At 47.6% G+C, this 527,251-nt stretch overlaps 11 protein-coding genes, 1 long non-coding RNA gene, 2 other non-coding genes and 2 pseudogenes across 38 annotated transcripts in view; 7 read left to right on the top strand and 9 right to left on the bottom strand.

Annotated features, from left to right (window-relative positions):
* The window catches only part of FAM107A (family with sequence similarity 107 member A), a 52,980-nt gene extending 20,203 nt beyond the window's left edge, over nucleotides 1-32,777 (top strand). The window contains exons 2-5 of one of the 3 annotated variants that reach the window (XM_070390891.1): nucleotides 10,827-10,890; nucleotides 27,871-28,045; nucleotides 29,551-29,707; nucleotides 30,210-32,777. In XM_070390891.1, the coding sequence (XP_070246992.1) occupies nucleotides 27,876-28,045; nucleotides 29,551-29,707; nucleotides 30,210-30,317 (435 nt within the window). In that variant the 5' untranslated portion in view covers nucleotides 10,827-10,890; nucleotides 27,871-27,875 and the 3' untranslated portion in view covers nucleotides 30,318-32,777. Of the gene's footprint in view, nucleotides 1-10,826; nucleotides 10,891-12,998; nucleotides 13,143-20,866; nucleotides 21,049-27,870; nucleotides 28,046-29,550; nucleotides 29,708-30,209 lie in introns of those variants that run through there. The other 2 variants (XM_070390892.1, XM_070390893.1) reach the window with 2 other exon arrangements.
* Nucleotides 32,778-41,765: 8,988 nt separating this feature from the next.
* Nucleotides 41,766-83,912, top strand: ACOX2 (acyl-CoA oxidase 2). 2 transcript variants are annotated; one of them, XM_070390888.1, is made up of 16 exons: nucleotides 41,766-41,843; nucleotides 44,809-44,981; nucleotides 45,386-45,548; nucleotides 45,728-45,879; nucleotides 46,263-46,370; nucleotides 48,728-48,847; nucleotides 49,167-49,282; nucleotides 49,953-50,125; nucleotides 52,087-52,249; nucleotides 60,039-60,229; nucleotides 61,688-61,867; nucleotides 63,405-63,510; nucleotides 68,195-68,412; nucleotides 75,222-75,354; nucleotides 82,427-82,490; nucleotides 83,516-83,912. In XM_070390888.1, exons 2-16 carry the CDS (start codon nucleotides 44,825-44,827, stop codon nucleotides 83,581-83,583), a joined length of 2,112 nt encoding a protein of 703 aa, XP_070246989.1. In that variant the 5' UTR covers nucleotides 41,766-41,843; nucleotides 44,809-44,824; the 3' UTR covers nucleotides 83,584-83,912. The 2 variants fall into 2 exon arrangements, with proteins under 2 accessions (XP_070246989.1, XP_070246990.1); XM_070390889.1 differs by lacking the exon at nucleotides 82,427-82,490 and having other exon boundaries at nucleotides 41,768-41,843.
* LOC138992803 (small nucleolar RNA SNORA48) lies at nucleotides 65,932-66,076 on the top strand (annotated as a pseudogene).
* LOC138992815 (small nucleolar RNA SNORA11) lies at nucleotides 77,124-77,252 on the top strand. Its single transcript, XR_011468152.1, has one exon. It is a non-coding gene; the product is annotated as a small nucleolar RNA SNORA11 (small nucleolar RNA).
* Nucleotides 83,913-86,309: 2,397 nt separating the features above from the next.
* On the bottom strand, nucleotides 86,310-99,692 carry KCTD6 (potassium channel tetramerization domain containing 6). The gene is given in 4 exon segments (XM_070390887.1): nucleotides 86,310-87,903; nucleotides 87,905-87,976; nucleotides 89,641-89,709; nucleotides 99,513-99,692. Coding segments are annotated over 3 exon segments (714 nt in total). The 5' UTR covers nucleotides 89,668-89,709; nucleotides 99,513-99,692; the 3' UTR covers nucleotides 86,310-87,288.
* A 31,537-nt stretch (nucleotides 99,693-131,229) lies between these two features.
* Nucleotides 131,230-136,775, top strand: PDHB (pyruvate dehydrogenase E1 subunit beta). Its single transcript, XM_070390881.1, has 10 exons — nucleotides 131,230-131,328; nucleotides 131,408-131,461; nucleotides 132,643-132,750; nucleotides 132,845-132,907; nucleotides 132,995-133,030; nucleotides 133,189-133,474; nucleotides 134,154-134,264; nucleotides 134,575-134,666; nucleotides 135,812-135,953; nucleotides 136,236-136,775. Exons 1-10 carry the CDS (start codon nucleotides 131,287-131,289, stop codon nucleotides 136,379-136,381), a joined length of 1,080 nt encoding a protein of 359 aa, XP_070246982.1. The 5' UTR covers nucleotides 131,230-131,286; the 3' UTR covers nucleotides 136,382-136,775.
* A 1,024-nt stretch (nucleotides 136,776-137,799) lies between these two features.
* PXK (PX domain containing serine/threonine kinase like) lies at nucleotides 137,800-212,869 on the bottom strand. Of its 5 annotated transcripts, none has more exons than XM_070390879.1 (19): nucleotides 212,693-212,869; nucleotides 187,768-187,818; nucleotides 185,408-185,455; nucleotides 176,403-176,589; nucleotides 169,807-169,884; nucleotides 169,127-169,200; nucleotides 168,504-168,578; nucleotides 165,676-165,780; nucleotides 165,033-165,134; nucleotides 163,358-163,519; nucleotides 162,815-162,932; nucleotides 161,477-161,555; nucleotides 158,965-159,013; nucleotides 154,866-154,943; nucleotides 154,012-154,098; nucleotides 153,488-153,557; nucleotides 150,742-150,804; nucleotides 141,250-141,286; nucleotides 137,800-139,047 (listed from the first exon to the last, which is right to left on the bottom strand). In XM_070390879.1, exons 1-19 carry the CDS (start codon nucleotides 212,792-212,794, stop codon nucleotides 138,861-138,863), a joined length of 1,752 nt encoding a protein of 583 aa, XP_070246980.1. In that variant the 5' UTR covers nucleotides 212,795-212,869; the 3' UTR covers nucleotides 137,800-138,860. The 5 variants fall into 5 exon arrangements, with proteins under 5 accessions (XP_070246980.1, XP_070246981.1, XP_070246977.1 ...); XM_070390880.1 differs by having other exon boundaries at nucleotides 150,742-150,801; XM_070390878.1 differs by lacking the exon at nucleotides 141,250-141,286 and adding an exon at nucleotides 143,770-143,791 and having other exon boundaries at nucleotides 138,970-139,047.
* Nucleotides 203,215-203,344, top strand: LOC138992866 (small nucleolar RNA SNORA38). The gene has a single exon (XR_011468190.1). It is a non-coding gene; the product is annotated as a small nucleolar RNA SNORA38 (small nucleolar RNA).
* A 6,794-nt stretch (nucleotides 212,870-219,663) lies between the features above and the next one.
* On the bottom strand, nucleotides 219,664-220,660 carry HTD2 (hydroxyacyl-thioester dehydratase type 2). Its single transcript, XM_070390882.1, has one exon. It carries the CDS (start codon nucleotides 220,621-220,623, stop codon nucleotides 220,117-220,119), a length of 507 nt encoding a protein of 168 aa, XP_070246983.1. The 5' UTR covers nucleotides 220,624-220,660; the 3' UTR covers nucleotides 219,664-220,116.
* A 50-nt stretch (nucleotides 220,661-220,710) lies between these two features.
* RPP14 (ribonuclease P/MRP subunit p14) lies at nucleotides 220,711-229,558 on the bottom strand. 4 transcript variants are annotated; one of them, XM_070390883.1, is made up of 6 exons: nucleotides 229,424-229,558; nucleotides 226,484-226,581; nucleotides 226,300-226,384; nucleotides 222,016-222,092; nucleotides 221,257-221,335; nucleotides 220,711-220,799 (listed from the first exon to the last, which is right to left on the bottom strand). In XM_070390883.1, exons 2-6 carry the CDS (start codon nucleotides 226,558-226,560, stop codon nucleotides 220,743-220,745), a joined length of 375 nt encoding a protein of 124 aa, XP_070246984.1. In that variant the 5' UTR covers nucleotides 226,561-226,581; nucleotides 229,424-229,558; the 3' UTR covers nucleotides 220,711-220,742. The 4 variants fall into 4 exon arrangements, with proteins under 4 accessions (XP_070246984.1, XP_070246986.1, XP_070246987.1 ...); XM_070390885.1 differs by lacking the exon at nucleotides 229,424-229,558 and adding an exon at nucleotides 229,153-229,218; XM_070390886.1 differs by lacking the exon at nucleotides 229,424-229,558 and adding an exon at nucleotides 228,988-229,136.
* An 8,813-nt stretch (nucleotides 229,559-238,371) lies between these two features.
* ABHD6 (abhydrolase domain containing 6, acylglycerol lipase) lies at nucleotides 238,372-336,878 on the bottom strand. 6 transcript variants are annotated; one of them, XM_070390868.1, is made up of 10 exons: nucleotides 336,318-336,878; nucleotides 270,705-270,769; nucleotides 267,027-267,178; nucleotides 257,940-258,096; nucleotides 256,520-256,633; nucleotides 255,121-255,253; nucleotides 251,189-251,346; nucleotides 247,407-247,461; nucleotides 247,073-247,173; nucleotides 238,372-239,676 (listed from the first exon to the last, which is right to left on the bottom strand). In XM_070390868.1, exons 3-10 carry the CDS (start codon nucleotides 267,143-267,145, stop codon nucleotides 239,500-239,502), a joined length of 1,014 nt encoding a protein of 337 aa, XP_070246969.1. In that variant the 5' UTR covers nucleotides 267,146-267,178; nucleotides 270,705-270,769; nucleotides 336,318-336,878; the 3' UTR covers nucleotides 238,372-239,499. The 6 variants fall into 6 exon arrangements, with proteins under 6 accessions (XP_070246969.1, XP_070246972.1, XP_070246971.1 ...); XM_070390871.1 differs by lacking the exon at nucleotides 336,318-336,878 and adding an exon at nucleotides 293,838-293,945; XM_070390870.1 differs by lacking the exon at nucleotides 336,318-336,878 and adding an exon at nucleotides 293,843-293,945.
* On the top strand, nucleotides 293,225-336,145 carry DNASE1L3 (deoxyribonuclease 1L3). Of its 2 annotated transcripts, none has more exons than XM_070390874.1 (9): nucleotides 293,225-293,312; nucleotides 317,948-318,204; nucleotides 321,213-321,301; nucleotides 325,056-325,142; nucleotides 325,738-325,850; nucleotides 328,394-328,509; nucleotides 331,376-331,533; nucleotides 334,460-334,556; nucleotides 334,859-336,145. In XM_070390874.1, exons 2-9 carry the CDS (start codon nucleotides 318,067-318,069, stop codon nucleotides 334,973-334,975), a joined length of 915 nt encoding a protein of 304 aa, XP_070246975.1. In that variant the 5' UTR covers nucleotides 293,225-293,312; nucleotides 317,948-318,066; the 3' UTR covers nucleotides 334,976-336,145. The 2 variants fall into 2 exon arrangements, with proteins under 2 accessions (XP_070246975.1, XP_070246976.1); XM_070390875.1 differs by having other exon boundaries at nucleotides 293,266-293,312; nucleotides 317,679-318,204.
* Nucleotides 297,165-306,996, bottom strand: LOC138992241 (large ribosomal subunit protein uL16-like; annotated as a pseudogene).
* A 4,477-nt stretch (nucleotides 336,879-341,355) lies between the features above and the next one.
* LOC138992721 (protein SPMIP1) lies at nucleotides 341,356-343,612 on the bottom strand. 2 transcript variants are annotated; one of them, XM_070391613.1, is made up of 2 exons: nucleotides 343,099-343,612; nucleotides 341,356-342,154 (listed from the first exon to the last, which is right to left on the bottom strand). In XM_070391613.1, exons 1-2 carry the CDS (start codon nucleotides 343,580-343,582, stop codon nucleotides 342,036-342,038), a joined length of 603 nt encoding a protein of 200 aa, XP_070247714.1. In that variant the 5' UTR covers nucleotides 343,583-343,612; the 3' UTR covers nucleotides 341,356-342,035. The 2 variants fall into 2 exon arrangements, with proteins under 2 accessions (XP_070247714.1, XP_070247715.1); XM_070391614.1 differs by having other exon boundaries at nucleotides 341,356-342,049.
* A 6,483-nt stretch (nucleotides 343,613-350,095) lies between these two features.
* FLNB (filamin B) lies at nucleotides 350,096-484,431 on the bottom strand. 8 transcript variants are annotated; one of them, XM_070390860.1, is made up of 48 exons: nucleotides 483,996-484,431; nucleotides 432,542-432,790; nucleotides 430,091-430,188; nucleotides 428,246-428,393; nucleotides 417,899-418,017; nucleotides 416,763-416,840; nucleotides 415,403-415,565; nucleotides 413,690-413,887; nucleotides 411,017-411,154; nucleotides 409,379-409,505; nucleotides 408,316-408,452; nucleotides 406,169-406,362; nucleotides 405,076-405,189; nucleotides 404,080-404,223; nucleotides 403,698-403,821; nucleotides 403,231-403,391; nucleotides 402,183-402,273; nucleotides 401,788-401,957; nucleotides 397,154-397,271; nucleotides 394,871-395,133; nucleotides 392,812-393,409; nucleotides 392,092-392,265; nucleotides 391,027-391,189; nucleotides 390,248-390,408; nucleotides 387,605-387,772; nucleotides 386,587-386,679; nucleotides 385,660-385,783; nucleotides 384,323-384,479; nucleotides 383,089-383,278; nucleotides 381,317-381,564; nucleotides 378,759-378,830; nucleotides 377,957-378,059; nucleotides 377,132-377,272; nucleotides 374,036-374,164; nucleotides 373,123-373,296; nucleotides 372,076-372,234; nucleotides 371,582-371,785; nucleotides 370,183-370,335; nucleotides 369,957-370,079; nucleotides 367,427-367,693; nucleotides 366,676-366,813; nucleotides 364,603-364,718; nucleotides 361,086-361,218; nucleotides 358,251-358,427; nucleotides 353,905-354,123; nucleotides 353,302-353,352; nucleotides 352,528-352,731; nucleotides 350,096-351,715 (listed from the first exon to the last, which is right to left on the bottom strand). In XM_070390860.1, exons 1-48 carry the CDS (start codon nucleotides 484,285-484,287, stop codon nucleotides 351,528-351,530), a joined length of 7,953 nt encoding a protein of 2,650 aa, XP_070246961.1. In that variant the 5' UTR covers nucleotides 484,288-484,431; the 3' UTR covers nucleotides 350,096-351,527. The 8 variants fall into 8 exon arrangements, with proteins under 8 accessions (XP_070246961.1, XP_070246962.1, XP_070246963.1 ...); XM_070390861.1 differs by having other exon boundaries at nucleotides 378,792-378,830; XM_070390862.1 differs by lacking the exon at nucleotides 353,302-353,352.
* A 10,745-nt stretch (nucleotides 484,432-495,176) lies between these two features.
* On the bottom strand, nucleotides 495,177-497,441 carry LOC138992718 (uncharacterized). Its single transcript, XR_011468126.1, has 3 exons — nucleotides 496,742-497,441; nucleotides 496,472-496,567; nucleotides 495,177-495,962 (listed from the first exon to the last, which is right to left on the bottom strand). It is a non-coding gene; the product is annotated as an uncharacterized lncRNA (long non-coding RNA).
* Nucleotides 497,442-527,251: the final 29,810 nt, after the last annotated feature.

The raw sequence follows: 527,251 nt of genomic DNA, 5'->3' as shown, positions 1-527,251 counted from the left end.
CTCCCTAACGAAGTATAAAACTGAGCCCATGGGATTTCAAAGGGATCAGCCAGTAATTGTACTGCCTGCAAAAACAAAATGTAATCCTCTTCAGAAGAAAACAGATTCCAGAGTCTCTACAATACGTCACATACCACGTATAGTATGCGATCAAAATTTTCTGGACCTACAAAGAAACAACAAAATGTGGTCTTTAGTCAAGAAAAAAAAAAAAAAGGTAGTAGAAACTGACCCCAAGATAGTCCCGAGGTCAGATTTAGCAGGGGAAGATGCTAAAGCCCCTAACCCCCGGTTTGGCACATAGTAGATGCCTAAAAACGTCAGCTGCTCATCTCCATTTGAGCAAAGTAATCATTCGCCCCCCCCCCCCAAAGGCTTTGAAACCCAAAGATGAATAAAGGGAAACGCAGCCAGTCCTCACACGCTGAGCTCCTGCTGTCTCACCATACAGGACTCGAGGCAGAGGCTGCCTTGTGCAGTAATGAGAGGGACGGATCAGGACCCCTCCACTAACTGACTATGTGAGTCTCAACTCCTTGTGCCTCCATTTCCCCGTTTATGTGACGGCGAGAGCGGGCAGGTCATCCCAAAGGGCCCTTTGTCCCCAGGGTTCTGAGTTTGTCTCGCACAGAAACGTTTCCAGCCAGGATACGCTCCAAGCTGGAGCCCAGAAAAGACAGAGAAGGAATTAGACCTACTTCCAACACCTGGCAGGAAACCCATGCTGGATGTCTCTCTCCCAGGAGCAATACCTGGGTCTGTGGGCAGAGCCTGAGCTCATTTTCCAAAGGAAACTTTCTTGAGAAATGTCTCCTAGCAACCAGCTCTACCAACAACCTCCAGGGGCCTCTGTAGAAACGCGAAGGCTTTCTGTGGCTCCCTTCTTCAAAACCCGAAGTTGGAACAGCTTATCAGCCAAGATACCAATGTGCAACACAGAGAGTAGAGGAGGGGCCACTGTGAGATCCAAAGAAAGAATGGCATGAAGTACCAGCCAAGGCCTGGATGCAGTATGTGCTCAATGCATGGACCTCATTCTCCTCCTCCCCTTCATCGTTACTATTGTAACCACAGTCCTGGGATCGGAGGGGCTTCTAAAGCAGACAAGAGCTGGGGACATCTTGCATTTAGACTGGCTACTACAGCTGAGACAGCGGCATCCGCTTTCTAAAGTAAAATATTAACACATTACTTTTCCTATTATAAGAGCAAGGCACGTTCATTGCCAAAAAGAAAAACCCTCAGGAAACTTAAAGAACTACAAAAATGAATTAATGACTAAATGAATGAAAAAAAATCCCACCATTTAAATATAATCGCTAAGGAGATTTTCATTCATGTCCTTCCAAACATTTACTACATAAATTCACATTATATACATCTATAGGCACACATATACACATATATCTGCATGCAAACATATATATTATTTATATCTAGAGCAACACACGACATATGTAATAATACATATAACCAATTTTGTTTCCAAAAAATAGAACCACAATTACTATTCTACAACCAGTTTTTCCCCACTTCTGTGGGCATCTTCCATGTCAGTAAACACAAGTCTACAGCATCAATTTTAGCCACAGATTGCTATATTTTTTGGCGATAACACAGTTTATTTAACCAGTTCGCTGCCTCTGGACATTTGCCTTGTGGCCAATCTTTTTGCTGTGATGCACAATGCTGGATAATGCACATCTTTGTCCACTTATCCTGAGCATTTGTTCAGTTATTTCCTTTGAGCCGTTTCTAGAGGTGGGATAGCAGCGACATGAGAAAGCCGAGTTTCCTGCTAGCGACCCTCCCTCCACGTGTGCACCTGTCTGTCCACTTACCCACACTAGGCATCAACACTCCAGCACGAGGTACCATTTTGTTTTCATCTTTGCCCATCTGATAGGTGAAAAATAATACTCCATTGTTGCCTGAGTGTGCCTTTCTTTGGTTTCTGGGGAGGCCAAGCATCTTTTCTTACGTTTGTGGGCCGTTTGGATTTCACCTACTGGGACCTGCCATTGTCCGGTCGGTCCTTGGCGAGTCCCTCTGGGTGTCTCCTCCCTCCCCCTCCCCCTCCAGAGCCCCAGGCTGTGGCTCCCTGGGGTGCTATTTCACAAGCAGCGAAGCCTTGCTTCCTACTGGGTCGGCCTCCCAGGGAGGAGAGTGTTGGCCCTCAGACCCAAGCAGCCAGCCAGAGCTGGGGTTAGTGGGGATCAGTTCCGTGACCTGCAGATGCCCCCTGGCTAAGTCCTCTCTGCTGGCCCTGTCCACATCCCTACCCCACAGAGACTTTAGAAACCAGAGCTGCTGAAAGAAAAAATCGGCTTTCTCCAGAACTCCAAACCCACCCAACAAATACATTCCGGGGTGATTGCCAGCATGACTTAAGGAGTCTTTTCAGAAGGACATCCTAGAACACTCCTTTAAAGGTCAGTGCTCCTGAGAGGTTTTAAGTGACATTGAACATATGCAAAGATCTATTACGGTTTAAAACACCCCAGCCATTGCCCCAGGGGCTCTACTGGCGAAAACAGCCCCTCTGGGTGAGTGCTCTTGTCCCCGTACAGAAGAGCGTGTGTAAAGTGTTCCTTGAAACATCACTCGCAACAGCAAAATAAGTGGTTAACAACCTACAGGTCCAGCAGGAAGGACCTGCAAAATTAGTCATGAATGACCTTCGCCGGGAAGCACTGTGCAAACAGGAAGATACTGCGGTAGATCTGAACCTGCACGTGTGGGAAAATGCCCTCGAGATTTCTTAAAGTGACAGGAGCAAGTTGAAGAATAATGCATTGAGTGGGGTCTCTTTTGTGCATTTCAAAAGGGTCGAATGGAATTGTTCTAGGTGTTTATGGAAGCGGAGACATATCCTGGATGAGGGCATAGGAAAATACTTACAATGGTTTCATCTGGGAGGGGGTAAAATATTTAGAGATTTTTAGGTCAGGCTTTATACCAGCGGTTCTGAACCTGTGGGTCGCGACCCCTTTGGCGGTCGAACGACCCTTTCACAGGGGTCGCCTGAGACCATCCTGCATATCAGATATTTACATTACAATTCATAACAGTAGCAACATTACAGTTGTGAAGTAGCAACGAAAATAATTTTATGGTTAGGTCACAACATGAGGGACTGTATTTAAAGGGCCAGAAGGTTGAGAACCACTGCTTTAAACCCATTGGCATTGTTTAAATTATTACCATAAATATGCTTTACCATTATATAATGAAAAACCGTAAACGCTTAAAAGTGAGCCCATACTCCATCAAAGCAATTGTGGTAATAGTATGACCACTAAGTAGCTTATTGAGTGCCAAGTCTGTGTACTCTCTCATTTCATCTTTAAAAGCATTTTACACGTGAGGAAACGGGTTAAGAGATTGTTGAGGCCACGTCTGAGTACGAAGCCCTGGTTCTTCCCACGGGCGTGGTCCTGGTGCCCAAATGGGAGCTGGCTGTGTGGGCGCTTTGTCAGGACTTCCCCCTTGGGTCCCTCCGGGTGGGCTGGGTTTTCCACGAGGGCAGCAGCTCAGTCACCTGTGCCCGAAGCGCTTCTCCTCCTGACCTGACCCCTTAGAGTTGCCCTGTCCAATACAAGCGACTTAAATTAATTAGAATTAAGTAAGACGAACACTTTGGTTCACTAGCCACATTTCAAGTGCTAAACATTCTCCGGGGGCTAGTGACTACTGAGTTGTCAGCACGAACATCGGACATTTCCATCATCGCAGGACATGCTGTTGGATAGCACTGCCTCGTCACAGCTTTAGAGCCAGCAGAAGGCCCCAACCTTGCTCTTCCACTCATGGGGTGAGCTGAGCAAGTTATGTAACCTTTCCGAACATCCGTGCTCTTATCTACAAAATGCGATCACAGTTTAGCTACCTCACCGGGCAGTTGCAAGGACTCCTGGAGATCATGCCGTTGGCACGGTTAGCCCAATGCCTGTCACGTGAGCCACTTACAGGGTAGCGAGGAGGGTAGGAATCTGCAGGCAGTCAATTTCATGACCTTGGGCAGGTCACCTCTGCACTCTGAGCCCCGCCTCCTTCTCTGTAAAATGGGGTAAATGGCACCTACCCTGAAAGGCTGCTGTGAGCATAAGAGCATCTAGTCCATGCGCAGGGAGGGCCCAGCCCTGCTCCCCTCCTGAAAAGGGGGTTCCTCTGCCAGGTGAAGAGCTCTCCCAGCACCCAGAAGTAAAATATTCAGGAAGGAATCCAGGAGGCCAGTGTACCAACAGAAAAAGGCTCAACCTCCAAAATAAAATGACCATGGGATGCTATTTTGTCGCCCATCAGATTGGGGGAGGGAGGAACTAGTTTGAACTTTTTATTAAAGAATAACATACATATAGAAACGTGCACCTATCATAAGTGTACCACTCAATGAGTTTTGAGAAACTGAAAATATCGGTGTAACCACTACTCAGGTTAAGAAACAGAACATTAACACTACCCCAAGCCTCCTTGTGCCCTTCCCATCCACTAGCCACCACCCTTCCTCCCCCCCCCCTCCCCCCCGCCAAAAAAAGCTAATCCTGACTTCTAATTCCATAGATTCGTTTCTGGTAGACAAATTTAAAGATTCATGACACCGAGGGTTAGTGAGTGTAGACAATCCAGTAACCTCAGATGCTGATGGAGGGCGTGTGAAGTGATAGAGCCAGTCTGGAAGGAATTTGGTTGCATCTACTAGAATTGATATACATGCCTAGCGTTTCCTCTTCACAGTGTCTGCTGGAGAGAAGCACTCACATCCACGCAGAGAGGCAAGCACAGGGACACTGGAGCTTCGTGTGGGATTACACGCTGCTGATCACAGAGTGGAGTGGATTCCATGTGTTGACACAGAAATATCTACAAGACATACTGCAGCGTTTAAAGAGCACGCCGCGGGAAAGTGAGCACGTACACACACAGCACCAGACAGTGACTACACTAGGGAAGGGGTGTTGGGGCGGGGAGGGGACAGTGAGGAGAAAGGCCACTTTTAAATTTACATGCAAAAATAAGAACAGAGAAAAAATTAAAAAAATAAATTTACATGCATTTGGGTTGTTCCAAATGTTGAAAGCAGCAGTGGGTTTATATATTACTTGTGTGGACTATTTCACAAGCTTTTGAGGAGAATTAAGCAGCCCACCCACCAAGTCCAGGCGAGGAGAGGGAGGCGCCTTCTGTTTCCCGTTGGGGGTGGGTCCCAGGGGGGCTGGCACGAATGACACGGTGAGAGACCCTGACACCGGGATCAGGCGGCTTCCTCTGATGGGGACGGTGTGCTCATTACCACACCTCTGCTGAGAACGCAACCCCAGGGCGATGCAGGTGCACCCGGAAAGGAGCAAGTCGCGGGGGCTGGCGCCTTCTCCAAACAGTGCCCCGTACGTTCAAGGAAAGGTTTCAGGGTTTGGGTCTCTCTGTCCCCCGGATAAAAGACAGGGAGGCCGCAGTTGTCCCTCACACAACACGGTGGCTTTGTGAGAATGGGGAGCTGAGGCAGGGGCTGAAGGGCAGCCCTGTGACACCCGGCGGCTCTGGGCTTAGGAACGGGAACAGGAGGAGGTGGCAGCAGTCACGGGTCCATGTGAAAAACATTCTGGCTTTAAGAATTAGCTTGGCGGGGAGGCTGGCCCAGCTGACTCCACAGAGAAGAGTTCCTTAACCTCAGTGCCCTTTTCTGTGAAATGGGGTGCGGCCTCTTGCCACTACCCACACACTCATGCACACACATGCATGCACATACACACATTTGTGAATGGGATTTTTTTTATTAATACTTTTCTTCCCACCTTCTAAGTCAGTGATGGCGAACCTATGACACACGTGTCAGAGGTGACACGCGAACTCATTTTTTTGGTTGATTTTTCTTTGTTAAATGGCATTTAAATATATAAAATAAATATCAAAAATATAAGTCTTTGTTTTACTATGGTTGCAAATATCAAAAAATTTCTATATGTGACACGGCACCAGAGTTAAGTTAGGGTTTTTCAAAATGCTGGCACGCCAAGCTCAAAAGGTTTGCCATCACTGTTCTAAGTTCTTCTGGCTGGGCTCAAAAGCAAATTAACAGAGACAGATTAACAGGAGAAAAATAAAAATTTAATACATGTGCATGGGAATTCACATAGACATGATAAGTCCATAAAGATTCCCAGAGACAGAGAGGCAACACTGGGTGCATAAGACATGTTGGACAAAGGAGAATGGGTGGTATTAGATTTCAGAGCGAGAGCGGGCGATTTACCTATTTACCGGTAGCGAGGCTCCGAGGCGGACTGCCTCCTGGTTGCAGTGCTGCCGCGTGTTAGCCGTGTGTTAACCTGTCCCAGGCTCAGCTTCCTTCCTCGTCTCTGACTCAGGAACCTCACTCTTCCCTAATCTCAAAGGACCGTTATGAGGCTTAAGTGAGACCATAGGGGTAAATCTCACCACAGTGCCCAGCCATAGGACATGCTCAATAGACGTTTGCTATAATTATTAAGTTGGTTTTCCTTTACTAGGCACGTATGTGCCAGTAACTATGCTACACATTGAAGACACCCCTGAATAAGTCACTGTCCCTGTTCTCACAGTGTTTACAATTCATTGGGGGTGAAACGACACCCGAGACACGCCTCCCTCTGATTCACTCCAGGTTACAAGGACAAACACTCTCAGATTCCCACCTCATCTCTTCCGAAGTCAGAACTTGGGCCCATCTAAGTTCATAAGCTGTAACTTTGCTAATACCTCCTGAGTCTTCACCACCAAGCCAAAGCATTGCGCACAGAAGTGACCTCAATGTTTCAAAAAAAGAAATCGATGTTGTGAAGATATCAAAAGCACAACACATAAACTGATACAATCACTGTTGACAGTATCTACCATAGCTGAACATTCACCTACCTTATGACCCAGAAATTCCACGGCTGGGTATTTGCCCAACAGAAACCACACTGTGTTTACCCAAAAACTCATAGAAAGATGCTCAGAGTCGCTTTATTAGTCAGAGCCTAAACTGGAAACCATCCAAATGTCCATCCATAGGAAGACAGACAACCACACCGTGGGATGGGGTACTACTCATCAGTAAAGAGAATCAACTGCTGGTACAGGCAACAACATGGATGAATCTCAAACATGCTGTTGAGTGAAAGCAGCCAAACTCCAAAGAATAAGTTTTATGATTCCACTTATATGAAGTTCTAGAACTTAGAACTTCATAGAGGTGGGCCTATGATGATGGGAGGCAGAATACCGCTTACTCTGGGAGAAGGTGGGCAGTGACTGAGCAGGGGCACGGAGCCCTCTGGGATGCCGGGAATGCTTGGTGTCTCAACCTTGGAGCGGTTGTGTGGGTGAACACATATGGCTAACTTCACAGAGCTGCGTTCTTGGAATGAGTACACTTTATGGATGTGTGCTATACCTCAGTTGTTAAAAGTTTACACACAAAGCCAGGTCCCATATGTGTTCCTTGGTGCACGCATCTTGTAGGGAAGACTAAGGAGGATGTGTGATGGGTGCGTGGTCTCTCTGACGCATCTCAAATAGAGGCATCAGCCTCCAGAAGCAAAGCGAAGAAGAGGAGGGGATAGACTCATGGAAGGTCACCCAGGCCCAACCCCGAGAACATTTCCTCAACAATCGGGCATGAAAAGGAAGCAGGCGGTGGCCACAGGAAGGACAGGAGAAATGCAAATGTCTTTGGCCTCAGCCAACACTGGGTTGTGTGCAGACATAGTTGGGTCCATTGTACAATAGACAATAGCATCTCCTCTGGTATTGTATTGTGTGTGCTACCTCTCACAAACCAAAATTATAACTAAGCCAGCATCTTCCAATCCCTGAACGCTGAGAACAAATGAGGATTGGCTGTATTTCACAGCACAGTCCTTAGAAAAGACTATCAATTACCTGTAATACGTCAGCAAAGATCCAGGTGGCTTTTCAAATTAGCTTCGCCTTCACAGGGGGCTGTGTGCAAGTGAGCATTTTCTCCTCACCAAGCTCCAGAGGCCTCTGGTCACTGAGTCACTGAAGTCTTACTGGACATAGGTTGACCTGATTTCCCAATGAGTCATGCAACCTGGGGGGTGGGGGGTGCGGTCATGCAAGGCATAATTGTTCTGAGAGCTGCTCCTTCTGCAGTCCTGGCTTTGTGATGCTAATGCTGCCCTTGGGACCCAGCCCCACTCCCCAGGTCTGTGTGGGGAGACATGAGAAGAACCCTTGAGCCCCTTAGAGCCCTCTGAAGCAGGTCCTTTTTCTATGTCCTGGAATTTTCTTTCACGGATGAGGTTACTGGTCCTCTCAATCCCTTTGTTAAAAAACACAAAAGAGGCTTGGCCAAAGCCCAAAAAACACCCTCCCTCTTCTATGGCCTCCTCCGTAGCAGAGCTCAAAGTGGGAGCACCCCGGGAAAACATCAGGACCCCAGGCCCTTCCACCCACCCTGAGCAATCCCTGGGGAGGCAGCAGGCGGCCTCTTTCCCTACATAGCCCAGAGCTCCCTGAGTGAGTGCATTCATTCATTCACTCACTGCATTCATTCTTTCAATACATTGTTATTGGGCATCCAATCCAAGCCCAGCTCTAGACTAGGCCCTTGGGAGACAGCTACAAACAGGAAAGAACAGTCTAGTTGAGGAGCTGGGGCTCAGACCATCATAATTTGGTGGTGAATATTAATATAAGGGAAGTCCGGGGTGATCAAGGGGACCTCCTTGAGGAAGTGGCATTGCAGCCCAGCCTACAGGGTAAGGAGTAGCAGGCAGAGCTGCTGAGTGTCTCCTGAGTAGAGGAAACCACTGTGTATAAGCAGGAGTGAGAGGCAGCATGGTTTGCAGGGAACCCAATAGTCCTTTTTTAAAAAAATATATTTTTATTGATTTCAGAGAGGAAGGGAGAGGGAGAGAGAACTAGAAACATCAATGATGAGAGAGAGTCATTGATCAGCTGCCTTCTGCATACCCCACACTGGGGACTGAGCCTGCAACCTGGGCATGTGCCCTGACTGGGAATAGAATTATGACCTCCTGGTTCATAGGTCGACACTCAACCACTGAGCCATGCTAGCTGGGCCCCAGTAGTTCTTGGGACTGGAGTATGGAGGTGGGGGAAAGGAGCCCCATTTCCTCACTGACCTTCCCACATATGGCTTCCCCTGTGTCCCCTCCACTCCAGCCACCTTGGCCACCTTGCTGTTCCATGCTCCAACCTCAGGGCTCTCGCTCTAGCTGTTCCCTCTGTCTGTGCACCCTCCCCAAGGTAATCTGTTTGGCCAACTCCCCCACTTCCTCCAAGGTTGGTGCTCACCTCTCACCTTCTCAGTGGGACTCTGAGCAGCCATTTATTGTCCCACACTGCCCATGCTTACCACTAACTCCCCCACCCCCGCCTCTAATTTTCCTTTGGTCCACAATACGTCACCTTCTAACATACTATCCACTTCACTTATTCATTACTGTCTCTCTCCCCCCCTAGAATGTCAGCTCCACAAGGTCAGGGACCTTTGTTTTCTTCACTGAAGCATCCTGAGCCCTTGAACATTTGAAGAAACAAATAGATGAGATTTGAGAGGCTGGCAGAGAGGGTCCAGGTTGCAGAGGCCTCGAAGGCCAGGGGAAGGCGTGCGAGTCTGGTTTCAAGTGCAAAAGGAAGGCACTGAGGGGCTTTGAGTAGGACAGGGTCAGGGTTTGAGTTACATTTTAAAAGCTTGCTCTGAAGTTTATGTGGACCATGACCTGAAAGAGAGCAAGCTACTGCAGGCATCCAGGCGTATGGTGGGGGACGGTGGGGGTGTGGGGGCGGGGGTTGGCCTGGGTGGAGGCATCGGGAGGAGTGGATGGATTGAAGAGATCCCAGGTGATCCCACCAGGCCTCAGTGACCTGAGGACTGTGGGTTTCAGAAAGACAGGGCAAGGCAGACACCCCAGGTCCTGAGTGACAGAGCCAAGAGCCACTTGCTAAGCTGGAGGTCCAGGGGATGAACAGGCTGAGGCTGGAGTGGTCAAGTGTTCTGTTTGGCCACTAAGCATTGGGCCTATTAGACGCTCAAGTGGAGATGTCAGGTAGCCTGTTGGACAGCGTTTAAGCTCACAGTGAAAGTCTGGGTTGGAAACACACATTTGGGGATCTTTGGCTTAGAGCTGTTTTTAAAGCCCATGGGTGTAGAGGGAGAAAAGAAGACACCCAAGAACTGACCTTGAAAAGCAAACCCTGAAGCCTTCTGAGTTGACCCTTGAGAAGATGGAGTTAGCCAGGAAGGTGGGGAGAAGGCAGGCCAGGAAGAAGGAACTGTGTGGATAAGGGCCCAACATAGAGAAGACATGACTCTCAGTGCTCTTCAAAATTGTCAAGGCCGTCAAAACCAGAGTCTGAGAAACTGTCAGAGCCGAGAGAAGCGTAAGGAGACATGGCTTTAATTATTAATAATATATCAAAATTAGTTTGTTAATTGTAACAAACGTGCCCTACTACATACATGTACAACTATATACATGTAAAATATTAATAATAGAGAAACTGGGTGTGAGGTATAAGAAATTCTCTGTATAATCTTCTCAATTTTTCTCTAAATCTAAAACTGTTCTAAAAAGTAATCTATTTTTTAAAAAGGGCATGAGTCTCATAAATGCCCCCCAACACACACACATGTGCACTCTGAGGACATAGTAATGTGTTTCTCTGAAAAGTATGAGTGGACAGTATGAGGATCTTGACCCTGACCAGTCCTTTCTGTAGTCAGAAGACTCAGGGACATCGACTATTTCCTCACTCCTCCCCTGCCAAGGAACAGAGGGGCTCACCTCCGCCTACTTGCTTTCTGTTCACAGAAAGAATACTCTCCCCGGGCCACATTTCATAGTGAAAATGAGAAGCAGAGACTAAAGGGCTCAGGTAAGTCAGATCCACGTAGGATCCCTGGGGGAGGGGGGAGGGGGGAGGGAATCCAACCTGAGTTAATCCTCTGGGAATGCTGTCAACGCACATTCCTTAGGCACAACTTTCCTGAACCCCCACCTTGTTCAATCCTGGCTTGGTTTCCCCCTTGCAGCCAAAGCGTTGGTGCCATCTGGGTTCAAATTCCAGTTCCACAACTAACTAGTTATGGGATCTTGGGCAACTCACTTGAGCCTATTTCCTCATTTCTAAAAGGGCCATACCATACGTTACCGAAGAGTGAGTAAAATGAAATGAATGGTAAACTGAGTGCAATTTCATCCTCTGAAGAATGGATATGAGACAGAGAACACCAAATGTCTGGCATGGTGCCTGGCACACATGGCGGCTGGTTGTTGATGACAGGCATGGTCAGTCTGGCCAATCAGTGAAGTCCCTGAAGATCCAAGTGTGTCACTTGGGTCCCTGGGACCGAGGATGCTGACTGAGGATCAGAGAAGTACAGGGATCTCTGAATCAGAGCAGAAGCTGGGGCTGGGCAGTGGCCAAGGGCCCGCCAGAGAGGGCTTTGCTGGCAGATGGCCTGGCAGGCACCAAGGCTGGAGAGGATTCAGAGGCAGATGGAGGTGATACTGTGTGGCAGAGGCCCCAACAGCCAGCTCAGGAGCCCCTGGCCCACGCAGGTGCAGCCTTCACAGATGCCATCCAGTACCCTGGACAGCTCCAGGGGGGGTCTGTAGGTTTGGGGGGCACTAGTGTGTGGGTGGAGACTGGATTGGGTCTTGGCTCCTCCATCTGGCTGTGTGAGCAGGAGCCAGTCACCTCACCCCCTGCGTCTCAATGATCTCATCTACAACACCTGCCCTTCAGCGCTTTTGTAAAGAGTCCGTGAAAGAACAGAGCAGCCCATGTCTGGAATCAGACCACTTGAGTTTGCATCCCAGCTCCACACTCTGTGATGGCAGGGAAATTGTTTAACCTCTACGAGCCTCAGTTAGCTCATCTGCAAAATTGGAAGGCTAATAGATGCTCATTCATAGGGCTGTGAAGAGGAAACAAAATAAGACGTAACGCACACAGTAGACGTTTGCTTTTTGTTTTGGAAGAGAGCACAGCACCCAACACAGTAGATAAGCAACACTGCCAGTTCCTTATACAGTCTCTTCCAAACCCGCCCGGTTGCCTTTGCCTCTCCACTTTTATTTATTTATTTTTAATAAATAAATATATATATATATATATATATATATATATATATATATATATATATTTTATTGGTTTTTTACAGAGAGGAAGGGAGAGAGATAGAGAGTTAGAAACATCGATCAGCCGCCTCCTGCACACCCCCTACTGGGGATGTGCCCGCAACCAAGGTACATGGCCTTGACTGGAATCGAACCTGGGACTCTTCAGTCCACAGGCCAACGCTCTATCCACTGAGCCAAACCGGTTAGGGCTGCCTCTTCACTTTTAGATTCTTTTGGTTGGTCCTCCCATCTCTGCTGTTAAAGATTCCACAAAGCCAGAGAAATCAATCTTGCACAGTCCACGGGCTTCCCACCACAACCCTCCTACCTCGGTGAAGTCCCCTACTTCTCAGTGCCACCCACCCCAGTATATAGTGTTCGTTCCGTGCTAGCCACTGTTCTAAGATACATCAGTTACCCTCACAATCCTGTGAGATAAGTACCCATTTTACAGATAAGAAAACGGAGACTTTGCGAGGTTAGGTAATTGAATCGTGGGGTCACACAGCTATGAATTGGTGGCGCTGGTTCCTATCCCAAGGATGGCACCTCAGAAACCCACACCTGCTTGTTCGAGCCCTGAGCGAGGGCAGCGGCCAGGAGAAGGAAGTGGAGGAGGTGGGAGACCACCTGGGAATCAGGACACCCGGTTCTCGCCTTGGACCTGGGACCGCGGGCCAGGGGTCTTCAGACCAGACGCTTACCCGCCGCGCCCTGCCTGCTGCTGGCGGGGTATGCCTTCCCTTGCCCTGGCTCCCGGTCCCTCCCCCGCGGCGCCTCCGCGCCCGGCGGCCGCAGCGCCGCGGTAACCTGACCCGCGGCGGGGTTTTGGCCTCCGCAGCAGAGACTTGCCGGCTCGGGACTGCGCTGCACCGAGCGCTCCCCGCCCGCAGTGCCGGCTCCGCTGTCGGGCGCGCGGGCGCATGGCGCAGAGGCTGGGCGAGCGGGCACGGGTGCCGGCCGAGGCCACCGGGCTCTACCGGGCGGTGCTGCTCAGGTCGGGTGAGTGCGAGCAAGGCCCCCTCCCCCGCCTCCGTCTCGGAGGAGCGCGAAGAGGGCGGGGTGGGCGCACCGAGTTCAGCCCCGGGCCAGCCCGCCGCGGCGCTTCGGTCCTTCCGTGCTCTGCTTCCCTCCTTCCCTTTCCTTTCCTCCCTTTCATTATGTTTAATTACTTTTCTTTCTCCCCTTCCTTCTTTCCTTCCTACATCCTTCCCTCTGGGGATTTGTATTGCTATGTGTGGGCGCATGCACACGCTCGCTCGCTCGCACTCAGGTCCTGACCACAAAAGTCCTCGAGGTTCCTCTCTGGGCAGGTCGGTCCCTTACGCAGAGACTCACGGGGCGCGGGTGGGTAAGGCCGGGGCCGGAAGGAGCGCGGGACGGACTGAGGTCCAGGGGAGTATTAGGTTAGCGGGGGAGGGCGGGAGCGGGGAGAGCAAGTTACTGGACGGCGAGGAACCGGTTTTCTATACGCGTCATTTCAGGAGAATAAGATGCGTCAGGAAACACGACGGCGGTCGTTTTGAGGGTGGGAGTTGAATAGGTGCGTTTTCTCCCATTTGTCCTTTTATTTGAAGGAAACATATTACTTTACTGCTCAGGACAATGAGAGATGTTTTCATTTAGGAAAACGAAACCAACGTCATATGTGGTCAATGTACAGATAATTTGGAAAATACGGGAATGTAGAGGGAAGGAAACGCTGAAGGTCCGAACTCAGCGTTTGGGACGTTTCCTTCTGGACTTTGTGCTTGAAAGTGACGCTCGGGGAAGGTGAAGATCGGTCCGTGCCGGTCGGGGGTGAGCGATTAGAAAGCCTCGGGGGCCTTGGGCGCCCGGGGAGCGACCCTCTGCCGCGGGCGAGGAGCGCCCCACCCAGCGGTCCCGCCTGCAGATCGTGGGAGGCAGCGAGGGGCCAGGGTTTCCCGCTGCGGGGCCAGCCCCTGGCGCGTCTGCTCTGGGACCGATTGCCTTTCCCACCGGGACTGGCTCCCGCCGCGCAGCCACAGCTCCGGAGCCCGGGGACGAGGCTCTCCAAGTCCAAAAGCGAGCGCTGGCCGAGCCGTCCGGGCCGGCGGCGCCTTCCGGGGGAGGGTCTTAAATCTGGCGGCGCCGGGCAGGCAGAAGGGGAGGCGCTTTCTAATGAGAAGAATCTGATTTCAAATCCCAGCTCCGGCGATTCCCCCACCGGGCGCTCTCCCTGGGTGTCCCCGCCCAGTTCCTAGCTTCTCACGGAGATGAGGGCGCAGCTCCGTCCCAAACGCTGTGTTCCCTCTAACTGCAGCCAAGAGCCTTACAGCGGTTCTCAACCTTCCTAATGCCGCGACCCTTTCATACAGTTCCTCGTGTGGTGGTGACCCCCAACCATAAAGTTATTTTCGTTGCTACTTCATAACTGTAATTTTGCTACTGTTATGAATCGTCATGTAAATATCTGATATGCAGGATGTATTTTCAGGGGTCGCGACCCACAGGTTGAGAACCGCTGCTCCAAAGGTAGCATGTTTCACTCGCAGCCAAACTAGCAGACCTATTAGAGTCGTTCCCGGCCGCACATGTTGGCCTGGTACCTGTACTACACACAGTGATGCAGCCAGGAGGGCAGCAGAGGCCTGTGGCTGGGGCCACCTACTCTGTCTGGGCGCTGGGCCGCTGGCCCCTCCACAGCCCTACGGAGTCACCGCTAATTGTCACCCCCATTTAATGAGTGAGGAGATGGGGGCTCAGAGAGGACAAGCAGCTTGCTGGCCCATGGCCCTGCTGAGCAACCTTTTCTATCCCCCTAAAGCCTAAAGGGTAGAAAACACATTCAAACTTGTGTCCAGGGATGCCAAAGCCTGCACACCTTCTGAGAACAGTAGTAACAACAGCAAATGCTTGTTGGTCGCTTGGTACTGCCGCTCTCCCTGCCAAATGCTGTACATCTCATGAACGTCATTCATTTAATCGTCCAACCAATATGTATTGACCACTGTTTTATTTAAACATGAGTAAACCGAGGCTCAGAAGGTCACACGACTTGCCTACGGGGTCACACAGCCCATCGGGGGTGGGGCTGAGATTCAAACCCAGGGCTGCCTGCTCTGGCTGTCTCACACGGAAGAGCAAGGAGTAGGAGCCAACTCGGCCATTCAATGAAGAGGCAAGATCCCCCTTCGGCAGCGACGGAAGACAGGATCGTAGAATCAAAGCCAGGATGGCAGCGTCTTCATACAGTAGCCTCAACTTATGCCCCAAAGTACTACACCGCTTTTAGAAAAATTGTCATCTCAAATTACTTTAAAATAACTTAATATTAGAATAATACAGGCTCACCATGAATATTTTGGGAAGTCGAGAATAAAGAGAGGGACGTTCATTCACCTAGAATCCCACTAACCAGAAGCAGGCACTGGTGACACTGGGGATGCCTCCTTTTACTCCTTGCTGTGCAGAGGTTGTGTGGGGTCATGCGTGCTCGCTCTTCATTGCCGAGATTGTACTGACTCTAGTCTTTGACCTCACTTTTCTCACTTGGATGAAAATCTTTAATGCTCTTAAATGAGTGATTGAGAAAACAGCTCCCGCCTTGGAGCCCAGACTCTGGGGCAGGTACTGTGTGAAGGGCTGCCCACCATGTTGTGTTTCCTTCTCTCCTCAAAAGGATGTCTGCCCCCTAGTGAGGAATTGGGGAGTTGAAGGTCACCAGGTCACCCAGGTGTGCAGCCTGGAGCCAGGAGTGGTGTCTGTGCTGACACCAGAGCCCAGGCTCTGACCCCCTGGACTGGAAGGATCCCCTCGGGGGGGTCACTCATGCTTGGCCATGCCTGGTGGGCTGTGCAGGGCTGTAGTGAAGGTCCACCTGCAGTTGGCTACCGGCATCCTACCTGGAGCTCAGGCCAGGTTCCTGGCAGGGAGGGAAGCCTGTCTCTGTGGCACAGACAGAGCCTCCAGCCCTCCCTGCCAAGTAGGGTTGCCAGGTAAATACAGGGTACCCATTTAGATTTGACTCTCAGACGCACAACCAATAATATTTTAAAGTCTAGAAAATCATTCATTGCTTATCTGAAGTTCAAATTTAACTGGGCATGCTGTGTTTTTGTTTGCTACGTCTGGCGACCCCACGGCCAGGAATCATGGAACTTTGCTTGGCTTGACAAGCGATGGTCTGCCCAGGTTCCTCTGTACACACACACTCACCCCACTCACATCCCTCTCTCCATCCCTAGATCCGCTGTCCATCTCTTGTCTGGCTAAAAGTGAATTAAAATGCACTGGGAGTGGGGCATCCCAGGCCCTTCTGCAGCTGAGACCAGATTAACTGCCTAATTGCGGCCGGGTCGACAGCCAGCTTTCTGAAACAGGGCTCCGTTCTTCCCCACTCCCTCGCACTTTCCTGTTTTCACGCTTGAAATCCCTCCACCGGGTAAATTCTTCCTAGTTCGAACTTGTTGTAAAGGCAACTCTCATTACTTTTATAATCTCTCGTGGATCCCATGACAAGTGTTTCTGCCAAAAAGCTCCTGCCCTCCCCCATTCCTTTCAGCCCAGCATGTGGGGGGAGGGGAGGTTGGATTCTAGGGTTGTTGTGTGGGTGGCCCTCAAAACCCTCATTGAGGCTTGAAAAGTGGCCTTGGAGATAGAATGAATACAGGGCTGGGGAGGAAGTTTGGAGTTGCCATGGGAACTTCTTGTCTGATGTTTGTGGGCCCAGATAACTGCTCCAGCGCCTGTCGGCTTGGAGAAAAGGGGCAGAAATGAAAGAGGGTTTTGGAGTTTTTAATGAAAGCTGTAGCCACCGCCCACCGTAGATGCAGGAAGATTGCCAGCTCCCACTCACCACTGCCTCTCTGGTCTTCACTGCCCTCCCATTTGCACCTCTTGTTCTCCAGAAAACAAACTTCAGAGGGGCAGGAAGGACATGTGGGAGGGATGTGCTCAGCACTGGGATCCCCTTCAGGCCTCCATGGATTGAATCTGATCCCCAGAGTGGGGAGGCCTCGGGGAAAGCCACACCGACCGAGGCAGGAGGCAGCACCTGGGGCTGAGTTCGGCCGGTACCTGGAGTAACCAGCTGAAAGGTTCATTTTCCCAGAAGGCCCTACTTTCCGACATGGCTGAACCAGATGTGAACCATAGCTACAGTTAGTTGGAAAAGGTTGCTCTTTTTCATGTTTCTTCTCTTTATTGCTTTTTTCTGACAGCAAAAGAAATCTATGCTTACTTGTCTTTTTTAAGCCACAAACACTACAAAAACATAGTGACAAAGGAGAAGAGCTTGTCATTTTATGCCAGGGAATCGTGGTTCTCAAAGTCCCAAATATAAATCCAGACTCCTAGGCCCCTCCCTCATAGGTTCTAATACAGCAATGGCCCAGTAATTCCACTTCACCCCTCCTTCTAAGTGACGTCTAGCAATGATGTTCGAGATACATTGATCTAGAGCTGACCTCCGTTAGTAGGTTAGTTAGGGTATCTGGATCCAGGTTGGTTCTCCATGTACATGCAGTTGACCCTTCAGCAAGACAGGTTTGAACAGCACAGGTCCCCTATAGGAAAATTTTTCCAATAAATACTGTAAATGTATTTTCTCTTCTTTATGATTTTCTTACTAGCACTTTCTTGTCTCTAACCTACTTTATTAGAGTAATAAATCTCTAACCTATTTATTTATCCTCGCAGCCCACAGTTCCTTTCAAGGTGTAAGAATACATTATCTATATATATAAAACCCTAATACACAAATAGACTGAACAGCAGAACAACCGAAAAACCAGCTGCTATGACGTGCACTGACCACCAGGGGGTGTGCATGGAACATGGCGGGCGTCGGCTGCGGCGGGTTGGTGGAGCAGGTGAGTGGGGGCACCAGACCAAAGTGGGCCACCAGTCGCTGTCATTGGGGTGAGCCTCTGGTGGTTACTGAAAATTCTTTGCTCCCACCCACCGCCGTCCCACCCAGCGCTCGCACCTGGTGCCAGTCCTGATGGCTCAGTGCCGTCAGCGGGTGTGAGCAGTTGGCTGCTGACCCCGATTGCCCCTGAGGACTTCTCCACTTCCCCGTGCTCCTGAGGGGCAATCGGGGCAGCAGCCGCCACTTGCACCCACTGACAGCACTGGCACGGCTCGCACCCACTGTTGGCGCCGGCCCCAATGGCTCTGCACTGTCAGCGGTTGTGAGCGGGGCCCACGCTGTCAGTGCATGGGAGCAGCAGCAGCAGAAGCAGGACTGATGGCAGACAGGGAACCAGGGGCCGCAGCAGGAGGGGCCAGGCAGGAGTGCAGAGGATGGTCCAAGACCCACCCCTGTGCCCACCACAGTCTAAGCCCACAGTTCCTTTCAAGGTGCATGAATTCGTGCACTGGGCCTGTAATATAATACATATAACACAAAAATATGTGTTAATCGACTGTTTATGTTATCAGCAAGGCTTCCAGTCAACAGTAGGCTATTAGTTTTGGGGAATCAAAAGTTGTGTGTGGACTTTTGACTGCACAGGGGGCCAGTGCCCTTAACCCCTTGTTGTTCAAGGGTCAACTGTACTAACTTTGATTTGGGGGAAAGAGGAGGGGGGAGTTATAATACATGTGGTTTTGCAGTTTGATTTTTCACCAAACATGAAGTGGATACCTTTTCAGCTCAATAAATGTGCATGCTATGGACTGCATCCTGTTAGGGTGTAGCCTGCTCTCTTCCCAATAGGATGTGGCTGGGGAAACGGTCGATCACCGATCGCACACAGAAGACGGTGCTGTGAGGAGCTCGGGGAAGTCAGTGCTTGGGTGTCTGCGTGTCAGTGCTGTTGCTGAGCAGTGTGGCCTGGGACAGGCTTGCTAAGGAGGATAGGGGAGGCCCTGCCCCAGGCTGGCAGTCTTGTGGGGGAGCCTGATGGGTTGTAACAGGTTGAACCGTGAGAGGAGCTTTAGTGGGGAAAGTGCACCCAACCTCAGGGGGTGGGGGGTTCACGCCCAACTCTACTTGGCTCTGGTTGCTCTGGGGCTACCGTTGGCGTCTTCCAATAAAGAGACGAAGTAGGCCGCAGGGCGAGCTGGCATGGGGACCGTCAGCGTCTCCTCTGGACAGAGCTGGGTTCCGGGGCTGTCTTCTCCAGGTGGAAGCGGAAGCTGTCGGCGGTCCCCCGGCCCCGGGACCCCTTGTGTTGCTCCAGCTGTCAGCGGGCACTGGGATTGGCTCAGACAAATCACTGTGGGCCCCCGGAAAGGCCCAAATAAATAGCCATTTGTGGGACCAGGGGCAGAGGAGTGGTCTGACAAGGACTTAGCTGTTGTCCCCTGTGTCAGAATTTAGTGAAATGAAGCCACATCAGAGTGGAAGGCTGGGGTGGCTACCACTCAAAGTGCCTCAAGAGAAGCAGAATTTAGGAAGAAGAAACAAAAAGGGACATTCGTTGTTTCCAGAAAATTACTTTCTACCGGAGAACCTGTGACCCTTAAGTGGCACCGAAAGGCCCAGCGTGGCCCAGGCTCCCGGGACATGCCTGACCTGCCCCCTCTCTAGCCCCGTCTCCCACCTTCTCCTCGCGCCTCCATCACCCCAATCTCATTCCCCCCCAGGGGCCTCTCCACTCGCTCGTCTTACTCCCTGCAATGCCCTCCCAGGTGGGCAGACTTCACGCTGTGACTCCTTCTCCGTTCAGCCTCCCTAAAACATCACCCGCTCCGTCCCCGCTTCCCAAGCCCCAGCCCGTCCCTCTCACCTCACCCAGAATCACTCCCATCGTAGCATTCAGCGGAAGCGCGGCGTTTTCTCGGCTCCTTATCTTTTGTCTGACCCCCACCCCCCTGAATGTAGGGTCCCTGAGCACAGAGCTACCATCTGTCTCATTCACATTGGGAGCAGTGCCAGGAACATAGTAGGGACTCAACAGATGTTGTTTAAATGAATGATAGAGGCCAGAGAGGACAGACTCTTCTGAGAAAGTAAAGGTGGGAAGAGGGCCAAGCTTAACTGGTAGATGCCAGCTTCCTTGCGAGGGGATGGCCTCTGGCATCGACACGCATTCTTTATTTTTGCATCCACACGTTTGCTCACTGAGCCAGGACGGTGGCATGCACTTCCTGCCGGGCCCACGGCTGCATGCTGGGGCCCTCCCACAGGTCACACGGAGTCCAGTTCTCTCTGCAGGAAAAGTCCCATTTGCTGAGCATTGACTAAATGCTTTCACTGATGTCATCTCATCCGTGTTTTCTCTCAACCACCCTGTGATTCTCCACAAACACAGAAACCAAGGCTCAGTGCCTGCCAAGGCGCTGGTGCCCAGGCCAGGGCTGACCCCGGGAGTGGGGGGCAGGGGGGCTGAGCTTCCACTCCCCCACACTCCCCTGGGCGATGTCCTGTTGGTGCTTATCTGAAGTTCAGACGCAGTTCAGGGTACCGAGTAAATAAAGCGCAGAGTTTTGGACCCACCCGTGGGAGGCCAAGAACTGACCCAGGGCAGTTCCCCCTCCCTTCACACCCGGGAGCCCCGGGCACCAGCAGGAAGCCGGCTTCCCTTGCACCAGGCGGTGCTGGCTGCACTCTTGCCGACCCTCCCATTAGAAACGGAAATGCCTCCTCACTCAGAACAAAGCTTGGCATGTTTCTTATTCTGCAACAATCTGACAAAATAGGTATTTATTTGTGTCTCTCAAACGTGTGGCCTGGACACGGTGTTCCCCGTTGTGGAAGTGGCTGTGCACCAAGTGAAATACTTGTTACTATAGTAACAGTTCCTTTTTATTGATACCAGAATAAACAGGAATGCAAAGCTGCCTCACTTGCTGGCACATTTCAGCCGCCTGGCCTGTGATCCCGGGGGTTTAAGAACCGCCCTGTGGAGGAGGCGGCCGTGTAGCTAGTCTGGGACTTCGAGGTGGAGCGAGGAGGCCAGCAACACCGTCTGAGTTCCCGCAGGACCTGGGCAGAGAAGTAAGACCATTTCTCTTCTGTTTCACCTGCTGGGAACTGGGTGCTGGGCCGGGAGGAGGTACGGGGTCAGGAGGGCAGCCCTAGAGCACTGGGGTGGGCTGTGGGGAGTGGAGCTATTTAAGCTCAGGTACCCAGGCTGTGCCCCATCTGTGAGATGATGGGGCGGTGCCTCTGGGCTTGGGGAAAAGATAGGAGACAAAGTGGAGGGAGCACGCCGATACAGCCCTCCATTCTCGTTGATCTGTCTTCCTCAGATGGATCTGAGTTTAGATAGGATCTGACTCCCCCACGTCCATTGGCAGCAGCGTGGCGGTTTCTCTGCATCGCTGACGGACAGGAGGCTGCAGGGTGGCACCTGAGAGAACACAGGTCTGGCATCTGACAGCTCTGCTCCGATTCTAGCGCCTTCGCTTGCTGGCTGTGTGATCTGGGGAAATCACAAGGCCCCCCAGGGCCTCAGTTTCTTCGTCTGTAAAAAGGGATGACGACAGTACCTACCTCCTCAGTCTGTTGTAGGAGCTTCATGAAATGCGGCTGTGAGGTGCTGAGCACGGTATGTGGCTCACTGCAACGTTGACGTGCCACCCTCCTGCCTCTCAGGTGCGCTTGGCTTTTGCGTTTGGCGGTACGAGGCCAGAAGTCTGGGATTGGCCAGAAGCCAGGCGTTATGGGATTGGCTGTGTCACTTTTCGGCAGAAAACCTGTGTCTCCCGGTGGCTTGGACCCCGAGAGTCACTTAGCTCTGCTGGTGGGAAGTTCCAGCCAGGACCTTTCCCCTGAGGTCTCTGCCAGGTGGAGCGGTGGCACCGTGCCCCTGGTGGGCCAGCAGGAACGCCTGGCCTGCTTTGTTCCTTGGTCAGCTGCACTGCCTCTCCACCAGCCTTGCTAAGGGCCTTGCAGGCCAGCCCTGGGCCTGGGAGGTCCGAGGGGCCCCGAGCAGAATGTTCAGGAAGTTCGTCTTTGAGTCCTTTTCTCATGGGGTGGGGAGGCTGCAGCCAGGCCAGGGGCTGCTGGGAGATCTGGAGGTGGCTCCCAGATACTCAGTTCTTTGGTTACCGGCCAGTGAAATACAAACGGGCACTTTCCCCACAGGGAGGGGGAAAGCGAGGCGCGTTAGGAAACGCAGTGGCCACGCTGGTCACTTTGACTGAAGGCCTCTTTCCCCTCTGCCAGCGGTCCTGTGGAAGCCTCTCTCTCCTCTGCCCCTCCACCTTGTGAAATGGTGAAGCGAGTAGGCCTGGTGGGTGTGTGCTGAGCCCAGCTGCTTGAATAGCAACAAGGAGCAAGGGCGAGGGAGGGAGGGCAGAGGAGTGCAGACTCTGACCCACACCCAGGGAGGGAAGGCCCCAGCGGGTCCCCTCCCAGACAAAGGCCAGCCGTGGGTAGACAACCTGTGGAGTCTGCCTGCCCAGCCCAGAGCTGGTATTCTGTATGGCTTGGATGTCCTCCAGGTACCAGGCCTCCATTTCCTCATCTATAAAATGGACTCACACTGCCTCTTCATTGGGGTTTCTTGAGTATCAAGAGAGAGAAAAGAGATGTAAACCTACTTTGTGGACTGAAAGATAGTGCACCTGGAGGAGTGGAGTGATTAGAAAGAGCACTGAAGTTGGAGTCTGCAGGTCCCAGTTTTGCCATTTATTCTGTGTATCTTGGGACAAGTAGCTTGAGCTCTCTGAGCCTCGATTTTCTCATCTACAGAATGGGAACGATAAAATAGTAGCACTGGCTGCCCCCTAGGGCGATTGTGAGGTCCAGATGGAAGGGAGTGAGCTTTCTTCAAATGCTGATGCTCACCTCAGGGGTCAGGGGAACCACAGTTTGCCTTGCGAGCACCACTGTGCCAGGCATTGGGCCAACCACATCACCCACATTGTATCATTTTACTCTCCACACAGCCCCGTGTGTAGGTATTGCTATTATCCCCACTGTACAGGGGCTCAGAGAGGTTAAGCTATTCGCCTAAAGTCACACAGCTAGGAAGGGATGTGGCCATGATTCAAATCCAGTCTGTCCCCTCCAAAACATCTGCCTTAACCATGTTGCTTTTCTGGTCCCTGTGCCATTTGTTACCATTGATGTCATCAAAGACGGAGCCAGAACCTCCAGCAGGGGAAGGCAGGTGAAAGAAGGGGACAGTAAAGCCTAGACAGCCAAGGTCCTGCAGCTGTTTTCAGGATGAACTGCGACCTGGGTCTCCATGGGCGCCACTTTCCTCCGTTGCTCCCCTGTGGGGAGGCGAGGGAACTGCTGCCCCGCCTGCCCCAGCAGCCTGGGGAGCTCACTGGAGAGCAGTTAGTGATCCCAGCTGAGCCGTGTCTGGACTGGGGCTGGTATCCTGCAGAGCTGTTGGGGAGGAGCTGTGGGACCTCTCGGGTCATCGGCAGAACCAGGGAAGAACCAAGGCCAATCTCCCGATCTCTCCTCTGACCTATTATTACGACACCCAAAATGTGAGGTCCGTCCCACAGTCTGCATATTAAGGGATTTGCCCATCTTGTACTCATGCGAAACACTCCATGTAGCTGTCGCCTCCTGGCTGCCTCTACCCCCTGCCCCGCACGTCAGCTCATCCAGTCTTCACAGCATCTCGATTTCACAGAGGAGGAGGGTTCCATTCAGGTCCCAGAGCTGCTAAGAGCTGTGGCTTCACAGGCGTCCACGACAGCGAGGCCAACAACTCGACTGAAGTCACTCAGGCCCCAGCGAAGAAGCTTGATTGTAACCCTGGTTTACAAAGTCGGCTGGCGATTGGCATTACCTGGGGAACTACTTTAAAATTCCAAAGCCAGGCTGCCTCCCAGGCTAATTAAGCCAGAATCCCTGGGTGGACTCGGCCATCGGTATTTTCCAAACGTCCCCTGGTGATGCCTGTGTGCGGCCAGAGTTGAAATCCCTGGTGTAACCAGTGCAGTTTTTAAGGAAGATGAGAAAGCTCAATCCAAGACTAGGAATGGGATTTATGAGCGGCCACTGCTAACGGCTATCAGGTGACCACACTGTGCAGTTCCAGGGGCGTGAAGCCGTGCCCTGCCTCGCTGTGTGTGGCTGCCCTGTAGCCAGCACGTACGCACCTTGCAAGTATCACCTCATTCACTTTGCAACAACCTCATGAAGACGACTGGTCAAGAGCGGCTTCCGTTCCTACTCAGCTCTGCTGTTTCCCTGGAAAGCAGCCATAGGCAGTAAGTGATGAGTGGGCAGCCAGACCCAATCCAGGTCCTACTGGCTCCAACATCCGTACACCTAAGCCTCATTCTGTCTTTCTTTACAACCAGCGAAGGGTATTCACTAGCCCCTTAACTCTCTCCTAGACTGCCTCTTCCTCCCCTCCAGCTCTCCCCTGGGACACCCACCTTTCCTCTTTTCAGAGACAAGCTGATGCTCAGCTCACCTCAGCTCACCTCACCTCACCTCTTTGCCCATTATGGTCACTTCCCAGAGTCTTGGACCTCTCAGGACACCCAGCAGCCTGAGAGACTGGCCAGAGCAGCCCTGGGAATGGCCCCACCGCTGCCCAGGAGGCCCGCCGGGGGCCCAGATGTTTTGAGTCACCAGCACTTCATTGAGCAGCCCCTTTGTTCCAGCATCTTTGTAATCTTTTCCACTCGGAGGCCCAGCAGCCCTCTAAGCCCTGCCCCTGCCCCCACACGTGTTGTCTGCGGGAATTCAGCGCCCTAACTGGGAAAGGCAGCGGTTTTCGCAGCCTGCAACTCTGGGCTGGAGCACCAGCCTCATCCTTCAGGATCCCTGTCCCAGCCACCACACCACCCAGGCCCCCCGAGAAGCACCAACCCTGCAGCTCACCGCAATTTCATTAAAAAAAGAAGAAAGTCTGGAGCAGATCTTTGAGCCAGAGCTGCTCACTGATTGGACCTGGGGTGCAGGACTAGCTACCTAGTTTGCAGGGCTCAGTGCGAAATGAAAACACAGGGAACCCTCTTCTCCGCAGACGCTGAGGGCTGGGCCCCACCCGCACCGTGGGGGGCCCGCCCAGGCAGCAAACCCACTGGCCAGCCGGTGATCCATGGGTGAAGGTTCTCAGCCTGGCCAATCAGATGTTTTCCTCTGGAATTTAACGGGAGAGACAGAGCCCGCCCACGGGCCGAGAAAGAAAACGAAGTCGGATAAAAATATTCTTCAAACCTGCTGACAGTTTTCCCACACACGGCAGCGAGAATGGCCCTTTTTAAAGCCAATCAGATTCGTTCTTTCCCGGACTTGAACCCACCCGTCCACCCGCCACCCCAGGGACACTGTGCCTTTTTGTTCCCAGAACAGACCTAGCTTGTTCTAGGTACGTGGGTCACACATGCTGTTCCCTCTGCCCCTCACAGCCCCCGTCAGGTCTTAAATGTCACCTGCTCAGAGAGGCCCTGCCCCTGCACCTGGCTGAAGGTGGGTGCAGCCGTTGGCCTCGGCCCCTCTGGCTCCACCACCAGGCTCCTGGCGAGTCCGAACCGTTTCTTTTTATTGGTCGGTGTACTCGTTTACTGTCTGCCTCCCTAGTAGATGACCGCCTGTGAGAGCAGGAACCCTGCTGCTTAGCTCACCTTGGTGCGTCCCGGGTCTACCACAGAACCTGGAAAATTATAGGAACCCAAACAGATTGCAGAATGGATGTTTACTCTTGTGTACTTTCTCAGTGGCCGTTCCTGTTATGTGGGAGCTCTTGGTTTTGTGTAGTTACTTTGTGTCTGACCACATTATTGAACTCTCTCATTAGTCCCAAATGCTTTTCTGTTCATACATTTGAGAATTCTGGGTAGAGAGTGATACCTTATGTAAATAGTAATTCTGCCTTCTCCGAAAGTTATACAACTATTTCTGTGTCCTGCCTTATTGCTGTGGCTGCATACCCCGCTCATTGTTGTGAAGATGGTGTGACTGATTAAAATTATGAAGCACTGGAAGGTTTGAGGCTCAAAGGGGCTAAGGGAGCTGCAGAGTGAAGTGTGGTGATAGCGGCCTGCATGGGATATATAGCTGAGAATTACTCAGATAAACAATTGATGGGACTTGGTAACGGGAATAGGCATCATGGGGGCGGGGGGGAACTTCCAAAACTCCAATCTGAATCAAGGTATTCAAAGGCATTGGCTCCTGGACAACTTAATCCCATCGGCTAAGAAAATATTCACATTTCTAAACAGGGAGGGAATTGCTATAGCCAACTGTTTATTTTGTCAAGTGTAATAAAAAAAAAACAGCCTAATGAAAAAAGAGAAGAAAGGAAGTTAATTAGTTAGAATTCTTGTTTTAGAAACAGTTCTGAGGATGTGAATTCAAGAAAAAAAATTAGCAAGTATGTCTCTATGCTCTGACACTTAATCTGACTACATCCAAAATATCTTATAATAATTAACACTTTTCCCAGCTTACACAGCACTTTCACCAATGGGGTCTCTCCTCATCCTCCCAGAAGCACCCTGCAGTGGGCAGTGATAGCAATGCCACACACGTTTCTGGTGTGACACCATTTGCAAAGCATCGTCCTCCCTTTGATGCCTCATTCCCGGGCATGTCACCTTGCAATTTACAGCCCATCAACCCCCTGCTGTGTCCAACCCGGCTGAGCTATTACCCACTCCCAGGTTTTTGCACAGACCGCCATCCCTGTCTAGATTTCTTGGAGAACTGTTCATCCATACAACCCGTCAGGCAGAGAATGGCTTTCATCCTGCTCCAGTAAGGGGGGAATGGGGAGTGTCTGTCCGAAGCCAACATGGTGGCCCTCAAGAGAGGGGACTGGCCCTGGTGTGTGAAGTTGGGACACACCCGCTCAGTGGCCGCATGGAAACTCCACGCCTTAAGGTGCTGGTTCCCCAAGACCAACCTCTGTGAGCCTTGGTTTCCTCAAAGTTTCTATTTTCAATTTCCAACAAATATTAATTGTCTACTATGTACCAGACCAGACACTGCTAGTGCCTGGCATGTAGTAGAGGCTCAACCTCAGAAAGCAGGACTCATGAAGGGGTAGAGCCAGTGCCCAAATTTTCACTCTAATTACTGTTAGCATCTAATGGGCCAGGCTGTGTCACCCTCCTGAGACTTTTCCTTAAGAAATCTCTCTCTCTCTCTCTCTTTCTCTCCACTTGCTTTTGTGCGCTTCAAGGACATGTAGCCAACGTGTAGAGGAGGGAGCCCTTCTGCCTGAATTTCAAGCAAGTTAACCAATCTCAGGCTGCTCTGGTGGCACTGGGGCCATCGAGAAGCCAGACATCTGCTTACATAGGGCAACCCTCCCTCTGTAGTCGGAGGCACAGCAGTCTCGGGATTCCACACTCTGCTCTCTGCTCTGGAGAAAGAGAAAAGCCGGTCACTTCCACAGGTGCATTCGGAATGATGGACAGGGAGTTTGGACAATAAGGGGTGATATTTCCCTTTCATTACAGCATTCCTCCAATTGTCTTTAACAAGTACATATTGCTCTTTTTACATAATTATTTTTTCTTTTTCTGGACTTATTGAAAAGCAGAAACTCAAGTGTAATCCCTCTCATAGGAAGGAAAGTGTTTTTTTTTTCACAGTCAGGCTAAAACCATTTGCACGTCAACCCATATTTTGTGTCCTAGTAGCTCTTGACCTCTATACCCCACTTTACAAACATCCTCTCCAGCCCTTACAACAACCCTGTGCACAGGCTCCGTTCTTTGCAGCTCACAGTTGAGGAAACTGAGGCTCAGAAAGTCAGCCAGCCTGCCCAGAGCCACACAGTAGCAGGTGGCCAAGGCAACCGAGACCCTTGCCCTCACTGTGCCCACGGGGGTGGGTGAGTGTGTGACCTGCTCTGACTAGCTCCCTCCCTCCCCATCTCTACAGCCTCCATGTACTCAGAGATCCAGAGGGAACGGGCAGACATCGGTGGCCTGATGGCCCGGCCCGAGTACAGAGAGTGGAACCCAGAGCTCATCAAGCCCAAGAAGCTGCTGAACCCCGTGAAGGCCTCGCGGAGCCATCAGGAGCTGCACCGAGAGCTGCTCATGAACCACAGAAGGTGGGGATGGAGCTCGGCTGCCTCAGCCTGGCTAGCACCTGCTCAGGCTGCTGGGGCCTGAGGGGCTGCCCCTCGTGGAAGGCAGGCCTGGGGGTAATCCTGGGGCTCCTGGGAGCTTGAGGAGGGCTGAGGGTACCCCACCTGCTGACCAACAGACACTGTGAAGGTCCAAAAGCCCTGTCCTCCCATCCAGCTACCCGCTGTGTGCCTGACCTCCAATACTTGTACTGAGCACCTACGATGGGCCAGGCACTAAGCCAGACCCTGGGGTTCACGAAGGAATGTTCCTGCCCTTAGAGAGGGGATGGATGCATAGCCAGAGGGTAGGATGGGTGGTTCCATGAGGTATGTTTCCAGCAGATGGATGAGCCTGGAAACTGGACAGGAAACACCAACCGCTCAGTGTTGTTGGAGCATAAAGTGTGAGGGAGGTCAGAGGAACCATGCAGTCCTGGGAAGGGGCTCAAGCAGGAGTGTCCCAACCCTGGAGGGGCCGTGAATGGAGCAGGGGGTTAGGGGTGCAGTGAGAGAGGCAGGCCTGGCAGGGCTAGAACTCGCAATTGGAGGAATGTGGAGAGGGGAGAGGGAAGCTGAGCCTCTGTCCACTCCCAGGCCTGGAAAACAGTCCGGGCTCACCAGCGCCAGAATGGAGGCATCGGCGCCTCCGCAGCTCCCTCTCCTGGCCACTTCTAGGACTGGCGCGGGCTGGGATTCTCATTCTTGTTTTCAGCTGTGTGCAAAGGACCTTCCCGCAGATAAGTTTGTATCGGTGGTGGAGTTTGTTTTCCTCGTAGTATATCAGAAGTGTTTCTCTGGTTGCCTTTTAGAGTCATCCCTTTTAATGCCAAAAACCACTACCACAGGTTTTTTTTTTTAAAAAAACTAAAGACAAATCAACAGAGATATTTGCAATATAAGTAACAGACAAAAATTAATATATACAGACCTCTCATAAATCCGCGAGGAAAAAATTAGCAATAGGAAGGTATAGTTAGTTCACAAAGGAGGAAGTGCAGATAGCTGGTAAACAAGTCAAAGGCTGTTGGATATCCTAATATTCAAAGAAACAAATGAAAACCAGGTGTTATTTCTTGCCTACCAGGTTCACAAATACAAAAGGGTTGGGTGGTGATGGTGGGGAGAAATAGATGCCCTGGTACCCTGTGGACAGAGTATAAATTGGAGAATCTTTCCTAAGGGGCAGATGGAAATGCGTCCAAAATCTCTTAAAGGAGACTGACCCAGCAGTTCCACCCTTAGGAACATATCACGAGAAACTAACCTGAGATCATATAACCGGGTGCAAATCCTCACTCAGCCCCTTCATATCTGTGACTTGGACCCGTGTCTGAACTCCTAGGAGCCTCACTCCCCTTCTCTGCATAAGGGACAGTGGGGGTTCCACACGCCACACCCTGGGTTGCCAGGAGGATTGCACGAGATAATGGTAGTAAGAGACAGGAGGGTGGGGAGTTGGGGTCTCCTGACGGCTCCCCCCGCCCCAGGGGCCTGGGTGTGGACAGCAAGCCCGAGCTGCAGCGCGTCCTGGAGCACCGCAGGCGGAACCAGATCATCAAGAAGAAGAAGGAGGAGCTGGAGGCCAAGCGGCTACAGTGTCCCTTTGAGCAGGAGCTGCTGAGGCGGCAGCAGAGGCTGAACCAGGTGAGTGAGGACACTCAGCCCCGGTGCCCTGGCCCGTCGTCCCCTAAGAATGCCCGTTGGCCCAAGGAAGAGCTCTGCGTGTGGCCACAGCGGGCCAGTTGAGCAAAATGAGGGCTGGACCGTGAGTCCTCCACTGGCCTGAGCCCTCACCCTGCCACTCACTTCGCTGGGTGACTTTGGGCTCGTGGCTTCCCCTCCCTGAACCTCAGTTTCCTCATCGGCCCAATCTATTGCGTGTTGATTCTGATTTCATCATCACAACTGCCCTTGAGCCAGGTAGCGTTCCCATTTGAGAGCTGAGGCCAAATGAGGTAAGCAATTTGAACGAAGCTTCACAGGGGGAACTTGGTATCATGATCTGTCCCCCCAGCTACCAGGCTGGTGGCAAAACTGGCCCCTGGTTCTGTTTCCCCAGAGAGGACCCTTGGTCCAAACCTAGTGGCTTTTGAGCCTCGGAATCCCCCTAGCCCCACCCACTTCATGCCTCCCCTCTCTCCTTCAGCTGGAAAAACCACCGGAAAAGGAAGAGGACCATGCCCCGGAATTCATTAAAGTCAGGGAAAACCTGCGGAGAATCACCACGCTGTCGAGTGAAGAGCGGGTGCTGTAGAGCTGGCTGGGGGAGCCCCGGCCCCCCGCAGCCCTCCCCCGGCCCCCGCACCCTCCTCCAGCCCTTCTGTATCTGGCAGCCCTGGGCCCCCAGGTTTGGGGACATCTGCTGCGTTCATGCTTGCTCCTGTAAACTGCACTGTCCCAGAGGGCCTGCCTATCCCTCCCCCCCACCCCACCCCCAGGAGCTGGGGGTCCCGAAGCTCGCAGGAGTTTCCTTCTGAGCACTCACCCCTCCTGCTCCAAGAGGAAGCCACCTGGGAAAACTTTCACAGGGCACCTCCCTGCAGGGGCACTGAGCCCTTCCTGGCCCAACAGCCCTCCATTCTGCCCAGGCCCCCATGGGACCCTGAGTCTCTGGGCAGCTCCACTCGCAGGTCTGAGAACTTCCCTGCCCGCAGTTTCACCTGCAGCCAGGGGTGAGGCAACTAGTCGGAGCATCTCAGGACACCTGTCTCGAAAGCCAACCAAGGGGAAAAGGTTCAAGTGCAGTTGTCCCTGGTGAAGAAGGGCAGGGCAGCCCGCAGGTGGCTCCCATCATGGCAGGTGGGAAGGGTAGTAACAAAGACAGCTGCTTAGAGTTTGCCAGCCTCCCCCCACACCCCCTTTTCCCAGCCCCCTGGTCCAGGCCTCGTAAGCACTCCCAGCCAGGGCTTCAGCCTTCCTGCTCCCAGGAGTCTGCAGCAGTGCTTCTCAGACTCCATCCTGCCTACGGCTCACTGGGGTCTTGTTAAGTTACGGCTTCTGCGTCAGCAGCTCTGGGGTGGGGCTGAGAGTCTGCATTTCCATCAAGCTCTGGGGCCACACTGAGCAGCAAGGCCGGAGCGCCAGGGGTGCTAAATATTGGAAACGTCACCCCTGAAGCCAACCTGCCCCCCAAGTCCCTCGGGCCTGGGCCCTGGGGTTCCCCCTTCCCTTGCAGCCTTCAGGGCTCTCTGTGTCCAGCCCACCCAGGGCCCCAGGCCCGAGAAGAATAAAGCCTAGCAGGCCGTGCCAGGTTTATGACGGATTCTCACCAGACATCTCACAGTCCAGCACCTCCAATCTGCATTTCTACCGCACTGTTGTGGTGCAATTCTAGCCAAAAAATATATATATATATTTTTTTTTTACCTAAAGCCCATGGAGAGCACATACACAGGGGTTTCCGATAGGTTTCTGGAAATAGAAACAGTGATTGCAGACCCCACTGCCACCCTCGCGGACTGGCCCCTGTGAGTCCCCATTTTCAGCCTTTGGACCTGAGACCCACCCCCTTGGCTTCTGTGCCCCCCCCCCCCCCCCCCCCCCTGCGGGGCAGCTCCAGGGACCTCACCCACGCCTTCCCCAAAGCCCTCCCACGCAAGACCAAATGGTTTCACCTTTTGCTCCCATTTTTCAAGATTTAAAGAATAAACCAGGCCTGTTGCTTTCTCCCCTGAAGAGCAAACCCTGCCTCTGGCTTTGTAAGCCCACCATTTACGGGGAGCATTTCTTTGCACCCAGAGACAGCTGCCATGGCGATGCCCTGGATTCTTGGCCAACAGTGGGACCTGCAGGAGAGAGGCCATCCCGGTCTTACTCCTGACTGTGTACTCTGAGGGTAACCGAAATGTGGATAGCGACAGGCTGCGTGCGTGCATGGGTGTGTGCGCATGTGTGTGTGTGTGTGTGTGTGCGCGCGCGCGCGCGCGCGTGCCTGCATGGGTGTGTGTGTGCATGGGTGTGTGCGCGCATGGGTGTGTGTGTGTGTGCAATCCGGCTCTAAAAGGCTCACAGAAGTGACTGTCTTCTCGAGGATGCGGTGCCGCTGTTTTAAATGTCTGCCAGGTGAGGTGATGCTCAAGACCGACCCTCCCTCATAAAGACCATAAAGACCGCTGCTCCCCCCGAGAAGCCTCCTCGGGGTCGATGTGTTGTTCAGATGTGAAGAGAAGCAGGAGAGGGTGTCTAGCCTGGAATAGGCCCCTTAGGATTTCACTCAGGTGTTGCCAGGGGTGCTTCAGGGAGGCGGCAAGGCACGGAGACAAAGGCCCCAGAAGTAGAAGGGACCTCCAGTCCCACTGGCCCAGTGGAGCCACGGTGGACACCCCTGTTCACTCCCCAGTGGTCAGTCCCAATGCCTCTCTAGTCACCTCCCACTGTTGAGAACCATCCAGATTCTCCCTGTTCCAGCCCCTTTGCAGCTCGGGGTGAGCACATGCCCAGGGATGGGCAGTGACATGGAAGAGGAAGTCCTACAGGAACTTCTGGGAAAGCTGATGCTCTTCTGATAAAAGAGACGGACATGGGTCCCAGCTGCTTCCTGCCTCGATTGGGGATGTGATGCCTGGAGCCACAGCAGCCCTCTCGCTACAAAGAAAAAAAGGCCAAGAGAATCTCAAAGACATTGACCTTATCATCATTGGACCAAGCCAATGCCTGCAACCTTCCTCCTACAGAACTCTTGTAAATAGAAATAAAGCCCTCTTTGGTTAAGCCATCGTTGGTCAGTCTCTGTTATTTGTGGACAAAAACATTCCTGACACAGAAAGCGAGCCCTGCTGCCCAGAACTACCTGCAGACTAAACTGCAAACCCAGCTCCCTCTTCCCATCAGAAACCTGTTGGGTCCAGACCCCCAGCAGCAGTACCGGGACCTGCCTTTCCACACCTCCTCCCCGTGGCCTACAGGGCTCCTAGCATCTGGACACCACGAGTCCCCACACCATTCAGTTCTAGCAAGTATCTGCTGAGTGCCTGCCCTGGGCCGGGAAGCAGGCCGTGTGCTGGGGGTGCGGTGGGAAATGAAACATCTGGAACACTGGGGTGGCCTCCTCTGAACCGGTCTCCTTGTTTCTGTCCCTGCCCTACACACAGTCTGTTCTCGACAGAGCGGCCAAATGGCCCTGTTAAAAATCTAAGGCAGATCTTATCCTCCTCTGCAGAGCCCTCCACGGCTCCCAGTAGAGCCCTTCCTGTGACGGAGAAGGTCCCGTGTCCACTCCCTCTTCACCTGTGACCTGTTTCCCCCTGCCCGCCCCCCTCGCTCACGCAGCTCTCCAGCCTGGACTCCTCACACCCACCAAGCACGCCCCACCTCGGTGCCTTTCCACCTGCTAGTCCCTGGCCAGGAGTGCCCTTCCCTCTGGGAGCCACGCAGCCTGCTCTTGCTAAACAAGGCCCTCCTCAGTCACCCCATCGAAAACCTCAACATCCACACATCCCCTCCACCCTCCTCCCCTGCCTTGTTTTTCCTCCTCACCATTTATCACCATCTAACGTTACGTATTCCACTTGCTGATCGTGTGTCTCTCCTAACAATAATGTCAGCACCGTGAGGACAGAGACTTTAGTCTGTCTTGTTCACTGCTGATTCCCAAATGGCCTTTGCGCTCCCCCCAACCCCCCTCCCTCTTGGCCAGCAGGTGGCTCGGCTCAGGTAAACCTGGCAAAGTGGGCCCAGGGACCAGAATCACAGATCATCCCACTTCCGGCTTTGAGAAAAGGCACCGGGCCAAATAGGGCACAGGGCACTCCGCAGGTGCTCCATAAATGTTTGTTGAATCATTGCGGAAACCCTCTCTTCCCTCCCCCCAGCCTCTTCCCAGCCAGCCCCTCCAATCCCCATCCCCCACCTGCCTCCTGCCTCCACAGTTTTGACCCTGCCCAGAGATGTCAGCTTGGTCCCGAAGCTTTCCTTTGTCAGGACACCGGACCCTCTGGCATTTGTGCCTGCAGGACCCGCATGGAGCTGGAGACCTTGGAGAAGGAGGAGCCCCAGCGTCAGGCCCGCCCAAACCGAGGCCAAGAGCAGCAAGCCCTGTGCTCATGGAGGCCACATTCCCTCCCGCTCACAGGACCACAAGCTGGGTTTGGGTTTGGGTTTGGGTTTGGGTTTGGGTTTGGGTTTGGGTTTGGGTTTGGGTTTGGGTTTGGGTTTGGAGGGCACCCTCTTCAAGGATGCACCAGCACCAAATACACAGCCCAGAGGGAGGGGGGACAGAGGGGCCTCCTCCCCCACCCCCTGTTCTGCAGTGCGTGCTCCTGGGGCCTCGCCAAACTCAATATTACATAATTCCTGGGCTGTGAGGGCAGGGTCCCTGTCTGATGGTGCTCACCTTTACCAGTCCCAGCCCAGGGCTCTGCACACAGTAGGTGTTCAGAAAGGTTGTGAATGGGTGTCAGTAAAGATGACTGCATTATGGAGGCCAGCAATGCCCCACCATGACAAGTCAGTGTCGTCAGCACCCGTTGCCGATGAAGAAACCAAGGCTCAGGACAATTTAAATGAAGGGACCTGAGAGCAGTCACGGAGCAACGCCTGGGGAGGGGAAGTTCACGCCGAGCCGGCTGTCGGCACAGTCTGCCTTTTCCCGTGGGCGCGGGGCCTGGCTCTGGGATGCTCATTGGAGGCCCCTGTGCCACCCTGACCTTTGGCCACGAGATCTGAGAACCTGTTTCACCTTCCGAGTGTGATTTATCCATCTCAACTTAAGGGATTCACCTCCACCTATAAAAACAGACTCAGGCCAACTAGACCGACATGAATCCTGGGGTGAGGACCGTCTGCACACTGTCATGGCCCCACCCCTAGTGTCACCCTCAAACCCCCCAGGCCAGCAGTCTCTGGGTACAGCCAACAGGTCCGAATCTACCATCGTGTGCCACTCTTGCCCCCTGCAGGACTGGACCTATGGCCGAGCAGTGCCTAAAGGATTTGATGTGTCTGCCCTTAAAGACCCACCAACGCCCCACCCCTTGCTCCCCAGGGCCTTGCCTTAAGGCGCCCCCTTTCTTGGCTTCACGAGAACAGATTCTCACGCTTCCGGGATGAACTGCCCACATCTCAGCCTGTGGCAGTTATTTGAGTTGAGGGTCGCTGGCACTCACCCAGAGAGGACGCGGGGCTGGCTTGTTTTTCCGAAACCGGCCCTCTCAGTCCGTGTGCCCATCTGCTCCCCAGAAAGAACTGCCCAGTCAGGGGCCCCAGCAACCCTCCTGGGCAACAGCCAACCCAGTGGGGCTCCCCCCGCCCCTCCAAGGAAAGGCTTCCCATGGGACCGGGCACCTAACTCTCCCTTTTGGGTGCCTGACCTCACTTGGCTTGCCCTGGGGGAGGGCTCGTTCTGTGCCCAGGCCTGGAGTCCACCCCCAGCTCAGCCAGTCAGTATTTGTGACAAGCCGGCCAACTTGCTGGACCCCATTTTCCGGACCTACTAGTGTGATGCAGGTAACGATATCTGTGTTTACTGAACACTGAGCGCCTTGCCCGGGGACTGGGCTGAATATATGAACTCTCTCATTTTCTCCCCACCAGGACTGTCCTTGCCTCTATTTTACAGGTGAAAGATCCAGCGTTTAGAGAGGAAAGCCCCTGCCCAAAGCACACAGTCAGCAGGTGGTGGAAGCCAGTGGGGAGCCCATGTCCGTCTGCCCGCCTGCCTGCCCGCCCGCACATTTATCCTGGCAGTGTTGCCGGTGGGGGCTGTGGGAGGATGTTTTGCAAAGCGCCCACACTTCAGCTTTCCCATCTGTCCGCAGAAGCTTTCTGCCCGTGTGCTCAGGCCCAGCAGCCTTCCCCCTCGTCCCCCCTTCCTCCTTCCCAGCCAGCAGGTGGCCTGGGAGTGGACCCCAGGGACGAGGCTCCCAGCTCCATCCCCTCGCAGCTTTGACAAAAGACATTGGCCAAATGGGGTGCAGGGGTCCACATGCCTGCCCTTGGCCCAAGAAGTCCAGGAAGGAGCAGGATGGAGAGACACGTGCATCGAGCCCCTTCCATGTGTCTGGCAGGTCCTGGAACGTGAGTGAATCGAGTGCCTAGCCCAGGGCCTGGCACATTTCAAGGGGTGGCAGTTCCTCCCCCCTCTTTCTGTCTCCCCTTTAAGGACATCTTGACAGGTGGCACAGGATGTCAGATTGGGGCGGGGGCGGGGGGGGGGGGGGCGGCTCTGCCACTCGCCAGACGGGTGACCTTGGACAAGCTACCTACCATCTCTGAACTTCTTGTGCTGCGTGAGGGTCCGATCGCACCAGCACCACTGGCTGTCGGGAGGCCTGAGTCAACCAACAGAATGTTTGGCAAGAGCCAGGCGCACGGCCAGCGCTCAATACAAGTTAATCATCATCTTCCCGGTCCTCCGTCGTTTCACTCTGTCACATCGGCCAGGACCTGACCCCTTCACGCCCTGTTTCCACTTGGTTATTTCTCTTAGCCCCTAAGCTCGCTGGACATCCATCCCTTTCTCATGGCTGGTCGCCCCAGGCCCTCTGCCCTTCTCTCGGTCCCATACTTTCTCACACCCCATCCCTTCTCCATCCCCATACTGTCTACTCCTTCTCCTGCCACTTCAAAATGACTCCTGAGAATTTCTTGTCTGCTTTCATCCACTGAGGCCTCTCCAAACCCAAGGAGGCCGAGAGCACCCGCGTGGCCGGCACCCCCGTGGCTTCCTGGCCCCTTCCCCTTCGGCAGGGCCCTGTGACTAGTTCTGATCGGTGGGATGAGGGAGGAAGGAGAATGAGGGTCCCTTCTGGGCTGGGGCAATGAGAAGCCCCGGGGGACCCTCCGTCTCTCTCTCCCCCAGCAGCACGTGCAGGGGCTTCCAGTTAAGGTGAAGGAGCCACAAGGCAGAGCAGCCTGGCTCGCTCAGTCACCACGTGAGGGCAGCTGTCCTGGACTGTGGCACACCAGCCGCAGACGAGGCGCGAGAAAGAAGCAAACCTGTGCTGAGCCTTTCAGATCTGGGTGGTGCGTGACCACAGCACACCCAAACCAAGGCCACAGAAGTCACGGCGTTCCTGTCGTGAAAAGGGATAATGTTCCAAGTGATGCTTTGAACAAGTAGATGCCATGGATGCTAATTTAACTCAAAACGTAGTTCATTCCAATAAAATCATTAAAACACTGATAGGAACAAATGGGTGAAGACGGAGACGGATGTGGTCCTGTGAGCTGGGAAGATGGGTTGATATTGTCCATATGAATCCAGGGAGATTGTCGTCTTTACTAGATTTTAAATCCCCACGAGAAACCTGAGACTTTGACAAATCCACTGTACTAATCAAGACTCTTTTGGTGGCAAGTAAAAGAAATCCAACTCAAACTGAATTTAAGAAGAAAAGGGAATTTCTATTTCAAAAGTATAAAGTCAAGCCTCAGATATGGCTGGATCCAGGACTCAAGGCATCAAGCTCCCGTTCCCTCTCTCTCTCTCTCTCTCTCTCTCTCTCTCTCTCTTTTGCAAGCTCTCTCCGTGTGGGGGGTGAGATGACTGACTCTTGCTAGCCTCTGACCCTCCTCCAACAAAGCAAGCACAGCACAAAGTGTCCCAATTAGGAACCATTTGGGGGAGTGGGTGGTCAGAGAGGAAGGTTTCTGATTGGCCCATCTTGGATTATGTGTTCATTCCGGAACCAATCACTTTCAACCAGGGAGATAAGATACTGTGATTGATCATGACTGGGCCAGATGCCCACCGGCTGTCCCCAGAGAGGCAGGAGCAACCTCACCTAAAGCATTTAAGTTCTTCACAAGAAAGAAGGATTTTCTTACCAAAATAAGAGGAAGGGTGGCTGAGCAGGCAAAAACACTAGATGTTCACTTCAGAAATTCATCTCGAAAAATAAGCAAGCAGGGAGGCCAAAGGAGGGAATTGAAGAAATTACACACATACACAGAAATATATTGGGTGTCCTCCAAAATTGTATACACACACTTTGAATAATTATAAGGCAGTGTTTATTAAAATAGATTTCATTTTCAAAATTGAGCTATCGGCTGTTAAAGTGTGTATACATTTTTGGGACACCCTATATATATGTATATAAATGATGGGCTCAACTCTACCAAATTTTAAATTTCAAAACATAACAAAAGGATAATTATAACATCATATGATATCAAACTAAGGCAGAAATAATGAACCACTAACACAGAACTGATATTTCCAAAATAGAATCAAGCACATATAAGAAGTTACTATATGAGGTGCTAAGAATAACACAATACTCCTCAATATTTATTTATTCATTCAGCAAGTGAATTTGTTCTACACTAACAATAAATGTCTCTGTAAGAGAATAATGATACAAAAGGGATTGCCGAGACCGGTTTGGCTCAGTGAATAGAGCGTCGGCCTGCGGACTGAAGGGTCCCGGGTTCGATTCCGGTCAAGGGCATGTACCTGGGTTGCGGGCACATCCCCAGTGGGAGATGTGCAGGAGGCAGCTGGTCGATGTTTCTCTCTCATCGATGTTTCTAACTCTCTATCTCTCTCCCTTCCTCTCTGTAAAAAATCAATAAAATATATTTTTAAAAAAAAAAAAAAAAAGGGATAATTTAGACCCACACCTTATACCATACACAGAACACAGTGCAAATGAAAATTAAATATTTTTAAACTATAAAAACAAGATCCTAAAATAGCACTTTAACCTTATCCATATGGAGTTAAACTTCTGTCGGCAAAACAGGATGCATTTGAATAAAGAAAAAAAATGTTATGTACACGAGACATGAAAAAGCAAATAAAGGAACATTGAGAGCCTGACCTCCGAACAAATTCAACTTGAAGCACATTCTAAAGAAACAGCTGACCAGTACCCTTCAAAGCACCAAAGTTATAAAAGACTGTGACTGAGGAACTGACCAATTAGAGAGACGGGACAATTACATGCCATTGGGATCCTGGGCTGGATGCTGACCCACAAAAACGACATTATTGGGAAAACTGGCAAACTCAATGTGCAGCTCGTGGCTAACTCAGCAGGATTTCAAACCCCGCACATCCCAAGAAAAGGCTGGCCTGGCAGCTCCTGCGAGATGAGCTCTAAGCTCGTGGCATATCGTTTCGGAAAAGATGTTTCTGTCTGTGTGGGGGATGGGCCATGCCCAGCAGTTTATACTGACAGTGTGATCACGTGGGGCCGTGGGCCATGTGGGGAGATTTAGACTAACAGTGTGATTCACGTGGAACCGTGGGCCATGCCCAGCAGTTTACACTAACAGTGTGATTCACGTGGGGCCGTGGGCCACGCTGGGAGATTTACACTAACAGTGTGATTCACTTGGGGCCGTGGGCCATGCGGGGAGATTTACACTATCAGTGTGGTTCACGTGGGGCCGTGGGCCATGCGGGGAGATTTACACTATCAGTGTGGTTCACGTGGGGCCGTGGGCCATGCCCAGCAGTTTACACTAACAGTGTGATTCACATGGGGCTGTGGGCCATGCGGGGAGATTTAGACTAACAGTGTGATTCACGTGGAACTGTGGGCCATGTGGGGAGATTTAGACTAACAGTGTGATTCACGTGGAACTGTGGGCCATGTGGGGAGATTTAGACTAACAGTGTGATTCACGTGGGGCCGTGGGCCATGGGGGAGATTTACACTAACAGTGTGATTCACGTGGGGCTGTGGGCCATACGGGGAGATTTACACTAACAGTGTGATTCACGTGGGACTGTGGGCCATGTGGGGAGATTTACACTAACAGTGTGATTCACGTGGGGCCGTGGGCCATGCCCAGCAGTTTACACTAACAGTGTGATTCACGTGGGGCCGTGGGCCATGTCCAGTGGTTTCTATCAGTGGTCGGCAAACTGCAGCCCCTTGAGGGTGGCTTTTCCACAAAATACCACGTGCGGGCACGCACGTACAGTGCGATTGAAACTTCATGGCCACACCCAAGGGGCCAAAGAGCCGCATGTGGCTCACGAGCCTCAGTTTGCTGAACACTGGTTTATACTAACAGTGTGATTCACGTAGGGCCGTGGGCCACGCTGGGAGCTTTACAACTATCAATGTGGTTCACGTGGGGCCAGGAGCCATTCCGGGAAATTTCCATTAACAATGGGATTCACGTGGGGCTGCGGGTCCTGCTGGGAGATTTACACCAACAATGTGGTTCACGTGGGGCCGGGAGCCATCCCGGGAAATTTCCATTAACAATGGGATTCACGTGGGGCCGCGGGTCCTGCTGGGAGATTTACACCAACAATGTGGTTCACGTGGGGCCGCGGCACCAGTTTGGCCTCGGCAGGGGCTGGGGCAGTCGCCCGGCCAGCCGCACCAGCCTGCCAGGCCTCTGTGACCCAGGCCCGACCACTCTGGACGCCAAGGCCCTGTCACGCGGAGAAGGAGATGCTGTCCACACAACTCCACGGGAGAGGACAGCGGAGGTCGTGCCTGGTCTCTCCTGAAGCTGCCTGGGGCCCGGCCAGCGCCATGAAAGGCAGTCCTCGCGGAGGAGCTCTGCGGCAGGACTCCCGCCGAGGCCGGATTCCCACTTGTCATTATCCACAAGGGCAAGGGCGCGGAGTCAGAAGCAGGCCATGAGCGTCTGATCCGGCCGGGGTGACTTCCCCAGCGCGGGCGCCTCTGTGGTGAGATGACAGGTGAAGAGGAGCTGGACAGGTGAGGGGGCGGGGCTGGGCAGTGGGAGCCGGGAGAGGGGGCCCGAGGCTTCCCGTGGAAACAAGTTCTAAATTCCCGTCCAGGTTTTCCTGCTCGGCCCGCCTGTGACTGTCGGTCTCCCAGCAGCCCCCAGTCCCAGCCCGAAGCTTCCCCAGGGCAGGGGACTAACCCAGCTCAGTTTAGTTTAGTTTTTAGTTTTGCTTCGCTTCTGCAGTATGTGCCCCAGTGCATTGTGGGCACTCAAAGCTAGGTATGGATAAGGAAACACATCAATGCCTCCTGTACCACCTAGGGACTCACGCCCCTGCCCATAAATGGCTCACCAGCAGACCGCCCAGAATCAGAAATCCCACCATGACACATCACTCTCGGGATTTGAGAAGTGTTTTTATGGGGAGCCAGGAAAGCCGTAATAATCACAAATTAAAATGCGTGGGGCTTTTCAGCTTACCAAGAGCTTTCCTGTGTAGCCTGTACGTTATAGACCAGGGGTCCTCAAACTACAGCCCGCGGGCCACATGCAAATACAAATATTGTATTTGTTCCCGTTTTGTTTTTTTACTTCAAAATAAGATATGTGCAGTGTGCATAGGAATTTGTTCATAGTTTTTTTTTTAAACTATAGTCCGGCCCTCCAACGGTCTGAGGGACAGTGAACTGGCCCCCTGTTTAAAAAGTTTGAGGACCCCTGTTATAGACAAGAGAAGGGAAGCCTGGGAGGAGATGAGGAAGTGTCACACCTTGGAACTCGAACCCAGGTCTCTGGGCTCTGGGTGGGGGCCGTGGGGTTTCCTTATGCCGAGTGTGGTGTGTGCGCCCTCCCAGGAGCAGGCTCCGGGAGGCAGGGCCAGGGAGGAGGGAGAGGAAGAGGAAGACAGAGGCTCAGCCGCTGGCACTCACTGAGCTGCCCAGCCCTCTCTCCTGCTTCCTCGGCATGGCAGCCTCCACGCTGGGCACGGTGCAGGCACAGCCGCTGGAGGGAGACAGGGGGCAGGAGAGAGCACACAGTGAGCTCAGCTGGGGCGGCTGGCAGCTGCGGCCGCCAGGCCGTGCCTCCCCTCGGGGGAGGAGAAAGGGGCTGGGCTGCTCGCCGGAAGCCTGGGCCTGCCACAGCTGGAGCGGCCAGGCCTGCAGTGCAGACGCGGACAGAGGTGAGTCGGATCCCGGGCTGACGGGGGACTGGGAGACCCCTGCCAACTGGACCAATGAAGTAGTTACCTCCACGGCTCCCAGTGCCTCTGAGCACTGCTTTCTTTAACTCGACACTTACCTACTAGACACCACCTCTGGGCCAGGCCCTGTGCTAGGGCTGGAGCGACAGCATGAAGGTGACAGAGGTCCTTGCCTCTTGGAGTGTACCTTTCAGGAGGGGCAGACAGCAATAAGCAACAACAGAAGAAATGAGTCGATTATCCTGTGTGGTAGGACACCTCGCAGAAGAAAAAACAGAGCAGAGGGAGGGAGACTGGGAGCCAGGGCAGGGGTGACTGATCAGACTTGAAAGACCATGGGCCCGGGCAATAGGGGAGTGAAGCCCTGGGGGTGGATAGGGCTGGGAGGCAGGGGAAAGGAGGGCTGGGAGAGATCTGTAATACTATAACAATAAAATATATATGCATTTTATAATAACATATATTTAAAAAGACTTGAAAGAGGTCATTAGGGAGCCAAGGACTTCTGGGGAAGAGGGTGCAGGAAGACCCAGTGGGGGCGAGCCTGGGGGTGAGGGGTGGGGCGAGTGCTCGCTGCAGGAGGCAGCGAGGAGGTGGGGCAGGAAGAGAGGAGCTGGCTAGGTGGCCCTGCAGGGATCCAGGGGGCCTGTGACCGTGCCAGGCCCCGGGTCAGCGCCCGCAGGGCCCAGCCACCCACTTAGGGGCATGGGTTTGGCAGCCTGCATACAAGTGGCTGCGAGGCCTTCTGTGTCTCCTCCCTCCCTGAGGCTCCTGAATTCTGTGAGCAGTCACGATGCCAGTAGAGGATCTGCAGGGTCGTGGTGCAAAAGAAAGGGGATCCAAGTGGTGGCCACCTGCGGAAAGGCTGGGCGTCCCCTGTGAGCGAGGCTCCTGGGACAGTCCCGGGCACTCACGGCCTAGGGAGGCGCCTGGGAGCAAATAAGGTTCCCGAAGGGGTGCTCGGTCTCCCAGGGGGTCCCGCCAGGAAGGCTTCTTAGAGGAGGGGGCCCTGGAGACTGGGGCTGAGTAGGAGCACCAGGGGACAGAGCAGAGGCAAAGTGCAGGAGGAAGGGAGAGCGTGGGCTCCGTTCCACAAGCGGGGGGCGGGGGGGCAGGAGCAAACTCCAGGAAGAGCCCATCCAGGCAGCAGGGAGCACAGACAAGAGCCCCTGAGGCCCTGAGGGGCGAGGGCGCTGGTGGCCATGGGATGGAAGGGGTTGACGAATTTGAGAGGCCCGGGAAGGCCGGGGGGTTGCTGTGGAGGATGCAGGACCCACCGTGGCTACGAGGGACGCACAGGGCTTCCAGGGAAAACATTTCACAGGCCAGGAGCCAGCGTCCTCCCCTCAGCTCCACAGCACCTCCAGGCTCACAGACATGGGCAGACAAACCCAAAGGGGGTGCTGAGGGGACCTGGTAGCTGGGACCACAGGTTCCCCAGGGGCCCCGCGGCGGGGCTGGAGCAGGGACAGAGCACGTGCTTTGTGACCAGACCCCAGCCAACCCCTGGCCGCATCCAGCTGTGCCGCTAAAGGCTACGCACAATCCCGCCCCGATCGGTTTCCTCCTGACCCTCACTGACTTTTCGTGAGGACCTCCCCAGGCGATGCTTGTTGCACAGGCTGCAGTGACAGCGTGAGCTTCATGGTCAGATCCTGCCCAGATCTTGGCTAACAGGTACTGACCTTCCCCTTACTGAGCAATCCCTGCTTACGACACCTGGACTGGGCCTGGCCCGCAGCCGATACCCCAGGGAGAGCGTGGAGTGGAGGGGCACCAGGCGGGCCCTGGCTGGCATTCAGACCTGGCACTCCTCCTGCACACGGGTCCTCGGCTCGCCTCGGCTCAGAGCAGCCAGGCCAGGTGTCCGGCTGCCCCCCCTTATCCAAGAGGGATCTGTACCATGACCCCCGTGGGTGCGTAAAACTGCGGATAGTGCTAAACCCTGTACATACCTGCGATTGAGCATAATGTATAAATTAGGCACAGTAAGAGGTTTAACAGCAGCCTTAGCCGGTGTGGCTCAGTGGATACAGTGTCGGCCTGCGGAATGATGGGGCCCCGGTTCGGTTCTGGTCAAGGGCATGTGCCTCGGTTGCAGGCTCAATCCCTGGCCCTGGTCAGGGCAAATGGAAGAGGCAACCAGTCAATGTGTCCCTTCACATTGATGTTTCTCTCTCTGTGTCTCTCCCCCACCCTTCTACTCTCTCTCTAAAAAAAAAAAAAAAAAAAATCAATGGGAAAATATCCTCGGGTGAGGATGAACCATAACAAAAAGAATAAAGATTGACATTCCTAATTCTTAAAAAAGAGAAAGATTAACAGCCATCTATAATAATAAAAGTGTAATATGCTAACTAGACCAGACCAAGCCAGGGCTACAAGGGAAGCCCGGGTCCCAAGTGCCAGAGGGAAGCCGGAGCCGGCAGCCGGGGAAGGAAGGCCTACTCTTGCATGAATTTCGTGCATCGGGCCTCTAGTAACTAATAATAAAATAGAACAATTATAACAGTAAACCATAACAAAAGTTATATGGATGTGGTCTCTCAAAATATCTTACTGCCCTCGCCTTTTCACGTAAAGGACGCACTTACGGCTTCTCTCTGGCTTGTCTGCGCTGCCAGCTTCACTCCTCTCGCACTGGGGGCATCACGAAGTGAAGTAAGGGTGACCCGCCACAAGCTGTGACACGGTTGGCCTGATCACTGAGATAAGTGACAAAGGGACAGTGATATATGCAAAGGGATGATTCACGTTTGGGGTAGGATGGAGCTGAATTCGAGGGTTGTTTATCATGCTACACAGAATGCTGCACAATTTTAAACTTGTGAATCGCTTATTTCTGGAATCTAATCATTTCGGACCGTGCTCGACCACGGGTCACCAAAACGATGAAGTGCAAAACCTCAGCTAAGGGACCGCTGTCTCTCTCCTCCGACCACAGGCAGATCCAGGCTAGGATGGGCAGCCCAGCGCGAGTGTCGATGGGGGATGCCTGGAGCTGGCAGGTGCACCCCGACATGGAGAGCGAGAGGCGCCAGCCATCCTTCGACGTGGAGAGGCTCACCAACATCCTCGACGGAGGTGCCGAGAACACTGCGCTCCGGAGGAAAGTGGGTAAGGAGGTGGGAGTGGGGCGCCTGCTTTGTGCCCATAAGCTGCTCTTGGAAGAAGAGTCTCTCACCAGCACTTCCACCTTCAAATGACAAGGTTTGCTCTCAAAATGCAACCGCTGCGGATTCCCTTTGGGCTCTAGGGCATCTTTATCATGCCAACACCCCCTGAGCCCATCTGAGGGAAGAGTCCTAGGCAGCCTGGACGCTGGTCCTTATTCTGCCGCTGCATAGCTTTGTAACCTTGGGCAAGTCACCTTCCCAGCTCTGGGCCTCAGCCATCGCATCTGTCAAGGGACAGGAACGTCTGACTTCCTTCCCACGGCCAGAGGCAAGGGGGTGGAAAACTGTGAAGGTGCCAGGAGCCTCACTCAGGTCCCTAAGCCCACTGTTGTCTGTTCCTGGCAGAGAGCATCATCCACAGTGACCCAGTGTTTAGCCTGAAGGATAATTATTTCATGAGCCAGAATGAACGTTACGAAGCCGGCGTTAAGAAGAAATTCCACCTCCACATGATAGCACAGCGCCTGGGCTGGTCGGAACAGAGCCGTGAATTTCGTTACGCTTTCAGGTGCTCACTCCACGGGCAGCCCCAGCAGAGAGGAATTCACCTGGGATCACCCAGAGCCCCGGCCCCATGAACTAGTTCCCCCAACCACGGCAGTGCTTCTTGGGAAGGCAGGACTCGAGAGGCCCCTTCCCTCCTGCACCCTGGGCCCCTGTCTCAACCACGGTGTCTCTCCCCCACAGAGCCCTCACTGGAGACCTGGCCTTAGGTTTACACCACATCTTCTTAAAATCCCTCCAGAGCCTGGGCTCAGAGGAGCAGATCGCCAAGTGGGCCCCGCTCTGCCACGAGTTCCGGATCATCGCCACATATGCCCAGACAGAACTGGGACACGGTGAGCCAGGGCTGCTGCCTGGAGGGCACGGTGCCAGGGCCCCTTCACGGCTCGGTGGTCATAGATGTGTAGACTGAATAGGAAAGTGAGCTTTGTGCTCAGATCCTGCCCCAGTCTTACAGCAGGTGGCAGGCAAGGGTCTGGACGAGGGGGTGGTGCCTCTTTCTAATTTATACAAACAATGTCCGAGCTCACGCGTGGCAAGCCGTTCTTTCCGGAAATGTCAGCCACCATCCTTGTCTCGGGCTGGCCGCGTGTCGCCCACACAGCCCAGGGGGGAGGAGAGCAATGCCTGTAAGGACAGCTGGGAGGTACCCGCAGCCGTACTGGGCTGGTGCAATTCCCACCCTGGCCCGAGTCTAACTCCCCTCCTTGATTCCAAGGGACGTACCTTCAGGGACTGGAGACGGAAGCCACCTACGATGCAGACACCCAGGAGTTTGTGATGCACAGCCCCACGCTAACCGCCACCAAGTGGTGGCCGGGTGACCGTGAGTGTCCATCCATCGCCAGCCCCATCTGTCCCCAAGGAGAGCAAAGCTAGATGGTGAAGGATCACTAACTTTGATGCCCATCCGACCTCAGTTGATTCCCTGCTCTAGGCTAGTGGCCTTGGGCAAGTCAGTTCACCTCTCGGAGCCTCAGGTTCTTACTCTGTAAAATGGGGCGGCGGGGGGGGGGGGGGGGGGGGGGGTGGTGAAGAGTTTCATCAGTGAGTGGCTGAGAGGCCCCAAGGGCACTTGGAAGTAACTGAGGAAGTCCACCCAACCTTTGGGGGCTGAGGCCAAAGCCCCTCCCACAGGCACACACGTGTGCATGCACAGAACACACACTTGGCTTAGTCCCAGCGCTCCCCACAACCCCAGTCCTCTCACCTCCCAAAGTTTGCCACCAGCAGGCGCACTCGCAGGGATTAGCCGCCCTCAGCGTCCCTGCTCCAGACCCACCACCAGCGCCAATCAGGCCGCGGCACCTCCCTTGGTCACCAGGTGGCATCCGCGCTTCCCTGAGGCTCAGTGATTGGCCCCAAGAAGCGGTCTCACCGAGGCCCTCTGCCTCCTATTTGAGAATACGCTTCCAAGGACACACCCGTGGCAGCTGGGGACCCATCAGTGAACGCCTATGTGGAAAAATACATGTACAACGAATTGAGGAGCTCAACTAAAGCAGAAAGAGAAATACGGAGAGGAGAGAGACTAGCAGAGAGGGAGAAAGAGAGAGGCTGGAGAAATCAGAGGGACGTGAAAGCAATGGTGGGGGGGGGGGAGGGAGAGAGAGAGAGAGAGAGAGAGAGAGAGAGAGAGAAAGAAAGAGAAAGAAAGAGGAGGAGGAGGAGGAGGAGAGAAGAGGAGAGAGGAGAGAGGAGACGAAGATGGAGAGGCAGGCAGAGAAAGAAAGACTGCTTCACAGCTGCAGAGAAAAGTAACTAGCCTTTGAGGTCAGGCAGAGTTCAAATCCCAGCTCTGCCTTCTCCAGGCCGATAACCTTGAGGGGTCGCTCAGCTCTATGAGACTCAGTTTCCTTCTCTGGAAAATGGGCTCATCGCCTGCCCTGTCAGAACCGGAAAGCACCAGCACAGGGCCCGCCACCACCTGGGTTTTGATAAATGGTGATTAACTGTATTTATTATAATTAGGTTGATGGCAGAGTCATTTTTTAAAAAACATTTTTTGATTGATTTCAGAGAGGAAGGGAAAGGGAGATAGAGATAGAAACATCAGCGATGAGAGAGAATCATTGATTGGCTGCCCCCTGCTGGGGATTGAGCCTGCAACCAGGGCATGTGCCTTGACTGGGGATCGAACCATGACCTCCTGGTTCATAGGTCGATGCCCAAATCACTGAGCCACACCAGCCGAGCCAGAGTCATTTATTAGTAGGTTTTTGAGGACAGAAAAAAACAAAAAGCTTGTTCACAGAGTCTTTAGCGGTTCCCCCTCTCTGTGATCAGCGACTTTATAAAGGTGCGCATCAGCCAGGTGGGGGCAGCGGTGAGCACACGTCCTGTGCCTTGGGCCTATGTTCTTGCCGCGCATCCTCACACACATACCCGTCTCCTTGACCCCAAAGAAAATGACTCACGGGCACACACTTCAGTCAGAAGACTGTCATAATACCAGATTTTAATAGATGCCACGCTTCCCCAGATTGTCCATTGGACTGTTTTCATTAAAATCATTAGCCTTTGTCAGGGTTTGACTTTGGAAGCGGGAGAACACGAGGGCGTGGATAGCTTTGGTCCCTCGATGTCTCCATCAGCCTCCTTGAGCCTCCCTGCCCCATGGGGGTCCTGCCTACGTAATTGTGGGCGCTTGCTACACAAACGTGACATTTCCACACGAGCCCCTGTACCTCCAGCCACCAAATGGCTCTCCAACCCAGCGTATTCTCGAATCAGACACACATTAAAGCTCTTTGCGTGATTCCAGTCATTTCCAACCAGTCAGGGCCCTGTGAGTTGAGGGGAACCCTGAATGAGCATCCCTCTGTGTCCTGCATGCTACCTCCTCTCTGCCTAGTCCCCCCACGCCTATCCAGTCCTCAAGCTTCTGAGCATGCTGTTCCCTCTGCCTTCACACGCTTCCCTGTGTGACTCCCCTGGAAAACGCCCCTTGCCCTCAGGGCTCCTTGTGATCCTCCCCTGTCCCACATCCTTTGAGGCAGATCAAACCAACCCCCATCCGGCCTCAAAAAGTGCCCTTCCCTTCCCCGTGCCACCACGCTGGCCCTCCTGACGCATTACAGACTGGCTCACATCCAGGTCCCTGGTGGGGAGGGTTCGCCTGTGCCTTGCACACCAGCCTCACACACCGGGGTCACACTTGGCCTCTCGTCTCTCTGCCCTCAGTGGGACGGTCAGCCACCCACGCCCTGGTCCTGGCCCAGCTGATCTGCTCGGGAGCCCGGCAGGGCATGCACGCCTTCATTGTGCCCATCCGGAGCCTCCAGGACCACACCCTCCTGCCAGGTAAGCCGTGCTGCTCCCTCCAGCGCTCCCTGCCTGAGGGCTTCAGAAGTCCCTGGGAAAAGCCGGGACCGGTCACTCTGGGGCAGGGAAGAGTCTAGTTGGACAGACCTGATGCCAACTAGCTGGGTGATTTAGAGATGCAGCATTTGTCTGACTCTAGCTGGGTCACCTGCAAAACTGGTGTAACAACCCAGTGTCACAGGCTGCTGTGAGGCTCAGGAGCTAGAGTGTGTGTGTGTGTGTGTGTGTGTGTGTGTGTGGTCCCTGGCACAGAGCCAGCATTCAGTGGACCCACGTTCCCAACTCCACCTCCTTCTAGGAGTCACTGCTGGAGATATCGGGCCCAAGATGGACTTTGAGTACACGGACAATGGCTTCCTGCAACTGGACCACGTGCGGATCCCCAGGGAAAACATGCTGAGTCGCTTTGCACAGGTAGGGGTCTGGGGAGTCTGCAGGCCAGCGCTGCCTGGAGATGGGGTGGTGGTCCCCCGCAGGTGGCTGCTGGCTCTGGGCCTCCTCCATAGAGCCGAGTTTGGGGCATATCTCCCCCAGAGAGGCGCTGGTGTCCCACAGACCTGGGTAAAAGCCCGGCTTAGGAGCTGTGTGATTTGGGGCAAGTCTCTTGGCCTCTCTGAGCCTCAGAGTTCTCATGGGTAAATGCTCACCTCGTTAGATGGCAGATGGATGGCAAGGCTATCTGAAGAGAAGAGGGATAGGGCTGAGGACGACATACATATGTACCTACAGTGCGGACTGGACACAATCGCTGAACAGACACCAGCCAAGTGCTGGGGAAAGTCCTAGAGGTGCACATTTGGGCAGGGATTACCTTTAGCTATGGACTCTGGGAAGGCCCAGGGTATCCCAGGAGAGGAGCCGTGAACCAGGGCACTTGAGGAAGTGGCTGTTTAGCCACAAGCACAGATGTTTCACTTCTAACAAGCAGCGTAGTCACATGAGCACATTTTGGCTGGTGGTGGGCTGTCTGCTCTGGGTAAGTGATTCGAGGACTGTGGTGTCCACAGGGCATGGAGGACCCGGTCCTGGGTGTAGGCAGGCTGGCAGCCTTGGCTCAGACCCAGCACTGTCCTTGGTCCACCAGGTCCTGCCAGATGGCACCTACATCAAGCTCGGAACAGCACAGAGCAACTACCTCTCCATGGTGGTGGTGCGGGTGGGCCTGCTGTTGGACGAGATCAACCCGCTGCTGGAGAAGGCTTGCATCATCGCCATCCGCTACTCAGTCATCCGCCGCCAATCCCGGCTCCGACCCAGGCAAGGGACGCCCAGAGGCTGACCATGCAGGCAGGGAGACTCAGTCCCACGGTGCCTGGCCCTAGCAAGGTCCCCTCTGCCCGAGCACGTGCTGGGAGCTGGCACTACCCCTCAATGCACGCACATTCACCCGGGCCTGGCCCATCTGCGGGGTCTCTACCTGTTCCCCTAACTCCGGCTGATCAGCTGGCCCGACCTGTGTCTGTCAGTGTCTGGCCTCATCGGGCCGTGTGGGCGTCTGTCTGTCTGTCTGTCTGAATCCAACTAGGTCCTGCACAGCTGTGTCTGGTCAGCCGGTTGCCAGCTGCAGGTGACTGGCTCCTAAGTTGGTTCTGTCAGGGGGTGAGTAATCGTGTCTGGCAAAGCCCAATGGCTACATCAGACTCCACAGGCTGAAGTGGGTTCTGTCTGGCTGTGAATGTCAGCATCTGACCGTGGCCTGTCCAAGCTTGGATACGTTTAGTTGTACGTGGATGTCAGTGCTAGGCTGACACTTCCTCCACTCCGTGCACCAAATAGCAAAGGCTGAGTGTGCCCTCTGCTTTAACGTGTTCATGTACACAAGTGCGCAGGCATGCACATGCACACACACACACACACACAGTTGCCAGATTCAGCAAATGAAAATACAGGTCTACCGGTTAAATTTTAATTTCAGGTAAATCACTTTTTAGAATAAATATGTCCCTAATGGACACTCCAAGGATGTAGCAAGTGCAGCCTGGGCATGTGGTACCTCAGGAAGAGAGGCTACAGCTGGGCACAGGGCAGAACCGGGCACAAGGCAGAGCCAGGCCTAGGGAAGAGCTGGGCACAGAAGAACTGACTGAATTCGTGGTGCTGAGCGACAGGCAGTTCTTGTCCCACCCGGCTGAGTCCTCTGCCTGCTCCGGGTCTGCTTTCCCACTTGTAGAGACTGGACCTTGGAGCAGCCAGTCCAAGAGTGTGATGGTGTCTCATGCAAAGGGCTCAAGGGTCCAGGAGTCCAGTGCAAGATGGACTGCGGGTCGGATGCCCACAGGCCTGCGGGCCACCTGTCAGTGATGGGAGCTAGGCTAGCTGTCCCACCTCTTGGTCCCTCACTCATCTATAAGCGGGCACGACAGGAACAGTCTTTCAGGCTGATGCTGAGGATGAAATGCAGTCAATCGTGTCCGGCCCTTGGCCCCAGGTCCTTTCCTCTGGCAAACGCAAGGCTCCCTCGCCAGCCTGGGCCTCAGTGCTGGGCGGGGGGTGTCTGCTCTGGAGAACAGAGGCGCTGGGCAGGGGCTGCCGATGATGTTCTGGCCAGAGCCCAATTGTCCAGTTGCAGAAAGTCCCGAGGATGGTTATAATAGTGCGTCCATCCCACTGAGGGGCTGCTGCTTAGAGAAGAGGCTCCAGGTTTCCCCCCATCAGCCCTGGGAGGCTTCTCTCTGCCACACCTGTCAATCCACAAACAGCTGCAGCAGGAACAGCCCCGCCTGCTGGCCTCAGTCTTGGCCCGGAGGACGCAGCCATGGACAAAGCAGGCGCAGTCCTTCCCTTGCGACTCCATGGGGCACAAGTGTACAGCCTCAGAGTCAGTGATTCGGTGCCACCTCTTCCCCAGCACGTGCAGCTGGGTAGGGAAAGGTCAAGGTTCAAATCCACAGCCCTCACCCCGAATCCTTGGGACCACGTGTGTTAGAATGCAGAGCTTCCCAGGTTTTAGCAGGATGTGCTGTAATTTTGTAAACCTCGCCCACAAGGGGCAGCACCCATAACCCATAAGCAAACATCCGTCTGTCTGCAGTGACATGAGTGGTTATTCATGTCAGGTGGAATTTTAAAAGGTCATTACTAGCCTCGTGTCAATTCGGTCAAGTTTTATAGAAGTGAGATATAAAAACGCCCTTTGTAAGGCTTTGTGGCCGTGGGGCTACGGGAAGGTGAATGCGGCTCGTACAGTCTTCTAACCCTCCCCAGTTTCCTGCCCCCAGCGACCCGGAGGCCAAAGTCCTGGACTACCAGACGCAGCAGCACAAGCTCTTTCCCCAGCTGGCCGCGGCCTATGCGTTCCACTTCATGGGGACCAGCCTCCAGGAATTCTTCCAAGAGTCCTACAGCGCCATTCTGGACAGAGACTTCAGCCTGCTGCCTGAGGTACCTGCTGTCTGCTGGTGGACAGAGCCAGGAGGGGGCTGAAACCGCTCCGCCCGCGCTCCCTCCCAGGGGTCCTTCCACTTTCTCCTTCCCCAGCCTTCCAGCATCCCATCGCACCCCGGGGGAACTGCATAGTGACAAGGAAATCCACCCCAGATGGCCCCCCAAAAGCTCTAAAGATGTTAGAGGAAATAATCACACCTAGTAGACAGAACACATGCACAACCCCTGATGCACATTTAAACCCCAAAAGCTCTGAAAAGCAAGAGTGTTTAGAACTCATTTGGTGGCACAGTTTGACCCGCACTGGGAGGATTTACCCCTGGAGTGTGATATGCTTTGCAGCAGAAACATTATTATGTGTGATCACTAAGGCTGCCTGGGCTCCTCATAGGGGTATTTATATATATAAAAGCCTAAGTGACCAAACGACCAGTCGCTATGACGTGCACTGACCAGCAGGGGGCAGATGCTCAACACAGGACCTGCCCCCTGGTGGTCAGTGTGCTCTCACAACGGGAGCAGTGCTCAGCTGACTGATGGGCTCCAGACACCTGGCTCACAGCTGGCGAGCACAGCTTGGGTGCCGTGAGCCTCCCACCTCTGCGGCAGTGCTACTGAGCGGAGGCAGTGGCAGGCGCAGCGGGGCTGGGATGAGCAGGAACGGTGTGGCGCCTGCCTGGGCTCGGGCTCCTCCCCAGCCGCCTGCCACTTCGTGCACTATTACATCCCTCAGGGGATGCTGGACTGCCCCAGGGGTCCCAGCTTGCAAGAGGGCGCAGGCTAGGCTGAGGGACCCATCGGTGCACGAATCTGTGCATCAGGCCTCTAGTTATATATAACCAACCTTAAATGGCTGCTTTACCTTTCTAAAATTCAAAATATTATTCTGATTCTAAGACATCTGGCCCCCAGGGTGTCGGATAAAGGGCCGTGGACTCGCATGTACTGAGCTCAGCCTGTGCGGGCCTGTGCTTTATGAGCATTTTTTTAAAATATATTTTATTGATTTTTTACAGACAGGAAGGGAGAGGGATAGAGAGTTAGAAACATCGATGAGAGAGAAACATCGATCAGCCGCCTCCTGCATACCCCCCACTAGGGATGTGCCTGCAACCAAGGTACATGCCCTTGACTGGAATCGAACCTGGGACTCTTGAGTCCGCAGGCCGACGCTCTATCCACTGAGCCAAACCGATCAGGGCGTTTTATGAGCATTTATAAGCATCGCTTCATTGACCCTTAGCTGCCCAGCAGGCACCGTTCACGCCCCATTCACAGGTGGGGAAAGTGAAGCGCAGGCAGGTTATGGACCCAAACTTCCTCCCAAGGACTTGAAAGTCTGAAGATGGCTAGGAGTTTTTTGTTTTTGTTTTTTATTGTCTAAAGTTTTACATATGTCTCTTTTTTCCCCAATTGACTCCCCACCCCAGCCATTCCCACCCCGGGCAAGCCCCCACCACCCCAGTGTCTGTCCATTGGTTATGCTAATATGCATGCATACAAGTCCTTTGGTTGCTCTCTAACACCCCCACCTCCCCTGCCATTTGTCTCTGGATCTATTCTTGTTCATCAAATTATGTTGATCATTATATCCCACATATGAGATCATGTGATATTTATCTTCTCTGACTGGCTTATTTCACTTAGCATAATGCTCTCCAGTTCCATCCATGCTGTTGCAAATGGTAGAAGTTCCTTCTCTTTTATAGTGGCAAAGTATTTCATTATGTAGATGTATCAGTTTTTTAATCCACTCATCTGCTGATGGGCACTTAGGCTGTTTCCAAATCTTAACTATTGTAAATTGTGCTGCTATGAACATAGGGGTGCATATATCCTTTCTGATTGGTGTTTCTGGTTTCTTGGGCTATAGTCCTAGAAGTGGGATTACCGGGTCAAATGGGAGTTCCATTTTTAACTTTTTGAGGAAACTCCATACTGTCTTCCATAGTGGCTGCCCCAGTCTGCATCCCACCAGCAGTGAAGGAGGGTTCCTTTTTCTCCGCATCCTCTCCAGCACTTGTCGTTTGTTGATTTGTTGATGATAGCCATTCTGATAGGTGTGAGATGGTATCTCATTTTTGTTTTGACTTTCATCTCTCAGATGATTAGTGACTTTGAGCATGTTTTCATATGTCTCTGGGCCTTCTGTATGTCCTCTTTCAAAAAGTGTCTAGATCCTTTGCCCATTTTTTGATTGGATCCTTTATCTTCCTTTTGTTAAGTTGTATGAGTTCTCTGTAAATGTTGGAGATTAAACCCTTATCTGAAATATCATTGGCAAATATGTTCTTCTATGCAGTGGGCTTTCTTGTTGTTTTGTTGATGGTTTCTTTTGCTGTGCAGAAGCTTTTTATTCTGATGTAGTCCTATTTGTTTATTTTCTAGTCTCCATTGCCCTAGGACAGTGATGGAGAACCTTTTGAGCTCGGTGTGTCAGCATTTTGAAAAACCCTAACTTAACTCTGGTGCCGTGTCACATATAGAAATTTTTTGATATTTGCAACCATAGTAAAACAAAGACTTATATTTTTGATATTTATTTTATATATTTAAATGCCATTTAACAAAGAAAAATCAACCAAAAAAATGATTTCGCGTGTCACCTCTGACACACAACATAGGTTCTCCATCACTGCCCTAGAAGCTGTGTCTGTAAAGATATTGCTACAACAAATGTCTGCTATTTTGCTGCCTATAGAGTCTCTTAGGATTTGTATGGTTTCCCATCTTACATTTATGTCCTTTAGCCATTTTGAGTTTATTTTTGTGTATGGTGTAAGTTGGTGATCTAGTTTCATATTTTTGCATGTATCTGACCAAATTTCCCAGCACCATTTATTGAAGAGACTGTCTTAACTCCATTGTATGCTCTTGCCTTCTTTGTCAAATATTAATTGAGCATAATGGCTTTTGTTGATTTCTGGGTTCTCTGTTCTTTTCCATTGGTCTATATGTCTGTTCTTGTGCCAGTACCAGGCAGTTTTGAGAACCATGGCTTGGTAATGTAGCTTGATATCTGGTACTAGAGGCCCAATGCACGAAATTCATGCGGGGGGTGGGGGGGCATAGTCGGGCCTGCAATGATGCCAGCATCCCTCACCAGGGACTCCGGCCCGAGGCCCCTCCTTTCCCCTCCCTCCGCCCGGCCAGGGTGCGGACTCTGGCCTGAGGCCCTTCCCCTCCCCTCCTTCAGGGTCCCTTGCTGTGGACTCCGGCCTGAGGCCCTTCCCCTTCCCTCCCTCCACACAGCCAAGCCGGATGCTGAGCTCACGTTGACCAGCTTCTGGGTCTTCAGGGGCCAGGCTGCCTCGCCACCTGGGGCCGGATCGGGTCGGGTCCCGGGTGGCGAGGCAGCCCGGCTTCTGGGTCTTCTGGGGCAGGCCTGCCCTGGATGGTGGCTCGCTGGCGGCACGCGCTGTCCCGTCCTGCCTGTGGTATGCAAATTAGCCGCCATCTTTGTTGGCGGTTAATTTGCATATCGTGCTGATTAGCCGATGGGAGGCATAGCAAAGGTACGGTCAATTACCATGTTTGTCTATTATTAGATAGGATTGTGATCCCTCCAACTTTGTTCTTCTTTCTCAGGATTGCTGTGGCTATTCAGGGTCTTTTTTTATTCCAGATGAATTTTTGGAGAGTTTGTTCTAGATCTCTGAAATATGCTGTTGGTATTTTAATGGGGATTGCATTGAATCTATAGATTGCTTTGGGTAGTATGACATTTTAATGATGTTGATTCTACCAATCCATGAACATGGTATGTTCTTCCATTTTTTTATGTCTTCCTCTATCTCTTTTTTTAATGTCCTGTAATTTTCCAAGTACAGGTCTTTTACGTCCTTAGTTAAGTTTATTCCTAATATCTTAATATTTTGGTGCAATGGTAAATGGGATTGATTTTTTTGTTTTTTGGTGTTTTTTTGTTTGTTTGTTTCTCTTTCTGTGAGTTCATTATTGGTGTATAAAAAGGCCATAGATTTCTGGGTGTTAATTTTGTATCCTGATACATTGCCGAATTCATTTATTAGGTCTAGTAGTTTTTTGATGGAGTCTTTGGGGTTTTCTATGTATAGTATCATGTCATCTGAGAATAAGGACAGTTTTAGTTCTTCTTTTCCAATTTGGATGACTTTTATTTCTTCTTCTTGTCTGATTGCTATGGCTAGCACTTCCAGTACTATATCAAACAGGAGTGGTGAAAGTGGGTATCCCTGTCTTGTTCCTGTTCTTAGGGGAAATGAGTTTAGTTTTTGCCCATTGAGTATGATGTTGGCTGTAGGTTTGTCATATAAGGCTTTTATTATGATGAGGTATGATCCCTCTATTCCCACTTTGCTGAGAGTTTTTATCAAGAAAGGGTGTTGGATTTTGTCAAATGCTTTTTCTGCATCAATTGATATGATTATGTGATTTTTGTCTCTCAGTTTGTTTATGTGATGTATCACATTTATTGATTTGCGGATATTGTACCATCCTTGCATCCCCAGAATAAACCCCACTTGGTCATGGTGTATAATCTTTCTAATGTAATGCTGAATCCAATTTGCTAGAATTTTGTTGAGAATTTTAGTATCTATGTTCATCAAGGAAATTGGCCTGTAGTTCTCTTTTTTTGTGGTGTCTTTATCTGGTTTTGGGATTAGGGTAATGCTGGCTTCATAGAAAGAGCTTGGAACTGTGCCTTCCTCTTGAATTTTTTGGAATAGTCTGAGGAGGATAGATTTTAGTTCTTCTTTGAATGCTTGGTAGAACTCCCCTGTAAAGCCGTCTGGACCAAGGCTTTTGTTTGCTGGAAGATTTTTGATCGCTGCTTCAGTTTCTTCTGTAGTTAACGGCCTATTCAGGTTTTTTTAATTCTTCCTGGTTGAGTTTTGGGAGCTTGTATTTTTCTAAGAATATGTCCATTTCATCTATCTTGTCCATTTTGTTGGACTAGAGTTCTTCATAGTATTTTTTCATAATCATTTGTATTTCTGTGGGATTGGTTGTTACTTCACCTCTTTCATTTCTGATTTTGTTTATTTGGGTCCTCTCTTTGCTTCTTGGTGAGCCTGGCTAGAGGTTCATCAATCTTGTTTATCCTTTCAAAGAACCAGCTCTTGGTTTTGTTGATCTTTTGTATTGTTTTTTGGTCTCTATGTCATTTATTTCCGTTCTGATCTTTTTTTTTTTTAATTTTTATTGATTTTTTACAGAGAGGGATAGAGTTAGAAACATCGATGAGAGTGCCGAAACCGGTTTGGCTCAGTGGATAGAGCGTCGGCCTGCGGACTGAAAGGTCCCAGGTTCGATTCCGGTCAAGGGCATGTACCTGGGTTGCGGGCACATCCCCAGTAGGAGATGTGCAGGAGGCGGCTGATCGATGTTTCTCTCTCATCGATGTTTCTAACTCTCTATCTCTCTCCCTTCCTCTCTGTAAAAAATCAATAAAATATATTAAAAAAAAAAAAAAAAAAGAAACATCGATGAGAGAGAAACAACAATCAGCTGTCTCCTGCACACTCCCTACTGGGTATGTGCCCGCAACCAAGGTACATGCCCTTGACCGGAATCGAACCTGGGACCCTTGAGTCCGCAGGCCAACACTCTATCCACTGAGCCAAACTGGTTAGGGCCACTCTGATCTTTATTATTTCCTTCCTTCTGCTTACATTGGGCTTTTCTTATTGCTCTCTTTCTAACTCTTTGAGTTGTTGGGTTAGATAATTTATTACTATTTCTTGTTGTTTTTTGAGGTAGGCCTGTAGAGCTATGAACTTCCCTCTCAATACTGCTTTCACTGTGTCCTATAGATTTTGCATTGTTGTGTTTTCATTGTCATTTGTTGCCATGATGCTTTTTATTTCTTCTTTGATCTCTTTGGTAGCCCAATCCTTTTTTAATAGCATGCTATTTAGCCTCCAGGTGTTTGATTTTTTTATTGTTTTTAGTGTAGTTGATTTCTAATTTTATGCCATTGTGATCTGAGATGCTTGATATGATTCCTATTTTCTTGAATTTGAAGAGACTTTGCCTGTGTCCCAATATGTGATCTATCTTTGAAAATGACCCATGTGCACTTGAGAAGAATGTATATTCTGTGGCTTTGGGGTGAAATGTTCTGAAGATGTCAATTAATTCCATCTGATCTAGTGAGTCATTTAGGATTGATGTTTCTTTGCTGATTTTTTGTTTAGAGGATTTGTCCAGTGGTGTTAGTGGGGTATTAAAGTCCCTTCTATGAATGTATTGCTGTCAATCTCTCCCTTGATATCCTCCAGAAGTTTTTTAATGTATTTGGGTGCTCCTGTATTGGGTGCATATGTTTACCAGAGTTAGATCTTCTTGTTGAATTGCTCCCTTTAGTATTATGAAGTGGCCTTCCTTATCTCTTGTTATGGCCTTCACTTTGAGGTCTAATTTGTCAGATATAAGTATTGCACCCCAGCCTTTTTTTTCTTTCTTTTTTTTTTTTTTTTTTTCCATTTCCATTTGCCTGAAAAACCTTTTTCCATCCCTTCACCACCAGTCTATATGAGTCCTTTATTCTGAGGTGGGTCTCCTGTAGACAGAAGATATATGGGTCATGTTTTCTTATCCACTCAGCTATCCTATGTCTTTTGATTGGGGCATTTAATCCATTTACATTTAAAGTTATTATTGATAGGTACTTGCCACCATTTTTATTTTTTATGCCTGTGTTCCTTCTTCCCTTCCTATTTCTTCTTATTACAGCAGACCCTTTAGCATTTCTTGCATTGCTGGTTTGGTGGTAATAAACTTCCTTAGTCCTTTTTTGTCTCTGAAGCTCCTGATTTCACCCTCAACTTTGATTGATAGTCTTGCTGGGTACAGTATTCTTGGATTCAGACCCTTGCTTTGCATGACTTTGTATATTTCATTACATTCCCTTTTGGCCTGATGTGTTTCTGTTGAGAAATCAGTCAATAGTCTGATGGGAGATCCCGTGTAGGTAACTTTCTGTCTCTCTCTCTCTCTCTGGCAGCCTTTAAAATTCTTACTTTGTCATTGGTGTTTGCAAATTTAATTATAATGTGCCTTGGTGTAGGTCTTTTGGGGTTCATCTTGTTTGGGACTCTGAGCTTCTTGGACTTGTGTGAGTTTTTCTTCCCCATATCAGGGAAGTTTTCTGTCATTATTTCTTCAAGCAGGTTTTCTATTCCTTGCTCAGTTTCCTCTCCTTCTGGAACCCCTATTATGTGGATGTTGTTTTGTTTCATGTTGTCCCAAAGTTCCCTTTGGCTCTCCTCCTGTTTTTTAAGGTTTTTTTTTCTAGCTGCTGCTCTGCTTGGGTATTTTTTCCTACCTTGTCTTCTAGCTCGCTGATGCAGTCCTCCACTTCTTCTAGTTAGGAGTTTTTAAGAACAAAAAACTCAAGCCAGGTCAGTGCCTGGCAGCCCATCCCATACCCAGGACAGTGGTTCCTGGTGGACTTCCTTCCTCACAGGCCAGCTGTCCAAGACCTCTGCTTGCCAGCAGAGCCCTAACTCCTGGAAGATGGGAGCACCCTCCAGGAGGCACCCTGCCCCGAGACTCTGGTGACCCGGAAGACCCTGGCCTGGAAGGGTTTCCTCGGTTCTTGCTGTCCTTACTGCAACACTGCCTCACTGTGTGCCCTTGAGCGAGTCACATAACTTCTCTGAATCTCAGCCTTCTCATTCATAGAGTTGTGAGCTGAGGAACAGTTCCTACCTCAGCACGCAGCAGTGCTCGGTGTGTGGGAAGCACAGGTGTTGACTGGAGAGCTCCCCTACACCACCTGACCCCTTTCCTGTTCTTTCAGCTTCACGCCCTGAGCTCAGGTCTAAAGGCCATGGTATCGGAATTCTGCACCCAGGGGGCCGAGCTGTGTCGCAGGGCCTGTGGCGGACACGGCTACTCAAAACTGAGCGGCCTGCCATCGCTGGTCAGCAGAGTGACAGCCTCCTGCACCTACGAGGGTGAGAACACTGTGCTCTACCTGCAGGTGGCCAGGTAAGGCTGAGGCTGCTGGGGTGGGAGCATCATCGGATGTCCACACAGGCAGCAGACTTTGGGGAGTGCCATTTGGGGACTGCCCAGCTCCCACAATATGTCTCCAACCATCCACTCCCCCCAGACTCACCACAGCTCCCAGCTGGGCCCTGTCCCCATCACCTGGACGATAGCATCAGTCTCCTCACTGACGCTTCCGCCCACTGCAGTCCATCCCCACAGGCAGCCAGGGGCATCTTCTCAAAGCCCAGAGAAGATGGCATCTTTCCCTCGCTTAACATGCTTCAGTGGCTTCCGCACTGTGGCCTCCAAGGTCTCTGACCTGGCCCCTGGCCCCCTCCATCCTGCTCTCGCAGCCTCCTGCCTCCACTCACTCTGCCAGCCACACATTTCTGCTTCACCACGGGCCTTCCCCTAAATCTCTCTGCCCCCAGTTTATTGTACAGCTGGCTCCCTCTCATCCTCCCGGCCCCTCCCACACTGTCCTGTCTCCTTGGAGCAGTAATCACAGTCGGAAAGGGTCTCTGGGTCTGTGACCGGGAGCTCGTCCCCAGGCTCAGCGCAGGCCCTGCACACGGCAGGCTCCACGTGCAGAGGCAGGAAGGAATGGCTGGGCCGGCCTCCTCCCTCTCTGGTTAGGGGGTCTCGGGCCTCCTGGCTGACAAGGCCTTTTCAGGGTCATCTAGTCCCAGGTGACTAAGCAGGGCCAGTACTTCTCTGTGCAGGAAGGGCTTACTGGCAAATATGCTATATAATATTTCTTGGAATTTTTTAATATATAGTATTTATTGGGGGGTTTTCCAAATTACAAAGAGTACAACATCATGTATTAGAACTCTGTGCCTCACACTGTGCCGGGCATTTTGAGGCGAGTATCATCATCCCCATCTAGACTCGGACACACTGAGGCAGGGGAGGTGACGTACCTGCTACAGCATCACCTCGGTCTCATGCAGCTGCAGGGAGCCCAGGTGGTCTGAGCCCAGAGCTGTAAGCACTGGATTATTACAAGGAAGAGGCTAAGAGTCACCTGTAATTTTCCCACTCGTGTTAGCATTCTTACATCTATTCTTTATTCAGCCAAGAAAAATGTAATTTCCACAGTCACTGTACAACCTATCACAAATCCCCGAACCGCAAGATCCTAACCATCTGAAAGGATTCTGTTTGCTCAGATATCAAAAGGGTTTATGTTCAGGATCTGTCTGCCCAGCTCCACAGCTCCAGCCCATTTCACTGTGAAACTGCAGCCTCGGTGCACACCTCCCTGAAAGCCTCTCAGCGGGCTGGCTGGGAGTAGGGGGTCGGCAGTAACCATCAGGAAGGACTGGGCAAGAACCTGGGTGGCCCTGGTTCTCCCATAGGGGACATAAGAATGCGTGTCTCTGGGAGAGAGGGATGCTGGCCTGTCCCACAGTGCTCCCCACCCTCTCACCTGCCTCCATCCCCACCCACTAGGTTTCTGGTGAAGAGCTACCTGCAGGCTCAGGCATCCCCAGGCTCCACGTCGAAGACGTCTCTCCCTCAGTCTGTTGCATACCTGACCGCACCTGACCTGGCCAGGTGCCCAGCCCGGAAGGCAGCAGACTTCCTTCACCCAGAGCTCTACACCAGGGCGTGGGCCCATGTGGCAGTCAGGTGAGCAGAGCTGAGAAATCAGCCATCCCTCCTGGGGGCAGCTCCTTCCCACAGTAGGGCCTTTAGGATGATATGATTCCAAAAAGCTACCCCCTTCCCCAACCTCCTCAGTCCTCTCAGCTCCTGCCACCATGGACAGGGAGAAGGGGAAGTCCCACCCCTCAGCCATGGACCACCATCCCTTCCCTATCCTGGTAGGGCTGGTAGAAGGCCATCACCTCTCTGGCCAGTGCAAGGGAATTTTAAAAATCTTTAGCTTCTTATTGATTTAAAATACAAATAACATACCCATATGTAAATACTACAAAGGTATGAGTGTGTAAATACCAATCAATAAGGCAATATGCATATGTTCAAAATATCCCATAATCTAAAAATAATTTTCAAAAAGATGACTATATCAAGGGATAGAATTAGTTTATTTCCAGGATCTAGTAGGCTCCAGGGAACATGGATAAGACCAATTCTGTCACTCAACAGATACTGTCAGGCACCTACTGTGTGTCAGAAATGTCCAAACCTACCAGGGGCTGGGAATGAGAGGTTCTGGCCAAACACAGGCACCATCACAAAAAGATGGAGCGATTTAACTACCTAAAGGAAACCTCCTTAACCCTTCCTTAACCAGAACACCAACAGCAACTGGAAGCATATTTTCAGTTTATAAAAAGGGGTATCCCAACCTGTGGTCCCAGGGCTGGGTAATAGTTATCTCAAGGTCACAAGCAACTTGGGACATTATTTATCCCACAAATATTTGTTTATTACGTGCTTACAATTTGCCAGGCTCTGTTCTTGGCACTAAGACCTATTAACAAATTAGTCCCATAAGAAGCCCAGGCCTCACAGAGCTATCATTTCAATTGGGGGGAGTGGGGAGGGCAAAATCAGGGTACTCAGGGTAATTAAGGTAATTAAATGTCTATATTGCTTTTTGCTTGGAATTCAATGTGACATCTGCTTACTTATTCCCTGAAAAAGTAAAATATTGCTTAATAAACAGTTTGCTTTGCCTACAAATGCTAAGGGTCATGAGATGGGCAGGGAACAGAAAATAGAAGAATAAAGGTTAGTAAGCAAATGGCAAATGACCATTTTAGTGGTTTGGAGGACAAGGGTTAGTTTTCCTTTATTTTAAGGTCCCTTAGACAGAACTTGGAGCAGCCAGGTGACTTGCAGGCCTCATTAGCCTTTAGAGAAAAGCCATTCTCCTTGCTCGGCCACAGGGAGTCCGTCAACAGAATGGCCTGCAAACAAGGGATGGAGTCTGCTTACAGCTCTGAGGTTGTGAACAGCTCCATTTCATGCTAGCTGTGCGACCCTGGAACACTTAGTTAAGCTCTCCTGGAACTCAGTTTTCCCCACCGCCAACTGGGGATGCCTGCCCTTAGAAGAGTTGAAGAGGTCATGTATATGGAGCGTTCAGCTTTGTAACATCGTGGTTAATAACTGGGGATTATTTCTACTTTTGAGGGTCTGGGCACCACCCGTCTCTTTCCCACTCGGTCACGCTGAACTTCTCGTCTTTGGCCTCCAGGCTCATAAAGGACTCAGCGCATCACCTGCAGACTCGGCTGCAGTCTGGGGCTGACGAGCACGAGGCATGGAACCAGACCACCGTCATCCACCTGCAGGCTGCCAAGGTGAGCTGTGGTCCGCGGAAGCGGAAAGGCTTGCCTGCTGGGGAGACCTGCGCTCTGCCCCTATTCCCCAGCCCTGCCAGCGCCTGCCCTCATTCCACTTCCAAGACTTTAGTCCCAGGTATTTTAATTAGAGGACTTAACTCCAGAGCACTCCTGCTGGCAGCTCTTAGGGAAAACGTAATGAGGCGGTGTTATTGGATTTGCTTCAGGTTGTTCAAATATTTCCTCCCAGGTAGAAAAGCAGGTCAAGCCTCCTCGTTCGTCCCGCAGGCAAGCCTCAGAAGTCTGGTTGAATTTCCACTGTGTTTTGTGTTTGTGCATAATTCCCAGCAGCCAGCACATATCTGAGCACCCACTGAACAGCGGGCATCAGGCTGGGTCCCGGGGGCTCAGCAGTGTCCGATCGCAGCGGCAATCAGGAGTGCTGTGATGGGGAGATGCAGGCTGACAGGATCCGGGGCAGGTGCGCCTCTACCAACCACCCTGTGGCGTCCGAAAGGCTTCCCAGAGGTGGCATATAGGCCCAGACTTCAAGGTTGAGCTGGAATCAGCCAGGCAGAGGGTAGAGGCTGTGGCTTTGGAGAGGAAGGTTTCCGGGCAGAGGGAACAGCAGGTGCAAGAGAGGAGGCAAGAAAAGGTGTGGTGATCGGGAGGAATGCAAATTCTCCCCGAGGAGGAGCGAAAGGAAGACTGAAATGAGGAGAGGGAGAAAGGGGAGACAGGCAGGGCCTGGGACCTTCTGTGCCATTGTGAGAAGTTGGGGCTGTTTTCCCTGCAACGGGAAGACTGCAGAGTTTGTATGGAGGGGGAGTAAACTGATCATTTTCATTCTAGAAGGATCATGCAGGGGGAGGGATGGACTGCAGGCTAGAGGCCAGTTAGAAGCAGGTAGTAGCAGTCTGGGTGAGGGCTGAGGGTGGCCCTGACCAGGAACTTGGCAGAGGGCATGGAGAGAAGTGGCTAGATGAGAGATATCAAGGGGATAAAAGAAAATAAAAATGAGCTCCAGCTTAGGCAACTGGAAAATCAAAGGGATCATTTCAAACATCAGCCATTAGGCCCAGAAAACGGCAGCCTTAAACAGGAGAGCTCTGGAGGAGTTTGCAGGGGCGTCACAGGTCGGGCAGGCTGGACATGAGCGCCACCTGGTGACTGCCACCTCCATCACTGGCAGGTGCGGTATTAACTCCGCCACCCTGGGTTCTGCTCAATGTGCTAAATGTCCTGTCAACACAGAGGAGGGAGAGCCAAGGCTGTGCTCTCACCAGCCTACCATAAAAACCACAGCCGCCCACTTTCCCCACCTCTGTCCTGCCTTCAAATGGACCGGACACTGTCTGCCAGGGTTACCTCGTTTCATACACACAACCCTGGGAGGGAGAGTAGCATAACCTCTGTTCCACGGATGTGGACAGAGAACTCGGGGGCGTTAGTCCCAGAGGTAGGAAATGGCTAGTGAAGATGCTTTCCTTTCCTTTTCCCCCAGGGAGCCACTGTGCATCAGTGAGGGGGTGACAAGGGTGAGCTCAACCAGCCCAGGGCTTCCTGGGAGGTTTTGCTTTGTCTCCAAAGTCATAATGGACAGGGAAGTCTGCACTTTCGGGGCTTTGTGGTTTGGGAGGTGATCAAGCTCCCAACAGGGTACCATCTGGAAACCATAAGGGTGCAGGGAGAGAGGGAGAGCAACAGGGGAGGAGCCGGGAACAGTGACAGAGGGGTGGACACGAAGGAGCAGAGTGTGACCTCAGGCAGTCCTTCCCTCTCTGGGCTCTCACTCTCCTGTCTGTATCACCAGGGGGCTCGTTAGAGCCCTTGAGGCCTGATGGGCTCTGATCCTACCAGTCAGCCCTGCCCAGGAGAGACATCGTCCCCAACAACCTGGGGCAAATGCTGGCACTCAGCCTCTGGTGGCTTTGGCAACTCAGGGCAGCAGTTAAGGGCAGAGACTAGCCTTAGCTGGTTTGGCTCAGTGGATAGAGCATCGGCCTGCAGACCAAAGGGTCCCGGGTTCAATTCTGGTCAAGGGCATGTACCTTGGTTGCAGGCTTCTCCCCGGTCTGGCCCCTGGTCAGGACTCATGCAGGAGGCAACCAATTAATTTCTTTCACATAGATATTTCTCTTTCCATCTCTCTTCCACTCTCTCTCTAAAAATCAATGGAAAAATATCCTCGGGTAAGGATTAAAAAAAAACCAAAACAGACTACATGGGATGTGAAGTACAGCATAGGGAGTGTAGTCAGTAATATTGTAATAACTATTTGTGGTGTCCGATAGGTACTAGACTTACTGGGGTGATCACTTCGTAAGGTATATAAATGTCTGATCACTACGTTGTACACCTGAAACTAATATAATGTTGTATGTCAGCTGTAATTGGAAAACAAATTAATTTCATTTTAGATAGAGTGTACAGACTCTTACCCCCTGGCAGTGGGCAAGGAGACACCTGATTGGTGGTGTTGCTCTTATATCCATCAGGGGAAGAGCAGACATGCAGTCCTTAGTTCATCCTAGCTTGATGCCTGTCTTGGTGGCCAGAGCTGTTTCATGCCTGAGGCACATTAAAAAAAAAAAAGAGTACAGACTCTTAACTGGAGGTGAATGCCCCGGTTTGGATCTCGTTGCTACCACTTACCAGCCATGTGACCTTGGGCAAGGAACATACCTCTCCATGCCTCAGTCTCCTCATTTGCATAATAGAGCTGATAATAGTACCTACCTTGGAAGATGATTATGATTAGATGAGTTAATGCATGGAACATTTAGAGAGGCACCTAGTGTACAGATACCTCCACTCCACTCCCACATTAGCCAGGAGGCAAGATTTAAATCAACCTACAGCGAAGTTAACGAAGTTCACTGTGCTCAGCCTTCCCCGAAGCGTGGAGGCCACCTTCTCTCTCTGGCGCTCCTTCTGCTTCCCCAGGGAGCGGCTCTCAGGCAGCTCTTCATCACCCCTTCCTCAACTCCGGGCTGAGAACTTCAGGACATGGCACTCAGGTTAGAACAGGGAAGCGGGGCCAAGGTGAAAAGGGTAAGTCTCCAGTTTTACCAACCTGGGTCCAGTTTGAGCAGCGAGGGCTGTAGGACCCGGCAGAGCGACCAGCTCCTCTTCCACATCCAAATGTTGCAAACCCAGCAAGGCTGAGAGCACAGGCCCAGGTGGTAAACCGGTGCCATTAGCACCCCTGTGAGGCCTCTCTGGGAAAGGCAGATTCTTTCCAAGTGAAAAACCTCAGATCTCTGGCCTGTTGAAGACTTTAGTGGCTGCTGGATGCCCACAGAATTAAATCCCAACCTGTCATTCACAGCCCTTCGTCACCTGAGGGCCTCTCATTGCATTACACTCCAGTGCTCAGTCGGGTTAAATTGCTGCCTCCTGAAAGGATGGCCCTTTGCACAAGAGCCTGGAATGACCCATTCCTTTTCCCCTTGGGTAAACACCTTTGAACCCTCCAGACACTCTAAGCCTGCTGCTAAAAGTCACTGCCAGGTAATCCATATGCAAATAAACATTTGAGACCTATTTTATTTATTTAAATATGTTTTTATTGACTTCAGAGAAGAAGGGGGAGGGAGAGAGAGAGAGAAACATAGGATTGGTTGCCTCCTGCACGCCACCTTCTGGGGGATCGAACCCACAACCCAGGCATGTGCCCTGACTGGAATCGAACCCATTGGCATGAGACTGACGCTCAACCAACTGAGCCACATCGGCCGGGCATGCTCTCCTTTCTGCTCTTTCCCCATGGAACTCACATCCTACCAGGTAAAACCAGTTGTGCATTTGTCTTGGGGAGAGTAGGGCAGCCCAAAAGGATTTCAGGGAAAGCAGAGTCCTGAGAGGCTCCTGCTGGGCCAGGCACTAATGCTTCAGTTGCTGGGCTGTGGAGAACGGGGGTCCCAGAGAAGGAGCCTGGCTGGCAGAGGGGCTCTTGCCTGGTTGAGGTCAGTGGTCACTTACCAACTGGTTATTTTAACTACTGCCAGACTGCTGCATATGGGTTAAATTATAGCACTGCTTACCTCAAGGAGTTTCCTCTCTAGCTGGGATGAATTTCATGTACATACTGAACCCCTCCTTTCTCATTCACAGCATGCGCGTGCATACATCTCCTACTGCCTTGAACATGCAGACAAGAAAACAGTATTTATTGAGACAAGTGGTGTCCTCCACTGTCCCCAGGCCAGCCTCTAATTCTCCTGTACTTTCTACTTTCAAACCTACTTGAAATTGCCCCAAGCAACCCAGCCAGTGTGGCCCAGTGGTTGAGTGTCGACCTATGAACCAGATCACGGTTTGATTCCCAGTCAAGGCACATGCCCAGGTTACAAGCTGGATCCCCAGTGTGGGGTGTGAAAGAGGCAGCCAATCCATGATTATCTTTCATCATTGATGTTTCTATCTCTCTCTTCTCTGAAATCAATAAAAATACATATTTTTTTAAATTGCCCCAAGCAAAATGGAAAAACTAAGGTCCATGTTCCAGAGCCCACCAGCCCCCAACACACACAGGTGCACCCACACACTATCGAAAGGAATCGGTAAGACCCACAGGGAGCTGGGAGAAAGGCAGTGGCTTGTCAGCCTGCTGGGAAACACGCTGCAGCAGGCACATCCCCAGGAGGGCCTGGAGCCAGAAATCGGAGCGAGAGGCTAACGCACCTTTGTGTCCTTGTAGGCGCACTGCTACTACATCACGGTGAAGGGTTTCGCAGAAGCTCTGCAGAAACTCGACCACGAACCAGCCATTCAGCAGGCACTGCAGCGCCTCTGTGATCTCTTTGCTTTGCATGGCATCCTGTCTACCGCGGGCGACTTTCTCCACGATGGCTTCCTGTCTGGGGCCCAAGTAGACATGGTGAGATCAGCCTACCTGGACCTGCTCTTCCTCATCCGGTGAGTGGGAGTCCTCAGAAAATAACCCTTTGGTCACGTCTAACTCCAAAACTTTCAGCTCCAAAACCTTGTTGAACGGGGTCTGACAAAAGCAGCCACAGCCCTGGAGAGGTTTACACCCGAGCATTATCACACCAACAGAAAGCATCATGGATTAATTAAAAACTGGGAAAAACAGAAATAAAAATGCCTAAGAACTCTTCACCACTGTCAAGGAAATAGGAATAGAATCTAAGTAATATGAGTAAAATGAAGCCTATTACATATGAATAATATGTATTAATGAGTCCTAGGCACAGCTAATACTTAAGGAGCACTTATGCGTGCTAGGCACTAGGCCAAAAGCTTTTACATACATCACTTCATGGAAGCCTTACAGCCTTCTGAAGTGGATACTGTTCCTCTCCCCACTTTACTGGGGAGGAAACCCAGGTTAGTAGAGTTAAGTACTTTGTCCAAAGTCACATCATTAGCCAGAGGAGGAGCCAGGTACAGTCTGGGGCCTGACCCCAGAGCATGAGCTCTTAACACATTGCGCACCAGTAGTTTCATTACTAGCTTTACCCAGTGGCCAGATAAGTTTCTATTGAATGAGTACAAAAAACGTTTTATAAAGTATATTTTAAAAAGATATTAGCTTGCAAGAACATGTAATAAATAATTTCAAAATGCAATGGGTATTTAATTGTAAGGCATGCCTTTAATATTTATGTAAAACACTAATATGAAAACATGAGAATGCTCGGGATCCGCCCGCAATGTGTTAAGCTGTATGTTAAGGTTGGGCTCTTGTTTATTTCAAATCCTATATCCTTGTCTTTGTTCAATGTGCTTAAGCAAACTCTAACTTATTTTAATCCTTTCTTAGCTTCAAGAGGAAATTTTTTTAAAACATCGTAATTCATATACTCATTTGCAAAACAATAACACAAATAGTTTTTAAATGCAACATTAATGCAGTGCAGTTTAGGGTTATGACATACTACTGATGCAATGATATAAACCGTATCAAAACAGCCCAGGCTGGGTAGTCCTGATACACCAAAGTTGTTGGTTTGATCCCTGGTCAGGGTACATACAAGGAACAACCAATGAATGCATAAATAAGTGAAACAACAAATCAATGGCCCGACCAGCATAGCTCAGTAGTTGAGTGTAAACCTATGAACCAGGAGGTCACGGTACAATTCCTGCTCCAGGCACGTGCTCGGATTGCAGGTTCGATCTCCAGCGTGGGGTGTGCAGGGGGCATCCAATCAATGATTCTCTCTCATCATTGATATTTCTCTCTCCCCCTCTCCCTTCCTCTCTGGAATCAATAAAAATATTTTTTTAAAAAAAACAATACAAATTAGTCACCATTGTTCATAACATGAAAAATGGGCTAACTTGAGAACACAACCTTTTTTGAGAACATATGATGCCTGTGGTATTGGGGGTGAAGGGGTTATACACGGGGGTGTGTGACTTTTACCCCTAGAACCTCCAAGAGTTCACATTATCAACAAGACTAAGAGAATTTAAAAAAATAATATATTCATAATGGAGATTAAAAGAAAAAACTAGACCAAATTATTTTATTTATAATAATATGCAATATGTTGCATACCATTTATAACTCCACATAAGCACCTCACAGATAAGTTGGTCAGTAAATGTCCAATTAAACCATCAAAAATATATTTGATAAAATTATTACTCAAGTATTAAACTTTTCCTAATATAATTGGGAATCCAGTGACAGAAACCATTAATAGCTAATTGAGTACTGCATTAAGCCCAAGTATCTCTAATTTTAAAAAAGCTTGGCATTTTAAAAGCACATGACGACAATAATGTTCTAGCCCTGATAGTGATGATGAAACACAAAAGATCACCTTAACACCTCCTAAGCATGATTTTTATCGGCAACAGCATTTCTAAGTGCTTGACTTGACTCTACAAATATACAATGCAAGACAAAACAGCCCGGATGCAAACAGACAACTAATGCAGGCATCAAGCCCACAAATTGATTTACTCACATTATGGTTCCTAAGTCATCTTCCTAGTAGTGCAGGATAATTAGGTATGTAAGAGATTCCATGCTTTTAACAGTTCCGGGTCACAATTCCCAGTCTTGACTATCCAGTATCACCCTCAGATTTCTGAGATGACAAATGAAGGATGGCACATGATTCTAAGCGACACTAAAAACCAGCTCTCTGTGTAATGGTAGTTAACTGACCCAAATAGTTTTTATTCGCGTGATCGTGAAATCTCAGTTGGGGGACTTCGAGGTAAAGACGGCAGATGAACATATGCATTTACTTTGTTCCCCCCTGAAGCCTCACTAAAACATCAGCAAATGGGTTAAATTTTTAAAAAGGCATAAACCCACAAAGAAAAAGAATACTTAGAGGAGAAGAAACATGAGAATTGGAAGTAGATGAACAAACAGTGACTTAGCAGACCTGAGAAAGGTGAATCATTCCCTACAAGTGGGAAAAGCAACCAAGTTACACCCAAGAACCCTGAGAACTGGAGGACCATGTGCCTCTGGCAGTGGGGGTAAAGTTGACTGATAGGATGGGTTGAAAGTCTATTTCAGAAAGAGCTGAGTCCCCAGTTCCCCTCCTCCGTGAGCAGTTTTAAGGCTTTGCTTGGCCCCACCCTGGCAGAAGGTAAACAGCTGGGGATGAGGCTGCCCTACAGAACACAGGGGCTTCAGTAAACGTTTATAGGCAAGAGTATTGATGAGCCCCTCTTTTCCCAAGGTTCCCGGAGTGGGCAGCCAGGCTAGTTCCCTGCAGGAAGATGGTAACATGATCCTCCTCTAGGGAATCTGACCAGCCCAGGGTTCCCCAATTCACCCCACATTGACAAGCACAACTAGACTTCTAATCAGCTAATTAATGCCCCACTCTTAGCTATGACCAGACACCTGAGGAAAGCCCCTGACATGAAAGAGACCAAAGCAAGCAAGAATGAGGCAACTTGAAAGACACAAGAGAATCTTCAGGGAGGAGAAAACTTTTCTTAAAAGATCAGTAATTTTTTTTAAAAAGGGCGACTTATAAAAATAAATAATAAAAATGATATTGTAATAACTATGATGGTGTCAGATGGTACTAGACTTATCGGGGCAGTCACTTCATATGTTAAATGTCTAATCACTACATCGTACACATGCAGCATACTGTATCTTAACTGTAATTTTTAAAATAATTACATAAAAACAAAACATTACTGTCAAAAAAAGATGAGTGATAGCTTCAGAGTTAAGAGGAGATAGTGTGACCATAAAATAAGAATTTCATTTCTTAAAAAGTAACAGAGAACAAAAAAACAAGAGCTCTATGAAATTAAAAAATGAGATGGAAATGAAGAACTCAATGAAGGATTGAAAGATAAAATTGCAGAAACCTCTGAAAGAAAGCAAAAAGACAAAAATAGAAGAGAAAAAAATTAAAATAGTAAGAGGTCTGATCCTGTCCATCATCTGAAAAAAAGGTTGAGAAAGAGGAGACAGAGAAAACAGAAGGGAGCAGATCATTAATAAAATGATTAAAGAAGATACTCTTCAATTGAGGGATATGAAAGGGCACAAATGCTTACAGCCTAGAGGAGAGGAGACAAACACAGACATAAAATATAAGTCAAAGACACAGTGTGCGGAATAGTGATAAATGCTACTAAGAAAAGGACAGCAGGAAAAGAAAGGGGCTAGCAGTGGGGGGGAGGGGAGGGGAAGACTATAATTTTAAATAGGTCAAAGGCCACCCAGGGAGGGTGGCATTTGAGGAATAACCTGGAGGGGGCAGGTGAGAGGAGCCATGTGGTCGGCTGGGAAAAGAGCATCCAAGCAGAGAATAAGTAGAAATGGTGGAGGCCAGAGCGTGCTTGGCACGTTCCTCCGGAGAACAGGGGCTGGAGGGGCGTGACTGAGGTGGGGAATGAGAGTAGAGGTTAAAAAGTTAGGGTGTACTGAGAGGGGCAAGGGAGGGGGTGTGGATCACGGCAAAGACTTAGGACTCTGGCGTTTACTTAGTGTGAGAACGGGAGGGTTCTGAGCATAGCACAGAGCAAAGGATCACTCCAGCGGCCAGATTCAGAACTGAGTGGGGATGGGGGACGAGGGAGCAAAGCAGGGCGACTGGCGAGGAGGCTGCTGCAATGATCCAGGTGGGAGAGGGCGGTGGCTGGACCAGGGTGACAGCATGGGAGGCGGTGGAAAGTAGAGCTGGAATATATTTTGAAGATAAAACAGGACTTGCTGACAGGTTAGATTTGGGGTGAAATAGGCAGAGAGGAGTTCAGGTTTTTGGCCAGGACAGAGTTGCCATTAAATGGGAAAGATGATAGGAGGGCAGGTTAGACAGGAGAAAGCTAGAAGCTCAGCATTTGGTTTTGAACACGTTAAGTTTAAAGAGCCTGTTAGAAATCAGGTAAAACGTTAGTAAGCAAGTGAGACTGGAGAGAGAGATGTGGAAGTCACTGGCCTATGGCTGGTATCTAAAGCATGAGAAGGATGATATCACAAGGATGAGAGTATAAAGGGAAGAAGCCCAAACACCAAGTCTTGGGCCCCTCCAAAGATGATGCTGGGGTGACCCATGACAAGAGATACGTCAGTGGGGTGGTGGGAGTGGAAACCTATACGGATCTAGTCCAGGAGAACAGCAAAAAGAAGTGGAAAGACCAGGCATACGTGAGCATAGCACTTTAAAGAATGTCATAAAGAGGAGCCAAGATATGGGGTAGAGGATGGTGCCGGGAGGAGTCAAAGGCTTACTTTTAAGAGGGGAGAACTGGTAGCATGTTTGTATACTGATAGAAATGATCCAGTAGAGAGGGGAGTGTGGGAAAGGCAGGAGAATTTCTGGAACACTGCTCCCTAGTAGACAAGGAAGGACTGGCCTCAGGAGGGAGCCTGGGCAGTTGACCTATACTATGAAGAGAAAAGCACTGTGTGGGTAAATGCATGGGTGGGAATGCTTTTACCACTTTTATTTTATCAGTGGAATAGGAAGCAAAGTGATTTAGGTAAAAGAGATGGGGAAATGGAGAAATTAGATCTGAGGATAGAAGACAAAGTACAAAATATCACCTAAGAGAATAAAAGAGTAAATGAATCAGAGCAATATAATAGGATTGTTGGGCAACCATATGGACCCCCATAAACCCTATGACCCCAGTCAGTATTAGTTTATCCAGCCATAACTACAAAGGTGGTGGCACAAAGTCTGTGGGAAATTAAAGATAACCAGAGATGGGGTTTTGCCAAAAACCAAGGCAAGAAAAATTGTTGAATATATTTCTGAGGAGGTAACATAACAAGCCACGAAATTTCAGTGAGATAAGAAGGAAAGTGAGACCACCAGGGGGCTGAGGGACCTACTGGTAGGTGCCAGTGGGGTCACAGAATGATAAACAGCCCTACATGAAATCACCTCATAATGATGACATAGGGTCAGCCAGAAAGAATTAAAATAGGTCCAGTATCCCAGTCACCTCAAATGCTTTTTGAAACAAGAGTCAGGGAAGAGTTTAAACAAATAATCGCATATTGTGTTTTACATCCTTTGCTAAAAAGGTAGGAAAGTGTGTGAATATTTTTTAGAAACTATTTCATTCAATGGGATTAAAATAAAACACTGTTTGTTGCTTGAAAGGGTTAAAGGAAGATAGAAGTCAGAATACTAAGGGAGTAAGCTAGGAAGACAGGAGCAGAGAAGGAAACATGGCTGAGATCACAGAGAAGTTGCAGATGCTAATGATGATTCCTGGTGTCTGATTGTGGCAAAGATGACAGAGGGAGGCTGTAGAACGAGGTCAATGGAGCAGGAGATTCAAAGAACTGAGGAGCTGAGCTTTAGAGGAACATCTACATAGACAGTGAAATCACTAAGGATTAACAACAGCAGTGTTGGAGAGAGGACATCGAGCCTGGAGGTAGGTCACTGCAACAGGGAGATGTGGTGGGGACCTAGCTCAACTGTGAACAGGATACATAAAGTCATAATCATATATAAGACTAGAGGCCTGATGGACGAATTCGTGCACCGGTGAGGTCCCTCAGCCTGGCCAGTGATCAGGGCCAATCGGGGCCAGCCGGCCGGGGGTTGGGACCATGGAGGTTGGCCGGCCACAGGAGGTTGGCTGTGGGAGCGCACTGACCACCAGGGCGCAGCTTCTGCATTGAGTGTCTGCCCCCTGGTGGTCAGTGTGCATCATAGCTACCGGCCATCTGGTCATCTGGTTGTAATGGTCGCTTAGGCTTTTATCTATATAGATGTGTACAGTCATACTACTTTAAGCACTGAGTATTAGTCTGGCCAAAATCGTAGCTATACTGGGAGGCAGGAAGGTGAAGAGGAGGAAGCATAGTTAGGGGTCAGAAGAAGGGTGCTAAAAATAAATCCTCATCTGTTGTAATAGAGAGTCAACAGATAATGTCTACAAGTGAACCAGCAAGAAACAGAAATATAAACAAGTTACTTAGAGACGTTCAGGTTAAAACCAAAAATATCAGTTAAAAGACTGAAACTGATTGCTCTGGGTGGGAATGGGGGGGGGGGGGGGTGTTAGGAAATGGAGGTGAGAGAACAGGATATGCTCATTTTAAATAACCTCAAAGAACTATCTGATTCTTTATGCTGTGCATATATAATTGATCAAATACAAAAACTTTGAAAAAAATTAAAGCTGAGTTGTTCGAAGGTGAATAATGAAGCAACCTCTAATTAGGTGTTGTTGTTCACCATTCCAGAATAATCAGATTCATGAGCAGTCTAAAATACTCACAAACTCTTGTTTTTTTCTCTCAGGAAGGATGCCATCTCGTTAACGGATGCTTTCGACTTCACAGATCAGTGTTTAAATTCAGCACTTGGCTGTTACGATGGAAATGTCTATGAACGTCTGTTCTACTGGGCTCAGAAGTCACCGACCAATACTCAGGTAGTTGAGCAGAACACATAAATTATGGAAGAGAGCAGAGAACAAGCAGTGAATGCACCTCCAATGTTTTCCCATTTAAATTGATTCCCATTAGGTTAGAAATCGCTTGCCATAGCATGTCTGTTTAAAATATTTTGAGAATACATAAAAGAAACCAGGAGCGGGGCTGTGGCCTGGCAGGAACTCTGAGTCTGGACTGTAATCAGCAAAATGCACTGCTCAGAATTTGATTAAGGGAATTAGGAGGAGGACCCAAGCTCTAAATCATGGCTTGACACACCCAAGGGCATACACACGTAATGGCAAGCTGGCTTTTAAGTAACAAAAATAAGATAAGTCACACCCCACCTTATTTTCAGCCTCCTAACTCTGAGATTTGTGTTGATAAAAGTGGGTATTCAGAGGTGATAGGAAGCTCGGATGGGCGTGGGGGGAGGGGCGGATCTCTCAGACCTGACTGCCAGCTAGACATACCTCCTTCCTCTTCACCTAAGGAACACAATCCCAGAAACACAGAACACGGCTGCACCGCCATCAGTAGCCAGGAAGCCATGCGAATGACCACTGCAAGGGTTACGGAGAGAAGATGCCCAGCAGTCCTAGGAGAGGATGCTAGAGCCCTGAGTCACTAACAGAAGAGAGGGCCAGGCCGTGAGCCTCACTGGGAAAAGCTATGAATGCCCATGAGCACCATTAACTGGAGTAAAGAAATAAACCCTGTACTTAGAATTTGAGGGCCCAACATTTAATAGCAGAATTGATATAGATTTTATAAAAGCAAAGATAGTCTCTACGTGCACAACGGGTTAAGTTCTATCATGCAAACATGATATTCAGATGGTGAAGCCTACTCCTTTACCTCTTAGGGCAAATTTCAGAAAAGGTGTCTTAACACCTCATCAGATTGGCAACTCTCAGGCTTTCATTCACACTTACCAGAGCCTCAAACTTGCTCTTAACAGTATGCATCCTGTCATGCCTCATAGCTTAATTGAACGCGATCATCTCAAGTTATAACACAACCACTACCCCCCAAATGGTTGTCAGAGAGAAGGCCGATCCATTTTGGTCATTCCCTGACTCTAGGAAGGCATCCTTTTAACTCAACAAGGAAATACAAACAACCCACTAAAGAAGGTGTGATACAGTCACTGCCTAGTACAGTTAACTAATACTAGTGTTTTACTTTTTCTAATGCTTAGATCTACTTACTAATATTTAAATCCCGGCATAAAACTACAGCCTCCCACTCTAGAAGAGCTCCTGTGGTCTCAGCATAAATGCATGCCCTCTGGTGCTCCAGAGGAAAGCCTACCCCGCTGTGCCACCTGTCAGAGATGATGACATAACCTCCCTCAAACCTGTTTTACTAGCAACAAGGAAACATGCCAGTTCTCCTGACTCCTCATCTTCACTAAAGCACGTAGGGGACTTTCTTATTATTCCTAAAAGAATTTAATCTGGATATTATAAAAAATATTTAATCTGGATATTATAAAAGAACTTAATCTGGATATGAGGGCAGGTTTATCTAAATGAGGGGCATGACCAGCCCACAGCATCAACAGATTTGATAAGCCCGGCTGGCATAGCTCAGTGACTGAGTGACAACCTATGAACCAGGAGGTCAAGGTTCGATTCCCAGTCAGGGCACGTGCCCAGTAGGGGCGGGGGGTTCAGGAGGGAGCTAGTCAATGATTCTCATCATTGATGATTCTACCTCTCTCTCCCTCTCTGAAATAAAAATATATTTAAAAAACAATGATGTCAGGGTGTGAAGAGAGCAGAGTGCCTGAAGAATGGCTCCTCTGTGTAGAACACATCCAACAGCAACTTGGGCTTATTCTTCATAGGTGGCAGGATGCTATGACTTTCCTGTGACATTACGCCCTATACATGAAAAAAAAAACCCAAAAAAATGATGTCCTTAAAAAAAAAAAAAAAGGTTGATGCACTTCATCCCAATCACTTTTCCCTTTTCTGTCACCTGCCACTTCACCTTCCTAACTCCAGGGCCTAGCACAGAGCAGACATTTGCATTGACGGAATAATTAACATGGTTTTGCGACCTACAGTGAGAGGAAGGGACCTGCTGCATCCACAATGCTGCAGGGGCTGTTGCCATCCTAGCTTCACTCACCTTGCTAAAAAGGTGACAGGTACAGCAAGCGCCTTAGGAACTGAGATTATAAATGACCTTGGAGAACGGTTTCCAATGAGTTAAAATGGTACTCGGTTGACTGCTAATATACAGCCACATCATCTTACATTTCTGGCTCCTCTAGAGAGCAGCAAAATGGCACTTTCTTTTTTTTTTTTTTTTTTTTTTTTTATTTTCCTCTTAAAGTATTACAAAGGGTATTACATAAGTATCCTTTTTCCCCCCCCCGCCCTTGACAAACCACTACCCTCCCTTACCCCCCAGTGTCTTATGTCCATTAGTTATGCTTATATGCTTGCATACAAGTCCTTCGGTTGATCTCTTACTCCCCTCCCTCCTGCCCCCCAACTCTCTCTGGCCTTCCCACTGCAGTTTGACAATCAGTTTGAGGCAGCTCTGCCTCTGTATCTATTATTGTTCAAAAGTTTGTAATGGTCTTTATTATCCATGAATGAGTGAGATCATGTGGTATTTTTCCTTCATTGACTGGCTTGTTTCACTTAGCATAATGCTCTCCAGTTCCATCCATGATGTTGCAAATGGTAGGAGTTCCTTCTTTTTAACAGCAGCATAGTATTCCATCGTGTAGATGTACCACAGTTTTCTAATCCATTCATCTACTGATGGGCACTTAGGCTGTTTCCAGATCTTAGCTATGGTGAATTGTGCTGCTATGAACATCTGGGTGCATATATCCTTTCTGATAGGTGTTTCTGGTTTCTTGGGATATATTCCTAGTAGTGGGATCACAGGGTCAAATGGGAGTTCCATTTCCAATTTTTTGAGGAACCTCCATACTGCCTTCCATAGTGGCTGCACCAGTCTGCATTCCCACCAGCAGTGCACAAGTGTTCCTTTTTCTCCACATCCTCTCCAGCACTTGTCGTTTGTTGATTTGTTGATGATGGCCATTCTGACAGGTGTGAGATGGTACCTCATTGTTGTTTTGATTTGCATCTCTCGGATGATTAGTGACTTTGAGCATGTTTTCATATGTCTCTTGGCTTTCTGAATGTCCTCTTTTGAAAGGTGTCTATTTAGATCCTTTGCCCATTTTTTGATTGGATTGTTTATCTTCTTTTTGTTAAGTTGTATGAGTTCCCTATAAATTTTGGAGATTAAGCCCTTATCCGATATGACGTTGGCAAATATGTTTTCCCACGAGGTGGGTTTTCTTGTTGTTTTGTTGATGGTTTCTTTTGCTGTGCAGAAGCTTTTTATTTTGATGTAGTCCCATTTGTTCAGTTTCTCTTTAGTTTCAACTGCCCTAGGAGCTGTATCAGTGAAGAAATTGTTTTGGCATATGTCTGAGATTTTGTTGCCTTTGTATTCTTCTAGAATTTTTATGGTTTCCTGTCGTACATTTAAGTCCTTTATCCATTTTGAGTTTATTCTTGTGTATGGTGTAAGTTGGTGGTCTAGTTTCATTTTCTTGCATATGTCTGTCCAATTTTCCCAACACCATTTATTGAAGAGACTATCTTGGCTCCATTGTATGTTCATGCCTCCTTTGTCAAAAATTAATTGAGCATATTGGTTCGGGCTAATTTCTGGACTCTCTATTCTATTCCACTGATCTATATGTCTGTTCTTGTGCCAGTACCAGGCAGTTTTGAGAACAGTGGCTTTGTAATACAGCTTGATATCTGGCATTGAGATCCCACCTACTTTGTTCTTTCTCAGGATCGTTGCAGCTATTCGGGGTCTTTTTTTATTCCAGATGAATTTTTGGAGAGTTCGTTCTAGATCTTTGAAGAAGGCCATTGGTATTTTAATGGGAAGTGCGTTGAATGTATAGATTGCTTTGGGTAGTATGGACATTTTAATGATGTTGATTCTACCAATCCAAGAACATGGTATGTTCTTCCATCTGTTTATGTCTTCCTCTATCTCTTTTTTCATCGTCCTGTAGTTTTCTGAGTAGAGGTCTTTAACCTCTTTAGTTAAGTTTATTCCTAGGTATCTTAATTTTTTTTGTGCGATGGTAAATGGGATTGTTTTTCTGATCTCCCTTTCTGAAAGTTCACTGTTGGTGTATAGAAATGCCTCAGATTTCTTGGGGTTAATTTTGTATCCTGCTACATTGCCAAATTCATGTATTAAGTCTAGTAGCTTTTTGATGGAGTCTCTAGGGTTTTGTATGTATAATATCATGTCATCTGCAAATAAGGACAGTTTTACTTCCTCTTTTCCAATTTGGATGCCTTTTATTCCTTCTTCTTGCCTAATTGCAATGGCTAATACTTCCAGTACTATGTTGAACAGGAGTGGTGAGAGTGGGCATCCCTGTCTTGTTCCTGTTCTTAGGGGAAATGGTGTTAGTTTTTGTCCATTGAGTATGATGTTGGCAGTGGGCCTGTCATATATGGCTTTTATTATGTTGAGGTATGATCCTTCTATTCCCACCTTTCTGAGAGTTTTTATCAAAAATGGGTGTTGGATTTTGTCGAATGCTTTTTCTGCATCAATTGATATGACCATGTGGTTTTTTTCTTTCAATTTGTTTATGTGATGTATCACATTTATTGATTTACGGATGTTGTACCATCCTTGCATCTCTGGGATGAATCCTACTTGGTCATGGTGTATGATCCTTCTGATGTACTGCTGGATCCGATTTGCTAAGATTTTGTTGAGGATTTTGGCATCTATGTTCATGAGGGATATTGGCCTGTAATTCTCTTTCATTGTGATGTCTTTACCTGGTTTTGGTATTAGGGTGATGCTGGCTTCATAGAATGAGCTTGGAAGCGTTCCTTCCTCTTGAATTTTTTGTAGTAGTCTGAGGAGGGTAGGTTTTAGTTCTTCCTTGAATGTTTGGTAGAACTCCCCTGTGAAGCCGTCTGGCCCTGGGCTTTTGTTTGCTGGAAGCTTTCTGATGACTGCTTCAATTTCTTCCATAGTTATTGGCCTATTGAGGTTTTTAGATTCTTCCTGATTGAGTTTTGGAATGTTGTATTTTTCTAGGAATTTGTCCATTTCCTCCAGGTTGTCCAGTTTGTTGGAGTAGAGTTGCTCGTAGTATTGTTTAACAATCATTTGTATTTCTGTGGGGTCTGTTGTTATTTCGCCTCTATCATTTCTGATTTGGTTTATTTGGGACCTCTCTCTTTGCTTCTTGGTGAGCCTGGCTAGGGGTTTGTCAATCTTGTTTATCCTTTCAAAGAACCAGCTCTTGGTTTCATTGATTTTCTGTATTGTTTTTTTGGTCTCTATTTCATTGATTTCTGCTCTAATCTTTATTATCTCCTTCCTTCTGCTCACTCTGGGGTTTTCTTGTTGCTCTCTTTCTAATTCTTTGAGTTGTAGAGTTAGATGATTGACTACCATTTTTTCTTGTTTTTTGAGATAGGCCTGTAGAGCTATAAACTTCCCTCTCAGGACTGCTTTCATTGTGTCCCAGAGGTTTTGGATTGTTGTGTTTTCATTGTCATTAGTGTCCAGGATGTTTTTAATTTCTTCTTTGATGTCATCGGTAACCCAATCAATATTTAATAACATGCTATTCAGCTTCCAAGTGTTTGAGTATTTTGGGTTGTTTTTATTGTAGTTTATTTCTAACATTATGCCATCGTGGTCTGTGAAGAAGCTTTTTATGATTTCAATCTTCTTGAATTTGTGGAGACTTTGCTTGTGACCCAATATGTGGTCTATTTTTGAATATGTCCCATGAGCACCTGAGAGGAATGTATATTCCGCAGCTGTGGGGTGAAGTGTTCTGAAGATGTCAATTAAGTCCATCTGATCTAGTGAGTCATTTAGGATTGCTGTTTCTTTGCTGAGTTTTTGTCTAGCGGATTTATCCAGTGATGTCAGTGGTGTATTAAAGTCCCCTACTATGATTGTATTGTTGTCGATCTCTCCCCTGATATCTTCCAGAAGTTTTCTTATGTATGTGGGTGCTCCTGCATTGGGTGCATATATGTTTACCAGGGTTATATCTTCTTGTTGTATTGATCCCTTTAGTATTATGAAGTGGCCTTCCTTATCTCTGGTTATGGCCTTCACTTTGAGATGTACTTTGTCAGATATAAGTATTGCTACCCCAGCTTTCTTTTCCTTTCCATTTGCGTGAAAGATATTTTTCCATCCCTTCACTTTCAGTCTGTGTGAGTCCCTTCTAATGAGGTGGGTCTCTTGTAGACAGCAGATGTATGGGTCATGTTTTTTTATCCATTCAGCCACTCGATGTCTTTTGGTTGGAGCATTTAGTCCATTTACATTTAAAGTTATTATTGAAAGGTATTTGTTTGTAGCCATTTCTTTTTGTGTGTGTGTGTGTGGCTGTTTTCTTTCTGAGCTTGATATTTCTTCTTTTTACACCAGTCCCTTTAGCATTTCTTGCATGGCTGGCTTGGTGGTGATAAACTCCCTTAGCCCTTTTTTGTCTGTGAAGCTTCTTATTTCCCCTTCAATTTTGAATGATAGCCTTGCTGGATAGAGTATTCTTGGATTCAGTCCTTTGCTTTGCATCACTTTGTAGATTTCCGTCCATTCTTTTCTGGCCTGATGTGTTTCTGTTGAGAAATCATTTGATAATCTAATGGGAGATCCCTTGTATGTTACTTTCCGTCTCTCTCTTGCAGCCTGTAAGATTCTCTCTTTATCCTGAACATTTGCCATGGTAATTATGATGTGTCTTGGTGTGGGTCTTTTCGGGTTCACCTTGTTTGGGACTCTCTGGGCTTGTGTGACTTTTTTCTTCCCCACCTCAGGGAAGTTTTCTGATATTATTTCTTCGAATAGGTTTTCTAATCCATGTTCATCTTTCTGTTGTTCTGGCACCCCTATTATTCGTATGTTGTTTCGTTTCATGTTGTCCCAAAGCTCCCTTAGGCTCTCCTCCTGTCTTTTAATTTTTTTCTCCAGCAAAATGGCACTTTCACAGTGTAATGTTTTAATCTGCTGTAGATAATTCTGAAACTACGAGAAGAGGCAGTTTTCATTGGCACTAGCAGAAAAAGATTCACTACAGGTATTTCAAATAAATTAAAACAAAAGCTACGTTAAAACAAACCTTGCAGACAAATGAGAATATATGTCACTGACATTTTCTATCCAAAGAAAGGTGCTATGCTAAGTGTCGTGTCTTAGAGCCCTAAGCTAGTCTCTCTTCAGTCTGGGCGGTGGGTGTTGAGCTTCATGCCGGGAGGGGGTGATTTGCCCTCCCGACATTTATTTGAGCCATGAGTCTGGTTTTTTGGCTTTTTTCCTGATCTGGCCATTTCGAGCCAGCCTTTCCAAAGTGAACAGCAAAAGGCTGCTGCCCCTCCCCACATGAACTCATATCAAAGTGATTCCCTATAGATGCAAGCAGTGGAGGAAACATTGGGGATAATTTCAAAACAAGAATCCTATTTTCCTGACATTATTCTATTGTAAAAGTCTGTCCAAGTAGTTGCTAGATGCCTTAAATACACCTACTGATTAATTCAATCATTCAACATATTTACTGAACATACAATATATGCCAGAAACTTTTCTAAGTACTAAGAATACAGCAGAGATCAAGGGTCATTCAAGGAGCTTACAGTTTAACCCAGACAGGCAAAAAAGACACAAGTAAATGTTACACGGATGAGAGAGGGCTGAGAAGGAACCAATCAAGACATCAGAAAATAATAGGGATAACCTATTGTGACATATTATATTGCTTACCTGATTCCACCGTTCTGATTCCTTTATGGTTAGTGTTCCATTTCAAGGAGCCTCAAAGAGTCGAGCCTTTTATTTGTGTTAAATTCCAAAAGCAAATGATAACTGTGTTTTTTAATTGGCCACCTGCATCCACAATTTAAAATCTGCTGGAGAAAATGAAGGATGCCCTTTGGAAAAAAATGTTTCTCCATATGTTCACACAAAATGAATTTTAAAAATAATTTTTAAAATTAAAAATCTTATGTAATGTTCATTTTGAAACAAAAAAAACAACTTAATTTGAAAAGTTATTAATCCTGACAGAAATATTCTGTCTTACTAATGCACTTCTTTCTACAACAGGGGAACCCTGCCTACCAGAAATATCTAAGACCACTACTACAAAGTTGGAGATCCAAGCTATGAAATAATCAGCAGCATTCAAGAAGCATCACTTGCCCTGGCCAGCTTGGCTCAGTGGATGAAGCGTCGGCCTGCGGACTGAAGGGTCCCGGGTTCAATTCCAGCCAGGGGCACATGCCTGGGTTGCGGGCTCGGTCCCTAGTAGCGGGGGGGGGGGGGGGATGCAGGAGGCGGCCAATCGATGATTCTCTCTCATCATTGGTGTTTCTATCTCTCTCTCCCTCTCCCTTCCTCTCTGAAATGAATAAAGAAATATATTAAATAAAAAAAAAAAAAAAGAAGCACACTCTGTGATAATGGTAGCATGGCAAATATGGCATTAAAACTTTAAAGTACATATGTGTATATATTTTTTAAAGAGTCATTATCTTCTAGAGAGACAGTCTGAAGTGAATGAAACATCTGTGGTTTACTTCAAAATCCATGAGAGGATAAAAGGGGAGAGAATAGTTGTGGATGCTGGTCATTGGGTACACCGTTGTTTAAACAATTCTCTCTTCTAAGTATGTTTGGCACTTCCTACAATAAAACACAGTAGTATTATGCTGGGGTACAGCCCCAGCAGGTCCAGGGGTTCCACAAGCAAGGATGGACCGGCTTCCGGCAGTATTATCCAATTGTAGCATCTATTTTGTTAAATCCCAGGGTTTTGTTTTTGATCTAGCAAAAGCCAATAGGTTCATTGGTTATCATTTGTGCCTACAGCTCACATTTATCTGAGGGTTTAAACTTTAAAAGGACACACACATGCACACACACATGCACACACACAATCTTTCTCCAAAAGTGCCTATACTTGTAATCTAAATAAAATGTACAGCCCTAAGACTTCAAATAAGTATCAATTTTGAAAAATCAACCTTTCCACAGAAAATTAAAACTTATAAAATACATAATTGCTCAAATTACCCAAATATACTCAAGCTACATTTTCATATCATTTTCAGTTGCTTAAGCAAATAAAACACTCAAAATTAAATGCCCAAATTACAAGATCTCTCAGCTGGCTATTTTTCCTAATTTACCCATATAAGTAATCATTTTGTTGATAATTAATAAATCTGTGAAATTTTACCAAAAGCAAACTTATCTCCAGTAAACTGAACAAAGAAGAGACCTCAAAAGTTTTTAACTTTTAAAGCCTTGGAAGGCCAAATATTATTCCCATTTCCATAACCTGTTCTCAAGCCAAAATCATTTTTTCTCACGTTCACCTCAGCTAGCTTAACAACACCTAAGCGGCTGGGTTGGTTCTGTCTTAGGTAACCACTAAGCAACCTGAAGCCGGAGACCATTTTTTAAAGAGATAACTTCATACTAGTACATTTACTGAAACCACAGCAACCGGTCAATACCATTAAGGAGTTTTAGCTTGAAGATGGTGAAAATTGGGTATTTACAAGTTTCTGAATGTTGGTCATTTGTCAAATCTTAAGTTAAATTTTCAGAGACCTCGGCAAACACGGATGAAGGTGTTTTCAAACTCCTTTCAGAGGCAGAATCTCAGAGGAGAAAAGGAGTGGCTGGCCCTAGAACACACAGCCTGAGAACCTTCCTCCCACAGAACAGGGAAGGCATTACACACCTACACAATGGAATAATACGTGGCGGTAAAAACGGAGGAGTTCTTACCATTTGCAACAGCATGGATGGACGTGGAGAGCATTACGCTAAGTGAAATAGGCCAGTCAGAGAAAGATAAATATCACATGATCTCACTCATTTGTGGAATATAGAGAACAACATAAACTGATGAAAACAGATCCAGAGACAGAGAAGCATCAATCAGACCGTCAAACCTCAGAGGGAAGGTAGGGGAGGGTTGGGGTAAGGGGGAGAGATCAACCAAAGGACTTACATGCTAGCATACAGGCCTAACCAATGGACACAGATAACAGGGGGGTGAGGGCATGAGTGGTGGTGGTGGTGGGGGGGGGGGGTAATGTGGGGATAAGGACACATATGTAATAACTTAATCAATATTAATCAATTAAAAAAATTTTTTTAAATACACACTTCCTTTTAGAAGGTGTTCCAACAAACCAGGAAGTCTCACTATAGTTAACATAAACCTTCCTGTGAGTAACTTCCAAGAAACAGAATCAAACGAACTATGCAAAATAAAGACTACTGAGAAACAAATACACATACCTGGTCCAGATCCTTCATTCACTGCAGTTTATTTCCTCTCCTCAGAAAAAGATTTAACTTTAATAAAATAATTTGTGGGTTACCATATACGGTCAAAACCTCGGTTTTGGAACACCTCTCATCTCAAATAATTGGGTTCTCGACCAAGTTGTTCACAGAATATCTGGGTTGTCGAATAAAACTTTGGTTCCAACCCAACAACCCTTTCAACACATGATCAATCATGTGTCTCTCAGGCGACAAGGAGAGAATGCGTGAGTGTGAGTCAGTTTATGGCTAACACTCAAGTTAACATCTCAGGAAATTGTGCTGTGAAGTTTCATGTGTTTTTGCTTATAGTGGTCTGAAACAGATTGATTCAGTTTACATTATTTCTAATGGGGGAAAATGATTTGGTGTTCAAACAAATTGCTTCCTGAATAGCCTTCCGGAATGAATCAAGTTTGAGAACTGAGGTTCCACTGCATAAGAGAATAAAGTGGCTGAAGAGTCAGTTTGTTCCAATACTCAACACAAAGCTCGGATAAGGGTCATATTCAGGGCTATGACAAATGGTGGCTTATTGAAGAAAAATCTTTAATCTTCAACATAATTCCTACTTAATTTGTCAAATTATATGTTCACTGTTCAGATTGTACTGTTTTAGACAAAATTAGTAATTCCATCTATTCCTGCTTAATAACACAGTAGAGTTCTACAAACTGCATCCAAAGGTACCACTGAGTCCTCTTGAGTCAAATACAAGTGTGCTTTGGCAGTGCAGTGTATGTTGGTACATAAAACAAACAACGCATACTTTAGAGACAAGAAATATGATTTTCCCCTTAAGTAACAGTAGTCAATAAATATAAACCTAATTTTTCTATTTCATTTTTTATTCGTTTTTTTCTGGTAGACAGTACACTTGGGAATTATACTGCACCAGGCATAAGAAGTAAGATTTCTACCACAGGGACATTTTGAATTCAGAATCCAATATAAATATTTCTAGTCAGACATTTCCATGGCTACAGATATTTGGTTGCTTGATTTATATGCATAGAAAGAAACAGTTGTCATAACTGTAAAAAGCAGTACTTAACAAGTACTTTTAAATGATTGGAACAGTTTTCTTTTAATATTACAATACTGCTTATTGGTGTGGAAACTAGGTCACCCTACATGATGTTTTGATTTTTGTCAAAAGCATCAGGAGTATTCACTTTGTTTATTCTTTCATTCCTATATTTTTGAGCCTCTAGTTGAGTTAGGGACCATTTAATCAGAAATCATTTTAGCACTGTAATAAAAAAAAAGCTCCGTTAAGGGTTTATATACCATAATAATTTTCAGACTTCTTTTTATAAAAAAGTTATCTGGAGGCTCTGAACAGGCACATGCACACTCAGGGTGAAGGGAATGAACATAGAGGAATCCACTAAAGCACAAAACTTCCTTCTGCTCCTCAATGCCTTCAAATAAATACCAAAAAAACTTTTTTTAAATCCCACAAAAAAAAAATCAGTCTCCAGTCTCTTCCATCTCCTGGAGAGTCGGTGTCCAGGAACTCCCCCCCATGGAACTCAGTCGTCTGTCTTCCGGGCCAGTCTACAGAAAGTCCAGTTGTGCTCCACTGTGTTCTCATTGGCCCGCTCACTCATGTGATGCACCCGGGTGTTGCGGATCGTGAAGCCTTGTTTTGTGATGTATTCCATCAGGTGGACCCGAAGAGAAACCTCCTGGTGATAATCACAGGGTCCAAAGGTGAAGGAGACCTGGCAGTCTCTGGTGTCCATCATGTGCTTGTTCCACTTGGTAAAATAGTTTGAGATGCCTTCTAAGAGGGAATGGACCTTGGTGGTGATGGTTAGCTGGGTGATGATGACAGCTACTGGATTGGAGTACTTAGAAAGCTTCCGAGTGCTAGATAATTCCACCACTTCTTCAAAAGTATCCATAGGATACAAAGGCTTAGGGTCATTGAGACACTGAATCAAGGGCTCAATCTGATAAAAGTCTGCTTCTTTTCGAAGCAGATCGAACTCCTTAAAATCCAGGGGTAAGGTCAACTCTGAAGTTCTTAAGAAGTTGAGGACATATCTGAAAAGAGGTCCATCTCGATCAATGAAGTAATTGCCTTGAGGGTCTCGAGCTGTGGGGAAGTCCCCCCCAAACATAGCTCCAAGCATGGAATCCGGGGTAGCGGGTCAACGTGGTGAGAGACGTTGTGTACAAGTGTCCACCTACATTTAACGTGACTGGGTCAGTCATCTGCAATTTTGTAAAAAATGATTAGTCACCTGAAATTTTTAAAATCCTAACTTTGACAAATTAAGAAAAATGGTAACAAGCAAAGAAAAGATTCCTTCCGGCTATGAGCATTTAGCAATCTATTATGCAAATCAGCTTTACTTTCAGTGATAAACCCTCCTGGATGCAGGGACCTAACATATGCTTTCAATAGGGGATAACTCTATTTCTTTAAAGACATACTAAGAAACAAAGGCATCACTTCCAAAGCCATTTAATTTCAGCCCCAGTATCTAAAGAGAAGTTTCGGTGAGAGTATATTAGGGAAAGACAAAGGCCAAACTAAAATAAACTAAGTTTCTTTCTGCTTTAAAAAAGAGACTTGTTCTGGCTGCTGTGGCTCAGTTAGTTGAGTGTCATCTCTGCATAGAGAGGTCACTGGTTAGATTCCTGGCCAGAGCATATGCCCAGGTTTCAGGTTCAGTTCCCAGTAGGGGGCGAGAAGGAGGCGTGATTGTTGTTTCTCTCTTCCTCTCCCTTCCTCTCACTCTAAAAAGTCAATAAGAAACATTTTTAAAAAAATAAAAGTCATTTTTCTTAACTCAATTTGACAAAAAATAGGCCAAAAAATGATTTGATAATGAAAAGAATCTAGTTTCAATATTTCTTCTGTTTACTCTTCTCTCAAAAGGGGGTGGGGAATCATGAAATTTTTTTAAAAGATAAAATTTGTGCAGACCTCTTAACTTTTTCATGGTAATAACAGTGCCAAATACTAAGTTAAAATACACAGTTTGGTCAACACAATCTCATATACCCAAAAGCTAACAGCAACTTTCAAATTTCAAAATCTGATACTGTATTCACTTTTGTAACATTAATGTTGCAACCTGCTCTTTAATTTTGAAAAGCAAGCTTCTCTAAATAAAATATACCTTCAGTTTTAGGAATCATATTTAAGAAAAAAATATAAAGACAGACTGACAGACTTCAGTTACTAGGCAGGTAAAATATTTCTTAACAAACTAAAAGGAAAATAGGAAGATACGCACACACAAGTGGGAAAAGTGGCACCTTCTCAATGGTAACCTCCCTAACCACAAGGAAATATCCTCTGCACCAGCGGTTAGCAACCGGTGGTCCGTGAGGTCGGCGACCGCTGCTCTGTACCATTCCCCACTGGACCCTTTTCATAATCACTTTTCATGAAGGAAGAGCATTAATGGCAATAAACTTAAAGACCAAAAGTCATGATCTCTCCCAAATAAAATTACTCTGAAGTCTATGTTGAGTTTGCTTACATAAAAACATCAAACACCCCAAAACACATCTAAACTAATTAAGGGGAGATACACCAATAATTTTCATTCTTACAAGATGTATGATACCTAAGAATACATAAGGGGGAAAGACATCTTATATAATGTCCTATATAATAATAGGCTAATATGAAAATTGTCCCCTCAACTGGGAGCATGACGGGAGTTCAACCAGGAGTTCAACCAGGGGGCGGGGGCGGCCAGTCAACGGCCCCTCCCCCTGGCTGGCCCCTTCCCTGATCACCCGCCCCCCCATCGGGGCAGAGCGGGCCAGCCAGATCCCACCTGTGCACAAATTCATGCACCAGGCCTCTAGTACAAAAATAATTTGACAGCCTTCAAAAGGCATCTGCAAAAGCATCTCACCATATATCCCCAGTCTCCATTATCCATCTGCTCCAGCGCTGCGTCTGGGGAGCCCAGGTTCCAGGAAAACTTGGGGAGGAGAAAAAGACAAGACAGCACATGTAACCATGAAAACAGAGAGGAAAGATTTTTACACTTCACAGAGCAGGCGGAAACCTGAGAAAACTACTCATCTTTGCTCAATTAAAACCTGCTACAGGGCAAAGATCTAGGGAAGCATTCCTCCAGAGCAGCGATTTTCAATCTGGGTGCTACAAGAATTTTTAAAATATGCAATTCCGCCCTGGCTGGTTAGAGAGTCAGTCTTTGGACCAAAGGGTGAGAAGTTCAATTCCCAGTCAAGGGCATGTACTTGGGTTGCAGGTTCGATCCTCAGCCCTGGTCAGGGCGCGTGTGGGAGACAACCAATTGATGTGTCTCTCTCACATTGATGATTCTCATATTCTCTCTCTCTCTCTCTCTCTCCTTCCCTGCCACTCTCTCTAAAAAAAAAAAAAAAAAAAAAAACAACAGGGAAAACTATCCTTGGTTGAGGATTAACAAATATATATGCAACACCTGACTCTTTAGTCAGGGGCACTGACCTCTTTTCCCTTAGATTGTCAAATTAAAAACATGACAACCAACACAATAATAGACATCCAGTGTGAACAAATCAAAATTATACCTATTTTGTCTGACCGGTGTTGCTCAGTCGTTGAGCCTCAACCAATGAACCAAGACATACAGTTCGATTCCTATGAACCAGGGGTCACAGTTTGATTTCTGGTCAGAGCACATGCCCAGGTTACTGGCTCAATCCCCAGTAAGGAGGCATGCAACCAACTGATGATTCCCTCTCATCACTGATGTTTCTCTCTCTCTCCCTTTCCCTTCCTCTCTCTCTAAAATCAATAAAAATATTTTTAAATTATACCTATTTTTTTGTCAGATCGGCAAAAAATATAGTATACAGTGGAATCTCGGTTCTCAAACTTAATTTGTTCCCTAAGGCTGTTCAAGGAGTAATTTGTTCGAAAACAAAATCATTTTTTCCCATTAGAAATATGTAATGTAAATTGAATTAATCCATTCCAGACCCTCAAAAGCAAAACAAACAAACAAAAAAACCACAAAAATCTTCACAGCACAATTTCCTAGGATGTTAACATGTGAGTTAGTGGTAAACTGACTCACACACACATTCTCTCCTTTGTTGCCCGAGAGACATGTGACTGGTCATACAGGTATCAGCAGGAAAGGGTTTTGGGTCGGGAACCAAAGTTTTACATGAACAACTTCATCAAGAACTGAATTGTTTGCCCTAACCGGTTTGGCTCAGTGGATAGAGCCTGCAGACTGAAGGGTCCCAGGTTCGATTCCAGTCAAGGGCATGTACTTTGGTTTCGGGCACATCCCCAGTAGGGGGTGTGCAAGAGGCAGCTGATCAATGTTTCTCTCTCATCGATGTTCCTAACTCTTTATCCCTCTCCCTTCCTCTCTGTAAAAAATCAATAAAATATATTTTAAAAAAGAAAAAAGAACTGAATTGTTTGAGATGGGAAACATTCTAGGACTGAGATTTGACCTATAATATTTGGGGTGCCACAGAATTTTAGTAATTAGTTTGTGTGTGCCATGAGATGGAAAAGGTTGAAAATTGCTGCTTTAGAGCATTCTATGGACGCACTTCCTTCCCACAACATGCACCTAACCTCTACAAGAAAGAATTATCCTATACTTAGGGAACAAGGAAGAGACTAGGAAGTAAATTAGTCATTCAAATTCTACCTATCTTCTCTGAAAATTCAATTTTTAGAATTTCTATGGGAGAACATTATGATTAACTCTACAACCTTATCCTTGTACAAACCTACCATGATCCTTACCAAAAAGATTGTTTAAGAGAGAGGTAGAGGGGGGAAAAAACCTCTTTTTCATCAGCATTTCAGCTATACAAACTAAACATCTCAGTAAAAGCGTTAAAAACCTTAGACCTCCAAGATACCAGTATCACTTCCCAAGAGAAATACCATCAGGATGGCATTTCTTTCATAACATAAAAAACTAAGTGCACTTTTAATACTGATACATTTCATTTATACAATAATCAAAACAAATAGAAAATAATTTAAATGCCAAAACATCAGAGCAAATTTTGGGGCAAGAAGAACCTTACAAATCGGTTTGAGAGTCACTCAGCTGGTATTTGGGAGAGCCAGCCTGAAGACACTGATAAACACCAGATACTAATGATGCCAATTTGAATTTACCTACAATTCCAAATCACTTAAGCAAACAGTTTCCCAGCTACTGAACTGCTTTAGTCAGTACCCTCTCACACACATCATTCCCCAATCAACCAGCAAAGCAGTTCCAAAAGCTCTGACAAGAGACAATAAGAAGCATGGGCTTATCGGAAAAGCACTGGCTCCTTTATGTGGTCTTTCAACAGATTCACTTTTCCCACTTTTAGAGGAATCTGGCACACTATTCCCAGAACAGGCCTGGCTACAGAAGATCACAAAGGCTCTTTCTCAAAAGGTCACTCAGGCATGTAGAGAACATTTGCATAGCACAGCATGGGCTGAAATCAGAGCCTGAAGCATCTATTTCTCCACCTCAAAAATTCTTCAAAGCAAACAAGCTAAAATGTGGGCCAGACAACGCACAGTTCGTTTTTATTCTAATACCACACTCAGCAGTTGGATATAGATATGCCTCCACATGCTACAGGGTGAGAAATAGAACAAATGTCAAATTTCAGGGCTGTGACAAGCTTTCATTCCTGACTTGTTTCACAAACAGTATTTGAAGAGAACAACAACAACAAAAACAGGCTTTACCAATTTGTATTACTAGCATCTGATTCAGTTACTGATAAAACAGACAGGTAAGTAACAATTTAAAAGACCAGTCATCCAAAAGGTTTTGTAAGATGCCCCTCTTTGGCATCTTCCCATCACCAAAAGCATTCATTCCTGACAGCCTCAAAAATAATTCAAGCAACATTTACTGTAGGTCAGCAGACATTAGGTGCAATGTGGATACAGGAAACAGGAAAAGTACAATTCCTGCCTTCAATCTATGAAGAAAGGTAACATGAAACACCTGAAGTGCTGTTGGGGTCCAGCCACAGCAGGTCCAGGGGTTCCCAAAGGTGTGGACGGAGTCGGCGAAGAAGGAATGACACGGAGACAGCGTTCAGTTGATCAGCATAGCAAGGTTCTCTCTTTTATTGTCCGGTTACATCTGTATGTATACCATTTGATCCTATAAACATGCCTCTATAACAGGGGTGGGCAAACTTTTTGACTCGAGGGCCACAATGGGTTCTTAAACTGGACCGGAGGGCCGGAACAAAAGCATGGATGGAGTGTTTGTGTGAACTAATATAAATTCAAAGTAAACATCATTACATAAAAGGGTACGGTCTTTTTTTTTTTTAGTTTTATTCATTTCAAACGTAGTTTGCCCACGGCTGCTCTATAATCACATCATAGTATGTTTGTTTTGGGTAACCTTCTACAGTTCCTTGTATCATTTCCATAGTTTCTTATCTGACCTTTGCCAAAAATCCTGTGTCTATCTAGTTCTGTTTATTTTAATCTTGTCTAGGTTAATCTCTGTGTTTCATTATAAGGGCTATTCCAAGGTCACTATTCTACAGCTCTACTGATAAACTACAAGGAAGTGACTGAAGGAGATTATCCTACCCAGTAAAGGTTATGTCCTCCCAGCCCCGCTGCTTGCCTTCCCTGGGACTGCCCTGTGTTGGTGGGTCTCCAGGGGTATAGGCTTTGGTGCTTTCCCTGGTGGGCAGACCCCTGGGGATGTGGGCCCAACAAGTCCCAAATTTATTGCCAACAGTCTTAGTCCTGTTAATCCCTAACTCCAGGGAAAAATCCTCACCTGGGGAAAACAACCTTTCTCAGGGAGGTGGTCCTGTTTAAAACACATAGCGCTTAGAGGGGGAGCAAACATATGCCATATATGCCAGGTCCCTTGAAACATAAGCTGTGCAGATGTTTCTTCCCTGCAACGACTGTGTCAAGCAGCAAGAGTGGACCAGCTTCCGGCAAAAATTCCCCCATTTTTATTTTTTAAATGGCAGTGCGTGTAAATCAGCGGCCACCTCTCAGATTGAGTTATTTAAGACTCAGAAGAAAACTTGTTTGTGATTTTGCTAACAGGTCAGTCCGAGGCTTAACCCTATATCGGCTCCCCACAAAGTGCAGCACAGAATTCAAAGTGCTTTGTAACATACAGACTGCCAGAGGCCTTCTGGAGAAAGAGCAAGAACAGTTCCAAATGGGAAAAGGGAGGACTTCTGGGAAGAACTCCCTCAGTAGACCTCTGCAGGAATAGCTGGACAACCTGAGAAGGGTCTCTAGAATGAAGAAACATTTTAAGTAAAAGGGGGAGGAGGGCTTCCTGATACAACATTCCTGATACAGCAAGCAGTGCATGAATTACTATCCCCATTTTATAGATTCAAAATAGAGGAACAGCAGATAGGGATTTGCTCTAGGCCTCATAGCTGGAAAGAGCTGATTAAGAGCTTGAGTTTTCTGACTCCTAGTTTAGATCTTTCCATGAATACCCTCCTTGGGTAGAAACAGAAGGAAGAGAATCCAAGAAACAAGAAACTGAAAGGATTAACTTTAGACCTCCTACAGCTGTCTATTAACCTTATTCACCTCCTAAGGTTTTAGTTACAAATGCTAACAGTCACTCAGTTTACTAGTAAATGAGCAGTCATAACGGGTTTGTAAAATTCCCGAGTCAAACCATCAAGAACCTACTCCCTAGTGCAGTGATGGCGAACTCATTTTTTTGGTTGATTTTTCTTTGTTAAATGGCATTTAAATATATAAAATAAATATCAAAAATATAAGTCTTTGTTTTACTATGGTTGCAAATATCAAAAAATGTCTATATGTGACACGGCACCAGAGTTAAGGGTTTTTCAAAATGCTGACACGCCGAGCTCAAAAGGTTCGCCATCACTGCCCTAGTGCAAGCATGTCAAACTCAAAGGCTAACACAGGCTAAATAAACAAGGTTTAAGTTTATTTGGGCCACAAAAAAACAAAAGCTTTAATTTTCATAGAATCGTAGGTTTATTTCGATAGAGACATGCTGAATACAAAGGGCTGACATAAATAAGTCATCATTCATAAAATAATAGAACATTTTAATAAAAATTAATATTTTTTCTTGAACATTAACTTACCAGACACTGAATAACTGCACAAATTAATAAGCATAATGCAAATAAGCCTATTTCTCTTGTTCTCCGAAAGCGAAATATTTCCTGTTGCACACACCAAACAAGTCAGTCTAAGACTAATGATGTGGCAGTCGGCTGCTAAAATATTCGCTGCTAGTGGAGAGAAATGGTGCGCCAGCATGTAAGGGAAATGAATGCAACACGATTATTGTAATCAGTCATTAGCGAACATTGTAGTTCGTTATTGATAATTATGTATAATAAGATATTGTAAAAATTAAGTTACTAACTTTTTATTAAAACGTTTCTTACATACCGTTATATTAGCTGGGCCGCAAAAATATTCCCTATGGGCCACATGCAGCCTGTGGGCCCGAGTTTGACATGCTTGCCCTAGCGTGACTGAAGGCTGCTGTCTTGTCTATAAGTGAAGTAAAGAACTCCAATAGAGCAATGTCCAAATGATTAAATGAGAAATGGGGGCCAAGGCAAGGAAACAAAACAGACATCATCAGTGTTACAGCTGTTACACAGGTCTGTCCACTACTAATCCTTCCCCCCTCTTTTTTTACTGCTAAATCAAAACAAGATAACTTCTTAAGCAATCATAAAAAGAAAATTAGATGCTGCCCCTGAACCTGTTCTACAGCAAAAGGCAAGGTTCTGTTCCGGTACAAAGATGTAATGCCCTCAAGCTTAATAATTCAGGAAAGCAATTATGGGAATCTTAAAAAGCACCCAAAAGCCTCCTTACACTTGTATATAAGATACATCAAAATAAAATAAAGCCACTTCCAATAACAATGACTACACTATCAAAAAAATCAAATTGTTCACTAAAGAGCTCTAAGGGAAAAATAATATTGCTTGAATTTTATCTTTACTCCTTACTTCTAAATATCCTCTGGGAGATGCTTAGATACAGCAAGAAACAAAGCTGGAAGGTTTCTGGTCTTCCAATAGCTGGATAATTGGCCTCTGAATTGATAACTATTAGGAACATCAGAGAAACAACGCAGATGAATGAAATAGAACATAATCCAAAAGAATTTCCGGGACAGTTTCAATCTCTTCTAAATCATTTTCCAGAGCTGCTAACAATTAGAAAATGATTTATTTTCTTTTCATCTTCTCTCCCTTCTGGCACAGTCTCCAAGGGAGGGCTTAATGAGAAGCTAAATGACCACAAGATGGGCAGCAGAAGGAAGATCTTGAAATGGACATCAAACGGGCTTGTTTTACTTGATTAAGACAAAGAAAAACTTAATATTTCAGAAAATTGCCGAAACCGGTTTGGCTCAGTGGATAGAGCGTCGGCCTGTGGACTGAAGGGTCCCAGGTTCGATTCCGGTCAAGGGCATGTACCTGGGTTGCGGTCACATCCCCAGTGGGAGATGTGCAGGAGGCAGCTGATCGATGTTTCTCTCTCATCGATGTTTCTGACTGTCTCTCTCCCTTCCTCTCTGTAAAAAATCAATAAAATATATTTAAAAAAAATTTTTTCAGAAAATTTGCCAGGAATGGAGATTATGAAGATAACAATGAAAAAAATTTGCCTTTACAGTGACCTGCCTTACTAAAAGATCGTTTTCCAGTAAACAACAGTGGATGCAACGAGCACAATTATAAAGTTCAAAGAAAGGCTCCAGAACCTGTAAAATCAGTTCACCTGGAGAAATCTGACCTTTGGCCCAAATAAAATTCTTGTGGCAACAACTGGGTGACCATTCCCTAAAAATATAAAACAGTACTAAAAATTCGCCCACGTTTAAGCTTCAAAGGTTAATTATGACTAATGTATTAATTCTGTTAGCAGATAATTAAGGAAAATGCTAAAGAATTTATCAAAGCCTTAAGATAACATGCTAAGAATTTTCTGAAGTAGCAAATCTGGAAAATACACAATTAAACAATACCTTAAAAGAAAAACCCAAGAACCCCCGAAGGCCATTTTCCTCACTACTGCACAATTGCAATGACAGGCTTCATGGTTATGCTGAACTAATTTAAGTCAAAGATTCTGGGTCTATCACTTCAGGTACAGACTAAGAAGCCTCTAGGGCAGCGGTTCTCAACCTGTGGGTCGCCACCCCTTTAGCGGTTGAATGACCCTTTCACAGGGGTCGCCTAAGACCATCCTGCATATCAAATATTTACATTACCATTCATAACAGTAGCAACATTACAGTTATGAAGTAGCAACGAAAATAATTTTATGGTTGGGTCACCAGATGAGGAACTGTATTTAAAGGGCCAGAAGGTTGAGAACCACTGCTGTGGGGCAAAAGTTCTACTCCTATCTAACAACCTATAGATTGCAATACACACTATCCCCCAAACTTGAATAATAATAAAACCTATAGCTACTGCCTTTCCACTGTTTCCTGGTAGCCCTTTTAAAATGCCTTTCGATTAAATCTTCGTGCCTGGTGCCTGGCATTCAGGAATCTCAATAAATTCCATCTGTGCATACCTGCAAATTACCTTTGTACTGAATTGCTCTGTTGTTGAAACGTGGGAGTTTGAAAGTGAAATACTTTTCATAGTAACGAGTCCAGCGACATCTAAAGGAGTCTTCTGGGCTAACATTCGCATGCAGGCTGGCACAAGCAGCCAGGTGCACCGGAGAATGTGTGTGATGTCAGGTTATCCTTAACCACACCACGAAGGGAATGGATTGTTTTTCCCCAAAACCAATTCTTTCTTCTCTCTCTTCCCCCGAGGTGGTCTAGAGGAAAGGCTTTCTCAGGTGAAAACTGTCCTTAATACTAAAGAGCTGTCACAAATAATCACAAAAATCACTAAATTCCTCTTACTCTCCCCCAATTTCTACAGGATGAAACAGGATAACAGCACCTTCCCCAAAGCAATACCGAGTAGGCACAATACAAAGGCAACAAGTGACATACAGGGTAGCAGGTCAGGACTAGGGTTCTGAAGTCACATGCGGCCCGTGCAGAGGAAAGAGAATGGGTGAAGACTGCATCCCAATTCTGCTCCAGTTCTACCTATGAGACCCTGATTAAGTCAGTCCTTATGCCCAGCTGCTTCTTCGCAGAGGAGAAAATAAGCGAGATCATGAATAGAAAACCATTTGTAAACTGGCAAGTGTTAAACAAATGTGAAAATGCTAGTGGCAGTATAAACAAAATTTCTATGGTAAATTAAGAAACTTGAGACTGTGAACACAAGTAATTTAGAGCACTGGCATGAAGGCAGGGCAAATACCAAAGACCTCTTAATCCGCTTCCAATCTCCCCAGACCCCCTTCCCCAGAGCCCCAGGGGGAGAACTACAGGTACAGGGGAGCATCCTGCTCTTGCAGAGACCGCCAGACATCTGAGCTCCTGACCACAGAGGGGACTTGTCAAAGCATGACTCAGGATTATCTCCAAGGTTAAGATGAATCAAATAAATATGCGTATTCCATCTTAAGTAGCCTCCAGATATCACAATCTAAGACACACTGAGGGACTCATAGGAAGATCCAGCTTAGGATTCCTTTTCGTAGTGATGCTTTGGGTTAAACATGACTTAGGAAATTCAAATCACACAAACCTAAGGCATGGCATCTGTCCTGACCACTCAATCCTTACTAGCTAGGGCACTGCCCAAAATGAGGGTGAGTATGGACTGAGGGTTCTCAACCAACCAGCAAGCTCTCTCTCCCTACCAACCCCGTGGGTAAAGACTGTCCTTTTCCTAGAATCTAGGACCTAGATACACATGGTTAGTGCGAAGACACCAGGCCTGTGCTCAACACTGAACCCCAGCTTCCCTCCTCTCCCGGAGCCATGTGCGCACTCGGCCCTGGTGACAGCGAGAAGATGCACATGCCCCGGGGAGAAGGTCCGAGGCGCTCGGGCGGCCCCCAACATCCTGAGCCAAACCGGGTCACCCCGGTCTCTCTGCACCCAAACCTCATCCACCACCAAGTCCTGAAGCTGGATTTATGAACTTGGTCTAGAACTGCTATACTTGAACAGAAACTTGTTAACTTCAGCAGACTATCCGAATGGGATCTGTTTCATTTCTCCCGTCCACCCCTGGGACAGCCTCCACCAGCGCCGGCGCGGCAGGTGCTCTGGGCTCCCCACGGCCACGGCCACCGCTCACCCCGACCTGCAGCGACACCAGGGCTGACACACACCTGGGTGTCGGCAGCTCGGCCGCAGGCAGTGTCTCTGGGGCAGAAACTCCCGAGGCGGGGCTCAGAAGCCCTCCCGCAGGCTTTAAATTAGGGCAAACGGGGCTAAGCAGCAGCACCCCCAAAACAATCCTTGTCGAGCACCCCGAGGTGCCCGGCCGGGCGGCGCCCCGCGTGTGCCCCGCAGACCAAGTCCCCACCCCACCCGAGGCCCCGGCGTGGGACGGGAGATGCTGGGGCCTGGGCGGGGGGAGCGCACCGGGGCCCGACCCGGGAACGCCGTCACCACGCGTCCCGCCGGGCGGGCCCGGAACCCCCGCCCGAGCCCGGCCGCTCGGCCGCGGGCAGCCCGCCGCGGGCCCGTGCCAGCCCCAGAGCGCGCCGCCGGCTCCCGGGCTGCCCTCGGCGCGGCCCGCCACCGCCGTTCTCTCCGCCGCGCTCGGCTGGCCGCTCCTCCCGGTGCCCGGCCCCCCCCAGCCCCAGGCCCCCAGCCCCCGGCCCGCCCCCACTCACTGCAGGCGGCGGCGGCCGCGCCGGTAGACACCGGCGGCCGAGAGCACGAGCGCGAGGACCAGCGAGCCCGCGCCCGGCAGCGGCGGCGGCGGCGGAGGGACGACTGAGCCCGCGCCCGGAGTTGCGGCTCCAGCCGCGCGGCGCGGGAGGCGCCTCCCAGCAGAGCCGCGGCGCCACGAGAGCGGGCGCCCTCTTCCGGCGGCGCGAGCGGGAGGCCAGGGGCCGGGGCGAGGCACTTCCCAGGGCTCAGCCGGGCCGCAGTCAGGCCGGCTCCGCCGCAGCCCCAGCCCCAGGCCCCGCCCCCAGGCCCCGCCCCGAAACCCGAGGCCCCGCCCCGAGCCCGCCCCGACGTCCTGCCTCCGCCTGCAATTTGGGATCAGCCCAGCCCTCCCGCAACCTTCACCGCGTGCACCCTCGCACCTAGGGTCCTCACTGCTGCTCCGTTGTCTTCCCAGGAACATGCGTGGGGTCCCGGCCATATGCCAAGCCTAGGGGGTACAGCGGCCAGCAAGATGGAGGGGGTCCTAAGTAGAGAGGAAAACAGACAAGACCCAAGAAACAGCCGGCAGACAAAATCCTGACAAGTTATGATGTGTTGGGAGGCGCATGATAAAAGGAATTAGATGGAGAATAAAGGGAGGACTCTGCTTCAGATGCAATGGCCAAGAAAGACCTGGACACTCTGCTTGTGGCAGAGGACCTCCTGGCCTTGCCCTCCGCGGGGCAGGCGACTCTAATAAGGTCACCAGTCAGGCCTTGGGGGCAGGGCAGGGAAGGGACAACCTGGGCGGCCAGATAGAAGAAGGGCAGAGCTGACTTCAGCAGAAAGGAAGGACCGGTGCAAAGGCTCTGAGGCCTAAAGGAGCTGGTCTTACTAGAGTCTGGGCACCATATTGCCCTCTTTTCACCAGGAAGGAAGCCAAGACTGCAGAGGGTGGGGAATTAGGTAAAAGTCTCAGACCTAATTTGTCTCCAAGAATAGGCTCCTTCGAAATCCCATTCGTTCCTGCAAACCAGATCTCTGTCCCCTTCCTGGGGGGCCGTTGATTTTGCCATTTCTTCTCCACCAGGATAACCGCCGGCCGCAGAAGCTCGCCTGCTGCAGTCTGCGTGTGCGTGAGCTGGCTCTGAGGTTTAACTTTTATCCAATGATTATCACACCCAGATCTGATACTTGGTTTTTCTCTGAAAACTTAAATTGATAGGTTAAATAAATGACATATGCTTCATCAGCATAACTGGGGGCTATATGATCAAATTCAAAAAGACTAAGTGATTTTACAGGAACATGTGTGAGAAACATAATGATATGCGTGATATAATCCTAATTTTACTTTTAGAAACATAAATATAGACAAATATTTTGAAGGAAATGTATAAAATCATTGATCATAGCTCTCTAGGTAGTAGCTTGGGAATGTTAGTGACATTACTGAATGTTCTTCCAAATTTCCTATATTTTTAGAATCAATATTGAATTTACAATCAGAAAAATATTTTTTTAAATCAGAGTTTTGTTTTTGTTTTGTTTTTGTTTTGTTTTTTAACAAAAGAAAGACAATACCAAAATTATTCAACACTCAGATCTCTAGGATTTGGTGCCACTGAAAAATCCAGAACTGCCCTGGCTTATCGGGGATGTCCTTCGAAGAGTCATTTCCCCCCTCAGAGCTTCCATTTCCCCAACTAAAAACAGAGAGGAATAAACTTTGTCAGTGGTTTTCACAAAACTATTCTTACGTACCTCTTAAAGTTTTTATTGCTATTATAAATTATATTTTTGAGTTTATGTTTTATAGTGTATTGATTGATGGTTATTGCAATGTGGTTGACTTTTAATTAATAATCTTATATTTTGCTAACTTGAACTCTTTTAGTTCTAAGTTTATAGGCTCTCTTGAATTTTCTATGTAAGTAAACAAAGAGTCTTCAAGTAATGACAGTGTAGTATCTTCTATTTTATTTCCGTTTCCTTGTTTTACTCACTGACTAAAATCTCTAGCACAGTGTTGAATTGCAGTAATGGTGGTGGACATTTCTGTCTTGTTCTTGACTTTTCTAACATGTTACCATTGAATATGATGTTTATTGTAGGTTTTTTATAGATATCTGTTATTAGTGTAAAGAAACACTATTCTGCTGTGTTATGAATAGGCATTGAAATGTATCAAATGTGGGATTTTTCACCCTAATGTAACTTATTACAATCATGGATTTTATTACAGTAAACTATCCATGCATTCCTAGAATAAACTTACTTTTTAAAAAAATATATTTTATTGATTTTTTTTTATAGAGAAGAAGGGAGAGGGATAGAGAGTTAGAAACATCAATGAGAGAGAAACATTGATCAGCTGCCTCCCGCACACCTCCCACTGGGGATGTGCCCGCAACCAAGGTACATGCCCTTGACCAGAATCGAACCCGGGACCCTTCAGTCCACAGGCCGACGCTCTATCCACTGAGCCAAACCAGTTAGGACTAGAATAAACTTACTTTGATGATGCATTATTTTTTCACTAAAGCAGCTTCTGTAAGACTGGAGTTTCCTGTAATTTGGATTGCCTATAGATTCCTTCTATAAATCATCTTGGTTTAGGGCTTAGGGGTGGAAAGCATTTATGCTGACACCCCAACCCACAATATTCAATCTGGCCTCTGGGCCCACCTCTCCACCTAAACAGCTCTTATGGGGATACCAGGAAGAACCTCCTCAGATCTCCCCCTCACAGGCCTCCCTGAGAGACAGACTCTTCCAAGCCCTGCTCTACTCTTCCTCCTGCCTCTGTAGCACCTCCTCTCGACCTCATAGAGTCGTTCCTCCTCTGCCATTACCCACCCCTCGTGTCCAGGCTCAGTCAAGGCCATCCTCTCCTCTCTGTCTCTTCCTCTCTGTGGACTGATTCAGACACTTCCATGGATTTTATTATTGTCTCTAAGCCAAAAGGTTCCCAAACCCATACCTCCAGCCCAGGCCTCTCTCTCGACTCCAGACCTACAGATGCATGTTCTACAGCCCCAACTATGTGCCAGGGACTGTGCTCAGTGCTCTCACCTTCTGGGTCAGTTCTCTGTCACCACATAATCAATTATCCCAAAATTTAAGGACATAAAACAACTAACATTTCTTATCTCATGGTTTCTGGGAGTCAAGAATTTGGAAGTAGATGAGGTAGGTAGCAGATCTTGCAGCCTAGATGTCAGCTGGGGCTGCAGTCATCTGAAGGCTTGGCTGGGGCGGGAGGATTCGCATCTAAGCTCACGCCTGTAGTTTTCAGGAGGAGCAGTAGTTCCTCTTCATGTGAGCCTCTCCTGACAACATGGCAGCTGGCATCCCCCAAAGCAAGTGATTTAACGGAGAACAGAAAACCACAAGGTCTTTTCTAACCCAGCCTTGAAAGGGACATACCCGGAGTCTTATGGTCTCACAGACCAGCCCTATTACAGTGTGGGGTCACCACACAAGGCCGTGAATACCAGGAGGTGAGAATCAATGGGGTTACTGTATCTTGGAGGTCGCCCACCACACCCTCACCACAGCTCTGAGTGCAGGTTGCCTACATCATCCCAGGTCCAGAGCAAAAAACAGGCGAGGAGAGGTGAAGCCAGTGCTCAAGGTGACACGGCCATGTGTGAGAAGAGAGCTTTGACCACAGCTCTGCCCAGCCCCCACATTTTTTCTGCCTCCACAGTCCATCCTCTAATGGTCCACCACCAGCCTCCTCACCTTCAAAATGTGCAAGCCTGAGCCCTCTCACCTACCACCCCCAAACCTCCCAGGCTCCCAGCTCAGCTCAGCAAATGATGCCACCATCCTCCCATCTGTCCGGCCCAGAAGCTTTGAGTCATGACTGCTCCTCCCACCCCTCACTTCCTAGTGCCAGCTACCCCAGCCCTGCCAAGTCTTCCTCCTCAGTGCAGCCTGGGTTTCCCTCTCCTTCTCCCTCCATCTCCACCACCATCACGCTGGGCCAAGCCACCCACTTGTCCATCTAGGACATCTGCAGTAGCTCTTCCCTGGCCTCCCTCATTCTCTCTGCCCCCACAATGCCCATCTGCCCTCCTCTCTCCAGCATGAGTCACCTTTAAGAACACAAAGCTAGTGTGTCACTCTGTCTGCTTTAAACTCCTTCCAAGGCTCCAATTGCATGCAGGATCCAGCCCAAATTCCCTCCGGTGTGATCTGGCCCCTGGCCCCTACTCCAGCCTGCTCCTCTGTGCCTCTTCTCTCTCTCTGCGGCCCCAGCCCCTCTGGCCACATTATGGTATCTGGGACCCACTGCAATTTTTTTTCACTTTGGGGCCTCTGCTCTGCCGTTCCCTTAGCCTAAAATACTTTTCCCCAAGCTCTTGGCCTGCCTGTCTCCCCATCTTCAGCATATTGTCACCTACTCAGAGAGGCCTTTCCTGACCTCCCAGCCAGGCTGATGTCCTCAGCTACAACTTCCACAGTGCCTGTGCTTCTCGCTCCTCACCTCACCACTCCTCAGCTGAACTGTGAGCTTCCTGAGAGCAGAGGCTGTCCGTCTGTCTGTCTGTCTGGCCAGCAACAGCACCCTAGAACTTCACACACTTAACACACCATATCCAGCCATTGGACAACGTTCAGTTCCTTAAATGAAGCCCGGGATCCCTCGCCTCCAGGTCTTTGCACATGCTGTTCCTTCTACATGGATGCCTTTCCCCCTTCTCCCCCAATTTACTCAGCTAATCCCTGTATATTCATCAGGAACTAGGGTCACCAGATTTAACAAATAAAAATACAGGACACTCAGTTAATTTTGAATTTCAGGTAAACAACAAATAATCTTTTCAATGTAAGTACGTCACAAGTATTGCATTAAATATAAGCGTCTGTATTTTACCTGGCAACCCTAGTGGAACCAGCACCAGTTCTGCCTCCTCTAGGAGGTCTCCCTGGCCTCTACCCTCACCCCTTGGTCTGCTCACTCCCACCCCAGGCTCCCAAACGCCTCCCCTTGCTCGCCCCTACTCAGCATGAACGCTCACTGTGTTTTGAAATTGTCCATTACCAACTAGAATGTGAGCTCCTTGGCAGGAAACTGCTTCTCGGCCTTCGCCCAGAGTCTCTTCTCACCTGGGCCAACCCTGGCCACAGGACGTGGTCACTAAGGTTTACTGAGTAGAGAAATGAAAGAGCATCAAAGAGAAAAAGTAAACAAGATGGGGAAAGGAATTAGCAAGTGAAACTTGGCCCAGAAAATGGGAGGAATCTCTTGGCTGATTACCCACAGTGGGGAGCTCTCCTTCCCACCCCACCTCTACCCGCTGCCTTGTCTCCTTCAGTTAGAGCCCCCCCACCCACCCACCCCGACCCCCTCAGCCTCAGGAAGTCTTGCGATTGGTAGAGCAGGAATGCAAAAAGAAGTAGTCGGTGTCCCTTTAAGGATTTTTCCAAAACAGCCTCTTGAGCATACAAATGGGAGCCCCTGTGGGGAGCAGGGAGGAAGTGTAAGCCTCTACCATGGACTGGAAGCTGTGAAGATCCCCTGGGTAAGGAGGCAACCCCAAAGTTTGGAGGTGTGGCTGCACTGCTCAGAGAGCTGTGGAAGTTTAAGCACCTGGGGCTGAACCTACACTCTGCCCACCTGTGGCCATTCAATGGTCTCCCACAGCCTCTCCCAAGTTGGAGATGGTCCCTAGGGACCTCAGAAGGCGAGGGATCCTAAATGGCTAACTGCATAGATTATCTGGACATAAGACTTTGCTGAGCTCCTTCCAACTACCCGTCCTGGAGTATTCTGAACAGCCGAGGACCTGGCCAGTGGAGAAACCCACTTCCTCTGCCTCTCTTGGTGGTGGGTTCTGTGTGTGTGTGTGTGTGTTCCTTTCTCCCCCTCAGTTCCCTGTGGTCCTTGTGCCCCTGGTTTCACCAAGCAGAGGTTCTCCTATGTCTGATAAAAGACGCTCCTTAGCCTTTTACTCCCTGGTGGCCCTGCCGGGGAGACACATTGCTAACCAGTCTCCCTGCATCCTCTCCTGGGACCGGCCCCAGCCCCTCTGCCCTCTCGCCCCAGCCTCTGGCACATGCCGCCCGTGCAGCCGGCAGTTTCCAGTGCCTCCCCCACTTCCAGCCATGGAGACGCTTTGGCGAGTTTGACGAGAGCATTTTTTCTTTTTATAAGGTTTCTAATTACCTATTATTTCTGATCTTCTCTTTAATCAGCTTCCAGAACTCTGCTGGGAGCTACAGAGCCAGGGGGAGGAATCTGGTTCTCACCAGTGTTGAGAGAGAGGCCCTGTGGTCGTCCTTGGATGTCATCATCCCCTTCACCATTATGACTGTAATTAGAGAGAACGGATCTGACCAGGAATCAGCAGCTCTGGCTTCTGCCTTTAGTCCCAGGAGTGTCTCAGTGCCACATCTGAGAAGTCACAGGCCTTGCGAGTCCTCATATGTCAAGAGGGAATAAAGCGGTCTGGCCATAGCATGACCAACTGGCATGAGGAGGCAAGACGGCTCCAGATCCTGAGTTCACGTCCTCCCTGACAGCTCTCTGCTCTAAATGCTTGGCGATATGCGCACATGTGAGTGCTTGGGTGTCCTGCCCCATTCCTAATCCAAACCACTTTGTCTGCACGTGTTTGCTAGTTTAGCACGAGCCAAATTCACCTGCAAAGACAGCACAGCTCCTGCCCTCCTGCCCTGTCCCTCCTAGACTGGGTCTCTCCAGGTTCAAGGCCACTCTTTCCAGCTGTCTTCCTGCCTGGATGCCCACCCCCCTCTTCTACCTAGTGAGGGGGCACCCATGCACCACCCCACCTCCCAAATGCATCACTTCTGTCAACAGTTTGCAGAGCTCTGAAATATGGTTGTGTCGCCTTTAGTGAGCTACTATGTTTAACACAAGGTGGACATAACAATATTCGTAAAGCTGCCATAGTGCAGGATCTGTTCATGTTCCGGGAGCTTCTGAAATAAAAAGGTATGATTAAAAGACAGGAACGTTATTTTAAACCTATTGTAATGTCCCTTGAGTTTTGTGAAGATGGTAGGGGTTCAACACCTTAGCTTAGTGGTTAACAGTGGATCCATTGTTACCCAGCAAAAAAAAAGGAGAGCGTCATGCAGAGAAGTAACTATAGTAACCTTGTGAAGAGCCGCGATTCGGATTCAGAATTCTGTTACACGTGTCATTTATTTCCAGGTCCCGAGACACAGCAGAGCACACTGGGTCAGACGCCAGCTGGCTCTCTGGCTCTGTCACTCCCCAGCAAGGACACTCACCTGCCTCCGCCTCAGTTTCCTCAGCTGTAAAACGGAATAAAACAGCTTCCAGGCAGGGTTGTTGTGACAACGAAATGAGGCAATTAAAGTATGAAAAACTCCGATAATGCAGTGCCTGGCATGAAGGCAGCACACAATAGATTGGTAGCTCTTGTTATAACAACTAATTGCTATACTGCTGATTGGAAAGATAAATATAGAACTGAAACTCTGGCAGACAGCAGGAGGACCAGGCTGAGAGAGAGGGGACTTTTTGAGGCTGATGACTTGATTGTTCCACCAAGTCCTCTTAAAACATCCATTTATTTTTTGCTGCAAGTTGAATATTGTCCACGAGTATCATTGCCATCAATAATTAAGGGACAATGGCGTCCACTGACATTCTTACAGCACTTGTGTGATTAGCTAAATATATCTTCCCGTAACCCTTTCTGTATTGGCACCCAAAACCTAACCCCCTAACATCACGAAACTAAGTTTGGCAGGCTGATATAATTATACAAAATAATAAACGGGAAAGTAATACATTTTTGTTACTTGGGAAAAAATGGTGTCCCCATTGGCTGTTTTTTTCTTTTTGTAAATTTTGTTCCTGGGTATAAGATTCAATAGTGCACAAAGCATAAATGAATGGCTTGATGAATTTTCACAGAGTGAACATACCCTATAGACAACACCCAAATCCTAAGAAACAAACAAACAAACAGACAAAACATCATGAGGACTCCATAGCCCCTCATGTCCCTTCCCGGATGATGGTTTCTTTTTCCTTTTCTTCTCCTCTCTCTCCTCCTTCTTCTTTGAGATGTACTAGTAATTTACAGCCATAAAATATATCCATTTTAAATGTACAGTTTGATGAATTTCTCTAAATTCATAGTTATTCAACCATCACTACCATCCAGTTTTAGAACACTTCCATCCTCCAAAAAGTTCCCTACCTCATCCCAACTGGTTTAATTCCATCTCAGTGTTCCCATTAGACTCGAGCATGCAACCCCGTCCTGCCCGTTGGAATGTGAGGATATATCTGATAGGTTTCTGGGGAAGGTTTCCTGGTTCCTAAGAAGAGGACATTGGAATAAAAGGCCCCTGTTCTACCTCTGGATATTGCTGGGTCGAGACTTGATGCATTTACCTGCTGCTCCAGTTAACCTGTGACCATGAGTTGATATAGCCTCCTCCAGAGGAGGCTGAGAAAGAGCTGGGAAAGCTGGGTCCTTACACCACCCATGGATCAACCCTCACACCTTTGCATAATGTATTTTCTTATTTAGGCCAGTTTGGGTCAGCATTTTCTCTTTCTTGCAACTGAAAACATGCTACGGATCCATCATCTTTAAGCTGCACTGGTAAACATAAATTCTGAAATCCATCCAAAGGGGTGGCAACCTTTACTTAAAGAGTTTTCAGAAGGACCTTACGTTTAAAGTTCAAACTAATAGAATATTCTGATGAGTTTGATTTAATTAACAGATCAGCAATAGACATTGAGTGCCTACTGTATACAATATCCCTGAGGTAGGTTTTCTCATTTTATAAATATTTGTGGAGACTCAGAGAGGGATGTGGCCAGCCCAGGTCACACAAACAGCAAGTGTCAGAGTCAGGATTTAAAAGCCAAGTCTGACTGTCTCGCCCAAGTCTTGCAGGACAGCCCATCCTGAATGGGAATGGCTGGGAGCTGGGCAGCCAAGAAAAGGAAAGAATTGAAGAGGTCTCAGTAGGCATTTTTTTAAAAGCAGAATAGAAGGGTTTTTATTTTTTTAGAGAAGACAATTCCACCAGCAGCCTCTCACTTCTGCCACATCTGAACCAGACACAAAAGTATTTGAAAATGCAAAATTGCTTGTGAGATGTACAATCAATCAGTCAACAAATATTTATTGAACTCATAATATAGGCCTGGCAGCTAGAGTAACTGCTGGGTGCTGTTTTATTGTCCCACTGAAAGGCCAGACCGTAGTACAAACTCCAGAAAAACAGAAATTTTAAATGCTACTCTAGGCTTCCAGGTGTTTTTTTTGTTTGTTTGTTTTTTAGCATCTAAAATGCAGTTGAACACTGCTTATAAATAAAGGTTTGGACTCTAGCCCTGGCCGGCTGGTTGGGCACCATACTGTGCATGGGAAGGTTGCCAGTTGGAGACTCAGTTCCTGGTCAGGGCATATGCCTCTGTTGCAGGCTCCATCCTCAGTAGTGGGCACGCAGAAGGCAGCCAATCCATGTTTCTCATATCAATGCTTCTCTCTCTCTCCCCCTCTTCCTTTCTCTCTCTCCCAAAAAAAATCAATAAAAATATTTGTTTAAAAAAAAGATTTGAAATCTTGTGTCAGGAAGAACGAGATTCAAATCCTGGCTTTCCCACTCCTTGCTGTGTGACCTTGAGCAAGTTTCTTATCTCACTGGGCCTCAGTGTTCTGATCTGTAGAATAGAAATAATAATAGTACCTCGTCGAAAAGGCAGTGTGCTGATTGAATCAGACTGTGCCTTGTTCAGTACTCAATAGAATTGAAGAATATTACTTTTATCATTTTATCATTCCTTTGGAAATAGCAGGTGCTTATGATCTCCCATGCATAAACACAGAGCTGGAGTTAAAGGGAGACCTGGCTGGGGCCTGGATTATGTCGGAAGGCGTTAATCCACACTGTTGGTTCTTCCTGTGTTTTCCTTTCTTCCTTCCTCCATTCGAGAAGGAAGCTGATTTGGGAATGCTATCTGTAGTCTAGAAACCTGTGGAAGGTGTGCAATCAGCCACCGAAACAACCTCAGAAAGATTCTTGGGGCCCCATAACGGCAGGAAAGCAGCAGAAGACGCTGGAGCGAAGGGGGGAAGGGGGTCACCTGGGCAGGGCCAACCATGTGACTGATGATCCAGAGCTAGAATCATCCCCTCTCTCACCCTGGCTTTGCTTAACCCCCAGCCCTGTGTCATACTCGGTGTGTGTGTGTGTGTGTGTGTGTGTGTGTGTGTGTGTTGCCGAGGAGCGGGAGTGCGTGCCCAGGTGCCGTTACAGTGGTTCTCAACCTTCTGGCCCTTTAAATACAGTTCCTCATGTTGTGACCCAACCATAAAATTATTTTCGTTGCTACCTCATAACTGTAATGTTGCTACTGTTATGAATCGTCATGTAAATATCTGATATGCAGGATGGTCTTAGGTGACCCCTGTGAAAGGGTCGTTTGACTGCCAAAGGGGTCACGACCCACAGGTTGAGAACCGCTGCGTTAGAGGATTTAACCAGCTTAACACGGCCGAGGCCTGCGCTCAGAGTGGAGTTCTAGGAGAGAAAGCTTTATTTCTTGTCCTCCTGAGTCATGGACTGAGACTTACACCGGCTACGGCAAGAAGAATTCAAAGCTGCTTGTTCCTAGGAGACTGGGGTGGATTCAGGTTCACAGATTCCGGCAAGAACAGAAGAGAAGGTAAACCTATAGTTGCCAGCCCAGGCCCATCATGGGAGGAGAGCACGCCGGTGGCAATTGTCCAGAGGCCTTTGGTCTGGGCTTGGGCACAAACAAGGAAGCAAGTGAGGGAGAGGAGGAACAGATGAACACACTTGGCAGAAAACTACCACCATTCACAGCCGTTCCCACCCTTCTTAGTAAATCCAGAGATTGGTGCTTGCGGCTGGGGTTTAGCAATTAAAACTGTTATGCAGCAACACCTTTCTGCTTTAAAGTGGTTAAGGCATGAGGCTTGTGAATGCGTGGATTTGACGGCGCAGCCTTCTGTGCAAACATCTGGCACTCTGCCCCTCGGCGGCGGGTGAGACGCCAGCTCAGGTTTCATTATTGGCCCCCGAACCCTGCTGTGAACCTCAGTTCTTTCTCATAAGCAAATGGAACTACCAAATCTCTTTAAATCAGTGCTGACAGCCTAAACCCAAGTTTATGAGGCTCCAGGCCAAAGAGGAGGCCCTCCGCTCCAGGGCTGCACCACGAGGTGAGCAGCTCTGCCTCAGATGAACCAGAGCCCAGATTCCACTGTTTTCATCACCTTAACATTTACATTCTGAGAGCCTGGGGAAATGGATCTATGGGACACGGAACATTAACCTTTGCTATAGCAAGTCTTTGCTCTCTTCAAGAGCCGATCATGCTAGCCTGGAAAGGTCAAAATATGAGAAGAGCTGCGAGCAGTGAAATCTCAGCAAATCTTAGAGCTCTTAGGGACTGTAGCCACCATCTAAATCCGCTCTCATTTTATGCATGAATAAACTCAGGCTGAGGAGAAATGGGGAGTTTTGCAAAGTCACATTGCTAGATGGTCCATGAACTGTGACTGGAGTCCACGTTACCCGACTCTGCCTGTTCACTATAATGAACAACTGTTGGTTACTGTTTAGAGACCTCTGTGGGTGCATAGGTCATAGTGGGGAACAGGGCCCCAACCTCCCCTATGGAAGTGAGACAATCCTCAAACCCCCCTCCCTACTCCCTAGAAGCAGGGATGTGATCTAGGGCTAAGCCAACAGGGCATTCCCATTCAGCCCGCCTGTAACATCTAACCTGCCCATGGCCACCATGATGGTGCTGCCCTAGGACCAGACTACTCTGACCAGAGCCACGCATCCTAATGATAAATTTACCCGGTGACCAGGTCACTCAGTGACCCATTTGCATAATAAAGTTGACCTAAAGTTCAGGCCTTGTTTGAGTATGTTTGCATTCCTTTGGCGTTTTTTTTGAGGGGGAAGGGGGCACATTTTTGGCATTTTTAGATTAAAAAAATTAATTTCCTCTAAGGGCTTTTCCTCCTGCTAAATTTTGCATTTCTGATTAAGTATTTATAAAATGTGTCACCTTTTATAAACAATGAAGTTGTTCTGATTGTTGTGGGCATCTTTTGAGAATATGTGAAGTCTGAAACTCTAAGAGACTTTTTTGCAAGTTTGTATAGACTCTTCCTTCTGGCAGGGCCCTCGGTGACCCCCGGATCTGACTCTGGCTTCAACAGGTTTGGACGGAACAGACCCAGGATGCCCCTTCTTCCAGCCTCCAACCACCTTCCAACCACTTTTCCAGCGGCCACCTTGGGAAGTATCTTAGTCATCTGAGACCAGCTAACACTGCTTTTTGAGTTTAACTCCTTATTGCTGAGCAACCATGAGCTCCCCAATTCATCAGAATTATTCCCCTGAGGTGGAGGCCACCATCAACCGTCTGGCCAACCTGCATCTGCGGCCTCCTACACTTCCCTCTCTCCAGGTTTCTATTTCAACTGCAAGGATGTGGCTCTGCAGGGCATGGGCCACATTTTCCTGGAGTTGGCTGAGAAGCTCAAGGGCACCTAGTGTTTCTTGAAGATGCCAAACCAGCCCAGCAGCCACACCCTCGCCCAGGACACACAGAAGCCTTCCTGAGATGAGGGGGTAAACTCAGGAGGCCTTGGAAGCTGCCGTCATCATGGAGAACCTGAACCAGGCCTGTGGCTCTGCGTGCCGGGTTCTACCCGCACAGACCCACAGCTCAATGACTTCCTGAATGAGCCGATGAAACTCATCAAGAACATGGGCAACCACCTGGCTCACCTCCTCAGGCTGCCGGCCCCCAGGCAGGGCTGGATGACTGTCTTCAAAAGGCTCACCCTCCAGCACGACTAGGAGCCTTTGGAGCCAAAAGACTCTGAGGGGCTCTTTGCACCCCCCTGGTGTCTGGCTTCTGCCTGAGCCTCTCCCTGCCAACACCAGGCATCCTTTTAACCGCCCTGGAGCCCTCTCCCATGCCTTGGGCCAAATGGAAATAATAAAGCTTTCTGCAGGGAAAAAAAAAAAGACTCTTTCTTCAAAGTTGTATTTTTATAACAAGAAACACTGAATTTGAAAGTTTTGAGCACAAAATGGGAGTGCCCTTGGTCAGCAATTGATCTGACTTGAGCAATGGAATGAGACCAGCACAGCTGACATTTAATGCTAATTAATGCCTGACTGCAATGACTATACTAAACCAAATATGTAATACTGGGTTCATATTCCATTCAAGTCCATAAACAAATATTGAGTTTGATTATAATAATAAAAGAAATAATGTTTCTTAAAGGCCAACATGCCAGAGGCCGGGCTGGACACTTACTTAGGTTTTCTCTTTTAATTACACTCCCCGAGGGGAGGGCCTCCTCCTTGCTCACCATTGTGACCTCAGCTGGCCCCTAGCACACACTCTATATCTGTCGCCAGAATGGCTGAATGGCCCCATTAGCTGGTACTGTTATTACCTATCACCTCAAATGCACAGGTGAGGAAATTGAGGCTCAGGAGTTACTTGTCCAAGGACATCAGGGAGGGCAGCATGTCCATGACCCTGGAGCCTGCACTCCTAACGCAGGGGAATGTGACCTCACCCCTGTACTCTAACAACTAAAACTGGGCTGGGGGGGCGCGGGGAGGGGGAGGACATATTCAAAGCAATCTTAATGCTACTTGTGCTGGGAGTCGGGCATGGGTTTGTAGATGGGTGAGGTCCCTGGGAGAGAATGGTTCTGAAAAGACTCTCTAAGTTCTCTAAATGACTATTATTGGGGGTAGAACAGTCCAGAAATAAGCCCAACCTCCATGGGGAAATCTGGGACAGAATACAACCCGGGTAACACCCCAGTGGCCTACACAACGTGTTGTAGTTTCCAACAAATCATTAGCTTGTTGATGAGGGGGAAAGTCATTCTGAAAACCTGAGACATAAGCATGGAGATTAGTCTTGACCTCTTTTTTATCTAATGTATATTAAATTTATTTTTCTCTAGACATTAAAATTGTCTCAGATTCTCATGTGCTCTTGGCCTAATGCCATTGTGCTAACAGTAGCCAACATTTTACATAAGAAGAAAACTGTGGTTGGAAATGTAAAATGGTACAACACTCTGGAAAGCAATTTCTTTTAAAACGAAGCATACACTTATCCTACAACCCAGCAATCACAGTCCTGGGCATTTATCCCAGAGAAATGAAAACTGTGTCCACACAAAAAACCTGTTCATAACTGTTCATAGCGGCTTTATTTGTAACAACCCCAAACTGGAAACAACCAAAGTATCCTACAACAGGTGAATGATTAAACAAACTGTGGTACACGCATATCATGGAACACTGTCCAACAATAAAAAGGAGCAACCTACTGATACAGGCAATAACTTGGATGGATCTCAAGGGCATTATGCTAAGTGGAAAAAACCAATCTCATGCTGTATGATTCCACTTATATAATATACTCAAAATGACAAAATTATAGAAATGGAGAACTGGCTAGCGGTTGCCAGGGATGGGGATGATGGGAGAAAGGTGGGTATGACTGTATCAGGGCATCAGGGGGAGAGCTCTGTGGTGATGAACAGTTCTGTATCCTGGTTGCAGTGGGGGTTACTCAATTCTACACAGGTGATAAACAGCACACACCTGCATTGTACCCATGTCAATTTCCTGGTTTTTATATTATACTATAGTTCCCCGAGCTGTAACTATTGGGAGAAAGTGGATGAAGGCTACAAGGGGTCTCTCTGTCCTATCTTTGTAACTTCCCGTGAATATATAATTTTTCAAAATAGAAAGCTAGAAAAAAAAAAAGCTGTGGTTGAAAGCATCACCTGATTTCTCAAATTTCCCTTCATAACCATTCTGCAGAAATTCGAATAAGGTGGAAAGATAGATGTGCTTCTCATATGCAGAGAGCTTCCTTATTCCTTTTACAGCTTCTTAATATTCCATTTCATGGCTGGACCACAGTATTTTTTTACCCAGACCCTTACCCAGGAATATTTAGGTTATTTTCCTTTTTTTTTTTTTTGCTATTATAAAGAGTTATTATAAATATTATTATAAATAGTTACCACAAATCATCTTATTTCATCCACTGCTTTTTGGACTATGTTTGAAGTACAAATTATTTCAAGTGGCAAAACTTTTATTGACTTCAGAGAGGAAGGGAGAGGGAGAGATAGAAACAAGCCCGCAACCCCGGCATGTGGCCTTGACTGGAATCGAACCCAGGACCTTTCAGTCCACAGGCTGATGCTCTATCCACTCAGCCAAACCAGTTAGGGTGCAAAACTGGTTTCTTAACAACTATGCTATATTCTATAGTTATGGTGTATATTAAGCAACATAGAATTTTTTTTCAAATCGCCTCAATTCTGAAAATAAATATTTATATACACATTTTTAATTTTTATTTGTATTTTTATATACACATTCTTAACACAAAAAAGTTTTAGTCTACTTCAAATTAGTGTACATGTTCAACATTAATAAAAACTTTTCTATTTGATTAATTTAAACTAGTCATTTACCCATTGGTGGTGACTTAAATATTTTTTAAAAACTTACACACTCATGATTATAATACAGTTCATTTTTACACAGATCCAGAGATAAGATAAAATGTAAAATCTTGTCTCCCTAAACATAACTACACACATATAGAATAAGCTTGGTGTTATTAGTTCAGAAACATCTCCAACCCCCGTGTTATATAAACAAAATATTTCCTTTACTAAAAACACTTTTTATAAACCTAGGCAAGTAATCAGCATCAAAATGTTTGCGATGCTATGAAATGTCTCATGCCTAGAAATGGGGCGTTTTATTCAGCCTCTAAAAGTTCACGGTACAGCATGTGGGTGAATATTTCTGGGCAACCTTCTCTTTTAGCCTTTGCTGCTGCGAAGCCAACATGTGGGCTCTGAGTCTGAGTTTTGCAACCCACAAAAAATGTGGCTAAGGCCAAATAACATAAGTATTTATACTTTGTAGTCCTCGTCCGTCCCCCCTCACCTCTCCCTCCTCCACCCCTGAGTCACGTGGTGGCGGTCCTAACTGGTTTCTGTGCCTCTGGCAATTTGTTGCAGCCAGTCAAGTGGAGCGAGCGCCCTCTAGGGGTCAGCTTCGGGAACAAAATCGTCAGGACACCAGGAAAAGGGACTGTGGGGTTAACCTGGATGGCCTTTCCTAAAATAGCTGCGCTTCTAAAACTTCCATAAACTAAATTCTACTAATGCGGTATCAGAAATAACCTAATGGCCCTAGCCGGTTTGGCCCAGTGGATAGAGAGCCAGCCTGCGGACTGAAGGGTACCCGGGTTGGATTCCGGTCAAGAGCACATCCTGGGTTGCGGGCTCAATCCCCAGTAGGGTCCATGCAGGAGGCAGCCTATCAGTGATTCCCTCTCATCACTGAAGTTTCTATTTCTCTCTCCCTCTCTCTTCCTCTCTGAAATCAATAAAAAAATTTTTAATTAACATTTATATGCCACTATGTGGCAGACACATTCTAGCAGCTTTACAAACATTAACTCATTTAACCCTCATAACAGTCCTATGAAGTAGGTACTATTATTATCCCAATTGCAAGAGATTAAATGTTTTGTTCCCCCAAAATCCGTACATTGAAACCTAATCTCCAATGTAATGGTATTTGGAAATGGGGCCTATTGTAGATGATTAGGTCATGAGGGCAGAGCCTTTATGAATGGGATTAGTATCTATAAAAGAGCACCCAGAGAGCTCACCCTTCCCATCATCTGAGGACATTAAGAACATGACTCTCTGCCCTGGGGGGTGTGGCTCAGTTGGTTGAGCATTGTCCCATGCACCAAGAGGTCAGAGGTCAGGGCACATGCTCAGGTTGTGGGCTTGGTCCCCAGTAGGGGACATGTAGGAGGCAGCCAATCAATGGTTCTCTCTCATCAATGTTTCTCTCTCTCTCTCCCTTCACTCTCTAAAATCAATAAAAACATATATTTTTCTAAAAGAGGACTATCTATGAACCAGGAAGCAAGCTCTCACCAATGAATCTCTTGGTGCCTTGATCTTGAACTTCCCAGACTCCAGAACTTTAAGAAATAAGTTTCTGTTGTTTAGAAGCTACCCAATCTACAGTATTTTGTTTTAGCAACCCAGACTATGACATGCACTTAACAGATGAGAGAGCTGAGATATAGAAGCCACTTGTAGTACAGACCTCAAAGTAGAAACATGTGAACATTAACTATATTGGCCAGAGTGTGAGGAAATTGGCACTTTCAGATATTGCTTGTGGGAGGTATGACAATGCTGAACACAATTTAAAATGCACAGTTACTTTAACCTTGAGATTTTTCCTCTAGAAATTATGCAGATGCATTTGCATGAGTGTGCAAAGACATATGCGCAAGGCATTCCAATGCACCATGGTTGTAATAACAAAGACTAGAAGACTAGGGCATAATGTAATAGGACATCAGTTAAATAAATTATGATATATAGCCACACTGAAAACAAGGGAGGGAAATCTACTTACACTGACATGCAAAGTCCTACAAGATGCATTTCTAATGAAAAAAACAAAACAAAACACAGGGCACTGTGCGTGTCTTAAAGGCTAACATTTAAGCCGAAGTACCAGGTTCCAATTTAGGGAAGACAGAGTAAACACAGTCCACCCTACCTATCACAATGACTGCATTATATATAAATCCTTTCAGAATGCATGGAGCAGCTATCTAAGGATGCTGAGTTAGGGAAAGAAACCAGAATCCAAAGGTCCACCAAACTGGTGGGAACTTCACAATTTTTCCCCTCAGTATTGCCCAGTCTAAACTCAAAGGCATCTGCTCAAAACCCAGAAGGTTCATCAGGTACAGATAGGAAGAGCTCCAAGAGAAGCCCTTCTTTTCTGATCAGAGGTGTGTGTGTGTGTGTGTGTGTGTGTGTGTGTTTGGGGGTGGGAATACCCCATCTTGGTTTCTGTTTTTCTTTTCTCTGTTCTCCCCTGCGCCAGCCTGCAGGCAACACCTCGGTGTTGGGGGCAGCAGTGTGTGGGTAGATGCTTAAAACTCTAGAGGAGCTGTGGTTCTAAGAGCCTGGAGAGAATCCCATTGCTTTGTTTCTCTTCCTGTCTTCCTTTGGTTCCAGATGCAGACACAGTGGTGGGAAGTGCACAGCAGAGCAGGGAAACAAAAGACCCCCCCTCAAATTCACAGGTTTAAGTGCTAACCCTCAGTACCTCATAATGTGATAGGGTTAGGGCCTTATACTTGGTAATTAAGGTAAAATGAGCCCAGCAGTGTAGCTCAGAGGTTGAGCATCGACCTACGAACCAGGAGATGGAGGTTCGATTCCCAGTCAGGGTACAAACCCTGGTTGCAGGCTTGATCCCCAATAGGGGGCATGCAGGGGGCAGCCGACCAATGATTCTCATCATTGATGTCTCAATCTCTTTCTCTCCCTTTCCCTTCTTCTCTGAAATCAATAAAAAATATATTTTAAAATAAAAAGGTAAAATGAGGTCATGAGGCTGGGCCCTAATCCAATATGACTGGTATCCTTATAAAAAGGAATTAAGCCCAAGCCGGTTGATAGAGCAGCAGCCTGCAGACTGAAGGGTCCCAGGTTCAATTCTGGTCAAGGGCACATGCCCGGGTTGCAGGCTTGATCCCCAGTAGAGGGTGTGCAGGAGGCAGCCTATCAATGATTCTCTCTCATCATTGATGTTTCTATCTCTCTCTCCCTCCCTCTCCCTTCCTCTCTGAAATCAATAAAGAAATATAAATTTTTTAAAAGAGGGATTAAGACACGGACATGTACATGCACATAGGAGAGACTGTGTCATGACAGAGCAAGAAGGTAAGGAGGGAGGTCTAAGGAGAACCTGCATGCACCTTGATCTTGGATTTCCAGCCTTCAGAAATGTGAAAAATTTTATCTCTGTTGTTTAAGCCACCAGTCCAGTATTTTGTTACGGCGGCCCTAGCAAACGAATACACCCATCTTTCTGGCGGGAGGACTGGAAAGGGAGGCTCTCACATCACAAAGTAGTGGGGAAATCAAAGACATGAGAAAGATCAAGATAGACATCCCAGAAACCTGTGCATAACCTCCTAAGCTCACCCCAGAGGTTGCATGTGAAGATCACACCCTAAACAGCGTACCAAAGGCTTTACCAACTGAACTACAAGGTCCCTGACTGATCACTGGGTAGAGCACATGTGGGACCGATCTGACTAGCACTGCAAATGCTTTCAAAGCCAGCTCTTTGGAATCACAGCCCACACAAAGCAGACAGCTTGAAACTTGCAAACCTGAACCTCACCCTCTGGATTACCTGAGAAAATTTTAAATATCACATTCTCTAGTCATACTGACAAAGAAATAAAAAGAAAAGACATAGGTTACTAATCTCAGGAATGAAAAAGGATATATCACTATAGACCCACAGGCTTTAACTTGAATCTTATAAACAAACCAACAAATATAAATTTGGCAACTTAGGCGAAATGGATCTATTTCTTGAAAAATACAAGCAACCACAATTCTCCCAAGAAAAGATAACTTGAATAATTCTACATTTATTAAAGAAATGGAATTTGGAGTTAAAAGGTCCCTGAAAACAAATCTTCAGATGGTTTCAGTTACAAATTCTACCAAATATTTAAAGAGAAAATAAAACCAATTCTACACAATCTTTTTCAGAAAACAGAAGAGGAACACTTCCCAACTCATTTTGAGACCAACATTATCCTGATACCAAACCCAGACAAGATAATACAAGAAAACTATAGACCATTATCTTTCATAAACACAGACATAAATCTCAACAAAATACAAAATATTAGCAAAACAAATCCATTAAAATATATCCATTTTATGAATATAAATATAAATATAAATATAAATATAAATACACACACACACACACACACACACACAGAGGCCTGGTGCATGAAATTCATGCACTCAGTGGGGGGAGGGGGCAGCCCTCAGCCTGGCCTGCATCCTCTCATAGTCTGGGAGCCCCAAGATCAATAGCCCCACAGAGGCAGGCCCCGCCCACCTTTCATAGCACCACCAGCCTGGTAGCCTGGGCCTCCCTCTTTGGGGTGACCGATCGCGAAGCCCCCCCACCCCTCATCGATCACCCTGCCAGCCAGTGACCTGGGCCTCCCTCTGCGGGCGATTATGGGGCAATGGCGGCCCTCCCCACTCCACCCCCCCCAATCGCATCGCAACTACCTTGGCTGGCCTGGCCCCAGTGCGTGTCATAGCGTAGTCATCCAGATAGTCATTCTGCTGTTCAGCCATTCAGTCTATTTGCATATTACGCTTTTATTATTATAGATATATATCAATATGACCAAATATGGTTTTTACTAGGAATGCAACATTCAATATGGAAAAATTAATCAATGTAATCCACACTGTTAAGAAACTAAAGAAGAAAAATCAAATAATCAAATAAATTGATGCAGAAGAAACATTTGATGAAATTCAGTGGCCAGCCATGATAAAAGGACTGAGCAAACTAGGAACAGAGGTAACTTCTTAGCCTAAATAAAGATATCTACAAAAAAATTAAAAGACACATCACGCTTACTGGTGAAAAATTGAATGCTTTCTCTCTAAGATGGTGAACAAGGCAACTATTCCATTTTCATCACTCCTGTTCATCACTGGTACTAGAAGGCCAGTACTACAGCATGAAAAAGCAACAAAAGACATACATATTTAAAAAGAAATAGAATCATCTCTTTCACAAACAACACAATTATCTATGTAGACAATCCCATGGCATCTGCAAAAAAGCTCCTAGAAGGAATAAATGAGTTTAGCAAGGTTTCAGGACATAATGTCAACAATTGAAACTCAACTGTATTTCTATATCCTGGCAGTTAACAATTAGAAACTGACATTTTAAGAATATCATTTACAAAAAAAAAAGAATCTACACTAATAAAAGAGAAACATGGTAATTAGCGTACGACCACTACCCTTTTCATTGGCTAATCAGTGAGTATATGCAAATTAACTGTCAGCCAAGATGGCGGCCGGCAGCCAGAAGCGAACATGAGGCTTGCTTGCTTCAGTGACTGCAGACTGCAACGTTCCCCGCCTGCCTTACCGGCCTCTGAGCTCACAGTTTGAAACTTTGTAACAAATATAGAAGCTAAACAAACGGCCGGGATCTCAGAGCTGGAGTTATACATTGTTTCGATTATAGAACGCTCAGCAGTGGAAGCCTCAGAGCTAGAGCCAGAGCTAAAGCTGGCCCAGAATAAAAAAAAAAGAAAAGAAAAAAAGGAGCCTCTGGAAGCTTCAGTCAATCCCCAGCCTGAAAGCAGCCCTCAACCCCTCACCCAGACTGGCCAGGCACCCCAGTGGGGATCCCCACCCTGATCCAGGACACCCTTCAGAGCAAATCAGCCGGCCCCCAGGCCTCTATCCTATATAGTAAAAGGGTAATATGCCTCCCAGCACCGGGATCAGCGTGACAGGGGGCAGCGCCCCTACCCCCCCCCCCCCCCCCCACCACGGGCCCTGCTCTGTGTGTGACAGGGTAGAGCCATAACCTCCCCATTGGCCCTGCCCTGAGTGTGACAGTGGCGGCGCCCCAACCCCCTGATCGGCCCTGCTCTGTGTGTGACAAGGGGCAGTGCTCCAGCTCCCCTATCAGCCCTACTCTGTGAGTGTCAGGGGGGAGCTCCCCAAACCCCTTATCGACCTTGCTGTGTGTGACAGGGTACGGAGCCCCAAACCCCCTGATGGGCCCTGCTCTATAAGTGACAGGGGGCAGTGCCCCAACTCCCTGATCGGCCCTGCTCTGTGAGTGACAGGGGGTGGCGCCGCAACCTCCCCATCGACCCTGCGCTGAGCCTGACCAGGGGCTGCACTTAGGGATTGGGCCTGCCCTCTGCCACCTGGGAGCAGGCCTAAGCCAGCAGGTGGTTATCTCCCGAGGGGTCCCAGACTGCGAGAGGGCACAGGCCGGGCTGGGGGCCCCGCCCCCCCCCCCCCCCGAGTGCACAAATTTTTGTGCACCGGGCCTCTAGTATCATTTATAATAGCCTAAAAAGGACATAAATACCTAAGTATATATCTATTAAAATATGCACAAGATCTGCACACTGAAAACTACAAAAGGCCAATGAAGAAACCAAAGGAAATCAAAGTAAATGGAGAGACATACTGGGCTTATGGGTTGTAAGACTCGATATAGTTAGGATACCAGTTCTTCCCCAAATGTTCTACATCTTCAATACTATCCCAATCAAAATTCTATCAAGGTTTCTTTTTTTGCAAAGGCAGATAAGCTGACTGTAAAACAATTTGGAAAAGAAGAATAATGTTGAAGGACTCACACTACTTGATTTTTAAAATTATTATACAGCTATACAGAAGGGATAAACACAGAGATCAATGGAACAGAATGGAGTCCAAAAACACAAACCCATTCAAAACAGCCCATTGACTTTAGCACAAAGGTACAAAGGCAATCCATGGAGGAAAGATGGTCTTTTCACAAAATAATGTTGGCACAATTGGACATCCATATGCAAAACAACCCTGCATCTAAACCGCACACCTTATACAAAAATCAACTCAAAATTGACCATAGATCTAAATGTAAAGCTATGAAACGTTAGAAGAAAAAATTGAAGAAAAACTTTGTAATCTGGTATTAGCCAGATTGGATGTCACACGAAAACATGACCCTTAAAAGAAAAATATCCTAACTTGAATTTCATCAAAATTTAAACTCTTTTCTCTGCAAAAGACACTCTGAAGAGAATGAAAAGATATAACACAGACTAGAAGAAAATATTTGCAAATGATATATTCAACATGGGACTTATGTCCAGAATATATTCAGGGTGAGGCAAAAGTAGGTCTACAGTTGTTCATCCTATCTAATAATAGACAAACATGGTAATTGATTGTACCTTCCCTATGCCTCCCATTGGCTAATCAGTGTGATATGCAAATTAACCGCCAACAAAAATGGCGGCTAATTTGCACACTGCAGGCAGGGCGGGACAGCGCCATCCCGCTTGCCCTGCCGCCATCCGGGCCTGCTATCTGCGACCCGGGGCAGCAGGAGTCCGTGTGCAACCGGACCCAGGGAGGCCGGGCGGGGCAGCAGCGATCCGCCAGCCTGCCCGGCCGCCATCTAGGCATCCAGTGTGCGACCGCATGGGGCGTCACGTGTGCGACACGACCCAGGGCTGCGCCCCAACCCCCAGATCAGCCCTGCCATGTGTGGGACCCGGGGAGGCGGGGCAGGCACTGAGGGATCAGGCCTGCCATCTGCCACCCGGGGAACAGGCCTAAGCCAGCAGGTGGTTATCTCCCGAGTTGTCCCAGACTGTGAGAGGGCACAAGTGGGGCTGAGGGACACCTCCCCAACCCCCCTCCTCCGCCAGTGCACAAATTTTTGTGCACTGGGCCTCTAGTATGAAAATACAGTAAGTAATAAATAATAATACAAGAATAAACTGTTTATGTACTCACAACTGTACATCTACTCTTTCCCCATCCTGTATATAACTCAACTTTAGGAAAACAAAAATCCAATAAAAAATGGACATAAATGAATGGCCAATAGCACATAAAGAGATGCTCAACATAACTGGCCATTAGGGAAATGCAAATCAAAACCATGATGAGCTATCACTACACACCTATTAGAAAGGCAAAAAACAAACAAACAAACAAATGATAACGCCAAGTGTTGGTGAGGATATGGAGCAACTGGAATGCTCATACACTGTTGGTAAGAATACAAAATGGTAAGACCACTCTAGAAAATAGTTTGGCAATTTCCTAAAATTTAAATATTACACTTACCTTATGACCCAGCAATCGCAATCCCACACCAGAGAGAAATGAAAATGTATGTTCACACAATATTCTGCACAAAAAATTTTATGCCCTGGCCAAATAGCTCAGTTGGTTAAAGCATTGTCCTGATATGTCAAAGTTGCAAGTTCGATCCCCGGTCGGGGCACATACAAGAATCAACCAACGAATGCATAAATAAGTCAAACAACAAATTGATTTTTTTTCTTCTCTTTCTCCCCTTCTTTCTCTCAGGTACACACACACATACACACATATACACACACTAAATTCATCATCACCAAATACTAGAATCAACTCAAATGGACAAACTCTGGTACATGCATACGACAGAACACTTACTACTCAGCAATAAAAAAAGAATGAACAAAACATTAATAACCTGGATGAATCGCAAAGGCATTATATTGAATGAAATAAGCCAGTCTCAAAGACGTATATAGTGTATGGTATTATTTATTTAACGTTCTGGAAAAGGCAATAGTATGGCAACAGAGACACAGATTAGTGGCTGTCAGGGATTCTGAGGGGAGGGATAGCGTCACAAGGACAGCAGGAGGAACTTTGGGGAGTCATAGGACCATTGTGTATCCTAATTGTGATTATTTCCAAAATCTATAGCAGCTTCAAAACTCAAAGAGCTCACAATTTTTCTGTATGCTCTTTCAAAAACAATATTCTTGAAAAGCTCATATTCGTGTAAAGAAAGGAAAATACAGACATATATGCTTATATACAAACAGCCCTTCTCTGTAAATACACAGAAGAAATGAGTCACAGTGGTTGCCATGGCAGGGGAAGGAGGAGGATAACTGAGGTTCAGGGACGGAAAGGGAGACTACTTTATACTTCTCTGGACTACTTGAATTTCCCCCCCTACAATAAGATGAATTTCCTATTCAAAAATATTTTTTAAAGTAAAAGTGAAATTAAAATATAAGTGCATATGAATATATGGAAAAGAAATATGCAAAAATTATGAGATACTTTGCTAATGAGCGGGATATACCTTTTGGGGAAATGAGCAAGTTTTGAAGATGGTGGTGGTGGCTGAATAACAATGTGAATGTATTTAATGAGACTAAACGGTACACTTAAAAATGGTTAAAATGGCCCTGGCTCGTGTGGCTCAGGTGGTTGGAGCATCCTCCAGTACACCAAAAGGATGTGAGTGCAAATCCAGATCAGAGCGAATGTGGTCAATCCATAAGGGTGTGTAGGGGAAGTAACTGATTGATATTTCTCTCTCACATTGATGTTTCTCTCCCTCTCTCTTCTTCTCTCTCTCAAATCAGTAAGCATGTCCTCCGGTGAGGATTAAAATAAAATGGTTAAGCCTTGGTCGATGTGGCTCAGTTGGTTGGAGTGTCATCCTGTGCACCACAAAGTCGATGGTTCAATTCCCGGTCAGGACACTTATCCAGGTTGTGGGTATGGGAGGCAGCCGATCAATGTTTCTCTTTGACATTGATGTTTGTTTTTCTCTCTGCCTTTCCTTCCTGCTCTCTCTAAAAATATCAATAAAAACATTATTTTTAAGAGGATGCTTATAAATATGGCTAAGTAACATGCAAAAATATATTTTTAAATGGTAAAATTTATATTATGCATATTTTACCACAATAAAAAACAATCTAATTAGATGTTAACAAAAGACTTGAACAGACACTTCACCAAAGATGGATGGTAGGTAAGTACATGAAAAGATGTTCAAGATCATTAACCATTACAGAAATGCAAATTAGTCATGAGGAATACCACTACATATCTATTAGAATGGCTAAAATAAAATAAAAATTAATATCAGATTCTAGCAAGGATGTAGAGCAAGTGGATGTTTCATACATTGTTGGAAATAATGTAAAATGGTACAGCCACTCTGGAAAAAGTCGGGCAATTTCTTAAAAGTTAAACATACACTTATCAGACAACCATACTACTGGGTACATATGTGAAGAAATGAAAAATTATGTTCAAACAAAAACCTGTAAACCAATGTTCATAACAGCTTTATTGGTAATAGCTAAAACTGGATACAAACCAAATACCCTTCAATGGATGGACAAACTGATTATAACTATCATACAACTATTCACAATAAAAAGGAATGAAATGTTGATACAATTTGAATGGATCTCAAGGGCAATGGGCTAAATGACACTCGCTAATACCAAAGAATTACATAGTGTATGATCCCATGGAAAAAACATTCTTGAAATAATAAATTATACTGCTTGAGAACAGATCAGTGGTTGCCAGGAGTAGGGGCGGGGAAGGGGATGTGACTATGAGGTAGCATGAGAGCTTCTTTGTAGTGGGACAATTCTGTATTCTGACTGTGGTGGTTACGTGAATCGGTACATGTGGTAAAATTCTATAGTGCCACACACACAAAAGAATGCATATAAAATTGGTGAAAGCCGAATAAAGTCTATCTCTACTTAACAGAATTGTCCAAATGCCGATTTCGGAGTTTTGATAATGTGCTACGGTTATATAATATCATTGGGCAAAGCTCGGTGAACTCAATTATTTCTGCAATTTTTTTGTGAAGCTTAAAGTCTTTCAAAAGACCCTAGCTGGTTTGGTTCAGCAGATAGAGCGTCAGCCTGCGGACTGAAGGGTCTTGGGTTCGATTCTGGTCAAGGGTTCATGCCCAGGTTGTGGGCTCGATCCCCAGTAGAGGGCATGCAGGAGGCAGCCGATCCATGATTCTGTCTCTCCCTCTCTGAAACCAATGAAAAATGTTTAAAAATTAACATTTATATGCCACTATGTGGCAGACACATTCTAGCAGCTTTACAAACATTAACTCATTTAACTCTCATAACAGTCCTATGAAGTAGGTACTATTATTATCCCAATTGCAAGAGATTAAATGTTTTGTTCCCCCAAAATCCGTATGTTGAAACCTAATCTCCAATGTAATGGTATTTGGAAATGGGGCCTATTGTAGATGATTAGGTCATGAGGGCAGAGCCTTTATGGATGGGATTAGTGTCTATAAAGAGCACCCAGAGAGCTCACCCTTCCCATCATCTGAGGACATTAAGAAGATGACTCTCTGCCCTGGGGGGTGTGGCTCAGTTGGTTGAGCACTGTCCCATGCACCAAGAGGTCAGTGGTCAGGGCACATGCCCAGGTTGTGGGCTCGATCCCCAGTAGGGAGTATGCAGGAGGCAGCTGATCAATGATTCTTTCTCATCATTGATGTTTCTCTCTCTCTCTCTCCATCTCCCTTCCTCTCTGAAATGAATAAAAAATATATATATTTTTTAAAAAGAGTAAACTTGATACACTTAAAAATATGATGAACCTCAAAAACATTTTGCTGAGCTAAAGAAGACAAACAAGCCCTGGCCGGTATGGCTCAGTGGATAGAGCGTTGGCCTGCAGACTGAAGGGTCCCAGGTTCGATTCAGGTCAAGGGCACATGCCCAGGTTCTGGGCTCAGACCCCAGTAGGGGGCATGCAGGAGGCAGCCGATCAATGATTCTCTCTCATCATTGATGTTTCTATCTCTCTCTCCCTCTTTCTTCCTCTCTGAAATCAATAAACATATATTTTTTCAAAATAAAAAAATAAATAAAAATAAAGAAGACAAACAAAAGAGTACACATCCCAAAGTTCCCTTATTTTAAGTTCTAAAACAGCAAACTAAAATATGATGAGGGAAATCAGATCTGTGGTTGCCTGTGTGGTGATGCGTGTGGGATGACTGGGAGGAACATGAGGGAACTTTCTGGGGTAGTGGAAATGTGCATTTTACTGTGTTTAAATTACATCTAAAAAGCTGGGGGGGGGGGGCAGGAGACAAAAAGCCCTCTTTAATAAACCTTGCTTGCAATCACACACACACACACACACACACACACACACACAGGGTCAAACCCATAGAGATTGAAAATTTGGGTAAAGTACTGCCTCACAATCTAAAGTGACTTGAGGAGAAATGTTCCTAAAATTTTGGAAAGCTTTAATTCTGAGAGGAAAGTGCCCCAGTTGGCCAATTTACTCTTCCCCATCCCTTTATGTAAAACCTACAGCATATAAATGTAGACTGGTAAAGATTACGTGTTAACAATTCAGCACTTAAAAAAAATTTTTTTTATTGATTTCAGAAATGAAGGGAGAGAGAGAGAGAAACATCAACGATGAGAGAGAATCACTGATGGCTGCCTCCTGCACGTCCCCCACTGGGGATGGAGCCCGCAAAACCAGGCAGGTGTCCTGACTGGAATCAATCAGTGACCTCCTGGTTCGTAGGTTGATGCTCAACCACGGAGCCACGCCAGCCAGACAAAAATTCAGCACTTTTATCCTTTGTGCCTTTAAACAGAAATACTGTGCCTGGCTTTTCCAAAGTGGCTATTTATAGAGTTTGAAAGGAAAGCATGGGAAGCGTGCACAGTCGTTATCTCCAAAGAAAATTCTCAGCAGAGGCCACCTGAGTCGTGAGGAGTGGCGCTGCCTGGAGTCAGCTGAACAGACTAGCCGGGGTCACAGCTTTTTGGGGTCTCTATGAAAATATGGCCAGAACTACAGTCCTTTGTCTAGACCACAGTCCAGATTCTGGCTTCTCTTTGCGTCCTTGTTCCTTCACCTGAGGTCTCCCTTTGCTTTGTAATTCTAATCCCGAAACCTCTCACATTCTCATTCTAAGCAGAACTCAGGAATCCCTGAGCACTGACATCTCAGATCCAGGGGTTTCTCGGGGAAGTGCGGGGGCCTCCTGCAGGGTCCTGGCAGGTCTTGACTCCACACCTTAGAGCACATCTCTGTTTTACAGATGACGAAGCAGAGGCCCCGCGATGAAAGGCCATCTCTAGGCAGCTGTCTCCAAATTTGTGTCTCTAGCCCCGCCTAGCCTCTAGCTCTAGGCGCCTACATCCAGCCAGGGTATGGCCCAGTCGCCTAAATGCAGCCGGTGGAGAATGGACTCTTCCTACCTGCCCCCAGTTGCCCCCATCCCCAGCTATCCAACCATACACACAAACCCCCAGCTACCCAACCACATACGCAAACCCCCAGCTACCCAACCACACACGCAAAACCCCAGCTACCCAACCACACACGCAAAACCCCAGCTACCCAACCACATACGCAAACCCCCAGCTATCCAACCACACACGCAAAACCCCCAGCTACCCAACCACATACGCAAACCCCCAGCTACCCAACCACATACGCAAACCCCCAGCTACCCAACCACACACGCAAACCCCCAGCTATCCAACCACATACGCAAACCCCCAGCTACCCAACCACATACGCAAACCCCCAGCTACCCAACCACATACGCAAACCCCCAGCTACCCAACCACATACGCAAACCCCCAGCTACCCAACCACACACGCAAACCCCCAGCTACCCAACCACACACGCAAACCCCCAGCTACCCAACCACACACGCAAACCCCCAGCTATCCAACCACACACGCAAAACCCCAGCTACCCAACCACACACGCAAACCCCCAGCTATCCAACCACACACGCAAAACCCCAGCTACCCAACCACACACGCAAACCCCCAGCTACCCAACCACACACGCAAAACCCCAGCTACCCAACCACACACGCAAACCCCCAGCTATCCAACCACACACGCAAAACCCCAGCTACCCAACCACACACGCAAACCCCCAGCTATCCAACCACACACGCAAAACCCCAGCTACCCAACCACACACGCAAACCCCCAGCTACCCAACCACACACGCAAAACCCCAGCTACCCAACCACACACGCAAACCCCCAGCTACCCAACCACACACGCAAAACCCCAGCTACCCAACCACACACGCAAACCCCCAGCTACCCAACCACACACGCAAAACCCCAGCTACCCAACCACACACGCAAAACCCCAGCTATCCAACCACACACGCAAACCCCCAGCTATCCAACCACACACGCAAACCCCCAGCTACCCAACCACACACGCAAACCCCCAGCTACCCAACCACACACTCAAAACCCCAGCTACCCAACCACACACGCAAACCCCCAGCTATCCAACCACACACGCAAAACCCCAGCTACCCAACCACACACTCAAAACCCCAGCTATCCAACCACACACGCAAAACCCCAGCTACCCAACCACACACTCAAAACCCCAGCTATCCAACCACACACGCAAACCCCCAGCTACCCAACCACACACACAAAACCCCAGCTATCCAACCACACACGCAAAACCCCAGCTACCCAACCACATACGCAAACCCCCAGCTACCCAACCACACACGCAAACCCCCAGCTACCCAACCACACACACAAAACCCCAGCTACCCAACCACACACGCAAAACCCCAGCTATCCAACCACACACGCAAAACCCAAGCTACCCAACCACACACGCAAAACCCAAATCCTCAGCCCTGGCCGGTTTTGTTCAGCGGATAGAGCGTGTCAATCAATGATTCTCTCTCATCATTGATATTTCTCTCTCTCTTCCCTTCCTCTCTGAAATCAATAAAAATAGTAATAAAGTGAATAAATAAAATGAGATGTCATATCGCTCCTCTGCTCAGAATCCTCCAATGCTTCTTCTCAGACTCAGAGTAAAACCAAAATCTTTAAAACAAAACAAAGCTGAAACCGGTTTGGCTCAGTGGATAGAGCGTCAGCCTGCGGACTGAAAGGTCCCGGGTTCGATTCCGGTCAAGGGCATGTACCTGGGTTGTGGGCACATCCCCAGTGGGAGATGTGCAGGAGGCAGCTGGTCGATGTTTCTCTCTCATCGATGTTTCTAACTCTCTATCTCTCTCCCTTCCTCTCTGTAAAAAATCAATAGAACATATTTAAAACAAAACAAAACAAAACACCCCAAATCTTCAACTCTCGCCCTTCCCTCACAGCAATCCTATTTATTCCCGTTGCAAACAGATCTCAAACCTGCCCCCTCTCTTCACCCCCGAACTGCCCCCGGCCCAGCTCTCCCTGCTGTTCCCGCCCTCGCCTCCTCCCCTTTCCCACCAGCAGCAGACACCCCGGTGATCCCAGAGCCCAGGTGAAACCCAGGCTCCCGGCGTCGCGGGGAGGAGGGGAGACGCAGGGATCCCGCGTGACCCCACTGACTCCCAAGGGCGAGAGGGAGGGGGAGGGGAAGGAGCTCCCGGAGGCGGCCCGTCCTAAACGCGGGCTGCTGGGAACCTCCGCACAGGCAGGACCCCGACTTCTGCTGCAGGAAGCGGTGAAAAAGCCACTCGTCCGAGTCAAACAGCCCCAAATCCAAATCCCGGCGCCTCCTCCGCAGCCCAGCGGGCTCACTTTTACTGCCTCTGTAACTTTCTCAATAAACTTTCTCTTATCATTTGAACAAAATAAAACTAATCCTGGCTCACGCAGCCAATCTCCGCTTCCGTTTACTCCTCTGTGAAATGGAGACAAGAACGCATTACCTGCGAGGGCTCCCGGGAGGAGTCAATGAGCTCTAAAGCTCTAACCACAGCGCACAGTAGGCGTTTCATGCGTCAGCGAAAGCTCTCGCTCGCATTCTAACGAGCCCACAGCCTGGACTCGCGCATAAGGCGGAAGTTGCCTGTCACTAGTGTGCAAGCGCTACTTGTGCCCACAGGATTTCAGTGCCCGCAGAAGATGGCCCGGGTCACAGGGTCCCTCCAGCCTCCAGTTCAGCCCTGAGGCTGCCTTCTGGTCCCCACGCTTCAAGCCGCACCGCCCAGGAACGTGCCCTCGGCCCACAGCCCGCATACCAGCAGCCGCCGGCGCGCAGAAGTAAAGTGGGTCGGAGTCGACCCAGGAAGAGCCGCAGGACCACCCCGCGGGGAAGGGGCGGGGCACGCCCGCGCCGCGCTCTGCCATTGGTCCGCGCCAGCGGGAGGCGGGACCCTATACGACGTCGCAGCCCCGCTGTGTTGTCTGTCATTCGGCGGCGGCTAGAGGACACGGTTAAGATGGCGGTGGTGTCTGCGCTGGTGCGGAGACCCCTGGAGCAGGTAGGCGGCAGCGGCGGGCCCGACCACCCTGCGCGGTCCCTGTCGCCCCCTCTGAGCGTCCTTTTTCTCTCCCCGCTAGGTCTCGGGGCTGCTGAGGAGGCGCTTCCACCGGACGGCGCCGGCGGCGCTGCAGGTAACGCCGGGACACTGCAGGGGCCCTCGTCCCCGGTGGAGGCCGGGGTCGCGCCTGCGCGGTGGCGGGTGGGCGCCGAGGGGAGCGGCGGCGGCGGCCTGGGAGCCGCGTCCAGCCGGGGACTCGCGCTGCGCCTGCTGCGGCCCAGCGCCCGGCCCCGCGCCGAGCCCGGCATGCTGCCCCCGCGATGGGCCACCCATCCGAGGGCACTGGATTGGACCCTTTCCCCCGATCACCATTCCCCCTTCCCCCTTTATTTTTATTGTGGCAAAATATACGTAACAAACTAAGCGCTTTAGAGTATTCAGCGGCAGGAAGACCATTCGCCGTGTTTGGCAGCCATCGCCCCGTTTGCTAAACACTGACGCCCCGCCACCCTCTCCGGCGCCTGCCGTCTCGTCTCAGTTCTCAGCGCGCCCTGGACGTGGCGTCAGGCAGTAGTTGTCCTTTTTACCGGGCTCCTTCCACTCCGCATAGCCAGTAGCGGGGTCACAGTTCCATGCTTCTAAAGGCCGAATGCCGGGCCATTGTGCGGATGCACCACATTTAGTTTAACCATCTGGTGATGGACATTTGGGCTGTTTCCACCTTTTGGGTTTATAAATAATGCTGCTGGGGACATGGTTGTGCAAGAAGCCGAGTCTCTGCTTTCACTTCTTTTGGGGAGAGATGGAGAATTGTTGGATCATATGGTAATTCTATATTCAACTTTTTGAGGACTCCCCCCCCCCCCTTTTTTTTAATAGAGGATTTTACCAGCCTATATAGTAAAATAACTCCTAGGTCCTGAAGGCAACGTGTTTGGCAGTGCCTGGCAAGTGCTGAATATGTAGAATTATTTGGGCTTCCTTAACAGCGCTATGAAGTGGGGAGTGAAACCACCCAGGGTACGTTCTGCTTACGAAGTTTCGCCTCTGAACTGGCCGGCCAGCAGGCGGACCTCGTAAGCCCTGTGCATATCAAGCAGAGCGTCCGTAAACTTCTCATTAACACACCCAATCACAGACTAGTTCCATGTGATGGAAGTATTAATTTTAGAATTGACCTTTTAAAGAGAAGCCTGCTCTAGAAATAATTTTATATTATATACTGTGGGCAGCCTAGGTATTGTAAAGGGGGAGAACCTCAATAGCACCCTACAAAATCCTGGAGCTTATCGACTCTTCCCATACCTGTGACAGATGACAGTTCGTGATGCCATAAATCAAGGTATGGATGAGGAGCTGGAAAGAGATGAGAAGGTATTTCTGCTCGGGGAAGAAGTTGCCCAGTATGATGGGGCTTACAAGGTAACCAAGATACGGGAAAGCTGAACAAAATTGAGGTGATGATCGGGCTCCCAGGTACACTTTATAAAGTAATGGGGTCACTGCTTAATTTTAGGTCAGTCGAGGCCTGTGGAAGAAATATGGAGATAAGAGGATCATAGACACTCCCATATCTGAGGTGAGCCTGCCATCAGGAAGCTGACCGCTAAAGGGTGCAGTGTTGTAATTTTTATGGGTTTTCACATGTTTGTGTTTTATTTTGTAGATGGGGTTTGCTGGAATTGCCGTAGGTGCAGCTATGGTATGAATCTTTATGAATCTCATCTTAAGTGTGGAGTAAAACCTTTTTAACATGACCTTTTGAAAACATTATCTGAATGTTGGGGGAGCGGAGTGGTTGTTTGCCCCTCTTCATTGCTGTTTTAAGTCTTTTTAACATCTGTGTTTTTGATTTGACAGGCTGGGTTGCGGCCCATTTGTGAATTTATGACCTTCAATTTCTCTATGCAAGCCATTGACCAGGTTATAAACTCAGCTGCCAAGACCTACTACATGTCGGCGGGCCTTCAGTCTGTGCCCATTGTCTTCAGGGGGCCCAATGGGGCCTCGGCAGGCGTAGCTGCCCAGCACTCACAGTGCTTTGCTGCCTGGTATGGACACTGCCCTGGCTTGAAGGTGGTCAGCCCCTGGAACGCAGAGGATGCGAAAGGACTTATTAAATCGGCCATTCGGGATAACAATCCAGGTCAGCAGAGGAGCCCTTGGGTCTCTTTTGAACATTCAAGAACTAAAATGAAATCTTTGCATGGGAGGCACCAATAAAAGCTGCTTGTTAGGCTTAGACATATCATATAAAATGTTAATGATTTACAGATGTAGTGAAGAAAGTAAAAAATGTTGTTTTTCTTATTTCTGACTACATGGGGGCCAGTTAGGTAAAGGAGACACTATGTACCTACAACACTGGTTTAACCTCATAAAGTTAGGATTGAGCAGACTACAAAAGTCAATACCCAAACCATCCTCAGGGGAACTGGCCACGGTAGACACAGGCTTCCTAATCAGCACAGGAAGCTTCACAAAATGGAATGGTACTGGCGCTCTCCCTCTCAGGAGCATGCCACCTTTCTCCCTCTTAGGCGCGAATCTCCTAAGCTCTATGGGTCCCATAAGACTTGCTCCCAGGGGAGCAATGGGCAGCAGCAGCGTGTCCCCGGCTAACCCCCTGAACCTGTCTCCAAGGCCCCCTTTTCTCTGACTTTCCCGTGAGCCAGAGCAGCCCTGCCCAGGTTTCCTCTTGCTGCTTGTCCTCAGCCCTTGTTTCACTGTCCCCAACTTGAACAGACATGCTCTCAGAAAAGAAAGTGTTGTGTGTACATATTTAGTCAAATAGTTACTTTTCTTTAAATATTTGTATTTTGCAGTGGTGATGCTAGAAAATGAATTGATGTATGGAGTTGCTTTTGAATTTCCCCCAGAAGCTCAGTCAAAAGATTTCCTGATTCCTATTGGAAAAGCCAAAATAGAAAGGCAAGGTAAGAAAACTTAGTATACATTTAAACATTATTTGTACTATAGCCCCTCTGTTTGCGTTATTCAAATTCATTCTAGACTGTATTGCCCTTTACTTTGATTAGGGAAGTATTAGATGAGTCAAGATAAGAATATATCATGCCCCAATTGCTCATACACTTGTGTTTTTCTAAATCTTGATCCAGTAGATTTGTATTTCATTTCTAGGAAGGTTGCCACATGCCTCATATTACTAGAATGAAGCTGAGTTGAAGATTTTATAAATGAACTTAGTTTCAACCTGACTTCTGATCTGTGACCACTTTGTTTCAGGGACACACATAACTGTAGTTGCCCATTCAAGGCCTGTGGGACACTGCTTAGAAGCTGCAACAGTGCTATCTAAAGAGGGAATTGAATGTGAGGTGAGTGGACATTCACTTGTTCTTAAAGAATCAGAAAGATTCCCTTTAAATTTAAGACCCAAAAATAGGAATTTGAGTTCTATAACAGGTTAACTAGATGTGTAAAATCTTGCTTTGTCACTCAGTTCTGTCTCTGCTTAAAGCTGGAAACCTGCTTTACCACCTAGGTTCTGGATCTTTTGGAATAGTCCTGCGTTTTGAAGTTAAGATCCATCCTTGGAACTGGAGGTTGGGAGAAGGGGAAACATAGAAGTCAATGAGTCAAACGCTTTTATAACCAGCACTAGCACTTGTTAAATATTTGTATTTTGCAGTAGTGTACCCTAATCTCAAAAGATTTGGAGTGACAGGCAGGAGCTTAGAAAGAACAGCTAAGGGCCCTGGTTGGTGTGGCTCCGTTGGTTGGGTGTTTCCTGGCCAGTGCTGGTAGAGCATCACCTGAGCACCAAAGGGTCGTGGGTTCAGTTCTTGGTCATTTACTTGGGTTGCAGGTTCATTCCCTGGCCCAGTCAGGGTGCATGTGGGAGGCAATCAATCAGTGTGTCTCTCTCAAATCAGTTTTTCCCTCCCTCCCTCCTCTTTCCCTTCTTCTCTTTGTAAAAATCAATAAAAAAAAAAAAAAAACTTTATAGAAAGAAAGAAAACAGCTGAGGGAGAGCTGGCTTCAGAGAACAGAGTGGTGATAGTATGTTTTCTGTCAGATCAGGGTGGTTGTAAGAATTACACTTAGTGTAAGGGACAGGGTAAGAGATAGAAACATCGGTGAGAGAGAAACATCGATTGGCTGCCTCCTGCACACCAAGCCTGCAACCCGGGCACATGCCCTGACCAGGAATTGAACCGTGACCTCATGGTTCCAACTGACCAACTGAGCCACACAGGCCAGGCAGTTATTATTTTGATGAGAAGGAAGTTAAAGTCAAGGGAAGATAAGTGAATTCTGTAAGGTAACAGCAGCTGCTGTGATAGAGATAAAGATTCTTGTTTTAATTAAATTTTCCCTCTTACATCTTGTTTATGAATAGGCAGATTAGATTTTCCTAGACCCAAAGATGAATAGGAAATCTAAAGTGGTATTATGGGGATAAGACTATATTTATGATGCAGTGGCTCTCTAAAGCTTATCTCTTACTTCATCTGGTTAGGTGATAAATCTGCGAACCATCAGACCAATGGATGTTGAAACAATAGAAGCCAGTGTCATGAAGACCAATCATCTCGTAACTGTGGAAGGAGGGTGGCCACAGTTTGGAGTAGGAGCTGAAATTTGTGCCAGGATCATGGAAGGTATTTTAGAAAAACTAGTTTTAATAGTCATAGTTTATACACTGTGTACCTGGATACTACATAACAAGATTAAAAGCTAGGAGAGGCCAAATGACTTGAACCTGCAATTTGTCAGCATGGCACTTTTTCTTTGGGTAAATGTTTTAAAAAGCAAAACCAGAAACAATCCCCAGAATTAACATTCCTTTAGATTCTTGTCTTTCGGTGGTGGCCACACCTTTTGTGCGACGGTGTTGGTGTTCAGCTGGCTTTTCTTGGCTCTCATTACTCCTCCTCTCCTAGGCCCTGCATTCAATTTCCTGGATGCTCCTGCAGTTCGTGTCACCGGTGCTGATGTCCCTATGCCTTATGCAAAGATTCTAGAAGACAACTCTGTACCTCAGGTTAAAGACATCATATTTGCAATAAAGAAAACATTGAATATCTAGTTTGAACTTGAATATCAAGTCATTGGAATTTATTTAAATACTTGCTGACACTACCTGGATTGAAGGGTAAGATCTTACATGTCGTTAATGTTTTTGTACTGGGAAGATTGTGCTTGTAAGTGGAAAACTCCATTCTTACTGCCCTAGACTCCATGCCTGTTTTTTTTTTTTGTCTGTTACAATTGCTATTTCTTTGAATAAGACTAATGTAAAATTTTACCCTCTCAGTGGAAGGACAAAGTATGAATGGCAGAGTCCTGATGAAAGATATATATATATACACACACACATATATATATACAAAAAGACAATTTGTATGTAAAGAAAAAAAGCATATGATCTACATTTACTGTTAGATTGTTTTGATAAGGAATAAAGGAATTCCTAACTATGACTAATTGTATTTTTATATTCTTGAAAATAAATGGGGTGAAAGTTTTAAAATTCTATTAAGAAATTAGTGTCATCTAAAATCATTAATCTCCTAGCCCACATCAACCTTGTCCATGCCTATTCTAACAGGGTTCCCTTAAAAATTATTTTTAAGAGTTAATCCTGACCTGAGGATATTTTTTCTGTTGATTTTGGTCAGAGTGAAAGAGGGAAGTGGGGTTGGGACAGAGAGAGAGAGAAACATAGATGTGAGAGCCACATCAATTGATTGCCTCCCACACCTGCCCTGAATAAGGTGGGGAACCTGCCACCTAGGTCCATGCCCTTGACTGGAAATCGAACTCACGACCCTTTAGTGCAGTGGTTCTCAACCTTGGCTGCACATTAGAATAACCTGGTAATCTTTTTAAAATCCTGATTTCTGGGCCTCAGCCTCCGGAAATTCTGTTTCTTTGTTACGGGGTGGGGCCACAACATCAGTAACAAAGAAAAAGAATTTCTGGAGCATGAGGCCCAGAAATCAGGATTTTAAAAAGATTCCCAGGTGATTCTAATGTGCAGCCAAGGTTGAGAACCACTGCTTTAGTGCATGGGGCGACACTAATCACTGAGCAACACTGGCCAGGGCAGATTCCCTTTAAAATTAAAGCAAAATTCATGTCAGGTATTTTTCTATTGCCAAAAAACAGACCTGCTATACATTGCCTTCTTTAGAAGTTATAATAGAAAAGACAGGTTTAAATTAGTTATAGAAGCATACAAATGGTGCCTAATTTAAACAGCAAGACAGGATTGCTTGCTAACAGGGAAAATATGCCCTAGCTGGTTTGGCTCAGTAAAGAGAGTGTTGTCCTACGGACTAAAAGGTCCCAGGTTCGATTTTGGTCAGGGCACGTGCCCGGGTTACGGGCTGGATGAGGCAGCCAATCAATGATGTTTCTATCTTTCCCTCTCCCTTCCTCTCAGAAATCAATAAAAATGTATTTTAAAATAATAAAATATTTAGCCAAGCTATAGACAACCCATTTTCTTGACATGGTTTATTTTAATAAAAAATACAGCTGAACATATTTATCACAGATTACATGAAACTATAGACAATGACATTCTCTCTGCATAGTAACCAACACTGATGTGTGTACTTTAACTTTTAAATGGATTACTTATAATCCTTTAAAGTGCCGTTTATTTAAGGATTAAGCAAATTATAAGATAAAGGATCTTTCTAATAAACGAGTAACATTTAAAGATGATGTATTTGAATAAACCTTTCCAAAGTCAGAATTCTATAAATGCCAAATTCGCTTATGTTGTAACAATAATTCCCCACAAAACACCAACTTAATTGCTCAGGAGTAAGATCCTCTAACAGACAAGAGCATTTTCTGATGGTAACAGTTTTGTCTGTTCAATGCGGTCTAACTATAAGGAACTATGAGTCTAGAGTAGTTGCTTTAGCAGCCCAAGTTCTATATCCACAATGGTATTCCCATTAGAGAATAATACACATTTCCCCCATCCTATTGGAGGGGAAAATGAAGACATCAGTTGCTTCTCTGACTCAGTTGCTTTGGACTACTGTGTTAATGTCTAAGATGAAATTAAGGGAGCAGGTATGGGAGTTACAATCTAAGAATAACCAGAAAATGCTTTAGAGAAATAAACTTAGGAACATTTCTAGGAGCTGCCTGACGACATAGGAAGGATTGCAATACAAAGGCCATTCACTGCTGCGACTGAATATTGTCATTGTTTGTGTCCGTTTCAGTTGGTAGAAATATTGATTCTGATATGCTGCTGCTCCCAAAAGATGCCCATTAGAGGATGAACAACTCCTTTAAATTAGTAATAAAGGAGCAAAAGATCTCTTAAGGCAGCAATGCCAGCTTGATTTTATCATCTACTTGAATATTTCCCTCTTGAAAAGCCACTTACATGAGCATCTGCAAAACAGAACATGGCTGTACTGGTTCAGCAGTTCTTCATCCAGGAAGAGGGTATTTTAGTGGTTGGAGGTGTGTAGAAAAAAAAACTTTTCCCTCCAAGTGTAAACACGAAACTTTAGCTGATCTTAGGAGCACTATGATCACAGGTTTCGGCTTTCCTCAGAGTTCCTTTTTGGAAATTCTGGATGGAGCTGAGTAAGGCCCCTCGGCTCATGCCATTCACAGCCTGGGGCTGCAGCTGTGTGGCTACCTCTGTGCTCGAAGGAGGCAAGGGAGCTGCTGGTGGTGGAGGTGGAGGTGGAGGAGGTGGAGGTAATGTGGAAATCCCTGTAGGAAAAAAAAAAGGACAGTCAGCATCACCTCCAAACCCCCTGCATGCATGCTACCGCTCAGTCCTGGGCAAAACGGACTTGATGAGACAAAGTGTTTTCCCTCAGAGGGGCAGATGCCCAGTACCACATGATTTTTAAAATACTGAACAAGAAAGCTAGAAGCATCAAAGGGGAATTTTAATTAAAGGTTGCCATTTCTCCCAAATAACAGTCATGTGAGAAAAGACTGAATATCACAGATTACATGAAACTATATAGTGACTTTCTCTCAGGATAGATGAAGCTGTAACTCCATTTCCAAATTTTAGTAATGATCCCCAAAGAAAAGTTCCATCAGCTACATTAACCAGGCCCACCAACTCCTGAGCTAGCAAAGACAGACATCTGGCCCTATCTGGTTTGGCTCAGTGGATAGAGTGTCAGCCTGCAGACTGAAGGGTCCTGTGTTTGATTCCAGTCAAGGGCACATGCCCAGGTTGTGGGCTCAGTCCCCAGTAGGGGGTGTGCAGGAGGGAGCTGATTGATAGTTCTCTCCCTCTCCCTTCCTCTCTGAAATCAATAAAAATATAAAATAAATATATGCTCAGGTAAGGATTAAAAAAAAAGATAGACATCTGTACACAGAGTTGGGCTACCTAAATATCTGTCCTATATAATAAAACCCTAATATGCAAATAGACCAAACGGTGGGACAACCAGTTGCTATGACACACACTGACCACCAGGGGGCAGACGCTCAATGCAGGAGCTGCCCCTAGTTGTCAGTGTGCTCCCACAGGGGGAGCATCACTCAGCCAGAAGCCAGGCTCACAGCTGGTGAGTGCAGCGGTGGTGGCAGAAGCCTCTCCCACCTCCACTGCAGGTGGGCGATAAGGAGCGAGGGGTCCTGGACTGTGAGAGGGATATCTGACTGCCGGCTTAGGCCCAATCTCTGGTGGGTTGGACCTAAGCCGGCAGGCAGACATCCCCCGAGGGGTCCCAGGCTGCGAGAGGGTGCAGGCCAGGCTGAGGGACACTCCCCCCGCCCCCCGCACAGTGCACAAATGTTGTGCACTGGGCCTCTAATATATATATATATATATATATATATATATATATATATAAAAGCTCAGCGACCGGAACAGTGGAACCAGAACAACCGGTGGCTATGACTCACACTGCAGCAGCCAACCAGCCTGATCCAGGCCCTGATCAGCCCCCACACCCTGGCTGTCCTGGCCCCCGATTGCCCACCCCCACCCTGATCAGGGGTGGGGTGGGCCAGCCCACTACCTGTGGCCCCTCCCCCCCGCCAGCCCAGCCCAATGGGCCCCCATTGGGGTGGGCTGGCCAGACCCCACTCATGGATGAATTCGTGCACTAGGCCTCTAGTCAATTAATAATAAGGGGTGAACAGTTCTTTAGATGCTTCAACACACACAATATTTGAAGGATGTGATTTAATATAAAATGACAAACCACTCAGTATTCTTGGCAAGACATCAGTGCCTGCAGGGTTATGGGTTCCCCAGGGGCATCTAAAATAATCATTTCCTATTAGGATGCATTAAAGAAATATAAAAAGCTAATAATTGTTGCAAAGCAAAGTAGAGGACAAAGAGCTCTCTCTTCCCAGCAATGGGATTCTAGAGGAGGAGTCTTCCTCAAGCTCCCTTCTTTCCACTGTGGCCCAACCCAGGAACAGACACAACTGCACTAACCCTACATCTTCGCTAAAGCATCAGGAGAGACTGGAATGTTGAGCTCTACCCTGGTGGGCAAGAAGGGAGCTAGACATGTGTTTCAAACTTCCCTTAGCTTCTAGGCACACAAACATTTAGTACTTGAATGTTACAGTTCTGACTGAATGAATGAACGAACTGCTCTCCCAGGACAAAATAAAGACTGAATACAGAAAAAGCCCTGCCTTAAGGGACCTGCCTGTGCCACAGAGTTCATTGCCCCATTTCCTGGGAACCTTGCAGCTCTCAGTGACTCCACCCACCTGTTTCGAGCCTTACCCTCTACCCCTTCCAAGGGCTACACAATTCTGCCAGGTGGTTCCCCCCTAAACTGCTCCTGGGCTGTGGTGTTAGCAGGTAAACATACCAATCACCCCGTGCATTTATATGGATGAGTGGTTCAGGGTTGCCAATAAAATACTTAGGTAAGTACATGACAGGCAATGGTTAAAATCTTGTGTTTCACAGAAAACCACTTACCTTTCTTTATATCTTTACCCAAACCTAAGGCAGCTGAAATTAAAGAATCACACAGACACACACACTCATGCTTTACAGTCTTGGAATTCTCAAATGATACAGCAATACAAACAAACATTAAACAGACAAATGAACAAAATGTGGTTTCTATTTGTTCTATACAATAACAACTAATGAATGAAATTCGATTATGTCAGGTGGAGTGTGGGAAAATGTCCCTGGCCTTATGTTACTGGGTTACAAAGATAAAAGGGACTTGAAATGTAAAACGAGTGTTGGGGTATGTGATACTAGCATTCCTCTGAAGGGCTTTTCAGACAGTGACCAGTGAAAAACCAGGAGGAAGGGAGCTTGCGCCTCTGAAAGCTCCAGGAACTAAACTGCAGCACAGAACCTGGAGGCCCGAGCAGCATCAGTGCCCCCACCCCTTGCCATGCAATGACCAGAAAAGGGCAGCAGAATGTGGACTGATGATCAGGGCCCAACATGTATGCGGGGGCACTGGCGCTTCTGCCTTCCGGCTTAGTGCTTTGAACCTGGCAGAAGAGTCCCTGTGGGTTACAGATGAGACCGGGTGAACTGCAACAGCACTTGTGTCCTCACGACATGGAACTGGCCATCCAGAGAGGATGCCCCTCCGGCCCAGGATCCTGGGAGGCTAGCAATGGGCTGCCGGGGCTGGACGTGGGCATGGGCTGCCATCTGGACAAAACTGCTTGGTCTTCATAGGAACCAACCCTTGACTACGGCCTCATTACCAGGAGCTCAAAATTAAAAACGCAAATTCACTACCACAAGGTTTGGGAGTTGGAGGTGGCGTTTGTAACTGAATCTTCATTTCCAAGTAAAGGCTGAGACTGTTACCACTTGCAGTGAATTTCCTGGACTATGTAGGTGGTATAAATAAATACACTGTCCAAAGTGCCACAGGGTATCCTGTGTCTGCAATGCAAATGGGAAGCTGAGGGCTGTGCGAAAGGAGAGGCTGCTGCTCATCCAGGGGCATAGAGCAAGGTCCCAAGGTCACCCTGATGTCTGCCCACAGAGGGCCGACCAATCGCAGGGCCTGACATCCCATGACGTCCACTTTTCCTCGCTGGGCCTGCGACACCTGGGGCAGATACTGATGTGTATGATCAGGATCAGGACTTCTGACTCTGCTTTCAGGGTTTTTCTCCCACCAACCAGCTCAGAGCACTCGGGGAGGGGAGAGGAGGACCAGGAGTCAGAAGGCCTGGACAAGGACACAGACTCCGGGACTCCCAGTCTGACTCTAGGCCCATCAACTCTTTTTGCCTTTTCTATAGTCCACAAGCTTCCTTTAAAGTTCACTGGGGCTTCAGCTACAACATATCAGTAACAAAGCGGGGAGGGGAGGAATAGTAACAAGGGCCAATGCAGAGTTGGCTCTTTGGTGACAAACCTGAGAACAACACCTAATTCTTGAGCGCTCCCATTCCTCAAATGTGACTGAGCTCCTCCCCAACAAAAGGCTTCCACAGCCTTATCCCCAGGCCATAGACAACACCGGACAGCTTCCCTGTTAGGTTACTAACTGAATTCACACAGCTTTGAGAAACAGTGTTCTGCAACAACCCAGGATGAAGGAAGCTCCAGACAGCTTGTCTACAATCACAACCCAGTCAGGCCTAATCTTTCTGTCTCACTTTGTCTAAGACAAAAACCTCAAGAGTCAACTACTCTACCCTCCCCAGAATCCCATCCACCAAACCAAATGGGTACCTGGCAATCCAACCAAGGCCCTGGAACAGGCCAGCCACGGTTGCAACAAGAGCGTAGGTTAGAAACATCCTTGCTAGCCTTGTGGGTCCCCTTGCCTTGGGCCAATTTAGCAATCTACAGGTGTCTGTAAGTCGGTGTTCCTTTGTGGTCCACACACAGAGGTGGGGAGGTCACACAGCCACCAGACCTGCCAACTACCCTTGAGGGAATGGAGAGCAGGACCCTGGGAAGCAGGCGGCCCCAGCTCTTGGGATCTGCCTTCACCTTTTGTCTCAGACAGACGAGGAGGCTGCAGTCATGTCCCACCTCCAGAATTATTAAGGATGTGTGAAAAAGAACCGCTTTTCCCAATAAGCTGTCTCTCCATAGCCAAGAACTCAACTGCCAGCACCCTTTCCCCTTCATCAGAGTAACAAGGAACAACATCTGTACAGGGACTGGACTCTGAGAGCCTAGCTTCCAAAATTAAAATATACCAAAATGCCATACAGTTGACTTGTAGGTTTTAGAGCTGTATTTTAAAACTAAAATCAGAGTGAAAAGGAAGATTTTGAAGGTCATGATGGAAATGAAATGAAGGTAAATGAAGTCACTTGGGTGCATTTTAAAGATGCTGCATTTCATTTAATGTTCAGTGAAGGAAATGGTCTCAAGTCTCCTTCCTCATTTGTTCATCACTTCAGAGACTAGATGTACTGGGTCCCATTTCACATTCAGAAACAGCATCTTTAAAGTGAGAGGGATCAGTATAGTTTACTTTACCGAAAACTCACGTTCAAAAGGGCGCATGCTCTACTGAAAACAGCAAAGAGAGAGAGAGAAAGAGAGAGAGAGGACAGTCATTATTCAGATTTTAGTGTCATTTAATCAAATAGTTAAGAGACAGCAAAATATTAGTCTGAGTCACATGCTGGTTATTCTCACTGCCAAACGAGGAGACATGTAAGTTAAGCAGGAAATGCACTGGCCAGTACACGACTGTGACCCTTTTAGAACATCGCAAATACACTAATGTGGTAACCAATGAGTCGCTTTCTTCCTCGTGGTCTTTTTCTTTTTTGGAGCCAGTGGTTGCTACTTTTACTTACTGACAAGCACAACACTCACTTCAGAAGACCCAGGAAGCTTTCTCCTTCCCTGAAAAGTGGAATGAGCACTAGGAGTATCCTTCGTTCCCTTACTAAATAAGAGGAGAGAAAAACTAGAACTCATCACTTTTTCCAAGCAAATGTTCTAAAATTTAAAATGGAGACATGGTCCGGCTGGTGTGGCTCAGTGGTTGAGCATCGACCTATGTACCAGGCCACTGGATTGATTCCCAATCAGGGCACATGCCTGGGTTGTGGGCTCAATCCCCAGCAGGGGATGTTCAGGAGGCAGCCGATCAATGATTCTCTGTCATCACTGATGTTTCTATCTCTCTCTCCCTCTCCCTTCCTCTCTGAAATCATAAGAATATATTTTTTTATTAAAAAAAAAAGAAGCCCTAGCCAGTTTGGCTCAGTGGATAGAGCGTCAGCCTGCGGACTGAAGGGTCCCAGGTTCAATTCCGGTCACGGGCATGTACCTTGGTTGCAGGCACATCCCCAGTGGGGGGTGTGCAGGAGGCAGCTGATCGATGTTTCTAACTCTCTATCCCTCTCCTTTCCTCTCTGTAAAAAATCAATAAATTTATTTAAAAAAATAAAAATAAGAAGAAGCCCTAGCCAGTTTGGCTCAGTGGATAGAGCGTTGGCCTGCAGACTGAAGGGTGCCGGGTTCAACTCTGGTCAAGGGCATGTACCTAGATTGCAGGCTCCGGGCTCTGGTCAGGGGGTGTGAGGGAGGCAACCAATTGAGGTGTCTCTCTCACATCGGTGTTTCTGTCTCTCCCTCTCCTTCCCACCCTCTCTAGAATCAATGGAAAAAATATCTTTGGGTGAGGATAAACTAATTAATTAATTAATAAGATGGAGACATCTTTTCAGAGTTGGGAGAGCAAGGACGCAGGGCAGGTCTAAGGTGGAGCGCCTGGGCAGGAGCAGGTGGCCCCTCCCCTGAAGGCTGCTGGGGCTGGAGGCTGAACTGGGCAGTGGGTGGCATTAGCTTATGTAAGATATAAAACCATTATAAAAGAACAAACAAACCAAGGCCAATGTCTTTCTTCCTGTCTAGATTGCAAGTGAAATTTAAGAGAGAGCACTTTCCCTGACAGTGAATCCTGGAGTCCCCACTGAACCAACCTGCCCGCTGCCCAGAGGAAGTGAGGCCCCTGTGAGGCAGGTCACATGGTGCAGCAGGGAGGGTGCTGGGGACACTGCCCAGCCCCAGCCTCACACCCACCCCACCAGCAGAGGGCTTTGGGGAGCAGCCCCACACTTGGGCGTGGGAGGCACTGGGGAGGGCAGGAGAGCAGCACTGCAGGGCAGACCTGTTCATCCCAAAGACAGTGACCGCTCTGTGTTGTGTAGGTTTTAATAAACATTCTTATGGCTTGAGACATTGATTTTGAACCTAAAGTGGGTTTCAGACTTTGATCTGGCTACACAAATTCTGGTCCAACATTCTCAACAACTTCATCTCTTTTTTTGTGCCTTATTTATTCTTAACCCTCCGTCCTGTTACTCAAGTCCTCAGTCACTCGGGGCCATAGGCTCTGTTCTCCCTCCTCCAGCTCCCGTCCAGATAGGAAACTTCCCTCTCTCCAGTCATTCTTACAGACTGGGTTTCTACACACTGTCAGCTCTCTCTCTTCAAAATTATTGCTTACAATTATAGACTGCAAGCAAGAAGGGCTAGGATTCTCTTACAGGACATCCATCGCTTACACTTGATAGCATTTAACCGCTTTTAAAGCCTTGTCCTCTACATTATCTACCTAGTCAAGACCAGGACGTCTTTCCAAAGGCAGCTCTGAAGAATGGAAATTACTCGTCCAAGGTCACAGCTGGAAGGTGGTGAAGCCACAAACCAGGCCTAGGATTTCTGACTCTGCTTTCAGGGTTCTTCTCCCACCAACCACGCACAGCGCTTACCCACAGGCCGTGGGGTAAGTGAGCAAAGACAGAGCTATTTTAATCCTGGCTCTAGCATCCCCCACTTGTGTGACCTTGGCCAAAGTCCTTTAACCCCACTAGAGCCTCAGTTTCTTTGTCTGTAAAATGGAGCACCAGAAAAATCCATTCTCCTTGCATAGAAAGGTGTTCATGGGGATCAAATGAAACAATGACTACACATCACTTAGAACAATACCTATCACAGAATAAGTGCTCAAAATGTGTTAAATACGATCAAAAACAACAAGAATCTAGGTCCTCCTGCTTACTTCAACTTTCCCTAAATACTCTGCAAACCTGTTTTTTTTTTTAAAAAAAATAAAGACAATATTTTGCAAAAGCTGCCTGCTCCCAAAGGGAGGGTGGAAGGGAATATTGATGTGTGTAAACTGGGACCTTCTAAATCAGTGGTCGCCAACCGGTGGTCCGTGAGGTCTGAAAGGTTGTGAAAGAGTGACCTTCTAGAGGCAGGAAACATAACCTTTCGCAGAAAACAAAGTGCTAGGAATGTTCTCACTGAAAAAGAGGTTTAGAGACTCGCACCCCACCTGCTGGAAGTGCCGGCAGACTGAGGGGAAAGATATTTCTCCTGTCAAATTGGAGAGGACCTCAAGAGGAGGCCCCAGGGCAGGGAGGTACACACACTCAGAGATACCCCAGTCCCTATACAAACACTGGAAAGGGCTCCTGAGACTACGGCCACTTCACTCACAAACATCTGTCACCTCTGCCCCATCCTAAAAGTAACTGAGCTAGGACCACCCTCAACTACTGTTAGGGGCACAAATAGAATATTGGGGACTAGCTCTTAGTTATAAGAAAGAAGAGATATTAATCATGCTCTGTTAACCTGGATTGTTTTGTTCTGATTAGAGAAAGCACCTTCTAACCTGGCGGAGTCATCTTTGCCCCGGGAATCAACCTTGGAATGTGCATTCAGGAACTGCCTATTATCATGGAAAGATTGACAGCCTTGTTGCCCAAACAATGGAGTCCCACCCCAGCCTCCTACTTCCCCATGCCTGTAATCCCTACTTCCCCATGTAATCCTTGTCCTACCCTAGATAAGCAGCTGGCTTATGGAGGGCACGGGGGCAGATTTTTGTGGATGACCTGCTGCTCTCCCATACTGTCGGCAGTACTGGAATAAACGCTCATGTATGATTCAACCCTGTCTCTGCTTAATTGGCTCAAGTAGTGACAGGCAGACCGGACCCATTGGTTGTGCGGGTTCACCACCATGAATGTGCTTAACATGCGCTCTTTCAGGAAAAAAGGCAATGCTGTGACAATGAACTTGCCCAGGTTGAGCTATTGCTGTGCAAACTGTCAAAGGCAGGGTTCACAGTAGCTGTACAGGGAGCCTGATTAGAAGGAATGGGAGACAGTATCCTGTCACTCCCACCCTTGTCTGTTAGGGAGGAGGTAAGGAAACCCAGACACGAGAAGTGACTCACTCAAGGTCTCCTGGGAACTCAGTATGCCACGGGCTTCCTGTGTGCAGGCACTGTCCTAACCTCGTCCTCACTGGATCCCTTAACTAACCTGACGAGGCAGGCACTGCTATTACCCTCCTTTACAAACAGAAAACCTGAGACACAGGGAGGGTTAGTGTCTTGTCCAGGTCCCAGAACCAGCAAAGTGGCGGCTCTCAAGTTTAGGCTCCTGGCCCAAGGTGTAATTCCCAAGAGCTCCCACACTGAGTTGCCACCTTTAACAGGGAATTCTTTTTTAATACTAGCCCTTGAAAATGAAGAATTGCCCTTCATTTCTCGAGAAAATCGCATTTCATCAGAAAGTTGAAAGAGGAGGGTGTGGGGCAGGAGGAGTCTGAGCCAAGTGCCTTGTCCTCAGGGGAGGGGCCTCATTTTTTCCCTCTCAGCTCAGCCCCAAGGGTACCAGCCCCTCCGTTGCGCCTGCCCAGGCCCCCATCAGACAACTTTCTTCCTGCTGGTCCACATCTCAAGCCCCAAGGATCATCACTTTTCCACCCAACCCCCCAAGTTAAAGACCAAATCTGTTAACTCTTTCCTCCCCCTGCCCTCTTGCCCATTTTCCCGTGTTTGTTGTAGCTGGGCCTGCCCTCAAGGCCCACAGAACCCTGGACCTGGCCAGTCTGAACCTACTGCTGTTAATTCATTGAGTGTAAAGATGATGAATTCATTGAGTGTAGAGATGATGAATTTTTTTAAAAAAAATTTAGTTAGACCATAAGCCTGGCCTAGAAGCAGAGACATCAATTGGAGTAAATGATTCCAGCAACATGGTGGGCAGTGTGCAGGGAGGCAGCGAGAAAGCTGAGCCCAGTGCGAAGCCGGCCTCCAGCCTGGGGGGAAGGACCCCTCTAGGCAGGGGCTGAGGAGCCAGAAGTTGCCACCCTGGGCTGACAGTCTGTTCTCACCCAGCAGAGGCCTGGAAGGCAGAGCAAGTCCAAGCAAACCCACCCACAGGGTTGACCGCACGCCTCCCATGGTACAGTCCACGAGGCTGCCACCCCGGGCCTCCCACAGAACAGAAGCTCGAGATGTTGCTGTTGGTGAACTAGTTTTTCAGGTGGATTCTCTAGGAAGGGAACTACTGGGAGAAAAAAATTACCTGGCTGGGCCCCGGAGAATGCATTTGCTTGAATTGTGTCTATCATTCCACGGCTTCCGACAGGCGCTGGAAACGTGATTCCACTCCAGCTGGGGCCTTGCCTGTCTGTTTACCTCTGTGACCCAGGGCCACGCACAGTGCCTGACATCCCGCAGGCTCCCCATAAATGCCTCTGGAGTAACCGAATGAATAAACTCACTGTGTGCCCCATAGAGAGCCTCAGATGGTAGGTTGACAGTCAAGGGCTAGTTATCACTTTTATGATATGCATTACAATCAATGCCCAGCAGAGGTCAGAATGGAGTCTTTGGGGGCCGAGTTGGTAATTCCAGCAACAAAATATTAAAGGAGATAAAGGGAAGCAGGAGGCAATATTTGCTGAGGATGTCTCATGTCTGCCAGGCATTGTGCTTGGGGCCTCACTTGTGTTTTCCCTCTGAATGCTTAGGAGTCCCCTTCAAGATAGATATTATCAAATCTGTGAGGAGATCTATCTTGAAGTGAAGCCCCCCAACTGCTCCCACGCTCCTCCGTTTTTCCAACATTGACTCTAACTACAAAATCCTTCTTTTCCTTCTCCTCTCATTCTAAACGTCACCCCCACTCATGCAAACCTGCTATGTAGGAGATAGTTCCCTTCAAACCACAGGTAAATTAGAGGATTAACAACAACAAAAATCCAAATAGACCGAATTCCCCAAGACATTTAAACATGAGAACTAGCACTAACTTCCCAGGACCACGTCCCATGCACGCCGAGTGCTCTGCACTCCAAACAGGCACCGCCTTTGTTAAAGGAGAGCTCACGGAGCCTCACTATCCATTCTCCCCACTGTCCCCACTATGCCTAAGTGGTGTGAAAGGCACATCCTGTCTAGGAGAAAGTGGCTCAACATGATCTGGGCAGTAGATCTCCAGAAACTTATGATCAGCCTACACAGGTCACCTCTACAAAAGACAGAGAAGTCTATTTTCTGTCTTAATCAATATTTGGGGGCTTTCTTGTAAAAATCTGCTGACAAAGTCAGACAGGAGAAAGGAACATCGTCACTACGAGCCAGGTACTTAGCTACTAAGATAGGTGCTGGCAGCACGCTCGGCAGCGAGCTGCCAGTGACCATCCTCCGCCAGCCAGGACAACACCACAGCCAGAGTGAGCTGCTCAAACCAGCCCCCCTACATGTGCTTGCCATTTTCAGGGAGGTCAGAGAGAAGCATGGGAGAGCTGTCGAGCAGTGATGCACTTGGTAGCTCCCAGGTGCCGCCTTAAACCTAACGCATATGCTGTTGCCAACTCACACATCAACCGCCAATGACCTCCTTTGGGTAGCTGCGGCCGCTCCCAACCCAGCGGCAAGCTGAGGGGCAGACCAGCTCCGCCGGCATCTAGAACATCTGGCTCATTTAAGAACAAACGAGATACTGGGACTCCAGTGTGTTTTTATGGGGCTTATAAAATGGTGAGTGAGAGATAGTAGTTCAAAACGAAAGGAGTGGAGCTAGCACTGTGAGACCACACCACCGAATCAGAGACTTGTGTAAGTATTCCTGGGTTAACATTTTCCCAACAAAACTTGTAGTATCTGATTTAATTCACAGGTGACACGAAGACTAGCCACAGACTACCCGGATGACAGTTATCAGGAACCCAGAACCGCCGTGGCCATTCCCCTCCCACACCTGGGCGTCTCCCCAGTTTTGCTCTGTGACAAAACCTACATAATGGCTGGGTTCCCTGAGGTGAGAGCTGGGGAAGGACAGGGCCTGGGCGGCGCTGCGACTGCTGTGTTCAGCCGCGTGTATCCAGAGCCTGTGTCCAAAGGAGCTCTAATCTGGGGAGCCCTGCAGGAGGCTTTTCGGCAGAGAGAGAAGCCTGGGGTAGAGGGTGGCTAGTGACCCCGAAACCAACCACTGCATTCCCAGGAGACCCGAGCCTGTAAATGCAGACCCTCCGCTCTCCCGATGGCACTGCTAACGTGCACTCCTCCGGTTCTCTGGAGAGACCGGCACTGCCTCACCCTGAAAGGCTTGGGCGCAGGTGAGAAGAGAAGCCCGGCTCCTCCCCCTGCAGGTGGATTGCAGGAGGGAGCAGGCTACTTTGCCTCCATCACTAACCTGCTGTAGAGGGCGGAGTCGGCGAGGACGGAGATGTGAGAGGTGAGCTGGCCCCAGATCCTGCTAAGAGAAAACACAGAAACGCATATGGGACTAAAGAAAGACACCTGGAACTTGGCCCGCTGGGCCCCACCACTGTCGGAGAATCTGCCCGTGGCTAGTGTGTGGCCTGTGCTAAAAGTTGAGGAGGGATAGAGAATCCAGGGCCTGGACCAGGGACCACAGGCTTCCATGCCAGCGCAGGGCTAGGTTAGGGCTGGGCTGCTCCCCCACAGCTTGCTTATTTGAAACCAACCCTGCAAAGCCACCAGCTATGCATTTGGCTGCAGTCCCTCTTCCTGACCCAAGCCCCTTCCCTGGGAAATGAAGGACAAACGACAGTGCCTCAGCATGTCAGAGACTTGCTGGGACAGAGAGGTGCGGGGCCGTCCAAGGAGGTGGGAGTTCCCACAGCATTCACCCAGCAATGCTGTGTAAAAGCTCCATTTCATCCGCAGGTCCATTCCATTAGGTGGGGCAGCCCATTCAGTGTGTGGATTTCCCAGGCCTTTTCTTACCCAAAATTCAATAAATACCCTTATTTACATTAAAACGATGTGCATACGCCCCTATGTTGCATGCATTTTCTGTACCCAGTCACCTTGTTGTATTTCAAATATTCCCAAGTTCCCAGCATCTTCCCAGTGCTCAGCAACCCCCAGAATACACGCTGCAGGCCTCACATGGAAGAAGCCCAAGAGCAGACAGAGGTTCCCACATGAGAGCCTCCCCCACACAGAGGGGGTAACCACAGCTGAGGGAGGGCTGTGTTCATGCCCTCGGGAAACCGCTGGCTGTTCGGCGGAAGCCTGTGCCATCCCCTCACCCACTACCCACAGGACATGCCGACGTGGCACGGGCACTGGGCATGAGGAGACATGTCCTACCACACACCCTTCTTTCCACTATTTCCACTTTTCTCTCACTTCCCTGTAAACGATGAGGCGTTTTACTGGGAGAGGAGGTAAAGCTCAGGCCGCCCTGTCTCCTACTGCTTGGCAGTGCCAGCCCAGATGGTGATGGGGAGAGATTGAACGTGTGGATCCCGCGGGATCTGGAGAAGATCTGCACATTTCCATCAACTGCTGTTTGCTCTCCTAAACTCCCGAGGGCACGGCCGTGCTTGGAGTCCCCGGGGCCCCATCTGCCGCATCTGGCACAGGGCCTTGCAGGCCGGCGGTGCCTCAGGAAGGTGAAAAACACAGTCAGGCTTTCTCTGGTTTGTAAGAAAGTGGCTGCTGGACAGAAGGACCACCAGTCAGACATGCTGGTTGGAGACATGGGTCTTAGGCACGATAGTGACTGGCCATGTCCATCCCACCCACCTTGGAGAAAAGAGACCTCCAACTGTGGAATTACCCACAGGCCACAGCGTCCTCCAGCCCCTCTCCCCTCTCAGCCTCCACACGTATGCAGCCTGCCTGGGTCCTCACTGGGACCTCCAGGGCCTGGCCTCCCTCCTTCTCCTTCCTTCTAGCCCCCCCTGCGCCCTTTTCTGGCCTGGACTCCGCAGGCAGTGGTGTCAGCATGATTCTCACCTTCTTTGTGGAGTCCCCTCTTCCCTCAACTCTTCTAATTCCCAGCTCCGCCCACACCACCTGCATTCTCTGGCTGGGGCTAGTCTGCCTGTGTGCCACCCTGTTTCTCCCCTTCCTCCCAGCAGAGGCCCTCCTCCCTGACTTCCCGGAGAAGACTGAGAAGGCATGAACTGTGAACGCTCTCAATTTCCTTCTGCCTTTAAATGCCTCTACCTTTTTGCCTGCCCCCCCCCGCCCCCCTCCCTCCGCCCCCCCCGCCCCCCTTCCTCCGCCCCCCCCCCCCCCCCCCCCCCCGGCCTGGCTCCTGCCTCCAGGAAGAGATGGATGGGCTTCCTCCAAGGCTGAGACTGCTAGTTGGGCTCTTGATGCTGAGTCCTGGGCCTTCAAGGCCTTTCACCCCATTACTCTCTCTCCTGCGTGTTCAGTTTCTCTCTCTCTGCTAGGTCCTCCTCCTGCCTAAAGCATATGCAGCTAGCCCGGCTGGTGGCTTGGTTGGTTGGAGCATCGTTCCATGCCCCACAATGGTTGTGGGTTTGATTCCTAATAAGGGCACATTCTCAGGTTGCAGGTTCAACCGCAGTCAGGGCACATAAGGGAGGCAACTGATTGATGTTTCTGTCTCTCTCTAAAATCAATAAAACAAAGAAAAAAACATATCCTCAGGTGAGGATTTTTAAGAAAAGTATATGAAGCTATTCCTGAGCTTAAAGAAACCTCCCTGTTCCCTTGGCCTTCCAGGGCTAAGCTCAAGCTGATTCACGGGTAGAAGAACTGGAAAGTCTCAAGGGATCATCACTTTGGCCCTAATGTCCAGAGATGGGGACATTAAGGCCCAAAGCCTGTGGGGCTGGGTGAGGGGCAGCCGGGAGCGGCAGGGATGCCTGCCTGCTCAGGACAGCGCTCTCTCACCGCCCGGCCCTCCATCCCACACACTATGGAGCCTTGCCCTTAATGAAGAGGCTGCTGACCCAGTGACCTCTCAGGTCCCTTCCAGCACTCGAGTTCTGTGAGCCATGATGCTGCCGTATCCTTCATTAGGGACAGAATGCTTTTGTTTTCTTCACTTGTCACCACACTCTGGCTACCAGAACCCAAGGCCCCTCAGCTAACTACAGACCCCTGGTCCTGGCCTTTGGGTGCTGGCTCCACTACAATCTATAACCAGTTACCTGAATTATTGGAGTTGCTGTATTTTGCTGAATGTTCTTCACTATTTTCAATAGCAGATCGTTTTGACTTCTTTAAAAATAAAAAGAGAAAGAGGGGAAAAAAAAGAAAGAGTAAACACACTGAAGCTGAGAGTTAGAATAAAAATATTTTCTAGGCACGCAGTTAAACTATCCACACACAAGGTCATATCCACACACTCGGTAACTTAATACCGAGAAGAAGTCACAAGCCAAAACCAAAGGGGAAAATAACCACAATCCTGCTGGCTACTGTCTCAGGCCAATCACTGCCCCCAGTTCCATTCGCCATAACCGGCCCAGCAGCCAGGACACTTACGGTCCATTTCTTTCCTGATAGCATGTAGCTCCTTTTTAAAAGCTGCAAACCAGTCACCTGCAAATAGTCTGGCTTTCAAGGAGATACAGCACAAAATCTGCCCTTCACTAAATGTGCACCATTAGCCTAGAACTTTCTTCAGGTGGGACCCAGAACTCTTCTCCACACAGAGAGACAGCAGGCTCACCTTTCGAGCTAAAATCTTCCTCTTTTTTCTTTCTTCTTCAGATCCATGGTGCGACTGAGCTCTTGTCAGTCTTCGATGCTGGTGAATCTAAAAGAGAACGCAATTCACCACAAATGTGAGCGTATCCTGCACCAACAAAAACCTAACGGGTTTCGCCAAATGGAATTGTTTGGATGAAAAATCTTTCCTTGCTCCAAGGTCAGGCTTGGATGTCTGGGAGAAGGGTGTGCCTGAGGGAGAAGACCTTTCTCACTTCCCTCAGCTCCTTCCCGCCTCTCACACACAGAAGAGTATGGTCCCCAGCACCTCTGAGCACGGACCATGCGTGCCCACCACGACCCCGCCTGCCCTGATCACAAAGGATGGCCACCCTTATGGATCTGCTTGTTTCCCAACAGGCTGAGCTCCTCAAGGAAGGACAGTGAAGGATTCAGCTGTCTCATAGCACTGAGCCTGGAGCCTGGTTCAGAGCAAGAAATGCTTGTGGCACGAACAATCAGTTAAAAGTAATCACTGGCCCTGGCCGGTTTGATCAGTGGTTAGAGCATCGACCCACGGACCGAAGGGCTGTGGACTGGATTCAAGGGCATGTGCCTGGGTTGTGGGTTCAATCCCTGACCCTGGTCTGGGCATGAACAGGAGGTAACCAATCAATGTGTCTCTCACGTTGACGTTTCTCTCTCTCTTCTCTCCCCCGCCCCCGCTTCCAGTCTCTCTAAAAATCAATGGAAAAAATATCCTCACTCCTCAGGGGTAAGGATTACAAAAACAAAAAAGTGAATCACCAGGAATTCCAGGCAGAGGGTGACAATACTTAAAGATCAAAGAGCAATGAGAAACTATGCGAGATTTACCTGTTTCTGTTCTTCAATTAGTCTCTTTTCTATACATTCTTTGGCAGTTCTCAATGCCTCTTTTAACTTTGTGGGGATCTGAAAGAGAAAGCAGATAATTTATTGAGGAAAACGGCTGGAGGTTCTCCCAAATCTTGGTTTTAGAGAAAAAGCAATTGGTTATCAAGAGGGAGGGCATCTGGAATGAAATCAGCTATAAGTTGTCCACTTGAATCCTCTCCTGGCCACTTCTGGTATCCCCCATACACTCAGCTCATTAGTATTTCTTATCAATAAATATAACATGAACACAAAAACAGATACGATGTATGCCTCAAGTATTTCACTAATCCTTAAGGGACCCTGAATTACCAAAACAATCTTGCAAAGAAGATAATAATTGGAGGCCTCACCCTAACAGGTTTGGCTTAGTGGATAGAGCGTCAACCTGTGGACTGAAGGGTTCCAGGTTTGATCTGGTCAAAGGCACATGCCTGGGTTGCAGGCTCAATCCCTAGTGGGGGTGTGCAGGAGGCAGCCAGTCAATGATTCTATCTCATCATTGATGTTTCTATCTCTCTCTTCCTCTCTGAAAAAAAATAAATAAATTGAAGGCCTCACACTTCTTGATTTTACAACATATTGCGAAGCTACAGGAAACAAAACATGTGATACTGGCGTAAAGAAAGACATGCAGACAATGGAACAGAACAGAGAGCCTAGCAATAAACCCTCATGCATCTGATCAAATGGTCTTTGACAAGGGTGCCCAAAGCACACAATGGGGAAAGGACAGTTTTTGCAATAAATGCTCATGGGAAAATTGGATATCTACCTGGAAAAGAATGAACCTTACACCACATACAAAAATTAACTCAAGGTTGGATTGAAGACCTAAAACTATAAAACTCCAAGAAGAAAGCATAAGGGAAAGGCTTCATGATACTGGATTTGGCAATGATATCTTGGATAGGACACCAAAAGCTCCGGCAACAAAAGCTAAAACAGACAAATGGGACCACATCGAACTTAAAACTCCTGCACATCAAAGGAAACAATGACAAGGTGAAAAGGCAACCTAGGGTGGGAGAAAATGATTGGAAATCACATATCTGATAAGGGATTAATATCCAGAATATATGAAGAACTATCACTAAACAACAAAAACATAAGCAAATTTAAAATATGGACTTGTCACCAAAAACTGATTATACCACAATAAAGCTGGGGGGGCGGGGGGGGGGGGGGGGGAGAAGAACAGAAAATCAAAGAAAAAAAATGGGCAAAGGACCTGAATAGATATTTCTCCAAAGAAAAGATACACGTGACCAACAAGCACATGAAAAGATGATCAACATCTCTAATCATTAGATAAATGGAAATCAAAACCACAATGAGATATCACCTCACACACATTAGAATCGTCACTATTGAAAAACCAGAAAATAGCCCTAGCAAGTGTGGCCCAGTGGATACAGCGTCGGCCTACAGACTGAAGGGTCCCAGGTTCGATTCCGGTCAACGGCACGTACCTAGGTTGCAGGCACATCCCTGGCCCTGGTTGGGGTACATGCAGGAGGCAGCCAATTGATGTGTCTCACTTATCATTGATGTTTCTATCTTTCTCTCCCTCTCTCTTCCTCTCTGACATCAATAAAAATATATTTTTAAAAAACCCCAAAAGACAGAAAATAACAAGTGTTAGCGAGAATGTAATAAAACTGGGATCCTAGTGCACCAATGGTGGGGATGTAAAATGGCACAGCTGCTATGGGAAATAGTGTGGAAATTGCTCAAAAAAATCTAAAAATAAAATTTGCATATGATCCAGCAACTTCTAGGTATATATCCAAAAGGACTGAAAACATGATCGAAGCAAACCCCATGTTCACTGCAGCGTTACTCACACCAGCAAGAGGTGGGATGCCTATCAACAGGTAAACGGATTAACAGAATGTGGTATATAATAGCACACATAAGGGAATATTACTCAGCTCAAAAAAGGAAACCCTGTCACAGGCTGTAATGCGAAGAAAACTTAATAACATTATGCTGAGTAAAGTAAGCCAGTCACAAAAGGACAAATACTATATGACTCCACTTTATGAGATACTTAGTTGTCAAAATCTTGGAAGCAGACAGTAGAACTGTGTTTGCCAAGGCTGGGGGAGGAGGGATGGGCAGCTGTCAGTCAATGAGTCTAGAGGTTGAGTTTGCAAGACGGAAAGCTCTAGAGATCCATTCAACACAGCAATGTGAATACTACTTAAAAATGGCTAAGAGGGGAAATTTTACATTTTATCTTGATTAAAAGTAAAATATATATAAAGCTTATTGGAACACATACAAGTTCAAATAATTATAATATTTTATTACTTCAGAGTGATTTTCTCTGTCAAAGATTTACTTTCTGAATTTCACAAGATTAAGCTTTTCCTGCTGAAGGATACTCTTAATAGCCTGGGAAGCTGCTGAGCCTCTCATTTCTGAATTTATTAGTTTTCAAACCATGAGAGCTCAGGCCTGGAAAACAGACACCCAGGTCATGCTTTTTATCTCTATTATTCTTTAAAAAATATAAACTTAAAACAAGTTTTAAGTAGGTAAGACAGTCATATGCTTCACGAGTACATATAAAAGTGTGTATACACAGTAAAGTCTCCCACCTAGTCCCTTCCTTGGAGGCAACCAACCAATGTCACTGTTTCTCGTGTGTCTTTCCAGAAAGGAAATGCACTATAGGAAATTAACGTTGGCTTTTAAAATCATACTGTCTCTGGCCAGAGACTCTGGCTTCGGGGAAGAGTGAGGTCTGCTGTAATCTTTGGGCCGGACCATCAGGGTCGGGGGAGAGCACAGTTATTCACAAGCCTGAATACATTTTCTGAGGAGACTCAATAAAGAGATAAATTTAAATGTTTTTAATTCCTACTTCAGATCTAAAGCAGCCATTATTGTCAGAACTCCGCTAACTGGTAATAAAGGAGAGAGGAAAGCACCTGTCACCTACACAGTCTTCTGACGCCACCTTGTTTTCGGGTTTTTCTTTTTTTCTAAATTAATTTCATCATATGAGTATTACATATTCTTGGGGACTATAAAGGGGAGAAGAGAATTCCCCTTCATTCTACTACCTAAAACGACACTAACAGTGAGCACCGCGGACGGCCAGGCCCTAAACTGGGTGTTCACGTAGATGGTCTGTTGTCCAATGACAGTAAACGGCATTACCCATCAGCCCCACACTGAGTAAATGCAGACCCAAAGGTGGCTGGCTCTCCAATGGGGGTGATTTTGTCCCCTCCCCTTTCAGGGGACATCTGGCACGTCACAGGCATGTTTTTATCCTCACCCAAGGATATGTTTATTGATTTTAGAGAGGGGGGGGAGGGAGAGAGAGACATTGATCAGTTGCCTCCTATATGTGCCTCGACTGGGGATCAAACCGGCAACCTAGGTATGTGCCCTGACCAGGAATCTAACCCGAAACCTTCTGGTGTACGGGACGACGCTCCCACCAACTGAGGAACCTGGCCAGGGCTGGAGGCGTTTTTGATAGTCACAGTGTGCGGGGTGCAGGGGGAGTACTACTCACATCCAGTGGTTACAGGACAGGGATGGTGCTTAATATCCTACAATGAACAGGACAGCCCCTATAACAATGAACTACCTGGCCCAATACGTCAGATGCCGTGGCTGAGAAACCCTCCTTAGATAAACGGCTGGTATTTAAAAAGCAAAGCAAGGCATCAACCTGGTGTTTGGGGTTCCAAAGCCCCTCCCCGCTCCACAGCACACACACCACTTCCCAGGACACCCCCTTCCAGGCTGACAGGCATTTTTTTATAACTGTATTTACATCCTTCCCCGCCTTGGCCCAAATAATAATCATTTTCCACGCTACTGCGATGTCTTAATAAACTTCACTTTTACTAGGTATAAATACTTTATCAACTAGATGCAGTATGAATCATTAAATCACTCCCTAATTGTAGGACATTTAGATTGTTTTCAAAGTTTCCTTATTGTAAGTACTAGCCTTCTCTGTTTTAATTAAAAAAGCGCTAACTTTCAAAGTCAACTTACGTCATAAACCAAAGTATGATATGATTTGCTTTACCTTAAACTGTGGCTTTTCAGAAGTGGTTAGTAAAACATCACTGAATAATCTGTAAGGAGAAGGAAAAAAACAAAATCTTACTTAAAACAGGTGCACTCTCAGAAGATGATCAAAGCAGACAAGACATCTGTAGCCACGAAGTCCCACGTCCCCCAGGCCCGGCCCAACCCGCCATTTCATGCTCATCAACACACTCCGAACGTCCACGGGCACCCAGGGAGCCTTGGGAAACCCCACTCGTTTCCAGGGCACTGGGTCAGCTGCGTACGGGAGGTTAACCCTTTCATGCTGTACAGTAAATTAATTTACCCTTTAATATACGCAGTAGATATTTCTAGATAAAATAACTGTCCCCCTCCTATCTTTAGTCCCAGAAGATAAAATTTATTCTAGAACTCATTAACATAAAAACATGCAACTAAGTAGAAAGGAATTGTTCTGATTAGAATCTAACAAGAAAACCATTTTCTTCTAAGAAAAGTCATGTTTCTCGCTCTCTTAAAAAGAAATAGCAGCTTTTAGAGCAAATCTACTCTCTCTTCAAAACTATGTATTAAAAACTATAGCCTGAGGAATTCTGGACTGTTTTGGCTAAAACAGGTCGGAGAGTGGAAGTTGTTTGGGCAGCGCCCGGAGGTCTGGGAGGGAGGCTTTTCCTTGACCAGTTCCCCTTTCACATCAGGAACCATGTGGCAAGGAGAAATGGCAGGCGAGCCTTTCCCCACCAAGGCCCTGGTCCATGTACTCCCAGACAACAGCTCAGCCGGACACAGCGCACACCTCCCCGAGTGCCATTCTCAAGGCTGAAGCCCACAGGCAGAAAGACTTAACTAAGGGAATACTATTTGACTCACTTTAGAACTGGAGGATGGGAGGCAATACAAACCCAAGTAAATTAACATGGTTACAGGCTGTTGCCAACTACAAATGCATTTTGTCCTGAAAGCCAGTGAGAACTGTTTTGCTTCCCTATCTGGATCTACTTCCCCACGTTCACACTGTTGTTAACGGTGGCTGTCACGTCCACGGGACAGGGACACAGGATGCTGTTCCTCACAGTGTCCCCAGGGCCTGGCACGGTGCCTGGGCTCTAGCAGACCCGCTATAAGAACTTGAACTTGCCCTGACCTGTTTGGCTCAATGGATAGAGTGTCAGCCTGTGGACTCAAGGGTCCCAGGTTCGATTCCGGTCAAGGGCATGTACTTTGATTGCGGGCACATTCCCAGTAGGGGGTATGCAGGAGGCAGCTGATTGATGTTTCTCTCTCATTGATGTTTCTAACTCTCTATCCCTCTCCCTTCCTCTCTGTAAAAAATCAATAAAATATATATATTTTTTAAAAAGAACTTGAACTTCCCACTACCCTTGGGACTCCGCTGTGTGCACCTCTCACTGTCCCCTGCCTGTTTCCCATTAATGCTTCTTCAGCACATTTGATCCTTTTACAACAAACTGGCGCAGACCAAGCACCCAAGCACTGGGCGTATCACATGGCATGTGATGCTCATAAAATAGAAGCTGAATCAATAGTAACCACAACTAACGTTTAATAAGCACTTATTAAGTGCCAGGCGCGGTACCGGGCATCGTCTCATTAAACCCTCCCAACAACCCTGTGAGATGGGGACTATTATTATCCCCATTGTACAGATGAGGAAACTGAGTTTCCAGAGGTTAGGGAACTTGCCCAAGGTCACCCAGGTAGAAGTGGTGAGGCTGGGTCCACCCCAGGTGCGTCTAATCTCAGACACAACCTTCTTTCTTTTTTTTTTTTTTTCTCTTTTTTGAGAGAGAGAGAGAGGGCGGGGGAGAGACTGTTCATTAAAGCTGGGGACAGTGAAACAAGGAAGGGCTTACAGGTGTGACACACCTTTCTTAACCACCCTGATGCCTCTCCACGAAGGGACAGAAAATGTACCTAAAGGAAAGCACTTATTAAGTGCCAGGCACGGTACCGGGCATCGTCTCATTTGGAAAGGCCCGAAGCTCTATTTCAACCACCCTAATTACCTATTCACACCCCGCGTAAGGGTGAATGTCTTCTGAGCTGTACACCCTGGCACAGTGCCTGGTCCCTGTTAGATGTTTAGTAAACATCACCCAGTGAGAAAATGAACAAACAAGTAGACGGGCGGCCAGAGACACCCTGCCCTCCTCACAGAGGGCTGACCCCAAGGCCAGTGGCTCGTGAACTAGCCACAGCTGGGGCCCAGGGGTGCCCGAAACAGGCTCCTGAAGGACAGCCGAGTGAGGGGCCCTCCAAGTGGGGGGCTGCCACACGGACACACACACAATGCTAACACCGACAGGGAGAGCCACGAACACGGGGGTGTCAAAGGAGAGCAGTCAGCCTGAGGCAGCACAGAGGTCACAAGGAAAGGTCGTGGTATCATGCTGCAAGGGACTGTCAGCGAGGACCACCACTGAGCCTTTGCTACGGCACCAGGCGCTTGGGTTAGTGGTCGGTGTCCACCCAGTCATGCACATAACCAAGGCGTGGGATTCACTTACGGCATCTGTAAGAGCCGGGAGGCGGTAGGCATGCCATTTTTACAGGCTTCACAAGACAGCGTAGACTCCAACACGGCCACTTGAAATGAACAGATACACACTTTAGTTCCACAGAACACGCTGGCAAACCACTGGGTGATGAAAAGTTTGACACCGCTTTGCAACAACTGTCTGCAGGCGGATCGAGACAGCGTCAAAACTCTCCTCGCAGACAGATGGGGGACGTGGGGAGGGGACACTGGCCGCACTGGCTGCCGATGACTCAAACTAAGCGGTTTAGAAACCACACACCGACAGAGAGCCAAATATGCTTCAAAGACAATGGGAGGAAGGACTCGCGCTATCATTCCTAAAACTGCTCTCTGAAAAGAGAAGTAAACACTAAACAGAAGTAAGAACTCTGAGCTCGAAAGACATTTTGCTGGTTGCCTGCTTTTAATCAGAACCAGCGTGCAAAATGCCGATTGCTGATGCCTCATCACCCGACACCTTGGCTGACATAAACAAGCAGCCAGATTTTCCTACTCGGGTCCCTGTTCAGTTTCAGCTGTGCAAACTCAACACAGCAGTCTCAGCGCCTGTTCTCTTGATGCAAGAGTCTTGAACCAACTCACTTAACACAAAACTAGCAGTTGGTGGAGGGCTGACTCGCATACCTTGAGGCTCTCTGGTCCAGTAGCTACCCGGCCCTCCCCTCTGTGCTCCAGCTGTGCGTCCTGAGCGGGTGTGGAGGGGATGAGAGGATGCCTGGTGAGTCTTTATCGGCTCCTCCATCCCTCCTTCCTAACGCTGCCTCTGCTGGTCCCCAGCTCTCCTCAGTCCCTCAGGTAATGCTGGGAGAGAGAGCTCCTGAATTCAACTGCCAGTGTCTGCTTTCCTGTCTGCCTTTCCTAGCTCTGGGCCTGCTAGGCTCCCACTGCCCAGGTAGCCGCCCATGGCCCCCCTGTTCCTGGCGGGTACACTCCAGCCCTGGTCTGACCCCTGACACCTGCCCGAGCCCTCAAGAATGGCTTCAAATAGCCTGATCCTGGCTTCTGTCTCCAGATCAGACTTAGTCTGGCCACACCTCTCTTTACATGCTCGTGCTATCAAGAGTCTAATGCCCGTTACAAAATTGCCCCTGACTCAGAGAGCCTGACAAATGGACAAGCCATCTGAAATCTCAGTGAAAAAGCATGTTAGTAAATGACCCGGAACTGGTTAGCTTTCAAATTGGATAAGAATTTCTGGCTGTGGAGCATGACAACTTCCTCTGGGTCTTTCCTGGACTCTAGAAAGGGGGTGAGTAGCTCTGCAGACGACCAGGGCCCAGAAGACCCCTCCCAACCCCATACTGACCCACAGCCACAGACGGGGCCGGAGGGAAGGAGTCTACAGGCACCGCGTCCGGAGGCCGTCCGTAGGTCATTTCATACAGTAAGTGGCCAAAGCAGTGCACGTCCACACTCTCCAACGTCTGTGGGAGGAAAGAGGGAGCGGCATGTCCCCGTTCAGTTTGGCTTTGTGAGTCCCAGTGCCCCTGCCCTCGACTCCCCCTGAGGAACAAGGCCCGGGGGGACTCTACTCCTGGTGGATAGTGAAGACGCAACTCCAAAGCCTGTGAAAGCTCATAGGCATTGCTCTGACCAAAGGTCTCGGTCCCGCCCTCCATGGTCTTCCAATCAGGGATCCTTGCCCCTCCTTGTCCCACCTACTGCTACAGCTCAGCCCCTTGGAGATACAGCGGTGCTCTGTGGGGAAACAGGCCACAGGCATGGCCCACCCCAGCTGCACCTTGCACCGCTTCATGCATTTTTCTTACATGGGCAGGTCAGGGGGTCTGGCCATGGGGATAATTTCTACCTCAAAACACCTGCTGTTTCATTACTTTCAGCAACTTACATTGATTTTCCTGAATTGCGAGAAGTAAGACCGGTAGAAGGAGGGAAGGCCCAACAAGGAATTCTCAAGGTCCAGCAGCCGGCAGGTGTCCCCGTCCAGCATCACATTGGAGGCGTGCAGATGCCCATAAGGGAATCCCTTGTCATGTAGAAACTTGAGCACCTTTTACAAAATATGTACAGGTTACATTTTCCCCCAACTCATTCAGATATAAGATAGGTTCAACTTTGCTTTTTAAGTCAATATATTTTGAAACAGTCTAACCCGTCGCTGGGGAGATTCCTAGAGAAAACTGCCTCCTCCATCCACTTCGGGGAAGCAGCTGTGAGTGCTTTCCAGCTGTGAGGCGCAATGCCACGCTCCCTCGCGTCCAGAGAACAGAGAAGAGCCGCGTCTGTCTGGGCTTAAAGCTTTCTGCCAAAGGCCTCTATTTAAGCACTTTCTCATCCCAACGGCCAAGCCCCCTTCAGGGCAGAGTCTGGACCCTCCTCCTAGAGGAGTAAAGCTAGCGAGTCAGTGCTCCGGCCAGTTGTTCAGGAAAAGGGGCTGAATGGGAAGCATCTCTGGTCCAATCTCACCTTAGAATACACTTGGCTGCTCATTAACAGAAGCACATGACAGACTCTCACACAATGAAGCAACCTTCTCAGCTGCCACTTAATTAACAGGCTCCCCTAGTAGTAAAGGTGCCCAGGACAACCCACTGAGAGATGAAAAAAGTATTACAATGTCTCTATTTGTCTTGTTTCTAATCTCATTCTTAACGTATAATGTACAAAGTATGTTAATAGTAGTACATGAATATAATAGTTAAATATATACAACACGAGGGGGTTATGTTTAAACTGTTGTTATGTTTCATTTGCTGATAGGATTACACAATCAAAGAGCTTGGAGAACACTGCTCTGATGTGGGAAAGGCTTTTCATGCTAATTACACTTGTGTAAGGGAGCCACATGGTTCTATACATGCTGTAACAACATCAAGAATGTTGGCACAGCTCAGCCAGCGTGACTCAGTGGTTGAGTGTCAACCTATGAACCAGGACATTGAGGTTCAATTCCCAATCAGGGCACATGTCCAGGATGCGGGCTCGATTCCCAGTAGGGGGCAGCCAATCTATGATTCTCTCATCATTGATGCTTCTCTCTCTCTCTGAAATCAATAAAAACATTTTTAAAAAATCTTAGCACACAGATAAAGATCAACCAAAATAACACAAAGGTTGGTGCCCACATAGGTAAGTTCTTAAAAGTCAGACAAGATTCCAGCAGCGAAGCGTTTTGGAATTTTGTAGCTCTAAATTAGTCTTTGTCTCAAATATTTGCTTTTTGGGATAAAATGTGGCAATGCCATCAGTTTATAAACAATCAGACAACTTGAACTATTTTGGAAATTGCTTAAGACCTTCCCATGCCTGACCGGAGTGGCTCAGTGGTTAAGGATCCATCCATGAACCAAGAGGTCAGGGCACATGCCCGGGGTTTCGGGCTTAATCCCCAGTGGGGGGCAAGCAGGAGGCAGCCGATCGATGATGTTCCTCTCTCATCAATGCTTCTATCTCTCTCCTTTCCTCTCTTTCTAAAAAAATCAATAAAAAAATATATTTTTAAAAAAGAATACTGGAATGCTGGGTGAAATTCCAATGCAACTTAAAAATTAAGCACCTCTTACCTCTAATATCTGCCGCCCATATGTTTTTATTTGCTGGAGTTCGAGGCCTTGAATCTTCTTAGGGTTGCAGTACTTTTTCAGGAAGGGGTCTTTTGGTTTTGACTTTGGAGAAAAACAAAGAGCACATGAGAGAGCAGCAGCGGAGAGGTCGTCTGCTCGCAGGCTCCCACGGGCAGGGCTCGGCAGAGGGGTGCGGAGTGCAGGAGGTGGGCTTTAAAGTACAACGGTCCGTGCAGCTGGTAGAAAGAGGCTGACCTGGGTCTCGTCCCCTCTCCAGTCCAGTGAAGATGTGCCTGTCTTGGCCTTAGCCGACCCCCAAGTCTTATATACTGTTAGAATGTTTCACTATTATTTAAAACATTTCCCCCCAACTTTGAGATAGTTTGCTATTGCTTTGTTAAATGAAAGACACAACTTTAAAACTAACCTAATGGAATGGTCATAATCATTAAACCTTCCCTCATGTGGGGAAAGGAATGCTTTTTAACCAAACTGGATAATTTTTATTATTAGAATCAAAATAAATTCCAAATAAAATTAAAATAACACCCTCAGCCTCTGAACCTTAGGGATAGAGTCTCCATAACAGGTTCTAAAGGGACCTGAAAACTTATTTCGGACCATAAACTTGTACTAAAAGTACCTTGTAGATCAGGTCCTTCAAAGTGCCTTTTTCATTAAACATCCTAATGAGCAGCGCTGAGGACTCGTTAGCTGTGGCAAAGGTGACCCGATAGATGTAAGGGTGCTGCCAAAACAAGAAGGAAAGTCACAGTTATTTGCATCGGCAGGTGGGTCCTTTCACACCAGGGGCTGGTTATGCAGCGTCTAGGACCATCTCGGTGGCTCATTGCATACAAATGTGAGGGAATTCCCCAAACACATGGCATTTCCCAGTTTTCAGATGAGCAACCCGTACATCATTCTGTAGATGGGAGAAGGAACATAAACAGTAAGGGTGAAAGGAAGTGGGTAACTGACGTGCTAAGCCTCACAGGGAAGGCATCTGCTTTGATATACATATTCTCATAGTTCAAGCAAAAGTGGGATGGAAAGTCTGAGTTTCTGGAATAGCGATTTTAATATTCTGCCTCTATAAACTGGTAAAGAATACGGCCAAACCCTAGGACAGCCACGTGGGAACAGGATAAACGTGTCCTCATTCACAGCTTTACCCAGCATTCCACACTGCCGCATGTGCCCAGCCAGGGGGCATGACAGCAGAAAACACGCAGAAGCAGCATTCTGGGGAACCTGGTCATTTCCCAAAGCAGCTAGCATGAATCTTCCTGTCCTTCTCCTGAAATACGCAATGTGATGACTCACAGTGTCCTCTTGAGATGGGGACTGACGTCAACCAAGTGGGGTGGGGAGTGAGACAAATTATCAATGACTGAAAGGAAAGTATTCACATGAGCTAAAATTTTGGTTATATGAACCAGCTGGCTCCAGGTGTTACAATCTCCATTAGTTCAAAAAAGTACCATGAAAATTTAAATGCAAGGGAGCTGAGCTATGCAAAGATTTGGAGATCAGGGGTCAAGTGGGTTGAGGGGTGAAAGGGTGTGCCCAGGAAAATATGGTAATTGATTATGAAGTTTCTCTTGACCATCACATAAAAATGGTTGCTGGTGACATTTTAATAGCTTTACTGAAATATAACTCACATAGCATTCCAATTCCCCTATTTAAAGTGTAGAGTTCAACAGTTTCAGTATATTCAGAGTTGTGCAACTATCACACACTCTAATTTTAGAATATTTCCTCACCCCAAAAAGAAACCCAAAGGATAAATAAAAACCCTTGATCCCTACAGATTTAAATAAAAAAGGGACAATGCCCCGGCCGGCATGGCTTAGTGGTTGAGCCTCAACCTATGAACCAGGAGGTCACAGTTCAATTCCAGGTCAGGGCACATACCGGGGTTGTGGACTCCATCCCCAGTAGGGGGTGTGCAGGAGGCAGCTGATCAATGATTGTCTCTCATCATTGATGTTTCCATCTCTCTCTCCTTCTCCCTTCCTCTCAGAAATCAATAAAAATATATTTTAAAAAGGAGGGGGTACAAGAGGAAGCTCTTCCTTACAATACAATGCCAACTAATAAATATAAGAAGAATAATAGGGTTAGAAAATCTCAATGAATGCTACAATTAGTGGGTTTGATAAAGAATGGGATATTTATAGTCTCAAAATATCTCCCTATAATTACTTATTAATTAATTCTAGTTATTTATCTTAAGAAAATAATTAAGGATGGATACAAACATTCAACTAAAATTGTTCACTGTGGATTTTTTTTAAGAGGAAAAAACTGGAGGTGATCCAAATATCTAGATTCACTGAGTAAACTGAGGTATAGCCAATGCTAATTCTATGCAGCCAGTAATAATGATATTATGCTATATTTTTGACAATAAAAGATGTTCAAGGTATACTATGAACAAAAAAATCAAAATCAGGTTTTAAATATGTATAGAATATATATATATATATATATATATATATATATATATATATATTTTCTAGAAAAGTAACATTTCTGGTTAGTTGAAAATAGGAATAAGTTTCCTTTTTCTTTTTTTGCTTATCTGTGTTTTCTGACTTTTCTGTAATTAATATGTATCACTTGTCTGCACTACCTTCTTTTTAAAAAGCATATCCATTAAAAGAAATTTAGAATTGAGTGCTGCCAGCCTGTCACACAATTAATCAAACTCAAAGACCACAGCATTTTTCTTGGCTTCACATCACACCTCATTAACAGCCTGGTTTTGCTAGCTTGACAAGACACTCTATCTTCAAAAACAAACTTGCCAACAGATTGGACAGGTCAGCGTCACCGCTCAGGCCATGACTGACTCCCTCTAGGGCCCCACGTCCTCGTGCAGACCACAGATAAAGAACATCAACACTAACTCAATTTCCTGGCCAGGTCAGTCTTTTCCTGAAGACATCCTGCATCTATTCTGAAATATACTGCTGTGGTTCTTTCCATCGAATGCCTTGGATCAGAATTGTGTATTAGCCTAAATGACGCCAGGGATTCCTAAACACTACTTGGTTAGCCTGTGAGAATAGTAACTCAGCCAGCATAAGGGTTATTTTGCCTTTCTCTCATGCAGCTTATCTAAACCATATTAGTTCTGTTTTCTCAGGCTAGAACAGATCTTTTAATTCCATTGATATAAACATCTTCACCAACAACAAAGTGGCTAGTTCCTATTCTGATATTTGCTTAAAATACAAACTCTACATTTAAATTACCACATTTCATGGGTCACGTATTACAAATGCCACTTAAGTGGCCCCCAATCGATGGGACTGGCCGTAGGTGTTCTATGGAACAACTTCAGTCTGAACTGAAATCCAGTACAACTCTCCATTCGTTTGAGTATGTCCAGCGCCTTCTGTCCACAGAAAACACTGTGACTATGTCATCAGCACCAAGAATAGAAGGACTTGTACTCACCAAACAGGAAGGCAGAAGTTTGATCAGACACTGAAAATCTTTATCTGACAGATATTTGTCAGGGCCAAGGTCAGCCTAAAAACATGGAAAGAAATGTCAAGGTGCTGCCTTTAGTCATAAAAAAAAAGAAAAATTCCTTATGTCTTTCTCTCTTTTACGTTTGTCCAAATATATGAATGTTAACCAAAGATGAAAACCACCTAAGTCTTGCTGCCTCAAGGCCTTTCTGAGAGATAGAATACAAACCTATAAAAAGCAGAACTTAATTGTAATCTTACAGTTCCATTAACATGTATCACTAGGACTCCCAAAGTGAGAGATGACCAAGTAATGCCCAAGTACTTTCTTTAAAACAAACTGCAGAACTGCCAACCCCAATGGTTCCAGAAAACTATTCCTCTTTCTTTCCAAATGTTTATTAGTTGATCAAATATAATCACATCCAAATAAGCAAATGTATAAGCAAAGTGACTTAAAATGAAGCTCCTTTGATGTGGGACTGACGAGGCCTTTATAACATCACTCAGGAGCACAAAATAATTTCATAATCCTCTTGTCCATATCTGCTTTCATGAACCCATCTAAGATCCCTGAAGTGAGGCTGACACAAAAAACCAGCTTACCCAGCTTAACACTAGCCGTTCCTTTGGCTGATTTTTAATCTTCATCAAGAAATATTTCTTCCTTATCCTCCAACCTGCCATAAAAGCAGAAATGTGTTTATAGCTACATAATTTTTGTGCCAACTGATGCATTTCATTGACTGAGTAATTAATAAAAGTTAAGCTTCGCAACATTATCCATAGCTATATAGGCACAAATCAAACAACCATTTGGTAATGTTGACATGGTAAAGACTGCACTAAAAAAACAGCAAAGAAATTACTCTATTCACAGAAACAGGAAAACAGCACTTCAGTTTAAATTTAGTGGAAAAGAAAGATGAGGAATGAGGGGGTAGGGGAGGCCAGGGGAATGTCAAGGGGGGGGGGGGAAGGAGACACATGTAATACTCTTTGTAATACTTTAAGCAATAAGAAAATTTTTTTAAAAAAAGATAAGGAATGAGTGATTAAACTGTGCTGAAGATATGTTACTTCCATCGAAATCCTCAGACAGGGCTTGAACCAAGATTCACTAAGTAGTAAAAGTTACGGACTGCGTCCTCAAGCAATAGGGGAGCAAAAAGAAAAAGAAACCACCTGCGCTTAAGAGCTCTCTTGGGATACATACAGGGAAGCACGACAAAGAACCCAGTCCTGGATGTGTCTTTTTTAACGGGATGGGCATGCCAGTTTCTCACCTATGTCTTTCAATGGTTCTACTACCTCCCACTTTGGTTCTGATCGGAAGAACATGGAAACCTGTTGTAAGGCAATCTCTGCAAAGACATTTTAGAAACTCATTAGTCAAACATATCAGGAAAGTACCATACACTTAAGATATCCTTGCAAATGAAAGTCTTATAGTCTATGACCTTTTAATAAACTTAATTACACACACAGACACGCACAAACACACACAGAGACTACATGCAATGTGGGATTCTAGACTGGATCTGGAACAGAAAAAGGACATTATTGGGAAAATAAGTGAAATCTGAATGAAATCGGTAGTCACAAAGTACCAAAGTTAATTTCCTAGTTTTGGTAAACGTGCCACAGTTATGTAAGATGTGACATCAGGGGAAATTGGTGAGGGTTACATAGAAACTCTGTACTATCACTGCCATTCTTCTGTAAATCTACAATTCTTTCAAAGTAAAAGGTTTATTAAAGAAAAAAAGAGTTTGCAAACTAGCTGGTATATGCCAAGAATTCAATATATGCACCAGGCCCCACCCCAAGCACAAAATTCAAAATGTGTTCTAAGGTCAGCCTGGAAGAGTATTCAGTGTTGCTCCAAGTGATATTTATCCCATCTCCATTCCTTATGGAATTATAGCTTTCACCAACAAAGAAGCGATTAGCCTTAAATATATCCTGGAAATAAAAGCCAGTGTTTTAGAAAGCCGTCTTCGTACAGCAGCAACACAGTCCTATTGTGGAAGTGTGGTCTGCCTGTTTACTGGGAAAAGTCCATTCCTTTTGTGTTCGGCTATCATGAGAATGTCTGCTCCTTTTAAGAAGACAATGAGAAGAGGAAGTTCTTTGAAGTTCACCATGTTAAGAAATTATCAGGATAACTGTTCCTTGGTAGTTCCTACAAAAAGCAACATCTATGCCCTGACCGGTTTGGCCCCCTGGATAGAGCGTCGGCCTGTGGACTCAAGGGTCCTAGGTTCGATTCCAGTCAAGGGCATGTACCTTGGTTGTGGGCACATACCCAGTGGGGAGTGTGCAGGAGGCAGCTGATAGATGTTTTTCTCTCATCGATGTTTCTAACTCTCTATCCCTCTCCCTTCCTCTCTGTAAAAAAATCAATAAAATATATTTTTTTTAAAAAGCAACATCTGTAATTTGCTATTTCTCCTCAATTCAGTGAGTAAATGAGCCACTCCTGATCCCTGAAAGCAAAGAAATCATGCATATGCACTGTGGACTGCACCTCTGCCTCACATTAATTACAGTCCAGGCAGACTGGAGAGGCATGGGGATTGGCAGAAAGGCTCTCCATTTGTCAAAATTACCTGGTCTGGGTTCCCCTGCCTCTCGGGCACACATTATCATCTGGGTGAACTTTACAGTACATGCCGAGTTAGGAGGTTCAGGGAAGAAAACCCACTAGCTATTTGTTTACTGACTCAACACGTAAAGTGTCAGTCCATCCACACAGAAGAAGAGATGTGAGGACCAGATACAAAACTGACTCCATTTACCTCGGTTCTAACTACTCCACGTGACACATAAACAATTTGGAGGGGCTGGGTTGACAGAAGCATATACGCTTTCAGTATCAGCACTGGGAACTCCGGACCTCCTCCATCATTAGTGTTGATACAATATGTTTTTAGTATTTACAAAATAATGTGAATGTAAACAAAGTGAAAAGGAATTTCTTTTAAGTGAAAATCATTCATAACTTTGAGAGAGATCATGAAAAATAACTTTCTAAATGCGGTACCATGTCATTCTAAGAGACTGTGAAGGACAGCCTGTTCAAAACTAACAGTGACTCATTAGTCGGCGATATTTACTGTATGTCACTGTGCAGTGAACAGTGTTGTAGAAACGGGGTCATAGCTGTGAACAAGTGGAATGTGCTAGCTTTGTTACTGATACGCTGAGGACTGGGACACAGCTTTTATACCTTAGGGGTCAGGGAACTGTAGAGAGGACATTTCCTTTCCACTAAACTATGACTTACTGTCAAGTAAGTTACGTGACTTCTATGCTCCCAATTTTAATCCCCCCACCCCAGACTCAGCCACACACTTAATCCTAAGAATCTATTCCTCATCTTAGAAGCCTTCATTGGCACCTCCTCTCCTTACCAAGTCAAGACCAAGCTTCTCAACCCAGCGCACAACCTGGCTCTGGCTCGGGCTCTGGCTCCCACACAGGGGTGCCTCCCACGCTTCTCGCTGAGATCTGCCTCCCTCAGCCCCTGCAGACTGGCTTGGCCCCACCCCTCAGCATTTTCCATTCTGGCTCATCTATACTTTGAGGCTCAGCCCAAATTTGCTGCTCCCTTAGCCAGAAGCCCTCCCTCCCTCCCGGCACACTCCCAGTGCTGCATCTGTCCCTCTCCTTTGGGATTCACTCACAGGCTGCCCTGTATTAGGGCCACTCTCTTCTACCAGACCAGAAACGTCAGGAAGGACACACCTTAGTCTGGGTAAAGCCATATGGAAATGCCTCTCTCCCCTGGAGCTCTGCTCCTGCCTCTGGACCTGGCTGACTTCAACACTTCCCCCCACCCGCCACCCCAAGATCTCCCTCCCTGTAGGTATCAGCTCTTCTGGGAAGCCTTCCTCCATCTTCAGATCTAAATCATCCGCAACCAGCCTGGGCCCTGGTCGGGGCTCATGCAGGAGCCAACCAATCAATGTGCTTCTCACACATCGATATTTCTGTCTGTCTTTCCCTCTCTCTAAAAATCAATGAAAAATATCGAGTGAGGATTTAAACAAATAATAATAAATAATAAGTAAATAAATCGTCTGCAATCCTACTCCCTCTCCAACACCCCCTCCAAGGTGCTGCCCCCTGTTTACCCTGCCATAGTCCTCTCCCTGCAGGGGGTGGGGATGGGGTGAGAGAGAGACTATTCCTTCCTTGTCACTGTATTCCTATTCCTAGCATCTGGCACACAGTAGGTGTTCAATAAATGTTTCATGCTGTGGGAACTAAGGGTTCCAAACATGTTCAATGGGTGTGGATGCTCTCTCCTCTTAGAACATGAAAGCCATGAAAAGGACGGCATCCGGCCTCTATTTCTGTAGCACTGATAGACACAGGGAGGGATGCAGGCTCAGTAAATGCAGATAAACACTCCCCAGAGAGGAAACGCAGAGCAAAGCCTTCAAGTCCATCCTGAGCTTCCGACAGAGCTCAGACTTCTCAGCTCGGAAGGTACCAGCTGCCCCCACTGTGTGCAGCCTTTAGCTCCCAGATCCCAGCCGCTTGGGGTGACTACAGGGAACAAACACTGACGCCCCTGCCCCCGCCCCCCCCCAAGTCCTGCAGCTGGGCTCCAGGTCCCTAATCTACCACAGGAAGTGGTGTTGCAGAGGCCTGCACATCCCACAGCTTCCCCAACTCATCCTGCCTTGTTCTGAAGGTAACCCCACCCCCAACCTCTCCTTCCCTCCTCTTATCCTGGAGCCCACCACTATCTCACTATTGAGGGATTCCTGGGGCTTTAAGACCAGAGGGAGCTTCAATACTCCTTCAACCCCCTCCCCGAACTCTTGTTTTATAGGCCTGGACCCTGAAGCCAGAGGGGAAATGCTGCTGCCGACCAAGCTGGGACTAGGAGCCAGGCCTCCTGGTTTCTGGTCCAACTGACTTCTGTGTGGACATTAAACCCCCCTTACTCTGAGGGAGTCTGAGGTTTGAGGTGGGAAGATGGCTACAGTGCAGTGAGGTTTTTACATGACAGAAGTGCCTTGTTAATCAAATAAGGTGGACTGTGTGTGTGTGTGTGTGTGTGTGTGTCCGTCCACACAAACCCCTCATGCCCGGGAGGTACTTGTTTTCCCTGTACAACAGCTGATCCTCAATTAGACTTTCTAATTCAAATGAACACCTCACAAGCCCCCAGAGGGCGATGAGCCACACTGGGTGTGGGGAAGCCTGGACATGTCCGCCCGGCTTGCAGGGGAATGAATGGCTCAGAGGAGGAGGCTGGGGCGCCTGGGCATCGCTTCCTGAGACTACTGGTGAGTCAGCCCCAAAGCTAGACAAGTTCGGACATTTCACTTAAAGGGAGAAATAGATCAGCATTTCTCTGAAAACAGCCACTATCTGCTACTGCTCCTCTCATCATGGCAGCTCGTGGGGTGTTTGGGTTCTGAGGGAGTCCCTAGTGGCCTTCTTGTCCCCCTGCTTTGGACTCCTGACTGTGCACCTTGCTGGGGGCGGGGGGGGGGGGGGCAAGGTCAAGGACACTGGCAGCACGAGAGAGGTACAGTAGAAGGAGATATAGGGATCAGACCACCTTCCAGGTCTGAGCAGTGTTTTATTTATTTACTTATTTTTATATATTTGTATTAATTTCAGGGATGAAGGGAGAGGGAGAGAGATAGAAACATCAATGATGAGAGAGAGTCCTTGATCAGTCGTCTCTTACATGGCCCCTAACTGGGATCGAGCCTGCAACCCAGGCATGTGTCCTAGACCAGAATGGAACCTGGGACCCTTCAGTCTGCAGGCCGATGCTCTATCCACTGAGCCAAACCAACTAGGCTGAGCAGCATTGTAATCAGAAAACACCGAACACTGTACTCATACAGTCATGCAAATGTCCACCCTAGACAAGGCCTTCCCTCTCGGGCCCTCTCATCTAGAAAATGAGAGGGTGGGTCTTGATGTGCCTGCTCTAAGATCCCTTCCAGCTCTGGCTCCAGGTGACTCGATGTACTTCTGATACAGGTTCCCAGAGAGCAGGGAGAGTGTATTCCTTGCCTGCGCTCGCAGCACCCAGCCTGCCCCCGGCAGCCGCACAGGCCTAGCGGAGGCCAGGCTGGGAATGCACGGCATCGTCGTGTGGGCACTGCACCTCGATGTGGCCCTGACACTAGCAGGAAACAAGGTGGACAAACCGATGAGCAGGGCTGGGTTGGGGTCGATTGGATAACAGTCCATTCCGGTGGCCCACCCTCTGACGGTCTGGGGAACAACTGAGGTGCAGCACAGCGGAATGAAAGCCATGAGCGATGCTACTGCGAGGGATGCGAGCTGTGTCCTGTGATGCTTCTCCTGCGTGATCCAAAAACCAGCGGGGCATGAATGGAAGCCTCGTTAACAACTCCATGTCAGACCTGCAAGCTGCAGTCAATGGGAATTTGAAATAAACTTTCCTTCATTTCTGTGTGCTCTGCAAAGGCATTTTTCTTGCTCCTACTTCTGTTAGAAGATGGCAGGCACATTCTAGGGTGAGGCTCCTCAAACTTCAATGCTCATGCAATCACCGGGGACCTTGTGAAACTCAGACCCTGATCAGCAGCAGGTCTGGATGGGGCCTGAATTCTGCCTTCAGACACGCTCCCAATAACGTTAGTGCTGCTCATCCAAAGGCCACGCTGTGAGTAGTAAGGCCCAAGGGCTGTGGTTTTCAAACTAAGCTGCATAGAGGAATCTCTTAGGGAGATTTAAAAACCATGAGCCAGCCTGGCTGGGGAGCTCAGCCGGTTAGAGCATCGTCCTAATATGCTAAGGTTGCGGGTTTGATCCCTAGGCAGGCACATACAAGAATCAACCAATGAATGCATAAATAAGGGGAACAACAAACTAATCTCTCTCTCTCTCTCTCTCTCTCTCTCTCTCTCTCTCTCTCTCTCTCTCTCTCCTCCCCCCCTCCCCTCCCTTCCTATTTCTCTCTAAAATCGATAAAAACAACAACAAAACCACGAGCTGCCCTGCCGAGTGCCGCTGGGCATCAGCTTCTGTGAGGCTCCCCAGTGGGTCTGTTGTGCAGAAAAGCTTGGTGCCTGACAAGCAGGCCTCTACTTCCCTCTCTCTGAAACAGGAATGAAGGTGCCCCCCTCGAATTGCTTCAAAACTAGTGTTTTGAGCACCTAAAAAGTAGCATGTAAACAATCTATTAATAACACCCAGAGTTCCATTTAGAAAGACTCTAAGCATGATTTAGCTCTAACAAGTCATCTGAATTCTAATCTTAGCTCAGTTCTACAATGATTTCCATTGGTCTCTTCAAGGCTACGCCAGGATGAATTCAATATTTAACCACCCATTCAGCAGACGCCAGGCTTAGGTTAGTGATGCCAGCTTTGTGTGGAATCTTTATACCCTCCCACCTTGGTCCCGATTGCCACCTGGTCCAGGGGAGCGATCTCCTCCTTATGCTCTGCACTGAGTTGATCTTGGTGAACGACTGGGAACACAGGGAGGACCCTTCCGAACTGTTTTGTTAAGTAATTCTGAGAAAAACCAGACACACTGTATAGCTATAAATACAAAAATGGAGCCAAAGACAAACCAATTGATCACTGTATAGATTACCATGGCTTCTTTACTCTCTAGTCTGTCAGGGAAGTTAACAAAGACAAGACTGTAAGGACACGGACACAATAACTTCTCTTCCAGATTTTTCTGTGCAGACATTACAAACATGTTAGAAGTAATTATCTTCTTTTTATACATTTCAGTAAATTATAATCAGGCAAGAATTAGTAAATGAATAATGCCCTATAACAAATACACACATCCTCCCATTTGGAAATAGAGTTTCTCCCACATGTTTTATCTCTAGCAAAGCACAGATCCCTCTGCTTACCAGTGTAGTTTGCGGAATAGTTGTTTGGATCTAAAAATTTCTTAACCAGCTCACAATTAGACAAGATGTGATTTGTGGTGATAACGTTGAGATAGTTCTGGAGACCTTTCTGCCTCTCGGCTATGAATTCACGATCCATGTTACCAATCAATTTCTTGGGAGGAAGAGGTAGACTTAGGCCTGCAATCTTTAATTAAGAAAAAAGGATTATACTCAGTCATTCCCAAATGAGAAATAATACCAGAATCCTGAGCCATTGTATTGCATTAAGTCTAAGACACCACAGATGTTAAGATGCATCCTAATTTTACTGATATGAAAATGTGAAAAATCTATGCATCTTAGAATTCATAAAATATTGCATTAAGCATAGCAACTATAAAACTTGATTTTTAAAAAGTGTTTTTCTTTTTACCAACCTTACATATGAATGTAATTTCAAGAGTCAAATAGTTCTTGTATTATTATTCACAGTCTCATGACATTCCCCCCCACCACCCTCAACACCAGATGACATATCCGTTTCCCAAACCCCGGAGACAGCCATGTTCAATTCTTCCAGCCAATCATTTGGCATTGGGGAATGTTGAAATTGTTATGTCTTGATTTTTCATTTTTAGGAATTATCTATAAGTTTCTTATCATGGAAAATGAGGATTAAGTTCTTTCACTATCCTGACCTCACCCCCGCCTCGCCCCCCCAACACACACCCTGTTCCTAATCCTTCCAATATAGATACAACTCTATAGTGCAGTACTCATGTTTACATTAGGTAATGATATTCACAACGGAGCCCAAATGCCATGCCTCCTATGCTAACATGCTTCCTTTCTATTTCTTGGTTTTCTATTCAACTTCGAACTCTCTGGCTATGCCTTTTCTCAACACATTCACATGCAGAGATGCATCGATTTCATCTCCCTGAGAAGTACCTTCCAGAACCCACCAACCTGCTCCGGGCAGGACTGAGGGTCCCTACATCTCCTGCAGAGCTGGCATCCCGGGCCCTCCCTTCACAACCATGCTGGAAGCGCATGCGCCTTCCTCCTGCTGATCCCCTTTCCACAGCCACCCTTTTTCTTAGATATTCCCGATTTCTGGTAGCGATATCCTCTGTAGACTTCCCAAAAGGGGGACAAGTTTTTGAAAACTTGTGTGTCTAAATCTGTCTTTCCTCTACCCTCATACTTGATTGATAGCAAGTCTTGATGTGGAATTCTAAGTTAAAAATATTTTTTCTTCAGAATTTTTAAGCATTACTTTCTTCTTTTTTTAAAGAGAACAATTTTAATATATATATGTTTATATTATTATTATTATTATTATTATTGATTTCAGAGAGGAAGGGAGAGAAAGAGAAACATCAATGATGAGAGAGAATCATTGATCGGCTGCCTCCTGCATGCCCCACACTGGGGATTGAGCCCGCAACCCGGGCATATGCCCTGATCGGAAAACGAGCCACAACCTGGTTCATAGGTTGATGCTCAACCACTGAGCCACGACGGCCTAAGCATTACTTTATTGATGTGTAGAACAGACTGAAAGATCTCATAGAGGAGGGGGAAGAGGGGGTGGGAAGAAATTAACTAAAGAGCTTACATGCATACTGTTTATGTATAGCCCGTGGACATAGACAATTGTGTGATGAAGGCCTGGGGTGGGGCAGGGGGCTGGATGGAGAGGGGCAAAGAGGGGGTAAGTGGGGGGACATATGTAATTCTGTCAATGATTAAAGAAAACTTTATTGTTGTTTGGTACGTGAGAACATGGGCCCCTTCCCAAGCTCCAACTCCCCCTCCACCCTGTGGGAATACAGTGGAGGCCATCTGTAAGGGTGCTGTGGGACTGGCCTGGGAGCCTGGCCAGCTCCTCGGTCAAGACATGGCCAAAGAGAAACTGCTTCTATATGTGAACCTGGACTGTAAACTACTGCAGAGAAACAGCTAGGGGCCCCCCCACCCCCCATGCCCCGTGTGCTTTGTTTTCTTACTCTGTATTGCCCGGTGCTGAGAAAGCCTGTGCTGCAGGAAACTTCACCAGCCAGCCAGCCACCACTGGGGCGCATGCAAGTCCTCACAAACCCATGTCTTTCACAGCCAGTCCTCTGGGTTATTTCTTTGGAATCGGCAAGCAGTACGCTGAGGTCTGACCTCCTTGCATAACAATTGTCTTCTGGTTTCTGGTGCTGCTAAAGGTTCAGAATTCCAGATTCTGTTTTGTTTTTCCCTCTCTGTATGAGCTTTTAGGATTGTCTCTTTGACTTCAGTTTGTGAATTCCATGCGCCTTCATGTGGGCCTACCTTCACCTCTGCTGAGTGCTCGGCTCCTTTCCTTCTAGAAGCCAACACAGCTAATACTCTTACATTCTTTGGTGTTTCCCTGTATCACGGCATTACTTCTTCCCCTCCATGCCCTTTGCTTTCCTTCCTCGGAATTCCTGTTTTCCAATATTGGACCTTCTGGGCTAATCCTCTATTCTTATCTTTTCTCTCCTATTTTCCACTTTTGTTAACCTTTTTTTTTTTCTACTGAAAAAGTTTTCTGGGATATTTCCTTTATTTTTCAGTCCTTCTAAAGAGTTTTTATTTCTACTATTTTTAAGCACTGTTTTCTCACTGCCCCCAAATAGCATCCTGAATGTAATATAATTTATCTCTCTGAAATTATAAAAGAATTTTTCTGAAGTGCCTGAATGTTCTTCTTTTTTAATACATATTTTTTATTGATTTCAGAGAGGAAGGGAGAGGGAGAGACAGATAGAAACATCAATGATGAGAATCATTGATTAGCTGCCTCCTGCAATGATTGGCTGCCTTTTGCAGGCCCCCGATTGGGGGTCGAGCCCGCAACCTGGGCCTGTGCCCTTGACCAGAATCGAACCTGGGACCCTCCAGTCCGTAGGTCAATGTTCTATCCACTGAGCCAAACTGGCTAGGGCTGAAATGTTCTTACTGCATATATTCTGCTTCCTCATTTTTTTTTTTTTTTCCCTGTTTGATTTGGTTGTTATCTTTCATGTTAAAAGTGTCTGCTCATATTTAAGGGAGGGCACCCAAAGCTGACTTGAAGCTCTGGGTGAGGGGCGGGGCTTGTCTGCTGTGGGCTTTACTGTAGCACATGACCTTACTCAGCTGTTTCACTGGGAGAACGTGTGACCTTAGTGTTTAGTCTGAGTCTTTAGCTCTTTCCTCTTAGGCTGGGCAGACCCCTCAAAAGAATCTTCCGGCCTCCTGCCCAGAAGGTGTAAGTCCCAATATTCTGGGAGCCGAGAGGAAGAAGGCAGCTGGGGAGCGGAGAAGGGTTGGGTGCTGGGGTCCCTGTACCTGTTTATTATGTAAATATTTTCAATTGTGCCTACACTCTCCAGTCCAAAAACTGTTCTGACCTCTCCTGGGAATAAACTTCCTGTTTTCTGCTGGAGTGAGAAGGGCAGGTGTAAGTTGCTCAGATGGGGAAGATTTGGGGACCTGACTGCTTCTTAAACATACTTTCAACTCCTGATTCTAGCTTGACCTTGGCCCATACCGGAGGCAGCACCTGTAGTGTCAACTGCTAAAACCTGTGGAGGTTTTGTGTGTAAATTGGACCCAGTGGGGTAATTCACCCCCCATGTCAGAATTCTGCCTTCCTATACCTGACTAATTGCTAAGTTCTCATCCACTGGATTTTCAGTTTCAAATGTTTTGTTGTAGTTTTCTCCTCTCCTATTTGTCCTTGAGGTGTGTGTGTGCGTGTGTGTGTGTGTGTGTATCAAACAATTTACTGTTTAAGGGTGGCTTTGGGAGAGGAGAAAAATAAATACAGGTGCTCAACATACTATCATTTTCCAGATCACTTAAAACTTTAAAGTCTATTTTTCAAACTTAAAAAACAAAGCGTCAGATTAATATCTTAATTGATTGAGTAAAATCACTTTTAAAGAGTAGTGCTATTCTACACTTGTGCCTACATTAGGGCAGTGCCAGTGGCATGTGTACTGACTGAGGGGAAGGTCTAAAGAGAAGGCTGTCCTGAATTCAGACAAGGCTGTAATCTAAACCACCCATGTGGGCAAACCTAACTTAGCCTGTGCCACTCTGTATTTTTCAAATAACAATGAAGACCTTGAACTTGATATTGGACAAGATGAAAAGGTTGCCTGACAATTCCAAATTGCCTATTTCTCCAACTAAGAAAGTACGGCAGGGCACATTTGGAGTGAATTTTGTACTGTGGCATAATTCACTACAGGTAAGACACACACTGCAGGTTGTTTTCCTTATTCACACAATGAGGCTTTACCAAAGAGCAGTTTCTTTAGTAGCTGAATAAAAATCACACTAATGAAGAAAGCACATCACTCAGCAGGTATTCATCTAAGCCAGTTACTTTATTATGTTTTCAGGAGCATTAAGTAATGAAGGGTAATCAAAGGTAATACATTACTGAAAACACAACTGATTTCTTTCTTTTTAAGACTCTCAATAGCCCTAACCGGTTTGGCTCAGTGGATAGAGAGTCGGCCTGTGGACTGAAGGGTCCCGGGTTCGATTCCGGTCAAGGGCATGTACCTTGGTTGCGGGCACATTCCCAGTAGGGGTGTGCAGGAGGCAGCTGATCGGTGTTTCTCTCTCACTGATGTTTCTAGCTCTCTATCCCTCTCCCTTCCTCTCTGTAAAAAATCAATAAAATATATTTTTAAAAAAGACTCTCAATAAATTAAGTTGCAGAATATAATCTGGTGTGTGTGTGTGTGCGCGCGCATACTCACTCAGGATATCGATATATATGCTCAATAAATGTCTAAAATGACTCATACCACCTGCTTGAGAATGGCTACCACTGGGAGTGGGTTGGTCAATTAATTTTTATTTCTATACTATGAAATTATTACATTGCTCAACTATTACTTTTTTTCAATTAAAAAAAGGAAAAGGAAACCCTTTTTGCTTATCAAGCTGATCATATACACAGAAGGACTTTTTTTAAATGCCATTAACAGGTATCAGCACATTTGCCTGCACTGGGTACCTGACCAACAGTGTACCCAGGAGAATCCCACATCTCAGAATGGAGAGACACCTCATATCCGATTCAAACCTCAGTAGGGTTATTTCTCATTCATGGTGGGGATGTGAGAATGAATTTGATACTGTATCTATTTCAAACTTTGTGGCCTCCAAGCTTCAACCAATCTATTTTTTCAAGCTTCATTTCACTTTAGGAAAATGTATTGATCTGCCCAGCAAACCATCAGCTCTTCTAAATCATCGGGAAACAGAGTCCTTTGCCAGCAGCTGCGATCACAGTGTCCTGCTATGTCAGTCTGCTGGACATACTGGAGGTGTTTTCCTGCCCCAGTGGAAGATCTCACAATAAATATTCCTAAAAGTACTAAAACAATGCAATGTGTGTGTTATCTTTAAATCGTGTCTTTTAAAAAAGATTAGCATTTAAGAGACTTAATTTCTCTTTCAGTTTTCTCCTAGAATTTCTAAAATGCTTTCCAATCTCAGCATATAAAGTTTAGGACACCACTGACTAACTAGAAGGGAGGGAGAGAGACACTAACATTGGTGACAAAATCACTAAGCCAGCAATTTCCTAGAAACCTCCACATTGGTGGCTCAAAGCCCTGACCCCCCATCATCCCATTTTCCATAGCTTTCCTCTTTAACGTGCCCTGTGGATTCCTTCTTGAGTTCCTTGTATAAGGGAAAGGGAACAAGAAAGGCAGCAAGGAAGTCCCGCAAATTTCCATTCATAGCACCTGCAGAGTGACAATGCTCATGGGAGATGATCGCCAAAATGGGGTCTAAAACCCAGAATCTGTCCCATGCTGGGCTAGGAGAAGCCTCTAAATTATATGATAAACTATATTACAGTTTCAAGAAAACTAGCTTTTGTCTGGAGGGAAAACCTTCAAACTCTGAATGTTAATCTCTCACTTCCGGTATCAGATCTTAAAAATCTACACAATGCCTTCAAGCATATCCCCATGAATATTCTAGGAATTGCTACACTCTCAACAGCGCCTTAGTTTGTCCCAATTTCCCCTTAGTGTACAAAGGGGAGTCTCTCCTATGTGAGCAATGGGCAGTAAAATTCAAATAACAAACCTTTTGTGCTACAACAGACCTGAGAAGTCACCTGTTTCAACCTTCCAGTTCAGAGGGGGCAGTGAGGACCAAGAGAGGAGAGTAACCTGAGGTGGTAGAGGACAGAGCCTGGGTCCCTTCCCACGGCTGAGGGTTCCCTACCCAGTTCCTGTCATTTTAACTCCTGCTTTATTCCTGTTCCTTCTGGTATGCTGTCTTCCTAGATAAGCAATTTTCCACCTTTTCCATCTCATGGCACACAAACTAATTACAAAAATTCTGCAGCACAACAAAAAAACGTATTTTTTGCTGATCTGCCAAAAAATAATAGGTATAATTTTGATTCATTCACATCGGATAGCTATTATTGTGTTGGCTATTGTCATTTTTTAATTTGACAAAGGGAAAGAGGTCAGTGCCCTTGACTAAACAGTCAGGTATTGCATGTTTTAAAAATTCTTGCGGAGCCCTGGCTAGTGTGGCTCAGTTGGTTGAGCATCGTCCATACACCAAAAGGTTGCTGGTGTGATTCCCAGTCAGGGCACATGCCCAGGTTGTGGGTTCGATCCCCGGTCAGGTTGCATGCAGGAGGCAACTGATGGATGTTTCTCTCTCACATCAATGTTTCTCTCTATCTCTCTCTTTCCCTCTCCTTCTCCCTTCCTCTCTGAAATAAATAAAAATATATTTTAAAAAAATTCTTGTGGCCCACCAGTTGAAAACTGCTGCCCTAGATGATCACTAACTTGATATTGACTTTAAAATATGGTGGTGCTTTTTCTTCACTATTACCACAAATATGCTCACTATATAAAGTGGGGAAGTGCAGCTTTTTTCTGTTTTTGTTTTGTTTTGTGGGGTTTTTTTGGTTACATGTGCTTGTTTATAGAGAACTTTGAAAGTACAGAACAGTATAAAGAACCAGAAAAAAACACATAACCCATAATCCTACCACCTGGGTTCACCATGGTTAACATTTTGGCATATGTCCTTCTAATCTTTTTTCTAAACATTTCATGTAATTAAATTCTTCTGCATGTGTAATTTTACATCCTGCGTTTCTTTTCACTCAGGCATTTTTCCTATTGAACTCAAGACAACTCTGTGTATATTATATTTCTCTCTCTTCAGCAGGAACTCATTATCTGTCAGAAGGGTAATCAGACACTGAAAATCATGGTCACAGTTTTAGTCTGTGGTTTTGGAATACTCTGGGTCTGTTTTATAGAGGCTGTTTTGAAAGTATTTTGTTGCCAAAAAGCTGTATGTACTTTCTTCTGTTTGTTTACTTGGATCCAGAAAAACCTCCCACTTGAAATGCTGTCTGGCCATATCCTGCCCAACACAAGCCAACATCAATACACATGAATATTTGCATTTAAAATAAGATGCACGTAGAAAGTATCCATTTTAAAAGGGAAACTTACACTGAAGCAAAAAATAAAGCTCTATTATATTAAAAAGGCCATAATTAAATAGTCACAGATATTCAACCTTATATCTCCAAAGAGGAGATAAAACCCTCTTCCCCACCCCCATTCTTAGGGGCTGGGCCTGGGCAATTTCAATTTGAGAAATATTTCTCCCACAATTCTTACTCAGCCCTGGCTGGATAATACTGTACAAAGATGACTCCCCCTTCCTTAAAACTTGCTCATAAAGGTAAAGACACACAGTAGGCTCAATGTTAACCCTCAAATGCTCGCCCCACCGTGGGGCTGTCTAGAAGGGTTGGGAGACAATCCACGCTGGAATGAACTGCACATTGGTTGGTGCCTTACCTACAGTGTCATTCCAGGCCCAGCTTTTTGTCTTACAGCAAATAATATGCTATTAAAATCCATACAGGAAACCAACTAAGCCCATCTACGAGGAGAATTCAATCTCTGCCAATATCCTATTTGGAGATTTAAATTGGTCATACTATAATTAAAATTTAAAAAGACAACATGTGTCAAGTGCATGGCCATATGGCAATTACATAAAGGCTTGCAGATACTCAGGCCCACCCTACTGCAAGGCAAATAAGTCAGTCATACCTTCAGCGGTGTTGTAAATAATCTCACAGTGTGGACGCAGCACGTGCTTCAACATGGCCTTTGGATGGAAAGGAAGCATTATGCTCCCTCCCAGCCAGCAGTCCTGTCCTTTCTGGACAGGACCAGAGGTCACTCCGACTAAGTGACAATGGCTAGCTCACCAAAGAAGGGAGCAGTCCTTCACCTCCCAGCTGAGCTGGTAAGAAGCCAAGCGCCCTGGCTCAGGTTTAAAGGGTTTTGTGTAACCAGTCCAATCTGAGCTATGACACAGCCCAATGGTGTTCAGTAACCCACGGCACGTGAAGACCAATCTGCCAGGAGAAGACATGGTGGAACTGCCACTATTTCCCTTAGTGCTAAAGCCCCTCCAGGACCAGCACTGACTGTGTTTCCAAAGCCTTTGCAGCTCATCTCTCTTTCCATTATGGCCACCAAGTTAGGGACACTGACATCAAAGGGATTTAGAACTATGTATTTAAGAGTAAAAGTTACACCGAAAAAGTCTCTAGTTAGTACTCAGCGTTGACCTGCAATGCTGACTATGCAGCCTGGTATAGAGAAAGCATCTGAGGGAGTTCCAGCTCCATCTCTAAGAGAACAACTCTAGCAATCCATTTAATGCTCCCAGCCCTGAGAAAAGGAGGTTAACTCATATCCCATCGCTGTGGTAAAGGGTGCAGTGCGGCCCAAAGGTACGCAGTCAGTCACAGGGTCGCTATTGTAAATCACGTTTGTTCCCAAAAGTCCATTTTTAAAGCCACACAACATCTGTTCCACTGGCCAGGGAAACCTGCTCATTTCTTGTTCCCGATATTGCCATTTCCAACTGGTTTCTAAGACATCTCAAGAAAGCAATGTGTGTCGTTAGTGTTTTAAAAGACTTACCTGCAAGCTGTTGTTCAGCAAATCAAAATCACTGTATCTCCTAATAATCTGTAAGAGACAAGACAGTGGTGTTTTAATTCAGCAAAGACCATCTCTTTTCATTTTCTTATTTAGTGTTTATTGGCATTCTAGAATCTGGGCACTGGCACTAAGGTCCTTAACGTGCTTAACTTACAGGCCCAGAAAACAGGCCTAGCAGTGTGCCCGAGCCGGCTGGCCATGGGATACTGCCAGCCAAACTCATAAGACGCCAACAGGTAAGAGACAGCAAGGATGTATCTTTTCAGGGCAAATCACCATTTATTTTTTATTTTATTTTTTATTTTTTAAAATATATTTTATTGATTTTTTACAGAGTGGAAGGGAGAAGGATAGAGAGTTAGAAACACCGATGAGAGAGAAACATCGATCAGCTGCCTTCTGCACACCCCCCACTGGGGATGTGCCCTCAACAAGGTACATGCCCTTGACTGGAATCGAACCTGGGACCCCTCAGTCCGCAGGCTGGCACTCTATCCACTGAGCCAAACTGGTCAGGGCGCAAATCACCATTTAAATATCTTTCTTATTAACCAGGCACCTAGAAAGATGACTTAATGATTTACCAAAAAAAGAAAAAGTTTTACTGAACATAAAATCAAAATTAAGGAGGTAGACAGTTTTGAAGCCATTTCATCTTTGACTGGATAAAACGCCCCCCAATTAAGATCCCACCACGCTGGAGACTGGTCCAGACCTGCGGGCAGTGAGTCCACAGCCCACACCTCTCCCAGGTTCCCAGTCCCCTGTGGGCAGACAGTCCAGCTTCCATTGTCTATACCTTCTTTCTTAGTTATGCCGATGCCATTGATTAGGCCAGTGATGTTCTTTTCTCATCTCATGGCACACATAAACTAATTACTAAATTTCTGAGGCACATCAAAAAATATATATTTTGCCGATCTGACAAAAAAAAAAAGGTGTAATATTGATTCATTCACACCAGATGGCTATTGCTGTATTGACTGTTGTCAGAATCAGTGCCACTAAAAAAATAAAAAATATATAAAATCAATAAAATAAAAATAAGTTAGTGCCCCTGACTAAATAGTCAGGTATAGCATGTTTTAAAAATTCTTGTGGCACACCAGTTGAAAATTTCTGGATTAGGCCATCACCAAATTCTACTAGCTCTCAGGCTCTGGGAAAGAAATTATTTCACTGTTGAATAGTTTGACTTCAACCATTACTGATGGTTCTCAAATGTTAACGTGCAGAAGAATTACCTGGAGGTCACCTAGGACCCTACCACCCAGAATTTAATTCAGTAGGTCTAGGGAATCAAACCCGTGACCTTGGCGTATGGGACAACACAACCAACTGAGCCAGGGCCCAGGAGTGGAATTTTAAATCACTCAGTCTGAAATTGCCTGATCGACACTGGTGAGGTAATCCGCCTGATAAGACCCAGCCTTCCCTAAGAAAAGGTGTCCTTGCCTGAAATAATCCATTCTTTTAACTTAGTCCCGGCCACCTTGTGCCTATAAGAACCTCCTATTTTGTACATCTCATCGGAGCACCTCTCCGGTTACTAGATGGGATGCTGCCCAGTTCACAAACCACTTAATAAAGCCAATGAGGACTTCGAATTTACTCTGTTGAATTGTGTTCTTTAACAGAGGTAAGAGTCAAGCTGGGCTGTGAAGGACAAGGTAAGATGGGAGATGGGAAGAAATGGCCTCCACACAGAATTGAGCCACCCTCTGCAAGTCAACTGGAAAGACCTCTAGATCTACGCAGGAAGTTCTCTCTCTGAGGCCACCACTGAGGAAAACAGAGCACACCATGAGGGAACCAGCACTAGAAATTGCCCATGAGTGAACTCGGAGTCCATGAAATGCAGTGTCCAAACTGTATAATGTCTAGGGCACTGTCTCACCTGCCCACCTGGTGGACTGAACCCTAACTTCCCCACCCAAACCAAGGCTGCAGGATGAGGTTTTAACTACTAGGAACAAAACAAGTAACTTGCCTATCCTACTTTGGGTCTAGCCAGAGAACAAAGTCCTAGACACTCTCCATGGTAATATCATATACAAACTAAACCAAATAATTGGCAATAGAAAAGCCTTTTATAATATACGTCTAAAAGCTAAAGATCCAGGGGCGGGCTGGAGGGAGTCACTGGGGGGAAAGGGGGACATATGTAATACTTTCAATAACAAAGATTTTTTAAGCTAAAAATTTATATCTAAAAGAAATATGATTTATATTTATGCGTGTTTCCATTTTTCCAGATTTTTAGATGCCACAGTCAGAATTTTGTTGAAAAGTTTAAAACACTTTTCTAATGACACACACACACACACACAAATGCTTACCTGCCAGCTGTTTTCTACAGAAATTCCTCTTTGAACCCGAATGATATACTCCTAAAAAAAAAAAGAGCCTCATTTATAAGACATCCAAATCAGAAGATCAAAAATAAGTGAAAATATCAGATAGACTTCAAAGAAAATTACTAGAGACAGAGAGGGACATTATGTAAAGATAAAAGGGTAATCTACCAGCAAGACATGGCAATTTTAAATGTGTATGCACCAAACACCAGAGATGCAAAATATGTGAAGCAAAAACTAAGAGAAATGAAAGAAGAAACTGACAAATCCACGATTATAGTTGCAGATGTCAACACCCCCTCTCGTCAATTGATAGAACAACTAAACAAAAGACTAGTAAAAATACAGAGGAACTCAACAATACCATCAACCGACAGCTGACTTAGCATTTTAGAAGACGCCATCCAACAACAGAATATACATTATTTTCCAGAGGATATACAGAGGGCAAATAAACACATGAAAATATGTTAAAGATTATTAGTTGTCAAACAAATGCAAATTAAGACCACAATGAGATATCACTTTACACCTATCAGAATGGCTGAAACAAAAAATAATACCAAATGCTGGCTAGGACATAGAGAAACTGGATCACTCATACACTGTCTATGCGAATGTAAAATAGTACAGCCACTCTGAACATAGTTTGGCAGTTTCCTAAAAAATTAAACATGCAACTATCATACAACACAACAATTGCATTCCCCGGCATTTAGCCCAGCGAAACGAAAATTTACATTCATACAAAAACTTGTACACGAAATGTTCGTAGCAGCTTTATTTTAAGAGCCCAAAAATAGAAACAAACCGGATGTCCTTTAACAGGTGCATGGTTAAACCCTGCTGCATCCAAAGCATGGAATACTACTCAGCAACAAAAAGAAATAAACTATCAATATGTGCAACATCTTGATGAATCTCCAGAGAATTATGCTGAGTGAAAAAAGCCAATTCCAAAAGATTATAAGCTACAGGTGGTCTCAAATTTATGATTTTTCTTACTACTTTACAATGGTGTAAAAGTGATAAGCACTCAGTAGAAACCCTACTTCAAACTATAAATTTTTATCTTTATCTGGGCTAGCAATATGCATGTGATACTTTCTCATGATGCTGGTCGGCGGTAGTGAGCTCCCAGTCCGCCCCAGGATCACAGGGTAAATCAGATACTCTATAGTGTACTGCGTTGCCAGCGGTTTTTGAATATCGTGTTTGAGCATGTTTAAGGTAGGCTAGGCGAAGCTATGAGGTTACATGTATTAGAGGCATTTTTGACTTCCGATATTTTCAACTTCAGATGGGTTTATCAGGATGTAACCTCATCATAAGTTGAGATGCATCTGTATATGATTTCATTTATATAATATTCATGAAATGACAAAATTATAAATATGGAGAACAGCTCAGTGGTTTCCAAGAGTTAAGGCAATGGAGTAGTAGGTTACATGTGGGAGGGACATGAGTGTGGCTATAGAAGTGTAACCATAAGAGAAGCTTCATTTCTTTAATATGACCTTTTCTTCTTTCTTTCCTTTTGATTCAAATTGGCCCCATCCAGCATCCTGACTCACCTGCCTTCTTCTCCCACGCATGTCCACTCCCTTAATCATTAAGCCCTCAGGACAATGAGGTTCTGATCAGCATCAATAATCTTAGGAACAATGTCACGTGTCTGTTGACCCCAGAGACAGAGTTTCAGTCAAGCTCCCTATCACATCTAGGCCTCAGTTGTGTTTCAGCTCCAGATCCAAGAAAATAGAGCGAAATCAGATGACGTGACACCTTGGCTGACATCAGGACCAGATGCACTGACCAAGGAACCCCTGAACTCCTACCCTGACACCCACCAATCAGTAGAGACCACGACCCTCACTCCCTTAGTCACCAGGATTAATGATTTCTCCCCTATATAATTTATCCCCTGGGAGCCATCAGGAGCCATCTTTGGGCATTAGCTCACCTGTAACTCTGGGTGTGGGCCACTTCCTAAAAATAAACCCTGACTTTCTCTGCGGCAAACTCCTGTTTGTGTCGTATTGGGCTTTGATGCACGCAGGCAAATGGACTCCTTTAGGTAATAGAAGGGCAAAGTGAGGTGCTATGGTTTGAATGTTTATGTCCCTCAGATTTTATATGTTGAAACACTAACTGCCAAATATGATGGTATTAGGAGGTGGGGCCTTCAGGAGGTCATGAGAGTGAAATCCTCATAGTGGCATTAGTGCCTTACCAAAGAGGCTCCAGAGGGACCCCTTGCCCCTTCCACCGTGAGGACACTTTGAGAAGCTGCCAGCTGTGAACCAGGAAAAGGACCCTCACTACAAGGTGATTATGCTGGGACCTTGACCTTGGACTTCCAGCATCCAGACTGTGATAAATAAATTTCCATTGTGCATAAGCCAGCCAGTTTATGGTACTGTTATAGCAGCCTGAACAGACTAAGACACAGGGATGCTTGGATGGATGATGAGGGAGAGAGAGTTTGCCACCCTACCATATGCCTCTTTTGGGATGTTGGTTATTTTAGACTGGTTAATTTTAAGAACCAGAAGACAAGACAGAAGCTCTGAAAAGCCAAGTAGAAGTTACCCTCTGTAAAGCATACGCACAATAGTAAAGGTGTTTCCCCCACTGTACAGCCCGCCTTCACTATCAATGGAGAGGGCATGGGCTTCAATCTACCACAATCTTACCCTTGTATACTGAGCTTTTCCTATAATCCTCCACAATTTACTCCCACCCTCAAGATCTTCTTTTGTCTTTAGCTGAAGGTGTTATTTAAGGTGATGGCTTCTGTCATTTTGGCAAATTACTCCATATTCCTGGCATCCCAGGAAGTAGAGTTATTAAACTTAGAATTTTCTCCTGCTAATCTGTCTTATGTCAATTTGATTATTAGGCCAGCCAAAAGAACCTTAGAGGGTACAGAAACATTTTTCCTCCCCAAGAATGGAAATGGTCTGTATCTTGACTGTACTGATGTTAATGTCCTGGTTGTGATATTATCTTACAACTCCAGTTTCATAAGATAAACCATTGAAAGTAATTGGGTAATAGATATATGGGATTTCTCTGAATTGTTTCTTACAACTGCACGTGAATCCACAACTATCTCAAAAAGTTTAATCTTACGTATTCAAAAATAGATGTGAAAGCAGTCAGAAGACTAAGAGCCATGATTTTTAGTGTTGGAATTTCGCATTTTATATGCACAGTCAGTTAGAAAAGTCCATGATTAAGAAAGCAAGTAAAGCCCGGCTGATATGGCTCAGCGGTTGAGCGCTGACCCAGGAACCAAGAGATCGCTGGTTCAATTCCCATTAGGGCACATGCCCAGGTTTCGGGCTCAATCCCCAGTAGGAGGTGTGCAGGAGGCAGCCAATGGATGATTCTCTCTCATTGATGTTTCTATCTCTCTCTCCCTCTCCATCCTCTCTGAAATTATATATATAATATATATATATATATATATATATATATATATATATATATATATATATATTTAAAGAAAGCAAGTAAAAAGGTGGAATAGATACGTAGTGATGGCATTTTCCAAAGAGATCATATCTGGTGACCCCTCCAAAACCTATCTGATCATTAAAATCTCCTGTCCCTGGGGAGCAGGGAGAGGAGAGAGTGTTAAAAATACGCATTCCCAGGCCTTGCATAAGACTCGCTGAATCAGAATCTCTAGGTTAAAACCTAAGAATTAGAAGTTTTAAGAGCCTCCCCTGGTAATTCTTAAGTAAGCAAGAAACACAGACCTAGTCCAGTCTTATGCTTATATACACGGGAGTTTATGATGAAGGTATGGTAGGCAGTTAGACAGACATAAGCAGAGCAAGGATGATGGGCCAGGATTGAAGGTCACCAGAGCAGAAAGCCCCAGGTGCCTAGCAATGGGTAAAACCCGGAAAACAAGGACCTCACCCCCAGGGTAACCTTTCCTCCCCTAGGATATTGCTGGTGATGCAGTCCGGACCTCCCCTGGCAAGTTGCTCATTATGTGGGTTAGACCCCCTTAGAGGGGAATAAACAAGAGGGCTGGAGCCCCCAGGACAATGTGATTCTAACCCACATCATATACATCTAGGCCTCAGTTGTGTTTCCCGTTCCAGGCCCAGAAAACCAACAAACCAGAGAAGCGACACCATGGCTGACCTCAGGTCCAGCTACACTGAATAATGACCCCCCTGTCCTGGTTCCGACCCATCAGTGGAGACCATGACCCTGAAAGGACACACCTGGAAAACTGATGACTATTCTATTGGATCCTCCCATGAGACCTCAGATAAACACCCTCAAGATGGAGGACTCAGTGTGGCTCTCTCCATGGGGCGCTTCTGACCTTCCCTACCCCTTTCCCAGGCACGTTTTCCTCGCATCTCTTTCTCCTAAGCTCCAGGGCCCTTTTCTGCCTCTGTAACTTGTTTCCTGAGCCCATTTCTTCTACCTCTGTGACTTTTTATTTTTTGTTTGTTTTAATTTATCTTTATTGTTGAAAGTATTACAGATGTTCTCTTTTTCCCCCCCATTGGCCCCCTCCACCTGGATCCCGCCCCTTCCCCAGACTTTCGATGCACTATTGTGTCTGTCTATCTATCTATTTATCTACTATCTATCTATCTATCTATTATCTATCTATCTATCTATCTATCTATATATGAAAGCTTAGAATTACTCAATTATATGTGCTAGTTTCAGCTCTACTATCAGAATGTAAAAGCCCAGAAAATTTGCCAGTAAGACAGTTCTGAGAAAATTTCAAAGCTAACGGACTGATCCCATAGACACGTTTTTCTGATGTCTACAGTTGGGGGGAAATGTTAATTCTCAAAAATCATTTGGAGCATCCATTGCTTCACTATAATTTACCAGAGAGGAAGTTTAAAGTTTGGACCTGTGTTTTACAAAGATGTTACTGCCATTGCAAACATCAACCAGCACCTATCATGTTCCAATCCCTGTGCTTGGCTCATGCTGGGGATTAACTCCAAACAAGAAAGGTCTAGTCGACCATTGCTCCGTGTGTACCTGGTAGACACATAGTTTAGATTTTTCTTTTAAACTTGGCTATAAAATGGCACACGATAATGTTTGGGAAAAGCCTTTGCCGAAGGGAAGCAGTAGCTACAAGATCGGGCCCGGCTGGGTGCTGATGTCGGACTGTAATATCCCAAAATGACACATTAACTAATGTTCCTGCCAACACACTCTCTGTTTAGGCCAGTGTTCTCCAAAAAGGATGACTGTGCCCCCCGAGGACAACGGGCAGTGTTTGGAGACATCTCTGATTGTCACAGGGAAGGGGAGGGGGTTGCTACTGGCATCTATCGACAGAGACCAGGAATGCTGCTAATATCTACAAAGCATAGGACAGCCCCTACAGCAGAGGACTTCTGGCCCAAATGTCAACAGTGCAGAGGTGGAGAGACTCGAGTTCAGGAGCATTGAGTACCCGGGTCATCCTGGTCCATGGGATGCGGGGTGCTGGAGGGGGTCACTTCTATTACCCTCTGCCCTTGGCCACAGCCCACAGTGGGTGGTGCTTTGAGGCGCTGGTAACTGAGTGTACACAAAAGCATTTGTAACATGTGCACATCCACTTAGAAGGTACACCCAGTTACCAGCGCCTCAAAGCACCACCCACTGTGTTCTCCTGTAAAGACACCTTATGAATGAGGCTCCACCCTGGCCAGTTTAGCTCAGTGGATAGAGCGTCAGCCCTGAAGGGTCCCAGCTCTGATTCGGGTCAAGGGCAAGAACTTCCGTTGCAGGCTCAATCCCCGGCCCTGTCAGGGTGTGTGTGGGAAGCAGCCAATTGATGTGTCTCTCTCACACTGATGTTTCTCTCTCCCTGTGTCTCCCTCTTCCTTCCACTCTCTCTAAAAATCAATAGAAAAGTGTCCTCGGGTGAGAATTAACAAAAAGAAAAAAGAATGAGGCTCCAGCCCTGGCAGCATGGCTTCGTGGTTAGAGAGTCACACACCAAGGGATCTTGAGTTCAATTCTGGATCAAAGGCACATACCTGGATTTCAGGTTCTATCCTGGCCAGGTCAAGGTGTGTGAAGGAGGCACCCCATCAATGTGTCTCTCTCTTTTTTTTTTTTTTTTTTTTAAATATATTTTATTGATTTTTTACAGAGAGGAAGGGAGAGAGATAGATAGTTAGAAACATCGACGGGAGAGAAACATCGATCAGCTGCCTCCTGCACATTTCCCACTGGGGATGTGCCCGCAACCCAGGTACATGCCCTTGACCGGAATCGAACCCGGGACCCTTCAGTCTGCAGGCCGACGCTCTATCCACTGAGCCAAACCGGTTTCAGCCAATGTGTCTCTCTCACATCGATGTCTTTCTCTCTCTCTCTCTCTCTCTCTCTCTCTCATCCCTCCCCTCCCCCTCCCCCCATCTCCTTCCACTCTCTCTAAAAATCAATGGGGAAATATCCTCCGATGAGAATTAACAACAACAGCAAAAAGAATGAGTCTCAGAGTAGTCCCCACCCTCCACCCCATGCCATCTGCCATGTGGTTACAGATACAGAAAGACAATAGGAAATAAGATAAGGTGATGTTGTTCAGAAATAGTTTATTCCACTTCAGTGGAGCAAGTTCTTCCTTAACTATAAAACATTTAAATTATTTTAGTTTGTTTGATTCCACCATCCAGCCTGACCCAAAACCAAAAAAACCACACTTTCACCTCAAATCTCCAATGCTATGAACTGAAAAACATAGTATGGCTGTCTAAAGCTTACAACCAGGCTGCAGTTCTCACTAACACAGAGAGAAGAGTGCCCTGGAGACCAGCAGAAACCCTGCATTGGAAGCCTGGCCTCCACCTCCGGAGCTGGAGTCAGCAGCCAGAATCCTCCAGTGAATCACTCCCAGCTTCGCCACCCTGTGCTGTGGAACAGAGCCTGTGTGTGCAGAACACGGAGGCCCATCAGGCATAGGAGGGGGGCAAAGAGCCCTGCAGGGCAGCCCTGAGTCACACAGACCTATGCCCCCAAACGGTGCCATCTGTTGCCACTTCCCCAAAGGGCCTTCTTCCTGCTCCTCCTCAGGACACCACACCCTTATCTTGGAGGGGCAGGGTGGCTGCTTGTCAAGCCCTAGCATGTGGGCATTTGGGCAAGTCAGTGTGGTCTGGTGCTGAGTTCTTCAAACTGGAAAGGCACCAGGGCCATGTGATTTCTGACTTCAGTAAAAGAATTCATGGAAAGTGAGCACTGATTCTGTGCCAGGAATGTTACTAAACTCCTTACTCAATAGTCCTCATTCAATTCTCACTGCTGCCTCGCCCTAGACGGCAGGCGCTCTCAGCTCTCTCAGCTCAGCAAGGGAAAGTGAGCTCTCCAAGGTCACACAGCTAGGAAGCAGCTGACGGGGGACTGGAACCCAACTTGCTGGCTCTAAGACTATCCAACCTGCCAGTCATGGCTGGCAGCCCCGTGCCCATGAAGATGGGGGTCCTCTAGCCTGTGGAATTCAGGTGGTTCACCCCCAATGGTGTAGACCTATGGACTCTTAGCCTGAGACCCTGGGGGTAGAGCTGTCATTGCCACACCATTGATTAATGCTCCCAACATAAGCCATTTTCCAAGTAAGCGTCCTTACTGGCATTTTGTGTCTCCTGAGTTTCCAAAAAAGATATTTAAGATTTCACTACACAGTAGCTGTATGTAACGCTGCCTCAGTTTGGTGAGATTTTAGGAAAACCACGGAAGAAAATTTATTTTGAATCTGTCTGGCTCCAAATTACTTTAGTGAGGCTACAAACACAGACCACTTTGAAAGAAATGTGTTAAAAGAACTAAAGCCAAAACTTAAGCAAACCTTCAAGTCAGCCTAACCCACGTAATTCTTCTCTAACCCACATAATTTTCTCTCTTCCCTTTTGGCACAGCGATTGGATTTACCCTGAGACTCAAAGTACAGAAAGACGAGGAAGCTCTTCGGAGAGATGTTACACAGAACCTGTCAGTGTTCCCACGTGTCGACCTCTAAAGCACAGGCTCCCAACTCAGCTGCATTCTAGAATCACCAAGAGAACTTAAAAAAAGTTTTTAATATTTTTATTTTATTTTATTGCTATATAGAGATATAAAGATAAATTTTGTTTATTTCAGAGAGGAAGGGAGAGGGAGAGAGAGATAGAAACATTCATGATGAGAGAGAATCATGGATCGGCTGCCTCCTGCACACCCTCTACTGGGGATCGAGCCTGCAACCTGGGCATGTGCCCTTGACTGGAATCGACCCCAGGACCCTTCAGTCCACAGGCTGATGCTCTATCCACTGAGCCAAGCCCTCTAGGGCTTATTGCTTTTTAGAGAGAGAGGAAAGGAGAGGGAGAGAGAGAGAAAAACATCGATGTGAGAAACATCGACTGGTTGCCTCCAGGTATGTGCCCTAACTGGGAATTAAACCACAACCTTTTGTTGTACCGGACAATGCTCCAACCCACTGAGCAACCCGGCCAGGGCACCTAGAGAATTTTTTAAAAAGATACCTACTTAGACCCTACTGTCTGAGATTCTGATTTAACTTGCCTGGGCTGAGGCACAGGCATTAGTAGGACTTAAAACTTCCCCAGGTGAGTCTACTGTGCTGCCAGGGGTGAGAATCATGGTTCTAAAACCTCCTGAATAGGAAGCAGCTTCACACTACAAAAATAAAAGCATTCTCAAGAGAGGAAGGAAACAAGTGAACCAGCACCCGCCAAACCCACCCACCCTCAGCCTCCTGCAGCCCCCACCTCCCGCTCTTCAGGAGCACTCACTCTCCTGTCTTCTTGGGCACAGGGGGTACTTATCCCAAGCCCGCAAGGACCCTGTAGTGGTGGCTTCCACAGACACCACTCACCATCTGTCAAGGGCCCTGTAGGTGAGCCCGGAAGAGCCGCTGCCCTCATTTACAGCTGGGACATGAGTCTGTGAGAGGACAGGGGCCTTGATTAGAGAGTGCCAGTGCTAGATCTGGGCCAGAAGGGCAGCTCTGTTTCCAGCACCCACTAACTACCCCGCCCCTCTGGGTTCACCCCTAACCTGCTTCCTCCTCCAAAAGCCCTGCGAAGAACGCTGAGCACAAGTGACCCTGCTGGGCAGCCCACACTATATGCTACTTCAGGCTCAGGAGCCTTCCAGGGACCCACGGGCCGCAGGATAGAACCCACACTCCCTGGCCTAGCTTCCATGTGCTTCGACCACCTGACCCTTTCTACCACTAGACCACCCTAGCTCTTTCTTTGTACTTAAACCCTCTACCCAGTCAGACTTTTTGTATCTAAACACGCTGAATGCCCTTGCTTTGCTGTTCTGCCTATTCAAGACTCAGTCCAACCTTTTCATCATGTTCCTGCTATTTTTGCCCCATGTCTGTCTATGTTTGGGAATCTCTCCAACTGGATTAATTTCTTCATGGGCTGGAATCACACATTTCTTTGTATTCCAAATAGCAACCAGCACAAGGTCAGGCCAATCACAGAAGCATGACAAACACTCACTGATGAATATTTGTTGACGGACGGCTTGCACCTCTGGCAACGAGAAAGCATAATGCCCCTTTCCATGTGCGCCTCCATCCAGGTCAAATAGCACTCTCCAGAAAACCTCCAGTGATCGCCCGAGCCCTCAGACTAAATCAATATTCAAACCCACAGAGTCACACAGCACAACTGCAGTGGGCAGCCTCACCCTGAAGGACAGCAAGGTTTCTAAGGAAGTTCTCAGTTGCAGGACTTGTGCTCAGCTCACTGGCCACCTGCCTGGCTGCTTACGGTTCTTAATATCTCACTTAGAATTCATGATTACTCCTTGATCTGCTAAATATTCAGTATTTATCATTGTCTTATCTGCAGATTCTCAGTGCTGAAACGTACCTATGCTTAACTTTAATTGCTGTTCAGTCCAATAATGTGCAAAACCTGCCCCCCAAAACCAACGAAAACATTAAGGATATTAAAAGCATCTGAAGAATCACCATTATCTTGACCTACATTGTGGCAGGGGAGGGAAGCCAAGTGCATCTCCTTTTCAACTAAAATAAATTTCATTTGAAATCTAACTGTTGGGATCATAGAACTGTGTGCTTTAAGTTTATGCAAAACAAATTCTCCAGTTTCTAGTCTGTGCTCACAGAAGGGACAAGGAACACAGCACAAGCACGCTTTGATTCATGCAGGGCGATGCAGGGCCCTGTCCCCCGTGGCTCAGTCCTCTCCCTTCTTCCGGCCTTTTGAAGTCAATGCTCTTCTCTGTGGGACAGGCTCCTGCCCTGCCAGAGGGGGGCTAGTCTCCACACCGACTTCAAAGACAGCCCATGTTCCAGCGAGAGAAATACTGCAAAGCAGCATCACAAATTCTCCTGACCTCAGACATGACTACAGAATGGATACAGCACTTTCAAGAGCAGCTCCTGTAGCATTCTACAGTACAATGACCTTTAAATGACACCAAAGCAAATTACATAATTGGTAAGATGGGGACCCAGTATTCCATCTTACAACCAAGCAATAAAAGAAAAACCTTCAACAATATGAGGTGCAATTAAATAGTAATTAAAAATGAAATGTAATCTTCACCAGTTCAATAATCCTCCCATCCCTTGCGCCAACACCCTAAAAGTGTAGAAACAGACACAGTGAACCACTCACCACATTATGTGACTGCCAAAAAAGACAGTCAAACACACAAACTCCAATCTGGTTGGAAAGAATGATTTTTCTGTGGGCTCTGGCAGCTCAGGTGGCCACCTCCCCTTCCCTAGTGCCAGTGCTAGATCTGCCTCCTGCACAACCCCTACTGGGGATCGAGCCTGCAACCCTGGCACCAGCCCCGGTACCTGCCAGGACTGAAGTGCACCTCTCCTGGGGCCACCTCCCTACCCACCCCCATTTGCCACTGCCCCAAAGACAGGCCCCCAGGAGCTTGAAGGAGCAGCTGGCCACTGTGTGCCGATGACCCACAATGTGCCCCCTCCCCATACCATCTCCCAAGTCCCCAGGGGAAAGGGCACCAGCTTCCCATTTACAGAGACCTGATGGTAACTGGCACGTGGTAGCTTTTGTGACCTCACTTCTCTGAGCGTCAGTTTATTCATCTACAAAATCATACCTTCCAGCAGGGTTGTGGGGGCTGTCAGAGGAGATCGTGTATTTAGAGCATCCGGCACAAAGGCCAGCTCTGTAACGTCTCTGCTAAGAAATCAGCAAACACAAGGTGTCTGCAGGGAATGCATCTCGGCTTTAATCAGCAAGCACAGGAGACAGCAGCAGCTACGAGGAGCGCCGAGGAATAACAAAAAGCAGCCATTACCTTTGAACATGGGAATCAATCTCATCAGTCTCTGACTCCTAACAGGGAGTGCCACACTCCAGCCTCTACTGTCCCAGCTTCTGCATCACTTTCAAAGAGGGCTCATTAAAAAGCCTGCCCCTCAAATAACCTGGGCATCAACAACAGAGAAACTGTAAGTTACTTATGGTTTATCCATTTAGTGGAAGAATATGCAAGACTTTAAAAAGGTGTTTTAAAAGAATTTTTTATTATATGGGGAAAAGTGTTATGCTATAATGTTAAATATAATAAAAAGGATAAAAAATTCTGTGGTAACTTTGACAGGAAGAGGGAATTACACCAAATGGTAACAGTGGTTGTCTCTGGAGAAAAAATTATGTGTTGCTTAAATTCTCTTAGCTAATTTTTCTATATTTTTCAGGATATCCTCAATGAGCATATATTATTTTTCTAATCAGGAAAAACAAGTTTTTAAAAAGTTCCTTGGTTTGCTACACATGTGATTTAAAACATGCTACTTTAGCCTGGCCGGCATGGCTCAGCAGTTGAGCATCAACCTATGAACCAGGAGGTCAACTGTTCAATTCCCAGTCAGGGCACATGCCTGGGATGCAGGCTCGGTCCCCAGAGAGGGACTTGCAGGAGGCAGCCAATCAATGATGCTCTCATCATTGATATTTCTATCTCTTCCTCTCCCTACCGCTCCGTAAACAATACAAATATTTTTAAAAAATAAAAATAAAGCACACTACTTTAACATAAGGGTTCCTGAGTGATGAAATAAGGATTGAGACGATCTGAGCTTGGTAAGAGCACCGTGTATTATCAATGATAAATGCAAACGATCAGCTTTCTTCCTTTGGTGAGGGAACTGTTTAGTCATTTTACGACTCATCAGCACTATTACTGGGGAGACAAGGAAACCGGGAAATGAAAGTCAAATAAAGTAACCCTTTCACTGGCATCAGGGGTGGTAACCATTTGGTGGGAGCCCTAGCTGGTCTGGCTCAGTGGATAGAGCATTGGCCTGCAGAATGTAGGGTCCTGGGTTCGATTCCAGTCAAAGGCACATGCCCAGGTTTCAGGCTTGATCCCCAGTAGGGAGTGTGCAGGAGGCAGCCAATCAATGATTCTCTTTCATCATTGATGTTTCTAGCTCTCTCTCCCTCCACCTTCCTCTCTGAAATCAATAAAAATACATTTAAAAAATTTGGTGGGAAAAAAGCTTGAAATTATGAGTTCAAGTCAAACGAGGGGAATCCCTACTGGTTTCAATAATTTATAGTAGAACCAGTCACCATCACTAAGGCTCGCGGAGAGGCTACACATAAATGTATTCTACATAAGCTAAAAGTGTCAGTGTTCTCCTGAGACACGAGTTCCCATTCATAACCAGCCATGTGACTCTGAGCCGTGTGCCGTGTAACCCCTCAGAGCTAGCTCACGGTAGTAACTGATTATGGAGCACTTACTCTACGCCTTCAGCTTATTGCATCTCCCAGCAATGCTTGGAGGTGTCACTATCTCTCTTTTACAAGAACCCCAAGGCTCAGAGAGCATAAATGCCTTAGACAAGTATACTGCTAAGTGATAACCGTGGACTTCACCATGGGCCTGTGTGGCCCAGGGCACAGCAGTTCCTACATTCTGCGGCCTTGGGCAGAATGCTTTCACATCATATACCCTCTCATCTTGATGAACAGAGGTGAGCTGAACAGGCAGAACCAGTCCATCAAGTCAGGAAGAAGCTGGAGAGAGTGAGGGGCGGATGCAGACAAGAACCCTGGGGAGGGGGGAGGGTGTAAAGTGACCTAACATAGCTGTAAGCTCTCAGAACTCCCCCTGGCTTAGTCTCCTGACTTTAACATCCCTGCACTTTGTAACCCTCCTCCGACACAGACACACGTACACAGACTGCTGTCTGTAAACCTGGCGGAATGTGACCTGGCACTGCATAGAAGCCGCTGCAAATAAGGAAACAATGCTCTCCCCGCCATGTTAAATAAGCCACGTGAACACAGGCAGGTTCTGAAGAAGCGGAAAGGAGCATTTTTATATGAGTGTGCCTCAAGGAGACATCAGGGTTATGGAGTACCCAGCAATTTGAGTGGCAGTTCATTTCAGTTGTGCCAAAATGGAACTGGCTCTTGGAGTAGGTTGTTTTGCTTCCACACTATGCTCCTGTTAAAAGTTAACCACAGCTGCACAGTAAGTGAGCCTCCCTCCTGTCTTACTGTTACAAGCCACGGAGGCTCTGGTCTCAGTGGACGCAAAGCCGCACTGGAGGCAGGGCTAGCAGGTCCTCTCCAGCTCAGCCTCTCTCCGCGGTTCAGCGGTTAGAAGGAAGGAATGACCTAAGGCTGTAACGTCCAACATGGTAGCCACTATGAACATCTGGCTTGTACCACTGAGGGACCAAATTTTAAACTTCATTAACTTAAAGTAGTCTAGTGACGACAGTACTGGACAGTACAGTTATAGCTACTTATTTGCAGATGTAAACATAAATATTTTTTTTAATGTAAGCATATTAAACACTGTTATGATTTGCTTTATTTCTACTAAAAATATCAAATGAATCTCTTTCCATACTAGTATTATTTTTCATGTCTATATCTGTGCTGTCCAATATAGTAGCCAAAAGCTATTGAACACTAGTCCAATTGAGATGTGTTGTAATTGTAAAATATACAAGAGTTCAAAAATTTTGTACGACATAATGAACATAAAACATATTAATAATTTTTAGACTGACTACCTGTTGAAATGATATTTTGGACACAATAGGTTATAATATTTAAATTAATTTCACCTGTTTCTCTTTACTTTTTAAATGTGGCTACTAAAAATATTTTAATTATATAAGTGACTTGCATTCTGTTTCCACTGGACAGCACTACCCTAAGGCCTCCACTGTATGTAATGAATTGACTCCATTCCTATGGACGGGAGAACTGAGAAAACGGTCACCCAAATCAGTGTCTGGTGGGTTAGTAACAGTTTAGAACACGATGGACAACTAGAGGCTCTGGAAGGTGTTTCAGGATTTATGTGTTAATGCCAATGAGGTTTCTATTTTATTTCTACTTTAAAAAAAAATCAGTCAATAAAGTGAATTATTTAAATATTTTCTCACTTTACCCTTAGCTGGTTTGGCTCAGTGGACAGAGCGTTGGCCTGAGGACTGAAGGGTTCCGGGTTCAATTTCAGACAAGGGCACGTATCTCGGTTGCAGGCTCAATCCCCAGCCCTGGTCAGATGCGTGCAGGAGGCAACCAATCGATGTGTCTCTCTGAGTCTCTCCCTCTCCCTTCCACTCTCTCTCATAAAAAAAAAAAAAAAAAAGAAAGAAAATCAAGGAAAAATGTCCTTGGGTGAGGATTAAGAAATATTCTCTCCCTTTAACTGAGACTAAGAGCCTCAAGTATGCACTCAGGAAGTATGGGAAGAGTCATGGAGATCTAAAGAACATGGTCATGATTCAGTTGGTTTATCATGGTTTTGACCATCACACAGCTTTTTAATTGACTTTGCTCTTTGTCATATTATGATTTCATTTACACCCATAATTAACCATGACTAAAGGCTGGCTTAAGGAATGCCAAAAGCAAAACATGAGTTAGTGAGAAGTTAGAAATATGATAAGTAGAATCATCGTCAAAGTGGTAATTCTGCCAATTGTCTGAGATGCTCTTTGCCAGTGCCTTAAGTTGTAGTCATCTTGTCACAATTCTTAATGTCTTTAATATTTCAAAACCCTTATAATTCAGATCCCACGCATTAATATCAGTTTTAATAATGCACTGATCTGAATAAAATACTTTTTAGATTTAAAATAATTTCCCTGGGGGTGAGCGGGGGCGGGGGTTCAATCAGTATAACAATGAAAGGAGTTTATAAGTTAAAGAGAAACAGGGGGCCTGGCTGGTGTGGCTCAGCAGTTGAGCGTCGACCTATGAACCAGGAGGACATGGTTCGATTCCAGGTCAGGGCACATGCCTGGGTTGCAGGGCTCGGTCCCCAGTGGGGGGCATGCAGGAGGCGGCTGATCAGTGATTCTCTTTCATCATTGAGGTTTCTCCCTCTCCCTTCCTCTGAAATCAATAAAAAATATATATTAAACCCTCCGACAAAGGTATGTCTGTGGGTCCCTGTCTTTGGACATGTAAGAACTGGAGGCAAAGAAATGGGACATGGAGAAGTCTGGAGCCAGCTTGCTCCCTGCAGGCTCAAGATCAGCCACCCCACATAGGAAAAAAGAAAAAACAAACAAACAAACTATATATATATATATATATATATATATATATATATATTTTTTTTTTAAGAAAAGAAAAATGGGGAGTGGGGATTTAGAACATGTCCTCTGAAAGGCTGTTAAGCCTTTCCTAATTCCCTAAATCCAGGAGGTCCTGGGTGGACGGAGCTACTCCCACAGTGCCCTCACCGCTCCCACAGTGCCCTCGCCGCTCCCACAGTGCCCTCACTGCTCCCAGGCAGACCAGCAGTGCATTCAATGCCCTCCATCACCTTTGGTTTCGGTGTCTGCCACCGCTGTGAGCTCCCTGTTCCATTCATCTTTCATTGTAACACACAGCACAGTGCCTGGCACACAGGACACTCTTCACAAGTGCTTGCTAATGTTCCAGCCCCTTAGAGGCTTTCTGACATAGACACAGAGAAAACTGTCCAACCCCAGGGTACATACACGTCCACTTCGGGGAAAGGAAGCAGCTGGGCTATGGGAACACCATGCCTTTCCCAGGGAGCAGCATTCTGAAGGTGCCAGTCACCTCCCAGCCATTCCCTGTGCTCTGCTGGGTCCGTGGGTGCTGCCACTTTGGCCCAATCCCTGGCCTGACACTAAAGGTCTAGAGCAGTGGTTCTCAACCTTCTGGCCCTTTAAATACAGTTCCTCATGTTGTGACCCAACCATAAAATTATTTTCGTTGCTACTTCGTAACTGTCATGTTGCTACTGTTATGAATCGTAATGTAAATATCTGATATGCAGGATGGTCTTAGGCGACCCCTGTGAAAGGGTCATTCGACCGCCAAAGGGGTCACGACCCACAGGTTGAGAACCGCTGGTCTAGTGTGAGCAGGCCCAATTCAGGCTTCATTTCCCTCTGTTTGGGCAAACAGGAAAGGGTGCATGCAAGTGTGTGCCTGCGTGCGTGCGTGCGTGCGTGCATGCATGTGCGTGTGCGTGCGTGCTAAAGTGCAATGAGTGTGTGCGTGCCTACAGTGCAATGAGTTCCTGCCCAGGAATCACGTGCCACCTGGATTGAACACTGCTTTTCCTTTTCACCTCGGCAGGTGGTTCTTAGATATTTTTACATACAGGATTCTGCCATACCAACACTCCATTCATCCCCTCTCTCCACCACCAGAAAAAAGCCTCAACTGAATTAATGAGGAGAGAAATGACCTGCTTTTGATGAGCCACGTCAAAGAAATGCGGGCAGCCTTGTTTAGACCTCATAGACAGAGGTGCTGTGATAAGCAGGCAGAGCCCTGGCTAGGCCTCAGCACCCTGCTTTCCGGCACTCCAAGTCAGCTAGGCACACACGCCTATGCACTAGGCAAGCTGCAACCTATAGCAATTTTTCACACCAACAGGACATAATTCATCTGCTGTTCTAAGTATAGGATTTTCATAAAGTAGGGTATCTTGTGGTTGTGTACACATTAAAATGCACTTATCTCACCAACTAAAATAAGTAATTCTCCAAGTTTACAGTTCTTGATAATTTTCCCAACAGGGATCCAGAACCTAAGAGCAGGTTTTAGGTCAGTGAGGTTCTGAGAAACATGTGTTTATGGAGAATCTGTCCCTTTGAGAAGATCCTTAAAGGAGCAGATCTGAAGAGGTAAAGACCTTGTGCTTAGAATATATCCCGAGTTTAGCACCTTGCAATGTTATAAAACTTTCCAGGGTAAAGTCTAAAGAGCTCAAGGGTTCTTTTCAGAGTAATAAAAATGTTATAAAATTGATTATGGTGATAGATACAGAACTCTGCGAATATACTAAAAGCCATTGAGTTCTTTATCTTAAATGGGTAAAATGAATGGTATGTGCATTACACAAAGCTGTTAAAAAAAAAAACTTTCCAGGAAGAATTCCCCAAACTAGCATGTTAATAAACAGAAGAGTACTCTCTTGGCCATCTTGATTATCTAAAGACAACAATGACAATGGAATTCCCTTTTGCTCTCAACTGCACCCCGTTAGTAAGTAAGCAGGAAGCAACACGATATCTTGACCTTCAGCCAGAAGCAGCCAGACCTTCCACGAATTTGGTAGTCAGCAAGATCAGCTGGAGACAAATGGTCCATCTGCACAAACTCTTCCCCTCCTGCAGTCCACGTATTTATCCAGTAAGTGCTTGTCCCGTAGTCCTTAGTCAAAAGTTTCAAACTGAAAATGATGGGCCCTGTTATCTCTTCTGAAAAGAAGTGGCACCTTCATTTCCCCCCTCCAAGTGCATGTCATTCATGAAAGAAGTCACTGACAAGGACGTAAGAGGAAAAACAATGAGAAAAGCCTATTGCTCTCCCTCCCACAACATCCCAAACACTTAAGCACTTCTGAGCTCTAAAACAATGTTCGGGTCCAGGTCTCTCATTTTCAGGATCCAAAGGCTGGAACGTAAAGGAGCTTCATTTCTTTCTTTCTATTTTTAACATATTTTTATTGATTTCAGAGAGAAAGGGAGAGGGAGAGAGAGAGAGAGAGAGAGAGAGAAAACATCAATGATGAGAGAGAATCATTGATTGGCTGCCTCCTGCAGGCCCCACATTGGGGATCGAGCCCAAGACGTGGGCATGTGCAATGACCAGGAACCAAACCCCAACCCCCTGGTTCATACGTCGACACTTAACCTCTGAGCCATGCCAGCCAGGCAGAGTTTCATTTCATGTGAAGCCGCCAGAAACCTCTAGCAGCCTGAAAAAGAACCTGCGTGCAGTGGGTTTGTATGACTTACTCCAAACGGCCTCATTTAGACCCTAAATCAAAATTCTGTATTTTGGACAATCACAAGATCACAATCCATATGGAAGCTGTGTACACAGGGTGGCTGTTTCCATGATTTCCCCGAGGGAGCAAAACATTTAACTATCTTTCACATAAAATAAACTTCAGCCCCAGAATCCTACATCTCCTACTAGCAACTATAGCCAGCTTCTAATTTGTATTCCTACCACAGGAAACCTTTCTAGTGTGATAACCCTCAAAAGAGGTGATATATGAGGATTAAGAATCACCAAGCCCTAAATCTGGCTGCAAAAAATTATCTGCTTCAGTAGGAAGAGATGACTTACAATTTCTAAATGCTTCCAACTCCATCTGACTGCATCCATCCCAGGTTTAAAGGACAAATGAGGAAAATTACAGAACCAAGGAGAAGATGATTGATTAGCTTGCCAGAAAAGAACTATTATTATTTTATTATAATGTATGGAAGTGCTACAAGTTAACTCCCATCCTGTCTGCATCTGAACAAGACCACAATCCATATGGAAGCTGTGTACACAGGGTGGCTGTTTCCAAACATCTAATAATAAAAAATAAAAAAAAACTTTTTAAGTATTCAGTATAAATTGGAATTCTAAAAAACTTCCAAATAGTATCCCAAAGGGAAGACCAGAAAGATTCTGGTACTGAGCACTGGATCGCCTTAAAATGTCAGGATCTGAGGACAACTGGCATCACATTTGAATAGGTATTGTGTCCCTAACCTGACAAGCTCAGGGAAGGCCTGCATGGCGGCCTTACAAACTCAGAGACCTAAAGTAACCACAAAGGATGGTCTGAAATTAAACTTTAACTAAAAGCAGTTATGGTGGGTAGTTACTTCCTAGACTGCTCTCTTCCCTGACAAGGTCGACCTTTACCTTAACTGAGCCTATCTGCCTTTTTGCATCTATAATAACATACCCTTGAAATGCCTGGGTAACTTGTAACTTCCCTTTTTCTGGACCCTTTGGGGCACAACCTAATATGCCTGCGTGCCAGGACAGATACCACAAATTCCTTCATTGTTAATTGTTCCTGCACCCACCTAAGTATGTGTCCATCATTCTTCTTTTTATCCAATCCCAGGGGTCCCCCTCCCCGCTTTGCTTTCTCCTGCCTCTCTAGTCTATCACCAACGGATTTCATGTAACCTACCTATGTCCCTTCCTTTGACTGCAATATACAAATAGAGATGTAACCCTCCATCCTCCGGAGCATCATCTCAATTCGTTGAGGATCTGATTCCCGGCATTTGTTGACAGTTTAGCTCAAATAAATTCATAAAAATTCTTTACAGGTTTGAATGTTTTGGGGTTAACAGTATTCTGGTAATGTATGGATAACATTTTAAACACTATTAAAAAAGGTCACTGACTAAGAAGCTGAAGCTCAATAAACCAAACCACAAGAGGAACTTCAAAGCCATTGGTGTTGTGACAGACGGAGATGCTGGTCACCTGCACACACTCTGTAAAATGGGAGGCCCCGAGTCTGATGGAACCAAGCTCCGCAGGAGCAGCTGTCTAGCTCGCCACCATGTCTCCCACGTGTGCCTGGCGCGGACTCCGTAGGCACTCACTACATTTTTGTTAAATGAATGAGTATTGTCGAATAAACAAATGGTGCAGGAATGCAGTTTCTAAAGTCAAAGGTTCAAGGGGAGATCCATTTTCAGTAAAGATCTTAACATGTAATCTTATCTGTTCCACAGATTTAGAATTTTTTCTGTTATGCCTAAATATCACTAAAATTATCTTTTGTTTCTCGAGAACAAAATGCACCAAACACAGAGAAAATAGGTCCTGATTCAGAGGAACCTCGGAGAAGAATATTTAAAAAGGAGAAAACTGAGATTGAGCTATCACACCACAGCATCCTGAGCAGCAAAAATCGGATGTGCATCTTTGATAACAACCCTCCCCAGAACTGTCTGTGTCCTCTGCTTTCTATTTCAGCTAAGTAAGCATTTTTTTTTTTTTTTCAGTCAACTGGCTTTTAAAAGTTTTCCTTTTCATGTAGCCAAGAACTTACAGCTTTTCCTTGTCTTCTCTCTTAGTCCTCCCAGACTTTCCCACCATTTATCCAAATGGCTTCTTACCAGAATTCCTTCTGTTTGGAAAGTCCTTCCCTTTCCTCCCACCCCCTGAATGCTGAACACATCCTCTCTCTAATACTGTCCTTTCTGATTTTATAGAACCTTCATTTCCTCGCAGCAGAGGCCTGGTCTATTTTCTGACGCTAAAGTCACTGTGTTCCATAAAAGCAAAAATAAAATCATTCAAACCGGTCAGGCACAGAATCACCTACCAGCCTGCACCCTTCCTGCCAGTTGTTCACCACAACATGCTTTTCTGGTGGTAACCATGTGTTCCCATCATCCTTGTGGCAGCTCTACTTTTCATTTGACAAAATCTTTCCCTCTCCAGTCCATAAAGCCTAAATCATATCTGACTTAAAACTTTCTGCTATAAATTCTTGTTTCTCAAGGCTACACAACCTTGATCAACCAAAGGAACAACGGACAGAAATTAGCTTACCTGCAATGCTAACATTTTAATGTGTTTAACCCTTTGCATACATGTCACCAGGGAGGAACGCACTTTACAAATATTTCAGAAAGATTATTTCAGAAGGTAACTACCTATGAAGGTAACAACCTCAAGAGGCGAGTAGGGTAGGCATTTATTAACCCATTTACAGTTGACAAAACTAAACATCAACAAGGTTAAGTGCCCGGCCGGCAGCTGATCAATGATTCTCTCTCATCATGGATGTTTCTATCTCTCTCTCCCTCTCTTTCCTCTTTGTAATCTATATATGTAATTTTTTTTTAAAGGTTGTGACTTGCCCAACCAATGTCACATGACTAGCAAGTGTCAGCCCAAACCCCTATGAAGGTCTTGCCTCTTCCAACCTCAGGCTGTCTACTATACACTCTCTGTAGGTTTCTGTCCTCTATCCAAGGAGTGGCTTCCTACAGACTCAGCATTTCAGAGAAGACGCCCCTCTGACTTCTGGGACACCATCTCCCTTGGCTAACAAGCCAGAAAGCCATCTTCAACCTTCCCACAGAAAACAATGCCTTTTTCTCCTATCTACCACCCTCAACAACGACTTCTTTCCAAGATAATTCCCAGCAGTTCCTGTTTTAAAGGGACGTACTCAGAAGGCACTAGTAGCCCAAAACACATGCATCAGCATTTGATTTTCTCAATAAAGTTCAGGGCTGATGCAACATTTCTCAGTCTCAGATTTTACAGCTACATTGACAAGAACACAGAGGAATAAAAATTATGCAAGACAATGCTACATTTTTTTTTTTTACTCCAACACATCTGCCTCTATGAGTCTCCTGTGAGTCACTGTCGTTTGTGTTCAGTCATCGTTACAGGAACAGCCATTCTCTCTAGCCTCAATTATTTTACTTTATTCCTTACAGAAAAGCTCTGCAATAGAAAAGGAATTCTATTAGATCTTCTACCACTTTGCTGAAGCACTGACCCCCTTAACTTAGCACCTCAGATACCATGTTGTCCCAATTTTCATCACTACCATTTTACACGAACAGAAGGAGAGGCCAAGTAAGGTGGTGATTCATTTACTAATCATTCAACAAACGCAAATGAAATCCTCAGATGCCAGGGACTGGGACCAAAAAATGAACAAGAAGTATCCCTCCTCTCACAGCCTACAGGCACTCTCCCCTCTCCCCGCCCCGCCCAACCCCTCACAGAAGACAAGAACGGAGGTCTCCTCATCTAGCCAGTAACATCTTTTTGGTGCCGTGACAAACCATGTATCTACATCACCATTGTACAAACCATGTATCTACATCACCATTGTACGAACCATGTATCTACATCACCACCTCTGTGTCAAATGATGACACTTCTGGAATTCCAGCCCATCCCTACTTTAGAAGAAACAACCAACAGTCACTCTATTCCAGTCTCAGATCCCATTCCCCTGTCTCCCTTAGATCAGACATGACGAGAGACTTCCATACCCTAACATATACCATTATCAGCAGGAAGCAATTACTGAAAACAGACCATCCTCCCTCGTCAACCCTAAAAGATTTTAGGGGTGGAAGTCTCTGAGGGGGAAATGTTATAGAATAGTAAGAAGCTAGGAGAATTCCAAGGCAAGTGGAATAGGGAAACTGAGACGGATAAACACCTAGTACATTCTATCTTCCTTAAACCAAGGACACTTAAGAGTAAATGGTTTGCCCAACTGGTGCAGCTCAGGCTGGGATTCCATTCCCCCTCTTCTTCTCACCCCTCACCGCCTCCCAACCCCACCCCCACTCCCATATCCTCTAACCTCTAAGGGACCCCATGAGATTTGCAACCAGGGGAGCAATGGGCAGCAGCAGCTTGTCCTGGACTAACCCCCTCAACCTGTCTCCAAGGCCCCTTTCCCCCCCTTTCCTCTGACTTCCCAGTGAGCCAGGCAGCGCCCCCTGCCTAAGGCTCTCCTGCTGCTACTTCTATGCCCTTCTTTGTTTCACTGTCCTAATATATTTTTGCTGTGGTCAATAAATTCTTGCTTGCTTAAAAAAAAAAAAAAAAAAAAAAGAGAGAAGTTAGTATAGAATAAACTGGTCAACGTTAAGGTAGAGGTGAGACATGGCTTGGGGCAGGCCATCGTGGAATGATTCCTGGAAGAAGTGATCTGTGGGCATTTACAAGCATCTCCTTCTTTATTCTCAGTTCAAAATAAACTTAAAAGACTCAACTCCACTTCTTAAAAGGTTATAAGATTTACTTGCCCACAGTCAAGTCAAAAATCTAATTTAATAGAATTTATTCTTGGCCATGGCCAGGTAGCACAGGTGGTGAGGGCGTGGTCCAGATATGCCACGGTTGCGTGTTTGATTGCCAGCTGGGCATATACAAGAATCAACCAATGAATACATAAATAAGTAAAGCAACAAATCGCTGTTTCTCTCCCTAAAATCAATCAACCAAATATTTAAAAACATTTAGAAAAGAATTTATTCTTGACTCCCTACCATGGATTTCAACCCTTAACTCATACTCCCTTAACACAAATTATAGAGAGTTTAACAAATTCTGTCCTATACACTACCTTCTCACAAGTCTGTAGAACAGGATTAAAGATATTCACAATGAAATAAAATGTACCTTAAAAAATACGATCATTGCCCTAGCCGGTTTGGCTCAGTGAATAGAGTGCCAGCCGGTGGACCACAGGGTCCTGGTTCGATCCAGTCAAGGGCACGGACCTGGGCTGCAGGCTCCTCCCCTGGTCCAGGCCCTGGCCTGGGCATGTGAAGGAGGCAACCAATCCATGTGTTTCTCTCACATCCTTATTTCTTTCTGTCTTTCCCTCTCTCTTCCACTCCCTTTAAAATCAATGGGAAAATATCCTCGATTAACAACAAAAAACTGTAAACAACAAAAGTATCATATTTAAAAAAAAACACGCGCTCATTTTCCTAACTGGAAATGAACACTGAACAATCCAAGCCCTACAAAGCATAGCTGTCGGAAGAGGAAACTGAGGTTCAAAAAGTCCCACTTTAATACAACAGAATAAAAGGTCTCTTTGAAGCCACCAGAACAGCTTGAACAAAAAGAGAAACAGAAGGCTATTGTGGGGCCCGAGCCTCCAGATGATGAACCCCAAACACACTGCAGTGGTAAACAAACAAGCCTGCGAGCCGGAATCTGATTTGGTGACCTAACAAAACACTACAACTTAAGGAATCCCTCTCTTCCCGTTCATTATTTCCCAAAGCCCCACCGGCTGGCAGCTCCTGTTTCCTTTCCTGGTTCTGGGGTTCATTACTTGTAAATTATAATGGATGGTGTGCTTTTCCAAAAAAGGTACCGGCAAATGAAAACCACCATGGGTTTAAAGCCACATAAAAGACAGCATATGTAACAGAAAGGAACTCTGCCTGTGTTTACTATGAGGACCTATTACCCCTTTATGCGACTCCAGTGGATTTTAAACTCCAATGAATGCTGCCACTGCCCACTAAATAGCAGGTTAGCGCCGGGAAGGAGCACATGCAAACACCTGCCTCAGCAGGACCCAGGCTCTCCCTCGGTCTCCCCGAGCCGAGCCGGGCCAAGGCCCAGCACCTGACCGGGACGGGGCTGCACACCCGGCGCCGCCGCCCCGCGGGCCCAGCGGGCGGGCTCCGGAGCCCTATTTGCATGTGGCCCGGCACCCTCATCCCACCACTCAGATCCCGGCGGGAAGGAGGGAAACTCCGCGGCCCCAAAGAGAAGGCTGGCGGCGGGCAGAAGTGGATGAGCGGGTCCCGAGTGGTCTGCCTACCCCGCTGGCCCAAGGTGGGCCGGGCCCCAACAGCACCCCCAATTCGGAGTCCCCCCCGGGGCACCGCCGCGCCCCTCCCGCTCTCTGGCCCTGGGGGCTGCGATCCCCTCCCCCTTTCCGGACCTCAGGGATCGCTCGGGCCCCGGACCCTGACCCAGAACCCCCGCCACCCAAAGCCCTCCGGCCGGGGCCGCCGACCCCTGCCCCGTCCCCGCCCGGGCTTCCCCGCCTCTCGGGGCCCGGGCCCGCCGGGCGGGCCGCGCACCGTGTGGGACTGCAGGCTCTGGCTCGCCTCGATGGCTGCTGTCAGCGGCACCGTGTCGTCCAGCAGCACCTTGCCGGCCGGCGGCTTCTCCATGAAGGCCATCCCGGGACGCCCGTCCGCCACCGCGTCGGGACCCGGGGCAGGAACCACAGGCGCCGACTCCCGCCTGCCCGGCTCCTCCGCCGCCGCCGCCGCCGCCGCCGCTGTCAACACGCGCCGCCCCACGCGCCGCCGCCACCCGCCGGCCCGGCCCGCGGGGTCCTAGCGCCGCCCGTCCGCGCCGCCGCTGCTCTCAGCACTGGCCACACTTGGCGCCGCCGCCTCCCGCGGGGTCCTAGCGCCGAAGGTATCAGTCGGCGCTGCCTGGACCCGCTCTTCTCCAAGGTCCTTGCAGCCGCTCCGCACACCGGGTGGTGCCCTTGGCCCCGGCCCTCGGGCCCTCCGGCTCGCGGACACTTCACCCTCCCTAAGCATCACCTCCAGAGATCCTCAGATCCGAGGACACCGGGTCCTCTGCCCTATGATCCAGGGACCCTCAGGCCCACAGGTCCCCAAACCAAGCCGCTCAGTGTTGGGCTTGACACATTATGCCCTCAGAAGCTGGACTGTCAGACTTGAAACCTTTAAGCTGGACCTTTCCCACCCAGGCCTTTCAGACCCAAGGACCCTAAGACCCAGAAAAAAGGCCTTCAGGACAGGACCCTCAGTCTGCGCCCTGTAGATCCAGAGATTTTCTAAAAACAAGTCTCTCAAAGTCAGGTTTTAAGGGTATGTCTGCACCTCACTCTTCAGACCCAAGAACCTAAGAGCTGGGCCCTCAGAATTAGACCCCACAGTGGGAGCCCCTGGACTCCAGAACCCTCAGACCCAAGCTCTTTCGATTAACTGGGAACCTTAAAAACTGGGCCCTGGCCAGGGACTCCCAGCCTCTACCCTTGGTCCAGCTCTTAGCTTAGTCCACAGGCCTTCAACCCTGAGAACCCCCAAACAAGATCCCTCGGACTTGGGGTCCTCATGAAGAATCTCAAACCCAGAGCCAGAGAACTTTGCGTCCAACTTCTTGGCCCCAAATTTGTCCTGCAGTCTGTCTGAACCCAAGGCCACAATACTGGCACTCCTTACCAGTGCCCCTACCCTACCCCTTTATCCTTTATCTCTCCCCCCCTCCACACACACACATACACGTAGAAATCCCACCCACCCTGCTCTCTCCTAGGGCAGCACCCCAGGATGATGCAGAGTTAGACTTGGAATTAGATGACCAGGATCTCCAGTGCTCTGGCATTTCCAGCTGTGTGACCTTGAAGCAGTTACTCAACCTCTCTGAGCCGAGCTCCCCATGTGTAAAACAGAAATAATACTTGTATGGAAAAGTTGATATGAAGAATGAAGTAGGATGGGAAAAGGCTTGGCATATAATAAAAGCTCAATATTACTTTCTTCCTGCCCTTCAGTTCACATAATAGAGGCTTTCTAACTCTTAACTTTGTATCCCCTAAATTTCTACATTTCAGACAAGAAAACAATGTTTCTTAGTAACAACACCAACCACCACCAATACCACAAAATTTGACATCACAGCAAAGGCCTAGTGTCTAAAGGGTACTCTCTCCAGATCTCAAACTGAATTGGACTGTTGGGCAATCCTAAGTGGCTATGGAGCCTTGGCAGAGTGACCTAGGGGCCAAAACCCAAAGGATAAAGATATGACGAGGAAAGCATGGAACTTCGTGACTCAGTCCTAAAATAATCAGAACTCTTCCTGCATTCCATTTTTGTCCGAGTGTATTTATTTATTTTTAATTTTTTTAAAATTGATTTCAGAGAGGAAGGGAGAGGGAGAGAGAGATAGAAATATCAATGATAAGAGAGAATCATTGATTGGCTGCCTCTTGCACATCCCTCACTGGGGATCATATGCCCTGTCTGGGAATCGAACCACGACCTCCTGGTTCACAGGTCGAGCTCAACCACTGCGCCATGCTGGCCAGGCCCAGAGAGTTTAAAAGCATCGGTCTATTAAAACAAAATCTTACATCACTTAGAGAGGATTCAACTTGTAACTTTTATTTTTTCATGCAAATGGATTATTTCATTGCCAAAATCACACATACCCAAATTCTGCTTTAATCAATTCTCCAATCATGTGCACTGGCCATGCCAAAGCTCTTCTTGCATCCTGCTGGTGGGATTCTGCAATGCTCCAATCTTTCTAAAGGCACTTATTTGTTCAACAATTACTTACTGAGTAGTTACCATGTAATAGATTTGGTGCTGGGACTCAACAAGATTTATCAAGGGCTTTGCAAATGTTCTCACTCAGTAATTCTATATCTAGGAGGGTATCCTAAGGAAATAATCAGACGTCAGTGGAAATATACAGCATGAGGATAAGGATCAAACAAGAGGGAACTGGACGAATCATGGTTAATCATAAATGGAATATTTTTCCATTATTAAAAATAAGATTAAAAAATAAGATTATCAAAGAATACGAAATGATGTTAAGAAATGCTCTTTATATAATAGTAGGTGGAAAAAAACAACTGCTGATTCTTGAACAATGCAGATTTGAACTATGCAGATCCACTTATCCCTGGATTTTTTTCAATAAATATAGTCCACCCTCAGTATCTCCAGTTTTGCATCCATAGATTGAACCAATTATAGACCAAAAACAGTATTTTGATCCATGGTTGGGAATATGCAGATGCAGGGGGCTGACTATATGCTTTTTTAAATGCCTTTTTATATAAGGGCCTTGGGCATCTGCAGATTTGGGTACCCATGGGGGGGTCCTAGAACCAATCCGATACCAAGGGTTGACTGTAGTTAAGTTTTGAGGTAGGTAAAAGTTATTTGTGGAATTTCAACTGCATGGGGGTCAGTGTCCCTAACCCCTGCATTGTTCAAGTGTCAACTGTATATGCATTTGTATGATACCAAGTTTTAAAAATATATATTATAGGAAAAACACCAAAATATTAACTTAGGGTTCCTAGAAAGTGGGATCACGATGCTTTCCATTTTTATGCTCTCCTGTTTTTCAAAATGTCTCTAAAGGAGATAATTTACTTGTATGATTAGGGAAAAAAAAAAACAGTATCATACAATGAGTTGCAAAGGTCATAAAATAACAGCCTTGTCTAGTCTTCCTCACTGGGAAAAGGAAACTGAAAGTGAGAAACCAGATATTGGATGGAATGAAACCAGAAACCAACTTTCAGTCTAGCCTTTCCCTTTCTCTGGAAATTCTTGCCTGAACTAAGCCGTTCAGAATAAATGCTATGGTGAACCTTATAATTTCATTTTCATCTTCCCAAATCAGTGCCTTGTCAGTGGTCCTCTTAGGACCTTGAACTTAACTGGATCCCTAGATTCACTGGAGACCAGGCCCCAAACCCTACAACTGTCTCAACACCTGTTTGGCTTTTGAAGTGGCTCACACAGCAAGGGGGAACCCTCCCCAGGAATAACAAATCAAATTAGCTTTCCTTCCAGTCTCAGTCTGAGCAAAGCTAATGCATTATGCAGGACCTTAGTTTTTGCCACATACACGACTACTCAGGGCTAGCAGGAAGCAACAAAAGATTTATATCCTTGTATGTTGCCAAATGTTAGATGGCCCATAGGTTATCTATACCTTGACGTTTGGCCAGATGGGCTGAAGATGAGTTTTAGTGAGGATGCTTTTAGACCTTGCAACTGCTCCACAAATCAAATCATAGAAGCTTGTGGAAAACTCAGTGCTTCCTAAGCAGCATCGCCTCCCGACTCAAAATGACTTTATTTCTTTAAATATTCAAACAAACAGACAGACAATCATAACACTGGTGCTTGGGTGCTCCTCTCCTAGGAGGGACTTTGGAGCTACCATTTATTTTCTCCTGGTGCTTTCATATCCCTGACAACTCGAAACTTCATGATCTGGATAGAAAAACAAAATTCAACTCAAATTTGATCTTATTTCTCTTACGTGTTGATATTGCTCATCACATTGCAGAGGAATATTCCCAAGGTTTCTAAGGTCATGTGAACTATCGTAGCTAAGAGGCACCTAGAAATTGACTATGGGACCTCCTACTAATCCAGTTCTATTCATGCAGTGTCAACATTCGTTTTGGGTTTTCCTGTGATTTGAACTTAAATTTCTTCGAGTTGATTTTGCTCCAAGTTGAAGTTTCACTGAAGACGTTGAGAATTCTTGTCTCTGCTGTGTTTGTAACCCAAATGAAGACAAGCCAAGAACAAAGGAAGTAAAACATCTGGGGCCCTGGAGATGTTCAAGTGCAGCCCAAGAGACATTCCACAGTGCTCCCATTCTGTTCAGACAGAGCCAGTTCATAAATTCTGCCAACACATGAGGCATTCAGAGTGGCACAGCTGCTCAGAGTGACAGCCCTTGGTGGAGTATGTTTTAACATAAAAATTTAATAGATGTAATTTAATAGCAATTTTCTTTGGGAGTAAATTGCTCTGAATCATACTCCAAGAACATTAAAAAAAATAGTAATTTAGCACAAAATGAAAACCTGTGGTTACCTAAGAGGTACCAGCGTGCATTTAGCAATTTCTTGTTTTCCTAGATGAATATACAAGTCAAGTCCGCAAGATGAATGGTGGCTGTGGTGAGGCTTTCTCCGCTGTTACTCAAGATTTGCTGCTCAGGAAAAGAAACATATTACCAATATGGAAATGTTTCTAATAGAATATAAAAATCCGTTAAGCAATTTTCCAGTACACTAGGCTGAAATTGCTTAAGATGAGTATATCTTCCTGTGACAATCAAACATTGCATAATTTGTAGTCTTATAATGCCCCTATGTGGAAAGTGCTAGTACACTTTGGCCTGCTATTTTAGTCAGTCACTTGTACTCACTGCCATGTGTGACCTCACACGGTCAAAGCCATCTCTGTTATCTGGAAGATTTCCTAATTTCAGGGTCACCCACACTTTCATTAGAAGTCATTCTTCCCAGCAGCTTACCCGTACAGGATTCAAAATGAAAAAGCCAACCCGCTAGTTTTTCTTTTCTTTTGCTAGTTTTTCTTATTGCCAGCTTTAACATAGCTGGTTTGAAAATCTTGGCTCTGAGTAAAAATAAAAAATCATCATTTACAGAGAAGCATCCCTAACTTCTTGCCTACTCATCTACTCAACTTTTTACTGATTTATAGAGATCAAAGATCATGACACCTAGGGGGCATTAAAGAAAAAGGAAATGAGCTTGAGAAAATACTTTTGAGTTATATAATATAAATCAACTAACAGCCAGTCTGACACCCCTTTCCACCCACCCCCAAATATTTGGCCTGCACATAATTTTTCATCTTTAGAATAACTCTTTCAGTAAATCTGCTCTGGAGACAAATAATCACTGAATGTCAACTTAGAAAAAGGGCAGGAATAGGTATGGGTGGAAGCCATAAAGTAATAGTAGAGAGGAAAATGCTACAACTGTAGCAGGGAATAAGATCTAGAACATTCTGAATATAAGAAAAATTCTATAGAATGACGTTTCCAGATACTTTTAATGGCCATAAAAAGATACTATTCTAGAAACTGACATTGATTTAGTAATGGGAACATTATAAGACACAGGGTGATGTAAAAAAGAAATGTTTGGAGCCAGGCAGGCCTGTCTGAATCCCAGCTCTCCTGCATACTCACTGTACAACCCTGGGCAAGTCACGCAGCATTAGTCTGTTTCCTTGTCTATAAAATAGGACAACGTAAGTTTAACTTCACAAAGTTGTTCAAAGGATTAATGTAGAAAATAGGCTCATCAAGTATTGAAGAAATGGTAGCTATTAGTATTAATGATGATATCACACTCCATTTCAAGACTGCTGCTAAGTCAGAGAATGAGTGCTATAGAATTTGAATATGGCTTCAGTCCACATTTTGTGCAAGTTCCCCATTTTTTCAACGTATATCAAATTTTCAACATGTGCAGTGTTTTATCTATCAGCAAGCCTTCTTCCGGTGGATGTGAGCCTGTGAATGCTGCCCACTCTGAAATGCATGAGAATGGCACCCTTGTTTCTCACATTGATTTTGATTATTTTTACTTCCGTCACAAACTAGAGTATGGTACAATATTAAACAAGTTTAAAAATACTTTATACACATCACTGCCCTCTAGTGACTAGAATTCTTTCAAGTAATCCATTTAACTGATCCCTTTAATATAAAAAACTAAAATAAAAATCTAGTTACTTATCTACTAGCAAGAGAAAAAACCTTTTTCCAGGAAATGTGGGTTGATCCAACCAATTACACTTGATCTTACTTTCCTGATCAAAGCATCTAGGTATGGTCAGAGCCATTCAGGTGGCCCACATGCATGTTCCATTACAGATTGTCTTAAAAGGATTAGCTGTGTTAGGGATGACTATTGAATACTAACACATTAGGCACATTTTCTCTTTAATGCCCCCCAACTCTGAAGAACTTGGCCTCCACGGTGTTCCTTATACTTTTTATTTCTTATAAATTTTTTTACAGTAAGTATATATTATTTATATACGGGGGGGGGGGGGGGCACATTATCAAGGGAGGGAGAAAATAATCTGGATTGCTAAAATAGAAATTTTGCACTCAAGAACTATTCCAGGTTTAAAATACCAAGAGCTTGGTTGACATCCTGAAAGACTGGCCTGTTTACCTGCAGGCCAGTTAGCTTTAAACTCAGGAAAACCTCTAACCTCATTCACAGGGGAGAAGGAACAATAGTAGTAGCTACTGTTTACAGGCTAGGCCTTGTGCTTTGCTATTTGTATCTCCAACAATCCTGTGGTAGGTGTCATTACCCCCATTTTGTAGATTAGACCAAGAGTTTACATAACTGAGTTTAAATATTTCTCTGATAACAAGAAACCATCTGAGAGGCACGTTCCACTTGAAGGTTAAGCAAGATGCCATCCTGGTATAAACAGTAACAAATTACAAAACACTCTGACCCAGAAACTACTGAAGAACAGTATCTAAATATTTATTGGTAAAAGACAGGTGTTCAAAGATTACCCAACTCCTATTCTAATTGCTGTCAAAAATTAAATGCTACCTAGCTATAAATTCACTGAGAAATTTATTCTATGCAGATATAGGTAAGTTTGTGTTATCCAAATGCAAATTTAACTTGGTTTGAAATCCTAAAATTAGAACCTTGAGCTAAATGATAACTTTCCCCATATTTTTTCAAATTTACAAACTTAGATGATAAATAGACTCATCTGTATGAAACGTAAGGCCAAATTAGAAAGTGGACATGTGAACCCCTCGCTACCTGCTGCCCGCCCCCGCTGTGGGCTGCTGGGTCTGCTGGCCACTCCTTGTTGAAGAGCAGCAATCCGTTTTCCTCAGAGGCTCTTCAATAACAGTAACACTGATGCCTGAACTTGCATCTTTAAAAACACATATTTCAGGGCTTGGAAGCCTCTGGGACCATAACTTTCACGCAGCCTTCCATAACAGTCTTTTCACTTTCTCTTACAAAGCATGACACAGCAATAACTGCAATGAACCGCTTCAGCCTTTGCACTTCTGCAGAAGCTACAACAACTTCTCCAACATACAAAGGGGCTGGAAAGTGAATTTCCTGGGAAATAAATACACAGCCTGGGCCTGGCATTTTAGTACCCAGGAGAGCTGAAATAAGTCCATTGATCAAAACTCCATGCACAATTGTCTTTCCAAACTTGGTGTGCTTTGCAAAATCTTCATTTAAATGCAAAGGATTAACATCCCCTGTTAGTTCTGAGAAGGCAACCACATCCCTTTGTGTGAAGGCTCTGCTGAGTTCAGCCCGGTCTCCAACTCGGATGTGCATATGCTGAAAGTGCTGCCTGCTTACAACTGGTTGGTTCAGGTAGATTCTCCTCTGAAGGCTACACCACCAAAGACGACAGCTGGAAATTCCGGGGAACATCTTTGGCACTCTCAAATTCCATCAACAGGAGCGCTGAGCCTGTTTCAGTCATCAAGCATTATGCTGGCACCAAAAGATAGTTTTGAGAGCAGAGGAATGTTTCTGAAATTGAAGACCATTCAATCCAATACTAGTTCCCTACTATTACCAGATAATGCAAGGAGAAATGGAGAAACCTATAACAGAAAGAAAAATGTTTACACAGTTATCAGGAGAAAATTGCACTGAAACGCAGGGCAATGTAGAAACATGCCTCGCTTACAGAATAAGCCAACCTGATGCAGTAGCATTTTAACAAGCATTCTGAGAGGTAGCCATAGATAAGCAAGTGGTCATGATGAGCTCAGAAAGAGCGCTCCAATACACAAGTCACTAGGCATTATGCAGTAAGTGAAAGTTAAGATTTCTCCACAAGGTTCCAAGTTTTATCCCAAAACTCTTCCCATACAATCTAAACTCTAAGTGCTTTGCCTCATGTTTCCAGAAGCAATGAATGCCTGGGTTCCCCTCCCTCCCCACTGGATGACAGTAACCAAACTAGAGTTATACAAGCAGAAAAATGGAACACATTCTAAAAAGCAGTTTGACCCACTACTCAGCCTTGTTTGGAATATGTGAAGCAACAGTCTTTACCTGAATCACTCTGAAGGCACATTTCTTGCCTTTATAGGATCCTAACAGGGTCAAAGAGCTCCACAATCTGACAAGACCACTGCAGAAAAATTGAGAAAGCATAAAGATGTGTCCCTGCAACATCTCCCAAGTACTTTTGTTTGTGACAGTTCAGAAAACTCAATTTAAATGAGAAAACATTAAAGCATAGTATACTATCAGCAGAGAATAAAATGAACCACAATTAGAAATGTTTCTAAAATATATATTTCTGAATTTTAAAATAATACTAATTTCTTTTTTTAATATATTTTTTAAATTAATTTCAGAGAGGAAGGAGAGAGAGAGAGAGAGAGAGAGAGAGAGAGAGAGAGAGAAACATCAATGATGAGAATCATTGATCGGCTGCCTCCTGCACACCTCCTACTGGGGATTGAGCCTGGAACCTGGGCATGTGCCCTTGACCATAATCGATCCCAGGACCCTTCAGTCTGTAGGCCGATGCTCTATCCACTGAGCCAAACCGGCTAGGGCTATATCTCTGAAGTTGCAACCATCACCATCAATTGGGAAACACTACAGTTGTAAGCAAATCCACGTTTTGCTCTCTAGGGTGTAAGCTCCTGCTAGATGAATGTTCATGTTCTCCCCAGTTTAAACTTCTAAAAGCTGCTCAGAGTTCACAATGACAAAGCTCTTCTTATTCGCAGAAAAGAGCATTTTGGCTCTATTTCCCCACCCATCTCCGCTCTGTTATACTAGAAATGCTGTTTGTCGTACCTGCTACATATTCTCAAGATGGCTGACAAGGTCTCCTCTTCGTAGGTTAGGATGTCCAAGGGTAAGGCAGCGTCAACCTAAGTATGGGACAATGCTATTAGTAGACTATTACCTTCCTCAGTCTAGAATCTAGCAACTAATCCTGTCAATTGCTTTCCTCCTCCAAGAAGAAGCAGTATTTTATTGAATGACACTGGAGTATTGGACCTGCTTATTTATAACTCTTCACAGCCTGGGATGTTCTTCCTGTAACTCTTCACATTGCTAATGCCTCTTCACATTTCAAGTTTTCATTTAAATTGTTCCCTCCAGATCTCCAAGATGAAGCTCAATCACTTGCTTTGCTCTCTCACATACAGGTCCCACATATAATAGTCATCATTTTTTTGCCATTAATTGTTCAACCTGGTTGCCTACCCAACATAATCAAGACCATTAGTCCATGAGACAGAGGCCGTGTTGGTTTATAGCTATATCCCCAGGAGCCAGGTTTTATATCTGACATGGAAAGGATACAAAGATTTTTTCTTAAATTAAAAAAAAAATCATTTTATTTTTTATTGAATTTATTGGGGTGACATTGGTTAATAAAATTATATAGGTTTTAGGTGTACAATTCTAGAATACATTCTCTGTATATTGTTGTTTTTTTAAAAATTGATTTCAGAGAGAAGGGAAAGGGAGAGATAGAAACATCAATGATGAAAAATAATAATCAGTTGGCTGCCTCCTGCTTGCTCCTCCCTGGGAATGGAGTTTGTAACCCAGGCATGTGCCCTGACTGGGAATCATTGAACCGTGTCCCCCTGGTTCATGAGTCGACACTCAACCATTAAGCCACACCAGCTGGGCACATTCTCTGTGTATTGTATTGTTCACCACCCCAAGTTTTTTCTTAAACCTTTGACTTTCAAAAATTAGAGTCTCAGGCAATTACAAAGAAATGTACAAGAAGGTTCCATGCACCTTCTCCCCAGTCTCCCCCAATGCTAACATCTTGTATAATATAGTACGATAGTAAAACCAGGAAACTGAAATTGATAAACCAGAGTTTATTCAGATTTTACCATTTATATATGCACTCATCTTTGTTTGCTTATGTGTGTGCATATGCATAGTTCTTTGCAATTTTATCACATAGGTAGTTTCATGTAACCACCACAATCAAGATAAAGAACTATACCACTGCCCTAGCCGGTTTGGCTGTGGATGGAGCTTTGGCCTGCGGACTGAAGGGTTCCAGGTTCGATTCCGGTCAAGGGCACATGCCTGGGTTGTGAGCTCGATTCCCAGTAGGGGACATGCAGGAGGCAGCCGATCAGTAATTCTTTCTCATTATTGATGTTTCTATCTTTGTCTCCCTCTCCCTTCCTCTCTGAAATCAATAAAAATATATTTTTTTTTAAAAAAAGGAACTATATCACCACCACAGGCTCTTCTTCTACCCCCTTACAGCCACACCTACTCCTAAATTTCTCCAGTTTATACATTTATGTTATTTCAAGAGCATAATATAAATGAAATCACCCAGTCCATTTCATTTGGGATTGGCTTGTCACTTAGTAAAACTCTCTGGAGATTTGGTCAAGTTGTTGTATCGATAGTTTGTTCCTTTTTATTACTGAGTATATTCCATAGTATGAGTGTATTATAGTTTAACTATTCACCCATTGAAGGACATCTGGCTTATTTCTACTTTTAGGTTCTTACTAATAAAGCTGCTATGAACATGCATATACAAGTTTTGGTAGAAAGTTGTTGTCATTTCTCTAGAATAAATGCTCAGGTATGCAGTTGCTATGTTATATGATGGGTACATGTTTAGTCTGTTGAAGACAGGGATGGGGAACCTTTTTTCAGCCAAAGGCCATTTGGATATTTATGGCATCATTTGCAGGCCGTACAAAATTATCAACCTAAAAATTAGCCTATTACTTCTTCTATCCTAGGCCCTTCTTTGCTTCACTGCCCCCAGCTTTAATAAAGGTACTCTCAAAATAAAAAATAAACTGCCCAACTGTGTTCCAAAGAGGCTGTACATCTTATATTCCCACAAATAATGAATGAATAATTCAGTTTCTCTGCTTCCTCACCAGCATTTAGTGTTATCACTATTTTTTATTTCAGTCATTCTTCTAAATGTGTAGCAATATCTCATTGTGTTTAAAAAAATTTAATTGCCTTGAGAGAGGAAGGGGTGGGGTGGGAGGGAGAAACATGGATCTGCCCAATACATAACTCATTTATGTATTCACTGGTTGATTCTTGTATGTGCCCTGACCCGGGCTCGAATCTGCAACCTTGGTCTATTGGGACGACTCTCAACCAACTGAGCAACCAGGCCACACTCACTGTGTTTTTAATGTACATTTCCCTAATGGCTAATGATACTGAGTATCTTTTCACTCATGTGCTTGTTTGCCAACTGTACATCCTTCTGAGTGCAATGTCTATTCATGTCTTTTACCCATTTCCTTAATTGTATTGTTTGGTCTTTTCTTAATTATAGTTGAGTTTTGAGAGTTTTTTTTTTTTTTTAATATATTTTATTGATTTTTTTACAGAGAGGAAGGGAGAAGGATAGAGAGTTAGAAACATCGATGAGAGAGAAACATCGATCAGCTGCCTCCTGCACACCCCATACTAGGAATGTGCCCGCAACCAAGGTACATGCCCTTGACCAGAATCGAACCTGGGACCCTTGAGTCCGCAGGCCGACGCTCTATCCACTGAGCCAAACCGGTTAGGGCTTGAGAGTTTTTTTTAACACATTTTAGATATTAGCTCTTTGTCAGGTATGTGGTTTGCAAATATTTCCCGAGTCTGTAATCTCTTTCTATCCTCTTAACTGAGTATTTTGTGGAATAAAAGTTTTTAATTTTGATAAGATGCTTAGCAGATTTTGATTTGGTAGAATATATGAATCAAGAAATAACTTCCTGCCGAAGCCAGTTTGGCTCAGTGGATAGAGCGGGTCGGCCTGCAGACTGAAAGGTCCCAGGTTCGATTCCGGTCAAGGGCATGTACCTTGGTTGTGGGCACATTCCTAGTACGGGGTGTGCAGGAGGCAGCTGATCGATGTTTCTCTCTCATTGATGTTTCTAGCTCTCTATCTCTCTCCCTTCCTCTCTGTAAAAAATCAATAAAACATATTAAAAAAAAAAAACAATATCAGTAAGCACACCTTTTAGTTCAGCTGATTTGTTCACAGGGAGACTTTTTCAGTAAAGGAAATGTGTGCTAATTTACATTCTACTGGGAGCCACAAATCTTTAAAATGGGCAAAGAAAACCCATCAAATGTACTTTAAATAGCACTGCACTAAAATAAACATTTGTCATAAAAATGAGTTCCTTGTCAAAAAGAAGGCAGGTTAGCCTGGCTGGTGTTGCTCAGTAGTTGAGTGTTGAGACCTACGAACCAGGACAACATAGTTCATTCCCAGTCATGCCTAGTTTCGGACTAGATCCCCAGTAGGGGGTGTGCAGGAGGCAGCCGATCAGTGATTCTCTCTTATCATTTACTAGAGCAGTGGTTCTCAACCTTCCTAATGCCACGACCCTTTAATATAGTTTCTCATGTTGTGATGAACCCCAACCATAAAATTATTTTCGTTGCTACTTCATAACTGTAATTTTGCTACTGTTATGAATCGTCATGTAAATATCTGATATGCAGGATGTATTTTCATTGTTACAAATTGAACATAATTAAAGCATAGTGATTAATCACAAAAACAATATGTAATTATATATGTGTTTTCCGATGGTCTTAAGGCAACCCCTGTGAAAGGGTCGTTCGACTCCCAAAGGGGTCGCGACCCACAGGTTGAGAACCGCTGGACTAGAGGCCTGGTGCATGACATTCGTGCACTGGGGGGGGGGGGGGGGGGTGTGTGTCCCTCATCCCCGACTGCCCTCTAGCAGTCCAGGACCCCTCGGAGTCCTTAGCACTGCCGTGGAGGCAAGAAAGGCTCCCACTACCGCCACTGTGCTTGCCAGCCATGAGTCTGGCTTCTGCCCCCTGGTGGTCAGTGTGCATCATAGCAACTGGTCGATCCACAGTTCAGTTGATTTGCATTAGGGTTTTATTACATAGGATGTTTCTATCCCTCTTCCTTTCTCTCTAAAATCAATAAAAAATATATATTTTTAAAAAGCATATCAGAACATACCTACCAAATATTCATCATTTCTGACATTTCAAATATGGTTTCAAAGTTTAAAATGTTTGGAAAAATGTTCTTTCAGTATTTATTACAAAGATCTTAGGAATGGTCCATACCTCCCCAAATAGGTCCTTCAGGGCTGAAATAAGCAGCTGTTTGAACTGTGCAACATTCAGTCCAACCCCATGTTCTTGAAATTCTCTGTAAAAAACATTGAAAAGAAAAAATACATTGCATTAAATTTCATGCTATTCAGATTCATAAAAGAATAAAAAGTAGAACTTAGGAGACTGAACTTACAGGCAGACTTTCATGTAGTGGTGCTCAGAGGGATTTTTGTAAACTATCCTCTCATATGTGGCAGCTGGGGCTGGCATCTTTTCCAATCCTGACTGCACCTACATTGAGTCAACAGGGCTAGAAATTAGCAAGGTACATGCTATTTTTCACTTTTTAAATGAGCATCTGACCTATTTGTTTTTTTAAAAGAACTCCTAAGGACAGTAACTCATCCAATTTTGATCAAACTAAGGTAACTCATGCAGACACAAAGGAAGTTTCTGTATTTTATAATATGCCAGACTACTGTATTCTTATTTAAATTCTAATAATATAATCCCGCCGTATATTTTCCACTACTGAGTACCCAGCTCTGCACTAAATGCTTCCCATGCCTTAGGTCATGTCTTCAAAATGCTCCTATGAGGTAAAGCTGTTTTCATTCCCATTTCTGAGAAGAGGACACTGAGGCTTGGCAAAAATAGGCAACAGCTGCCCAAGGGCATCCAGAGATTCCAACTACGTCTGAGTGTTCTCAAGACCAAAGGAAAGGCTAAGAGGAGTAAAATCTGGGATCTAAAGGCCCTCCTCTTGTTTTCTGTCAGTCAACACAGAATCTGAACAGGACCATGAGAGGCCACGGGTAGTTCCACTGTCCCCTCCCACACTGGGTCTGCAAATTCTCAGTCCAGAGGTTAGGTCGGCACAGGTCTATTTGGCAGCCCCATGACGGAACTGAGCTTAAACAGCAAGGGGCTGAGAAGAGGAATTCCTGAATGGGCCCCCAGTGCCACTTCTCACAGATCAGAAACTCTCAGGAATTCAGATCACGCCGATCTCCGTGTGGAGAATCCCTATCCTTGGCTCCACTCCTACCTCCCTCTCCTTCTGGAGAGCTCCTGTTCATCCTTCAAATTTTAGCTTAGAGCTTACCTCTCCCAGGAGGCTCACCACTGCAGGGAGCCCTTCTCTGACACCCTGTTCTAAGTTAGGCTCCTTTGTTATGCAATCTCTTAACACTGTCCATTTGTGTAATATCTGGTTCCCCTACTAAAGGGACCAGGAAACAGGCCCCCTAAGGAAAGGGACTTCCTGAAAGTCACAAAGCTAAAGACCAGCATTTGCCAAAACCTCTTGTGGGTCAGGCCCAGTTCCACCATTTCCAATGACAACCACCAGAGAAAATGAGAAGTCAGGGTCAGGGAGCTGTATCCAACTAACCATCCCACAAACATGAGTATCTACTGCAGCGGTTCTCAACCTGTGGGTCGCAACCCCTTTGGGGGTCGAACGACCCTTTCACAGGGGTCGCCTAAGACCATCGGAAAACACATATATAATTACATATTGTGTTTTGTGATTAATCACTATGCTTTAATTATGTTCAATTTGTAACAATGAAATTGGGGGTCACCACAAAATGAGGAACTGTATTAAAGGGTCGCGGCATTAGGAAGGTTGAGCACCACTGATCTACTGTGTCTGCAGTAAGTACTCAACACTTACTAAATACGGAAGTGACTGAATCAATGGTGCAAGTGTTCGGTCTTTATGTTCAACAGTATCTTTGACTTCAGGACCACAACAATGGTTACCTGGTGCTTCTTTCTCAAATCGCTGGTCCCCCCCCCCCCGACTAGGACAGAGGGGAAACAGAACCCTTGGTAATTTCATTCACTGCCTGGCACATGCTAGGCATTTTTAAGGTATAACACCTTGATGGAGTTGGCTGCCCGAGCTATGTATGGGAACGAGACTGGACCTGGTTTAGGATGCCGATAGCAATGAAGACGTAGGAATGCTCTGGAAACGGATGGCTGTCAGTGTACTTGCTGCCCGTGAACTGCACATTTCAACACAAGGCTTCAGCAGCAAGCGCTGCGCGGTCACCTCTGGCTGAACAGGCCTGAGCCGCAGGGTCCCCGAAAACACCGCCCTCTACAGGCTACCCTGAGACTGCAAAGGCTGACGCCTGCGGAGCCCGCGCTCAGCACAAAAACGTGAACACTTCCACGGTAACTGTCATCATCATCATCATCATCATCTTTCAAGTCCGCTGCAGGGATCCTTGAACTTAGCTGTTACTAACAGGCCTCCCTGCTTCCCTTCCCAACCCGGCCTCCACTGCGGCCTGGGTGGACTTTTCAAACTCGATATTCACACCACGCCAGTCCCCTGGCCCAAACGCTGCAACGGTTCCCGTTCCACCCAGGGAAAGCCGAAGCCTCCCCCCACGGTCCTGCGTCTTCCCTGCTGCCTCCCTCCCACTCCACAGGCCTCCTGGCTCCTCATCACACACCGGTTCCCTCCCGCCTCCGCCTCCAACTCGCGTTTCCGCAAGGGCCACGGGGCTCACCCCTCCGCTCCTCTGCCCAAGGCTCACCCCTCGACGTGGCCCAGGAGCTGCCGAACGCGGCACCTGCCCCCCTGCCATGCACCCGCCCCTCTTCTCGCAGCGCTTCCCACCTGGGGCCCGACGGTGTGACTCATTCATCAGTGTCCCCGCCCCGCCCCCTAGAACGTACCCTCCGCAAGATTCGGACCCGTTTCTTCCCTAAGAGCCTAACAGGACATCACACCCGGCAGGCAGTCAGTATATAACGTCTGAACTAAATCACTGATTTTTTAAAAAGCACTCAGGTCATTTCCAACTTTCCCGGACACACGTCTGCTATGTACTCAGCGCGCACCTGACGCCCAGCGCCCGCGCCCCGCACCCGGGTCCCGCTCGGCCCCGCCGCCGCCCGCCCCTTCCTCGGCCGCCTGGTACAGGGGCCCCGGGGCCCGGGAGGTTCGCGGCCCCGCCTCGCCCGCCGCGTCCTCCGCCGAGAAGGAGAGGTACTCGGGCCGCCCCGCCGCCGCCCCGCCCTGCGCACGCGGCCTGGGTCGCCGGCCTGCGTCACCCGCACGGCCGACCGAGCCGCTCCCGGAGGTCGGCCGTCCGCGAGGGCCTCCGCCTACCGCTCTTGCCGGACCAGCCCGACGCCTCCCGACTCCCGTTCACTGCGAGAACCTCCCAGGCCGGGACCTCCGCCGCCGAGCGGGAGCCTGAGCCCGAGAAACTCCGGGGCTGTTTACGTTCGGCTTCCGCTGCCCCGCCCCCCGGCGCGCGACGCCAGGCGCGGATGTGACGTCACTGCGCGGAGGCCCAGGGACGGGCGCGTGAATCCGGATCCGGAGCTGAAACCCGCCGAGCTCAGCGCCCTCTGGTGGCCACTTCGGGGGAAGCCGCGTGTGCCCATGCCTGCATGGGGTCCGGCACTCGGGAATATTTATTCCGGCTCCGGGTTCATAGCCATTCGTTCACCCATCATGCGTTCATGCAACAAGTTTACATCTCGCATCTCTTCTGCGGAGCATCTCCTAGGTCACGCACTCCCCAAGGCCGGCACTCCCTCTCGGTGGCTCTCAGCACATAGTCTATGCATTTATTCGTTAAGCTGAGCCCCTATAACTAGTATGTGCTAGGTACTGGGGACTCCGTGAAAAAACAGAACATCCGGCTTCTGTTCTCATGAAACATAGTGCTTGTATTTAAAAGTAACAGCTACTAAAATAATAATTAATAATAATAATTATTATATATATATATGTAAAAGGCTAATATGCAAAGTGTCCCCTCAGGAGTTTGACCTGGAGACCAGGAGTTTGATTGCTCGCTATGACGTGTGCTGACCACCAGGGGACCGCGTGGAATGAAGGAAGGCCTTGGCCCTAATCGCTGGCCAGCCTAGGGACCCCACCCATGCACAAATTTCGTGCAACGGGCCTCTAGTAATAATAATAATAATAAATAACAGCTACTATTTATCAAGTGTGGGTTGCTTCGATCACAGGCACTATGGGGAAAACTTTACACATAGAACTCTCACACAATCGTAAGGTAGTTGTTATGATCAGACCCATTTTACAGAGGTGCAAACAGAGTCACAAGAGGCTAAGTTACTCGCCCCAAATCACAGTTGTAAGGTGTGGAGCAGGCCATCTGACGCTAGGTGGTGCCCTCCACACTGCACCTTACCACTATCAATTGTGTGGTATGAGTCAGGGTGTACATGGGAAGAGGCTGGGGCTGCCAAATCTTCAGTGTAAGCCCTATGAGGAAGGGGCCTTGTCTGTGCTGGCTTACCGCTGCATTCCAGTGCGTGGCACTCACCCCGTATCTACTGAAGGCAGTTGTTCATGAATGGGGGTGCGGATGTTGCCTGGGTCAGGGGCAAAGGGCTGCCTGGCACACCTGAGCCTGAGCCAGGTGGCACCTTCTGTCTCATTTCTGTTCTCAAAATGCCACTGTCTGCTATTTTCTGAAGCTTCAGTCCTTGCCTGTGGCCAAGTTCCCCAGTCCTGTGGCTTCTGCTTCCCTTCCTTCACCCCTCAGAGGAGACAGAACTTGTTCCAGATCCCGGGAGAGGGAATCAACACAGGCCCAGACAGTGGCATTTTCCTCCAAGAGCTTGGACTTCAGAAGCTGCCAAAAGTTGCTTCAAGTCCATCCTTTGCCACTTATTCAGTGTCCTTGTCTGTCACATGGAGAGGTTAGTAACATCTTCCTCAGAGTGTTGAGGAACAAATCGTTTTTATAAAGTGTCTGGCAGCCAGAAAACACTCTGGAATAAGAGAGAGTTCCCTAAACCCCTCCTGCCAGGCTGCAGCCCAGAGAAACCAGAGCAGCTCATGCATTTGGGATTTCAAAGAACTAGGATAATTTTCACCGTCTTGCAAAAACCCTGAAAGTGAAGGCCTTCCAAACTGCCTGAATTCTCTCAGTGCTGTTGAAGTTTGGGATCAAAGGAATACCTTTGAATGAGAAAAACAATAGTTGATTGACTTTTCAATTTAAAAAAATTTAATAGACATTCAGGCTTACAGCATACATTTCAAATGGCATAAAGGAATAAGCAATCAAGAGTAAGTTTCTCTCCCCTTTCCCTCTTGAGCAACCACTGGTATGAGTTTCTTTTCTTTAAAATTCTTTATTGTTTAAAGTATTACATATGTCCTCTTTTCCCCCATTGACCTCTCCCCGGCCACTCCCACCTCCCAGCACATGCCCTCACCCCTCTACTGTCTGTGTCCATGGGTTATTCTTATATGCATGCATGTAAGTCTTTTGGTTGATTTCTTACCTCCCTCCCTGGTATGAGTTTCTTAAGTGTCCCCCGGAACTGTGGTGGGGGGGGGGGGGCTTTCCCTTCTTCACCATATATCTTCGTATCACTCCAAATCAAAATACACAAGGCTGTCTGTCTCAGTCTTGATAAAAGTTGCCCAGCATCGCACTGGGTGGCCTCACAAGAGGCATTCCAGACTCTGTATCTGACATTGCAGAGCAAAGTTTTGGGGCAGATCTGCTAGTATTTTATGTTCCTGGAAGCGATGCAGCCAAGAAAGAGTTGGATCCATACTCCTTCCCCTCTGCTGTGTTCAACTCCCCTCCCTGTCTCGTGAACTGGTGCTAAATGGATTTTGCTAAAGTTGAAGAGCATTCACAACTTTAGGGGCGAAGGATGGGGGCAGGAGGAAGCAAGAGAGCCTAGCCAGTTTGGCTCAGTGGATAGAGCATTGGCCCACAGACTGAAGAGTCCCGGGTTCGATTCTGGTCAAGGGCTCGTACCTCGGTTATAGGCTCGATCCCCGGCCCTGCTTGAGGCTCATGCAGGAGGAAACCAATTAATGTCTCTCTCTCACATGGATGTCTCTCTCTGTCTCTTTCCCTCCCTTCCACTCTCTCTCAAAATCAATGGAAAAATATTCTCGGATGAGGATTAACACAAAAAATGACAAGAGAGAGGCCCAAGGAGGATGACAGTCCCTTAACATCCACAGCCACAATTCTCCATGGAATTCATATCCACTTATGCGGAGATAAGACAAAGGAGTCTAGCCGGTGTGGCTCAATGGTTGAGCGTCGACCTATGAACAAGGAGGTCATGGTTTGATTCTTGGTCAGGGCACATGCCCAGGCTGCAGGAGTAGGGGATGTTCAGGAGGTCAATCACATCAATGTTTCTCTCTTTCTCTCCCTCTCCCCTCTCTCTCTGAAAAAAAGAAGAAGAAAACCCACACCAATAAATCAACCATTTATTCGTATGCATGTGTGCATTAGGAGTCCCAGGGGACTGATGGGGGAAGGGTGGGGTTGTTTGGAGTGAGGAGGAGATGCTCACATTTTCAGCACTTTATTTATTTTAAAGTGACAAGGCGTCACTTTTGTAATAGTTAAGTAAAAATCAGGAGCCGTCCCTTATGGTCACAAGAGGGAGCTGTGTACCACCCCCATCTGCAGACCTGCCTACCTTTGATGAACAGACAGACTCTTCAAGGTGTCACCTGGCCGGTACCTCAGTTGGTTAGATCCGTCAATGTTGCAGGTTCCATCTCTGGTCAGGGCACATCCAAGATGCAACCAATGAACACATAAATGGAACAACGAATCGTTTCTCTCTCTCTCTCTCTCTCTCTCTTTCTCTCTCTCTCTCTCTCTCTCTCAACAAACAAACAAATGGTGTCACCTCAGTGGACCAAAATGGGAAAGTAACCTCACAGGGTGATCTGGTCATAAATTTCTAACTGGGCAAGTCGTGCTGGGTAGTCATGCCCTAGGCCTGTAACTTTAGTGAATGGTTTCTAAGCGAGCCCTGTTCTTATGTGTCTAGGTTAACGTTCTTTTAAAATGCCAGAAATAATACCCCTCGGAGGCATAACCACCCTCAAGAGAGCACATAATCTTGTTAACTACCCTGAAATTTGATGCCAGACCCTCCTTGCTTTCTTTCACCTTCAAGCAATCTTTCTAAATTCCCTTCTTAATCTCAAAAATATAAAAGAAACTGCAAACTGCTATTCTGGAGAGCATTTGAGATCTTCTTTCTCAGCAATTGTCATAGATTCTGGCTCGGATAAACTCTTATAGACATTCTTCACAGCTCTGGGCGTTTTACGGCGACACCTCCCAAAGCAGAAGAGAGGGGGGCAGTGCAAGCTTACTGTCCCTTAGCTGCAGTCCTGAAATCCAAGAAAAATCCGGGAACCCATTTTTTCTTCATCTGGTGCCAATGCTTACCCTGAATTGAGGCGAAGCTTTTTATAGCTTTTGTCCCATTTACTGTGGGTACTCACACGGCGCACAGCGGAAATATGAATACTGTTTAAAAAAAGAAACAACGGGCCAAAGTGGAGTCGCTTGTGCTAAGCCAGGTCACCAAACCAAAGCTCAGTAACTAGCCCAATCGCAGTTTCAGCCTCTCCCAGGAGTGGGATCTTTTTTTCTTTAATATATATTTTATTGATTTTTTACAGAGAGGAAAGGAGAGGGATAGAGAGTTAGAAACATCAATCAGAGAGAAACATCAATCAGCTGCCTCCTGCACGCCCCCCACAGGGGAAGTGCCCCCAACCAAGGTACATGCCCTTGACCAGAATCGAACCCAGGACCCTTCAGTCCACAGGCCAACGCTCTATCCACTGAGCCAAACCGGTCAGGGCAGGAGTGGGATCTTAAGCAAATTAGTCTGCAATGTCCTGATCAACTCTAGTGAGGCAATCTGCCTGTGGAGACCCCACCCCATCCCACCCCTGACTTTCCCTAAGGCAGCGGTTCTCAACCTGTGGGTCGAGATCCCTTTGGGGGTCAAACGACCCTTTCACAGGGGTCGCCTAAGACCATTGGAAAACACATATATAATTACCTATTGTTTTTGTGATTAATCACTATGCTTTAATTATGTTCAATTTGTAACAATGAAATTGGGGGTCACCACAACATGAGGAACTGTATTAAAGGGTCACGGCATTAGGAAGGTTGAGAACCACTGCCCTCAGGGGAGGTGTCCTTGCCTGAAACAATCCATCCCAGCCCCCTTCTGCCTATAGGAACCTCCCATCTTGTACAGCTCATGGGAGCACCTCTAGATGGGATGCTGCCCAGTTCATGAATCGCTTAATCAAGCCAATTAGAGCTTCACATTTACTCGGTTGAATTTTTGTTCTTTCACAAAACATCTGATCATGTAAGGTGGTCCCCGGCCCTACTGGGGGTCTTTAGGAATGTACATACCATAATACCTTTCTAAAATCAGGAAACTCCTGAATTACAGAATCATATCTGGCTCTTTGAGATGTGGTCAGAGATCATAGACCGACACTCCCATTAAATAGTGGCCCTTCAGCAACTTACCCCCAGCCAGCTTTGACCTTGGTCACTGGGATTGTCACTTTAGTATCACTTTCTGCCCCTTCTCCCTTCTCTTATGCCCCGAGGAGCTTGACAGCCTCTTAGGTGTGCCTTAAAGTTCCAAGTCATGGCTTTGCGGGTTTAGGGACCAAGGATCCAGAAACGGATGACAAAAGGTTCCTCTAGGAGTTGTGGACGAAAGGAGCCACATGCTAACCTGACAAGCTCAGGGGAGGCCTGCATGGCGGTCTTGCAAACTCAGAGACCTAAAGTCACCACAAAGGATGGTCTGAAATTAAACTTTAACTAAAGCAGTTATGGTGGGTAGTTACGTCCTAGGCCGGTATCTTCACTGACAAGGTCAACCTTTACCTTCACTGAGCCTATCTGTCTTTTTGCATCTATGCTAACATACCCTTGAAATGTCTGGGTAACTTCTAACTTCCCTTTTTCTGGAGCCCCTGGGGCACAACCAAATGTGCTGGGCTCCAGGACAGATACCACAAATTCCTTTATTATCATGTTAATTGTTCCTGCACCCACCTAAGTATGTGTCCATCATTTTACTTTTTATCCAATCCCAGGGGTTTCCCTTGCTTTGTTTTATCCTTCCTCCTTAATCTATCACCAATGAATTTCATGTAACCCACCTATGTCCCTCATTTGATTGCAAATGTGTAAATACAAATGTAACCCCGCCATTCTCCGGAGCATCATCTCAATTTGTTGAGGATCTGCTTCCTGGCATATGTCGACAGTTTGGCTCAAATAAACTCACAAAAATTCTTTACAGGTTTCAATGTTATTTTTTTATGTTAACAGAATCAAGGGAGAGGGGCTGTCTTCTTGCTGAAAAGAACCATCAGATGCCCTCCCCCTCTGTAGTCACACAAGATCCTCATCCCATCACAGGCACAGGCAACCCAAGCCCACATCCTGGTCATTTCCAGCCCAGAGAGCCCGTGGCAGCTGGGGTACCAGCACAGTTGCCCCCCGAACTATTTGGTGAATGGACAACTGGTCACCACCCTCAGCCAGGGCCTAAGGTGTGGCCTCAGCGACCTGAGTTGAAGCTGCCACACGCTGGCCTCGTCCGGTGAGCCAAAAGGGACTCAGAACCCACGAAACACTGGGCCAGAGAGCTCCTGCCTGAACCAGTGAAAGCATTGTTTTTGCAGGTCACCTTCAAGCCTTAACCAAGATGCTTCGCTCTGCGTTACCGCTGTGGCCTTGGGCAAGACCGTCACCTCTCTCTGAGCACCGGTTTCCTTGGCGCAGGTCACATGTACCTCTCGGTCTGTGTGACAGCTTAATACAGTGGTACGTGGAAAACACTTAGAATAGCGCCTCCATGCCTGGGTTGTCGTACATTACAATCTCCCAGTACTTTCTGGGAATCTCCTTTGGACCAGTGGTCGGCAAACTGCGGCTCGCGAGCCACATGCGGCTCTTTGGCCCCTTGAGTGTGGCTCTTCCACAAAATACCGACTTCTGCGCATGGGCCACGAAGTTTCAATCGCACTGTACGTGCGCGCCCACACGTGGTATTTTGTGGAAGAGCCACACTCAACGGGCCAAAGAGCCGCATGTGGCTCGCGAGCCACAGTTTGCCGACCACGGCTTTGGACAAAGCCACAAAGTTCCCTGGGAGGGCAATAGTGAGGGGCTGAAATGACACACACACAGGCAGGCCCATCACACCAATGTGTTTCTCTCATCAGTCCCTCCTGGTGTCACTCTGCCCTGGGCAAAAAGCTCAGACTAGTGGCACATTGAGTCCTAACCACTGCTGGCCCCTCAGCCCCTTCAATACCTGCCCCGGGGCCCTCCTCAGCACCTGCAGGCCGACTCCAGGCCGTGGGAGCAGGAGCCCACCGGCATTGCCGGGCTTTCTGTTGCTATTTCAGAAGCTGCTGGCAGTCCTTCAGGCAGGGCTGTGATGAATGACCCCTTTCTTCTTCCCAAGACCGTCATGAAAGGCACACACCAGCGCGGTGTGGCTTGGGGGGCAGCCAGCTGGCATAACCAGCAGGCCCTTCATAATCACAAAGGTGGGAAGTGGGGCACAGGGGGAGCTGTGCTTTTCCGCTTGGGAGTCTTCCTAGCACAATCGGGCCAGAACTGCAGGGCCAAGAAAGACCCTTGAAAACTCACTTCATGCGTTTGTCACAAGTGACTCATACATGCTCTGCTCACGACTTCCAGGCGATGCTTTCCGGTGACAGTGAGGGGACGGGGGAGCCAAGTCCTGCTGCAGACCCTGCCCACTGTCCCTCCTGTGGCTCCTTGGCAGGTGATCCTGAGCTGCTATCAGCCCAGGAAGCAATTCCTGCACCCAGCAGGGCCACTGATCTGAGGCTCTGACCCAGGTCTGGGCCTCTGTGACCCTGAGGAAACCACCTCTTACCACCCAGACCCACCAAGAACGACCTCTCCCAGAACTTCACTCAGCTCAGAACTCGTGTGGAGGTGGGAGACTGGAACAAGCAGATGTCTATCTACTTTCTTTTCTGTTTCACCAGTTTGTGCTCTCTTCTGCATGGTTTCCTTCTATTTTTTTTCTAGGTTTGATTTACTATTTCTTTTCTAGCTTCTTAAAATGGAAGCTTAAATTAACGATTTTCAGCTTTTCTTCTTTTCTAATCTATGGATCGAGGCCTATACAATTCCCTCTGAATACTGCTTTAGCTGCAATCCCACAAGTTTGATATGTCACATTTTTATATTTGTTTTGAAGACCCGTTTCATCCTTTTTTTTTTTTTTTTATATTTTATTGATTTTTTACAGAGAGGAAGGGAGAGAGAGAGAGTTAGAAACATCGATGAGAGAGGAACATCGACCAGCTGCCTCCTGCACACCTCCCACTGGGGATGCGCCCGCAACCCAGGCACATGCCCTTGACCGGAATCGAACCCGGGACCTTTCAGTCCGCAGGCCGACGCTCTATCCACTGAGCCAAACCGGTTTCGGCTCATCCTTTTTTTGATAAATTAAAATATTCAGACAGAGTCCCGAATTCCAAGTTAAACTATTAAGCTCATCTCACTTTATTTCCAGAATCACTTGGCTGTAGATTCTCTGTAAAAAATTTGAAAGAGTGAAGAAGCCCCTGGGGATTTAGGGTTCCCAAACGCAACAGAAGAGGGTCAAGGGGACCTTGCCCTTTGTGTGTGTGTGTGTGTGTGTGTGTGTGTGTGTGTGTGTGTGTTTTAAATATATGTTTATTGATTTCAGAGAGGAAGGGAGAGGGAGAGAGAGATAGAAACATCAATGATGAGAGAGAATCATTGATTGGCTACCTCCTGCACGCCCACCACTGGGGACCGAGCCGACAACCTGGGCATGTGCCCTTGACTGATATTGAACCCGGGACCCTTCAGTCCACAGGCCGACGCTCCATCCACTGAGCCAAATCAGCTAGGGCTTGCCCTTTGTTTTTGATAAACCACTTCAATTGAATAAAAGTTGTAAACATGAGAGAGAGAGAAACATTAATTGGTAGCCTCCTGTACAGGGCCCGACCCGGGATCGAACCTGCAGCCTAGCTATGTGCCCTGACTGGGAATGGAACCCACAACCTTTTGGTGTACTGGACGATGGTTCAACCAACCGAGCCACACAGATCAGGGCAGAATAAGCCCAACTTTAAAACACACTTAACCCAGTTAACAGAAAATCTGCCCATGTCGCACATAATTAGGACCTTAGAAATAGTAAGTGTCTGCATGCTGTTGATCTAGGCTTATTACGTTTATTTCATATCACTGTGATCATTTACAGCTGTTGAGACTGATTCTCGAGCACATGACTGTTCACAGAATTCACAGAATTCATCAGCTCACTGGTGTTTACATCCAAGGGTTCTCGTAGCACCACCACATAGGAGAGGCCCATGAGGTGCTTGTGTCTGATCATTTAGGACCCGAGTCTGGCTATTTAGGTAGATGTCTACAACATTATTGCTTCATTAGTCCTATTTTTAAAAAAGACTTTACTTTTTAAAAAATTATTGATTTCCGAGAGAGGAAGGGAGAGGGAGAGAGAGATAGAAACATCAATGATGAGAATCACTGATGGGGCATGTGCCTTGATGGGGAACTGAACTGTGACCTTCTGGTTCATAGGTTAACGCTCAACCATTGAGCCACATGGACCAGACCATTAGACCTATTTTTTAAAATAAATTATTCCCAGAAACCCACCCTGCCAGGTGTGCTTCACACTGTGACTGAGTTCCCTTGTGGCACAGCTGACACATGGGGCGGATGGAACCCCCACGGGAGAGGTGTGTTCTCTGCTGCTCCGAGGGCTGGCCGAGGCGGAACCATGTCCCCCTGCAGGTGCAAACATCTGCAGCTGCCCCTTCACAGCCGGGTCTTGCAGCTGATGGACTGCATTCACATCGGGGCCTCTCTGTAAAACTTAAGACATAAACAAGAAGGGCTCGGCGAATGGGAACTAAGGCTCCTAACACAGCCACTGACCATGCAGGGGAGAACGTCGGAAGCAACAGCAATACCTCAAGTCTCAGCCTGTAAAACGTGTTTCAAAGAAAATGATGTCCTTAGTGATTGTGGCTCAAGGGGACTGCTTTGCGTATGAACCTGAAGACTTCTCGGGAGGTTTCCAGGCTGGGTTTTCTGATTTTGTTCCGTATGAGTTTCTATTTAGTGAAAAAACATCTTGGAGATTTCTTCGTAGCCCCCAAAGCTCTGTGGGTCTGACCGGGGCAGGGCACTGGCTTCCTCAGGGCTGCTGGCGCTCTGGCCGCGTTTGGGGCAGGATCCCTGAGAAGTGGTGGCTGCGTCAGATTTGGAGACGGGAGCGGATGCGGCGTGCGGATGGCAGGCTGCGCTCGGGGCCTCAGTCCAGCTTCTTGTTGTTGTCTGTACTGTGCACAGAAGCTAAAAAGTCGACGAGGAGCTTGGCTGTCTTCCTAGGTCTCTCCATCACCACAGAGTGCCCACAGTTTTCCAGAAGTTCCACCTGGCAGTTGGGGATAGACTTGGCCAGCATGTCTGCCCCGGACACGTCGAGCACCTGCAGGACAAGAAGGGAAACTCGATGAAAAAGATTCAGACATCTGGGTGTACTCGGTGGACAGACTCCCACGGAGACCGCAGGGGTGGTTTTGGGGACCAAGCCGCTTAAGTGTTAGGGTTTGTGGCCTTCTGACACCATGACTCATGGCTCCTGGTTTATTCTGCAACTTGGGGCCAGGAGTTGTGGTGCTGCCTGTGTCACTGAGGTGGAAACACAGTGCCTGCCCTTGAGGAGGTTCTGGACTGGTAGGGAAGGCAGACAGGTGGGCAGACAAAGGCGATGTCACAGAGCGCTGATGAGGGAGGATCCTGGAAGCCGAGGGAGCACGAGGGTGGGAGGCCATGGCAAGCACAGGGACGGCCAGTATCTAGGGGCTGAGACACAGCATGAAGGGAGTGGGGAGAACAGGAAGTGAGGGGGACACAGCTCACAGGGAGTGGGGAGGGCCTCGTAGGGAGGTGCGATGGGGAGGAGGGGCCCCACTCCTCCAACCATGTTGGGTGTCTGACCTTAATGTCAGGACAGTGGGGAGCCCCGAGGCTGTGTTAGGGACCGAGACTGGTCAGGCTGGGCTGAGAATGCACCCGAGGGCTGGATTAGGATGGGTCAAGCGTGGGAAGGACACAGGGAAGATACCAGAGGAGAACACTAATTACCAATGATCACAACTGGGGAGCTCTCTCTGAAGGTCTTTTGGGGTCCCCAGCTGTGAATTATGAGCAATGCTTTTCCAGTATGAAAGCCACTTTTCAACAACTTCGTTAGTTTCACTTCAGTTACCTGGGTTGCCTTGCTAGTATGCCAATCCAACTTACTTTTTCTCCCCAATACCCTTGCTTGGTGATGTATTTGCATTCATTCCCCTTCTCTCTCTCTTTTTAATCCTCAGCTGTTTTTATTAATTTGAGAGAGAGGGAGGGAGGGAGAGAGAGAAACACTGATTGGTTGCCTCCCGTACACACCCGACCAAAAGCCAAGTATGTGCCCTGAGATCAGGAATCAAACCCAAAACCTTTTGGTGCGCCCCCTCTCATCATTTTCACCCTCAACTCATCCCAGGCAAGAAGGCCCCTCCTCTCATCTTAACAGCAAAAGCAAAACCCCAACACACTTGAGCTGTCTGTTTTTGAGCTTCATTCTCATCACCCCACATCATGAAAATCAAGATTTCCCACCCATTTGGAAATGGGGCAAGCAGAATGCAGAGCACCCCTGGGCGGCAAAAAGGAACAGTGAATGGGAAGCTTAGCGAGAGGGGTGCGCCCCCTGGAGAAACGGAACTCCTCTGCCTGTCACTCACTCATAGACAAGGTTGCTGTGGCAACCGTTTGAGCAGGTAGAAAGCCTGGCTGCTGTGGAAATGCAGGTGGAGTCAACATGTCAAAGCATGAAAAAGCAGAAGCTCCCAATGGAGTCGCTGTCCTATAGGGATATCAGAAACAGCTCACAGGCAAAAAGACCCACTTGAGCTTCTGGCTTTGACCCTGCTATGCCGTTAAATGCGGCATTCCCATAGTCACTCACGTGAAACAGCTGGACGGGCCCTCACGAGGGATGCACGTCCGTGGCAACCATGTCAGTGATTTGCTGGCAGGACATACAGATAAATGGTGAATTTTCCTCCATCCCTACTAGGGAGAGGGAAGCGAAGGCGCTTGCCTCTGGCACAAACATTTATGTGGGCGCCAAAAATGTAGGTAATTAAGACGAATACTATTTTAATGCAATATGTAAAAAAAATAAATGTTAGTACAGAAAGATCCATGATGAACAAAATATCAAAATTATAAAGAGACAGGATCCGCCCTTGCATTACACGACACACCTGTGCTACAGTGGCAGGTCCACTGTAAGCTGCTGGAGGGCCGATCTGTCTGTCTTGGTCCCTACGGTACCCCGAGGGTCTAATACAATGTCAGGCGCATAGTAGGTGCTCAATAAATATCTGTTAGCTGACTTAAATGTGTAGGCAGTCATTTGGTGGGTTTGTCCCTTTGATAGTTTGTTCATTCGCTTTCTTGTCCACTCATTCTCTGTGTGCTCTGGGTCTCTGTGTGCCAGGCACTATGCTGGCAGGGAGAAGGGACCTAAAGAGAAATACACTTTGCTGATCTCCCCACGGCCCTCCCACTCTGTGGACTGAACAGAGGAGAAGTACTTGAATGAGTGAGTGCACAGAAATCCTCAGGAAGGTCTGCCAGGTTCCGTTGTGCAGGGTGTGTACTGCCCACATCCAGGGGGCATCGCTCACATCGACGGCGATGCACACGGCTCCCCCGCAGTTGTGCAGTACAGCGCCCGCCTACACGGGTCCAAAGCGAGGGACACTGAATTCAGGCTGGCAGGGGCGTGTCTGTGACACCAAGTGATGACAGAGCAGGAAAAAAGCCAGACAGCTTGGGAAGCAAAAGGCTATGAAGCAAAAGACCATGAATACCGGGCCCTAAAGTCTCTGCTACTTGGTCTCTGCCCTCAGGGTGGGCCAAAGGACACGTAAGGGTCTGGTCATGTTTATAGCAGGCCCATGGGATGTCAGGCTCTTTTTCCAGAACCAAATGGACTTCAGAGCCCTGGAGGCAATTCTGGACCTTGGCAGAAGCCGGCTGTCAGAGGCAAAGGACACGAACAATAATTTGTTTCTGATAACTGGAGGAAGATCACCTTCATACACAGGTTTACCATTGTGAATACATGAAGTACAGTTTATTCTTTTTTTTTTTTAAAGGTCCATTTCTTTTTTTAAAAATATATTTTATTGATTTTTTACAGAGAGGAAGCGAGAGGGATAGAGAGCTGGAAACATCAATGAGAGAGAAACATTGATCAGCTGCCTCCTGCACACTCCCTACTGGGTATGTGCTGGCAACCAAGGTACATGCCCTTGACCGGAATCGAACCTGGGACCTTTCAGTCCGCAGGCCAATGCTCTATCCACTGAGCCAAAACGGTTAGGGCCAGTTTATTCTTTTTTTTTTTTTTTTTTTAAATATATTTTATTGATTTTTTTACAGAGAGGAAGGGAGAGAGATAGAGAGTTAGAAACATCGATGAGAGAGAAACACCGACCAGCTGCCTCCTGCACATCTCCCACTGGGGAAGTGCCCGCAACCCAGGTACATGCCCTTGACCGGAATCGAACCTGGGACCCTTCAGTCCGCAGGCCGACGCTCTATCCACTGAGCCAAACCGGTTTCGGCCAGTTTATTCTTATATTCTTATTTATTAATTATATTATTTTCAAAGGTAGGTTTACAGCCCTCACCGGTTTGGCTCAGTGGATAGAGCGTCGGCCTGCGGACTGAAGGGTCCCAGGTTTGATTCCAGTCAAGGGCATGTACCTTGGTTTCGGGCATATCCCCAGTGGGGGGTGTGCAGGAGGCAGCTGATTGATGTTTCTAACTCTCTATCCCTCTCCCTTCCTCGCTATAAAAAATCATTAAAATATATATATTTTTTAAAAAGTAGGTTTACAGTTGTGAGTATATGAGGTAGTTTATTCTTGTATTATTAATGATTAATTATGGTATATTTTCCATCGGAACAACTGTAGCCCTACTTTGCCCCACCCTATCGTCTTGCTGGAGCTTCACAGTCACCCGGCAGAAGAGAGGCCTATGATTTAGAGCAGCTGACTGTTTTGCTCAAGGTCAGGCTAATAAAGGGCAAAGGCAGGGCTGGACTCCAGACTTTCAGACTCCAAGGCCAGTGATCTAGTTTCTGCAGTGTCTCTGCAGGTTCTCTCCTCTCTCCCTGCTGGTCCCCGAGAACCCTGACCACCTTTGGGATTTTTAGAATGAAGAAAGGCCTCCATTGTTCTGACTCCGATTTCTGACTGAATGGCTCCCCCCTGGCCGAGCCCGAGCCTGCCTCTCGCACAGACACACACAAAGCTCCTTTCAGCGTCTGGGCGGCTGCAGAAGGGAGCACAGAGCCCGCCCCTCCCCACACCCTCATTCTGCACTCTGCCTCCTGTGCATCCTCGGCCACACCTGGCTGACTTGAGGTAGCTGCTCTCTGCTGATGCCCTCGTCCCTCCCTCGCACGCTGTGAGCACGGCCTGGCTTCTCCTCCCGTCTCTTCCTGGGTCATCGCACACAGTTGCGAGCCTGTGCGGCTGCAGCCTGACTTCCTGCCTGTGCTCTCATCAGCTGACACCGTTGGGATGTGCCGCAGGCCAGCAGCGCTCACAATGGTGGCTTTCACCTTGGGGTCCTCAGAGGATCAGTCTCAATGGGGACAGCTTTTCTCGAATATCCTTTGCTCACGGTATTCAAAGGCCAAGACCCTTTAACAGGCACTGCACTGCTGTCTGCCTGTGGGCCTTGTGAGGGCCCCATTTCTCACCATTTCTTGCTTTTCAAACTTCAGAGGAACTTTCAATACGAGATGATTTCTAAAGAACAGTTGCAAACAAAAAGGGGTTTCTGGGTATAAATCAGGATTTCTTTGAGGGTTTATTAGGGTTGATTGTGCCTCCCCCAAATTCACATGTTGCAGTTCTAACCACCGGGACTGCAAAATGCGGCTTTATTTGGAAACGGGGTCACTGCAGATGCAATTAGTTAAGATGAGGTCATACTGGAGCGGGGTGGGCCCAGAATTCAATATGACCGGCATCCTTAGAAAAGGGGGAAATTTAAACACAGAGGCACACAGGGATGGGAGATGCCATGTGAAGATGAAGGGAGAGAGCCAGGCAAGGCATCTATAAGCCAAGGGACACCAAGATTGCCAGCAAAGCACCAGAAGCTGGGGCAGAGGCATGGGACAGACTGCCCTGCCCGTCTCGCAGAAGGAACCACCTGCTCACACCTTGGTTTCAGACTTCTAGCTTCCAGAACTGCGAGGCAATCAATTTCTATCATTTAAGCCACCCAGTCTGTGGTACTTTGTTGTGGCAGCCCTAGCAAACGAACCCAGAGCCATCTGACAAAACCTATTAAAATTAAAAAATGCACATGCCCTCTGACCCAGCGATTCTACATTTAAGAATTTACCCTTTAGATGTGCTCTCATGCTCCACAAACACAAGTATTACCATCGTGCTCACGGAGGTATTGCTTAAAAGCAAAAAGCTGGAAATGACCTAAATGACCGTCAGAAGGGCACTAATTAAAAACATCATGCAGCTCTCAAAAAGAAGAAGGTGAAACACTGTTTTGGGCATGAATCACTCATGGAAACCTAGAGGGAATGTGTGATGAGGAGCAGGGTATCTGCACAGTCTCCAAGTGTCTTCCCACTGACTGCTTATTGGTTGCGAGGGGAGAAAGAGTAAATCTACAATGAAGAAATCAGACAACACCCTATTATGTGTCTGAGGATGTGACATTTATAACTCATCAAATATTTTATATAGGGAATGTAATATAACCTGCGTTTAATCATGAGGAAGCGGCAAATAAACTCAAATTGAGGAACATTTCATAAAATAACTGGCCTGTACTCTTAAATATCTCAGCGTCATGAATGACAAAGGCAGACTGAGGGATCCACAGAGACATGACCTATAGTAGGTGACCCTGGAGCAAACCCTGGTTCAGGGGCCAGGAGGAGGACGAGGAGGCTTCTGTGTAGGACATTATTGAAACGACTGATGACATTGGAATATGGATCGTAGATTAGATAAAAGCATCTCATCCACGTTAAATTTCCTGAATGTGATAATGTACGGTGCTTACATGAGAGAATACTCTTGTTCTCAGTAAATACACTCTGAGGTATTGGGCTTCAAGGGGCATAATGTAAGCAACCTACTCCAAAGGGTCCAAACATATACACTGCTAGGTAGATAGGTGAGAATGACAAGCCAATGAGGCAAATGTAAAACACTAGTTATGAATAAAATGTGGTAACAGAACGATGGAATGACACTCAGCAATAAAAAGGGACGACTGGTATATGCAACAACGTGGGTGAACCTCCAAAACATGCTTGAGTGCCCTGACTGGTTTGGCTCAGTGGATAGAGTGTCGGCCTGCAGACTCAAGGGTCCCAGGTTCGATTCCAGTCAAGGGCATGTACCTTGGTTGTGGGCACATCCCCAGTAGCGGGTGTGCAGGAGGCAGCTGATCGATGTTCCTCTCTCATCGATGTTAGAAACATCGATCCCTCTCCCTTCCTCTCTGTAAAAAATCAATAAAATATATATATATTTTTAAAAACATGCTTGAGTGAAGAAGCCAGATGCAAAAGATTACTAATTATGATACCACCTATATGAAAATTCTAGAAAAGGCAACACTATAGAGACAGAAACCAGATCAGTGGTTGCAGGGTCTGGGGTGATGAACTGCAGATGGTCAGGGGGGAATTCTGGGAGTGACCGAGTGTCCAACACCAAGGTGGATTTTACGGCATGTCAATCTACCTCCAGTAAAGCAGGTAAAAATTTGGGAATTTAGGTAAAGCATATACAGGAGTAGTCTGTACTATTCTTATAATTTTTCTGTAAATTAAAAATTATTTCAAAATATTTTAAAAAATAAAATGAGTAGATCTGTACGGGCTGATATGAAATGATTTCTAAGATATATATTTCCTATAAATGTGAAGGCACAAAACTGTGTATATAGCATGTTTAAAAAACTTAAATATGTATGTAGCATGTCTGAAAAAGTACAGGTAAAACTTCTCTGTGCATATGTGTGCCTGCTAAGAACAGTAGGCGGACGCTGGCTGCTGGCTTTGTCCATAAAGGCCCCGGGACTCTGCCTGCCATTGGGCTGGGTGTTGTCAGTGGCTGCGCTGACACCACGACAGCAGAGCTGAATGGCCCACAAAGTCGAACGTTTTACTCTCTGGCTTTTTACAGAAAAGGTTTGCCAATCTCTAGGAAATTGAAGAAATATACTCAGGACAGTAAGTGTTGCCTCAAGGAAATGGAAATTGGGATCTGGGATTTTCATTTTTAATCTTTTTATATTCTCTGAAGTTGTTGTTGTTGTTTTAATATGTTTTTATTGATCTTTTTAGAGAGAGAGCATGGGAGAGGGATACAGAGATAGAAATATCAATGAGACCCCCACTGGGGATGGAGCTGCAACTTAGGCATATGCCCTAATCAGGAATTGAACCAGCGACCTCTTGGCTCCTGGGTTGACGCTCAACTGCTGAGCCACACCACCAGGCATTCTCTGAAGTTTTATGCTCTATGGCTTTGATAAAAATAATGTGTAAAAATGATTTATAATTGCCTTTCATTTTAAAGGACCAATGTTGTTGCTCTCAACTCACAGCACGATGCTGCCACCAACACTGGCACTGACCCAGGGGTGTCCCTCTCTTCCTGGTCTCAGACACCAGCCCACCAGCTGGCTTTACCAATGGCCTCCCGCTCTTCCTCAGAGGCCGGGGTACCTGGCACAGGTGGCCCCAGGGACACGCTACATACCTGGTCTTGTTTCCCCCAGATGATCTGCGTGGGGGCTTTGATCTTGTCCATGTTCTGGTGGAGGGAGTATCTCGACTTCTCATTGATGATTTCCAAAAACACTTTTTAGAAAAGGAAAACAAAGTGAACGAACGCTGGGCTGTGCCCTGGGGCACCCCCGTACAGCACAGGACAGTCACTGGGGCCAAGCCGCCACTCTCTCTCTCTCTCTCTCTCTCTCTCTCTCTCTCTCTCTCGGGGGCTCAAGAAAACAGACTCTGAATGTAAGAAATAAAAGCCAGCCACCCATGAAGCTTCTCTTGTCCCAGCTCAAAGCTCAAAGCAGGCTACTCACGCTTCCGGTAGAAGTTGTTATGAGGGATGCGGGCGTCGACAAGGCCTTGTAGGATCTAAGGACAAATAATCCACAGTTAGAAGGCAAGAGAAGATTCATATCCTCAGGCTCCTCACGGCGCTGGGACAATGAAGGAAATAAAAGTCCAGACATTCATGGCATTGTCAAGGTTTTCAAGGCCTGGTACCCCGAATTCCCATGATATAGGACAATATAATGTAATTGCTCACTGATATCCAAATGCAGAATAAGGTCTACTTAGAAAATTAAACTATTGTGGATGGTGAGTCTCTTAAACAATAAAGAATTTAACTATTGCCCTAGCCCAGCCGTGGGCAAACTATGGCCCACGGGCCGTATCCGGCCCGTTTGAAATGAATAAAACTAAAGAAAAATAAGACCGTACCCTTTTATGTAATGATGTTTACTTTGAATTTATATTAGTTCACACAAACACTCCATCCATGCTTTTGTTCCGGCCCTCCGTTCCAGTTTAAGAACCCATTGTGGCCCTCGAGTCAAAAAGTTTGCCCACCCCTGCCCTAGCCGGTTTGGCTGAGTGGACAGAACATCGACCTGTGGACTGAAAGGTTCCGGGTTTGATTCCTTGTTTGCAGGTTCCCCGGCCCTGGTTGGGGTGCATGCAGGAGGCAACCAATTGGTGTGTCTCTCTCTGTCTCTCCCTTTCCCTTCCACTCTCTCTAAAAATCAATGGAAAAATATCCTTGGGTGAGGATTAACAAAGAACAAAAAAAACACAGGAAGGAAGGGAGGGAGGGAGGGAGGGGGAGAGAGAGAGAGAGAGAGAGAGAGAGAGAGAGAGAGAGAGAGAGAGAAAGAGAAAGAAAGAAAGAAAGAAAGAAAGAAAGAAAGAAAGAAAGAAAGAAAGAAAGAAAGAAAGAAAGAGAAAGAAAGAAAAACTATTGGGGAAATCTGGGAGGGTGCAGAGTCCCTTGTTTATTGCTCAACGTTGTCTTGGCCTCCCCTGCTGAGGTCTGTGAAGGCTGCAGCAGCTGTGGATCTCCTGGACCCAGATACTGACTGAGAGGTGCATGACCAGAAGGAACACAGCCCCCACTTCCCCTGCCTCGGGGCTCTTGAGGCAGGTCCTAGGTTCACATTAGCAGCCACCACTCCTCTCATCTTCCTGGGAATGGTCTGAACCTCTTAAATGCACTCTCAGGAGTCCTGTGCATGGACTGAAGTGGGAAAATCAGCCATAACTGCTCTGGACTAAACCAACTCCTGGAACATGACTAGAACCTAAGAGGACCAGAGTGCAAGTCCAGAGGTGAGCCAACGGCAAGCTGTCAACACACTGTGCTCAGTGTCAGACACTTTCTTTGCTCTATCTATCTGCACCCACGCATCATATCCTTCGGGCATCCACCCGTCCATCCTCCACCTCTGCTCCACCTACCTATCCATCCACCCATCCTGCATCTCTGAATCATATGTGCATATGTCTACTGATGCATCCACCTGCTTGTATCCACCAATCCATCTACTCTCCATCCTGCATTCCTAGACATCCTCCCACCCAGCCAATCAAGCATCCAGCCATCCACCTATCCTGCATCCTAAATCATCTATGCATGTGAATACACCATTTCATGAATCCATCTATCATGCATCTACCCACACCTCCATGCTCCATTCCCGCGTTATCCAGGCATCCTTGCATCCACTGATTCATTCAATCTACACCTATGACCTATTTCATGCAAGTATTGTGCCAAAAGCTGAGGATAGAGCAGCAAATTAAGACAAAGTCCCTGATCTTACAGAGTTTAGACTGCAAGACACAAACAGACAGACAGACAGACAGATAGATAGATAGTCATAACACTGGTGCTTGGTTGCTCCTTCTCTCCTACGAGGGGAAAACTTTGGAACAGCCATTTAATTTCTCCTGGCATTTTCATCTCCCTGACAACTCAAAACTTGGAATTTTCTAAAACTGTTTGGCCACTCTATTGGGGGAAGAGATCGGTGCCTGGAGGGGCTCAGTGCAGCTTCACAACTGAAAAGGATTCAGGGCCCAACTGGTGTGGTTCAGGGGTTGAATGTCGACCTATGAACCAGGAGGTCACGGTTTGATTCCTGGTCAGGGCACATGCCCCAGGTTGCGGGCTTGATCCCCAGTAGGGGGCGTGCAGGAGGCAGCTGATCAATATTTCTCATCATTGATGTTTCTCTCTCTCTCTCTCCCTCTCCCTTCCTCTCTGAAATCAATAAAAATATTATTTTTTTAAAAAAGGATTTTCAGGGATAAAATATAGGACAGAGTCTGGGTGCTTCCTCAGAGACAGGATACACCCAATAACTGAGTCATGCTCACAACCTCTGAATAGAGCCCATTCTCTCACCTCCTACGAGGACCCATCCACCCTGAGGCAGGGTCCAGCTCTTACAACAGGGGAGATCATCTGCTGTTATGAAGTCTCCGCCCTGGACTCTCCTCTCTTGGTTTTCTATTCTTTCCTCAGATGACTCCATGCAGACCCAGGTCCTTTAATATAATCATCGGCTGTGGCTCTAATTGTCTAGCTCCAAACAGACTTCCCTCAGCAACACCTGCCTGCTTGACATCTGCACTTGGAGGCCTCACAGGCAGCTTAAACTTAAGACACCCAAAATAGAGCTGTTAGCTTGTCCCCTAAACACACTCTCCCTCTCCTTCTCCTATTCAGGGAATGCTGCCTTTATCCAACTCAAGTATCGGAAGTCACCTGTGACTCCTCACTTTCCCTCATCGTCCACATCCAATTTGCTGGTAAGACCTTGTTCTTCCTCCCAAAGCATTTCAGATCTCCGGTCTCCACTGCTGTGACCCTCGTCCACACCGCCATCATCTTTGAGCCACATCAGCACCCTTGTGGCTTTCCCTGCTTCTGTCTGTACCCCCTACAATCCTTCAGGGGTTCTCCGATCCTTAGAGAAACCCAGACTCCTTTCCATAACCCATCTAGTGCTACATGATCTAGCCCAGTGGTTCTCAAAGTGGATTTGGGGAGTCCATGAGGTTAAACTATTTTCGTAATAATACTACATGTTATTTGCCTTTTCCGCTTTGACTTCCTCAAAAGCAGACTGATTTTCAGGGCCTACAGAACAAGGGACAATGTCACTCTGGTGGCTAATGAAAGGAGTGCATCTATATTCTTGTGTTTTTAGTTTTTATGACTTTTAATTTCTAACATGGTAAATATCAACAGTTATAACTTTCACCAACGAACACTCTTTGGGGTTCTCAATAATTTCTGAAAGTATAAAGTGGTCCTGAGGTTTTTCAAAAATTGAGAATCTCTGGTTGAGCCCCTGCCTCCCTTTCCAACCTCATCCATCACATTCTCTCCCTCATTCTCGGGGCTCCAGTCACCCAGGGCCCCTTTTAGTGTCTTGAACTTGCCTATATTTTTTCTACCTCTGAACGTGCTATTCCTTCAAAGAGGCTTATCCAATCCAATTCTGCTGCCTCCCTGTTTTTATTCAGGGCACCATCTTCATTTCCCCTAGAAAACTTACTATAATTTTTAAGAATCTGTCGACCTGTTGATTGTCTGCCTCCCCACTAGCTTGTGTCCACCCAGGAACCTCTTCTGTCTTATTCATTCGCCACGGTGCCCCAGCACAGTGCCTGACACATCACGGCCACGGTACGGACGCTTGTTGAGTGAATAGACAGGTAAGTGCAGGGAGGAGGGTGCACGAAGGGAGCTGTGCTGGCCAGTGCAGCCCTGGCAGGAGGCAGGCACCGTGCTACTGCTGAGGTCCCATACCTGCTGGGGCACCTTGAAGCGGACGTAAGAGCAGAGCTGCAGCATCTCGTTCATCTCCTCCGGGGTGGACGGGATCAGCGGGATCTTCTCTACAGCGGCCGATTCCTCCAGTTCTCTGAGCCGTCGTATGAATTGATTATCAGTTGGGTATTGCAGGCCTGGGGGATTCAAATCAAAACAGCTTGGCCATTCATCTACCTTCTTACCAACCCCCATCTTAGAAAGGGAACTTCTAGTATCAGCTAATATGTTTCAGGGGTGTTTCACCAGATTCCTTTTTAATGGGTTCTGCCATCCTTGCTCAAGGTCAAAAGCACATTCTGAAGAGAAACAGAAAAAAAAAATCCCTCCGGATACTTTACAGATGGGTGACCTGCAGCATGGGGAGCCCGTAAGAAAACCGAAGCTCAGCCCCTCCCTAAGCCTCCTGAATCAGAGCTGCCCGTTAACAGCTGTCTGGAGACTTATCTGTATGATAGAGTTAAGAAGCATTAGCCTGGAAGACAGCTCGCCTGAGCCCCTTTCACATCTGTGCTGTTGAGAGGAGATATCACAAAATGCATGATGGTAAGAAAACGGAGAATTGAAGGAACTGACCACTCTTCCCTTTGTCCTGGACCCGCTTAATAATCTCTTATTTGGGGTCAATACACAAAACAGTGAGAGCAAGTCCCCCTCTGAGCCATCCCCCACGTGGGGGCAGCGGCTGCCCTCTGTACAGCCTCCCTTCCTCCAGGAGAGCACCAGGTGCCATCATGAGACTGAAAAGCTTTGAGATGGCCCTGGCTGGGTTTGCTCAGTGGTTAGACCGTCATGGGTTTGATTCCTGGTCTAGGGCATGCATCTCGGTTGCAGGTTCCTCAGCCCCAGTAGGAGCACATGCGGGAGGCAATCAATTGTTGTATCTCACGTAGATGTTTCTCTCTCTCCCCTTCCTCCCACTCTCTCTAGAAATAAATGGAAAAAATACCCTCCAGTGAGGATCTGAAAAAGAAAGCTTGGAGAAGGACCATTATTTCCTGCCCCCTGGAGCATGGCACAAGAGAGTTTACACAAACTGATGTACACAGGAGGGCAAAAGTAATTCCCACTTCCAACAATGAGCATATCTCTGGGTGTTTAACTTAGCTACAGAACTGGATTTTATTTATTTTAATTTTTTTCTATTTGAAGAACTAGATTTTGGAAAGGCAATGGCGTTGATACTAAGCTGCAGAAATCCACACTTTACAAATCTCCTACATTCAGTAGCTCCTTTAAATCCATTATGGACACCGAGTGGCTTTCGCAATGCCACGAGGGCAGATTGCATGATCTATTTCCTTTCACTTTAAAAATAATCCAGACTAAATGCCATGTGGTATCTTGCACTGGGTCCTGGAATAGAAAAAGGATACGAGTGGGAAAACGAATGAAATCCAGATAAAGCCTGGAGTTTAGTTAACAGCAATGCACCAATGCTGGTTTTTTAGTGTTGAAACATTTACTGTGGTAATGTGAGCTGTTAACAATGGGGAGGAAAACTGGATGAAGGGTAGATGGAACTCTGTACTTTCTTTTGCAACACTTCTGCAAACTTAAAAAAAAAATTATTTCAAAGTAAATAAAGTTTATCTTTCCATTTTCACATACAAACAGTTTTAAACTTTCAATGGAAACTCAGGCGTACAACTCTTTGAGCAAATGAACATACACTCGAAAAAGCCAGTTAGATCTGACCTCCTATAACCGATTTAAAATCTAATAACCTTCCATAGGAGCAGCTTCTCCAATTCTCAAACTTTATTATTAAAATTACAAATGATTTCACATATGGCGCTTGGGAAGAGGAGGAGAGAAAACCCATTGGGAGTTTGACTTCAATTACAATGTCCTCACCAGACCTGAAACTATTTACTTTCAGAGTGACTGAAAGGTTTTAAAGGTCTGTTTAGTTACGTTTTAGTGAGGTATACAGGTTTGGCTCCAGGCTGGCTTCTAGTGGGTAAAGGGGGTCGTGGACATGAGTCACATACTGGAGACAGTGAACACAAACTGACTTCCAAAAAAGCCGCAGCTTGGTTCTGCAGCCAGACAGCCTGGGACCGGTTCCTATGCTGGCTCAGGCACTTATATAACTTCTTTGTACCTCAGTGTTCCTACTAATAAAATGAGCACACTATCTTGATCTGGAAATAACTACATATGTAGAAGGTTACTGAGATGTACACTTAAAATCTGGGCAATTTACATCTTACTCCAACGAAGTACCAGAGACAGGAAGCAAGACAAGGAAAAAGAGAAAAATTAATATTTTTCTGACATATTATAAATCCAAGTTCAAAGACTAAGGTAAGGATAATGAATTCTAAAAATCCAACTTCAGATCATAATTTCTGGGGACATGTTACAGCTCAAGTTGACATGTATACAAGTAAGAACAAAGAAACTAAAGTTTGTTGATTTTTTAAAAAAGATCTTATAATGAACTTTTGAACAATAATAGATACAGAGGCAGAGCTGCCTCAAACTGATTGTCAAACTGCAGTGGGAAGGCCAGGGAGGGTTGGGGGACAGGAGGTAGGGGAGTAAGAGATCAACCGAAGGACTTGTATGCATCTATATAAGCATAACTAATGGACATAAGACACTGGGGGGTAAGGGAGGGCAGGGGTTTGTCAAGGGTGGGGGGGATAAAAAGGGCACTTATGTAATACCCTTTGTAATACTTTTAGCAAAAATAAAAAAAAATTAAAAAAAAAAAAAAGATCTTGTAATGAATAAAGATCTGAGTTTTTGGCAAAAAAGAGGACAGACGTAATAATAGTACCAACACTTCATAAAGTCACAGTGATGGCAACAATGAACTCTATATAAACAGCTTAGCTCAAAAGAGCTCAATAAATGTTGGATAGTAATATTATTATATTTCAACTAGAGGCCTGGTGCACGAATTCATGCACAGGTGGGGTCTGCTGACCTGCCCCGATCAGGGCCGATTGGATTGGGCCAGCGCATGGGTGGGCGTGTATGTGGGGGGGACACATGGGAGGTTGGCTGGCTGGCCCCACCCCCTGGTCCAATGCCCGGTCCAGGAGTCAATTTGCATATTAGCCTTTTATTATATAGGATGTATTTACGTACTGTAAAGTATGATACACATTTTAATTAACCACCAAATTCTTTGTGGAATAAGGCTGGCTCTATAATTTAAAAGTCAGTGTGGTTATGATTATGGTTTTGTTTTGTTTTGTTAATCCTCACCCAAGGATATTTTTCCATTGATTTTTAGAGAGAGTGGAAGGGAAGAGGCACAGAGAGAGAAATATTGTTGAGAGAGAAACATTGTTGTGAGAGACACATCAATTAGTTGCCTCCCACACATGGGATCAAACCTGCAACCAGGTACATACCCTTCCCCAGAATTGAACCCAGGATCCTTTAATCCACAGCCCAACACTCTATCCACTGAGCCAAACCAGCTAAGGCATGATTATGATGTGTGTGTTTTAATCCTCACCAAAGGATATGTTTATTGATCCTAGAGAGAGGAAGGGGGGGGGGGGGGGGAGAGAGAGAGAGAGAGAGAGAGAGAGAGAGAGAGAGAGAAACATGGAAATGAGAGAGAAACATCGACTGGTTGCCTCTTGTAAGTGCCCCAACTGAGAAAGAACCTGAAACCTAGGTATGTGCCCTGACTAGGAATCGAACCCGTGACCTTTGGGTGTATGGACGATGCCCCAACCAACTGAGCCAGAGCAGCCAGGGCTAGGATTATGGTTAGACAACTAGTGTTTGGTTAGTTTTCACAAAAGTGTTGCATATCTCTGAAGGACACATCAAAAGATGATTCTAAAAGCCAGTCACAGCAGATACTGCCACTTGGTCCTTCGGAGATGCAGACCCTGCAGGGCTCCCCTCACTCAGGGGGACATTCTAGCCTGGCAACTCACCAGCGGGGCACACGAGGGTCAGGCTGCCGATATCCGACGGGTAGTAAGCAGCGTACACGCCGGCCACATTGCCGCCCATGGAGGTGCCCATCAGGTGGAACGGTTTTTTGTTCAGCTTGAGGCATTCCACAAACTGGGAAGGAAATGAGAAGGGGGGTTGGTTATGCAGCTGTAGACAGTGGCACTTGTGATTGCAGAGCAAACAACTTCCATTGCCTCTGGGGACAAAAGAAAAGCATATTGATGAAAGGGGGCCGGAACCTCTCCTGGACCCATTATCCAGATGGACCCCGAGGCAGACAGGCACTCACCTTTACCTGGCACAAGTGACTGAGGGGTCATTTCTGAGTATAAAACCAACGAAGATTCTCCTAATTCTGAGTCAGCAAACTTTTCGATAAAGGTCCTGAGAGTAAATATTTTCTGCTTTGTGGGCCATCTGATTTCAGTAGCAACTACTTAGCTCTTTTGTTGTAGCACAAAAGCAACTAAGGCAATACATAAATGAATGAACATGGATGTGCTCCAATAAAATTTGCTTACAAAAATAGGCAGCAGGCCACATATAGCCCATGGGCCATGGTTTGCTGACTCTTGCCCTAATTTAAAGTCCTTCTCATCCTTCCAACCATCCATTCATATAACTATCCACCCATCCATCCATCTATTCAACCATCCAACCATCCAGCCAACTATCTATCCATCCAACCAACCACCACTGATGCTTTAGATAACTGTTTATCTTAAAAATATTAATTGGATATCTATTATGTACAAGGAAGTATGGTCAGCTGCAGAAGATAAAGCAAAGAGCCAAAGAGACAAGGTTCCTGACCTCATCAAAGTACATAGGTTAAAGGGGTAGGGGGGACATACACACACATTAAATAAATAACCTTATCTGGGGGAAATACTAATATCAATGTAAAACGGTGGATTACTAAATTCTGAAATGGTCCATGAGCCCCAGGACCTTGAAAGCCCAGCCAGAGGGGGGCTGAAGATAGATGCTGAAGCAGAACGAAATGCAAAGAGCATCCTCCCCATCTTCCCCAGCGAGGCAGATGGGCTACTGCGGTCATCACATAGTTGGTAAGCAGAAACACAGACTCCAGGGAAATGGTCTTGAGAAACACTAAACTTCCACAAAAAGCCAAGAAAATGCTCAGACTGTCATATTTCTTCACAACAATTGCAACAGGCTGAGAGGAGAATCGTCTGCAATAAGCCCTGGCCCTCCACAGCCGGCCAAGGAGACCACTGGGGTGCCACTTGGTGTGTAGTCACTTAACAGAATGCACTGGAGCCTCGTTCCGAGTCAGTACTGCTCGCCAGGCGTAGGCATGCAGTGGAGGGCAAGACCCACACTCTTGGCAATTGCTGGTGGAGCCCTGCTTACCTGGTGTATCCTCTTGACTTGCCCGTCTATGGACAGGTCATCCAGGGGAGAGCGGGTGGTACCCTCATGTCCTGGCATGTCCACGCAGATCAAATGCAGGTTCTTTGGGAGGAACTGAGGACACACAGGCCCAGAGAGTCAGTATGCGGCATGCAGACAATGTCGGCCCACTTTTCTGAGAAGGCTGCGCCTACTTACCAAGTAACCTAGATAGCCAACCCTGGGGACATATGGTCCTGGCCACTTGGAGTTTTACCCTAGTAACATCTGATGGGAATAAGCACTGCCAGGCGCCTCCTAGGGAGCAGAGGCCCGGAGACTAATACATACATAAGTGGAGGGGACTCGGAGGATGACTGGAAAAGGGGGACAGAGGTGAAGGCAGCACGTCTGCATCTCTCACTTTTGACACCAGCTGACAGGTACTGCAACCCCCCCCCCTCCCCCTTCCACACTTACTCCAGTCATTCAGCCACAGACTGGGAGCTAGAGGGTTGGTTTTGTTCTGCTAGAGCCCTGGCCAGCCCTGGAGCCCACAGGAGCAAGGCTTTCTTTAAGAACCATGTCTGATCACCCCGATTCTAGTTTCTTCCATTTAAATATGTGCCGCTTTCCACCAGGAAACCGAGAAACATGGGTTATCAATAAACAAATACCCGACTACATGAAAGATGCTTATCTGAATTGGGGACAGGAAGGGAGAGGGTCAGGAAGGCATGAGGATGAGTGTCCTCACAGTAGAACTTGGAAATAAAAACACAAGTAACTAGAGGGTGTGTGGCCTTTTCACTCCTGGTGTAGGTCATCCTTGAGGTAGTCGGGTACAGTCCTGCTTGAGGTGGGAGCCTGGGTGCTTCCCTCCCAAGACCTCCCCAGCCCCAACCTCCACCAGCTGGTCACGCCTGCCAAGTGAAGCAGGTTGCCACACAGGACAGAAAGTGAGCGATCTGGAGAACTATCCCAGGGAGTTGCCAAATCAAGATAATTTCTCTAAGTAGGTGAGGAAGAAAGGAAGAACAGAAAGGGGGGGGGGGGGTGGAGGAGGGAGAGAGGAGGATGAGGAGGCATCAGGGAGAAATCGGGGGAGGAAGAGGAGACACGTGGAGTCTAAAAGAACAATGATTTTTTCAAAGCCTGATCTTGCCAGTGAGAGTTCTGAGATGAAGCTGCCAGAAACCTTTCCTAGGAACCACTCATGAGGTGAAATGATTTCTGAGGCACAGATTTTACAAACAACATTCAACTCAATGCATTCTGTCTGATAAAAGGATGTGAATCATGTATTACACTAGTGTTAAGATATCTGAGCCACGGTTCTGGGTTCCCTTTGCTCCCTCCCATCGCTGGGGACGGCATGTCCGAGGGGAAACCCGTTTCCCGGCCACACCCTGACCAAGTGGAAACCCGTTCCCGGCCGCACCTTGACCAAGCTGAGCCACATGTCCTTGTGGGCGGAGAAGCCGTGGAGCAGGAGGACGGACGGTCTGTGCCCAGGCCTGCCGCGGAAGGAGTAACAGAACTGATAGTCTTCATGCTGAACATAGCGGACCTGCATGCCCAAGGCCCGCCGCCAGTACCTGGAAGGAAACACACAGGCCACGCCAAGATCAAGATCAGCACGCTCCGGAGCCGTGGCCGTGGGAGGGGCACAGGTCCTCGCGACAGGCCCACCTCGAGGTCTGACCAACACTTCTCCAGAAAGTACCTCAAATGAATACGGTGGTAGGTATGTCACCACATAACCACTCTAAACCAGGAGGGGGAGGAGGGGAATTTTCTTAGGAAGCATGACACGAAATAACCTGTTTTGAACACATATTCCTAGCAGTTGAGTGGCAGTGCGAAGGAGCAGTCGGCAGTGGGATCTCCCTGGGTGTCTGACTAGCCCTCACTCTGCCTGGATTGTTTGAGCTTCTGCAGAATTGGAAATGGCTGGAGGTAAGACTGGGAAGGACGTGGAAAAGGCCACGACCAGGCTGGTTTCCTCGTGCCAAGTCGGCTAGCAGCCTGGTGGGCCATATTCGCCGACACCTGGAATCTGAAGCGAGCAGCCATGGACATGTGGGCAAGACTGCCGCTGTGTGCAGCACAGACATCCCGGAGTAAGTACAGCACTTCCCTGCAAAGGCCCTTTAATTGACAGGAAAAGCATCAAAAACTTCAAGGTAGTGTCTCTTGCAACATGCTCTTCATGGAGATGAAGAACTGGACTCTCGCCCAGCTGGTGCACATCAGTGGTTGAGCATTGACTTATGAACCAGGAGGTCACGGTTTGATTCCTGGTCAGGGTACGTGCCCAGGTTGCAGGCTCCAACCCCACAAGGGGGCGTGCAGGAGGCAGTCTAGCAATAATTCTCTCTCATCATTGATCTTTCTATCTCTCTCCCCCTCTCTTCCTCTCTCACATCAATACACACAAAAAAAGAAGTGGACTCTCATCAAGGCTGCAGTTGCTGGTGGTGGTATCATTCACACACCCACAAATCTCTGGGAAGAAAGAACACCAGACAATTGTCTCCAGGAGGCCTGCCTTTCTTCTGATCCCGGGACTAACGACTCTAACAGCTGTCCAGTGCTGGTGATCCTCTGTAAAAAACACAAACTTACTCATTTGTAAATCTAGTTGAGCAAGCTGGAGATTTAATTAGCGTTCTCCAACCAACCTAATTTCCTTCATTTGAGTCTTAGCCATAAAGTGTTACTGTAGCTTTAAAGTTGTTAAGGATTCTGAAGTAGTGGATTTTGATGGAGTTGACAGTTTTTAAAAAACTCTTTGGATTTTAATTGTGATGCAGAAGTTATAACAAACATTTGGTTTTGTACAGACATTATTTCCACTCCAGCAGATAATCTCAGTAAAGGTCACAATTCTAACTCTCCCCAGAAAATAAGAACATATTTTTTATACAGATTTTGAGAGTGAGAACTTTTTTTTTTAAGAACTATCTGCATTGGGCCTCTGAGTTTATTCGCTACAACATATGGCAGCTGGTTGAAAGCTCAGCTTCTGTTCGTTACATAAGACTTGGCAGTGCTGGAGTTTGGCCTGAAATTGATTTCAATACGAAATTACCATCTAAACACATTGAACTTTCTGCATGAAGAACCTCTCCAAGATGAGAAGCAATTAATTCAATCAGAGATTCACTTTGTGGTGTACTTTGCACCAAAGAAGTAGCCAAGTCTTGTAAAAGCAAATAGCCCAAGTTGACTGGTTTTAACCCTTTATGTAAAAGAAGGGGAGGGAAGATGAGAACATAAATTCATATTTATTTCGAGCTGCATCCCAAAAGCATAGGAACAAAAACAAGACACTATTAAGGTGAGCATCTGGAGTAGAGATGGGCAATACAGTGAGAAGTAGATGGAGAGACAACAGAGGTGGGAAGGAGCCTTATCACTTTCTTTTTAGTACTTTTGCAAATGAATGTATTGCCTATTCAAAACATTAAAAATAGAATGAAATTGGCTAGCTTAAAGCTCTTCTTATAACAAAGCAAGCTTATTTCAAAATTCTAAATCGTGCACCACAATACAAATTTGTTCGTTCATTCATATGCCACCTCATTCATTTATTAACTATATGATCTTGAATCTCATCTATCTATAATGAGGGGGAAATGTCTCATTCTACTGCGGATATGGTAAAGATTAAATGAGATAATCCATATACAAAGTTTTGTTTGATGCTCAATATATGCTAAGTATTCAATAAATGGTAGTAATTAGTATTAAATTAAGAAGATTATATTCTTGTGAATATATCACTTGCCAAAACTCAAGGGGAAAATTTGCAACATATATGAGGGCCACAGATTCATTTAACATATAAAAAGCTTACAAAATGATAAGACCCAGGCTAAGACCCCAATTCAACAATGAACAAAATAAACAAAAATACTATTCAAAGTAGAAGAGAATTAAGGACTAACAAATATAGGAAACATGTTCAATTTCACTAATACCTAAAGAAATGAATATTACAACAAGACATACCTTTTTAATAATCTAAATTAGAAAAATGCCTTTAAAATAAAAAATAGCTCTGGCCAGTGTGGCTCAGTTGTCCTGTGCACCGAAAGGTTTCAAGTTCAATTCCTTGTCAGGACATATGTCTAGGGTTTGATCCCTAGTAGGGAAGGCAACACAATCCATGTTTCTCTTGTACATTGATATTTCTCTCTCTCTCTCTCTCTCTCTCTCTCTCTCTCTCTCTCGTCCTTCCCCTCTCTCTAAAACCAGTAAAACATATCTCAGTTGAGGATTAAAAAAACACCCAATTATATGTTCAACCTTTCTAGGAAGCAGCCTGGAATTAAGCATCAGGGGTCTGTAAAAACCTCATGCCTTTTGACCCAGTAATTATACTTCCAGGAATAATTTGTTCCAAGGAAATAAGCAGAAACCTTAAAAAAAAAAAAAAAATTCTAACGATGTCCCACAGTGTTATTTCAATTAGAAAAAAAAAATCTGCGCTAATCTTTATGCCCATAAACAGAAAATTTATTACATAAATTACAATGTATCCAGATGATGTAATATGTTGCTGTTTAAAAAAATTGAGGTCTTCGAATAATTTTGTATGGGCGAGAAATGAATATGGCGGCATAGGTAAACACCGGAGACCGCTGCCGCAAACAACCACTTCAAAAATACAACTAAAAGACGGAACGGACATCAACCAGAACCACAGGAAGGCTGGCTGAGGAGAGACTCTTCAACTAGAAGGAAAAACAACAGCATTACGAGGCTCAGAGGAGGCGCAGTGTGGAAAATTTAAAGGTACGGTGGTGCGATGGTGTGCGTGCAAAGCGGGCTGGTGGCTGAGGGCGCGGTTGTCGTTTTCAATCAGGAGGGAGTCTCAGACTCTGGGCTACAGATCCAGGCGAGTCTCTAGGGACCCAGACTCAAACGGGAGAAGCGGGACTGTCTGGCTACGGTCCCTCCGAGGTTTGCAGCGGTTGCTGGGACAGAGAGGCAGAGCCCCAGGGGACGAACTGAGAGCAGCCATAGCTGCTCCCTCCCCCCGCCCTGTTGATCCTGCCCCGCCCAAGCCCTGCGCAGAGCCATTTGCTGGATCACCTCAGGCAAAGGCTAGATTAGCACCTTCCCAGAGGACAGAAGTTTTCCCACAGCTGATTCTCACAGCCAGTCGGCCTGGTGGTCAAATCCCTTTAGTATTAACTACAACAATTAAGGCTTAACTAGAACAAGACTGCGCACAAAGACCACAAGGGGGTGCACCAAGAAAGCATAAAAGATGCGGAGACAAAAAAACATGACAGAAATGGAGGATATGGAGCTAAAAATCGCAATTTTGAGGGCTTGCAATAAACTTGGGCAGAGCCTCACGAAAACTAATGAGACCCTCGATGCTACGATAAAGAAATTAGAAAGTAAGCATACACAGACTGAAATAAAGAATATTATACCCAGTAGCAGACCAGAGGAGCACAAGAATCAAACCAAAGATTTAAAATTCGAAGAAGCAAAAACACCCAACTGGAAAAGCAAAATGAAAAAAGAATCTGAAAGTGTGAAGATAGTGTAAGGAGCCTCTGGGACAGCTTCAAGCGGACTAATATCAGAATTATAGGAGTGCCAGAAGATGAGAGACAGCAAGATATTGAAAACCTATTTGAAGAAATAATGGCAGAAAACTTCCCCCACCTGGTGAAAGAAATGGACTTACAGGTCCAAGAAGCGCAGAGAACCCCAAACAAAAGGAATCCAAAGAGGACCACACCAAGACACATCATCATTAAAATGCCAAGAGCAAAAGACAAAGAGAGAATCTTAAAAGCAGCAAGAGAAAGAGACTCAATTACCTACAAGGGAATACCCATACGACTGTCAGCTGATTTCTCAACAGAAACTTTGCAGGCCAGAAGGGAATGGCAAGAAATATTCAAAGTGCTGAATACCAAGAACCTACAACCAAGATTACTTTATCCAGCAAAGCTATCATTCAGAATTGAAGGTCAGATAAAGAGCTTCACAGATAAGGAAAAGCTAAAGGAGTTCATCACCACTAAACCAGTATTATACGAAATACTGAAAGGTATCCTTTAAGAAGAGGAAGAAGAAAAAGGTAAAGATACAAATTGTGAACAACAAACATGCATCTATCAACAAGTGAATCTAAGAATCAAGTGAATAAATAATCTGATGTACAGAATGAACTGGTGATTATAATGAATCAGGGACATAGAAAGGGAATGGACTGACTATTCTTGGGGGGGAAAGGGGAATGGGAGATGCGGGAAGAGACTGGACAAAAATCGTGCACCTATGGATGAGGACAGTGGGTGGGGAGTGAGAGCGGAGGGTGGGGTGGGAACTGGAAGGAGGGGAGTTATGGGGCGGGGGGGAAGAGGAACAAATATAATCTGAACAATAAAAATTTAATTAAAAAAAATAAATTAATAAATAAATAAAAAATTGAGGTCTTCAAAGACTATTTAATAACAGGAAAATGTTTATGACATGATATCAAATGAAAACATAGGACTAAATATTTTTATACTATCGATTCCAATTCTGTCAAAAAATTTTAAACTGTATACAGATGAAGTGGGGAAACAGGTGGTGAGAACAAAGGAGGCGTTAAAGAAAATGACTTGGGGGTGATGGATAATTTATATTTTCTGTTACCTTTTTATAACCTTCCACTCCTCTCTAATTCTAACACAAAGAGGAGTATGAGATCAAGGGAGAGCTGGAAGGACCTTGCAGAAATGGTGATGTTGCTCAGGCATCTGGATACTCAACACCTATTGGTTCAGCGGTAGACAACGCAGCAAGGTGTGCACAGCACAGACAGGGCATGGGAAGACCAAGCATGACAGATCCTGAGCGAAGGGAGATGGGGCTGGAAGGGCAGCCTGGGAGCTGGGCTCAGGGCGCGAGGAACCCTCCATTACCAGGTGGGTACTAGTCCAGGTATCTCATTTAATTGCTACATCCCTGGAAAACCTCACCTAGGCTTTGGAAATAGGAGCTTGAGAACCAATATTTTCAGTAACTTCAAATGCTCCTCTCAATGGAAGAGTAGGAAGAAGACTCCTTAAGCTACCAGGTCAGTTAAAAATTATGAAAGGAAAACAAACAAACAAACCCAACTTTCTTTAGTTTAAGGCTAACGGAATAAATGACTTCTAAATGATAAACTTTACAAAGGCAGAACTTAGAAATAACTGCAAGTGGCCTGGCCAGTGTGGCTCAGTGGTTGAGCATCGACCTATGAACCAGGAGGTCAGGGTCGATTCCTGGTCAGGGCACATGCCCGTGTTGCGGGCTCAATCCCCAGTGTAGGGCGTGCAGGAAGCAGCCAATCCATCACTGATGTTTCTATCTCTCTCTCCCATTTTTTTCCTCTCTAAAATCAATAAAAATATATTTTAAAAAAAATAACTGCAAGCGTACAGGACAGAAACAAAGGGAAGAATTACACTGGAATAAACCAATGTCTCAGGAACAAGATCTTTTCCAGATGAACAATCTTGGTACAAAAGCCGAACTGCTCCTGTTTCAGGGACAGACGTCACTGAAGCCCTACAAAAGCAGCCTCCATGGGGTTCCTTCTTTGAGAAAGGCGCCCAGGGTCCAGACCTTTATTTCAGAAGTGCTGCCTTCTCTAGTTTACAGGATCCTCTGAAGACAACAGTACATTTCTTTTTTTATTACTGTGGTAAAATATAGATAACATACAATTTACCATCCTAACCATTTTAAGTGTACAATTCAATGCATTAAGGACATGCACAATATTGTACATCAACCATCACAACTATCCATTTACAGAATTTCCTGTCATCCCAAAGAGGAATTCTGTATCCTTTAAACCAGTGGTTCTCAACCTTCCTAATGCCGCGACCCTTTAATACAGTTCCTCCTGTTGTGGTGACCCCCAATTTCATTGTTACAAATTGAACATAATTAAAGCATAGTGATTAATCACAAAAACAATATGTAATTGCCGAAACCGGTTTGGCTCAGTGGATAGAGCGTCGGCCTGTGGACTCAAGGGTCCCAGGTTCGATTCCGGTCAAGGGCACATGCGTGGGTTGTGGGCTCCATCCCCAGTGTGGGGTGTGCAGGAGGCAGCCAATCGATGATTCTCTCTCATCATTGATGTTTCTATCTCTCTCTCCTCTCTCTGAAATCAATAAAAATATGTTAAAAAAAAATTAAAAACAAAACAAAAACTCCACATTCCTTTCTGTCCCTGAGCCCCTGGTCATCTCTATTCTACTTTCTGTGTCTGAGTCTGCCCAGTCTAGGTACCTCACTCATATAAGTAGAATCATATAATCTTTGTCATTTTATGCCTGGCTTACTTCACTTAGCATAATATTTTCAAATTAGCCACAGTATAGAATGTGTCAGTACTTTATTCCTTTTTAAGGTGAAATAATACTCCATTCTATGGATATGCCACATTTATTCATCCATTCATCAGTTGATGGACATGGGTTGTTTCTACCTTTTGGCTATTGTGAATAATGCCACCACGAAAATTCACAAGCTTTCGTGTGGACATGCTTTCAGATCTCTTGGGTAAATACCTAGGAGTGGAATTGCAGTGCCATTTAGTAGCTTTAAAAAAAAAAAAAAAAAAAGAACAAAAATCAACAACAACTAAAAAATCTTTGGAGGACCCACCAGACTTTTCCAAAGCGGCTGCACCATGTTGCATTCCCACTAAGAGTATATGAGGGGTCCAATTTCTCCACATCCTTCATTGTTATTGTTTAGGGAAACTTTTACCTAAAGTACAAGTCATACAGAAAAATGCACAAATTGTAAGTGTGCCTGGAGCGTGGCCACTCATTTCCACAGGGATGTGGGCTGTGACTGCTCCCACAGGCAGCACCGAACGCTTCGCCGTGAGCCACCAGAGCCACCACTGGAGGTGCTGTGGCCACAACAGAGGGCATCGGACTCTAAAAAGCTCTCCCGGCGACCCAAGGAACGTGGGGGCTGCGGACGGTATGGCACAGAGCTGGCTTCGCACGGGTGCAGGGAATTAGCCTTCGTGTAATCACACCTCTGTTCTATGGTGACGGGCCACAGCACCGAATTGTACTTTTCATTTCAGTTTGATTTGTTTAAGAAAAATAGCATTTGTGTGTGGAGTCCACGGAGCCTCTGCGGGGCACGTGCGGCACACGCTCTGGCCTCTTCATGTCAGGCTACACAGGATCCTGGGCCCAAAGCACGCCTGCTGCTAGGGCTGCAAGGACGATGGCATTTCAACAGCTGGCGTCTCAGCTTCGTCAGCGCAGAGGTGGGTCCTGGGCGAGCCTCTGAAAGGGTCACCACCTCCCAAGAGGGAGGGAGTAAAAAAAAAAAAAAAAAAGCTCCCTCCTGTTCAAGCAGCTTCTTTTCAAGGGTCAGAGCCTGGCTGGCAGGTGGAAAATTCCACACTCCAGTGAAACAAAAGGGAGCCAGAAAGGAGGGCAGATACAGGGCACACGCCAACCCCTGCACTCCTCTCTGTGTGCACAGAAGGCAGTTCTAACTCCCAGAAGCCCCGGTGAAATCTCAGGGCGCTTCCCGACGGCACCGGGAGGAACCTGGCCTATCTCGGTATTTCCTTCACCAGGGGACGCATACCACGCGGTGGGAACGGTGCTTTCATTTGGTAAATGGACTGTGGCTTGGAAAGTCCCTGAAGCACATCTCGGGAAAGCTACTCCCTTCTCAACAGCTGAGCTTCTGATTCCCTGGAGGAGAACGGCTCTGCGGGGGCTGCGCGTCTTTCACACCCGCTTAGACTTTCACCAGAGAGAAAGGAGGCACCGCCTTCGGTGGGCAGCAGTCTGTAGGCCAGCCGTGTGGAATGGTATTCTGCTTATTTTTACTGTCTTATATTAACTGACTATGGATGGCAAGCTTTCCACTTAAGGAGGTGATATTTATACTGGTATTGCTCTTAAAATAAACTGATTTAACCTACAAAAGTGACTTACTCTAAAGAGAATGTCAAGGCAGAGGGGGTAGTGTGCTGAAAGGGCAAGCAACCACGAAGGCGGTACGAGAATGACATGATTGGAAACGTCTTTTTCTTTCTGCCACTTTAGGAATGAACACGTCTAGCACAAATCTGAAGCCATTCTGTCCCACCCACATGCCTTCTCCAGGTCCTGCTCTTCCCAATTCATTTATCAGTGCACATCACCGCACCTGTCAGAAACCACTGGATCAGAACCCAAGGACCAAGAACCTGCCATCGGGATCCCCACCAATGCGCACAATCCTTGCTTAAAGAATCGGTGACTTTGGGAGTGAGGGTGGCCTCCTGGGCAGAGATGCCATCAGAAGCCCAAAAGAAGTTACCTGGCAGGAAGCTACCACCAATCATTCCGGAACACTCCCAACATCCTTCAGCTTTTCTACATGCTTGAAATATTTCATGGTACAATGCTGAACAACCAAAAGGACAAGCAGAGAAGATGACACTGTTTTGGTTCCCCTGAAGACTTCAACTACAGAGTTAACTCACCAGTAATAGATTCTTATCAGCGCCGAAGGCCACAGGAGAAAGGAGGCCACAAATGCCAGGATGGGGATGGCCAGCGTCCCCCCCGCGATCACGAACATGTTGACCACGTCAAGGTCCATCCTGCTCTTTGAGGCCGGCTGGTGCCTGCGGGGCTGAGAGAGTGACAGGAGTGAAACTCTGTCGCGAGAGAAGGGGGAAGAGCAGAGGGGAAAAGAGAAGTGAAGGACCCAGAATGAGTACAAGGATGAGGAGGAAGCAAAGGCAGGTAATGGCTTAAAAAAACTCAACAGGCATGACCGCTCCATGTAATGAAGGACCCCCGAGAGGATCCGAATGGTATTTTAAGCTGTAAAGAAAACGCTTAGGACTACTGGGGAAATCTAAGTAAGGACTGAATAGTAGATAATATTATTGTGATACAGTTCTGGAGTGTGAGGTGAAATTGTGGTTATCTTTGCACGTAGGAGAATGTCCTTGTTCTTAGGCTATGTATGCTGAAATATGAAGGGGACAAGCATAATGATATCTACTACTCACTCTTAAAAGTTGAGGAGAAAAATATATAATGTGTGTGCATGTGGGTGGGGAGAGAAATAAAGCAAATATGTTGAAATGTTAACCATTGGTGAATCCAGGTGAAGGTTAGGTGGTAACCTTCAACTTTCCTATAGGTTTAAAAAATGTCTATAGCAATTATTAAAAATTAAGTTACGGAGGACAGAGGACCTTGAAGGAATGAAAAAATATACGTGTTCACTTTTCCAGCAAACTTAAGTCATCGGTCTACTACATGAGAATTTCCATCCAATCATCGCTTTTGTCTTTTCCTACTCTGGTGACTTTTGAAACGTGTCCAAAATCATGCCAGCAATTAAAGAGTAAGATGTGGCTTGCCCCAACAAGAATCTTGTATCCCAGAACATAAAACAGTACCTGGCAAGTACCTATTGCTTAATAATGCTCATTGCCTGAATAGATCGAAAAGGAAAAATGCACTCACTTTGCATATCTGCTGTGTGAAGTGAGGCACTTCAATGTTAAAGACAATGCGTTTGGTGGCCTTGCAGCACTCTGTAAAGCCAGCTGATGTCAGGAAAACCAGCTGGCCATCATGGCGCCCAGGAGAGTAACACACGCACACACCCCAGGCTGGAGCCTGCTCTGGCCTCCTCCTGTTAATATCCAGGCTGTGCATTCCAGGCCTTTATCTCTGAACACAGGGACAAAGATTCCTTGGGTAGAGGATACGGGCATCTCATGCTCCCAAGTTTAGTCTGGGGCGAGCAGTAGGGCATAACATGTCACAAATGTCTTTTCATGTTCTCAGATTTTAGAGCCTGGGGAACCCAAGTTCCAATACCTTAATCTTAGGGTACAAAGCAAAATTCCAAGAATAAATAGAATATAAACACTTTCAAAGACACAAGAGCGATGACCTTCATCTGTTAACTACTGTATGCCAGACCCAGTGCAGGCAGTTCATATACACATCCTCTTATTGCATCCCTCCCCACATTAGAAGGTAGGAAGCTTTTCTCCCGTCTTAAAGAAGTTGACAAGTGCCCCCACGGTCATCCTACAGATACGTGGCATGCCCTGCATTTCAACCCAATCCCGCAGGTGCCCCTGGCTCATGCCACCTTTGCCCCCTCTCTGAGCTGGCTGCAAGCAGATACTATTTTGCATCCATTATGCACAAGGCGCCAAGGTCAGAGTCCCCATCACCATGCTTCACACTCCTCTACAACTGCTTTAAAAGCAAGTAACCAATGACCTGGTGACCTGATTCCTGCTGGTGTCTTTTTAAAACTATCCAGTGCTGCTTGTAATTTTTTCCTTTGATTTTGCAATATGAAAATTCTTTCCACACTGCTTTCCACTAGATAAACACGACATCATTCTTCTCTTTCTTCTCCTCCTTCTCCTTCCTCTTCCTCTTCTTATTTTTTTTTTTTTCCTTGTGAATTTGTTTTTGTGGGATGTAGCGGATGGGTCAGCGGGCGGTTCTATGCCACGAGGGTGCTGTACACTCTACTCTTCCTGGGATAACTTTTGGAGCCTTTTCTGTTCCTTGGAGGCTGCTGCTCTTGCTACAGCAGCCTCTTCAGGCCCATGGCTGAGTGGCTCCCCTTTCAAAAAGCATTTCCACTTTTTCTTGGGGACACTTCTAGTTCCTGCCTCTTCAGGGTCACGGACTGGTTCCTCTTTGGGGAATGATATCTGCCTCTGGGAAGACTTGCGCTGCCAGCTGTCTCCTCAAGGTCCCTACCAAACAGCGCCTCCTCTTTCTTCAGTTTAGATAAAGAGACAGGCGGGTCTCCCAGCCCATTCGCCCGAGGAGCCCCCTCGAGCTTTTGCTTCTTTTTGGGTTTTCATGTGTCTGGCGTGTTACCGCTGTTAGGGAGATACTACCTTCTTGAAATCTGAGTATAATATCCAGCTATGAAGTGCCATTACATTTACCCAACCCTGGTTTCTGAAACTAGGTTCTTATTCCTCAAAACTATCACTAGGGATCAACAGTTGGGGGTGTGCAGGAGGCAGCCGATAGATGTTTCTCTCTCACTGATGTTTCTATCTCTCTATCCCTCTCCCTTCCTCTCTCTATAAAATCAATTTTTAAAAAAAGACTTCAAGGTTATACTGATTTAATTTTTGGCGCTTTGCCTCTATGTCCCAGTTAAAGTAAAATATATTCTCATTAATGTAGATGGAAACGGAGGTTGTATATTGACGGCTGAATTTTGGCATAGTGGCTGTACCCTATCAATAAAGGCTGTAAGTGTTGTGTAAAAAACTTGCGCTGCTTAATGTGCGACTATTTAAATTAAAGTGAATTAAATACAACTCAAAGTTCAGTTCTTCAGCCACACCATCCCATTTTATGGGCTTGAAAGCCACATGTGAACAGAAGCTGCCCTGCGGATCAATCAGCACAGCTTAGGGCTTTCCACTCCTGAAAGCCTCTTACAACCCATTCCTTATGCCCCTGGGGTTCCACATTCACGAGGAATGTTGGGTGGGAGGGAAATCCCCGCCAGTGTGAGTCAGACAGACCACACACGGCTCCCTCAGCCACCAGGCGGGCCCAGGTCCTCACTTGTGGCTCCCATTCCTGTCCCGGGTGCTCTCTCACAGCCCAGCTCTGCCAGAGGCACCTCGCAGTTCCCTCCAGGGATCAGCCTGCCCTGGCGAGCTCTAAAGCTCGACAGGACCCCAGCTCTACCTCCAAAGCTGAGCTCCACAGTTCCACCCGCATCCCAGATAACCAACCTGCCCCTGCAAGCCCCGCACAGCCCCACATTGTCTTGCCTCGCGTGTCCCCTTCATGAGCACACTCACGTCCTGGCTGCCCGATGAACTCCTCTCTGCCTTTGTGGCTGATTCCAGCGTCACGCTGCCCAGGAAAACATCCTGGTCCCCACAGGCCCAGGACTTCAGCCTCCCTTCCAAGTCAGAGCCCTCCTCCTGGCAAAGTCTCTGCGAACTGCTTGTAGGAGGTTCTGGGTGCATATCTGAGCTCTGAAAACCTTCAGGTGCCCACACCCTTCCCGCCAGTCCTTCTGAAATCACCCACCAGAGGGTGGTTTCCAGGGAGCTTACAGAGGAGTCCCAGGCTCCTAACTGCCCTCCCCCCCACCCCTTTTTTAATCTATGGTTTAAAAAAGCCATACTCACTGTTCAAGGAGCACAGTCTTCTTTCCCAACGGCTGCTGGCTCTGGTAGAAGATGAAAATGAGATTCTGAAATTACAAAAAGCGAAAGCAAGGACGCGTTAGGAAATATGAACTAAGTGATAACAGCCAGCAAACTGCTGGCTTTGCGGGAGGCGCAGAGCTCTCCTTGAGGCAGGCCAAGTACAAATGCCCGGTGGCTTTATAGTAGCCTCCGTCCAAGTCGCCTCCCCCGGTTGAGCAACCCGCACAAAGGGCAGGGCGTGCCAGGTCCCGGGAGGGCAAGAAGGAGGTCAAAGACCAGCTGAGGTGAGAAGAGAAGCATGGGAGTGAGAGGAGGAACCTGATTGTCTTTTGGAGGATCAACTTAACTGAGACCCTCCAATAAAAACTAAAACTCTCCTTCTCCATCGGGGAACAGGGGTTACCTAAAAGCTGTCCTCGGAAAGAAATGAGAGGAAGGTGGCAACACCGTGCACGTGGGAATACTATTTCTACTAGAGCAGCGGCTCTCAACCTGTGGGTCTCGACCCCTTTGGGGGTTGAACGACCCTTTCACAGGGGTCGCCTAAGACCATCGGAAAACACATATATAATTACATATTGTTTTTGTGATTCATCACTATGCTTTAATTATGTTCAATTTGTAACAATGAAATTGGGGGTCACCACAACATGAGGAACTGTATTAAAGGGTCGCGGCATTAGGAAGGTTGAGAACCACTGCCCTAGAGTAACTAGCTCCGATTCAGGGCTAGACAGAGCACGGGAGCTGGGAAGGGCACCGCAGTAGGAGAGCGGAGGCAAGGGTAAGGGAGGGCCAATGCACAAACCCCGATTATTTCAGAATATGGTAGGCAGTTAGACAGACATGAGCAGGGCGAGGACAACGGGCCAGGGACAGAAAGTCACCAGGGAGGGAAGCCCCAAGTGCCTAGAAAGCACCTAGCCATGGACAATCTGTAGGGTGGGACTCGTCCCCAGGCGACCTTTCCTCCCCGTGCATCCTGACGTGGTGTAGACCCCCCGACCTTTCCTCCCTCTGCATGACATCCAGGCCTCAGTTGTGTTTTAGATCCAGGCCCAGAGAAGCAGCAAAACCAGACAAGCGACACCATGGCTGACCTCAGGACCCGCTGCATTGAGTACTGACCCCCTGCCCTGGCTCTGGCCCCTTAGTGGAGACCATGACGCCTGGAAGCTGATGAATATTCTATTGGATTGTAACCTGGGTCCCCCCCCTAAGATCTTCACCATTAAAAGCGTTTTGATGGAGGACCCGTGCCCGAACCTATCCCCACCCCCTTACCATTACCTCCCTCACTCCCAAGCTCCGAGGGCCCTTCTTCTGCCTCTGTAACTCACTGACCCGTTTCCTCTACCACTCACTTCTTTCCTCTGGAATTTTCTAAATACATTGTTTGAGTCTTGGCTCTGATTCTTCCTAGCCAGAACTCAAGCAGGCTGGTCTAACACCCAGGGCTGTTCCTCCTGCCACCAACAAGAGGATCAAAGAGTTAAATATAAAAAAACAAAACGATAAAAGTTCTGGAGGAAGACATGAGAACTCTTTTAAAATATCTTCATGGGCAAAGTCTTTCTAAGTAAAATATACAACCAGAGGCCATAACAAAAAGATGAATTAAATTGACATCATAAACATTTTTTTTAAATTAATTGTTTTTAGAGAGGAAGGGATACATACACACACGCAGAGAGAAACAATGTCTTCTACTTATGCATTCATTGGTTGATTCTTTTTACTTTTATTGATCTTTATAGAGAGAGGAAGGGAGAGGGAGAGAGAAACATCAATGTGAGAGCAAAACATTGAGAGGCTGCCTCCTGCATGCCCCCTATCAGGGATCCAGTCCAAAACCTACACCTATCAGGAAGATCCTCTAGCCCAGTGGTCGCCAACCTTTCAGACCACATGGACCACCAGTGAGTCTAGCCAACGGACCTAACCGGCCAGGGCATAACAATGTTATTCATTCATTCATTCATTCATTCATCCTTACCCCAGGATACATTTATTGATTTCAGACAGAGAGGAAGTTGAGAGAAAGAGAAACATTGATGTGAGAGAGAAACATCAATTGGTTGCCTCCCGTACACACCCCAACTGGGGATCGAACCAAAACCTGGGTATGTACCCTGACCTGGGATGGAACCCACAACCTTTTGGTGTTTGGGACGATGCTCCAACCAACTGAGCCACCCTGCCAGGGCATAAAAATGTTCTTAAATGGCCACATGGAAAGAAGTTAACTTTTGTTGATACATATCAGAGGCAACAGTAATTTCCTTAATGTACAAAGGGCTCCTACACATCAATATAAATATCAATAAAATCTAACAGAAAAATGGGCAAATGATCTGAATAATTTACCAGGAAGTAATACAAATGACTCTTACAAATATAAAAAGATGCTCAATCACATTTAAAATAAGAGACATGTGCCCAGCTGGTGTGGCTCAGTGGCTGAGCACTGACCCATGAACTGAAAGGTCCCTGGTTCGATTCCCAGTCAGGGCACATGGTCAGGTTTCAGGCTTGGTCCCCAGCTGATCGATGTTTCTCTCTCATCAATGTTTCTATCTCCCTTTGTCTCAAAAAAATAAATAAATAAAAACATATTTTAGGAGATATGCAAATTAAATCTATAAGGTAATGGTAATGTTTATTTATCACACTGGCAAAGAACAAAAAGTTTAATAGACTATATTGCTGAGGCTGTGGGGAAATAGAGGCTCTCATACAATCTGCCAATTTACATTTCTATCAACAACTTTATAGATGGCAACTTGGCAAAATCTGAAGCAATGTTATATGCCCATACACTTGAGCTAACAATCTCACCTAAGAATTTGTTTATAACTAAGTAAACATGTCTGAAAACATGCCACATTATTTGTTACAGTATTATTTATTATGGCAAAAGATTGGAAATAATTCAAATGTCCACTTATAGGAAACCTATTAAGTAAATGAGGGTATAACTTTGTAAAGAAGTATAATGAATAGCCATTAAATACAAGTAAAATTAAATGTAAGCAATTAAAATAATGAGGCAGTCTATTTGTCTCTATCAGTAATAACCTCCAAAGTACATTGTTAACTAAAAAAAGCAAGGAACAGAAGAGAGTGGATGGAATAACACCTCTTGCATTGAGCAAGAGAGAAAAAGAAGTACATACATTATGCTTGTATATGTGTGAAACGTTTCTGGATAGATGCACGAGAAACTGTCATCATGGCTGGCACCGGAAAGGGAAATGAGGGGCAAAGGGCCGAGATAAGAGGGACTTTTCGCTGATGCCCTTTTGTTCCTTTTGGATCACTACCATGTGCATGTATGAGGCTTTCCCTATGTAATTAAAAAATAAACTCCTAAAATAAAATAGTCTATCCTACATTGTCCAATACCTTAGCCCAGTGGTCGGCAAACTGCGGCTCGCGAGCCACATGCGGCTCTTTGGCCCCTTGAGTGTGGCCATGAAGTTTCAATCGCACTGTACGTGCGCACCTGCACGTGGTATTTTGTGGAAGAGCCACACTCAAGGGGCCGCAGTTTGCCGACCACTGCCCTAGCCACTAAGCCACACGTGACTGTTTAAATTTAAATTGATTGAAATTAAATAAAATTTAAAATTCCGTTTTCTGATGCCACTGCAATAACCTGGTTATTGTTTAACAGGAAGTGAGTAAAGGGGAAAGCGAGGTAATAGAGGCATGCCAGTTACACAGCTTCGCCAAAAAGCTGAATTTAACACGTCAAGGCTGTTCCCTGCTGACTGAGGGGGGGAGGGACTGGAGGGAGGCAGGACACATGCCCACTGAGGTCTGAGTGATGTGGGACGGTGCTTCCCCATCAATCACACCTGAAGTCAAGCCAGTGGCCAGAATGGGCATGGTCACTCCAGCTCAGGAAACCTAAATATTTAAACGTCCAAACAAGGAAGGTTCAGCGCGCGCGCGCTCTCTCTCTCTCTCTCTCTCTCTCTCTCACACACACACACACACACACACACACACGTGCGAGTGCTTCGGACTCCTGCTACAGGGGAAAGTGCTCCCCGGTGCCCTCACGGCGCACACATGAACTAAGAGGCTTTCATTAGCCTGGACCCTGAAGCACACCCGGCGGCAACAAGGTGCGGAACCTCCGCACACTGGCCCTGCTTCTGGCTCTGCTGAGACCCCAGCTGCACCTTTGCCAGGACTGGCTTGAGGGGCAGGGGGCTTTGGAACCCAAGAAAAGTGACTCCATGCAAATAAAACCTGCTTCCACATCCCATCCTCCCGTGCAATTCTTAGAAAATTCATTTTCTGAAGATATCGCAAGAATGACACTCCCGCAAGTGACCAGGGAGTTTAATTCTCTAGCGCTGCCGAGGCTTCTGGCTGAGCAGCTCTCCCCCTGGGAGCACACTGACCACCAGGGGGCAGCTCCTGCATTGAGCGTCTGCCCCCTGGTGGTCAGTCCATGTCATTGTGACCAGTCGTTCTGCTGTTCCGTCAATTTGCATATTAGCCTTTTATTATATAGGATTATATGTAACAGGATATTATATATAACAGGATATTATAAAAATTAAGTTACAAAATTTTTATTAAAACATTTTTTATATACCGTTATATTGGCTGGTCTGAAAAAACATTCATTGTGGGCTGCATGTGGCCCACGGGTCGTGAGTTTGACATGCTTGATGTAGAACATTTTCATTATCACAAAAAGCTCTACTAGCCAGCTACAAAGGCCCATTAGAGAGAGCAACCAAACTTGTTTCTCATGTTAAGAAATACAAATTCAATGTTGAAAATCCCCCTCCCTCTACACAAGCTAGATGGCCTGGCTGCCTAAGATATAACAAAGCCTGGGAGCTCCTGCCCTGTGTGACTGTCCAAAGGTGAGGGCAGCTTGGCAGGGTCAAAGTCCAGCACTCTAACACAGAAAATGAAATATTTCCATGCAGGAACCTCACATGGTCCATAAACCAGAAATTCATAGCTCTTTTGTGGTTCTGGGAGAAGTGTTAATAAGAGGATTCACTCTGGCATACTTTGTACCAAAGCCCTAGCAACTGTTCTTGCTCAAGAGCCAACCAAGCTCACAGCCACCTCCCCTGCTTCTGCCACCTGGGGCAGTCGTGTGGGCAAGGAAACAGCCTACCCAGGCAGGTCCTGTGGACAAACAATCAGAACTAGAAAACCCTGCCACTCAATCCTCTGGAAAGTCAACCTAAGAAACGTTCAAACCTGCAGAGAATTTGCATAGTTTATGTGAGCCACACTGACAATCTCCAGGAAACAAAATCTCAACGGATTGATAAAATGCTCCTGAAATTGGCAGTGAAATAGGAATTTTTAGGGGTGAAAAAGGTAGGTTTAGGGAACTTTTAAAATTAAGGGGGTCCATGGAAAAAACACAGGACTACAGAGTTGCAAAAGGTTTCATTTCCATAAGACAGGGAGCAGGGAGCCAGCAGAAGTTACATTTCCATAAGACAAGGAAGTTGGGAGAGGCAGCAGTTACATTTCCATAAGACAAGGGAACCAGGAGTACAAAATGTCTCTATTTATGAAATAAAGGAGGAGGAAGAGAGCCCAGAGGGAATGGGAGAACAGGGAGGAGGGCCTCACATGTCCCATGTGAGGTTTGACCTTTGAGCTCAGGAGTTGCTATAGTGACCAAATCAGGAGGGAATAGTGACCAGTCAGAGGGGATATCAAGGCACAAAAGTCTGCAGCCTTTATAAACCTGGGGAAAAGGAACCCGGGACTCCTTCCCCCTCCCCACGTGGGAGTCTGTACTTGTTCTTCAATAAATTTCCACCTTTGCTATACCATCTTCCGTCTGTGGTTCCACTCTTCGACTCCCACGGACAAAGAATCTGGGGAAGCCATCCTGCCCAGGGGAACACCGCGTGTTCCAGTCCAAAAATCCCGTATCGGCAGTTTGACCATCATTTTATACGTCAGAATCAAACAGGAAGACAGTCAGTGGCTTACTATTGCATGAAATCCCTTGGTAACAGATTAGGGAGGCAGGAGAAAGCAAAGCAGGGAAATCTCTGGGACTGGATAAAAAGTAAAACTAACAGGCATACTTTTTTTACATAGGTAAGTATGGAATAGTTAACTATTGACATGGTAACAACAATGAGGGGATTTGTAGTCTCTGCTCTGTTGCTGGTTTTGCTTGGAGGGGTCCAGAAAAAAGGAAATTGTAGGGAGCGGCTATAGGGTTAAGCCTTGGACTGACCTGTTGGCAAAGCCACAACAAGTCCCAGCTTAGAGGGCATAGCCCTCTTAGCATAATTAAGCTGATCTCACGATGCTCCCTAGATCCTATCTGGGTAGCCAATGGGCTGTGGCAGGTGCAGCAAGTGCTGCCAAAACAAGCGAAACTCACAAGAACATTATAACTATGGTGACCACTACAATGTTTACCTCTGGCTATAAAATAAAGGCTCAGCTTCCGGTCTGGATCTCTCTCTGTGGCCTCAGCCAGGCACAGGAGATCCACCTAGACCCAGCTTATTCTCTTTGTCTGTCTTTTCTACATCCTTCACTACCCCTTCTCAGGCTCATGGAACCCTTGACTGAGCTGGCCCGCCACAGGAAATTACTTGGATATTCCAAAGGTGTGATCTTAGATGCAAAAAGACAACAGACAGGCTCAGTTAAGATGAAGGTTGACCTTTGTTAGGGAAAAATACCACCCTAGGACATGACTACTCACCATGAACTGCTTATAGTTGGAAAGTTTTAATTTCGGACCATCCTATGTGGTTACTTTCAATCTCTTAGTTTGTAAGGCCGCCATGCAGGCCTCACCTGAGCTTGTCTGGTTTAGTATGTGCCCCTCTCCCCCCTTACACACACACACACACACACAGAAGGCAGGCAGATCAATCAGGGGCTCAGCTGGAAGGCAGGTGGCTCACTACCCTGTGGTGGATCTTCTAAAAAACCATCCTGGCGCCGAAACCGGTTTGGCTCAGTGGATAGAGCGTCGGCCTGCGGACTGAAAGGTCCCAGGTTCGATTCCGGTCAAGGGCATGTACCTGGGTTGCAGGCACATCCCCAGTGGGAGATGTGCAGGAGGCAGCTGATCGATGTCTCTCTCATCGATGTTTCTAACTCTCTATCTCTCTTCCTTCCTCTCTGTAAAAATCAATAAAATATATTTTAAAAACAAAAACAAAAACAAAAAAACCATCCTGGCCAAGAAGGGAGGCAATGAAACTTGCAACCCCTGCCCTGGGCTAGCCTAGCACCTTCAAAACATCAGCCTCTGGGTTCAAGATGTGGGCTGTGGTGATCGTCTGAAACAACCACCTGCTTGAAATCACACTTAAAACAAGAAAGCCCTACAGAAACACACGCCTGTTCCTGCCGGAGGAACGATGAGCCAAAAGCCACTTGACCCGTTACCCCCAAGTGAAACAGGTAGAATAAAATGTTCCCCAAAATGGCTCCATCGAATTAAGCCCTGCGAGAACTGTTAGGATTTTTGACTGGTGATGCAGGCTCTGAAAGAACTGAGAGAAGAGATGCAGAGAGAGAGAGTTTATTTTTTACTTTCCCTACAGGGAAAGGACTGGTGCATTGCTAATCAATACACGGGCAAAGAACAAAAGCTGCTCCCCCTTTTAAAGCCTTGGTTACTGTTGCTAGGTGACAAGGAAGGGAAGGGGATTTGAGGGCTGGAATTGAGCAGATATGAGGGGGGTTGTCTTTTAAAGTTTGTTTGCTTTTTTAGTCTGGGCAGATATCCCAGGGAGGTCTCTTTATCAGTATCTTCACAAGCCTATAAAACATTCTTAGAGTGAAAGTTACAAAGGGTTTGAAAGAGGCCTGTTTGAAGGGGGGGTGGGTGAGGGGGAGAGGAAGGGACCTTTCTACTAATTACCCCTGAGTTGTAAAAAAAAAAAAAAAAAAAAAAAACCAGCAGAGAGGAGGTATATGTAAGAATGTAGCCTTGAAAGTAACTTATCTTGAAGTTTGAACAGAGGGGCTGTTTGGATCAAAGGAGCTAACAATCTTGGGGTTTAATTACCAGGTGCTTCTCATAAATTGTGGGAGGAGGAGGAGGAGGAGGAGAAGAAGAAGGGCCTTTTTTTTTCTGTCCTTACAAGAACCATGGCAGTTTTCAATAGCTAGCTATAAAGCAATGATCCAGGAACTAATCTGACTTTCTGTAAGTTTATTTTTCAGATCTAAAGGCAAGCCACAAACCCCAGAGGCAAACTCATTACCTGATTGGGAAAGTCCCTTCCTACATCATGTAAGTAAGTCTTGCACAGTCCAGAATGCCTTGCTTTACTGACGTGCACCCAGACTTCAGTAGGACCCCAGTGTCCCTAAAAAGGAAAAAGCCAGCCAACCTACACCCTGATTGGTTAACCCCACCAACCTCTGTGTTCCCAAGGAATAAAAACCCTGCAATGGGTAAACAGAACCGGGGACCCTATTGCAGTGTTCTTGTCCTCTGCAGGGCCTCCATAAACCTGCCTTTGCTTTTATCCATGTCCCTGGTCCGAATGCTAACACAGGGACCCCAAAGTCTTCAGGCTCTCGGGGAGCCCAGAACAATCTTTCAGTGTATGAATTAGTGCAAATAAATGCATGTGCTTCATCGCCCGAGGTCACCTCTCCAAGGTAAAGTGCTAGGAGGAGCATCACATAAGTGAGCATTTCCCACGTGAATGAAAGACGTTAAAATAGCCTGTATGAGTGTACAACAGCAGAGGGCCTAAAATAGAACCCTGGCACCCAAGAACATCTCCCTGTGCCCGAATCTGCACTCCTAAGTGAAAGGAAAAGCAAGAATCAAAGAGAGTTTTGTCATTTGTAAAGGAGGTGAAGTTGGCCTGCAGTAGTTTCTAATTGCAGGAACAAAGCTGGTGTGAGACATAGAAAAGCCCTGTTATAAACCACCAGCAGGTTTCTATCAGGACAAGATTTCTTCAGGATCCTTTGTGAGCTGTCCCCCACCTTTTTGGGGGGGAGAATCTTCTTTCTGTAGGAGATCTCTTTAACCCAGGAAAATTAGCACCAGAAAAGGCTACAGGCAAAATTTCATAGTTAAAACATAGTTTTGTGCCCTAACCAGTTTGGCTCAGTGGATAGAGCGTCGGCCTGCGGACTGAAAGGTCCCAGGTTCGATTCCGGTCAAGGGCATGTACCTGGGTTGCGGGCACATCCCCAGTAGGGGGTGTGCAGGAAGCAGCTGATGGATGTTTCTCTCTCATTGATGTTTCTAACTCTCTATCCCTCTCCCTTCCTCTCTGTAAAAATCAATAAAATATATTAAAATAAAATAAAATAAAATCACCAAGCAGTGCATGCATGGCATGCAAGGGTGCTTAATAAGTGTTAGTCTTTAAAAAAACAAAACAAAACAAACAACACATAGTTTTGTTTAGAACTTTATCCAAATAAATAAGACATAAAAATGTCTATTTAAAAAGTAACAGTAAATATTGAACAAAATTTTGGTTTTAACTGCAATCCTGTGCTATGTGCTAATTTTGAGGACAAAGAATAAATCTCAGGTAGACTGTCTATAGTAAGATACATCTGAAGTATGGTAGCAATCATCTCAGGTAGAAACTATAGTTTAACTTTAACCCTGCTGTTTGGTTTCTGTACTTATTTGCTTGCTAAAATAATAGAAAAGTTATTTTGATTTTCTGAATTATATAAATCATCCCATTCGATTAAATACCCTATTGATTGTAATGTGAGTATCCCTTTGGTTGTGGTCATACTGGTCTTAGAAAGCACAGTCTTCTGTACCTGGGAAGGACAGCACAATTATCCCAAGGTCAGAGGGCTCCAGATAACGTGTCCCTGATGACTCAGTGGTCCCAAGACCCGAGGGCTCTAGATAATGTGTTTCTGTCAATTCAGTGATCCGGAATTCCAAAACTATAATTTAGATAACATGCTTAAGTAAACTGCTTCTGCTTCTGTAAACTGCTTTTTTGCAAACCAGGTTCCTCATTCCAAACCTTGGGATGTAATCAATACCTTTGTGATCTTTGCCTATATAAATCTGATGTTGGGGCTGGGGCGGGCACTATGAGATCTGGGAGAGCGAAATGCCCCCTCATAGTCCTGGATTTGCAATAAATGTGACTCTTGAGGCATCCTTTTGTGATTCTCTGGGTACATACAACACATCCTTCCTATTAACATTTGGTTATCAAAGTGGTATCAGAAAGAGGACATTTTTTGCAAAAATACCTTATTGCTTTTTCAAAGGCTTTTCAATTCTTTGGTTTTTCAAGTCTCTTTCCCCTTCTTTTCATCCATTAACAGACCTTCATCTATTATTGCCTTTAAGGCAGGATAGTAAGGAGGCAGGCACATTCCTTGGCAAGTAGAACGAGGAAACTGAGACAGATAGCTGTGGTTATCGTTATGATTAGCTACTTCTTAACACTACGGTGTCGGGTGAATTTCCCGCCAAAATATAAGATGGCGCGGGCAATTATTTAGGTTTCCCGCGCAAAATCAGAGTTAGTTTAAACACGTAATAATATTCACAAAACTCAAAACTAAAGACGTCCGGACACAAGAAGTATTTCTCAATAACTATTCTCTTTGCATGGTGAGATATCCAGGGATATCGGTTATAAAATGAGAAAACAATACATTGGTACCCTAACGGTATTGTACTCGACCAGCGCCATAAAGTGTTCTCTACTTACAAGGGATTTTTATGATACCTATTACCCCAATGGGTATGAAACGGTTCGCATACGCAGGTAGGTATCTTTGTGAACGGCAAACAAACAAATATTTGGTAATACGCAGTTACAATCGGCCCGAGTTTACACGTTTCCCGCACTCCACCGCAAATCTATATGAACCGAGTTAAGACGGCTCCCGCGGAGTACGCGCAATTCACGCGAGCCGACTTAACTCGTTTCCTGCAATCCAAGTGTTAATAATAGGAAAGGAGTAAAGGGGAAAGGTCAAACGTTATAAGCATGTTCATTTGAACACCTTCACCAGGAAGCTACAATTTCACACTCCCAGGGAACGCTGGCCCATTCCCTGCAGATCACTGTGGGGGAAGGAGGCCAACAAAAGGAAGACAGACACATGCCAGTCAAGCTGGATGGCACAGGAAAGATACTTGTCTGTCAGTCACACCTGGGGACAGAATTCAATGGCCAGAATGGGCAGGGCCAATGCAAGGGGGCCAAGATTTGGGAATACACAACCCCCTACACAAAGGAGCTCTTTCCCATTGCTCCCCACTCTTGGCTCGTGGAGCTCTCGATTTGCTCCTGCCCGTGTTTCCTCCATAACCATGTGGCCCTACAGAGAAAAGAATGTCCTGAGACCCCCGTGGGAGGATGGGATTTGGTGGAAAACTTTATGGATGGAGTCGAATTAAGGGAGTCCCCCTCCAAGGTCCCATCTCTGTCTTGCCATGGGAAAAGTCCAGTCTTGTCTTCATTAGGGCCAGAATTAAGGCCACTGCCCAGCATTTCTGAGCCACAGACAATGGACTGATGGGACTGCAGTGGGAAAACAGAAGCTAAGCTAGCCTTGCCGGGAGCCGGTCCATCCTTGCTGCTTGACACAATCGCTGCAGGAAAGAAACATCTGCACAGCATATGTTTCAATGGACCTGGCATATATAGCATACTGTTCTTGATATGTTTGCTCCCTTTAGCGCCATGTGTCTTAACCAAGGTCACCTCTCCGAGAAAGGTTGTTTCCCCAGGTGGAGATCATTCCCTGAGGTTAGGGAGGGGATACAACCCCTTAATTAGTGCCAGGCGGGTAGTTAAGCTACATAATCTTTACTCCCTGGAATGGAGATAAGAAACGCCCTAACCTTTGTAATAGAAATTGACAGGATTAAAATCAGCTGGTATAAATACGGATGTAACAAGACAATAAACATCAGATCCTCATCAGTTCCTAACCAGAACTCCAACCAGAACTTTGGCTGGAGATCCTGGCTATAGGTCCTGACTAGGCTGCTGATCAACTGAAGGCTGTCTTCGTGTCATTCCTTCTTCGCCGACTCCGTCCACACCTTTGGGGACCCCTGGACCTGCTGGGATTGGACCCCAGCATAGCCTGATGCTGGACTGACCCGGCTACCACATGGAAAGGAAACTCTGGACACCAGCTCTGATTTTAGCTCTACTGAAGCTGGACTAAGGGGGATGGGGCCTTGAAAACCCAGGGGTGTCATTCCACAAAAACAAAACTTTCTACTGTACCTCATCCTCCAGTGGGGGGCCTCCGGAAATGCTTACACCAGCGACACCTCCAGAACCCCACTGCCATGAACAACTGGGGGAGACAAGCCCCTCTGCTATCCTGCAACAGCTGAACAAAATGACTGAGCGATTTACAGCCAGATACAGAAGAGAGATAACACCTAGGCCTCAGTTGTATTTCAGCTCCAGGCCCAGAAAAGCAGCAAAACCAGGTCTGCAATGCCAGGACCTGCGGCAATGCTGAGGACCTCCTGCCCTAGCACTGACCAATCAATTGAGACCACAACCCTGAAAGGCACACCCTGAGGAGTATTCTGCTGACACCCTCCCCTGAGACCTCCCCTGATTTCTGCCTGCAAGAGAGTGATAAGAACCTCAGGACAAAGGCCCAGCACAGGCTCTCCCTCCTAGGAGCACCCCCCTCCCCCCACCCCCACGCAGGGATGCATCTCCTAAACTCTAAGGGACCCCACAAGGCTTGCAACAGGGAGGAATGGGCGGCGGCAGTTCGTCCCGGGCTAACCCCCTGACCCTGTCTCCAAGGCCCCTTTGTCTCTGACTTCTTAGTGAGCCAGAGCAACCCAGCCTGGGCTCATTTCCCCACCTAGTCCCTCTCCTGTTGCTGCTTCTGTCCTAGGCCCTTCCTTGTTTCACAGCTCTATTAAACGTCCTCTAAAAATCCCCTGGACTTGTGTTGTAAGATCTTCCTGCATGAAGTCAAGAACGCCCACACTCTCGGCCAGCCCTAGACAGACCTGCTAAAGGCGAGGTCCCCTTTCCGGCAACACCGTGACATGTCATTAAAACAGTTCTCTAACATCCTTGCTTTCGTTTCATGAAATCCCTCTTCTCTCACAAGAGTTACAATTTCACTTTCTCCTGTTCGTCTTGTATTTGCAAAATGGTCTATGATTTGGGAGAGACAGAGGACCAGATGTGATGCTTTTAGAGCCTGGCTGGACGTAAGGGTTGAAAACAGAGAGAGGGATGTTTTTGGTAGAAGTTGAGGTGCTGCAGAGAAAAGAATGCCCTGAGGCCCCATGGGAGGATGGGATTGTGTGGAAAACTTTATGGATGGTGTCAGGTTAAGGGAGTTCCCCTCTAAGATCCTGTCTCTGTCTTGTCATGGGAAAAAGTCCAATCTTGTCTTCAGGGCCAGAATTAAGGCCACTGCCCAGCATTTCTGTTCCATATTAAGATCCAGTCCAGCATCTGGCTGGCTTAGTTTGTGTTCCCAGCTGCATTCCATGGCGCGTGGGGCCTGCATGGCCACGGGCACATGGCAGGCCAGCACGTGGGGCAAGTGCGGGGCACGGAGAAAGCAAGAAAAGGGAACACGGGGAACAAGAGCAAGTAAGAGAGGGAACTCTGTTGGGGATTGTAACCAAGAGCTTAACCAGTTAAGTCTTCAACAGTTAGTGCACTTGCAGCGGCTTCATCCTCTAGCCACTGATCTGTTTCCCAGGTTAGAACAACAGGCCAGCACCTTCCCTCTGTGACCCTGGCTTCACTGTGCAGGTGCCCACCTCCCGCTTTGTTAGATCTCTTTCCCCCGTGATCTGCAGGGAATGGACAGTGGTTCCCTGGGGAGCATGAAGCTGGAGATTCCTGGTGAAGCTGCCCAGGTTACCATGCTTCTAATGTCTGGCCTTCCTTTGCTTTCTTTCTCTCATTAATACTAACTGGCTAATTATGATGATAACAGGATGATGGAGTGGGACCTAAGTTTGTAAGTGGCAAGTCCATTAATATTTTCCTGTTATGATAACTTTTATTTCCCCTCTATCATCTGGAAACTGTGGGGAATCAGATCCAAGAAACGGGTAATCTGATCCTCTGGTAACTGTCCCTGAACAGGGCATTTTTCTCCATTTCCCCCACCCTCTCTACCTAGAAGATACCCTCAACCAACCCCCGCCTTCTCCTTTTCAAACCCTTCTGGCAGAGCTATGAGTTAACCTTCCCTCCTCCTCTAGTCATAAGTAACCACTCTCCATGCTCTAGAGCAGCAGTTCTCAACCTGTGGGTTGCGATCCCTTTGGCAGTCGAATGACCCTTTCACAGGGGTCGCCTAAGACCATCCTGCATATCAGATATTTACATTACGATTCATAACAGTAGCAACATTACAGTTATGAAGTAGCAATGAAAATAATTTTATGGTTGGGTCACAACATGAGGAACTGTATTTAAAAGGCCAGAAGGTTGAGAACCACTGCTCTAGAGAGTATTTTGTAAGAACACCTCTCTCGGCATTTGTAATTTTGCCTCTTATCATAGTCCTTGTGAGAACACTGGCTGTATCCCACTAGGCTACAAGCTCCTCAAAGACAAGTCTTTCTACATCTCTGCAACAGCCACAGCACTTGAGCACGCTGTGCCTGGTGGGCACCTGGTAAATACCAAACAATAAACTAGAATGTCATGAACCAACAGGGCTGCCGGGCCAGCACCACTGCAGGCCATTCCTTCACTGTTTATTTTGGCCACCAACAAAATGAACATTCCTCATCAGAGCCATATAATTATAGAGCCTTCCGCCCAGATGGGAAGCTGGGACCGAGAGAAATTGAGCAGGCTGCCCAGTGTCACACAGCTCTTCTCTGCCTCTGCCCCCAACCCACCAGGGGCTCCCAGTGACCCTCGGCATGATGTGGAAGGCCACACAGGATCTGGTGCCTCCCATCTCTCAAGCGTCCCCCTCTTCTATCACACCCCACCCCACCCCACCCCTTTTCCTGAAGGATCCACATTCCCTGACATGGCCAAGGCTTTGGCACCCAGGCTCCCCTCTCCCTCTCTTGCCTTTTCTCCCTCTTGCCTGGTGAGCTCCAGCTCATCCGACAAGTCTTGGCTACGACAGTGTGAAAAGTATGAAAGTCAGAGCTGCCAGCCCAGAGGGACTGCCCTGCTTGTCGAAACTCTGGAATGTTAAAACTGGGCAAAATAACCTCTGGGCTGGGCCTAAAGCAGCGCTGTATTTCAAACAAATGTTTGTTATGACTACAGCACTCGAAAGTAAAAACATCCTTTAGAATTAGCCTCACTATGTTAGCTTATCTGCAGCTACAGAAGTTCCTTCCGTCCCTGTACTGTTCCCCTCTTTCTCATCAATACCCCTTGCCTTCATCTCCCAGCTACACCACTATTTGGGTTTCTGCCTGAACCACTGCTTCCTGAATAGCTGGATCTCAAATAAAGGCTTGTTGCCTCTCATTTTGGCCTTTTATTTTTAGGTTAACAACAGCATTACCCCTGTCTCTAAATGCTTTTCCGGTTACTGGTGTTTGTGTTCTTGGGTTCTCCAAGATAGAAATTGAGAGGAAACCCCATGGAAATATCCAGACAGATTTTATTAAGCTTATGTTCGAGCACAAGGGAGGCAGCACAGAGGAAAGGAAGGTCCTCTGAACCGACTCCTGGGCTGATTCTGACAAAGCAGAGTTGGAGAAGCAAGCTGTTAGAAGGGAGTAAAATTATGCATTTTTTTGAGCAGGGACTGGAGGGGTGGTAACATTTTTGTGGGTGGTTTATCTGTGCTTTGATCAGGCCAGGGGTGGCGGGGTGGCACCAGCTCTGCGGTTTTTCTTATCCAGTGTCCCAGGTCCTTATGCTGTCCCACAGTTTTGCAGTTCCTGCCACCTACAGCAGTTCCATGACCTGGGTTCAAATCCCTGCTCTGCCACTGACCGGCTGTGTGACTCTGGCAAGTGACTCAGCTTCTTAAGAACCTCAGTGTGGGGACAAAATGAGATGATGGTGCATGGAAACTGCTCAAAGCAGCGACCGGCAGATACCAGATGCTCATCCTGCCCTCCTACCAGAGAGGGTTAGGCAGCCCTGCCACACGTCTATCACCCTGCAATGCCACTGTGCCTGCGTCTGTGCAGATGCTCGAGTCTGTGGGCAGGTCTGTGTTGCTATCTTTGTCTTCCCCAGTGTCTAGCCCGTAGCTCAGTTTCCAGACTTCATCACATATAAAGCTTAAATCCTATCATGGGTACAAACAAGGTGTGGACGAAAAGGGGCCCACATACTAAACCTGACAAGCTCAGAGGAGGCCTACATGGTGGCCTTACAAACTCAGAAACCTTATCTTTCCCAACCAAGGACACTTGAAAGCAAATGGCTAATACCTCTCCTGCCTAATCAGAGAATACAGTAAGAAGGGAGAGTTTCATCTCACCCACTGAACAAAGAAGTCGGCAGTCTTGGGACTTTCCAAGGTAAAATCACCAGATGTTCTCATGAATTCTGGGAAAGCTACAACAAAGTAAAAGGGGAACCTTGAAATCTAGTCTGTTGCCCAAAATACCCAGCAGAGGAACCTTGAAACCTGTAGACAGAAAAGTATAAAATCTTAAACCTCCACCAGGCAGGGCATTCAGACTAGCTGGGTGCCCATTTGTGCTACATGCCACATGTATTTTTAGTCAATTTGCTTGCCTTGTTTCCTTAATAAATTTGCTTACTTTCCTATAATGCTATTATCTATCGCTCCCCTGAAAACCCTCTCACCAGACTGACAAGAGCTGAGAAGGGGACAGCTCCTCCAACTCAGGAGGCTGTCTGGTAACTATTAGGTCTGATCAAATAAGTGAATCCATATCCCCTCCCCTGGGAACTGACCTTTAGACCACTTAACAACCGGCATTCCCTTTCTCTTAGACCACATTCCAATGGCTAAGACCACATTCCACTTGCTAAGTCCATTATCTTTCCCCTTCAGACCTGCCCAGAGAATTCTCCACCCAGAAAAAGTCCTTCTAGAGTCCTTTGAAATCTCTGACTCCCTGTCCCTGGGTGCTGGCTCAGCCCCCATTTGGGGGCTCAGCCCATCTGGTATCCAGATGACCTAATCTCTCTATATAAAAGCCTAAGCAACTGTCCGACCATTCGACTGGTAGCTATGACACGCACTGACCACCAGGGGGCAGACGCTCAACACACAGGCATGGAAACATGGAACAGACTGATGAATCTCAGAGGGAAGGGGGGAGAAAGGCGGGTGGGAAGAGATTAACCAAAGATCTTATAAACATACTAGAGGCCCGGTGGGTTCCCTCAGCCTGGCCTGCAGGAACTGGGCTGAAACTGGCAGTCTGACATCCCCCGAGGGGTCCCAGATTGCAAGGGGGCGCCTCTAGTAAATTTATAATCCCTTACCACTTTGGCCTCATGCACCCCTCCTTTAGCGAGCCTACCAGTAACATCTTGACTTCCAGCACTATGCCCTGATTATTTACATTGTCTGAGTGAATAACAGCAGGTAAATCCAAGTTTCTTCCTTCTACCAAAGGATGGAGGCCTGCCCCATTCAAACAGAACTGCACAATTTGGAAAATTCATTTGCGTAAAAGTGGGAACTTGGGCAGGAACTTCTCTTAAAAGTTGGCCTCCCCTTTATCTCTGTGGAACACAATTTAGGTTGCTACTTGAATCTGTGTCTCCGAACTGCAGCTCTTTTTGCTCAAATAAATGCTTTTTATTCTTCATTAGAGTCTAAAATTAATTTTTGTTCACCACTTGCTATTACTTCAGATAATTATTTAACAAGAAGAGGGGCCCAACCTGCAGCAGTGTAAGAACCTCTGCCTACACCTTCCGAAGGCTGCCTCGTTCCCCTAAATTAGCAGTTTCCTGGTGCTGCCCCAAATGCATCAGACCACAGACAGCAACATGACTTCTGGGACCGGAAAGCCTGGAATATAATCAAGAGGATTTCCAAGGATCTGGTTGGTTTAGGAAAATATCTTCATCTTCTTTGAAGAGGCATCAGCATTCAAGGTCAGAGAGGGCTTTGGTTTGCAAAAATTACGTCTAGATTAGGGTTTCTCAACCATGGCACAACTGACATTTTGGGCCAGATACTTATTTGTTGTGGGATATTTAGTAGCATCTAGGAACGCTACACACTGGATGCCATCCCCAAGTTGTGCCAACAAAAATGTGTCCAGATGCTGCCGTATGGTCCTGGGAGGCAAAGTTGCACTCAGTTGAGAGCCCTTTCAGAGGAAGTGAGCCCGAAGTGAGCCCACTCAATTGCAACCCTGGATTTATTACCAAAGTAAATTGATGAGGAACATTTTTAGCCACTCACTGTATCTACCTTGAAGCACTGTCTTCTAATCCTCAGGGCCTTTTTTTTTTTTTTTTTTTAATTCACAGTTTTGAAGGCAGTTGTTTTCAGCCCTGGCTACACATTAGAATCCCCCAAGGAGCTTTTTAAAAATAGGAATTCCTGGGCCCCACCGGGAGCTTCAGATTAGCTGGCCGGGGCAAAGCACAGGCAGGAGCACTTTTTAAAAAGTTCCCTAGGCAGTTGGAACAGGCAGCAGGGATGGAGAAATACTGCCCCAGGCATTTCATTTGATGGGCCCTCTGGCCCCTCCTTTGAATCTGGCAGTGTTAACGCAGCTGAGCCAGACAGCCAAAAGGAGGCTATGGGGATTTATTACCATCTCCACTCTTGACAATGAAACGTCCTCTCCACACTCCATTTCTTGGCCTGCAGATGACTTGCCAGAAAGAACGGAACTTAATAACCAAGCAGCTTCCCCGTGGCCTCATTGATCTAAACAGTCCAGCCCCACAGAACTTTCTGTGAAAATAGAAATGTTCTCTACCTCCTCTGCCTCACATGGTACTGCCGGCCCCGTGGCTATCAGAGCACCTGACATGTGGCTAGTGTAACTGATAAACAGAATTTTTAGTTTTATTTAACTTGAATTAATTTTAATTTTAATAGCCACACAGTGGCCAGTGGCCACAATATTGGACAGGACAAAATAAGTGTTTATGTCCCTACAGGGTCATAGTAATAAAGAAAAGTCCTATAGCCTGTTACATTCCACAGAACTGTGAAATTCACAACATTTATGTCTTAAAATACCTAAACTCAACAGTCATTAAATTCTCAAATGGGATTCTAACTTATTCTAATAAAGAATCAATTTAGGAGAAATTCTAAAATAATTTTTTTAATCAACCTGCAGAATTAGTTTTCCAGCATATTCCAAATACTTTGACAAGGAAGTTGATTCTATGCTAAAGGCTTACTAGCCTGCCAGGAGAAAACACTCATGCTTGCTTTCCTTCCCTCCAAATCCACACATTACCTTTGATTCAGACTTCTTGCCCCTCGACTTAGGCCTGAAGCAGCGACACACACTCTTATTTCCTCATATCATTAAGTTTCATAATTACTTACAATTGCACAAACTGCGGATCCTCACAGAACTCAAAGCCCATCAATTTTGAAAGCTAAAAAATAGAAAGGCAATTCTAGCTCTTACTGCAAAGGCAACGGGTGGTTTAGAGTTGAAGAAAGCCTCACAGGCCTTTCTGAGCACACACACAAAAAAATGCTTAGCTCTTCTTGGCCCAAACTCCCCTGGCCCACCTCTAAGCAGAGTCAGCATGAGCATTCTAGTATCGATTTACCATTTTGGGGTAATTCAAGGTGGCAGTCCCTCTTCACAATAGCTGGTGTCCACCGAGTGATGACCATATGCAGGGCCCTGTGCTTCATTCCATCTCAATCTTACCACTGCCTTCTGAAGCAGGTACTGTTGCCAGAAGCGGAAGCTAGGTACCCGGCCCATGGTCACACCCCTAGCAAGTGACAGAGGTGGGATCTGGACCCAAGTCTCCGGTTTTCTGGTGGGAACCCTCTGGGTTACAAACAAAGACAAACATGTAACTCTAATGTTAGGTACCACGCTGAGCCATTCTCCCGGTGATCCAGCTGCAGCGTTTGGCATGGCAGGGTTCAGAAATCTTGAGCCTATCTTTTCTTCAGAAACTACCCCATCCCCATGGACCACTTTCTGTCCTGAGGCTTCACCGGGCAGGTGAAAAGAGGGGCTTTGGGGAGCACTTCTCATCTGCCAGCACAACTGCACCTCCGAGGGCAAGGCAGACACATGCAGTAGAACTTTCCAAATGCCATCATGGTGGTGGGAGGTAGTGAGATCCCATAGCTGGGAGAAAGGAACCAATTTCAGTTGGGACCAGCGGAGTGTTCATGGCGGGGACAGATGAGCTAGACCCTAAGGGGTAGGTAAGATTTAGACACCAGAGATCCCAGGGAGGGCATTCCCAGAGGAGGGAACAGACTGAGCAAAGGCAGCAGAGGAAGAATGTGTGTTCTTTTGCCTGGGTTACAGCAAAGGAAGCAGGGAGGGTGGGGGGCAGGTGCCGGAAGCCGGTCCACCCTTGCTGCTTGACACAGTCACTGCAGGGAAGAAACATCTGCACAGCTTATGTTTCAAGGACCTGGCGTATATGGCATATGTTTGCTCCCCCTCTTAGCGCTATGTTTTAAACAGGACCACCTCCCCAAGAAAGGTTGTTTCCCCAGGTGAGGATTTTTCCCTGGAGTTAGGGATTAACAGGACTAAGGAAGAGAATAAATCAGTAAAACCCCTTAGTGTTACAGAAATACCATGTACTACTTATGAAGAACTTGGACTAAGACTGTTGGCAATAAATTTGGGACTTGTTGGGCCCACATCCCCAGGGGTCTGCCCACCAGGGAAAGCACCAAAGCCTATACCCCTTGAGACCCACCTACAAAGGGCAGTCCCAGGGAAGGCAAGCAGTGAGGCTGGGAGGACATAACCTTTACTGGGTAGGATAATCTCCTTCAGTCACTTCCTTGTAGCTTATCAATAGAGCAGTAGAATAGTGACCTTGGAATAGCCCTTCTAATGGAACACAGAGATTAACCTAGACAAGATTAAAATCAACAGAACTAGATAGACACAGGATTTTTGGCAAAGGTCAGATAAGAAACTATAGAAATGAAACAAGGGACTGTAGAAGGTTACCCAAAACATACCATGATGTGATTATAGAGGCATGCTTATAGGATCAAATGGTATAAATACAGATGTAACAGGAGAATAAAGAGAGAACCTGGCTATACTGATCATCTGAATGCTGTCTCCGTGTCATTCCTTTTTCACCAACTCCGTCCACACCTTTGGGAACCCCTGGACCTGCTGGGGCAGGACCCCAACAGGCAGCATCTCCAGGGGCCTAGGCTGATGGGCTGGGGCAGCACAGGGAACCCAGAAAGTAGCCATTAACCATCCCAGGAGCTGTTTTGCATCCGGCCCCTGGTACTTTCTAGCTGTGTGGCCTCCAGCAAGTCCCTTGAGCAATTTGGGCATCAAGAACCCCTTGCTGATCTGAGAACCTAATTTTAGAAAAATAAACTTGTGCTAGGAACACAGGTTATTAATTTCTCTTCTTTCTAACTTCCCATATTATAAAAATATTGTTCATAAGAATTTATTATTTACAATTGGGTAAAAATAGGTCTAGTGATTCAGAATGGGGTCGCTGAGGTCAGATTCACTGAATGTCCTGGTAAGAGACAATCTCGGGGAGTCTCATTTTCCTCCTCTGGGAAATGGGTGGCGCATTGGTACCTACCTCTTGGGGCAGCTGGGAGGAGTAAGGCAGGTTATCACTTAAAGGTGTTTAGAACATGGCCCAGCACGCAGTACTTGCTTATTGTCAGTTATTGCTAAGAATAAGTTATTTTTAAGCTCTTAGCCAGATGGAGTCAGCCATGAGGGATTTCTGAGCAGATGAGAGCAGAGGCCAATGCTGGCCTCCGGTTCCTGTTGGGACCTCTTCATAACCCTCCAGCCCCTGAGGCATAAAAAGCACTCAACATACATACCCCTGGATGCACAACCTCTAGACCAGTGGTTCTCAACCTTCCTAATGCTGCGACCCTTTAATACAGTTCCTCATGTTGTGGTGACCCCCAACCATAAAATTATTTTCGTTGCTACTTCATAACTGTAATGCTTCTACTGTTATGAACTGTCATGTAAATATCTGATATGCAGGATGTATTTTCATTGTTACAAACTGAACATAATTAAAGCATTGTGATTAATCACAAAAACAATATATAATTATATATGTGTTTTCCGATGGTCTTAGGCGACCCCTGTGAAAGGGTCGTTCGACCCCCAAAGGGGTCGTGACCCACAGGTTGAGAACCGCTGCTCTAGACCCTCTGGCACCCTCGTCTTCCCTTCCTACCTCCCTCAATCAACTTGGCACCCCCCCAAGGACTGCGGGTTCCAGGATGTAAATGTTGCACGTGCTCGACCTGCGGCCGGCGGCGGCGGCGTTACACAACCGCATTTACAAGAGGCAGGAAGCCCGCGTAGGCGTGGGCGAGGGATGCCGGGGTTGCAGGGTGGGCGCCGGCTGTCAGGGTGTCAGAGCAAGCATCCCGGCTCGAGGGTTTCGAGGAGGAGAGGGCGCAAGGGCGAGGGAACCGGGGCAGGTTGCGGAAAGAGGCGCTGAAAGGCTGCTGGGGGTAGGTACCGGCTGGGAGCGGTGCAGATGCCTGGGGCTGGACGGGAGCTGACTTGGGCTGGAAGGGCGAGCTGCAGCCCTTCCCTAGGAAGTGGGAGGAACGGGGGTGCAGGAGCCTACAAACCGGCCGGGCGCTGGGAGGGGCGCAAAGGCTGGTGCCGGCGCGACTGGAGGGGAGGAGGAGTGGAAAAGGGGTGCAGGTCCCCGACCCGTCCTCACCTTGTCCCCGGGCTATGGGGAGGCAGGCATCCTGGTCCCAGGAAGTGGGGGAACCGGGATTCGGGAATGTCGAACCGATCCGGGTACCGGGAGGGAGCGCGCGGAGGCTGACGCCAGAGCGGGGAAATGGAGAGGAAAGGGGGGTGCAGGTCCCCGACCCGTCTTCACCCCGGGGGTGAGGGCCGGGGCGGAGGCCGAGCAGCCGGGACTCGGGAAGTGCAGGAGGTCACGGGGTTATGGGGAGCCGGCGGACACCCCCTCCCAGGCGCGCAGCCCTGCCGCCCGCGCTCACCTCACCTCACCTCACCTCACCTCACCTCCGCCGCCTGCGTCCCGCCGCACGAGCCCGACTCCCGCACAGTCCGCAGCTCCGTCCGGCCGCCGCGCTGGTGCTCGCGCTGCTCTCCGCTCCCCCGCCTGGCTCTGCGGACGCCTTTAAAGGCGCGACGCGCAGACCTGCGTCCTCCGACAGAAACGCCGGCTCCGCGCGCCCCGCCCCCCCGAGCTGCCGCTCGGCCGCCGCATTCCCGTCGGGAGGTCTCGGGCGTGGGAACTTCCAGCTCCACCGCGCCCAGGCTTAGATTGTTAAACTCCAAGGGTAGAGAGTATCACGCACTACCCAACCCCAGCTACCCGGCTCCGAGAGCCAGGGGCTGAGCACGAGCACCTACTGTGTGTGTTCCCCTACGCAAGCATGTCAAACTCGCGGAGGGCCGAACCCAGTCTCCCGTCCCTGCCCCAAAGGGCTCACTAGGGCACGGAGGAGGGATGGGAACCCAAGGCGTCACTGTTCCATAACGTGACACCAGAATTCGTGGAGGCATCGGTTCATTCACTGAGCACCTACTGTGCGCCTGGTGCTGCTGGGCACCAGCTGCCGCAGTGGCTGCCACCTAAGGGTTGAGAGCAAGCGAGGGACAGGCAGGTACACAGGCAAACAAAGCCTGGGCTGTCTCATTTAAGCCAGGAAGCGGGCCTGTAGTTGGCTTCCTTTCTCAGAAGAAAGGCGAAGAAGCAGGTTCAGCTTGCAAAGGACCGAACTGGGAATGCCAACCAGGGATCATCTGACTCCAAAGCTCTGGGGGCAAAATGGCCTTTCAGACGCCACTGGTTAAATCCCCACGACGGCCGTTTCTTCCTTTTAAGGACAATTAAACCTCGCTGGGCAAAAGGGTAAGGAGGGGAGCATAAAATCCATCACTCATGAAATTCAGAGGTGTTTTCTGACAAGTTATCCGCCTCGAAGCCGGGTTTTTGCGCACCTGGCCTCGGTTTACCACTTCCGCTTCATCTCCTCGTATTCCAAGGGCACGCAGGACCATCTAGGCTTCTGCCTGGGCTGTTGCTTCCACCAAGGAACTCTCTTTCTTGCCCGCTTGGCCTGGCTATTCCTTCCTCTTTTCTGTGCCTTAAAATGTCACTTCCTCCAGCAAGCCTTCCTTAAATCCCTGTGGGGCCATACTACCGTGGAGGCTTCTTCCATCACCGTGTTTATGCATTCATTTAACAAATATTTACTAAGCGTGTACTATGCCCTGAGCTCTGTGTGAGGGGGTCTTCCTGCTGTGCTGAGAGCTGAGTCTGTGGCTTGTTGTCTGCTTCTCTCTCCAGACCTAGATGGGACCAGTGCCCAGAACAACTCTTGGCCATTTGGGTCCACCACAAAGATAGCTTCCCGGCCTGTACTCTCAAGCCCTCCAGCCTGGCCAGTGTGGTTGGGCAGATCCTGGGTTTTAAGAATTGGGCATGGGTAATTCCCAGTGATATGGCAAAGGGGCCTCTGACCCTATAAAATCTGCCTCTGCCACGGTTGCTAGAATACAGCCCAGTTTGGGATAATCTCTCTGGCTTGGGCTGGATCACCTCCCTCTAAGACATTGGTTCTCAACCTGAGGCTTGTGACCTTTGGGCGGGGGGGGGGGGGGGTCGAACGACCCTTTCATCACAGCGGTCACCTAAGACCTTCGGAAAACACATATATTGTTACAGTTAAGCCCCCCTTGTACTGGAGAAATGGAACCAACTGTGGTCGAGGGTAGTCTAGGGTACGGGGCAAAGTTGATTAATAATACCTTGGTAACAGGGCAGTATTGATTAATGTAGCCCTGGTAACTTTGTGTGTGTTTAGCCAACCGTTTTGTAGTTTCTGTGTATAAAAGGCTGGCCTAGAACCAGGTTCAACGCTGTTGTCGGAGAAAATGCCTACGGCAGTCACTGGCCAGTTTCAATAAATCCTCGCTTGCTGCTTAAGACCTAAGTGTGAGTTGGTGGTCTTACTCTCGCGAATGTTGGTCCACAACAATATAATTACATATTGTTTTTGTGATTAATCACTATGCTTTAATTATGTTCAATTGAACTGTATTAAAGGGTCAAGGCATTAGAAAGGTTGAGAACCACTGCTCTAAGATGTTGGCCACCTTATCACTCAGACTTCAGGAGCTGCATTTACTCCCTTCCTGGAATTGTTCTCAGAGCTTCGGTGAATTCCACCTCTTGGGCCTTATCTGTCCCCACTGTGAACCTTTCCAGCCAGCTGCGTTCCAGCACACCCAGAGCAGGCGCAGAGAGGCAGCAAGGAATAAAACTGGCCGGCCTTTTAATTCCCACAAGCCACTTAGCAATCTAGGCTCAGGGCACATTAACCAAAAAGGTGCTGGGGGAAGGGGGGGGGGGGCGAATAAATAAAGAATAAATTAATAAGTGAATGAAATGCATGAATGGCTTCCCACAAGGCCTGCCCAGAAGCCATCAATGGACTTTACCTGGTGTATTAGAAACTTGAAAACAATTCTTTCTTTTTTGTTTTGTTTTTTGTTTTTTTTTTAAATTAAATCTTTATTGTTCAGATTACATTTGTTCCTCTTTTTTTCCCCTCATAGCTCCCCTCCTCCCAGTTCCCGCCCCACCCTCCGCCCTCACTCCCCACCCACTGTCCTCATCCATAGGTGCACGATTTTTGTCCAGTCTCTTCCCGCATCTCCCACTCCCCTTCCCCGCCCCCAAGAATAGTCAGTCCATTCCCTTTCTATGTCCCTGATTCATTATAATCACCAGTTCATTCTGTACATCAGATTATTTATTCACTTGATTCTTAGATTCACTTGTTGATAGATGCATGTTTGTTGTTCATAATTTGTATCTTTACCTTTTTCTTCTTCTTCCTCTTCTTAAAGGATACCTTTCAGCATTTCGTATAATACTGGGTTAGTGGTGATGAACTCCTTTAGCTTTTCCTTATCTGTGAAGCTCTTTATCTGACCTTCAATTCTGAATGATAGCTTTGTTGGATAAAGTAATCTTGGTTATAGGTTCTTGGTATTCATCACTTTGAATATTTCTTGCCATTCCCTTCTGGCCTGCAAAGTTTCTGTTGAGAAATCAGCTGACAGTCGTATGGGTATTCCCTTGTAGGTAATTGAGTTTCTTTCTCTTGCTGCTTTTAAGATTCTCTCTTTGTCTTTTGCTCTTGGCATTTTAATTATGATGTGTCTTGGTGTGGTCCTCTTTGGATTCCTTTTGTTTGGGGTTCTCTGTGCGTCTTGGACCTGTAAGTCCATTTCTTTCACCAGGTGGGGGAAGTTTTCTGCCATTATTTCTTCAAATAGGTTTTCAATATCTTGCTGTCTCTCATCTTCTGGTACCCCTATAATTCTGATGTTTGTACGCTTGAAACTGTTCCAGAGGCTCCTTACACTGTCTTCGTATTTTCGGATTCTTTTTTCATTTTGCTTTTCTGGTTGGGTGTTTTTTGCTTCTACGCATTTCAAATCTTTGACTTGATTCTTGCGCTCCTCTGGGCTGCTGTTGGGTGTCTGTATAATATTCTTTATTTCAGCCAAAACCGGTTTGGCTCAGTGGATAGAGCGTCGGCCTGCGGACTGATAGGTCCCAGGTTCGATTCCGGTCAAGGGCATGTACCTGGGTTGTGGGCACATCCCCAGTAGGAGATGTGCAGGAGGCAGCTGATCGATGTTTCTCACTCTCTATCTCTCTCCCTTTCTCTCTGTAAGAAATCAATAAAGTATATTTAAAAAAAAATTCTTTATTTCAGTCAGTGTATGCTTAATTTCTAGTTGGTTCTTTATCACAACATCGAGGGTCTCATTAGATTTCTTGAGGATCTCATCAAGTTTATCGGCAGTTTCTAGCAAATTATTGAAAGACCTCAAAAGTGCATTTTTTATAGCTCTATATCCTCCATTTCTGTCATTTTTTTTTGTCTCCGCATTTTTTATGCTTTCTTGGTGCACCCCCTTGTGGTCTTTATGCGCAGTCTTGTTGTAGTTAAGCTTTGATTATTGTAGTTAATACTAGAGGGATTTGACCACCAGGCGGACTGGCTGTGAGAATCAGCTGTGTCTGCAGTGGGAAAACTTCTGTCCTCTGGAGAGGTGCTAATCTAGCCTTTGCCTGAGGCTATCCGGCAAATGGCTCTGCGCAGGGCTTGGGCAGGGTGGGTCGAAGGGGATCAACAGGGCGGGTGGAGGGAGCAGTTATGGCTGCTCTCAGTCCCGTTCCCAGAGGCTCTGCTTCTCAGAACCCCAGCAACCGCTGCAAACCTCGGAGAGAAAGCTGCCCTCCCGTTCCAACTGATGCCAGACAATCCCGCTTCTCCCGTTTGAGTCTGAGTCCCTAGAGACTCGCCCGGATCTGGAGCTCAGAGTCTGAGACTCCCTCCTGATTGAAAACGACAACCGCGCCCTCAGCCACCAGCCGGCTCCACATGTACCTCCGTACCTTTGTATTTTCCACACTGCGCCTCCTCTGAGCCTCGGTATGCTGTTCTCTTTCCTTCTAGTTGAAGAATCTCTCCTCAGCCAGCCTTCCTGTGGTTCTAGGTGATGTCTGTTCAGTCTTTTAGTTGTATTTTTGAAGTGGTTGTCTGCGGCAGCAAACTCCAGTGTTTACCTATGCCGCCATCTTGGTTTCCTCTCCAAAAACAATTTTAAATTCATAGCCTGTGGCCTCAGGGGCCTCCTAGGGTCTGGAGTTTCTAAATCTAGAGATTTTCCCCCTAGTTTTATATTTTGACACTGTTGAGCCCAGTGGGAGTCACATTCTCTGTGACTCTTACCCACCTGTTGACCTGTTGACTGACAGGAGAGAAGCCTTAATTAATCCCTCCCCCGCCATTCACAGTGAAGCCAAGGAGGCAAGAGGAGATGACGGGACTCACCTGTAATACCCTTTCTGAATCAGCAATGCCCTGAGCTATGTCCCTAAAGAATCAGGAGAGGGTGCCGGAGTCCATTCATTGTCTTCACTAGCTGAGTTTAGACAGAGACCCCCAAAAGCTAGTAACCTTTGAAGTCCTAGCAAAGGTCAGAACTGCACCACCCAGTTAATCTAGGAACCACCCAGTTAATTTAGGTAATAATAGCTGAAGCATCATCCCCACCTTAGTTCACTTAATTCCTTAGATACTTGTGTAGATCCTTGTTGATTATTGTTGATCAGATATTCTGCCTATTTCTGGAAATTGTCTACCAATGAGCTAATCCATGTGTCATTCAAACCACCTTACCCTAGGGCTACCCCAGACAAACCTCCTTACCTTAGGGCTACCCCAGATCAAATAAAAGCTTAGAGCGGCCTGAGATTGGTGGAAGTCCTTCGGGACTTGCCCGCCTGGTCCCCCAATATTGCAAAATTATCTTGTGTCTTTTTCTCTCATTTGTTGTGCGGCTCCACTTTCAGATACCGAACCCTACTCCACGCAGAACGTGGAGGGAGTCTTACTCGACAAGAGGGTGGAGGTCAGGGAGCAGTCCAAGGGGCCACCCACATTCCTAATGGCATCCCAAATAGAGACTCCTTATTATCTGACAGGTCTCACCTGAGCATTAGAAAGGAGTTCTGGAACCTCTTACATGCTAGCAGGTGCAGCAGCACCCCAGGCTGCACCCGATTACATTTGTGAACGTCTCCTGGACTTGTCAGCATAGCAGTTAGAGCTGAGTGGTGCCAACGGTCACCGTTGTTTAAGGCACATGTATTACCTGATGGACACAGTGCATCATCTCACTTAGTTCTCACCACCACCTGTGAGATGTGCTAACCCACTTTCAGATGGGAACACTGAGGCACAGAGCTTAAGTGACTCACCCAAGATCCCATAGTCAGGGCATAGTGGGGCCAACAGTCAAAGGAGTTTATTCATTCATTCAACATTCCCACTACATACCAGGTACACTTTGGGTGAACAAAGACATACTTGCTGCCCTCAGAAACTTAGAGTCTATTAATAGTAAGAAAATATTAGAAACTATTCCATCAGGGATCACACACAAATTATGATGGAATCATGAGTAACAACAAATACAAAGGCCATGTCAGCACATGGAAATGCATGTAGGAGAAAAATGAAAGACACAAGGTACTCTGTGGACTCAGATGTCAGCTGGCAGCCTCCCTGGCCTCTGAGCAATTTGCATGATTCATTCTCCAAACATTTATTGCATGGCAACTGTGAGCCAACCACCGAGCGCCTGGCCCATGTGCAATTCAGATATCTCCACCTTGCAGCAGCCTTCCCTGATTACCTCTGAAAAATTAGTTGTTCCATCACCCATACCCTGTAGCACATTGTAGATGTTGATTTATTTATTCATCTTGACCCCACTTAGTTGTGAATTCTTTTTTGACCTCCATATCCACAGGGACCAGCATGAGTGGCACAGAGCAAGCAGATATTAATTAGTCATTCTGTGTTCAGTACTTCACAGGCATTATCTCACCGAACCTGTGAGGTGTGTATTATTATTGGCGGCATTTTACAGATGAGGAAATTGAGACTCAGAGAGGTTAACCTACCCACGGGCACATGACTAGTAAGTGATACTGTCAGAATCCAAACCATGTTGTGTATGTCTGAACACAAAGTCTGCATTCTAACCATTAAGATGCCTGCTGCCATAATCGGTAATGGAATTAAATATGAGCCCAGCCGGTGTGGCTCAGTGGTTGAGTGTAGACCTATGAACCAGGAGGTCATGGTTTGATCTCCATCAGGGCACATGCCCGAGATGCAGGCTTGATCCCCAGTAGGGGGCGTGCAGGAAGCAGCCCATCAAGGATTCTCATCATTAATGTTTCTATCTCTCTTCCTCTCCCTTCCTCTCTGAAATCAATAAAAATATATTTTAAAAATAGATAGCCCTGGCCAGTTTGGCTCAGTGGATAGAGCGTCGGCCTCTGACCAAAGGGTCCCGGGTTCGATTCCGGTCAAGGGTATGTGCCTTGCTTGCCACGAGGCAAAGTAGGAGCGTGATCACGTTGTTTACAGCATTCTCGTGAGTTTCATCTCTACTCAACTACATGCACCTGAACTCTAGCACAAGGCACATGGGGCTACGTGTTCAGACCATAGGTTCAAGCTTACAACCACAGCCATTGGCTATGATTGTGCTGGGAGGGCCCTGCCCTTCCAGCTGGGACTTGCACGTGGCAATGAGAGGACCCTGTCCTTTCATTAGTCCGAGGCTTGAACCTGGCCAAAACACTGTAGCCATGCCTCACATATCCCCCTTTACTTTTGTTTTTAAACACGCCCATTTACATTATCCAAAAAACTCTAAACAAATTATTCAGCATAATCAAAACATCAAAACAGACTTCTGATTAACAAAACTATAGACACAGCAATGTTAACAAGAGAGAACAAAACTCTGGCTAATAAAGCAATTCCAATGCAAAATCAAACTACAAACATGTCAACATTTTCAGGATATCTTACTCAAAGTCCTTAGATTTAGCTCCGCAAGATTTTACAGAAAACTGACAGTTCACCAACGCTAGCATAGCTTCCACTTGCTTTTCTAACATTTGCTTGGCCTCAGTCGCCATCTTCTTCAGCTGACTCCATGCTGATACCTCAGTCACTAGCGTAGTAAGATGCGCTGATGCGAAGGTGTCGTAGATGCAAAACTAGTCCCCTGGGTCAGGCTGTTTGGACGGTTGACCTCAGCACTGAGTAGGCATCAGTCCCAGTCAAATCAGCCCTGTCCACGCAGGTGGAAGTCTGGTCCCTTCTCAGCCTCTTTCTTTATCCGCAGCTGCATGGAAACGAGCAACCCTCGGTCTTGCAGAGCTCGAGACTTCCAACTCTGAGTCTGGCATCTCACACAGACCCAAAGTCCCGGGGAGCTATCAGGTCCCACAAACAAAGATAACCAAAGCCTAGAAACAATGCAACTGCTGCAAGAGCTTACAATCTAGGTCTAAAACAAAAGTTACTTCCTTAAACATCATCAACCACAGCCATCTTCTGCTTTACAGTAGCTTAAACAAAACCTAGGAGATTTCTACCTTATTTTGTACCTCCTAATTACTTATTTTCTACCACTTATTTCTACTTATTTCTCTATTCCACAGCTTATTTCTACCACTTATTTCTACTTATTGCTCTATTTCTACCACTTATTTCTACTTATTTCTTACTTCTACAGCTTATTTCTACTGCTTACTTTCTAGAGCTTATTTCTCCTACCGCTTATTCCCTACTGCTTATTTTTCTACTTATTTCTCTACCTCTAACTATGAACTATAGGTAGGCCTGGCTGCCCTTGCCCAAACCTTTCCTGGGTTGCAACCCCCGCTTATTTCTACAGCTTATTTCTACCACTTATTTCTACTTATTTCTCTATTCCTACAGCTTATTTCTACTGCTTATTTCTACTTATTTCTCTATTTCTACAGCTTATTTCTACCACTTATTTCAACTTATTTCTCTATTTCTACAGCTTATTTCTACCTTACCTATCTTTAGCTTAACAAAACCTAAGAGATTTCTTATTCTCCACTGCCTATTTCCACCGCTTTTTTGTTTGTTTGTTTGTTTTTAAGGATCCACTTTTTATGCTTTTCTACCTTATTTCTTTTCTATTTTTTACTTATTCTCTCCTTAAGAAATTTAAAAATGCTTCAATTAAGCATTTGCCCCATGTTTTACACCGAGCTATTACCAAACCTCGGCTCCTTACCTTACTTTTGCTTTTAGCCTTACTTTCTGCTTGTAGCCTTTTTTTTTAGTGATCTGCTGGGGTCCAATCCCAGCGGGTCCAGGGGTCCCCAAAGGTGTGGACGGAGTCGGCGAAGAAGGAATGACACGAAGACAGCCTTCAGTTGATCAGCAGCCTAGTCAGGACCTCTAGCCAGGATCTCCAGCCAAAGTTCTGGTCGGAGTTCTGGTTAGGAACTGATGAGGATCTGATGTTTATTGTCTAGTTACATCCGTATTTATACCAGCCGATTTTAATCCTGTCAATTTCTATTACAAAGGTTAGGGCGTTTCTTATCTCCATTCCAGGGAGTAAAGATTATGTAGCTTAACTACCCGCCTGGCACTTAATTAAGGGGTTGTATCCCCTCCCTAACCTCAGGGAAAGATCCCCACCTGGGGAAACAACCTTTCTCGGAGAGGTGACCTTGGTTAAAACACATGGCGCTTAAAGGGAGCAAACATATTAAGAACAGTATGCTATATATGCCAGGTCCATTGAAACATATGCTGTGCAGATGTTTCTTTCCTGCAGCGACTGTGTCAAGCAACAAGGATGGACCGGCTTCCGGCAGTGATCCCCTTCCTGGGATCCTGAATTTCCCAAGTTTTACACCGAGCTAATATTACCACACTTCGGCTCCCTACCTTATTTTTGTTTTTTGGCCTTCTTACTTTTGCTTTTTTTTAAAAAAAATATATATTTTATTGATTTTTTACAGAGAGGAAGGGAGAGGGATAGAGAGTTAGAAACATCGATGAGAGAGAAACATCGATCAGCTGCCTCCTGCACATTCCCTACTGGGTATGTGCCCGCAATCAAGGTACATGCCCTTGACCAGAATCGAACCTGGGACCCTTCAGTCTGCAGGCCGATGCTCTATTCATTGAGCCAAACCAGTTAGGGCTTACTTTTGCTTTTTAAGCTTACTCTCTGCATGCGCCTTGGAGCCTCCTTTCACCTGACCACTTTTTAAATTCCCCCGAACTCAGGCCTGTTCTGACCGCCACTTGTTAGGCCAAAGGGGCCTGCTCTGGCGCCACTTGTTACGGCCTAAGGTGATCCTGAGTGGGGGGGTGAAAGGATTGAGAAAAGACAGACAAGAGAATGAAAGCTGGGTCTCGGAGGGACGCTGCTCCCTGATGAGGAGACAGCGCCAGCGCCCACAAGCTGTGTCTTTATTTTATAGCAGATGCCACGAGGCAAAGTACAGGTGTGATCAAGTTGTTTAAAGCATTCTTGTGAGTTCCAACCCTACTCAACTACATGCACCCGAACTCTATCACAAGGCACGTGGAGCTATGTGTTCAGACCATAGGTTCAAGCTTACAACCACAGCCATTGGCTATGATTGTGCTGGGAGGGCCCTGCCCTTTCACCTGGGACTTGCACGTGGCAATGAGAGGACCCTGTCCTTTCATTAGTCCGAGGCTTGAACCTGGCCAAAACACTGTAGCCGCGCCCCACACTCTCACATCGATGTTTCTCTCTGTCTTTCCCTCTCTCTTCCACTCTCCTTAAAAATCAATGGAAAAATATCCTCCGGTGAGGATTAACAATAAGTAAATAAATAAATAAGAAAGATATGACAAAGGTGACCTTGAAAGAGCTTGTATCTAGAAATCTATGAACTATGAACATTTTTAGGCAGAAAAAAGCATCTTCTTTCTAAACAACTCAAAATATTGCTAATTCATGGCTTTCTTTTTTACTTTTTCTGAACAGGAATTAAGATTTATTGGGGGGTGTAAGGAGGTGTCAGCGCCCAAGCGAGTGCAGGGCCTGCCATTTGTCCAGGGGACCAGATTAGGGGTGCATTTGACCCCACAATCATCTGGGATGAGCTGCTTCTCTGCCACCATGTTTTCAAACTCATCCGCATTAAACTTAGCAAAGCCCATCTTCTTCTGGTGGCCAGGGAACTTGAACTTGGCTCTGTGTAGGGCCTAATCACATGCTCCTTGTTCTGCAGCCTGTGCGGATGGATATGATGGCTTGACCAATCTTGGCCGTGACCACTGTACCTTGGGTTTTTCAAAGGCTCTAGCTTGTCAGCTCCTCTACAGGACATCTTGTTGATACATATGACGTGGAAGGGGTGGAGCCACACTCAGAGGTGAAAGCCGCCTTTGCGGCAGCTTTTCACCATGTACGTATTGGCACAAAAACAGGCATCATGTTCATCGGGCGCCATGTGGCCACAGAGTGGGAACCCCTTCACTCCTGTCTTCTTCCGCACCAGGTCAAAGAGGTGGACGTTGGCATCAGGGACACCTCGGCGGGAGGGAGACTTTGGGTTTGGCTGCTTGTTCTTAGAACACCTGTAACACTAGGCAGGTTGGCAGCCCATGGCGACATCAGAATCTTCAGTGGCACACCGAAGGGAAAGAGATTCATCTGTTTATGAATTAAATGTTTATCGAGCATCTGCTTATGCGTAGGACCCAAGCTGTGGAAGATCAACAAGATGTCCTGTAGAGGGGCTGACAGGCTAGAGCCTTTGGAAAACCCAGGGTACAGTGGTCAGGGCCAAGATCGGTCAAGCCATCATATCCATCCGCACAGGCTGCAGAACAAGGAGCATGTGATTAGGCCCTACATCCTTCTCTCAAGGAATAGAGTCTAAATTACAGGTTGTTATATACACCTGAAAAAGGAATATCAATGCAAGACTTCATAAAAGTAGATCACAAAACAAGTCAGCCTATGTCAAATGTAGCATATGATCCTGGGAGGAAGGACTCAATAATAAGGAGGCTCTGAAATTACTGAAAATGCCCGTTGAGCACAGCACTAGCCAGAGAGAATGGGAAGGAAAGGGGAGACCTCAGGAGGGCAGTGGGGCTGCATAAGGAGCTCTGGGCCAGGTTGCCCAAGCACCTGCATGTAAGTTGGAAGGTCAGAAATTTCCAAAAAATTAACCTAGACCTTTAACAAGAGGCAAGGGACACTAATGCTCAGAGTGGTTGAGACTGGAATTCTAAAGACAGGAAAATTTTAATTTATTAATTCACATTTGGATCAAGAAGATGAATAAAAAAGGAAATGAGCATCTGTGATGGTAACAGATGTCAGAGGGGAATCAAAGCTACCAGTTTCCTATTTTCATCTTCATCATGGAGAAAGAGCTTCCATTTGGTCAGGTTAGAATAGCACAAAGAGAGAAACCAAGCCCAGGGCAGGAAGAAAAGACAGGGAAAGGACACTCAGCAGTTTAAATTAGCTCCGTTTGTCAGGTCAAGAGAAAGTACTGCCCAGGATACCAAGAGGATTTTTAGAAATGATCTCAGAAGCCAGAAGTCTCTAATTAGAGTGAGGGTCCCATTTCAAATAGGGAGAAAGATTAATATACAAATCCAGAGACCAAGTGGTCTGGTGTTGATTTCTAGCAAAGTTCTGCACATGATTATTAAACTAGAACAAAAGCTGTTATTAAACTAGAACAGCTTGTATGGGTTCACTGTGCATAATCACAGCAAAGGAATGATTTTTCACACTTACTAGCGTAAGTAGATTTGGATTACATACAGAACCCGGACTGTAGTAGGCTTTGGACAAAACATTTTATTATCTGTTTATGGGCAAGATAAAGCCATCTAGACTGCATAACAACACAGGCCAGTGAATTCATCGGTTAAACAGTGGCCCAACTTTCTTTCATCTGACAATATTAGACTGGAAGCAATTTTCTTTTCTTTTTTAAGTTGAATTTATTGGGGTGACATTGGTTAATAAAACCATACAGGTTTCAAGTGTACAATTCAATCATATATCATCTGCATACTGCACTGTGCACTCACCATTCAAAGTCAAGTCTCTATAGCCATTTATCCCCTCTTTGCCCAATTCCAACTTCCCCCACCCTCTCTTCCTTCTGGCTATCATATACTGTTGTCCGTGTCTATGTCACACACACACACACACACACAAAGGTGCTTTTTTTGGCTTATTCCCTTCACCTTTTTTTATCCAGTTCCCCAACCCCCCAAACTTCCTCCGCTCTGACAGCTGTCAGTCTGTTCTATGTATCTATGTGGAAGCAATTTTCTAATTGAATGCTCTAGTTCTCTGACATTTAAAAAAAAAAAAAGAATTTAGATAAGCAAAAATCCAGACTTGCCATCAAATTTTAAATAAAGCTGGGGAGAAAATTTGGCTTCCAAATTGTTTCAATAATGTGGAATAAGCCAAAAAAAACATGGTGAAATTTAATAGTCTCACTTTTCGACTTTTAAAATGCAAATTGCATCTCAACATATGGTACACCAGATATTCTGAAGCATGCTTCTTCTCAAAACACCTCTATCCTAGATAAAATAGACTTTGTCATGTGTTGCTGGGCTGAACGTGCGTCAAAATAAGAGTAGGGGACAGTGAAAAGCAAATAAATGTGAAATGCAAGGTTTTCCCAAGACCAAACGTATATATCAGACCCTAAGCAATATTAGGAGATCTTATCCAGCTCCAATGTGGAGTAGCTGAACCTAGAGTCCCATACTTATCAGGACCCTTGAGATGAGCCAAAGTGGTCTCAGATGGGCAGCATTCCTTCACTCCATTCCAACGATAAACAAAACAAGGATGCTTTCTGTAGGAGAGCACCCAGGAGTCTCATAGATACGATTAACCAAACAGTGATTTGGGAAACATATCTGAAGAGATTACATAGAATTCAGCATGGAGTGATATGACATGAAACTGTTTTTGAAAAGATATGGAATATGCAGGAATGACTGAGAAGATCAAAATCCATTTAATCAGCATCACAAACAGAGATAAAAAAGGAGAGGCCATGTTAGAGGTAGTAATGGCTAATAATTTCCAGGGTAGAAAAAGGACATGAATCCACAGATACACAAAGCATAACATATCTAAAGCAGGATACATAATACCAAGAAACATTGTAGTGAGACTGCAGAACACTAAAAACAAAGATCTCTTTAAAAAAAAAAATACATTTTACTGATTTTTTACAGAGAGGATGGGAGAGGGATAGAGAGTTAGAAACATTGATGAGAGAGAAACATCGACCAGCTGCCTCCTGCACACTCCCTACTGGGTATGTGCCCACAACCAAGGTATATGCCCTTGACGGGAATTGAACCTGGGACCCTTGGGTCTGCAGGCCGATGATCTATCCACTGAGCCAAACCAGTTAGGGCCAAAGATCTCTTCTCGGGCCTGCTGAGGTCCTGCAGGGAGCCAGGGCACACATCTGTATGCATGGATCACAGCCTGGTCTCCCTTCAGGCTGTGGTCCTGGTGCCCAGGTTGGGGTTCTGGGAACTGGGAGTCCTCGTTACACAAAGGGGCCAAGAGCAGGAGGAACCAAGTTCGGTCATGAACAGGCCGAAGAGTCAGAAACAGGATGGGTATTGGGACAGAGCAGAGAAGGATGGGGCAGGTGAAGCTAGGAGAAGCCAGTTGTGAGGTATAGATATCATCTGCTCCTTCCTGTTAGTTCCCAAGTGGGTTATTTTTATTTCAAGCCGTAAGGTGGGCAGATGGCAATTAGTAGCTAGTGTACATTTCTTTTTTCCTCTTTTAAAAATATGTTTTTATTGATTTTAGAGAGAGGAAGGGAGAGGGATAGAGAACTAGAATCATTGATTGGCTGTCTCCTGCACCCCGCCTCCCCCCCGCACTGCGGATCGAGCCTGCAACCTAGGCATGTGCCCTGATCAGGAATCAAAACGGGAACCTCTTGGTTCATGATTGATGCTCAACCACTGAGCCACACTGGTGTACATTTCTTAATTGCCTGCTCTGTACTGGTACTGGGCATTGTGCCTTTCATGCATTATCCCATTTGTTCATCTTCACAACAGCCACACATATGGTGTTGTTATGTCCACAAGTTTAACACATGAGGGAGCTAAGCTTAGAGGTTAGGCGACTTGCCCAAGGTCACATAGTCAGCGATGGTGCAATAGAGACTTGTCTCCTGAACCCATGCTCTCAACCCACTGCTCCCATGGTGCTCATGAGCACCTTTAGGGCTTGTGTAAGACTGACATTTTGCAGGCTCCACTGACGTTGCAAATGATGGAATGGGCATTGGGGGGTGTTCAGGAAATTGCGGCTGAGCATCTTTTCCTTAAGAAAAATGCACCTCTTTTCAGTAACGTCAGCTCCCCTCGATTGCAGCTATATGGGAGCCTGATTGGATATGATTGGTCTCCATGGAAACATAAGTTCCAATGACTTCTGCTTCCAGAGGAGGCAGCTTCCAATCTCTGAGAATTAATTACAAATATAGTCTTGAGACTTCATGTCACTACATTTACACGTGTGATCTCTGAGGCTGTGCAGTCAGGGCTGGGAACACAGGATTCGCTTTCTGGGAGGCTGACTCTGCCGTTTACCGAATCCACTCCGACAAGTTTACACCTCTACGAACAAGGGTACGATGGTGTTGACTTCATAAACTTGCTCTAAGTATTACTAAAGTTGTAAACAAGTGAGTGTTGGCTAATCCTCTCCCACCTACCTATTCCCCTCCTGCTGCCCCTGTTCCAACACTATGGTAACAAATTCAACCAGATTTGCTCAGGACTTTCCCTGCTTGTACACTGAAAGCACCCCCTCAGTCTCAGGCTGTTGCAGAAGACCCCAGAAAAACCAAGCGAAGCTTTAAAGAAGTGGAGGAACACTGTTTTAATTATGGATTCCGGGAATAATTTCCAAATCAGAGTGAAGTAACATGCAGAGAGCCTTTCTATATATATATATACCGCTGGGGTCTTTGTCTTGCAGATATGGTTCCGGCCTTTCGTGGGCTTACAGGAAGGCCCCTAGGTGTTGGGGGTTCCCAGGTCATATGGGATGATCTGTCCTGGGGCCAGCAATAACGACCTCCCCTCCCCCCAGGGCAGTGCATTGTTCAGTTTCTATGGCCTGACAGGCCTTGCAAGACCAGTTTCCTCCTCAAGGCAAATGAGATGCTTGGTCACCCTCCCCAACTCCACAGAGAAGTCACAATAGTCCAGATAATATGGTGGCCGATGGGGGTCCATAAGGTTCAAGTCCAAGATTTACATTGGTCATGCAAAATCATGACCATTCTGTGGCCATTGGATGTGGATTGATAGCTCAGGGATGCAGGAAACTTATGAATCCGAAGGTAAGTCCAATGAACTAATTTTAGTTCAATTAGACCCCACAACCTACTGAGTCCCCAAGGGCAGGAACTGTCTTACTTATCTTTGTATCCCCCCCCACCCCCCACCCCCACACACACACACTTAGTAGGGTGAATTGTTAAATGAGTGGATAGTGAAATCCTCCAAAACACCCACAGTGCAGGATGATCCCTAGTCCCAGGTTTGTGTCAACAAGTCTCCAGGGCTGATTTCTTAAGGTCGTGCATTATGAATGTCACTGGCCTGCACCTAATCTGGTTCTGAGATGACTTTGGAGCAGGTTCTGCCTGTGGCCGGGGTTCTCCTCCTGGAGTGTGGTTCCTGCCTTGAGACTCATTCATGAGTCACTGTTTGATAAGGATTGACATCTTCTGCTCATAGTTGCTCACGTCACCTTGTCTTTGAGATAGATGTGGTTTTCGTTGTGTGGACAAAAGGGGCCACATGCTGACCTGACAAGCTCAGGGGACGCCTGCATGGCAGTCTTGCAAACTCAGAGACCTAAAGTAACCACAAAGGATGGTCTGAAATTAAACTTTAACTAAAAGCAGTTATGGTGAGCAGTTACGTCCTAGGCCAGTATCTTCACTGACAAGGTCAACCTTTACCTTAACTGAGCCTATCTGTCTATTCTTTTTTTTCTGTCTTTTTGCATCTATGATAACATACCTTTGAAATGTCTGGGTAACTTGTAACTTCCCTTTTTCTGGTGCCCCTGGGGCACAACCAAATGTTGTGCTGGGCGCCAGGATGCCAGGACAGATGTGCTGGGCACCAGGACAGATACCACAGATTCTTTCATTATCATGTTAATTGATCCTGCACCCACCTAAGTATGTATCCATCATTTTACTTTTTATCCAATCCCAGGGGTTTCCCCTGCTTTGCTTTATCCCTCCTCCTTAATCTATCACCAATGAATTTCATGTAACCCAACTACGTCCCTCCTTTGATTGCAAATGTATAAATACAAATGTAACCCCACCATTTTCTGGAGCATTATCTCAATTCCTTGAGGTTCTGCTTCCCGGCATATGTTAACAGTTTGGCTCAAATAAACTCACAAAAATTCTTTACAGGTTTCAATGGTTTTTACGTTAACAGTTGGATTTCTAAATAATTGCCCATGCATGATGATGACTCCTAGAGGACATCACACAACCTACCGGGGTCCGCTACTCACAGCCTGGTTGTCTCCCAAGCTCTCGTGCCCCTTATGTGCTGGGTAAGCAGGGGTTCCAGAATATCGAGAGAAAACGTTCCCATTTGCTGGGAGTCTGGGGCAGGGGGTAGGGACGTGGATTATCTCAGTGTTCCAAGCAGGAATACTCGTGGGTCCGTGTCACCAGTAAGTGCCAGAGATGACATGGTGTAGGAGACAGACCGGGTGCTTGTACTCAGGGGTCGAACGGTCCTGGCAGTGCCTTTCCGAGCTGGAAGACCTGAGGCAAAGGGATGGATCCTCCCTGAGGCTCAGTTTCCTCACCCATAAGATGAAGATAAAGTAGTACCGGGTGGTAGTGAGGTTTAAAGGCCTAGTACATGAAAAGACAATGTGTAATACGGGGCCTAATACAGCTCAATACCTGTAGTTGCTATTAGTGTTTTATTACTCTTGTGATCCAACATTAGCACCCCAACAACATTGTTCCAAGGGGAGAACACCCCCCAATCAACAAATGCAGTCTCAAATAGCAGCACATACTAAAAGTTAGGTGCTGAGGTTAGGAGCTTTTAAATCATAATCTGCTTCCTGGGTTTCAGTCACCTGCTGCCCTGTGAACACCAGGGGAAGCTCCTTTAAGAAATTCCGTGAGATGCATAAGTGGTATTCCTGCCCCAAATGCATTGCCCGAATCTAATCATGAGGAAACCTCAGACAAACCTAAACTGAGGGAGATGCAACGACATGACTGGCCTGTACACTTCAAAAGTGTCAAGGACATAAAAAACAGAGAAGCCGGGGAACTGCTCAGGTTAGAGGAGACAAGGAGACAGGACTGCTAGGGGCAATGCACAATCTTGGATCGGATCCTGGGCCAGAAAGAAAAGTTGCTGTCAAGGACATTATTTAGTGTAATTGGTAAAATTTGAATAAGGTTCATAAATTAGCTAATATCTTACAATTGCTAACCCTTCCACTTTTCATATTGTCCTGTGGTTATATAAGAGAATGTACTTGTCCTTGAGAAATCACCCTGAAGTGTTTAGGGGCAAAGGGTCAGAATGTCTCCAACTAATTCTTTAACAGTTCAGAAAAAAAGAGAGAGACATCCTTATATATAGAAAACTAATGAAAAAGCAAATGGGGCTAAATATTCATTGATGAGTCTGGGTAAAGAATACACAAGAGTTTGGGGCTACATTAGCAACTTTTATGCACATTTAAAATAATTGAAAAATAAAACATGAATAGAATAAAGCTGAGAAACTACCAAACCCTTAAGAAGAATAAGACACTGTGCAGTTAGGCAGGCAGCCAGCTCCCTGCTCAAGGCCCACCCGTCAGCAGCTGTGAGAAGCCCTCTACCTCTTGGTCCTGTTTCCTCACCGGCCCCTCTCATGGTCGGTTTGGAAAGGCCTACTGTGTATTAACAGGCAGCTTTAGGATTGAACAAAGAGGCAAGGACACGTCCTGGGGCATGTTTGCACTGGTGGTAATGAGAGAAAGGTAGCTGGCCCAGTGCTGTGCGTGGCCAGGGCGAAGAGGTGGCCTGGAGCTTCCATGGCAGCGTGTGACCTGCCTGCAACCTCTCAACCTAGGTCTCATGAAGAGGTCAGGGTGAGAAGCGTGGCGGTGCCCACAGGGTCTGTCCTAGCCCTGAGATTCACAGACGGAGAACTTGGCTCCCCAGGAGAGGAACAGTGCTGACAATCAGCCAGAAGAGGGCTCTGTTTTCTCCCGTGTCATCCTTTGACCGACAGGCTTTTCCACTCTGGGGGTGCCCAGAATGGTTTCACAGATCTGCAGATCCCAGGGGCAGGATTAGGGTGAGGTGGATGAGGCAGGGTCGTGAAAGCTCAGGGTTGGGTTCTGTCATTGTTAAAGATGTTGATACTTTGTTCATCATGGATGTTTCTGCATTAATTTTGGTTATTCAGAATATTGCATTAAAATATTATTTATCTGGATTATTGAGTTGTTTAGCTCCCACTTACATTTTGCACTAGAGGCCAGTGTGCCATTCGCCTCACTCTAGTCCCCCTGGAAGATCTAAACCATTCATTGCAACGGCATCAGCACAGAGTTTTCGATTGGCCAGACAAGGTCCAAGTTAATGTGCCCTTATGAGTCTATAAAGAAAGGGTTGGCAAAAGAATCAATCCTGAGAACCCGAATTCCTGCCTTTGATATCACTTCACAGTCAGCGGCTGGAGCCTGACTTCTTTATCTCAATGTTCTCATCTGTAAAATAGGGATAGAAATCCATTCTGTGCACAGTTCATACTGAAGACAGAATATCACCCTGATTGAGACACTGTGCTGAGTCTGCCCTTTAGTTAGAAACTTAATAAATTGTCATAGAACTACCATGTAAGCACTCTCACAAGGTGGTGGAGAAGCTGGGTTCTGGAGTCAGTCAGAGCATCATATCAGGAATTCAACAATGATTTGTTGAGCACCTGCTACATGCCAGACCTGTTTTAAGTAGTTCACACACATAGGTGTCCTTGCCCCACAGAGCTGTCTGGGAGGCAGACAGACATTAACAGAGGAACTAGGCCATGAAAGACAGTAAGAGGAAAGAGCCTAATGGGCTGAGGGGCCCAGCAAGGCCTCTCTGAAAGTGGCATTTTAGCTGAGACCTCGAGATGGGAGGAAGCGAGAGCACTGAAGGTGGAAGAGACAGCTGTGCAAAGGCCCTGAGGTAGAAACTGAAAGCTAGGCCGTGTGAGGGGAGCCCAGTGGGGGAGGAAGAGGAGAGTAGAGCCATGTGACCTTGAAGAGGTGCATAGGTAAAGGCTTCAGTAAGGAGCTTGGCCTTTATGGCAGATAAAGATCGTTCCAAGGGTTCTCATCAGAGCAGTGCCACACCAAGGCCTGCCTTCCAGAAAGGGACCTGCTTGAGGTCCAGGCAAGGCTTGTGTGGACGATGCTGCGTGAGGTCTAAACTCAGGGCCTGGCTCAGTGGCCTGCGGACTCAAGGGTCCTAGGTTCTTCTATTCCGGTCAAGGGCATGTACCTTTGTTGCAGGCACATCCCCAGTGGGGGATGTGCAGGAGGCAGCTGATCGATGTTTCTCTCTCATCGATGTTTCTCTCTCATCGATGTTTCTAACTCTCTATCCTTCTCCCTTCCTCTCTGTAAAAAATCAATAAAATGTATTTTTTTTTTAACATAAATAAACCCCGGGCCTGCTTCATTGGCTGGAAACCATCAGATAAAGATGAGGTCTGTCTCCCTCAGGCAGCCTTACGTAACACTCCTCCCCTGCGCCAAACCCCAGCTGGTTGTGAAACGAGATGACTGGAGCAACCGGCATACATTATAAGCGTGTTGCTGGGGCTCATTCCTTGTTAGACGAAGAGTAGCATCACGCATGGAAACACCTGTTTGGGTCACGGGACTCATCGCTTGCCAGTATCGGGGACTTTCCCACAGGCGCCTTGTTCCTTGTTGCTGCTTTAGGTGACTCAGCTCGTGGCACCTTTACTCCCTCTGGAATCTCCATATTGCCTTCCTCAAATTCTGAGGTGTCCTGCACCTCAGTGTATGGGCCCCCACGGACTCCTGCCCACCAGGGCCCGGGGTGCATGGCTGTGGCTGCCACTGATGTTTGGGGCCATGTGTCTGAACTCTTGGACCGCATTTCTGCCCATTCATGTGACATGCATGGGACTCCTTGGTAGGGACTGATTGGCAAGACAAGAACTTGAGCTTACGGCCTTGAAGGTCTGACTCTTCCTGTAATTGTCAAGGTGGACGTTGCTCAAGATACTAAGTGGGATTATATGAAGAAAAGGGTTCCATTGACAATAAATTCAGGACTTTTCAGAACATTTAGTATGCGAATGTGGATTATAAATCTCCAGAAAGAAGCGATATATATTTATCCATTTCTCAGGAGCATCCTGTAGACGAGTGTTGGAAGTACATGCCCCAGGAAATGCCATCCATAGCCACTGGGCGGCAGAAGAAAGGACCCCTCGGTGTTCAGCGTGGGTCAGGCAGTGGCTGCCCTTCCTTCCAGGCCCCAGGCTCCTGAGGGGACTGCCTCACACTCTCCAGTTCCCAACACCAGCCCAGCAGGGGATGAGGGAAGGTTTCGGTTTTGCCAAGCTGGCCAGCACAGCCTTGTCACCGGCCCTCCGTTGCCGATGACTCCTGGAACCGGGTGAAAGCTGCCCACAGCTTAGCTGCACAGAGACATGTTGGCATGGACATTGTTTAATCTGCTTTAAACATAAAAAGCTTTTAGCACTTTTCTTTTTTAATTACTAAATAAGTGCATGTTTGTTTTTTTTTTTTAAAAATCAAATACCAAAGTGCATGCAGTAAAAAGTGGAAGTCCTTCTAGCCGTTGAGTTCCTTATTGAGACTCTACCTGGTTTGGCGGGGAGAAGGCTGGTCTGGAGTCAGCGACTGGGTTTGAATTCCAGCTCTGCCAGTTGCTAGCTGTGTATCCTTGGGCACAAGCCTTGGTTTGCTCATCTGTGAAATGGAGGTGCCACCGGAAGAGGTTGGGGGAGTAGTGAGTGAGATGCAGCACAGGAATTTTTGAAGCATAGGGCTTGTCTTCCAGAACCCAGCTACTTTTTAAAGCCCAATTCCATGCAATGAGTGTGCTAATTACAGAATGGGGCCAATCTCTTCAGTCTGTTCATGTGACTTTTTTTTTTTTCAAGTCCTCAAGGGCAATAGCTATATGCAGAAACCACTCTTCAGAGGTTTATTTTATTTTTCAAATTAATATTTAAATTATCGAAGTTAATAATGCAAAAACAGATGCGTTCGATCATCTTAGAGGTTAGCTGATTTTTCACGCTGGGAACGAAAATAAAGCCTTCCCTAGGACCTTGACAAGGTGGCGATTGCCTTGGAAAATGTCATGTTTTTCAGTTCGGCTTATGAAAGTTCTGATTCTTTTTAGAAGGCCAGCTAGGACGCCAGGTATAGGATGCCAAATTAAATGCGAATTATCTAAAGGTCAGATGTACTTCGTGCTCTGTATTTTTATTTGCTACATCTATCAACCCTGCATCTAGCAAATGTAAATGATTATTTTTAAGGGCTTATGGGCCCATTTACAAAATTTTAAAACTTTTTTTAATGTTTAAATTGTAGCCTATTTTCTTGTAAAGTTTTTTTTAACTGTTTGAACTAACAAAAAGCTATCTTTTTAATACTAAATAATTCTAACTCTAATAAATTGAACTTATAAAACACTGTTAACCTAAAACATTTTTTAAAAATTTTATTGCTTGATTTTAGAGAGAAAGAGGAAGGGAGGGAGGAGGGGGGAGAGAGGGAGAGAGAGAGAAACATGGATTTGTTGTTCCAGTTAATTATGCAGTCATTGCTTAAGGCTTGTATAAGCCTGGGCTGGGGATTGAATCCTAAACCTTGGTATTTTGGGTCAATGCTCTAACCAACTGAGCTACCAGGCCTCAACCTAAAATTTTTATAAATGTTCCAGAACTGTACGTTAACTTAGGTTTCAAATTAAAGTCACAAATCTAAGTCAATGCCCACCCCCCAGCAATTGCACACTTTATGTTGGCATTACAAGATTGTCAATTTAATAGGCCAAAATGTTACAAGTTTATAAAATACCACATATATACAAATCCCTTCTTAAAAGACACAAAAAATGTGTGCCTCACTTAATTCTTCCTCCAGTTGGGAGATGCCAATTGTCAAGGCTGACAATCACTACCCCATTGGCCAGAGCTTCACTCACCAGAGATTCAGCCAGGCCCAAGGTCTGGGCCGTAGATAACAGGGGATTCAGCTCACCAGGAGCCCGGGAAACCCTTACATCCTTCCATGTACTATTTGGGGTTATCTTCTTAGAATGCCTGGGTGTCTTGGCCAGAGATTTTGGCCAGGCTGTTGACTGGATGTATGTTGGCAATATACATACATCCCCTGGGCTACGGCCACATGCCCATCACTTCAAGAGGAGGTGGTCCAGAGATCCCAACGCTGATTTCCAGTTATGCTCATCATCTGCCTTCTTCACAGAAGGACTTGCTTTGCCAAAATCTGGAAATCTCACCTGGGTTTACAACTTGACTGAACTTTATGTTTCTTATGATTTGCAGATCTTCGGATCTTCCTGCCCAAATCTCTAAGAGTCCATTTACTTGAGCAGAAATCCTCCAATTCTTGCAAAACCTTCTTTCTTGGGGCTACATGGCTCTCACAGGTTTTAACATCACATCAGTTTGAATCCTGGATCCCTCCAGGGGCTTTAAATGTCCTTAAAAGGCCGAAACCGGTTTGGCTCAGTGGATAGAGCGTCGGCCTGCGGACTGAAAGGTCCCAGGTTCGATTCCGGTCAAGGGCATGTACCTGGGTTGCGGGCACATCCCCAGTGGGAGATGTGCAGGAGGCAGCTGGTCGATGTTTCTCTCTCATCGATGTTTCTAACTCTCTATCTCTCTCCCTTTCTCTCTGTGGAAAATCAATAAAATATATTAAAAAAATAAAATAAAATAAATGTCCTTAAAAGCCCAAGGACATTTCTCTGACCCACCCTAGCAGACCAGGGATCGCTTGCCCTGGCAGCACACTGCTAGCATTTGGTGTGTTCCAGTTTACACAGTAAAATGGCCTTTAAAAATTATGTCATTCGAACTCGACTTGACCTTAATGATGCCCATCAGAGTGGTTGCAGAATCAGAGCCTGGGTGCGCCAAGGGACAGCTGGCTGCCAAATCCCGGTGCTGGCAGAAAACAGCAGAATTTCCCCTTGCCCCTGCCTCCCTGCCCCCCACCGGAGGCTCCATCACCCCAGGTGCCCTCTGGGGTGCACCACTTCTAAGTTTATCCATTTTCAGGAAAAGGCACAAGGCCTTTTGGGACCACAGGAGAGATAACCAGATGCCACAGCTGGCTCCCAGATGTCAGAGTTGGCTCGGGTGGAGATACAAGTGACTTTGCCGGGGATGGTGCCTAAATGAGGAAGGCCAATTTCCTCACCAGAGTGACAGAAACAGGGGATCCTAAAAGACAAGCCCATTTCCTTAGGGAATGAAACCCATGATCTTCAGTTCCTCAGAGAAGTGAAAGTAGCAACCAGGAATCCAGTAATTCCTGTTGTCTGCAGGCTTTATAAGTCTGCTGAGCGCGAGGAGGTGGCCTGAAGACGCGCTGGGACTTCACACACTGCTGTTCTCGGGACACTGCTGTCCCCGACCCAGCCCTGAGCCCAGGAGCAGCGCCAGGATGTCTCAGTCACTGGTTGCTCTGCTTCTCCTCCTCGCCATCAACGGCGCCCTTGCCCTCAGGATCTGCTCCTTCAACATCAGGTCCTTCGGGGAAACCAAGAGGGAAAACCAGAAGGTCATGGATGTCATTGTGAAGGTGAGCCCCTTTGTGGGGGAAGGATCGCGGGACCCTGCCCACTGCTTTCAGACTTGAAGAGACTCAGGAGGAATGGAACTAAAGTTAGTTCCTTGGGGAAGGTAGCAGCTGCCTTGAAATTTTATAACAATAACAACAGCAGTAATTATAATAGTCACTTCACCTCTCTGTGTCATTATCACCTCCCTATAGGACTGTATTGTTGTTGTTTTAATTCTTTATTGACGAGAGAGAGAGACATTGATTTGTTGTTTCACTCATTTATGCATTCATTGGTTGATTTTTGTATGTGCCCTGACCTGGGATTAAACCCACAACCTTGACATATCAGGACGATGCTCTAACCAACTGAGCTACCCAGTCAGGGCCATGTAGGACTGTTTGGAAGAACACATTAGTTGATAAATATAAAGCTCCTAAAGCAATACCTGGCTCCCAGTAAGCTCCGGTAAGGCTACTACTATAATTCTTATCACCATTTATCGAATGCCGTGTCAGCACTCTAAGTACAAGATTTCATTTCATAACCCCCAGGAAGGAGGATACTTATCCCCCATGTAGAGATGACGAACAATGAAAGGTGAAGTAACACCGTAAGGCTTGTGAGCGGGCGGGGAGCTGGGGTGCCAGCCAGCCTGGTCTTTTAACCATCACTGCAGCACAGATTTTTACTTGCTTTCTACCTTTCCTTCTTCCTTTCCTCCTTCCTGCCTGCCTTTTCCCTTTCTTCATCATGCTGTCGTTGTTATGGCCTTCGTTGGGAAGGTTGGGGAGTGAGGGAGGCCTGCCTTCTCCTTGGGTTTGCTGGCCGGCACCACGGGCAATTCTTCAGATGCCAAATCCTGCCTGGGAAAGGCTCCCTCCGCCTGTGACTTCGTCAGTTTGTGTCCTTAAACAGTCGAGCTTGTTCATCCAACAAATACTCATTGAAGGTAGGCCATGTGCCAGACGCTCCGAGACACTGGGAGTGAGAGCGTGGATGTGGGAGAGCTTCACAGATCTTCAGCACCCGGTCACTTAATTTAGGAGTGCTGACTGTCCTGGGCCCTTCATATGCATCCAAGCTCAGCCTGACAACCCTCTGATTAGTAGACCCCTTTTAGTAGACAGATGAGCAGCTGGAGTTCAGAGAGGTGAAGAGTGTTGCCCCAGGCCATGGAGCAGCACTGAGGCCTGACTGACCCTATCCGGGCTCTTCCCCACCATGCTGGCTGCTCTGTTTAGGGGCATGAAAGAGGCTTTCGTAGGCTGCCTTCTGCCCCGGATTTTTCTAGAGTTCTCCAGGCTGCCCCTTCCCCCTCCCCAGGCTCACCCATGACACCCCCTGCTGGGATTCCCCCACCACTAGTCATGCACTGCCCCTACTCCCCTCTCCTCCCCTCTGTGAACAGCCAGGAGAGTCTCACTGGGTTTCAGGGCTGAGAAGGCCTTCCGGGGACCCTCCTCCTCAGGTCCTCCCCTTGAGGTCCTCCTCCTGAGGAAATGGAACCAGGGGAAATACATTTTTCCTTGTCTGAAATATATTTTTTCTGGCCTGAAGTTGGGGCAGGAAAAAATGTGTCATGAATGAATTTGAAAACTGAATCTTGACTGTGAGGGAAACACAATGTAATATTAGGTTGAAAAAAAAGATGGAAAATGTATGATAAGTATTGCCATTGTTTGCTGAGCATCTGTTCTGTGCCGTGGACTGGACAGAATTTTATATCCACTATGTCACTGAATCCCTGTGAGTGGGGATCGTCCCAGTTCCCAGATAAAGAAGCTGGCATTCAGGGAGCTTACGTGGCTTGTTCAAGGTCACACAGCTGGTGAGTGACAGAGTCAAGGCACGAATCCAAGGCCCGGCCAGTGTTGCTCAGTGGTCAAGCATTGACTTATGAACCAGGAGGTCACGGTTTGATTTCTGGTCTGAGCACATGCCCGGGTTGTGGGCTGGATCCCCAGTGTGGGGAATGCATGAGACAGCCGATGGATGATTCTCTCTTATCACTGATGTTTCCATGTCTCTCTCCCTCTCTCTTCCGCTCTGAAATTAATAAAAATATACCTTTAAAAATGACATGAACCCAAGGCCATCTGACTCAGAGTCCATACTTTGAACCAATGGGCTAGTCATTTTGCTGCCACTTTTGTCAATAGATATAATGGAGAAATCATGTGGGAAAGGAACTTCTCCTGCATTCTTTACCCACTAAGCTCCTTCTCACCTGTCAGGGCCTTCAAATGCCCTCTCTTCTCAGAGCTTTCCTTGGTGTCTGGGCAGAAGGAATTAGTCCTCAACATTCCTACAGCTGTGCCTTGTTCAGTCCAAATTCATGTCCCTCTCAGGGTAGCTAGTTGTTTCCATTTGTCCCTCTCACTGGACCATCAATCAGTCTTTCAGGGCAGGGCTGTGTTTTAACAGGTTGGCACAGTGGCCTTTACAGTCACACTGACCGGAGTTCAAATCCTGGCTGCACCCCCTCTGCAGGCTGTGCCTTTCGGCTAGTCATTCAGGCCTTTGAGCTGGTTCCCTCCTGCGTGTCAGGGACTAGCAGTCATTCACAGGGTTGGTGAGGCTCGGCGTAGGCTCACAATAATGTCAGCTCTTATAGTCATTATCGTTGTGGTTATACCTCAGTATCCAGCCCGAGTTCTTTTCATTTACTACGGGTTTAATGAATATTGGTGATTATTATAGTAATGATTCAAGGAAAGCCGAGAGGTGAGAAGTCGGGTCTGATCATAGGCTGGATCTGGATTGCCTAGGTTCACATTCTGCCTCGGCCACTGGCTGGGTGACTCTGGATACACTCCTCACCTTTCCAGAGCCTCAGGCTCCTTGTCTTTAAAATGGACATGGTAACAGCACCTCCCTCAGGGAGCCCTTCATTTATTTTAGGCAAGAATTTAATTAATTTAACGATGCACCCAATTTGATACTTAAAACATAGTAAGTGCCCCCCAAAAGGTTTTTTATTGTTTGTAGTAAGTGCTCTAACCCCTTGGGGATTCTCTCTCTGCAGATTATCAAACGCTGTGACATCATACTCCTGATGGAAATCAAGGACAGCGCCAACCAGATCTGTCCCACGCTGATGGAGAGGCTGAATGGGTAAAGATGGGGCCCAGACCCTCTGTGGGTTCAAGGCCAAGTGCAAAGGCACCTCTGTAAAGCCCCAGGGAACTGACTTAGCGTGAGAGCAAGCACTCACTCTGACTACCAGTTCATGTGGCTTCCAACTCTGTTAGCCACAGGTCTAAGAACCTTCAGCCAGCTAGCTTTAATATGATAAAACAAAATAAGGGAAACAGATGGGGAGCCAGAACAGAGACAGAGAAATGAAAGAAACAGACAAGAGGCTGAGCTGAGAAGTGCTGTTCTCAAGAAAGATCAGGTGCCAGTAGGAAATATGAAATGACCACAGACTGGATGTTATGCAGCCATTATAAATCATGTTTACTGCAGAACGGGTTAGACCAGGGGTGGGCAAACTTTTTGACTCGAGGGCCACAATGGGTTCTTAAACTGGACCGGAGGGCCGGAACAAAAGCATGGATGGAGTGTTTGTGTGAACTAATATAAATTCAAAGTAAACATCATTACATAAAAGGGTACGGTCTTTTTTTTTTTTTTTAGTTTTATTCATTTCAAACGGGCCAGATCCGGTCCGCGGGCCATAGTTTGCCCACGGCTGGGTTAGACCTAAACAGGCCAGCATGGAAAGATGGCTGCAATTGAACAGAACAAGTTCAGAATTGTAGGTAGAGCAACCCAGTTTATTAATCACATCACATTATAGAGGAATAAGAGTATGTTTGAGTTTGCATGGGCATAGAAGAAAGACTGGAAGAATATGCTCCAAACTGTTAATAGTGGTTACTTTGGGGGACTGAGGGGCTGTGATTGGAGGATCATTGTGTAGGAGGCCAGTGAAGGAATGGGGAACATTTGCTTTTTATTTCATACTAGAGGCCCAGTGCATGATATTCGTGCACTCGGGGGATCCCTCAGCCCAACCTGTGCCCTCTCACAGTCTGGGAGCCCTCGGAGGGTGTCTGACTGACGGCTTAGGCCCACTCTCTGTGGAAAGCGGGCCTAAGCCAGCAGTTGGACATCCTTAGCGCCGCTGTGGAGATGGGAGAGGCTCCTGCCACCACTGCTGCACTTGTCAGCCCTCAGCCGGGCTTCTGGCTGAGCGGCACTCCCCCTGTGGGAGTGCACTGACCACCAGGGGGCAGCTCCTGCCCCCTGGTGGTCAGTGCACGTCATAGCAACCGGTCGTTCCGCCATTCAGTCGATTTGCAATTAGCCTTTTATTATATAGGATAGTTCTATATAATTTGAATATTTTACAAAAAGCCTGAATCGATTTTACAAGCTAAAAATTACAAAAATAATGTCCTCAAATAGTTTCACATGATATTGGGTTATATTTATAATTTATAATTTTTATTCTTTCTCAAAGAATAATCAGCAGACCCACCCACCTGAAAATCACTGCAAAGTGAATTAAAAGTGCATATTCAAGAGCCTCGGGTCTATGAAATGAGAATTTCTGTGAGAGGGGCATCTTTATTTCAATAAGCTTCCCAGATGGTTCTGATGCACCCTGATTAAAAACTTCTAATATAATGTTTCTTTGTAGATACATGATAAAATTAAACAACTCAAGTATACAATATGTGCCAAGTAGTTCAATTATGTAAAAATAAATAAATAAATAAAACAGAACAAAAAATGTATAAGAGATTCAAAAGCAGTGAACCAAAATGTTGACAGTGGCTATCTTAGAGTACAAATTTATAAGGTATTTAAATGGGATTTCCTTCTACATTTTTTCTCTATTTTCAAAAATTTTCTACAGTGAGAATATTACACTCCCATTCCTTTTTGCTTAGGAAATACTTTAAACATACTTAAAAGCACAGATAAAATGAAAACACACAGCCTTGTAGCCACCATACAGCTAGAGCAGCAGGACATCTGGCCATTATTATACTTTTGTAATTAGGAAAACTCACATGGTTGTTTAGAAGTGAATGGTCAGTCCAGGTGGAACAGCTGTGGCCATTCTCCTTCACACAGACTGCCCCTGGGCCGGACCCCCCACCCCCACCCCGGGGCCTCGGTTTCTCATCTGAAAACACAGAGTAGGAGTTGAGCTTCTCCTTTTTGTCCTCGGTAGGTGTTCTGTCTCTGGATCTGACCTTTGACAGGGGAAGAGGGCGTGCAGCACAGGGTTTAGGTGCCTATGCTCAGCTCAGACACTTGGGTTTGGATCCTGGTTCTGCCATGACCTCAAGCAAGTGACCAACCTCCTTTTCCCTGTCTCTTCATTGGGGCTAACAATAGAAGCAATCTTCCTGGGATGTGGAAGATAAATCATGCATGTAATTAAGTCATGCATGTGCCTGGCATGTAGCAGTGTCTGTTACAAGTAAATGGAAGAGAATTATAATGGCAGATGATGGTCCAGGGGGCCCCATGTAACAGCTACCATCAACACCCTGGCTATGGGCCAGGCATCCTATTAATTCATTTACAACCCCGTGGGGTAGATGCTATGTCTGTTCCTCTTAGAGGTGAGGGAGCTGAGGCACAGGGAAGAGTGACCGGCCCAAGGTCACCCAGTCGTCAAATGGCTGAGCCTACTTTTGATCCTGGGTCAGGTCTGACTCCAAAGCCAGTGCCCTACTCTGAGCCCCCTCAGTTGTCTTTGGAGTGGCTCCAGTCAGTTTTCAGAAGTATGGGGGACTGAGAGGAAGGGGTCTTCATGCTTTTCCCCCAATTGGCCTGGAGAGTCTTCCTGCCTCCAGTTATCTCAGTTCCCCCAACCTCCCTAGACTGTCCTATGGACCCCAGGCAGAGCCAGGCCTGTTTGCTCCCTTCCCCTGGAAGCCAGGAGGGACCTCAGGCAGTTCACGGCTGAGTCATTTCTAACACTTTGCCAACCCAGGACGTAGCAGTCCAGAATCAGATGAGGCCAACTTCCCAGACTCGAAGCCCAGAGGAATCCATTGTCCGCACTCCTGGGCCCCAGGGGCCAATCTGCCTTAGAACATGCAGTTAAAGCCCCAGGAGTTTCTGTAGGGTCTAACTGGGCCCCTAAAGGTCCCTTCTGCTTTCTTCCAACTGAACCTGAGACCATGCCTGGGGGTCAGACATGCCTTAGATTTCTCTGCGGCCAGAGGGAGTAACACCGGGTCAGGCTCTGCCAGGGTGGAGTGATTAGCAGGTTTGGCAAACACACTGAGAGTCGGGTTTCTCCAGGAAGGTGAGGGTGAAGGTCAATGGGATTTCATGGCTGTATCCCCAGTTCCCAGAAAATAAACAACAGCTGGTTTGAAATTATAGTTCTGGGCTTATTAATGCCTGGGGGTTTTCAGAGCAGGAAAGAATGTCCAACGAAAATGTGACTAAGAATCCTGCATACGATAAATTCTCAGGGGTGGTGCATGGGTAGGTGACCAGAAAAGATTGCTCCAACAGGGAGTATGAGCTGCAGCCCCAGCCATGGCCCAGAGTGGGGTTTGGGCTGATTCTGGCCTGAAGCTTCTATGGTCTCAATGGTCTCTTACAGGTACAGGCCAAAACATATGGATTCGGGAGTGAGTAGGATCTGGGTTCAAATCCCACCTTTGTGCTTACAAACGACAAAAATGGGGTAACAGTAGTATCTACCCATAAGGACAAGAAATAAAGATCCTGGCAGATATTACATTTCCATCCAGTGGTGGCCCTTCTTATTAGACTCTCCATGGTGCCATTGGAGATATGGAGGCAGATTGGAGAGAGGGGAATCTCTCTCTCTGCAACAGGGAGATGTTTTTCTTTTAAGATTCAATGTAAAATCTTTGTTTTCTAGAAATTCAAGAGCCACAACATACAACTGTGTGATTAGCTCTCGGCTCGGAAGAAAGACATATAAAGAACAGTATGCCTTTATCTATAAGTAAGTATCATCTATGCTTCCTGGAACATGGTTCATGTATAAATGATGGCTATGAATTTAATCAAAATGCATACCTTTTCTTCAAAATGAAATTTTGATCTCTAACCAGTTCTCAATATCAATAAAAGTAATTGCCGTCGAAATTGGGACTGGTGCAAAGTATTAACTCTTCAAACTAGAAAACACGAGCAGCTTCCTAACACCTAATTTGTTGGTTAACCCAGTGGCTGCCTGGTCAAGGGGTTCAGGATTTCTTTCTTCTTCGTAGTCAAGTCCTGGTCTAGGGATGGAAACCTGAGTTGCCCAGCACAGCTGACTCCAGAACTTCATATTCTCACCTTCTTCCTACTAGTAGTTTGTTCTAAGTCTGAACATTAACTGTGGGTGCCCCACATACTTAGTATTGCTCAGCTCTTTGGCTCCCAAAGGACCCTGGCCATTGAGAAGAGTTGACTGAGCCTTGTTCTGAAGATCCTTTCCAGCTCTCGAGCCCACCTGGGAGGCTAATGAAGCCGTGGGAACCTACATAATCACTTCTTGAAAGAAGTAAGAAGACAGCTGACTCAGCTGGGTGGACTTCCTTTTTCTCCTCTAGGGAAAAGCTAGTGACTGTGAAGGAAAACTACCTCTACCATGACCTTCAGGATGGAGACACAGATGTATTTTCCAGGGAGCCCTTTGTGGTCTGGTTCCAGTCACCCCAAACCGGTGAGACCCACACACCTCTCTGCCCATGATCTCCCCAGAGCAAATGGGCAACAGCCCTAAGTGTGAGCTGTGACCCTGGAGTTTATGCAGCATCTTTGGGGAGGCTTTAGGTTCGATGGAGAAGGCCATTAAGAACTTCTAATACCTGGCCCTAGCTGGTTTGGCGCAGTGGATAGAGCATCAGCCTACAAACTGAAGGGTCTCGGTTTCGATTCCGGTCAAGGGCACAAGCTGGGGTTATTGTTTCAAACCCCAGTAAGGGGCGTGCAGGAGGCCACCGATCAATGATTCTCTGTCATCATTGATGTTTATATCTCTCTCTCCCTCTCCCTTCCTCTCTGAAATTAATATATATATGAACTTCTAATGACTGTAGAAGATGCAGTATAGTTTGAAGGCACCAGGCTGGCTTCTCAGAATGCCATGATTCAAGAACTCCCCAGCCTGGAGCCCACCTTCTGGAATCAATGATAACTCCACTGCCTTTGGAGCATTTAGGCTGATAGGAATTATTTACCTTAATTCCCCAGTCCCAACCAAGCACAACCATTTCTTCGTTTAAAAAAAATCCCAGTGATGGCCAGCAAAGTTTAACTCAACCTAGGTTCTCCCTCTAGTAACTACATAGAAGTCTCCTCCACAGAAATCCAAATGATTGCAGCCGGAACTTGAACAACAATAGTACTTGTATTAGCCACTAACCATTGTTGATCACTGATTAGTGCCAGGCTCCTAGACTCCTTGAAACGAACTAGGATTGTCTCCACTTCAAAAGATGGAGTCACTGAGCCAAGTTCACCCAGCACCTATTGAAGTAGATGAGCCAGGGTTGTGACCCAAGCCACCATCTCAGGAGCTCATGCTCTTACCCACTATGTGACACTCAAGGGAAGTCAAGAATAAATTTGGTTTGCCATTTGGAGCTGTTTAGAAGCAACTATATTTTCAGTACCTACTATGTGCCAGGCACTCTCCCAGGTGCCAGACAAGATAGACAAGGTCCCTGCTCTTGTGAAGTTATATTTTAGTAGAGGAGACAGATAATGACCAAGCAAATATATCCAGAGCTATAGGTGAGTATACCTATAACTACAAATATAAACACCCTGAACTAGTTCTGCCCTGGTCAATGACCTCAGAGGCAGAGTGCTGACCAACATAGGAGAATGGGGAGGGAGTTCCCAGGAGGGAAAGAGAGGATGTGGGGCTATTGAGGGCAAGAAGAGCCCTTAGAGAGCATGTGCAATAGTCCTTTGTCACGCTCATGATTCACATTTAGCTGAATGGAGCGGTGTTCAGAGCACACCTCGCCCCCTTGCTGACTATATTTTCTCCTAGTGAGTCCTTTGTGAATTGCTAACAAACCTGCCTGTATCGAGCTTCCAACTTCCACTCTTCTCTACCCCTTTCTCTCTCCTTAGGATGGCACCTCAGCCATGTCCTGTTTAGTTTTCTCTCTTGTTCGAGAGAAGCTCCTTATGTCCTCTCTATCTGGGATGAAAGATGAAGGAGTTAGCTATTCATATATCTTCTAATTCATTCATTCAGCCAGTCAGTCCATCAACAAACATTTTGAGCACCTCTCACGTACCAGGCACGGTGCTAGATACTGGAGCCAAGAGAGTGAGGGGCCCACCTTCGAGGTGGGTGGAGACCAGGGAAGGCCCCTGGGAGTGACATTAGGCTGTGACCTGAAGAAATCAGTCAGAGAGGACTGGCAGATGGCAGAGGGAGGGCAGAGTGAGCACACATGTTCAGAGGTGGGAAAGGGCTTGGGGTGCACAGGGGGACCACCAAGAGGATGGGGGTGCAGTGGAGGTGTCAGGAGGAGAGCGGGAGATGAGGCTGCTGGATCTGTGTCCTGGAGACAGGCTGCCAGGTCCTGGCTCCCCACTGTGTGACCACCCAACAGCACCCAGCTCCCAAGTAGGAGTGGGGACCCAGGCACGGGATGAGGGGAGCCGGAGGACTAGGCGTTCAGAGCACAACAGCTGCTACTGGCAAGTGGGCATGGCCTGGTTCCGAGGCCGCCCACATGCCCTCCCTCGGGCGTCTCCGTTGGGCCTGGTTTTTAGACACTTCCCAAACATCTGCTTTATTTTTTAAATAACATTTTTGGGCTTTTTTTTCCTGATTGCAAAGGGTGTATAAACTGACGCGCTTTGATTTTTTTTCATTAGAAAAAAACTTCTTAGTACAAAAGCCAGCCTTATTAAAAAAAAAAAAAAGATACAGTTTTTTTTAAAAAATTAGAAAGTAGAAACACCCACAGTGCCAGCAAGAAACACGGTCTCCCAGCTTTCTCTCAGCCGCGAAGGGCGAGTGGGAGAAGAGACGCTCTCGTACAGAAAACAGCCGCCTCATGATCCTAAGATCATGCACCTTCAGCCGCGGGCGGGACCCCCTGGAAGTGGGGGCCCAGGGGCAGGGAGCGCGCCTTCCTTCCGGGGGTGATGGGGGGGTGAGGGTGGGGAACAGCTGTTTCCCTCGGCCCTGGAACTGGCAGGGCAACCGCGTGACCTCTGCTCCTTCCTGCTCCCCAGCTGTCAAGGACTTCGTGATTGTCCCCCTGCACACCACGCCCGAGGCGTCCGTGAAGGAGATCGATGAGCTGGTCGATGTCTACGAGTATGTGAAGCGCCGTTGGAAGCAGGCAGAGGTGACGACCCTCCGTGTTTGTTGGCTTCCCCGCTGGCAGGGGCGGAATCTGGTCCCCGAGAGGGAGGAGTGAGTCCCCGGGCGGGGGAGGGGCTCAGAGCCTGTGCAGACCACCCGTCGGAGCCTCACTGTGGGCCTTTCCTCAGCCCTAAATCTCCTTCTTGCGAAATCTGCCTGGTGCCACGGGGTGGGTCTGGGGCGCTCACACCTGCTCCCTCACATGGCTGCGAGCGTTCACTGAGGGACTAGCCGGTGCCGGGCACTGTGCTGCGGCTGCACATGGACCAGTGTATTGCATCCTCCCAGTGACCCCACGAGGTCGCTACCTTTATCATCCTCACTTTGCAGGTGAGAACAGTGACACACAGAGGTCGGCAGTCTTTCAGGTGCAAGTGGCAGGATCTCAAACTGGCAGAAGCCATTTATTGGTTCTTGTAACTAAAATGTCCAGGAGGGGCTCAGGCACCGCTGGTCCAGGGCTCCGCAGGATAACCAGGGCTTGGCTTGTTTCTGTCCACCCTTGGCCCCACTTTCCTCTGCGGGGGGCCCTCCAGGCTCAGGCTGGCTCCCCTCTGGGATGGCAAGATGGCCACCAGCAGCTTCTAGACCAAATGACAAATTTCCTCTCCCACCATGCAGCAAATACCCTGCGAGTGAGTCTTATTGGCTCCGATTGGGTCACATGTCCAGCCCTGAACCCATCACTGTGACCAGGGGGTTGAGAGGCTCTGACCAGCTAACTCTGTGTCAGCTCCACCCGACCTCAGGGGCTGAGGGGAGGAGGGTTGCTACTCTCATAGCAGGACAACACGTTGCCCTCAATTATTTCCTCACATGGGAAACCGGGAGGCCACCACCTGTGGCTGTGAGGTTGGCGGAAGAGCTTGGCAAATATGGAAGTGCTCGAGAGGGCTCTTCCGCACTCTTCTTCCCTCCTTTCGGGATGTGACCCCATTGGTCCTGTCCTCCTTCTCAGTTCCACTCCTGAAAGTGCAAATGAGTCAAGTGTGGCCCAGAGCGGGGCATGGAGAACACAGGGGGTGTCTTTCATTGCTTCTTTGTGAAGAGCAGGTCAAGAGAAAGACTCACTCATGCAACAAGAATGTATTGAGCATCTGTTAAGTGTTGGGTACTGGGGAGGTATCAGTGGCACAAAAATGAAGAGGAGAAATTTGTGCTGAAAAAACCTTCAGTGAGGCAGATGGGGGTTCAGTTCTTGGTTTCACCCCTTGAACCTCCCAGTTGAGTGGTGTAGAGCAGGCCCTCTATCCTGTTTCCACAGGGGCTAAAGGCCCTTCTACCTCCCAGTGTTTGTGAGATTGAAATGAAACTTCAGGAAAACACTTAATGCTGGATTTGGCGCACAGAGAATGCTCGGTGAATCGTGCCTTTATTAATAGAAGCTGGTAGTCACTAGGGTTAAGGATGACATCCTGTCCTCAACTGTGCCCATCAGTCACAGGGAAAACCATGATCAGAGGTCAAAATAAGATGTTTTTGAATAAAACTCGAAAGTCAGCAACAGCCCCACACAATAGCACAAACAAGGAAATCTGGCACTTCCTCAGGATTGGGGAAAATTAAAATCCTGTCCCAAGAGCCCTCCACGGAAGAACACTTCCAAGATAGAATGTTTCTGTTGGTGACCTAAGGTTCTTCCCACTTCCCCCATAGACAACATTTCCACAGGAATAAGTTTCCAACTGCAGGACAATAGGAGGGAGAGAGCCGTGCCCAAGCTGTCAAATACACCACCCAAGTTCGTTTTTCCTGCTTGGAAACAAAAGGCATTGCTTCATTCATATGTTTGAGCCAGAGAAAAAAGATTCGAGGGAATCAATTAGCAGCCTTCTTGTAACCCTGCATGAATTATAGAGACATGGTGACTCAGAACAGGAGGGAGCAGCTACAGCAAACACCCCCTCCCTGTTCAGAACACCCTCCCTTGTACACACCTGCCTGTCAAATACTCATCAAAACTGTGACTCAGTTTCATTAATTTATTTTTTTAATGACAATTCATGAGTTATGATCCCATGGGGATCAGGGAACCAGGAGCAGCCTGGCTCAGTGGTTCTGGCTCCTGCTTTCTCTGGGGCGGCACCGTCAGACGTCAGCTGGGATTTCAGTCTCTGAAGGCTGGTTTGGGGCTGGACGATTCACTCCACGCTGGCTCACTTGCATGGCTAGCAGATTGGTGCTGCCTGGAGACCTCATCCCTCTCCCTGTGGGTCTCTCCATGTAGCTTGGGCTTCCTCACATGATGGTGTCTGGGTTCCAAAGATGGACATCCTGGGGCTCCTGGGGGGAGGAGGAGGTGCCCTTTCCACACCTCTCCCCTCTGACTCTGGAAGTTGCTTGCTCCCTCCTCCCTCTGGGCTCACAGTCCCCTCTGTGACTCAGTTTTAAACTGTGGCCTCTTCTTGTAAAAAAGCAAAAGGAAATTAAGAAAGACCCTATTTTAGTTTGCCAAGGGCTGCCATAGCAACGTACCAAAGACTGGGTGGCTTGAACAACACAAATTTATTTCCTCACAGTCTGGAGGCTAGATGATCAAGATCAAGGTGTCAGCAGGCTGGTTCCTCCGGAGGCCTCTCCCTTTCTAATCTGCTCACCAGTCATACTGGATTAGGGTCCACCCATATAGTCTCATTTTAACTTAATTACCTCTCTAAAGGTCCTCTCTCCAAATAATGTCCCATTCTAAGATACTGGGCTTAGGACTTCAAAACACGAATTTGGGAGGGACACAATTCACCCCGTCATTTGCTGAGCATGGAGGACGGAGTCATTGCTGGCAGTGCCGAGTGACAGAGCTTGGCCACAAAGCCCATCCGGCGACTGATGCTCCAAATCATGTCTTTCAGAATTTCATTTTCATGGGCGACTTCAATGCTGACTGCAACTATGTCCCCAAGAAGGCCTGGAGCAGCATCCGCCTGAGGACCGACAGCAAGTTTGTTTGGCTGATCGGGGACCAAGAGGACACTACTGTCAAGACGAGCACCAACTGTGCATATGACAGGTGGGAGACAGCTGCGGACCCAATACCCTGGCAGGGCTTATATGCATTAGAAGAGGCGCCCCCCTCTGGTCAGATGAGGCATTTGGCTTGGAGAGCAGAGTCACATTTCAGGCCTCTCCACCTAGAGCAGTGGTTCTCGACCTTCCTAATGCCGCGACCCTTTAATACAGTTCCTCATGTTGTGGTGACCCCCAACCATAAAATTATCTTCGGTGCTACTTCATAACTGTAATTTTGCTACTGTTATGAATCGTCATGTAAATATCTGACATGCAGGATGTATTTTCATTGTTACAAATTGAACATAAGTAAAGCATAGTGATTAATCACAAAAACAATATGTAATTATATATGTGTTTTCCGATGGTCTTAGGCGACCCCTGTGAAAGGGTCGTTTGACCCCCAAAGGGGTCGCGACCCACAGGTTGGCGACCCACAGGTTGAGAACCGCTGACCTAGAGCTTTGCACAGCCTACAAACTGCATGAACTGGGCACCGTAGTTCAGCAGTAGCCACCATGGGCTTCGGTGTCAGATAGGCCTGGGTTCAAACCCTCACTCTGCCACTTAACATGTCTGTGACTAAGAGATATGTGTCTTTGTTTTCTCACCTATAAAATGGAGATTATAGTACTACCTCATTCATGGACACAGGATGAGAATGAAATGCAGTAACAGATGTAAATCTTATAACACAAAGCCTGCCATATAAGCACTCAGTACATTCGTTGCTGTTAATTATTCCATCACAAAGACATATCAAAGTTTACTCATCCAATCTCTTATCATTAGGCATTAGGATTGGGCATTAGGTTATCATATTATTCAGGGTCAGTTATTTAAACATTTCTGATTCTATATGTACTTTATGCATATATTTATGACTTCCTTAAGGTAAAACCCTAAAACATGAGAGAAGTTAGAGCAAGGAAGTGTTTGCACTTCTAAAGCTTTTGCTGTACCTTCCAAAATGAAAATGCATACATTTAAATAACTGCATGCCCTTGTATGTGTAAAATCTCTCTGGGGATGTTCCATCAGCTTTCACCTTTGCTCCTTAAGGCGGGAGGGAGGCAGTGAGAATGCCTGAAGCCTGTGAATGCTCGTGACCTGGCCTCCCACAGCAGAGACCACAGGCAGGGAATCCCCTAGGAGCCCTGGTCCCACGCTGGCTTCCGTTCCCAGGGCTCAGCCTGTTACGGAGAAAGCATGCGATGGCCACCTGCGAGTGCACACTTGTTCTCACTTCTCTCATTCTGAGGTCTGGCTTTCGTTTTCACCCCATGACCGCCTTTGTTCCTCTCGGAGCTCTCAGGGCTGGTGTGTCTAGTGCAGAAGTCGCCACTCCAGCCCTGGGAGGTGGAAGCAGCCCTCGCACTGGGGGAGCAGAGTCAAGGTGGGAGGCCCCAGGAGACTGAGCTCTCTTCCCCTCCCTCCATTTTGAGGGGCTGCCAGCAAGGGACATGCCAGTCGTGTGGCCTTGGGCACATCAAGTCCCTTCTGTGGCCCCATTCTTCTCCCCAGCAAATGAGAGGGAGGTGATGGAAAATGTCGAAGCAGAAGAACAGTGAATCACAGGGAAAGAAGTTCACAGCAGATTAGCTGGGGTGGGGAACAGGTTAAAAACGGTGTTCCCTGGGACCCCGGTGTAACACACATGCATGCCAAAGGATGGCAGGATGACATGTGATTTTTTCCCTTTTTATTACATTTATTGGGGTGACACTGGTTAATAAAAGTATAGAGGTTTTAGTGCACCATCTGTATACTGTACTGTATGTTCACCACCCCACGTCAAGTCTATGTTTTCCTTAACGGCATGTATCTTTGGTGGTTTTGTAAAAGGCATATAAATATTTTTGTTTTGACTCAATTCGAGTCTTTGTTCTGTGTTCAGATATCTCTTGAACACCTCCCAGGCGCTGGGCCGGCCTCGGAAGAGCTTAGCAGGATCAGCCGGCCCATCTGTGCACATACCTACGAGTAGAAGTCAGAAATGGGGGAGCCTTAACTATGTCCCTTTTGACTCTCTGGGTTGGAAAGGATGGCTTTCAGAAACCTCCACCTGCATGTGAAGAGATTACTTGTGGATGGAGTTCAAAGTTAACCAGGTGATGGCGTTAGCCAACACAGGAAACCAGTCAGCCCTTCGGAGTCAGGGAAAGCTCAGTGGATGGTCATGAACCAGCAGTTGGACTCATCTTGTCAGTCTTTAGTCAGCCTGTCAGGGTCATGCAGACCCCAAGTGCATCACCCCACTTGGTATCCATTAGAGTTCATGTTTCCCAAACTCAGTTAACTATCATGTATCCATTGGTTTTTCTCCATATTTGTCTTTAAATACATTTTTTTCTCACTGAAATAAATTAATTTTAAAGAAATGTTATAATGCCAAGGTAAGAAACCAGCATCATTTGCCATAAGTCGAAAATAACTGTACAAATAATTCCAGTGAAAACTGAACAACGCAAATTCTGCCTTAATTCTCTTGCCTCTTTACTGCTTGAAGCCTGTTCTCTCTTGGTCAAAATGGAAGCTTAGGGAGTATTAAAGACAAGCCAGCACCTTTCTCCATAATCAAATCAGGAAAAGTGAAAAATAATTACAAAGGAAATGATAATCTTTGAATGCACAATACTGCTATGTAGTGTCCATGTATCATATAAAGTCTTCTCTCCCACCACCAGGGCTACCTGTCCACACAGGGAGAGACTGTCCTGGTGCCCACAGGGCCACAGAGGAGCTAATCCTGTTTCCCAATCTTGGGCACTGTCCTGAGGGTCACAGGCTAAAACCAGGGGTGGACTTTGAGCACCGAATGACAGGTCCAGGCTGTTCAGTCAACTTCAGATGTCAAACATGGACCTTGGTTTGATCTCAGAGATCAGCGGTGGATTAACATGACTGTCTTCCCTCCTCTTCTGTAGGATTGTGCTGAGAGGACAAGAGATCGTCAACTCCGTTGTGCCCAAGTCAAGCAGCATCTTTGACTTCCAGAAAGCATACAAGTTAACTGAGGAGGAGGTATGGCTGCCACCTTGTCTTTCTAAGCCACTGACCTGGGCAGATGGGTTGGTGTCATCATTGAGGCCAAACTAGAGACCTAACATTGGGCCATTGGACCCTGAGTCTCAATGCCTATGGTTCTGTGATTTGAGGACCTGCCTAGGCTTCTAATTGAGCTGGTCCAGGGACGATGCTCACCAGGGTGTGTGCTGTTGGGTGACTGTGGGCATTCCACCTTCTCTCCTGCAGCCTGAATTTGCTCATCACAAATGTAAGAGTGCCTCCTCATTCTCAGATGTCTCTCCCTTTCATCCTTACAGGCCCTGGAGGTCAGTGACCACTTTCCAGTTGAATTCAAACTACAATCTTCAAAGGTCTCCACCAACAGGAAAAGATCTTCCTCTTCAAAGAAGAGAACCAGGGCCCGCCGCACCTAGATCCAAGGGCACCGTTTCCTTAACCATTTCTTGCCTCTAAATAAACAGCTCTAACAGCATGAACTGCCCCCTGCAGCCAGGAAACAAGACTGGCCCGCTGCCCTCATTTTTCAACTTGGATTTAATCCTACTTAACCCGAATTGGGAGGAGACTCTTCCATTATCCCCCATGGCTGGTACCTCCCCGGAACTGCCCGAGAGGAAACGGGGCTTTTGCAGCCGAAAGGAGGGTTTTCACGCCCTGAGCGAGAGCCCTGCCACCGGCATGGCCGCTGCCCAGGCTGGCCCTGGAGAGGCTGCTGCAGGAGGAAGAACATCCGTTTTCAGTCTCACGAGGGACCCTGTTCCACCGGAAATGACCAGAAATGCCAAGGCCCCACCTGCACCCCATGACTCGGGCAATTCACTGGGGAATCTGGCCACCATCACATCTCACGGGGATCAGGGATGAAGGCTTCTCCCACCTGGCCTTCCTGCCTCTGAACTGTCCTCCAACTCAGCCAGCCCAGGGACCACCAGTGTCCTCCTTTGAACTTTCATTCTGACCACAGGCCACCTCGTTCTCACCACCATTCGGAGAGAGCCCAGAGGTTTTGGACACCGAGAAGGCCTCTGTATCGGCTGTGCCATGTCAGACTCCCCTCCGTCCCACCTGGCACTTGGCGCCCAGCAGGGCCACCTCTTCCCTGTGCCCATGTGCCCTGTCCCACCCCAGAGCCGGGGTGAGGTGCCTGGCCCATGTCTGCTGCCTCCCTCTTGTAACGTTCCCCACATTGCACTTGTCACCAAGGCCACTATTAGGGCTCCTTGGGGGACCCAGTGGATCAAAGGCCCAGGTGGCTGGCAGAGACTTGAGGATTTTATTGTATTTCTGCAACCAAAGAGCTGCAGGGGGGTCTAGCGGCAGGGCACACGCTACCTGCATCCTGTACGGTGACCGCTTTTGCTGTTTTTCCCTTACATTGTCTCCTTGTTCAAGCAGTTCGTGAACATGACTAACGACACGAGCAGCACCAGAGGAAAAGCAGTGACAAAGGATGCCGCCCCCATCCCTCCATCCCCCGCTTCCCGTCTCAGATGCAACTCCTCTTCCCAGCTACGCATTCTGCCAGAGTCTGTACATAAACGAGCACATATGTAACCTTGGAAAATACAGAGGAAAGCACGCTATCGGCATGGTCCCACTCTGCTCATTTCCCTTAATACATCAGGGACCATGTGGCTTCTTATATAAGAAAATTGACCACAAGCTTGATTTTCGAAATTTGGTAACATCCGAGAGAATAAAATCAAAAGCCCCTGCTTAAGCGGGGAAAACCATTTCTCCAAACATCCAACTAACCTCAGAGGTCTCGCTGGCGTGGGCAGGGGAGGTGGCGAGGCTGTCAGGCTTCTGTCGCCCCCTCTTCTGAGAAGGGCCGCCCCAGAAAACGTCCAGTTTCCGAGGTCCAAACGGTCAAGCCGGCACTTCACAAATGAACTTATTTCGCAGGAGAGAGCGTCCTTGTGCCCATGGGCCAGTGTCGTGGCTGAGACAGGTGTCCTGTGCTGGTGGGTGTGGGGGGAGGGGGCAGGGGAAGAGGACCAGACCCTAAGAGAGGGTGCCCAAGGCCCTGACCTGGCCCCCCCACCCTGCGGCCTCCTCGGTGATGAGCCATCCCTCCGTCCCTCCGTCCCTCTGTCCCTCTGTCCCTGCACAGAGCAGGTTACAGGAGCCATGGCATCTGCCAGCTCTCAGTTCGGGCAAATTGCTGGGCACGGGGGTGGAGGGTGGGCACAGAGTGGGGCTTCTCACTGGCCACAGCCTAAAGCAGCTGCAGACCCTCCTGCCCCCCTTGCCCTGGGTCACCTGCCTGGATGGCGCTCCCATGGCCCTTTGGGGAGCGCGCCTGGTCGTAGGCACTCTCTCAGCACCAGCTTCGCTCACAGGGTTTGAAACTGTGCGCACCTGTTACCACGGGAATCCCCAGCCCCGCCCCGAGCCGGCCCACTAACAAGCCCCGGTGGCTGCAGGCCAGGCCTTTCGTTCATGAATTATTTACTGAGGACCAGGTTTTAAACTCACTCTCCGAGCCCTCCTTAGCGAGAGGAGGCACAGCCTGTGGAGGGCCAGGCCCACTCTGGAGCCATCCTGGCTGTGGGACACTGAGCAGCTCGCGTACCTTCCGTTTCCCGAAGCGCCAAATGGGGTTAATGGGATCGGCCGCACAGGTGACGTTTAAACACGATAATGCAGGTAAAACGCCACGTGCCCGACACCAGTCATCCCTCCTCAGACGGAGCTGGGTTTTCATGCACAGGACTCGCTCCGTGGAAGGGTGGCCACTTTAAGTTTGGATGCATGTGGCTCTCATCTAATGATTGGGAATGAGTTTTCACCACCCACTTCTTCATCGCTCTCCTCAGCAAGTATTTGGGCAAGTGAACCCCGAGAAATGGAGACGCCCCTGCTTCCAGCCCTTGTTGTTTTCTCTTCCTCATCAGCACCCCTCCCCTGCCTCCCCTGCCCGCGCCCTTCATCCTGTCCCTGTGGGTGGGGTGAAGGGGCGGCTCCAAGCCAGCAGCTCCTGTCCCTTGGGCTGGAGAAGGACGTGAAGGCAGCTCCACACCCGGAGAGGGGAGTGACCCCCACATCCCTCTCCCCAGCCAGGTGGGCATGGGGAGGGCAGAGCCAGGAGAGGGGTCACACCTGCATCGCTGCCACGAGTCCCCATCAGAGCTCCCACCCAGATGGTCCTGAAGGCGAGGTCACAGGTCATGGCTGGGACGGGAGGTCACAGAGTCTTAGCCACAGTCATGTCTTGAAGGAGAGTGGGTCACCCCGTGCCTCAGGACCCGGCCCCAACAGCTCCAAGCCTTAGCGTTCAGAGAAGCTACTGAAATGAAGTGACACTAAGGGAATTTAAGGGAACAAGGACGTGTACACACACACACACACACACACACACGCATGCACTCACTTGGTTCTTCAGAGAAAATGGGTTGGGAAACTGTGAGTGCCCTGAACGAACACTAGCCAAGCGATTGCTTGGTTTCCCAGGTCCCATGTAAGCAAGACAAAGCTGCAGACAGGCACCAGGCTCCTCAGGGCCAAGGGCCACGGGGGCGGCCCTAGTCCCAGTCACAGAGTCTTGCTCAGTGATAATCAGTCGCTTCCTCCCTAGTCCCACCACCTCCACCGTTGTTCCCTATCATCTGTTTTCCCAACAAACAGGGTGTGCTTCCTAAAATGCAAATTTCATCCTGTGCCCCCACCCCCTGCCTAAATCCCTCCATGGCTCCCCATTTCTCTCTGGATAAAGACCCAAGTCCTTCCCAGATCCTGCAAAGCCCCGTACATCTTGGCTTTGACTTAGCTTTCCAACTCCCATTTTCAACCGTCTGTACAATAGCCACAACGTTTAGTTCCTCCCTTCATCGTGTTCTCCCCAGCCTCTGGGCCTTTTCATGTGCTGTTCCCTCTCCTGGATCGCTCTTCTCCCCCATTCACTTAGCAAACTTTTTCTCATTCTTCAAAACTCAGCTTAAACTCCACTCGGTCAGGGAGGCCCTCTCTGACCAGCTCCCCCATCTATTCTAGGACTCTGGGTTACATCTTCCCACAGCGCCCTGTATGGCTCCTTCTTAACCCTCGTTACCCGTGTAATTACTTGTCCAATGTCTGTGTTTGTACATTTTTGTATGTTAATTTATGAATGATTTTTTTCAGTTAAAAATACAAATTCAAGAACACTGTTCCCTAGATTTTAAAATGATAATAGCTTTTACAGAAAGAAAATATTTGAACAAAAGGTAGCAGATAATGAGTAGTAAATTGTTGTATTTTTTCTTTTAGAAATCCAGATGGAAACACCTAATTAAAAAAGTTAAGGAATGATTTTTGAGGGCATAAGTTAGGGATTGAAAAGTTGCCTTCTAGTATGTTAAAGTTTCTCAAATAATATTTGAAGGATATAAAATGGAATGTCAACAGGACAGAAGAACTAAAACCTTAAAATCCACTAAAGGTAAACGTCACTAGTTTCCTTTTTTAAAAAAAACACATATTTTTATTGATTTCACAGAGAAAGGGAGAGGGAGAGAGAGATAGAAACATCAATGATGAGAGAGAATCATTGATTGGCTGCCTCTTACATGCCCCCCCTGGGGATCAAGCCCACAGCCTGGGCATGTGCCCTTGACTGGAATCGAACCCGGGACCCTTCAGTCCGAAGGCTGACGCTCTATCCACTGAGCCAAACCAGCTAGGCCACTGTGGTTCCTTGAACTTGCTCTTTACCTGCTTGCCTCAGGCCTTTGCACATGCTATTCCCTCTGCCTTCCCTTCCCTCTTTGCCCCTCTTCCCTGCAAACACAGTCTCTCTCTCTCCATAGGTCTAAAGCTTTGATGGCCTTCAGAACTCCATGCAAATCTCCCCTTCTCTAAGACAAATGCTTCACACACACACACACACCTTTTTCAAGGCTCGGCCCAGCTGGCACATATTCCCCAGGTGTCCCAGGTTCGGGCTGATTGGAGTAAGCCCATGAGTTCCCTCTGTGAGTTCCCTGATGGCAGGAGAAAATACGTATTTGTCATTTGTAAAAATTCCTCCTGACCCACTTTGCTTTAGGAAACTCTATTTCCCCTATCAAATACCCTGGATGTTTCATTTCACTTTTCTGACTTATTTATTTTGAGATTTCTGCTTGAGAAGTTTTAGTAGTTTCATAGAAGCTAGAGTTGAAAATATCTTCAAAGCTAGTAATAATGATAAATAATGATAATAATAACTGCCATTGGCCAAGGTTTGCTCTGTGCCAGGCTGTGTTCTAAGAAGGCACGGCAGTATACACTATCTCACTAAACTCCAACCACAGCACTGAAAAGGTGGGGTTTGTTGTCTCCATTTTATGGATGAGGAAACCGAGGCCCAGAGAAGTTAAACAACTTGCCCACCGTCACACCGCTGGTGAGTGGAGCCTAGGGCAACTCCTCTATGAGGCATCGTAGGGGTAGGGTCTAGGGCCCATGAGACTTTTAGGGCTATGGAAGTGTTTTAATTTCTTTGAGAATAAGAAGGAAAAAATAAAATTGTAGGTTGAAGAAAAATTTTAATGTATAGTATTAATATATTTTTATTTAAATCAATGTAGTTGTGACATATAATTCATTTTTAATATTGTTTTGATTGGTTTTAGAGAGAGAGGAAGGTAGAGGGAGAGAGAGATAGAAACATCCATCGGCTGACTCCTGCACCTTCCCCAATGGGGATCAAGCCCGCAACCCAGGCACCCGCCCCGACCGGGACCGGGACCTCTTGGTTCATGGACCAATACCCAACCACTAAGCCGCACTGGCCCCATGTAAAATATAACTCTTATTACTTTTTTTAATGTAAGAAGGGACTCATGAAGTCACAGGTGCCTAAGACCCACAAAAATCATAATGTGCCTAGTGGAGTCAGAAGTCAAATCAGGTCAGTCTGCCTGCAAAGTGCACATTTTCACTAGTCTGGTATCACCCCATGTGACAGCTCAGGACGGGAAGGCCAAGGCTACACAGCAGAGAAGGCAGAGCCCAGTGGAGAATGCGGTTCCCCGGTCCAACCACCATACCCGGCAGACGGACAGCACCACCTGGTGGTATTTTGGGTAACTTCCCTTTAGTGAAAGGAGGAACCTAGAAAGGGTGCAGGTTCAAACACCCGCTGAAAGCAGCTGCCAGCCAGTCTGCCCTTGGGCTTCCCTCTCAGCAGTGGATAACCAAGCAATGGAGCCACCTCCACAGGCTCTGGTTAGATTATTATCGGAGTTCACACATCACCCCTACACACACACACTCACATACACTCACACACACACACATACACACTCACACACACACACACACACTCACACACACACACACTCACACACACTCACACACACACACTCACACACACTCACTCACACACACACACACTCACACACACACACACACACACTCACACACACACAGTCACACACACCCACACTCACACACTCACACACACACTCACACACACACACACTCACACACACTCACACACACACTCACACACACAGACACACACACGCGCGCACACACACACTCACACACTCACACACACACAGTCACGCACACACACACAGTCACACACACACGCGCACGCACACACACACACACACACACACAGGCTTCTCCCTGGGGAATAAAATATCCCTCAATTTGCAAAGTTCTTAGATCCAATAGGGATGCCATGTGAGCCAATTTGTAATTTTCTAGTAGTCACATTAAAATAAAGAAACAAAAAAACAAGTAAAATTAATTTTAATAATATATTTCATTTAACCTAGGGTTCAGCCAACTACTACTATGGTCAAATCTAGTCCACCACCAGTTGTTGTTTTTTTAAAAATATATTTTATTGATTTTTTTCAGAGAGGAAGGGAGAGGGATAGAGAGTTAGAAACGTCGATGAGAGAGAAACATCGATCAGCTGCCTCCTGCACACCCCCTACTGGGGATGTGCCCGCAACCAAGGGACATGCCCTTGACCAGAATCGAACCTGGGACCTTTCAGTCCGCAGGCCGACGCTCTATCCACTGAGCCAAACCGGTTAGGGCCACCACCAGTTTTTTTAAATAAAGTGTTATTAGAACACATCCATGCTCACTTGTTTATGTTCTGTCCACACTGCTTTTACACTACAACAGCAGAGCTGAGTGGTTTTGTGGCAGACCTGATGGTCCACAAAGCTGAAACCATCGCCCTGGCCGGTGTGGCTCAGTTGGTTGGAGCGTCGGCCTGTACACAGGGGTTTGTTTTGGTCAGGGCACTTACTTGGGTTTTGGGTTTGACCCTGGTGGTGGCACAGGCTGGGGATGGTGGTGGGAGCTCTGTGAGGAGCTGCGGTCACCGAGGGCAGACGGAGGCAGCAGGTGGGCCACCCTGAGTCCCAGGGTGCCCAGCAGGGACGGGCTGCCAGCACAGGGAGGGCGGGTGGCACAGCATCTTCCCTCCGCTGGGTCCAGCTGGACGAGGGCAAAGGAAGAAGCCACTTCTGAATCCCGCGGAGTTCACATTAGCTGGTCTGTTCGCCGAGGAAAATGGAAGACGCCGCATTTGCTATGAAAGGTTTCTGTGATGGGCTGGCACTTAGCATATATTGAAAGTCTGGTGTTCTTCACCGCATCCCCTGGGACATAGAAAAGGCCCCGCTGAGCAGGGGGCACCACGCCTCCGGCCAGCCCTCGCCCAACCTGAAGGGAAGGGCCTCAGGCCGGCAGGCACCCCCGGCTGCCACTGCTCCGGTGGTTGGAGTAGTGAGTCCCCTGTGCAGTTAGCAGCCACCGCCGACTCTCCCGGAGGACCCACTCCTCCCGAGGACCAATAACTAACGGGCACGCCTGGCACAGCATGGCAACCTGGAGGCCCTGCTTTGGCTCAAGTGCCAGGAAGTGCCCTGATGGATGGCACGCCGGCCATTCCAATTGTTGCCTATTTTATCCCCATCCCTACCCCACACTCACTTACCCCTCAGCACATTGCTCCCCCAGTCTAGTGGCACCCCACCTGGCCCAGGGCTCCATGTGAGCACCTCCAGGGTCCTGCCCAAGGCTGAGCTACCACCCCCACTAATGGACGTGGTATAGCCAGGACTTGAACTCACACTCCCTGATTCCAAACGGAGCCCTCCTTCCCTAGGCTATATTCATTCATTTGACATTCATTCCAATGTCACCGAGTACCAGCCCCAAGCTGGGAGCTGGGAGGACATTAATAAAGTTACCTATGATGTTCTGGAACCCAGAGGGCTCACCAGACCAGATGCATATTCAAGGAATGGTGACACAGTGGGCCCAGGGCGTTTGCAGACTCAAAAAGCTGCCTGGGGGACTCTCCGAAGGCTTCCCAGAGGTGGTGACATAGGAAAGTTAGCCAGCAGAGGGAGGGGCAGGAGGAACATTCCAGGCAGACACACCAGATGTGCCAAGGCCTGGAAGCGTGGAGGTGCCTGCCTGCTCAGAGGGAGTGAGCCAGGAGGGCGTGCTGGTGAGGGAGGGGCGATGAAGCAGGAGGCTGGGGAGGAGGCCAGGCTGCCTGCAAAGGCCTGGGATGGCAAGAGGCGGTGGCCCTTACCCACGTGCCAGCCGTACTCCCAGGAGGATAAGACTGGATACCGAAACTTCTCCGCTGGCTTCTTTCGGTTCCGCTCCCGGAGGTACAGGGCCCGGCCCTGGCCGTCGTGGGAGAGGCCTTGGAAGAGCAGCTGCCGGGTGCTCGAGGGCACCCGCCTCATTTCCAAGCTCCCTCGTTTGGTCTGGCCTGCGGGCTCCCGAGTTGCTCTTTGGGCCTCCTGGACTCCCACTGTCCCGGGCGGCTGGGCCCTGACCCCCTGGGTCTCTGGCAATCCGGTCCTTCTGTCAGGGGAGCTGGTGGCAGGCAAGGACCCCACTCCCGGGGCTGAGTGGAGGAGGGCCTGCTGGAGCCGCTTCCTGGGCAGGGACCTCTCCTTGGGGTACTTGTGGCCATGGTTGACCTTCCAGGCGGCTCGGGCGGCAGCCTCCTTCCTGAGGCGCTCCTCCCAGCAGGCTTGGTTCTGGAAGGTGAACAGATCCCTCATGGCAGGGAGGTTGGAAACACTCTGCCCACAGTTCTCTGGCCTGTGTTTGCACTCTTGGTGTCTTGTCTCCAAGGATACGTGTAGCCAATGAGGGCTGGGTTGCTAAGGTCCTGCTGGAGAGGAGGGGCTGAGCACAGCGGGGACTGGGGCCATTCGTAGGCTGCAGGAGAGACCAGGCTGGAAAAGGGAGCAAAGCCACCACAACCCACCCAGGGTGCTTGCCCCAGAGGGATTCAGGGCTCAGGGGTCTTGGGGTGATGCATGGGGTGCCATTGCCTCTGTTCCATTTAGCAAACCTCAGTGTACACCTACTATCCACCAGGCATCCCAAGGGGTCCAGAGAGAGGCCTAGTGTCCTCCCTCAGGAAGCTCTGGACACATGGCTGGGGATGGGGGGTTGCCATGGCAACTCTGGGTGCCAACTCCTAGACACAGTTCTGCCACTCCAGAGCTACACGGCCTCATTGGCACATCCAGAGGATCATGGAAAGGACCCTCAGCATGGAGGGAATGGCATTAGGCCAGTGCATCACAACTTGGGCTGTGCCTGACATAGAGCAGCCCTCCATGAGTGTCAGTGGCGGTTGTCCAGCAAGTACCTGCCTGGCACCAGCCGTGCTCCATACGCTTTAAATCACCCCTCAATTACGGGGCTTTCAAAGCCTCCTTTTCAGATGGGGAAATGGAGGCTTAGGGCAAGGCTGGGCCTGCTCCAGGGCATGTGGTTGGTATGTGGTGGTACCTCTGCCCCAGGCCCTGAGCTGGGGTTTTCCTGAGGGATTTCACTTAATCCTCACAGCGACTCACGACCAGGCTTCTTACCTCGCTTTTCCAGATGAGGAAACTGAGCTCAGCAACAGTAAACGCTCACTCTGGGAAAACCCATGTCATGTATTACAAACACGGACTCTACCATGGAGTGTGGCAAGCACCATGGGAGGGGCACAGGCAGGACGGGGCCGAGGAGGACCCACCAGGACTCCGCAGCACCCTCTGCCCCTGACCAGGGCCCTCCAGGGTGAGAGCCAGTGAGGAGGAGGTGAGTACCACACACCTTTTCACTCTGCAGGTTGAGCTCTCACCTATTCATTCCACAAACATTCATTTGCTTTTGAGCCTGCGGCAGGCACAGAGCCAGGCACTAAAGGTAGATGAGGAGGGACAGAGTCCCCACGCTGCCTGTCTGTCGTGTGTGTTTCCTTCCACGTCCTGCGTGGATTAGGGTTCTTGATCTGAAAAGAGGAGCCGCACACAAATGAGAGAGAAAAGAGACAAGAGACAATTTGGAAATGTTGGGGGACCAGGCGGGCAAGTCCAGAAGGACTTCCACTGATGCTCAGGCCGCTCCAATCTTTTATTGACCTGGGGTAGCCCTTAGGTAAGGAGATTTCAATGACACACAGATTAGCTCATCAGCAGACAATTTCCAGAAATAGGCAGAATAATCAACAAGGATTTACATGAGTACCTAAGGAATTAAGTGAACTAAGGTGGGGATGATGCTTCAGCTACCATTACCTAAATTAACTGGGTGGTATCTAGATTAACTGGGTGGTGCACAGCCCTGACCTTTGCTAGGGCTTCAAAGGTTACTAACTTTTGGGGGTCTCCTCTATGCTCAGCTAGTGAAGACAATAAATAGTCTCCGGCACCTGTCCTCAGGCTTTCACAGTGCAGAAGGGGAGAGAGATGCAGCACTGGGTGGGTAGAAGGGGAGGCAGGAAAGGGAGGCTGGTCAGGGAAGGCTTCCCAGAGGAAGTGTCCTTTGAGACCTGAACTATGGACACGAGGGAGCCAGGCAGCGTGGGAGAAGACGTACAGAGGGGACCCCCTTCTGAAAGGCGAGAAAGGACACAGCTGCCCGGACTGTCCTTGGGCCTCAGTGTTCCCACCTGTAGAAGGAGGGCTCTGAGGAAGTTTGGGAAATTGAGCGCCAGCTGGTTAAACGGGACAACCTGGGTCTGCAAGCCTCCATCACGGTGGTCACTGATGAATTGTGCAAACACCGCTTTAATCCAGGCTTTAAAAACCTGGCGGTGAGCACCATTCCTTCCAGACGGAGGGCCTCCTGTGTGCCAGGAGCTGCGAGCCAACAAAACCACAAAACGTCTCGGCTTCGGGGAGCTTGCGCCTCTGTGCCCCGCCTGCCTCCACGCCGGGTCTGTACCTCTGGGTGCTGCCTGGCACAGGCAGGTGCTTAGCAAAAGGCGCACGGTGGGCAGGGCGCTTCACCTTAGCTCTGCGGCAGCTGGTGGTGGGGAAGGAGGGAGGGAGAAAGTCGGTAGTTGCGGGGCTGAGGGTGGCAGGACCCAGGGGCGGGGTCGACCCCTGAACTCCAGAAAGCCTCCCCTGACCCAGGCCGCCCCCGCCCCCAGGCTGGTAAGTCCAGGTGCCGAGAGCGCAGAGGGCAGCAGTGGGTGTCCCCTCCTCTGGACTTTGGTGACCTTGCGCCTTCCGCCCCAGGGGCTGCGCTGGGTGCCGCAGTTTGCGTGTCCAAGGCGACCCCTGGCGGTCACCATGGCAACGACCGCAGGGCAGCCGACCTCCCACCCACTTGGACAAGCAGACAGAGCAGGCGGGGGACCACCGGCTCCCCTGCAAGATGGTCAGGCTCCCCAGGAGGGGAGGGAGTGGGAGGGAGCAGAGAAGCGCCCCCAAAGTGCTGCCTTCCAACGGGCCCGAGGGCAGCCGGCGGCCCGCAGGGAGAGCCGCCTTCGGATTCTGGGCCCCACCCCGTGCAGACCCCTGCGTGCAGCGCTGGGCCCCATGCCGCTTCCTACATCTAGGCCCCCGGGGTTTTAGCACAGCCTTGGTTGTTACTGCCTGTGTGATGTCAGGCAACCCTCTTAAACTCTCTGAGCTCCGGCGAACTCCCTTGTAAAATGAAGATAATCCTAAGTGCCTAGCGTTAATGTCATTCGCGAAGGTAATTTTCTTTAGTAACCCATGTAAAACCCATCAACAACCCCTGGGCAGGTGTGGGGTCAGCCCCAGGCTAGTCTCTGGCCTCCGCCTGTGCTGAGGAAAGGGGACGCTGAAGCTGGGAAACCGGGGGAGGCTGGGGTGGGAGCTGGGCGCACCCCACCCCCCTTGCACCTTTCTGGCCACGCCCCCAACAGCCCGCCTCGCTGCGGTTCTGTCACTGGCCCGCCACGCCCACTGATAAGACTCCACCCTAACCCAAGCCTGGAGCTGTTACTGGCTCTCCAGGACGCAGTGCTCACTGTCCCTCAGCCCCTCCTGGGCTTAAGCTCTGGGTGGGGAGACTCCTCTGGGCCCCTTCCATGCATAGTTGTGATTTTGTGAACTGACCATGCACAGGATGGACACTGTGCTCTTCACATGCATTTGTCTTCATCCTCAAACACTCTGCGCAGTAGGTCCCACTGCCCAGTTTATTGGAGAGAGAACCAGGCACTGTTCTCCTGTGCGGGTCAGTGATCTGCTGCAGGCCGTGGCAGGGCCCGTGCTTGTAACCACCAGCTAAATGGCTGCCCTACAAGCCCCCACCCCTCGTTGGGTATCCTTTCCACTGTCTTGGGGAGCTGAGTCTCCCCAATACTCAGGCAGCCCCTTTCCCAGCAGCTCTGGGTGGGGAGTGGTCTGCCCAGCCAGTGGGGGTGTGGTTGTGTGGTAGGATCTTTCTAGAGGTTAACCTTAGACTGTAAGTTTCCCATTATTTTTCCATTTGATGGATGAGGGCACCGAGGCACAGAGCTGGCGGCAGAGCTGGGACTGGGATCCAGATGTGAACCTGCAGCGTTCGACCCTGCGCTTTCTGAGCGTTTCTCGTGCACCAGGTTTTTCTTTTTTTTTAAAAATTTGATCTTTATTGTTCAGATTACAGTTGTTCCTCTTTTTTCCCCCCATAGCTCGTGCACCAGGTTTTTCTGCTGCTACTTGCACTGGTTGCTTGTAGCTGGGCCCGAAGCTGGCATTTCCGGGGCTTGGCACCTCTGCCAGGGTTTCCTTCTCTGAGATCACCTGCCAGTTCTGCCCTAAGAATGGAATGTCCACGCCAACAGGGAGAAGCGTCTGGTGCCTTGGGAAGGCGGTGGTCATGGCAGAGGGTGTCATATGGGCAATAAAAGGCTCACGAGTTCTTTCATCTCAGCTTTGTCTGGGGAGATAAGCAAGTCCAGAATGCAAAACACCCTTGGACGTGAGCCACATGAGTCAGGCTTGTAAATTCCCCATCCCCGGCCTGCTTGCTGGGACTCTTGAGAAAGAGGGGTGTGGGGTGGGCCACCCTAAATTCCTTGCACATACGCTGGTTCCCTGTGTGCTCGGGGGCCCAGACAAAAGCCTTATCACGAAGCAAAAGGATCCTTTTGTTTAAAATGATTCCTCCCACCAAGTGTTTGGGCAGCATCCTTGGGACAAAGCCAGAGGGGAAAAATCAAACTCAAGCTTGCCTTGAGCGATGTGACATTTTTACTCCCTCTGAGAGTTGTGATTTGCTATTGTGAGGAGAAAACAAACGAGCTAAACAAGATGTGTTCTGGGAGAGTTTTCATGAGTGGACTCCCCTGATTCCAAAGCCCCTCCTACGCACCTTAAGGGAGACCTGGACCGACTCCACTTTTTTCCCAGAACCCCCTGCTTCCATCCGGCCGCACGAAGGTCAAGGGGCACTGAAATTAACGATCTTGTTCCCCATTTCAAAATACACACTTGGGGGGTTGACAAGAATCGAGCACTCATTTTTGCCATTAACCATTATTTTGCTAATTTTTCAGGCTGTGCCGTTTTCAAGGGAAATTAAATCCCTATGCGCCGGATTCATTTTACACCAAACTCATCAAAATGTGGCTTTCAAGGCCCCTTTGAAGTCTTAAGACTAGACATGTGGTCCAGGGCCCGAGTGTTTACAAGCGCATCGGAAAGAGACATGTTAATTAAATGTTTCCTCTTCTTGGCAGCCTTGCTGATGAGTGCGGCCCTGGGTTTCAGAGGAAACTGGATGAGGAGGAGGCAGGCATCTGGGCTCGACAGGGCAGGGCTCACCTGGCGTCTGCCTAACCTCCTTTGCCACTAAAGAGTGATGGTCCTGGCAGGACAGAGCCAAGTGGACCAGTGAGTGAGAAAGGGTCTGGCACGGGCCTGTCCAGGGTTAAGCTGCAGTTTTCAAGGTGTTTGTACAAACAATAGCCGGTTCCCATAGCAGCCAGTCCAGGTGCAGATAAGAGCTGCCCCGTGGCTCTAGCTGCTGACCACAGTGCACAGGTTCCACCGGGATGTCTTTGAAGTAACCGGCAGGGGACCGCCAGGCCCCGCCGTGTAGGAGGCAGTCACGGCAGCAGACAGCGGTGGCTGAGACTCACCGCTCCCCGTGGGATTTCATGTGACCCCCCAACCGCCGAGGGGGGCGCACTCTTAGTGAAGCAGCCTCCCGGAGCCACACGGTGGGTGGCTAAGCCACTGTTCCAGCCTAAGGTGCCTGATGCCAAAGTCCACTCTGCCACCTGATAATGCTGCCTCCTGAACCCGCCTGGCTCCAAGAAGGTAGAGACCAGTGGCTCTGCCTTGTGCTCCTCTGGGGACAAGCCCAGCCTACTGTGGCCTGTCCACACCCCCTGGGCAAAGCCTGCACCCTTCAAAGGCCACAGACTTTGTCGGGAGTCCGGGCCCACAGACTAGGCTGCTCCCTCCAGAAGGGGCAGAACAGATCCTCCTCCCCTCCCACCTGTCAGAGGGCAACAAATCGCCACCCTCATCAACAAAGGGGCGTCAGGAAGAGACACAGGGAAGGATCCAGAGTCTTTTCTGCCCACCTTTCCTTCCACCCCTCAACTCCAATGGAGGTGAGGGATGGGGTGGGGGCAGCTGGGACTTCCCATCACCATGGCCACTGCTCCCGCCGGTGTCACCAGGGAGGCAGCCCCGCTCTGGAGGACAAACTGGTAGGGACCCAGGGTCTGCCTCAAGTGAACCTGGAGAGTGCCAACATCACACTACAGCCCCTGAGCTAGTGCTGTCGCTGTAAAATGGTGTCACAAAACTGCCGTAAGGGGAGGAGGAGGAGGCATGGAGGTGGCGACATCCGCAGCAGGAAGGAGCAGCAGAGGGAGAGGGAAGAGAGGGCCGGCTGTAGCACCAGACCGAGCCCTGCTGTCCACGGGCAGTGGGATGACAGGTGACGTTGCTTTTTGTTTGAATAAATTCCCGACAATGGGGCTTCTCATGTACGTAGGAGAGCCTTTTTTTTTGCTCTTTTTAAATCCACAGCCTTCACGTAGGTGGGTTTCCTATGTGGGATTCTTACTCAAGGCAAGTCCCAGCAAACCTCCCCAGGAACCTGTGGGGGGGGGTCAGGGCCCGCACACCCCCTTCCAGCGCCCCGCACTCTCGGGCGGGCCCTGTCTGGATAAATTCCCACCGAGGCTCAGGGAGAAGCTAGGCCTCCCCCTGCAAAGGAGGCCAGGCTCCTGGCCGAAACAAGCAGCTCATCTGTGTGCTATTGGCCAGGGATTGGAAGAGCAGGTCAGACTCCAACCATTTACCAGACTGAGCTCTAAGGAGCAAACATTTTATTTAATAAGTTATAAGGTACAATTTACAGTCGGCATTTGATTCCAGTTTCGCTTCCTTGTCCCAGTTTACGAGGCCTGTGGTCCTTTCACATGAGGCTTCAGGCCGCTCCAGTTTCGAACGTTGGGCGTTTGCCAACACTGGCCCCCCAGCTGCGATCCCTCGGTGCAGGTCCCCCACCCGGGCCCCGCCCCACCCACGGAGGCACTTCAGCCACAGTGCCACTTCCTGAGGACTGAGCAGCGACCAGGGGGGTCTGCCTGCCCGACCACACTCCACAGCAGGCCCTGCAGCCAGCCAGTCCCTGACGCTTTAACTTTAGTCCAAAGCAGGGGTGCAGGAAGGCGTGCACAAGGCCTTACACCCCGTTTGTGGAATCTTGCACCTGCATGTTGCTTTCCGAACACCATCTGGATGACACGGGGTCAGGGCCAAATACACACCTTTTGCTATTTCTGCCAAACAGTGAAGGACCAGCGATGAGCTGCTGTCCACCCCGCTCGACGGGTCCCTGACTCAGACCAAAGGCCGGCGGGAGTTTCCTTCTTTCCTATCTATAACTATTTTCCAGAAAAAGTGGCCCCCGAGACAGACTGGGCTGGGTTGTGTCCGTGGTGACTTCCGCTGACACTCGGACCCCTCAGGGCCACCGGGAACGCGTTGGTGAAGCTCATCAGACTGGCAAGTGGCTGGAGTGTGTGTTAAGCACAAGGGCTAGTGTTGGTTACAAAAAGGGGTCTTTGGCAAGTGGGGGGCTGCTTGTCACTGCAGACGTTCCTCAGACTTTAAAAGCAAGAACAAAAACATGGCTGCCAAGATGGTCACACGTCCGGACTTTGCAGGGAAACGATCAGCAGATGAGGGAGAGGCGGCGGGAATCCCTCCAGGCCAGTCGGCCACCGCGTGGTAAAAAGGCCACAGAGCAGCATGGGGTGGGACGAGTGGTCAAAGCAACGTGTCCACCTCGTAGCCTTTTCTTACATGGGGTGGGCACTGGACGAGAGAAAGCTGGTTTCAAGCCATCTACTTTTCTAAACAATAACCTAAGCTAGGGCTCCTCTTTTCCCTGCCCCTCGTCCCTGTCTGGTTCCATAAGCTGGTCCCCGGTTGCGTGTCTAACACCAGCCTTGCCTGTGTTCTTGGTCTGTCTGCAGGGAACGATCTGCGCCACAAGAGGTCAGATTTGCTCAGCCCACCGCTCGAGCTTGCATTTCCCCAGTGTCCCCAACTCGTCCCCAATGAGTCAAGTCTAGGATTTCGTTCTGAAGGCACTTTAGAATGGCAATGTTTTCAGGATGGGGTTTCAGACCCACAAATAGGCCGGAGGACTTCGTAAAAAAAAAAAAAATCGAGTTATAAACAAGCAACAAAAGCAACCACCTGAAGCACCTCCCGGGATCTGACGAGCAGACGTTTAAGGCACCGTGATGTGGAAGGGGCTGCCGGGGATGTGTTCCTCTCCCCACTTCACGGCCAGAACATACTCCCCCTTCTCCTTCACGACGTAGGTGACGTTGTACTGCTGGCTGCCCACGTGCTTCATGGAGACCTCTTCGCAGGGGGTGGTGGGCCCGTGGACCCCGATCAGCAGCATGTTGGAACCTGAGAGGCAGAGGGAGGTGGTTATTCCGTGAGGATGAACCCCAGAAGGCAGAGGACCAGAAGGGAGCCAGCGGAATGATACCAGTTACCGCCTGCTGAGCTTCTATGAAGAAGCTGGGGACTGAGAGGTGGGAGTGTGGGGTTCTGAGCAGGCCTCACAGAGCCCAACACTGTGGGTTCAAATCCCTGCCCTGCTGCTTCCTAGCCAGGTGACCTTGGACATAGAACTTCACCTCTGCCTGTCTTAGCCTCCCCGTCCGAAAACAGGGGCAACACCAGCACCAGCCTCACGGGGAGGAGTGTTCTGTGAAGCCCTTGGCACATAATAAGGGCTGTCCCTGTAGGTGTAGATTGTTCCGATCTGTTATTCTCATAAGAACTTTATGGAAGGTACTATTATTCCTATTTTAGAGAAGAGAAAACTGACTTTTAGAAAGAGATTTAGTAAGTTTCCCATGGTCACATGGCATTTAAGGAAGGAAGAGAGGGAGGGAGGGAGGGAGGAGGAAGGGATGAGTGAGTGGTGGAACCAGCCAGGTTTCCAGCCAGATGTGCTCGATGCCAGAACCCAGCCAACTCACCATTGACACCCAAACAAATACCCAAGTCCAAATTGCTATTAAGTTTGAAGCAATTAGGGGCAGAAAAAACTCAAGAGGAAAATCCTTTAAAAATACTAAGTGCAAAAGAATAAGGTAATAAGCACGGTTACTTGGGAGGGTGGGCACTGCAGACTGGAGCAGGGAAGACGAAAGCAGAGGCGGTGCCCAGCTGACCCCCCTACCGCCCCGGAGCAGGGCCAGGCTGCCTACCCGCTTTGCTGCAGTCCACCAGGAAGGAGCTCTTCTGGCCCACGAAGGCCTTCGAGAGCCCTGCCCCCTTGGAGGTCACCTTGCTGGCGTCTGAAGATGCCTTGGGGATGGCGCTGTAGCAGGTCTCTGTCGAGGACCTGGTTACCGACTCCACCAGGATGGACGAGGTCTCATTGGCCAAGCCGGGGCTGACCAGACGCTGGCCTAGGACATGAAAGGGAGGGAGGAGGGCATGAAGGACCAGATCAAGAGGGTCCCTCAGCCAGAGGAGGAAAGTGCCCCCACACCTTAACACCTGGATCCAAAAGCCACCACTTCCCCGTCTCACACCCACAATGTCTTCTAACCCCCTCACCCCCTCCCCACCCCCGGGTCTTGTCCCACACAACTAACTAGGCTCCAGCCTGGAACCCCCGCCCCCCCCCCCCTCACAGAACCACGTGCCACCCTTTAGAAGCCACAGTTTCCATTTACATAAAGCACCCTGCGTATCAGCAGGGTAGACTCCACACTGCTTATCCCTCTACGCTCTACACTGCAGACTTACACTGTAGTGTAGCAGTGTACACTCTACACTGTAGAGCTTATAGGGATAAGCAGTGGAGAAGTCTGCAAGGACATAACAAAATATCAAAAATGATTCTCTCTGCACGGGAGCTGATGATTCTCCTGTCCGAATCTTTAGTTTTTCTGCAGTGATCCTATGCTATTCGTATAGCAGTGAGCAGAGAGAGGCATGTGGGAGGGCTTTACCACAACACTGATGGTGGTTACCTGGATGGAGGCTGGGAGGTGATTTTACTGTTTGGTATTTTTTCCAGTGTTCTGAAGGAAGCACATTTTTATAAATTTAATAAAGACTTTTAATTATTTTTAAAGTGAAGGGAAATGATCGGGGTGATTTTTTTTTAAACCCTGATTTAAACAAATACATAAGATTTCAAATATGTAAACATTTCTTTTTTCAGTTAGAGGCAGAATCCATCTAACACGCTTTTTAAACTTCTGCCCTCCCGTTCTACTACTTATTTTGCAAGTTTCAAACATGCACCCCCCTCTACTTTCCTACCATTTCTTTTATTTTAGATTGATTTTTAGAGAGAGGAAGGGGGAGAGAGAGATAAATCAATCAGTAGCCTCTGACATGTGGCCTAACTGCGGATTGAATCTGCAACCTGGGTATGTGCCCTGATTGGGAATCGACAACACTCCAACCCACTGAGCCACACAGGGCCCTACCACCTCTTCACAATCAGGATTCAAAGTAGATTCAACGAATTTAAAATCATCCAGTTTCTGCGATCAAGCAGCTCTGTTGATATTTTGACAAAGGATTTGGGGGTGGGGGTGGGGATCATTTCAAAGGTATCTGGTTACCTGTCACCTTGGCCTTGAAGGGACTGCCCACGATGTGGTTGGGCCCACCGTATTTGACGCCGATCAGGTAGTTCCCAGGGGCCATGGGGGTGTACATGACTTTATACCCTTCTGGGGTCTCCTGGCAATCCATTTTAACCTTGGACGGGCCTTCGATGGTGACGGATAACGTCCCCGGCCCTGCTCTGGTGGTGTTGATGTAAAATTCAGACTGGATACCTGGGAGAAAGGAAGTGGGAGTCAATATCAGGTGGATGGTTTGGAGGGATGACGGGGGTAGGGTTTGGGGAGCTCTCCCGGGGTCACTGAAGCAGTGGCAGGGGCACACACAGGATCCCTCAAAGTAGGGTCACCGTGGTGGCATGGGAACCCACCACTACTAGCTTTGAACTCCTGGCACAGAGCACCTCAGGCCCTAGGGTTGGTAACTCCAGGCAGGAGTGTGGCTGACATTTCGCCCACCAGCACACCCTGCCTGGACACCCTGTCCTCTCCTCTGGGCACGAGCGGCGGCCATGGGCGAAAGGTCTGAGGGTCACTGTGAGCCTGACATGCTGTCCAGCTCTGCCTCCAGGGGCGAGGGGAGGCGTGGGCCCCTCTGACCTTTCCTGCCTCCTCTGTGCGGACTTAGGGAAGCCAAGGAGTCAGCGCCTCCTCCTTCCTCTACAGGCTCCCTGACCCAGACACCACCCTGGAGACCGCAGCAGCCACTAGGATCTGCCACCCCTCCTTTGCCATGAATAATACTGGCAACAGGAACAGGACCAGCACAGCAGCGGCGGCTAACTGAGCCCCATCACAGTTCAGGTGCTAACAGGACTCGGAGGCTCAGCCCCTGCCAGTCAGAGCTACGGTGAGAGGGGTATCTGAGCAGTCCGCGCAGCTCGGAGCCCAGGCCCAGCTCTTGGCCACTGGGTGGACAGTGTGGCTGCCTTGGATGCCCTAGTGCAGCCCTAGGACACTCTACCTCTTGCCCGACCCATGAGGACCTCCTGCCCAGACGGGTACAACAGAAGGCAAGCTGGGCAGGAGTGCCACCGATGGACGGCAGCATTCCCACCTGAGCCCAGGGCCCTGCAGAAGCCCCCCCACCCCCAGGCCTCTTTCCAGTCTAGAGGGGATGAGTGGTCTGTGAGGGCCACTTGGGGGCCAGACACCAGCTGTGCACCTGCCACAGTGCCCTCTATGGGCTGTCCCTGGCATAGCAGCCCCATGCAGGGCTGTGCTTTCTCTAGAGCCCTGGACGTGTCCCAGCTGGGAACTATTTTGGTTTAATTACAGCTCCCAGGCCAGAGAAAGAATGATTGTTCTGGTTATCAATAAAACAAAGGAGCTGCTATCATGCAATTCCCCAACACAACCCAGCTGTTTCTGGAAGCTCTCGAGGCTCTGGTCCCAGCACTCCCCCACCCAGTACCCTGCCCCCCCGCTTCAACCCTGCATCTAAACTGCACAGCCTTGAAGCCCCTCAGGCAGCAGCTGCTGCAGCGGCTGTGGGGGCGGGTGGAGACTAGCACGGGACAGCATCCTAGGAAGGAGCTGCCAGAGGAAGACGACATGGAGAGATACTCCACGTGGAGAAGGCCTGGCTGCGGGAAGGAGCCCCACCCTTTTCAACAAGCGGCTCCATTCCTGAGAAAACTCGGTTCCTCCTGGCTGCGCGGCCCGAGGGGAGGGAAGATGCGGTGGGAAAGGGAAATAAGGAATCAGAGGCCCAGAGGTACCTGGGACAGCCTGCCTGGTGGGTGCCCTCGTTATTCCCATTTTATGGGAAGGAAGTGGAGGCTCAGTGAGTCACAAGGCTAGAAAATGGCACCGTGGAGATTTAAACAGGAGTTCTGTCCAACGGGAAGCGGACGCACATGCCCGAGAGAAGACAGGAGAAAGGATCCCCACGCAGGAGTCCCCCTCACCACCGCCTCCAGCTGACCACTGACACCCCGAACATCCCAGGCAGCCCGCACGCACAGCCGAGTTCCTGTGACTGTCATGTGTGTGCAAAGCACCTTCAAGGCGGGCGAGGAGGGAAGGGGCTCCCTGTTCCTGGCCACTGGGGCTCCTGGAGCTTTTCCTCGGGACACTGCGCTCCCAACCAGGCAGCCCTGGTCCACCTCCCAGCCTCTCCACTCTCTGCAGCAGAGTCCCTTCCCGATTCTCCACGTGCCCTGCTCCCAAACCTGCGGAACGGACCATTTAAGGTTCGAGCCAAAAGATCCAGCAAGCCCACCCATAAAAACACAGGGACAATTGCTTTGTCCCGAAGGTGAGGCCGCCAGGCCCTCGGGCAGCGAGCACAGCCACCTTTTCATTCCGTGCACACTGCAGCTGTGTAACCCCGGGACGGGTATTTGGGGAAAGGCTGGGGAGCAGGAGGGCTAGGAAAACAAGACGCCTTCCCCTTGACAAGAGCAATATTTACACAGGGTTTGAAACAGGCGTGCTCTGTGCCTCTCCCGCCCGGCTGGGAGTCTCCCTAGACCAGCTCCTCTCAGCGGCATCCAGCGCTTGCAAAACACAGCCTGAAACCAGAGCTCCTGAGAAGGCCCTGGAACAGCCAAGAGGAAGCACAGAGGCCCCGCCACAGCAGGTGCGACCCAGCAGGGGGCAGAGGCGGCTGCTGGCGGCTGCAGGAGACCTCAGTGGCTGCTGTGGGGCCCGGGCCAAGGCCTGCGGTGGCTCCAAGTACCAGGAGGACCCCACCTGGGCTCCGACGGTGGGTGGCTTGCCAGGGGCCAAAGGCGTGCATTGCTGCCTGGGAAACATTCCACGGCGGCTAGGACAGGGGTCCTGGCTTGTGACCCCACCACCACCGCTGAGTGGGCCACAGGTGCAGTCTCTGCCCCTGGGTGAGCCAGACGTTTGGGGAGGCAGCAAAACTCAGGGGTAAAGGGCACAGGCTCTGAGGCGTGGGCCTGGGGGGAGTCCTGGTTCTGCCCTCTGCAGCTAAGTAAGCTTTGGGGAGTGACTCAACCCTCTGAGTCTCGCTTTCCTCATCTGTGCAATGGCCAGCGCTTAGGGTGAAACCATACTATGCTTTTAACAAAGGACACGCTGCTGGACCAGCGTTCAGTGTAGAGCCAGATGGGCCCGGGGAGTCCAGAGGCATTTGTGCCACCCCCACGGTGGTTCTGCTGAGGCCACTGTTTGGCCAGAGTCCCAGGTGGGACATCAGCGGGTCAGCTATCTCCTGCCCTTGAGCAGGGCACCTGGGCCACTTAGGACTCTCACCCCCCCAGGTAACGGGGCCACTCATCCCCTGGCCATGGGGAGGCGGGTCTGCTCTGTCCCACTCACCCCATCGGGGGACACTAAGAGCAGAGCCCACACACGAGGGACTCCAGAAACTGGGACCGGGCGGCCTTCTTGGGGGCCCAAATCAACACCCACATGCAAACCGTGTCCCCGAGAGCCCACGCCTGGACTTTCCCTACAGAGAAGCACGGCTGGACACGCTCCCACCCTGCCTCTGCGTAAGGACACGCACTGGACACCACCCGACGCCCACCTATAGGGTCACCGTCTGAACACCAACTGCAGCCATTACAAGGGGGGGGTGTATGTTTTGACATGGAGAGTTCTTTAAGACGTCAAGGGCAAAAAGCAAGCGGTACAATATGTGCATTAAGATTATTTCTGTAAAATAAAAACAAAGCCACAGTATGTGTCTACCTTTCTGGTGAACCAGCCAGTTAAGTAATCACACGACCAAGAATGAAGACTGACAGACAACCCCAAGGGCCTCCCCTGAGCTGTGAGCCATTTCCTCCTGGACCAGATGGAGGGAGGAAGGAGACGCAAAGAGATGGAATACGTTTCACTTTATACACCTTGTCGCTGCCTAAATTTTTCACAATCAAAAGTGTCTCATCTGCAGCAAAGGTTAAAAATAAATCGTAACAAGTCCCAAAGCTTCTGAATTCCTCAACTGTTTCAGACTTTTCTCCTCCTCCATTAGGACCAGAGAATCAAAAGAGGAGATAGACCGTGACAGGCATTACTGCCCATTCAGTGCGTTTCTGGGCGCCTGGGGACCACTAGAGGCACTGATGGGTAGGGACCGCCCAGGAGGCCAGTTACATGCATCATGAATTCTGCTCAGGCAAGGAAACCCTCGGAATGAATGGTGCTGGGCCGTGTTCCTCTGTATCAGCATTCCGGCCCCACAGCCCGGGAACTTGGCAGGGGAAGCCAGCTGAGGCACAGCACGCGGTAATGAGCACGAGGGCCTCCAGAGTGCACCTCATCCCAGTGTCCCTGGAGACAGGCGCACAGGCCTGGAGATTGCCACCTGGCTCTGTCCCTGGAGCCGGCTCAGCTGAAGAGGAGAGGGAGAGGCAGTGTGTTACCTGTGGTGCCCCCCTCAAGCCCGGCGCCGTAGGCGGACACCAGGGCCGGGTTCCCCGCTTGTCCAGGCTCCCCGACGCGCACTTTGAAGGGACTTCCAACTACGTGGCTCCCATTGAACTTGACGTCGATCGTGTGGATGCCGTTCTCGTGGGGGATGAAGCGAACCGCGTACTTATCTGGGAGAGTGAGCAAAAGCACAGGGTAAGAGCGGGCCCCACCCAGGCAGCAAGGACCCAGGACAGGAAGCAGCCCCACGCGGCCAATTTTAAATCTTTCATGAGACAACGGTTCTCCTGAAAGCCTGGCGCCCCACAGGTTGGATTTCAAAGCCAGATGGGCCTGCTTGTGTGTCCTCAGCCAGCCCTCTGGGAAATGCATCCAAATCTCAGCTTCTGTTTCCTCCTCTGTGGCCTCTGCTCAGGAGAACACGGCCTTTATGAAAGCTCACTTCTTGCAAAGTTTCTCTACTTGGCCACTTGAAGGGGGAAAGAGTGGTTCCAACTGGGGCCAATACTCCTCAGTTAAGCTCCAAGCTGGCAACTGCCTCCCCCACACCTCTACCGCCCCCCCCCCCCCCCCCCCCTAATAACAGCCAAGTTTTTCACTGTGAGCTTAGGTCACAGCATGTGGCACGGTAACTGTTCCCTGGGAGGGACACCTGCAACATCCACCGACCTATCATGCATCACCTGACCACCCCTTCCTCCTTGAAGCACTCGCCTGGGATGCAGGTAGGTCTGTTTTCTCCCTCTTCTCACCCTTCACCCCTTCAGAATTTTTCTCCCCCAAAGCTCCACCCAAACCCTCTTCTCTCCTCTGATGAACATCTGCATGCAACTGCCCATTCACACCCTTCAACACGGCACTTCCCCAACAGCCTCTGACTGGGTACCCAGCACTCCTCCCTTAAAGCCAATATGCTTCAAGGGAAGGCGACCCCACCCCCACATCAGGTATGATCTTTGACTGGGGGGGGGGGTCCCCCTCTTTCTCCACGCCATCCATTAGCACATGGCACGTGTGTTCAGTGTTTGGTGAGACAGGAGGGAAGTTGGCAGGAGATCTCTGGAAGAGGAGTATCTTAGATTCTGGGAAAGATTCTTGAGGAGAGAAGATTGGTGTGGTGTGACGACGGGAAATCCGGGGTCTGCAGCCATCTTGTCACCAAGAGGAAGGCCGGTCTCAGAGTGAGGCCCACAAAGCAGAAGAGAGGGCAGAGACATTCGGGGGTTTGGAGGACACAGCTGCACGGCTGAATTAAACTGTTGCGCCTGGGACCCTGCATTTTCCAGTGATGTGAATGAACAGACCCCTTTATTGTGGGAGTTGGCTTCAGTTGGGTGTTCTGTAATTTGCAACCAACAGCATCCTAACTGTGGCATGCTGACGGTCCAGATACCAAACTTCACTTGTTGGCTAAATCCCAGTGGCTCTAGAGATCTACTAAACTTCCTTAGTTTGATCTCTTAGGGACACTTCAAAACTCTCACGAAGGCCTCACCTACCCACGGCTGCATCATCTTTCTACCCAATCACCAAGCTACATGTAACCTTTCTGAATTCACATGCATTCCCTATGGCCAAACTCGTCACCAAGTGTTGTAGTTCTCTGGCCTAAGTTCCTCCTCTCCATTCCAACGCTGCTGATTAATGTTATTTTCTCAGACGGACCATTCTGCCTTCAGATATTTCAACACATTCTCTATGATGTGGTCAGACTTAAACCAAAATCTGATCAAGGCACCACCCCCACACAGACACACTGTGTCTTCTAAGGCTCCTCACTGCCCTTTCCTGTTCTGCCCCGAGGGAGAAAGATGTGTAATGCTGACCCAGGTCCTTGATCTCTGCCCTCACTGTACACGTGGCAGGGCCACAGCAAATGCCCAATCATGGCAGTGACTAAGGGCTCTTCCTCATGCATCAGGGCCCACGGTCAGTTCACTTCCTCTGAGAAGCCCTCCTGACCTTGGCAAGGCACAACGCTTTCCTTTCCTGCTCTGACCAACTTCACCATTTGGTTCTCAATCCTGTGGTCCTGGTGACACACAGGTCCTCACGTGCTCTGCAGGCTGCGGCCAGGTCCTTACTTGACTCTTTGTGAGCAGGAGTCACGTCTTGCCAAGTCTCTGACACTTAATGTTCACTGGCAAAACGTCTCAAAGCGACTGACATCGGAATTCCATGCGTCAAGGAAGCAGGCGAGATCTTACGCGATTAAGCATCCTGGGCCTCCTGTGAAGCATCCTGGAGACCCAGATTCTCTTTTTAAAAAATATTTTTATTAAATTTATTGGGGTGACATTGGTCAACATGAACATACAGGTTTCAGGAGTTGGTTCCTGTTACAAGATCTGTATACTGCACCACCAGATTCTCTTTTAAATTTCAAGGTGAACATCATTGACCTTTTCTCAGAGTGAAGTCAGGTCAAAGTGAACTTATTCATAAGTTCAACAATATAATAAAATCTGTAAGATTTTGTTAAAATATGAGAGAAAATCACAATGACTGTAATGTGAAAGGAATATGAAAAACTAAAGCAGTATTTGTTAAAAAAAAAAAAAAGAGGAGGGAGAGGAGAAGAGAGAGAGAGGAGGAGGAACAGGAACAAAAACAAGAATAAAAGGGAGGCTATTAAATCTCAAAGTGTCCCCCTGTCTGTCCTTGGCAATGTTTACACCCTAATTTACAAGCAATGTCTGGCAAGAACAGCAAAGGGAATCTGGGGGCTCGCTGGCCTTGGTGAGGCCGGCTGGTCCTCCTTCAGGGTGCATGTTGGGGGGGGGGGGAGGGTGCTGGTGCTGGGACCGCACACCCTGCGTACAGCTTACCTGGCTCCAGCTCAGACACGTGGCATTCTTCCACGGCTCCGGAGGGGCTGTGCACCTTTGCATCAATCTTTCCTTTTGCCCCATTCAGCCTTATAGCAAAGGAGGCTGGCTGGTTAACCTTTAATCCCGATTCCTGAGAATTTAATACATCAGACAACGTTACGGCTCTCGGCACGCCTGCTCAGTGGCACACACTGACCCAGGCCGGGACTCTGGGCACAGTGCTCCTGCAAACAGGCCCAGCATGGTTAGCCACATCCTACAGGAGCAGGTGGCTCATTCCACATTTCTAGCATTAATATCAGAAAGCAGAGGCGCACAGCTGCGTGGGTCTGGTGCCCAGAACATCTGGAAGAGGTTACGGGGTTTGAAGCCTTGAGACATCCTGATCAATAGGACTATTGTTTCAGCATCCCAAACAAGTCATCAAAAAAAAAATAAAAAATAAAAACGAAGACCCTCCTTTGAGGAGGAACCTGGCGGCTGACAAAACCATACACTCAGGAATACGAACAACGCTTTATGTCACTGCTATTTTTTATCTGGAGGGTAGGAATGGAGGAACTTTTAATAAACTTGTCAAGGGCTGCACAGGAAAAGGGATGCCATGGGCACCACACAGGGCTTCCAATCAGCAGGACCTGGGCCACTCCCATTTCCCGGACCTATAACTACATCGTTTAACCTTTAACCCCGTTTAGCCTCAGTCGCCTCGTGTGTAAAATGTGCGTAATAACCGGATCCAGCTCAGAGAGCTGCCGTGAGGATGAAATGAAGTGATGCATTCAAAGCCCTCAGCATAATGCCTCACCCATACCTAAAGGCTCAGAAGTGTCAGGTTATTGACTATTAATATGCATTTTTTCAAAATGAATTGACCAACAAACTAAGACCCGAAGCATGGAGGCCTGGAACAGACTGACATACCTCGATGTGGGGTCAGGAGGACGAGAAGAGATAAAGAACTTACATACTTATATGCATAGCCCATGGACACCGGCAATAGGTAGTGGGGGGGGGGGGGGGGGGAGTTGGGGCTGGGAAGATAGGGGTAAGGAGGGAGAATGGGAGACATCTATAATACTATCAACAACAAATATGTTTAAAAAATATGCATTTTGAAGTTGTGTGTACCCTTAAAAAAAAAAAAAAAAGAGAGACAAGTATAACCGGTGCTAGTCACTGGGTCAGCTTCACTCTCCATGCTTTGTCTCGGAAACTATAGCCTCTCTGGGGAGAAGGGATTAGAAGTTTAGGTGCTTAAGGTATTTTAAGATCAGCCAATCCTGAACAGCAGCATTTTACAAGTCAGCAGTTTTGATGTAAACTTGGTTGGGCAGCCCCTGCTCAGATGACTCTAAAGCAGCAGGGTTCACACTTAATGTGCAATCGAAGCACCAGGGGCCTTGTGAAAACGCTCATTCCGATTCCGCGGGTCTGGGGTGGGGCCTGGGCTCTAGGATGCTATTAAGTTCCGAGGCGATGCCGAGGCTGTAGGTTCAGCGCCCGCGTCTTAGACGCAAGGCTCTAAAACTGGGCTGCCTAATTCAGTGGTCACTGGCCACATGAGGCTATATCACTGTATATTTAGATTTAAATTAATAAAAATTAAATAATTAAAATGCAGTTCCTCGCTTACACTAGCGAGTGGCTACACATGTGGCTAGTGGCTACCACATCGCACAGAGAAGATGGGGGCCGATTCCATTGTTTCAGAACATTCTATTAGGCTGCACAGCCCTCGTGGTCACAGACTGGGGTTATAGACCAAACTCAAAATTATGATGGAGTCTTTGATCGCCAGCCCAGCCCCATCCCTCCACCCCCTCCTCCTCCCCCACAAAATGCCAGCCGACTCCAATTTTCTAAAAAGCCTCAAAAGCAAGACAAAACAATACGTGCCTCTCTCCCCTAACCAGCCCCAGATGTTGCTGTGCAGGCCTCCAGTAAACCTCCGATAAATAATTTACGTATTGCTCGGCATCAAGTGACCCGGGAGGAACAGGGACGAAGCTGACCCGCCCGCCCGCCTGCCCCGCTTGCCGGATATACAGCCTGCTGCGTACTTATTTAAATATTGACGACCAAACTGTGATGAGAGGACTCCACAGAAAAGCTCGCTGGAGAGGATTTCTGCAGATCAGCCCCCTTTGGACAGAACCATGAGGTTACCTGAATCCGTTTGCCGCTAAATCCTCAAGAGGGAGATAAACGCCTTGGAAGATCCGAAAGACACCTTCCAGGTGCGCGAAGGCAGCTGTCTGCCCTCCACAGGCGCTGGGTTTACCTCCCCCCCTCGGCTTTAGTTAAGTCGGCACAAAAGGAACTTCTGCTAAGAAGCCTTTAAATGAAACACAAGAAAAACATCTGCACCACGGCGACCAGTGGGCACCCCGGTTCTCTCCAGATGAGGCCTCTTCAATCTGCGGAGGTGATCCTGGCTGGGGCTCTGTCATGTTGGGAACAACTAGCAGTACCAATGCCCCTCGGGGTGAGGTGGAAATCTCAAAAATAAACCATGTGTAGGGACTAGATCCAGTGGTATCGGCCGTCTGAGATATGAGACTGGGTTTTAATGGATCCAGGATTTTCAAGAACTTGGGGGCCGTGTAAGGCTATTTAGAAGGCCCTTTAACCAGAACGCATACTTTGAGATTCTGGTGCTACTGCACAACTGAACTGCTGCTACTCCTAGTTCAGACACCTCATTATTTTTCAGCGTCCTGAGCAAAGATGCAAAGCATCTTCCAATGGTTCTTAGTTTAGCTGAAGGCCCCTATGCAACCTTGAATTCAGTGACCTGTTTAAGACAGGAGAAAAGTTGCATTTCCTGGCATTGCAATAGGTTTGGACTATGCAGCCACCTACCACAATCCCAAGGTGGCGATTAAGGAGGCCACAGTTAAGACCTCATATGTTATGGAACCACAAGACCTCACTCTGCCTCATACTAGCTGGTTTCTGGCAGCCATAAGCTCTCTGTACCTCAGTTTTTCCATCTTTAAAATGGGGTCAAGAGAAGCCCACTCACCAGGCTGTTGAAAGGGTTTAATAAGGTAACACTGACCAAGTTCTTAGCAAGGTGCCCAGCACACTTATTATAAATAAATCACCATAACAAAATAAAACACAATGGATTTCCTTGAGGAAAAAGAAGCCAGTAACTGCAGGCTACATATCACTGGACTGTTAGCTTTGTGTTAGCTTTGTTTTGAAAGCTCTCCTTAGCTCTTAACCAACTATTAACGGGCCTCCTTTGTTTCTCTTGAATAAATATTTAAAAAACAAACTTGTCCCCAACCACTGGGCTGTTTTATTGACTGTGGCTCTGTTTTGTTCCCTCAACTGTCTCCTGTCCTAACCGAGTGGGGAGCTGACTCTGCCAAGAGAAGGGAAACATCTGTGGTCAAAATGGGCTGAGACCCTCAGCACCGCCGGGGATTGAAGCGGCCTCGGGAGTCCAGGGTCTCACTGGCTGGCCTGTGGCCAAGGACATGGATGCTTCCTTGCGTCTCACCTGAAGGCTCATAACAGTGAGGCGGCGGGCGTCGTCCGAGGGCGCGATGACCGGCACCAGGTAGGGACTTTCGGGGATGTGCTCATCGTTAAACTTGATGGACACCTCGTAGTTACCTGTGGGGACAAGAAAGTCCTATCATTTCAGAGATTCAGGAAGGCGGTTACAGTGAGGCCTCCTGTGAAAATGCCTTCAGAGAGACCCTGCCCTCCTCCATGGCCTCGCCGATTGGTTTAGGCCCGGTTGCCTGGCTCAGGCAGGGCCAACATGAGAGGGCAAGGGTAGAGATTCTGAACTTGAGTCCTCAGGGTCCCCCAAAGGGCCTCTGTATAGAACGCAGGAGATCCGTAAGATCTGAATGGGGAAAAAATTACATCTTTGCTTTCACTAAACCTCTAGCTGATATTTAGCATTTCCTTTCTTTAGAAATGTTGACAAGAAAACACAGCACATTAAAAGTACTTGTGACATGCTGGACCGGTTTGGCTCAGTGGATAGAGCGTCGGCCTGCGGACTCAAGGGTCCCGGGTTCGATTCCAGTCAAGGGCATGTACCTTGGTTGCGGGCACATCCCCAGTGAGGGGCGTGCAGGAGGCAGCTGATCGATCTCTCTCATCGATGTTTCTAACTCTCTGTCCCTCTTCCTTCTTCTCTGTAAAAAATCAATAAAATATATTAAAAAAAAAAAAAAAAAAAAAGTACTTGTGACAGCCCAGCCGGCGTGGCTCAGTGGTTGAGCATCGACCTATGAACCAGGAGGTCATGATTCGATTCCTGGGCAGGGCACTTGCCTGGGTTGTGGGCTCGATTCCCAGTGGGAGGCATGCAGGAGGCAGCTGATCAATGATTCCCTCCCATCATTGATGTTTCTACCTCTCTGAAATCAATAAAAATATGTTAAAAAAAAAAAAGTACTTGTGACTTTGTCACCAACAAGGTTCACAGATACTTTCATATCATTTTACAGTTTTACATATACTTTGACATCTCATTTATACTCATCACTATTTTGCAATTAAGGTAGTCACCCAATTTTTTGGAAATTAGGGTAGTCACCCAATTTTAGATTTAATGTATCAGTGAACACATGCATACCTTGCTATGTTACATATTTGTTCCTGTAAGATTCTGATAACTGCATTTTGATATAACTGATTTTTATTATAATCCAACTAGTGCCCCGATGCACGGATTTGTGCACATTGAAAGGAAATTAATTAGAAGGTGGCCGGTGGGGTGGGACTGGGAGAGAAGGGCCAGATATGCCCTGGAGTCAACCTCCTGTGGTCCCTCCTGGGCTGGCCGCACCTGAGGCGCTGCCGCAGCTCAAAGGGCATCTGCGGAGTGAGAAGGGTCCCTCGGGTAGGTGGGGTCCCTTGGACTGGCCTGCAGGGATCGGGCCGAAACCGGCTCTCCGACATCCCCCAAGGGGTCCTGGATTGCGAGAGGGTGGTTCTTGGGTGACACACCCTGGAATCGGGCTCCCTCCTCTCTGGTTCCAGGTGCATCACCCGAGAACCGTTGCTGCCAAGTCACCGCAGTTTGGCAGCTCCTGCATTGAGCGTCTGCCCCCTGGTGGTCAGTGCATGTCATAGCTACCAGTGGGACACTTGGACGATTGCTTAGCCTTTTATATATAGAGATGTAATTAATAGTCAATAACACATATAGATGTTATATGTGTTTCAAAACGATGTCCCCATAGGCTTTAGATGCCAGAGGAGTTCATGGTACGAAATGTAGAGGACCCTGCTCCAGGGAGGGCAGATACCAGGTAAAACCCCTCTTCTGGGCAGTCCCACAGGCCAGTGGCCGAGGTTGGTCAACAGGAAGAATGAGCAGCTGAATGAAGCCCGAAGCAGACAGGATGAGGGAGAAAGACAGACAATGAGAACTAGAATTTCTGCCCCTTGGAGGCCTGGCTGCATTTCTGCCCCTGGATTTCTGGGCTGCGCTCCACGTGCCCGTAGAGATCAACTCCTTTTACTTGAGCTCGCTCCACGGGTTTCTGCTCCTCACCCCCGAACCACCCCCATTCAAAGAAAAGTCTTCAGTTGGCTCCTGAATACATACCAGGCTCTTGGGCAATATAAGACACACCGCACGACCCGTTTTTATGGTCATCAAATGTGATCTCAGCCTTGCTGGGGCCTTCAACAGCGATGGAGAGGCCCCCCGCGCCTGCCTCCCGGGTCCAGATGCTGAACTCGGCTGAGAGAGAAACACCTGGTTAGTGGCGGGGTGTGGCTGAGGCCCCTCTTGCCCAGCCCTGCAACGCTGGTCACTCTCATTCACAGGCCGTTTCTTTCCCCGGCCCCAGCAGCACCCAAGCAAAGGCACTGCGTGTCTCCTAGGTCCCACCCATGACGACACAAAGTTTGCCGGAATCTTTTGAACACACCCACGGCAAGCCAGAGAAAGAGGAGCATGTTTAGTTTTGTCCCCACAGGCCTCCCCACCAGCACCCACCATTGAAGGCACCTTCACAGTGGGCTTTGTAGAAACCTGGCATGTTCCACAGAACATCAGCCCTGCAGGCTGCTCTGCAAATAGCCTCAGTCTTCCGCTCCCCTCTGCTCTAAGGTGCACCACACACAGTAACTGATGACAGGCTCCTGCCGTCATAGGTTGCCCGCTGGGTCAACGAGCAGTTGCCGAGTGAATTTAGCCAGAGAAGCCTCGTTGTAAAGAATGCCCCTTAATACCACCCGTCAGAATCTCACACACACACTCGTCTCCTTAGAACAGGGTGAGGAGTGCAAGGTGCTCACACCACCAGCTGAGCCCTTCCTCTCCTCAAGGAAAAAGCCTGCCGATCGCTCACCTGGAACTCCTGCTTCTCCCCTCTCCAGGCCGGGGCCTCCTGCCCGGACCTTGTGGGCGCCCCCCTCGCCCAGTGGCCCCACAGTGAACTGGAAGGGGCTGCCGGTCACGTGCTGGCCGCGATACTTGACGCTGACGGTATGCACGCCCATCTCCTGGGGCACAAACCGAACACAGTGCGAGTTCTTCCCCACGGGCACAATCTCTGCTTCGGTCACGCGGCCGGAGGGGCTGGTGACGTGGGCCGACATGTCGCTGCTGTCGATTTCTGAAAGCGAGTGAGAGGTGGGGGGGAGGAGAAGGGTTAGCGTGCGGGCCCAGCAGAACAGGGCGTGCAGGGCAAGCAGCAGAGGGCCAGGCGGGTGCAGCGTGGGGTGTGGGGTGTGCAGTCTGGACACCTGCCCTCCTGTCTCCCTTAAATCCCCGGGGGACTGTGGCCAGCAGGGGAAGAGCCAGGCCCTTCCAGGCACCAGTGCAAAGAGCATTCTAGGGGCACTGAGCACTTTCACAGCCTTCCTGGCTGGAGTGAATGCCACACACCAGTTTCAAACCAGTGCCTGAGCGGACAGTTACAGCACATAAATACAAAAACTCCGGCAGCACAGATGTTCCTAAGCCCAAGGCGACACATGGCCACTGTCATGCTCATGGGGGCAGAAAACCAAGCGGTGCCATCCCTCCTCTCACGGAGCCTTGGCATTTCTTCTCGGCAACAAGACGAAATGCATTTAGAGGAAAAGGTGAATGAACACGCGCCAGTCCCAGCAGCCAATGGGAAACCATGCGTGAGCAGAGCTCCCAGCAAACCCAAGACCAGACGCCACACTGCAGAAAAGCGACGCTTTGGGTCACCCCACCGCGAAGCAGACCACGTCTGCCTCGTCCGAGGGCTCGTGCCATGCCAAGGGCTGTGCCTGCACTGACGTGGTGGGCACGGGCACGCCACATGCTGGCGACCGAGTAATGCCATCACCTACAGCCACGCGAAACTGCCCCCTCCAGCCCTACGGGATCTGGGCTGGGCAGCGCAGGACTGTGAGCCCTGAGGACAGAGGAAGGGAGGGAGGCTGAGGACAGGGTCCCCCCACAGGGCCTGGGTCCGAGGACACCTGGCAGCTGGTGAGCCGTCCTCCATTATAACTGACAGAAGAGAACCATTCAGGCAACGAGGGGAAGAGTGAGTCTCACCGAGTCCTCTGGTGCCAAGTCACTGAAAAGGGTGAAACGGAGTCAAGAGCCAGAGAAGCCTAGAGAGAAAGGGTAACCGTCCACATCACACAAAGATAAGATACCGAGAGGCAGAGGGGACAGATGATTTGCAAAATGAGCGGAGTAAAGCAAAAGAAGACGGTCCCTTCACCAGTGAGCAGGGAAGTGAAACGCAACACTGGACACTATATTTTTCCATCTGATTGATCCAAGTGAGAGGGAACACCAGTGCCCCGTGCTGGTAAGAAAGAGGGAAACGGGCACCAATTCATGGTCTGGAGGGCAGCTGGCAAGGCATCGCAGCCTCTGAGACACAGCGGCCCAGCAGTCCCACGCGATGTGACCGCAGCCTGGCACAGCGGCCCACGGCACAGATCACTGGCTGCAGGAGCCGAGGCACAGACGTTGGGTGCGTGTGAAATGAGAAAACCCAGTGAAGGGTGGGGCGCCCAGACACGAAACGCAGTCCTGTGGAGTCATTAACCAGGAACTTTATGGTCACGACCCAGCTCTGTTCAAGTGGTCCTGTCTGGACACCAAAGTAATGAGGCTGCTACCACATTCACACGTGACTGGTGTCTACACAGGAAGAACCCGTCAAATATTGCTCAGAGAGCAGAGCAAAGTTACTCGACATATTAGGAAAGATGGGAACCCCGTGCAGGAAAGGGGCCCCTGGCCAGACCAGGACGGGAGGGTCATCTGGAGACTAGCTGGTCTGTCCCACAGAATCTGGGCAACCAGAGGCTAGTACGTGCCAGCTGCGGGCAGAGGAGCCTCCGCGCCTTCCCTTTGGGGGGATTTCTTTACAGACCGACCCTGGGCCACATTTCAGAAAGACTACGGTGATTTGCTGACTAATTTGGCCCCATGGGGAACAATTTATGGCCCAAGGGCTAGATGTGCCCCCCGCCAGCCTTGCAGCACAGCCCTCATTCCAGTTTTAGGAACGAAGGAGATGAATGGGAATTAGAAGGTGCTGCTGGGCTGACGTCTCTTTAAAACTTCCAGACACTGGCATCAGCCAGGCCAGATCTCTCACCGAGGTTATTCTATTCGACAAAAACTAAATGAAAAGTCTAAGAGCGTATCTATTTCCTCCCAGGGGATGCAACAAACCCATTTTCATTTGGAAGAAGAAAAAGATAGCCGGTAAACAGATTTATTTTTCCTGAATGGGCCTCTGTGAAAATAAGTATTAAAAACACTATTATAACTGAAATTTTAAAAGTAAGTCACCCATAGTGGCCTTGATTTCCAATGCCCGCCCCTGCACACCCCCTCCCCCCCCCAGCCCTGATCCATGAGCCCCTCATGCTCACCTGGGATTTTCAGGTTCAGGTCGCAGATGCTCCCGACAGTGGCCACAGATGGGGCTCGGCTGGTACGGGTGATGCTCTCCTTCACTCTCCCCTCCCCACTGATCTTCACGGTAAACGGGCTCCCTGCAGGAACCGAGAGGGTCTATGTGAGCAACCCAGAGCCCGAGGGAGAGCCAGCCCTTACAGGAAACAAGCACGGGCAGAGGGCAGAGGGGGCCACGCGTACCGGGCACGTGCTCGTCGGCGAACTTGGTAGAGACGATGTAAACCCCAGGCACGGTGGGGAAGTAGGAGACCTTGCAGGTGCCGTCCTCCAGGTCCTCCGTCTGGATGTCGACTTTGCTGGGGCCTTCCACCGCCAGGGATATGCCACCGTAACCTGCGACACGGAGCCGGGGGCTGTTTTGACAGCAACTCATTTGGAAGGGGGAGCTCGGTGCATGCAGAGCGGACACCTGACCACAGAAATTCATACTGCCATTTCCAGAGAGCAAAAAGAAAGTCACTGTGGCCCTAACCGGTTTGGCTCAGTGGATAGAGCATCAGCCTGCAGACTCAAGGGTCCCAGGTTCGATTACGATCAAGGGCATGTGCCTTGGTTGTGGGCACATCCCCAGTAGGGAGTGTGTAGGAGGCAGCTGATCGATATTTCTCTCATCGATGTTTCTAACTCTCTATCCCTCTCCCTTCCTCTCTGTATAAAATCAATAAAATATATTTTTTTTAAAAGAAAGTTGCTGCAATCCCTCCTGCAGACAGCCCCCAGCAGAGGAGCTGGTTCAAGGCTCTGAGAAGTCCTGTAGTGGAACAACCTCCTGAACATGACTCCGACCACAGGACCACTTTCTGGAGGAGGATGTCCCACTGTCCCTTGGAGCACCTGTCCTGCAGAACCCACCTGGGAAAACACTGCCCACACGCCTCCAAGAACGGCATGCGCTGCCTCGAGGGCTCATCGCCAGCCACCGGCCTGAACATTTGAATTTTTAAGCTGCCCTGGATCTCTAGCCAGGGGACCAGGAAGACAGCAGATATGAAGGTTTAACAACACGAGGATCTGCCCATCTGGACCAGAAATTGCCCAGCCCTTTCCCCCAGGACTAAGTCTTTGTCTGGAAGTCACCAATTCAGACATCACTCAAGAAGGCGGAAGATGAAGGCGCTGCTGTGGCAGTAGGTTGGGGAGGCCCAGGCTACTCAAACCATCTCAGAGAGGAAACGGGAAGAGATTCATCATTTCCACGAAAGCACTGTGAGCGGAACATGGTCCTGGCCAGCTGGCCCAACAGCCTTTGCTGGGGATGAATCCAGGAGACCTGGGGAGCTGAGAGCAGGATGTTGGGAGTACAGATAATGAGAGAGAGAGAGAGAGATCTGGGAGTTGTAGTGGTTCTGGGTTCAAATGCCAGAAGCAGGGGGCTGTTGACCCCTGTGAGCCTCAGGTTCCTCATTTAGAAAACAAGACAACACCTATTTTCCCAGTGGTCATGGGGCTTATGTGATAATGCATGTATAAGGACAGACAGTCTGAAGGATGCTCAGAAAGAAAAGGGAGTTGATAGGATGAAACAAGAAGAAGCTTGAGCAAAAAGCCCCGGGCCTTTCACCTGGGACCACCCACAGACCTGCATCTCGTGTGTCCACGATGAACTCCGACATCTCGAAAGTCCGGCCTTCTGACAGGCCTCGGCCGTAGACTTTGGCTCTGCGGGCATCACCGATCTCGGACTGGACCACCATGATGGACACGGGACTGTTGGCCACGTGGTTGCCATTCTTCTTGATGCTGACCAGGTGTTCACCCACCTCCCGGGGGATGAAGGAGATGCCTGGACCGGGCACACATCAGGGTTTGTAAGAGGAGGGACAAGGGATGAAGGAGAGGAGCTGGGAGGCAGACACACTCGCAGGAATGGACATATGACTCCCTAACTTCCTGGCTACCCCAGAGTGTACGTAAGGGTGGTCAATCTCGCAACACGGAAATGCACTCATGTGACCCAGCAGGCTTATCGTATCACACTCCAGGGCGCTACCTACTTCCCCCGAAAGGACCAAAGGAATCCCCAACTCCCATCAAAGGCTCCCAGCTCAGTCCAGGAAGGCAGCCCGGGCTCACCGATGTGGTTATTGGGCAGCCTCTTCAGGAGACAGGGCTCGTCACGGCCGGACGGGGCCTTAATGCTGGCCGTCAGCGTGCTGAGGTCGGTCTCGCTGATGTCCAGCAGGAAGTCGGCAGCAGAGCCCAACTTCACCTGAGAGCACCGTCTGCTGTCATCTGGGAAACACCCCCCAAACACAGCCCGTCACACGTGGTCACCCGTGCTCCGCAGCCTTTACCCCACATGTCGTTTACAGATGAACAGCCTGAAGCAGTTACCCAAAGTTAAGTGAAAAAGCACGCCTCATGGACCTAATCAACAATGAATGACTTCTACTTATGCCTGGTGAAGGGAAGGCCAGATGCTGGCAGGAGCTGGAGCCTGAGTCCTCACAGACCACTTCTTAAATGAGTCTTTGCCGGTGAAGGCATCTGCCACCTGCATGCCATCCCCGTGGGCATTACCCAGGTAAACACTCATCCTGCTCCGCACAGGGCTGCTGGCTGCTTCGCACAGGCCTGAACAACTCAGGGGCAAGACCTTCGCACTGCGCATCTTCTTTATGACCCACCGAGCGCAGGATCCGAACACAGCGAGCACACAGGTGAGCGGCAGGCCTTTGGGTCAGGTAACCTCAATCTGCACCCTAGAGTACCCACTTGGAAACTTGGCTGAGCACTATCTCTCCAAGCCTCCGTTTTCCCATCTGTAAAATGGGAGAGAATAATTACCCAGCCATGATGCAGAAGGGCATCGGTGAGCCCACATATCCGCGCAATAAGTATTATTTGCATGCCTCTATCTGGGGGCCTTCCATTGGCATGCAGGAGTCAGACTGGACAAAATGATGGCCCTCCAAATATGAGTGCTTTTCCCTGGACTACCAGCTGAGGGGGGGATTAGCCTGCCCAAAGTTGGCCTTGCACCCCCAGTTTCTCCCCAGTGAGTCTCTGTGAAACCTAAACCCAGGCACCTAGCCTGCTGCCCTGGTCTGATGCGGAGACAGGCTGCCGGGGTGGCCAGGCCTCCCACGAGGAAGCCCCCGGCAGGTCAGGCAACCCTACCTGTGATCTTGGCGGTGAAGGGGCTGCCAGGGATGTGCTTGTCATTGTACTTGACCAGGATGCTGTAGTCGCCTGGCAGGGTGGGCAGGTAGGTCACGGTGCACGTGCCGTCTTTGTTGTCAATGCAGCTGATCTCGGCCTTTGAGGGCCCCTCGATAGCCAAGTCCAGACCCCCTGTGAGTGGGAGCCGGGAGGGAGGGCCATCAGGGCGTGTTCCCTTCTTCCCACACGGACAGCAACTCATCCAGGGCAGCCCTGAGGTCGGGAGCGCCAGACTGGCACAGGCCACGTGAGCCGCGGGCAAGGGGCGTAGGTCAGAACTCAGTGACTATGGCACCACACCCCACCTCTGAGCTCTTCGCTTATGCCCGGTGAAGGGCAGACCACATGCTGGCCCCGAAGTCACCCCGAAGGTCTCACTGCTCTTCGGAATGTGCGGACGAGAAAGGACTGGAGCCCCACATGTCAACCGCACATGTGGAAGCGTCACACACACTGCCATGCTGGTCAGGCTGGAGGCCATGTGGAGATCCCATGAGAAACACAGACTTTAAAATCTCCACAAAGACAATGCACATGCACCCAGAGCCAAATAACTCATGTGGTCCCGCGGATACACGTACATGTGCAAAAAGAACAAAACCAAAAACGTCATCAACCAAAACACTTAAATTTCAGGCAAATCACATAAAGCAGCTCACAGCGTGGATCTGATTTCAATCAGATCCCCAGGAACTTCAAAAAGTCCCGTTTTGGGTGGAAGACAGAGCAGCTGTGCCTGAGATTTACATGAAACAAAAAAGATAAACACTCCTACCCAACAGCCTTCTTTTTAAAAGCTATCCTGGGATCGTGTCTGCTGGATTCTCAAAGGGGAAGCTGAAAGCATACAACCACACACACGTCACAGTACCTTCTCCTGCATCCTCGGTGACGATGGTGAAGGTGGCGGTTTTGTTGGCCACTCCGTACACCAGCCCTGGACCGTAAGCGGAAACGCTCCCGCTGTTGGGGTAGTTCACGTAGAACTGCAGCGGGCTCTCTGGGTGAGCAAAGAACATAAACAAAATGGACTCAGCGCGGGGGAATGCAGACCTCTGACAGCGGTGTTCACCTTCCTCTAACGCAGTGGTTCTCAACCTTCTGGCCCTTTAAATACAGTTCCTCATGTTGTGACCCAGCCATAAAATTATTTTCGTTGCTACTTCATAACTGTCATGTTGCTACTGTTATGAATCGTCATGTAAATATCTGATATGCAGGATGGTCTTAGGTGACTCCTGTCAAAGGGTCGTTTGACCGCCAAAGGGGTCTCGACCCACAGGTTGAGAACCACTGCTAACAGCAGGCAGGTGTGGCGTCTCCTACGCAGAGGCAGAACACGCACTGAGCCTCTGCTGGAGATCACCATGCTAGGACACCAACGGCGTCTACTCACTATTGCTCCTTCAATGTTACACAAGAAAAACAATCCTAAGGCTGCCCCGGACGAGAGGGGCGCTGAATAAAACAGGGGAGTCCAGCTCAAGGTGACTAGTTAGGACAGGGGTGGGGAGCCTTTTTTCTGCTGAGGGCCATTTGGATATTTATAACACCATTCGAAGGCCACACAACATTATCGACGTAAAGAATTAGCCTGCTCTGTTTGGTCACACATTTAATTAACTCACCCCTGATGCCTTGGGAGGGCCAGACCAAATGATTTTGTGGGCCATGGGCTGGGCGTTCCCCTCTCCTGAATTAGGAGGAAATGGCCAACCATGTGAAGAAATAACCCACTACCAGAGGGAGCACAGCTGGAAAGATCTTTGGGGAAGGCAAAATGTAAGGCCCTCTAAGCCCACCCCACACTATGTGGGACTTTATCCCACTGTGGTCCTCTCTACCTACTCTCCTCAGCTCTCTACCCGCTTACACACACCCCAGCACCCCCCCCCCCCCCCCACACACACCCCAGTCCCATGCAAGCACTTCCATTTCCACTGTGGCCAGATGCAAATTCGGAAGACCAGAGCTGGCTTCCAAATAGGGAGCTGGCTAAATAAACAAGGCTCTCCTCTCAGGTCATTAAAGAATGAGGGAGCCTGTATGCCCTAACTTGAGAGATTATCCACAATGTGTTGCATTAAAAAGAGAAAAGGGCAAGTTGCTGTATAATATTAATATCATTATCCCATTCCTTTAAAAACAAAACAAAACAGAACAAAATTATAGGCATGTTTGTTGGTACCAAGAGAAACATCCGTACACAGACCAGCAGGGAGGCAGGAGGAAGTGGGAGAAAGACATTTTTTTTTTACTTTCTCTACATCTGTATGTTTGGGGTATTTAAATAGAAGCAGATAACACACAGTTGCTTTGAACAAATATTATGCCCAGATATACACATAAACTACAGCAAACATCAAACTGGGAGAAGTATTTGCAACTCCTATCACCAACGGCTACTCTCTCCAGTATTGAAATTGCTCCCAGAAACGGACACCACAAAGGGCCAATAACCAAACAGAGAAACCAGGCCGTGGATACGAACGTCCAGTTCACAGAAAAAGGAATACAAATGGTGCTTAGACATTTAGAAAGTTGCTCAATCTCCTTCACAGGAGCAATACAAATAAAGCAACACAGAGATACTGCTTTTGCAACCACCAGTTTGGCAAAGATCCCAAAACTGGGTAGCATCATCCACTGGCCGATCTGGGGAAAAGCAGGCGTCCTCCTCCATCGCTGGAGCGTGTGGGACTCAGAAGAGCCCCGATGAAAGGCAACTTGGCAATTCTAGCAACATGATGGATGCCTGTCCCTGTGGCCAGAAACTCCTCCCCACAGAACCACATCTCCCAGGTCCGCCTTTGCCAGTGGGACGTGCTGAACGGGAAAGGCTATGCGCTGTGGCAAAAGGTGGGGCAGAGGCTAACTCCTCCGACGGGGGCAATGGTTAACGTCCCACGGGCCACCCAGTGGGCGGGCTCTCTGAAGACGCTCGATTATTTGGACGTGCAAAGCTCTCCTGCATACACCGTTAGATAAAAAGGACAAGGACACAATCATGTGTAGAGGATGCTACTATTTATGTAAAAAACGAGGAAGGATTAGAAATCTATCTTCCTGTTTAGGGTCTTAAACATATTCTGAAACCCAACATAGAAAATTAAGAGTCAGAGGGCAAGTGAGGGTCATTATGGGTGGGAAGGACACCTTTCTCCACATCATTTTTTAAACTTTGTGTATGTGGCCCACATGTGTGTGGTGTGGCAAAATATTAAATTAAAAAAAAGAGAGATGTATTTAAGGAATTTTTAAGAAATTCCACACAAAAATTTTTAAGAAAAAGAACAAGAATAACACAGTGCTGGATGGTGGACACGAAACCTGAGCTGGTTTTCCTCGTCAAGGGCAGTGTGACAAGAGGGCAGCTGGGCCTGGCCAGCGTGGCTCAGTGGCTGAGCGTCAAACCACGAACCCGGAGGTCGCAGTTCGATTCCCGGGCAGGCACATGCCTAGGCTGCGGGCTCGATCGCCAGTGTGGGGCCTGCAGGAGGCAGCGGATCAATGATTCTCTCTCTTCATTGATGTTTCTATCTCTCTCTCCCTCTCCCTTCCTCTCTGAAATCAATAAAAATATATTAAAAAAAAGAAGAAGGCAGTTTGTCCTTTTCTCACAACCTCCTCCTCCGCCCCCAACCCCCCGCCACACAGGGCTCCGCAGGCCAGGCTGGAAAGTCCCTCGATGCGCCTCACAGTTTCCTTCCAGCTCATCCTTTGGCCAAACTCGAAATCGTGACAAAGACAAACAATCACAGCCCTAAGGGCCTGCATCATCCCTTCTGGAAATCAGCTGGATCTGCTGGGGTCACAGGTCGTTCGGTTTCACAGGGACGCCAACACTCCATTCCCCAACCTGCCACCTATTTCCCACACAGCTGGGGGCTGTACGTCAGCAAACCTCCCAGAAGCCCAGGCTCCTGAGTCCTGGAGCCCCGCAGGGCCTGCTCGGAGCCCGACTCACCGGGGATGTGGCTGCCCATGTACTTGATGTGCATCTCATGGAGCCCCACCTCCGTGGGGGCGTATCTGACGGTGACCGTGCCGTCCTTGTTGTCCACAATCTCGGGTGTGGCTGTCTTCCCAGAAGGCATGTGGACCTCTCCTATGGAGCACAGGGAGACAGGGCCATGAGCCTACCAGCGACTGCCCCCGGAGAAGCCGCACGGAGGCACAGGTGGCCTTCTGAGTATAGGCTTTCAGACCCAAGAACACTCACTGCTGCCTAAAACACCCACGTTCCAGGACAGGAAAACAGACCCGCATTTCCCTTGATTTTGTTCCTTCTGCTCCCACAAAATGCAGCAGCAACTCCTAAGGAAAGGGTTTCCTACTTTGTAAAGACAAGTTAGAACCCTGACAGGACTTGACTGTGAGGAGAGGGTCAGTAGAGACTCCACCCAAGGAGAAGCCAGCAGAGAAAGTGGCCGCACAACAGACCTGTGTCAACACCACCTGGGAAAGTGGGAGCTGAGAGGAAGGAAAAGGGGGAACAGGAACCCAACAGTTGAGAAGTATCTGAACACAGTAGCTCTCCACCCAGAGAGAACCCCCAGCTCTCTCCGGGATATAATGCAAATTATACATGAACCACCTCTTCAGAGGCACACACAGATACACGGCATGTTCTGCAATCTCAGGAGCTCATGGTCCAATCCCCAGCACAAGAACCAGGGGTGCTGGGATCAGGAATGCAGGTCTGGGGGACCGATGGGACCACTGCGAATCACCGATCAGGCGAGAGAGTGCGAGTGAGCGAGAATGAGACAGCTTTCATGACAGTGCTTACCAGTGATTTCTCCTTTTCTGACCGCAAACGGAATGACCAAGTCGAAAGGTTTAAAGCCCAGGCCGTTCATGTCACTCACTGGGACATAGGCCTCTTCGGTGACCTAAAAACAGGAAGCAGTGGTCACTGGGTGAAGTGGACAACAGCGTGGGCTAGTGAAGCTACAGGGGGCAGAGCAACTGGGAATTTTGCAAGCCAGTGCAGCCAGGATTTGGGGAGGGGGCGGCCCAGGTGGTATGGGCTTTATCCAACTGGCCCTGGGGCCGGAGCAGAACCCGAGGGCTTGGAGAGGTTGTGCTGACCAATTGCTAAAAACCATGAGGCAATTCGCTTGTAAAATTCCCAGAAGCGTCCACGGGAAAGTGGGAAAGTGAGAGACAGAAATGTCTGTGAGTCCCAAGAGGCTCCACCTGGAAAGGTTTAGTTGCTGTGGCCTAGAAAAGAAGGTGTGTTTTAAGTGGCAGAAAGTAGCAGCAGGTGGCTTTCCCTCTGAACAGAAACCAAATGTGCGAGAGTCAGCAGGAGGGCTGAAGACAGCTGTCCCTCTTTCTCTTTAGACAGAGACACACTGCACCGAGCGTGATCAGACGTGACGGTGGGCGATTCGTGGAGCGCAGACGATGACATGGTGGGTCTCATTGCAGAGAAAGCAGGGCTCATTGTGATGGACTGATCAGTGGGGGACAGACCAGTGACCAGGACACCCAGAGGGCTTAAGCAATCCCCAGAAGCGGGCTGTAGCTTTTCTGAAATGAAGGCTGAGTAAACACAGAAATGCAAAAAAAGAAAAAAAAAAGTGTACCCAGGGCCTGAATCCAGGGGAACATGCATTTACCGGTGCCTCCTCCACGGCCGTGACTTCCCCATCTGTGGCCTGGTTGGTGGCAAATGGAGGTTAGTAGGGAGTCTCATTGGAGGGACGTTGCTACTCAGTAGGTTCTACACCCTGAGGGCTGCTCCCTCCCCATCTGCTCATCTTGCACAGCAGAAAGCCTCTCGCTCTACCTTCTTCCTACCCTTGTGGAGAGCAAGCTGACGTCCTCTCTTCGAATGTCAAATTCACATGCCCTTTGAACCCATGACCCCATTCAAAGGAAGCAGATCTATAGAAATACTAGCAGGAAAGTCCATAGGTAAGTGATAGGTGCAAGTGGTTTTACCAGAGCTGTTTGTGGTCATGAAAACCTGAAGCAACCTAAATGTCCATTTGTAAGGGAGTCGGCTACGTAGATGGTGGGAGTCTGTCCCTTCTGGAGAGCTGGTCAAGTCTGGGGAATTAAGATGGAAGGGCCTCCATGGCACGATGAGGGAAGGAAGCAAATTGCAAAGCAATGTGCATGGTGTGATCCCGGCACAAAAAAGATGGGAAACCCTAACACTCGTCGCCTCTGCAGCATGAAACTGGGCAGGTGGTTTCCTGTTACTTGGTAAGTGTCTACAGTAGTTCATATTTAAAAAGTCTTTATAAAATTTTTTTAAAAATCAGACTTCATGTCCCTGATCCAACTGACCTAGTAAGGGAGGGGTTCCCTCTCCTGCCAAATCAAACAAGCATCGGAAGGCCTCCCTGTGGAGGCAGGCCCTCGTGCCCATGCTCCCTCCTTCTCCTGTACTTTGTCATCTGCCGAAAGGGAGCTTCACTCACCAAGGCAGCTTGGTGAGCAGCAACATTCGGAACAGCCCTCTCCCCTGCTTCTAGGGGCCTCTCAGATTGGGGACATTCAGGGACACACCGCCAGGGAGGAAGATCTTTCAATGGCTACGTGATGGCCTCTGAGTCAGGACTCCTCAACAGTGATGAGCAGATAAGCTGCTAGACCCGTGACTTCCTGTGCATGTCTTCTGCGTGGTACACAGAATTGAACCAGCCCACCCAGTCTCCCTACGACATTTGCTGCAAAGGCAGTACTGGGTGTCCGTGGCCTTTTGGCCCCAAGACTGTAGAGGGAGGCAGGGAATCTACCCAGAAGGAGCCAATGGAAAGAAAGTCAGTGCCCGTAGGTGAGGCTGGAGAAAGCTCGGAGGGGAGAGGGAGACCCAAGCCTGGTCCTGTGGGTGATGCGCACTTGTGCCGTCAGCAGTGGTTGGGGGCAGTGTGTCCATCCAAAGTATCCTTTGTGCATCCCAGGGTCAAGGGGACATTCATTCCTAATGAGTTTGGTGGCTCCCACTTCTGGTCTCTGACGTGTCTGCCAAAAAGACCCTGCCGGATCCGAACCAACCAGATAAAACCCCAGATGGGACCCTCCTCTGGGGTAAGGACACCACATTTCTAGCTGCATTTCTCCCAGCCCTGAAGGAGAAAAGCACTCCCAAATGAGTAGCATCAAAAGTTGACAAGTGTTTGTATCCTTGAGACGTGAAAGAGCCTCCAGACCTCTGGCACATTCACAGATAAACAAACGTCGACGGGAAGGGAAAGAGCTGCAACACACGGCACACGGTTGGAAGAGAGACTCGAGCTCCCGTTTGAAATGGAGTCTTCATGCCCTTCTCCGTGAATGCATAAAGTGTAATCCTTGGAAGGGGCTTTGAAGGCTGTGCATGGGGCCAGGTCACTGAGGCCTATGAACTTTGCAGCCAAGGGTGGCTGCGGCCACGGTCTCAAAGGACACTGGGCGAGGGACCGCACAGCGCTCGGCAGCTGTCTAGAGCGGGAGCTTCGGGCTCCGTGGACTTGAGTCTGACCCCTTCTCCTACAGCTCATTTGTAAAAGGGCCAACGATGCTTGCTTTGAGGGTTAACTGAGCGAATGCTGCTAAGGTGTCTAACTGCTTTCCTGGATGAAGAACCTTAATAACCAGAGAGAGATCTAAAAGTTACTCAGATTGAAAATTAAAGAGCCGCGTCATTCTTTGGCCTAGAAGTGTGTGTATAATGGTTTCTTTTTCCCAGATGTTCCTAGTTTTAAAAGACAAGCTATTTCCCTTCACATGCAAAGTCTGAATCTCTCCAAAGCACAACTGGAGGTCCTCTGAGTCATGAGACACCAAAGTCAAGTCTCTCTCTCCTGAAGACCATGGTGATGGGGGAGCAGGAAGGGGGAGAACAGCAGAATAAAAAAGGATAATGTTCCACTTATGTTTTTTGTCAGTTTATCTTTCTGAACTGTGCTTAGGCTAGGGCACTGCCTAAGACCCTTAGCATGATGGATACTTGGTAGCTGGTAACATTCCCTAACAACTCTTAGAGCCAGAGGCTGTCTGGGATCCTAGAGAGTCCCTAAAAGGTCATGACTGCTTAAGAAAAAAAAGCTTTCAAGAAAAAAGTGGAAGGGGCTGTGCTAGCCAGGGTTTAACAAATGACAGCTATTATTGTTTCTGCCAGTAACAGATGCTGCAGAGAAGGGACTTTCCTTACCATGACAGTGAAGGGGCTGTTGGGGATATCCACGCCACCGAAGCGCACGTAGATGACATAGGTGCCTGGCTTGGCAGCCGTGTAGAAAATGTCATAGGTGCCATCCTCATTTTCGATCACATCGGCCTCAGCCTCAGTGCCGTCCGGGGTCAGAACCGTGCAGGTCACTTTCCCCTTCCCGGCAGTCTTGGCGTCAACCACAAAGCCCACCTCCTCGCCGGTTTTCACAATGGAGGCGATTCCAGGACCTGGAGGAAAGTTCAGGAGGAGAGAAGAGAAGCTTCAGCTGTGGACAGTTACCCTGGAGACCTAAACTCAAATCCACGCTTTTGTGTTGTCTGCATCTGTAGACGGTAGACCTCCAACTGCCACCACACACAGGGATGTCCCAGGAATCACCTGCTGTGGAAGTCCTGAGGGGGAACTAAGTTGCAGGAAAAAAAATCCTCAGTTGTTCTTCAGAGAGGTGTCCCCTAAAAGTTCTATCCCAGGGTTGCCACATTGACAGAGGGCTTCCTGAGAAAAGGGGAAATGGCTGAGTTCTGAAGGGTGGGTGCTTCTGGCTAGGGAAGACTTTCAACCTCGGTCCCAAAACAGTGACCAGTCTCTCTCTCTCTTTGTAGATCCCTTTACACAGGATCCACACAACATCAGGAAGTGCAGAAAAGTGTAAATTACAAGCACATTGGCCAAAAAAAACACAAAACACCCCAAAACAAAACACACACAAAAAACCCCAAAGCAGAGTGGGCAGAAACAACAGGGATAAGAACATGCTGTTCAGACATGAGTAGAAGCCAGACTTTGGAATCCCCTGAATGACAGACCAGGGGTGTGGCCTATAGGAGCTCCCAGGCTAAGCAGAGCGTCGTGTCTGTCTGCTCAGGAGTCCGCCTGAGCTAAGGAAGGGAAAGCCAGGAGGAAGTCACCTCCCAGTATTACATACCCTCAGGTTAACAACGATAATCCAGACCTAGCATGTGGCAGACTGGCCACTATTTCAAACTTTCTCAAATTTTGCCATGGGTGGGCCAAAAAGGGCCAAGGCGAGCAATTTACAAGCTTGCCCTGAAAGCCAAAAGATTGTCTCCCTGGTCTGATGTGACCAGAGAGAAATAGAACACATCCAGGGGGCACCTATGTTTAATTTTATTTAAAGAGAAGCAAGTCTGTTTCCTTTCAGACATGGGGATCCATGTTTTAAATCTGCTTGAAGCAGCATCAGAGTTGTAAGAGCTGTTCTTAGAAACGGAAGGACCCACAGACTCCCAATAGTTGTTTCTGAGAAATGGAAGGAACTGTGATGCTCAAATATTCCTGGAGAATTCCCGAGAGACTCAGACATCAGTCCCAAGTGTTGAGGGAAAAACCTAGATGCCTGAATGTGTTTCTCATAGTGGCCTGAGGTGATCTTGAATAATTTAACAACTCATGAAAGGTATACATTCGCTGCTTTTCATGGGAGCAGCATTACAGTTATGTCTCAACAAATGCACCCACTTCGAAAATAATACAATAATTATAGCTTCCATGTGCCTGGCACTGTGCTAAGCATTCTTCATGCCTGACCTCATCTAATCTTTGCTGAAAGGAGCATGTGAAACAGTCTGTGATCCTTAGAAGAGGTTCTTGAATTTAAATGTTGTAAAAAAGATCTTCACCTTAAGTCTGACTGAAGCTCAGAGTGGTTGAGCACCTTGCCTCGGTCACACAGCTATTAAGTGGCAGAGAAGGGGTAGACCCTGGCTTTCAGGCTCTTGACCTGCACTCACCTGTGGCCAGACACTTGCTGGCATCGCCGGTCTGTGTGGCCCGGATGCGGTAGGGCGACAACGGGATGTCATCCCCCCCATAGGTGACCCCGATCATGTATCGACCAGTCTTGTCGGGGATGTAGGTGACAGCGTACGTGCCATCTTTATTGTCCTGGACAACGGCTCTTTTGGGTTTTCCCTCTTGGTCCTGTGGAGCACGGAGAAATGCTACTTAGGATGTTGTCCTCAAGACGTAGAAACAATTCATGAAAAACCTAGACACATGTTGCTTATTAATTAGTGCCTCCAGTGGGAGTAGACAGAATTACTGGCTTAACACAACTTGATTTTTTGGTAGGAAGAGGAGAGGTCACAGATCCCTTTAACAACACGATGGACACGATAAATTTTTAGTAATTTTTCTGTCAAGTGAACAAATAGTGTTTTATCCCCCAATCCATTGATATATGCCTCAAGGGGGCAGAGAACCTGCTTGCACATCACCACGCTCACTCCCTTCTCTCCTCAGTAATAGGACCCTAATCCTCAGCTAGGTGCACTGCTCCCAGAATAGAAGACTCCACTTCCCAGCATCCTTTGTCACTAGGTCTGGCCACACGACTTGACAAATTTCTGGCAAATGAGAAGGGAGTGGAAGTCTTGTGAGGGAGGATGAAGGGCTCTTTGGGAGAGCTGACTGATTGGAAGGCCCTGTTTCTCCCGTCTGCCTGTCTTCCTCCTTCTAGCCTGCCCCGTGGATCAATGACCAGGGCACCCGGCCTCGTGGTCCACAAGGAGACGTGAAGGACAGATGCCACACAAGAGGACAGAGGAGGAGAGAGATGGGGCTGCTTCATTGATGAGCCACAGCACCCAGGTGCCTTGCCCTGGGCTTCTTTAACAGGAGAGAATAATTACATGTGTTGAAGCCACTCTTATTTTGGGCCTCGTGATATGCAGCAGAACTGAGTCCAAACAAATCCAATGAGTAAGTTAACATTTTAACATCAAAACATAGGACTAGCTATAACGGCAAATACATGAGATTCACCAAAAGGTGGTACTTGGGGCTATAGCCTCAGACCTCTCAGACAAGCATGCATGTCCCCGTGCACACTGACTGACTCTCCGGGGGGAACAATCTGTCAAACATTGGTACCTGCCAGAGGCTGGTTATTAACATCCCGGTTCTTACCTCTGGCCAGAGAATTAGGCTTTATTAGTCTGACTCCAGAAAAGAACTCAAAGTTACCGTTATCTGAACAGCAAGCAGGCCTTCCCCGGCATCTCTGGCATCGATCGCAAACTCCACAGGAAGACTGGCGGGCACACCATAGGAACTGAGGCCCGGGCCACTGGCAGTCACTTTGCTGGCATCATATGTGGGAAGGACCTTGACCTTAAAGGGACTTGACAGACACACATACCCTCGGTAAGTATGGATACACATCGACCCTGCTCCTTCTGACCTCTCTTACACAAAGGAACTGGGACTCCAGCAGATAAAATGGTGAGTTTAGTCAATGTCTTAAGTCCAGCAGAAATTTACAATTATGAGGTAGTAACCCTCATACAACAGACCAGCCTTCCCTGACTGCAATCTAGGGGATATAAACTAATTCCAAAATTAGTTTGGGAAACATGGGGTTAGACACATTTAACCGACTTTTATTATGCTAAAACAATGGTTAATAGGAAGAGAACACTGAAATTTCAGTTTTAATATTTTACCTCATCCGCTTATTTTCTATTTTTAGTATGCTTTAGATGCTATTAGTAAAGTGAATACATAAATATAATTTATAAATCACATTTCTATTTAGCTAGAGATACATACATATCTTTATGTAAAATATGTATGTTGGGGTATGGACAAAGCTTTTTGATCTTAAGTATGATTTTAAAAAACCTTTGAAGGCTGATGTGGGAAGTAAAGAGCTTATGCAATACTTTCTGTATTAATATGAATGAGGAACAAGATTTCTATCCAAACCCTTGTGGGAATGCTATTGTCAACCAGATCCTCAAGTAAAAAAGTAAAAGTCTTTGCCTGAATCAGAAAACTACTTGCAGCATCAGAAGAAAAAAGACTGATAAATTAATGCACCCTCCCCCCAAATTCCCAACTCCTAATTTCAGCTTGTCTTTAAGTTAATAATGGCAGAAAGGGACAGCAGGGGAGGCTAGGGCAGTGATGGCGAACCTTTTGAGCTCGGCGTGTCAGCATTTTGAAAAACCCTAACTTAACTCTGGTGCCGTGTCACATATAGAAATTTTTTGATATGTGCAACCATAGTAAAACAAAGACTTGTATTTTTGATATTTGTTTTATATATTTAAATGCCATTTTAACAAAGAAAAATCAACCAAAAAAATGAGTTCGCGTGTCACCTCTGACACGCGTGTCATAGGTTCGCCATCACTGGGCTAGGGGCAGGAGCCACAAAGGTTCTCGGTGGTACCTGCAGATCAGATGGATGGATGGATGGATGGATGGGTGGGTGGGCCACCAGAGCAACGCTGGTGAACCCTGTGGAGGGGTGGGTTAGACTCTGGTTTGCACCCCTTCCCTAAGTGTCAAGAGCTTACCTACGAGGGATCTCTTCATCAGCATATTTAACAGAGACCATGTACGGCCCTTCTTGGGATGGGGTGTAGGTCACCGTGTGTGTGCCATCCCCATTGTCCACCACATTCACCGGCTCCACCAGGCCTGAGGGCAGAGATGAGTGGTCTGAGGAACTGCCTCCCCTCCCCTCCCCTCCACCCTGGGCTGCGTTCAAAAAGGATCACATTCATCCCCAAGAGCTATTGGTTTCCACTGATGAGTAACATGAATGCAAGCAGGCCACAATCAGAGGCCTAGGAAATTACAGGAGACAGGATCCTCAATGCATGGCTGCAGAATGACTCCAAGAGACACCTTTAGCTTGTTATTGGCTGAAGTACCTCAGTCAGCCCTGGAGTATAATTAAGGAGACTGCCCGCACTTGTTCCTGGAGGGCGTGTGGTGAAGGTGCATGTTGCAGACATGCTACAACATCCTTTCAAGCTGGTTAGGCATGCTTAAGACGCGGCAAACTTTACTCTATAGCTAAGAAAGGGCCACAGAGTCCAGAACTCGGAACAGCAAAAATTAACCAATGGGCTGGCCAGTCCAGACTTGTGGCCACTTTGGCAAAGACCGAAGGGGCAGCACATTGGGTGTAAGTAAGTGCAGGGCAGGTGAGGGTGCCCTTCTCGTGGGGTGAGGGAGCCATCAATGTGATGCATGCGGGAGACAGTTGGAGATTATGTTAAAGCATAATCAAGGCATGCATTGGGTCGGTAGATTCTAGATCCCAGTTCTAAATACAAGCCTCAAGGATGGGTCAACTGCAGGGTAGGTTAACCAAAGCATAGCGTGCGCATTAAGCAAAGCAGAGGAGGCACGTACAAGGCAATTTCGGGGGTGAGGCCAGCAAGAGGCATTCCGATTACATAAATGAGAGCAGCAGCCAACAAGAAAATGCAAACCTGTCTCCATAAAGTCACCCTTCGGGTCCCCTTTAAAGAACTCTGAAATGGCTTTCAAGGGGCTGCGCCATGACTGGGAATCTGTCCCATCAGCTAAAATTAAAAGGCTGTTACTTAAGAATCGTCCATACCAGAGGGACATATCTAAGCTTCCCCCTCCTCCTCCCCACTCACTCTCTCACACACACGCATGGATACACACAGAGGCTCAGAAACTCCGTACAATCAAATTCTAGCCTCATGACCTCATTTCCCCAAACCGCTTCTACCATGAGTTTTAAAGGGCATAACCTCCTACTGAACTAACTCCTTCAAGGAGAAAGTTCCTCTTCAAAAAAGGTGCTCCCCTACCTGCACTTCTAAGAACACACCATCGGGGACAAATCCAGATAATTTAAGAAATTTAAGATAACTTAAGTGCTTTGTCCCAAAACGGCCTGCTCATCTTACCAAACCCCACTTCCAGGGTGCCAAAAGGGCGGACCAAATTGTCAACAAAGCCCATCCCCCGAAGAGACCCCCTCTCTCCAAGGGGTTGGGACAGTGACAAAGCCAGGTGGCAAGTGGCTGAGGAGCTGTCATGTCCAGAAATGTGGGGGATGTTCCATGTGAGCATGAAGGCATTTCAAACAGAGGTATCACCTCTGGGCCCACCAGCCACCCAAACCCAGACCAACCCTCGTCACCTCACACACACCGAAACACAAGATGAAGCAGCTGCACCATTATTACACATGTACCTGCTTCGTCTCGCTACTTTAAAGAACTGAACCTGAGTTGTGGGCTCCTGGTAGGGGACGTGCAGGAGGCAGCCGATTGATGCTTCTCTCAGCCATGTTTCTCTTTCTCTCTCTCTCTCTCTCTCTCTCTCCCTCTCCCCGTCTCTAAAAATCAATTTTAAAAAATTAAAAAAAACTAAGTTCATGACCAAACTTAAAAGCTAAGTGCCTGCTCCAGGTCACGGCTGCCTCCCCCTGGGCAAGCTGAATGTCAGCAGGAAGGCAGGATGCGTACTCACCTCGTGGGCCCAGGACCCTCACTTCCAGGGGAGCCAGGCCAGCCTTGCTGCTGTCCACCGTAAAGGACTGGAGGATGCGGGCACGGACACCGGAGCCCAACCCGGGGCCGGCAATCTTGACCTTGCTGGGGTCCACGACATCCTTCACAGGAACCCTGAAGGGGCTGCCTGAAAAAGAGGCCACGGGATTCTGAGCTCCATTGGAAGTTGTCTGAACTTAGCATGAGAGCAACCAAGCACCAGCAAGATAACTTCAAGTTCAAGGTGGCAGATATGAAGCATCTGTGTCCCTCCCCTGATCCATACCCCAGGCAGACATCATCAATCAACCATGGCAGACCTCCTTGCCGATGCACTCATCCCAGGCGATCCAGTGGTCCAAACAGCCACCACAAACAGACCACCAGAGGAAACCAATATGCCGTTGCGGCTAACACAGGATACCTTGTTAAAAATAACCCCACTATGGGTTTGTACCAGGCCAGGAAAAACTGGGCCAATGTTTAACCAACTAAAATTCCCATGAAAGCAAATGAGAAGCCAACAGGTTGCTGAATATTTCACAGCAGCACCTCCCCAGTTACCTTAGCTATGAAGCCTGACACTAAGACAAACAGCCAACACTCCACTAAAAGACGCTGCCTGGGAAAATTCTGGGGTCTAGAAGCAACTGGCATTTGGAAGCAACAGAGAGTATGAAACTTTGAATATGGGTCTTTTTCTGTTGTTATACAGATGGCCATTTGCTTCAAGCTCAGGGATCAGACACAGGGCCAAACTCTCACCCCCTCCTGCAAGGGAAATGTCGAAGAGGAGGGTCCTCTAGACTTTCCCAATAAAGCCAAAATAGCTTTGCGGCGTCCACAGCCAGGAGATGCTCATCTCCACTGCTGCCTGCCTGGTTGGAGCCACCAAGTCATCCCTGGCGACATTCTCTGAGCTACTGTCCTATCCCATGAACTGCAGAGCTGGTAAAACTCCAAAAGGTACCCATGGCTCTGTGCACTGTCACTGAGCCCTGCTCTTTTTTCACAGCAGTTAAACCATGAATTTCAGTGCCATAAACAATAGACAAGAAGCTTCCAGAGGCCAGGAGCTTTGACTGTCTGGTCCACGGCTGAATTCCCCTTGATAAGTGATTACAGGAATTTAAAATCTATATTGCAACAGCTACAAGGTCAAGTTTGAGGACAAATACTGCCTTAAATAAATTAATGCTTAAATGAACATCTGAGAATTACGTTGAGCAGAATATCAATGCTTTCTGATCAACGTGAGAGAAAGAAAAAGTGATTGTGAGTGTGTGTGCGGTTGTACACGACAAGGGGAAAGAATGACAGAGTCCGGAATGTATGTGTGGCCCGGGGACACTCCAGCTTCCAGGGAGCCAATCCAGAAACCTGAGAATAGGACCCTCAGCCTGCCCCTTCCCCTCGGTCTCACCCTGGGCTCATGGCCTGCAGGGCAAGAACAACACTGACACACCCAAGGCTCCTCCTGCTCTGGGGCTCTTGGGGTGGGACTCTGCCCTCTTTCTCACCACTCTTGAGACAAGGCATAAGCTGATTTAGGAGCCGCCCTCGAGACCCTGAACTTGCATCCACACCACACCACACCACACCACACACTCACCTACACATCTCAATGTGTGTTGGGTGGCAAATGTTTCATCCAATAAACAGAACTAGAACCTGTGAAAACTCCTCCTGCTGGAACATGAAAGTTGGAGGGCCCTTACTTACTTAAACTTGGATTGCGGGAAACGAGTTAAGTCGGCTCGCGTGAATTGCGCGTACTCCGCGGGAGCTGTCTTAACTCGGTTCATATAGATTTGCGGTGGAGTGCGGGAAACGTGTAAACTCGGGCCGATTGTAACTGCGTATTACCAAATATTTGTTTGTTTGCCGTTCACAAAGATACCTACCTGCGTATGCGAACCGCCATCTTATATTTTGGTGGGAAATTCACCCGACACCGTAGTGTTAAGTCATATATTTCTTTACTGTTTGAATCGGGTATAGCAGTGGTTCTCAACTAGGGGTCATTCTGTCCCCCACTGGACATATGACAATATCTGGAGACATTTTTGTTTGCCAAAAAATGGGCCACTAAATACCCTACGATGGACAGAATAGCCCCCACAACAAAGAATTATCCCGCCCAAAGTATCAACGGTTCTGAGGATGACAAACCCTGTTTTTCAGTAAACGTATACAGTATATCATTCCACAGAAAAGAAATTAAAGAATTTGAGTTGTGTGTCTTTATCAGCTACCAGGACTGTCAATTGAAAAATAGAAAACAAGATGCATGTACCGGTATAAGATGAGTAAGAACCAACCACAAAAATAAAGTGGAGATTTTCAACTTTGTAAATAAACAGCTTTCCTTCAAATTAAGAACTAGGTTCTCCAACACACGAAGACGATTGTCAGTCAAAACTCCAAGCCAGCACTTTTTCATCACGGCACTGGTCCTACTGGGAGTTGGGATATTCTTGGAGATGCAGCCCTAAGGGAAACTCTCCCTTTGCAGTGATTGCAAATGTCAGCTCTTTTTCTTATTCAGGGAGATATGCAAAATCAAACCAGCTTTCATGCAAAATCAACTCTTCTTCGGGTTCCTCTCTGAGGGAGAACTTACCAGGGATGTGATCGCCTCCATACGTGATGTTAACATCGTAATCTCCCGGAGCAAAGGGGACATACTCGGCGCTGCAGCTGCCATCTTTGTTGTCTCTGCAGTTTATCTTTGACTCTGACGGTCCCTCGACAGTTATGCCAAGCCCACCAATTCCTGCCCCTCTGGAAAGTGTGGAAAAGAACGCAAAGTAGCACTGGTGGCTCATGCCAGTCTGCTTATTGACAAAATTCATTTAAAATCCCTCTATAAATTCCTCATTTGGCCAACTCAGCTCAACTACCATGACACTGTGCACACGGGGAATTTCTCAACGATGTAATATAAATAAAGACAGCTTTGAACCCTCCTTTCCAATGCTAATCCTTCATTTATTTTTCTTATCTAATTGCATTGGCTACAACGGCACATACAATTCAGGTAAGTGCCTGTGACGATTTCAATAGGAATTCTTCTCATATTTCACTTAGAGATGAGATTGGCTATCTGTGTCAGCACTGTCAGGTTAGAGAGCTTCCATCTAGTCCTGGATTGCTCAGTAGTTTTATGACTGTTATTATCAGTGCTTTCTGGTACCTTTTTGCTATATTTGGTCTTTCTCTGTAATGTAAGTCTCTACAGAACAAAATGCTTCCTTTATCAAGAAGGGGGGAAAAAGCCTCTCAAAATTTGGGAGGCTTGACACATATGCAGGCAACACCCACAGAACTTCTTTAAAAGAGTTAAGCTGCTGAGGGCTACTCCTTTTATGGAGTCAACACACAACCCCAGGCCTTGCTTACCTGGTAACCACAGTGAAGACATTGGGTTTGTTGGTAAAGGCCTCTTTCAGCCCAGGTCCTTGGGCTTGAACCCGAGATGGCTGGCAGCCTTCGGTGACAGCCACTTTGAAGGGACTGTTTGGGATGGGCACATCATCGTATGTCACCTCCACTACATGGAGGCCTGTTCAAAACAACAAACAAAACATGTCGTACAGGGGTTGCCCAGCTGTGGGAAACTCTACTCCAGAGTTTTATTTCACATTCATATCTGCATGCTTTACTATGTTGTTTGAAAAGGGCAGGTTCTCGCTTCTCGGCCTTTTGGCTAAGATCAAGTGTGAAAAGGGCAGGTTAAAGAAACCGTAATATTGGTATAATCTGATTTCAAAAAAAATACAAATAGTCTATTTATGCTTTCTGTTCACTTGGCATTCACATACCCCCATCTCCACCCCACATACACACACACATACACATACACACACACACACACACACACACGGTCTCTCCTGCAAACAAATGTCACTAGGTCTACACTGAAGTCAGTCATTTTAAACATACTACCCTGTTTGGGGAAAACTCCATCCAGTCATTAGCCAAAAGACAGAGAAAAATCCATGAAATAGAATATGCATGCATCTATAAAAAGAGATTAAAATATCTATACCAGAATATTTACAGGGATCATATATCCAGGTAATGAGAATATATATGGTACTTTGATGTTTTTCTTTACGCTTTTACCATTTATCAAAATGTTTTATAATTCTTAATATTCAGGAAAGAAATCAATGTGCTAAAAAAAATTACACAAATGAGCAACATCCGTGGCATTACTCCATCACTGCTCAGATGGGGCTTAGGCCAGACCCAGCTCAACTGTCACACAACAGGGCCAGCTTGCCAGGCCCTGCGTGGGCGGCTCTCCTGGGGAGGTGGGTTCACACAGTCCCCGTCACTTTGCAAGTGCCTCTGCTGAGACGATGCACTGAGCACACGGGCAGACCTCAGCCTGAGCCACCAGGAGGCAAGGGCCAAGCACAGTTTTGAACAAGGGTCACGTCCAAGGAAAAGTCTATTCACCTTTCTCGAAGGGCGTGTACTCCACCTGGTAGGTGCCATCGGCATTGTCCGTGACGAAGCACTCGGTGGAGGCCCCTGAGGGGTTGGCAATGTGGGCCTTGATGTGGTTGCCCCCCACCTTCGTCAGGGGCCGTGAGTCGACAGTGAAGTCGGTGGTGGCTTCACGAAACACATCTGCAGAGCAATCGCACAGGTAAGAACGTCACCGACACCTCGGACACAGGAGCAACCCAAGAGCAAGGTTCTTGGCACTTAAGACACAATTAAGTGACAGCAGACAAGTGGTCTGACGCTCAAAGTCAGGAAGCTAATGTGCCTCCCACCACACACGCCAGAAAGGAGCCCCTACGAGGGCAGCCTCAGCCAGTGACAACACAACCACTGTGCACAGGTTAGGACAGTGATGGCGAACCTTTTGAGCTTGGCGTGTCAGCATTTTGAAAAACCCTAACTTAACTCTGGTGCCGTGTCACATGTAGAAATTTTTTGATATTTGCAACCATAGTAAAACAAAGACTTATATTTTTGATATTTGTTTTATATATTTAAATGCCATTTAACAAAGAAAAATCAACCAAAAAAATGAGTTTGCGTGTCACCTCTGACACGCGTGTCATAGGTTCGCCATCACTGGTTTAGGACAAAGGCTGCCCGGGGCAGGGGGCAGGGGGGTGGGGTGGGGCAGTTTGCAGCCCCCCTCTTTTTGTTGATGGAACCCACCTTTTCCTTCTATTCCTGGCCCAAAGGCTTTGACCCTGCTGGTGTCCACGGCAGGCTCCACCTTGACGCGGGCGGGGAAGTGGGGCACGAGCTCCCCGCCGTACTTCATGGTCAGTGTGTACATGCCGGCGGTCAGGGGCACGTAGGTCACTGCGTAGGTGCCGTCCTTGTTGTTCTCGATACAGACCTCAGCCTTCGCTCCCGAGTCCGAGACGGCCTCCAGGCCCAGCGCCCCGGGGCCCGCCTCCGAACAGTCCACGCTCAGCAGCCCGGCTTCGCCCACCTTCCCGCGCTCCAGGCCTGGCCCCGACGCCATGACTTTGGAGGGATCGAACGGCATCTCAATGTCGGCTTTGAAGGGAGAACCAGGGATGTGGACTTCCTCGAAGAGAATGTTGACAAAGTACTCCCCGGGTTTTGTGGGAAGGTAAGAGACGGAGCAGGTCCCGTCGCCATTGTCGGAGCACTCGATTTTAGCCTCGCAAGGCCCTTCCACGGTGAGGCCCAAACCTCCGGTCCCAGCCCCTTTGGTGTCGATGGTGAACTTGGCGGGCTTGCCCACAAGACCACCCTGCAGGCCAGGCCCATGGGCCTTCACCTACGTGAGGAAGGAATAAAAAGTCAGACTCTGCCTGACACTCATATTGCTGCCCAGCCAGGACTTGCTTTCAACACCCACGCCCTTAAGCAGCACTGAACTGCATCTCAATTAAGTGGCCTTTTCCCTGGGGCCCAGGTTGTGACACACTCACTCACACCACTGAGTTAGAGCTGCAAAAGGCTAAGGGAGACGCGGCTATGGACGAATCAGCGCTGAGAGGCCCAGCAGAGAGGTGCGGCCTCTGAAGCCAGAGCACACGCCCTCTCTCCTGCCCGCCCACCTTCCGGGCCTCCCCAGCTTCTGGGCCTCAGAGGCAGAGCTGGAGGCCTCGCATCCAGGCCCACAAACACACACAGAACAGCTTGCATGACCTCACTGTTGCTTTGGCTGCTACACCTCCCTCCACAATTCTGCATCATGAGAAAATAACTGTGATGGTGGCTATACGTCATTAGACATTCGTCCAAACCCACAGACGGTTCAACACCAAGAGCGAACCCCCATGTGCACCAGGGACTTGGGTGATGATGATGTCAGTGAAGGCTCATCACTTATAACAGACGGACCGCTCCGCTGGGAGACGGTGGTAACGGGGAGGCCATGCATGTGTGGGGCAGGGAAATCTCTTACCTTTCTCTCAATCTTACTGTGAACCTGAAACTGCTCTAAAAAAATAAAGTCTAATAAAAATGTAAAAACAAAAATATTAAACTGTTTTTAAAGAGGGAGAGAGGAGAGTGAAGCTTTCATTCCAGACACTTTTATAGGATTCATGCCATTCAGACCACTGGAATACTCTAACAGCCTTGATTCGTGACTACTAGGAAGAAGTGATTATGAGAATGGCCTATTTTATATTAATTAGTGCAGCATCTGTGGGAGAGTTCACTGTGTGCCAGGCGCCGGCCGAGGCCTCCACATTCACGTCTCCCCTACCTGACAGGCTCACTTTGAAGCCAGTGCCATTGTTACACTAACAAATAAATGAAGGAACAGCCCAGCCGGTGTGCTCAGTGGCTGAGTGTCGGCCTAGGAACCAAGAGGTCCACGGTTTGATTTTCGGTCAGGGCACATGCCCAGGTTGCAGGCTCGAACCCCGGTGGGGGGCGTGCAGGAGGCAGCTGATTGAGGATGTTTCTCTCTCATCATTGATGTTTCTATCCCACTCCCTTCCTCTCTCAAATCAATAAAAACATTTAAAAAAAACAAGTAAAGGAACTGAACTGGGGGGGAGGGGAGTCCCTCACAGCCAGGCAGCGAGAGGAGGATGAGGGAGGGGCCCAGCTGCTCACAGGACCCTGTACGCTGACCCATAGGAGAGAGAACTACTGTCAGCCACGGAGAACTGACTATCATCACAACAGGGTTTTGTAAAGGTGTTTCCCAGGATCAGAGAAGGACTAGTTCTGGTGTGTTAGATAGCAGGGGACATGTTCTCCAACAAACACAAAAGCTGACCTTGGTGGGATCGGGCGGTAGTGAGGCCTCCACCGTGTAGGGGCTCCCCAGCACAGGGTGTCCGTCGTAGGTCACATCGACGGCGTAGAGCCCCTCCTCCCGCGGGATGAACTTGGCCGTGCTGGTCTCCCGGCCCGCCACCGGCGCCACCAGACAGGGCACCACCTTCCTCGAGGGGCTCAGGATCGTCACGTCCAGTTTCCCTTGGCCTCCCGCCCCTCTGGTGTCAATGGCGAACTCCTGATCCTTCCCAACTTCCACTCCTGGAAAAGGTGAGCCAATTAATTATTCATGAGCGATTATTAATATTAACAGTGACAGCTACCATTTACCGAATGCATTCTGTACACCAGGCCTTAGTACAGCACATCCTCTCCTTCACCTTCCACCACAATCCTAGGGGGTATTTGCTGGTAACCAAGGGCTTTCACCGATGGGGAAACTGAGACCCAGAGCACTGCGTCATTTCCCTTCCATAGCACCAGCAGATCACAAAGCTGGGGCTCAAACCTAAATTTACTTGACTCCACAATCTACTTTGCTGGCCAGTAAGTTATAATCTGACACTGTCTTCTCTCCTTTACTCACTTTCGGTGCTAACTTTATATCAAAACGTTTCCATAAGCCAGTGTTTTATTTACTAATTCTTGGCAGCGAATTTAATCCTACAGCCAAGAAGGCAAAAGTCACGGAGCTGGTATTTGAAAGGTCTTTGCACAGCAGGCCGCATTTGACAAAAACAGGGAAAGGACTTTGAACCAAAACAAAAACCCTGGGAACTTGAACATGGTGTGCCCCTCCACCCCCCAGGAAATCCTGACTCCCGGGCAGCACGGGGCCTGCCTCGACGAGCTCTGTGCAGCCACAGCAAGGAGGCCTGGGAGGTCTAAGTCCCAAAGGACTTTCCTAATTGGCATTGAGATTTACCGGGTCTGGAGTGGAAACCCTTGGTGTCTTGAAGAAAGGAGCGACGAGAGGATATGTGAAAGATTAGACAGTGGCCATTCCTATGCTCAGAGCTGGCTGCCCCCAGGGACAGAGCGGGCATCAAGGTCGATTCAGGGCCCTGGAGTGAGAGCTGGCCTCATTCACAACACGAGCATTTGGGTCACAGGTCAATGAAGGTGTTCACGGATGGTCCCGAGACCCGATAGGACCCTCATGGGTGGAACAGGAGGCCTCTCTTCCCTAGGGGTTCGCACTGAGCCTCCCATGCACCTGAGAGCAGGTGAGCGTGTGCCACCGAGGGGCAGCCAGGCTGTGCCACTTGGTGTGAATGTTCGCCCAGAAGCGCTGCTGATGGGAAGGCAGGCTGAAGACACTGGGGAGAGCAACATAACTTCCATGCAAAATAAACACGGCCATGTTTCCTGCTGGCAGATACCCTCGCACAGATGCAGAGAGAGGGTCTGGGAGGATAGAAAATGAACCGATAACTCTGGTTAACTCCAGGGAGGGAAGAGGGGATGGCTAAAGTGGAATTTACTCCTGTGATTTTTTTTTTTTAGATGAAAAATCAGTATATGTGTTTCTTGGTTAAAAAAAAAAATTTATAATCACATGCTAAACTGCTGAAGCTGAGTGATAAGTACATCAGTGTTCATATTATACTATTCTCTTTCCTTTTATATGTTTGAAATTTTCCCTAATAAACTTTTTTCTTAATTTAAACGAAATGAAATGAGCTTGTAGTAATAAGATACCGAACAAGCTAAAGGAATACTGGGATGAGGACGGGGCAGTTGGGACGGTTCGCGTGGTAGTTGTGGCTTCCGAGTGCCAGGGAGCTGGCTCTTATGCTCGACTCCCGACCCTCATGTGGATGCTGTGGCCAAGGAGAGCTGGCACCGCAGATGCTGGCCAGAAAGCCATGTGCCCGACTGCTTTGTAATGAAAACATTCCAGTGTGGTGCCGGCAGTTACCGAGGGCTGGTACTGAGTTACTGTGCCAGGGACTGAATTATTAGCTCATTTAATTTTCTCAATATTCCCTTGAGTGTTCCTGACCACCTCCACACACACCAACCTCCTGCTCCCCGCCGGCCCGCCCCCCCACCCCCCTCCCTGGCTCCACTGCACAAATACTAGTAAGAAATGGGGTTCGGTGACCTCAAGCTGCAAGTAGGTTCCCAATGCATGGCCCTAATTCCAAAACAAGCCTGTCCTACTACACCGTCTCCTCAGGCAGAAATCACTTCCCTGTGGACTGCCTTTTGAAGGGAGTCTAGCTGGCAGCCCCTGATGTTGGTCTTCCATGACCCGCCCCTCCATTCATACACTTACTGTTTTCCAGTCCATTAATCTTTATCTTGCTCAGGTCCAGAGGGGCGGCCACGCCCACAGAGAAAGGGCTTTTGGGGATGGGGTCGCCGCCATAGGTGACCAGAACCTGCATGCTTCCCTGGAACGAGAGAAACCCGAGTTGGGTCCGAACATACTAGCTTGGTGTTTAAACCTGCCTCCTGGACCTTTCGTCCTCCCAGAGGCACGGGGCTTGACGCCAGCGGATACAGAAAGCATCTCAGACATATTTCTCTAAGCTTTTGGCCCCACTGTAAGAACACCAGAGAAGTCAGATACAGTAAGAGCAACCAATAACAGAGAAAACGACATGAGCATCCTGTGCTCTGTGCTTTTAGGCACTTCCTGGATTCAATCTCAAAAACCGTCCGAAGGGGTAGTTCCCTCTGTCATCCTACTTTTTCCAGGAAAGGAAACTTGGGCTCAGAGAGGTAGTCACTTCCCCCAAGTCACCCTCCTGGGAAGTGTGAGCTGGGCTTCACACCCCAGCACCCAAACCCATATCCCAGCAGCTCTGCCACTCACCTCCCCACCCGCACACACCCACCCCTGGTCCTGGGGAGAGCAGCGGGGCCTGGCGGCCTCTCACAGAACAAAACCAGTTTTTCCTATGTCCTGGGAATCAATTTCCGGTCACCAAGCCGAGAGGAGATGTGCAAGAGTTCACCTGGTGCTGTTAGGAGAGCGCTGCACAGTCTATGAACTCCCGCATCTGTGTCGGGGGACACGCGTGGCCAGCGTGAAGGCAGCTGGCCTGTGGGTGTGGTGAGCCCTCACCCGCAGCCCTCGGAGCGAGAGGTGCAGTGGGGCCTTATGTGCTGCTGTCTCCCCGACCAGCCCTGGCCCCTCACCTTAGCTTCCTCTCCCCACCGCCCCACCCTCCACACCAAGGCTCATGAAAGCCCACTGCTGTCTCAGTCGATTAAGATCCCCCTCACCTCAAAGAGGCAAGGAAGTGGGGGAGAGGAGCCCCGCCCAGAGTGCAGAGCTGGCTGGAATTCAGCCCCTGCTCAAAGCTGTTGCTGATCAAGTGTTAAAGGGTGTGGCTCTGGCCTGCATTATTTTCTCACATTCCCTTTATAATAACAAAGTCAGGGGGAAGCCAAGGAACAAATCGGTTGTATCAGTGAAGAGGGAGGACTGATTTTCCAGGATTTATTTGCTCTGCACACAAAACCAACCAGCCCCTGCCTCCAGGGTGTATAAAATTTCATGGTAAAATGTTCACAGGTCAGATTCAACGGAGCAGGGCCTGGATTACTTCGGCCACCACGGCAGACGCGACACGCTAGCCCACTCCCCACACGCCAGCTCACCTCAAGCTTTAATGTGCCCCAACGCCCCTACCTCCTGGAGGGCCAGGCCTCGCAGCCAACCCAGCGTTCTGGAAACCTCCACCACCCTCTGCACGCATGCAGACGCCTCTTGGAGGCAAAGGAGAGAGGGGAAATCCTCCTTCAGCGAAACTTCCCCATCCCATAAGAGAAGGGGTGTTCTCGTTACCCATCGTTAAAAAACAAAAAAACTCCAATAGGAAGTTAACTCCCCTTTAAGTAACCTAAGGGAGGGGGGGACGGGGGAGGAGAAAGTTTAGACCCGCCTGCTACGGCCTGCAGCATCTGAAGGTGTGCTCGGGCCCCAGCCTGTGTGCTATGCAGTGAGGGACACCTGAGCGGTGACCACTGGTGTATTTACAAAGACTTCTTTCTCGGACTGCGGGGCAGTTTTACTCACCCCTACATGCTTCTGAGACCTTAATCTTATTCTGCAAAACACACACACACACACACACCCCAAGACCGTGACCCGAAAGCTCAGATGTATATAGGACGGGAGCCACCTCTGTGACTCCGCAGCCACCAGCAGTCATACTACTTCAAGGGAAGGACTATTATCAGAGCACTGCGTCATTTCCCTTCCATAGCACCAAGCCTTGGTCTGACCTTTGGGGGGTCCTCAAGCCCCAGCCTAAGTCCACTCTTCCGAGGCAAAAAGAGCTCTGACCACTATCTTCTGACAAAGCGAACAGGACCCGCCGGGTCATCCCTGTCCCCAGCAGGCAGGTGAGCGCGTCAAGCTGTGGCTCGGGGACCCTGCAGGCGACAGCAGCAGCCTGCGGGTACCTGGGAGCAGAGAGCCAGCCATCAGGTGAGGCCCTGCTCCTCACACCACAGCCTGTTTCAGAGGGCAGAGCGCTCGCTCATCTGTCTCTCCACACACACCAGACAGCTGCACTGCTGGAAAGTTCCAGCCGGTTATTCCCTAAAACCACCTACTAGTAAGTGTGCCTGTGGGTGTCAGCCGCCTCTACGCAGGCACAGGTTTCCGGGCTGGCCCAGGCCTCTTAACTATATCCAGAGCAGGGCTCAAAAGGTACACGTATTTAACCCAACCTTGGGCTCTTAGGTGCTCTTCAGAACAGAGTTCAAAGGAGGAAGAGGAGTGCTGGCCCCACTCTCCAGCAGATTACAGAGTTCTTAACTGTCTCTGAGCTGAGGCTTCGTCTATTCACCCACTGGGCTGTAAGTCCACACGGAGCGCCCACAGCACCAGGCCTGTGCTTGGGGCTGCAGAAGAAAGAGGGAATTTATTTATATATTATCCTATCCTTGGGGAACTCACAATCCAAGAGGAGAGATTGAATCTGTTTTCTATGCCCTGGGGCCTAGAGAAATATGCGGAATTGCAAGCTTCCCAAATGGCGGAACAGAAAACCTCACTCTAATCAGAGGTAGTGACTGAACCAGGGCATCGCCAGGCTCCTAGGATGTAGGATGGGCAGCATTTGGACAAACAGCCCCAACTGGCCACTAAACGTGCAGATGTCCTTCCAACCTGCTGCTATCAGAGAACTGGATGACCCTGACCTTGGTGACTGGAGTAAGGACCTTCCCACTCGAGTCTCATATCAAATGCAACAGAACAGGAAGTGGGCTCCCGACCTCCACCTCAACCTCAAGCGGCAGCGGGGTCATCCAGGGCAATAGTTCTAAAATCCTTCCTGGGATGCAGGTCAAAAACCTAAGCCTGTCCTATTTCTGCAGCTTACTTTTTAGCAGCGCACAGAAACACACAGAGCTATGTAGGTACAGGATAAAGCAAGAGTCTAAAACGCTGTTGGAAGAGTCTATGACCTTGTGATCTGACCAGTGTGCGTGTCCATGCGTTCTGGTACCTTCTCTGGAGTAAGGCGGAGTGTCGGCAACAAAGATGACATCAAGCTAGTGCCCCTGGAGGAGAGGCCCTCACCAGCCCTCAGGAGCATCAGCAGGAAGATAGTCACCTACTGAGCACTGAGCAGCCTGACGACAAAAGGCAATCTGTCGACAGAAGTCTTAGTTTTACCACTACAAATAATGAACCCCTCATTAAAGTTAAAAAAACCAACCTACATAATAAAAGCCTAATATGCAAATTGATGGGACAGCGGAACAGCTGGTCACTATGATGCACACTGACCACCAGGGGGCAGACGCTCAATGCAGGAGCTGCTCCCCGCCCGCAGGCCCCAGGCCAGCCAAGGCGGGTGCCAGCAGCGGCCCTGATCACCCCCTGGTAACCCCACAGATTTCGTGCACCGGGCCTCTAGTAATAATAATAAACCGACAGGAAGAAGCACATCTGGAGATAAGAAGCCACACTGGTAACGTGCCACACAAACCTGCCCCAGAGAAACCCCTTTAGAGTCAGGGAAGTTCTCCCAGTGAAGATCCCTTCTCTAGGGAAATGGTGCCCTCAATGCAAGGGACCTCTACCTTCACTCGCCCTCACTGTACCCCTCTCTCTTCTCCATGTCCTGGCCAGGTCACTGAGTGAGGCTTCTCCTACAAATGGATTCCTTGCCCGGGGACTCTGCTCTCCAAGAACGAAGGTGTCTCAGAGGTTTGGGGTGCCTGTTTAGAACACTCTGCATGAGCAGTAACAGCTGGGCTTTTCTGCAAGGACACTTGCTCCCCAGACCCCAGAGGGTGGAGGTGAAGAAAAACAACTTCAAACAAATAAACATTACCTTACACAGAGGGGTAGTTTTTTAGGCTCTGATTGCCCAAAATAATCAGAGCAAAACCCCCTGGAGGGTAAAATCCTGTCTGTATTCCTACATTTTATAAAAGGGGACAATCTGGGGCCCTAAATAGCATTTTAAGCCCGAGGGCCTAAGGGCTGAACACGGGCTCTTTGAGGAGAGACTGTGAGGAAGACCCCACTATAACGCCTTGTAGAGGGTAAACTAAGCTAAAAGGGCAGGAAGAAAAAACAAAGGCGTGACAACTCTCTCTCTGAGTAATCAATCAAAGACTAAAAGGCAGCTGTACAGATGGCAAGAATGTGTATAGAAGAGGTAGATATTAGGTCCTGAATTTCACGAGCATTTCTCTGCCAAAACGCAAAACGGGGTAGAGATTGGGGTGAGGAGAGATGGGCTGGCTTCCCGCTTATTCTTGGGGATCCTTCAGGCCCTGCTGATAGATCCCATCAGGTTCAGAACAAAAGGCATGACGAGCTGTATCCCACAGGGGAACACAGATTACACCTCCGGTGTCCAACGTGACCCAGCACAGCACGGAGGGGAAAGCGGCCCGGACGGGCCCGAGGTCAGGGGATGGGAAGGGCCCTACCTGCTGGGTGGGTGTGTACTTTACAGTGTGGGAGTAGTCGTAATTATCGATGATGTCCAAATCCTTCACCGCTTCGCCAGGGAGGGGACTGCTGAACTGCACATTCAGTGGGGCTTTTCCGGCCCCTTTGGTATAGACAGTGAAGTGGGTTGGTTTCCCATTTTCCACACCTGGAAAGATAAACCATGAAGTGAGGAGACAGGCCTGGCTGGAGTGGTTTCACTTTTAGAACCAGTCTGACAGGTTCGTCAGCACCTGCTCTACAGAGGCAGCTGGAGCCAGAGCTCTCTGCTGACCTGGAGCCCGGCCTTGGTTCCTACAGGCCCCCGCACTGAGCAAGCCCATTGACTGGCCTGCAGAGCTTCCAGGATGGCCGGGTACACACGCCTCCTTACCTGCTTTGCTGAGGCCCGGGCCTTCCGCCTTCACCTTGCTGGCATCGTGGGAAGGGTCCACTTTGACTCTGAAAGGGCTGGCGGGGATTTCCTGCAGCGGAGACACTGTCTCAGTAGGAAAGCCCCTGAAGCTACGGCCAGCACTTAGCCTCTGCCCCAGAGAAAGGAATCCTCGGCACAGCTCTGATATTAGTGGGTGGTGAGCAAACTCGTTACCACAGGTCAAACCCCCACATTCTAGCACCAGGTAAGGGCCAACATTGGTCACTTAAGATGCCTGGATCCCCTGCATCACAGGCTTTCACCCATTCTCTTCACGGCCAAATGAAGGTTTCCCACAAACTAATCTGGGAACGCAGAGCCTTTAACACCAATCGTTGAGTAGTTAGGATGCAAAAAATACCAATGAGAATAAAGCCAAAAGTGACAATAATATATGGGGTCAGAGGGAAGGAAATGTCCCCTATGGGCAGCGGAGAATGCAAGGAATTGATCAGAAGTAGAATGGTTATCATTCTTCAAAAAGAATGGCACAGACCGTCAAAATAAAGGCAGAACAGGTTAAGTGGGTGAGGCCAACTCAAGACCAACACCTTCAGAAACAGAACTTCCCTCGGAGGTCCCTATTCTCATGCAAGGTTAATTTGAATCACGGGTTCCATTCTCCACTGTTGTAGGTACCGCTTGCCCTACCTTCACTGTCATTCATAAATTGGAACTCTACCTGAAACTTCAAAGCTCCTCTCTCTATAAAAGTTTCAAGGCTGAGGCCAAAGTCATGGATTCAAAGAGGTCAAAGTAGAACTCAATTACATTTCACACAAAAAGTTGATGGACGTTTATAACAAACCAGTTTCCATCCAGAGCCCTACTTTGAACTGCACTGAATACACTGCCTCATTCGTTAGAAAGTGGTAAAACTTTAAATCTGTCTTCCCCTGCTTCTTGGTTTTAATGAACCAAAGGGGAAAAGTACGGAGCATAGTTCTGAAGACACCTCCCCAATGCGTACAGGTGGCCAGAAAGAACCGAGGCCCCCCCCACACACCTGAGATGCAAAGAGAACTTTGATTGTGTATCGCCCAGCGGCAGGAGGTACATATTTGACTGTAAACGTGTCGTTGGCGTTGTGAATAATGTCAAAATCCACGTCTTCCTCATCTTCACTCAACACTCGGGCATCACATTTGATGCCAACACTGACATCACCTGGAACAGACCAGCTCATTAGCACCAGCTTACAAGAAACAGCATGTCCCAAGCAATCACTTCCAGCTCGGGAGAACACCCCAAAATAAGTAACTGGCAAGAAACACAAGAAAGGGATGGTGGTAAGCCAGGGGTTCGGAGAAAGGATGGAGGATTAGCAAAGATATAGCCAAGGAACTGACACGGAGCCTCATTAGATAACCTATTCCAGGTGGACCACTTCCTGGTTCAAAGTTCACTGCCTGGTACCATTATTAAAAGAACTTAATTCCCCAAGGAGCAGCATTGGGTGAAGCTCCCTCTCACCTTCCCCAGCCTCGGTACAGTCCACTGTGAAGTGAGTAGGCTCATTTGCCTTCAGTCCACTTCTCTCCACGCCTGGCCCAAACACTTTGACCTTCTGGGGATGGCTACCCTGCCCAATGTGGACCTAGGAGACATGGAGAAATTGTAATCAAGTCTTCCTCCACCTGGACGCAGGAAAACACTGTTAGTTAACACTGTTAGAGATAGTCCTTTTGGGCAATCTAGAGCACTCTGCCTTCAGGGCACTCCATCTTTCAAGGCCACCAAGGAGGATGGGTTCTTCCCAGGAATCTGCCTTAGCCATCAGGCATGCATGGAGTCCAGACCTGCCACAGGACTGGGCTTTTCCATACCAGGGCCAGGGTTCCGTCTCACCACCTACCCGGTAGGGGCTGTTTGGGATGTTCACACCTCCCCAGACCACAGCAATGGTGTGCTTGATAGGTTTAACTGGGGTGTATGAGCAGGCGTACGTGCCGTCCATCCGAGTCTTCATATGGATGTCAATGGGTTGGCCTTCTCCATCCTGCAAAAGAGCAGGGGCTAAGAACAGAACTGGCCCTCAACTGTCTTCATCAAACAGAGCCACCGTGGCCTCCCAAGACAGCCAAGTCACAACGCACTCGTGCAATAAAACCACAAGAAAAAACATGCCGCTTTCTCACATTACGATGGCCATGACCACAGGTGAAAAGACACTACATGCATTTATTTATTTTTAATTGAGAGCAAATGGCCAAAAGAGAAAACCATGACCACTCAATGCTTAATCTCAATGCCTACACTGAAATCTTTTCACCAAATTCAATTAAATTAACTTATTTAATAAATCCTTGTTTACAAACCTCTCATCATGGCCTAGGTAGCATCAGCCACACCAAGACATTTACAGGGAAATCTGAAACAATCAAGCCTTGTTTCCATAGAATACATATCATAAAAATAAGAAAAGCACCCTGCTGCCCTAACCCATTTGGCTCAGTAGATAGAGTGTTGACCTGAGAACTGAAGGGTCCCAGGTTTGATTCCAGTCAAGGGCACCTGCCCGGGTTGTGGACTCGATCCCCAGTAGGGGACGTGCAAGAGGCAGCCGATTAATGGTTCTCTCTCACCATTGACTTTCCTATCTCTCTCTCTCTCCCCCTCTCCCTTCTTCTCTGAAAGCAATAAAAATATATTTTTAAAAAAGAAGAAAAGCACCGGCTTTACATGTCGGAACCCCATTTACTTCTCACATAATCCATGAGGTTAAATATTTTTATTGTTCCCAATGTGTAGATAGGGAAACTGAGGATCAGATGAACCGAACAACTTGCCATTGCATTGTAGGATCTTGTCACCTGACAGTTACCTGCACAGGTGACCCCTGGAAACGTACCTGAGCAAATATCTTTAAGGGAGCTTTTCCAGCGTCCTTAGGATTCACGGTGAACTCAGCCAGGTTGTTGACAATGCACCCAGATTTCTCCAAACCTGGCCCGTACGCTTGGACCTGGGGCAAAAGGCCAATAATGATTGTCTTTCTGTGCAATGAATGCCCCCAACTAAATCCCTATATGAAGACTGGTGACCAGGGGCCACCAGCTTTACAGCACCTACGTAACAGGATGGTTACTGGAAGGAAAATGCTAAAATAGGTTCTAACTTAAAACAAAAAACAAGACCATTAACCTCTCATGAAAGAGAAAATTCTCTATAACCAGGCCCCAAACTAGGCTGGGCTCCTTGCCTTATTCCAAGCTGACATGGAGAACTTCTAGTAACTGGATCAGGGACCTCCAGCCATGCCCAATTCCAATGTTACCCTTTGCTACAAACAACATTCTAAATGTGTGCGGCCCTCAGAGAGCAAAGGACCAGCAGACAGTCTATGGACAGCTGCCCCTATGGGCCAACAGCAGCACAAAGGGGGCCTGGGGCCTCCTCCTGTCGGCCAGGCTGGCTCAGACTTGATGCTTATCAGTCTGCAAAGGGCGTGAGAGAAACTCTTGGAAACACGGAAAATACGGCTCTAATTTAAGAGAAGGGAGCTGGAGAGAAAAAAAAACACACACACCATTATCCATGGAACATCTTGAAATAATAACCTCAGAAAGTGGCAAGACTGAAATATGATGCTCCAGGTTGCAAGGAAACAGCTTCCTATGGAGCCCCCTGCATGGGCCATGCACTGGTCTAAGGGCTGTCTCTATGCATGTTAGTGACCTCCTGGAATCATCCCAGAAGCTCTAGGAAGCAGACACTCCTATCATTCCCACTTTATATCGGAAGATACCAAGAGTCAGAGGTAAGTTTCTTGCCCAACATTAGAAAAATACTCAGTGGTACCACCGTAGGCCCGTTTCCTTCCTAAACTCTACAAGACTCCTCTCTGCCATCTTTTAACACGCTGCTTAAGGCACCTCTCCGGGCACCAGGGAGGATCCCAGAAGCCAGAAAAGAGAAGCCAGAAACATAACAAGTTGATTCACCAGATCTGGGTTACAGTTTCCTGTGGCCGGGTGGATGAAGGCCATGTACGGACTGTCCTTGATGTCCTCGTCATCACACATGATGTGAACGGCATATTCGCCAGGCTCCTTGGGCCAGTACTTGACGTCACACGATCCATCATTCTGGTCGTCATACTCAATCTTCGCCTGGGAGGGGCCTTCAATGGCGAACCCTGGGGGAGGGGAGGGGGATGCGGGGAGGGCTCCCTGGTTACACGGGGAAAAGGACCTATTCTATGTTACTATCAACTCCCTCCCTCTGCCTGCCTAAAAGCCAAGTGTTGCTCAGAAGATTGAAACCTGTTTGTGTTCCTTTCCCACAAAACCAAGTCTACTGAGTCTTCACTAGAGATGGAAGAATTGGATTTATACTTTTTTTAAATATCATCTAACAATAAGGTCCACCAGTAAACCTTTGTTGGCAATAGGGAAATGTACCAAAAGCCTTAAACCAATGCCCACCCTTTCCCCTACCAAATCCGCATTTGGGCTTTTATCTGAAGGAAATAACCAAGGATGTGTGTAAACAGATACAAGGATAAGCATTGTTTTTATAGTAAAACCCTGGAAATAACTGGAGAACCCGGTAAGTTATATTCATGCAATGGAATTCCATGGAAGTCATGGAAAACTGAGATATGTTCTATACTTATCTGAGGCAGGAAGATAAAAAGACTTCCCCCAGATATTTTTTGTGGCAGATAAGTATTTGTATGTGTATGCACAGAAAAAAGGCTAAAAGAATACGCCAAAAGGTTTAATAGTATCTCTAGTCTACAAGGATAGACTGAAATGTTTATTTTCTCTCTAGAAGGAAAAATTTAATGTAACTTCTTATTTTCCGCTTTTTGCTTATTTTTAGTACCTGAAATATAGGTCCTCAAACTATGGCCACTAGGCCATACCTACCCACTGCCTGTTTTTGTAAACAAGGTTTTACTGAAACAGCCATACTCCTTCGCTTATGTATTTTCTACTGCTGCTTTCATGCTACAACGGCAGAGTCGAATAGGTGTGGGAGAGAATATGACCCACAATACTAAAATATTTGCTATCTGATCCTTTGAAGAGAGATAAATGCTGGCCACCGATCTAAAATGATCATATATACATCAGGTGTGTATTTAAAATGCATTCAGTTATGCTCCAAAGAATATTTACTCCCTAAATTTCTGATTTCAAAAAAGTTAATTCATTCATCTAAACTAAGGAGCAGTCAACAATATTAGTTGAGTGCCTACTCTGTTCTAGGCACAACATCCATAGAAAGCCTTTAGTGAAAGCATGTCAAATTCACAGCCCACGGGCCACATGCGACCCACAATGAATATTTGTGTGGCCCAGCCAATATAACAACATGTAAGAAATGTTTTAATAAAAATTTTGTAACTTAATTTTTACAATATCCTGTTACACATATTATTAATAACGAACTACAACGTTCGCTAATGACTGATCACTATAATCATGTTGCATTCATTTCCCTTACGTGCCTTACACGCAGGCACACCATTTCTCTTCACTAATACTAGCAGCGAATATTTTAGCAGTCGATTGCCACATCATTAGTCTTGTACTGACTTGCTTGGTGCGCGTAACAGTAATATTTCGTTTCCGGAGGACAAGAGAAATAGGTTTATTTGTGTTACGCTTATTAATTTGTGCAGTTATTCAGTGTCTGGTAAGTTAATGTTCAAGAAAAAATATTAATTTTTATTAAAATGTTCTATTATTTTATGTTAACGATTACTCGTTTCTTTCAGCCCTTCGTATTCATGCATGTCTCTATCGAAATAAACCTATGTTTCTATGAAAATTGAAGCTTTTGTTTTTTTGCAGCCCACATAAACTTAGACCTTGTTTATTTGGCCCGTGTTAGCCTTTGAGTTTGACAGGCTTGCTCTAGTGAAAGAACGAATGAATGAAGCAGAGAGCAGCCTGAAGGGCAGGTGGAAAATGGGGACTGCAATTCCACAGCAGTGTGCAGAGGCGGCCTCAGGTGGTGAGGAGACCGGAGGTTAAGGGTAGTGAGGCTCAGGAGGCCCCAACTCTCGGCCTAATACTGGGCCCAAGCACCCCTATAATCTCAGCCCTACAGAAGCTGCTGGTCAGCTGCATCCACTTACCCAGAGACCCCACCTCAGCGCCAATGGACTCCACCACGAAGTCTGCCGACCGTCCCACAATCCCGCCATGGAGGCCAGGGCCCCACGCACGGACTTTCTGCATGCCTGCTTCAGGGCCAACCTGAACTTCAAAGGGGCTAAAGGAAAGGAACAGAAGGAGCATTAACGAAGAGTCAAGAAGGAGCTAAATACAGCCATAAGCTGTTTATGCCTCTTCTTTCCACTTGCTGGATCCTCTGACCCGCAGTCCCAGTCTCCAGCCAAGCCCTTCCTCCACGCAGGCCCCCCACGGCCATTGTTAGGTCAACAATATAATGTGCTGTCTCAAGGCACTCAGGGGGCCACTGGGTTGGTGCTCAAGCCACACTGCCTTGCACTGTCTTTCTGGTCATTTATCTTTTGTGTGCAGGGCTCACCAGACTGTAACAAGAAAACTAGGTTGAATAGGCGTTAGCTCATACATTAATGAATGTGTTTTAACTTTTATGCAGGAAGTAAAAAAAAAAAGTTTGCTTAGATTTTCAGAACCCTATAATATGCCCAGATATTTCTCAAGGTAAACTGAATTTATTCAGAGTTTAAAGTTGCCCCCAGAAGAGCTGGAAAACACGTAAACACAGGGCAGGCAAACTGCACGCCCACACGGCAAAGCTGCAGACTGACCCCCTCGATTCCTGCCTGCGCTCACGTAGAGGACTTTAATGTAAACCATAGCAGATTTTACCCCATGGCATTCCTGAACAGAGGCATGCATTGAAAGAAAGAGAATCCTAGTTTATATAAGGGTATAAAGACACACAGTCCATTTGCTCTCTATTACTGCTCCTTCTGGCTTCCCCGCCTCCCACCAGGCCCAAACCGCCGGCATTTGATTTAAAGCAAGGCAGCTGAAACCACAGTGACTTTCTGCCGCTTTTGAGAACAGGCCAAATGTCTGTGAACTGCCAGAAAAAAAAAATGTTTGCAACAAAGCAGATCTCTTTCCCTCCTGCAGCTCAGGAAGCCACCACGGTGAGTCTGCCCTGGGCCCAGCACCTCCAGAGACGTCGGAACAGAGACTCACCTCTTTGGAATGTGGTGTCCCCCCCATGTGATGGCAATGCTGTACTTTCCCGGGGTGCTGGGGTAATACTCGAACGCATAGACTCCATCCAGAAAACCTTTTTGCTTCACCAGCTCCTCCAGGCCCTCTGTGAGAAGAAAACACACCACCTTCCAATGCAACCCTCGGCTCAGAACGAGAACCCGGAAGACAAGAACAGAATGACAGAAATATCCACAAATGTGGTCACAGAGGAAAGCAAAGTGGGCCACCTAAGAGGGTGGGACCCCTAAGACCTGAGAGATTAATCCAAAGCTAAAAATTGTGGGGAATTGGAAGATTTCAGCTAGCTGGCTTTAGTAGGCTCTCTCAGCTACAAGGGGGCTACGTGGCCGGAACCTCCAGGGACTGTGTAAAGATAAATCTAGTTGCATCTCAATTTTTCCTCAAGAATTCTACCCATTTTAGCTCCCCCCCAAAACTGGGGAGGGAATGGATGAGTATTTGACATGAGTTCCAGGTTCGTGTCCTGGCATATCTTTTTCAACTGAAGCCGGACAATGAAAGTGAGAAAGCTCTTCTGTGCTATCTACAAGGAGGCAGATTTCAGATGCTCTACCACAAACTCCAGAGCAAGCCATCAGGCAGGGACTTGTTTGATGCTGAGCCTTGAGGTTTGGCTGGGAAAACCATTTCGTCAAGTGAGAATCTAAGGTCAGGAAAAAAATCGCCTCCTCGGCTCCTGTAGCAACAAGCCAGGAGGGAGGGCAGCCGCAGAGCAGCTTGGCTCTAGGTCTGAGCAGTCTAGAACCTTGGCTGCCCTTGGGGCTTCAGCCTGCCCCAAAGCTTGGTGCTCTGAGGTCAAATATTAACTTTCTGGAACTCAGAACACCCCTGCCCAGCCTGCTGGGAACACAGAGGGTAAGAGCAGTCCTAGCATAGGAAGCTCAAGATTCCACAAGTCAAGGGCTTCTGCACCTGCAACTAGCAATGCCGAGCTGCTTATCTGTTCCAGGGGAAAACTTGAGGATGGTCCTCACCCCCATCCTTACATCGACTGTCTCCCTTCCCAAAACAGGGAGCAAGAATGAGTTGCAGGGTACAACCCGCCTCTCCACGGATGGCATTTATTTACCAGGAAATTTAACCTTAGGGAATCTGATTCCCCTTCTATAAGCACTGATCATAGTAATTAGGTGCCTGACATAATTGCATAGTCTATAAAATGTAACCTATAGTGGGAAAGTCACGGGCTTTGGAGACTGTGCTTGAATTCCAGCTCAGACACCTACAAGCTGGGGGACGTTGGGCAAGATCCTTCCTCTCTAAGCCTACGTGTCTGCAAATAAAAAAGGGGCCCCTTCAGGGTGCTGTCCCAACCAAAGACAGCATTTCCCAAAACTCATTGCATCACTGCTCCTTCTACTCCCAGAAGCCTTAATACAATGTGAGTCTGCAGAGCCACCACTGCCCCCGCCTGCAACCAGGACAGACATTACAAATCAATCTCTGCTTCCTTGCCTAGGGAGCCCAGGTAGCCTGAAGTCTTTGACACAGATCTCTGGGATACATGGATCAGAACTGGCCATGGGGTGAAATCCATATGCCAGACTACAAACGTGGCCGAAACCACACCTGAGAGGAGGGAAGAACACTTACTAGGACCCTTCACAGTTACGCCAAGCTCCCCGCTTCCAGCAGCTTTGGTGTCAACTTTGAAGTCCGCCGTCTCCCGGATGCGGATGCCTTTGGGCTGCAGGCCTCGGCCACTGGCCCGGCAGGCATTTGGATTGCAGGCTGCAAGCACAATTTCGACATCAATTCAACCTTTCATTCTTTAGTCAGAGTTGAGCAAGCCAAGGTAACGCGGAGCCACCCGCCAAGAAAATATTTGCTCTGCACAAAAAGTATGCGGCAGTTGCTGGGACCAGGGGTCCCGTTTAGGGAGCACACCAGGCAGCAAACAAGGACACAACATAACTCTGTCCAGCCACGCTGCGGAGGGACTGGAGAAAGTTCCTTTGGCGAAGAAAGCCGGAGGGCACAGTGTGGATTCCCCGGGTTCCTGGTACTGGCTGAATCCTGGCATGTAACCCCTCGGTGGTGAAGCAGAGTTAAGACCTAGTGCTGGACACTGTGCAAACCTCATCGCTATACCCAAGGGCCCACTAATTGGGAAGACTGGGCTTCTTCAAGTCAACTTGAAAAATGTGGCGCTTGAAAACATCTGACCGGGCTCCAAACTTTGGGTCAGTCATTTCTAAAGGTCTAAACAGTGTCGATTTCCCCACAAAGAGCCAGAAGATAGCTCGGAAGGAAGCCAGTGCAACCCTCCGCTGGCCAAGGCAGACAACCATTGCAGTGCCTTCCGTCACAGGTCCTAGGAATGTGGGCGACTGGGAGTGCAACTACTAGCGACGAACGCCCCCCTCAACGTGATTTCTAGATCTGGTTAAAAAAGCTAAATTTGTGAATATAAACATTAAGGGCAAAGGTAGCGTCCAATATTCCTTACATGAGGTGCACAAAACTACTGCTCCCCGGAGTCATCAGAAGGTTGATTAAAGACTTCCTTGAACCCTAGGAATTCTTTGTCAACATGGGCAACCTTCTGATGAAGTACAGAAATGAGAGATTAACGGGTAAAATGTCACGTTGTTTATTAAGTGACTTTTCCTTCCTAAATCTGATACTGCGTATTTGACAGCTCTCTATACACTATGGGTCTCGAACCCCAGAGGAGGAGACTTCAGTTTACTCCATAGAAGGAAGGTAATTTCTCCTCCGGCCCCTCCTCTCTGCAATGTCCTCTTTGGCTATTTGGCAAACAATTGCTTCCCTAAGATACATACACACATCCTTGGAGTTAGAGATGATTTTAGGTGGTTCATGGATGAATGTAAGTTTATGGTAGCACTTTGTGGCAAGTAACGTTGGTTTTTCACTATGAAAATGATGTCAGCTTCTTTTTTATATAAAATCATCTAAGTAGAGGGAGGATTAGTACTTCAAGAGAAGAACTCTAATAAATAAATTCGATCCAGTACAAGTGATGGAGACACATGCCGGCAATGAGAAAGGTAATCCATGAGAGAGAGGAGGTCAGGAAACACTACTGCAACTAGGATAGCCATTCAAATGCTTGCATTATGTCGAAAAGAGTTTTGTTAATGAATATGCTGGGGGTTTTCAATTTGTCAAGGGGAGAAAAGTTGGTCATACCAGGAGTAAGTCACAGGACTTCCCTTGGAGGGTTTAAATGTGTCTTTAAAAAAAAATAAATACTCATGGAAATTCTGTACATGGGCAATGGTCTCCATATCAAAAGGGTAACTACTTAGTTCATATAAACACTAAATAGAGCTGAAGAGTTGGAAGGAAATTGCCAGATTCTCCTCCGTTGTGAAATGTTTAAATGTAATTAGAGAGCAGGCTTGGGGTCTGGCTGGACAAGCTGTGAGAACAACTGTACTGTCATTTCCTGAGGCCACAAACAGCACAGGCTCGCTGACATTTGCAGGCAGCACAAAGACCTGGCACCAAAGCCCCACCCAACCAGCCCTTACCAAGCAAGGTGCCTCGGGCCCAGTGCTCTCAGCTAGGAAGCCAACAGCTTCGGGGTCCAGGCGGCCCAGAGGCAGGATTCAGAGGAGGAAGCCAGGCCTGCAGACGCAGATGCAGGACAGAACAGGAAAAGGCAAGTATTGATTAGAAAAGGCAGCAGAGCTAGGGATGAGGGTAGGGGGAGGAAGAGCCACAAGGAGAAGGAAAGAGTCTAATAGGAAAACACCTGCTTCCCCTGCAGAGGGAGTTCAGCAGTGTGGTTAAGGGGTTGACAGAGACCTGGGTTCTACTCCTACCGACGCCTAGCCCTTACTCGCTGACACCTTATGTTATCTAAGTCTCAGTGTCTCCATCTGCAAACTGGGGATACTAACAGCACGGGGAACACACAGGCTGGTGTGACAATGAGATGCAGTCGTGCTAACTGTCTGGCAGCCAGTGAAGGCCAAACAGTGGAGGCTGGGGGGCACCAGCAATGCTATTGCTATTAACCTCAGCCCCAGGCACCAACCCCTCCGCGGCCTCAGTCCTGCACTTCTCAGTGAGGAATGACTCTCCTGGACAAGTGTTTTGGGGAGGATTAAATGAGTTAATACAAGTAAAGCACTGAAGTCACTTCGTGGCTCATGGAAAGATATTAATATCTTGTGGACAAAGTAAGCCACTTGCCACAGAAAGGGGACAGAGGAGTTCAATGACCATTCTCCTGGCCTTGGGGCCCAGCCATGAGCACAGAGAGCACACCTGGTCAGCCGCCCCAGCACTCACCTTCCCCAACCTGTACAACGAAGGGGCTCTTGGGAATGGAGTCCCCAGCAAAGGTGACCTTGACCACGTGAGGGCCAGGATGCATTGGTTTGTATACACATCGATACACCTGGTTTCCTTTGTCTTCCACAAGCAGCTCCACGGTGTTCTTCCCCTGGGGATCTTCTACCTCAACCCCAATGTCACCCACACCGGCACCTAGGACAGAGCGAACATTCCATAAGCCCACGTCACCTTCTCGGAAAGCTCACTGCTGGTGAGTGTAAAAGCAGATACAAAATGCAAATGGTCCAGCCAGCATGTCTCAGTGGTTGAGCGTCATCCTATGAACCAGGAGGTCATAGTTTGATTCCTGGCCAGGGCACATCCCTGGGTTGCGGGTTTGATCCCCAATAGGGAGCGTGCAGGAAGTAGCCAATCAATGATTCTCTCTCATCATTAATGTTTCTATCTCTCTCTCTCCCTCTTGCTTCCCCTCTGAAATCAACAAAAATATATATTTTTAAATCTATATATACAAAAGCCTAAGTGACTGGCTGACCTGCTGACAGGCCAACAGGCTGGTAGGTATGATGCAAACTGACCACGGGGGGGCGGGGGGGGGGGGCAGACGCTCAATGCAGGAGCTGCGGGATGACAGCAACTTTGCAGAGTGACCTCTCACACTCTGGGACCCCTGGGGGGATATCGCACTGCTGGTTTTGGCCCAATCCCCGCAGGCCAGGCCAAGGGACCCCACCTGCCAGAGGGACCCCACTCACTCCACAGATACCCTTTGAGCCCCGGCGCTGTCCCAGTGGGGCTGGCTGGGGAGGGACCTTGGGAGGTTGGCTCCAGGGTGTGCCTTGCCCCTCTTGCCCCGCCAGCTACGTTGTAATTAATTTCCTTTCAATGTGCATGAATTCGTGCACTGGGCCTCTGGTAAATAAATAAATGAATGGAAAAAAATGCAAATGAAGGAAACAGGCACTCAGAAGGGCCACACCAAGACATTAACATTCTGCCACGGGGAAGGATGGTGATGGCTGAGCATTCCTTTTTTCCCATTCTCTGTTTTGTAAATTTTCTACACTGAAAAGAAGGCAATTTCAAGAATTGTCTTATTCATCCCTCCCCACTCAATCCAACAGGACCTTGCATAGAATCATCTAGTAGATGATTCTTCAAACTTAGCTTCTTCAGAAGAAAGGCTGGTTTTGAAAAATCTAAAAATATAACCAATACATTTGAAACAGAGAACAGACTGATGGTCGCCAGAGGGGAGAGGGATTGGGGCCTGGCTGAAAAAGGTGAAGGGGTTAAGAAGTTACAGACTGGTATTACAGAATAGTCACAGGAATGTAAATTACAGCATAGGGAATATAGTCAATAATACTGTAATAACTATGTGTGGGGCCAAGTGGGTACTTGAAATATTGGGGTGACCACTTTGTAAAAAGTATATAATTATCTAATCACTATTCTGTACACCTGAAACTAATACATAATGATACTGAATATAAACTGTAATTAAAAACTTTTTAAAAAAAAAATTAAAAATAAATAACTTTATAAGGGTATGGGGGCAGGAAGAGAGATGGATTGAAGAAAAGTTATTTTTGTTGTTGGTTGTTCAACTTAAAAGACAAAGGTCAGGCATCCCGAGCCTTTAGGTTCCTGAGGATTATCTCTGGCTTTACAAGGAAGCCTGATCCATGGAAGAGGGCGTGTTACCTGCTGTGTAGATGTCAAAGTAGGTGGGCTTATTGGCGATGTTCCCTGCAGCTTCCAAACCCGGGCCTTTCGCAGTGACTTTACTGGCATCTCCCTGGGCCTTGTCGACATTCACTTCAAATGGGCTCTTAGAGATATGCTGTCCTGCAAAGAGTACTGTGACCTACAAGTGACAGAGAGATGATAAACACTCACTTCTCCCTGCCCAGTGAGACGACCAGAAAAAGCCACCTGCTCTGTGACCTTCTCTTTCTTCCTCCTGATTATCCACACAGAAGTGGCTGGACCAGGAGCCCTGCTAGTGGCCTGAATGGGACTCCCACTTGACTCCATCAGCCATACGACGGGCCTCGGATGTCTGACCTTCAGCAAACTAAAAACACTTACATCTGATGTTTAGCCTCTCTAGTAGGATACAAACACTTATATTCTAATCTCTAGACACTGAGCCCTTTAAGGCAACACTGAAGAGGGCCACTGTTCCCCAGAATACAATGTACAGTTCCAGGATTTCAAACCTAGAGTCAATGTATTTTCAAGGGACCAAGATCATTCCCAGACATGTGGATTTGGGAAAAAGTACAGATTTCCATCTAAAACTTGAGTTCTCGTCTCTTAAATTTGGGGGTTAGGTTTCCTAGAAAGTGAATAAATTAATTATATCATAAATGCTTTCTTCGAGATTCATGATGTTCTAAAGGTAAATTCTATATGGCCATGGTTCCAGGTGAATTCACTAAAGCCCAAGGTGGTGAGTATGGTCTATATCTCAGTGGCATGGTACACAGGGATAGGCCTATATGTGCTGTTGAAGGCTTTCTTCCAATGAAAGGTAGACTCCTCGATCAGTCCAGTCTCTGCAAGACTTCCTTGGTCCCCATCCCATAAGCCAACTGGACACCAACTCAAACAGAATTCAAAATGTTGCTGAGACAAAGGGTCTGAGACCAAATCCCCAACAATTAATTCTCCAGGTACATGAATGGGCTATTGGCTTCCGCTACAGTCCACTGGCCTTCTCCATGCCGGCAGATGCTCTAGAACACCTCGAAGGGACATAAGGCAGCATTACAGACAAAGCCCAGGGCTTAGCATCTATACTCCAGGCATGTAGCTACAACCATTATTACCTAGACAGTTAGAAAAATCTGATATTACAATAACCTAGTGGAATTCAACCAATCAAGATTATTAGCTAATCTTGTGGGGATCCCAAATTTTTCTATAATGAGCACGGACACTTTTAAAATCAGGAAAGAAAATCAGAAGTTAACTTCAGAAAACCCTTTCCTTCCACACATATCGAACGAAGCAAGCCCAGAAGAGCAGTCCAAGCAATAGCCACGACACCTCATCTTACTTTGTGCAGCCCGGTGACCTTGGGCAGATACTCCACAGAGTATGTCTTGTTCTTGTCGCTAGCAGGGGTCACTTGTGCCTAGGATGGAAGATGAATGACAGTCAGAGAAAGCACCAGGTGTGAGTAAAAGAATCCTGTGCCAGCCAATCTCCTGCTGTGAGCTGGCAGATCAGGCACCTGTCCTGGCTATTTCCTGCCCCACTATTCCTGCAGGACACCCCAGGGGAGGAAGAGCCTGAAGTTACAGAAACAAATCATGTAGCACAAAGGTATAACCAAGTCAGGACTCTCTGCTGACTCAGAGCTGAAACTCGTTGGCCATGTAGTAATTAAGCATTTATGAAATGCTGGGCCCAGTGTTAGGTACCCAAAATAAAACAAATCAGGCAGAATTCCTGACCCAGTGGGAGAAACGGACAGTATGCCAATAAACTCAGAATTTCGGATGGTACATAGCAATAGGAATATATAGTCTTAAGATGATAAGTAGACAAAAGGAACAGTATGTGCTAAGGCTCTGAAGGGAGAATCAAAGGCTGGTCAGAGTGAGAAGAGAGTAGGACATTAGTATTGTTACTGTGTTGTATTTTATCACTACTGTATTGTTATTCTGCCCATTAGTATTTTGGCCATTAGTACCTAAAACCTCAACTTGCCCTGCTGGTGTGGCTCAGTGGTTGAGCATCAACCCATGAACCAGAAAGTCATGGTTCTACTCCCAGTCGGGGCACATGCCCAGGTTTCAGGCTCGAACCCTAGTAGGGGGTGTGCAGGAGGCAGCCAATCAATGATTTTCTCGCATCATCGATGTTTCTCTCTCTCTCCCCCCTCCCTTCCTCTCTCTGAAATCAATAAAAACGTATTTAAAAAAACAACAACAAACTCAACTAATGAGGCCTTTGCTAAATTCCAAGCATCCTTTATTTTATTAAACATTATGTCCCTGGGTATCAATTTATATTCATTTTCAAGGTACAGCCCTTGGGCAAGTTACTTTAACCACTGTGAGCCTCAGGATCCTTTTGATAAAAAACAATGTTTGTTGTGAACTTCAGTGGGGAAAATGGAGGCACAGTCCCTGGCCCTTGACAAGCTCCCTGGGATGCTGACAGGGGAGGCAGCACCCTCCAACATACCTCCTCTTTGTTCCCTTCTGGGTCCTCGACAAACACCATCAAGTCTCCTTGCCCGGCGCTGATGGTGTCCACGGTGAACTTGGCCGGCTGCTTCACCATGTTTCCAGTGGGCTCGATTCCTGCCAAAGGTTTACACAAGCACATTACGCTCTGGCCAGCCCTGACACAGGCCATCACCCACTGTGTTCCCTCAGGAACCTGAGAGATGGGACTGTCCTGCAGCCACCACATGGGAGATAAAGGATAAACTGCCGTGTCATGAATAATCCAATCGGTTCCAATCCCTAATTCTGTCCTTGTTAGTTAAGCAACAATCAATTCTGAAATATTCAGAGCAATTCAGCCAGAAATGGATACAATTATGAAAATGATGTGTGACTAGCAGTAGAGCTGGCATTGAGAGAGGTGATGTGGGGAGGTGGGGGAGATGAGGTATGGGAGAATGGCTCCTTTTTCATTAAAGACCATTTTGTATTATTTAAAATATTTAAAAATTGCCTTCAATTCTTTTTAATTAAACTTTTTATTTTGAGATGATTGAGCAAATTAATTTGAGACAGATTCACATGCAGGTGTACGAAATAATGTCCTTTATCCAGTTCCTCCAATGGTTACATAGTACAAAACTCTACATAGTCAAAATACAGACCATTTCCATTCCCACAGGGATCACTCCAGTTGCCCTTTTATAGCCACACCCACTCCCCTCCCATCTCAGCCCCTTCCTACCCCAACAACCAGAAATCTATTCTCCATCTCTAATTTTGTCATTTCCAGAATATTGGAATCATACGCTATGCAACATTTCAAAATTGTCTTTTCCACTAGCATAATTCTCTGTAGATTCATCCAAGTTGTTGCCTGTATTATTTGTTTGTTATTTTTATTGCTGAGTAATATTCCCTGATATGAATGTACCACAGTTTGTATAACCATTTAGCATCTGGGTTGTTTCCAGTTGTCTATTACTGATAACGCTGCCCTAAACATTCCAGTATAGGTTTGTGTGAACATGTTTTCATTTCCCCGGAATAAATGTCAAGGAATGCAACAACTGGGTCATATGGTAATTGCCTGTTTAGTTCTTTAGGAAAAACTGCCAAACTGTGTTCCAGAGTGGCTGGAACATTTTACATTCCCACCAGCGAGGTACTCATGATCCGGATCCAGTTTCTCTGCATTCTTGCCAGCATTTGCTGCTATCACTACTTTCTACATTAGCCATTTTGATAGGTCATAGTGGTTTCAAAATGGATTTCTCTCCCTAGCAAGTTGGTTCAGTGGATAGGCATCAGCCCACAGACTGGGTTCGATCCCGGTCAAGGGCACATGCCCAGGTGTCAGGCTCAATCCCCAGTAGGGGGCATGCAGGAGGCAGCCAATCAATGATTCTGTCTCATCATTGATGTTTCTATCTCTCTCTCCCTCTTCCTTCCTCTCTGAAATCAATAAAAATATATTTAAAAATCAATGAAAAATATCCTCTTGTACTTCTATATTTCTAAGCACTTCTCTACAGCAGCAATTTTAAACTTGCTTGCCACAAGAATTTTTAAAGCATGCAATACCTGACTATTTGGTCAGGGTCACTGACCTCTTTTCCCTTAGATTGTCAAATTTAAAAATGACAACAGCAGCCCTAGCCAGTTGCTCAGCTCGTTGGAGTGGTGTCCCATACACCAAAAGGTTGCGAGTTCAATTCCTGGTCAAGGCAGGAATGACTCTTCCCCCATTATTCTTGTTTTTCAAAATTGCTTTCCCTGCTTTTTCATATACATTCTGAAATAATAACCTTTTCTATGTCTACAAAAAAAAAATCTTGCTGGGATTTTAATAGCAATTCTGTTAAACCTTTATGACAATTTGGGAAGAATGGACATCTTTACTCAAACTTTCTCAACCCATGGAAGCACTTAGTATGTTTCTCCATTTATTTAGGTCTTATTTGATTTATTCATTACTGTTTTATGTTGTTTTCAGCATGTAAATCCTATACATGTTTTATTACATTTACATTCATTTCTCAATTTTTTGAGCGAATGCAAATGGTATGCTATTTTCAACTTCGGGGTTCTTTCGTTACTTCTAGTGGACAAATACAATGGATATTTGGATGCTGATCTTATAGCCTGAGACATTGCTTAACTTATTTAAAGAGCGTTTTTTGGGTTTTTTTTAACGATTTTTTGAAAGCATTTTCTTGCGGACTACCATGTCATCTGCAAAAAGGGACAGTTTTATGTCTTACTTTCCTATATGTGTCTTTTTTTTTTTTAAATATATTTTATTGATTTTTTACAGAGAAGAAGGGAGAGGGACAGAGAGCCAGAAACATCGATGAGAGAGATCGATCAGCTGCCTCCTGCACGCCCCCCACTGGGGATGTGCCCGCAACCAGGGTACATGCCCTTGACCGGAATCGAACCCGGGACCCTTGAGTCTGCAGGCCGACGCTCTATCCACTGAGCCAAACCGGTTCGGCCCTATATGTGTCTTTTATTTTCTTCTCTTCCTTGCTGTATCAGCTAAAACTTGCACCCTGATGCTGAACAGCAGTGGTGAGAACACATCCAGGCTTTCACCATAATTATACTAATGACTGTAGGTGTTTTGTGGTAGCTACTCTATATCAAATTAAGGAAGTTCTCTATTCCTCTTTTTCTGAGTTCTTATCGTGGATGGCTGCTGAATTCTGTCAAACGCTTTTCCTGTATCAATTGACATGGTCATGTGACTTTTCTTCTTTAGCCTGTTAATACAGATTATGTTGACTGATTTGCTAAGGGCATGCCAGCCTTGCACCCCTTGAATCAACTCCACTTGGTCATGATGAATAATTATTTTTATATATTGCAAAATTCTATTTGCTAATATTTTGTTAAGGACTTTTATAACTTTATTCATGAGAGAGATTGGTCTGTAGTTTTCTTTTTTTTTTGGCATTGCCTTTGTCTGGTTAGAGCAATACTAGTTTCATAAAATGAATTGGGAAGTGTTCCCTCCTCATATTTCTGGAAGAGATTGTGTAGAACTGGTGTTAATTCATTCTCCAGTGAAGTCTTCTGAGCCTGGAGATTTCTTTTCCAAGAGCTTTCAAATTACAGATTTGATTTCTTTAATGGTTATAGATCCACTCAGGTTATCTACTTCATTTGGCTGAGTGTTGGTAGCCTGTGGCTGTTGAGGGAAGTCTATTATAGTTACCCATATTTTTTGCTTACCATGTTCATTCTTCCTGTTATTCCAAGATTCCTTCTCTTATTGATTCCTTTCTTCCCAGAGAATTTCCTTTAGCCATCCTTTCAGGGTAGATGTACTTGTGAGAAATTCTTTGTTTTCCTTTATCTGAGAATGTCTTGATTCCTAAAGTGCATTATCCCTGGATATAGGATTCTGGGTTGATTGTTCTTTTCTTTCAGCACATAAAAAAACGTTGTGCCACTTCCTGTAGATGAGAAATTTCTCATCTAACGAATATAATAGATAAGGTGTCATTTCTCTTGTTGCTTTCAAGCTTTTCGGTCTAGTTCCTTGAAGTCTGTCTAAGACAGAGGTTCTCAACCTGTGGGTCGTGACCCCTTTAGGGGTCAAACGACCCTTTCACAGGGGTCGCCTAAGACCATCAGAAAACACATATAATTACATACTATGCTTTAATTATGTTCAATTTGTAACAATGAAATTGGGGGTCACCACAACATGAGGAACTGTATTAAAGGGTCACGGCATTAGGAAGGTTGAGAACCACTGGTCTAAGATGTGGCTCGGTGTGGACTTTTTTTTTTTCTTGGTTTTTTATCTTGTTTGAGTTTAGCTCAGCTTACCAAAGTTGGGGAGTTTTCAGCCATTATTTCTTTGAGCATTATTTTAGCCCCACCCTATTTTTACTCTCCTATGACATGTTAGATGTTTTGTTATCAGCCCAAAGGTCCCTGAGGCTGTGTTCATGTTTTTTAGTCTACTTTCTTTGTCATTCAGATTGGGTAATTTTTATTGTTCTATTTTTCAGTTTGCTGATTCTTTTCTCTGTCTTCCCACTTTGCTATTGAGCTCTTCCAGAGAGTTATTTCAGTTACTGCATTTTTCAGTTCTAAAAATTCCATTTGGTTCTTCCTTATCTATATCTTCTACTTCTTTGCTGAGATTTTTTTTGTGGTTTTTTCTCCCTTTTGTTTTGAAGTGTGTTTGTAATTGTTTGTTAAAGCCATTTTTATAATAGCTGCTTTAAAATCTTTATCAAATAATTCTAACATCTCTATTCCCTCAGTGTTGGCATCAATTGATTGTCCTTTTCCATTCAGTTTTAGATCTTCCTGGTTCTTGGATTGGTAAGTGATTTCTGCTATTTAAACCTGGATATTTTGAGTATTATGCTATGAGACTCTGGGTCTCACATAAACTTTCTTTTAGCTGCCTTTTTATAGGACCACTTCAGCAGGGGAAGGAAGGGAGCAGGCCTTATTACTGCCAGTGGGGGGAGGAAGTCCAGGCTCCCCATTCAACCTCCACTGATACTCAAAGTGAGGCGGGCTTCTCATTACTGGCAGGTAGAGGTGGGAGTCCCAGCTTTTATTAGGCCTCCCCAACCTGAGGCTGGAATGGGCAGGAATGCCTTATTGTTACTCAAATGGCCTCTACTGACATCATTGGGGTGGCTTCCTTATCTGTGGTGCAAGTCTAGGCTCCCCATTTGGCCTTTGCTGGTGCAGTGGGGCCGCAGTTTTTGCTGGAGCAGAGCAATGATTGTCTAAAAGTGTTCTGCCCTGCTAGGCTGCCCTTTCCCGGTCTTCTGGCCAGAAAGAGTAGGCTTTTGTTGGGGCTTTTTGTGTTTGTGCCACTGGTATTTCCAGCTTGTCAGCTTCTTCAGTTCCAAGTCTGGGATACACGAGGCCAAAGGAAAACCAGGGAACTCATTACTGACAGTCTTCGGGCTCCCAGGTCCCCAGCTGGTTTGCCTTCTTCTCTTTCAGAGTCTTCTTATGTTTGTTCTGTGTAAAATGCTCAGGGATTTCAGGTGTACTTAGTGGGAAGACCTGGAAAAAGTACTTCAACTCCATCTTCCCAGAAGCACAAGTTCAAGTATTATTTCTTTTTAAGTTTTTCATTGTGGAGGATTCCAAGCCTATGCAGAGACAGAGAACTGCCTACCTATCACCCAGCTTCAACAACGACTAACTCACGGCCTTCCTAGCTTCACACCTGCACTCCCGCCACTTCCCTCTTCCTGTGTGATTTTGATACAAATCCTAGTCCTCATATACATCACTCATAAGCATTCACTATGTTTCTCTAAATGATATTTCAGCCCTAGCCGGTTTGGCTCAGTGGATAGAGCATCTGCTTGTGGACTGAAGGGTTCCAGGTTTGATTCCTGCCAAGGGCACATGCCCGGGTTGTGGGCTCGATCCCCAGTAGGGGGAGTGCAGGAGGCAGCCAATCAATGATTCTCTCTTATCATTGATGTTTCTATCTCTCCCTCTTCCTTCCTCTCTGAAATCAATAAAGAAATATATTTAAAAATAAACAAATAAGTAAATGGTATTTCAGAGTATCTACATCCAAAAAATCCCATCAAAAAAAATTAACAGTAATTCTTTAATATGATCAAATATTGTCGGTGCTCAAATTTCTGATTATCTTGTAAGTGTCATGAATTTGTTTCAACAATCAGCTGAAGCAGGATCCACATAAGGTTCATATATTACAATTGATCGCTAAGTCCCTCAAATCACATTCAATCTCTAGGTTTCTCTCCATCTCTTCTTTTCCTTATCACCAGTCTGTTAAAAACACTGAGTCATTTAATACTACACTCTGGATTTGTATTAGTTTTCCAATAAATAATTGACTGTAAAATACTGGTGGTAGATTATTATATAGTAAGATAATATTCACATATTGTTAGGTAAGAAATGCAAATTGAAGAAAACACATAGTTGGAATTCACTTCCAAATATTAATAGACTAGACTAGACTAGACTAGACAGGAAAAGAAAAAAGAAAAGAAAAGAAAAGAAAAGAAAAGAAAAGAAAAGAAAAGGAAAGGAAAGGAAGGGAAGGGAAGGGAAAGGAAAGGAAAGGAAAGGAAAGGAAAGAAAGGAAAGGAAAGGAAAGGAAAGGAAAGGAAAGGAAAGGAAAGGAAAGGAAAGAAAAGGAAAGGAAAGGAAAGAAAAAGAAAGGAAAAGAAAAGAAAGGCTGGGAAGGAACACCTCGGAATGAAGGGATGGGAAGCAAGCTTTCAATTTTCATTGTCTACATTTTTCTTTTGCTTCAAATTTACAGGGTGAACACATCATTTAACAACTACATTTAAACATGCACTTCATAAATTCATAAATACCCACTCCACCTGACTCCACAGCCTGAGAGCAACTAGCTCTGCAGCTGATCCAAGACCCTGGCTCCCCATGGCTGGCTGGGCGGCTGAACCATCTACCTGCAATCGCTGGGAGCTACGCTCACCGTGCAGACAACCGAGACTACTCAGCACGAAGACGGTTTACGTCTTGCTGTGCAGTGACTGCTCCACAGAGAACGTGGGTTTTGAGAAAGGTTCCTGCTTTGCTCAGAGTCGCACGCCTGCAACCTCGGAACCCACAAGAAGCCCACGACAAAAGTCTGTTTGTGGCTGAAAGTTTACCTCCACCCAGCCCTCTCTCCTTCAACCCGCTGGAACTAAGTCAGGGCTCAGTGAACAGATAACCAGCAAGAGGTAACCAGCTGGCAATTGCAATCTAGTCCACATCCAGAAGAGAAAATAAAGCCAACCTCAGAACCTTTAGAAACTAGAAGATGAAGCGTTCCCTATTCCTTGGTTCCGTTGGCAGACATGGAGCTATGTGGCCACACAGGAAAGAGAGCAAACTGCCCCTGCCCTTGGTCTCACTATGCGACAAGTAATGTCTTAAGGCCCCACCCATGTGGCCTCATGTGTGACCCTGTTGCCTTGCTCCTTAAAAAAAAAAGTTAAACCTAGAATAACCCTATGATCTAGCAATTCCACTTGTAGGTATATACCAGCAGCACCTGAACATATTTGTATGCCCTTGTCCACAGAGCATCGTTCACAATAACCGAAAGGTGGAAACAACCCAACGTCCAGTGACGGGAAAGGAGAAAAACAAAATGTATTCTATACAACGGAGTATTACTCCGCTTCATAAAGGAATGAAATGCTGATACGTGTGAGAGCACAGACGAACCTTAAAAACATGGGAACAAAGGGACAAATATCATATAATTCCACTGACATGAGGAACCTAGAATAGACAAATTTGCAGAGACAGAATGGTAGTTGCCAGGGGCTGAGGGGAGGGGAATGGAGAAATATTATTTAATAAGTTCAGAGTTTCAATTTGGGAAGATGAAAATGTTCTGGAGATAAATAGTGGTGAAGGTTACACAACCATGAATGTACTTAATGCCACTGAATGGTACACTTAAAAATGGTTAGATTAGTGAATGTTATGTATATTTTACCACATTTGTATTGTGGTAAAACACACACACACACACACACACACACACACACACGCGCGCACACACTTCTTAAAAGGTGTCTGCACCCTGGCCAGGTAGCTCAGTTGGCTGGAGCATCATTCCGTGCAACAAAAGGTTGTGGGTTCAATTCCTGGTCAGGGCACATACTAGGTTGTGGGTTCAGTCCCTGGTTGGGGTGCATATGGGAGGCAACTGATTGATGTTTCTCTCTTACATTGATGTTTCTCTTTTACATCAATGTTTCTCTCTCAAATCAATAAACATATCCTCAGATAAGGATTTAAAAAAATTTTTTAAAGGTGTTTGGTCCCTAAGTACATAACACAAAGAGACAGATAAAGGAAAAAGCAGTGACTAGCCACATTCCTAAAGTATAACAAGTTGTCACTTTTTAGAAAATAGCAGTCAGAGGAAACCATTTCACATTAACAATGGGGAAACTGGCCGGCCACTGATAAGGTTACTGCAAACAAGCATTTGGTGCCTTGGTCAGATTCAATTTATTTGACCAGTTATGTTGACAAGAGATTTATTTGGCTGTTTGAGCTTTATTTGCCATTTAGGAATGGCAAAAAAAACCTTTAAATTCAGAGATTAAATTTTAACCTTTAAAATCAGAGATTCTTTGCTGCAGCCACCGCTTTTGGTACGGCTTACAGAAAGCACCTTTACAGCAAGCACAGGCACACTGACCTGGGAGAGACTGCACCTGGGGGAGGCCTTCAAACAACATATAACACAACAGATTCACAGACCCCACCTCACTGCCAAAGGGACCTCAAATGGCACGTGGGTTTGCTCCAGAGCAATCGAGCCGTGTTCTGGTCTAAATTGTGCTAAAAAGACAGTGAGAAGGACCTGGCCAGTGGGACTGAGACGACACACAATCATCACCACTCCCTGGCTGTAGGTCATCCTTCGACTAAGCTCAGGCCAAGTACAGCAATGCTATCTTCAAAGGGACGGAGTGTATGGGACAGCCCACAAGACAAGTGTTCTGGATTCTTCAGAAAGTTAATGTCACTTTTTTAAAAAGTTGGGGGAACTTGTTCTAGATTAAAAGAGTCTAAAGACAAAAAAAGAAATGTAGTAAGTGAATTATAATCAAATCTTGGTTTGTAAAATAACAAAAACTATAAAAGAATTTTAGGACAAAAAATTTGAAAACAAAATTATCAGTTGGCATGAAATTATTATTAATTTTCTTATGTGTGATGATGAATATTGTGGTTTTGTAAGAGGATGTCCTATTTGTAGGACAGACAGGCTTGGCTGATATATTGAGGAGTAAAATGTCACCATGTTTCCAATAACCTCTCTCTCTCTCTCTCTCTCTATCTCTCTCTCTCACACACACACACACACACACACACACACAAACACACACACGCACAGAGAGACACATATATATTCAATGCGCAAAGGGCGAGAGAAAACTATATTAGAATGGTAAGAACTGTAGATTCTAGGAGAATATGCAACATATTTTGTGTATCTAAATGTTTTCCCAATTGTCATTAAGAAATACAATGCAGCCCTGGCCAGGTGGCTCAGTTTGTCAGAGCGTCATCCTGTACACCAAAAGGTTTCAGGTTTGATTCCCAGTCAGGGCACATACCTAGGTTGTGGGTTTGATCTCCAGTCAGGGCACATGCAGAAGGCAACCGATCAATGTTTCTCTCTCACATCTTTCTCTCACTTGCTAAAAAAATAAAATCAATTAAAAAATATCTTTGGGTAAGGATTAAAGAAAAAGAAATACAATACACTCCTATAGAAAAAGAAGCAAGTTGTATCTTGCTATGCTGATCTTTTTTTTTTTTTAATATATTTTATTGATTTTTTACAGAGAGGAAGGGAGAGAGATAGAGAGTTAGAAACATCGATGAGAGAGAAACATCAACCAGCTGCCTCCTGCACATCTCCTACTGGGGATGTGCCCGCAACCCAGGTACATGCCCTTGACCGGAATCGAACCCGGGACCCTTCAGTCCTCAGGCCGACGCTCTATCCACTGAGCCAAACCGGTTTTGGCAACTATGCTGATCTTTACCAGAAATCACACTGAGTTGAAATACAACTGTTCCCCTGGAAAAAATAAAATAAAATAGCGTGCTTAATAACTATGCACGGGGCCAGGTGGGTACTTGAAATATTGGGGGGTAGGGGGGAGCACTCTGTAAAGTACATGGTTGTCTAACCACTATGCTGTACACCTGAAACAAATACAGAATAATATTGAAGGTGAACTGTAAATGAGAACAAACAAACATAAAAAATTAGTTGCTTAAAGTCAGGTGCCAATCAGAACACCAAGTGCCTCAAAATGCCTTCAACCCAACATAACGTTCTGAGCAGAACACTCCTGGCAGCTGCATAAACAGGATGTCTTAGCAAGGAAGTGTCTGCCAGGGGTTATCAATAGCTCCCACCCCATCTGGAAATCTGGGCAGCTTTAGCACAACCAAAGGAAAAATGAATCATTGGCCAGAAGACCCAGGCCCCTGTCTCCCACCTCCCACTCCCGGTGGACCACGCCTCTGATTCCTCATCTGAAAAGTGGGACAATGGTCCTTTCTTCATCCCAGGGTTGGTGCATTAAATCACAAAGCAGCAAACCCATCAGTCTCTGGCACATTACATCAGCAGTGTTTCTTACAGCCTAGATTCACAAGGCAGAACAGGATAGTCATAAACCAACCAACAAACAAACGCTGGTGACGAAAGCCTGCAGCGTCTCCCAGGGTGTAGCCTACATTCTTGGTTTTGAGAACCGTCCTCCTGAAGCCACATCTTATTCTCTAAGACCCGAGGGCAAGCCTCAAATCCAACACGACCGGTGCTTACCTCTGCCATAGGCCCGGGCTTTCTTGGGGTTGAGTTTGGGTTTCAGAGGAGCCCCGGGCTTGAGCTTGGCTTTGGGGAACTGGGACAGGTACGTCATCACCGAGTGCTCATCCACATCCGGGTGAATGATTTCTTCAGGAGTGATGACCTAGAACAGCGACACGGAGAGTGAATGCCACAACACATCAAGATATTGAAGTTTTTGCAAACGTCTCTTACACACTACAAATAATAAGAAATTAAGTGAACTTCATAAGGCGCTATGCCAAGATCTGTGTGTTTTGACCTTTGAGAGGTGTCACCATTCCCTTTGGAAGCTGAGGACCCTCTGCGGACAATTCTCTATGTCATTCCCAGAGTACATACTTTCCCTCCCCCCCGAAATAACCCACTCACTCCCCTTTTCAAACTTCCCAGTAGGATAAGTACATCAGGGGAGGAGGATGAAGGAACAATTACATATGAGATTAGCACACTTAGAAGCCATTTGAAAAATGGAGAGGTAATAAATTTCTGCAGATATTCATCTTAGGAATAAGAGTATTAGTCAAGTTATAACCCATGCTGGCCAGGCAGCCTCACTGCAGGCACTGCAGGCTCAGTTCTATCACCTGACCCGGCCCTAAATAGCACCCAAAATCCTCCTGCCCCAACAAGAGGCAAGCCACACCTCTTGAGATGAACAGAAGACTCGGTCTCATGAACCAGGTTAACCAAATGCAGATGAACAACATATGTCCCTAGCTTTCCTGTTCCCGTGGTTAAAAAACAACAACAAAAAACACAGAAATCATTCTGATGATTAGCCTGCAGCACCAAAATAGCCATTTGGGTTTGTATAATATGTTTCATACTATGGAGGACGGGCGGTGATTTGGCGTTTCGTCTAGGCAGCTCCTTCAACAACTTAACAGTGCCAACATCACATGAACGTCAAAAGGAGATGATTTTAGGTTTAAGAGATGAAAAACATAACCACGCCACTTCCTGACGATGGAAAAGCCAAGAAATGGGCCATGAAGCAGAGACACGATGCCAAAACCAAACCGACGAAATAGAGGCAAGTTTTTCTACCTCCCAAGGGATCTCGTTACAAAATGCACTCAACTCAGCTCTGAACACCAACTTAGACCTCAGTGAAGCCTGTGGTGAGGTCATCCACCCATGGCACTGGCTACCCACAGCTTTTCTTGACCAGGGCTTTGAACGTGGGAGTCATGGTGTTCAATTGTGAGAAGGAAGGGTTATTTAGACTCCTTGGAAGGGCTTAGAAGAATCACCCTCAATGTGGCTACTGCAGATGGTACCTAAGACTTACCAAGTTCTCTATAATTTCCAAGTTCTCTTGTGATGTTTCTGTGATAGGATTATGGGCAATACAAATTCTGCCACAATTTTCATTAACTGTAGGTTATCCTGGTTTACATTTCTTTTAAGTTCTAAGTTCCATGATTTCTTTCCAAAGAGAATAAAATTTTTAAAAATTTTTAAATAGGTAAGAAGTGATTAAATATTGATTTCTTATGATCCAACCTAATCATTAGTGTCCTCATTTGCAACCCATTGTCCAAAGGTAGCCTTTGAAATTTTTGGAGCAGAAATACTAGAAAATTTGCCACATGTGACCAAGAGTAAAGACTTTCGGATGCTCTACAAGGACCTAAGTCAATAAGAACCTATTATTATTGGTAAACTGAGGAAGACGAGAGCGTGCCACAAGCAATACTCTTTGAAGGTTAATGCTGAGGATGTCAGACTGCCTGCCAGACTCAAAGAAACACCCATCCAGTCCCAGAACAAGCTGGAGGGTGGGCGCTCTGGGAGGGGGCATGCGTGCATGAGTACCTGTGGGACACCCAGCCAGTCATCTGCCTGCTGCATAGCTTCTCGTGCATTATCCACAGGCTTTCGTGGATCCCAGGATTCCCAGTCTGGGCACAGACCTGTTAACATAACACAAAAGATGCTGTGAGTAATAGCTGACGGAAGAGATTTTTGAACTTGCCAATGGTGCAAAAGCAGTCTGTCATCAGTAGAAACCATATTCATAATTTTGAATTTTGAACTTTTCCTGGTCTAGTGATATATGGTGCAATATTCTTGTGAAGGCTGGGCAGTGGCAACAAGATGATTTTGCCCAACCATAGGCTGAACTTGCTTAAGGTAGGCTAGACTGAGCTATGTTTGATAGGTGAGGCATATTATATGCTTTTTTGAATTTCAGTATTTTCAACTTACAATGGGTTTATGGGAACATAACCCGATAGTAAGTCAAGGAGCATTTGAATACACTTTACAGGCATGTGGGTATGGAAGGGTAGATCTATTCTGTCTTAGCTGAGAGTCTCCTTGAGGATGTTATCTTCTTGCATTGAGATGGGGGTTAGCCACTCCTTACAGGTGTGATATAAGCAAACTCAGCCTATAAAACCATCTGGCCCTAGTGCCTTTTGCAGGAGATATTTTCCAACCTTCCACTTTCACACTTCTGAACCCTGGTCACCAAATGTGTGGGCTTCACACCAGCTGGGTGTCCTACAAGGTACCTCAATTCTGACAATCTACCTGGAGGTAGTAGCATCAGATCCCAAAGCTAAGAGCTCAGTCCCAGAAAACCGCACTCCCTCTTTCCACCCACCTGGGCTTCTGACTGACCAGATACAAACCCACAACTCCCTCCTGAGGTTTACTCATTTCCTGGAGTGGCTCGCAGAACTCAGGAGAACCGTTTACTTACTAGATTACCAGTTTATTACAAAGGGATACAACTCAGGAACGGAGAGATGGAAGAGATGCACAGGGAAGGATGGGAGAAGGGGGAGGAATGTCCATGGCCGCCCTCAGAACCTTCACGTACTCACCAACCTGGAAGCTCCCTAAACCCCACATTCAGAAATTTTGGGGAAGCGTCATTACTTAAACGGGAATGATTCAATCCCTGGTCCTAGTGATAGGCTCAATCTCCAGCCCTTCTCCCCTCTCTGGGGGTCGGAAGAGAAAGCTGAAAGTTCCAATCCTCTAATGGATGGGTTCCCTGGACAACCAGCCCCCCCATCTTTGGGGCTTTCCAAAAGTCACCTCATTAACATAAACTCAGGTGTGGTTGAAAGACACCATTATTGTGGTTCTTGTCACTTAGGAAATTCCAAGGGTTTTAGGAGCTCAGTACCAGGAAAGGGGACAAAGGCCAAATATATATTTCTTATTTTAAGTCACAATATCACAATCCCATTCTTGGATATATCTAAAAAGACTGAACTAGCATCCTGTATAATTTTAAAAATCCACTTGCTAAAAGGCCAAACCTAGAATTATCTCAAAAACCTTTGAAAGCACAAGAAGTATTTAGGACTAGAGTAAAAATCCCCACATTTAAACTGGAAAGAGGTACCCTAAAATGAGTCTCTGGATGCAAGCAAGGATGAGGGCACTGGGCAATGGCCTGCTGCTGAGCTCCGAGTTACTTCTGATGACTCCAGCTTACAGAATAAGGCCTAGAGTCAGCCCTCCCCCAGTACCCAACTGACACCAGACAGTTCTGCTTTGAGCATGTTGAGAAGCACTAGCTTACTAAATATTAATGTGCCCAGCACATGCATAGCACTCAGTAAATGGAAAATATGGTTATTAGAGTTTTGATTAAAAAAATTTTTGAGCGATACATATAAACATAGGCTCTGGCTTTTCTATTGAGTGTGTACCAGCAAACTCTACCCGCCAATCTAATCCCTTCATGAGGATAATTACTGTCTTGGGGCAAACTCAGCTACTCAGGAAAGGGTGGAAAAGGCTCCAACTGGATCCTGACCAAGCCCTATTTCATAGCAACACAGAAAGAAAAGGGCAGAGAAAGCCTTATATAGTCAAGCCAGTGGTCGATAAAAATGGGTACTTTCCGCTCAATGAAAGTTTTTAGATTTTCATGCCAAGCCACCTAACAGGCCACATGTTTTTGCCAAAGGCTACGGGAAACTAGGCACCAACTGTGGGAAGCAGCAGGACTTTGGAGTCTAGAAGCTAAACCCCAGGCCTGGTCCAAGTATTAAGGCCTTCACTGGGAATTTGGATAAATAACTGAATTCAATGCTCAAACAAGTCCAAGGCTACACCTATAAGACATGCCATTGGAAAGGTAGATGGAGTCATTTTCAGTGCCTTTCACTATCTTACAATGAGCCAAAACCAGGAGAAATACACCAATCACAGCAAACCTAGCATTCCCAATGAAAACCCAGAAGTTTAGGGCCCATATACCCCCATCCCAAAGAGATGGCTTAGGTGACCACGGGGACTTACCTGGGGCACAGCTGTCTACCAGGGCACCCAGGGCTTTGCCGTCTTGCCAGTTCTGGTTAAAGTTGGTGATGGGCAAATAGGGGATCTTGTTCTGAATCCATCCCAGCAGCCTCTGCTTCGGCGTCTGCTTCTTGGCATCGTCATCCCCTTCATCCTCCCACACGGGCATGGAGATGGAGTAGTGGAGGATCAGGGTCCATACCAGGCCCAGGATGAGCTTCAGGTTCCCATCCACGATGGCTTTGCTATCTGGGGAGAGAGGCCAAGGCTTGGTCATTCCTCTGGGTTGCACAAGGGTGAATCATGCTCTTTATAAAAAAAGGAAATGAAGTCCTCATCTGTTAGAGAATCGTACTGAACCATTTAAGAGTGAAAGGATACAATGCTGGAATTTGCTTCAAAATATCTGAGGATGGGAATAGGTGAAGTAAGATTCCAAAATGTTGTAAACTGGTGGCCTTGGTACATAAAAATGCATTATACTATTGTTTCTGCTTTTGTGTATGTTTGAAATTTCCCATAATAAAAAAAAAGTTTTTAAAAGTCAAGTGTTCAGTATTCCGTTTCAGGGGAAGACCCTTTACCCCATCCTCCTCCGGCAGGACAAACCATGGCTGGTCATTCAATGGCCAGATCTGGCGGCTGGTGGCCCTTCCCTCCCACCAGCTCTGTGCCTAGGACTCCTCAGCCTACCACATCCGTCCAGGTCTGTGAGCACCTGCTGGGGAGAAATGGAGCCTTCTTCACCTTGGAGCTCACCTCCCTGTCCCACCCACCCACCCACCCACCACAAGCCATCTGAACGTTGGTTAAAAACACACACCAAACTGCACTTAAAATGAAGCCCAACTACAACCACATGAAAAATATACTCACATGCTGATAAAGAGGAAATAGCATGCCACTCAAAACTGAAAGGGCGGGACCTTTTTTTTTTTTTAATTAACCTGTTCAATGTTACATCTTTTACAAGAAAAGACTCTCCTAAAAGGCCACACCCAAAACCATAGAAACCAAAGGTAATTTCATGGTTGCAGATTCCGTCATAATAAAACCTGATCATGTGAAACTGGATGAGTAAAGATTATCATGAACTGGCTGGTAAGACCAACTAAATTCGAGCAATCCTCTCATTCAAAATCATGGTGCCCAGTGATATTCTCTGTAATGAATTGTATAAATAATGAAAGCCCATGATGTTTCATGTAATAGATTGTATAAATAATAGCTTTTAAGCAGATCTGTCTACATTAACTCACAGGCCCGGTGACAAATGAAAATGCAGGGCTCCTTGTCCAAAAAGTACTAAGAATTTCAAGACGGCAGCAGCAGAGCATTAAAGCAAGCACAGAGCCTTCTGCACACAGGGCCCTGCACAGCTGCACTGGCCGTGTGACCATGAAGCCAGCTCTGCTGCCCAGGAGGGCCCATGGTCAATAAACCAGCAACAATCTGCATGCAACATGGGACACTGCCCAGAACCCTAAGATCCATGGAATTCACCCACCAGACCACACATTTCTCCAGCAGACAGCCTCTGACCATGACTGAATTTGGGGGATTAGGTATCCTATTATGAGGCTGTAAGTGCTACCAACTGATCCTAAGACATTCCAGGTCACACAACTTTCCATGCCAGTTTTCTTTATTCAAGCTAAAGGGAGAAGAGTGGGGTGAGGGGAGGGAGGAAGTGAATGCCTATGGATAGTTAGGGTATCAGGGGTGCAAAGGTGGAGGGGGCTGGCCTTGAACAGGCCCAAGTCTCATCCAGCCACAGGCATCAGTCTGCAAAGTTCAAACTTCCCTCAGTCGTGCGTTAAATGTTTTTCAAATGCAAACTTGCAGATTTCTTTCACAAATCAAACCATGAAACCAAGTTTGCTCTGTCTTTACCCAGCTTATGCATGCATGCTGGTCTCAAGGAATGAGATGTGAATCTTTTTCAAAAAGATTTGGGGGGAGATATGACCCCGTAAAAGTCTGAGCCAAATTTCTGAAAAATACAATGCCCAGAACTTCTGTTTCCAATGAATGTGAGGTGGGTGTCCAGATGGGGAAGCCCCCCGTTAAGGTCGCACTGGGATAAATGATACTTTTGTCCTGCTGGTCTAAGAGGCTGGAGGGATGGCCATCGTCACTCCGGGAGTGATTTTGACAGGTGACGGTTCAAGTGCTTCAAGGTTCAAATGTTTCCCCGAACTCTTGGAACCATAAGAAGACGGTGACCTGCCCAAGCCTCCCGCTTCCCCACCCACATGAAATGGGAGACTCCCAACACCCTGAAAATGAAATGCCACACAGCATCACGGTGCCGACGTCTGACCAGCACAGCAGGTCACAGAATTTCCGGACCCGAGTGTGTTCTGCGATGTTTATGCGGAGTGTGGAGGCAGAGCCGTCAGCCAGAAGCCTCTCTGGCAGGAGAGCTAGTGAGCCTCTTTCAGGAGCACAACAAGCCGACGCCACCACGCCCACCCCACCTCCTGGAATCTGCTGAGATTGGCAGGGGATTGGAATCCGTCCACAAGTTTCAACTCCCCAAATCACAACCAATCACAATCCCCACGTAACTGGTCCTGGCTCTGGGCAACACTGACCCTCAAACCACATCCACCTTCTGGAAGTACTTAAAATCACCCAGCACTGCTCAGAAGTGAGGGCAGAGCCCCCGCGCGCCCCCCCCCCCCCTTTTTTTTTAATAGCTAGAAAGTTAACTTGAGCTACTGCAAATTCTAGGGTGGAATGTTTTCACGTCATTTCAGCACATCAGTTCTCCAGGCCTTGTTAAGCAAAATTCTGGAATGGACGCATTTACGGGGGTGGAAAGCAGCTATTTTTAGGCCATCTTCAGAAGCATCTTGGAAACAGCGCCTTTGTGAGCAACTTCCACAGAGGTAAGGGGGTGGTGATCTTTCACCTCTCTGCTGTATCAGGAGGGTCGGATCCACACAACCATCTATGCACCTACTACGTGTACTGTGCCGACCTTCTCTCCTGGCTGTACCAATTAACCGGGGCAATGGGGCGGGGCCCGGGAGGACAAGCCTGAGCAGACTCCATTCCACACTTCTGCTCTCCTAGGTAAGCAGGTCATCCATTGGCCACAATGCAGCTTGCTATGGGGTCGGAAATAGCCACATGCCTGTGCAGGAATCAAGGAAGAGTAGGGGTTTCAGAAAACCTCCTTCTACTGTGCCTGGGACAATTCACCCCCCATACTCGGCACGCGACTCGGCCATCTGGGGAGATGCTGCCACAGGCTCTGCTCCCTGCCCTCTCGTCTCTGTTACCCACTGAGAGGCACTGGGGCTAGTGCAGGTTCTGGAACCAGCAGCTCGGCTAGAAATGTCACTTTGAACAATCTGTCCACTCTCTCTGAGCCTTATTTCTCCTCACCTACCAAATGGCAATGATCACAGTCCACACTTCACAGGGCTGCGGTAAGAGTAAGCGGGTCTGCCCGGCCAGCATGGCTCAGTAGTTGAGCATCGACTTATGAACCAGGATGTCACCGTTCGATTCCCGGCCAGGGCGCATGCCTGGGTTGAGGGCTTGATCCCCAGTAGGGGGTATGCCGGAGGCAGCCAATCAATGATTCTCTCTTATCATTGAAGTTTCTATCTCCCTCTCCCTTCCTCTCTGAAATACATACATACATATATACATATATTTTTTTTTTAAAGAGGAAGTGGCAAAGAATGCCATGAGCAAAACACAATGTCCGGTATGCAGTAGGCATTAATGCTACCTCCTTCCCCTACTTCATTCACCTAACTTCCTAGTACCTGCTATGTGCCAAACACTCAGAAGCCCAGAAGCTATAATCCCAGTGTTGTGTGCAAGAAGAAAGCAAAAGGAAAAAAGAACCTCGTGAATTCACAGGAGGATAAAATGTTTAATATGTCACTTCTCTGAGTCAAGCAACTCATAGGTCATGAGACTTTGCGGTCCCTCGTCTCTGGTTCCAAGAGGAGGCTGAGACACAACATTGAACATGTAAGGACACGTGAACCCAGGACGTGTAAGGGAGGCGCACAGGGGGACACATCTGAGCTGAGTAGTTTAGGAGACCAACGTGGCCTGAGAGGGCAGCCAAAGAGGAACCAAGTCACCCAGGAACAGAACGACTGGTCATGCATCAGACCTTCCTACAGAGAATATGGTACAAAGAGCAGCCCACCTGGGCCAGGTCTGGCTCCTCCTGGCTTCACACTGCCCGGGGTTCACCCTCCCTCCTTGGCCCCGGCCCGCCTGCCTGGAGCTCTCCACCCAGACCCTCTCTAGACCAGGCTACTGCCCTCCTCTTTCAGTGCACCTGCAACTGTGCTAAAACCACCTGGGCTGGGCTGCCTCCTCCGCTCAGCGTCAGCTCCACAAAGGCAGGGATGAGTCATTTTGCTCCCTGCGGGTCCCACAGCCTGGACACCTGGACCAGCTGCCACACACACACCTCCCTAGCCTCACACCCCCAGTGCTGAATGACAGGCAGTGCTGCCTGCTGGAGAGCGGATGCAAAACATGCATGGACTTCTGCACTGCTCCAGACGAGGCCACCTCTGAACCCCCAGCAGACGACACAGCATGTGGCACCGAAGGGAAGGCCGGGACAGGTCCTTAGGGGTACAGGCCCTGCCACCATACAAGGGCTCAGTGCCACCAAACAAGCCGTGGGACCCTGGCCAAGCTATCCAATCCCTACATGTCCCCGTTTCTTTATCTGCCAATTGGGGATAATGCTGAACATGAGCGTAGGGCTACTCAGAAGGCTAAATGTGATAACACATTTGAGCGCTCAGACCTCCACACAGTTTTCAATAAATGCTAGTATTCTTATCACCACGGACTTCAGCATGCTTTTATCACGCTTGAGACAAAAAGGACAAAGGTAGGAGGGAAAAGTGAAAGCTTAGCTGTTACAGGTGGTGACCTACATGCCTGCACTGAGGTTTCCTATCAGCCCTGACTGCCTGGGTGAGCTGACAGCAGCAGCATCCCATGAAAGGGCACCCCCTCCCCACCCCCCACGGCTACCCCACAGTGCAGAGCTCGGTCAACTGGACCCAGAACCCACTGGCAGACTCAGCACTCACTGACATCCCAGGTGGGCTGTGCAGTTTTTCTCTGTCCTGCCTTCTTTTCCAGCCTGAACAAACCCTGGCCAAATTGTAGGCCTCGGTTGTCCCAACAAGAGAGTGGCCTGAACTAATAGGAGGCAGTTTGCCAATCAAAACTTAGCGCAGGTGCCACTCACTCCTGAGACCGTGTTGAGGAGGACTGTCTCAGTCAGCTGCCCTGAATGGGGGCCACATTTCTGGGGGTGCAACAGTCCTTCCATCCACTCAGCACCTTGGCTCAGGTGCCCAGGGGTTGCTGGGCAGGGTGAAGAGAGCCAGGCTGGCTTCGCTCCAGGGCCTCGAACCAAAAAGGACAAGAATTACAACCAGGTGACTCAGTCCTCTGATGGCTGAAGGATATCTGAGGCTAAAGCCACTAAAATCCTTCCTCCCGGTCTCCCAGGCACGCAGCTTCCTACTAGATTACTCTTCCCAGCCTCCCTTGCAATTTGGTGGTGTGGTTGCCTCACCAATTAACCGTGAGCACAAGGAAGCACACCATCCCTCGGAGCCTTGGGCAGTGGGTGTGCCTTGTCCAAACTCTCCCCGCTCCTGCCAGCCAGAGTGCCTAACATCACAGTCACTTAGCTTCGACTTGCCCTAGGAGAGGCCGGGCAAGGTGATGGGAGGAACCTGGGATCAAGAATGGGGTGCCCCACCAACCTGAAGACTGAAAAAGCCACTGTTGTTTTTTAATCTATTTGTTACCGCAGTTTAACCGCAACAAGAGGACAGGACGTTCTGAGCCTTGAAGACACATGTCTATTTCCATTGGCAAGGTAAAACACAAATACAGGGCACAGTAAAGTAAGAGTAGATTGGGGCACTGGGTCAGCTGGATTTCCGATTCATTTTCCTGCTCATGAACTACTCAATAATAACAAAGGAACTGCCTGAGTTAACAATTTTTACATATCACTATGTCAGGGTTCAGTTAATAAAAAGCTCACCCAGCCCTGGCCAGGTAGCTCAGTTGGTTAGAGCGTAGTCCCGCTACGCCAAGGTTGTGGGTTCGATCCCTGGTCAGGGCATATACAAGAGTCAATCAATGAAGGCATGGATGGGTGGAACAAGTCGATGTTTCTCTTCCCCCCTCTCTCCATCTCTCTCTCTCTCAAAATCAATAAATACAATTTTTAAAATAAATTCATTCAGAAGGTCTTTTTATGCTACAAATTTTTCAAGAGATGATACAATAGACCAGGGGTGGCAAATGGTATTGGCACGTGAGGTGAAAACTCAGGGTTTTGAGAAAGATTTTGGGGCCCTATCAGGATTCAGCAAGAAAGTCTGCCAAAATGGATCACCAATGTCTGCCATGAACAAGGCCTGGGAATGGACGTTAGGCGAGGAAGACGACTGTGCAGATTAGCAGTGTCTACCCTGGGCAAGGCATGCAGTGGCAGCGGGATTTCTCTGCAACAGAATTGAGTAAACATTCCCAAACCACTGATTTGAGATTTCTACTATAGGCAACTACACATCTTTTCACATAACCTCAGACTGCAAATTTCCACTTGGCCAACCATTCCTTCTGTTCTCTCTCACTTGCTGGACAGCTTTTTTTTCTGAAATAATTGGAGCAAATTATTTCCTAAATACCTTCTTTTTATTTTGGTACAGAGTGTTTGATGGACTTTCAGCTTGTGGACACTATGGTGATGTACTGCTCCGTAATTTATCCTAAACGCCCTATTTTCTGGTTAAGAGGCATCCTTTATTTAAAATCTGCATTTGCATCATTACCCAGTGGGCTTTCTTTTCAATGTCACTTTTGAAAAGATTGTTATCACTTTTGAGAATTACTTTATATCTAGCAACTAAGCCGCATTGGACTAAACGAGATGGTCTTATTAAAGGGCCTAGTACTTAGTATCTAACTTTAACCTTAGTTAGACTAAGGTTAAAGAAGGAAAAAGGGCCGAAACCGGTTTGGCTCAGTGGATAGAGCATCGGCCTGCGGACTGAAAGGTCCCAGGTTTGATTCCGGTCAAGGGCACGTACCTGGGTTGCGGGCACATCCCCAGTAGGAGATGTGCAGGAGGCAGCTGATTGATGTTTCTCTCTCATCGATGTTTCTAACTCTCTATCTCTCCCCCTTCCTCTCTGCAAAAAATCAATAAAATATATTTAATTAAAAAAAAAAAAAGAAGAAGGAAAAAGGAAGAACACCCCCAAATGGCCCAAGCAGTGCATTCTAAATTAGGTGTTTTTTTTACTTCAAAGCCACAGGTCCCTGTTGCTTTCTGTTGCTGCCACACAATTGTCCTGGGCAACTAGCAGGACAAGGACCCCAAGGGACTGAGCATGGGGCAGAGGAGCCCCGAGTCCCCACTGGGAGGCTCGGGTAAACCCCAGCGTGAGCTCACAGGGCCTCAGCATGGTGATGTCTGTCCCTCGCTCAGAGCTTCCAGCCACAGCTGCTCTGGGAACATGCCCAGCTGAAATAATAAACGCTGGCTGCAAACAGAGGGCTTTGTCACCTTTTTACGCCGGCTCAGTCTGTCATGTGGCAAAGCCTGAAACACAGCTCGCCGTCTACCCTGTGCACGCGTGCGCAGCCCGCGGGGAAGCCCTGGAGGAAAGCAGTGAGGGCAGGAGGACCCACACAGGAAAGACTCCTAAGCGCCTCCTCTCTCTGCATCAACAGCAACCGACACAGGAGAGCAGCTCTGTCAACCAGACCTCCCCTCCGGGCTGGGCTGGTGCCACAGCCTCACCTCATGTGACCCTCACAGCAACACTCCAAGGTCATGGTTAATCCCATTTTACAGATGAGAAAACAGAGGTCCACAGAGGCACTTGCCAAAAGTGACAGAGAGGAGAGCCTAGATGTAAACCCAGTTCTCTCTGGTGCCGGAGCCCAGACTCACCCCCTACCTCTGTGAACACACACTATGTCACAGGGCTCCACCTGGTGCGTGCAGCGTGACTCTCATTCCACAGATTAGGAGACTGAATGCCAGGAAGGAACCCAGCCCCAGGCCCCATGGCCAGGAAGTGGCCGTGCTTGTGAGGGGAACCCAGGCAGAACCTCTGAGCTCCTAACTGCCCCGTCATGCCCACCATCCCCAAACTGCCAAGGTTCTGGAGAACGTGGTGGTCAGACGGCAGGGAGAGCAACAGTACGACTGGGGGTGCAAGCAGGAGTCGGAGCCGCATCATTTTAGTAACTACCCCTTGTCTCACCGTGACTCTCAGCTCCCACCGCACCCTAGGACTGGATTTCTACCCCTGTCCCTGCATCTGGGAGACCCACCAACCAGGCCCCACTGCTCTGCCCAAACCTATTAACCTCTGTTTTCCCTGGGAAGTAGAAATTAGGGTCACTCATAAGACTAGAAGTTAAGTTAGGAAAGCTCAATTGTCCTATTCATCTGTTCTTCTTACATCCAAACAATAACTTCCTAACTGCCTACCGAGGACCAGGCCCTGCGTCAAGAACAAGTTATGCTTTTAAGTAAGAAAATAAGTTAGACTGGCTTTGAAACACTCCACAAAGAGATGACATTATTATAATGAAAACCATTGACTCCCCCGCAACCCCCCAGGGTAAGACACTGAAGATCTTTAAGGGAAAAAAACAAAAAACCTTTTGCCTTTTGTGTGTGTGTGTGTGTGTCTCTCTTATGCTAGGCCATGTTTGGGGGTGGGGGGGGTTCTCCCTCTTTTATAATTAAGACTAGAAGTTAAAAAAAATAATGATGAAGAATAGGGTAGGCATTTACCCTTCCACTGCAAACTTGTAAAAGCTGAGCCTTGTTACAAAATCAGACCAAGGTGACCTCCTCGGTCTGAGAGGGGAGAGACCAGTTTGCCTTTCGCCCCCATACCTCACTCACCTTATGTTACCACTCACACACGCCTAGGGAAACGGCAGTTGCCCAAGGGCTGTGAAGTCATAAAAGGAGCAAAACTCTCAATTTAAAGTCTGGAAAGGGAACCAAGCTGAAGAAAATTCCAAATAATTTATAACTGCTGGCTCTTACCATCATCAACAGAAAGCGGATGAAGTTGGAGGAAAGGAAATTCTCAAATGACAGATATAGGGACATGTTCCCCACTTTACCTGTATTGAACTTTTGTGGGGTTTTTATTTTTATTTATTTATTCTTAAATATATTTTTATTGATTTCAGAGAGGTAAGGAGAGAGAGATAGAAACATCAATGATGAGAGAATCATTGATCGGCTGCCTCCTGCACGCCCCACGCTGGGGATCTAGCCCACAACCCAGGCACCTGCCCTGTCTGGGAATTGAGCCATGACCTCCTGGTTCATAGGTCGATGCTCAACAACTGAGCCATTCCGGCTAGGCTGTGGGGTTTTTTAAATATATTTTTATTATTTCAGAGAGGAAGAGAGAGGGAGTGAGAGATAGAAACATCAATGATGAATCATTGATTGGCTGCCTCCTGCAAGCCCCACACTGGAGACTGAGCCTGCAACCCAGGCCTGTGCCCTGACCAGGAACCTGTGACCTCCTGGTTCATAGGCTGACACTCAACCACTGAGCCACACCAGCCAGGCACTACACTGACACTTTTGAACAGTTCCTCTCAGTACCAGCTCAGCTGAAGGCTCAAATTTGTACACCCAGATTTGGACCTTCGCCCCACAATCACACAAGAAGACCTCCAGATACACCAACACCCAAGTGTAAAGAGCATGGGGGGAGAGAGGGGGTAGGGGTGCAGGACTGAACCCACTCAAACAAAGGAGAGCTCACTTGCTGAAATAATTGGTAGCCAAGTAACCCAGAGGTCAGGGACGCTAAGTGAGTTAGTGATGCGGCCGTGAGAGCTCAGAGCCCTGCTTTCCCCGCCAAGCACAGCCTCGCGTGGCCCTGGGACTGGGATGGGTCACTCCCCAGCTCTGCTGTCCATCTCACCTGTGAGGTGAGAGTCATAACTGGACTCGCCTCATGGAACGGCTACGAGGTTATGTAGTGAAGCAGGTAGCATTCTGCCTGATGATGCTTCCCCACAGTGAGGCCTATTACAACCATTGTATTTCTATAATACTATACACACAAATTTGGGAACTAACGGTGCCCCGTTAGCATTGTGAAAGATCCAATCAATTCTCCTCAGAGCCGAATACCCCAGAACTCGGGCTTCCAGCACAGACAAGCATTCCATCTGCTAACAACCACAAGAGCCGGCCCATCAGGGACCGGGATTAGAGCTGATAGAATCAAGATGTTCTCTGCTCAGTGGGCTGCTGGATGAACTGGCGGTCTGCTGAAATCTGCAGGCCACCCCAACTCCTCCAGCAGATTCCTGAGCAGTCTGCAGGGGCCAGGCCGGCCGCTGCCGACAGAAAATTAAATGCAAGGTCAATACATTCAATTTGAAGCACAAAGTATTCAAGAAAGTCCCCGAACATGATTTCTTTTTCGAATGTGAGGAGGGAGAGGTTTGGGTACTAAAGTGATCTTTAACCATGAAAGCAGCTCATTAGTATAATTTGGGGGGGGGGGGGGGGGGGGCGGGGAGCTGAAAACAACTTAAGTGCCTTCCCATGAACAAGTGATTAAATACACTTTACAGGACGGCCAGGGAAGTGAACAACAGGCTGCTGTGTAAAGAATGAGGAGTTGTTTGTTTCAGTAGGAACAGGCCTCCATGATATATAAAGGGAACTGGGAAATGTGTAGAAAACTATCGGTCGTGGTATTCTATTTTTGAAAAGGCCTAACTGCATCTGAAGGAAAAGGTATGGAAACACCCACACCAAACCGTGCTCACTGGCTCTCCGGGAAAAAGGCTCGGGGACGGCAAAAGACGGGCTTTCTTTTTCTGTTATTACATGCTGTGTTGTTTGAATTCCTTTTTTTAAATTTTTTAAAACTGATTTGAGAGAGAGAGGAAAGGAGAGACAGAAACATTGATGTGTTGCTTCTCCCATCCATGCAGGGGATCAAACCCACGATCCTGGCACATCGGGATGATGTGCCAACCAACTGAGCTATCGGCCAGGGCTGAATTTTTTAACTTAAACTGCATACATTACTTTAAAAAAATTTGTGACACCCCCCTCCCCCTCAAAAGAAAGAAACCTAGTAATGTATATGTTAAGGAACTCTTCGTTAGAACAAAATTGCTCGTCAGGCTCTACAGGCCCCATGTGGGAAAACTGACAGGTTTTATGAAATGATGATGAAAGCAACATGTATGGGAAGTTTGCATTTGAGTCAAGTGGTGGATGGGGGGATTACATAATTGGGCTCATAGGTGCATAAACTCTTTCTCTCCAAGAGACAAGAAACTGGCTGCCGCCCGGCTGGCATGGCTCAGTGGTTGAGCATCGACCTATGAAGCAGAAAGTCACAGTTCAATTCCCTGTCAGGGCACATGCCCAGGTTGCTGGCTCCATGCCCAGTGTGGGGCGTGCAGGAGGCAGCCGATCAATAACTCTCTCATCACTGATGTTTCTATCTCTCTCTCCCTCTCCCGTCCTCTCTGAAATCAATAAAAATATATTTTAAAAAAATAAGAAAGAAAGAAACTGCTTGTCAACACAGTGCACTTGCTTTTGGGTAAAGAAGCATATGATTCATGCACGATGCTACTTGTCAACAAGTACATGGAGGCTTTGCGGGTTTGCATGGGGGTCCCTCCGGAAGTCTCCTTTGCCTGACTTTCACACAGTGGCCATCCAAACGCCCTCCCATTGCTCAGCCAGATGTACTGTTCTGGACAGGCAGTCTCCCTGCCTCAGGAGGTGGCCTTTGCAATTTCAAACCACTTGCCACAAGAGTGCAAGGTGTGGAAGAATACATTGCAAAAAGATGGAGTCCTCACATTGCTTTTGGGCATGTTTTTCAAGCCAACCAACCAACCAAAAACAACAACAAAACCACCCCCCACCTTCCTGATCCCTTCCTCGCCCCTCCCCCGGCCCCTCAGTGCTCTTGCCCTGATGCAGAGGCCCAGCCTCTCAGTGATACAGGACGAATTCTCACAGCTGCCTTGTGAGCCACCACTATCAGCCCCTTTCCCAGATTTTTAAAAAACACCACAGGATAAGCCGATAAACGAACCCCAAAGTCACACAGCTCATAAGTGGTGAGGTTGGGATTTGAATTTAGGCCATCCAACTCCAGAACCTGCTGTTGACATTCAGCCTGGAGGCCCGGATGGGCGGCACAGGAAGAGGCCCATACATGGACATAATGGTGATTACCAAGGGCTTCAAAACTGGCCAACGCCAAAGAGGAAATAAGTGTCGAGGCTTACATCATCCTCCTAAAAGAGATTTATCGCTGTGCCCCTGAACTCCGTCGCACGATAAACGGCCGTGGCAGTAAGATAAACAGACCAAGCACATAGCAGGTCAGCTTTGCTGCTAAAATGGGAACACATTCTAACATTCCTGAGGCACACTGCCCAAGTGACACAGGCTAAACATCCACCACCCCAACCACAGCTGCCGTCGATGCCGCTGTCTTTATTGCCAGCTCTCTGTCTAGAGTCCGTGCTTGAGTCAGAAGATGCGTGCCGGCCTGGCAAGAACACCAGCTCTACCTAACCTTAGCTCTGAGGGGCACATTCTCAAACCTGGCCCTCTCCTCCTGCCACTTGGGCCATCTCCATCTCCTTAGATCAACTCACCTCTCCTTTTTGCCTAAGACTGATTTTTTTCTATAAACACAGACAAGCATTCCATCGGCTAACAACCACATAAACCAGCCCATCATGGACCAGGGATTAAAGCCGGAAAGCTGGAATTACATACATAAAAAGCAACTAGTGCCTCAAATACACACACACACACACACACACACACACACACACACCCCACATGTGAAAATACATAACTGTTAAAATTTTAAATGTAGGGCATATAACACCTTAAGCAACATCTTAGAAAAGACTATCCTAGAGCCCTGACTGGTTTTGCTCAGTGGATAGAGCGTCAGCCTGTGGACTGAAGAGTCCCAGGTTCGATTCTGGTCAAGGGCATGTACCTTGGTTGCGGGCACATCCCCAGTGGGGGGTTTGCAGGAGGCAACTGATGAATGTTTCTCTCATGGATGTTTCTAACTCTCTATCCCTCTCCCTTCCTCTCTGTAAAAAATCAATAAAATATATTTAAAAAAAGAAAAGAAAAGAAAAGATTATCCTAGATGTTAGCTAGTTTCCCGAGACTACAGGGTTGCTATGGTCAAATAAGCTGGAGACATATGGAGCTGAACAACTTTGAACTGTGCAGGATCTCTCAGAGCCTTTAATGTGCAAATGTACACTGACAATCTCCAAGGGGGTCCTAGGGTGCCACACGGCATTTCCCAACTTGATTATACACTAAGGAATTTTTTTAATACTGTCTCAAAGGACACTAATATTCTCCAGAAGATACTTTGGGTAATTCTTCCTTAAATTGCCCTTCTCCTGGTCTCTCCCATAAGCTGGAGGATTACGTTTTTAAAAGAAGCAAGTAGCCTGGCCAGGAGTGGCTCAATGGTTGAGTGTCAACCTACGAACCAGGAGGTCACGGTTCAATCCCAGTCAGGGCACATGCCCAGGTTGCAGGATCCATCCCCAGTGTGGGGCGCGCAGGAGGCAGCCGATCAATGATTCTCTCTTATCATTGATGTGTTTATATATCTCTCTCTCCCCCACTCCCTTCCTCTCTGAAATTAATAAAAATATATTTTACAAAATAAGTAAATAAAAATAAAACAAGCAAGTATGGGGGTGAAGAAGACAGACCAAAGACACAAAAGGAGGGTGACAGGAAATAAATTACGGAGGCTACAACTGTTCAGTGGCAGTGATTAAGAAACTAAAACCCTGCAGATAAAGGGCGATAAACTCGGGCTCTCAAAACACGGTTCCTAATTAAGGGAAGCACACCCGTTAACCACGTGTTTATGAAATTCTGGTGATAACCAACTCACTTAAAAACCACACGAAGAAACATCTTATTGTTCCAGCGCAACGTATAATTCTTAGGCACAGGCAATGGTTGAGAGGAATCCAGGCCAAAACCAATCTCCTCCTTCCTGGGTTTGCTTTAGAGCTTCCACTGACAAGATCTTCCTCCCAGACAAAGTATTGCCAAGTGGGAAGAGTCAGAGATGGAACCGGTAATTTGGACCACCGCTTGAGATGGCAGAAAGAGAGGAAGTCGTCCTGATGTGAGGAACTGGAATATCAAATTATGTGAACAGTGGATTCCTCCAGAACCTCCACTCGGTTCACACTTAGCTCTTAAGTTCCTATGAGGAGTTGGGGGACAACTTGGGAAAAGTTAATAAAATTTCCGTGAGAACTAAAGCACATCCAAGTAGCATTGCTAGTGCTTCTTAAGGATAAAACAGTCATCAGCACAATAATAACAGCAATGAACCACACAGCTGGAGTGCTGGCCAAACCCACTCTCTAAACTTCTGTGTAGTACTGATCCAAACCTGAGATTTAGTCACCTGTAATATAAATGTCCTAGGACAGTGGTCGGCAAACTGCGGCTCTCGAGCCACCTGTGGCTCTTTGGCCCCTTGAGTGTGGCTCTTCCACAAAATACCACGTGCAGGCGCGCACGTACAGTGCAATTGAAACTTTGTGGCCCATGTGCAGAAGTCGGTATTTTGTGGAAGAGCCACACTCAAGGGGCCAAAGAGCCGCATGTGGCTCGAGAGCCGCAGTTTGCCGACCACTGTCCTAGGACAAAGCTGGGCTCGTCTTTAGCGTCATTGTGATCCTAGTACCTAGTATGATGCCTGTCAGATAGCAGAAAAAAGGGGAAAAGTGGGGAGGGGGGGAGCTATCATCTACTGCTCAACCAACAACCACCCACCGTCAATAAACCCTCAACCAGCCAACTTAACCAGCCAACCACTAATCAACAAACCTACCAAACAGCACCCACCACTCAACCAACTATCAAACCGGATTGGACGGAGCCTTTGACCACACTCTCCCCCAAAACCCACTCTCCTCCTCAATCCTGGCTGGTTACCTCAATACTGATCCCCAGCCCAGCAGTCATCAATTAATGTCAGGCCCCCTTTCCTGACCACTCCATCTAAGCCCACATGTCAGCTCTTCCCCAATCTCCCCACTGGCTCCAGGAGGGCCACCCAGATCCCTCCCCCAGGCACAGCTCCTTCTCAGCAAACAATTCGAAAGTTGGTTGGAGGCAGATAGGGAGATTGGTCCCAAAACAAGAAAACTGAAAGAAACTGAAGTTAATAAATGTTTTATTAAGTGCCTGAATTTAAAATTATATCTTTTCCACTAATGGCTTACATTTAGTAGTCACGAAAACTGTATTACATTTGAAAACGAATTACAGGTTAGTCTTTTCACATTCCAAGAACTCCCAAGTGTGCATTACGACAGCTAAGACACCAGTCAATTGTGAAATAGTCATGGCCAAATAATTAAAACAAAGCACAAATATAAATAAAGGCAAAACAATTTTTTTAAACTTTCAAATTATTTTACAGCAATATACACAAACACACACTTTTTTAAAAAAGTATAAGAGGTAGGTGTGTTTTATTGTAGTTGATACAATAGATTTAGGGCCTAAGGTCTTTAAACATTCCAGCATTCCGGACAAAGTCCGAATTCAGCAGGGTCACAACGCCCCTCACAGCTGACCTCTGTCTCCCCAGCTTGCCCTCGCCCCACGCCTCTACATGCCCTCCCCTGTGCTCCTGCTGCTGGTAGAAAACCTGAGTACGTGAGCCTCCAGGTCTCTGCACAAGCTGCTTTCTCTACTCAGAATGGTACAAAGAGGGGAAGTTGCCCTGATGTGGGTAATTGGAATATCAAATTAAGTGAACAGGGGAAACCTGTTTCACAAGAAAGAGTGCAGGCTTCAGAGAGCCAGATGGGTCCAGAACACACGAGTCAAGAACTTGGGCTCCAATTCATAATTGTTAGAACCAAGAAGTGAAAAGACTTCAGTGATGGACTGGTTTTGTTCAATGGACCACAGGTTAGTGGGACTGTCCCTGCTGGGACAAGCCTCAGTCACCTTTCATGGGGCCCCGGGAGGTCACTGCAAATGGGTCTCTCCCCCAATCTGGCCCACCCACCACCACCACCCAAGTTATCCTCTCAGGCCATAAATGCAATCACTTATTACTCCCAGCTTGAATACTTTCTCTTGCTCCCTATGGTCTACACAAGGGGTTGCCAAACTTTTCTGTAAACGGCCAGACAGTAAATATTTTGGGCTTTGTGGGCCATAGAGTCTTTGTAGCAACTGTTCCACTATACCATTCTGGTGAGAAAGTGACCATAGGCACTATGCACATGAATGGGTGTGGCCTGTGTTCCAATACAACTTTATTTAAAAAAAACAGGGCCGGATTTGGCCCACAGGCCATAGTTTGGACTACAGCACCACTGTTCAACAGAACTTTCTGGAGACGATTGAAATGTTTTATATGTACACGGTCCAATACAGCAGCCACAAGCCACACATGGCGATTGAGCGCTCCAAATGTGGTTAGTATGACTGAGGTGCTAAATTATACATTTTATTTAATTAAATTAATTAATTTAAACTTAACTAGCCACATGTGGCTAGCAGACAGCACAGCCAAATTGAGGCTCGCTGACATCCCCCTTTTGAGGTTCTACACAACCCGGCCAACATCACATGGATGATCCCAACCTCACCAAAGGCTAGGCACCCAGACCGGTCAGTGGGTGGTCCCAGGCGCCCTCACATTCCTGCATTTTCCACTCTGAGCCCGTCTTTGCCCAAGCAGTTCTGCAGCCCAGAACATCCTCTGTCTCCTGAATCTGCCCCTTTAGACGGCACCGTTCACCAACCCCATCTTTGCCACAGCTACCTGTCACCCTGGATGAAACGTGCCGCTCTCCACGCCTCTCTGAGAGGCACTGTAAGGAGCCTTGTCCTATAAAACATGCCACAGCGACTTGTGTACACATTCTCTGTCTTTTCTTCTTCACGCTAGATATTTACGGATAAGGCAGTCTCTCTAGCACGGGGCCTTTAAAATTAATAATGCACTAAATTTATAAAATGAGCACACTTTAATTATAGCTGAGTACCTAATACAGGCTGTCAGAAAAAACTTCTTTCTAAAATGAATATGCTTATCTGAAACCTGTTTTTATAAAGGGCTGGAGACGAGATTAAGGTAGAAAGTCAGAAGCCCAGATGGATTTCAGGTCTACAGTAGAGAGGGCTATGGCCAGCTGGGTTTTCCTGCTGTAAAATGGGTTGACAATGTCTACCCCTGGCAGGAATGGACAGCACTTAGCACAGTGCCAAGAGAGAGAGATAAATGGCAGCTTCCCAGGAGATACAAATGCCCATGAACCCAGGGAATAGAGGAGGCATGCTCACTGGATGTGGCCGAGGTGGAAGTGCAGAAACACCAGGGTGACGGTGGGAGCCCAGCACCAGCCTTTGGTCTAACTCAGGGCAGGTGGGCATGGCCTTGACCCAATAGCTGTGCTCCCGTCCTCCGACCACACTGGTCACCCAGCACTGAAGTCGCCTGGTGCGGGTCAGTGCCCACGGAGGGTATGCGCCAGCCCGAGAGCTATGGAGCTGGGTGCTGCTGCGCTGACCAGATGCCCTCCCGTAAATGTCAAGGCCACCGCACACAAAACAGTCTGTAAACTGCAGCCCTTGCAGCTTCTGGGGATTCTCTGAACAGATAAGAAATCTGGCCACTCATTATCCTGTTTTTTCTGACCCAAGGCACCGTTTCCCCTCTTACTCAGCTGTCTTACTCACCAGGCTGGGTGCCAAGTGACTGGGCCATTGTTAGCAATCAAATCCGCCCTCACAGGGAGAGGGAGGGAGACCAGCCACCTCTGAGGGAATTCAAAAGAAGGCGCTGGGGCCATTTTAAGCCTGGTTACGCAGAATAGCTCTGAAGGATGGCTGCCCTGTTGGAAGTTCTTAATGTGAAGGAGTCCCGGTCGCTGCATATGTTGGCACTGATGTATAGGAAGTGTTTTTTCTGGATCATCACCAATGTTCCCTATTTATAAAATACCCCATTGCCATCCATTCCGATTATATTCAAAGTGAGAGTGAAATAATGTGAGCCTCTCCCCACGATGCCCTCTGTCCGGGTCAGGGCTGCTGTGCATGCTGCGACCTCAGGCCACCTCAGGCCTCGCTTGTCCAACGCCCTTCTCCAGCCTCAGCACTGCTGCTGCTCACAGAAACCACTTGAGTCTCAACCCTGGCTGCACACTGGAACCATCCAGGAAGCCTTTAAAAATAAAACAAAAAGCACTGCCCCTTCCCCAAAAGAAAGCACAATGAGTGTTTCTTGGGGGTCAGGCTGAGGTATCGGTAATTTTTAAAGCGTTCCAGTTGGTGCAGCCACACAGCCAGGGTTCACACTGTTGGCAACCAGACCTCACACGAATTTGATCACCAAAATCGTGACCCAAGAGGCCAACCCTTTCAACTGCAGACCCCGAGTGGTGAACAAGGAAAAGAGAAAGGAAAGCAAGTGCATCCAGGAACTCGGCTGAGCCCAAGGCTACTGGGTTAAGCCTCCTTCCTCACAGACACCTTGGGCTGCTTTTCTCAAAGGAATGAACACACATTCTAAGAAAAAGCTGCTGCTGCCAGTCCCTTGGACTAAAAATGCTGCAGTGGTGAGCAGAGGGCTGGGAGGGCCCCCCTGAGAGCTGCGTGTCAATTCTCCTTTTTTAAAGAATATCCATTAATAATGAAATCTCACCCAGAGGAGGGGAAGGTGCTGCGGAAGGGGGGGAGGGGGGCGCGCAAATCAGTCATTCATTGGAGAGCCTTTGCCCTTGGTTCTTGGGGCCACCCCATTTCACCCCATTTTACAGAGGGGTCAGAGAGATGAATGGTCAGGCACATTCAAAAGCCCAGTTGATGTCTGCCACCCACAGGGTAACAGCTCACATATCCAAGCACCCTGGCTGCAGTATTTCACAATCAATAGGCACGAATATTATCCTATTTTACAGATGCCAAAACAGAGGTTTCAACGGGTCAAGCTATTTGCCCAGGGCCACTGTACCAGTGACTGGGGAGAATCTGTCCTAGGCCCCTCCTCCCGCGCCCCCCCCCCCCCCCCCATTATGTCAGCCAACCTGGAGGCTCAGGGTCAATGCTTCCCATTTCTAATTTGACAAGGAAGCCAGGTGAGATGGAGGTCAGACCTTCCACAGCCAAGCTCTGAGCCCCTCACCTGCTCACCAGGGAGTCGACACCTGGTAAAGCGTGCAGGCCGTCAGCTCTCCAGCCAGGCAAAATACCTGGGTAATTGCTTAAATGGAACCTCCAACAGGCCAGAGAAACTTGAGCTACAAAACCCAGCCCAGGATCAGAACCCCCAGCCCTGGAACCCATCTTCTTCCAGAATGTTTTATGGAAGACTTCAAATAACTTGAAATGGCTCTAGTTACCACACTCAACACCCGACTTAAGTCAGGTCCCCCTTCTGGCCCGACAGCCCACTCGTGCACAACAAATTACGCTTTAAAAATAAAAGCCATTTAAAAGCTCACGCTAGTTCTTCCAACTCACAAGGTAGAGAGGGTTTTGTGAGGGTCTAAATCCAGAGGACTCTCCCTGCCTCTGCACAAGGGGCCCTCCCACAGCACAGGGCCAGATGAGGGCCCAGCTGGTACCAAGTAGGCACTTTCTAGAACTACTCAGAGCAGCCTAATGAACAATTTGCACATCAGCCTCCCTTCCTCCCCAATTTAAGGGCCCCACTCAGAGCTGCGAAACAGTCCCGACACCCCCTTTGCAGCTCCTGGAGTGTTCTCGGGGAGCAGGCCAATTTTTCCAGGGCACTGGGCCAGCCGGGTAATCACATGCCGCATTAGAAGCTTCTGGTTGTTCATCAGACGCAGAAACCTGGCTGGGGGCTGCATGCAGGCGGGAGGCTCCCTCAGGCTTCCTGTTGTAATAAATTCCTCCACACCCCACCTGTGAAACTCCATTTCCATTTATTACCAAAACTGGAGCCCTGGCTTTCTAGCTTTTTCCTGACGCCTGGAAGCTGGCTTTTCCAGCTGATGACATCACTGACAGGCTTCTGACAATGGCTCCGGAGAGGTTTAACCTCTCACTAATACCTAGTGAGAGCACATTCCCCCCGGGTGAGGTCATGTTTAGCTAATTACTAATCTGGCCCCTACCCCAGCACCCAAGGCCGCAGGGCAATGAGATGCCACTGGTTCTCCTAGGACACTCCCGAAGCTACAGACACCACCCACAGCAAACAGGAAAGTCTGGGCGTCGCTGAGCAGGCAGTGGCAACTAGGGTTGCCAGATTTGGCAAATAAAATACAGAATATCCAGTTAAATACGAATTTAGATAAAGCACGAATGTTTAGTGTAAATATGTCCCGTTCAATGACTTGTAACATGAGGGAATTGCCAGCCATAGTTGGAACATACTTACACTCAAACGTTCCATTTGAATCTCAGATGAACAGTGAGTAACTTTTTAGGATGAGGATGCTCACGTGGCAAATACCGTCTGAACCAAGAAATAGCATTTAGCATCTCCAACAGCTGGACAAATTGGCATGATGGACCTACTGGCATGATGCAGTTGGAAGCACTCCTGACCTTTGGGAGGGAACCTGACAAAAATGTTTAACTTGAATTTAATCACAAGGAAACAGATAATCTAGACTATTCCTTGTTCTAAGTGCAGTCACAGACAGTGGCGCTGGCATTCTCTGGAAGCCTGTTAGAAATGCATTCGAGCCCCACAGGTCTTCCTGGATCGGAATGTGCATCTTACCAAAACCACCAACAAATGGAGACTCTAGGGGGGAAGGTTATATGGAAGTGTCTACACCAGCGGTTCTCAACCTGTGGGTCGCGGCCCCTTTGGGGGTCGAACGACCCTTTCACAGGGGTCGCCTAAGACCATCGGAAAACACATATATAATTACATATTGTTTTTGTGATTAATCATTATGCTTTAATTATGTTCAATTTGTAACAATGAAAATACATCCTGCATATCAGATATTTACATTACGATTCATAACAGTAGCAAAATTACAGTTATGAAGTAGCAACAAAAATAATTTTATGGTTGGGGGTCACCACATGAGGAACTGTATTAAAGGGCTGCGGCATTAGGAAGGTTGACAACCACTGCTCTAGGGGAAGGTTATATGGGAGTGTCTACACTATTTTTTCATACTGTCTTAGGATTGAAAGTTTCCAGTGAACTTGGGAAGGAGAACAAAAATACATTATTGCTGAAATTAAATTTTTTGAAAATAAGTCAAGCATTAGAAAATAAGTAGGGTGTCCCCCAAAAATGTATACACACTTAAACAGCTGATAATTCACTTCATTTAATTCCTTTTCAGGTTTCGCTGATTTGACATAATGGGTGAAGCCAAACTAAGCTTTAGCTTAATGTGCCACTAGACTTTCTTTATGGGGATACATAAAAGATAAAGGTTACGGCACAAAACTACAACAGTCGACCAATTGAGGGCACACAAATACCAAACGAAATGACTCCTGATGTTTGTGATTCCATTGCTAGGTGTTATCAGCAGAGCCTGGACCAGAATGGTAATCAGTTTGAAAAGAGGCATTGACAAAAAAAAATTGTTCACTTCTGTATATTATTTTAAAATGTGAAAATGAACTGTATGTTAATAAACACTGACTTCATAATCAATCATACATTTTTCTGGGACACTGATATATATAAGGGTGTGTATATGTGTGTATACTGTTATATAGGGCAGTGATGGCAAACCTTTTGAGCTCGGTGTGTCAGCATTTTGAAAAACCCCAACTTAACTCTGGTTTCGTGTCACATATAGAAATTTTTTGATATTTGCAACCATAGTAAAACAAAGACTTATATTTTTGATATTTATTCTATATATTTAAATGTCATTTAATAAAGAAAAATCAACCAAAAAAATGAGTTCGCGTGTCATAGGTTCACCATCACTTATATAAGGTGTCCCAAAAAATGTATATACACACTTTGAATAATGATAAAGGCAGTGTTTATTAAAATACATTTCATTTTCAAAATTGAGGTACCAGCTATTAAAGTGTGCATACATTTTTTGGGACACTCTGTATAAGAAAAAATTTCATTGCAATTCTTGGCTCTTGAGCATTGGTGTTCATTAGCATGTATTAATTTTCTTGGCAATAAAGAAAGAACACACTTTCTTCCAGAATCCAACTTTTCTCTCAGGTATCAAAACATTTAAGAAGAACAGCAACTAGTTAGGTACAGGGAGGCTGAGAAAGTCTCCCATCTCATCTCCACATGTAGAGACTGGCTTTCCAGGAAAACGCTTACCAGGCAAAGGAAAAATAAATCTGAAAAGTTTCCAGCTGTGTTTTCAAATCAAGCCCTATACATTCCATCATGGGGCCATAAAAAGGAATAAAGCATGGATACCACTTGGTGAACCTTGAAAACACTGTGCAAAGTGAATAAAGTCAGTCACAACAGACCACATGTTGTCTGATTCCACTATATGAAGCAGCTAATCCATAGAGACAGAAATAAATTACTGGTTGCCAGGGCCTGGGGCGGCCCGGGGGGCGGGGGGGGGGCAGTGGGGAGAGACTGCTAATGAGTACAACAGGGTTTCTTTGGGGTGGGGGATAAAAATGTTCTAAAATTATATAGCGGTGATAGTTGTACAACTCTGTGAACATACTAAAAAGCGTACAGTTTAAAGGGGTGAATTTTACAGTGTGTGAGTGATATCTCAGTAAAGCTTTATTTTTAGAAAACCCCATACATTCCTCCAGGCTACCAGGTCTGTTTTATTCTTCCTACAGAAGGCAATTACAGGCAGGACAAGGACAAGCCAAGTCTCGGAGACCTGGGACCCAGGAGGCCTGGGTTCGAGTCCAGCCACCATTACTCCGTATGTGACCTTGAGTACATCCTGTCCCTCTGTCAGCTTTTATCTCCCAGACTGTAAACTCGAGGCTGGACCGGGAGCATTTCAAGTTTCTCCAAGACATTCTATGAGGACCCACTGCACGTCTTACCATGCAGCACAGTTACTGAACTTCCCTTCACTTAGTGACAAAACTTCATCTGATTCATCCAAGATCCACTTCCGGTTTTCAGGCGTCTCTACTCATACTTAACATCTTGATTCAGTTCAAAAGACATAAAGATGGGTGGGTAGGTGGGAGGGGGGCAAATTTTCAACACTGAGCAAAGATTTTTAGAAAAGTTTTCCCCAGCACACCTTCAAGATGTCCTCTGCAATATTATTATCCCAGTTCCAACCCCGTGTTAATGCCGGAGGAAGGCCAGCAATGACCTCTGAATCTGCTAAGTAGGGTTTTTCACACCTAGCAAAGGTCAGGATGGCAAAGGGACACAGCCTTTCACCCGGCCTCGTCTCTACAACCTTATTTCTCATCTTCTGGGCAGCAGGAGCCAGACACTGCGGCCACGGTGGACAAAACTCTCTGCAGAGCCAAAGGCAACATGCTGGAAGTAATCAGTGCTGATTAGTGTTTGGGGAAACCCTTGGCCTAAGTGCACGCTTTGATTCAGTTTTTCCAGTCGAAGCCATCCCGAGTCATGCTGACTTGGGCCTGGAAGGAGGAAATTCCCATTCATGGCTCTTGGACGGTGCCATCACTTCTGCAGGAAGGAGCAGCGGACGACAGCTCAAGAGGTCCCAAGGTGCTAATCCGGGGCCTCGCTTCCAGACCGGAAGCAGGCGTCCACGTAGCTGGGCTGGAACTTTACCCAACACTTTCCTAGTGTGGGAGAGAGGCCCTAGGACTTAGAGAAGGCTTCTCAACCAGATAAGAAGTACCCATTTGTCCCTTCAGAACCATCCACCTACATGACTTCTCCAAGCTCCACCCTTCCATTGCACCCCCACCCCACCCCGAGATTTGTCTTAAAGGGCCCAGCCTCAGCCTCCATAGCTGACTGGATTGGGGTGGAACACCCAATGGGAGCTGGATCACTTTCTCCCTCGAAGTCCTAGAATCTGACTGAACTGAGTGAACTGTAAACAGCCAGGAGCCATGGGGCAGCCATGTTGTGTGCGGTGCTAGAACAAGATAGACACCAGGGAAACAGGAACCAGAGGCCGTCTCCGTGGCATTCTGCTTCCTGGTCCCAAGTCTTCCTGAGGCCCTGCAGGTCTGCCCTAGGTCTGTGAACCCGTGGTAGGAATCATTGGTTGGGTCTTTGTAGGGATCATTGGTTGTTTCTGATGCCCAACCAGTATCAGGAGGTGGGGGGGGGGGGGGGGGGGGGCGTGCATGAGGCAGGCCCCCTAAGCACAGTGGTTGGTTCAGCACTAGGAACATGATTCAAGAGGGCCAAATTCACGAATCCTGGACCTCATACGGGAGCCACCGGAAAGAGTTTGTTCTGGCCACTCTCACTTGGTCTCTCTCCTCTGGCGGGGCTTACACCTGGGAGGCCTAAAGGGCCAAAGAGGCAGCAGCCATTCTGCCACCATGTGGAGCCTAAGAGGACACAGTAGAGATGAGGAGAAAGATCAACCCCTGATGACCCATTTGAGTCTCGGGACCCAGCCACACTTGGGGGTAGCTCTACTATGGGACTTCTCAGTTATTGGGCCAGGGGTCCCTTCTTTTGTCTTTTAAGTAGTTTCAAATGGGTTTCTACCACTTGTCATTACAAAAAAAAAGTCTTGATAAAACCATCCTAACATAAAACAATTTTTTCATTTAAGTTAGATGAGGTGAGTTCCTGTCTTGTACTTAAAAGAACGGTGCCTAACAAATTACCAAAATTAAATTTAAAAAATTACCAAAATTACCCATTACAAGCAAAAGTCCGTGAAATTTCCCAATTCCTATCCAGTCCCATCAGTAGAATTGAAGAGAAGACTTATGACCTTGGTCAACAGCAGGACACGGTCCTATCCGTAGCCTCCTGAGACTGATTTCCTCCAGCACCATGCTACAGCCATAAACATTCCCTGCACAAAATCGCAAACTGGGTAAGAATCTGAGAACTGCTCCGTCGCCTGGGATGAAAGGGGATACATCTAGATACTGAAGCTCCTAAAAGGTGAACAAACAACAACAAAAACTAATCAAACAGAGCTAAGGCGAGTCTGAGGTTTGCCCAGTGTGAATGAGGAGGCCAAGTTCACTACAGCTGGTTTCCAGGCCAATTTGGAAAACCAGGCCGGTATGAATCAGGAATTGTTCGGGCTTCTAGAAGACTTGTTCAACCCAGGTTGCAGAAAACCCACACAAACCAAACACAGGAGGCCCTGCCAAGAATATAAAATTGGCCTGTACCTAAGACAGTCCCTTGAAGGGCAAAGGGAAGAACGGGGTCAACTGGGAACTGAAGAAATGAAATGGTTTGCCAAAGTGGCCACAGAAAGAATCTTAAGAATGCTCAAATCTCTAACCTCTCTAATGAGTCTCAGAACTCCAAAAAGCAAGCAATGAGGGCGCTCAGGGCAACCCAGCTGGATGAGCCCCTTAAAGGGGCTGCTCTACAGCTAAGCTCTATGGCCACCCAACCAGCCACAGTCAAGACAGGCCACAGGCTCTTAAGGGGAGAGTCCACAAAGACAAGTCAAACAAGGATTTGTGAGGTAGGTTTGGAAGGCGCAGCCCAGGTGACCCGGCACAACCACACACCTGCTTGGATCTCAGCTTGCTAAATCAAGGGTCAGGGTCGGCAGATCCAAGCTATAGTTAAAGCTGTTTAGCTCCAGGCACATAATCAAGGTAGGTATGTCTGTTTTCCAGCAGCTAATTACCTAAGATACCAAAGCAAAGGGAGTGGATAAGTTACCTATTATTTGGAACCTAAGGAATGAGGAGGTTGGCTCAGAGCTCATGGGCTCATCCCACTGGAGGTATGAGTTGTGGGGGAGGGATGTTCAAGAAAAGCAAGGAACCCTCCCAGCCCGCCACAACCCTGCGCAGACCTGGAGCATCCTAGCCTGACACCCACCCTTTGGCTTAGATACTAACCTAGCAGCCCAGGGGCACTCCGCTGCCTGAGATGGATGCACACATCAGACAACTCATCTTTGGAGATCCCTGCTCACATGTCTTCTTGTTCTATAAATGAGAATAATCCTATGGCTTTCCTTCACTGCAACATAAGCAAAATGATTCTGAATCAAGTTCAGTCCTTCTGCCACCACCCTGAGCTCTGGTCTCCAGAGTCCCTCCAGACCAGTGCTAGGCTCAGCCACTTGCTTATTAGCTGGGTGACCTTAAGTGGAGCCGTGGTTTTCTCATCTGTCAAATGGGGATTAACGCCATTCCTCAGACCTTATGTGAGGATTAACTGAGATAAGGCATAAAAAGCTGCCTGGTACATGGTAGGCACCCAATCACTGTGCTTAGCACTCAAATAATATTCTAATTTAGTTTCTATAACAATCAAAGTTAAAAAAAAAAAAGGTATGTGTCAATTCTGTGATCTGGAAAAACAACCACAACCACAACCAATAAAGAAATAGGAAGCCCAGGTCATGGTTGAGCAGTGACCTATAAATGAGGAGGTGGCGGTTCGATTCCCAGTCAGGGCAAATGCCGGGGTTATGGGTTTAATCCCCAGTGTGGAGCGTGCAGGAGGCAGCTGGTCAATGATTCTCTATCTCTCTCTCCCCCTCCCTTCCTCTCTGAAATCAATAAAAATATATATTTTTTAAAAACCTTTAAGAAAAGATTTAAGGGGGGGGGGGGGATCAGATATACTCAGTTCTCATATATGAATGGGATGGAAAAGGGAATATGTTTTTAAATAACCACGTCCTTGCCCTGGCCAGTGTGGTTAGATGTCATCACTTGCCCTGAAAAGTTGTAGGTTCAATTCCCGTTCAGGGCACATGCCTGGGTTATGGCCTCCATCCCCAGTAGGGAGTGTGCAGGTGGCAGCCAATCAATGTTCTGCTCTCATCGATGCTTCTCTTTCTCCCTCTCCCTTCCTCTCTAAAAATTAATTAAAATTTTTATAAATAAACAAACAATGTCCTCAGATCTAACCCTCCCCCCCCCCCCCAAAAAAAAATCAGGTCTGGCAGGCAATAGGCTAGGAGGCTGTCCACCAGCCTTAACGAGAGAGGCAATGGCTCCATGAGAGTGGGATGTGAACAGCCACCAGGCTGCTGGCCAGAGGCCAGTTTCATGGGGGAGACTGTAACTGTGTAGTCACACTCCCCTGCAGTTTCAGTGACAGTCCTATTTGCTTTTGCTCCCTGGGTTGGGATGTTCTATTATTCAATAAACACGAATCCTGCAGGAGAGCTGAAGAGGTCAGACGCTCCAGCACAGCACTGGGGGACTGCTGTCCCAGCACCCCAAGGATCTAGCTTGCTTCTGCGTGTTTCCTCACAACGTGAGATTCACCTCCTTGCTGGAAGCAGGTACTGGTGTTGAGCAGCTGAGGCCCAACTCTGACACTCACAACCCACCAAAAAAAGAAGGGTACCATTCTGGGCAAAAAGTAGAAGAGGCAATAAAGTTACTGGCATCCTTCCAAGAGCAAATCAGAGCATTTCTGAATCCTTTGGGAGAAAAAGAACTCCCCATGAGTTTCCATTTTCAAAGCCCACGAAGGCTAGTTCTGTTCAGTCTAGTCACTGGTTTTTGTCACTCAGCAACTCGAACTGCAGTAGAGGCAAAGTCTGGTAGGAAATGCAGTAGTGGGGACAACAAGGTGTGGGAGTGGGAATCCAGTTTCACCTCAGTCAGACTAGCCCAGGTCAACTGTTAACCTCTGGGCATCAGTTTTCCCATCTATGAAATGAAACGTCTGCATCATCAGGCCTTGCCCTCGCTGGCAAAGAGCAACGACCCAAGACACCATTTTTCATGAGAATTTGCTCAAAGGTGGGAATCACTTTCTTTCTATATGATGTTAAACCAGCTAAGCAAAGAAATGGGTCCCTCCTACCAGTCACAGGCAGCTAACCAACCAAAGCTACACGTGTCTGATTGTCCACTCCACGGTTCCGATCATCCTTATGAAATTCTTACTTTCGTCAGTGAGCAAAGGCACTCACATGGGCTGCTGATATTACAGAATCAAACTGTTCAACAACATCTACAGAGATGGGAGTCTCTTCCAGGTGCTGGGTTCCTGCTGAGAGCACGGCCTTCCCTCCCTTCTCCCCCCCCCCCCCCCCCCGCCCCCCAGAAGGGGCAAGACACACAGAGCAGCTGACAGGTGGTAACTGCTGGGATGGGACGGCTCACAGAGCACTAGATTCTGATTCTCCATAGCGAGCTCAGTCTTCAACAACGCTCTCAAGAATTTATTACCACTGTTGTTTTCACCGATTTTATTTGTATAGTTACCTATTCTTTATGGCAAGTGATAGTGGTTTTCTACTGACAAGTCTATTCTACAATTGCCTTTTGAAATAAATATAAAAATGAGTAGATGTAAAGAAAAAGATATGCAGAAAATACTGGTACTTTCAGAAGGCAGAAATCATGATGGTGACATAAGAAAGTTGAAGGCCTTAGAGGCTACTCTGGGAGGTCTATGGTTGTAACAGTGTCATGGCCACGTATGAGCATCATCATGGGTGTGTACACAAGAGAAGAAATGACGAATTCTACGCAAGGAATCTGAAGAGGGCATCTACAAGGGAAGAGGCATCTGAGTTGGTTCCTGAACTCTGGTGAAAGTGAGTGGTCAAGGGCAGGGAAGGTCAAGGCCGAGGCACAGGGGTGAGAAGAGAGAAGCACCGTCAGCAGTGAGGGGCTCGGTGCCACAGATGTGAACCCTGAGGCCAACACCAGCAGCCCACTGGACACGGCGTGCTTTGTAGGCTCTTCGCTGGGTAAGAATCACACCATCATAAAAACAGCTTTCGTCTCAAGGACCACATGGCTGCCTGGAGCACCATGTTCAGTGGGAAGAACATCGTGACTGCCGTGGAGAGGAGTGCAGCAGACCCTGATCTGGATCCAGGCTCAAAGTTTACAGATGAGGAAACTGAGGCCCAAACACCGAGCTGACAAAGAGCATGGTCTGAATAAGCACCAGGTACTGACTCCATGTTCTTCTCATTCTGTGCTCCAGGATCCCCTGGCATCGGAGCCAAAAGCATGTAAGGCCACATTCATTAAAAAAAAGCACATTTCTCTAAGTCCTGAGTCAATTAATTAAGAGTCTTAAATTTATGGGTCCAAAACAATTAAGCTCTGTGGAATAAAGGCCCTGGTGACTTCACCAGTGAGGAAAGGCCAGTCTCATCTGAAAGTGCATCCCTGTAGAAAGTTAATCCCAATAAAAATCTTTCCCAGGTTGTTGCCCAAGCCGAGCCTGTTGTGCTGGGCCAGACGTCACACGTGGTCAGCTCGCCTGTGAACAGTGTGCCCTCCGCTAGCTGGGGCTGTGATGAGGAGCCACTCTGATTGTCCAACAAGGAATTCTCGAAGCTTCCACTCTCATCCTAACTGAACCTTCCAATCTGGAATAACACTCAAGACGACTGAGGCTGCTGGTTTGTCAGAAGTCCAAGCCCCATAACCACGATCTTTTTTTAGTTTTTAATTGGGGAGAGTCACTGTGGCTGAGCTACATTTTCCTCTCCTTCAACACGGATCCTGGAAGGCAATCAAACCCCTTATTTCTCACACATTCATTCTTTCTTCCAACTTGTTCTCATAAAAAAGGGGGGTGGAGTGAGTGGGGGTACCTGTTGTTTTCATGAAACTGCCATTTCGCACCCTCTTTATATGGAAATCCAACAAGTCTGTAAGACTATGGATCACAAATTAAGTTACCTGGTATTTTAAAAGGCATGGATGCCACTTAAGTTTGAAGTCAGATTTTATTTTATATCTAAGTCTAACTAACACCTTTTAATTACATAGACAGCTTAAATGAAACCTCAAGCATGCTGCAATTTACACGTGTTTTTCTTCTCTTTGATCTGCCTGTGAGGTGAAGAGGTAATCTTGCTTCAAGAAGGGGACAGAGGTGATTACCCTAAGTGACAGCCATATGATAGCACAGCCAGGGACACGAGTTTTATGAAATAAAGGGGGTTTCTACAGGCCAAACAGCAACCGAGTGTAGCAGTTACCCTCCCTGAGGTCCATCCTGCCATTCTCTTCAGTGTCCCAGATTTTGGGGGAGGCGGGAGGCGGGACATGTGATCTAGGCTAAGCCAATCCCAAAAAACACCCTGGCCCGTGAGTGGTGAGGAGAAAGCAGGTGACCCAGCCTGTCCAATCACAGTGAGCCTCAGGCTCCCCCCCCCACCCCCCTCCCTGCCCCCAGACTGCGGGGACCAGAATCTGTTAACAGTGGAAACCAAAACCTTTGTGGCAGCGGAGAGAGAAATTAAAAAGTGATCAAAGCCACAGCTGTTTTTACCAACCAGGCTAGAAAATACTGTCTTCTAAGAAAAAACACTTCTTGTGGCTAGGATGTGCAAGAACTGGAACTCTCATACACTGTTGGTGGAAATGGAAAATGGAAAAATTGGAAAACGGTTTGGCAATTTCCTAAGAAGTTAAACATACGCCTACCATATGATCTAGCCATTTACGCAGAAACCAAGGAACTATATGTCCATACGAGGCTTGTACAATAATGTTCATAATGGCTTTATCTGGAAACAACCCAAACGCGACCACAGAAGAACGTATAAACAAATTATGGTAAATCCATACGATGAAATACTGCTCAACACTAAAAAATAATGCAATGTTGACACATGCAGTAAGAAGAGTGACTTTCAGAATAATTATGCTGAGTAAAAGGAGACAAAGAGTATATACTGTATGGTTCCATTTACGTAAAAGTCTGAAAAATGCAAACTGACCTATAGTGACATAAAGCAGATAGGTGGTTGTAAAAAGGGGTGGCCAGGGAAGGATGAGAGGGAGAAGTTGCAGAGGCACAAAGAAAGTTTTGGGGCTGGATAGATATGTTCACTATCTTGGTTATGGCCATGATTTCCCAGTGTTTGCATGTATGTATGTATGTATGTATGTATATAACAAAAACTATCCAACTGCACAGTTTTGTAAAGTCATTCTGACAGAGACAACTTCTTTCAGAGCAAAATAGGGGAAACATAGCACATAACTGATGTTTAGAATTTAAGAATTTTGTCCTCAATTCAGCGGATACAATCACATCTATCGTGTGTGTGTGTGTGTGTGTGTGTGTGTACGTGTATATATATACATATATGTGTGTAAATATTGCAAAATAATCCCCACAATTAAGTATTAACATTTTTTTCTGGTTATAACTTTTAAGATGCAATACAGCACTCTTAGCAACTTTCAGTATTATTAACTACTAGAGGCCTGGTGCACAATTTCGTGCACAGGTGGGGTCCAGCTGGCCCGCCCCGATGGAGGCCAATCAGGCCAGACAGGGGGAGGGGACTCGGGAGTTTGGCCAGCCAGCCCCGCCCCTGATCTGGGTTGGGGGGCCGCTTGGGGGTGGGGCCGGTGGGGGGTGAGGGGAATTTGCATATTAGCCTTTTATTATATAGAATAGTCACCATGCTGTATATTACAACCCCGTGACTTATTTATTTTATAACTAGAAGTTTGTGCCTTTTTATATCCTCTTTACCCATTTTGCCTACCCTCCACCTCCTGCCTCTGGCAACTACCAATCGCATCCATCCATCCATCGATGGACACTTAGGTTGTTTCTATGTCCTGGTTATTGTAAATAATGCTGCAGTGAACATGAGGGTGCGGATATCTATTTCAAGTTTGTATTTTTATTTTCTTTGGATAAATACCCCAAAATGGAATTGCTGCATCACATGGTAGCTCTATTTTTCTCTTTTTGAGGAACCTCCATACTGTTTTCCATAGTGGCTACACCAATTTACATTCCTACCAACAGTTCACAAGGGTTCCCTTTTCTTCACATCCTCACCAACACTTGTTTTTCTTTTTGATAATAGACATTCTAACAGGTTGAGGTGATATCTCATTGTGGCTTTGATTAGCGTTTCAGATTAGTGATGTCAAGCATGTTTTCATGTACCTGTTTGGCCATATATATGTCTTCTTTGGAAAAATGTCTATTTAGACCCAGTGCACACTTTTTAACTATATTGTTTTGGGGGGAGTTTTTTTGTTTTTATTTTTGGTTTGTTTTGTTGTTTTTTTGCTATTGAGTTGTAAAAGTTCTTTATATATTTTGGATATTAACACCTTATCAGACATATGCCTTGCAAATATTTTCTCCCATTTGTAGATTGCCTTTTCATTTTATTCTTGTTTTCCTTTGCTGTACAGAAAATTTTTAGTTTGATATCATCCCACTTGTTTATTTTTACTTTTATTGCCTTCTAACTGTACACGTTTAATGTGTCATTTGTTGTATGTCAATTACATCCCAATAAAGTAGTTTTGTGTGTTTCTTTAAACCAAACTAAATACTTCTGAGCCTGGGACACCAAAACCACAGTCCCCTAGACAGGGACCGCCAAACCGCTGCGAGGACAGGCTTGATTGGGGCCATAACGCACAGGTGTTCTTCGACTGCAAGACTCACAACACTCATTCCTCTGTTGAAACACCCCTGACTTAGGGACTTTTACTACTTTTAAGGGCAATGCGCTATTTCAGCAGTCTCTTGCGATATTTCCTTGAGAAATAAGTCCTTCACTTAGACAATAAGCAATTGACTAAAAGCTCCCGGAGGCAGATGTTTAAAGCTCTTTGCCTTTGAGAAACTCAGGCCTGCCATGTTCACAAGCTGCACCATGGGAGGGGCCTCACATGCTAAGGTTATTAGCTCAGGAGTTTCAACATATACTTGGGGAGTGGGAGGGAGTAATCCTGCTACGTGTGAATGGCTTTTGTCTTAATATCACCCTGACATCTTGAGGATGATCTGTTTTCTGTCTCATAAGCTGGGCCCAAGCTTGTCTTTAAAACAAACAAACAAAATAATACTTGGTTAACCTCAGTAATGCATTGTAACAGCATGAAAATTTTAGACATACATTTTATAGGAAAATATTTCCAACAAACACACACAGAAAAGGGGGACAGAAAAAATAATACAATATATTTCACCATGCAACTGAAGAACTAAGATGGTACAAAGAGTTGCAAGCCCCTGCACACCCCTTCATGACTGCACTTCCTCCTCCCCCTGTCCCAGGCAACCACCACCCAAAATTTAATGACCATTCTCATGAACAAATCTGTATTTCTATTACATTTGTAAAACTTTATAGAACAATATCGTCGTGTATGTATCTATCTCCCTGTAATTTGCTTTTTCTGCTCAACACTGTTTGTTAAGCTGATCCAGGGTGATACACTTGGAGAAGCTGCTGGCACCTGCGTGCATCCCCTTGGCCATGTCTGATGTCAGCCAGTGGCATGGGCAGTTCTGGGCCAGCTCCGATCACTTCCTGGGACAACATACCAACTCAAGCACAAGCCTTTCCTTTTCCTTTTTGCCCCCAGCAGAGCTGACACGCATGGGCGCCCAACCTGGAAGTTCGAAAGAATTAATGCCTCCATCACTGGGGAACAGGAGCGGGTGGCCTCCAGCGCGCTGTCCTTCTCCAGGGCAAAGCAGAGGCATTCTGCATACTTCTCAAGAGGTGCCAGCAGAACTGAGCTCCTGCTGCCCACAGCAGCAACCTTGATCATTCACCCTGATAGGGTGTCTCCTTCCCTGTCCCATTGCTGTCTTTCCCTCCTACTTCCCGGATCACCTCCCCAAAAAAAGGCCCCTCCACTTGGGTGCAGGTCCCTGTGGCCAGCCCCACCCTCAGGAGAACCCACTCTAAGCAGAATTCTAGTTTATTCCCTTTTACTGCTCAGAATTCCCTTTTCCTTGACACAATTAATTTTTAAAGGAATGCCCTTTTTCTGAAGGAGTGTGGTAAGAAATCAGGTTTTAAGTCGTATTTGATGACCGAGAAATTATCACTAAATGATAGACTATAAAACTACATACAGTCTATATGCTCATGCATAGAAAATGAAAGGTAATATTAACAATTCCTTTGTTATCTTTGGACAGTGAAACTATAAGCAAATGTTCCTCTTTTACTGTTTTTTATGCAACTTTCTCATTTCCACGCAAAAACATGTACAATTGACCCTTAAAAATATGGGGGTGTTACAGAATTTCCCAGGCGACCGAAAAATACACAGGAGTACTTGGAGATACAGGACAAAAACATTTCTTTTCAGATGTTTCGCATATACAAGTACAGTGACCCAGGGGAGACTGTTTCTCTCCAAATCCTGAGCAAACCAATATGGAGGAAGTTCTCCCTTTATACCCTTTGGTTTCTTTATCCCCCAGATATGGGTGGGACTTCCGGACCTTTCGCAGGCTTTGCAAAAAGCCCCGTGTGTTGGGATGGGGGCTGTGAGACCACACCTAAAGGCCTGGCCTGGCGCCAGCACTGATAACCCCCTCCAGGGGTTGTGTATTGTTCATGGTTTATGGTCTCTGTAACATGGGAGTACTTAGGTAAACAGGTCTTGCAAGACCAGATTGTGGAGAAAGGGGCAGTGACTTAATTATAGGCTAGCAAGAATGTACATTACGTTACTGGCACAGATTCAGATTGCTAGCCCCCCAAAAATGTCTTATTTCCCCATCAGGGGTGAGGGGTACTGACCCCAATATATAACTCCACATGTAACTTTGAACTCCCCTGAAACTTAAGTTGTCCCTCAGTATCCACGGGGAACTGGTTCCAGGCCCTCCAGGGGATACCAATATTAACAGATGCTCAAGTTCCCTATGCACACACAGTCAGCCCTCCACAGTCGCCGATGGACAAGAGTACATGTAGTTAATGAAAAAAATTGTGTATAACTCGATCTGCACAGTACAAACCGGTTCAAGGGTCAAATGTATGACTGCTAAGTAGGAAAAACTAGTAAGTGCTATACAAATGACAATGGGAGTATTCCTACAATATACTAGTACCAGCAGGGAGGAGGTCATGTGGAAGGAGGGGCTAGGAATGCCACAGGGCTCCAGGGATGAGTAGAGGGTGTGGGCATAGCCCCTCGGATGGAACATAGAGACTGCGGGAAGCAGAGAGATGGAGGAAGAAGCTTCGGAATAAGACATACACTTTCCTCATCACACTCCTGCTCCCCAAGAATGTCCATCCCCTTTTCTGACACCACCTACAACAGGCCCACCCAGCATCCTTCCTCGAAGAGTCCTGAGCAGAGCCTGGGTCCAGCTTCCCAACAGGACCTGTGGCCCCCAGTGAAGTGACTCCACCCCAGCTCCGGGAAGGCCGCTCTGGGCTGAGGGTAATCCATCCCCCTTGGCAGGTACTGGTTCAAAAATGTCACATGATCCAACCTGGGCCAATGAGACACAGGAAAGGTCTGTCGCCAGCTCCTGGGAATGTTGTTCTTGGCTCATAAGGAATTCCAAAGAACAATCTCTCAACCTTGCAGGAAGTCTCTGCTGTGGGAAGCCACAGGGGAAGATGCCTTAGGACTAATGAAACCAAGACAGCAGAGACCCAAAGAACGGGGTCCTTGGTGACAACCCTGACCTCAGAAACCCATAACCCACTCTCTGCACTTGCTGCTTTGAGCCTTGCAGGTGAGCCAGTTTGGGGCTCCATTCCTCGCAGCTGAATGGATTGTAATTGCTCTCCGCCACCCCCCACAAGGCCCGCTCCTCTTGCTGTCCATTTCATCCTGACTCAACTCATACACAATATCTTAGGGAATCACAGCACCATTTGGGGTCCCTAACCCCATAATTTCTTCTGAACACCCTGATACCAGTTAGCATAAGCAAACTAAACCCCAAATCTGACATCCTTCAACTTCACTCACTACCAGCCTGGAGTAGTAAAAACCTGACCCCTCAATCAGAAAGTATGGGATTACTTGTTAGCACTTCCTGAATATTTCTCATGTGGCAAGTACTTTATAAAGTTTAGTTCATTAAATCTTCACTCCCACTCTTTCACGGAGAAATGATGATTATCACCAGTTTACAGGAGAGCACTGAGGCTCCAGAGAAGTCATGTAACTCAATCCTAAGTCACACAGTAAATGTCAGATTCAAACCCAGAGCCTCCTGACTCCCAGGTCCTCACTCTTAACCTCAATCTGCCTTCTCTCAGAACCCCAAGGGAAACAGGTGGTGCCCCTGGCTAGCAGATGGACAGAAAAATCAGATGCAGATTCATACCCCACTTCCTGAAAGAATACCGTCCATTCCTGGAGATTAGCCTGAGGCATTTCTTGTTTTGTAGAAACTAGACATGCTAATCAGAGGAAAAAATTAGTGCTATAAAGAGTCTATTAGGCCATTTTGTCTTATCTTCTCTATTTATAAGTGACATGAACTCTCCAAGAAAGCTCAAAACTCAAGTCAGGCTTTAGGGGAATAAGGTTGGTTACCATTACATAAAGGGTTAAGATGGGTCACTATCCTAACACCAAAAGGACAACAATGATATAATTTTAATACACTTAGTTTTTCTAGCCAATCTAGACTGAAATAAATGTATTGTTCATTTTTTTAAAAAACCCTCAAATTTATTTTAAAAATCATTTTCTAAACAAGCCCTATACCAGTGATGGCGAACCTATGACACGCGTGTCAGAGGTGACACGCGAACTCATTTTTTTGGTTGATTTTTCTTTGTTAAATGGCATTTAAATATATAAAATAAATATCAAAAATATAAATCTCTGTTTTACTATGGTTGAAAATATCAAAAAATTTCTATATGTGACATGGCACCAGAGTTAAGTTCGGGTTTTTCAAAATGCTGACACGCCGAGCTCAAAAGATTCGCCATCACTGCCTTATACACTTGACAGAACTTAGTTCTGTGGTTCTCTCACTGAAACCAGTGGGGCCTGCTCTGCTCTTCACCTACATTCAATCTACTCCTATGACTCCCATTAGACCATGAGCTCCCCGAGGTTGGTAACCCAGGTCAGTGACAAAGTGCCAACCCCCTCTTAACCTTCTAGTCGCTGCCATAGCTCCTGGCACAGTTCCTGGCACTGGGTACTTGTAGACAAAGCACCTATGCATTACTACTCTGAGCTACTGGGGACCCTCGATGGATCCCCTTGCATAACAGAGAGAACACTATTCTCTTTCCAAGTATTTCTCAATCCTCTGAGTCGGTCCTGGAGAAAGACTCAGTGTGGTGCTAGGTTACTCTGAACACCTTTCTATCTCTATCTTTTATTTTTTTGCGGGTTTTTTTTTTTGTTTGCTCCCCTTTTTTATTGAATTTATTGCAGTGACATTGGTTAATAAAATTACATAGGTTTCAGGTGTACAAACCTATAACACATCATCTATATATTGCATTGTGCTCACCACCCCAAGTCAAGTCTCCTTCCATCACCATTTTACCCGCCCATAACCTCTTCTTCCTCCCACCACCCCCCTTTCCCTCTGGCTAATTTTCCTTTTCAACCAAAAGAGTAGGCTTCTCCCTGAGAACAGGCAACAGCACTAGATGGGATTTAATCTATTTTAGGTTTATTTATGGTTCCCTTCGATTTACCTAGTGACACCACTTTTCCGTTATGATAGTGACACAAAGTCTCCTTTTCAAATACATTGGGAGTGAGTCAACTGGCCCTGGGCAGTGTGACTCAGTTGGTTAGAGCGTCCTCCCATACACCGAAAGGTGTCCCATACACCGAAAGGTGTCCCGTTCAATTCCCGGTCAAGGCACATCCCCAGTTGGGGTGCGCAGGGGAAGCAACCAATCAATATTTCTCTCTCACATCGATGTTTCTGTCTCTCCCACCCCCTCCCTCTCTCTCTAAAAAAATAAAATAAAATCAATATGAACATATTTTTAAAACTCAAATACATTCGTTTTTAAAGTGAATCAATTGGTTCTGGCCAGTGTGGCTTCGGGTTCCATTCCCGATCAGGGCACACACCTAAGTTACAGTTCACTCCCCAATCAGGACATGTATGAGAGGCAACCGATCAATAGCTCTCTCTCCCCGCCCCCCTCTAAAATCAATAATTGATAAATAAATAAAAGTGAGCAAATGCAGGGAGAAAATGCTAAGTGAAAATGAAATAGAGACAGTGATGGGATTACGGCAAAAATACTGTCAGTGGCTCCTTTACGAATGACTAAAGTTTGGGCAACACAGACCTAGACCAGTTCTCCCACTGAACAGGCTGAGACAGGGAGGCAGGGCCTCTCCAAGGCGCCGGTGATGGCAGAAGCAGGCCCAGGACTACGGTCCAGAGTCTGGGTCTGCCCTCTGCCTGGGACCCACCATCTTGCCAAATCCGGCGTGTTCTGGGTGGGTCACAGGACCAGAAACCCATGCCCGGAAGCAGAGCAGCTTAGCACCTGCCGATTGTACTGATAACACCTAACTGATGGTCAACTTTCATAGCAGGCAAAACAAAAGCTATTGTGCAAATGTGTACATTTTTGCCCTGTCACATGGAAACAGCACACAGGCTGACTAATTTCCCGTCGTTAAACATGAATATCTGCAATAGTCACTCACGTAAGTAAAACCCTCATAAATTCTACCTTTGGGAGAGCTGCTGTGTGCTCCCTGCCCCCACAAGGGATAACCTAAAAATGACACTCCCCTAAAAGGCTGCAGCATGGGGAAGGTGGCCCAACCAAGGCGACAGCAGGCAGCTCGTCTTCGAGAGGCAGCTGAGGGAGGCAGGCAGTTACACAAGACACAGACAGATCCCTTCGGCCCAGCAGGGCGAGGCCTAGCGTATCCCTGAAAAGAACTGAGAGTGAGGCACCCCCCCACACACTTCCCCTTTGGGGCTCAGGAGCCACAGATTTTGCTGTTACCAGCCTCCGCCAGCCACCCAGGCCCAGCAACCTTGATGCTGTTTGTATAGGGTGTGACCCTGGGAGTCCCGTTTCCAAGCACGACTGTAAAAATGGTATCACCAGTTCTGTGCCAGGAGGTTGGACAGCGCTCGGTTTGAGACCACACCCAGGGCAGCAAAAATCCCAGCAGGTGGTACAGGCAGCCCCACCAGGGTGATCCCAAATGGCACAGGGACTAGAAGGGAGAAAGCGGTGCCCTGGGCCAAGGCAGGAACAAGCCAGTCTGGAGGACTGTGTGTGGCGGGGGTGGTGGGAGCAGCTGGCATGCTCCCCTTTATTCCAGATTGAAAGTATACAAGGCAGTCAGCCCAGCCTCACCTCTAGCACAGCTGCTCCCTCTTCAGCCTCCTTGATTAAGCCCTGAAAAGGGCAAGTGGTAGGTGTGGGGTTCACAGCAGGAATGCTGAGCTACCACCTCAATAGCACAGCTGTCATTCACTGAGCCCTCCTATGCCTGGTGCTAAGTGTGCAGGAGGCAACCGATCAATGATTCTTTCTCATCATTAATGTTTCTATCTCTCCCTCTCCCTTCCTCTCTGAAATCAATTTAAAAAAAAAAAGGAAGAAATGGGAGCGAAGGACATTCTAAGAGACAAAAGGAGAAGATTAAAGAAAGGAGGGGCAAAGAAGCTAATTTAAAAAAATAGATCCATTAGTCAAACAAGACAAGAGGGAAAGTGAGGGAAGACATCACTATTTTCTATCCTAAAGGAAGCATGGCCAGAAGACTAGGAAATGCCACTAGCCCATGGTTCCTATCTGACAGCTCCTCAGAAACCCAGGTCACTTCTTCTACAACAGTCCAGTAGGTATGAGGTATTTTTGACCAATTTCTGGGTATACTTCCACCCACCTCTACCCTTTCAAGATAATTAGGTCACTTCTTCTCCAGTCTGAGGGGCCACCATGGGTCCAGGAATCAGGAGGAAAGGAAGGCGGCAACCACATTCATGGGCACTTACTGTCTGCCAACAGCTGGCCCAAGGCTTTACCGGGATTGTAACATTTAATGGCACCATTACAGATATTACAAACTGGGTACTATGACAGGTTGGGACACTGGCCCTCAGAGAGATCAAACAGCTTGCCCCAAGCTCCCAGCTGGTCAGGAGCAGGATCTAACTAACCCGCACTCTTAAGCACACTCAGGAATCTGTATCCAGAAATGGTTGCCATTCCATCTCCTCTGCCTCGAGCAAGCTCAAGGCAAGATGATTCCATGGGCCTGGTGTCCTGAGGCTGTTGAGAAAATGATGTCTCCAAAAAGCCAATAGCACGGAAGACCTTAGGGATGTACATAATTTTCAGACTTATAAAAGTTCCCACGCAGACAAGGGTGAATCAAGCTGCCCAACTACATTATATTAGGGGCGTATTTGAGACATATTTAAATTGCTAATGGAGCTGAGAAACTAAAAGGTAAATGAATTTCTATGCTGTGCTAACCATTAGCAAGGTCACAATAGTTACCAAACATAATAACTATTATTTTTTTTAAATATATTTTATTGATTTTTTTTACAGAGAGGAAGGGAGAGGGATAGAGTTAGAAACATCGATGAGAGAGAAACATCTATCAGCTGCCTCATGCACATCTCCTAATGGGGATGTGCCCGAAACCAAGGTACATGCCCTTGACCGGAATCGAACCCAGGACCCTTCAGTCTGCAGGCCAATGCTCTATTCACTGAGCCAAACCCATTAGGGCCATAATAACTATTATTAAGAGACACTGGCAGTCCTAATAAAAGTTGGTCCTGAAAACTTTTAAGTCAGAAAGTGGCCGGAATACTCCCACTCCATGGTTCACCAAAACATATTTCTAGGCCAAGGGAGACTTGCAAACCATAATAAGCCTCAATTACTAGTAAAACCTCCAATTTTAATGTTGGCCACAACTCAGTAATAACTCAAGGATGAATCTTGTTTCAACCATTAGTACGACCAAAATGATATCACAAAACATTTCCAATCCACAGTCTTTCTTCTGAGAAAATGCATCTCCCTCTTCCCAAGTTGATCAAAAGGCAGCTGTAAGCAAACTCCTCAATGTAGAAAGAGACATGTTAAGATTCTTCACAGGTAATGTGTTTTTAATTTGTATTTCTTTATGTCCTTACAATTATTTTTACAAGTAACTACAAATGCAACTTTTTTATGTCAAAAAAAAAAAACACCCAACCTATTAGAAGTGAATTTAGAAGACATGCGGAACTGATGGTTTTCCTTTGGGGATTAAAATCTCAGACGAGGATGTGAGTAATAGTCTGCCACGTACTCACTGGCTGATCTGGGCGTGCCTCAGTTTCCTTGTCTTTATAACGGGGATTAAAACAATAACTACATCTCAGGGTTGCAATGAGGTTCCACTTAAGTTACTATTGAAAAGCATTTATCACAAAGCCTGGTACTGTTAGGTGTTCGATATATATTCACTATTATTAACAAAACTATTACTAAGATTATAGTGAGTCTTACTGGCTTCCTTCTTTATTCATTTTCTGAGCCTCACATGGCAACTTGGGAAAGGCCTTGTTCTCTAACAGTTGAGGCAAATCATAGATGTTCAGAGCACGAAGCACCGAGTTCTTTAACTTCAGCATCACTGTTCCACAAAGGAGGTGTTTTACTGGGTCCCCAGGCCCAGTAGTTCACTGCACTTAACTCCCATTTCACTACATGCAAAGAACAACTATTTTGCATTTCCTGAAAGCAAATATATTACAAACAAATCAATGTACCAGACTTATTATTCAACCCACCTATGCTAGAGGCTGGTTATTTATTTATTAAGTTATTTATTATAGTCCTTCTAAGTGCCAAGCTCAGAGAGAGCCACAAAGGTGAACGAGAGCTATAGGACCTGCCCCTGGAGCAGTCATGATCCAGGGGGAGGACTGTGGGTGTCCAGGAGAGGGCCTCATGCCTTCCAGCCTCTGGTGTGACTCCCCATGGATCTCAAACAAGAGTGCCAAGGGAAAATACAAAAACAGGAGAGGCAATGATCAGAGATACAGGCCCTGCAGGAAGTGTAACAGGACACCTGGATCGCTTCCTGTAAAGGACTCCACCAGAGAGGCATTCCCCCAGGACCAGCCAGCTTGCCTCCTTTTGTGGAGATAAGGAATGTGACAAGCCACTGCCCAGGTGCTTGCAAGCCAAGATCCACAAGGCTCCTCCTCTCAGAACTCTGTCTTGTTCTGCCCTGGGAGGCTGGAAGCTCCACTTACTAGAAGGGGCCCCGTCCCTCCTGCAGCACATCCATGATTGTCCAACCTCCGCTTCTTCTGAGGAGGAATCTTATAAACAGAACCCACAACCCTGTTCAATTAACAGAACCTCGCCCGGCTGGCATGGCTCAGCGGTTGAGCTTTGACCTATGAACCAGGAGGTCATGGTTTGATTCCCGGTCAGGGCTCATGCCTGGATTGTGGGCTCAATCCCCAGCAGGGGCGATCAATGATTCTTTCTCATCACTGATGTTTTTATTTCTCTTTCCCCTTCCTCTCTGAAATCAATTATTTATGTGTGTGTGTGTGTGTGTGTGTGTGTGTGTGTGTATGTGTATTTGTAATTTAACAGAACCTCAAGGTCACAAAGGCCTTTTGAGATCCGATCCAGGGCCTCCTCGGCACCTTGGAGACAGGGCCTGCTCCTGACCTCTGACCTGCTTTACCCCACCAAGGGAACAATCACTTTGTTCTTGAGTAAGAAACACCAGGCCCAGCGGAGCTCCCACAGGCTGTAAAATACCAAATAACTCTTGTTTCCCTTGAACATCTGATAAGTCGCTTCAGGAAAATCAGGGTGATTCGCACAAGCAGTGCAGGACCAGCATGATAAGAACGTGATTGTTTTCCTGGGGGAGTAGGGGAGATGGAGGAATCCGATCTTGGCCACGGAGAACCCCGGCCTCCCCGGGAGGCCGGCCTCTGCCTGGGTCACCAGCAGCATGCGGCCGACAGTAACACCGTGCCTATTGGTCAGAAGGAAAGCTGACTGCTGCTTGCCTTTTTAAATCTTAAAATCTGAATTTATGGGCCGCAGCAAATTTACATAGTCCCTGCCACAAATCCCCACCCATTTCCCTATAGCTCAAAAGCCAAAATTCCACACTGTGTTCCAAATACTTCCAACCTCTTTGGTTGCCTTTATATCTGAACGGAAATTCCAGAAAAGTTGTCTGGCGTGGCAAAGGCTGACCAGCCTTATGAAAATACCCAAGAAAGGTGACCCATTTAGTCAAAAGAGCTTTCAGATCTCCATGAGAAAAGGAATTCATGCCAGCATAAAGGGCCCTCAGAGAGGGAGAACAGGAGTGCTGTGTTAACGCCCAGACCTTTCACCAAGCCGGGCCTGCGATTCTGGGGAGCTGAGCACGGAGGCTGAGCAAGGAGGCTGCAGGAGAGGCGCTTGGGGACGCAAGTTCAGCCCTGGTGCACAGCACGGGGTGGCCCACGGGCTCCGTGAAGATGACCGGGGAGTGGCTGCCTGTGCCAGGGCTGGTGGACTGATAAAGGCCGAGCGCCAGCCAGGAAAGAAAGGTTCTGCTCCCAGCAAACACCACCCAGCACACGCTCCCCCGGGTCATGTTAACAGGTAGCGAAGGGAGGTCTCTGACAGAGCACAGCTGTGCCAAAGGGCTGTCACCAAGGACCTCTGGACATAGCTGGTTCACAGCAAACCCCTCCAGGTCCCCACGCGGTATGCGGTGAGCTCCGCAGGGGCACCTCCTCCTCCCCTCGGGTTTCCAGGCCTCACGGAGAAAACCCCGCCCCCGCCTGTCTCCCCAAAGCAGCCTGCAGCTGGTCCCCACTGTCCAGGCCTGCAGGGAAGCCACTGTCCCTGGGAACCAAACGCAGGTAGGGAGAGGACTAGAGAGATGCCTCCAGAACCAGAGAGAAGGCCCCCTTAGGTCTAAGGTGCCGGAAAAGGTAAGGCAAATGGGCCAAAAATAGTTTCGTTTTATAGTAGGAAATTTCACATTACTCTAACTCAAATGCATCAAGTTTCAAGCAAAATAAAAACCAACAGAACTAAAGCGGTAGAAAGTCTCTCACTACAATAGGTCTATTTTACTTCCCAAGTGTGGAACCCAGCTTTGACATTAAAACACACTTTACAGCCTGATGCAGGCAAGCATCGCACCTCGCCTGGGAAGTGAGGCAGATCCAAGCACCAGTATTCTCATCCGCAAAACGGAATAGATGTAAAACCACTCACGACACAGGGCTCATAATGAGGATTAGAACAAATAAAAGTGAGGCACCCAGGACAATGCTTGGCAGGCGGTAGGGCTGGGAAAATACTGGGTACTATGTTAGAGGTGGGTGTGCACGCCCAGATATTCGGTACACAAACGGCATCACCAGTGGGGTTCGGGACCAAGAACAGCCAAGGGCTATGCAGGAGGAAGCCTGTGTCCTCCTCGCCAAGCTGTCTACCTGAGCCAGGTTTTGATGGGGGAAGGGAGGAAGTCAGATGCTCTGTCAGAATAATTCAGTCTCACGGCCAGTCCTGACTAAGTGAAAAACCAAACTGCTTCTTCGCTTATAGTTAATCCTGGGAAATCTTCTGACCGAGGCCATTGCACTGCACAGGGACTTGTCAAAAGGGGATCAGGGAAGGCAAAGGTTCTTTGGTAAATTTTGTAACCAGACAATGAGCATTAGTAAAATGTCATCAAATTGTTTTCATGACTGGACAGTTTGCAGAAGAGGTGACAACCATCTATCTATAACTTATCAAATGAATGCATTTAAGGCAACTGCTAGAAGGCTCTTAGAACAAGGGCAGCAACTTCATATAGAGCTCAGTATTTTTCTTGCAAAAAAAAAAAAAGGATACTAAGTGGGCACGATTAAAATGCCCAATAATCCCATCCTTTCTAAAATGAAGACCTACTCTCACCTACTGTTTTATCACTTTAGTCAGAAAGAGAACCACGTGGTTTTCTAATCATCTTTCCCAAGAAACTCTCTCTCCAAACACGCACTCAATTTCCCAAGACAAGTGACCGAGGCACCTTAAAAACACAAGGCCACTTCCCAAGCCCCAGAAGAAAGTGGCATTGTTTATTATTTGGTGGTTATTGAGCATGTTTAATGAATAACGAGATTCACAGCAGTAATGGAAGATGGCTTCCAGCAGAATGAAGCAATTTTCATCGTGAGAAGAGTAGGAGGTAGCATGCATTTAGATGGAAAGGGCTCTTTCCACTGGATTTATTTATTTGGTTCAACTTGTTAGAGGAAAGGATTATAATTATATCCAGCTCCTTAACTAAGGTAACTAAAGATGGACACTAAATGCAGAATAGCAACAGAGGGAGAAAAAGAAAAGGGAAATGTGGAAACACAGGCCTGTGGGGGCCTCCACGTAGGTAGGGTACATGCGCTCCGAGGGCACACGAGATAATCCGTCAGAGCACGGGAAAAACCAGGTCTTATATCTGGATTTGTCATCTAAAGAGAAACTATGCTTTACCTATATTTCATACGTAGACTGACAGTGGTACAGGTATATCGCTTACAAATATACACATATGAGGAAGGGGCCCATTCAGAAAGTTTGACTGAAGCAACGGTTCATCCATTTCAGCTGGGTTGGCCTACCCTCCCCCAAGCTCCTCGAGGAAGATGCTCTGATGCCCATCTTCACAGCCTCAGGAGCCCCTCATGCGTCAGTCCCTGCCTACCTCTCCACCACCACCACCACCACCCCGCCACCCACCTCCACCTGACACACTCTTCCACTCCTGTGTTCACCTGGCTAACTGTTCACCTGCCTAAGTCTAGTCAGGCTTCAGGTCTCAGCTTAACTGGCCATTCCTCCCTCCAGACCACCCAGCCCACTCCAGCCGGAGGGAAGGCCATCCTCTCCTCCCCTCCTCACTCCTCACAGCTGGGTCCTCTCCTCAGAGCAGACAGCAGCAACCAGAAGCCGGCCCTCAGCCCTGACCTACTGAATGGGACCTACATTTATTTTAAGAGTCTCCGGGTGATTTGTGTGTGCCTAAAAGTTTGAGAAGGACACTCCCTGGTGACATGTCTCTCCTCCGTGCTGAGCAATGTGTGACACAAGCCAGGGGCATGACTCTCATTATTCCTGTGGCCCTCAAAGTCCATCCTTTTTTTTAATTTTTTTTAATATATTTTTATTGATTTCAGAGAGGAAGGAAGAGGGAGAGAGAGAAACATTAATGATGAGAGAGAATCATAGATCAGCTGCCTCCTGCACACCCCCCACTGGGGACTGAGCCCACAACCCGGGCATGTGCCCTTGACCGGTATCGAACCCGGGACCCTTCAGTCCGCAGGCTGACGCTCTATCCACTGAGCCAAACCAGCAAGAGCACAGTCCGTCTTTTATACATTTTTGAATGAGGAAAGGAAGAAAGTAGGATTTGGGGAGGCATCTTCACCAGAGGTGAAGGGAAGGGAACAGCTATCACACCAGATGACAGCGCAGTGGTAGGACTGGCAGAAAATAGAAGGAAGACAGTCCTGGACTCTGGTTCAAAAGCACAATAATGTGATTAATGATAATGCCAGCATCATGCAGTAGCTTAACCCAATCAAATACAGTGCTCTCACCAGCTCTATAGTACAGGGAAAGCAGGATGAAGTGGTACCTCTGACCATGGAGCCGCTGCGGGCAGGGCCCAAAGGCTCAGAGCCCAAGGAGCAAGGAGCAAGGAGCTATCCTCAACTAGCCAGTGACACTCGCCTCACAGCACGGGACCAGGACCCCGGGCAGGGACAGGGGAGTGCCGCGAGACACAACTTGGCTCCAAGTCAAAGCCCCCCTTCAGCACAGACTCTCCAAGAATGAAGGCGGCTGCTGACTGGCATGCTGGCTCCGCGTCGCTGGAGGGGCTCCGCAGAGCCCGGCTGCCATCTGGAAGTGATTTGGCCCAGAGATTCCTGAGTGGGGTGGGAGGTTGGAATGACCAGCTACCCGTCCAGATCTCGGAAACAAAGCTGCTGTGAATGGGCCCAGAGGCAGCCATAACACAGCCAGGGGTCACCTCCTTCCAAGGAGGGGCACGCTCTGGGCAGTCCATAGCCCTAGGAGAGCAAACAGAATGAGCACTGGCCACCAAGCCCTCTCCGTGTGCACGCCCTCCAGTTGACTCCTGAGAGTATTCTTGGACGGAACCTGATGTATTTAACAAACACTCACGGAGCACTTACTAGGTGCCACAAATTGTTCTAAGCACTTCTTTGAGTGTTGATGTGTTTGATTTTTAATAGAGATAGGTACTGTCCCCATATCAGTGATAAGAAAACCCAGCCCTGGCCAGCGTGGCTCAGTGGATAGATCGTCAGCCTGAACACCAAAGGGTCTCGGGGTCAGATTCCCAGTCAAGGGCATGGACCCGGGTTGCAGGTTCTATCCCCCTCCTTGGTCAGGGTACATGCCAGAGGCAACCAATCGATGTGTCTCTCTCACATCAATGTTTCTTTCTCTCTCTTCCCTCCCCCTCCCCCTCTCTCTTCCCCTCTCTCTAAAAATCAATGGAAAAAATATCATGTGTGAGGATTAACCAAAAAAAAGAAAGAAAGAAAAGGAAAGAAAACCAAGGCACAGAAGTGTCTTAATTGCTACTTAGCAGCAAGTGGGATTTGAACAAAGAATCATTGCTCTTAACAAGAGCCACCAGGGCACAGGGGACACTAATGTGTTACTTGTTGCAAATGGCCCCAAACTTGTTAATTCTGACAAAGCATGCTATTGTGCTAGTAACTTTTTAAACATTCTCCGGGCCTGAACTATATTGCCTAAAAGGCGCACTGGCATTTTGCTAGGTAATTCAGAAAAGAGGAGGATTTAGGATTAGTTGTACGTTATTTGGTGGAAGGAAAAGGGCTGAGTGGCACGGTGACCCACCACCCTGGAAACACTGCCCAGTGACCCAAGGTCTTGGGAACACCCACCCCACCTGCTCTGGGGCACTGGCCCAGCACAGGCACTTTAAGTAAACACAAGGGTCTTACCGCATCCCCTAAAAAGGCAAAAATTCTTTTTTTTTTTTCCTGAAGGATCAAACCAAAACACACCACCCAAACTTCTAGGCAGCCTTGATTGTCATTCCTGGACTCGGAGACCCCTTTTTCTCCAAGTTGGCTGGCCTGCCCAATGTCAGAAAGGTTTTTGGAAAAACAAGTAAATAAAACTGCCAGCTCTGGCAGACGGCTACAATTAAATATGCTGAGGCCTCACTATGAACTGCCCAGGATATAACAAGAAACTGAAGAAAATCTCTAACTTTTGGATGGAGCCTAGCTAGGATGGGCCCACCTCACCATGAATTGCAATTGTGGGTAAACAGCCAGGGCTATCTTTCGGTGAATTCTAAGGAGAAAAGCCACAGTCCTCTGGTGGCTTTTGACCTTCCTTGACCTCAGAGCTGGGTGCCTGTACACAACGCCAATGACTACCACCATGCATACTGTTGAGAGTTGTCCAAAGCATACGAAGCTCTGGTCATTCAAAGATACCTTCCCAGATCCAGACTATGGGGTAAAACACCATCCGCTGGGCAGCAGAAAAGTTCCCACCCCCCGACCTCCACCCCTCAAAAAAGTCAGTGAACACAGAGCAGCCAGTCCCTAAACAAAACACCTGGACACAAGGCGGAAGAGGCGCACTGATTCTGCTCACCTCCAGACGCAACACTGACCTCATGGATCCTTTGTCACAGGTGGGAGGATTAGTCCTCTCACGCATCCTAGGCCTTGGGATCCCCGCTGAGCTTGCTCAAGGCTGGAGGCTACCCCAACATCCCAGACTTAACCACCTGTTGCAGGGGCTCTCTGGTCAGGGGAGAGGGGCTGTATTTACTCATTTCTGACCCTGGAAGGCAGGTCACTGAGGGCTCAATTCAACAACTGGGTAGACCTGGGTTCCAGTCACCATTTACTTAGCAGGCGACCTCTGCAAGTCACTTCACTTCCATTTCCTCATCTTTAAGTAGAGATAACAATACTAACAAATCACAGTTATAACAGTAACCATCTCCTAAGCACCTGGTCAGGACTGGGGCAAGCCCCTAAGCCTCCCACGACTTGCTGAAGCAGCTCATTATACAGACAAGGAAAACACTTGAGAATTCCAGGTGGTGATCAATGAGGTGATCAACAGAGCACCTTCCCAGGCCCCCAAATCGGAGCTGGTGTCAATCAACACAGCGGTAAGCAGTAAGTACTGGAGCTCGATGTGCCTTTTCCCTGAAGGACTATACCAGGACTGGCCCAGGAGCAAAAGGAAGAGGCCTCAGGCTTTACCCCCATAGGAGTCCTGGCACTTGACATTCCCTCTCTCCAGAGGCTGGAAAACCTGTCTGCTTCTAGATCTTTCTGGGAGAGCGACTAGGCAGCCAATGACAGGATTCATAAATGTGGTAGCACCCTTTGACCCAGGCATGCTACTTTGGGGAATATGATCTAAGAAATCGTTTAAAAGGAGAAAATAAAACAATGGAACTTGTGGTGGGAAGTGGCTGCCAACACCCGTAGGCCCACAACCGGGGAAGGGGAGGTTAACCCTGGAGGCCCTATGGCCTGGGTGGGTTCAGGAATGAAAATCGTGAGGATTGAGTAGAAAACTATACCTAAGGGACCAGACAACGTCTAGAATGAGGCCCAAGCTCGGGGCATTGATGGAAGCCACGCTGGAAACAGCTGCAAATCCTGTAAACAGTTGGTAAATGAGGCAGTCCAGGATTTTCTGGTGCTGTGGTTTGGGTTTTTTTGTTTTTTTTTTCCCATTTGTTTTGTTTTTTAAAGAGATTTCATGTCATGTTTGGATACTCCTGGTTTACTTTAAGTTTCTTTGTTCGGTTAATTAAATAAATACACATTTTAAAACAAAGAAGAAGGGATCCCCGTTGAGCCCAGCCAGGCCTTGAGATTCCTCAGAGGGGATGCTAGTTTCTGAAGAGGAAAGAATTCCAGGAGAATACTGAGGTTCTCTCCCCGAGTTATAGACAGAAACAAGAGCATGCCACACAGCTTCCCTCTGCACGGAAGCCACCCTTCCTGGGGAGGCTGGCTGGGCGGTGGCTGCTGCCTGGGCCCAGGAAGCAGCCCTACCTGCCAGGACAGGTGTGGGGGAGGAGAGGGGAGAAGGGAGGAGACTCAGCCTAGAGGGAACCCCCTTGGCTGGAGAAAGTCCCAGCAGCCACACACCCCGCCCCCCTCACTTTCTTCCTGTCATGGGGGTCACAATAAGGCCTGGTTTCCTCAGGAAGAGACCTAGACCCAGGCCTGGGCCTGGGCCAGCACCTCTCCGGCAAGACACTCACTTGGCAGAACATACACATACAATGTAAATGCACACACATTCTCTGCGGGCGGGCGCACACCCACACACGCTCCCTCTTTGAACACACATGTTCCCTCTATGCACATGCTGTGTGACAGCCCTCCCCTCAGCAGCCTATGACCCTCCTGGAAGTCCTCCCCTAGCTCAGGTCCTAGTGGGGACCTCACCCTCATTCTTCCTCCCCAGCTCAGGGGGTGAGGGACACAACACCAACTCCCTGCCCCCTCTCAGGAAGACCCCGGTGTGGGGAGGGCGGGGAGAGGAAAGCAAAGTCTCCTTTAATTGTCACCACTTCCTTCAATTCTCAGCTGGACCCTCATGCTGCCACGGCTTGGGCAAGCGATTTAATCCTCTGGACTCCCTAGTCTGCAAAATGGATCAAACACTCCAACACTCCAGCCTGCAGGATGTGTAAGGACTGAGATAACCAGAAGGCTGTGGGCACACAGCACTCACTGGTTTGGGGTCCCTGCAAGGCAGCCGTTCCCATGACTACCACCATCTCTAAATTTTAACTTCAGCCTCCAGAGCGGGCTCATCCGGCGGCGCCCAGCCAGAGCCGCACTGGGAGTGGAGCGAGCGAGGACGACACACCCCCTAGGCTCCCCTTCCCACCTCCAGGCCCACACCCATTGCGAGGCAGCGGGGGAGGGTACCTGGTCCCGGTCTCCACCTGGGCGGGGAGGCCTCAGGCGCAGAGAACGGTCCCTCCCCAGGTCGCCTCCCCAGGCCTCAGAGCCAACGCCCATTCGCCGCGGCCGAGCGCACCGGTCTGGGCGCAGCGGGGCGAACGCTCCGGGGAGCAGCGGACTAGGGTCTCATCCCCGGGGACCGCAGAACAGAGGTTTCCAGTCCCCCAAGTTCCGGCAGGGGCATCCTAGGTGCAGGGAAATACCACAGCCCCACCGCTCCCCGTGCGGCCCCAACCCAAATCCTCAACCCCCAGCTCTCAAGAGACCCCCCGCCAGGACGCACGGCGGGGAGTTATCCTACGAGGTCACAGCCCAGGGGGTGGCACCATGGTGGGGGCCTAGGTCCCCTGTGTCCCCACAACCTCGGGGACGACGCCCCCAGCCGCGGCGCGCACACCCAGCCCGCGGCTGCTGCGCGTAGTGGGCGCGCGGCAGGCAGCCTCAGCCTCCCGCAGGGGCGCACGCAGGGGTCGCCCGCCCGAGCCGGGCCGGGCAGGGGCACTCACCGATGGACACGAGCTTGATGTTCTCACGGTCTAGGAACTCGAGCGCCACGGACACGTTCTCGAGCTGCATCTGGCGGAAGGTGGGCCGCTGGTGGTACTTGCGGTACATGCGCTTCTGGCTGAGCACCTCGAGCAGCGCGATGAGCCGCAGCCCGTCGCTCAGGTCAGTCTGCAGGTTCCCGATGCGCTTATTCACGCACTTGAGGTGCTCGTTGCACCAACGCGTGAACGTGTTCTGCTGGATCTTCTTCCACGGCGCGTCCTCCGCCAGGTCCTTCTCGGTCACCGGCATCCTGGCGGCGGGGAGAGCGCAATGCGCAGCGAGCTGCCGGGGACTGGCGTCGGAAGGCCCAAGAGCCGGGGCGGCGAGAACCAAAGCGGAGGGGCAGTCGGACTCGAACTCGCTCCTACCGTGGCCGCGGCCGGGGCTGCTCTGTGGCCGCCTGCCCTTGGCCACGAGAGGCGGCTGGCCCCGCGCCTGCGCACTGAGCCGCCCCGCCCCAAATCCCCGCCCCTTCCCAACCCACCGGCGGGAGTTCCCGGGCCACAGTCGCCTCCTGCCGCCCTAGGCAGGCACTGCGCCCCGCGGTCTCCGGGGAACCCTGCGCTCCGTGCTCACCGCCTATGGGAATGGAAGTCGGGAGGGAGACACCCAGATCCTTAAGGAGGTCACCGTCCCGGAATGAGGGGACGTGCAGAAGGAGGGAACTGGAGAGAATGGGTGGGTCATGGGAGAGGGGGCTGCACCTGTTGGTTTTTTTATTGAGCTCCTGCTGTGTGCAAGCCACTGTAGAGCACCGTGAAGGAAACAGACATTTATTATTCCTATCAATTAAACTCACGAATTATAATATATATTATTATTCATAGCATGTATTGAGTGCCCGGCCCTCTGAGTGCCTATGAACCGATGGTAAATAAGACAAACGTTCCCTAACCTTTAGTTCATAGACAAATGGGAGAGAAAAGCAGGAATCACCTGTCACAAACAGCTCAGCAGTAGTAGTAATAGAAACGAACAGTAATTTACCATGTGCTACATGTTTCCTAATGCTGCTGTAACAAATTACTGAAACTTTGTCTTAAAAAATCACACATGTATTATCTTGCAGATCTGTGAGCTTGGAGGTCTCCAGCCCCGCCCCCCGCCCCTCCCCCCCCGCCCCCCCCAGGTCTCACTGAGCTAAAAATCAAGGTATTGGCGGAATGCATTCTTTTCTGGAGGCCCTAGGGAAGAGTCCATTTCCTTGTCTTTCCCAATTTCTAAAAGCTTCCTGCATTCCTTAGCTGTGACCTCTTCCTCCATTCTTCAAAACCAGCAACGCCAGGCTGAGTCCTTCTCACGTTGTCACCTCCCTGGTTCTCCATAGCACCTCTATCTCTAACTCTCTTAAGGACCCTTGTGATTACACTGGGCCCAGTTGGTTAATCCAGAATATTTTAAAATCAGAGACGAGCAGTCTTAATCCCATCTGCAACCTTAATTCCCCTTTGCCATGTAAGGTAATATTTATAGGTTCTGGAAAATAGGACGTGAACATGTTTGGGGACCATTATTCTGCCTACCAACACCATGTATTGAGCACCTGCTCTGTCCTCAGGTTCTGTGCCAGGTGCTGGGATACAGCGGAGACCCAGGCCAGAGCTTTGCTGTCAAGAGTGGTAGCTAGCATGACTTCAGTCCCTGCTCTGCCCCTGCACCAAGCAAGAGCTGTGCTAAGCTGTTTCTTTGCTATTGGCCCCATTTGACTAGAGTCAACTGAGGTAAAGTGACTAGTTCAGGGCACACAGTACAAACAGGACTTGAATTCATGTCTGTAAGAGAAGCACAGGGAGCCCCTCTACTCAAGAAGGGGTACCTAACCCAGGGTTGGGGGAGGGAAGTCAGGGCAGGCAGGCTTCCTGGGGGAAGAGGAGCTGGGCAGGATAGAGGCAAGGGCTTCTAGCCCAGCAGTTTCCCGGTGGAAGCCAGCAGGTCTGTGGTTGTTTCCCCAGACTCCAGTCCTCTGTAAGAAGCCCTGGCTCCTTCCACATCTTTTCCCAGATATTGACACCCGTCTGCCACAGCCCCGAGAGACCGTGGTGAGAATAAACTGACCAAGAAAACATAAGCAGAGCAGTAACCGCTACATGTCAGCATGGACCTGACAAGACAGTCACAGACGCACAGGTGCATCCCAAGGAAGAGGCTGGCTGAACCTGAAGATCGACATTGGGCGGAAGGGGGAAGCCCTGTGAGCCTACTTCTCAAAGCCGCACCAGTTGCCAAATCAGCCCATCTGAGTAGGGTTGGAAAGGGTTCTTCTAATCAAGCAGGTGTGCTTATAGAATAGCTCCCTGGATCCCACCTCCATGCCTTTGCTCAGGCAGTGTCCTCTGCCAAGAATGCTCTCCTCTCTCCCCTCCAGCTCGGGACAATCATGTCCATCCTTTAGTCCCCGCACTCTCACAGCTTGTTCAGTCACAGTGCTTCTTTTTTGCTGAAGTTTAGTTGCTATTTTCTGTAGTCAGTGACTGACGGAGGAAAATGTCACCTCCGTGCCCTTGCAGAGTATAATCTGGGGTTTAAGACCTAATAGAGCCAGCATTGTCCAATATAAATATAACGAGAGCCACGTTGTCATTTTAAACTTTCTAATAAAAAGTTTTAAAAAAAGGGTAAGATTAAATATAATATATTTTAACCAACAGTAAGACGACCAACTGTCCAAGTTGGCCCAGGATTAAGGAGTTTCCTGGGATGTAAGCCTTTCGTTTCAGTGCTAAAAGCAAGAGTGACTCTGGCAAAATAAGTTGGTCACCCTGCTGGCAGTGAAAACTGCACCAGGTGTTAGACTGGACCTGCGTTCGGCAACCTCGGGACTTGAGTTCTGGCTGAGAAAGAATTCAGAGCCAAGACTCAAACTGTAAGAGAATGTTTATTTAGAAAGTCAGAGGTAGGAGAAGTGAGCAGTAGAAGAAATGGGGTCAGGAAACAAGTTAAGAGGCAAAAGAAGGGCCTTTGGAGCTAAGGAGAAAGGTAAAGGTAATTCTCCTGCGGGGTAGAAGTGGGTGGGAGGAAGAAGAGGCGGGGAAAGGCAAGCGTGTGCTCCTGGGAGAGAGAGCTGAGCTGGGTCCTCTTTTTGAGAGTATCTCCAGGACTCAGGGGAGGATCCCAATAGAATATTCATCAGCTTTCCAGGTGTGTCCTTTTAGAGTTAAGGTTTCTACTGATTGGTCCGCAGTCATTAGTCAATGTAGCTGGTCCTGATGTCAGCCATGGCTTCGCTTGTCTGGTTTTGCTGCTTTTCTGAGCCTAGAGCTGAAACACAGGAGCTGAGACCTTGATGTTATCCCAGGGTTACTGTGTAAGGGAGTGGTCATGCGAGGGCCTGCATGGGAGTCACTTGAGGCCACTCTTCCACCCCTTGTTCCTCCTCCAAGGGGGTTTACTGCACGACTAGTGACATGCCAGGAGAGGAGAGGTCAGGGGTCTAAACCACACATGCTAAGGGAAGAAAGGTTACCCCGGGGGTGAGCTCCTTGTCTTCCCAGTTTTGCCCGTTAGGCACCCAAAGCTTTCTGCCCTGAGGACCTTCTGCACCTGGCCCATCGTCCTTGCTCATGTCTATCTAACTGCCTACCACAACCCTACCCAATATATCCAAAAAGTTATAATTTCAATATGCAATTAATATTTCACATAGAGCACAATTCAGACTCGGCATAATTGCCAAGTGTTCAATAGCTACCTTTGGCAACTGCTGGCTCTCCAATTGGACAGTGCAGGATAGAGATATGCTTGATATTGAAATAAACCAGTTAACAACTTGGAGACCCATCATGCTCTCACCAGGCTCCTGATCTGGGAATCTCTTCCTTAGATGTGAAACCTACCTCCATGATAGGTCTGATCAAATGATCAAATCAATACTCCCCTCCCCTCGGAAACTGGCCTTTAGATTATTTCACAACCGATATTCCCTTTCTCTGAGACCACATTCCATTTGCTAAGACCAGTAACTTTCCCCTCGGGACTCGCCCAGGACCCGGACCTGCCCGGAGAATTCCCCGCCAAAAACGCCCACTTGGGGGCCCTTAAAACCTCTGACACCCCAGTCCCTGGGTGCTGACGCCATCTGTGGGCTCAGCCCATCTGGTTTCCAGATGACATAATTTTTTATCATTTGTGGCCTCGTGTGTACCTCCTTCGGCACTCTTCAGGAACCCAGTTCTGGGGGGGCCAGTGAACCTGCATTCTGTGGTTTCTCAGCATCCTGGGGTCCACTACTATGTCCGGATATTCAAAATGGTAGAAATAATAATAGAAGCTGCCATTTCTTGAGTACTGACATTTGATCATCAGGACAACCGCAGGAGTTATCATCCCCATTTTACAGGCAGGAAACTGAGGCTGAGAGGAGTAGTCATAAGCCTAAGGTCAGAGTGACAAAGACAGGATACTAAGGAAGGGCCAAGAAAGGCAACAGTCATGATTAAGAAGCAGGGACTGGGACTGCACCTGACTTTGTTTACCAACCTGTAGCCTACATTAACAATATACTTCCCGGGAGTGTCTGCCCTGAGTGGGTCTACCTCGGGCCACTGGTAGTGTGTGGGTTCCTGACTTAGTGCAGGAAAGATTTCATAATAGGAGTCCAGGTGATTTTTAGAAGATGTTTATTAAAGCTGGGGACAGTGAAACAAGGAAGGGTCTAGGAGAGAAGCAGCAACAGGAGAGGGACTAGGTGGGGAAATGAGCCCTGGCCAGGTTGCTCTGGCTCACTAAGAAGTCAGAGACAAAGGGGCCTTGGGGACAGGGTCAGGGGGTTAGCCCGGGACGAGCTGCCGCTGCCCATTGCTCGGTGGTTTCAAGTCTCATGGGCTCCCTTAGAGGTTAGGAGATGCCTGCCTGTGGGGGAAGGAGAGGGGAGGGGGAAGGAAAGGTACAGGCGTGCTCCTGGGAGGGAGAGGGCACTGGGACCTTTGTTTTGAGGGTTTTTAAAGGCTGGGAGTTTAGGGGAGTTCTTAGAGGAGGATCTCAATAAAATATTAATCAGCTTTATGCTGATGTACCAAAATGAGATTTATTCTCTTCATCTTTTTTGTTAATATATTGTTATTGACTTTGGAGAGGGAGAGAGAAACATCAATGATGAGAGAGAATCGTGGATTGGCTGCCTCCTGCACAAACCCCCTACTGAGGATGGAGCCTCCAACCCAGGCATGTGCCCTTGACTGGAATCGAACCCGGGACCCTTACATCTGCAGGCCGATGCTCTAGCCACTGAGCCAAACTGGCTAGAGCCCTTCATCTATTCTTGAGTGTGGTTTGCACAGATGGCACTAATTACATTGCTGCTATCTGTCTCCCTGAGTGGCGTGATTTAAGCTATTTACCCTCTGGTTGGGGAGGAGACGTGCAAACCATTTATTAGGTGCCCGTGGTTTAGAGAAGATAGGATTTACTCAATGGCTGCAAACTGCTTGGCTAACTATGTCCCAGTTCCCTGCTCCACTTGCCCTGGTTTACTAGCCTGGCTCAAGCCACATCAAAGAGCAAAGACTAAAAGTTCCCGATTTAGAAACCTGCTTTCCAAAGGGAACAGAGATGGAGCACCGGGACTTAGAAAATAAATGTATGTCCTCCCCAGGGCGGGCCTTCTTAGTTGTAATTTACACCAAGCTCCACACCCACCAGAAAGGGAAAAAAGCAAAATCCAAATGAAAATACTTGCTCTTCGGTCCACCTCCTAGGAGAAGAGGTGCTGGTTCTCTCGGCAGCTCCCTCCCCGGAGAGGTGGGAGGGTCACCCTTTACCCCAACCCCATGCATACGTCCCTGGATGATGTGGGTGGGGTCCTGGGAGAAAGCCCTTCCAGCAAGAAGAGGGCTGGGACAGCAGGCCTCCACCAAGGGTTGGCCTAAAGCTACGGCACTTTGAAGGCCCAGGGACTAGGTGGGGAAATGAGCCAGCCCTGCCCTGAGAGGAGGGGGGGCCTGTGGGGAAGCAGGCTGCAGGGAGAAGACACAGACCTTCCCCTTCTCCCACTCACCCTCTGCTGAGGTGGGGCTCAGAATGGGCTTGCTGTGGTTTTATCCATAGTATCGCCTTTGATCCCACAACTGCAGTCAGTGACCACTTCCTGGAGTCAGGCCCTGAGCTAAGCATCACATGTCCATGAGTGATCCTTTTAAATCTCGAGAACACTGTGAACTTGGTGCTATCATTACCACCCCCATTTTACAAGTAGGGAAACTGAGGCTGCAAAATAAAAATCAAGTCACCTGCTCAGGGTCCCTTTGGTATTAGTGTCAGAGTCTGGATTCAAACCCTGGTCCAGAGGCCAGTTCTGAGTCTCTAAGCTCTCCAGTCCCTCAGAGCCCACAGCCCTGACTGCCAGAAACACAGTTTGCCTGGCGATGGTGAAGGAATGAAGGCGGTGGCCACCGTTCAGGGACATCTGTGTGTTGTTCACTCAGCAGGGGTAACGGGGAGACAGAGCCTGCGAAGGGCCTTGACTTCCTCCCTCTGGGCCTTCCCAGCCCAAGGAGGAACCCAGGGCCAGAGCCTGCCCCATACCTTCCCTGTCTTTCTGGAATCACACACACACACACACACACACACACACACACACACACACATACACACACACACACTAATTTGCAAGGGACTGGGCCTCTTGCTCCACCCAGCCTGACTTTGGCTTCTTTGGAAGACGTATGTGTGGGTCTGGTTTGTTTTCTTAAAGTGCAGACAAATGCCACAGAGCACCTTTCTGCTGAAGAAAACCCTTCTAGCCACTGCTCACCTGCAAACCAGCCTGCCTTCCAACTGGAGCAGAACTGGCCCTTTGTGGCCGGCTACGCAGCTGACAAAGCCCTTTCCGTCCTTATCTCGCCTTCTCCCCCCTGCCGTGCTCCCCAGCCAGGGTTACTGTTCTTATTAGAGGCTCAAGGACAGGGGCAGTTTGTCTTGAAGGCTCCCCAGGATCTAATAGAGGGAAGGCAGTTGTGACCGCTCGCTGGCAGCTCTGCAAGCATAAGTGACCCGCTCCCCGTCACACAGTGCCAGGGCCAGCGCTCAGTGTCTGTCTTCTGACTCTGACACCCGTCCTCTGTTGCTCCTCTGATATCCAAGGCTGCTTATTACGCGCACGCCGGCCTTGCTCCTCCGAGTGTGGTCCCACCAGCAGCTGGGGCAGCACCTGGGCTGTGCAGAATCTCGGGCGTCGCCCAGACCTGCTGAATCAGAAGCTGTGATTTAACAAGATCCCCAAGGTGACAGAGGGCTCGTTCAAGTGGTAAGTTCTGTATCTTTAAAAAGAATGTGATGGGTCTACATAGACTGATGTGGAAAGATCTTGGAATTTATTGTTAAATGGGGCCGGGGGGGGGGTGGTGGGGGAGAAAAGCAAGTTACAGACCAACATGAATTTGTATGATCCAATTTGTATGCACACATTTAAAATACCAGTAACACTAATCTGCGTTAATACATGCACCGAGCTGCCCGCCAGGCAGCCTACCAAGTCTAGAAGGGGGGACCAGACAGCACTGAACTAGATGAAACACAGGGCCAGTGACTTAGGCTTCCACACAGGACAGACCAGTGATCGGAGGCAACAAGCGTCCTCTGGGGGAAACTGGGACCTTCTTTTCCCCGGCCCTCGGGCAGCTTTGGGCTGTGCCACGGCCTGAGTCCCGCTAGGAGACCATTCCCTTGGGTCTTTGGTCATGTCAGCTTTGTCCTTGGTCGGCGTTTCGTGCTGCGCCAGGACCTAACGTTTTGTTAGTGTGACACCCAATCCTATGCCCTTTATTTCAGCCCCCAAAAGCTTGAACGACTACGATTCCAGGACCATGCCAAAGAAGTGAAGAGGTCAGGTTTCATTCGGTGCATGTAATAAATCCTTTATTTTCGAAAGGAAAGAAGAATGATATATTTTATTAACAGAGAACCAGTTTCTCCACAGCCTGCCTAAGTAAATTTTGAACAACTGTTTTTGCAATATCAGGCTGAGGGCATGCCAGATTATTAGCCTGCCCAGGGCACCTCAGCGCCTCAGTCTGGTTCTGTGTGTGGACAGGAAAACAAAGGAACCCTGCAGGATTTATAGTAAACAGTGAAGCCGGCCAGTCACTAGGAGGTAGACTTATAAGAGCTTTTACTTTCTACCTTAAGGACTGTTCTTTCTGTCTTAAATGTTTAACGTTGTTAAACATGCACCGTTGGTGGGAATATAAAGTGGCTTACCCGCCATGGAAGGCAGTTTTTTAGAAAGTGAAACATATACCTACCCTATGATCCAGCCCTTCCACTCCTGACTAATTACCCCAGGGAAATAAAACATGTGTCTATAAAAGACTTGCACTTGGATACCCACACCAGCTTGATTGGTAACTGCCCGAAACGGGCAAGGACCCGGAGGCCCATGAGCAGGTGAGTGGATGCACAAACCGGTACAGCCACGCCGTGCACGAGTCACTCAGCCGTAAAAATGAAGGACCTACGGATATACACAGCCACAGCCAAATCTCAGAATAATTATGCTACGTGAACAGAGCTAGGCAGAAAAAGAATACATCCTGTATGGCTCCATTTACATACAACTCGAGGAAATGCAAACCAATTAGAGTGAGAGAAAGCAGACCCCGGTGTGCCTAGGGATGAAGAGGGTCGGGAGGGAAGGAGCACAAAAGGGTATGAGAAAACTTTTTTTAAAATATATTTTTTATTGCTGATAGTATTCCAGATATCTCCCATTTTCCCCTCCCTTCCTCCCCTCCTCCTAGACCCTCCCCACCCACCTCAGGTCTTCACTACCCTATTATGGCCTGTGCCCATGGGCTATGCATCTAAGTATATACTTCTTTGGTTTATCTCTTCCTGTCACCCCTGAGGAAACTTTTTGGAGTGATTCTTATGCCCCCCCCCCTTTTTTTTAAAACAGAACATGGGCCCTGGCCGGTGTTGTTCAGTGGATAGAGCATTGGCCTGCTACTGAAAGGTCCCAGGTTCGATTCCGGCCAAGGGCATGTACCTTGGTTGCGGGCACATCCCCAGTAGGAGGTGTGCAGGAGGCAGCTGATCAATGTTTCTCTCTCATCGATGTTTCTAACTGTCTATCCCTCTCCCTTCTTCTCTGTAAAAAATCAATAAAATATATATTTTTTTAAAAACAGAACATGATTATATTTAATATACAAGTTTGATACAACCAAAATGTTCCCCGTTTTTATTGTAGTAATGGTTTCATGAGTATGTGTGTGTGTGTGTTAAAAAATCAAATTATACACTTTAAATATATGCAGTCTACTGTAAGTCTGTCAATACCGGAAGGAAGGAAGGAAGGAAGGAAGGAAGGAAGGAAGGAAGGAAGGAAGGAAGGAAGGAAAAAGAAGTCTGTTCTACGTCTATGGGTAGAAAAAAGCAATAAGGATAAACTCAAAGGCACACCCACATGAATGAGTGTGCTCTCTCACTACATCACATGTTTGTCTTCTAAACCTCCCAGTATCCCCTTCTCACCACCGCAGAGAACAACTGCACCAAATGTGTCCTTTCATCCGGCCTGTTCAGGAGTCTCTGCTTCTTTCCTCCCCGTGTCCCCCACCCAGTGAACGAAGTGGGATCCTGCTGAAATGGAGTCAGATAAGGTTTCCTCACCACCCTAGCTCCACGGTGGCCCGGCCTCTCCCCATGGAGGTTACAGGCTGTGAGGAATGTGATGACATGTTTACTTTGGAGCAGACTTTGGCCAGTAAATACACTCTCAACTCGGACCAGAATCAGCCCTGACAGAGACAGGCCCTTCCGGAATAGCTGGAGTCGGTCCTCCCTGCAAATGCTCCGAGTGGGTCTTTAATAGTGTTTGTGTGTGTGTGTGGGGGGGGGGGGGGGGGGGTAGCGGGGGGGCGGGTAGTGTAACGGAGCCGTGTTCCTTGGTAACCCTGACGCCCAAACTGGAGAGCAGCTGGCTCCAGAAGCTCACAGAGAAGTAACCTGAGAGCAAACAGAACCTGGTTGGCCAAATTCACGGGGTCTGGGAGGGTCGCTGCTCTCCAAGGGTGAAAGGTTTGGTTTCTCCTCTCACTTCTGGCGGCCTAGACGGTTGGCCAGTCGTGTGACCCCAGGTTGGGTAGGACCAGAGGGAGTCTCCGCTGCACCAGATAGCTTTTCAGAGGGCAAACCTTCTCTAGTACAGTACTAACAACGACAGTCCTAACAGCAACCTCCCCATGCGTGTCTGTGGCCACACTGAATCCTCACATACGTCTGTGAGGTGGGAACTGAGGCCCAGAGGGGTTAGGCAAGCAGCCCGTTAGTAGGTCTGACTCTGAAGCCCCAGCTCTGAACCAGAGCCCCACAATCCCCCCAGGAAACCAGGGGAAGGCCAGGCATGGCACAGATTCCAGACTCAGATCCAGGTTCAAATCCCCATCCTGTCCTTGACGAGCTGTGTAGGAATTGTAGCCCTCCCACCCTCCCTAGGCGACTGACTCCCTATCTTCCTTTTCTGCCTTATTTTTGCTTGGCACATATCACCTAGATACAGAATGTAACTTATTTATCTTGTTTATATAGTTTTCCCAAGTAATTCATGAAGACACCACTGCCTAGAACAGCCGTGGGCAAACTATGGCCCGCGGGCCGGATCCGGCCCGTTTGAAATGAATAAAACTAAAAAAAAAAAAAAGACCGTACCCTTTTATGTAATGATGTTTACTTTGAATTTATATTAGTTCACACAAACACTCCATCCATGCTTTTGTTCCGGCCCTCCGGTCCAGTTTAAGAACCCATTGTGGCCCTCGAGTCAAAAAGTTTGCCCACCCCTGGCCTAGAACATGCCTGGCATAAAGCAGGTGCTCAGTAAATATTTGATGTTGAATGAATGAATGAACGAACCCTTGCTTGAGGTTTTAGATTGGACTTCAGGTTCTGCTTCTCTTTAGTCTTGTAGCATTAAGTTATTCAACTTCCAGTAGCTTCGTTTTCCCCAGTGGTTGAAAAAGAGCACTAGTATTTGTGCTCCCCATGGCACTGGTGAGCCAAGGGACAGGTAAGGCCACTGTCTGCTCCACGGCAGCAGGGTGCCAGGCACTGGGGTTGGGGTGCAGACAGACATCAGGAAGGCCCTGCGACCTAGCTAAGCAGACAAACATGTCAGCAAATACTTACAACCTGCTTGGGTCACAACTCTGATCTATAGTCATCATTTATGAAGCTAAGCCTCTTGATTAATTGTCTCGTGGAACTATGTATTAGGTACCACCATCTGCCCCATTTTTTAGACAAGGAAACTATTGCAAGAAGTTAAGGAACAATTATCCCACACCTAAGTATGTACCCAAGAGAAATGAAAACAGGTGCACACGGAAACTTGTGTGCGAATGTTTATACAACATTATTCATATTAGCCAAAAGCAGAAATGACTCAAACATCCATCCGTGGATGAATGGTAAAACGAAATGTGATACATGCACACAGTGGAATATTATTCAGCCATGAAAAGGAATGAAATACCGACACATGCTACAATTTGGATGAGCCTTGAAAACATGGTAAGTGAAAGCCAGACACAAAAGGTACGTACTGTATGCTTAACTGATACGGCACAGCCACGAGAGGGAAACCCACAGAGACTGAAAGTAGACTAGAGGCTATGGGGGAGCCGGGAGGACAGCGAGCGACAACTTAATGGGTACGAGGCGTTTGGGGATGTGATGAAAAGATTTTGAAACTCGGGAGCACTGGTTTTTGCCCAGCATTATGAATACATTAAATATCACTGAACTGTACACTTTAAAATGGTTCATTGTATGTTGTATGAATTTCACCTCAAGGAAAAGGAAACAAGGGCTGGCATTGTACGTGGTGAAGGCTGGGGCCAGGACCGGTGATCATAACAACGGCCTTTCTTAGCTTCAGTATTGTGTTTTCAGTTCTGGAACTTCCACTTGCTTCTTCTTTTCTTCTTCTTCTATTAATATATTTTTATTGATTTCAGAGAGGAAAGGAGAGGGAGAGATAGAAACATCAATGATGAGAAATAATCAGTGATTGGCTGCCTCCTGCACACTGGGGATCAAGCCTCAACCTGGACATGTGCCCTGACCGGGAATCGAACCGTGGCCTCCTGGTTCATAGGTCCATCCTTAACCACTGAGCCACGCTGGTCAGACCACTTGCTTCTTTTTTATGGTTTCCAGGTGTCTGCTAAAATTCCTGTTATCTAATTTCCTGAACGTGTTCATCAGTTATTAGAGTCGTGCCTCAAGCCTGGGGTTTTATCGAAGAATCACCACCAGGGTGAGGTCTGCGCTCCTATTTTTGTCCCCCCAGACCCGAGACCCCAAAGCTCTGGAGCTTCCCGGCCCTCTGCCGCGGCAGCCAGCCTGCCTGAGGGGAAAGGAGCTCCCAACTCCAGGCTTACCTTTCTGGGCCATTCTAGGTGTCCTTGGTGGGAGGGTCCCCCTGGTACTCACTCACCTGCCAGAGCGAGAGCAAGAAGCACCGGCCACCCCGTCACAGCCCGCCATCCACCCGGCCGCTGCTCTTCGGCCAGCGTGGGCAAAGACTTCAAAACTAAAAAGCAAACAAGGACTTAGGTGAAATTGCAGTTTTCAGAGTTGTGTTATTTATTTACGTATTTGGGGGAACATTTCCCTCTAGTTCATTCCAAGAAACACTATACAACACAACTTCTGAAGGGAATGAGTGATACACACTGCCAACTCCTGAGTACTGCCAAAGGCTTACTGTCTCGGGCGTGTGACCTGTATTGAGTCCCTCCGTCGTCAGAGAAAGCCCGAGGGCAGGTGTTGGCATCTCCACTGCCAGGGTGGAAGGCACCAAGGTCCGGAGAGGAAGGACGCTGGACACACACCACGGGCTCCATGGAGCAGTCACAGGCCCCGGCCTGGCCACTGGTTCTTCTTGGTGACCTAAGAGCAAGGTATGAGTATGTTTAAGGAATTTGAGTGTCCAGGCCTCCGAGGGCAAGAAAGCTAGAAGGTGGCTGAAGAGCAGCAAGCAATGTTTGGGGGTAGAGTCCTGAGTTGTGCTTGGTGGGCCCCAGCTTTGAGGACAGTTAACTTAACTTCTGTGGCCTCAGTGTCTTCATCTGTAAAATGGGCTGGTAAAAGCATACTTACCCTTCGGCTCTTTCTAGGACTCTAGCCCTCAGCCCCGTTTCCTAGTTCTGCTCTCCAAGTGGAACCTGAATCTTCCCTGGTGGAAGGAGAAGTGGGGCAAGGGGGAGGGAGGTCGGGATTCAGCTGCTGGGCCGTGTGAACACCTGCCCTGAACAGAGCCTCCTCCTTCTTTGGAAAGAACCCAGACTTGGATGCCAGGCCCTGCGGCGGAGGAGGGAGTGGGGTGCTTTCCCAGGCCACTGAGGAATCCCTGCAGGTCCTACAGGGAAGTGGGGCCCTTACCACACAATCGCTCCCAAACTTAAAGGGCCTTTTGGGAGGTGCTGCTCCAACCCTGGGACCCCCAGCCCCAGCCCCCTGATCTGCAGATATGACCTCATCTGTCCTCTGAGAGCAGAAGAGAACTTGGTGTTACCTGTTAGCCTTCCTGCTCCAGGAAAACCTACAGTCAGGAGCCAGGCAGCCTGGGTTCTGATTCCAGCTCTGCCGTTCAGCAGCCATGTGAAGGGGGCCTGTGTCCACCTCAGCCATAGCTTTACCCCTGCACCTGGCACAGGGCCAGCCAAACAATAAGTGAAAGAATAAAGAAAACAAGTGGGTGGGTGGTTCGAGGGTGGGTGGATGGATGGGTGGGTGGGTAGGTACATAGACGGATGGATAGATCAACGAAGGATGGATAAATGGAACAGATGAATAAACAAGCGCCAGGCTGAAGGGCAACACTTTATCCCTCAGGCTATGGGCAACCTTCAGGCAGGCATCACAAGTGTGTGACCTGAAGCATCTGCATCCTGTCCCTGCCCTGGGTGGGGTGTTTGCTCTACGCTTACTTCCTCGATGCCGTGAACACCCTCAATCCACAGAGACAGCTTAGAAAGTCAGACAGCCCTGACCTCCCTGACCAGGAAAAGAGCAGCAGGGTCTGGCCGTCCACCTATGGCTGGTTCAGGTCCTCAAGATTGAGTTCCCTGAAAGCTCACAGCCTCTCTCTCTCTTTTTTTTTTTTAATATATCTTTATTGATTTCAGAGAGGAAGGGAGAGGGAAAGAGAGATAGAAACATCAATGATGAGAGAGAATCATTGATAGGCTGCCTCCTGCACATCCCCTACTGGAGATCAAGCCCGCAACCCAGGCACGTGCCCTTGACCGGAATCGAACCTGGGACCCTTAAGTCCACAGGCTGACGCTCTATCCACTGAGCCAAACCGGTTAGGGCCAGCCTCCTCTTTTTATTTGCCTTTTATACGATGTGGCAAAACATTATACTCAAGTCTTCCATTCCTCTCAGGGATTTACAGCTTCCTGTGACCTCTTCTGACTTCATCCTCCTGGAGAACAGCGTCCACCCAGTAGAAATCACATGCACTCTGCACTCGATTTTTGTTTGACATATTACTTTTCATGATACGAGATAGTATTTATTTGAGTCACTGCTGGTGGCTGTGTCCAGGCCTTTTCTATACAATCGTGTAATCCATCATGGTCAGACAACTGGGTGGTTTATAAGTCTCAGTAGCCCAAGCAACCCTGTGGTTGGGTGCAGAACAGTGTGGCCAGTGTGCTACCTTTGTGTAAAAAAGGTGGAGAAAAATATATATATATATATATATTTGCCTGTCTGTGCATAAAATACCTCTGGAAGGAGTCTGAGAAATGGTAATTTTCAAGGACACAGATGGGGAGAGGCTTTTCCCCTGTTCCTTTGCCTTTTCAAAACAGAGCATAGATTTTTCTTTTCTAAGTTAATTAAATTAACATTTCAAAAAATTGAGGTTCCTCCCGGAAGTGGAGCCTAGTTCCCACCCTCCCCACTAGAGGATGGCTTAGATTTATTGTCTCACTTCCAAAGGGTAGAGTTTGGCAAATGAAAAATAGTAAGTTCACTGCACAGCAGGGAAGCAAAACAGACACCACCTCAACCACAACTCAGGTGAACCTCACTGGTGTCCTGTGGGTGTCACAGATGCGTTAAAGGCGTTTTCTCGAAAACCTATAATCCGGTCCTATTAGGGGAAAGCCACCAAATGAACCCCGATTGGACAGCCTACAGGATACCTGCCAGTCCTCAAGGCTGCCCAGGAGAAACAGGTCAGAGGAGAGACCTGACAACTAAACGCCATGTGCTTCCCTCCACTGAGTCTTGGAACAGAAAGAGGACACTGGCGGCAAGACAGGTGAAATCCAAACCCCGTGTGGAGGTCAGTTCCCAGCAATGGGCCCATGTCAGCTTCTTGGTGTGACAAATATGCTACGATAACATGAATGTCAATAAGGGGGACACGGGGGGAGACAGCTCTCCATGTTACCTTCACAGCGTTTCTGTAAATCTGAAGCGATCCCACAATAAAAAGTTCACTTAAAGCCCTGACCGGTTTGGCTCAGTGGATAGAGCGTTGGCCTGTGGACTGAAGAGTCCCGGGTTCGATTCCCGTCAGGGACGTGTGCCTTGGTTGCGGGCGCATCCCCAGTAGGGGGTTTGCAGGAGGCAGCTGATTGATGCTTCTCTCTCATTGATGTTTCTAGCTCTCTGTCCCTCTCCCTTCCTCTCTGTAAAAAATCAATAAAATATATTAAAAAAAAAGTTCACTTAAAAAAAAAAAGGTTTCTGCCCTAGTGGGTTTCCTCAGTGGTTAGAGCGTCAGCCTGCAGACTGAGAGTCCCGGGTTCGAATCTGGTCAAGGGCATGTACCTCTGTTGCAGGCTCAATCTGTGGCCCCAGTCAGGGAGCCTGCGTGAGGCAACCGACTGATGTGTCTCTCTCGCTTCGATGTTTCTCTCTGTTCCTCCCCCTCCACTCTCTCTAAAAATCAATGGAGCCCGGCCGGCGTGGCTCAGTGGTTGAGCGACCACCCATGAACTCAGAGGTCTCGTTAGACTCCTGGTTGCAGGGCCAATCCCCATTGTGCTGGGCGCGCCGGAGACAGCCGATCAATGATTCTCTCATGTCATTGATGTTTCTATCTCTCTCTCCCTTCCTCTCTGAAATCAATAAAAAGAAAAAAAAAAATCAATGGAAAAGGTGTCCTTAGTGAGGATGAACAGGAAAACCAACACAAAAAGGTTCCCCACATTTTAACGAGGAATGAAGTAAAACCAACAGCCTCCTGTAAACCTTGGGAATAGAAGCTTTTCTTTGGTCAGTGGCTTCGGGAGCGCTGGGTGCGATGAGTCAGGGACGGGTGCGGACACTCCCGGAGCATTCCTCAGCAGTTGGGCCGGCCGAGGTCCGCTGGGCCTGGTGTTTGTCTGGGGTTGGGTGAGGCTGCTTCAGCAGGAGGAATTGCTGTGACGCTAGAAAGAACACAAATTCCCTCAGCGCCGTGGTTTGCATCACTTGTGCACTCACTCTAGAAGGTGCCTGGGTTCTTTTTGGTGGAAATGGCTCAGACCCGGGGGGTCTAGAAGCCAGAGTCTTGGCGCCACCTTTGCTCCTGGCCAGCAAGGCGCCCGCTGGGGTGGGGCGTTTCCGGATCTCAGTTTGTCTCACTGTAAAACGGGAGGGTAACTTCTCTCTCATAAATAACGTGTGAGAGCACTTGGCCAAGGTATGATCAGTTCAAACATGAAACCTCAAACTTTTCTGCCGTGGGCCTAAGGGCAGGATAGAAGGTGAGAGGTTGGTCAGGGGCAGGAATAGCCCAAAGCAGCCGTCCTCAAATATTCTTTGGGAGGTGGGGGAGAGGAGGGGGACGGGGAGGTGGGGGGTGAATCTCAGGCTTTCGCTTTCAAATGTTTAAAACTTTTTTTAAAAATGTATTTTATTGACTTTTTACAGAGAGGAAGGGAGAGGGATAGAAAATTAGAAACATCAATGAGAGAGAAACATCGATCAGCTGCCTCCTGCACACTCCTTACTGGGAATGTGCTGGCAACCAAGGTACATGCCCTTGACCAGAATCGAACCTGGGACCCTTGAGTCCTCAGGCCAACGCTCTATCCACTAAGCCAAACCGGTTAGGGCTAAAATGTCTAAAACTTGATGCTCCAGTCCACGTAGGGCAGGCACTAAGGGCCAGGTCAGCTTCCGGGCCCGCGGCCCTGGCTGTTGACAGGGTCCTGTGCTTAGAAGGGCCCAGCGTTTGATGTCACGCCCTGTTGTCAACATCTTGCACCAGAGCCCACATCTTCCTTTTACACCAGGACCTGCACGTCCTGTAACCGGTCCTGCTTAAGGCACTCGGGGTGTGTACGTCCGAAGCTGAGTCTCAGGAGAGCAGTTCCTAGGGGAGGAGTAGGCTGGGAGGCAGGGTTTACAGGAAGTCTGGCCACACTAGGAAACGTGCCCTTTACATTCCTAAGAAGCCATCAGTAACCCTTCCACGTCGGGTGAGGGGGTGGATTTGGTTTTGGAGGGACAGTGTGTCCACATCCTGCCGGGAGGAATGCCGGAAGCACGTCTTGGGTGTGCCCGGCTGCCATGTTGGGTGTGTTCACCCCGAGAGAACAAACCAATAAAGTGGGGCTAAGGGGCCTGCTCTCTCTCCTTGATCCCTGTCCCAGGCTGAATCCAAGCGGAGAGTCTGTTGTTCCCTTAAGTCTCCGGACTCTGGGATTTTGAGGGGCAGGGACTACAGTCTCCAGTTGAGAGCGCAAGTCCGTCGGGTCTCTGAGAAGGGAGATCTGGCTGCAGAGAAGGAGGAGCTCAGAGCCTGCCTGGGCCTCGCTCAGCCTTTGCTTCGTGCCTGAATTCCACTTGGAGGCTGGCCAGCCCCCTCACCCACCCTGACTTTATCCCTGGCCCTGCCCCTGGCCGAGGTCCCACAGGGCCCCGCCCAGCCCCACCTCCACACCTTTGCTCCCACCTGAAGCTGCACCCATCCCAGCGCACCAGTCCTCAGGGAGGCCAGGCCGCCCCCTCCTGCCGGCCTTTCCGGCTTCTCGGGTTCCGCTCTCTGCACACTCACAGCGCACTGGGTGCTGGCGCGGTACCTGCCAGTCTGTCTCAGGTCTGTTGGTTTCATGAGGGTTTATGTATCCGATGCCCAGTTCTCCCACAGCCCCCATGAAAGTTCAGTGATGGCCCTTAAGTACAACTTAGTAGACAGCTCGGAGTGTGGGCTCTGAAGTCAGAGAGACCTGAGTTCAAATCCTGACTAGACAGTGTGATCCTGGACACCTTACCCCCGTGATGGCGAACCTATGACACGCGTGTCAGAGGTGACACCTGAACTCATTTTTTTGGTTGATTTTTCTTTGTTAAATGGCATTTAAATATATAAAATAAATATCAAAAATATAAATCTTTGTTTTACTATGGTTGCAAAGATCAAAAAGTTTCTATATGTGACATGGCACCAGAGTTAAGTTAGGGTTTTTCAAAATGCTGACACGACGAGCTCAAAAGGTTCGCCATCACTGCCTTACCCAGAACTCCTGAGCCTCAGCTATAAGATGAGAGCGGTGTCCTGGGTTCATCGAGAGAACAGTGGCTGCCGATGCTGTCATTGTTATGACTGGGTAGGGACAAGGGGACTCTAACAGACTCAAAGATGGTAATGGCCAGCACAGACTTATGTTCCGGGCAGTATTCTAAGAGATTTATGTAGGAGTCAATGCTGTGAGGCTGATATTATTATTTCCTCCGTTTTTCAGAGGGGGAACAGGTCCACAGATTTCTAAGTGTTTTGCCTGGCTTTAAAGCTAATGACAGGGTAGACCACCAAGATGGCGGCATAGGTAAACACCAGAGACTGCTGCCGCAAACAACCACTTCAAAAATACAACTAAAAGACAGAACGGACATCACCCAGAACCACAGGAAGGCTGGCTGAGGAGAGACTCTTCAACTAGAAGGAAAGAGAACAGCATTCCGAGGCTCAGAGGAGGCACAGTGTGGAAAATTTAAAGGTGCGGAGGTGCGCTCGAAAAGCGGGCTGGTGGCTGAGGGAGCGGTTGTCCTTTTCAATCAGGAGGGAGTCTCAGACTCTGAGCTCCAGATCCAGGCAAGTCTCTAGGGACTCAGACTCAAACGGGAGAAGCAGGATTGTCTAGCATCAGTTGGAACGTGAGGGCAGCTTTCTCTCCGAGGTTTGCAGCGGTTGCTGGGGTTCTGAGAAGCAGAGCCTCTGGGAACGGGACTGAGAGCAGCCATAACTGCTCCCTCTGCCTGCCCTGTTGATCCCGCCCCGCCCAAGCCCTGGGCAGAGCCATTTGCCGGATCGCCTCAGGCAAAGGCTAGACTAGCACCTCCCCAGAGGACAGAAGTTTTCCCACAGCTGATTCTCACAGCCAGTCTGCCTGGTGGTCAAATCCCTCTAGTATTAACTACAACAATCAAGGCTTAACTAGAACAAGACTGCGCACAAAGACCACAAGGGGGTGCACCAAGAAAGCATAAAAAATGCGGAGACAAAAAAACATGACAGAAATGGAGGATATAGAGCTAAAAAAGGCAATTTTGAGGGCTTGCAATAATGTGCTAGAAGCTGCCAATAAACTTGAGGAGAGCTTCACGAAAACTAATGAGACCCTCAATGCTATGATAAAGAAACAACTAGAAATTAAGCATACACGGACTGAAATAAAGAATATTATACCCAATAGCGGACCAGAGGAGCGCAAGAATCAAGCCAAAGATTTGAAATGCGAAGAAGCAAAAAACACCCAACCGGAAAAGCAAAATGAAAAAAGAATCCGAAAATATGAAGATAGTGTAAGGAGCCTCTGGGACAGCTTCAAGCGCACTAATATCAGAATTATAGGGGTGCCAGAAGATGAGAGACAGCAAGATATTGAAAACCTATTTGAAGAAATAATGGCAGAAAACTTCCCCCACCTGGTGAAAGAAATGGACTTACAGATCCAAGAAGCGCAGAGAACCCCAAACCAAAGGAATCCAAAGAGGACCACACCAAGACACATCATCATTAAAATGCCAAGAGCAAAAGACAAAGAGAGAATCTTAAAAGCAGCAAGAGAAAGAAACTCAATTACCTACAAGGGAATACCCATACGACTGTCAGCTGATTTCTCAACAGAAACTTTGCAGGCCAGAAGGGAATGGCAAGAAATATTCAAAGTGATGAATACCAAGAACCTACAACCAAGATTACTTTATCCAGCAAAGCTATCATTCAGAATTGAAGGTCAGATAAAGAGCTTCACAGATAAGGAAAAGCTAAATGAGTTCATCACCACTAAACCAGTATTATACGAAATGCTGAACGGTATCCTTTAAGAAGAGGAAGAAGAAAAAGGTAAAGATACAAATTGTGAACAACAAACAAGCATCCATCAACAAGTGAATCTAAGAATCAAGTGAATAAATAATCTGATGTACAGAATGAACTGGTGATTATAATGAATCAGGGACATAGAAAGGGAATGGACTGACTATTCTTGGGGGGGAAAGGGGAATGGGAGATGCGGGAAGAGACTGGACAAAAATCGTGCACCTATGGATGAGGACAGTGGGTGGGGAGTGAGGGCGGAGGGTGGGGCGGGAACTGGGAGGAGGGGAGTTATGGCGGGGGGTAGGGGGGGAAGAGGAACAAATGTAATCTGAACAATAAAGATTTAATTAAAAAATAAATAAATAAATAAAGTTAATGACAGGGAGCTGGGATTTTGAACCCTGGCACCCGTTAACAACACTAGTCCTCCACCACCACAGGGCCCCTCCCTACCACCCCGGCCTGGGCTGGGCCACTGCCAGCCCCTTCTGACCTAATGCTGGGAGGCCCTACTACCTAAAGAAAAAACACGTTGTCTTCAAAATGTTAGCTTTCCAGGTAACTAATATATACTGAGCAAAAACCATGCCCCAGGGACTATGCAAAAGATGGAAGTATCTCATTTAATCCTCAAAGCAACCCTGAGTTAGAGGCCATTGTTAGATACCACCATTTCACAGAGGGGAACTGAGCTCAGCCAGTTTCAATAACTTGCTCAGGGTCACGGAGTAGAATGTGGCAGAGTGGGGACTCGAACCCAGGTGTGTGCTGCTCTCCTCCCCAAGTGGAAGCAGACAGGTCCTCGGGGCCCACTGGACTCTCCTTCTGTCTGGAAGTCAGGCCCTAAAGCACAGCAGCCGACTCTGGGAGGCTGGAAGGGAGCTGGGAGCTGGCCCACCCACTCCCTGGCTCCAAGAATGTGAGTAGGTCAGGGTGAGCCGCCCCCTCCAGCTCTTCCTACTTCCCCAGCCTCTCCTCCCCTTCCCCACCCTCCACCCCAGACTAGAAGAGGCAAACTCTAGCCCCCAGTTTCCAAAGAGCCTGGTTTTCCTGGAAGGCAGGATGAGGAGAGGGCAGGTTAACTTTCCTGTAAGCAGCTGAGGGTGAGTCAGCGGGGCCTGGATCGGTGTGGTCCTGCCTCCAGTCAGGGGGCTGGACCAGATGACGCCATGAGATCCGCCCCTCCTGGCCTGGCTACCTTAGTGGCTTAAGACCTAACACAGACGGGTGGTGGGGCATCCTATCAATGTTTGGGGCCTGATCCCAGCCCCCCCGCCCCCCCCCGCCCCCCCCCCCCCCCCCCCCGCAGCTTGGGGTTTTTGCAGATTTCGCATGGCTATTCTGCTCCCATCCCTGTTCCAACCCCCGCCCTCCCCTCCCAGCTGAACACCGTTGAATACCGTGTTCTACAGACAACTCATTTGATCGGATGTTTCATTTAAAAGGACAAATTGTTCGGAGGTGGATAGTGGTGATGGTTGCACAACAATGTGAACATACTCAATGCCACTGAACTACATGCAGAAAAGGTTAGAGGGCTAAATTTTAAAAAGACAAAAAACAAAAACAAAACAATTAAAAAACAAAAACAAAATAAAAGTACTTACTAGAGATAGGTCAGCAGTTTTGCTCTGAGCTTCCTAGCAAGCAAGGCAAAGAAGGCAACTTTGTTTATCCCTTTAATACATATGTATTGGGTGTTTATTATGTTCCAGGCACTGGACCAGGATACAGTAGAGAACAAGACAAATATGGTCCTGCTCTATTGGAATTTATATTTTAGTGAGAGGGAGACAGATAGTAAGTCCTTACGAGTAGACAGTGGTTCATGCTAAGAAGAGAAAACACTGACAACAGACTTGGTGGGGCTGGCTTAGCAGGGATGATTAGGGAAGCTGATGAGACATACAGTGGTTTGAATTGTGGCTCCAAAACATATGTCCCTCAGCAATAGCAGAATGTGGCCTTATTTGGAATAAGGGTTATTATAGATGTAATTAAGGTAAAGACCTCAAGATGATATCCTCCTAGATGAGGGTGGGCCCTAAATCCAACAGTAAACACCCTTTTTAAAAAAATTAGTTATTGATTTTAGAGAGAGAAGAAGGTGAAGAGAGAGAGAGAGAGAGAGAGAGAGAGAAACATCAATTTGTAGTTCCACTTATTCACGCATTCATTGGTTAATTCTTGTATGTGCCCTGACTGGGGATCGAACCCACAACCTTGGCATATCAGGACGATGCTCTAACCAACTGAGCTCTCTGGCCAGGGCCTAAATATCCTTTTAAGAGAAAAGAAGACACAAAACACAGAGAAGAGGGCCTGATGAAGAAGACAGAAGCAGAGACCTGAATTCTGAAGCCCCAAACAAGGAGCACCCAAGGTTGCCCGCAGCCACCAGCGGTGAGAAGGGGCATGGAATGAATCGTTCCTTCGAGCCACCAGAAGGAACCAACCGAGTTGACACCTTAATTTTGAACTTCTGGCCTTCAGAACTGTGAGATGATATAGTTCTACTGCGTTAAGCTGCCGAGTTTGTGATCATTGGTGATGGCAGCGCTAGGAACTTAGCACAAGACCTGCATGATGAGAAGAAGCCAGCTGTGGAAGACCTGGTTATGGTCTTCCAGGCAGAGGGAACAGCACCTGTGAAGACCCAGAGACACGATTAATTACATCAGTGGTTCTCAGCCTGGCTGTGCATGAGAATCATCAGGGACCTTAGAAAAAACCTCTGAAGAACAAGTAAGACAGAATCTCTCTCTGGAGAAGGAAGCCCAGGCAATAGTGTTTTTTAAAAGCTCCCCAGATAATTTAAACTTGCAGCCAGGGATCTACCACTGAGTGCCACGATTCACAATCTTCACAAGGCAAAATAAATTCACAAAAACGAACTATTACATTAAAGTATGGAAGCAATCCTGGTGCCCTGACACCCCTAGGGAGCTCTGCCCAGACCCAGCTGTCCTTCCTGACATGGTTGTGTCGCTGGGAGGGGAGAAACGAGGAACGAGGGGGCAGGAGATTCTGTTTGGCACTGAGTGGTCCCATATGCCTCTACCCTTACCACGGCAGTGTCCCAGGCCCAGCTTTCAGCTGCCGGCACCAGCTTTCTCCAGGTTGCCAGGGCCCATGCTGTGCCACACCGCAGCCTGCCCCACCCGCTCTGTCCCAGCACCTCCAGGGGACTGACGGGCCTGGCCCAGACCTGCTCCAGCTCCCCGGTTCCTCAGTCCACCTGCTCCACACCATTTCCCAGGCCCCAAGCCCCAGTCCCCCACAGGGATAACCTGCCCTTTAACACGCCGGGGACCAGCTGCTCTCTCCCTGCCCCACTTCCCCACCCCCTGCTTATGCTCCTGAAATTCCTCATCTAACGTCTGCTGCTGGGGTCATCTCAACCAGGAGCAATTTGGTCCCCAGGACATTAGGCAAGGTCCACGGACATTCTGGATTGCTACAGTGAAGAGGGGGAAGATGCTACTGGTTTCTAGAGGCCGGAAGCCAGAGACACTGCTGCCCTCCTACACCGCACAGCGCAGTCCCCAACAACAGGGAGTATCTGGCATCCATGTCGATAGTGCTGAGGTTGCAATGCCCTGGCTAAGCTAAGACACTGAGTGGCTCTTCCTGGCGATAACCCTCTGGCTTCCTTGGCCTGACAAGAATGGCCCAGAATCACCTGGGGGTGGACAGCCCGGTGGGTGGGGAGGTGGGGAGCTAGCTCCCAGGATCCCCTGGGCTTTGCCTGCCTCCCCCTGTCTCCCCCCCCCCCCCCCCCCCCCCACACACACACCTCCCACCCATTTGGCTTGGTTCTGCTGCTCTGCTGTCCTGGCCCCACAATGAGATCCAGTGCAAGGAAGGGCATGCCAGGCAAGGCAAGGGCAATCCCCAAACCCCGCCCCAGGCTATGGAGATTTGTTCAAACACGGAAGCATGTGACTCCAGAGACGGTGATCAGAATTTTCTCTGGGACTTTTCTGCCAGAGACTCTGTCTTCCCTAGGACCAGTGAGCTGGCCGGACGTGAGCCAGGGGTACCCGGCGCGCAGGCGTGCAGAGAGCAACGTCAGGTCTGACTGATAAATGCGGAGAGGACAGAGTCCTGAGGACAAATAGATGAATCAGATCCTTCCCTTTTTAGGAATGGCTTTTCCGTCTTGACTAATGGGGGCCTGATTCTGCCGCTTGGTTGGGAATTTCCTGTTCTTTTATCTCATTCTCAGGCACCACACCTCCTCCCCCTTCCGAGAGCCTAGACGAGGAGCCACCCAACTGGTCATTGATGAACTCAAGTTACTCACCCGCTGTCTGGCCCACAGAGAACACCTGGCCCAGCCTCTCGGCTCCTCACAGGGAGGAGGGAGTAACAGCTGGGAAAGCATCACGGGTCCACTGTCCACCGTGGCAGGGCCCCCTGGGGCGGTGGTCTGGCCGGGCCCTTGAGGACCTGATGGAGCCATGGGTAGTCCCCAGAGCGTCCCAAACCTCCTGAGGCCCATCCCTGCCCTATCCTCTCTATGGGGGTTTTCAAGGGAGTGTTCTATGAGTTTGGAGTGGGCTTGAATCCTGGATCTGTTGCTTCCTGGAGGAGCAAATCTGAACAATGCACATCCATTCTCTGAGCCTGTTTCCTCATCTGTAAGGTGTGGACAGTGATATCCACCCCCCAGGGTTGTTACTGGGGTGAAGATTACAGGAGACAGTGCCAGCAAAACCCTTCGTTTCGTGTCTGGTGCTTAGCAGACAGTCAACACTTTCGGGGAATAATGTTCTGGAAATATTTTCTGTTTGAAAAATAAAGAGGAGACGCCCTGGGCCACCCATCCCGTCCTAATCCTGGAGGCAGAGGCAAGGATTCCTCTCCGTGGCTGCGGAGGAGGTGGGTGTGGAGGTCAGACACACTCCCACTGGGGACCTCCCTCCCCCGCCCGGTGGTGCTTGGTGGTGCAGGGCCGGCGTTTGCAGGCTCTCCCCACCCCTGGCACACCCAGGCTCCCACCCCCGTGAGTCAGCCCCACTCCTTAAGGCACAGCAAAACCCACAAGTCACTTCCTGGCTGCCCCAAACAAAGGCCTAGAATCCAGTGCAGGAACTGAGCCCTTATCACCTCGCAGGCCTGATAAGAGGGGCAGGAGGGTCTGAGTCAGCCAGGAGTGACAGGCTGGTTCACCACGAGCCCTGGCCTTGGGCCTGCTCCAGCGAGGGCTCCGGCTCCCAGCCCTCTTCTCCTCCCGCTCTCTGCAGTCCTCCTGGCTGGCAGGTCCACTACTCAGCCCTCGGGCATCATCTCCAGAAGGAACCTGCTACAGCCTCTCTGGGAGGAGCAGCCGCCAAGCAGTGGAGTGCTTCCTGGAGTTTATCAGCCAGGGCGCTGTGGGCCCAGGGAGGTGGCTGGGGACAGGAACAGTGCGAGGTAGGAAGGGAAAGGTGATGGGAGGGGCAGGCCGCGCCCTCCTGCTGGAGCACTCCCCGGGGAGCTGGCTCAGCCTCCTCAGTGGCCTCAGCCTCCCACTAGTCCCACTCTGGTCTGACCCTCCTCCACCTAGCAGCTGGAACCACCCTCTTTTGCCACATCTGCTGGTCCCACCCTGCCCAGAACCTGCTGTAGCTCCCCACGCCCCTAGGGGAGAGGCCAGGTTTTCTTCTGACTCTCAGGGCTCCTTCCTGCCATCCTCACACGGAGGTACTCAGTTCCTGCAAAGGCACTTCTCACACTTCTGGGTTCCTGCTGCCTGACCCTAGGAACTTTCTGGGTGAATGGGAGGAGGTTTGAGGGAAGGCTTCCTGGAGGAGGTGGCATTTTGGCATCTGACAACAATGAGAGAAGCAGAAGGAGAGGAAGGCAAGTGATTCCCAAACAAGCCAACGACCAATTCACCCAGCTTCTCCCTGAGCAAGGAGGCTGGCCCAGGCACTGATCATCTCTGTGGACAAGTGTCTCTTTATCTCTGATCTTCTTTGTAAACTGGCTGAGGTCACCGTCAGGGCTGCGAGGGGAGAGGAAAGCCCAGGAGGTGCGTGGGCCCCTTGGTCTGAGGGGTTTTCTCCGGGGCAGTCTCCTGGTTGCTTCTCTGGTCCCGGTCAAGGGAAGGAGCCAGGGGTGGGGGGAAACGAGGCCAGGCCAATCCGGATTTTCCAATTGTTCCCGGCTGAGTGTTTGCTCCAGGGGCTGAGGGGAGGAAATGCTCTGCACAAAGGCAGGAAGGCAGAGGTGCTCTGTGGCAAAGGCAAAGGCACAGCGGGGCCTGGGACAGCCCGAGGGTCTGCAGCGCAGAAGGCTGGGCTGGGCAGCCACCGCAGGGGCCGTCCCTGCACCTCTCATTCCTCCAAGGGCATCAAGAGGGCATCAACTCGGGCGCCTGGGATGTCTGCAGCACAGGGGGCTGGGCAGGGCAGCCCCTGCAGGGGCCGGCACCTCTCACCCCTCCAGGGCATCAACTCGGGAAACAGACCTAGGCAGAGTTTGGACCTGCCCAGGCCACATAAAGGCTTCCAATTCGGCGCCCCCTCCACTCTTCTTCAAGTTCACAACCATTGACTGAACACTTTCTACCAAGTTCCTAGCAGATGGTAACCCCTCACCAACGGTGGTTTTAAGAGGGCTCCCTTTTAGATGTACGCCTTTACACAGCTTTCCCGCAGAGGCCCTTACATGCCATACAACTCACCACAGCAGGCACACTGTCTGATGCGTGAATGTCCACAGCAGCTCAACCACCGACACAAACCGTTTTCAAACGTTTCCATCACGCTGTTTGCCCATCTGCAGTCAACCCCACCCCAGCCCCAGGCAACCACAGGTCTGCTTTCTGTCTCTGTAATTTTGTCTTTTCTAGGAATCTCCACCTTCTTTAAAAAAAAAAAAGTAAAAAAAAACACAAGAAGAACGCTGCTGTCCTCAGGCCTGGAAAGGGGAAGACGACTGAGGGCAAAAAAGATGTCTCCGTGAAGGGCCTCGAGTGCGGGGCCCGGCCCCTCCTGCTTCAACTCAAGGTCAGAGAGGCCTGGGGTGCGGCTCAGTCTTTCCAACCCAGGCCTGCATCCCAGATGCTAATGACAGTGGCAGCAGCGGTGGTACTGCTCAGGGTTCGGCCTGGCCACCCCCCCCCCCCCCCAAAAGGACAGGTCTGGATGCAGGAGGTCCTGGCTTCCCCAGGTCCAGTGTGTGAGGAGTTCACCAGGTGCAGACAGGCCTTGTCCTGCCAGCTTGGATGGCGAAGGCCAGGCCTGGCGTCTGCCTAGGCCTCTACCCCACCTGCTGGCCCCCGGGAGGCTGCCCTCTCGGGCCAGCCGGTCCTAGTTCTGGCTGGAAAGGCTCTAGTCCCAGCTTCTGCCTCTGGGCCCTGATAGCTCTCCACGGGTCATGAGTGTCCGAAAGGAAACTGCCAGCTGCACAGACAGTAAACGACGGGAAATCACCTTCCAAGCCGGACGCAGCGCCAGCAGCCAAAAGAGAGCTCGTTCACCAGAGCAGGGCAGGTTTGGAAGCAAACGCCCCGGCCTACAATCCGCCTGGGCAGAGGCCAACTCCGTCCTAACCAGGAACTCGCTGTGTTTTCTGGAGACTGAGGCGGACTATAAACTTCTTTTTTCTGCCATGACCAGGCCCAGGGGGAGGGGGAACTTTCCCGTACTTCCAGTAGGACAGCCTTTCTCACCCAAAAGGAGCAAAGCTGTGAACCTGTGAGTGGGCGTGACTAGGCCAATAACAGTGCACACGTATTCAGAGCTTCACATGTGCCGTTCTGAGTGCACATATGAAGCGTGTACCACTGTGGCCCGTATTTCACAGATGGGGAAACTGAGGCCCAGAGAGGCGAAGAAAAGCGAGGAGTCACAGACAGGGGGGCGTGGAGCTGGAGCTGAGCCCTGGAAGTTTGGCTCCATGTGTGCCCCGTGCAGTGCTGACTTCTGCCATGGAGATGCCCTGCCTTCCCCTGAGCCTGGTCAACCCTAAGCCAGCGCTCAACCCTAAGACACCAGAGCCCCATCAGAGTTGACACCCCAGGCACCGCGGCCCTGTGAAGCCGGGGTCTGTGATGCTGAGTAATGAGACGTGCATTTGGTAATTGTTACAAGTTGAACTGTGTCACCCAAAAGATGTTCAAGTCCTCACACACACACCCCCAACCTGTGACTGTGACCTTATTTGGAAAGTAGGCTCTTGCTAATGTAATCAAGTTAAAATGAGGTCATACTGGATTAGGATGGCTCTAAATCCGAAGACTGCTGTCCTTATAAGGAGAGGACGATTTGGAAACTACAGATACACACACGAGGAAGAAGGCCACGTGATTACAGAGGCGGAGGCTGGAGTGCTGTGTCTACAAGCCGAGGAACGTCAAGGAGAGGGGCGGGCAGAGTCTCCCTCGGAGCCTCCGGGAGGAGCCAACCCTGCTTACACCTCGATTTTGAACGTTTGGTTTTATGACACGTGAGAGAATACATTTCTGTTGCTGAGGAGTTACCCAGTTGGGGGTAATCTGTGATGGCAGCCCAGGCAAACATTTTCCCCCTCAAATCTCCTCATCTAGCTTTGTCATTTTGCTGGTTCCCTCATTGATGACTTACATAAACGTTGACATGTGGCCACTATATACTTGTGTAAGTATCCTTTTGAAAATTATCCTTTGCCATAGCCTGGACCCCGAGCTGTTACTTCAGCTCACTCCGTCCGCTGTCTGATAGGCAGTGTCCCCGCTGTCCGTGCCCCTGTGCCAGGCACTGGGACAATCAGGCCAAGCCCCCAGTGCCCATGGATGGCAGTCCACTGAGACGGTGGCGGGAGGAAAACAGCCCTCTCAGCCATGGTCGTTCCGTTCTTAGCAGCCGGACGACAGGTCAGCCGCCACGTCTGAGGAGTGGGGCGGGGAACACTGAGCCTGTGCTGGGGCCGGGGCTCAGTGACAGCAGGAGACGGCCAAACAGCCCACTGAGGACAGTGAGGTCATTGTGAGGTTGACTCACTCTGATTGGCAGAGAAGAGTGTGCAAGGAGGAAGTCAGCTCCCCAGAACCAGAAACAAGGGGGTGCACAGGTGGGCCTGGGAGCAGGGCACTTTCTCCTTGATCCTGGGGCTTCAGGTGCTAACTGGTGCCCCCTCTCAGGACCCCCTCCGAGCTCAGGCCTGTGATGGGATGCAGTGGGGCAGGGGGCAGGTTTGCGTCTCATCTCCCTCATTTACTCGCCGTGTGAGCAGGAACCAGAATCTGACCATCAGGCCCCTTATTTGGAAAATGACCACCTTTCCCACTAGTTCCCAGGAGGCCTTGAGGGACTCAGACACAAGAACACACCTAGCCCAGAGCCTGGAGTAAACTGGCATCTCAATGCTAAAAATAGTAACATGAAGTCATCCTCAAATACTCCCTCGGCATTTTTTTTTTTTTTTTTTAGGAAATCACTCTGAACAGGAGGGTGGGAGATAAAAGCAAATTTTTTTCCAAAGATGGAAAATTTCTTTTCATGTGCATTCCACTAATTCTCAGATGCACATTTCTTTCATATTTTAACATCTCAAAAACATTTCAATTAGTAAGACGAGGCTTACTAATTTGTGACGTAGTTTAATGGGTAGCAGTTTGTCTTCATGGGAGCGAATAAAATGATGGTCTCTTTCAACTTATGAAATGTGGTCGAAAATTGATACACACTCATAAAGTATAAAGTTCAGACACACAGAAGTATACAGAGTAAAGGTTTCGAATTCCAGGACACCAGCACCCCGCAGACAGCCCACTCCGTGTGAAGTGCACATTTGTTTTCATTCTCTTTAATTGCTCAGAAAATCTCCGAGACCAGCCATCCACACCTCCTCCAGTGCCCAGAGCCAAAGTAATGCTCCTCTAAAGACGGCAACACGTTACAAGTTTGTACTTCGTGATCAGACACCTTCCCCATCGGCACCCCCACCCCCACCCCACGTGGCTGGCGCTGTCCCACTGTCCGGCCCTGCCTGCATAGCAGTGCCCTGTGCCCACCAGGTGTGACGCTGAGGGAGCCGATGACTTCAGCCTTAAAAAAGTGTGTGTGCAGTACAGTTGGCAGTTTTACCACTTGCAAGTGACAAAAATCAGGGAGGTGTGGGGCCCAAAGAGGGAAAACAGTGGGAAAGCAGAAACGTGTGTCCTATGCGTTAGCCTTCATGCTCAGCTCTGTGCCAACTTAGCCAAACAGGGAAGGAGCAGGCACATGATTTCATAATAAGCACATGTTGACTCTGATGAACAGGTAGCGGCTGAAAGGGAAAGTGACAAGGTCATTGGACTAGTGATCCGCAGAACCAGCCTGGAAACCAGTCTAGTCTCTGGGCAAGCAAATCTAGGGCTCTTCCCGCCACACCACGGCCTCCGGGGATGCCCTCCCACCCCCATAAGCAGTGCACAAAATCTGCTCTGCTCTGCGTCTACCTCCCCAGCCTTCTGTGGATCACGACTTCAACAGGAGATTGAAATGAGGCAAGGGGAAGGAGGCGGGAAACACACCAGCAGGAGGTGGGGGGCTGCGGGGGGAGGGGGTCAGGGACTATGAATGAGACTTCTGTCTGCCTGCCCTGTGCGCCTGGAATTTTGTATAAAAACAATGAACTAGAAGGAGGTGAAAGCATGTTCCCCAAAGCAAGGCCACCCCCCTACCCCACCCCCACCCTCTTTATAAAAGACCTGCTTTGTTTCAAGCAAAGCAGAGGAGAAGCTGGGGAATACGCTGAGATTTGGGGGAGTTCAGGTGTTTGGGGTGCAGGAGGCAGCTATCTGGAAACTTAGGAGCCAAACCCAAGCCTGGGATTTCAGACTCGAACCATCTTCCTAACTGCCCTCATATTGGTGTGATGCTTTACACGGACTTGTAAAATGCTTTCTCCGACATTTTCTCAACAGAGTGAGAGCTTGGGGAGGGCCAAGGAGCATGACTCCTTCAGCCTTCTCTCTTGCTGTCGGGGTGGCCACGGTCCCATCCTGGGCGTCTGACAGACCGGCTGGGGCCCTGGCTTCTGCGCCTGCTCGCTTCAGTACCTTGTGCACGTTAATGGCTCGTGGTACCAGCGGCAGAGGGAGAGTGATGGTGGCTGCCAGGCAGGGCGGCTGTGAGGGCTGAAGGAGTTCCCGGGGTAGGGGCTCTGTCCAGGGCGACCATTAGCTAGTGAGAGGTTTACAGTTTGGCTGGGCGTGTGGTCTAGCCTGGAAGCATCTGGGTGAGTCACCTGGATGTAAGTCCCATCCAGAGAAACAGGGTGTGTCGGGGGAAGCGTCAGGCTGGGCAGTGGGCTGAGTGATGCTCCATGTGGGGAGGGGCCCTCAGAGTTGGGGGAGCTGGTTGACGGAGTCGGAGGAGCTGTGCAGCTTTCATTTTATCTACAACACACAAGTACTGAGACCTACTGAGGGTCCCATTACATCACTCCTCTCTCTCAACCCTCCAGAGTTCTCGTCTCACTCAGGGGAACAGTCGAAACCCTTACACTGGCCTCTAGGGCCTGAAGCAGCTGGGCTCCCACTACCTCTCTGACCTCTATTCCTACCACTCTCTTCCTCACTCACTCTGCCCTGGCCACAAGGGCCTCCAGGCTTGTCCTCAGACATGACAAGCATGTCCTGGCACATGCCGTTCCCTCTACCAGATGTGTCCTTCCCTCATTTCCTTCAGACTTCTGCTCAAATGTCACCTTCTCAGAGGCCTTCTTTGACCACCTTCCATAAATAGCAACCCACCACTGGTGTCCCTGTCTGCTGTTTCATGCCAAATTTTCCTCCAGATCACTTATCAGACCTGATATACTTCATAAGATATGCAGGCTTGTTATCTCTCTCCCCACTAGAACGTAAATTCTCTGAGGGCAAAGGTTTTGTTTAGTTGGCTTGCTAGGACTCACACCTGGGAGGCAATGGGTGCTCAGAAAAATATGTGGACTGAATGAACCTCTGTGGACAGAACGCAGCAGGCTGCTGTCCAGCGAAAAGGCACAGGACCTTTTGTTGTTGTTTAGAACTAACATTTGTTGGCAATTGCTTCTAGGCCTTGGACTAAGCCCCTGAGCTGAATTAGCTTATTTAAGCAAGTATTATTATTATTATCCCATTTTATAGATGAGGAAACTGGATCTCAAAGTTTAGTCAGTCCTCTTACTCAGGCAGTAATGGCTGAGCCAGAACCACATGGAGTTCTCACCACCCAGAGTGGGGGCCTGATTTTTGCTCACTCCTGGCACAGGGAGTCGGAGCGGAAGCACCCCAGGACTGCAGGAGGCTTCCGGGGGGTCTGGATCATCTTCACACTTTTCTCAGTTTATGAATCCCCCCAAGTATTAATTAAACAGGTATTAATTTTATCATCAGAAAAGCTAAAGGTTGATCTGCCTGTCCATCCACCCACCAGGAATTACCAAAAGAGTGGGGATCCTACGTGGGAGGTGTAGTGGCTCTTCTGGGAGCCTCTGAATCTCTGGGAGCCTGGGTCAGAGCAGGAGGGGTTTGAGGGCCCTGGCACAGACGGTGTGGCAGGAAGACAACTTTCCGGCCAGCTGTGAAGAGACACCTTCCTCTGCACCTGCCTGACCTCTTTTCCTCTGGGTTCTGGCACCACGTGGACAGTAAACAGGCTTCAAAGCCTGAGACCGGCTCACTTCATCGATGCCACTTTCCCCAAATCGTACTTGGCTTTGGAGCGGTGGCAAGGCTTGAATTTTCACCCAGAAACCACAGGCAGACTTTTGGAAGGTGACCCAGCCCACCCCTTGTTAGAATGGGTTTCTGTCCCTGCAGGGTCTGGTGGGAGGCAAGGAACACTGTGACACAGGTGTGATTAAACCCCTCAGGTCCTCGAGACGGCTGCTCTCCTCTCCCCCCAGTTCTCAGTAAACCCCAGTCAGGGCCAAAAATCCACCACTCCCAGAGAGAAGTGAAAAACCAAGAGAATGTCCGTGTCCTTAGGAAATGCATACTAATGCAAAGGAGCACGATGAATGAGTTGACATTTTCAAACAGTTCAGAAAAAAGTGTGTGTGTGTGTGTATTTACACATATGTAGAGGGTGATTAAGCTAATGGGGCAAAATGGGTGAAGGGGCAATGTGAGTTCCTTGTGCTATCCTTGCAATGTCTCAGTAAGTTTGAAATCACATCAAAACAAAAAGGTACAAAACAAAGAAAGTACGGTGGCTGAATTAAGAAGGTGCTCAGCTTGGTATTCAGAGAAGCAAGCAAAGGGGCCACCCTTTTTCTTGCTAAACCCACCCAGGAACTGGAGAAAATTGTGATCACCTCATTCCTCTTCCCTTGGTCACTCTGGGTCCTCTTAAGCGTCCTGGTATGGAAAACATCCTGCTGGGACCAGAGCTTTGATCATAAAAAATGCAATAAATGCCTGCGCCTGAGATCGGAATCTTTGCAAGGGACTCTTGGAGGCGGTAACTTGGAGGGTGTATCTTGGGTCCCACCCATGCGGAGGCCAAGGCAGGGTCAACAGGGAGAAAATCTGAAAACTCAGTATGTGTCCCAGGGCAGTGGGGGGTGGGGGTGGGGAGCTGGAGGGCAGCAAGGGCCCGTGAGCCACAGCCTTGCCATTAGGAGTTCACAGGTTAATAGGGGGTCCTGGGGTGGAAAGTGCTGGGGCAGGAGGGGGAGGAGTCACAGAAAAAGTCCTCCAGAGGCCAAGCAGCGGGGCTGCTTGGGGGAATTCTCCCTGGAGAATGGGAAAGACAGAGAGACAGAAACAGAAATGCCCTGCAGTTGTCTCCTGACAAATTCCCTCTGCTTAAGGCAGCCCTGACTCCTCACTACTAAACGGTAACTGCAGTGGGGCCGCCTTTGCACAGCCAGCTCCCCCTGTCTCAGCCATTTCTTCCACCTGAAATCCTCTCTTCCCAGTCTCCTCCCAAACCCTGCCCTTCCTCCAGCCCAGCTGCAGTCTGCGTGAACCCACTCCCACGCGCCCTACCTCCCTTGCCATGCCTTTCTGTTACATCCCCAACAAGCCCACATCTTTCTTTCAAGGCCAGTCTGCAAAGTCTCACCCCCTTCCAGTTGCTCAAGCTGCTTCTGAAACAGTCATTTGCTTCTGAAACAGTAGGAGCCCTTAGTATGTCTTGGTTGTTCAAACACGTACATCTCCCTCCGGACGCAGGAGCAGAAAGCGATTTTGAACGGACCGATCCCACCACATTCTTTGCAGTCCAGGTCCTTCTGGAGCCATTCTTGAAAACCTTGGCCCTCCAACGCTGGCTGCTCCAGAAGTCACTCAGCATGGCAGGCAACCTGGCAACCTTGTCACATGCACCTTGGAAGAAGCCAAGTTTGTTGGGACTATGCCAGCTTGGAGAGGTGCATTCCAGGAGACGAAGAGTTGTCATGACAGGAGTTGAGTTCTGGATGGCAAAGGTTTCAGAACTAGGACCAGTGCAGTTTAGAGATACAAGGACTTAGGGCTCCCTTGGCAAGGGCCACTTTACGTTATGAAATGCTGCCGGATGCGGCCTGTGCTCCCTGTTGTCTAGGGAGGCAGGTGAAAGTGGGAAGCATGGGGAGACTTGTCTGAGCCGACATAAGTCAACCATCAGGGTGGTCTCCAGTGGCCTGGGGTGACCTGAGAAAAACCAGGGCAACATGCTGAGGTTTTCAAAAGAGAATCCATTTCTAGGGCTTTTCTTTTTTGACGGGGGTCCACAATCCAGAAAGGTCTGCAAACCAGGATTTTTGGTTTGGCACCAAAACTCATTTGGCAACAAATCCTGTCCTGAATGGAGATACAGTTTTTTTATAGCCTCTCCTTATTCTACTTACTAGTAGTTGAATATTCATATGGTTCACTGTAGAAATGTTATGTTTTACTATGGAGTGTTATACGAACCACGTTACCTTTCAAAAATGTAAAAAACTGGCTTCCAGGATTTCATAAGCAAATGTGGGCCACTGTTAAGTGCATCCTACTTTTTAGAGGTATAATGGACTTCCTCTAATGAAATGGTGAAAGTAAATAGAAGCTGTGTACGTGTTTTTTAATAAAAATGTGATTGCTTGGTAAAACATTGGCAACCCTACATCTAGCTCTGAAATTTCTGGAACATTGCATTGTCCTGTGAAGTCCAGCTCTGGCATAGGCACTTGGGCGCGTTACAAATTCACTCTTGATTAGAACACAGGTTGCCGGCTGGTGGCCCCACTGGCCACAGCGAGCTTGTGGGCACGTTCTGTTTGCCTCACTCGGTGCATTCTCCCCTCCCCTTTAATCTGGAACGTGAACATAAAGTCCGGTTTCCAGTTTCCCTTGAAAACTCAGAAGCTGCTGACAGCAGTCCTGCGTGGCACATGATCAGCAGGGGCCATGGGGCAGGTGCCCCCCTGCTTCCTGCTGGACCCTCTATCCTGGAACACCTGTGCGCTTCACTGCACTGCACAGGCCAGAGCCTGCCTTTCCCTCGCAGGACTGCGGGTCCCCAGCTCCAAGTAGGAACGGTGCTCCAGCCCAAACCTCCACCTAAAACTAGGGGGCTGCTGGGAGGCCAGCAGGCCAAGAGCAACTTGCTCAACACGGGGAGCTCCTTAGCTGATGACAAAACATCTCCCGGAGCGCTCTCTCCCTTCCCTCTTTCCTCCTCCTCCCCCCTCTCCAAGGCACTTTCCCATTAGCTCCCTCACTCCCAAGCTCCAAGTGCCTTCCTTTTACCTCTATAACTTGTTTTCTAAGATCATTTCTTTTAAAAATTACTTTTTCTACCTCTGTGATTTACCCAATAAATGTTCTTTTACAAAAAAACAAAACACAACAACAAAAAACCTCCCTTGATTAGGAATTACTTCTCACTTTTACAGACATTCCTGCAGAAGCGGCAACTGTCAGAAATACTGCCACAGCCTGCTTCAGGCCCAGCTGCTGAAAGCCTGTATGGGATAGAGTCCTTGTCCACAAGGATGCAGTACTGTATTCTGAGGAAAAAGACTCAAAAGATGGTAGTAGTGCATCTGAAACACCTTTTTTGGTTACTCAACCTATACCTGTCCAAACAGAACTAACACTTTGGTCATAACACTTTGTACAATAGTTGCCTCTTATCTATGGTTTTACTTTCCACGGTTTCAGTTACCTGTGGACAACCGTGTCCAACAATATTAAATGGAAAATTCCAGAAATAATTCGTAAGTTATAAATTACATGCCATTCTGAGTAGTATGATGAAATCTTGAGCCGTCCCACCCCACTCCACCTAGGGCGTGAATCATCCCCTAGTCCAGCATATCAACGCTGTATAGGATCCCCAACCCTTAGTCACTCAGTAGTTGTTTCGGTTATCAGATCAACTGTTGCAGAATTGCAGTCCTGGTGCTCAAGTAACCTTCACTTTACTTTACTAATGGCCCCAAAGCCATTCACTGTAACTGTTATTATATTGCTATAATTGTTCCATTTTATTTTTATTGTTGCTAATCTCTTAGTGTGCCTAATTTATAAATTAAACTTTACCTTAGGTATCTAGGTATAGGAAAAAGCATAGCACATGTAGGGTTTGTTACTATCTGCCCTTGTAGGCACCAACTGGGGATCCTGGAACATATTTCCCGCAAATAAGAGGGCCTACTGTATAGGTACAATATGCCACCCTTAGAGAGACAGTCTGTTTAATGGAAACAGACGGAACTCTTTTCTTCAAGTACAAAGCATGGAAGACAATATAAGAAACATCCATGTACCTATCATCATAAATGAACAAGAGTTAAATTCTGCCACCGTGCTTTTTAAAAAGTAAATAACGTGTTCATCATCTCAGTGAAAGCTGATGCCTCTTCCCTGTTCCTCCTTCGCTTCTCTGAATCTTACCGTCCTTGCACCACCATCCCAGAAGCAAATATAGGAAGTTAGTAATCCTACTGTTGCTAGTTACAATTTCACTACATAAAAAACACAGAGTGGTTTTTGTCTTTCATTCAAATTGTTTGAGTTCTAGCAGAGTTGATGCTCATAAACCCATTTATTAATTTTATTTTTAATATACTTTTATTGATTTCAGAGAGGGAGAGTGAGAGATAGAAACATCAATAATGAGAGAGAATCATTGATCAGCTGCCTCCTGCACGCCCCCTACTGGGGATCAAGCCTTCAACCAGGGCATGTGCCCTTGACCAGAATCGAACCTGGGACCTTTTAGTCCACAGGCTGATGCTCTATCCACTGAGCCAAACCGGCTAGGGCCCATTTAAAATTTTAACTGCTGTATAGTGATCCATCACATAACCACAATTCATCTCTTTCCTTATCATTGGACCTCTAGTTTGTTTCTAAATTTTTGCTATTACATAGAATGCTTCTGTGAACAAAGATCCTTGTACACATACATCTGAGATTCTCTAATATATATCATTAGAAGAGGGATTATTGGTCAAAGTGTTACACATTTTCAACTTTATTAAATATTGCTCAATTGCTCTCCCAAGTGGCCATGTCAAGTTACATTCCTGCCTGCAACAAATGATAACTCCTGTTTTTCCATAAATTTACTAGCACTTAGCATTGTCAGACCGTCAATATGTAAAATGTGAAGATGCATTTAAAACATCTGAAATCTGGGCACAAGTAAAAGCAAAATAAACATGGCAATTTTTATAGGATATCTCATTGATGTTTTAGTTTGCATTTCCCTGATCTTTTTATATTTTATTGGCTATCTGGATTCTTTTTCTGAGACTTGCTGGTTCATATCCTTTGACCATTTTTCCTTTGGACTTTTCTTACTAGATTGTAGTTACTTGTAAATTTGAGATAGTAATCTTTTGTTATATGTGTTGCAAATAACATCCCCCAGTTTGTCTTCTAATTTATTAAATATCTTCTATTGTACAAGTTTTTAACATTAACATAGTTGAACTTATTTTTACCTTCGTAAGTTGACATAACACCAAGTTCATAAAATTATTTGTCCCTCCCTCCCTTCCCCCTAATCGTTTATTTTTAAATTTTTTAAAAATATGTTTTTATTGATTTTTAGAGTGAGGGGAAGGGAGAAAATAGAGAGATAGAAACATTGCTGCCTCCTGTGGGGGATCAAGCCTGCAAAACAACCGAGGTACGTGCCCTTGACCAGAATCGAGCCTGGGACCCTTCAGTCTGCTGGCCAACACTCTATCCACTGAGCCAAACCGGCTAGGGTGCTAATAGTTTAATGTCTTTAATTCATCTGGCATTTATTTTTGTATAAGGTATAGAGATGAACTTTTCTGGGCTCTTTTGTTCCACTGATATATGTGTAGCTCTGATACTATATTCTAAATCATTATGGCTTTATTAAAAGCCTTGAAATTTGCTCAGCTGGTGTTGTTCAGTGGTTGAGCATCCACCTATGAAGCAGAGGTCATGGTTAGATTCCCGGTCAGGGCACATGCATGTTGTCAGCTTTATCTCCAGTAGGGGGCATGCAGGAAGCAGCTGATCTATGGTGCTCTTTCATCACTGATGTTTCTCTCTCTCCCTCTCCCTTCCTCTCTCTGAAATCAATAAAAATATACACATTGTTAAAAAGTTCCACTGGGCTCATATGCACTCAATCCTTACTCCTACCTCCAGCTCCAGGCAAGAGGGCCAGCCCAAGCACTGGAGGGTCTTGGGTTGGATTTCCAGTCAAGGGTACACACCTTGGTTGTGGGTTCACTCCAAGCCCCTGGTCTGGGCTCATGTGGGAGACAACTGGTTGATGTGTCCCTCTCACATCTATCTTTTTCTCTCTCCAACCTCCTCCCCTCACTCCCCGCTTCCTTCCACTCTCTCAAAAGCAGTGAAAAAATATCCTCTGGTGAAGAGGAACCAAAACCAAAAAGCAAAAACACTTCTAAATGTAAATTGTAGGTATGACAGCTATCTTGAGGATACACAAACTTGATAATTCATCCAAAGAAATGCATTTCCTTGTTTTGGACTTTCTGTAACTCATTCGGAATCAATATAAATGATACAAGGTGTGGGGACACAAAAATAATTTCTCTCCCACCTTTCTAAGTTCTTCTGGCTGGGCTAATAAATTAACATGAGACAGATGAACAGAAAATGTTTAAAATTTATTACATTATGTACATGCAGGGGTTTCCTAAGAATGAGACCCGAGGTCGCATTGGGCAGTTGAGTCTTCTGTGCCATCTGGACTAAGAAGGGGGGCAGGGGTCTGGGACTTCAGAGGGAAAGTGGGCAACTCACTGGTGGATGAGAGAGCGCAAACATGTGGGCAACAAATGTGCCAGAAACAATGGGACACAGAGGGGAGTCCGACAAACAAGCTTTGCTAGATTTCTCCCTGTCCGCCACACTCAATTCAGACATGTCAGGGTAAATATGCCAAGGCTCCCTTCCGGAAGCAGGCTTTTATTTTTTTAAACATGTTTTTATTGATTTTAAAAAGAGGAAGAGAGAGAAAGAGAGAGAGGGAGGGAGGGAGGGAAGGAGGGAGAGAGAGAGAGAGAGAGAAAGAGAGAGAGAGAGAGAGACATGGATCAGCTGCTTCCTGCACACCCCCTACTGGGATCCAGAAAGCAACCTGGGCATGTGCCCTGACCTGGAATCCAACCTGGGACCTCTCAGTGCATCAGCTGAGCCACACTGGTCAGGGCCTGAAGCAGGTTTTTTAAAATCTTAATTCCTTTAGGCAGATAAGGGAGAGGGTCAAAGGTTCTGAGTCTTTTGTTTCTTAACCCATTGCGGACCAGTAGTTTTATTGCTAGCTTTACCCAGTGGCCAGATTAGTTTCAATTGAAGGAGTACAAAAAACGTTTTACATGTTAAAGGCACGCTTTAAAATTAAATACCCGTTGCATTTTCAAGTTATTTATTACATGTTATTACAAGCTAATATCTTTTAAAAGAATTCTCATGATTGGCTTCCCAATCACAATGCCTTTTCTAGGAAAATCAACCTCAGATCTCAATCATTTGCAAAACCAGGTACTTCAAGAGAAACCAGTCCTGGCCACCTCCATCTGCAGCTCCTGGTGCTGCTTATGTGCTTGTTTGGTGCGGACTTGGCACCTCATCTGTGAAGCGGCAGCTGAGGAGACTCATCAAGATTGAGAACAGCAATCATATTGGGTTGAAGGTGGCGGGGCAGGATGGCTCTGGGGTGCAGTTTACGATTAAGAGGCACACACCCCTTAGCAAACTAATGAAAGCCTATTGTGGACAACAGGGTTTGTCAATGAGCGAGATGCGATTCCGATTTGATGGGCAGCCAATCGATGAAACAGACACTGCACACTTGGACATGGAGGATGAAGGTACAAGTGATGTGTTCCTGCAGCAGATGGGAGGCGTCTGCTAAAAGGGGAACTGCTACTTTACTCCAGAACTTGTGGAGTAATAAAACTGCAAGGAGTTTGGTTCCATCGCATCCTATTACAATATAGTTTTCTCTTTTTTCATTTTCCCCTTTCCCATTCCTTTACTGGAAATAAAGTAACTGATGTATGTGCACAAACATTTGCATTTTTAAAACTAAATGGCCAATGGCATGTGGGGTTGTTGTTTTTTTTTAATTCTTTTTAAAAAAAATGTTTTTATTGATTTCAGAGAGAGGAAGGGAGAGGGAGATAGAAACATCAATGAGAGAGAACCATCAATTGACTGCCTCCCGCACGTCCCCTACTGGAGCTCAAGTGCACCACTGGGGTATGTGCCCTGACTGGGAATTGAACTATGATCTACTGGTTCCTAGGTTGATGCTCAACCACTGAGCCACACTGGCTGGGTGCTAATGGAATGTTTTGATAGACATCAAATGGAGATGGGATGGGGAAAAATGCTGGTTCTATGAAAATACTCCCCTTCTCCATTAGCAGCTCATTCAGCTTATAGTCCAGTAAGTTATTTTGCTCTCATTGTTTAATAACAAAAACAAACAAACAAACATAAAAATCCTTGCATACCTTTGGAAAATTTTAATGTTTTCACTTATTGCAAAATCAAGGACAATTTTATAACTTTTTTGTACATAGCTGTTACATGTAGAACAATCTGTCCTTAAGTAGGAACAAATTACTCTAAAAGAGTTCTAGATAGTTTTCCCTTAAGTCAAATGTCTTGTTGTTTAAATAAACTTATTTAAATTAAAAATAAGCAGGGTAGCTCAGTTGGTTAGAGCATCATCCTGAAACCCCTAGGTTTCGGGTTTGATCCCCCTTCAGGGCACATGTAAGAACCAACCATGGAATCCATAAATAACTGGAACAACAAATCGATGTTCCTCTCTCTCTTCTCCTCCCTCTCTCTCTAAAACCAATCAATACATTAATCAAAAAAAAATTTAAAAGAGAGAGAGAAACCCATCCTGTTCCCCAGACTAAGGAGAAGGAAAACTCACCTCTGGCTCTGCAGCCAAGCATCTCTGGCTTGGATGATGGGGTGGTTGAAGGTGAGAAAGAATACAGCCTCTTCCATGGTTCCACAGGCTCCTGTGTCGCCTAGTTCACTCTGTTGTAACTGCCAGCTACCTTGCCTGTATCCCCTCTCAACAGGGACTGAGTATTGCCAGGACCTGGTACAGTGTCTCCCATTAGACAATATTATTTGCTAAGTAAATGGATATAAAACCATTGAAGCTTGGAGACAATGTGGAGTAGCAAAAAAATAATTATCTTACTTCTCAACTTTATAAGTATCATTCTGACTTTGAGTAAAAAATTATCTGAACTTTCACCCCGATTGGCAAAAAGGTGAGAATGGATTGCTAAGACCTCCCCCAACATTCTAGGTACATGTATACAAACCAGGTTTCAAATTATAAGACTGATTTTTAAATGAACACACCAGAATTCGTATGTGCAAATGAACACTAGCCTCTTTAAATGTAGATACTTTGGCCAGTGTGGCTCAGTGGTTGAGCATCGATCTATGAACTAGGAGGTCACAGTTCAATTCCTGGTCAGGGCACATACCCGGGTTGCGGGCTCAATCCCCACTGTGGGGCATGTAGGACGCAGCAGAACAATGATTCTCTCTCATCATTGATGTTTCTATTTCTCTCTCCCTCTCCCTTCCTCTCTGAAATCAATAAAAATATATTAAAAAAATAAATATAGATACTTCGACAAGTTACTTACTCATTTAATCATGGAAACCAATTTGGAATCCTGAAAAATTCTTTTTGTTTCTAATTCAAAGCAAAATCAAAAAAACTTTTAAAAAATTTACAAAAGCAACATATATTAAAATAAATTAGAAATCATAAAAGGAGAAGAGAATTGACCTATGACCAGAGAGAGAGAAGCACTACTGTGGCCTGGGTATAAATCTTTCTGAGTCCTCCTGCTGGAAACATATCCTGTATGTCTGCATTATTTCTTTATAAAACCAGGATTATTCTACCCTGGTAACCTTTCTCTCTTCACATCCTTTGCAAGCAGAGTAATGTGTAGAATGGCAATATTAACATAACCAATGACCCATTGCTGGATATTTAGGTTGTTACCCATCACTATTACCAAAAAAATCCTACACTAAATGGTAGTTAAATTTTTGTGCACACAATTATGTTTAATTATGTTTCAGAATAAATTTCCAGAAGTGAATTTTTTTGAGCAAGGCTGTACATTTTTAAGACAGCTGTTTTGTATGCAGTTTTTTTTCTCTTTAGTAGATTTCCATCTTTGTGTGTGTCTGTGTTTAACTTGTTACATTTATTATCTTTATCTTTTTTTTTTTAATCCTCACCTGAGGACATTTTTCCCATTGATTTTTAGAGAGAGTGGAAGATAGAAACACCGATGTGAGAGAGCCACATTGATTGGGTTGCCTCCCGCACGTCCCAACCAGGGATGGGAGCCTGCAACCGAGGTATGTGCTCTTGATTGGAATCAAACCTGGGACCTTTCAGTCTGCAGATGAATGTTCTATCCGCCGAGCCAAACTGGCTAGGGGCCAGATTTCCATCTTTTTGATAGTAGATACAATCACTGGAAGCAGCTAAAAGTTACTGG

This window comes from Myotis yumanensis, unplaced genomic scaffold (genome assembly GCF_028538775.1).
Source record: "Myotis yumanensis isolate MYYU_CA2020_CCGP unplaced genomic scaffold, mMyoYum1.0.hap1 SCAF_14, whole genome shotgun sequence".
NCBI classification, from domain to species: domain Eukaryota; kingdom Metazoa; phylum Chordata; class Mammalia; order Chiroptera; family Vespertilionidae; genus Myotis; species Myotis yumanensis.
Note: the sequence above shows the minus strand (reverse complement) of the source record. Positions and strands in the feature narration are given on the sequence as shown.

Bases quoted from the DNA above. Each gene is read 5' to 3' on its own strand.
- PXK (XM_070390879.1), bottom strand. From the start codon at position 212,794: ATGGCCTTCATGGAGAAGCCGCCGGCCGGCAAGGTGCTGCTGGACGAC. The intron at 185,456-187,767 runs GTAAGCATTTGT...TGTCTCTTACAG, and splicing joins CTGTAGAAAACAGCTGGCAG to ATTATTAGGAGATACAGTGA. The intron at 168,579-169,126 runs GTAAGCTGGTTT...CCATGTTTTTAG, and splicing joins AACGGCTAGTGTTAAGCTGG to GCTGACCTTGGCCCTGACAA.
- RPP14 (XM_070390883.1), bottom strand. From the start codon at position 226,560: ATGCCAGCCCCAGCTGCCACATATGAGAGGATAGTTTACAAAAATCCC. The intron at 226,385-226,483 runs GTAAGTTCAGTC...TGTTTTTTACAG, and splicing joins CACTACATGAAAGTCTGCCT to AGAATTTCAAGAACATGGGG. The intron at 222,093-226,299 runs GTATGGACCATT...TCCCATACTTAG, and splicing joins TGAAGGACCTATTTGGGGAG to GTTGACGCTGCCTTACCCTT.
- ABHD6 (XM_070390868.1), bottom strand. From the start codon at position 267,145: ATGGACCTTGACGTGGTCAACATGTTCGTGATCGCGGGGGGGACGCTG. The intron at 247,462-251,188 runs GTATGGGACCTC...ATTTGTCCTTAG, and splicing joins GCTTCAAGGTGCCCCAGCAG to ATCCTACAAGGCCTTGTCGA. The intron at 239,677-247,072 runs GTATGTAGCGTG...CTTGTCCTGCAG, and splicing joins TCTGGGGGAAACAAGACCAG to GTGCTCGACGTGTCCGGGGC.
- ACOX2 (XM_070390888.1), top strand. From the start codon at position 44,825: ATGGGCAGCCCAGCGCGAGTGTCGATGGGGGATGCCTGGAGCTGGCAG. The intron at 60,230-61,687 runs GTAAGGCTGAGG...CCCACCCACTAG, and splicing joins CTCTACCTGCAGGTGGCCAG to GTTTCTGGTGAAGAGCTACC. The intron at 61,868-63,404 runs GTGAGCAGAGCT...TTTGGCCTCCAG, and splicing joins TGGGCCCATGTGGCAGTCAG to GCTCATAAAGGACTCAGCGC.
- PDHB (XM_070390881.1), top strand. From the start codon at position 131,287: ATGGCGGTGGTGTCTGCGCTGGTGCGGAGACCCCTGGAGCAG. The intron at 132,751-132,844 runs GTAACCAAGATA...GCTTAATTTTAG, and splicing joins AGTATGATGGGGCTTACAAG to GTCAGTCGAGGCCTGTGGAA. The intron at 135,954-136,235 runs GTATTTTAGAAA...CTCCTCTCCTAG, and splicing joins TTGTGCCAGGATCATGGAAG to GCCCTGCATTCAATTTCCTG.
- DNASE1L3 (XM_070390874.1), top strand. From the start codon at position 318,067: ATGTCTCAGTCACTGGTTGCTCTGCTTCTCCTCCTCGCCATCAACGGC. The intron at 328,510-331,375 runs GTGACGACCCTC...CATGTCTTTCAG, and splicing joins GCCGTTGGAAGCAGGCAGAG to AATTTCATTTTCATGGGCGA. The intron at 334,557-334,858 runs GTATGGCTGCCA...TCATCCTTACAG, and splicing joins ACAAGTTAACTGAGGAGGAG to GCCCTGGAGGTCAGTGACCA.
- HTD2 (XM_070390882.1), bottom strand. From the start codon at position 220,623: ATGTTCCCCGGAATTTCCAGCTGTCGTCTTTGGTGGTGTAGCCTTCAG.
- FLNB (XM_070390860.1), bottom strand. From the start codon at position 484,287: ATGCCGGTGACCGAGAAGGACCTGGCGGAGGACGCGCCGTGGAAGAAG. The intron at 386,680-387,604 runs GTGAGTACGCAT...TTTTAATTTTAG, and splicing joins GAGGGTCCTGGGCCCACGAG to CTGATGGGACAGATTCCCAG. The intron at 381,565-383,088 runs GTGAGTGCAGGT...ACTTTCCTCCAG, and splicing joins CAGCAAGTGTCTGGCCACAG to GTCCTGGAATCGCCTCCATT.
- LOC138992721 (XM_070391613.1), bottom strand. From the start codon at position 343,582: ATGAGGGATCTGTTCACCTTCCAGAACCAAGCCTGCTGGGAGGAGCGC. The intron at 342,155-343,098 runs GTAAGGGCCACC...TCTATGTCCCAG, and splicing joins GGAGTACGGCTGGCACGTGG to GGGATGCGGTGAAGAACACC.